Here is a 576,716-nt window from a genome sequence, read left to right as displayed (position 1 = left end):
AATTTGACTTTCTATCTTGATGCTATATTCTTACCTCTCAGCCTTCCAGTTTCTCTTCCCAGGCTTCCACTGATTTAGTCCCTCTTAGCAAAGAATCTCTACAGACTGATACTCTCTAGACTGGTACAATCCCCTCCACACTCACACGCTACCCTTCTGCCTGTCATGGTCCCAGGACTCCTGCTCACATGAGTAGCCCTGAGTGGGTGCCACCCATGTCTGAAAGAGTGGGCTTCCAAATTGCTTACTACTAGGGAAAATAGGCATGGAAGTGATGAGAGAAAAGAGTAAAAGGTGAATGCAAATTTTCCAGTCTGAGAAATTATAAAGTGGAGATTTCCCTGATAGAATTGGGCAACTGAAAATATTAGACTAGGTAACAGGTCTGGAGATGTAAAATTAGAATTCAGAAGCAAAAAGTGGTCAATGAAGCCTTGAGAATAGATGTGATTCCAGGAAGGAGTAAGTATAGAAAGGAAAAAAGGCAGAAGGATGATTAAGTCCTAAGCCATGCCAACAGAGAAGAGGTGGGATGAGGCAAAGAGTCAGCAGAGGGATGGAGAAGGCACTGCCACAAAGACAGAAGAAGAATCCACTAAATGCAGTGTCACAGAGCAAAGGGCAGAGTCACTTTCAAGGAGTGAGATGTATGTTGTCCCAGAGGCATCAAGGACAAAAGAACTTAGAAAAATATTTTATGGTAAGAAGAGGTCATTGTGCAAAGTTGTATATATCTAATGAATGGAAGGAGCAAAATCTAAATTGTAAGTGAGCAATGAGGATAAGAAGTGGAAGAAACAGGCAGGCACCTATATGAGGGCAAGGAAAGGGACAGGCCAGCGTTACAGAATGGCTGGTTCTGGTAAGTATGTGTTTGCCTTTTAAAGGACATGTTTGAAAAATCAGTGGAACCTTGAAAAAGAAGGGAAGAACCATCTATAAGCAAAGACAGATGTTGCTTTAATAAAAAGGCATAATTATAGGATAAAGGCATAAGAGGAGAGAATAAAAAATGTGGTCTAATGTGCAAATGAATGGAAATCTATGGATTTTTTGCAAATGAGAAGCATCTGGACAATCTTTCCAAGGGTCCTTAATAGAAATTCAGGGTTGTTGATCTCAGTTCAATACTGAAAATGTAGCGCAGATTTACAATATCCAGGTCCTAAAAATATGTTAATAAAATAATCTATTGAATTAAAAAAGGGCTATAAAATAACACCATTAAGTGGCTTTGAGGATTGGAGCATTTGAACTCTTGAGTTTTCAATGGAATTACTGAAATTCTGATGAATCAGGGGAGGGTAAGAGACATTCAGAGTCTCCCACTAGAGAGGCCAGCTCAGAACCTGGCTAGTGTTTTTTCCTCAAGATTCGTTCTGGAAAAAGATTCTACAATTCCTCTCATTAACCTGTTCTAGCATCCAACAAACTTTGCAATCAGGACCTTGTTCTTTACGTATATTCTAAATTTCTTCCTGGAGCAATTTAATTCCACTTCTTTAGTGAATATAGGAAATAAATAGCATTTGTTGCCAGACTTGAAGTAACATAGATGAGTTAAAAGAAAAACTGGCTTTTGAGAATGATGGTGTAGCCAAGTCTTTTAAACTCTGACAGAAATGGAGAGAGAATTAGGATGAGAGAGTGTCTCTTAACTCCAAGGCATAGAGTATCTAGGGCTTTTCCCTCCTGAGGGAATTGGGGAATATGATGGCCCTTCCAAGGGATTATGAGATGGAGGTTTCAACATCAGACTAGGATGGATTCCAGTCCCTTAGGTCTGGCTCATTCTGTTCTTTCTCCATTTCTATGGAATTTGGAAGGACTTATCTGATGGTTCTGTTCTGGTAGTCTGGCAGAAGGAGAGGAGGTCTGACTTCCATTTTGGCAGCAAATGTAGCCGCAGTACCTCTGGCTTTTTCAAAACTGCCAGTGCAGAATCCATCACCAGCTGTACTGATCTGTTGTATGACCATGGGTAAAATGAGGCCACCATCCTCATTACAGTAACCCTTACATCCTTAAAGAGTCATATCAAGTCACCTTTTAGGCTTTTTCCTTCCAGGCAAAAATAATTTATTTCCTTCATCCTTCCCTCAAAGAAGTACACAATCATTTCTGTTATTTCAAGGTAATTGAAACTAACCTCTATATTAAGGTCTCTAAAAATAACCTGATTAAAAGTAAGAGCAAATTTTTTATACCTTTATATTATACCTAACTAATACATTGAGGCTCTACTATTTTTGAAATTAAATGACTGCTTTAATAATCTACATTGAATTTGTGGTACAAATGACAGATATAAGATAATTCTTACCTTATATGATAATATTAGTAAGAGAAAAGATGTAACAATAGGCTTTTAGATCAGGTCTGAAAGAGACATAAAACAGATAAGATAGAAATAAAGGTTGATTTATCCAGAAAGTTCCAAAGGAAAGGCCTTTGTTTTATTATTACTTGACTATTTTTTTGTACATTAAAAGGAGCTAATAACTCCCTCCTTTTTATAAATCTAATCTTTCTTGTTACTCTATAGTCATAATTGCAATGAAAGTTATCAAAAAATTCTCAAAGAAGTAGACCAAGAAGTACTCCACATCTGGAGGAAGTATCTGAATCCGGCACAATCCAGGGGTATATTGAGGAATAAGAAACTAATATTGAATAATTGATAGATATTTCTTCTTTCCAACGACAATGGAGCATTTCGGTTTTATGCAATAAACTCAGATTGTCATCAATAAAACTTTATTGAACGTCTTGTGTTTTCAGGGTACCAGACTATGCAATAGGGAGTCCAAGAAACTAGATGACATGGTTTCCATTCTCAGAGCCATCCAAACAGATATCAGTCTAAGACAGCAAGTGCTAAATGTCATAACTCATGCCTGACTGTGAGGCATTCTAGGAAATTAGTAGCATAGGCTAATAAAGAAGGGGAAGAAGAGAGTCTGGACAGGACTGGAACAAGGAGAACTGAGCTTTCGTAGGGAACTAACTGTCCATTGTGTTGCATCCAAAGAGACAGGACAAAATTAGCACAATTCATATTAGAACAAATATCCATGGAGGTCTAATTTAGTTAGCAGAGATTTTTTTTGGTTCAAAAAAAACATGACTCACGTTTGGTACTATGTACTAGCTGCTGGGGATACAAAGACGAATAAGGGAAATCCTTGTCTAAGAAGAACTTACAGTAGCAGAAGTAGAAACAGCAAGCAATATATAGGGCGGCAGTATCATCCGTAAGAGAAATCTGTTGGGAGTGCGTAGTCTCCCAGCAGACAGGGAAAAACGGAAGAAGGCTGACAAGAGCTCAAGAAGATTCTGGGGTCACAGAGAAGTGGGCTGAGATACAGAGCTGGGCTCCATTTTCTAGAAGGAACTGGAGAGCTGAAGAAAAATTTAAAGCAGAAGGTCAGTGATATGGACCATTGCCAACACTCTTCAGAACAGAGAAAGTGCAATTCATTGACCACATTGATGTACAAACTCATCCACACCAGGCATCTGGCCTTTGCCAACAAGACTGATTTTAGATGTGGACATTCCTAGTTCACTACCTGCCTTAGAGTCTTGGGAGCTGGGAGTAGAAATGAGTTGGCTTGTGGCACACACAGTGACTTATTTGACTACAAAAGGGAGGGGCTCACATTTTGTTACTAAATGAGTAGTGGGCCATAGCAGAGGCCATAGAGAAAGGAGCCAGCACATTGCTGAAGTTGTAAAGAAAGGTTTCAGGGAGAAATGAAATTTGAGGTGGGTCTTAAAGAAAAGAGATGGGACTTAGATATGGAGAAAAGAATGAGGAAAGCATTCAAAGCAGGGGAATCAGTATGAACAAAAGCACAAAAGGAGAGTTCAAATGCACATAGTTGTGTGGCAAATGATAAATACATCAGTCTGGCTGGATCAGAGGGTTTGTATAAGCAAATAATAATCAAATAGATTGGAAAAGTGGGTTGGAGCCAGATTACAACAGATCTTGAAATACCAGGCTAAGTATTTCTGGCTGTATCCTGTAAACTACAGAGAAAATTGATTTTACTTTTTATTTTGAGAGTGAAAGTCTAGCAATATTTTGAAAAGATTAATCTGGTATCAGTGTATAGACTGGATAAGGTGGAGACCAGAAAGACTATTGCCTAAGATAATGGAGCCTGGAATTCAAAAGTAGCATTGGGAAAGGAAAAGAGGAGTTGCGAAAGACATTACAAAGGAAGACTTGATAGGAGGTATTAAGAAGGTCTCCAGAGTTTTATATTTAGCAGGCTGAATAGTGGGACCATTGCCTGAAATACCAAAATCCAGAGGAGAAGCTGGTTTAGTGGAAAAATAATTACTTTGGATTTAGAGGTGTTAAATTGAGGTGATAATGAGTCATCTCAGGGAAGAAATCCTGCAAATAATTATAAATGCCAGGTCTGAAATTCAGGAAAGAGATCAGGGCTCAAGATGTATGTCTGAGAATCCTCCTGGTAGAAGTGAAAGTCTAAGCCCTGAGAATAGATGATTCTCCAGGAGAATGTATTAGAAACGTGATTCTCCACCCAAGCCATATATCAAAATCACCAGTGCAGTGGCAGATATTGTTTCTGTCTGCTCTCTCTTCTGATAACAGAAGACCTCTTTTGGTTGTAGGAGCTGTCTCTCTTCCTCTCCATATGATTCTGGTGGTGATGGAGGGGAGGCGCTACAGTTATACAGTCCCACTTCCCCACCATAAAGGAGGGCCAGCAACCCAGTCTGGATAATCAAAGCAGCCATCTCTAAGATATAGTGACTCGTCCAAAGGTATGGACACGACTCAGTGTCCTTTTAGTATTTAGCCTGCAGACCAAGGTAAAGAGGGCTTAACTCTTTTCTCTGGAATCACTAGCTATATAGGTGATGGGAGCCAGAACCTTCCTGTAGCCCTCTTTTCCACCACATAGAGAAAGCCTGCTTAACAATGAAGCCAACACAGAGGGAAGCAGGGACAGGGTCCTAAAGACATCATTTGAATCCCCAGAACCAGACATTCCTGAATGTAGTCCTACTACACATCTGCCAATGTGACCACTTCATTTATAAGTCATCATACCACACTGGGGAGAGGGAGAGGAGAGCACTGACAAAGGCTGCCTAGCGTCAATTGGCTAAGTCATCTTCTTCATCTTTGGCTGTTTAGATCTTTGTGATGATGGAATAGTTCTGTATCTTGACTGCAGTGGTAGTTACACAAAACTACACATGTGATAAAATGACACAGATCTATACACACACAATATACCCATATCAGTTTCCTGGTTTTGGTATTGAACTATGGTTATGTAAGACGTAACCAGTAGGGGAAACTGGGTAGAGGTACACAGAACCTCTCTGTAATATCTTTTCTTATTTCTGTAAATCTGTAATTATTTCAAAATAAAAAGCTTAAAAAATTGTTGTCTATAGGAGACACATTTATTTATTTAAAAAAATTCTTTTTATTGAGGTGTAATTGATATACAACATTATATTAGTTTCAGGTGTGCAACATAATGATTCAATGTTTGTGTATATTGTGAAATGATCACAATAAGTCTAGTTAACATCTGTCACCGTACATAGTTACAGAATTTTTTTTTCTTGTGCTGAGAACTTTTAAGATTGACTCTCTTAACAACTTTCAAATATGCAATGCAGTATTATTAACTATAGTTGCCAAAATGTACATTGCATCCCCAGGACTTATTTATTTTATAACTGGAAGTTTGTATCTTTTGATCCCCTTTACACATTTTGCTCACCCCAACCCCCACCTCTGGCAGCCACCAATTTGTTCTTTGTATCTGTGAGCTTTTTTTTTTTTTTTTAAGACTCCACATATAAGTGAGATCAAAGGTATTTGTCTCTCTCTGTCTGACTTATTTCACTTAGCATAATGCCCTCAAGGTCCACCCATATAGTTGCAAATGGCAAGATTTCGTTTTCTTTTATGGCTGAACAATATTTCCATTGTGTATATATATATCACATTTTCTTTATCCATTCATCCATCGATGGACACTTATGTTGTTTCCACGTCTTGGCTATTGTAAATAATGCTGCAATGAACATGGGGGTGCATATATTTTTTGAGTTAGTGTTTTTATTTTCTTCGGATAAATACCCAGAAGTGGAATTGCTGGATCATATGGTAGTTCTATTTTTAATTTTTTGAGGAACCTCAAAATGTTTCCATAGTGGCTGCACCAATTTACATTCCCACCAGGAGTGCACAGGATTCCCTTTTCTTCACATTCTCAGTATCAGTTATTTCTTGTCTTTTCGATAATAGCCATTCTAACAGGTATGAGGTGATATTTCATCGTGGTTTTGATTTGCATTTCCCTGATGATTAGTGATGTTGAGCACCTTTTCATGTACTTGTTGGCCATCTGTATGTCTTCTTTGGAAAAATGTCTATTCAGATCCTCTGCCCATTTTTTAATCGGATTGTTTTTTTTTTGCTTTTCAGTTGTATGAGTTCTTTATGTATTTTGGATATTAAACTCATCATATATATGATTTGCAAATAGTTTCTCCCATTCAGTAGGTTGCCTTTTCATTTTGTTGATGGTTTCCTTTGCTGTGCAGAATATTTTTAATTCGATGTAGTCCCATTTGTTTATTTATGCTTTTGTTGCCTTTGTTTTTGGTGTCAAATCCAAAAAATCATTGCCAAGGTCGATGTCAAGAAGCTTACCGCCTATTTTTCTTCTAGGAGTTTATGATTTCAGGTCTTACATTCAAGTTTTTAATCTATTTTGAGTTAATTTTTGTGTATAGTGTAAGATAGTGGTCCAGTTTCATTCTTTTGCATGTGACTGTCCGGTTTTTCCAACACCATTATTAAAGAGATTGTCCTTTCCCCATTGTATATTCTTGGTTGTTTTGTTGTAAATTAATTGACCATATAGACATGGGTTTATTTCTAGGCTCTCTATTTTCTTCCATTGACTTGTGTATCTGCTTTTACACCAATACCATACTGTTTAATAGCTTTGTAATATAATTTGAAATCAGGGAATGTGATGTCTCCAGCTTTCTTCTTTGTTTTCAAGATTGCTTTTGCTATTTGGGGTCTTTTATGATTCCAAACAAATTTTAAGATTATTTGTTCCATTTCTGTGAAAAATGCTATTGGAATTTTGATAGGGGTTGCATTGAATCTATGGATTGCTTTGGTTAGCATGGACATTTTAACAATATTAATTCTTCCAGCCCATGAGCATGGAATATCTTTCCATTTATTTGTGTCTTCTTCAACATCTTTCATCAATGTCTATAGTTTTCAGTGTACAGGTCTTTCACCTCCTTGGTTAAATTTATTCCTAGGTATTTTACTCTTTTTGATGTAATTGTAAATGAAATTGTTTTCTTAATTTTTCTTTCTGATAGTTCATTATTAGTGTATAGAAATGCAACAAACTTCTGCATATGGATTTTGTATCCTGCAACTTTACTGAATTCATTTATTAGTTCTAACAGGTTTTTTTTGAGGAAGATTAGCCCTGAGCGAACACATGTTGCCAATCCTCCTCTTTTTTGCTGAGGAAGATTGGCCCTGGGCTAATATACATGCTCATCTTCCTCTACTTTATATGGGATGCTGCCACAGCATGGCTTGATAAGCGGTGCATAGGTCCATGCCCAGGATCTGAATCTGCGAACCCTGGGCGGCCAAAGCGGAGCACTCGAATTTAACCGCTGTGCTACTGGGCCAGCCCCCTAACAGTTTTTTTTGTGTGAAGTCTTTGGGGTATTCTCTATATAATATCTTGTCATCTGCAAATAGTGACAGTTTTGCTTCTTCCTTTCTAATTTGAATGTTTTTATTTCTTTTTCTTGCCTAATTGCTCTGGCTAGAACTTCTAATACTATGTTGAATGAAAGTGGCAAGAGCAGGCATCCTTGTCCTGTTCCTGATCCTGGAGGAAAATCTTTCAGCTTTTCACTGTTGAGTATGATGTTAGCTGTGGGCTTGTCATATTTGGCCTTTATTATGTTGAGGTAAATTCCATCTATACCCACTTTGTTGAGAGTTTTTGTCACAAGCAGATATTGAATTTTGTTAAAAATTTTTTTCCATCTATTGAGATGATCATGTGATTTTTATCTTCCATTTTGTTAATGTGGTGCATCAGATTGATTCATTTGCACATGTTGAACCATCCTTACATTCCTGGAATAAATTCCACTTGATCATGGTATATGATCTTTTCAATGTATTGTTGAATTTGGTTTGTTAATATTTTGTTGAGGATTTTTGCATCTATATTCATCAGGGATATTGGCCTGTAATTTTCTTTTCTTGAGGTTTCCTGGTCTGCTTTTGATATCCGGGTAATGCTGGCATTATAAAATGATTTTGGATGTGTTCCCTCCTCTATGAGGGACACATTTAAATATAAAGATACAGAAAGGTGAACAGTTAAAGGATGAGAAAATATATTCCATGCAAATAATAACCAAAATTATGTTAATAGATATATTAATATTGGAAAAAATAGACTTCAAAATAAGAGGCACTATCTGAAGACTGGAAAAATAAAATAAATACGAGGCATTAACGTGAGATGAGAGTCACTCCTTCATGGTGAAAACTTTAATTTACTAGGAAGCTATCTGTTAACATAACCTCAAAATATATAAAGTAAAAATTGACTTAATTAAAAGGAGATATAGAGAAGCCCACAATCATAATGGGGGATTTTAACATACCTTTCTCAATAATTAATAGATTGAACTGTTAAAATATTCAATCGTACTGTAGATCTACATAGGACAATAAATTGACATATGTCCAGGATTCTACAACTACAAAATGTACACACTTAGGAAAATGAACTCCATACTGGGCTATAAAGCATGTTTCAACAACTTTCACAGAACTGGAAACATTCAGACTTTATTCTTTGACTACAATACAGTTAGGTTAGAATTACAAACAATAGATAGCTAAAAAATTCCATATGTTTGGAAATTGATAAAAAGCATACTTCTGATAGCTAATGTCAAATAATTCATAATGGAAATTAAAAAATATTTACATTGGATGATATGAAAGTACTATATATCAAAATTTGTTTGATGCATCTAAAATAGTATCTATAGGGTGATTTAGAGCCTTAATTGTTTATATAAGAACAGAAGAAGGGCTAAATTAGTGAGCTAAATATCCAAGTCAAGATGTTAGAAAAAGAATAGCAGAGAAAAAACCTCAAAGAAAACATTAGGAAGGAAATAATAAAGATAAGAACAAACTGACAATAGAAAAGATCAACAAGACTAAGGTAGGTTTTTTGAAAGATTAATATGTTTCACAAACCTCTGGCAAAGTTGAATAAAAGAGAAGAAATATATAAACAATATTAGTGATTTAAAAAAGAGATCATTGCTACAGATGTTGTAGACATAAAGAAGACAGTAAGAAGCTGTTAGGAACAACTTTATGCCAACACTCCAAAATTAGATGACATAGAAAAATTCTTAGAAAAACTTATGTCAAGAAATTAAGATAAAATTCTTTTCACCAAGAGAAATACAAACCCCAGATGGCATTACAGGCAAGTTTTATTGAACATTTAAGCAAAAAATAATTCCAATCTTAAGCAAACTATTCCAGAATATAGATAAGGAAGGAATATTCCTGACTTAACTTGACACTAGCATAATTTTGACAAGGATAGTACAAGAAAGGAAAATTATAGGTCAACCTCACTCATTAGTATATATGCAAAAACTCTAAACCAAGCATTAGCAATCAAAATCTAACTATGTATGAAAATGTTACTATATCATTACCAAGTTGAGTTTATTTCTTCTATGAAAGGTTGATTTAATATACGAAAACCAATCAATGTAATTTTTCATATTATCAGCTTAAAGGAGAAAAATTGTATGATGATTTTAACAGATAAAACTATTTGGAAAAAATGCACAGCCATTCAACATAAACAGTCTATGAGCAATCTAGGAAATAGAAGAAAAATTAATGAAACCCTGAAAATATTCCTTTTAAGATGAGAAAAACTACAAGGGTACCTGCTATCACTACTTACATTCAACATTGAATTAGAGATCCTAGCCAGCATGGTAATGTAAGAAGAAATAAAAGGAATAAGGATTGGAAAGGAATTATTCTATCTATAGAAAACCAAAATAATCTACCAATAAATTGTTATAGTTAAAATAAGTAAAATATGCTCATAGTAAAAAAATTAGATGGCATAAAAGAAAAATAAAATTATTATTTACAATCTTAACACTCAGAAAGAACCAGAGGTAACATGTTGATGTATTTTCCTGTAATCTTTTTTTATTGTTTAAAAAAAATTTTTTTTTACACACTTCATTTTACACACTTAACATTGGGTTATATATATAATGTTTTGTAGCCTTACTTTTCATTTTAGCTTTGCATTTTCCTTATTTCTAAAAATTATTTTAGGGCCAGCCCCATAGCCTAGTGGTTAAGTTTGGTGCACTCCACTTTGGTGGCCCAGGTTTATGGGTCTGGATCCCAGGTGTTGGCCTACACCACTCATCAGCCATGCCGTGGTGGCAACCCACATACAAAATAGAGGAAAACTGGCATAGATGTTAGCTCAGGGTGAGTCTTCCTCAGCAAAAAATATGTATATATTTTCAAAATCATTTTATTGCCTTATAATATTTTCTTGTATGGATGACAATAATTACTTGTCAATTTTCCAAATGCTTAGGGAGTTTCCAAATGTTTCAGTACTGAAAATAACCTTGTAGTAAAGATGTTTGTCTTCATTTCACAGTATGTCATTATGATACGTTCTTAAAATAGGGCCTGCCTTTAAGACCATAATGTCCTGAAGATATTGGTCCATTCTGGTCATTTAAGACCATAAATATCCTAAGGACCTTAATAAATATTACCAAATTGTTCTCCAAGTTGTGTCAGCTTAAACTGCAACCATCAGATAATATGTTTTCAACTTATGAAACCCAACATTTAATATTATCATTTAAACTTATCTTTGCTATTTTGACAATAGGAATTTTTTAAAGGGACTTTAATTTTTAGATCAGTTTAGATTCACAGCAAAATTGAGAGGAAGGTACAGAGATTTCCCATATGCCCCTGCCCCCACACATGCATAGCCTCCCCCATTATTCACCCACCAGAGAGGTACATCTGTTCCAATTAACAAATCTAGACAAAAGGAATTTGCATTCTATTTTATTTTGTATACCCTTGATTACTAGTGAGGTTGAATATTTTTCATGTTTCTAACCCACTTGTATTTTTCTGTATATTCTCTTTCTAGCTCCTTTTCCCACTCATCTACAGTGGTTCAAATATCTTTACGACTTAAAAAATTGGTTAAGTTCTGATTATAGTAAGAATATTATCATTTTTATATATTTGTTGTAAATTGTTTTCCAGTTTTAATTTTTGCTTTCTACCCACAAATAATTTTTATTTTTTTCTGACACATAAGATGTATAGTAAAAAAAAATAGATTATTATATTTTAATCTGCTTTTCTGCATTTTTAGTGAAAATTATTATTTTGTTTCAGAGGAATTGAAAACATTAGAATATCATACATATACATACACACACACACAAACAGGAATTGGAAGAAAGAAAAGAAGATAGTTTTAGAGCCAGGAAAAGCCACAGGTAGTTCAAGAGTCCCAAATAAAAATCGAGGTGATCATAGGTTTATTCATTCATTTATTTTTTTAAAAGATATTCAGAAAGTGCCAACCAGATTTCTAGTATTGTGCATATAGTAGACACTCTGAAGAACAGTGATTATATGTAGAGGAAAACTGCTCTAGATGCTCCAATCTAACCTTTTCAAGACCATGACAAGGAAAGAGAGAGACACCGAAGGGATTAAGCTGCAACTAATGCTTAATTCTCCACAGTCTCGGGAGGAAGAGAGTCTGAAAAAGGCAGAGCCAAAGACAGAGAAAAATGAAGGCTGTCTGGGCCAGCACAGCCCTTTTTAATAATCTAGTCACATGGTAATATGAGAGATGATTAAAGTGTCCACATAGCTGTTTAACCTCTGTTTTTTGCTGAGGAAGATTCTCCCTGAGCTAACATCTGGTGCCAATCTTCCTCTTTTTGCTTGAGGAAGATTTACCCTGAGCTAGCATCTGTGCCAATCTTCCTCTACCACCACAGCATGGCCGCTGATGAGTGGTGTACATTCGCGCCCAGGAACTGAATCTGGGCCATGGAAACGGAGCATGCTGAACTTAACCACTAGGCCATGGGGCCAACCCCTGATTAACCTTTTAACCAGGTATAGCGATCATACCAACTGGAAATGGCCAATTAAATGTTCCTATGCCTGATCAATGGTAACAGTCACTTTTCTGAGGGTGGCATGAAATGTGTGTGTTTCTGGGAAAGGAATGGAGAGGAGCATTCAATTTCTTCTCTCTAGAGGCCAACATTTTTATGCTTTTTTTTTTTTTCCTCTAAACTAATGGGCTTAAAATATGCCCACTGGTTTATTGAAGGTATGATTTTATTTCCTTTGGAGAAAAAGAGATTAAGGGAATATTAGAGAATTCCTATCCGTAACTTTGTATGCTTGCTTCTTCAGTTTTTGCCACTGTTCCTTTGTACTGGAGTCATCCTCTGAAACTTCTTAAATGATCAAAACCAAAACAATAACCAAGTAATCTGAGGCTTCCTTAAACACTAGGTCAAGAATTCACCTGTAATTCTATTTCCTATCTCAACTTACGGTCAGTAACATTGTCCAGCTGAGCTCATAGAACAAGGATATCACCAGATAACAATATAGTACAAATAATATAAAATTAGCAATATAAATTTCCTGAAATTTAAAATAAAAAAATACGAATTCCTCTCTCATTATCAGATTCCCTTGGGGAAACTTAAGATCCCGCTCTAAGTAAATTCTCCCTTCTAGTTCTTATTCTGCCACTAAAATTTTAATAGCTTCTTTAGTGGCCCCTAAGCCAATCCCAAATCTCCCATCTATGGATACAGATTGGAAAAGCTTATTGCATGCCAGGTAAAAACAGATGAAAAGAGACCTACACCCACACACATGCTCACAAAGTATTTCAAACATCAGGATAAAAAAATCCTACAATCACAAAGGTAGGAAAATAGGTTATTTACAAAGCAACAAAAATCAGGCTGACCTCAGATTTCTTTTGCAATATTAAACAGCAGAGGACAATGAGTAAGGTATATATAGTCATAAATGAAAAAGATTTTAATTTCCAAATTTTATACCCAACTAATCTGGTTTTTTATATATGAGAGTAAAAGAAAGACATTTTCTTATATGTAATGACATATTTTTCTTGATAAAATTATTGATAGATGAAGCAGAATTAAGAGCTCAAGAGTGGTGGAAGAATAAAAACAAAGCTAAATATGATTAATTTAGTTGATCCGTTATATAACTAATTTTAAAAGAGGCAATATGTAGTGTAAATATAACATAATAGCAATAATTTAGACCTCAAACCTCAGACTTGATTAACCAGAGCTGAGAACTATGAATATAAAAAGAATGGGGGTGAGCATTAAAACCAGCCCAAACAAAGCTAGATATAAGCAACGGTGATACAACTTGGTATTAACTTATCTTGAAGAAGAAGTTATATGGTATAAATAAAATAACACAATAGTAATATAGAACTCAAATCTCATACATTGTTATAAAAAACTGAGAACTAGAGGGGAGGTGGATGTGGGGTTAAAATGTGTTAGGACAACAACGGCATAACAAGAGAGAGGGGAGTAGTATTTAATTAATGACATTGTTCAGAACTGCTGATGCATGGTAACAAAAAGCAGACCAACTTTAAGTTGGTTTTATTGTTTTTAAATTCTGTAAACCACTTAAATTTCCTGAACCCATTCAGACTGCTTCCACTGATCACCCTCTCCTATACCACTGGTCTCACACAGGGAGAATTTAAATATATTGCTTAGTATTGACTTTAACAGAAAGCAATATAAATTAAATAGCGTCTTTGAAGGTGATTACTAACAGAATTTAAAAGAACTTCCAAAACACTGGAAAATTTAAAGTAAAGAGGAGGAGGGGAAACCTCTAGTAAATGGCCATGGAGTGACATTATTATGTGAATCACGCCAAAGATAATAATTATATTAACTGGATAAAATATTTTAAAATACAATGAATTAAAGGTACTGGAAAGCATCTGAAATAGAAGCCAGAGTTAAGTTTTCTCCTGAAAAACTGCAACTGGAGGAGTAAGAATTGCAAGGTTGTGACCTGGCCTGAGAAGGGCTTGACTTGAATGTTCTTCCTAATCCCCAAGGCTACAGAGTCAGAAAACCACAGATGTAAACCACAGCCTTACCAGCCCAAGGTACCAGATCAGACTTCAGGATTGAAAAAGCAGCTGGAAACATAAGGAGAAATTCTGAGTGGTACAATGACAAAGATTAAGACCCCAAATCTGAGTATAAATGACACTGGCTCAACACAAGGTTGACTTGAGGGAAGCCATACTGTAGAAAAGAAACCTATTGTAACTTTGAATGACATCTGATTAACTAACCCAGACATGCTCTGTAGATTTTATGGCCCCTCCCAGCTGCTATAAATTGATAATTTTGTTCTTTTGAGTTCCTTAGGAGTGTGATGACCCCCGGGCAAAGAGTCTATGCTAATAGCCATCATCAATTACGACTGAAAGATCAGGGTATAGGGCATTGCTTGGTCTCTGATGCATAGCCAGTAAAACAAAAGACTATCAGGAAATAAGACTAGATGTCTGCTCCCACCCGGAGATCAGATGGATGCCCCCACCTGGAGACCAGCCCTGTAGTCTTTGTTCTGTAAGATAGTTCTTTTGGACATTAGTTGGCCATCTTCCCCGTGGCTAGCAAGCTGTAATAAAAAGTCCTTTCTCTCCTACCTCCTTGCCTCTTGACTATTGGCATGTCTTATGGTGGGCAGATGACCCCCCCCTTGGGCGGTAACATAAACTCTGCCTAAATTCCTGGCTGAGAGCTATACTACCCATATGTGGAGGAGACTCCAGGGGATACAGCAAAAGAGAGAGACTTGAAAGACAGAGCTTAACAGGGTAAGAGCTGTGATTTTGCTGCCTTTTTTTTTTTTTTAATCAAGTGCATTTCCTAATTGTGTGGAATTAGGTGGGGCAGGATACAGCTGAAAATTTAGGGCTTGAAGAGTCAGAGGACAAAGCCTGAGGATGGCAGGTTACCTTGAAGTTGGGGGTGTGGGTTCCCTAGAGTGAGCCCTCAAATATGAGTATAACGTCCGTCCAAATCTTTGGATAACTGCGAAATTACACAGGCACAGGGTGTGCCCAGGCTAACACAGCAGTAACCACAAACCATAAGATTAGAAAAGATATATCAGCAGTTGCATAACACAGGGAAGACTAAGTTTACAATTTGAATCCAGGCAAGTGAATTACCCAATAGAACAAAAAGACAACAATCTGCAGATGAACACAACAGAATTCTAAGTCACTACAACATATTATTATATTATGTCTAGTTTCCTACCAAATATTACAAGATATGCAAAGAAACAGGAAAGTGTGATTCAGACTCAGGAAAAATAGGAGTCAATCGAAAATCCAAGTGCGCCCAGATGTTGACTTAGCAGACCAAGACTTCAAAGCAACTATTATAAATATATTCATAGAATTAAAGGAAAATGTGTTCAATGAACTAAAAATAAATGTTCTTCTTGGTCAAAAAGTTTTGGTCTTTTCCTGTTCCATATAAATTTTAGAATCAGCTTATCAATTTCTGCAAAAGAACCTGCAGAGATTTTCATAGGAATTATACTGAATCTATAAATCAATTTGGAGAGAACTGACATCTTAATAATATTGAGTCTTCAAATCTATGAACATGGGATGTCTCTCTCCATTTGTTTAGATGTTTTCTAATTTTCCCCAACAATATTTTGTGATTTTTGGTGTACAAGTCTCCCACTCCTTTTGCTAAATTTACTCCTAAATGTTTTGTTCTTTTGATGCTATTATGAAGTGAATTGTTTTCTTAATTTCATTTTCAGATTGAGTGTTGGTAGTATATAGAAATAAGATTGATTTTTATAAGTTGATCTTATATCCTGTGATTTTTGCTCAACTGCTTTATTAGCTCAAATAGTTTTTTAGTATGTGGATTTCTTAGAATTTTCTACATACAGGATCATATCATATGCAGATAAAGAGAGTTTTACTTCTTTCTTTACAATCTGGATGTCTTTTATTTCTTTTTCTTTCCTGATTGTACTGGCTAGAACATCCAGTATAATGCTGGATAGAGGTGGTAAGAGTGGACATCCTTGCCTTGTTCCTAATCTTAGGGGCAAAGTATTCAGACTCTTACCATTAAGTACAATATTGACTATAGGTTTTACAGAGATGCCCTTTATCAAGTTGAAGAAGTTCATTTCTATTTCTCATTTGTTGAGAATGAGCACTGGATTTTGTCAAATGCTTTTTCTGTGTCTATTGCGGTGATTATGCGGGTGTAGTCATCTTCCACTCTCTTCTCTTGCTCTCTTTGTCCTTTTCTTTTCCTTATAGTGTTTTCCATGACCTTCAATAATCTGTTAATCAGTGCTGGTGGTAGATGTCACCCTTCTTATTTCTTATCTTATAGGGAACATATTTAATGTTAGTTTACTACATAAAATTTTGCTGTTGGTTCACCAAGCTGAGAAAAGTTCCTTTATTCTTTAGATTTTTATAAATTTTTAATAATAAATACCACTTAACTTTATCAAAGACTTTTTTTGCGTCATTTGTCACAATCATTTTAGCTTTATATTTCAACATATGAATATGGTGAATTATATTGATAGATTTTTGTCTGATGCTAAACCATACTTACATTCTTGGTATAAACTCTAAACAATGTAATTTTGAAATTACTAATGGATTTAGTTATTTTTTTAAAGTAATTTTATATTCCCATTCATAAATAAAGTGAGTATATAATTTTTTCTTCTTCTGTTATTATCTGGTTTTTGAATCATGATTACCCAAGCCTCACGCAATAAGCTGAGCAGCTTTGTACAATTCATCTGTGAAAACTTCTTGGCCTGTAGCTTTGTGGAAGGAGAGATCTTTGGCCACCATTTCAATTTCTTTAATGTTCACTTACTTGTTAAAGTTTTATTTTTGTAATTTTATCAAATTTGGCACTTTGTATTCTTCTAGATGTATCCATTTAAACCAGGTTTAATTTAGCAGATGACCAACTGGCAAAATTCCAAGAGGTCGCAATACTCTGGGGTACTTCATTGATTAACTGGGATTCCACCATTCATAACTACTGTAAAATATAATTCAACATAAGCATTAATTTCTCTCTTACTCCACCACGCAAGGAGCGTCAGAGCCCACACCACAACAGAAGACAGCATTTCAGTGTCGCAATATTACAGGTGATAGAAAACTACAGCTGAAGAATCATGAGGTAAATCAGAAAACAAATTGTGAAGCGCCTAGATTCTAAGTAAAAGTGAAAGAAGGAACGGCACATTAGGATTATGGTAGAGGCTGAAAAGGGCCTCCAGGATTGTGGCAAACACTGGAGAGAATGGGCCCAGGGGGAGGTGAAGGCAGCAGGTGTAGTCTCCCTGAGGGCAAGCGCTTATTCTGTCCTTTTTATCCCTAGCTCCACGCACAAGTGCCTGGAATAAGGATGTTTAATTACCCTTGTTAATTATGGATAAATTGAAAGACCTCTCAGAGAGAGAGAGAGAGGCAGAACCACGGAAGTGGACGCAGAGAAGGTTTTATTTAAAGAGTTCTTGACTATATATGGCCTATTTTTCTGTCAAGAGGGCAAAATCCTTACAGAGAAGAGGTGTGAGGTTCATAGACAGAAACGTTTGCCCAGCAAGATTTTAAAGCAATGAGCTTTAACGACACTCTTTGAGCCATGCTCCTTTGAGACCCACTTCAAGCGTCCGCGGAAGCGAAGAGACGAGAGCGCTTCCGTGCAGCCGTCAGCAGCCCACGGCCACCTGGCGGGACCTCCCCAATCCCGGGCCTGCTGGGCGGCGCCTGGAGGCCGCGGGGGCGGGTGGGAGGAGCAGGGCGCGCCGGGAGCGCGCGGGCCGCGCCACGCGCCACGCACGCACCGCACGCCCCGCTCAGCGCCCAGACCCCCGCGTGCCCGGCTGCAGGCCAGGCCTCCCCGGGAAATGGAGGCTCCCGCCGTGGCACGGCTCGGCCCTCAGAGCTGGAGGCTGAGCGCTCCCCCATGACCTGGGGGGACAGGTCAGGAGACATCGCCCTACGACTTGACCATCCTTCATTTCAAGGATGCTTCCTAGGTGGACCCGAGGCCGGGGGAGCCCGTGGGAGGCACTGCTGGGTGTGGGGGCGGTCTCCCCCGCCCAGTCCCCGAGGGGAAGTGGAGGCTGGGGACTGGAAGCCTGGCCAAGAAAGCTTGGGCGCTGCGGGGGCCTCTCCCACACAGACCTTGGGCCACGGTGGCAGCTCCATGCTGGTCCTGGTTAGTAAGTCTCATGGTTTTCGAGGCCAGGTGTTAGAGGCGGGGCTTACTAAGGGGAAAAACCTGGAACTAGGGTCTGCGTGTGTTAAAAAGAGCGTGAAAAACCTTTTCTTTAAGTATGAGCTATGGGAGATATCCTTAATATGTTTAATCCAAACCTGGGTTCAAACCCAGCTTTTCCACTCATGTTGGTGTGATCTTGGACAAGAACTTGGACTTCTTGCGCCTATTTCATCATTGGTAGAAAGAGAATTGGTTTCTTCCTCGTCAGGATTAAGTGAGGTAGTTTATGCAAATTATCCGTCCCTGTGCCTAGTCTGTGTAAGCACTTAATAACTGAGTTTTTAATTTTTCCCCCCTGTTCTGCATTATAAAATCGCCAGTGGTCAGTGAGACATTTATAACTACTAATAGTCAGGAACCCCAATTTTTTTAGCACATCTTTCCTTTCTCCTTTGCCAAGACTATTACAAACTAGTAACCCTGGAATGAATGATCAAGGAAGGCATTTGACTGGAATTTAAAGAATGGATGGGATGTGGATAGGTGGAGATGGGAAAGAACATTTCAGGATTAGTGTTTAGAGGACCTAGGTTTTTCTAAGTTTTGAGTTTTTTGGGTTTTTGTCTTTTGCTACTTATGTGGTATGAGGCAAGTCACTTTAACCTTCTCTGTGGGCTTTTTGAAGTTTCTTAGACTTCACGCATCTGACATTGCTCTCACTGATTCAAAGATGGAAAACACTAGAAAATGGGGAGATACGACAGGTGCTAAGGTGAGGCAGTGTAGTGCTAATGTAAAGGAGTAGTGGGATATAAAACTTGGGGTTGTAGAAAACTTCGAAAGCTGGACTAGCAGTTGGAGAACTTGTCGGGGTTTTTGAGAATGGTCAAAAAGGTGTTTGTGACATGCCCCAAGAGGTGTTTTGGAAATATTAAGAGTGGTTTTGTGTGGAAAAGATTAGAATGGGGAAAATCTGTTAGGAGAAATCGGTGAGGTCCTTTGTACTAGTATAGTATATGTCTAAGGAGGGGTAATAAGAATTGAAAGGAACAGATGGATTTGAGAGACGCAGGAGATACAGTGAACAAGGCTTGGTTACTCGATGTGTGTGTGTGTGTACAGACACAGAAAGGGGAGGGATCTACAATTGTTGTGTTGTTTAATACTGGGTAGCAAGAGCATTGAACTATTTCTGGAGGAGTAGCTAGTGTGTTGGGGATTGGTGTTGGAAAAGGAATTGAATCAGTTGCATTTGAGATACTTAATAACTTTGTAGGTAGAAGTAAATAGCAAATAGTTGGGCAAATAGCATCTCCCAGCTGTCTTTTTTCTTTCCAGTATTTTAAATCTTTTTTTTTTTTTCCTAAAAGCTCTTTTGTACATGTATAGCTCTCCTGTATCTTGAGAAGAAAATTCTATTCTTTAAATTCTGTGGCTTCTATATGGAAAAGTCCATTTGTTATGATACTGGCCATTTTGGGGGCTGCTAGGTACCCCTTTGTAGGAGTAGGCTAATCTGCCGAAAAGTTTTCAGTGAAGACTGTCTAGTCCTGGACACTCTGGGTTGTATGCTTGGAATTGTATGTTGAGGATCAGATAGGAGCTTGCATACGCCATTGAATGTCTTTAAGAACTACAGTCTTTGCACTCACATCAGAAGGTAAACTGCGCAGAGCAGGGATTTCATTTGTGCTATTACTTTATTCTTAGCACTCATGATAGTGTCTGGTACATAGTGAGTACTGAATAAATACTGTTTGAACGGACGAGTATGGGAAGTGGTGGTATAATCCTAACCAGATAGAATGGTTCTGAATCGTGACTTTGTAATTTAATCTGACTATGGTGGTGGTAGTGGTGAACTGAATTGTATTGATTCTTGGCCATTGCTTTATTTTTAATAAACTTTATTTTAAAATTTATTTTAGGGGGCAGGCTCCGTGGCGTAGTGGTTAAGTCTGGTGCACTCCGCTTTGGTGGCCTGGGTTCACGGGTTTGGATCCTGGACATGGACCTACACCACTCATCAAGCCATACTGTGGCAGCAACCCACATACAAAATAGAGGAAGATTGGCACAGATGTTAGCTCAGGGTTAATCTTCCTCAAGCAAAAAGAGAAGAAGATTGGTGAGAGATGTTAGCTCAGAGCAAATCTTCGCCAAAAAAATAAATAAAAAATAAAAATAAATTTATTTTATTTCTCTAGACTTGCCTTGTTTTTGATGACCTTGACAGTTTTCAGGAGTGTTGCTCAGGTATTTTGTAGAATGTCCTTGGGATTTGTCTGATGTTTTTCTCATGATTAGTCTGAGGTTATGAGTTTTTGAAAGAAAGACCGTAGAGGTGAAGGGCCATTTTCATCATGTCATATCATGGTTGCATATTATCGACATGACTATCACTGCTGATATTGATTGACCTTTGTCAGGTTTTTCACTTTATTATTTATTTATTTATTTATTTTTGTGAGGAGGACCAGCCCTGAGCTAACATCCAATGCCAATCCTCCTCTTTTTTGCTGAGGAAGACTGGCCCTGGGCTAACATCCATGCCCATCTTCCTCCACTTTCTATGGGATGCTGCCACAGCATGGCTTGCCAAGCGATGCGTTGCTGTGCACCTGGGATCTGAACTGGCGAACCCCGGGCCGCTGCAGCGGAGCTCGCGCACTTAACCGCTTGTGCCACCGGGCTGGCCCCAAGTTTTTCACTTTAAAGTTACTCCCCCTGCTGCCCCCTTCCATACTGTACTCTTTGGAAGGAAGTCATTATGTGCAGCCGGCACTTAAGGAGTGGGGAGTTATGCTCCACTTCCTTGAGGACAAGGTATCTACATAAATTATTTGGAGTACTTCTGCCTACATTTATTTATATCAGTATCGTATTGGTTTCTTAGAACTGCCGTAACAAAGTACCACAAACTAGGTGGCTTAAAACAATAGAAATTTTTTCTCTTGCACTTGTGGAGGCCAGAAGTCTAAAATCAAGGTGTTGGCAGAGTTGATGCCTTCTGAGGACTCTGAGGAAGAATCTATTCCATGCCTCTCTCCTAGCTTCTGGTGATGGCTGGCAATCTTTGGTGTTCTTTGGCTTGTAGATGTATCGTTCTAATCTATGGCTCAGTGTGCACATGGCATTGTCCCTCTGTGTGCCTCTATGTCCAAATTCCCTTGTCTTATAAGGACACAAATCGTTGAATTTGGGCCTACCCTAATGACCTCATTTTAACTTAATTACATATGCAAAGATTCTGTTTCCAAATAAGGTCACCTTCACAAATCTGAGTGAAGTGAGGCAGGATGAGACATGTGGCCATCTATGAGGAAATTACGAGAGCAAATGTTCTGAGGTAGGAGTGTGCTTAGAGGGTTCCGTGAACATGAGGAGATAATAGTGGCTGGAGAGGAGGGAGCAATGGGGAGATTGGTAGAAGATGAGATAGAGAGGTAGCAGGGATCAGATCATGCAAAGCTGTGTAGGCCATGTTGACAATTTTGGCTTTTACCTTGAATGAGCTGGGAAGCCACTGGAAGGTTTAAGCAGCGGAATGATATGCTCTGACTTAGATTTATGTATGTATGTATGTATGTATGTATTTATTTATTTTTTGTGTGTGAGGAAGGTCAGCCCTGAGCTAACATCCATGCTAGTCCTCCTCTTTTTGCTGAAGAAGACCGGCTCTGAGCTAACATCTATCACTAATTGTCTTGACATGAGTACAGCCATGTTTGGCCGCTCCATTGACCTACAGCCACCAGCACAAAAAAGAAATACAAAGCTGCTTTCTGTGTGGTGGGAACTGGCCTTTTCCCGGGAACTGGCCTTTCTCCAACGGAGAGAGTTGCAAGTTGTAACATTTCAAGGCTCTTGGAGCGTCGTGGCCCGGAATGGACTGGCCATCTGTGCCGGGCTAGGACGATAACCAAAGAGAACAATGCACGTACGCAACTACTGGGCTGGGACGTTAGCCAGGGGGCTCAGTGCACGTACGCCACTGATAACCATTTGTGCATGGGAACACTAAATGCTTGCTCTGCAAACTCTGTAATTGCTTACTCTGAAAATTACTGATGGTATAAAAACTGCTGGAAACTGAGCCCCAGAGAGAGTTCCACCTAGAGAGAGTTCCACCTGTGGAAGGGACGCCTTGCCCAGGACGTGTGATCCTTGCCCAGCCGCGTCGATTGACAGAGCTCTCCCGGCAGTGGGGCGTGGATGTTGTGAGTAACTGATTTGATGTGAAGTAATTGATTTGATGTGTTCTCTTTTCGGTTAACCTGGTGTTTCTATTTCTGGTTGATTTGTGTCATTTCTCTTCAGCCGATGTGGGTATTTTCCCTTTCCAGTCGGGCTGATGTTTTTTCCCTCTTAATATTTGACCTATTTGGATCTGTTTGCAGACTGTCACCTTTACTATCCTCTATATAATAAAATATACCTTCAGTCCATTTGTTTGGAGTGGAAAGTGTCTTTTACGTCTCCGATCGAATCCCCGAACCTCTCATAACATAATTGGCGCTGTGAGCAGGATTTGATTAAGGAGATGCCTTTCCTATTCAAACGAAAGGTAACTGAAGCCAAGGTGGAAGGGATTCCAGGATGGGAGGACCCTCCCTTTTGCACTCTGGCTGGGGAGTGGGCTCATAGGTCAGGGTTATGTGAAGCTTGGGATGCTCATCTGCGACGATTTGAACCGTTGGATGTGACCAAAGCTTTGCAGACGGTGGAAAGGAAAGAGAAAGATGATGTTTCTTTTTTGGCACAGCGAGGTTGGTGTTTGTTGACTGCTTATCGCCGGGCTATAGAAGATAGGGATAAGATACAGACAGAGAAGGCACTCTTGGAAACGGAATGTCGCCGGGCTATAGAAGATAGGGATAAGATACAGATAGAGAAGGCACTCTTGGAAAAAGAATATTCAGATTTACAGTTGCCTGAAGTCAAGGTGGAAGAAATTCCAGGATGGGAGGACCCTCCCTTTTGCACTCTGGCTGGGGAGTGGGCTCGTAGGTCAGGGCTATGTGAAGCTTGGGATGCTCGTCTGCGACGATTTGAACCTTTGGATGTGACCAAAGCTTTGCAGACGGTGGAAAGGAAAGTGAAAGATGATGTTTCCTTTTTGGCACGGCGGGGTTGGTGTTTGTTGACTGCTTATCGCCGGGCTATAGAAGATAGGGATAAGATACAGAAAGAGAAGGCACTCTCGGAAAAAGAAAATTTAGATTTGCAGTCTCGTTTGGCTATGATTCAATGTCAATATCTTGCACTGGGAGATCAGGCTCGTAACTACCAAGCTATAGCAGAAAAGGCTGCTGTAAGAGTTGCCAAATATAAATATAGAAAGAGGAGAGGAAAGGTAAATGAACGAAAATTCATATGGCCATAGCATCGGCCGGTTCTAAGTGGGACCCGGACACATGGGATGGTGATATCTGGGATGATGATTCTGAAACTGATTATGAGGAAGAGGAAAAACCGCCCAAACGCACAGAGGCACGTCCTCTTCGCCGGCGGCGGATGGAAATGGATGGTAATCATCCTGTAAGGAAAGATGTGATTGAGGATTTTAACCAGCAAGAAATTTCTGATATTTTAGCCCGGGCTACACAAAAGCCTGGAGAAGCCATCATAACCTGGCTTGTTCGCCTATATGATATGGGCGCTACAGGAATTAATCTGGATGCAGGAGATGCTTTTAAATTTGTAATTTTGTCCAATGATCCAGTAATACGGGGAGCTTTCAGAGACTGGAGCATGAATGCTCACCCCCCAAATGATCGTGGACAAGACACTGATGGTACCACTTTATTGGCTCTTGCAGTAAAAGGAGCTCAAGATAAATACCCCACGGATGATATGTGGCCAGACACTAATAGACCATGGTATACTTTAAAAGATTGTGTCCAAAAGATGAGAGAAGAAACCATGAAACAGGCTGTGTTTCTGGGGTGTGGTGAAGCTTTAAATGAAATGACTTTAAGTGTCCAGGTGCGAAACAAGTTGATAAAAACTGCACCTCTGGCATACAAACAAATAATTACAACCCTTCTCATGAATGAAACTGAAAGCCCTATATCAACACTTGCAGATAAGATTATGCAGCTAGCAGACTTGGGAGACTGGCAGACAACTGAAAACTCTCCAAGAAGAGAAAAAAGAGAAACATTCTTTAAAAAAGATAAAATAACTCGAGGTGATATGTTTTTGGCCCTACTCCAGGCAGGAGTACCTAAAGACCAGATTGATGGAGTTGACACTAGAGTATTATGGAAACTATATAAAGAAAAAGGGCTGAATGTAAAACAAGTGAACAGAAGGGACAGTATAGAGAATGCTTCCAACCCAGTGCCTACTGCACCCAGTGCACCACCTCCTCCCTTGGATCCTCTTCTTGCTGACTTATGTGATTGAGGGGAAGGCCAAACCTCTGTATCGATTAGTGCCACTATAAGAAAAGATATTAGACCACATGTACCAATTAAAATATTTTGGAAGAATGGATCTACAACTAGTGTGAAGGCACTTGTAGATACAGGGGCAGAGGCCACCCTTATCTATGGGAATCCAACTAAGTTTCAAGGTACATCAATTCTGATAACTGGATTGGGAGGAAAAGAAATCCAGGCAGTTACCACTAATCTTTCTATGCAAATTGGGCAACTACCCCGGCGCACATATCTAGTTATGATTGTGCCAATACCAGAATATATAATTGGGATTGATATTCTAAAAGGATTGACATTAAATTTGGCTGATGGACAATACCAATTTGCTATTAGAGCTTTGTCTTTTCATATTAATGCTGTAATTGTGGGATGTATGCATCATGAAGTAGAAATTCCACCTGCCACGCAAGTGATCAATCAAAGACAGTATCGCATTCCTGGAGGACAACAAGAAATATCTGAGACCATAGAAGATTATTTGGCTGTAAAAGTCCTTCGCAGAGTAGCTACAGCCTGGAATAATCCTATCTGGCCTGTTAAAAAAGGTGATGGGACATGGAGAATGACTGTAGATTACAGAGAGCTAAACAAAGTGACTCCGGCTATTCAAGCGGCCATCCCTGATTTGATTACTCTTATAGAAAAAGTGCAATGTTATCCAGGCACTTGGTATGCAGTCATAGACTTGGCTAATGCCTTTTTCACCATACCTATACCTAAAAGTGTCCAAGAACAGTTTGCTTTCACGTGGCTGGGACAACAATATACCTTTACTAGACTTCCTCAGGGATATGTGCATAGCCCCACTATCTGCCATCGACAGGTTGCTGAGACCTTGGCAAAGGTACCTGCTTCTGATGATGTCCAAATAGTACATTATATAGATGATATTATGATCCAAGGAAATGAAGAAGAAAAGGTACAACAACAGTTAGAAAAAGTAATGGACACACTTGAGGAGGATGGATGGAAAACTAATCCAGCTAAAATTCAGGGCCCGAGTTCAAATGTTAAATTTTTGGGAGTACTTTGGAATAATGGAAAACAAGAAATTTTACCTAAAGCTAGACAAAAGATATTAGATTTTGCAGCACCTCGTAACAAAAAGGAAGCACAAAAATTTATTGGATTATTTGGATTTTGGAGGGCACATATTCCACATTTAAGTCGGCTCCTTGCACCTTTATATAAAGTTACCAGGAAAAAATATGAATTTGAATGGGGAATGGAACAAAAAGAAGCTTTTGAAGCAGCCAAGCATGCTATTCAAACTGCTTTAGATCTATGGCCAATTAAACCGGGACCCATTGAGTTACAGGTAGATGTCACTGATCAGTATGCCAGCTGGAGTTTATGGCAAAAACAAGGTGCCCGACGTTATCCTCTGGGATTTTGGAGTCGCAAGCTTCCCTGTTCCAGTGAAAGATATAGTCCTTTTGAAAAACAGTTGTTAGCCTGCTACTGGGCTCTAATAGACTCAGAAAGCCTTACCCTGGGACATGAGGTAATTATGCGACCCCAAATACCCATCATGCAATGGATTCATAGCACGCCTGTTACTCATAAAATTGGACAAGCACAAGAATTTAATATTATCAAATGGAAATGGTATATTCAAGACCGGGCCAAACCTGGCCCAAAGGGGTTGTCTCTATTGCATGAACAAGTGTCTCAATATAGCAGTGAACCAACTGTGTCACCTAAGACTGATATAACAGAATCTCCTGTTAAATGGGGTGTCTCATATGATCAATTGACTGAAGAACAACAAAACCATACCTGGTTTACGGATGGTTCTGCCAAAATGATATCGAGCTCATGGAAATGGAAAGCAGTTGCCTATAACCCATCCACCCAACAAACAATTGTCACCACTGGAGATAATATGAGTAGCCAATATGCTGAACTCTATGCGGTGTATCAGGCACTTCAACAAGAACAGGGGCAACAATGTCATATATATACTGATTCGTGGGCAGTGGCACAAGGTTTGGCAACGTGGATGCCACAATGGAAAAAACATGATTGGAAAATTAATGATAAAGAAATATGGGGAAAGAAATTATGGGAAGACATATGGTTATGGTGTCAAAACACAATTGTTACTGTATTTCATGTTGATGCTCACAGTTCTTTAATTTCTGCAGAACGAAAGCATAATTCTCATGCTAATCAGCTGGTGCAGATTCGTGCAACGCACAACCCAGGCATAGCACAATGGGTCCACGAAAAGAGTGGACACTTGGGAGAACAAGCTTCATACAGGTGGGCACAACAAAGGGGAATCCTTGTCACTCACGATGATATTGCCACTGCAGTACAACAATGTCAGTTATGCCAACAGTTAAATAAACGGGGAGTTCCACACCCCTACCAAGGTCATATCCAAAAGGGATTATTTCCCGCCCATACCTGGCAAATAGATTTTATTGGACCATTGCCAAATTCTTGTGGATATACTTATGCCTGCACTGCTGTTGATACATATTCTGGTTATTTATTGGCTATACCAGCTAAAGTGGCCACCCAACAGAGTGCCATAAAATTATTAGATATAATCAAGTTATATTATGGAACACCAAGGCAAATTCAGAGTGACAACGGTTCCCACTTTACAGGTAAGTTGATTCAAACCTATACCAAGGAAAATTATATAGAATGGATTTATCATATACCTTATTACCCCCAAGCTGCAGGCCTCATAGAACGAATGAATGGATTGCTTAAACAACAATTGAGGAAACTTGGTCATGGCTCATTAAAGGGGTGGCACAACCATCTAAGTACTGCTCTAAATGTGTTAAATAACAGGCCACTAGGCCCTAATGAGACTCCTCTGTCAAGGTTGTTACCAGCAAAGATTACAGAAGTGGCAGCCGCCACCCATGAGTTTATGACCTTAACCTATTGGCCCCTGACTCAGTCTGCTAAACCGCCTTTTCGTGCCACGGCCGAAGCGGCTGGATTGGATTTATCTACTGTTTATTCCTTTGCAGCAATCTATAGTCCCTACTGGGATAGGGGTACAATTTCCCCAAAACACCTTTGGTTTGTTAAAAGGACGCTCTGGACTGGCAGCAAAAGGTATTGATGTACTAGGAGGAGTTATTGATCCAGATTATCAAGGAGAAATAAAATTTATATTATATAATGGTAGTGACACAGTACTAACTGTAGAGTCTGGGGAACGAGTGGGACAATTATTGGTGCTTCCCCTCCTGACTCCAAATGTGTCACAAGGACAACCTCCAAGTGAATTAACTAAAAGAGGAATGCAAGGATTTGGGTCTACAGATGGATGGAAACCTGGAGCAAAGGTGTGGGTGACACATCCACCCAATGCGGCTCCACGTGCTGCAGAAGTAGTGGCCCAAGGGCCCACTGCAACGCTCATAGTAACGTATCCAGGAAATGAACAATTATATCATGTTCCTAAAAATTCTGTTTCTTTGCGTGAATAGATATTCCTGCTGTGTTTGCTATGCTGTGCTGCACTTCCATGTCTGCTGCAGACCTACATGCCAACTAATGTCTCCGTAGGACAACCTTTGACCCTGCACTGCTGGACCAACTGCTCTACACCAGTGGGACCTATAACCTGGACTATGAATGGCCGAGAAATTTGGTCTCAGAAACAGCAAGCAACTTCGCAATATCAGATAATTTCTCTATTACCCTGCCTTCTGCTACCCTCCGTGAAGGGGGCTGATCTGGACTTCTACAAGCTAGTTTGTTAGGCCTAAGTGTTACCTTATCTAATGTTATCTTTAATGCTGTACATGATTTACAAGATCAAGTTAATAACATTTCATATTCTAAGGGGTTGTTTGATTGGTTACCTTGGGGTTTGGGTCCTTTATTGCGAGATAGTTTTATAATTATTGTAGTCATTGGATTTTGGATTCTTGGATGTGCCTTATGTACTTGCGTACGAAGTTCATTGTCTGTGCGTATGGTGTCTTATGGTTAATGAAGACGGCCACGGCCGAATATGTCTTGACATGAGTACAGCCATGTTTGGCCGCTCCATTGACCTACAGCCACCAGCACAAAAAGAAATACAAAGCTGCTTTCTGTGTGGTGGGAACTGGCCTTTTCCCGGGAACTGGCCTTTCTCCCACGGAGAGAGTTGCAAGTTGTAACATTTCAAGGCTCTTGAGCCGTCGTGGCCCGGAATGGACTGGCCATCTGTGCCGGGCTAGGACGATAACCAAAGAGAACAATGCACGTACGCAACTACTGGGCTGGGACGTTAGCCAGGGGGCTCAGTGCACGTACGCCACTGATAACCATTTGTGCATGGGAACACTAAATGCTTGCTCTGCAAACTCTGTAATTGCTTACTCTGAAAATTACTGATGGTATAAAAACTGCTGGAAACTGAGCCCCAGAGAGAGTTCCACCTAGAGAGAGTTCCACCTGTGGAAGGGACGCCTTGCCCAGGACGTGTGATCCTTGCCCAGCCGCGTCGATTGACAGAGCTCTCCCGGCAGTGGGGCGTGGATGTTGTGAGTAACTGATTTGATGTGAAGTAATTGATTTGATGTGTTCTCTTTTCGGTTAACCTGGTGTTTCTCTTTCTGGTTGATTTGTGTCATTTCTCTTCAGCCGATGTGGGTATTTTCCCTTTCCAGTCGGGCTGATGTTTTTTCCCTCTTAATATTTGACCTATTTGGATCTGTTTGCAGACTGTCACCTGTACTATCCTCTATATAATAAAATATACCTTCAGTCCATTTGTTTGGAGTGGAAAGTGTCTTTTACGTCTCCGATCGAATCCCCGAACCTCTCTTAACACCAATCCTCCTCCTTTTTTTTCCCCCCAAAGCCCCAGTAGATAGTTGTATGTCATAGTTGAACATCCTTCTAGTTGCTGTATGCGGGATGTGGCCTCAGCATGGCCGGAGAAGCGGTGCGTTGGTGCGCACCTGGGATCTGAACCCAGGCCGCCAGTAGCAGAGCGTGCGCACTTAACTGCTAAGTCACGGGGCCAGCCCTGACTTAGATTTTAAAAGGATCACTCTGATTGCTATATTGAGGATAGATCTTAGAAAGAGGGAGAGGTGCTGGGGATATAACAAAACTAGAACTTCCAATGATCCCAGCCCTTGAAGAAAAAATAGACTAGCGTTAGGTAGACAAAAGGGAGGGAGGAAGGAAAATCTCATAAATAAAAGTAAAATTATCACATGATAAATGCAATGAGAATGCCTAACAGGGGACCTTCTTAGTTGGAGAGGGGTCCAGGAATGTTTCTTGGGGAGTGTTTGAGCTGAGAGTTGAAAGAGGGGTGGGAGCTAGTTGAAAGATGAGTAGGAGCTAGGCAAGATGTGTTCCACGTAGAGCATGTGTGTGTTTACTTTTGAGGTTTGAGCTATTGCCCTGATTGTAAATCTAAGTTGGCAGTTCTCAAAGCATAGTTCGAGAATCCTTGGAGGGTTCTATGAGATCCTTTTAGGGGTCCTCACAGCCAAAACTGTTTCGTTTTTTTGTGAGGAAGATTAGCCCTGAGCTAACATCCATTGCCAGTCCTCCTCTTTTTGCTGAGGAAGACTGGCCCTGGGCTAACATCTGTGCCCATCTTCTTCTACTTTATATGGGACGCCACCACAGCATGGCTTGACAAGCGGTGCGTCGGTGTGCGCCCAGGATCCGAACCTGTAAACCCCGGGCCGCTGAAGCGGAGCGCACACGCTTAACTGCTACGCCACTGGGCGGCCCCACCAAAACTGTTTTTATGACAGTAGATGTTATTTGCCTTGTTCACTCTAATTTTCTCATGTTTATAGAGTTTGAAAAGTTCACTGTTATGGTTTCAGACGTCATATTGGAACTGATTGGTAAGAAACTGTCTCTGGTTGCGTTTTGGTGTAGCATCAAAGAAACATATCTATAATTATCTGGAAAGTTAACTGAAATACTTTTCTGGTTACCTGTGTGAGGTCAAATACTTCTACCAAAGCTATGTATTCCAATAGACTGAATACAGCAGCAAACAGGAGATTCTATCCATCTGTATTAAGCTAGACATTAAAGATATTTACAGAAATCCCCTCTTTTCACTGATTTTTTCTGAAAATATATTCCTCCTGAAATACATGTAATGGGCTTATTATTGTTCTTTAAATGAATTAATAGGTACATATATAAGTTTCTCTGTTTCAATTTCTATTGTCATAAATATTGATAGATGTACTCCATATATACAAAAGTTTTTTTGGGTCCTTAATAATTTTTCAAGAATGTAAAGAAGTCTGGAGCCTGAAAAGTTTGAGAACCTCTGATCTACATTACAGTCATGTGCTGAATAATGACGTTTTGGTCAGCGATGGACCGCATATGTGAAGGTGGTCCCATAAGATTAGTACCACATAGCCTAGGTGTGTAGTATGCTATACCATCTAGGTTTGCGTTAGTACGTCCTATGATGTTCATACTATGACAAAATCGCCAACGGTGCATTTCTCAGAACATATCTCGGTTGTTAAGCAATGCATGACTGTATATATGGTCAACAGCAATGGCAGAGTCTATTTCTATTCATCTTTGTATCCCTAGGAACTAGTAGTGTGTAGCAATTTATAAATTCTTTTGGAATTAATTACTTTATATATTCTATTCCTACATCTATAACTTAGCCCTAACCTCTTTTTAAGTCCTGTATTTTGATCTGCCTGTCAAGCAAACCCACTTTGATGTCTCCTTGAATAGTACATTTTGTGTTTAAAATCAAATTCATCACCTCCCCAGAATAACTCTTCCTCATAACTTCCCCCTCTCATTTAATATATTGATTTTATCCCAAATAATTTTCTTGACCTTTCCAAAGAGTAAAACCATAGTTATGGCCTACTTTTATAGATTTTTCTTTTTATAGCTACTTTCATAACGTTGGTTCTCAAGTTTTTCGTGCATCAGGATCACCTGGAGGGTTTGTTGAAACACAGATTTCTGCGCCTTACCCCACAGTTTCTGATCTTTTAGGTCTGGGATGGGACCTGAGAATTTGAATTTCCATCAAGTTGCCAGGTGTGATACTGATGCTGCTGGTCTGAGGACATACTTGAGGAACTGTTGATTTATGTCATTTTAGCTGGAACACTCATCACTCATCACATATGCCTTGTGTTTCCTTACTCTATAGTTTGCTCATATACTTACTCTTTGTGCTTATCCACTTCCTATCGATTCAAGGCAATCCAAATCTTATGGCATTTACTTTCCATTTTAGATATAACTATCCTGAGAGTCCTCTGAACTCATATATTATTCAGTTTTTGTATTTACATATTTTTTTTACTGCCTTGCATAGTACATATGTATTATTTTCAATTTTTTATTATTTTTTAAAAAAGTGAGGTATTAATTCAATATACTGAAGTACACAGATCTTAAGTGTGGAGCTCAGTGATTTTTTTCTAATGTAATCATCACCTAAATAAAAATATAAAATATTTCCAACACTCTATGGAACTCCCTCATGCCCTTCCCAGTCACGCACCACTGATCTTTCATTTATCACTATAGATCATACAGTGTGTACTCGTTTGTGTTTGGCCTCTTTTGCTCAACACTGTTTATTTGAGATTCATCCATATTGTTGCATGTATCAGTAATTTGTTCTCTTTTATTGCTGAAGTGTATTCTAATGTGTGAATATACCATAATTGATTTATCTGTTCTACTGTTGAAGGACATTTGGATTGTTTCCAGTACTTACTATTATGAAATTATTACTATCAATATTCTTCTATAATTTTTTTTTAGTGGACAGAAGCACTCATTTCTGTTGGGTGTATGCCCAGGGGTGAAGTTTTTGTGTCACGTGTAGGCATATGTATAGCTTTAATGGATGCTGCCAAACATTTTCTCAAAATAGTTTTACCAGCTATGTTTTCAATAGTAATGTATGAGAGTTTTAGTTGCTCTACATTCTTGCCATTTGGTATTCTTGAAATAATTTTACCATTGTGGGTTTAATTTGTATTTCTCATTGAATAATGATGGTAAGCATTTTTTCCTTAAGTTTATTGGCCAGTTACATTTGTTATTTCGTTAAGATTTTTTTTTTTAAACCCATTAGAAAAATAGGGTTGTCTGCCTTTTTTCTTATTGATTTGTAAGAGTTCTTAATATGTTCTGGATACCATAGTTGAATATATGCCTTGCAGATATATTATCTAGTCAGTGGCTTGCCTTTTCACTCTTTTAATAGTGTATTTTGATCAACAAAAGTTCTTAATTTAAATGAGTCCAATTTATCAATATTTTCTTTTATGGTTAGTGTTTTTTCCGGTCTGCTTAAGAAATCTTTGCTCCAAGATTATGAAGATACAGACATACCTTGGAGATATTGCTGGTTTGGTTCCAGACCACCAAATAAAGTGAATAAATAAATAAATAAAATTTATCGCAATAAAGCGAGTCACAAATTTTTTGGTTTCCCAGTGCATATAAAAGTTATGTTTACACTAAACTGTTGTCTACTAAGTGTGCAATAGCATTATGTCTAAAAAAACAATGTACATACCTTAATTAAAAAATAATTTATTGCTAAAAATTGCTAACCATCATCTGAGCCTTCAGCAAGTCATAATCTTTTGCTGGTGGAGGATCTTGCCTTGATGTTGAGGCTGCTAAACGATCAGGGTGGTGGTTGCTGAAGGTTGGGGTGCCTGTGGCAATTTCTTAAAATAAGACACAAATGAATTTTGCCACATCAGTCGACTCTTCCTTTCATGAACAGTTTCTCTGTAGCATGCGATGCTGTTTGATAGTATTTTACACACAGTAGAACTTCTTTCAAAATTGGAGTCGATACTTTCAAACCCTGCTGCTGCTTTATCAACTAAGTTTATGTAATATTCTAAATTCTTTGTTGTCATTTCAACAATCTTCATAGCATCTTTACCAGGAGTAGATTCCATCTCAAGTAACCACTGTCTTTGCTCATCCATGAGAAGCAACTCCTCATCTGTTAAAGTTTTGTGATGAGATTTCAGCAATTCAGTCACATTTTCAGCCTCCACTTCCAGTTCTAGTTCTCTTGCTGTTTCTACCACATCTACAGTTGCTTCCTCCACTGAAGTCTTGAACCTCTGAGAGTCATCCGTGAGACTTGGAATCAACTTCTTCCAAACTCCTGTTAATGTTGACATTTTGACCTCTTTCCACGAATCACTAGTGTTCTTAATGATATCTAGAATGGTGAATCCTTTCCAGAAGGTTTTCAATTTACTTTGCACAGATCCATCAGAGGAATCACTATCTATGGCAGCTATACCCTTACAAAATGAGTTTTTTAAATAATAAAACTTGAAAGTTGAAATTACTCCTTGATCCATGGGCTGCAAAATAGATGTTGTCTTAGCAGGCATGAAAACAACATTAACCCCGTTGCATATCTTCATCAGAGCTCTTGGGTGACCAGGTGCATTGTCAATGAAAAATAATACTTTGAATGGAATCTCTTTTTCTGAGTAGATCTCAACAGTGGGCTTAAAGTATTCAGTAAACCATGTTGTAAATAGATGTGCTGTCGTCCAGGCTTTGTTATGCCCTTTATAGAGCATGGGCAGAGTAGATTTACCATAATTCTTAAGGGCTCTAGGATTTTCAGAATGGTAAATGAGCATTGACTTCAACTTAAAGTCACCAGCTACATTAGCCCCTAGCAATAGAGTCAGCCTGTCCTTTGAAGCCAGGCACTGACTTCTCCTCTCTAGCTATGAAAGTCCTAGATGGCATCTTCTTCCAATATAAGGCTGTTTTGTCTACATTGAAAATCTGTTGTTTAGTGTAGCCACCTTCATAAATTATCTTAGCTAGGTCTTCTGGATAACTTGCTGGAGCTTGTACACCAGCACATGCTGCTTCACCTTTCACTTTTTATGTTATGGAGATGGCTTCTTTCCTTAAACCTCATGAACCAACCTCTGCTAGATTCAAACTTTTCTTCTGCACCTTCCTCAACTCTCTCAGCCTTCAGAGAATTGAAAGGAGTTAGAGCCTTGCTCTGGGTTAGGCTTTGGCTTAGGGTAATGTTGTGGCTGGTTTGATCTTCTATCTAGACCACTAAAACTTTCTCCATATCAGCCATAAGGTTGTTTCACTTTGTATCATTCATGTGTTCACTGGAGTAGTACTCTTTTTTTTAACTTTATTTAAAATTTTTTTTAATGTATCTTTTTTTTTTTTTTACTTTATTGAGGTCATATTGGTTTATAACATTGTGTAATTTCAGGTATACATTACTATATATCAGTTTCTGTATAGACTGCATCATGCTCACCACCAATAGTCTAGTTTTTATCCATCACCATACATATGTGCCCCTTTACCCTTTTTGCCCACTCTCCTTCCCTGTTCCCCTCTGGTCACCAGTAATCTGTTCTCTTTATCCATATGTTTATGTTCCACATATGAGTGAAATCATACAGTGTTTGTCTTTGTCTGGCTTATTTTGCTTAACATAATACCCTTAAGGTCCATCCATGTTGTTTCAAATGGGACGATTTTGTCTTTTTTATGGCTGAGTAGTATTCCATTGTATATATATATATATACCACATCTTTTTCATCCATTCATCAGTTGATGGGCACTTAGGTTGCTTCCACATCTTGGCTATTGTGAATAATGCTGCAGTGAGCATAGGAGTGCATAAATCTCTTCGTATTGTTGATTTCATGTTGTTTGGATAAATACCCAGTAGTGTGATAGCTGGATCATATGGTATTTCTATTTTTAATTTTTTGAGAAATGGAGTAGCACTTTTAATCTCCTTCAAGAACTTTTCCTTTGCATTCACAACTTGGCTAATTGTTTAGTACAAGAGGCCTAGCTTTCAGCCTATCGCAGCTTTTGACATGCCTTTCTCACTAAGTTTAATCATTTCTAGCTTTTGATTTAAAGTGAGAGACAAGCGACTCTTTCTTTCACTTGAACACTTAGAGGCCATTGTAGGGTTGTTAGTTGGTCTAATTTCAATATTGTTGTGTCTCGGAATAGGGAGGCCTGAAGAGAGGGAGAGAGACAGGGGAATGGCCGGTTGGTGGAGTAGTCAGAACACACACAACATTTATTGATTAAGTTCACTGTCTTATATGGGCATGGTTCATGGCACCCCAAAATAATTACAATAGTAAGTAACATTAAAGATTACTATCATAGATCACCATAACGAATATATTAATAATGAAAAAGTTTGAATTATTGTGAGAATTACCAGGATGTGACACAGAGACACGAAGTGAGCAAATGCTGTTGGAAAAGTGACACTGATAGACTTGCTCGATGCAGGGGTGCCACAAACCTTCAATTTGTAAAAAAATGCAATATCTGCTAAGCACAATAAAATGAAGCATAATAAAATGAGGTATACCTGTATTTTTTTATGATCTCTTCTAGAAGATTTATTGTTTTGGTTTGTATAGTAGATTTGTGGTCCACCTTGAATTAACTTTTGTAAATGGTTGAGGTAGGGGTCAACTTTTTCTCCTCATATCATTCATATATATTTATAATTATATTTATGTATTTATATTTGGTTTCCCCAGCACCTTTATTGAAAAGGCTGTCCTTTTCCACACTGAATTGCAGTGGTTCCTTTGTAGTAAATCAAGTGACTGTAAGCGTGTGCCTATCTCTGGACTCTATTCTCTTCCATTGATCTAAGACAATACTATACTGTCTTAATTACCTTAGCTTTATAGTAAGTCTTCATGCACAGTAGTATAAGTCCTCCAGTTTTCTTGTTGTTCAGTATTTCCTTGGCTATCCGAGGACATTTATATTTCCATTTAAATTTTATATGGAAATTTATATGGGCAGTTTTATCTGAAAGGGTTTGTACCCCCTAATTCTTTTATTCCTAGTTTGCTAATTTATTTTATCATGACTGAGTATTGAAATTTATCACATATTTTTTCTGCACCTTTTTAGATAGGTGTAGGAAATCATGATTTTTATTCTTTATTCTGTTAGTGTGGTAAAGTTATATTGATTTATTTTTCAAATGTTAAGGCATTCTTTCATTCCTGGAGTAAACCCTACTTGGTTATGATGTCTTATTCTTTTTTATATCACTCAATTCTATTTGCTAAAATTTTGTTTAAGAATTTTATGACTATGTTCATGTGGGATATTGGCCCGTGACTTTTCTTTTCTTGTAATGTCTTTCAGGTTTTGGTATCAAAATAATGCTGACCTTATAAAATGATTTGGAAAGTGTTACTCTTTTTTTCTTCTCTGGAAGAGTTTGTGTAAGACTAGTATTCTTTTCTCTTAAAAATGTGTGGAAGAATTCACCAGTGAAGATCTGGGACTGGAGTTTTATTGTTGCTGTTGAAACGTTTTAAATTATGGTTTGAATTTCTTCGATAGGTACAGGAAAATTCAGGTTTTTATGTCTTTTTGTTTCCTTTCAGTAAGTTGTATTTTTCAAGGAATTTGTCTGTTTTATCTAAATTTTCAAGTTTATTGACAGAAACATGTTTATAATATCTTTCTTTTACCTTTTTAACATCTGTAGGATCTGTAGGGATGTTCTCTTTTTTATTTCTGTTATTGATGACTTGTGTTTTTTTCTCTTTTTTCTCAGTCAGTCTTGCTAAGGTTTATCAATTTTATTAAGTTTTTCAATGAGTAAGTTTCTAACTTTGATTTTTTTGTTGCATATTTGCTTTTTCCTTTGATTTTTTTCTTGCATATTTGTTTTTTATTTTGTTTATTTTGCTCTTTTATTTTTTCTTTCAGCTTACTTTGCCATTTGTTTTCTAGCTTGTTTTGAGGTGGAAGCTTTATTATGCATCTTTCAATGTTTCTATTCTATTATATGCATTTTAAGCTATAAATTGCCATCTAAGTACTGCTTTAGCTGCATTCTACAAGTTCTGATGTATTGTATTTTCACTATTATTCACTTCAGAATTCCATTGTGATTTTTTTCTTTGACTCACAGCTCGTTTAGATTTCTGTTGCCTGATTTCTAAACATTTGGAGCTCATCTAGTTTGTCTTTTTATTATTAAGTACTTGTTTAATTTCATTATGGTCAGAGAGCATATTCTGTATGTTACAGTACTGTGAAGTTTTTGATACTTGTTTTATGATCCATCATATAGTCTATTTTGTTAAAAGATTCATGTCCCCTCAAGCAGAAGTGTATTCTGTTATTGGGTGTAGTGTTCTATATGTCAATTTTGTCAAGTTGGTTAATCATGTTTTTCAAATATTTTATATCTTTACTGATTTTTGTTGTTGTTTGCTTGTTCTATCAGATACTGAGAGAGGTCCTTTAAAATTTTTTTAAAAATATAGATATAATTGACATATTGTATTAGTTTCAGGAGTACAAAATAATGATTTGATACTTGTGTATATTGCAAAATGATCACCACAGTAAGTTTAGTTAACATCCATCATGATACATAGTTACAGAATTTCTTTTCCTTATGATGAAAACTCTTAAGACCTACTCTTTTAGCAACTTTCAAATATACAATACAGTATTATTAACTATATTAACATGCTGTACATTACATCCCCCTGACTTATTTATTTTATAGCTTGGAGTTTGTATTTTTTAATTCCCATTACCCATTTCATCCACCCCCACACCTCGCCTCTGGCAACCATCAGTCTGTTCTCTGTATCCATGAGCTTGGTCTTTGTTTGTTTGTTTTGTATTTTTTCTTTAATTGAGGTAACATTGGTTTATAATATGATATAAATTTCAGGTGTATATCATTATATTTTGATTTCTGTATAGACTATATTGTGTTCACCATCAAAAGTCTAGTTGCCATTCATCACCATACAAATGTCCCCCTTTATCCCTTTCACCCTGCCCCCACCTCCTTCCCCTCTGGTAACTACTAATCTATTCTCTGTATCTTTGTGTTTGTTTTCTTCCACATATGAGTGAAATCATATGATATTTGTCCTTCTCTGACTTATTTCACTTAGCATAATACTCTCAAGGTCCATTTATGTTGTCACAGATAGCAAGATTTCATCTTTTATTATGGCTGAGTAGTATTCCATTGTATATATGTGTGTGTATATATATATATACACACACACACATATATACCACATCTTCTTTATCCATTCATCTGTTGATGGGCATTTAGGTTGTTCTAAGTCTTCGTTGTTGTGAATAATGCCAATGAACATAGGAGGGCATATATCTTTTTGAATTAGTGTTTTCATGTTCTTTGCATAAATAGCTAAAAGTAGAATAGCTGGATCATATGGTAGTTCTTTTTTTAATTTTTTGATGAATCTCTGTACTGTTTTTCATAGTGGCTGCCCCAATTTACATTCCTACAGTGTGTGAGGATTCCCTTTTCTCCACATCCTCTCCAACATTTACTTTTTTTAATTTTTTAAAATTTTTTGCTTATTGCAGTGACATTGGTTTATAACATTGTATAAATTTCAGGTGTACATCATTATACTTCTGTTGCTGCATGGATTACATCATGTTCTCATGTTCACCACCCAAATACTAATTATAATTGATCACCACACACATGTGCCTAATTATCCCTTTTGCCCTCCTCCCTCCCCGCTTCCCCTCTGGTAACCACCAATCCAGTCTCTGTCTCTATGTGTTTGTTTGTTGGTGTTATTATCTACTGCTTAATGAGTGAGATCATACGGTATTTGACCTTCTCCCTCTGACTTATTTCATTTTGCGTAATACCTTCAATGTCCATCCATGTTGTCACAAATGGCTGGATTTCATCATTTCTTATGGCTGAGTAGTAGTCCATTGTGTGTGTATACCACATCTTCTTTATCCATTTGTCCCTTGATTCTCCAACACTTATTATTTCTTGTTTTCTTAATAGCCATTCTGATGGGCATGAGGTAATATCTCATTGTGGTTTTGATTTGCATTTCCCTAATAATTATTGATGTTGAACATTTTTTCATGAACCTGTTGGCCATCTGTGTATCTTCTTTGGAAAAATGTTCAGATCCTCTGCCCATTTTTTAATTATTTGGTTGTTGTTGTTCAGTTATATGAGTTCTTTATGTATTTTGGATATTAACCCCTTATTGGATATATGATTTGCAAATATCTTCTGCCAATCTGTAGGTTGTCTTTTCATTTTGTTGCTGATTTTCTTTCTTGTGCAGAAGCTTTTTAGTTTGATATAATCCCATTTGTTTATTTTTGCTTTTGTTGCCTTTGCTGTCAAATCAAAAAATCATTACCAAGAGGTTTGCCACCTATGTTTTCTTCTAGGATTTTATGGTTTCAGGTCTTATATTCAAATCTTTAATCCATTTTGAGTTACTTTTTGTGTATGGTGTAAGATGAAGGTCTACTTTTATCCTTTTGCATATGGCTATCCAGTTTTTTCAACACCATTTCTTGAAGATACTTTCCTTTCTCCATTGTATGTCCTTGGCTCTTGTGTCGACAGTTAGCTGTCCATAAATATGTGGGTTTATTTCTAGGCTCTTAATTCTGTCCCACTGAGGAGTGTGTCTCTTTTTCTGCCAGTACTATGCTGTTTTGATTACTGAAGCTTTGTGTAGCATACTTTGAAATCAGGAAGTGTGATACCTCCAGCTTTGTTCTTTTTTTCTCAGGATTGCTTTGGCTATTTGGGGGTCTTATTTTATTCCATATAAATTTTAGGATTCTTTGTTCTATTTCCATGAAAAATGTCAGTGGGATTTTGATACGGATTGCCTCAAATCTGTAGATTGCTTTAGGTAATGTAGACAGTTTAACTAATTATTCCAATCCATAAACGTAGAATATCTTTCCATTTCTTTGTGTCATCTTTGATTTCTTTCAATAATGTCTTATAGTTTTCAGTGTACAGGTCTTTCACCTCCTTGGTTAAGTTAATTCCTAGGTATTCTTTCTGTTATGATTGCAAATGGGATTGTATTCTTGATTTCTCTTTCTGCTGGTTTGTTGTTAATGTGTAGAAATGCAACTGATTTTTGCATATTGACTTTGTACCCTGCAGCTTTACTGTATTTGTTTATTATTTCTAATAGTTTTTTAGTGGGTTCTTTAGGGGTTTGTATATATAAAATCATGTCATCTACAAATAGTGACAGTTTTACTTCTTCCTTTCCAATTTGGATACCTTTTATTTCTTTTTCTTGCCTAATTTCTCCAACTAGGACTTCCAATACTATGTTGAATAAGAGTGGTAAGAGTGGGCATCTTTGTCTTGTTCCTCTTCTTAGAGGGATAGTTTTCAGTTTTTCACCATTGGGTATGATATTAGCTGTGAGTTTGTCTTACATGGCCTTTATTATGTTGAATTACTTTCCTTCTATACCCATTTTATTTAGAGTTTTTGTCATAAATCGATGCTGAATCATGTCAAATGCTTTCTCTGCATCTGTTGAAATGACCATGTGATTTTTATTCTTCATTTTGTTAATGTAGTACATCACGTCATTGATTTGTGGATGTTGAACCATCCTTGCATTCCTTGAATAAATCCCACTTGATTGTGGTGTATGATCCTCTTAATGTATTGCTGTATTAAATTTGCTAATATTTTGTAGAGGATTTTTGCCTCTATGTTCATCAGAGATATTGGCCTGAAATTTTGTGTGAGTGTTGTTCTTGTCTGATTTTGGTATCAGGGTAATGTTGGCCTCATAAAATGAGTTAGAAGATGTCCTCTCTTCTTCAGTTTTTTGGAAGAGTTTGAGAAGGATAGGTATTAAGTCTTCTTTGAATGTTAAGTAGAATTCATCAGAGACGCCATCTGGTCCTGGACTTTTGTTTTTTGGGGAGATTTTTGATTACTGTTTGAATCTCCTTACTAGTGATTTTTCTATTCAGATTCTCTATTTCTTTTTGATTCAGTTTTGGAAGGTTGTATGATTCTAAGAATTTATCCATTTCTTCTAGGTTCACCAGTTTGTTGGTATATAGCTTTTCACATTATTCTCTTACAATCTTTTGTATTTCCGTCATATCTGTTGTAATTTCTTTTCTTTCATTTCTGATTTTATTTATTTGAGCCTTTTTTGTTTATTTCTTAGTGAACTAGCTAAAGATTTGTGAATTTTATCTTTTCAAAAGAGCAGCTTAATTTCATTGATCTTTTCTGTTGTCTTTTCAGTCTCTATTTCATTTATTTTCACTCTGATTTTTATTGTTTCTTTCCTTCTACTGACTTTGGATGTTGTTTATTCTTTTTCTAGTTCCTCTAGGGGTAATGTTAGATTGTTTATTTGAGATTTTCCTTTTTCTTGAGGTCAGCCAGTGTTGCTATAAACTTGCCTCTTAGTACCACTTTTGCTGCATCCCATAGATTTTGGTATGTTGTGTTTTCGTTTTCATTTGTCTCCAGGTATTTTTTGATTTCTCTCTTCATTTCATTGTTGATTCAGTATTTGTTCAGCAGCATGTTGTTTAGTCTCCACATATTTGTTACGTTTCCAGCTTTCTTTTTGTAGTTGATTTCTAGTTTCATGCTTTTGTGGTTAGAAAAGATGCTTGATATGATTTCAATCTTCTTAAATTTATTGAGATTTTTTTGTTTCCCAACATATGGTCCATCTTTGAGAATGTTCCATGTGCACTTGAGAAGAATGTATATTCTGCTGCTTTTGGATGGAAAGTTTTATATATATCTATTAAGTCCATCTGGTCTGATGTTTCATTTAAGGCCACTATTTCATTGCTGACTTTCTCTCTGGATGAGCTATCCACTGATGTAAGCAGGGTGTTCAAGTCCCCTATTATTATTTAGTTGCTGTCAATTTCTGCCTGTAGGTCTGTTAATAATTGCTTTATATACTTTGGTGCTTTTATGTTAGGTGCACATGTATTAATAAGTGTTATGTCTTTTTGATGGATTGTCCCCTTTATCATTATATAATGTCCATCTTTATTTCTTGTAACTTTTGTGTCTATTTTGTTTGATATAAGTATGGCTACACTTGCTTTCTTTAGCTTGCCACTTGCTTGGAGTATCATCCCCCATGCCTTGACTTTGAGCCTATGTTTGCCTTTAGAGCTGAGAATGGTCTCCTGGAGGCAGCATATTGTTGGGTCTTGTTTTTTAATCGGATGGATTAAAAGCCACTCTGTGTCTTTTATTGGTGAATTCAATCCATTTACATTTAGGGTGATTATTGATATAGGAGGACTTAATACTGCCATTTTATCTTTTGCCTTCTCATTGCTGTATATTTCCATTCTTTCTTTTTCCTTGTGTTTCTGTCTGCCATTTCAGTTTGGCTGTTTTCTGTGATGTGTTTCTCAGTTTCTTCTTTTTTTATGTTTTGTGCCTTTGCTCTGAATTTTTGTTTTGTGGTTACCATTGGTTTGTATAAAAGATTTCATAGATGAGATAGTCCTTTTTCTACTGAAAGCATTTTTTCTTCCTTTGCCCATGAAGGTTCTGTCCTTTCCTCTTCCTCTTCCGTGTTTTTGTTGTCACAAACTATCCCTTTTTGAATTTTGAGTTTGTTACCAAACTGAAGTGATTGTAGTTATTTTTAATGCTTCCTTTCTCTTTAACCTTTATGTTATAATTGTTTACTAACCTATTCTGTTATAGAGTCACAATTTTCTGTTTCTTTCTATTTACCATCTTGCTCAAAGCTTTGTACACCTTTGCCTTTTAGTTTCAGATAGGAGGGATACTTTAAACATTTCTTTTAAGGCAGGTCTAGTGGTGTCAACTTAGAAAAAAGAAGCAACTGAAAAACAAAAGGAGAGCATTTATTTGGGGTCCTAGAATTGCAATTTGGGGAACACAGGTTCCAGAAGCAGCCATAAAGGTGTCCTCCTGAGGCATAAAGGTCAGGGTTTTTTATTAGCAAAAAGGATAGCCCGATTACGCCAAGGCAGCAAGAGTGAATGTAGATGAGGCCAGAGGAGCAGCAGGGAGCCAGATCCCCCAGGCCTCATGGGCCACTGTTCAACCTTTAACTTTTGCTCTGAATGAGTAGGGTGCAGGAATAGCATGATCCAACTCCTTTGTGCACAGGATTGCTCTTGTCAGTGTAGTGAGACCAGATGGAAGCCGGCAAAGCCGAAGCGAGGAGATACTTTGGCCTCAATTGTTTGTTACAAGAGTAAATGTATGTTACAGTCTATTTGCTTACTCAAGAATCTCTTGTTATTACCAGAAAAAGTATATTTTTGAAAGTCCTCCAAAAAGTACTTTCTCAGCAAATAACTCCTTTTTGCAAGTCAGCAAGGTCAGCACAGTTCCATATTTTTTTTAAAAAATGGTCCATGGTACAAAATGGAGTCACTGTTGTCAATTCATTTCATATTTCCCCCTTCTGCTCTTGATTTTTCTGGAAGAAAACATCAACAGAGCAACAGTAGGCCCTAAAGGCTGTTGTGGCTTGATTACCTGCTTTGGTTCTATCCAGTCCCTTGATGAGGGGTCTTGTGAAAGAGTCAACACCAATTTCCTCTAAACCTTCTGATCCATAAAATCTTTCTCAATGAAGAGCATCTAACATGTTCATCTGGGCAAACATATGCTGCATAGTTGAGTGAGTTACGGCAGAGCCTGCAGTTTTCAGTAAGCACTTGATTAACATAATGATGCATATTATTATGATTAACAACAGTAATCCAGTTTGCAAAACCATCCTTAATCATGACCCTATTCCTGCTGGTAACCAGCTAAAGAGATCAAAATAATCCCCTAGTCCTGCTGTGTATCCTATTTCAACCAATAAATTGGTATTATCTTTTATTGTTTTTAGTTCTTGTGTCACCTTGCCAGATTGGTTAACATAAAAACTACATTCTTCTTTTAGTAGAACATAGGTACCTCCTTGTGGTGTTTTTAAGATATCTAATGCACTTCTATTTTATAGGACCTAATTCTGCCAGGCTCTCAATTTGGGTTTGTTGATTTTCAAATGCTTGAACAGAGGCATTGAAAGTAGTGCCCATGATAAGAGAAAGGTTGTGGGTTGCTTTTTCAAGATCCATTACTCTGAAACAGGGGAAAAATGCTCTGGTGAAAGCATGATCAAACCCCTTTGTATCTACAATTGGGTTATTGGTTGGCATCTGTCAAAAATTGTAACCACCCCAACTTTGCCGAGGTCTCTTTAATTGATATGAGAAGGATCCTATATTTGATATGTGAGCAGTGGAGGTAAGAGACTTTTTAATAGTGGCATCAGGGGCAAGAGCCCACATAATGTCCTTTCCATTTAGTAGGGAGAGTGGAGTAAATATTTGTGCCACATAAGAAGAAATATCCAGGACCTTTTAAGGACAAGGCATAAGTAAGTCCCCTTGCCCAGATTTGTTTATTAGTTTTAAAGGAAGAAACCTCACGTTCAAGAATCTTCCTCACAGAGTATATGATAACCTGTTTTACTGGAATTGTGTGAGTGATTGTAAGAGCATCTTATATTTTTGGACACTTGAAGCAGGAAATGAGTTTGATTCTTGTAAGTCAAATTCTGGCTAAGGTCTGGGGAGTCTCTGGGGAACAGGTAGCAGAACTAATTTCCCATCCTTCCCTGGACTTTTGATCAATTCTCTACATTGTTCCATTAAGGGGAGCAGACCTGCTTTCCGGTGTCCAGTTCCACTGTAGATCTCATTGCCCCACCATAAGGAAATGTCACGAGAAATTACGTTGTAGTCATATATAGACTCCAGTGAGGAGTGAACTCATGATCATCTGAATCATATAAGAGTATATAGTTACAAACATTCAATGGAAGGTAACCTAAAGTTTTGCCGGTTTCATTAATGTTTTTGAAACAAAGGGAAAGGTTTTTTTGGTCAGTGTCCAAATCTGAGTAAGGGGTATTTCCCGTATGAAGAGGTACGCAGTGGAAGGTGGTAACATCAGGGGCTTGTTTCCCAGAGGGAAGGTTGTGGGTGAATTCAGAAACCCCAAACGAGGAGTGAACAGTTTGACCAGATAAATTTCTCTTCCTTGTAAGGATAGTGGCCAAGCCACTAATTCAGGTGGGTCATGAGTATTATTTGCTCTAGCATAGATCCAATAATCAGTGAGGTTTAAGGAACTGGGAAGTTTCTGCAGAGTAGGAACACAAAGGGCTGTGATAAGGCATGACAGTTAGTAATGAGGGTTACTAGAAAAAATACAAGGCCAACCTGAGAGCCAAAATTACCCCTAATAACAAAAGCCATTGTAAGAAGAACTTAAAGAAAGGGGGTTTGTTATGTCTACTAAACAAGAGGTTTGATCTGTAAGGTAATAATCAATATAACAGCTGTGAGTTCTTCAGATTTCATAGGGTTTTATCACCATCTAAGAGTTCCTACTGTGTGCACTAGAGCAAAAAGCAATAAGGTACCTATCATGGCAAATAATAGCCCAAATAATTCCGTCCAACTCTCCTTCATGTGCAGCTTACCAAAGGATCTGTGAGGTGCTTTCTAGGTTAAGATGCCAAACATAAACCCATTATTGGAATTCTTCACTTTGTGTAAAGAGAGCCAGAAGAAGGAGTACAAAGATACAAGTTACAGATGGGGGTCGTGTACCTTCAGTACATAGAAGAATAAATGGAAGAGTTCTCCTACTAGGATGATTAAGAGAAAAGTACAAAGGGAATAATGAATTGTTTGGTGAGAAAGAGCATAAAAAAATATACAGACCTAGTCCAGAATCTTGGGATAGTTGTCTCCTCAGTTGTGATCTGTTTCAGTTCCTAGAAATCTTACTTTCAGGGCACTGGTTGGTGTGCAGGTCCAGTCAGGGTTTGGTGCTTTTCTTTAGATATAACACGTGACTCCAAGAATCTATTCTTTGGAGTTTAGTGATGCAAGGGTTGGTTAACAGCGCCTGATAAGGTCCCTTCCAGCGAGGTTGGAGGGAGTCTTTTTGAAGCTGTCTTTTCCAGTAGATGAAAGCTCTGGGCCGCAGATTATGATGTCTGGTGTTTTTGTCCCCCAGGAGTGCACTGTGGAAAGATTGTTCTACCAAAGTATGGTTATTCTCTGTGGATTTGATTAGGCCTTTGCAAAACTGATGTATATCCCCTTTTATCAGCTGTGGATCAAAGAAGCAGGGGCCAGGTGCATTGGACATCATGTTATGAGGAGAACAGATTCTTATTGAACTTACGCAAATACATATATTTTCATGAAAATGAGAATATTTAATAAAAGTTTCAGAATTCTGGAGGAATTAGGTAGGGAGGAAAAGATAAATGCTTCAACCTTCATTGCAAAGATACATTTTACCAAATTGCTGTAAGTTATAGGTAGCTTAAAGGAGAGAAGAAAAAGGGGTCCTTTAAATGTGGAAAACAAAATATCAAAGCAATCAGTTTCCCATTAGGATTTTGGAAATTCCTACCCAGTTCAGTGTTATCATCTTAAAGTTATCAAAAACCTGTATTCTAGAGTACTTGTCAAAGTCTTTTCTGTGAATCTCCTGGAAGGTGAAGCACTTTTGCAGGCATAATTTTTGCCAAAGCATTAGAGTAAACCAACAACTGTCTATAAATGACAAGACTTAGAAATACCCATTAGTAAAGATCTGATGAGAGAGTTCATTATAATGCAGTTGACAAGGGATTTGGTTATTTTTGTGACACAACATTTTAAGAAAATAATTGGAGTTATGATTGGTAACATTATATTAGGACATATAAGATTTCCAGGAATTTTACATAATTTATGGAATACTTACATACGTATACAAAATGTAAAGAAAGCTTAGTATTATTTTTATTTGACAATGCTTCTCATGTAATTTAATATATCAAATAAGCCTAATTTATCATCTTTTAGGTCAAAACCACTTTAGTTAGAATTTTATTTTTGGGAGCGTTGTAAAAAATATCAAAATCGTTTTAAAACATTTAGTCAAAAAGGATCACAGATTTTTATGAACCAAGACTTAATTATCCATTTAAGCAGACTGACAAAGAGGCTTTAAAGGCAAATACAGAAGGTTACATAGTGTTAAGCAAAACCCAGCTCTTTTAATATTGAGAAAACTCAGCTTTTCTAAGTAATTGAAAGCTTGATAAAGACAACACAGAATCTTTGTTTCCTAGGCAGATTACATTAAAGGTCAAGAAACTTTGTATACAGGTTCATATTAAGAGCAGACCAATAGTCTGAGAAGACTTTGTCCTTTTAATAGAGAGAAAAACCAAATTCTAATTTTGCACCTGTGTACTTTTGATATTAAAATTTATTTTTAAATAAATTAACTTTAATCTTAGCCAGCTTGAACACACATTGACATTTCTTTTTAAAGATTCCTTTTTCACAAACCTTCTACAACTTTCTATGTCTGTTTAGGTTTTTCCTATCTTTCTATTTCTTACTTTGGAAAAATTTTATTTTAGAACAAAGTTACTTTCTTATTTTACTTTAACAAAAATGCATCTTCATTTTTCATACTTTCTCTTACTGAAAACACATGTCCTACTTTCCTTGTCTACTTTTCATATACTGTCATTTTCTCAATTTCAAAACTTACAAAGTTTATCCAGGAAAGAAATAATATAAGGAAATTGTTACAGAATAATTGCAAATTTCACTCTTTGAAGATAGCACAGTTGCCTATGTATTGCATTAAATTAATAAAAACTCCTACATATATATTTAAAATAAACCATATGCTTTTTGGAAATTATAGTACTAGATTCACTTGTGTCTATAGGTTCATCCTGACATTGCTCTGCTAAACTGGGAATGAGAATAGGCAGAGGCAACAAGACCCCCGCATTGTTGCTGAAGAGGGTTGCTCTAAGTTGAGTAGGCAGAATAAAGATTGGAAAGATGGAACAACAACTTCTAAACTGATGGCAGAGCTATAAATATCTGGGAAGCCACCACCAAAATTCTCAGCCTTGCAGGTAGTTATAAGAAATGGGGGAAGTTCTTTTAAACAAAGATTGTTGCCTGGCTGTAAATCTGAAAAGACAAGACAACAAAGTATTAGCCTGTCAGAGAGTGAGTACAGCCTGGCCTTGAGGAATTATCATTGTGTGGGTACGGGACAGAAAGCGTGGTTGTTTCTGTATTGGCCTCTCCATCTGGCCACATGGACCCTCCTGTTGCTCGTTTTACTGTGATATAAGAGCAGTGGCTTTCAAACATGTTGGTCATTCCACGGAAGGAAATATAGTATACATAGTAAAGTATAGTATGCATAGTATATATAGTAATATATAGTATATTATGGTCCAGCATATACCTATATATATAAAACCATAAGTAACTGAAATAAAAACTTAATAAATGTATTTTATTTCCTATTTTTAGTATATGCCATACATACATTCTAGTTTGCATTTTATGAGATTATTTTCTTTAAATACAATAAATTTATAATAAATTTAAGAATTATATGTAGAACTGAAGGTATGTTATTTATTTATATTGATAAACATAGACACCATGTACATTTTCTATTTAAATGTTAATCAGTTTATCAATGATCTGTGACCATAGTTTGAAAAATAAGAAGTTATAGTAGATCCTTCTATAGTAGGAGAAAGCTGTCATGAGAAAGCAAAGTTCCATTACTTCTCATCTTTCAAAGGGATGCCTACTGCTTTGCCTGCATTCTCTCAGCATCAGTGCACACAGTTTGCAAAGAGTTAATGTACATTTATTACTCTAAGTATTCTGACATTTTCTCTTTGGTGCATTTTGTATTCTCAGCTCTTCTTTCAACTTCTTAAAAATTATTTGGAATCTTTACTTTCCAGTGAAAACTAGGCATCAGGCAATTGTGAACTGTTTATCATATATTAGCATCCTGTAGTAGGTTAGCAAACCCATAAACACAATTCATTCAATTCTAGAAGCATATTTCTCTTTATAGCAAACTTTTCAATGTGGCACAAAACATGTCTATTGATAAACCCAAATATCATTTGTCTCTCTGTAAAAAAATCTTGGAAAGCTAAAACTAGACCAACTTATGTTTAGCAATCAGTGTCTCAGTATACCATCCTATCTGGAAATGATTTAGATATTCAGTGAATATCCATTATTTAGTTTAACATAGTATAAGCTTCTATCTTATTTACATTTATTTAAACACTTGTTTTAACAATTATGCTTGGATTAGACATTAATTAGTTATTATCCCAAGTCATTCCCCCTGCCAACAAATTTTACAACAAAAATAGCACAAGCCCACCTAAGCAATAAACCCAGGCAGAAAAAGTTTTATGTTTGCATTATATTCAATATTGATAACTCTGAAGACATGGCTGTTTTTATTAAACCAAACAAACTTAAACTATCTTTTATTTATCAAAGATTATCTCAGATCATATGCACTTGAAAAAAATTTGAGTTAGTTGCTATATTTCTGAGAGTTTTAGGAATACTTAATTTATATAAATGTTTAATTTGGCAACACCATCTGGAGGTATCAAAATATATATATTTTATATCATGTATTTTTTCATGTGTAATACACATATATATATATAGAGAGAGAGATAAGAGACATACGTAGATGTACAGAAAGACACAGACCTTTAAAAATTTTAGCCATGTTTCAAGTACAAAATTCAAAAGAATAGTTGGATCCAAATTGTGTTTCCAGCAGATAGCCTAAATTAATGTTACCTGGGATGGCCAAAGATTTTTAGTAAAGATTTTATTTATTTATTTACATGCTGTAAGGTTCCTATTTAGAGCTGTTTTTGAAGTTATTTTGACTCTTAGAAGCTTCCTCATACCAATCAAAGAATGCATTCCATTGTCTCTAGGAGATTTGGAACCCTCTCTTTTAACGGTGCCCCTTAAGGTGGACTTATTTGAAAGACAGTTTCCCCAGAATGACCATTACAATTAGAAATTATTCAAAAGTTCACCTATTCTACTTGCTTAGTTTTAGATCTCTTATTTTCTAACCATGCAAGGAAATAAACTAATTTAGTTATTTCAGATGAGTCCCTTTGGGGCCAAGCAAGTTTTAAATCATCCTTGGTATTCCAGTGCCATTTCTCTAAATATCTACGTGCCAAGGGCCCATAATTTTTAAGCATAAATCCAGCAGGAGCCTCAAATGGAAGTTGAGTCCCCATAGCAGCCCTAGACTTCATACTTCTTGCTACAAGTGTGAACTAACCAAAAGAGAAGGTAAATTCTCTTAAACTGGTTCCAAAAGGTACCCAGAATAAAAGCCAGAACCTCAACCAAGGTGGGAGGTTTGGAACCAAGAGAACTCACCACCTGGGCCTGGAGCTGTCAGGGAGATGACAGAATCCAAGAGGCTCATGCAGATACCTTGCTCTAAACCAATGGAGGTGCTGGAAATAGGTGGAAAGTCGTTTGGGATCCCATGTCTCTGACACCAAATATATCAACTTAGAAAAAAGAGGCAACTGAAAAACAAAAGGAGAGTGTCTATTTAGGGTCCTAGAATTGTAATTCTGGGAACGCACTTTCTGGCAGCAGCCAGAAAAGTGTCCCTCTGAGAAATAAAAGTCAGGAGTTTTTATTAGCAAAAATGAAGGAGCAGAACAATTACCTCAGTTGTTTATTACAAGGGTAAATATATGGTACAATTCATTGGCTTACTCAAGGACATCTTTTTGTTATCAGAAGAAGTACATTTTTGCCCAGTCCTCCAAGAAGTCCTTTCTCAGCAAATAACTCCCTTTTGGCAAGTCAGCAAGGTCAGCACAGTTTTATATTTTCTTAAAAAGATGGAGTCCAGAGTACAAAATGGAATCACTGTTGTCAATTCATTTCACAGCGGTTATGAACTCCCTTAGCTTTGTTGTTTGGGAAAACATTTATTTCTCCCTCATATCTGAAAGATAACTTTGCTGGATAAAGTATCCTTGGATGACAGTTTTTCTCTCTCAATATTTTGAATATATCTTTCCACTGTCTCCTGGCCTGAAGAGTTTCTGCTGAGAAATCTGCTTGTAGTCTAATGAGGGTTCCCTTTGTAGGTTATTGTTTGTTCATTGTTTGTTTTTCCCTGGCTGCCTTTAATATTCCTTCTTTGTCATTGACTTTTGACAGTTTTATTATCATGTGTCTTAGAGAAGGTCTTTTTGCTTTGAGATAATTAGGTGTTCTATTAGCTTCATGGATTTGTATAGCCAGTTCCTTCCCCAGGTTTGGCAAGTTCTCAGCTATTATTTTTTTAAGTAAGCTCTCTGCTCCCTTCTCTTTCTCTTTTCCTTTTGGGATATCCTTTATCCTTATGATGGCTTTCTAATGGAGTCAGATAATTCTTATAGAATTTCTACATTTAAAAAAAATCTTAGTTCTCTCTCCTCTTTTACCTGCATCATTTCTAAGTTTCTATCTTTGAGTTCACTAATTCTCTCTTCCATATGGTCTGCTCTATTTCCAATGCTTTGTATTGCATTCACCATCTCACTTATTGAGTTTTCAGCTCTGGAATTTCTGTTTGGTTCTTTTTGAGTTTGAATCTTTATAGGTATTCCTTCTTTCATTGATTTTATTCCTGAGCTCATTGAACTGCCTTTCTGAATTTTCTTGTAGCTCATTGAGTTTCCTCATGGCAGCTATTTTGAGTTCTTTATCAGTTAGATCAAAATCTCCCATGACTTTATGTTTGATTTCTGAGAATTATTTTCTTTTTTTGATGCCATGTTACCATGGCTTTTTGTGGTGCTCATTGAGTTATTTTTCTATCCATGCATTTGTCATAGCAAACACTTTACTTGCTTAGGTATAGCTTTGTTTGAGACAGTGTACAAAGGTAGAATTTTTATATCTTTCTGTTGTATCAATGCTTTAATCATTAAAAAGTATATCTCTTTATCTATAGTAATACTTCTTGCCTTAAAGTCTACCCTTTTCTTATATTAATATAGTTACATCAGCTTTCCTTTGGTTAGCGTTTGTATAGTATATCATCTACCATTCCTGTCAACTTCTGGTAAACTTGTATTTAAAATGTGTCTATTGTAAGCAGATTATAGTGGGGTTTGTTTTTTGTTTTAATCCAGTCTGCAGATCTCTTTTTTTTTAATTGGCGTGTTTAATCCATTTACATGTAATGTGTGTATCCTTTATTTATTATAGTCTATCTCAAATTAGTACTTCTAGTCATTCATGAAAAATTCATGAAAAATGTAAGAAACTTACAGTACTTTAACTCTAATTACCCTTCTCCTGTCCTTTGTGTTATTATCGTCATATATTTTACCTGTACATATGTTATAGTTTGTGCATGACATTATTAATATTTGTCTTTTAAACTGTCAGTTTAAAAAATTGCTAGTCATATATTTACCTTTTCCAGTGCTCTTAACTTCTACCTGTAGTTTAGTGTATCCATCTGGAATCATTCTTTTCAGCCTGAATAATTTTCTGTAATATTTCTGGTAACACAAGTTTAATAGCAATGGATTTTTCTCAGTTTTTGTCTATAAATGTTCTTATTTTACTTTCATTTTTGAATAATGTTTTTCTTGACTATAAAATTCTAGGTTGGCAGGTTTTTTTTCCCTTTAGCACTTTAAAAAGCTTCCAGTGTTTTCTGGCCTCCAAAGTTTATGTTGCATTGTTTGCCATCAATCATGTTTCCTACCACCACCACTACTACTACTCCTGTCCCACTTTAAAGTTTTTCTTTGTCTTTGGTTTTTAGCAGGTTGACTATGATATGCCAAGGTGTGTTTTTCTTTGTATTTATCCTTATAGTTCACTGATATTCTTGAATCTGTGGGTGGATATCTTTAATCAGCTTTGGGAAATTATTGATTATATCTCTTTGAATATTGTTTCTGATCCATTCTCTTTCTCCTCCCCTTCTGGGATTCCAATTACTTGTATGTCAGACTTCTTTTTAAAATATTTTCCCACATGTCTTATATATGCTGCCTTATTCCACGCCCCCCCCATTCTTTTTTCTCTGTGCTTTGGTTTGAGTATTTTTCTATTGATCTGTTTTCAAGTTCACTTATATTGTATTTTGAAGTTCTATAATTCCCATTTGATTTTCTGTTGAAATTTTCTGTCCTTTCATCCTGTCCTTTTTGCTGCTAAACTTTTTTAGCATTTTAATTTAAATTATTTTTAAAATCCTTGTTTAAAAACTCCAATATCTGGATCATCTGTGGATCTCCTTTTTTTTTCTAATCTTGATTATTGGATATGATTTTGACCCTTTTCACATGTCTAGCAATTTTTTGTTGCATGCCAGATGTTATATATAAAGGAACTATAGAAGTTCTGTATGATGCTTTCTTTTTCCAGAAATGGATTCCCTTTTTGTTTGTCATATAGATAAGATAAGGGGCTAATCACTTCTGTCCTAAAAGCTGAGTCAGGAATGCACTTTTGATTATACTTTTAGCAAAATTAAGTCTACCTTTGGTTCTTCCCTATTCCTTAGGTATCTTTTCTGGATTTTTGATTGAGAACCTGCTTCGTCTTTATCTCATTAGGCTTGAAAGACTAGGAGATTCAGTCTGCTCTTTGGAACTTTGCTCTTTGGAGCTTTGCTCTTTGGCCTCCCATGCACACTGTTTACAGATTTGAGAGGCATTGTTCATCTGGTAAAACTTAATCTCCTATCCACCATGAAACTGCAGGAAATTTCATTCAGTCTTATAGATGTTCCCTATCCTTACAGCTAGCAACAGAATGTAGCAAACATATTGTGATAAATTAGCCACACATTTAGGACTTCTGAAATTTCCAGATTGTTACACTAGCTCTATGTGATTGGAAAAAACATTGCTGGTTTCTTTTTCCCCTAGAAAAGTCCTTTTCTAAGGGCCAAGCTCAATCCTCTTTCCTCATCCATCCATAAATTGACAAATACCCCCAGAGAAGAAAACAGCCAATGATGGGTGGCTTACCTCAAGATGGATGGCTTCTACTTTCTGAATTTTAATCCTTTTAGTTCTTTTTACTTCTTTGGTTCTTTGATGTCTTATAATTTTTTTTCTTTGTTGTAGTGGGAATGTGGTCTGCTACAACTTACTATATTCTATGTGAAAACAGAAGTCCTATTTGGTCCCCAAATGGATTTTTTAAACTCAAGTTTAGGTAGTCTTCCTTATACTTTCTATAGCACAGTGACTGGTGAAAGGCATTCTCAGCAGATGGGCCTTGTAAGAGTAAAGACTTGGAAGCATGAAGCAACATAATATTGAGAGGATTACTAAGATGTGAAATGAAAGGAGGGGTTAGAGAAATAAGAGCTAGGGAGATATTGTCAGTTGAACTAAACAGAGATTTTAGTTGATGTGGCTATTTTACAATCTGGTGGAAATTTCTTGTCTCCTCAAGGACCAGTAACAAACAGTTCATGGGCCAGCTTTGGTCCATGGACCATTCTTTGAACAGCACTGATCTTGGGTGTATATTGCATTAAGGAAGGCTAGGAGGAGAGATACTGGAATGTGTTTATAGGTTTTGAAGAGTAGTTGGTAGATATACCCATACATGGAAAGGCTCAAATATTCCAGGGAGTGAGGGGTTAAATGATGGAGCAGAGTCTAGAGGAGACTGGTGAAGAATAGGGTTGGGGAGCAGGTTGTGGGAATCAAGAACATTTGGAATTGCTGCTGTGGAGAGTAAGAAGGTGGGGGACAGAAGCAGAGGTGTCATATGTTTAAATTGGCTCAAGAATGGTGGTTTGAGGCTAAATATGGTAGATAGACACAAGTAGGCCAAGAGTATGAGAAATTTCAAGAAAGTAGTTGAAGAGATGGGTTCTGGTATCTGCAATGGAAGTGAGCCAAGGAGAGAACTGATAAATTATGAGAAATATGAAAAACAAGGGACTAGAAGTATTAGTGATGTCTAAAAGCTTACATAGAAGCTTACACAGGGAATGATAAAGCTGAAACAAATGGAGATTTTGGTCACAGAGTGACAAATTAGAATTAAAGATGAACTATGGAAGAGGAGTTATTCTAGGTGATGGCAAATGTGGTCACAACAGCAAGTTGCTGAAGTGGACTGGAGATGGTCATTGAAGTTGATGACCCAACTAAAGCTTCTACATGGGTATTAAAGTCACCAAGATGATGGCAGAATATGGAGTGACAGGAAAGATGTAAGCCAGGTGAATGTGGGGAAGTGACTGGTGGTTTTCATTGGGGAAAATGGCAAATCAGAATCACCTGGGTAGATTTTTTTAAACTATACAGGTTGGTCCCCAAAGCTAAGGCTGTTATTGGATATGACAGAACCCACCAGCATGGAGAGTGGTGGATTCAGATACTCTGGAGCTTAAAAAGGAGGAGAGCTTTTTCTCCGGTCTGAAATTAGCATTGGGGAATGCCTGTCTTTCTTCTCCTCACTCCCCTCACTCTCTGTCCTGTTCATTATGGGGAATCAGAGAATGAGTAGTGGTGGCTAGAGAGGGCTAGCATAGTAAGTGCTTTCCTCAGGAGAAGTTCAGATTTCAATGAAAAGCAAGGGGAGGCAATAGGGTGAAGGAAGTATTCAGTAATGAGGTTGAGGAGATTTGTTTACCATTGGAATATTAGATTATAAGGCTGAAGAGAGGCATTATTTTACATCCAACTTGATGCAATAAATTTAATATATTTTTTATTTATTTTTTTTGTGAGGAAGATCAGCCCTGAGCTAACATCCTTGCCAATCTTCCTTTTTTTGCTGAGGAAGACTGGTCCTGGGCTAACATCCGTGCCCATCTCCCTCCACTTTATATGGGACGCCTCCACAGCATGGCCTGACAAGGGGTGCGTCGATGCGCACCCAGGATCCGAACCCGGGCTGCCAGCAGAGGAGTGCGCACTTAACTGCTACGCCACGGGGCTGGCCCCGCAATAAATTTAATTTAAAGAACCCAGTAAGATGAAACACAAATCTGCTTCCATCTTGCTCCCAGGGGATGTAATTTATATTTAAAGATTTGTATTTTGTAGCGTAGTTTGAGTTTTCCTATATGTTTTAAAGTGTTTCTTTTAAAGGATTTAAAATTTGAAGAGATCTTCTGTGATAAATATTTCATATTTAAATGAAAAATATAATTGATTTAAGAAATTTGTTTTTTAGCTTATCCTTTCAGAATGCAAGTATGCTAAAGGTGAGGTATGTTGATTTTAGGAAATGATCTTATTTAAAACATTTTTGTATATTCTTATGCTTTCATTTTTAGTCTAATTTTAAGAAAAGGTCTTCATGCTGCTATTTAAAATATTTTCTTTGTTTTTGATAAAGACATAAAATTATAGCACATAAAATTATTGTTTTAGATTTGCAACAGATGTGAAAAAGTTCATTTTCCTGAATTCACTTTTGATTTTTAGTGGCAACTGCTTAAATCCTTCAGTTTTATGTACAGTAATGAAAGGAAAGCATATGATTCCTATTTTAAATGAATTGGGAGTACATTTTGCAGTTTTTGGTTAGTATTTTCAAGTTATCTTTTTTATTCTTATTTGAAACTTAAAAAGTAATTTACATATTACTTTTAGATTATTTGATGTAAGAGGAGCAGAATAATCCTGTCTGTCAGTTTGTAGGCACTGAGACAGAGCATTTGGGAGCCGATTAACAGGATTGTTCAATGAATCTGAAAATTCGTATTCAAATCTAGGTTTGATTTTATATGGCAAGATTTTTATTTGTGCCTATACAAAAGTGAGAAGTATTATCAGAGTAGTTAAGATCATGGGCTTTGGAGTTAGCTGGACCTGGATCTGAATCCTGGGTCCACCATTCGTTAGTTAAGTGATCTTGAAAAAAGTGACTGATCTGTCAAAGACTGAGTTTTATCAAATGTAAAATAGGGAAAATAATGATGCTTACTTCACAGGATATTTGTAAGGATTAAATAAGATAATATATGTAAAATGAATGGTATAATGCCAGCTACGTAGTAAGCACTCAGTTACATTTTAGCTGTGTTTATTATGACGAGCAGTTAAGGGTATGGGAAAAAGAGCATATTTGAACTACAGTCATGTCACTTAATGACAGGGATACATTCTGGGAAACACATCGTTAGGTGATTTCATCACTGTTTGAACACCATAGAGTGTACTTACGCAGACCTAGATGGTGTAGCCTACTACACACCTAGGCTCTATGGTACTGACCTCATGGGACCACAGTTGTATATGCAGTCCATAGTTGACTCAAATGTCATCATGTGGCACATGAGTGTATTTGTGAAATGTGTGGGATTTTGATGAAAAGATAATGGTCTGGGCATTATTTTTCTATATTGAAGAGATTGTTAGGGAATTTAGGTAAAGGTTGACATTAATAGGGATTTATCTCTGTCTATCCATCCATCCCATTTTAGAGATATATAGTGGTTAACAGTGGTTATGGCTGGATGGCACAGGAAGTTTTTATTTTCTTCTGAGAGTCTTCCTAAGTTTTATACCATGAACCAATGAGATCATTGATTCCCATTGTTTAATAATTGGTTCCTACTGGTTCATCATACCATAATATTTTTACTTAAAAAAACCACAATACATTGTGAACATTTCCCCATATTTTGAAATAATCTTTTTTTATTATGGTAAAATATACATAACATAAAATTTACCATTTTAACCATTTTTAAGTGTATAGTTTAGTGGCATTAAGTATATTTACTTAATTGTAGTGAATGAAATAATCTTTTATAACATTACTTTTTAATGGTTGCATAGTATTCCATTTAGTGGATGATATTTTATTTAATCTATTATTAGATATTTGAGTTGTTTCTGATTTTTTTGGTTATTACAATAAAACTGGACATTAAAAGAGGCTTGGAGAGGCTGATCTGGGGAACAAAATAATGTAGAACTATTTTAGACAGATATTAGGGAATGTCTATTGTAAGAGCAGATAGGATGGCAAGGCCAAATAGTTAAAGAAGGAAGTGATTATATATAATCCCATCATTTGTTCCATCCTTCCCAACTCTGAATGAACTTTGTTTCATTGGGTGACAAAGAAGATAACAAATGAAGGAAAAGAGGCAGAAATCAGTCCTAGGATTTAAGTGCCCCCTTTTCACTTTCACCTACTTATTGTGTTCTTTGTTTTGTCTGCTACAGACTAAGGGATATTTCTGAACTCATTACCATGTGGATGTAGAAGTTAGAATCTAGGAACGTTCCATAAATCCGGTATAAATTTGGTTACTAATTTTAGTCCCAACATAGAATTGGACCGTATATGTTGACTTGGTTCTACTTACCTATATTGTGATAGAAGGGAGCTATGAGTGCTGAAAACTCGATGTACTAGCAGCATAGTCTGAGCTCTGTAGTGTTTGACTCCCCTTTCCGAGGAATGTATAGATTTGCTGTAAGTGATGTTATTTTCGGTTTGTTTGACGTTCTGTTTATACCAGAAATCTATATTTGATTGCTTTCATTTTCCTTTTTATAGGCCTTTTTTTGGTGGGTTTTATTGAGAACAAATAGTCAATCCCTGTTGGTTTTAGTCAGCTTATCACTTTTGCTAAGTGTTATATTGGATTTTTGTTTTGACATTTTAAATTATTTTTTGTGAATTTAATGCAATTTGAAGAGTACAGAAAAGTACCAAGAAACAGAAAATAATCACTCATAATTCCATCATTTTAGGTTAAAATTTTGTGATATTTCCTTGCAGTTTCTTTTATGTGCATTTTTCATGTAGTTGCACTATAATTGTATAATTTCATATTCTACTTTATTTATTTTTTGGTAAGGAAGATTCGCCCTGGGCTAACATCTGTTGCCAATCTTCCTCTTTTTGTGCTTGAGGAAGATTAGCCCTGAGCTAACATCTGTGCTGACCTTCCTCTATTTTGTATGTGGGTCTCCACCACAGCGTGGCTGAGGAGTGGTGTATGTCTGTGCCTGGGATCTGAACCTGCGAACCCGGGCTGCAGAAGCGGAGTACGCTGAACTTAACCACCATGCCATGGGGGCTGGCCCCAATACATTCTAGTTTTTTTTGAACACTATGTCAAGCATTTCCCCATATATATCAGTTTCATTCTGGCAGAAAATAGATGACACATCCATGTGGGCAATTCAAGGAGAGTTTAATAAAAAGACTATTTATAAGGTATAGGGAGAGGGAGGGAAACCATAAGGAAGGGATAATATGTGTTGAACACTTGAAGTGTGGCTAGTCCAAATTCAGGTGTGCTGTAAGTTTAATGTATACACTGGATTTCTAAGGCTTAGTATGAAAAACAGAAGAATGTAAAATATCTCATTAGTCATTTTTTATATTGATTACAGGTTGAAATAATATTTTGGATATATTGTGTTAAATAAATGAAATATGTTAAAATTAATAATATCTGTTTCTTTTTAAAATGTAGCTACTATAAAAATTAAAATTATATACATTGCTTGCACTATATTCTATGAAACAATACTAGACAATACTAGTATGGAGTATAGTATAAAGAGGCATCTCTAAGCCTGAAAAGGAAAGGGAGGATTCTGGGGAAAGATCAGCTGATAGAAACTATGACCTTCAGTAGAGGGTTGTGACCAATCTACGTTGACTCTGAAAGAAGGAGAGAGTCTGGGGAATAAATACTTTAACCTGCTGTCTTCCCCAACCCTTTCCTCTCAGAGTCCTTCCTTTTTTTTTTTTTTTTAAAACTTTTTTTTTTTTTTTTTTTGAGGAAGATCAGCCCTGAGCTAACATCCATGCTAATCCTCCTCTTCTTGCTGAGGAAGACCGGCTCTGAGCTAACATCTATTGCCAATCCTCCTCCTTTTTTTCCCACCCAAAGCCCCAGTAGATAGTTGTATGTTGTAGTTGCACATCTTTCTAGTTGCTGTATGTGGGACGTGGCCTCAGCATGGCTGGAGAAGCGGTGCGTTGGTGTGCGCCCGGGATCCGAACTCCAGCCGCCAGGAGCGGAGCACGCGCACTTAACCGCTAAGCCACAGGGCTGGCCCTCAGAGTCCTTCCTTTGTCTGCCACTGGTTTAATCCAATAAGAAGCCAGTAGGTAAGGGAGCCAGTTGATGCAGTCCTGTAGAGATTGGCCTACCTGAGACCAAAGCCCGGTAGAAAGAGGGAGTGAATCTGGAGGAGCCTATTGAAGATATCCAGTATACTACCTCATTAAAATGCTTTGCAAATTTAATTTTCAAGGACGGCGCATTCCACTTCATGTATTATATTATACTATGAAAGTGTTGGGAATAGTTATAATGTAATCAGATTATGGGAATTATTTAGGATATATATAGTTGTATTTAATATAAATAAAAGATAACTCAAACTGAGTTTTTGGTTGGGACATCAGTCAAGCAGTTCACTGAAAAGAGTTTTTTAAAGTGTACCCCAGAACTTGAAAATTGATAGATTTTTTGACATTGCATATTTTATCCCCATGGAAAGTAACATTTTCTTTAAGATTAAATATTTTTTGTCTGTAAACTGTTAGTGGGACTCACAGCTTTGATTTGTCGGGTTGAATTTTTTAAGTTGTTTCCATTTATTGCTTTAATTGTGAGATATTAATTGCTAACATTTCATTTTAATGGAACTTGATGTTCCCAGGGTGATGAACTTCAGTAGTATATTTCATTTTGAAATGGTAGAGTATTTAAAAATATAATTTTATTCATTAAAAGCACAGATAATATAAAGCACTCATTGATAAAGTTTTGATAAATAGACTTACAAGGCTGTCTTAAGACCTTTTCTTTCTTATCTAAACAAGAACTGAATGTCTGTTAAATACATCCATGAACATGTTAACGATTTTCTGACCTGAAGGGGAATACACTAGTATGATCAAAATCCTTAAAATTTGTTCTCAAGTAGTTTGAGCTGTGCCCCTACAGTATATTGTTTGCTTTTTACTTTTGTTATAGACATTAGAGTATAAATATCTGTTCAGTTCTAAAATCTAATACACATCAGCATTACTTTTGTGGTAATGTATTTCAGATTTGAACTTGTAGCATATGAAAGTTTCAGTAGATGATGATTGTGATCATTGATATGTGTGGAGAGACAAAATTCAACTGTAGTTCCTTTCAGGTTTAGTAATGACTGAAACAAAATGTTCCCTTGGAAATCTTAATTAGCATTTTCATAAGGTGTTACTAATTTTCTTAACGTATTTAACTTTTTCATATAGGTAATATTTCACATGGTTCAATAACCAAAAATATTAATTATAGAGTAAAAATCTTTCTCCTATACTTGGCCCCTTCTGCCCAGTTCCTACTCCCCTCAGGTAACCTTTCTTCTTAGCTTCCTAGACTTCTTTCCTGAGTTTCTTTATGTATATATGTAAGCAAATATGAATATAAATGCTTATTTTCCCCCCTTTTTCACAAAGGAACATATTATACATACTGTTGCCATTTCCTCTTGTTTTCTTGCCATCTCTTTCCTACATTTTAAAAATTCCTGCTTTGTAGACTTGCTTACTTTTTATTTATTTTTTAATTCTTGGGGAAATATTTTGTCAAAATTTTAATCTCTGTTGTGAGAAGATTCTTCTGATTATTGTTCCTTGTCTGGTAAGTTTTGCTGCTTTTCTTGTCTTTTTTCTTTTACCATTGTTGTGCTAAGTAGAGTTTAGTGGAAGCTGATGATGGAGAATTGTAGTCAGAGTTGTTAGGGTTTGGTGTCATATCTAAAAAAGTCATCACCAAACCCAAGGTAATTTAGATTTTCTCCTGTGTTATCTTCTAGAAGTTTTATTGTTTTGTATCTCACATTTATATCTGTGATCCATTTTGAGTTAATTTTTCTGAAAGGTGTAAGATCTGTCTAGATTCCTTTTTTTCGCATATGGTTGTCCAGTTTTTCCAGCACTATTTGCTGAAAAGGCTATTTCTTCTCTGTTTTATTGCCTTTGCTCCTTTGTCAAAGATCAGTTGACTATATTTATTGGGTCTATTTCTGGGCTCTCTATTCTGTTCCATTGATCTGTTTGTCTACTGTTTCATCAATACCACACTGTCTTGATTGTTGTAACTTTATAGTAAGTCTTGAAGTTGGATAGTTTCATCCTTCCAACTTTGTTCTTCTTCAGCATTGTGGTGGGTATTCTGGGTCTTCTGCCTCTCCATAGAAACTTTAAAATAAGCTTGTTGATATGCATAAAATAGCTTGCTGGGATTTTTTTTTTTTTAATAATTTTTTTATTTATTTATTTTTCCCCCAAAGCCCCAGTAGATAGTTGTATGTCACAGTTGCACATCCTTCCAGCTGCTGTATGTGGGACGTGGCCTCAGCATGGCCGGAGAAGCGGTGCGCCAGTGCGTGCCCGGGATCCGAACCCGGGCCGCCAGCAGTGGAGCGCACGCACTTAACCACTAAGCCATGGGGCCGGCCCTAGCTTGCTGGGATTTTGATTGGAGTTGCATTGAATCTATAGATCAAATTGGGAAGAACTGATGTCTTGACAGTAGAGTCTTTCTACCCATGAACATGGAATACTCATCCATTTATTTAGTTTATGAGAGTTTTGTAGTTTCCCTCATACAGATCTTATTTTGTTAGATTTATACCTAAGTATTTCATTCTTTGTAATGTAATCTAATGTAAATGGTATTGTGGGTTTTTTTTGTTTTTGGTGAGGAAGATTAGCCCTGAGATAACATCTGTTGCCAGTCCTCCTCTTTTTTTTTCCTGAGGAAGATTAGTCCTGTGCTAACATCCATGCCCATCTTCCTCTACTTTATATGTGCGACGCCTGCCAAGCGTGGCTTGATAAGTGGTGCATAGGTCCACGCCTAGGATCTGAACCTGCGAACTCTGGGCCACCGAAGCAGAGCGTGCAAACTTAACCACTATGCCACCAGGCCCGCCCCAGTGGTATTGTGTTTTTAATTTCAAATTTCACTTGTTCATTGACAGTATATGGGAAAACAATTGACTTTTGTATATTAATCCCATATCATACAACCTTGCTATAACTGCTTGTTAGTTCCACTGTTATAGATTCATAAGATTTGCAGACGTCAAAAGTGTTATTGTAGGGAATTGTAAATAGTTCTTCAACTACTACTTCATTACCAGTAAGGGTCCCACCAAATAATTTTCCCAAGGAATGCTGTAGGGAACAGAGAGATGTGCCAGAGTTATCGGTGATAAAAGTTTTCAACTAATTTAACAATTATAGAATTCCCTAAGAGTATATAGAGTTAAATATAATTCATAAAGATCTTGGATTGAAAAAAGAAGTACAGATAAGTTGACATCATTTGCCAACACATTTTCAGAAGGAATGAAACCAGTTTTCACCTGATTTTTTCCTGAATGGTTTGTTTCATATATCATGCTGATTAATTTAAAAATGCATATAAATTTTATTATATTGTCCAAATACCCTGCTTTATGTAAAATGATGCTTTAAAATATTAAATGATGAAAAGTTAAATCAGTGAAAAATTGTTACTACTACTGGAGTATTTTTTTTCAAACGGTGCTACCACAGAATTCCTTTTAATAGTAATTTATATTAGTGACTTCAAAAAATCACTGATGATTTTCAAAATCACTACTTATATAACTTCATAAGGAGCACAACTATTTCAGTTGTGGAACTACATCAGGATTTCTCTTAGTGCTTCACACTGTGAATTTTTTTTAAAAATTGATTTTAGTTAGGAGCAAAGATATCAATTTTTTTAATGAAGTAGGCTAGTGTCCCTACACTGACTAGAAATAATCTTTCAATTAGCACATTATTAACCTAGGATTAGTCACATCATTGCATTTTTCGCATATTGTAAGGCATCTTTTCTACCCTACTTCAGAATTTCTTTGAGAGTGCAGTACTGCCTGAATTACAAAAAGAATTTCTGTAGAATAAAGGCTTCTACAGGTTTCATTATTTGTAAGTCAAAGCTGCAATAATTAAGTGCAGTGTGTGATAAAATGCATGCTCCTAACGTGTAGCCTTGCGAGTATAGGGAAATCTGCTATTTGGAGAACTACACTATTGGAAGACGAAAATGGAATAATATTCTTGTGAATTAATTTTCAAACTTTTTTATTTTTAGGAAACCATGAGTTTGATTTTGGTGTGGGTATTTTGGAAGAATACATGAAACAGATGCACTTGGTTTCTCAGTGTCTATGACGGATTCACTTATGAACCTCTTGGACATGGTGCAGTAAAAAAAAATAGTTAATTGGAACAATATAAAATTGGCTTAATGGGATTAATGGAAGAAGAGATTACGTTGAAGTTGTTAGCCAAATAGCAGAACTTAAAGAAGAAAGAGCAGGTCTTGTCATTGCAGTAACTTACATGAAGTAGGGAAGTGATACATGGCTTGTCCAAAAAGCACAAGGGGTCAGTTTGATTCTAGGGGGCCATGACCATGATTATGGAATTAGGAAGGTGAATAAAACTTGGATTGTCACAAGTGGATCTGATTTTAAAAACCTGACAAAAATAAATATAAGACTCTTTGGTGCATCTTTCCAATATGGTTTTGAGAAAGTGGACATTTTAAATTATTTCAAAGAAGATTAATTTTTAAAGCAATAGTAAAAGGTTTTAGTCAAAACATACAGGTAGGTAAACGTTGCTTATATTTTGAACAAAGTACAGATTGATCACATGAACATTTTTTTGTGTGTGTGTGAGGAATATCAGCCCTGAGCTAACATCCATGCCAGTCCTCCTCTCTTTTTTTCCTGAGGAAGACTGGCCCTGGGCTAACATCTGTGCCTATCTTTCTCCACTGTATATGGGATGCCACCACAGCATGGCCTGACAAGCGGGCATCAGTGCGTGCCCAGGATCCCAACCCGGGCCGCCAGCAGCTGAGCGCTTGCGCTTAATCGCTATGCCATGGGGCCGGCCCCGATCACATGAACATTTCTTGGACAATACTACAGCATAATAGCATGTAATAAACGAATAACTAACATATCAAATGTCATCTTCTATCACAATAAATTAATGCTAGTTTTTAATTTATTGGATTTGTATTTTGGATATTGGATTTTACTTTATTGGGTTTTTCATATTCAATTTATATATTTATTTTGGTTTTATAAGTTACAAGAATTTATACCTAATTTAATATCTGGATTTATTTTAACTATCATTGTGAAAATATTTTTCAACTCTCCAAATTCTGAAAGAATTTATTTCTTTAATAAAGGGATTGCTTCTCAAATTTAAGAAGCACTGGATTAAGAAAAGGACAGCTGAATTTTATATCAGCTCGCAATGAAAAGGAGCTCTCTCCTCCTCTTTCTCCTACTGAAGAACCTCAAACGGGGGGGGGGGGGTTGTAATCAGGCCACTAAAACTTGTATTTGAGGCCTTGTAGCTTGTCTTTTCTTCTATGTCCCCAGATACATTGCAAAATTGTAGTGCCCTAAGTGTGTGTGTGTGTGTGTGTTACATTTGCAAGCGCTGATGGGAAATATGATCCAGGTTCTGTTTCCATCTATGCATGCATTATTTCATATAATCTCTGGTACCTGAAATGATTCTATGAGAATGGAACTGTTCTGATCTTGGTCTAAATACTAATGGATGGCTTTGTTATTGGATCAGCTTGGTGTCAGGAATATTAAATATTTTATAACAGTTTTCTGGCTCTAAAAGGTATAGAAGGAGCCCCTTAAATGGCTCTGAAAAGTAAATGATTATTGAAATATGTAGTATTTTGATATCTCTTTAGTACTTTGGTATTTGGAGACGAGTTTTAATAAATTATCTGATTTTGAGCTGGAGGTAAAGAAATAGTCAAGAGGAGAAAAATTAATTAAAAAAGGAGAAATGTCGATTTCAGACAGCTTATTTTTTTCTTCTTTTAGTGTATGTTAGAAGTTCTCTACACAATTGGTGTAGAATTAGGTGAACGTGAAATTACTCTAAGAAGGCCTGAGAGCCATCTTGGAAATTTGGTAACTAATGCATTATTGGAAGCTACTCGTGCTGATGCAGCACTACTTAATTCAGATGATTTCATTATTTAATTTGTTAAAAATAAACAATTATGCTTTAAAAATGACTAAAATTAGTTTTTAAAAATTTATAGTAGCAGTACACTATTTTTATTACATGGAGAGTCCTATTTGGAAATCCATTCCAAGAACTTCATGGGATCAGATCTTCATTTTCTGTTATGCTCAGATATAGCATTCAGAATTAGATAGTTCAGTTTATTTGAAAATTAAAACATCAACTTTTTAAAAATTTGACTTTGTATTCGATGTGATTTTGAATGAAGATGTGGCCTTGTTATTTATCTATTTTAAACTTGGCATGCTTTCAACCCTTGATTATATGAGAAGCCGTGGATTGAAATTTTTCACTTAAGTTCTTGCTCTTTTACCAATTTTCCCTTCCGACCTCTGCATTGAAAGGAAGTAGTAAAAGAAATCTTGTAGAGTGAATGGGGAACCTGCTCCCTAACTTAACCATTTTTTTTTAATATTAAGAATCTCTATAGGGAATAGAAGATTAACCTTTCTTTGGAACCAACCTTGAGTCATATGCCATAATCCAGAACTTTAGACTGTATCTTGTCACAGTGATTATGTGCCTGTTAATTATTTCAGAAGTTTAGAATGTGACATCATTTAACATCCTAACCACTTCTTATAATGACATTTTCAATGAAAACACAAGTGATCTTAATCTTCCACATGAATAATATAGGTTAGTTTGTGGAAACATTTCCTAATAGTGAGATTTGTTAAACCTTAGAATCATTTCTTTAGGAAGTCTTTGGAGTTGCTCCCTCTGGAGATCTTTAAAAATGGATGATCTTTGCTTTGGGATGCCTTAGGCATGATCCTGTTGGAAAGCAGGGGGAGAGCTATTTCAGTTCTCATATTCTGTAATTAAAGAGAAAATCGTGGCTAACGTAAAAATAAATCTTCCAAAAATGAATATGCTAGATATAACTACATAATTAAGATGGACGTTAACAATGGGGAAGGGAATAGAAACATAGGTTAGGGGATGGAAAAAACATGGAGAAGGAACTTTTGGCAGTGTGGTGCCTAATTCTGAAGTTTTGAGTGTAATATTGAGACATAAAGGTGATACTTTATGGAAAAAATTAAATCCATATTTGTATTGTTTCCCCTTAAATTGCTACAGGCACTCTCCGATCTGATCGAATACATCCAGTGGGGAATTTCACTTGCGTGATCTTTTGGCCATCCTTCCCATAGTGGACCTGGTTTTAGTTGTCAGAGTAACAGGTGCACAGCTGCTTGAAGCACTTGAAAGTGGAGTTTACAAGTACCCAGCTCTGGATGGGAGGTATGAATATCTGTTTCTACTAAGGGATGTATTCACTACTTATTTTTTTGTGTAATGGACCTGAAAGAAAACTGAATTTAAATATGCTGTAACATTTTTAAAATTTAAATTTATAAATATTTAAAATGTACATAAAGGTGATATTTAGAAATATCTCAAATTAATTTTTTTGATAGTCTGAGATTGGCAAAGTATTGGTCTGTAAAAACTATGCTTCCTATTAAAAATTAGGATTATTTTTAGCCGTGTATGGTATATTTGAGTGAGTCCTTAATTTCAGTATCTAAGTACCTAAAATTCTTTTTTTTTCTTCCTTTTCTTATTTGAGAAATACTACCTCATTGGCTGGATTTATACCGAATCCCAGAGTAGAATTCTTAGGTAAATGATGATGAAATAGTAGGCTTGAGGAATTGGGGTGCTTCTCTTCCTTCTTCTAATCCTTAAACCAAAATATATGACAAGGCAGTAGCTCACTATTGTAATTTATAGTATCATTATACTGTGCTTATTATACTGTACATATATACTGTGCATAGTGGCAGGAGTTAATAAGAGGCTGAGAAAAGAGTGAGACCAACTATCTGGAGAGAAAACTTTAGAAAAATCTTTTGCTTTTATAAAATGTTACATCGGTTAAATTTTGTTTAAAAAGCTTTATTGAGATATTATTCACATACCATACAATTCATCTATTCAAAGTGTACAATTGAGATTTTTTAGTATGTGCACAGAGTTGTGCAACTATCACCACAATCAATTTTAGAACATTTTCATCGCTCTCAACAGAAACCCTGTAACCATTGGCAGTCACTCTCCATTTCCTCTTCAATCCCCCAGCCCTAGGCAGCCACTAATCTACTTTCTGTCTCTCTGGATTTTACTATTCCGTACAGTACAATTTCATATAAATAGAATTATACAATATGTGGCCTTTTTACTGGCTTCTTTCCTTTTGCATGTTTTCAGGTTTCATCCATGTTGTAGCATGTTATCAGTACTTCATTTTTTTATTGCTGAATAATATTTCACCATGTGGATTTGTGAACATTTGCTCGCGTTTTGTGGTTTGTCTTTTTACTCTCTTCATGGTGTTCTTTGAAGCACAAAAGTTTTTAAGTTTTAAGAGGTTCAATTTTTCTGTGTTTTCTTTTGTTGATTATTCTTTTGTTAATCATTTCTGAGAAACCATTGCTTAATGCAAGATCACAAAGGGTTATGCCTATGCTTCTTTTAAGAGCTTTTTTTTTTTTTTGTAGTTTTAGCTTTTACCCTTGGGCCTTTGATCCATTTTGAGTTAATTTTTGTGGGTGGTGTAATAAAGGGGTCCAACGTTATTCTTTTGTGTGTGGATATCCAGTTGTTCCAGAACCATTTGTTGAAAAGACTGTTTTTCCCCATTAAATTGTCTTGGCACTCTTGTCTAAAACCAATTTACCCTAAATGTAAGGGTTTATTTCTGAACTCTTGATTGTGTTCTATTGATCTACGTGCCTGTCCTTATTGGCGGTGCCACGCTCTCTTGATTGCTGTAGCTTTGTGGTAAGTTTTGAAATCGGGAAATGTGAGTCTTCCGACTTTGTCCTTTTCTTTTACGTTTCTTTTGGCTGTTCTGGGTCCCTTGTATTTCCATATGAATTTTAGAATCAACTTGTCAGTTTCTGCAAAACGGCAGCTGGGATTTTGGTATGGATTGTGTTGAATCTGTAGGCCGATCTGGGGAGTATTGCCATCTTAGTATTAAGTTTCTCACTCTGTCAACACAGGATGTTTGACCGTTTATTTAGTTCTTCAAATAATGTTTTGCAGTTTCAGATTACAAATCTTGCACTTCTTTTGTTACATTTATTTCTAAGTATTTTATTCTTTTGGATGCTATTGTAAATGGAATTGTTTTCTTAATTTCATTTTTGTACTGTTTATTGATAGTGTATAGAAATACAATTATTTTTTTTATATATTGAGTAAATTATGTTTTAACATCAAACTAACCTGATGATAATGTGGAAAATAAACTCAGGCAGAAACTTATAGTAGTATAACTGGCTTCCTGTGTGTACAGTTTAGGGTGAAGTGCTTAAGAAGCTCTATATATAGTACCTTTTTTTTCAAAGGTAGAGATGTTCATTTCCTGCAATAAGTGCCATTAAGAATACTAAGCTATAGCCGGTAGTGTTGTTTTTCATAAGTAGTTTATCTTTTGATATTAAGTATAAGTATGTATTCAAAAAGGGATTTCAAACATGTTTTTAATTGAGCCTAGATTTTAGACGAACTTTATTAAGATCGTTGGTTTTTCTTCAACCTGTGGTTGTGTTACTTGACCTTAGAGCTTCTTATAATATGTCCTCCTTCCCAGGTTTGGTCATGTGCTCCAGAAAAATTATAGAAATGGGTAGAAATACGTTTTATGAGGCTCCCTTGTATTCTTATCTTTGGGGCAATTCTTCCTTTTGAAGTTCCCCTGGTGTAAAGTCATTCTGTGTCATTTCCTTTTTGGAATATGTATATACCGAAAATAGTATCTTGCACACAGTAAGACATTATGTAAATTCTTAACTGATTTTATAGGATAGTATGGAATTAGAAGTAGGCAAGAATTAATAATATTTTGACTTATTTTGCTGGAATAAAGGCTGATGGGGAGGCATAGCAAGAGCAGGATGAATTTTTGGAGTCAAAACTAAAAATGTTTTGAAAATTATTTTATAGTATTTCAGACTTTACCTAGGTTGACTGGGTCTTAGACAAATACTAATAGATGTTAGTCTGTCACGGTTAAGGTCGTATTAGGCAGGATACAGCAGTAAAAAAGAGATGGTGACAAATATAGAAATGCTTTCCATTTCCTTCGAAGCAGTATGGCCAATGGATGTTCTAGGAGTGAAACTAATCTGAAATAGTTGCCAGAGGCTGTTGTTTGCCTGGCTCACCTACACAGGCATTCTCTCTGTCGGCATTAATTGGGCTGGGAAGGGGAGATTGAGTCAAATGCCAAAATCAACCCAGTGTCAGGCGTCTGGCAGTACTTTGTCAGCTTTTCTCAGTGAATAGCTGTTGGACAAATGTTTGCATGTGCCCTGTCTCAGGTAACCAAGGAACTGCTATTTACATAAATTCTTGTATTCTTTAGTTTAAATTACTAGTATGTTTTCAGGAAAATCCTCAGTTATTCAGACCTTGAGTCTGTCATTAGGAAAAGCCAGATTTTTCCAGCTAAGGGTTAACTTTTTAAGACCAGAATTTAAATTACATCATTTTGGATGAAAACTTACTAAAATGTACTATGTTCTTTTCTGCCTTCAAATGTATCACTAAAGTTGACCCTGTTTAATCACACAAGGTCATCATCATTAACCTTGAGTAATGTGCTGAAGATATAATTATGTGCAAATGGAAATATCAGTGATGTAAACCCTCACAGAAAGAATTCACTTGAGTTGAAAAAGGGTACCCACTTGGATTTTGTTTTCTTAAAAAAGTTCCAAATATCAGTTTAAAAAAAAATTTAATAGCTTTATTGAGATATAATTCATATATCATACAATTCACTCATTTAAAATATGAAGTTGAATGGTTTTTAGTATTTCAGAGTTGTGTGACCATCACCATAATCAATTTTAGAACATTTTCATCATCCCAAAAAGAAACCCTGTACCCATTAGCAGTCACTCCCTGTATCCTCCCTAAAACCCAGTCCTAGGCAGCCGCCAGTCTATTTTCTCTCTATAGATTTGTATTTTCTGGATTATTTCGTATAAATGAAGCCATATAACATGTGGCATTTATGATGGACTTCTTTCACTCAGCAGCTGTTTTCAAGGTTCATCCCTGTTGTGGCATATGCATCAGTTCTTCATTCCTTTTCATTGATGAATAATGGTCCATTGTGTGTGTGTGTGTGTGCGCGCGCGTGTGTGTGTGGGTGCGCGTGTGTGCTCCATTTTATTTATTCATCAGTTGATGGATATTTGATTGTTTTTGTGTGGACCTATGTTCAGAACATCATCTAAATGTTATAATAAGATTGACAGTCCTGGGTAGTAGCTACATGATAGATCAGGTCTCTCATCAAATATTTTCACATTTTGAATAATACCATTTTTCATAGATTGAATTACTGTGTTAACACTAAGATCAGGAAAATGATAAAAATATTCCTAGGCACTAACAATATTTTGGGGTAAATGCTAGAATTGTGTTCTAAAAGAATAGTTTTGACATCTTTAGTAAGCCTATGATTCTGAAAAGATCATTTATGATTATAAAAAAAGATAATAAAATCAGTGATAAAAATATCACTTATTAGGTGATCACTTATTCTTTTAGTTATTTACCAAATATTTATTGTCTACCAGCTGTGTGCTAGGCACTATAATTGGGATTACAAACTGAACAGAGCATGGTTTATGCCCATGAGGAGCTTACAGTTTTGTAGACTATATATATCTGGTATGTCAGGAGTTGTAATGAAGTGGTTCTTAATAAATGGAATAGCAGGGATGTACAGTGCATGTGAGAAAGTGGAATGAGTTTGAAAAGGCAAGATAGGGCCAACTTGGCAATACATCTCCTAAATATTTGGGACCTTTTACTATGGGTTAAGGGTACTGTCACTTAATTTTAAGCAGGAGAGTGACATCGTATTTATGGTTTAGAAAAATAACCAGTGGCAGTGACAGTGTAGAGCATAACCTGTAGAGGGACAGTGGGGGATGTATGCAAGAGATATTTCTAAGGTATAATTAGCACCAGTTGAGATTTGATTAGACTTGGACATAGAGGTGTTGTCAGAAATTTGATTAGATTTGGATGCAGAGATATTGTAAGATATCTTTAAATTGCTTTGAGGCAAAAAATACAGATATTTGGGGGCCAATTAAATCAGTCTCCTAGTTATGAATTCAGTTGTTCAGCAGAATTTGTTATCAGTCTGGATAGATTGATTACACTCCTGTCTCAACATTTCATTGCATTTCCAGGATCTTATATTCTGCTCTTTCTTTGCCCGTCTACTTATTTCCTTGAAAAATCATTTTTCCATCTACAATTCTGTTTATAAGTAGACTAAAAATTATTATCTGATGACTGAATTTGCACACACACAATGACAAAAGGGATGGTTGAGTTGAAGACAAATGTCTCTATGTCTGGGTAAATCCTATTGCCTCGAATTGAGACAGGAAACACTCAAAGAGGAACAGGGTTAGGAGAAGAAAAAATAATAAACAACAGACAATTGTGTATAACTCTTGAATTCCGTATGGTGAAATAGTCTAAACTTGAAGGATTTTATTTTACAGGACTATAGCACTATCCCAACGAAGAATAGTCAACCTGTTTTAAACTTGTAGGGACTTGATTTAGTAGTACTTGCCAGACTAGAAGTTGCGAGACATCAAGAAAATAGATATATTTCATCAGAATTTTAGAGGTGTTGGGGGCATAGCCTGTGTTGAGTCTTCTTACAACATAGGTTAGATCATATCATCTCTCTGCCCAAAACACTCCAGTGTTTTCCCACCTCATTCAGAGTAAAAGCTAAAACCTTTACATACAAGACCCTATGTGCTCTGTTCCCTGTCGCCTTTCTGACTTCATCTTTTACTATTCTCCTCCTGATTCCTTTGCTCCAGTCACATTGGCCTCTTTGTCAGTGTGATTCCTTGAACAAGGATTTCCTTTTGCCTTATGGCATTTGCAATTGCTGCATTTCTGCTTAGATTGCTCTCCTCCAGATAGCCACATGGCTTGTCCTCTCACTTTATTCACAAGTTTACTCAGAAGTTATCCTTTTAGTGAAGGCTTCCCTGGTCACCTTTCACAAAATGCAGCTCTGCCTTTCATGCCCCCTTCTTCCTCCTTAGCATTTATCACTGTCTCACATAGAGTATATTTTGTGTGTTTATTTTATGGTCTGTCTCTTTCACTATTATCGAAACTTTGTGAGGGCAAAGATTTTTATCTCTTTATATTCTCAGTTTCTAGAATAATACCTGGTATACATTAGGTACTCCAAAATATTTGTGGAAGGAAGGAGAAAAAAGGGCATAAATTCTTCTGTAATGCCATTAAATTTACTGATAGAATTTTCATCAGCTCTAAAGGTCTCTTCTTTTAATGGTCTGTCTCAGTTTAAAATGTCAAAGCCAAAAACCTGAAAAGTAACACATGGCCCAAATAAACTCCATTTGCTTATACGTTTTTTTTTCTGATTTTTCAATTGTCTTTGGACCAGAGGTAAGGCACTATTATGGGTTGAATTGTGTCCTCTGCCAAAATTCATATATTAAAAGTCTTAACACCCAGTACCTCAGAATGTGACTTTATTTAGAAATAGCATTGTTGCTGAGGTTATACTGGAGTAGGGTGGGCCAGTCATCCAATATGACTGGTGTCCTAAGGGGAAATCTGACCACAAACATGCACATGAGGAGAATGTCATGTGGAGATGATGGCAGAGATCTACAAGCCAAGGAACGCCAGTGTTCGCCAGCAAACCTTACTAGAAGCTGGAAGGGCATGGAGCAGCTTCTCCATCATTGCCTTCAGAAGGAACCAACCCTGTTGACACCTTAACCTTGGACTTCTAGCCTCCAGAACTGTGAGACAATAAAGTACTGTCGCTTAAGCCACTCAATTTGTGAATGTTGTGGCAGCCCTAGCAAACTAATACAGGCTCTCTCATGTTCCCTCATTGAGAACATTATAAAGAACAATAATCGATGAATTTGAATTTAAACATGCATTTCATATGGTAGTTTTTTTTTAGTTATGTCTTTGAAAATGTTTTTAAAAATACAGAAAAATATTAAAAGATAAAATAAGTAGGGGCCGGCCCTGTGGTGCAGCACTTAAGTGCGCGCACTCTGCCTCCATGGCCTGAGGGTTCGCAGTTCGGATCCCAGGTGCGCACTGACGCACTGCTTGTCAAGCCTTGCTGTGGTGGCGTCCCATATAAAGTAGAGGAAGATGGGCACAGATGTTAGCCCAGGGCCAATCTTCCTCAGCAAAAAAGAGGAGGATTGGCATCGGATGTTACCTCAGGCCTGATCTTCCTCACAAAAAAGAAAAAAAATATATAAAATAAGTAAATCTCTCTTTGTGTAACATCTCAAATGAAAAATGGTCATTTTTTCAGATTTTCTTTTTTTAAACATTTTATTTACAAATAATTATAGATTCACAGGAAGTTGCAACAATAGTACAGAGGGATCCCTTATATTTTTCCCTCAGTTTTCCCCAAGGTTACATCTTCCATAATTATTGTACATGATCAAAACCAGAAAACTGATTTTGGTATAATGTGTGTGTATAGTTCTGTGCCATTTTATCACATGTGTAAATTCCTGTGACCACCGTTCATGATACAGAACTAGTCCATCGCCACAAAGATCTCCCTCATGTTACCTGCCCTTTATAGTCACACCCATCCCTTTCCTCTTCACCATCCGTAATCCCTGGCAACCATTATTCTCTTCTCCATCTCTATAATTTTTTCATTTTGAGGATATTATAAAAATGGAATGATAAGTAATGTGACTTTCTGAGATTGGATTTTTTCCCTCAGCAGAATGTCCTTGAGGTCTATCCAAGTTATGACACATATCAGTAGTTTGTTTCTTTTCATTACTGAGTATTAGTCTGTGGTATGAATGTACCATAGTTTGTTTAACCATTCACCAGTGAAGGACATTTTGGTTATTTCCAGTTTTGGGCTATTACAAATAAACCTGTGTTTGTATAATGAATATTTGTATGTTTTCCTGTATTCAGTAATGAATATTTGTGTATAGGTGTTTGTAACTGTAAACTTTCAGTTCTGGCCGTAAATGCTGAGAAATGCTATTGTTGGAGCATATGGCAAATGTACTTTTGAAAGTACATTTGCAAATGTACTTTGAAAGAAAGTATGTTTACTTTCTTAAGAAACTGCTGAACTATTTTCTAAGTGGCTGTACAGTTCCCACCAGAAGTGATGAGAGATCTCAGTTTCTGTGTATGCTCACCAACATTTGGTATTATCACTAATTTTTTATTTTGTCTGCTCTAATAAGTATGTAGTGATATTGTGGTTTTAATTGAATTTCTCTAATGGATTGAAAATCTTTTAAAGTGCTTGTTTACCACCTGTATATATTCTTTGGTGGAATGTCTATTTGTGTTGCTTTTTTTTTTTTAAGCCATTTTCCAATTGTGTTTTTTTTACTGTTGAGTTTTCAGAGTTTGTCATACATTCTAGATATGAGTCCTATGTCAGATATGTGGTTTGCAAATATTTTCTCCCTTTGACCAATAGCTCCCCATTTCCCCCACCTGTCAGCACCTGGCAACCACCATTCCACTCTCCGTTTCCGTGACTTCGATGACTTCCTAATTTTTGTTTTTTAGATTATACATATAAGTGATACCATACAGTATTTCTCTTTGTCTGGCTTATTTCACTTAACATAATATCCCCCAGGTTCATATAGGTTGTTGTGCATGGAAAGATTTCCTGTTTTTTATGGCTGAATAATATTTCATGGTGTGTGTGTGTGTATATATATATATGTATATATATATATACACACACACACACACACCACATTTTCTTTTATTTCAGCTTTATTGAGGTATAAATGACAAATAAAATTATAAGATATTTAAAGTGTACAACGTGATCATTTGATATACGTATACATTGTGAAAGGATTTCCCCCATTGAGTTAATTAACACATCCATCGTCTTTCATATTTACCTTTTTTGTTTTGGTGAGAACATATAAGTTCTACTCTCTTAGCAAATTTCAGTTATGCAATATAGTGTTATCAACTATAGTCACCATGTTATTCATTAGATCCTCAGACCTTATTCATCTTATAAGTGACAGTTTGTACCCTTTTACCAACCTGTCCCTATTTCCCCCTTACCCCATTCCCTGGCAACCACGTTTTTACTCTCTGTCAACCACATTTTTACTCTCTGTTTTTGTTTTCATTTTTAGATTCCACATATAAGTGATACCATACAGTATTTGACTTTCTCTGTGTGACTTATTTCACTTAGCGTAAGGCCCTCCAGGTTCATCCCTGTTGTTGCAAATGTCAGGTTTTCCTGTTTTAAGGCCGAATAATATTCCATTGTGTGGGTGTGTGTATATATATACATATATATGTCTATGTACATATATAGGTATATAGACATATACTACATTTTCTTTATCCATTCATCCATCAATGGATACTTAGGTTGTTTCCATACCTTGGCTATTGTGAAATGCTACAACAAACATGGAAGTACAGGTGTCCCTTCATGATAATGATTTCATTTCCTTTGGATATATACCCAGAAGTGGGATTGCTAGATCATATGATAGTTCTATTTTTAATTTTTGGAGGAATAGCCCTACTTTTCCATAAAGACTGTACCAATTTACATTCCCACCAACCGTGTACAAGGGTTCTCTTTTCTCCACATCCTTGCCAACACTTGTTATCTCTTGTCATTTTGATAACAGACATCCCAACAGGTGTGAGATGAGATCTCATTGTAGTTTTGATTTACATTTCCCTGGTGATTACTCATGTTGAGCAGCTTTTCATGTACCTGTTGGCCATTTGTAGTCTTCTTTGGAAAAATGTCTATTTAGATCCTTTGACTATTTTTTAATTGTATTATTTGTTTTTTTGCTATTGAGTTGTATGAGTTCTGAATATGTATTAGATATTAACCCCTTATGAGTAATCTGAGTGAGGAAAGAAAGAAGTGGGCCTCTTGGACAGTGTCCTGCATGGCTGGTGAAGCTGGGCACTCACTCACATTTTCACTTTCCCCTGTGGGGGAAATTGTGGGCAAAATGGGTTTCTCCTGGCACCTACACTTGCTGCCTTGGGGTAGGGTGACTGAAGCAAAGTGAAACTATTCCTTTTACTCTTAATGTATCTATTCATGGATATTTTTGCTTCAGCAGTGTGCTGGAACTTCTCTCCTGGGCTCCTAGACTCCCACAAAGGTACTCATGCCTCTGGGTGACTGCCAAAATCAGTGTTCTATTGGGGGATGACGGTAGAGAACTCCTATTCCGCCATCTTGCTAATGTCACTTCTTGTGTCAGTCTTAAATCCTCTTTATTCTTCCTTCTCAAAATTGTTTTAGTTCTTTTGGTTCCTTTGCATTTCCATATAAATTTTAGAATAAACTTATCTATAGCTATAGAAAACTTGCTGAGATTTTAATAGGAATTAAGCCTGTATATCAATTTGGGGAGAAATGACATCTTCATTATGTTGAGTCTTCTAATCTGTGACTGTGATATATCTCTCCATTTTATTCATATCTTCTTTGACTTCTTTGATCAGCATTTTGTAATTTTCAGTATATCAGTCCTATACATGTTTTGTATTTCATTTTTATGAGCAATTGTAAATGGTCTTATACAGTTGTCCCATGGTTTCTGTGGAGGGTTGGTTCCAGGAACCCCCATGGATACCGAAATTCATGGATGCTCAAGTTCTTTATATAAAATGGCATAGTATAATAAACACAGTCAGCTCTCTGTATCCACAGGTTTTACATCCATGGATACAGAGGACTGACTGTATTTTCAATTTTGGTTCCCATGTGCTCATTGGTGTATAGAACGCCATTGATTTTTGTAGGTTGATCTTTTGTATCCTGAAACTTTAATATTTCCAGGAGTTTATTTGCATATTCCTTCAGATTTTCTACATAGACCATAATGCCATCTGCAAATATGCAAAAATTTATTCCTTTACAGTCTGTATGCCTTTTATTTCCTCTTCTTGCCTTGTTGTACTTGCTAGAACTTCTAGCACTATGTTGAATAAGAGTGGTGAGAGCAGACATCTTTGCCTTGGCTTGATTTTAGGGGGAAAAACACTCACTTTTACCACTAAGTGTGATATTCTTTGTAGTTTTTTTGTAGATGCTGTTTATCAAGTTGAGGAAGTTCTGCTTAATTCCCAATTTTCGAAGAGTTTTTAAAATCATGAATGAGTGTTGAATATTTTCCAGTGCTTTTTTTGTAGTTCATTGGGTCATGTGATTTTGCTTCTTTAGGTTGTTGATACAGTAGATTATACTGATTGATTTTCAAATACTGAACCATCCCTGCATCCCTTGTTGGTGATGATGATGGTGTACATTTCTTATATATTACTGAATTCTGTTTGCTATATTTTCTTAAGGATTTTTACATCTATAGTCAATGTTTAGGAGGCATAATGGTCTGTAGTTTTCCTTTTTATATTGTCTTTGTCTGGTTTTGCTATTAGGGAAATATTGGTTCCAAAACATGAGTTGGGAAGTGTTCCTCCTCATCTATTTATTGGATAAGATTATGTGGAATTTTTGTTAATTCTTCTTTAAGTATTTGGTAGAATTCCCCAATAAAACCACCTGGGCTGGGAGATTTTTTCTGGAAGCTTACTGCGTTCTGGGTACATACTAAAATTCATTTATCCATCCATTTACCTAATTGTGAACATATGGGTTGTTTCCAGTTCTCTCATTTTATACACAGTGCTGCTGTGTATATACTCAAACATATAATACCATTTTGTGTAGGCATGTTGACTTTCTCTAGGATCACATCTTAGAAATGGAATTGCTGGGCATGCACATATGCAGCTTTACAAAATTGTCCTCCATAGTGGCTATAACAATTAACAGTCTCTCCTGCAGTATATAAAGTTTAGATTTTCTCACTTGGTATTATTAGGGGCTTTAATTTTTGCAATTCTGTCTTTAAGCATTATTTCGTCATAGGATCCTGCATAGATAAGATGCACTGAGAATCTGTTTTTTTCAGAGCACTTGCTTTAATCCTTTTTTGTATTTCACTGACCTACCCCAGTGCATACCAATAGTGTAGCTGAGAAACTGATGCTCTACCATATTATGAATGAGCTTTGTCAGTGTATGCATTGACTGCCTTCTACCTCTCCTCCCTTGTTTTATTTATTTATTTTTAAGTTATCATATGATGGAATTTACTCTTTTGTTGTACAGTTCAATGAAGTTTAATAACATATGTATAGATTTATGTAACCATCACCACAATCAGGATACAGAAAAATTCTATCCTCCTCCAAAAACTGCCTTATGCTATTCTCTATAGTTACATCCTCCTCCTTTCGGAGGCCCTGCAACCACTGATTTGTTCTCAATCACTGCTTTTTTCTTTTTAATAATGTTCACATAAATGTAACCATACAATATATAACCCTTTGAGATTAGGCTTCTTTCACTACCATAATACCTTTAAGATTCATTCACGTTGTTGAATGTCAAAGATTTGTTATCTTTTATTGCTGAGTAGCATTCCATTGTATGGATGTAACTCAGTTAGTTTATCCATTGAAAGACCTTTGGGTTGTTGCTATTTTTTGACAGTTATGAATAGAACTGCTATAAATATTTTGTACAGGTTTCTGTGTGAAAATGATTTTCCATTTTTCTGGAGTATGCAGCCAGAAGTCAGATTGCTTTGTCACATGGTAAGTATGTGTTTATATTTACAATAAATCACTAAACTTTTTCCAGAGGGACTGTAATATTTTACATTCTCACCAGAATTATATGAGAGTTTCAGTCACTCAGTATTGCCAGAATTTTTATTTTATCTCTTCTTATAAGTCTCTAGTAGTATCCTATTGTAGTTGTAATTTGCATTTCTCTAATTACTAATGATGTTGTACATCTTTTCATTTACTTATTTTCTATCTATGTATACTCTTTGGTGAAATATCTAAGTCTTTTGCCTGTGTTTAAATTGGGTTACTTTTTGTTGTAGAGAGTTTTCTATAAATTCTGAACACAAGAACTTTGTTGTATATGTTATTTGCAAATAATTCTCTCAGTCTGTATCTTTTCTTTTCATTCTTTTAACTGTCTTTTGCAGAAAAAAATAATTTTGATAAAGCTTAATTAATTTTTTCTTTATACATCTTGCTTTTGGTATCATGCCTAAGAATTCTTTGCCCAACCTCAGTTCACAAAGAATTTCTTCTATATTTTCCTAAACATTTTATAATTTTACATTTAGATCAAGATCCATTTTTAGATAATTTTTTTGTAAGTTGTGAGGTTTGTGTTGAAGTTCATTTTATTTTCCATATGGCTACCCAGTTGTTCCAGAACCATTTGTTGTAATGACTATCCTTTCCCCATTGAATTTTTTTTTTACCTCTGTTAAAAATCAAATGGCCAAGACAGACAAAGATAGAGAGAGAAGACACAAACCACCAGGATCAGGAATGAAACAAAGGATATCACTACAAATGCTGCAGTTATTAAAGGAATAATAAGAGAACACTACAAACACCTCTACATAAATACCTTTGATTTGAAAATTTATAGGAAATGGACGAATTCCTATTAAACTATAAAATACCAAACTTATCCAAGACGAAATAAACATTAATAGTCCTATAACCATTAAAGAAGTTGAATCCATGATTTAAAAGCTCCCAAACTTGAAAGCACTAGGCCAAAATGATTTCTCCGAGGAATTCTACTCAACATTGAATTAGAATTAACATCAATTTTGTACAATCTCTTCTAGAAAATAAAAGAGGAGGGAACATTTTGCAACTAATTTTTATGAGGCTAGTGTTGCATCAATACTAAAACCAGACAACGCCAATACAAAAGAGACAACTGTAGACCAATATTTCCTGAGCTTAGGCATAGATATCCTCAACAAAATATTACCAAATTGAGCCTAGCAATGTATAAAAATAATTATATACCATGATCAGTTATTTCAGGTATGCAAGACTGGTTCAATGTTTGAAAATCATTCGATGAAATCCACCATATCAACAGACTAAAGAAAAATTATATCAATTGATGCAGAAAAGGCATTTTATAAAACACATTCATGGTAAAAACTTGCAGCCAACTAGGAGGAGAGGGGAATTTCTTCAACTTGATAAAAAGCATCTACAAAAACCTACAGCTTACATCATACTAAATGGTGAAAGACCAAATGCTTTCTCCCTAATGTCAGGAATAAGGCAAGGATGTTTGCTCTCACCTTTCTTATTCAACGTAGTACCAGATGTCCTAGTCAGTGCAATATGGCAAGAAAAAAAAAGTCAAACAGATTAAATAGGAGGAAATAAAACTATCCCTATTTGTGGATGACATGATGGTATACATAGTAAATCCTAAGGAAAATTTCATAGTAAATCCTAAGAAAATCTCTAGGATGAGTGAGTTTAGCAAGGTCACAGGATACAAAAATCAACCATAGTTCTGTATATTAACAATGAACATGGGGAAATCAAAATTAAAAACACAATACTATTTATAAATTCTCCAAAGAAAATGAAATACTTAGATATAAATCTAACAAAATGTATAGAGTATATGTATTCTGAAAATAAAGTACTGATTAAAGAAATTAAAGGAAACTTAAATAAGTGGAGAGACATACCATGTTCATGGATTGGAAAACTCAACATAGTAAAGATGTCAGTTTTTTCCAAATTGATCTGTTTAATTAAATTTAATTTAATTCCCATAAAAATTCCAGCAAGTTTTGTTTAGGCATTAACAAGTTTATTTTAAAATTTATATAACAATGCATAGAATCTAGAATCAGTACACAATTTTGGTAAAGTGTAAAGTGGGTTGAAAAAATACCTGATGTTCAGGCGTAATATAGCTACAATAGTCAAGACTGTTGTATTAATGTCTGGGTAGACACATAGATGAGTGGAACAGAATAGAGAACCCAGAAATAGACCCCAATATGCTCAATGATTTGATATAAACCTTATACCCTATACAAAAATTAACTCAAAATGGATCATAAACTTAAATGCAAAACATAAAGCTATAAAACTTTTATATAGAAAAAATCAGAGAATGTTTTTGGACCCATGGGCTAGGCAAAGAGTTCTTAGACTTGACACCAAAAGCATGACTCATAAAAAGAGCAAGTGATAAATTGGACTCCATCAAAATTAGTAACTTTCATGTTCTGAAAGACATTGTGAATAGGATGAAAATAAACTAAAAACGGGGAGAAGGTATTTGCAAAACATGTATCTAATATCGAGAATATTGAATCTGGAATATTTCACTTGTATCTAGATTATTTAAATACCTCTCAAAACTCAACAGGAATGAAAAAAATTACCCAATTAGAATGTGGGCAAAAGACATACAAATATTTCATCAAAGAGACTAGTCAGATGTTAGATAAGCACATGAAAAGATGTTCAATATCATTAGTCATTAGGGAACTGCAAATTAAAACTACAATGCGATATCACTATTTACCTATCAGAATGGCTAAAATTAAAAAAAAAAATAGTGATAACACCAGACGCTAGTGATTATGCAGAGAAACCATATTGCTAATAGGAACCTAAAATGGTAGAACCACTTTGGAAAATAATATGATAGTTTATTACCAAGCAATTACCATGCTGTCTTCATTACTGTAACTGTACACTATGGCTAAAAATCAGGTAATATATTTTCTCCAACTTTGCTTTTATTTTGCAAAATAGATTTAGCTGTTAGTTCTTTTACATTTCATATAAATTTTAGAGTCAGCGTGCTTATATCTACAAAAAAATATTATTGGGATTTTTATTGGACTTGCTTTAAATCTATAGATCAATTTGGAGTGAATCCACATATTTATTATGTTGAATCTTCCAGTCCATAGACATGATATGTCTCTCCATTTAATTAGGTCCTCTTTGATTTTTTCATTAGGTTTTATAGTTTTTAGCATACACTTCTTATACATGTTTTGTTCCCTGAATATTTCATTTTCTTTTGGAGCTTTGTTAAATGGTAATTCTTTTTTAAAATTTTGCTCGCCAATTGCACATTCATAGTATATTGAAATATGGAGTTTTTTTGTGTGTTGCTTATATCTTATCACCTTGCTAAATTCATATATTGTAGCAGGTTGGTGTAGATTTGTTGGGATTTTCTTCATAGAATTCTGTGAACAGGGACAGTTTAATTTCTTCCCTACTTATCTTCATTTCTTTTCTTTTTTTTCTTGCCTTATCGATCTGGATAGCACTTCTATTATAATGATGAATAATTGGTGCATGTGTACATACTTGCCTTGTTCCTCATTACATGAGAAAAACATTGAGTTTTTCGCCATTAAGTATGATGTAACCTATAGGTTTTTGTGGTAGATGGCTTTTATCTGGTTGAGGAAGTCCCCTTCTATTCTTGGTTGCTGAGAGTGGTTTTTACTTTTTCTGTCATGAATGGATGTTGAATTTTGTCAAAAGCTTTGCATCAATTGAAAGATCATGGTTTTTTTTTCTTTTTTAGCCTATTGATATAGCTAAATTGGTTGCTTTGTGAATGTTGAACCAACCTTATATTTTTTAAGATAAACCCTACTTGATTATGGTGGATTATTCTTTTAGTATATAGTTGAATTGGATTTGCTAATATATTGTTGGAGAAATATATTTTTTACATCTGTATGAGGAATAGTGTTGTGTAGTTTTATTTTTCTGTAATGTCTTTGTCTGACTTGATATGAAGGTAATTCTTGTCTCATAAAATGAGTTACGTAGTGTTTCCTCCTTTTCTGTTTTCTGGAATACGTTGTGCAGAAATGATATTATTTCTTTTTAAAATGTTTGGCAGAATTCACCATGAGACTATCTGAGCGGTTTGAGAGATTCGAGTTTTGAAAGAATTTTAACTGCAGATTCAATTTCTTAATATAATACTATTCAGGATGCCTTTTTCATTTTAAGTGAGTTTGGGCAGATAGTGGTTTTTGAGGAAATGGTCCATTTTATGTAAGTTGTTGAATGTATTTGGGTAGAGATTTTCATAGTATCTCTTTATTGTCCATTGTAGTCTGTTGGGTCTGTAATGATAGCCCCTTTTTCATACCTGATATTGGTAATTTGTATCTTCTTTCTTTTATTCTTTGTCGTCTTGCCTGGATAATTATCAACTTCATTGATCTTTTCAAAGAACCAGTTTTTGGTCTCATTGATATGTTTTCTGTTTTCAATTTCATTGATTTATGCTCTTATTTTTATCATTACCTTCTTTGAGTTTATTTTTGTCTTTCTGTAGTTTCTTAATATGAGAGCTTAAATTGCTGATTTTGGATTGTCTTTCTTTTTTAATATAAGCATTTAAGGCTAAGAGTTTCTCTAAGAACTACTTTGGCTGCATTACACAGATTTTGAAATGCTGTACTCTTATTTAGTTCAGATTATTTTAAAATTGTCCTTGATACCTCCTTTTTGACCCATGGATTATTTAGAAGTGAGTAGTGTAATTTCCAAGGTTTTCTTCTTACCTTTGTTATTAGTTTCTCATTTAATCTTTTTATGGTCAGAAAGCATACTTTATAGGATTTCAGTTACTTAATATTGTTAAAATTTGTTTTATGACGTGGATATGGTCTATCTTGATTGATGTTCCATGTGTACTTAAATATATATTCTGCTGTTTTGGGGTAAAATGTAAATGTTCTGTAAATGTCAATTAAGTCAGTTTGGTTCAGTTTTTCTATATCCTTGCAGATTTTCTGTCTTCTATCTATTACTGAGGTGAGGAGTGTTGAGCTCTCCAACTATAATTGTGGATTTGTCTCTTTTTTCAGTTCTGTCAGGTTTTGCTTTGTGTATTTGAAACTCTCTTGTTAAGTGCATACATATGCAAGAGTATTATATCTTCTTGACCAGTTGACCATTTTATCTTTATGTAAAGTGTAGAGTTGAGCAACCCATGGCTCTTGGGCCAAGTCTAGCCCACCATCTGTTATTGTAAATAAAATTGTTTTGGATTACATCCAAGCCTTTTCATTTATGTATTGTCTTTGGCTTGTCTTGTACTATAAAGACAGTTATATTTTTGCAACAGAGACCACATAACTTACCAAGCCTACACTATTTATCTTTCTCTTTATAGAAAAAGTTTGCTGCCCCCGATATAATGTTGCTCTTTATCACTAGTAATTCTCTTTGCTGTAGTATAGTTTTTCTGATATTAATATAGCCAATCCAGCTCTTTTCTCCCAGTAACTTTATTGAGATCATAATGGTTTATAACATTGTGTAATTTCAGGTGTACATTATTGTTGATCAATTTCTGAGTAGACTTCATCATGGTCACCCCAAGTGGTCTAATTATTGTCCATCACAGTACATATGTGTCCTTTTATCCTTTTCACCCACCCCCTCTGGTAACCACTAATCTGTTCTCTTTATCTGTCTATTTGTTATCTTCCACATATGAGTGAAATCATGCAGTATTTGTCTTTCTCTGGCTTATTTCATTTCACATCATAGGTCCGTCCACGTTGTTGCAAATGGGATGATTTTGTCTTTTTTTATAGCTGAGTAGTATTCCGTTGTATATATATACCACACCTTCTTTATTCAATCATCAGTTAATGGGCATTTGGTTTGCTTCCACTCTTGGCTATTGTGAATAATGCTGCAGTGAACATAGGGGTGCATAAATCTATTTGTATCATTGATTTCAAGTCCTTTGGATAAATGCCCAGTAGTAGGATAGCTGGATTGTATGGTATTTCTATTTTTAGTTTTTTCAGAAATCTCCATACTGTTTTCCATAGTGGTTGCACCAGCTTGCATTCCCGCCAGCAGTGCATGAGGGTTCCCTGTTCTCCACATCATCTCCAACATTTGTTGTTTTTTGTCTTGGTAATTATAGCCATTCTGACTGGTGTAAGGTGATATCTCATTGTTGTTTTGATTTGCATTTCCCTAATAATTAGTGATGATGAACAGCATTTCATGTGTCTGTTGGCCATTTGTATATCTTCTTTGGAAAAATACCTGTTCATATCCTCTGCCCATTTTTTGATTGGGCTGTTTGTTATTTTGTTGTTGAGTTGTATGAGTTCTTTATGTATTTTGGAGATCAACCCCTTGTGAGATAAGTCATTTGCAAATATTTTCTCCCAGTTGGTAGGTTGTCTTTTCATTTTGGTCATAGTTTCCTTTGCTTTGAAGAAGCTTTTTTAGTCTGATGTATTCCCATTTGTTAACTTTTTCTTTTGTTTCCCTTGCCTGGTCAGACATGGTATTTGAAAAGATGCTGCTAAGATCAATGTCAAATAGGGTACTGTCTATATTTTCTTCTAGGATTTTTATGGTTTCAGGTCTTACATTCAAGTGTTTAATCTATTTCAAGTTAATTTTTGTGTATGGTGCAAGATAATGGTCTACTTTCATTCTTTTGCATGTGGCTTTCCAGTTTTCCCAACACCATTTATTGAAGAGACTTTCCTTTCTCCATTCTTGGCTCCTTTGTCAAAGATTAACTGTCCATAGATGTATGGTTTTATATCTGGGCTTTCACTTCTCTTCCATTGATCTCTGTGTCTGTTTTTGTGCCAGTACCATGCTGTTTTGATTACTATAGCTTTGTAGTATATTTTGAAGTCAGGGATTGTGATGCCTCAAACTTTGTTCTTTTTTCTCAGGATTTCTTTGGCTATTCTGGGTCTGTTATTGTTCCATATAAATTTTAGGATTCTTTGTTCAATTTCCATGAAGTATGTAATTGGAATTCTAATTGAGATTGCGTGAATCTGTAGATTGCTTTAGGTAGTATAGAAATTTTAACCATGTTGATTCTTCTGACCCATGAGCATGGAATATCTTTCCATTTCTTTATGTCTTCTTCAATTTCTTTCAATAATGTCTTATAGTTTTCCGTGTATAGGTCTTTCACCTCTTTGGTAAAGTTTATTACTAGATACTTTATTCTTTTTGTTGTGATTATAAATGGGATTGTACTCTTGATTTGTCTTTCTGCTAGTTCATTGTCAGTGTATAGAAATGCAACTGATTTTTGTAAGTTGATTTTGTACCCTGCAACTTTGCTGTAGTTGTTGATTATTTCTGATAGTTTTCTGATGGATTCTTTAGGGTTTTCTATATATAGGATCATGTCATCTGCAAACAGTGAGAGTTTCACTTCTTCTTTTCCAATTTGGATTCCTTTTATTTTTTTTTCTTGCCTAATTGCTCTGGCAAAACTTCCAGTATTATGTTGAATAGGAGTGATAAGAATGGGCATCCTTGTCTTGTTCCTGTTCTCGGAGGGATGGCTTTCAATTTTTCACCATTAAGTATGATGTTGGCTGTGGGTTTGTCATATATGGACTTTATTATGTTGAGGTACTTTGATTAGTGTTTGCATGTATCTTTGTCATCCTATACTTTTAATCTACCTGTGTCATTATATTTGAAGTATAGACAGCATATATTTGCTTCATGGTTTTTTTTGAAAAAAATCCATTTTCACAATCTCTGTCTTTTTATTTGTATGTTGAAAGCATATGCACCTAGTAGAATTATTTGTATACTTGGTATATGTCTAATATTTTAGTATTTATTTTCTTTTTTCTTTTTTTATTGTGGTTTATAACATTATATAAATTTCAGGTGTACATAATTATATTTTGATTTCTGTATAGATTACATCCTATTCACCACCAAGGACTAGTTACAATCCATCATCACACACATGTGCCTGATTATCCCTTTCACCTTCCTTCCTCCCACCTTCCCCTCTGGTAACCACCAATCCAATCTCTGTCTTTATTTGATTGTTTGTTGTTGTTTTTATCTTCAACTTATGAGTGAGATCATATGGTATTTGACTTTCTCTCTCTGACTTACTTTGCTTAGCATAATACCCTTAAGGTCCATCCTCGTTGTCATAAATGGCTGGATTTCGTTGTTTCTTATGGCTGAGTAGTATTCCAGTGTGTATATATACCACAGCTTCTTTATCCATTGTCCCTTGATGGGCACCTAGGTTGCTTCCAAGTCTTGGCTATTGTGAATAATGCTGTAATGAAAATAGGGGTGCATGTATCTTTATACATTGGTGTTTTCATGTTCTTTGGATAAATACCCAGCAGTGGAATAGCTGGATCATATGGTAGTTCTATCCTTAATTTTTTGAGGAATCTCCATACTGTTTTCCATAGTGGCTGCACCAGTTTGCACTCCCACCAACAGTGTATGAGAGTTCCCTTCTCTCCACATCCTCACCAACACTTGTTGTTTCCTGTCTTGTTAATTATAGCTGTTCCGGCAGGAGTAAGGTGATATCTCATTGTAGTTTTGATTTGCATTTCCCTGATAGTTAATGATGTTGAACATCTTTTCATGTGCCTGTTGGCCATCTGTATATCTTCTTTGGAGAAATGTCTGTTGAGATCTTTTGCCCATTTTTTAATGGGGTTGTTAGTTTTTTTGTTGTTGAGATGTATGAGTTCTTAATATTTTGAATATTAACCCCTTATCAGATATTCGATTTGCAAATATCTTCTCCCAATTGTTAGGTTGTCTTTTCATTTTGTTGATGGTTTCCTTTGTGGTGCAGAAGCTTTTTAGTTTGATGTAGTCCCATTTATTTATTTTTTCTATTGTTTCTCTTGCCAAGTCAGACATGGTGTTTGAAAATATGCTGGTAAGACCGATGTCAAAGAGTGTACTGCCTATGTTTTCTTCTAGAAGTTTCATGTTTCAGGTCTTACCTTCAAGTGTTTAATCCATTTTGAGTTAATTTTTGTGTATGGTGTAAGATAATGGTCTACTTTCATTTTTTTGCATGTGGCTATCCAGCTTTCCCAACACTATTTATTGAACAGACTTTCCTTTCTCTGTTGTATGTTCTTGGCTCCCTTGTCAAAAACTAGCTGTCCGTAGATGTGTGGGTTTATTTCTGGGCTCTCAATTCTATTCCATTGATCTGTGTGTCTGTTTTTGTGCCAGTATCATGCTGTTTTGATTACTATAGCTTTGTAGTATATTTGAAGAATATTTTTATTGTCAGTAGAAATAGGGAAACATGGTTTTATATTTTTCTTGTGTTTCAGCCTAACCTCCACACTTAAAATTTATTTTTTATTGTGGCAAAATACACATAACATACCATACTAACCAATTTTAAGGGTACCATTCAGTGATATTAAATACATTCATAATGTTTTGCAACCGTCACTGCCATCCATGTCTATAACTCTTTTCATCTTATAAAACTGAAACTTTATACCCTTTGAACAATAACTCCCCATTCCATCCAGCTCCTGGAAACCACAGTTCTACTTTCTGTCTCTATGAGTTTGACTATTGTAAGTACCTCATATAAGTGGAATCATACAGTTTGTCTTTTTGTGATTGGGTTATGTTACTTAGCATACTGTCCTCAAGGTTCACTCAGGTTTTAATATATGTCAGAATTTCCTTCCTTTTTAAAGCTGAATAATATTTCATTGTATATTTATACCACATTTTGCTTATCCATTCATCCATCGATGGACACTTGGGTTGCTTCCATGTTTTAGCTATTGTGTATAATGCTGCTATGAAATGGAGGTACAAATATCTCTTTGAGACCCTGCTTTCAATTTTTTTTTTTGGTATATTCTCAGAAGTGGTATTTCTGGATTATACGGAAATTTTATTTTTAATATTTTGAGGAACTGCCATACTGTTTTCCATAGTAGCTGTACTATTTTACATTCCCACCAACAATGCACAAGGGTTCCAATTTCTCCTCCTCACCAATATTTGGTTTTTGTTTTCTGGATAGTACCCATACTATTGGATGTGAGGTGGTATCTCATTTTGATTTGCGTTTCCCTGATGATTAGTAATGTTGAGCATCTTTTCATGTTCTTACTGGCCATTTATATATCTTCTTTTGAGAAATGTCTGTTCGTGTCCTTTGTTCATTTATTAATTGTTTTTTTTTTGTTGTGTTGCTGAATTTTAGGTTTTCTCTATATATTCTGGATATTAATCTCTTATCGGATATATGATTTGTAAATATTTCCTCCTGTTCTTTGGGTTGCCTTTATACTCTGTTGGTGGTATTCTTTGATGCACAAAATTTTTTAATTTTCATGAAGTCCAATTTGTCTATTTTTTCTTTTGTTGCCTGTACCTTTGGTGACATACCTAAGAAATTATTGCCAAATCCAACGTCATGAAACTTTGTCCCTATGTCTTTTCCTAAGAGCTTTAGGTCTTACATTTAAGTCTTTCATCTATGTTGAGTTAGTTTTTGTATGTTGTGTTAGATAAGGGTGCAGTTTCATTCTATTGCATGTGTATATCCAGTTTTCCCAGAACTATTTGTTGAGAAAACTGTCCTTTCCTCATTGAATGGTCTTGGCACCCTTGTCAAAAATCATTTGGCCATATATGTGAGGGTTTATTTCTGGAATCTATACTCTATTCCATTTGTCTGTATGTCTGTCTATATGTCAGTACTACTCTGTTTTGATGAATGTAATTTTGTAGTAAGTATTGACGGTAGAAATATGAGTCTTCCAGCTTTATTCTTCTTTTTCAAGGTTGTTTTGGTTATTTGGGATCACTTGAGATTCCATATGAATTTTAGGATGGATTTCTCTATTTCTGAAAAAGATGTCATTTTGATAGGGATTGCATTGAATCTATATATAGCTTTGGGTAGTACTGACATCTTAATGATATTAAGTCTTCCAATCCATAACATAGGATGTGTATCTATTTATTTATGTCTTCTTTAATTTCTTTCAGCAATGTTTTATAGTTTTTATTATACAAGTCTTTCACCTCCTTGACTAAGTTCATTCCTAAGTACTTTATTCTTTTTGATGCTATTGTAAATGGAATTGTTTTTGTAATTTCCTTTTCAGATTGTTCATTGTTAGTGTATAGAAATGCCATGGATTTTTATGTACTGACTTTTATCCTCCTACTTTGCTGAATTCATTTATTAATTGTAACAGTTTTTTTCCTGTGTATAAGATCATATTGTCTGCAAACAGAGATAATTTTACTTTTTCCTTTCTAACTTAGATGCATTTTGTTCCTCTGTTTCGCCTAATAGCTCTGGCTAGAACTTTCAGTACTGTGTTGAGTAGAAGTGATGAAAATGGACATCCTTGCCTCATTCCTGATTTTAGAGGAAAAGCTTTCAGTCTTTCACCATTAAGTAAGATGTTCACTGTGGGTTTTTCATATGTGGCTTTTATTACGTTGAGGTGGTTTCCTTCTATTCCTAGTCTGTTGAGTGTCTTTATCATGAAAGGGTATTGAATTTTGTCAAATGCTTTTTCTGCGTCTATTGAGGTGATCATATGGTTTTTTCCTTCATTTTGTTAATGTTATGTATTACATCGACCTATTTTTTTTATGATGAACCATCCTTGCATTCCAGGAATAAATGCCACTTGGTCATGGTATATAATCTTTTTAATATGCTGCTGAATTTGGTTGCTACTTTTTTGTTGAGGATTTTTGCATCAGTATTTATAAGGGATATTGGTCTGTAGTTTTCTTTTAGAGTTTTCATCTGGCTTTGGTATCAGGGTGATGCTGGCCTCATAAGAAGTGTTCTCTCCTCTGCAATTTTTTGGTCAAGTTTGAGAAGGATTGGTATTAGTTCTTCTTTAAATGTTTGGTAGAATTCACCAGTGAAGCTATTATGTCCACAGCTTTTATTTCTCAGGAGGTTTTTTATTACTGATTCAATCTCCTTATAGTTATAGGTCTATTCAGATTTTTTATTTCTTCATGATTTAGTTTTGGTAGGTTTTCTGTTTCTAGGAATTTGTCCATTTCATCTAGGTTATCCAATTTGTTGGTGTACAGTTGATCATAGTACTCTCTTATAATCCTTTTTATTTTTTTAGAATATTTAGTAACGTTCCCACTTTCATTTCTGGTTTTAGTAATTCGAGTCTTCTCTCCTTTTTCTTAGTTCATTGAGCTAAAAGTTTGTCATTCTTTTCAAAGAACCAATTTTTGGTTTCATTGGTTTTCTCTATTGTTTTTCTATTCTCTAGTTTGTTTATCTCCGCATTAATTTTTATTACTTCTTTCCTCTGCTAACTTTACTTTTAGTTCTTTTTTTTCTAGTTTCTTAAGTTGTAAAGTTAGGTTGATGTTTTGAGATCTTTCTTGTTTTTTTTTTTTTTTTTTGCTGAGGAAGATTTTCCCTGAGCTAACATCCGTTGCCAGTCTTCCTCTTTTTTTCCTTGAGGAAGATTAGCTCTGAGCTAACATCTGCGCCAGTCTTCCTCTACTTTATATGTGGGTCACTGCCACAGCATAGCTGATGAGTGGTGTAGGTCTGCACCTGGGATCCGCAAACCCGAAATGGAGTGTGCTGAACTTAACCACTACACCACAGGGCTGGCCCCCTCTTTCTTGTTTTTTAATGTAAGCATGTATAGCTATAAATTTCCCCCTTAATACTGCTTTCACTATGTCCCATAAGTTTTGGTATGTTGTGTTTTCATTTTTATGCATCTCTAAGAATTTTATAATTTCCTTGTGATTTCTTCTTTTATCCATTGGTCATTTAAAAGTGTTATTTAATTTCCATAAATTCTTGGATTTTCCAGTTTTCTTTCTGTTATTGATTTATAACCTCATCCCACTGTGGTCAGTGAAAATACTTTGTATGATATCTGTCTTTTAAAATCTCTTGAGACTTTATTTGTTGCCTAAATTACAGTCTATCCTAGAAGACATCACATGTGCATTTGAGAAGAATATGTATGCTGCTGTTGTTGGGAATAGTGTTCTGTTTATGTCTTTTAGATCTAGTTGTTTCATTGTGTTCTCTAAGTCCTCTATTTCCTTACTTAACTTCTAACTGACTGTTCTATCCATTATTGAGAATGGAGTATTGAAGTCTTCAACTACTATTGTAGAACTATTTCTCCCTTCAATTCTGGCAACTTTTGCTTCATATATTTTACTGCTCTATTATTAGGTGCATAAATGTTTATAATTATTATATCTTCTTGGTGTATTGAATCTTTTAATATATAATGTTTTTATTTGTCTTTTGTAACCTTTCTTGATTTAAAGTCTATTTTGTGTGATATTAGTATAGCCACCCCTGCTCACTTTTGGTTACTATTTGCATGGAATATCTTTTTCCATCCTTTCACTTTCAATCTGTTTGCATCTTGGGATCCAAAGTGAGTCTCTTGTAGACATAATATAGTTGGGTCATGTGTTTTTATCCATCTGCCAATCTGTCTTTTGATTGGAAAGTTTAATCCATCATATTTAAAGAATTACTGATTAGGAGGGACTGATTTCTGTCATTATTTTGGTATTTGTTTTCTATGTGCCTAATAACTCCTTTCTCCCTCATTTCCTGCATTACTGTTTTCTTTAGTGTTTAGTTGATTTTTTGTAGGGAAACATTTAAATTCCTCTCTCACTTTCTTTTGTGTACATTCTATCACTATTTTTTTGTGTGGTTACCATGGGGATTACATCTAACATCCTAAATTTATAACATTCTAATTTGAATTTTCACCAGCTGAACTTCAATAACATACAAAGACTCTGCTCCTTTACAGCTCCATTACCACCCCTTTTGGTTTTTGATGACACAAAATTACAACTTACATGTTGTGTGCCTCCAAACATAAATTAATAATTATTTTAAATGCATTAGTCTCTTAAATTATATAGACAGCAACATGTGGAGTTACGAGCCAAAGTTACAATGTTACTACCTTTTAGACTAACAATTTTAAAAATATATATTATTCTTTTAAAGCATATATAAAACAAGAAGCGGAGTTATAAACCACTGTTACAATAATACTAGCTTTTATAATTGCCCATATATTTACCTTTCTTTACTGAGATCTTTATTTCTTTTTATGCCTTTGAGTTACTGTTTAGTGGCCTTTCATTTCACTCTGCAGGACTACCTCAAGCATGTCTTGCAGAGCAGGTCTAGGGTCCCTCAGCCTTTGTTCATCTGAGAATGTCTTAATATCTCCCTTACTCTTGAAGGACAAGAATTTTTTTAAAAAAGAAATCCGTTTTCACAATCTTGCTTCATTTGTATGTTGAGAGTATTTGTATCTAATGTAGTTATTTATGTTTGGAGTATGTCTAAAAATTTAGTATATTAGTATTTATTTTATGTTTGTTCAATTTGTTTTTGCTCCTTTGCTTTTCTTTTCCTGCCTTATTTTCGGTTAGTTGAATATTTTTTAGTGTTCCATTTTAATAAATGTTTAGTGTTTTTATTGTATCTCTTTTTATTTTTTTAGTGGTTGCACTAGGGCTTACTGTATGCATATTTAACTTTTCACAGCCCACTTAGAATCACTATTTTGCCACTTAAAGTGGAATGTAGAAACCTTACCTCTGTGTATTACTATGTATTCTCTCCTCTTTATGTTATAGTTGACTTATACATTACATTTAATTACATTGTAAATCTCATCACACATTGTTATAATTTTTGCTTTCAACTCTTGAACATATTTTTAAAAACTCAAGAGGAGAAGAATCGTCTCCCTGTTTACCCAGATATTTTCCATTTCTCTTACTTTTCCTTCATTTCTCATATTCCAAATTTATTTTCTGGTATCATTTCCCTTTTTCCTAAAGAAATCACTTCAGCATTTCTTTGAAAGCATATCTGCTGGCAATGAATTCTCTTAGTTTTCCTTTATCTGAAAATGCCTTTCTTTTCATAAATCCTTTTTATAAAACCTGAAGGATGGTTTTGTTGGATATGGAATTCTTAGTTGACAGTTCTTTGCTTTCAGCTCTTTAAATATGTTGTTCCACTCTCTTTTGGACTCCAAGGTTTCTGATGAGAAATTTGTCTTTCGAATTATTTTTCTTTTATATGTAAATCAGTATTTTTCTGTGGTTGTTTTTCTTTGTATTTCATTTTTAGCCATTTGATTTATGATGTGCCAGGGCATAGTTTCTTTGCATTTCTCCTGTTTGGGCTTTGCTGAGCTTTTTGAATCTGTATGTTTATGTCTTTCATGAAATATGGGAAGTTTTCTGTTATTATTTTTTTAAATACCTTTTTAGCACCATACTCTTTCTCCTATCTTTCTAGGACTCATATGACACAAATGTTAGATCTTTTGTTACAGTCTCATAGGACCCTGAGGGCTTTGTTCATTTTTTTAACTGTCTTTGTTTTCTTTGTTGTTCAGATTGAATAATTTTTGTTGATATATTTTCTAGTTCAATGACTCTTTTTTTCTGTCATCTACATTCTGCTGTTGAGGCTATCCAGTGTGTTTTAAATTTTGATTATTTTGTTTCCAGTTCAAAAATTTTCATTTGGTTGTTTTTTAGATTATCTATTTAAGTGTTGAGATTTTCTATTTTTCCATTGGTTTTAAGAGTGTTTTTTGGGCCGGCCCTGTGGCTTGGTAGTTAAGTGCGTGCGCTGCGATGCTGGTGGCCCGGGTTCGGATCCCAGGTGCGCATCGAGGCACCGCTTCTCCGTTCATCCTGAGGCCGAGTCCCACATACAGCAACTAGAAGGATGTGCAGCTATGACATACAACTATCCACTGGGGCTTTGGGGGGAAAAATAAAATAAATAAAATCTTTAAAAAAAAAAAAAAGAGTGTTTTTTATTGTTTCCCAGAGTATTTTTGTAATTGCTACTTAAAAACTTTGATAATTCCAACATCTTTGTCTTCTCAGCATTGGCATCTTCTGATTGTCTTTTCCCATGCACTCTGAGATTTTGCTGGTTATTTGTATGCTGGGTAATTTTGGGTTGTATTCTGGACATTTTGAGTATTATCTTATAAGACTATGATATCATTTCAATTCTATTGAGAATGTTAATTGTTTTGTTTTAGCAGGCAGTAAGCCTGGTTAGGTTCAGGTCGTTGGTTCCAGTTCACCTCTGTAGGCTGTAGTTTCAATGCTAGTTCCATTTTCACAGTCTTTGTAGCACTGTGTAGCTTTCCTGCGTGTGAACCATCCAGTGGTCTGTCTTGGACCTGAGCCGTGGTGTAGAGGTTCAGTATCCAAAGTAATTGTTATGCTGAATAGGATCAGTTCCACACGTGTGCAGGTCAGGGGTGAGCTTAGGAGTTCAGAAATGACTTGAGGGGTTTGCTTTCCTGAGCTTTCACCTCTTCACAGTCTCCCTCAAACTTTCCAGTTTCTTGGAGCTCCTCTTTTTTTCAGTTGTCCACCCAGAAAACTAGGACTTTAGTTAACATACGTTGCTGTGCACTTCTGCAAGCATCTCTGCATCTGAGGCCAAGAGGCAGTGGGAAGGGGGACTGAGGGACCAAAAAAAGCAATGGCATTTGCCCCACAGTCTTTGAACCACAGCTCCTCTAAACAGAGGAGAAGTCTTCTCCCTCTGAGTTTTGGTTTTTGCAGGCCTCTGCCTGTTGCCACCACCACTGGATTTACTTGGGGGCTGGGGATGGGGGAACAGAGCATTCTTTCTGAGCATTAGTAGTTCCTTTTCCACTCCTCAAGCAAGGACTAGAGGGCTTCTCCTGGGGCTCTCTGTGCCTGCACCCTGGTGTCTACTTCCAGCATATTGACTTTAGGCTGGGAGTTACTTGAGGAATAAAATAGTAAGCTCACTGCCAGTGTGGCATTATTTCAGATTTTGTTCTTTTCCCAGAATCTACCTGCTACAGTTTACTTTTCAGAGTCTTCAAATATCTGTTCCATCCAATCTGTCTACGTTTTATTGCTTTATTCAGTGGGATAGACAGAGTGGAGAGTGCTTGTATTGAACCCAGAACTGGAACCTCCTCCCTTAGATTGCAGAAATGTGCTAGCTGGTGTGCCGTTAGTATGTTGAAGATTATGATTGTGTGATCATCTTTGGTCAACTTAAGTTATTTTATGATATCAAGGTCTTTTTTTTCTTTTTCTTTCCTTTTCTTCCTTTTTTCCTTCTCTTTTTTCCCCTCTCTTCCTCCTTCATTACCTTCCTGCCTTTCTTGAGGCTCTGGTTGCTTTTGGTCTCTTGTCCTACATAAACTGGAAGAGGGAAAATAGAAAGGTATGTGTGGCTTTGTTTCTTGCCTCTACCCTATTTCAGAACCCCTGTTTTCTTTTTATTGCTGGCATCTTTCCATTGGCTGAGACTGCTCCTTGCCATCTCTGTCGCCATTACTGATTGCCATGTCATCACTGCCAGCAGATTTGCTCATGGTCAGTCCTATGTGCTTCTCATTCCATTTTTCCTTTTTTTTTTTTTGTATCTTCTGACTAATACTCCTTTTCTAAAACTTCTCTGCTTTTATGCAAAAAGCTACATGCTAGACCAGTTTTTCTTTTCTATAACATACCAATTATAGTGAAAATCAAGTGTAATTTTTTTTTTCTCATTGTCTGTGATGATTTGTTTCTCTTTGATTAGGACGTATTGTGGTGTGTGTGTGTGTGTGTGTGTGTGTGTGTGTGTCGTGGTGGTTGGGGGAATCACTATGTTAGTGATCTGGAGACATATTGGAAGCTTGAAGCTTTGTATAATTTGATTTTTCTTGTTTTTTAAGTTTAAAACAAGCAGTGCTATTTTCTCTTTCTTTATGTTAGCTAGATATGAATAACTTTATCTTAATCTTGATGCCAGATTTAGCGCTTTTCCATTGCATGAAAGCTTAGAAGGAGAATACTTCATTAGTTAGGAGACTGTATCTAATCATGGTTCTAGTTCTAGTTCTTGTTAGATAATAGTGAATATTAATTTTACTAGTTATTTGTTATATTTTATTTATGAACAAAGTAATAATAATTGACTAATACCAACTGCAAATCTGGGTACTAAACAGGCCAATTCCTTTTACTCTGAACCTCAAGAGGAATGGGCAGGTGCAGTAGGAGCGGAAAACAGAGCAAGCAGTGGAACCAAAATAGTCTCCAAGAAGGTCGTGCAAAGCTGAGTTTATGAATTTAGAGGGCAGACTTTGCGAGGGAATAAAACTCATTCTGTTTTTCCTTTCCCCATCTTTTCAGTTTTACCTCAAAATTGCCAGAAGGCCAAGGGGAATACACGAAATATCTATAATCAGAAATGATTTCTGGGGGAAAATGAAAGATTGTGTAGGGTTTAACTTTAGAGATGAGAAAGGGACTTTGCTTCCTCCAGGCCTGGATTTGGTAGCATTCTTTTGTGCTCCCTTAGCACCATGAGCTCACTTTTGTCTTAATTCTCATCACTCTGTGTGATCATTTCCTACTTACTTAACTGTTTACCAACCTAGATGACAGTATTCTTTTTTTTATTTATTTATTTATTTTTTTCCCCCAAAGCTCCAGTAGACAGTTGTATGTCATAGTTGTACATCCTTCTAGTTGCTGTATGTGGGACGCAGCCTCAGCATGGCCGGAGAAGCGGTGCCTCGGTGGCGCCCGGGATCCAAACCCCGGCCGCCAGCAGCGGAGCGCGCGCACTCAACCGCCAAGCCACGGGCCGACCCTGATGACAGTATTCTTGATAGCAGGATTTTTATTTTTTCCACTAGATATTTCTAGTACAAACACTTTCTGACATATAGAAGGTGCTCAGTTATTACTTTCTTAATAATATGTTATATGGATATTGAAAAAATAATAACCAATAGAATACAATAAATTCATTGTAAGCAAAAGAAAACTCATGAAAAAAATTTAATGTATTCTAATTATGAGAGATTGAATAAGATAGAAAATGCTTGTTAAGAAGAAAGCTGAAAAGCTGTATTTTACCAATACTAGGTGTTATTCAAGAGAATAATTAACCATAATGATAATAATTTTAAAAATTCCTGCTGCTGTTTACTTCGAGCACATTATATAGAGTTGCCCATATGAGAAGCAGTTTGATTGTAATTTAGTTTTTAGTTTGACATTCACTTTAGTGGTCTTCTTTGCAACCAGTTTTTTTCTCTGTCCAAGGTGTCTTAATATATATGATATATCTTACAATTTCAGCTTCTTACACCTTGGTTTCAGTTACTTTGGAGGATTTATGCCTGCCTCTTTTAAGGTGCTCCCCTGGAAACCTCCAAAGTGAAATTCACAAATAGCATGTATTTTAAGCCAGATCATCCTCTTATTTATAACCTGATAGCTCATATAGCATGCATTTTAACCAAATACATAGCATGTATAAGTAAGTACATAGCATGTATTTTAAGCCAGATCATCTCCTTATATATAAGCTGATATATATATATATATAAGCTGATAGCTGACCAGAAGCTAGGTATTAATTTCCATTGAGTAGGGATTGATGGAAAACCAAACTTTTTCACAGAAAATTTTTAACAAAATTTATACACACACACATATACAAATAGTCTGCTCTACCACTGTACTCTTTTAGGAACTGAGGATGGAAACTGAGATAACAGAAGTCTCATAGTATTTGAAGTTGTAGGAGAATAGAAATTCTTGAAATTGTCTTTGGGTGGAGGAAAATAAGGACAAAATTTGCTTTCATCCCTTTATTTCCTGAAAACATAGGTCATTTGGCAAGTTCTTCCCAGCTGTGTAAAACTTTCAACTGTGTACGAAGCTGGCTTGGAAAAAGTCACGACTAAGTTTTCCTGTATTTTCCGTTCTCTTAAGGATCAAGCATGCATGGTTACAGATTTCAAGTGAACTAAAAAACCGGGTGATCATCTTCTAATTAATGGGGAATGAATGGTAGCTAAGACAGTCAGCAGTTGACTAAGAGATAGTGAAAAGTCTTTTGATGGAGTGGCTCATTTTTTAAAAGATGCTACCATTATTATATTTTAATGTGAAGTGGGCAGATAGAAACAAATAGCACATTAAGAAAGTAAAGAGTGATTTATTTAATTTTTACATTATCCTCACCTCTCAAAAATCCTTGTCTCCCGAAAAAAGAAAGTCACCATACTCTATTTAATTGTCTGTCTCTGTCTTTCTCTCTGTCTGTCTGTCTGTCTGTCTATCTATCTATCTATCTATCTGTCTACCAAGGCAGGATCTAGGAAAGGAAACGAAAGATAAGGAATGAACTCTCTGAGTAGATATGTAAAACTATGTGGAATGTTTAACGGTAAGTTGAACACCAGGGACATTACTTAAGATAAGAACCAAGAAGAATTTTGATTTTTGGAAGTAGATATAATGAAATATAGATAAAAACAAAGAGGTCAGGAAGTGAAGGGGGGGATTTATTTTCCTTTCTGTTCCTCTCTCACATGCAGGTATGAGATGTACTGGTCCTGGAGATATTGCATCCTGGTGACAGCTGAGTGCTGGGGCACATTTATCCATTTTACATTATTAAATATAATGAAACACCAGTGTAAGTCACCTATTTAAAACTCATGTCTTGGGAGTTGGGCAGAGCTAAAACCAGAAAGGTTCTTTGAACAAGGGTAGATACGAGCAGAGTCTTTCATTTTGGGCTCTAGTTGAAAGCACAAGAGAACCAGGACAGCAGTCTTGCTCACGTAAAGAGGTGTCCTTACAGCACTTTGGCTCTATGGCAGCGCTGGAGATGGGAAGGGAAGATTGAGAATTTGACCTGTGAGTGTGCGTACATACAGCCCTTTCTGAAGCAGTCTTTAGTGGGGGGCATTGCCAGAGTTGTTGAAGAAAAATCGAAAGTACTCATTTCATTCTTTTCTGTCCATCGCCTGTCCTTCTTGTTCTTCCTCCCTCCCATTGGAAATGTGGAACTAGAAGCTCTGAGTTGTCCAGGTGGCCTAACCAGGACTTTCTTTGTCTTTGCTAATAGTGGGGCAACCAAAAAACTACTTTATGGCCCTCAAGTGAGAGGGGAAGCTTTTACTCTCCACAGTTTTGGATTTTATGGACATTGACCAAGCAGCTCGGTCACACATTGTACTAATCTGCTTTTTTTTTTTTTTTTTTTTTGGTGAGGAAGATTAGCCCTGAGCTAACATCTATTGCCAATCCTTCTCTTTTTGCTGAGGAAGATTGGCCCTGCGCTAACATCTGTGCCCATCTTCCTCTACTTTCGTGTGGGACGCCTGCCACAGCATGGCTTGACAAGCAATGAATAGGTCCACATCTGGAATCTGAATCCGCGAACCCTGGGCCAGCCAAAGCGGAGCACATGAACTTAACCACTATGCCAGTGGGCTGGCCCCTCATTGTACTAATCTGCTTCTTAAAAATACTGGTAACTAATAATAATAGCTATAATTTATTGAGTTTTTATGTCAAGACTGTGCCAAGTGCTTTTGCATACATTATTTCAGTTGGTCCTATAATAATTATTATAAGGTAGATGATGTTATCTTTGGAAAACTGAAAGTTGGGGAACTTGTGTAACTTGTCTAAGACCACACTGTTAGTAAGTGGCAGTGGGGATTTCTACTCAAGCCTGTCTCCAAAGCCAGTGTACCTAAGCACTGCACTGTACTGCCCAAGGGAAAAGAGAGGAGCCTCCGCAAACATTTTCTTATTTATTAATTTGGGGATTCATGAGGATACGGGATCTGTCTTTTGAATGTTAAAGTTTTGTTGCAATAAGAATTGTTTGCTTTATCCTTGAATTATTTCCAACCCCAAATCCTTTTCCTTAAACATTATGATGTATATCCAACTCTCACCTTCCATGTCTTTTTTCAGATGCTCTTGGTATTCCTTCCTTTCTTATGATACATTCTATGCCTAGGATCCTTTCATGGTGAGGTTTTTTCCTTTCTTAAAGAGTTTCTGAAATCCAATTTCTTACTTCCTTCAAGAAATATTTTCTGAAAAAAATAAAGGGGGATTTCTCCTGTCTCAAAATATTCTAAAAATAGAATTTAATTTTGCACCTGTTTCTGTAATGATTTTTTTAAATTTTTTGTTTATTGCAGTAACAGTGGTTTATAACATTGTGTAAATTTCAGGTGTACATCATTATACTTCTATTTCTGCATAGATTACATCATGTTCACCACCAAAATACTAATTACAACCCATCACCACACACATGTGCCGAATTATCCCTTTCACCCTCCTCCCTCCTCCCTTCCCCTCTGGTAACCACCAAGCCAATCTCTGTCCCTATGTGTTTGTTTGTTGTTGTTATTATCTACTACTTAATGAGGGAGATCATATGGTATTTGACCTTCTCCCTCTGACTTATTTCACTTTGCATAATACCCTCAATGTCCATCCATGTTGTCACAAATGTCTGGATTTCATTGTTTCTTATGGCTGAGTAGTATTCCCTTGTGTATATATACCACATCTTCTTTATCCATTCGTCCCTTGATGGGCACTTAGGTTGCTTCCAAGTCTTGGCTATTGTGAATAATGATATCGGTCTTAGCAACATATTTTCAAACACCATGTCTGACCGGGCAAGACAAACAATAGAAAAAATAAACAAATGGGACTACATCAAACTAAAAAGCTTCTGCACAGCAAAGGAAACCATCAGCAAAACAAAAAGACAACCTAACAATTGGGAGAAGATATTTGCTAACCATAAATCTGATAAGGGGTTAATCTCCAAAATATAAAGAACTGATGTGCATCTCAACAACAAAAAAACAATTAAAAAATGGGCAAAAGACCTGAACAGACATTTCTCCAGAGAAGATATACAGATGGCCAACAGGCACATGAAAAGATGTTCAACATCATTAACTATCAGGGAAATGCAAATCAAAAGTACAATGAGATATCACCTCACGCCCGTCAGAATGGCTATAATTAACAAGACAGGAAACAACATGTGTTGGAGAGGATGTGGAGAGAAGGGAACTCTCATACACTGCTGGTGGGAGTGCAAACTGGTGCAGCCACTATGGAAAACAGTATGGAGATGCCTCAAAAAAATCAAGGATAGAACTACCATATGATCCAGCTATTCCACTGCTGGGCATTTATCCAAAGAACGTGAAAACACCACTGCGTAAAGACACATGCACCCCTGTGTTCATTGCAGTGTAATGATTTTTTATTAACATTTTCATGAAAATGCAAATGTTTTAATATTTGCTTTTTTTCAAAGTTTGTACTCTTTTTCCATCTTTTTATGTCATTTTTGTCTATATCTTGTTTTGGATATCTACTTAGACTTTGTACATTAACTTTTTTACAATATAAAATAATTTTTAATCTTGTAATAGTGATCAAACAACAAATGATTTAGGCAGTTATGAATATCTGTTAGCCTCAGTTTCCTCATCTGTAAAGGAAAGAAATAGCAGAATTTCAGGGTTCTTACAATATTCACATTGCTTTTTAAAATATCATTTGTAAATGTATACTTGCTAAATATTTTTAAGGATCTTAGTGATGTTAATCATAAAGAGCTAGATAATATACTTAATATTTTAGACTAAATGTATCCTTCAGGAAGTTAAGCCAAATGATAAATTCCCAAATAAAGTATGTATATGTTTATTTGCATAGCATAGACTTTATTCTCACATATGGTTTATGGTTAGTAGTGATAATTGCTTATGAGCCTTTTAAAGAAATCTGTGAGCCTCACATGTGCAGCAAGAACACTGAATGGGGCGAGGGGAGGGCGGGGGAGGCAAGGCACACTCTTGGCTTCCAGTGTCCACAGGCCCTACCCTCAGACCCTGCTTTCCTGGCCCTGGTGCTTTGTGCCTTTCCAAAGCCACATGTGGTGGGCAAGTCTTAGGCCCTAAATAGGAGATTTTAAAATATTTTTTGTTGTGCTTTTTCCCCCCACATAGAGTTTGCCTGGTGATTCAATGAAAGGAAAAGCATTTCTACTTTTTCAGTTTCGCATAATGAAATACATACATTTAAATTTTAATGCTTTATCTTATTATTAATATATATTTTATAGAATTATCCAAGAATATATTTTTAAATTCCAGATTTCCTCAAGTTGCTGGAATAGAATTTGGATTTGATCCAGATACAGAACCAGGATGCTGAATCATAAGAGATACTGTAAAAATTCAAGAATAATACTTATGGAGAAATAACGTTTATCTTCTCGCTATTAAGAAGTACATTGCAAATGTGAGACTAATTTCTTTTGAAAATGTTTTAAATAAAGTCATTGTCTTATGTTAATACATACATTCACGTACATGCGCACACTCACGCATATAATTTTCTTTTGATGATTTCAGACCCTTGGTGGTTTAAATAAATGTTTTCCATTGTATTTTTATAATTAATGAATTAGATGTATTTTGTCTTATTGTATGCAGATATGATTTCATTGTTAATATTTTTGATAGTATCAGATTTTAAAATTTAGAACATTCAAAATTCATGCTTATTAATACTGTTCTCTAAATGATTGGCAAACATAGCCAGAGGTGGCTAAACAACTACAAAAAAAAAATGCCATAATGGACTGCTAAACTTTGAATTTAGTGATAAACACTTTTAACACGTTTAATATTCATATTTTCAATTATTAATGTCATATTTATATATAATAAAACTTGGATCACTAAATCTATGAGGACTGTTAAGTTTAGTTCAGTGGGTTCTTGAACATGCAAGTCTAGAGCAGTGTCAGAGTGGTGGCAGGAAGCTTGTTAAAAGTACAGATTCCAGGGGCCAGACCCGTGGCCTAGTGGTTAAGTTCAGCAGTGCTCTGCTTTGGCGGCTCGAGTTTGGTTCCCCAGTGTGGACCTACACCACTCATTGGCGGCCATGCTGTGGCGGTGACCCACATACAAAATACAGGGAGATTTCCACAGATGTTAGCTCAGGGTGAGTCTTCCTCAACAACAACAACAACAAAGTACAGATTCCAGAGTTCCAGTGCTGAGAGCCATTTAGTAAGTTTCAGATGGGGTTCAGTAATATCCATTCTAAACAGACCTCCCAGTGATTCTACTTTACAGCCACGTTCAAGGACTGTTGGTAGCCCATTCCTAAAGCTGCTAGGCAATAGAACCAAGAACAAGAGGGTCAGGGATATCATGTCTAGATCCAGGGAGTGGGACAGAAATTTAAAGTGTATTACTTTACACATAGGGAAATGTATCTCTTTTTGTATGATTGCATTTCAGTGCCTACTATAAATTTAAAATATGTATTTTTTGATTTACTCATATTTTTGGATTAGGAAATTGAAATATGTGTTGATATTTCAGAGGCAGGATGGTTATATTATGCTTAAAAGTTGTCCTCGAATGTTTGACATGGAAACTGCACAAGTACTTTCTACACTAGTCATGAATCACTTTGAATTGATAAAAATTTTCCTTTCAGGCCATCGAATGAGTTTAATTATGACCACACTCAAATCACCATCACTAACAGGTGATAATATAGTTTTATTTTATTAGAAGTTGTTTTGTTTTTGAATAACTTTTTTGGTAAATTATGGACATTGGATAAATTATATTTGGCACTCTAATTTCTTATGTTTGGGGAAATACAATAAAAGATGAACAGAATAATAAAGACTGAGCTCTATGTAAGGCTAGGCCTGAGAGAAATACCAATAATTATAAGAAAGGCATAAGCAAAGATTCACATATAGAAAGCACAAAGTAAGTTCTGAGAATGTATATATTTTTCAAATTATTGTACTTCATAATCTTACTTCAACTACCTTTTCAGGTTTTTTTCCCTCTCATTTCTATTCTGTATGAACCATACTAATTAGTCAAATTGGCTTAATAAGTGACCTGTAAAACATCTCATCTTTTCCTACCTAATAAGCACTGTATTTTGTCATTAGAGCTCATTTTATTTTATTTTGGTTTAGAAGTTTTATTCATTTAAAAAAGTCACTTAACAATAATTCAAAAGCAGATTGGACCAAATTTATAATCAGTTTTATAATTCGTTAATTGTTTGATAAAATGATTGTCTTCCTATAATATACCCAATTTCTGAAAGTTATAAACTTATAATTTTGAAAGAGAAATGCACCATCTCATCAAGAAGAATTAATGTCCTTTTGATTGTATTAAACTTAGTAAATGTCTCTACTGAAATTTTATTCATGGTTGTACATTTGATCATAGAGAATGGATATTCAAAGAAATTCTAGTCAGATTGTATTATTTACTTGAATTTCAATTCATGCATTCTAATAAACTTTTAGGCTTAATTTTAGAATATTTGTTTCAGGGTCATCATGTATTTTAACCAGTTTTGCTGTATGTATAGGCCTTAAGGAAGAATTACATAAACCATCAGCAGTAATTGCAGTACCTGGCGTAGAAGGACAAATTTGCCATATTTCTCAGGACATGAAAGAACATTTGCACCAACTTAGAACTGCAAGAAAGTGGGGCTTAAGCGCTTCTCCCACCATTAGTGATAATGCATGTGAAAATTGTGATTCTGACTGAAATACTATATAGGTGATGTTTTATTAGTCAATGCCAAAATGAATCTGAGAAATTAACATACGATTTTAGCATTCCAAGCATAGTAATATAATTTTGATTATTTTGTGGTGTTCTAGAGTTGATTTTAATTCTAGGGATTTTGCTCTAAAAGTTCTTCTTTTCATTTGATTCTTATCAAGTCATGTAACTTTTGACTCTTCAATGTGTTATGCAGAAAGCAATATATGTACATTGGTGAACATGTTTGTGATTTAAGTGTGTACATTGCAGAATGTTTCCAGATTAAATGACTTCCATGCTCGCCTTTTCACAGCATTATCTTTTTTTTTTCTTAAATTTTGCTTTGCTTATTTTTTCTATCTGAATGAAATAGTATGTCATTTTCCTTCCATTGATGGTTTAAAGCCATTTTATTTTCACTCTCTATTATGACTCTGACTTGATTCAGAATAAGGAAAAATAGATAAATGTATATAACATTGATCATTACTATTTATTATTCTAGTAAATTTGATGATGAAGTTATAAGGTATAGCAATGGGATGGTAAGTATTATCTTTTTAGAAGTCCTGAGTTTTTCATCTTAATGAAATAGACAATGTAGACTTTTTATGCAGTTTGCTTACCTGTTATTATCATTTCAATTAAAACAGTTTTTCTTCTTACCAGAAAGAAATGAGAGGGAATATTGCAGACTTCATCAATAAACTGTGACAAAAAATTCATTTTGCAATAGTTTAAAACTAGATTGGGCCAAATATATAATTGGTTTATAATTGGTTAGTTGATAAAATAATCATCTTCCTCATTTCTGATAGTTTTAAGGTTATGATTTTTGAAAGTAAAATGCACTTCCTGCATTTTCTCAGCCTAATTATGATTAGGGCAAAAAGACATTCTTTGCTAAGGTGGTCGTGTTTGCCTTTTCCTGATTGTAGAAGGAAAAAGACACACCCAATTAAAATCTACATTAGAAGTGGTGAATAGCAGTAACTGAGCTCTGTACAGTAGCACAGTTAATATAAGTGGAGGTTTATCTGGTAAAAGGAAGAACTGAGGTGGTGCAGTTTTCACTTAATTTCCCTCTACTTGAGTGCTCTATTAGTCATAAGCAGAAATGGATGTGCTGATGTACACATGTATTGATTATCTCTGATGAATCCATGATAATCGAAAGCAGACAGGAGTGGAAAACTTTGCTTGCAACAGTTTTTGCTTTCATTTGAATAGTCAGATAGCAGGTAGCTTTCTGAACTCTATTTTTAAAGTAGGAGTATATAGACTAGGTAACAAGAACTTTATTCTGAAATCCTCAGGATGGGTGATTGGCAATTAAGTGGAGTTTAGATCATGGTCAAAACTTGAATTGAGCATCATTTATAAAGTAAGTGGGCATTCATTCACTCAATGAATATTTATTGAGCATGTACTCTTTTTGTTTGTTGAATGCGTGAATGAATGAGGGGACCTTATAAACTATGTGTTATTGTTGAGTTTTACTGTGTCCAGATGTACTGTTTTATATGAAAGTTTTAGAAGAAACATTGAAGGAAATGTATCCAGGAGGTTAAAACCAAAGGGAGCTAATTCACAGAGGAAACTGAAACAAGAGCATCGGAAAGCATAGAGACAAAAGATAGTATGTAATGAAAAATGGAATATTACCTGGCTACACTATAACTTGCTGTTTGCTTTAATAAATTACTGATATTAACTCTGAACAAATACCTTATAAGTTATAGGTAAAATAATTTTACTTGGAAAGATGGCAAATGTAAAATGGCTTTTCAGATTGTGTTGATAAAATTGGAATTTCAGAGTTAAGGTTATTCGCTTAGAAAGGTAGCAGGTATTATGCTTTAAAAAGTATCTATCGGGGGCTGGCCTCGTGGCATAGTGGTTAGGTTCACATGCTCTGCTTCAGCAGTCTGGGCTTCGCAGGTTCGGATCCCGGGCGCAGACCTACGCACCGCTCATCAAGCCATGCTGTGGTGGTATCCCATAAACAAAATAGAGGAAGATGGTCACGATGTTAGCTCAAGGCCAATCTTCCTCAGCAAAAAGAGGAAGATTGGCAATGGATGTTAGCTCAGGACTGATCTTCGTCACCAAAAAAAAAAAGTAAAATAAAATAAAAATAAAATTTAAAAAAGAGTATTAATTTAAATGCATATTAATTCAGAGTTTAATAAGAATTTATAACATTCTTTGGAAACCCTTTATAGTGCAAATATGTAGCATAAAAATATGAGAGTTTAAAATACTTAAGAGAACCCTTTAAGTAGGCTTCTCAAGCCATTTATATATTGGCATGCTTATTATAAATCTTTAGTCTTTAAAGCAGAACTCTCCTAGCTGAGACCTCTTAAAGTTTTCCCCTAACTGATGAGGTTTATGGTAGTTTATACATTTCATAGTCAGTTTACCACTCTTACTTGACGTTTTCTGTGTTTCACTTTTTTTTTCCCCTCAGCAACCTACTTATTCATCACTTCCTATTAGCCCTAAATTCGGCTTCCAACTTCATTTTATTTTTCTGACATATGATGTCCATTAGGGGCAGCCTTCCTATTGGAAGTAGGGGTGGGTTGATGAAAGCACCTATTTTTGGTTATTCTTTAATTATATTGTTAATTTTTATGTTGAAGTGAAAAAGAGAGATCCGTGTTAATTCAGTCATTCAGAGGTATTAAAAAAGATTTAATGACTCAAAATGTGCAAGTGGCTAGAAAAAAGAGGTGATATACATCATTAGTTCTCAAACTTGACCACATCTTAGATTTAACCTAGGGAACTTTTAAGAATCCCTATTCCTATACCAATTAAGTCAGAATTTTAGGGGGTAGGACCTAGGCATGAGTATTTTTAAGAACTCCCCAAGAGATTCTACTGTGCAGCTCAATTTGAAAACCAGTGACATATATCTGGGGTTGGAAAGGTTTTTTGTTTGTTTGTTTGTTTTTTAAATATATGACAGATACTATATGTGGCCCACAAAGCCTATACCATTTACTACCTGGCCCTTTACAGAAAAAGTTTGTTGACCCATGATATAGATTATGGTGTTTCCTCAGACCATTAGCATTGGTATCACATGAGAGCTTGTTAGAAATGCAGAATTTCAGGCTCTGTCCCAGACCTGCATTTGAACAAGATCCCTAGGGGATTCACATGAACATTAAAGTGTGAGAAGCACTGATACACATCATGTTGACGATAATATAGTACTAAGGTCCTTGATACTTTCCTTTGCTGACATAGATAATCAATATTGACTACACAGTTGACACATTTTGAAATCTTATAATCCTTTACCAAGGATTATTTTCATATTTCTTAACTCCCACACCATGATTTCCTAGAGTGATAGATTAATACCTGTTCCCTGGAGGATCGAATTCCCTTTTCCTTGAATCTGGACTGGCTTTAGTACTTTTTTGACCAATAGAAAGCAGCAGAAATATCATTCCAGGACTTCTGAGGCAGGTGATAGGAAACTTTGCAGCTTCTGTCTGGGTTTCACGAACACTCCTTCTGGGAGTCCCGAGCACCAGGTAAGATGTGTGACTGTCCAGAGTCCGCCATGCTAGAGAGGCCACATGTAGGTGCTCCATATGACCACTTCAGTTGAGCCCAGCTTTTCAGCTATCCCTCCTGACACCAGCCATATGAGTGGTGACATCTTGGATCCTCCAGACCAGTCTACTGCCAGCTGAATATCACCAGGTGACTTCTGCTGATGCCATGGGGAACAGAAGAATCATCCAGCTGAGCCCTATCTGAATTCCTGATCCACAAAATTGTGAGATATAATAAAATGATTGTTTTCTTAAACCATTAAATGTGGGGTAGTTTGTAACTCAGCATCAGATAACCAGACCACCTACATAGAACATTTTAAAACTTTTATGGTACTAGAGAATAATTATTACACATTATGCTATAAGCTTTTGAGTTTATCCGGATTGTAAGATTGGTTATTTTGGATAAGTAGCCCAGAGATAAAATTTAGTGAAAGGGTAGCTGAGCATATTATGCATGATGGCTTTGCAGTATGCCAACTTGGCTAGACTAAACTACATTCCCCGGAGGTTCCTTTCCTGTATGTTTCTGGGTACGTGGACTACAAGAGTTGGAGGGTGGAAGGGAAGCCTCGGCTAGTTTTTATGCACACCTTTTAATTATTCCATAAAAGACTAATCTAGCTGTTGCTGTGAGGGGATTTTTTAGATGTGAAATCCCTAATCTGTCATTAGGGAGATTATCCTGGGTGAGCCTGACTTAATCAATTGAAAGGTCTTAAACGAGGGCTTAGACCTTCCCTGGAGAAAGAAATAAAGGCTACCTGTAGACAACAGCTTTGGCCAGTGTCTGGGATTCCAGCCTTCTTGTGATCTTCCATTTCTGACTGCCTGCATTATGGATTCTGGATTTGCTTACTAACCAGCTGCCAAAACTATGTAAGCCATTTCAAATCCTTGTTATATATGTATGTCTACACACACACATGCACACATTATATGAGTATTTATATATATATGTATGCATGGATAGATATCTCCTACTAGTTTTGCTTGTCTGGTTGGACCCTGACCCAGATTTTAGTATCAGAAATGGTTCCAGAGGAACAGATCTTAGAGATGAGTTCTCTGAATTGGTTCTTCTTGCTTCCTCTAACCTGGTAAGATTTAAAGGCACTAAGGGGCGTGTTTCTAGTGGTAAAAAGGACACTGGTAGTCCATGGTATGATGTGGCAAAAGAGTTGCTCAAATGATCGCCTTTGAATACCTGTCATTGAGCACCTATAGAAGGTGAGGCTCAGGGTGCCTAAGTAAGAGCTACTTTAGAATGTTGTTCTCAAAATAAGGGGTATGATGGAGTTGGTTGGTTACTCCTAACTGTTCAGGAGGAAGCAGTCAATGAAAAAGATGAACTTGGGGCTTTAAATTCCTGGTTCAAGCTCTGTATAAATGACCTTAAAGTTCTATATCTGCACTCAAAAAAACCCTATTCTGTAGCTGTAGGGTTTCTGAAAACTAAAGCAGAGTCTCCTCCAGCAAGTGGCTACAGTACGATACAAATTGAATTCCCACTGGAATTTGGCCCCTGATTGGGAAAGAATAGGTTCCTACAAACTGGAGTAGGGGCATATGGGTAGATTCTGATAAAGCTGGGGATCTGAATCTCCCAGATAAAACTGAGTCATCTTTGTCAGTAGAAGCAGCCCTTCCACCTCTGCTTGAGGAAGTGTGATGGTTCGTTTTGTGTGTCAATTTGATTGGGCCATGGGCTTCTCAGATAGTTGATCAAATATTATTCTAGGTATTTCCATGAGGATGTTTTGGGATGGGATTAACATTTAAATTGGTAGACTGAATAAAGCAGATTGTCCTGTATAATGTGGGTGGGCCTCATCCAGTCAGGTGAAGGCCTGAATAGAACAAAAGGCTGACCCTCCTGTGAGTAAGAGAATTCTCCTGCCTGACGGCCTTCAAACTGGGACATCAGCTCTTTGTGGTTCTACAGCAGCCTGCTGGCCTTCAGACGCACACTGGGACATTGGCTCTTCCTGGTTCTATAGCAGCATCTGGACTTTGGACTTCAGCTGAGATAGTGGCTCTGCAGATTTAGGACTTGTCAGCTTCCATAATCATGTGAGCCAATTCCTTATAATAAACTTATATATATATATAAATCTCCTATTGGTTCTGTTTCTCTGGAGAACTCTGAGTAATATAGGAGGATAGCCACCTTTTACCTGAAGAACCTGGAATGGCTCCCATGAGGTAGTTGCCTGCAAGGCACTCCTGACCCTCCTCAGGACCTACTCCCCAACACCCCTTTTTGTTTCTAGATCTATAACTAAACTCAAGTCACAGCAGCTCTCAAAAGATGAGGTACTAGTTGTGACTCATAAAGAGGTGTGGTACATACTAAAAAGAACTGAATGACGTTTTCAATTTATATAGACAAATCTAGAGGATGTGTGTGAGAATGGATATTAAGGGTATGTGATCATGGTGAAAGAATATAAAGTTGGATCATGCTGAATTTATTGACACAGGCTCACTAATCAGAGATTCGGGATACAATGTTTTAGCTGAGAGAGTTAGGAAGGGCTGTAATGTTGGTTGGTTGGCTGGACCCAATGAGTGGCCTACATTAAATGAAGTTGAAATGCCCTGTTATATTGTGGAGGAAGGTATCCAAAGGCTTAAGGAGAATGAAATGTTAGAGTATATTTATCCTGTAACAAGACCTGCTCTCCAACTCTGGAAGGACACACCTTTTACAACAGCTGTGAAAAATAAATTTGTAGGGGAGCATTAGCGTCCTTGAAAGCTCTGTGGTGTCTCTTCCCTGTTAAGTCAGAAATTACAGAGGAAACTACTGCCACTGAACTAGAATCGCTAAATGCAATGGAGATAATGGGGTGCTGGGGTGTCAGGGGCCAATGGTGGTAGTTAATTGCCAAAGACAAGGTGGGCTTGGTTACCATAACGAATAGTGGAGTCCAAGTGGTAAACAGAATAGTCTGACTTGCAGAGATTTATAGGGTTAGCTAGTTATCATTATGTCCTAGAACAGAAATAGATGGCCAGCCTATTAAATTCTTACTTGATCTGTGTAAGCACAGGAGTTCTAGATCTACTGAACAGAAGTCTGACTTGAATTACCAAAACACGGAGTCAATTCCTTGTATAAATTCCAGATTTGAGCCAGTTAACAAACCCAGACCCCTAAACCCTGCTACACTGCCAAAAATATTATACTGTTAATCTTTCCCTCAGTCTTTCCCCAAAGAGACCCATAGCTCTTTACCAGGGTGACTGTGCATTAGAGAAAGAGAATTCTGGGGAATGTAGTCTAGCCTAGCCAAACTGATGTACCACAAAGCCATCACAGTCCACCCCGTCAACTTGGTACCCATACACGTCTTAACCCATCTCCTTAATCCATACTACTTACATGATACAGCTATCCCATCAACAACTGCAAACATGCCAACTCTTTCCCCAGAAGAGGATGCAAAGTCCTTGGGTGATATTCCTCTTCTCTTTTGTAATTTAAATACTAAGATTAATTATCATCAACACATGTTGTGATATAAAGTTAGCTATTATTAACACATCTTATGTTAGATGATAAGAGGATAAGACAGGGAAGAAAACAAAAATATTTGGTTAATATTTATACAAACATATCACAGTCCTTTAATCTGTATAGACTTGTACCTCATTATAGGAAAACTGAACAACCTAGTACACTGCTTGAAGTTCTGCCCACTGGGAGGATTTCCCTTCACCACTGTCCTTCAGGGCTGTCCAGAGTAAGGCTATAGAGTTTCAGCTGTCCACTTTTGGGTGGTACCTGCAAATCACACAGAACCCTTTGTAAACCAGGCCTGAGTTTTTTCTTCCTCAGTCAACTTGTTTTAGGCATGAAGACACATAGGTATGGGCTGAGAAAGCGAAAGTAATTTAGCAGAAATAGGGACCATGGCCATTTGGGCTACTTCCTTATGCAACTTACGTGTGCCTTCAGGGCCTCCTCAAACCTGAGCTCATATATCCCACTTCCATTTGATAATGGAGTGCTGCTGCGAACACCCAACTTTATGGCTTGGTGGGTGAAGACAACACCCAGTTCATGATGGCTAGCTCAGGCATCATGGTAACTTAGTGGCCGATGGTCAAATATTCAGTAGCTACTAAGGCCCAGTAGCAGGTCAAAAGCTGTTTCTCAAATGGATAAATGTTATCCGCAGAGGATGGTGTGGCTCTGCTCTAAAACCCTAGGGTCTGTGCTGTGATTTACCTATTGAAGCTTGCCAAAGGCTTCTAACAGCACCTCCACCTACCACTGACTGTTCAAGCACCGTTGGATGTGCTGAATCACCTGGCCCAAATGACAGAGCAGTTTGCTTGGCAGGGTGGACCTGTTGAAGAGGCTTCTCTTATTCTGACTCAATACTGGCAGCTCGATGCAGCTTTTTGGGTCATTTGGTAAGTTAGTCCAAGCAGCACATCCAAGAAGATATATGTTACCTCCAAAATTCAAAGAGGACCTGTGAGCATTGTGCCTGTTTTTAGTGGCAGGAGGATCAGAGGCAACACCTTATCCTTTAGCTTAGAAGGCATATCTTGACATGCTACAGCCCACTGAACCCCTAGAAATTTCACTGAGGAAGAATGCTTCTGAATTTTTGTTTTATTCTGTTACTGTTAGAGAAGTCCCTAAACTAGGAATTGGACTTCTTAGAAGGTGTAGTGGAAAGAAGAAAGCCTCAGGAACTAGGCATATCTGGGTTTGACTCTTGGCTGTACCACTTGGTAGCTGTGTGACTTTAGTAAAGTTACTTCTTTAACTCAAATTTTCTTGTCTATAAAATGGATGTGGTAATAGACGTCTTTTAGGGTTGTTGTGAGAAATAAGAGTGTATGCAAAGCACTTTGAGATTATCTGGCATATATTGAGCATTGAACAGATGTTAGTTTCTCCTTCTATTATGAAGAATCACTTAGAGTAATAGGTGATTTTCAGTCTACGGCTCCCTCTGTCATTGGTTAGATATAGTTGACTGTGGTGCTGTTATACTGTGTCAACTTGGCTAAGCTGGAACTATGTTTCCCAGAATCCTTTTCCTATATGGTTCCACTATAGAGGTTTTGCACTGTGCCTATTTAGCTAAGTTGGAAATACTTTTCCCAGAATTTCCCTTCCTGTATGGTGCCAGGTAGAGTTGGCCAAAAGAGAAATTTGCATGAGATTTGAAAGGCAGAAGCAAGACAGCTGTCATTACACTCTGAAGGTCTTGGTGGTTAGAGGCAATAAGAGGCTGATGTAGAGGGGCCCAGCAGGTTCCAGTTTGCCCTTTTCTTCCCTGACCTGCATTCAGCTCTTCTTGACTGCCGGTCCTCTGACCAAGACCATCCCAGGCCCATCACCCGACCTTGGCTATGGGTTAACGGAAACAGTAGCTGCATAAAGGCAGTAACTTTACAGAGACCAGCTCCTCTTTGTGGTCCTACTTTAACAACTGGATTTTCTTAGCTTCCACAATTCCCTGAAACCTCCCTGTCCTAAAGTTTTAGGAGAACTTTTCCTTGATTTTCAAATTCTCCTTTTTGGACCTTTACTTCCTCACTCTTCCCACAATTGTGCAAGGTCTAATTCCTACAATAAATTCCTTATTCCATAATACAGTACACGTAGTGGTTTTCCTTCCCTGATTGAACCCTGAGTGGTACATTGAGAAAAGCCTGTGCTATCCAATACAGTGGCCAGCTATTAGCTACAAGTGCCTACCGAGCACTGGAAATGTGGCTAGTCCAAACTGAAATGTGCTATGTGGAAAAAATACTGGATTTTGAAGACAATACAAAAAAGACAGTACATATCTCATTAATTCTAAAAATAATTTTATTGATTATATGTTAAAATGATAACATTTTGAATATATTGGGCTAAAAACATTATTAAAATTAATCTGTTTCTTTTTACTTTTTATACGTGGCTATTAGAGTATTTAAAATTATTTATGTGACCTACCTTACACATCTCTTTGACAGCGTGAATCTAAGCCTTTTTCTATTATACAGATTTGCTTTTTACATGCTCGTGACTACAAGGAGGATTTTCCTCTCTTTATCCACCACCTTATTACATCTGGGGTAGGTGTTGCTGCTGAATGAGATAAATGTATTCCAGGTGTCTGGAGCTATACCTAGGAAGCTCATGTTCTAGGTGGTAGGTAGGTGTAGCTGAAAAGTTGTACTAGTGCTATGCCTCTAATACATTATATAGGTTTATATGTAATTTTGTGGATAATCTGAGACTCCAAATATTATTATAATTCTTTTTTTCTATGAGAAAATATATTAAAATTATCAAGAAAAGCAAACTTGGAAGATTCTGTGAAAACAACTTGTTACTAGCTGGAGACTATCTGTTAACTATGCTGGGAAAGAAAAACACTGTAGAATATGTTGTAAAATATTTTAGTGCCTATACAATATAAGTATTGAAATGACTTCAAAATATTAAAACATTGCCCTTATTATTACATCAATAATTAATAGCCTTATGAGAAAGCAATGATTATTTTATTCAACTATAGTTGAAAATTATATAATTAAGCTGTAAGACCTTTATTTTCTTTACCATGTATGTATAAGTTAAAATGTTTTTGAACTAAATCTAGTAAGAGCTGTTTGATGAGCTTAACGATAATTTGGTATGATATTCTGAGGGACATGACCAGAGATATATAGCTCACTGATGTACTCTACATGTTATGATTTACTGGATAGGCTACTACATTTATAGTACTGTTATATAAAGTCATAACTGTAAGTAAAATGAGGCTCCTTTAGCCCTGAATTGATACGGAAGGGCATGCTGCACCTAAAAAGTACAAGTGCAAAAAATTATTAAGAACACTATTTTAGGACTGAATTTATGGTAATAAAGTACTTTTGTATGTTAAACACTATAAGAAATAACACTGTGATTCAAATTTTGTTAAGTAGGTATCATTAGTATTATTTTAAATGTTAAGAAAATTAATAAACGCCCAAATTGATAACAAATATTTCATCAAACACAAAACTTGCTGGATAATATCAAAATTAGGAAATCATGCTCCTCAGCCTTCTGAGGAATTTGGTCAGTTTAGCATAAGATTTATGCATTTGCTTAAAGTTCTCAGTGAAATGCTTCTCTTGGTCTGGCCATGTGACAGTAGCCATGTGCCGTGATGCTGCTAAATCTATGGGTCAAACAAAGGGGGACCCATGAGAGGATATAAGTAGCCCTTCAGTCTATTGGCTAGAAAACTTGACTTGTAATTGTTTTGCCTAGTGGCCCAGTTCATGACTCAATTCTTCGATATACTATTGCCGTCAGCTTAAGGGAATGTAAGATTTAGTTGGTGGTAATTAAGGATTTTAGTTGTGCGTGAATAATAATGAGGTATTTGTACCTTATTAATATATTTTTTAAAAATAAGAGTTTTTCTACGGCTTTTTCAAAAAAGTAAGTTTTTAAATAAGGGGAAAGAAAAGAGAAACACATTTACTGAGTGCTTGCTTTTACAAGCATTATCTTTGTTTGTTTTTTTTTTTGGTGAGGAAGATTGGCCCTGAACTAACATCTGTTGCCAATCTTCCTCTTTTTGCTGAGGAAGATTGGCCTTGTGCTAACATCTGTGCCAATCTTCCTCTATTTTGTATGTGGGACGCTGCCACAGCATGGCTTGATGAGTGGTATGTAGGTCCGCACCCTGGATCCAAACCTGTGAAGCCCGGGCTGCCGAAGCGGAACACGAGAACTTAACCACTATGCCACCAGGCCAGCCCCTAGCATTATCTCTTTTAATCTGCAATACTAATTTTTCCTTTTTATAAATGAAGAAAGAGAAAATTAGAGAGGTTAAATAATGTGCCCATTATCAAATAAATGGGAAATACTGCCTTGTCTTTGCATAATCTGTTTCTTAAAGAACTTTTAGATCTTTTCCCTAATTTTTTTGTGAACTGAATTTTATCCCAGCAGAATCCTTTGAAGGTCTGTTTTATTATGCATAGTTTTACAGGTAAGGGAAATGGGGAAAGAAAGGTTAAGTAAATTTTAGTCATATAACCCAGGACGATAATAAGATCTCTTGATTTTTGCATTTATAAAGGATAGTAAGAATTAGAGGTGAGCAGAAATGCCATAGTATGTTTTATTGTGTATCTCCAGATACAAATAATACTGATAAATATAATCTCACATTCATTCTATTTAAATAGATTGTAGATAAAGATATGAAGGCCAAAGGGTAGGTAATGGGAGAAAATAGAGAACAGCAGGGAAATACATTTTGTTGTAAAAAAAGGACAAAGTTTGATTTGTGGATTGTAAACAAACTGCTTATGTATAGCTACCTAGACTTAAAAACCCACCAAATAATTTCAGAAGCTTATTCAACAGATTTATGTAAAATTATTTATAGCATAATTCATTATAATTCTTATATATTGGATAACCAGTATAGTGCAACTCTCAAATGCCAAAACAATGAGAAGTTTGTCTTCTTTTTTTTTTTGTGAAGGAGATCAGCCCTGAGCTAATATCTGTGCTAATCCTCCTCTTTTTGCTGAGGAAGACCAGCTCTGAGCTAACATCTATTGCCAATCCTCCTTTTTTTTTCCTTCCCCAAAGCCCCAGTAGATAGCTGTATGTCATAGCTGCACATCCTTCTAGTTGCTGTATGTGGGACGCGGCCTCAGCATGGCCAGAGAAGCGGTGCGCCGCCGAACCCCGGCCGCCAGTAGCGGAGCGCTCGCACTTAACCGCTAAGCCACCAGGCCGGCCCGAGAAGTTTGTCTTCTTGAGACACTGTTATGTTAATGACAAGAAAGCAATATTCATTGCCTTTTTTCATTTGAGCTTCTTTTAGTTCCTTGCTATCCTAAGTGTGGCCCATGGGCCAGCAGATCAGTACCACCTAGCAGCTTATTAGCAAGGCAGAATCTTAGGCCTACTCTACACCTTCTGAAAAATATGCATTTTAACAGGATTTAATGTGGGCGTATGAAGGTTTAAGAAGCCTTGCTGTAGTTGACTTCTGATCTAGGTTGATGCTATACTATACTCCTGTCTGCCTGGTTTACCTTTAAATATTGGGGACCAGAATAGACATTACAGTAGCATTCATCTAGTCCTGTAGAACTTGCAAATCAGGACTATATACTTTTTTTGAATGACAGGGGTTTAAATTTTTCGGAAATGAGAAAATCAAATTACATTGTAGCTACACCATTATGTTTTAAAAATCTATGTAATTCACAACTAGGTACCTATTAATCTTCTTTTTTAAGGCAAATGAAAAGTATAGGACTGGAAAGTAGTTTACTATTAATTATATCTCATAACTAAATTAGTATATGTCATAGTGTTATTAATTATACTCACTAAGCTACATTTTTCTTTTTCCCTCAACAAATGGCAAGACCTGCTTCTAAAACATAAATGCTTTTCTGCACCCTTATCCAAGGATGGCAAATATCTGACATGGATTGATTCTTCCTTATCACTCTCCTTCCCCTGTATTTGAGAGACATTGCCAGTGGATCAGAGCACTCTTTTCCCCATGGAGCCAAGATGTAACCTCAGAATCCTTATCAATAAAGCATTCCAGTCAGCCACCACAAATCAATCAAGTTGGCACACAGAATGAAAGCTACTATCAAATGTAGTATTGCATAGTAAATAGTGTCCTGCAGATAGTAAGGAGATTTTCATTGGTATAAGCAATGAAAATGGTTATAAACAAAGTGCAAGCAGTTCATTCCTGCATTCTTGATTCATACCATCTCTTCTTCCCAATGCTTCTTTAGCAGTATTATTACCAAAGCTTCTTCAGTGACTATCCAACTCATCAAGTTATCAGATATTACTGATGGTATAGACCACAGGTCTTGAAATCGGTCAGAAATGAAGATAAATCAATCGCTTTCTAACTGTGTGACTTTGGTCACGTTACTTTTCTTCCTCATCTGTAATAGGAGGTTAACATCATCTTATTTCAAGAGTATTGAGCAGATTAAATTAGATGCTATGATAACGTGACCAGCAAAGTATCTAAGATATAGCAGTTAGCTGCTGTCTTCTCTCACTTCCCTTTTCCTCTTATTGGTTTCCTTGGTAGACAAGGTGACACTGGTAAAGCAATTAAAACATTTACCAGCTTCTTACAAGAGCAAAATTGTCTCTTGCAGTGCTGTCAGGAATAAAAATGCATTTTAGTGGGCAGTCTGTTATTTACTAGATATCCTTTGGGTGAGGCTCTTAGACTTATAAAAATGTGAAAGAGTAAGGGAAACTTAGGAGGACTGTGTCTTAACAGTACTTAATATATTGATGGTTATATGTGTTAAGGAGAAGTAACCATAAACTTTGATAATAGTTAATAACTATTTTTAGAAGTGTTAAAATAAGAAAAATGATGCTCAAAGTATATCTATTGTACCATGTAAGAGATCCTAAACAAGAGTGGGAATGGTAAAGTATTTGTTTTCCTGACCTTATAATAGAAGCATAATTATAAAATGAATGCATATTGCAGTAGATACATATTACTGTATAGGATGTTAATCCCACAGTTTAAACATACTTCTTAATGATATTTCTCATAAGATCTATGTAAAAAAAGGTAAAAACTGAAATTTTTAAAAACAATTCTTATTATAGGTGTTGTCTTTAAGAAAAAGCAAAAGGAAAATAAATGCATTCTGGATAAAAGCATATCAATAGAACTTACTAAAAGCATACCTTGAGAATTTACTGAAAATCAGAAACTTTTCAAGAAAGTAAGAGTTGAGCATGTTAAAGTATTCAGAACCTCAGGAACACTGTACTTTATGACGGTGTCCTCTGCCTTCAATTGCAGAATTCTATGAAGAGTCAAAGACTTTAACTGTTATTGCATTTAATCAGAGAATGCTCTTCTATAAGGCATTCCTTAACAAATAATCCAGATAAAAATCAAGTTAAGAATCTGTGCCTTCATTTAGCCATATAGAAGACATTTAAGTGAAAATTTTATTAACTGGAATTTTCTTTTTTTTTCATACCATTACAACTATCTTAGGAGCAAGATTCCAAGGCAGAAGTGAAATTGATGGTGGTTTTGTTTTATATTCAGCACTTAATACTAGAGTGGCACTGATATCAAACCTCTTAATCTCATGTTTGTGTGCCCAATGTGCCACAATAAGCCAATCACTGAGACACTGGTGCTTGGAGATGGAAAAAGGTTTATTTGAATTGCCAAAAGGAGAAGGCAGGAGGATATGTTCTCTCAAATCTGCTGTAACAAAAGAAAAAGCAGGGGGTTTTATAGAGCTAAGGGACTTGGGAGGAGGAGTTTCAGAGAAACAAAGGGGAAATCTGTGTGTCTTTCACTCCAGATAAGCCCTTGGGCAATCAGAATTCTGGGGTCAACAGCAAGGGGGGGGGCAGTTATCTGCTGATCGTTAACTTCCTTGAAGTCATTCTTTTTTTTCTGCAAAACAAGCTCATAAATCCTTGTGACCCCTGAGTCATCCCTCAGGTTAAACAAGAAAACAGCAAATTAACAAGATTAACTTCCTTTCATCTGTGTCTGTGTTGGGAACAAGGTCGAAGGGTAATCAAGTTCTTATTGAATATTTAAAGTAACCCTCAGGTACCTGGCTTCACCATTAGTAATATAGCAGACACAGAAATATTGTCTTTTTTTTTTTTCCTATTCTTGAATTTGTGATTCACAGTGGTAGGGACTTTGTACAACATAAATTCTGATTCCTTTTACATTTCATCTAATTTAGATTCCTCTAGCTTCTGCTGAGTATAATAATCAATGAGTAAAATGAATTGGTCTTGGTTTGTGAATCTGCTTTTTTAAAATCAAGAAATAAATTACTTTCTGAAAATACTGAGAAATGTACCTAAATTTGGGCATTTTTTTAATGAATGGGTGAAAATATTTAAAATTAACCTTCACCATAAGCTCAGTAGAAATAGAAATTGTTGATAGTGATTGCTCATAAAATTAAACCTATTAATTAATATTAATTAGGGCAAATATTGTACTTCACTAGTTTTAGGCTTTTCCTTCTTTTCCTTTCCTTTGTTGTTTACTGGAAAATGAGTTTTTATGTAATTGATACTATGATAGACACTAAATAAAAACAACATATAATTTTTTGTTTCACTCTAAAGCTCATTAATGTATTTTATTTATAAATTTAGCAATTACCTATTGAATGGCTACTGTGTGATAGATACCAGAAGAAAATAAATGGTTTCTTTTCATCTCAAGTTTTATCTGGCTTCTCATAAACTGGTAGCTCTAGGAAATGCTGTGCTTAATATTTAGCAGCTTTTAGCTCCATTTGTATAAAATTTAAAAATATTTTAAAGTAAAATTAGAAATTTATAATTACTGTCTAAATTTACTTTTAATTTTAATATGCAAAATGATGTAATTCTCAGATCAAGCTATTAATCAAGATGAATATAATCAATCCATTTAGAATGCTCTTCCAGACTATGCTTTTTTTTATTAGAAGTATTATATTTATTTAAGGGTATTACATATATTTGTATTTAGTTTGTAGATACAGATCTATAAACTATGTATCACTGACTTAATAAATATATATTGGGAGTCAACCTTGTTTCTCTGAGAAATCTGTATCTATGCTACTATATACTTTATTTATAATTGAAATCAACTTTTAAAGTAACTTAGGAATGAAGGAAGGCATATTTGCTAGAGTTTATAAGCCAGGAGTTGCCTGGGATATGGGTGCAATTTATTTTAAAGTTCTTAAAATATCGCCCACCATATGTGTTTTGTTAATTTTTCAGGCCTGACATATATTTTAGGAAGGTGATATTTTCCCTTACATCATATTATCTTTACTTTGAGCAATAAATTAGTGACTATAAATATCCATTTTTATTTCTGGAAGGTAATACTGAGCTTTGTCAACAACATTGTTCCACCAAGATATGAGTTATATGTCACTGGACTGTAAGTATAATTTATTTATATATTTTATTATGATACATGAGCTAAAATTGATGTTTCTAAATTGTATTTAGTTTTCTGCTTTCTAGATTTGATGTCTACTGTACACTTGTTTTTTTCACAGATATAATTTTAAATACAACAATAAAAACAGTATTAGAATAAAAACCTGTACCATTCTTCCATATTTCTTAGAACATCACACACCATCAGATAAATGTTTTTATTCAAATACAGTCAGGGAGGCGGAGTCAAGATGGCGGTGTAGGCAGACTCTGAACTCACCACCTCCCGTGGACACAGCCAATTTACAACTACTCGTGGAAAAATTACCCCTGAGACAGAACTGAAAACTGGATGAGAGGAACTCCTGCAACAACGGACAATCCTAACTGGGGTAGAAGAGGCAGAGACTCCCTTCCGGAGAGGAAAAACGCCGCCTTCACAAGCCGCCAGCGTCACGGCCGCCGGGAACAGCTCACAGGTACGCAGCCTCCCTGGAGGCGCGGGGCCCTGAGCCGGGAGCGCTCCCGCTGTGGGCATTTTGTGGACCCAGCACAATCGACACCAGTGGCATAATATCTGACTTTGCCTGCTACTAAAGCATTGGGGAGCACCCCCAGAAAACCCGGTTCACAAAGAAACTAAAACTGGCTCTTAAAGGGCCCACGCACAAACTCACCCGTTCCAGAAAGCATCCTAAAATCACCAGAAAGAAAGGTGCACACTGCTTTGGTGACAAGAGACTCACCTAATAGGCCCTGAGTGCATCTCGGTGAGGGGTGAGACCTCTCCAGGGACTGGGACATTGGCGGCGGCCATTGTTGTGGCCTGGTGTGAGCGTGCTGACACAGATGCCATTGGAGTTTTCCCTGAGACCTGCTAGCCCAGGGTCTGCTCCACCCGCTAGAGCACCGATTTAATCCAGCTCAGCCAGGGCAGGCAGCCCACCCTAGAGACTGGCCCCACCTAACAACAAGCCCTCAGGCAACGTGTGGGCCTGCATAGATAGGTGACTGGATTCTCTGCAGCCTGGCAACTGAGCTGACTTGAGCGGGGCAGGTGTGCACAAGGAGCGGGTGGAGAGTGTGGGGTGGTGGCGGAGTGTGTGGGGCTCCCGCCGTGGAGAGACTGGGTCCGCTTGGGGAGGTCGGGGCACTCACACGGGGCAGGACTGTGTTGACTGTGTGTGTGGACCTCTGGGCAGCAGGGCTTGTCAGCTGCAGACTTGTGCTTCTCAAAGACTCACATAGGAGGTTTGCCCCACCTTCCAAAGCCTGAAACAATTGGGTGCTCCTGTGCCTGAGGGCAGCCCCACCCAGCTGCAATCCTCAGAGAGCTGACAAGAGACCTAATAGGCTAGAGGTTTACAGCAATTCTAAGGCCCTGAGCCTAACAACCTGCCACACTGGGGGCCTACTCACTTAAAAGAAATACTGCAACACAAATGTGGTATTAGAATTTACAGCCAGGGCCGGCCCCGTGGCTTAGCGGTTAAGTGCGCGCGCTCTGATGCTGGCGGCCCGGGTTCGGATCCCGGGAGCGCCCCGAGGCACCACTTCTCCGTCCAACGCGAGGCCGAGTCCCACGTACAGCAACTAGAAGGATGTGAACCTATGGCGTACAACTGTCTACTGGGGCTTTGGGGGGAAAAACTGAATAAATAAAATCTTTAAAAAAAAAAAAAAAAGAACTTACAGCCAACTGTGCTGGGGCTCCCCACACCTGATAAAGAGACTGAAGGGCCCACAACAACTACAAGCAGCTGAGCATTACAACAGCTGGCCAGGAGCATAACTCAGCCTCCCTAGGCGCCTACAGGGAGAGCAAACAGGCCACAGCAGAAGGATACACGTAGCCCACATAGGGGTCACCCCAGAAATATTGAGAACTGAGGGAAGCACACTGGAAGCCTCCTGAGCCATCACTTACATAAGGTCACCTATCCAAGAGCAGGAGACGTAGCTGACCTACCTAATACGTAGACACAAGCACACGGAAAGAGGCAAAATGAAGAGGCAAAAGAATACATTCCAAGTAAGGGAACAGGACAAAACCCCAGAAAAGGAACTAAGTGAAACAGAAATGAGCAACCTACCTGACAGAGAGTTCAAACTAAGAGTGCTAAGGATGCTCACTGATCTGGGGAGAAGAATAGATGAACTCAGTGAGAATGTCAACAAAGAAATGGAAGATATAAAAAAGAACCAATCAGAAATGAAGAATACAATACTGGAAATGAAAAACTCATTAGAGGGACTCAAAAGCAGAGTAGAGGATACAGAAGAACGGATCAGTGAGCTGGAAGAAAGACTAGAAGAAATTACCCAAGGTGAACAGGTAAAAGAGAAAAGAATTAAAAAGAGTGAGGACAGTCTAAGGGACCTCTGGGACAACATCAAGCGCACTAACATCCGTGTTATAGGTGTCCCGGAAGGAGAAGAGCGAGACAAGGGGGCAGAGAATCTATTTCAAGAAATAATAGATGAAAACTTCCCTAACCTAAGGAAGGAAACAGACATCCAGGTACAGGAGGCACAGAGAGCCCCAAACAAGATAAACCCAAAGAGGCCCACACCAAGACACATCATAATCAAAATGTCCAGAATTAAAGAGAGAATCCTAAAAGCCGCAAGAGAATGTCAAGTTACATACAAAGGAAACCCCATAAGGCTATCAGCTGACTTCTCAGCAGAAACCTTACAGGCTAGAAGAGAATGGCACGATATATTTAAAGTGCTAAAAGGAAAAAACTTACAGCCAAGAATACTCTACCCGGCAAGGTTATCGTTCAAAATGGAAGGAGAGATCAAAATTTTCCCAGATAAGCAAAAATTAAAGGAGTTTGTCACCAAGAAACCAGTGTTACAAGAAATGTTAAAGGGACTGATTTAAGGGGAAAAGAGAAGACCACAAATAGGAAAAATTATCTATTTCCACGATTAGAACGTAATGGATACAAATGCACAAAAAAGAGGTTAGATATGATATCAAAAACATAAAAGGAGGGAGGAGGGTAGTTAAAGAGTACAGCTTTCAGACAGAGGTCAAACTAAAGTGACCATCAGTTCTGTATAGAAGAAGTAAGGAACAGAGAAGGACTACTTAAACACTGAGGAAAAAAAAAAAAAAGTTAAAAAATGGCAGTAAGTACATACTTATCAATAGCTACTTTAAACGTCAATGGACTAAATGCCCCAATTAAAAGGCATAGGGTGGCTGACTGGATAAAAAAATCAAATACAGTCAGTAGTAATTAGGCCAAATTTGGACTTTTCATAGACTGAACTGTTGAAGCCTGTTTGGATGGTGTTATTTTTAGTGACATGAGAGGTTCACCTATCTTATGTAAAAATACGCTTATTGCATTATCAGATATATGACATCATGGTGTAGGAATGTTGGGTTAGTAGTTCATAAAGACCACCAGAGTGACTGAAGTAAATAAGCTTAGTTACTTCTCTGTGCTTTAGTTTTCTCACTTTTAAAATTGGGATGCTTAACACCATGTCTGACCCGGCAAGAGAAACAATAGAAAAAATAAACAAATGGGACTACATCAAACTAAAAAGCTTCTGCACAGCAAAGGAAACCATCAACAAAACGAAAAGACAACCTAACAATTGGGAGAAGATATTTGCAAACCATACATCTGATAAGCGCTTAATCTCCAAAATATATAAAGAACTCATGCATCTCAACAACAAAAAAACTAACAACCCAATTAAAAAATGGGCAAAAGACCTGAACAGACATTTCTCCAAAGAAGATATACAGATGGCCAACAGACACATGAAAAGATGTTCAAAATCACTAACTATCAGGGAAATGCAAATCAAAACTACAATGAGATATCACCTCACACCCGTCAGAATGGCTATAATTAACAAGACAGGAAACAACATGTGTTGGAGAGGATGTGGAGAGAAGGGAACTCTCATACACTGCTGGTGGGAGTGCAAACTGGTGCAGCCACTATGGAAAACAGTATGGAGATTCCTCAAAAAATCAAGGATAGAACTACCATATGATCCAGCTATTCCACTGTTGGGTATTTATCCAAAGAACTTGAAAACACCAATTTGCAAAGGTACATGCACCCCTGTGTTCATTGCAGCGTTATTCACAATAGCCAAGACTTGGAAGCAACCTAAGTGCCCATCAAGGGACGAATGGATAAAGAAGCTGTGGTATATATACACAGTGGAATACTACTCAGCCATAAGAAACGATGAAATCCAGCCATTTGTGACAACATGGATGGACATTGAGGGTATAATGCAAAGTGAAATAAGTCAGAGGGAGAAGGTCAAATACCGTATGATTTCCTTCATTAAGTAGTAGATAATAACAACAATAAACAAACACATAGGGACAGAGATTGGATTGGTGGTTACCAGAGGGAACGGGGGAGAGAGGAGGGTGAAAGGGATAATTCAGTACATGTGTGTGGTGATGGGTTGTAATTAGTATTTGGGTGGTGAACATGATGTAATCTATGCAGAAATAGAAGTATAATGATGTACACCTGAAATTTATACAATGTTATAAACCAATGTTACTGCAATAAACAAAAAATTAAAAAAAAAAAAATTGGGATGCTTGCCCCAATTCCTTCCTATACTGGGATAATTCAGATGGCCTATTGTTTTTTTTTAATAAGGGAAAAACTAATTCCAAGGATTACTGTAATCATAAATAAAAACAAATGTCAGGTTTTCTTTCTATAGATCCATAAGCCCATTTCCAACAATTATTTATTCCAGACATTAAAACACTCCATAACAATGAAAAAAATTTAAAAGCCACTCTTTATTGCACATTTACAACATATTTGACAACCTCCTAGTTAAATGAATCAGTAAATTAATTACATTTTGGACATGCACTGCTCTTTTAGACCACTGAAAGTCAGTAAATTTTTTATTTCTTTGGGTGAGTAATCCTGCAATTTGAAAACTGTTAATATATTTCTGTAAGTATCTATTGGTGGGGATTCATCTCAGGGTTTTTTTGTTTGTTTTTTTTTTTGTATTTACTATTCTGTTCTTGTAATAATTAAAAATGTTGCACTAAAAGCTATTTTATTAGGTCAGTAAAAAAAAGGATAGTTAGCTTTCTTGGTAATAGAATGGGAAGTAAGTAGTGATACCAAAGTGAATATACCCTGTTAGATTAGTTTCCAGAGAATATGGTTTATCCTTAATGCATATAATTTGCCTGAGAATAAGTGGTGATTGACTAAATACTTTATTCATAAAGATACTATCTACTCAGATTATCATTTCTTTTTGTATTTTTACTATTTTTAAGTGGAGGAAAAACTTTAGTCTTCACAATCAAGATAAGTATTAAAGTGACATTGTAAAATTAGAGCCTACAAATCCTAAACCAAGAACTATGAAATTAATGTATTGTTGCTAAGTGCTGGATAGATCAGCTCTTGAATAAAGTTTAGTTTGTTACATGAAAAACAGTAAGTCCATTATTCTCAGACTTTCTATAAACACCAACAATTTATATAATGCAACATTATAAAAACTTCAAAGCACATTTAAGAAATATTTAAGTAATTGTTATCTACATCATTTGTGATTGTTCAACTGTAGTAATGTATGAAAATTCCTAAAACGGAAAGAAAAAATAGCAAAGAAAGCAGAAAACAATGAATCCAATGACCCAGTTCACTGAATAAATATAGATGATCACCATATCCATGTCAAACCACCATCCACGGCTGTCATCTTCAAAGTGCAGATAATCCATCCTATGTGCGCCATGTGGGAACTGCCTTCTTGTAACTGGAGCTGCACGTCTATGGAAGCCTGGAAGATGTATGAACATATTATTTTAAAGTGTATTAAACTCAGGTAAGTACTCAGAAAGGAAGCTGCATTATGAACACAGGTACCAGCAACAGAGCATATCTTGATTTCACTGAGTGGTATGTTGTATTCCTGACAGTTTTTTTCCATGATAAGCAACTATCAGAAGTCTCTCCTAGTTAAGGATTTTAAGGGCAGGGACAGTAAAGTTAGTGTGGGATGTGGAGTCTGGGACTATCCTTGTTTCTGTCACTTATGTGGTGCAAGTTATATGATCTCTTTGGGTTTCAGATTTCTCATCTATATCATCTGATCATTTAATTAAAAAATGTGTGAGAATCAAATGTAATTATTTTCATGAGAGCATTTTCCAAATTTAAAGATTATTCATGTTTTATTTTTACAACTACTGTTATTACCTCTGTTTGTAACTTATGATCACCAACTTAACCTTATATCTTATACCTTGAGAATTTCATTCAGTTATGTGAGTAAAATTCTATGTGAAAAATGTTTCTTATTTTGTGTTAGCATTGAATAAAGTTGACAGACAAAATGGTACTCCTTTGAAGAAATTTAGCTTTAATATAAAATTCAATTTTCTAAAGACTGATAACTTGATTATTAGTCTTTGCTTTTTACTTATCTACTGCCTACTTTAAGTATTTCTGTGCTTATTCGTGTTAGTGAGTGGGGACAATACAATAAACTGAGCAGAAAAGATGTAATTTTGATACGTGCTAGAACTCGGGTGATAAAGGTTCTATGAGACTCAAGCTTGAAGCAGATTCTGGTTCATCCGTTTTAACAATTGAGCAATGTTAAATAATATGCTTTAGATCAGGCTGCTTATTCTGATGGCAAGGTTGCATTCACCTGGGTATTATTAGTATGGTTACTTAAAGTCAAACTTCTTTGATCAAGCACAATCCTAAATTAACGTTTGTGTATGTCTTATTTTATATATATATATATAGTTTTTTGTGAGAAAGATCAGCCCTGAGCTAACATCCATGCTAATCCTCCTCTTTTTGCTGAGGAAGACCAGCTCTGAGCTAACATCTATTGCTAATCTTACCCCTTTTTTTTTTTTCCCCCCAAAGCCCCAGTAGATACTTGTATGTCATAGTTGCACATCCTTCTAGTTGCTGTATGTGGGACGCGGCCTCAGCACGGCTGGAGAAGCAGTGCGTCGGTGCGCGCCCAGGATCCGAACCCGGGCTGCCAGTAGCGGAGCACACGCACTTAACCGCGAAGCCACGAGGCCGGCCCTTATTTTATATTTTTTAATAAAAATTGTATATTTTTAAGGTGTAAAACATGATGATTTGATACACATATATATAGTGAAATGATTACTATAGTCAAGCTAATTAACATACCCATCTCCTCACATAATTACCTTTTTTGTTGTTGTTTTAAGAGCACCTGAAGCCTACTCTCTTAGCAAATTTCCATTATCTCTTATCAGATATATGGTTTGCAAATATCTCTTCCCAATTCGTCAGTTGCTTTTTCGTTTTGTTGATCGTTTCCTTTGCTGTGCAGAAGCTTTTTAGTTTGATGTAGTCCCACTTGTTTATTTTTGCTTTTGTTGCCTGAGCTTTTGTGGTCAGATGCAAAAAATCATTGCCAAGGCCAATGTCAAGGAGCTTACCCCTCTATGTTTTATTGTAGAGGTTATGGTTTCAGGTCTTACACTTAAGTCTTTAATCTATTTTGAGTTGATGGTGTAAGATAAGGGTCCAATTTCATTCTTTTGCATGTGGCAATCCAGTTTTCCCAACACCATTGATTAAAGAGACTGTCTTTTCCCCACTGTGTATTCTTAGCACCCTTATTGAAAATTAGTTGATTGTTTATGTGTGGGTTTATTTCTGGGCTCTCCATTGTGTTCCATTGGTCTATGTGTCTGTTTTTACGCCACTACTGTTTTGATTACTATAGCTTTGCAACATAATTTGAAATTAGGAAGTGTGATTTCTATACAAATTTTAGGATTGTTTTTTCTGTTTCTGCGAAAAATGCCATTGGCAATTTGATGTAACATACCCCACCACATGTGTATATATCATCTGGTCCTATTTGTAATGCCCTATGAGAAATGGGGCTCAGATATCCATCACAAATGCTGCTGTGAGTAATAAACCACTGTTCATCTCTGACCCAGGAGTCTCCTGTCTTTTGCAAACATCCATGAAACTGGCAGACTACCTTGTTAGCTTGCATTTAAGGATAAATCTCAGACCCTTAGCAGTTCTTGACACTGGCAATCTTGTGCTCTCTTTTTACTCTCTGAAACATTTGCATAAAATTAGAATCCTTGACGGTTTGGTAAATCTAGCCTACAAAACCATTTGGGCCTGTAGTCTTTTCAGGTGTGAGGATAGATTTTTAAATATCAATCCATTTCTTTAATACCTGTTGGTCTATTCATGTTTTCTAGTTCTTCTTGAGTCATTTTTGATAATTTTTCTATAACATCCATTCTATCCAAGTTTTCAAATGAATTGGACTACAAATTTCACAGTTGTACATTTAGGGCTCTTTACAAATATTCTGGTCTCCTTCTGAGTACATGGTTTATTTGCATTTCCCTGCCCCTTAGAACTTTGGCATGGCCATGAGACTTGGCCAATGAAAATGAATGCCCAATGAAAATACTGTGTGTTGCTTCTGGGTAGAGCATTTATCAGTTTGAGATGCTGCAGCAGTTTCTTTTCCTCCTCCACAACAACTAGCAATGTACCAGACAGAGGCTGCCCTGTCATCCTGGCTCATAAAGTTTAGGATGATGTGGAGTAGAGCACTCAGGAGTTCAGGGAAAAAATATTTCAATGTTACTATGAATTCTGACTGAAAATAATGATGTGGCTTATAAACTCTTAAAGAAAAGGGCGATAATCATGAAAGTTGCATCTGACTTGTTTTCCCACATGATAAAAAAAGAAAAAAGAAAAATCTCTTGAAGAAATTCATTCTGTGAAATTAAAGAGCAAGAAAGAACTGTGAAGAAAATCTCCAAGTTACTATCATGTTTAGAAAGAATATAAAGAAGAACCAACATTCCAGAATGTCAAACAGGTACTACTGCCTCTTCATAAATTCTGTTTTGTAAAAACAATTTTACCTCAGAAGGATTTCTCTCATATCCTAGAAAACAAGGCTATGACTTTTAGTTCCTCCCACAATATATGGTTCAAATTAATATTCACCATCAAAGACCAGAGTAGGCTCCATTATTTTGAAGATTCTTTCAGGGACAGAAAGACCGTCAACAATTATCTCATTCATTTTTGCAATGTTAGAAACTTTCACAGTGCTTTAGTGGGTACTTGATATGTTTTTATTGAATGGATAGATGAGTGCCTGTATATAAGGATAGACTTCAGAGAATAGAACGAATAATTAACCCATTTTTTGAGAATGTTCCAAATCAAGCTTCTCAAATGTATTTTCAGCAGGAATTGAATATCATTGTGAATATATTTGAGATACATTTTGTAGTTCTTATGAAAAAATATTATTTAGAGGTTAATTCCGAGAGACCTGAAATCAGTATTAAAAAGGATATATGTCCTATTCTTCACGTGTGATGGGACAAAAGGTTGAAGCACCGTGTTTTACTGCTCTGTATTCTTCATATTACATAAGAATTTCATTGTGTCAAAAGTTGATTGATATAAGTAGGCCTTAGCAGAGGTGGAGTGATATTTTTATAGTAACAAGTAGGTATAGAGTTACTCTGTTAATATACTTGAAAAGTTAATGCAAAATGGATTTTAAATTTCATCTTTATCTCCTATCTCTTTCAGATCCCAGAGTCAAATGTATTAATCCTGAAAAATTAACTTTTTGTATTGAATAAGTTAAAATATATTGCAGATTACTTATAATTCTATAACACCTGCTTAATTTTCAATATAGCATATAAAGTATCAAGCTACATTATAAAATTAAATTTTTTTTTCTGTAACCAGGTAAGTAGGGAATACCATGTCTGTTTAAAAAAAATGTTTTTTATTGTGGTAAAATATATATAACATAAAATTTACCATTTTAACCATTTTTTAGTATACAATTCAGTGGCATTAATTACATTCACAAAGTTGTACAACCATCACCACTATTTCCAAAAAATTTTTCCTTACTACAAAGAGAAGCTCTAATTCCCAATCCCCACTCTCCCCCGCCCCTGGTAACCTCTAATCTATTTTCTCTTTCTACGAATTTGCCTATTCTAGATATCTCATATAAGTGGGATCATAAAATATTCATTGTTTTGTGTCTGCCTTATTTCACTTAGCATAATGTTTTCAAGGTTCACTGATACTGCAGCATGTATCAGAACTTCATTCCTTTTTATGTCTGAATGATATTCCATTGTATGTATATACTACATTTTGTTTAGCCATTAATTCGTTTATAGATACTTGGGTTATTTCCATCTTTTGGCTATAGTGAATAATGCTGCAATAAACATTGTCATACAATTATCTGTTTGAGGCCCTATTTTCAATTCTTTTGGGTATATATCTAGGAGTAGAATTAAGTCATATGGTAATTCTACGTTTAGCTTTTTGAGGAAACTCTATGTTTTCATAGTGGGATGCATCATTTCAGATCTCTACCAGCAATATACAAGGGTTCTAATTTCTTCACATCCTTGCTAACATTTGTTATTTTCTGTTTTTAAACATTTTTTTAGTACAACCATTCCAGTAGGTGTGAATATCATTTTGATTTGCATTCATTCCTCTAATGATTAATGATGTTGAGCATCTTTTCATGTGCTTATTGGCTATCTGTATATCTTCTTTGGAGAAAAGTATATTCAAGTCCATTGTCCATTATTAAATTGGGTTGTCTTCTTGTTATTGAATTCTTTATATATTCTGGGTATTAAACCCTTATCAGATATATAGTTTGCAAATATTTTCTCTCATTATGTCTTTTTACCTTCTTGATAATGTCCTTTGATGCACAAAATTTTCAATTTTGATAAAGTTCAATTTGTTAATTTTTTAATTTTGTTGCTTATGCATTTGGTGTTATATTTACATATTATAGTTATATATCCATGAAGATTTATCTCTATATTGTCTTCTAAGAGTTTTATGGTTTTAGCTCTTATATTTAAGTCGTTGATCCATTTTGAGTTCATTTTTGTATATGGTATGGGGTAGGGATCCAATTTTATTCTTTTGCATGTGGAAATCCAGTTGTCTTAGCACTATTTGTTGAAGAGACTATTCTTTCTCTATTGAATGGACTTAGCACTTTTGTCAGAAATCAATTGGCCATGGACATATGGGCTTATTTCTAGATTTTCTATTCCATTGATCTATATGTCTGTCCTTACCCTAGTACCACACTGTTTTGATTACCATAGTTTTGTAGGAAGTTTTGAAATTGGGAAGTGTGAGTCCTACAGCATGGTACTTCTTTTTCAAGATTTTTTTTGTTATTCAGGGCCCTTGACATTCCATGTGAATATGAGGATCAGCTTTTCCATTTCTGCAAAAGAGCTACTGTAATTTTAATAGAAACTGCACTGAATATGTAGATAGCTATGGGTAGTACTGATATCATAACAATATTAAGCCTTCTAATCCATGAAAATGGGATATCTTTCCAATTAATATATTTGCTTTAATTTCTTTCAGCAATGTTTGTAGTTTTCAGTGTACAAGTCTTTCACATCTTTGGTTAAAATTTTTCCTATTTATTTACTCTTTTAGATGCTATTGTAAATGAAATTGCTTTCTTAATATCCTTTTCAGATTATTCACTGTTGTGAACACTACTGATTTTTTTGTGTTGATCTCATAACCTGCAAATTTGCTGAATTTGTCTATTAGCTCTAGTAGCTTTCTTTTAGATTCTTTGGGATTTTTCTATATATAGGATTATGTCCTCTATGAATAGAGATAAGTTTACTTCTTCCTTTCCAATTTGGGTGCCTTTTATTTCTTTTTCTTATCTAATTGCTCTGGCTAGAATTTCTATCACAATGTTGAATAGCAATGGGGAAAGTGGGTGTCTTTGTCTTGTTCTTAATCTTAGGGGAAGAAAAGCTTTCAATCTTTCACATTAAGTTTGATGTCAGCTGTGTTTTTCATAATGCCCTTTGTCATGTTGAGAAAGTTCCCTTCTATTCCTAGTTTTCTGAGTGTTCTTATCAGGAAAGGGTGCTTGATTTTGTCAAATGCCTTTTATGCACCAATCGAGATGATCCTTTTTTTACTTCATTTTATTAATGTGGTATATTACATTTATTTTCTTACGTTGAACCATCCCTGCATTCCTGGGATAAATACCATTCAGTCATAGTGTATAATCCATTTAATATGCTGTTGAAATCAGTTTGCTAGTATTTTTTGTAGGATTTTTGAATCTATATTCATAAGGGCTATCGGTCTGTAATTTTCTTTTCTTGTGATGTCTTTATCTGGCTTTCATATTGGGGTAATGCTGCTCTCATAGAATGAGTTAGGAAGTGTTCTCTTCTCCTCAGTTTTTCGGAAGAGTTTGAGAAGGATCGGTGTTCTTTCTTTAAATTTTGGTAGAATTCATCTGTGATGTCATTTGGTCCTGGACTTTTTTTGCTGGAAGATTTTTGATTACCGATTCAATTTCTTTACTTGTTATAAGTCTGTTGAGATTTTCTATTATTTATTCTTAAGTCAGTTTAGATAATTTGTGTGTTTCTAGGAATTTGTCCATTTAATCTAGGTTATCTAATTTTTTGGTGTACAACTGCCCATAGTACTTTCATATAATCCTTTTTATTTCTCTAAGGTTGGTAGTAATGTCTCCACTCTCTTTCTGATTTTAGTTATTTACATCATCTGTCTCTTTTTTCTTAGCCAGTCTAGCTAAAGGTTTGCCAATTTTGTTGATCTTTTAAAAGAGCCAACTTTTGGTTTTGTTGATTCTCTCTATTGTTTTTCTATTCTGTATTTCATTTACCTGCATTCTAATCTTTATCATTTACTTCCTTTGACTAGCTTTGGGTTTAGATTGGTCTTGTTTTTCTAGTTCCTCAAGGTGTAAAATTATGTTATTGATTTGACATCTTTCTTTCTTTTTTAATGTAGGTGTTTATAGCTATAAATTTCCCTCTGAACATTGCTCTTGCTGCATCCCATAAGTTTTGGTATTTGTATTTGTTTTCATTCATCTTGAGGTATTTTCTCTTTTTTCCAGTTTCTTTAATTGAATATTTGACATACAATATTGTGTAAATTTAAGGTGTACAACATGTTAATATATTGTAATATGATTGCAGTTGTAGTGATATTTAGCACCTCTATCACATTACATAATTATCCTTGCTTTTTAGTGGTTGGGATAACTAAGTTTTAGTCTCTTAGAAAGTTTGATGATTATAGTACAGTATTGTCATCTCTATTCATTGTACTGTGCATTAGATCACTATGGCTTATTTACTACCTGTTGCAAGTTTGTACCCTTAAACAACTTCTCTCTTATCCTCTGACCCTTCATTCCCTGGTATCCACCATTTTAGTTTGTAACGAGTTTGACTTTTTTAGATTCCACATATAAGTGATATCATATAGTACTTGTCTTTCTCTGTCTGACTTATCTCACTTAGCATAATGTGCTCAAGGTCCATCCATGCTGTCACACATAGCAGGATATCCTCCCTTCTCATAGCTGAATAATATTCCATTGTGTGTGTGTGTATATATATATATATATATATATATATATATACACACACACACACACACACCACATTTTCTTTACCCATTCATCTATCAAGGGACACTTAGGTTGTTTCCATATCTTGGCTATTGTGAATAATGCTGCAATAAACATAGGAGTACATATAACTCTTTGAAATCTTGTTTTCATTTCCTTTGGGTATATAGCCAGAAGTCGAGTTGCTGGATCTTAGGATAGATTTATTTTTAATTTTTTGAGGAATTCCCATATTGTTTTCCATAGTGGTTGGACCAACTTACATTACCACCAATAGTGTATAAGGGTTTACACCACATCCTCACCAGCAGTTGCTCTCTTTTATCTTCTTGATGATAGCCATTCTAACAGGCATGAGGAGATTTGTGCTTTCAATTTGCATTTCCCTGGTGATTAGTGATGTTGAGTATCTTTTCATGTGCCAACTGGCCATTTTGATCTCTTCTTTGGAAAAATGTGTATCTAGTTCTTCTGCCCAATTTTAATTTGATTGTCTTTTTGTTATTAAGTTCTCTGTATATTTTGGATGTTACCTTCTTATCTGATATACGATTTGCAAAAATTTTCTCTCATTCTGTAGGTTGTCTTTTTATTTTGTTAACTGTTTCCTTTGTGGTGAAGAAGCGTTTGAGTTTGAGGTAGTTCCATTTGTTGATTTTTGCTTTTGGCATCATATCAGAAAATCTTTGCCTAGATCAATGTCAAGGAGGTTATCCCCTACATATTCTTCGAGGAGTTTTATAGTATCAGGTCTTATGTTTAAGTCTTTAATCCACTTCAAATTAATTTTTGTGGGTGGTGTGAGACAGGGGTCCAATTTCATTGTTCTGCAGGTATTTCTCCAGTTTTCCCAGCACCATTTGTTAAAGAGACTATCCTTTTCCAATTGGGTGTTCTTGGGTCCCTTGTCAAATATTAGTTGGCTGTGTATGCAGGGATTTAACTTGGGGATCACTATTCTGTTCCATTGGTATATGTATCTATTTTTGTTCCAGTACCATACTGTTTTTATCACTACAGCTTTGTTCTGTACTTTGAAATCAGGAAGCATGATACCTCTGGCTTTCTTCTTTTTTCTCAGGATTGCTTCAGCTATTCAAGGTCTTCTGTGATTCAACAGAACTTTTAGGATTTTTTCTTCTACTTCTGTGAGGAATGCCTTTGGTATTTTGATGGGTATTGCATTAAATCTGCATATGGCTTTGGACAGTATGGACATTTTAACAATATTAATTGTTCCAATCCATGAACACAGGAATGTCTTTCCATTTGTTTCTGTCTTCTAGGATTTCATTCAGTAAAGTCTTGTAATTTTCATTGTACAAATATTTCACTTTCTTGGTTAAATTGATTCCTAAGTATTTTATTGTTTCTGATGCTATTGTAAATGGGTTAGTTTTCTTTATTTCTTTTTCAGATGTTTCATCACTAGTGTAAAGGAATGCAAGTGATTTCTGTATGTTGATTTTGTCTCCTGCAACTTGACTGAAATCATTGATTAGTTCCAACAGTTTTTTGGGTAGACTCTTTGGGATTTTTCTATATATAAAATTATATCATCAGCAAATAGCAACAATTTTACTTCTTCCTTTCTGATTGGGATACCTTTTATTTCTTTGTCTTGCCTAATTGCTCTAGCCAGGACTTTCAGTACTATATTGAATAGGAGTGGTGCGAGTGGGCATCTTTGTCTTGTTCCTGATCTTAGAGGAAAAGCTTTCAATTTTTCTCCATTGGGCATAATGTTAGGTGTGAGTTTGTCATATATGTTGAGGTATGTTCCTTCCACACCCAGTCTGTTAAGGGTTTTATCATGAAAGGATGTTGTTTGTCAAATGCTTTCTCTGCACCTATTGAGATGATCATGTGATTTTTATCTTAAATTTATTGAATAATATATTTATTGATTTGCATTATGTTGAACCATCCTTGCATCCCAGAGATAAATCCCACTTGGTCCTGCTATATTATCATTTTAGTGTGTTCTTGAATTTGGTTTGCTAATTATTTTGTTGAGTTTTTTTTTATTACTTTATTGAGGTCATATTAGCTTATAACAATGTGTAAATTTAAGGAGTATATTATTATATTTCAGTGTCTGTATAGACTGCATTGTGTTCAACCATCAATAGTATAGTTTTTATCCATCACCATACAGATGTGTCCCTTTACCCCTTTTGCCCTCCTGCCACCCCCTTCTCCTCTGGTAACCACTCATCTGTTCTTATCTATGTATTTGTTTATCTTCCACATATTAGTGAAATCATACAGTATTTGTCTTCCTCTGTCTGACTTATTTCACTTAGCATAATACCTTCAACGTCCATCTATGTTGTCACAAATGGCACGATTTTGCCTTTTTTTATATATATACCACATATTCTTTATCTATTCACCAGCTGATTGGCACTGAATAATGCTGTGAATAAAATAGGGATGCATAAATCTCTTTGAATTGTTGATTTCATGTTCTTTGGCTAAATACCCAGTAGTAGATAGTTGAATCATATGGTATTTCTGTTTTTAATATTTTGAGAAATCTCCATAATGTTTTCTATAGTGGCTGCACAAGTTTGCATTCCCATCAGCAGTGTATGAGGGTTCCCTTTTCTCCACATCTTCTCCAACACTTGTTATTTCTGGCCCTTTTCATAATAACCATTCTGACGGGTGTGAGGTGATATCTCTTTGTGGTTTTGATTTGCATTTCCCTGATAATTAGTGATGTTGAACATCTTTTCATGTTCCTATTGGCCATCTGTATATCTTTGGAAAAATGTCTGTTCAGATCATCTGCCCATTTTTTGATCGGGTTGTTCATTATTTTTGTTGTTGAGTTGTATGAGTTCTTTATACATTTTGGAAATTAATTGCTTGTTGGATATATGATTTGCAAATATTCTCTCTCAATTGGTGGGAGGGATTGTCTTTTCGTTTTGTTGACAGTTGCCTTGCAGAAACATTTTAGTCTGATGTACTCCCACTTGTTTATTTTTTCTTTTGTTGCCCTTGTCTGAGTAGACGTGGTGTTCAAAAGGATACTGCTGGAGAGAGAAGTCAAGTTGGCAGATAGGCGGACTCTGAACTCACCTCCTCCCACGGACACAGCCAATTTACAACTACTCTTGGAAAAATTACCCAAGAGAGAACTGAAAACTGGATAAGAGGAACCCTTGCAACAAATGACAATCCTAATTGAGGTGGAAGAGGCAGAAACTCCCTCTGGAGAGAAAAAACGCCACCTTCACAAGCCGCAATGCTTCATGGCTGCCTGGGGGCAGCCCAAAGGTACGGAGACTTCACTGGAGGAGTGGGGGACCTGAGCTGGGAAGAGTTCCTGCTATAGCCATTTTTTGGACCAAGCACAACCAAGACGAGTGGCATAATATCTGACTTTGCTTGCTACTGACAACATTAGGGAATACCCCCAGGAAAGCTGGTTCACAAAGAAATTAAACTGGCTCTTAAAGGGTCCACACACAAATTCACCCATTTCGGAAGGCAAACTAAAATCACCAGAAAGAAAGGTGCGCAGTCCTTTGGTGAAAAGAAACTCATCTGATAGGCTCTGAGTGCCTCTCAGTGAGAGGGGAGATCTCTCCAGGGACTGGGACATTGGTGCCAGCCATTGTTGTGATCTGCTGTGGGTGTGCTGACACAGACGCTGGCAGATACCACTGGAGTTCTCCCTGGGGCCTGCTAGCCCAGGGTCTGCCCCACCCACGAGAGCACCGATTTAATCCAGCTCAGCCAGGGCAGGCAGCCCACCCCAGGGACTGGCCACACCCAACAACAAGCTCTCGGGCTACTTGTGGGCCTGCATAGATTGGTGACTGGATTCTCCAGAGCCTGGTGAGTGGGTCCACCTCTGTGGGGCAGGGTGTGCGCAAGGAGCAGGTGGAGAGTGTGGGGCGTTGGTGGAGTGTGTGGGGCTCCTGCCTTGGAGAGACTGGGTCCACTTCAGGGGGTCAGGGCATGCACATGGGGCTGGACTGTATTGAGTGTGTGTGTGGACCCGTGGGCAGCAGGGCTTGTCAGCTGCAGAAGACTTGTGCTTCTCAAAGAGCCACATAGGGGGTTTTCCCCACCTTCCAAAGCCTGAAACAATTAGGTGCTCCTGTGCCTGAGGCCAGCCCCACCCAGCTGCAATCCTCAGAGAGCTGACAAGAACCTTATAGGCGGGAGGCTTGTAGCAATTGTAAGCCCCCGAGCATAACAACCAGCTATGCTGGGGGCCTACTCAATAGAAAAACTGCAACAGGAATGTGCTATTAGACCTTGCAGCCAACTGTGCTGGGACTTCCCACACCTGATAAAGAGACTGAAGGGCCCACAACAACTACACGCAGCTGAGCATTACAACCAGCTCGATGAGGACAGCTCAGCCTCCCTGGGTGCCTACGGGAAGAGCAACCCTGCCACAACAGAAGGACACACGTAGCCCACACAGGGGTCACTACTGGAACATTTGGAACTGGTGACAAGAGGGAAGCACACTGAAAGGCCTTATAAAGCATCACTTATATAAGGTCATCTCTCCAAGATCAGGAGACATAGCTGACCTACCTAATACTTAGACACAAGCACAGGAAAAGAGGCAGAAAGGAGGCAAAAGAATTCGTTCCAAGTAAGGGAACAGGACAAAACACCAGAAAAGGAACTAAATGAAACAGAAATGAACAACCTACCTGATAGAGAGTTCAAACAAAGAGTGTTAAGGATGCTCACTGATCCTGGGAGAATGGATGAACTCAGTGAAAACGTCAACAAAGAAATGGAAGATATAGAAAAGAACCAATCACAAATGAAGAATATAATACTGGAAATGAAAAAATTCACTAGAGGGACACAAAAGCAGAGTAGAGGATACAGAAGAACGGATCAGCGAGCTGGATGAAAGACTAGAAGAAATAACCCAAGCTGAACAGATAAAAGAAAAAAGAATTAAAAAGAGTCTAAGGGACCTCTGGGACAACATGAAGCATAATAACATCCGTGTCATATGTGTCCCAGAAGGAGAAGAGAGAGACAAAGGGGCAGAGAATCTATTCAAAGAAATCATAGCTGAAAACTTCCCTAAACTAAGGAAGGAAATAGACATCCAGGTACAGGAAGCACAGAGAGCACCAAACAAGATACACCCAAAGAGGCCCACACCAAGACACATCATAATTAAAATCTCCAGCATTAAAAATAAACAGAGAGTCCTAAAAGCCACAAGAGAAAGACAAGTTACACACAAAGGAAACCCCGTAAGGCTGTCAGTTGACTTCTCTGCAGAAAACCTTACAGACTAGAAGGGTGTGTCACTTAAATATATTTAAAGTGCTAAAAGGAAAAAACCTACAGCCAAGAATACTCTGCCTAGCAAAGTTATCACTCAAAATAGAAGGAGAGATGAAAAGTTTCCCAGGCAATAAAAATTAAGAGTTTGTCACCAAGAAACCAGTTCTACAAGAAATGCCAAAGGGACTTACTTAAGGGGGAAAGAGAAGACCACAAATAGGAAAAATTATCTATTTCAATGATAAGAGGGTAGCGGACAGAAATGCACAAAAAAGAGGTCAGATATGATATCAAATACATAATATGTGAGAGGAGGGGACTTTAGAGTTTCTAGACAGAGGTCAAACTAAAGAGACCATCAACTTAATATAGACTCCTATATATGTAGATTACTGTATATGAACCCCATGGTAATCACAAAGCAGAAACCTACAATAAATACACAAAAAACTAAGAGAAATTAATCCAAACATAATACTAAAGAAAGGCATCAAACCACAAGGGAAGTGAGCAAGCAAAAAAGAAAGGAACAGAGAAGAACTACTAAAACACTGAGAAAAAAAAGTTAAAAAATGGAAGTAAGTAAATACTTATCAATAGCTACTTCAGTTATTTATTTTTTTTGTGAGGAGGATCAGCCCTGAGCTAACATCCATGCTAATCCTCCTCTTTTTGCTGAGGAAGACCGGCTCTGAGCTAACATCTATTGCCAATCCTCCTCCTTTTTTTTTTTCCCTAAAGCCCCAGTAGATAGTTGTACGTCATAGTTGCACATCCTTCTAGTTGCTGTATGTGGGATGCGGCCTCAGCATGGCCGGAGAAGCGGTGCGTCAGTGCGTGCCTGGGATCTGAACCCGGGCCGCCAGTAGCGGAGCGTGCGCACTTAACCGCTAAGCCATGGGGCTGGCCTACCAATAGCTACTTTAAATGTCAATGGACTAAATGCTTCAATTAAAAGCCATAGATTTGCTGACTGGATAAAAAAACAAGACCCATATATATGCTGCATACAAGAGACACACTTCAAACACTAACAAACTGAAAGTGAAGGGATGGATAAAGATACCCAATGTGCATGGCAATGAAAAGAAAGCTGGGGTAGAAATACTCATATCAGACAAAACAGACTTTAAAACAAAAACTGTAACAAGAGACTATATATATATATTGATCAAGGGAATATAATGATCAAGGGAAGAATCCAACAAGAGGATATAACACTATAACAGTGCACCTAAAGGAAGTGGCAAAAGAACAAACAAAGCCCAAAATCAATAGAAAAGAAATAATAAAAATCAGAGCAGAAATAAACAAAATAGAGACTAAAAAAACATTAGAAAAAAATCAATTGAACCAAGAGCTCCTTCTTTGAAAAGATAAACAAAATTGACAAACCTTTAGCTAGACTCACCAAGAAAAAAAGAGAGAAGGCTCAAATAAGGAAAAGTAGAAATGAAAGAGAAGAAATTACAATGGACATCTCAGAAATACAAAAGATTATAAGAGAGTACTATGAAAAGCTATACACCAACAAATTGGATAATCAAGAAGAAATGGTTAAATTCTTAGAATCATGCAACCTTATAAAACTGAATCAAGAAGAAACAGAATTTGAACAGACCAATCACCAGCAAGGAGATTGAAACAGTAATAAAAAAACCTCCCCAAAAATAAAAGTCCAGGACCAGATGGCTTCCCTGGTGAATTCTACCAAACATTCAAAGAAGACTTAACACCTATCGTTCTCAACTCTTCCAAAAAATTGAATAGGAGGGGAAGCTACCTAACTCATTCTATGAAGCCAACAATACCCTGATACCAAAACCAGACAAGGAAACATGAAAAAAGAAAATTACAGGCCAATATCACTGATGAACACAGATGAAAAAATCCTCAACAAAATACTAGCCAAACAAATACAACAATACATTTAAAAGCTTATACACCATGATCAGGTGGGATTTATTCCAGGGATGCAAGGACTGTTCAACAACCGCAAATCAATCATTGTGATAAACCACATTAATAAAATGAGGAATAAAAATCACACGATCATCTCAATAGATGCAAAGAAAGTATCTGACAAAATAGAGCATCCATTTATAATAAAAACTCTCAATAAAATGGGTATAGAAGGAAAGTGCCTCAACATAATAAAGGCCATATATGACAAACCCACAGCTAATATCATCCCCAGTGATGAAAAACTGAAAGCTATCCCTCTAAGAATAGGTACCAGACAAGGATGCCCATTCTCACCTCTTGTATTTAACATAGTATTGGAAGTCCTAGCCAGAACAATCAGGCAAGAAAAAGAAATAAAAGGGATCCAAATTGGAAAGGAAGAAGTGAAACTGTCACCCTTTGCAGATGACATGAATTTATATTTAGAAAACCCTAAAGAATCCACCAAAAAACTTTTAGAAGTAATAAGTGAATACGGTAAAGTTGCAGGATACAAAATCAACATACAAAAATCAGTTGCATTTCTATACACTAACAACGAAGCAGTAGAAAGAGGAATTAAGAAAATAATCACATTTACAATTGCAACGAAAAGAATAAAATACCTAGGAATAAACTTAACCAAAGAGGTGAAAGATCTGTACACTGAAAACTATAAAACATTGCTGAAAGAAATTGAAGAAGACACAAAGAAATGGAAAGATATTCTGTGATCTTGGATTGGAAGAATTAACATAGTTAAAATGTCCATACTTCCTAAATCAATTTATAGATTCAATGCAATCCCTATTAAAGTTCCAACAACATTTTTCACTGAAATAGAACAAAGAACCCTAAAATTTATATGGAACAACATTAGACCCGAATAGCCAAAGGAATCCTGAGAAAAAAGAACAAAGCTGTAGGTATCACACTCCCTGATTTCAAAATATACTACAAAGCTATAGTAACCAAAACAGCATAGTACTGGCACAAAAACAGACACACAGATCAATGGAATAGAATCAAAAGCCCAGAAATAAACCCACACATCTATGGACAGCTAATTTTTGACAAAGGCGCCATGAACATACAATGGAGAAAGGAAAGTCTCTTCAACAAATGGTGTTGGGAAAACTGGATAGCCACCTGCAAAAAAATGAAAGTAGACCATTATCTTACACCATACACAAAAATTAACTCAAAACGGATTAAAGACTTGAATGTAAAACCTAAAACCATGAAACTTCCAGAAGAAAAGATAGGAAGTATGCACTTTGACACTGGTCTTAGCAACATATTTTCAAACTCCATGTCTGACTGGGCAAGAGAAACAATAGAAAAAATAAACAAAAGGGACTACATCAAACTAAAAAGCTTCTGCAGCAGAAAGGAAACCATCAACAAAATGAAAAGACAACCTAACAATTGGGAGAAGATGTCTGCAAACCATATATCTGATAAGGGGTTAATATGTAAAATATATAAAGAACTCATACATCTCAACAACAAAAAAACTAACAACCCAATTTAAAAATGGGCAAAAGACCTGAAGAGACATTTCTCTAAAGAAGATATACAGATGGCCAACAGACACATGAAAAGATGTTCAACATCATTAACTATCAGGGAAATGCAAATCAAAACTACAATAAGATATCACCTCATACCCGTCAGAATGCCTATAATTAACAAGACAGGAAACAACAAGTGTTGGAGAGGATGTGGAGAGAAGGGAACTCTCATACACTGCTGGTGGGAGTGCAAACTGGTGCACCAATGCCACTATGGAAAACAGTACGGAGATTCCTCAAAAAAGTAAGGATAGAACTACCATACGATCCAGCTATTCCACTGCTGGGTATTTATCCAAAGAACATGAAAACACCAATGCATAAAGATACACGCACCCCTGTGTTCACTGCATCCTTCTTCACAATAGCTAAGAGTTGGAAACAACCTAAGTGCCCATCAAGGGATGAATGGATGAAGAAGATGTGGTATATATACACAATGGAATACTACTCAGCCATAAGAAATGATGAAATCCAGCAATTTGTGACAACATGGATGGACATTGAGGGTATTATGCTAAGTGAAGTAAGTGAGAAGGAGAAGGTCAAATACCATATGATCTCACTCATAAGTAGAAGATACAAACAACAACAAACAACCACATAGAGACAGAGATTGGATTGGTGGTTACCAGAGGGAAAGTGGGGAGGGAGGAGGGTGAAAGGGATGATAGGCACATGTGTATGGTGATGGACTGTAATTAGTATTTGGGTGGTGAACATCATGTAATATATGCAGAAATAGAAGTATAATGATGTACGCCTGAAATTTATTTATTCATTTTTTTTGAGGAAGATCAGCCCTGAGCTAATATCCATGCCAATCATCCTCTTTCTGCTGAGGAAGACTGGCTCTGAGCTAACATCTATTGCCAATCCTCCTCTTTTTTCCCCAAAGCCCCAGTGATTAGTTATATGTCATAGTTGCACATCCTTCTAGTTGCTGTATGTGAGACGCAGCCTCAGCATGGCTGGAGAAGCAGTGCATTGGTGCGCACCGGGATCCACACCCGGGCCGCCAGTAGCGGAGCACGCGCACTTAACTGCTAAGCCCCAGTGCCAGCCCCAACACCTGAAATTTATACAATGTTATAAATCAATGTTACCACAATAACAAAAATAAATTTAAAAATTTTAAAAATTAAAAAGAAAAAGGGATACTGCTGAGACCAATGTCAAAGAAGGTACTGCCTATATTTTCCTTGAAGAGTTTTATAGTTCAAGGAACTATAAATTACACCCAAATCTTTAACCCATTTTGAGTTAATTTTTGTGTATGGTGAAAGATAATGGTCCACTTTCATTCTTTTGCATGTGGCTGTCCAGTTTTCCCAACACCATTTATTGAAGAGACTTTTCTTTTCTCCATTGTATGTTCTTGGCTCCTTTCTCAACGATTAGCTGTCCATAGATGTGTGGTTTTATTTCTGGGCTTTCAATTCTGTTCCATTGATCTGTGTGTCTGTTTTTGTGCCTGTACCATGCTGTTTCGATTATTATAGCTTTGTAGTATATTTTGAAATTTGAAACTCTAAAAAGTTATCAAACAGAAATGATGGAGATGAAGAACACAATTAATGAGATGAAAAATATTGTAGAAAGCATTAAAAATAGAGCCGACCATATGGAGGAGAGAATTAGTGAGCTTAAAGATAGAAACCTAGAAATGATTCAGTTGGAGCAAGAGAGAGAACATAGATTTTTAAAAAATGAAGAAATTCATCAAGAAATATCCGACTCAATTAGGAAAAGTAATCTAAGGATTACACATATCTCCCGGGAGGACAAGAGAGGAAGAAAGGAGCAGAGAGCTCATTCAAAGAAATAATAGCTGAGAACTTCCTAAACCTGGGAAGGACCTGGACATGCAAGTACATGAAACTAACAGAACTGCTAATAACCTCAATGCAAAAAGAACTTCTCCAACGTGTATAATATGGAAACTGTCAAAAGTCAATGTGTCATTATGTTCTTATGTTTCTTTGTCATTATATGTCTTAGAGGAGGCCTTTTTTTGCATTGTGATAATAAGGTATTCTAGTAGCTTTGTGGACTTGTATGTCCAGTTCCTTTCCCAGGTTTAGGAAGTTCTCAGCTATTATTATTATTTTTGTCTTGCAGGAAAAGATCTGCCCTGAGCTAACATCTGTTGCCAATCTTCCTCTTTTTTTTTTTCCTCCCCAAATCCCCAGTGCATGGTTGTATGTCCTAGTTGTAAGCCCTTTTAGTTCTTCTATACGAGCCACCACCACAGCACGGCAACTGACAGATGGGTGGTGAGGTTCTGTGACTGGGAAACAAACACAGGCCACTGAAGCTGTGAAAGCACTCAACTTGAACCATTAGGCCATCAGGGCTGGCTCAAGGTATTATTTCTTAAAGTAAATTCTCTGTCCCCTTCTCCCTCTCTTCTCCTTTTGGTATACCAATTATTTTTACATTGGTTTTAGTAAAGGAGTCTGGTAATTCTCATAGGGTTTCTTCACTTTTTAAAAATCTTTTTTCTCTCCCTTCTTCCACTTGAATCATTTCTAAAGTCCTGTCCTCAGATTGCTTATTATTTCTTCCACATGATCTGCTCTATTTCCAATATTTTGTATTACATTCTTCATCTTATTTATTGAGGTCTTCAGTTCCAGAATTTCTGTTTGGTTCTTTTTCATAATTTCAATCTCTTGGGTAAAGTACTCTTTCTGTTCATTATTTTATTCCTGAGTTCACTGAATTACCTTTCTGAGTTTTCTTGTAGAGCACTGAAATGTGTTCCTGTAGTTCTTTGTCTGCATTCTTCTTTCTTCTTTCCCTCCAATCAGTCATGGGGGTCCCCCCTCAGAGAGAGCAATGGGACCTTCCAGCTGCAGCCTGCATGCCCTGGCAGACGTTAACTCACCAATTTCACTTTCCACCTCCTCTGTTAGAGACATCACTGTTGCCACTGCTGCCAGATGCTGCTGCTGCTACTGCCATAACTCACTTGGCTCTGTAGCCTCCTCCAAACTCCAATCCATCCACTTTCAGATGCACAGATGAATGGATCTTTCAGGTGTGCTGTGCAGAGGCACTTTGTCCAGGTATGGATGTCCAATTAGTTGTAAATCAAAGGTGAGAGAAAAAAGGAACGACTCATGCCACCATGATGCTGATGTCCTCTCCATTTTGAAGTATTTTCTTTTCTTTCTTTCTTTTTTTTTTTCTGAGGAAGATCAGCCCTGAGCTAACATCCATGCTAATCCTCCTCTTTTTTTGCTGAGGAAGACCGGCTCTGAGCTAACATCTATTGCCAATCCTCCTCCTTTTTTCCCCCCAAAGCCCCAGTAGATAGTTGTACGTCATAGTTGCACATCCTTCTAGTTGCTGTATGTGGGACGCGGCCTCAGCATGGCCGGAGAAGCGGTGCATCCGTGCACGCCCAGGATCCGAACCTGGGCCACCAGTAGCGGAGCGCGTGCACTTAACCGCTCAGCCATGGGGCCGGTCCCTGAAGTATTTTCTAATTTTGTTTGTGCTTTATTCTTTGACCCACCAGTTGTTTACAGTGTGTTAACTTCCACATATTTGTGAGTTTTTTAGTGTTCCTTCTTTATTGATTTCTACCTTCATTCCATTGTGGTCAGAAAAGATACTTTGTATGATTTAAATCTTTTTAAATTTATCAAGACTTCTTTTGTGGCAAAGCCATGTGTTTTCAAGTTAAGTTTTATACCTTAATTTTAAATTTAAGTACCAAAAATAAATATCATTTACTTGTTTTACTTGCCATTAAGTGACACAACTTACATTTGCATTTTTATACATTAAAGTCTAGGTTTTATTATCCTATTTGTAATTGCTCATAATTAGGCTAAATGTGATTTATTTTTATTTATTCACATTTATTTAATAAGTAAAAAATAGCAGAAGGCCATTTTTCTATTAAAAAGGTAGGCAAACAGCAATTATGCAATCATTTAGTGATACTAGTTTTGACCGAGTGGTTGCTTGTCAAAGATTTAGACAAATATAGTCCCTAATTTCTGTCTCATTTTAAATAAAAAGTATTATATTAAATTTATATTCAATTAGATGTTATAAGGTAATCATTTTATATTCAAAATTGAGAATTTTTTTCCATGCACAAGATTTAATGTTTTTGTTCCCTAGGAAATATAAAATGTTTTGTTTCTCTTTACTTCTCATAATATGGAATACAGAATAAGAATAGATCATATCAATGAGTCTATTTGTAATTATAAAGCCATATATTAAAAATTTAGGTTCATTGGTAGTTTTTATAGTAAATTAGTCTAGGGATCTTAACTCTTGAACTTAACCTTATCTCTAACATATTACAAAAGTATCTCTTGTCAGGAAATATTTCAAAGAGCCTTATTTAGGTTGTGAAACAGTGTATTGGATCATTATAGTTATCAATAAGTCCTTCAGTATAGATATATTCCCCATTTTAGAGATAAAAAATACAAAAAAAGGCTTGAGGCTTTGGCAGTTTAGTTGGTTTACCATAGGTCATGTCATAAATAAGTGATGGAACTGCATGGTAAAGCCTGTTTCTGTTTATATATTTATTATAGAACATTAAATGTCACATACTTCAAAGCTATAAGACAATGCAAAAATCTTTTCTCAGTAGCCTGACATTTTAAATTCAAAATATTTCAAACAAACTGCCTTTTGAAAAAATAGTTATTTTTTAAAAATCATATATTTTTTCCCACTGGATATATAAATATATCTCACTTTATTTTTGAAATCTTTTCTTTCACACTAAAAGAATGAGCAACCTGATTAGTTAGAAGACATGGAGGAAGGAGTCGAATATGAGGCTCCTGAGCTCCCTTCTTCCCACAGAGGCACTGAATGTACAGCTACACATGGAGCAATTCCCTCTGAATGAGGTTCACAAACCAGCCGAGTGACTCCTACACGTCAGATGAGTGGGAAAATACCCACATGTAAATGTGTAGGAAAGGCCGAGACACACTCTTGCTATAAACCCCACCCCCGGCACAGTGCCATACAATCAGAAAGGAACCCTGAACTCCCAGTTTCTCCCTGAGAAGCAAAGAGTTTGGACCTTAAATCTACCACCCCAATATTTAAGAGTCTCATCAGAGGGATAGGCACCCAAAAACCTAGCTCCAAAACTGAACAGGGCTTGTGTCCATGAGACCCACAAGACCACAGCAAACAAAGAAGCAATTCTTAACAGGAATGCAAGTACTGCTGTGGCTATCCCTTCAGGGCTCAGCACAGAGAGATCAGGCAAACTTGCCCATCTCCCAGTCTTCCCTGGGAGATACAGAGGTTCATCTGTATTCTTTACAAGCTGCTGCCTTACTTTTGGACTCAGCACAACCGAGATGAGTGTCATAATATCTGGCTTTGCTGGCTATTAACAACAACCAGGAATACCCAGAGAAAAGCTGTCGGACATAAGGGGAAAAAAAGGACCCGAGTTCTTAAAGGACCCAAGCACAAATTCAGCCATTTCAGAAAGCAAAGGATAATCACCAGAAAGAAAGGTGCACAGTCCTTTGGTGAAGAGAGACTCAGTTGATAGGCTCTGGGCACATCTCAGTGAGAGGTGAGTCCTCCCCAGGCTTGGACCACCTCACCAGGGTCTGAGGCATTGGCAGCAGCCATTGTTGTGACCTAGTACAGGCATGCTAACACAAATGCTGGCAGAAGCCATTGGAGATAGTCCACTGGCCTATTAACACAGGGGTTTGCCCCACCCACGAGAGCACTGATTTAATCCAGCTGAGCCAAGGCAGGCAGACTGCCCTTGGGACTGGCCACACCAAACAGCAAGTCCTTAGACAACTTGTGGGCCCACATAGGTGGGATGCCTGGAAACTCTGCAGCCTGGCAAATGGGTCCATCTCTGTGGTGCAGGGAGTGCATGAAGGACGGACCTGCATTGGTGGAGTGTGTGGGGCCTCTGCAGTGGGGTGACTGGGTCTGCTTCAGTGGGTTGGGGCGGGCGCACAGGGCAGGACTGTGTTGATGGGGTGTGTGGCGCTGAGGACGGTGGGGCTTGTCAGCTGCAGCAGACTTGTGCTTCTCAAATAGCCACATACAGGATTGGCCCCACCTTCCAACACCTGAAACAAAAGGGTGCTCCAATGCCAGGGGCCAGCCCCAATAAGGTGCACTCCAGAGAGAGCTGACAACAGTCTGGAAGGCCTGAGGCCTACAGCAATATTAAGCCCCTGAGCCTAGCAACCAGCCATGCTGGAGGCCTACTCACTTAACAGAAAGACTGCAACAGGAATGTGCTATTAGACCTTGCAGTCAACTGTGCTGGGGCTCCTGATGCCTGATAAAGGGACTGAAGGAATCACAGCAGCTGCATGCAGCTGAGTAGTACAACCAGCTGGCCAGGGGGACAGCCTAGTCTCCCCAGGAAGCTGCAACAAGAGCAACCCCGCCATAATAGGACACACATAGCCCACATAGTGATCCTAGAACAACTGGAACTGGTGACAAGAGGGAAGCATACTGCTGGGCCTCATAAGGCAACCCTTACATAAGGTCATCTCTCCAAGATCAGGAGATGTAGCTCACCTACCTAATACATAGATATAAGCACAGAGAAAGAACCAAAATGAGGAGGCAAAGGAATACGTTCTGAGTAAGGGAACAGGACAAAAGCCTAGAAAAAGAATGAAATGAAACAGAAATGAGCAATTTACCTGACAAAGAGTTCAAACAAAAAGTCATAAGGATGCTCACTGATCTTGGGAGAAAAATGAATGAACACAGTGAGAACATCAACAAAGAATTGGAAAATATAAAAAAGAACCAATCAGAAATGAAGAAATCCATACTGGAAATGAAAAATTCAGTAGGACTCAAAACCAGAGTAGATGACACAGAGGAACAGATGAGCAAGCTGGACAAAAGACTAGAGGAAATCACCCAAGCTGAATAGCTAAAAGGAAAAAGAATTAAAAAGAACTAGGATAGTCTAAGGGACCTCTGGCACAACATCAAGCACACTAACATTCATGTCATATGTGTCCCAGAAGGAGAAGAGAGAGACAAAGGGGCAGGAAATCTATTCAAAGAAATCATAGCTGAAAAATTTCCTGACCTAAGGAAGGAAACAGACATCCAGGTACAGGAAACACAGAAAGCACCAAACAAGATAAACCCAAAGAGGCCCACACCAAGATACATCATAATTAAAATGTCCAGAATTAAAGAGAGATTCCTCAAAGCCACAAGAGAAAGGCAACAAGTTACATACAAAGGAAAACTCCATAAGGCTATCAGCTGACTTCTCAGCAGAAACCTTATAGGCTAGAAGGGAGTGGCACAATATATTTAAAGTGCTAAAAGGAAAAAACCTACAGCCAAGAATACTCTACCCAGCTGGTTTATCATTCAGAATGGAAGGAGAGATAAAGAGTTTCCTAGACAAGCAAAAATTAAAGGAGTTTATCACCAAGAAACCAGTCCTACAAGAAATGCTAAAGGGACTTATTTAAGGGGGAAGAGAAGACCACAAACAGGAAAAAATGACCTATTTCCATGATAAGAGGGTAATGGATATAAATGCACAAAAAAGAGGTTAGATATGATATCAAACACATAAAATGTGGGAGAAGGGGAGTAAAAGAGTAGAGCTTTTAGAAAGAGGTCAAACTAAAGAGACCATTAACTTAATATAGATTGCTGTATATGTAGGTTATTATATATGAACCTCACGGTAATCACAAACCAGAAACCTAAAACAAACAAACAAAAAACTAAGAGAAAGGAACTCAAACTTAATACTAAAAAAGCCATCAAACCACAAGGGAAGAGTGCAAGAGAAGAAGAAAGGAACAGAAAAGAACTACTAAAACATCCAGAAAAAAAGTAACAAAATGGCAATAAGTACATACTTATCAATAGCTACTTTAAATGGCAATGGACTAAATGCTCCAATCAAAAGGCATAGGGTGGCTGACTGGATTAGAAAACAAGACCCATATATATGCTGCATACAAGAGACACACTTCAAACCTAAAGACACTCACAAACTGAAAGTGAAGGGAAGGAAAAAAATACTAGATGTGAATGGCAATGAAAAGAAAGCTGGGGTAGTAATACTTGTATCAGACAAAATAGACTTCATAACAAAACCGAAACAAGAGACAAAGAAGGGCACTAAATAATGAGCAAGGGAACAATCAAACAAGAGGATATAACACTTGTAAATATCTATGCACCCAAGGTAGGAGCACCTAAATATATAAAGCAATTATTAACAGACATAAAAGGAGAAATAGACAGTAACACAATAATAGTAGGGGACTTGAACACTCCACTTACACCAATAGATAGATCATCCAAACAGAAGATCAATAAGGAAACAATGGCCTTAAATGACACACTAGACCAGATGGTCCTAGTAGATCAATACAGAACATTTCATCCAAGAAGCGAAGAAGACGTATTCTTTTCAAATGCACAAGGAACATTCTCCAGAACTAATCACATTTTAGAAACAAAGCAAGTCTCCATAATTTTAAGAAGATTGAAATAATACCAAGCATCTTTTCTGACCACAACAGTATGAAACTAGAAATCAACTACAGGAAGAAAATCAGAAAAGCTACGAATGTGTGGAGATTAAACAAAATGTTACTGAACAATGATTGGGTCAATGAAGAAATCAAAGGAGAAATCAAAAAATACCTGGAGATGAAAATGAAAATACAACATGCCAGAATTTATGGGATACAGCAAAAGTGGTTCTAAGAGAGAAGTTTATAGCAATACAGGCCTACCTCAACAAACAAGAAAAATCTCAAATAATCTAACAGTGCACCTCAAGGAACTGGAAAAAGAAAAACAAACAAAACCCAAAATCAGTAGAAGAAGGGAAATAATAAAAATCAGAGAAGAAATAAATGAAATAGAGACTTAAGAAAACAATAGAAAAAAATCAATGAAACCAAGAGCTGGTTCTTTGAAAAGAAAAAAAACTGACAAATCTTTAGCTAGACTCACCAAGAAAAAAAGAGAGAAGGCTCAAATAAATAAGATCAGAAATGAAAGAGAAGAAATTAAACGGACATCTCAGAAATACAAAAGATTATAAGAGAATACTATGAAAAGCTATACACCAACAAATTGGATAATCTAGAAGAAATGGATAAATTCTCAGTATCATACAACCTTCTAAAACTGAATCAAGAAGAAACAGAGAATTTGAATAGACCAATCACCAGTAAGGAGACTGAAACAGTTATCAAAAACTCCCAAAAAATAAAAGTCCAGGATCAGACAGCTTTCCTGGTGAATTATACCAAACATTCAAAGAAGACTTAATACCTATCCTTCTCAAACTCTTCCAAAAAAAGAAGAGGAGAGGAAGCTTCCTAACTCATTCTACAAAGCCAACATTACCCTGATACCAAAACCAGACAAGGACAACATGAAAAAAAAAATTACAGGCCAATATTGCTGATGAACACAGATGAAAAATCCTCAACAAAATACTAGCAAATCGACTACAACAATACATGAAAAAGATCATACACCATGATCAAGTGGGATTTATTCCATGGATGCAGGCATGGTTCACCAACTGCAAATCTATCAACGTAATACACCACATCAACAAAATGAAGAATAAAAATCACACGATCATCTCAATAGATGTAAAGAAAGTATTTGACAAGATACAGCATCCATTTATGATAAAAAACTCTCAATAAAATAGGTATAGAAGGAAAGTACCTCAACATAATAAAGGCCATATATGACAAAACCACAGCGAATATCATACTGAGAAAAACTGAAAGATATTCCTCTAAGAACAGGAACCAGACAAGGATGTCCACTTTCACCACTTGTATTGAACATAGTATTGGAAGTCCTAGCCAGAACAATCAGGAAAGAAAAAGAAATAAAAGGGATCCAAATTGGAAAGGAAGAAGTGAAACTGTCACCCTTTGCAGATGACATGATTTTATATGTAGAAAACCCTGAAGAATCCACCAAAAAACTTTCAGAAATAATAAATGAAGATAGTAAAGTTGCAGGATACAAAATCAACATACAAAAATCAGTTGCATTTCTATACACTGACAATGAAGTAGCAGAAAGAGAAATTAAGAATACAGTCTCATTTACAATGGCAACAAAAAGAATGTAATAGCTAAAAATAAATTTAACCAAAGAGGTGAAAGACCTGTACACTAAAAAGTATAAAACATTGTTGAAAGAAATTGAAGAAGACAAAGAAATGGAAAGATATTCTGTGGTCTTGGATTGGAAGAATTAACATAGTTAAAATGTCCATACTTCCTAAAGAAATCTATAGATTCAATGCAATCCCTATCAAAGTTCCCAAAACATTTTTCATGGAAATAGAACAAAGAATCTTAAAATTTCCATGGAATGACAAAAGACCCTGAATAGCCAAAGGAATCCTGAGAAAAAAGAACAAAGCTGGAGGTATCACACTCCCTGATGTCAAAATATACTACAAAGCTATAGTAATCAAAACAGCATGGTACTGACACAAAAACAGACACACAGATCAATGGAACAGAATCAAGAGCCCAGAAATAAATGCCCACATCTATGGACAGCTAACTTTCAACAAAGGAGCCAAGAACATACAACGGAGAAAGGAAAGTCTCTTTAATAAAGGGTTTGGGAAAACTGGACAACCACATGCAAAAGAATGAAAGTAGAACATTATTTTACACCATACACAAAAATTAACTCAAAATGGATTAAAGATTTGAATGTAAAACCTAAAACGATGAAAATTCCAGAAGAAAATATAGGCATTCTCCCATTGACATTGGTCTTAGCAACATATTTTCAAGTACTATGTCTGACAGGGCAAGGGAAATAATAGAAAAAATAAACAAATGGGACTACATCAAACTAAGAAGCTTCTGCACAGAAAAGGAAACCATCAACAAAATGAAAATACAACCTAACAATTGGGAGAAGATATTTTCAGACCATATATCTGATAAGGGCTTAATCTCCAAAATATATAAAGAACTCATACATCTCAACAACAGAAAAACTAACAACTCCATTAAAAAATGGGCAAAAGATCTGAACAGACATTTCTCCAAAGATATACAGATGGCCAACAGGTACATGAAAACATGTTCAACATCACTAATTATTAAGGAAATACAAATCAAAACTACAATGAGTATCACCTTACACTAGTCAGAATGGGTAAAATTAACAAGACAAGAAATAAGAAGAGTTGGAGAGGAGGTGGAGAAAAGGGAACGCTCATACAGTGCTGGTGGGAGTATAAAGTGGTGCTGCCCCTAAGGGAAATAGTGGAGAGATTCTTCAAAAAATTAAGAAGAGAACTACCATACAATCCCGCTATTCCACTGCTGGGTATGTATCCAAAGAACAAGAAAACACACACACATAAAGATATATGCACTGCTATGTTCATTGTGGCATTATTTACAATAGCTAAGAGTTGGAAGCAACCTAGGTGCCCATCAAGCGACAAATGGGTAAAGAAGATGTGGTATATATACACAATGTAATACTACTCAGCCATAAAAAAAAGGATGAAATCTTGTCATTTGTGACAACATGGATGGACTTTGAGGGTATTATGCTAAGTGAAATAAGTCAGAGGGAGAAAGTCAAATACCATATGATCTCACTCATAAATAGAAGATAAAAACAACAACAAACAAATACATAGAAACAGAGACTGGATTGGTGGTTACCAGAGGGGATGAGGGGAGGGGGGAGGGTGAAAAGGGTGATTAGATACACATGTATGGTGATGGATTGTAATTAGTCTTTGGGGGGGGTGAACATGATGTAATTTACGCAGAAAATGAAATATAACAATGTATACCTGAAATTTATATGCTATAAACCAATGTTACCACACTAAAAAAAAATTAAAAACAAAACCAAAACAAAAAAAACAAAAAGCTGCTGCCTCAGGGCCAGGCTTCTAATTTAGGTGGCACTACGGGCTGCCTGTGATCCTCCCTAGAGACTGGGGAAGCCAGTGGACACCTCTCCCACCTTCTCTGTACAGCCTACTCCAAGTTGTCAGTGCCCATTCAGAAGAAGGAGTTTTTACACACATCTGCACCCTGGATTTTATGGCTGCCATCCAGGGTATGGGTCACTAGATCACCTGGGCTCTGATAGACAAAGGGGCTTCCATTCACAAGTCCCACAGGATTGTGGCAAGCAAAGAAGCAATTCTTAAACAGCTGTCCTATCAGGGCTCAGTGCTGACAGAGAAGGAAAAATAGCCCATATCCCAGTCTTTCCTTAAAAGGGGTTTATCTGTATACTTTAAAAGCTGCAGCTGAGGGCCATGCTTCTAATTTGGTAGGCACCTAGAGGCTGGCTGCCATCCTCCTCAGAGACTGGGGATGTTGGTGGACACCTCTCCCACCTTCTCCCTCTAGCCTGCTTTAATAATGAAAACAAGTTGCCAGTATCTCCCTAGAAGGAGCTTATATACATATCTGGTGCCCCATCTTTTGTGGATGCCACCCAAAGGATAGGTCCCCAGATCGTGTGGTTCTAATACACAATGGGGCTTGCATTCACAAGTATCACAGGACTGTGGTAAATAAAAAAATAGTTCTTAACTGGCACAGGAGCACCTCCCCACCCCTCGTGGCTATAAACCTTGGCCCAGCAAGAGGGAGCAGAGAAAAGTGCTCATTTCCCAGTTTCTTCCTAGAAGGGGCTTAACTATATACTTTCCAGCTGCTGCTTGAGGGTCCATCTTCTTGATTTAGATGTTGCCTGTGATCCTTTCCTTTGGGACACTGATGGGTCTTGGAACACTCTCAACTACCAGGGGCTACTAAGAATAAGAAGGAGGCATGGACAATCAGAAAAGTTTGGGACACAACAGGTGCTTGGGCTGGCCTGATCAACAAGGTTCATCTCCTACATGAGATCACTTAGTCAAGACTGGGAGACGTGGCTATTTTATCTAATGCACAGAAACCAACACAGAGTTAAGGAAAATGAAGAAATAGAGAAATATGTTCTAAACAAAAGAACAAGATAAATCTACAGAAACAGATCTTAAGAAAAAGGAAATAAGTGATTTACCTGATAGAGAGTTCAAAATAATAAAGATGCATAAAGATGCTCACTGAGGTTAGGAGAACAATGCATGAACAAAGTAAAAATTTCAACCAAGAGATAGAAAATATTTTTAAAAATACCAAACAGGAATCACAGAAGTAGAATCAATAATTGAACTAAAAAATTCAATAGAGGGGTTCAATTAGACTAGATCAAGTGGAAGAAAGGATCCGTGAACTAGAAGATATGCAGTGGAATTCATCCAATTAGAGGAGTAAATAGAAAAAAGAATAAAAAAGAGTAAAGATAGCTTATGGGACTCATGGGACACCATCAAATGGACCAATATATGCATTATAAGAGTCCCAGAAGGGGGCTGGCCCTGTGGCATAGCAGTTAAGTGTGTGCGCTCTGCTGCTGGCAGCCTGGGTTCAGATCCCAGGCATGCACTGATGCACCGCTTGTCAGGCCATGCTGTGGCAGCATCCCATATAAAGTGGAGGAAGATGGGCACAGATATTAGCCCAAGGCCAATCTTCCTCAGCAAAAAGAGGAGGATTGGCATGGATGTTAGCATGGGGCTGATCTTCCTCACCAAAAAAAAAAAAAAAAGTCCCAGAAGGAGAAAAGAGAGAGAGAAAGGGGCAGAAAGCGTATTCAAAGGAATAATGGCTGAAAACTTCCTTAACCTGGGGGGGAAAAACAGATATCCAGATTCAGGAAGGCCAGATAGTGCCAAATAAGAGGAATCCCAAGAGACCCACACTGGAGGCATTATAATTAAATTGTCAAAAGTTAAAGACAAGGAAAGAATCTTAAAAGTAGCAAGATAAAAGCAACCTGTTACATACAAAGGAACCCCCATAATTGTATAAGCAGATTTTTCAGCAGAAAGTTAGCAGGCCACAAAGTGGAAAGATATATTCAAAATGCTGAAAGAAAAAAAATCCTGCCAACCAAGACTACTCTACCTGGCAAAGTTGTCTTTCAGAATTGAAGAAGAAAGGAAGACTTTCCCAAAGAAAAGCTGAAGAATTTCATCATCAATAGATAAGCCTTACAGAAATGTTAAAAGATGTTCTTCAAGCTAAAATGAAAGGGCTTTAATTAGTAACAGGATAACATGAAACTATAAAATGTACTGGTAAATGTAAATATGTAGTTAAATTCAGAATACTCTAATGTTGTAATAGTGGTGTATAAATCACTTATACCTATAGTATAAATGTTAAAAGACAAAGTATTAAAAATAACTATAACTATAATAACTTGTTAATGGATGCACAATATAAAAAGACACAAAGTCAGACATTAAAAGTATAATATGTGGGGGGAGAGAACATTTGTATGTGTTTGAAGTTACTATCAGCTTAAAATATACTGTTATAAATACAAAAAGTTTTATGTAAGCCCCATGGTAATCACAAAGCCTATAGCAGACATACAAAAGATAAAGACAAAGAATTCAAAGCACACCACTGCAGAAAATCATCAAATTACAAAGGAAGAGAGCAAAAGAGGAATAAAAGAACAAAAGAATAACAAAATAAACAGAAAACAATTAATAAAATGGCAATAAGAAGTCCATACCTATCAATATATACTTTAAATGTAAATGGATTAAATTCTCCATTCAACAATAAAGAGTGGCTGAATGGATAAAAAACATGATCCAACTATATGCTGCCTACAAGAGAGTCACTTTGACTCTGAGGATACATATAGGCTGAAAGTGAAGGGATAAAAAAGATATTCTACGCAAATGGAAAAAAAAAAGGAAAGCAAGGGTAGCTAAACGTATATCAGACAAAATAGACTTTAAGCCAAAGACTGTAACAAGAGACAAAGAAGGTTATTATATAATGACAAAGGAGTAAATTCATCATGAGGATATAACTTTTCTAAATATTTATGTACCCAACATAAGAACACCTAAATATATGAAGCAAACATTAACAGATCTAAAGGGAAAAATAGACAGGAATGCAATAATAGCAGGAGACATTAATGCCCCACTTTCAACAAGGAATAGATGATCTAGACAGAAAATCAATAAGGAAACACTGGAATTAATTACACGTGAGACCAGATGGACCTAAGACATATATACAGATCATTCTATCCAAAAGCAGCAGAATACACATTTTTCTAAATGCACACAGAACATTCTCCAAGATAGATCATATGTTGGGGCACAAAATGTCTTAATAAATTTAAGAAGACTGAAATCATATCAAGCATCTTTGTGGACCCCAATGGTATGAAATTAGAAATCAACTACAAGAAGAAAACCGGAAAATTCAAAAATATGTGGAGATTAAACAACATGCTTCTGAACAACCTATGGGTCAAATAAGAAATCAAAGAGAAATCAGAAATTATCTTGAGGCAAATGAAAATGGAAATACAACATATCAAAACTTATGGGATGCAGCAAAAGCAGTTGTAAGAGGGAAGTTTATAGTGGTAAGTGCCTACATTAAGAAAAAAATATATCAAATAACCTAACTTTACATCTCAAAGAAGTAACTGAAAAAGACTACAAAAAGATCCAAAGTTAGTAGAAAGAAGGAAATACCAAAGATTAGAGTTGAAATAAATGAAACAGAGACTAAAAAGACAACAGAAGAGATCAATGAAATCAACAGCTATTTTTTTAAAAAACAAACAAAATAGATAAAACTTTAGCTAGACTTACCAAGAAAAAAAGACTCAAAAAATAAAATTATAAATGAAAGAGGAGACATTATAACTGATACCACACAAATACAAATGATCATAAGAAACTACTATGAACAATTATATGCCAACAAATTGGACAATCTAGATAAAATGTATAAATTCCTAAAGACATATAGCCTACCAAGACTGAATTGTGAAGAAACAGAAAATCTGAACAGACCAGTTACTAGTAAGAAGACTGAATCAGTAATCAAAAACCTCCCATCAAAGCAAAGTCGAGGACCAAATGGCTTCACTCGTGAATTCTACCAAACATTTAAAGGAGAACTAATACCAATCCTTCTCAAACTCTTCCAAAAAACTGAAGAGGGGGAACACTTCCAAACTCATTTTATGAGGCCAGCATTACTCTGATACCAAAGCCAGACAAGGATACTACAAGAAGAGAAAATTATGGGCCAACATCCCTGATAAACATAGATGCAAAAATTCTTAACAAAATATTAGCAAACTGAATTCAATAGCACATTAACAGGATCATGCACCATGAGCAAGTTGTGATTTATTCCAGGCATGAAAAGATGGTTCAACATCCATAAATCAATCAATGTAATACCACACTAACAAAATGAAAGATAAAAATCATATGATCATCTCAACAAATGCAGAAAAAGCATTTGACAAAAATTCAACATCCCTGCAGGATAACAACTCTCAGCAAACTGGGTATAAAGGGAACGTATCTCAACATAATAAAGGTCATATAAGACAAGCCCACACCTAACATCATACTTCATGATGAAAAGCTGAAAGCTTTTCCTCTAAGAACAAGAACAAGACAAGGATGCCCACTCTTGCCACTTTTATTCAACATAGTTTGGAATTCCTAGCCAGAGCAATTAGGCAAGAAAAGAGAAATAAAAAACACCCAAATGAGAAAGAAAAAGTAAAATTTTCTCTGCAGATGACAGGATATTATATATAGAAAATCCTAAGGACTCCCCTCAAAAACTCTTAGATCTAATCAACAAATTCAGTAGATGCAGGATAAAAAATCAATATAATAGTTGCATTTCTATACACCAACAACAAACTATCAGACATAAGAAAATCCTATTTACAATAGAATCAAAAAGAATGTAATACTTAGGAATAAATTTAACCAAGGAGGTGAAAGATCTGTACACTGAAAACTATAAGACATTGATGAAAGAAACTGACGACAACACAAATAAATGAGAAGATATTCCCTGTTCATGGCTTGGAAGAGTTAATATTGTTAAATGTCTATCCTATGCAAAGTGATCTATAAATTCAATGCAATCCTTTTCAAAATTCCACTGGAATTTTTCACAGAAATAGAAAAAGCAATCCTAAAATTTGTACGGAACCACAAACAACACCAAATAGCCAAAGCAATCTTGAGTAAGAACAACAAAACTGGAGGCATCACACTTCCTGATTTCAAACTGTGTTATAAAGCTATAGTAATCAAAACAGTACGGTACTGGCATAGAAACAGACACAGATCAATGGAACAGATTAAAGAGCCCAGTAATAAACCCATGTATGTATGGTCAATTAATTTTTGACAAAGGATCCAAGAATATACAATGGGGAAAGGATAGTCTCTTCAATAAATGTGCTGGGAAAACTGGATTGCCACATGCAAAAGAATGAAACTGGATCCCTATCTTACCTCATTCACAAAAATCAACTCAAAATGGATTAAAAACTTAAATGTAAGATCTGAAACCATAAAACTCTAGAAGAAAATGTAGTAGCTAAGCTCCCTAACACTGATCTTAGCAATGATTTTTTGGATTTGAAATGAAAAGCAAAGGCAACAAAAGCACAAAGAAACAAGTGAGATGACATGAAACTATAATGCTGCTGGTCACCAAAGGAAACCATCAACAAAATGTAAAAGCAACCTATGGATTGGGAGAAAATATTTGCAAACCACATATCCGATAATGGGTTAATATCCAAAATATACAAGGAACTCACACAACTCAAGAGCAAAAACACAATAACCCAACTAAAAATTGGGCAAAGGACCTCAATAGATATTTTTCCAAGGAAGACATGAAAGTGGCCAATGAGTACATGAAAAGATGCTCAACATCCCTAATTATTGGGGCAATGCAAATCAAAACCACAATGAGATATCACCGTACACCTGTTAGCATGGCTATTATCAAAACTACAAGCGATAAATGCTGGCGAGGATGTAGAGAAAAGAGAATCCGTATACACTACTGATGTCAATGTCAACTGGTATAGCCACTATGGGAATCAGTATGGAGTCTCCTCAAGAAATGAACAATAGAACTACAATTGATCCAGCAATCCTACCCCTGGGTATATATCCAAAGGAAATGAAATCATTATCTCAAAGAAATATCTGTATTCCCATGTTCACTGCAGCATTATTCACAATAGCCAAGGTATGGAAAACTACCTAAGTGTCTGTTGACAGAAACACTGATGAATAAAAGGTGATGTATGTACATAAATATAAATATATATATATATAATGGAATATTATTCAGCCTTAAAAAAGAAGTAAATCCTGGGCCCACTCGGTGGCGTAGCGGTTAAGTGCTTGCACTCCACTGCTGGCGGCCCGAGTTCGGATCCTGGGCACGCACCGATGCACCGCTTGTCAGGCCATACTGTGGCGGCGTCCCATATAAAGTGGAGGAAGATGGGCACAGATGTTAGCCCAGGGCCAGTCTTCCTCAGCAAAAAGAGGATGTTTTTGGATGGATGGATGTTAGCTCAGGTCTGATCTTCCTCACACACACACACACACACACACACACACACACACACACACAAAAGAAGTAAATCCTGCCACTTGCAACATGGATGAACGTGGAGAGCATTACACTAAGTGAAATAAGCCAGAGAGAGACAGAGAAAGAAATACTGCATGCTATTAGTTATATGTGGAATCTAAAAAAAACCAAACCAAAACAAAAAAACCTCATAGAAACAGAGAGCAGAAAAGTAGTTGCCAGGGGCTGAGGGGTGGTAGAAATAGGGAAAGGTTGGTAAAAGGGTACAAGCTTTCAGTTATAAGGTGAATAAAGTCTGAGGATGTAATGTATAACATGGTGATTATAGTTGATAACCCTGTTACTGTATAAGTGAAATTTGCCAAGAGAGTAGAACTTACATGTTCTCACCAAAAAAACAAAAAAAAGCAAACATGTGAGGTGATAGTTGTGTTAATTAACTTGTGTGTCGGGAGATCCTTTCACAATGTATACATATATCAAATGATTCACATTGTACACTTTAAATATCTTAGAATTTTTTTGTCATTTATACTATCAATAAAGCTGGGAAAAAAAAGAAAAAAAGAATGAGCAACCTTCATTAATGTTTAAATCTATACATAACCTCCACTGGTGATGTTGGGAGACATTTGGAAATATATGGGAGCATTTGTGTTTGTTACAATAAATGGGGGGGGTCTACTTCTGGTCAGGTATGCTAAATGTTCACCAGTGTTGGGTTAGGCTCATACAATGAAGAACCGTCCTGCCCAAAAGACCAATAGGAGTCCTTTTGAGAAACACTACAGGGGTCACTTATTTGACAATCTTAATTTTTGAAACCAGATAAGATTATATTTTCAGATTATACTATAAAATCTATAATTTATATATAACCTTGTATTATATCAAATCTACCTATAAAACATTTCAGCCCATCAGAAATGCAGTGGGGTATATATTTTAAGTGATAATATAATACAGTAGCACCTCTATTGTATTACCAAAATAATAGTTCACAAAACAGTAGTAACTAAAATTTCTCAACAAAACCTTGAATTATTACAATACAATCTTAGAAAAGTTAAAACATGTATGTAGAATAGGACTTTGCTACTAAAAACCATTTCATTGTCAGCACAGTTATGAAGTTTTTCTGTTTTAAATATCTTAAGCTGCTTTGGTTAATTACACAGGCCTGATACTGGTGAAGGTAAAGATGTGAAGTTTTAATCAGTTCAGCTGTTTGCAAGTTTTCAATAGCAAATTATAAATCTAGAAACATTAAAACGTTTTCATATTATCCTATTAATTTTAATGAGCGAATACTGTAATAGCTGAAATTTGTGGGTATACATCTCATTTAACATTCATCAGTTTTAAGGAATAAAAAGTCCTTTTACTTCTTGTGCACTGTAAAAATGAAAGATGCAACTACAGCTATGGTATTGTAAATCACAGCAGTAGTTGGCAAAAAAGGTCTGGAACTTTCAAGCATATCTTCAGATTATTGGCATACTCCTCATGGCCCCAAAGGAAAGAAGTTGGGACTGGCCCTTCCCTCTTCCCCAGATAATTTGTTACCTTTTTTTTGGAACTTCTTTTATTCTCTTGAGACTACCTTAATAACTACTTCAATCCACTTTCCTCTTCTAACATTTTTTTAAATGTACTTTTTTTTACAGATGAAAAAATAGACAAATATATTTAATGCTTTGGATACAACATGGAAATAATAAACACTTTGTGGGCTCCCATATCCTCCCCAGAGAGGTGTTGTTCTCAGCATACTGGCTAAACTCTAATTTGTGCACTTACTTGCAGATTTCTTCAATTGGCACTGTAGTTTCAATTAAATTTGTACTTGCTATCTAAAACAAATGGACAATTGCCATGCACCATTAAACTATCACCATACTATGCCAGAGTTAACTTCATTTCAGCGTAAGGCAAACCTCATTCATCTCCTTTATTTATAGCACTGTATTCCATCTGATTAATTCATTATTCATAATAATTCAGATATGTTATTGCTGGAAGTCAGAGAATAAATAAAAGGACCTTTCAAGGTACCTTTCCATTCTGAGTCCACAATTCTGTTCTAGCAGCTTCTAGACCAATGTATCTCAACCTTGGTACTTTGGCTGCACACTGGAATCTCCTGGGGAGCTTTAAATACTACTTATGTTTGGGACCCATCTCTAGAGATTCTAATTGGTCTGGGATACGGCCAGGTACTGGGATTAATTCAAGGTCATATTGTGCAAGAACAGAAACTAATACCCAGAACTGTTTTGCTTCAAAAAACAAAATAAACCTTAGCTCCTCTCTTCCCTCATGCAAAAAAAATTTTTTTTTCATCTGTCGACATAGGTTGAGGACCTTGGAATTTTCCAGGATGAGATGAAAAGTGCTGTTTCATAATATGGTCTTACTTTGTAGTTGCTCCATTTTAGGAAGCCCAATTCCTGAAATTCTGGATTAAGATTATGAATGCTGAAGGTTATCTCTCTTGGAAGTTCTTTGTCTCTTTATTAATGTGATCAAGCTAAATGCTCAGTTGATTGACTAAAATGAGTGTGAGCAGTTTGCATTTTACTTTCCCTAAGGAATAAATGATGCAAACTGTTATTTCCCTAAAAACTGGTTATTTTATGTCATTTTGAAAAATATCTTAACTGTGCAAATATAATCATACTCTGCAAAAAAAAAATCAATTCTTTCCATAACGAAGATTTTTTTGAGTCTAAAATAAATTTATAAGATTTATGTACATTTAAAATAATAGCTTATGAACAATGGAGGGCTTTTGGTCAGTAATATGAGTAATGTTGAATAACTGTCCAATCTTTAACTTACATGAGGAAAAGCAAATTGTCTATAATTTGTTCTTTTTGCATCTGTCATGACAGGTGTTACAAGCGTTCTTGGTTGGAAGTGACTCAGACTTCGTAGAGAAATGCTCGTTTTCAAATCATTTATATCTGAACATCGAGGAAAATTTCATTACAGAATTGCTGAGACTATAGATTGCATCTCTTCAATCCATCTATAATTAATAAATTTTAAATTCATTTTATTTAATGAGCACTTTCCTATTACTTTATTTTTTTCTTGTATAAATGTTAGGGTCACTATGGTGCTTTCTGATAAAGTTATGCATGGAGGCCTGAAATACTCTTGTGGATACATAGTTATCTTTCCCAATGGAGAGACTATCCACAGGGTCAAGCAGCCAAAACTGTAAATACATCCCTGTTTATCAGGAAAAGAGACAAGATGTGGAGTGACCATATATGTTCACTTACACTGTGCAATGCAGAACTCCAGAGAGCACTCTTCACAAAGACAACTATATAAAGGGTGCTTCCTGGAGATATGCAGTGTGGCATCCCTGACTTCAAAGCGTTCATTGCTTTCCTAACTTGGTAAAGTCTAGGAGGTAAACTCAGGTGGATAATCCTCTATGATGAGGTAGGCTAGAAGACTCTTAGATGGCTATAAGCTGAGGATGAGTAAAGTAACCTTAAGCAAACTATATTATCTGGATTCTGGTGAATGGATCACTAGCCAAATGCGAAAGAAAACATTGCTTCATTAATATAGTCAATCATCAGGTAATTTCGAAAATCCCAGGCTTATGGTAAACTGGCTTAAAGAATAAGGAGTTTCTTGTTCCCTCCTCTAGTCTTAATCTTGGGATCCACGTAAAATAAGAGGTATAATTTTACCTTAATTTAGCCTACAGACTGAATTCTCAGTCCACTACTCAAATTAGCCCAGCTGCATGGATGAAGTAGAACTCAGAAAAGTATGGCAAGTCTGTATCACTCAACCTATAAAAGGCAGAAGAGAATGAGTACAGTGGATTGGCTAAAAGAGGCCCTGCTTGGGTTTGAGAGAAGCAGTACAAGGGCACCCACAGTGCTTGAGTACAGGAAGTAGAAGTGGGAGGAAACAAGCATGTCACTCCAAGGCAGTGACTCTGAACACAGAGACCCAAGCCACTAATACCATATGGCCCAGTGATTGTCAAACCCCAGTGTCCATTTTATTCTTTTTTTAAAGCTTCCATTTCTATTGACATTGTCCACCCTTGCATCTATTTTGTCCATCTTTTTCTCCATTTTCATTAACATTTTTTTCCTAATAGTTAATTTAAAGTCCTTGTCTGCTAACTCCAACATCTAGATAATTTGGGGATCTGCTTCTATTTTCTGCTTCCTCTCTTGATTATTGGTCACATTTTCCTAACTTTCACGTCTTACAATTTTTTATTGCATGAATGATCCACACAGACTGAAGTAGATATTTCCCTCCAAAGAGGGTTGGCCCTTTCTTGTGTCAGGAGGATAGGGTGAGAAATTCATCATCTCCACCCAATAATTAATAAGCTGGGTTGGGACTGAAGTTAGGTTGCAGTTTTCATTAGACTCAGTCAACCTCTGATTTCAAATGGCTTAAAGGCATGACCTATGCTGTGTTTGTTGCAGCCTCATTCCTTTAATGTGAGTTTATCTTCTAAGCCCTATGGAGTTCACTATGGGACTGCAGGAGATTTTACTCTGTTTTTCAGGTCTTGACCCTTCCTTGAGCATGGTCCTCTGGGTTTTTTGGTTAATAGTTTAGCTGATTTATATCTCTTCTAATCTGAAAGTTTTGCTCTTCAGAAGTTGCAAATGTAACTCTTCAGCCTACCATCCTACATGGGTTTAAAATATGGGATATGTCTTAAGGAGGATTCTTACCACGTATTTGTTGTAGGCTCCTCCCTATACTATGACTTGATTCCTCAACTCTGTTATACTGCAGGAAATTTCATTTTGCTTTTTTGGACCAACTACTTAGCCTCTTGTACTGCCACAGATATCTGCAAATGTCTCATGGGGAAAACTGGCCATGTTGGGACTCCTCTTCCAATTTGACATGTCAGTTCACATGGTTACCAAAACCTCTGCTGATTTCTTTTTTCCCTAGTAGAGTCCTCTGCCTTTGGCAAGACTGATCCTCAGATAATTCACAGACTCAGAAAATACTCCTAGTGAAGCAAATAGCTGGCAATATTAGCTTTCTTGGGGGATTCTCCCCATACTGGAATTGTAACTCATCTAGCCTTCCTTAATTCCATAGCTCTCTGATTTATTTATAAACATGATTTTTGTAATTTATAATTTTCCCCCAGATATTGCCACTGAGAGTGATGGCTTGCCATCACTTATTATATCTTATTATATCTTCTATATCCTAGAAGAAGAAATCCCTACTGCTGTTATTGTCAGAAATAATAAGCTTGACCTGTCTATTCCTGCTATTCCTCAGGGTTCTGCGGCTGTTTTCTCATTGTTGTGCTCAGAATCAGGTGTGATGCATCCCTCTAATCTGGTCTCCTCATCTGCCAATCCCATTCTTGTTGCTGATAATCAAATGATATTGCTACTCGTCCAGTGTTGAACCAAGAGAGGACAGCCCTGCAACCCCCTTTGCCACTATATCTCAAATATGTGTAACAGGTTCACAGCACAGTGGAGATCCACTATAATTTTTCACAACATTTTCTGATCATCTGGGGTAAAAGATGTAATATAACACAAAGGATAAGCTGCAGCCATTGCACAGACCCAGACTTACCCTCAGAGTACCTTGCCCGCTTCTGTGTGCCAGGGGTATCTACCATCACCCACAAGGATAAGCCATTCACCACAATTACAGAATAGGATAAAGTGACCATGAGGTCTCTCAGAGATAGAATAAGTTTTCCATTACCTTTATTAAGGCCCACCTCCTCAATCTTCATTTTTTATCCCAAGATTGACCACAATTTCCCAGGATTACTCACAATAAATGCACATTTGCCCATTGCCCCAACAAGGCAGTCACACAGTGGTCAAACATTAGAACACTTTTTTTTAATTAAATAACACCATTTATTAGACATCAAGAATCCAGTTTGAGTTTGGCTGTGCCGAGTTCCTTCAATTCCTTTCTAGCCTTTCTTATTAATCAAAGGTTCAAAAAATCCAGTGTCCAGTACCAGAGCCATCTCATTACATGTTTCAACATTTTAACTTCGTGTCATCTATTCTGCAGGGTAGCTAGGGAAAGCATTAATATTAGGGAAAGCACAGTATTAAAACTGTTAGCTCAGGGCCAAGGTCAGGTGCAGTCAACATCTCTCAAATTCTTCTATGGGAATTTGTTTCCAGCACTAACTTCAGAGGCCCTGTGGTTAGTGGGTGGGTTTTAAATGTATGAGCGTATGTACGCATTTACGTTATACATTCAAGTGTTTGTAAATGAAGGTAGCATTTCCTACCAACATCCAACTTCATATAGAATTAACAAGCAACTTCCAGAGAAACAATGAAGGGGATGGAATTTGTGTGTGTGGGAGAGGGAGAAGGAGAGAATAAAACTGCTGGTAATTTTTAAAATAGCAATTATGAAATGGTGATATTTGAACAAGATATACAATTTGTATTATAATTCACTGCGTCCATAATATAGATGCAAAAGTGTTTTAATTTTGACTCCATTGCTCAATTGAACTATTCAGCCTTAGACAGAGACCCTGGATTTCAGTGACCCAACACCAGAATAACACTGGGTCATGTGAAAAGGAATAGAAATATTCTAGATAAATGTGAGCTAGCACTTTATATTTCTTATCAGGTACTAGTTTCACTGATGACTGTCAATCTTAGTTTTTTCCCCTGAAATATCTACCTTTCCACGCATTGTATCCTCAATTTATTTTGTCAGTATCCAATTGACATGGTTTCCAGCCCTGCAGTATTTCTGAAACAGGCAACCAGGACCTAGAAACCAAGTTCCATGAGGAACAGTTGAAGGAATGTGGATTAATTTTGTATGTGGAATAAAGACTTGCAGAGAACATCAAACGTGTCTTTGTATTCAAAGAACAGTCATGTGGAGGAAGATTAAAACAGAATTGAACCAATAAAAGGAAATTGTAAGAAGGCAGATTTCATTCAACATAGAAATTTGTCTGATAGAGTTGTTAAAATAGGTAAACATACTGTTTTAGGTAGTGAGCTCCCTGTCATTTCATGTGGTAAGCAGAGTCTAGAAGTCCATCTCTGAGTGTGATTGTTGAGGCTGTTCTTATATTGGTTGGAGAAGTTATATTATGTGTCCTTTCTAGCTCTTTAGAATCTATAATTTTACATTTTAGTGGGATTGCATGTAACTACTTGTTTTTAAAGTAGTTTATGATAACACATATGGCTTTTTACTGGGTCAGCTTCTGAAATAAACTTTAAACTCACAAGTAAACCCTAAGGCAAAAACAGGGCCTGATTCTGTCACTGGAAAATAAACATAAGGAAAAAGACTTCAGAATTCATAGGTCCTTTCAAAAAAATTATCTAGTGGGGCCGACCCAGTGGTGCAGCGGTTAAGTGCGTGCACTCTGCTGCGGCGGCCCGGGGTTCGCATGTTCGGATCCTGGGCGCGCACCAACACACCGCTTGTCAAGCCATGCTGTGGCAGCATCCCATATAAAGTAGAGGAAGATGGGCATGGATGTTAGCCCAGGGCCGATCTTCCTCAGCAAAAAGAGGAAGGTTGGCGTCAGATGTTAGCTCAGGGCTAGTCTTCCTCATAAAAAAAATAAAAAAATTATCTTGTGAACAAAATCATTCCAGTTTCACGGGAAAGTAAAGGTTAATGCACTTTCTGTTCAAAGGCAGCACTAAGTCTACAGCATATTTTAAAATCTCTGTGAATTACCTCCAACTTTCTGAGAAGGTAGATTTCTGTGTTATATTCTAATTCCTGTTGTTTGACCATGTACTGTTTTGTCTTCTATTAGAGACAAGCATTCTTTTTGATGTGGGTATTCTTTCGTTTATACTGAGCAAGTTTAAATTTGCAGAATCAATCTAACACCTTCAGATAAACTAATGACCAAATAAAACAATTCCCCTGGCTTTTACAAGAAATGGACAGATTTGTCACAAATATATTTCAGACATCTGCATTTCAGCTGTATGTTTTTATTACAGCCATAAAAATTAGGACATGGATTTTAAATCACAACTTCATATATACACACACACACACACACACACACTTGTAAAACTGGTTTCTTAGGGAACTGACATGGCATGGCTGGAAATCACGTCAACCAGATACTGATAAACTGAGGATGTGATGCCTAGAAATGGTAGATACTTCTGGGGAAAAAACTAAGATTGACAGAGTCATCAGTGCAGCTAGGACCTGATAAGAGATGTAAAGTGCTAGATCATATTTAACTAGAATATTTCCATTCCTTTTCACATTACCCATTTTATGTATAAATACATAAAATATGTACTTGTAAGAGGAAAAAAATTTAAAACATGTCTGCTTACTCATCCATATCTCCAAGACACTACTTAGAGTGAATAGGAACAGGTCTATTTCAGGTAAGTGTGAGCTAGCTTTATGGCTGAATGAATTCAAGAAGAGTTTACATGAGCTTCATTGGTTAGAAAATCTAAAACTATGTTAAAATATTTTGTTTTGTTTTGGTGGAAAGAACACTAATTTTGTGGAGCCAAAATCATCTATGGGAATATCTATTCCTTCCTTTAAGATACCCCTTCCCTTCTTACTTCCTTTGACCAATCTCAGAAAACTAAGCTGAAAAGAAATTTTTCTTAGGGAAACAACTAACATGGCATGGATGGCATGATATGTCAAGTAGTGTGGTATGACTATGGGAATCACAGACCCTGATTTTTAAATAGGATCCTAATTTTGCATAGTTTTATTATTTTTAATCAAGATGATTCAATTAATATCTAATTAAATGTGGTTTATTTCTTATGAAAAATAATTAGAAATGAAGAATACAAAAATACTACATGAAATACATAAGATTACTGAAAGGGAAATTTATGGCCTTAAATAATAATTTTTAAAAAGTGAAAGGATAAAAATTAATGACCTAGAAAGCCACCTTAATATGGTATAAAAATGACAGAATAAATCTAAAGAGATTTAATAAAGAGCAGAAATTAATGAAACAGAAAATAAAGATATAATACAGTTAATTTCAAAAATTGGTTATTTAAAAAGAATAATAAAATTGACAAATATCTAGCAAGATCAGGAAAAAAAACAGGGCATGAGTAAATAATACTAAGAATACAAAGAGAACATAACTATAGATACAGGAGAGATTAAAAGATATAAACAACTTTTTGTTAAATTTCAAAACAGAAAAAATGAACAAATTCCTACCAAAAAGATAAATTATACAAACTGACTTAAGAAATCGACAAAGGATAGCATGAAAAAGGAAACATAGAGGCAATCTTACTCATAAATACAGATGTAAAATTCCCAAACAAAATGTTAGCAAACCAAATCTAGCAGTGCACAAAAATTATCAAGTTGAGTTTATCCCAGGAATACAAGAGCAGTTTAACATTAGAAAATCTGATCTCTTGATTGAGAGGGAGTCAAGATGGTGGCGTAGGCAGACTCTGAACTCACCTCCTCCCGTGGACACAGCCAATTTACAACTACTCGTGGAAAAATTACCCCTGAGACAGAACTGAAAACTGGATAAGAGGAACTCCTGCAACAACGGACAATCCTAACTGGGGTAGAAGAGGCAGAGACTCCCTTCTGGAGAGCAAAAACGCCGCCTTCACAAGCCGCCAGCTTCACGGCCGCAGGGAGCAGCTCACAGGTACGCAGCCTCCCTGGAGGCGCGGGGTCCTGAGCCGGGGAGCGCCCCCACTGTGGGCATTTTGTGGACCCAGCACAATCGAGACCAGCGGCATAATATCTGACTTTGCCTGCTACTAAAGCATTGGGGAGCACCCCCAGAAAACCCGGTTCACAAAGAAACTAAAACTGGCTCTTAAAGGGCCCGCGCACAAACTCACCCATTCCAGAAAGCATCCTAAAATCACCAGAAAGAAAGGTGCACAGTGCTTTGGTGACGAGAGACTCACCTAACAGGCACTGAGTGCATCTTGGTGAGGGGTGAGACCTCTCCAGGGACTGGGACATTGGCGGCGGCCATTGTTGTGGCCCGGTGTGGGCGTGCTGACACAGACGCCATTGGAGTTCTCCCTGAGGCCTGCTAGCCCAGGGTCTGCTCCACCCGCTAGAGCATGGATTTAATCCAGCTCAGCCAGGGCAGGCAGCCCACCCTAGAGACTGGCCCCACCCAACAACAAGCCCTCAGGCAACATGTGGGCCTGCATAGATTGGTGACTGGATTCTCTGCAGCCTGGCAACTGAGCTGACTTGAGCGGGGCAGGGTGTGCACAAGGAGCGGGTGGAGAGTGTGGGGCTCCCGCCGTGGAGAGACTGGGTCCGCTTGGGGAGGTCGGGGTGCTCACACGGGGCAGGACTGTGTTGACTGTGTGTGTGGACCTGTGGGCAACAGGGCTTGTCAGCTGCAGAAGACTTGTGTTTCTCAAAGACCCACATAGGAGGTTTGCCCCACCTTCCAAAGCCTAAAACAATTGGGTGCTCCTGTGCCTGAGGCCAGCCCTACCCAGCTGCAATCCTCAGAGAGCTGACAAGAGACCTAATAGGCTACAGGCTTACAGCAATTGTAAGGCCCTGAGCCTAACAACCTGCCACGCTGGGGGACTACTCAGTTAAAAGAAATACTGCAACACACATGTGGTATTAGAACTTACAGCCAACTGTGCTGGGGCTCCCCACACCTGATAAAGAGACTGAAGGGCCCGCAACAACCACAAGCAGCTGAGCATTACAACAGCTGGCCAGGAGCATAACTCAGTCTCTCTGGGCGCCTATAGGGAGAGCTAACAGGCCACAATAGAAGGACACACGTAGCCCACATAGGGGCCACCCCTGGAACATTGAGAACTGAGGGAAGCACACTGGAAGCCTCCTAAGGCATCACTTACATAAGGTCACCTATCCAACAGCAGGAGACGTAGCTGACCTACCTAAGACATAGACAGAAGCACAGGGAAAGAGGCAAAATGAGAAGGCAAAAGAATACATTCCAAGTAAGGGAACAGGACAAAACCCCAGAAAAGGAACTAAGTGAAACAGAAATGAGCAACCTACCCGACAGAGAGTTCAAACTAAGAGTGTTAAGGATGCTCACTAATCTGGGGGGAAGAATAGATGAACTCAGTGAGAATGTCAACAAAGAAATGGAAGATATAAAAAAGAACCAATCAGAAATGAAGAATACAATACTGGAAATGAAAAATTCATTAGAGGGACTCAAAAGCAGAGTAGAGAATACAGAAGAACGGATCTGTGAGCTGGAAGAAAGACTAGAAGAAATTACCCAAGCTGAACAGGTAAAAGAGAAAAGAATTAAAAAGAGTGAGGACAGTCTAAGGGACCTCTGGGACAACAGCAAGCGCACTAACATCTGTGTTATAGGTGTCCCGGAAGGAGAAGAGCGAGACAAGGGGGCAGAGAATCTATTTGAAGAAATAATAGATGAAAACTTCCCTAACCTAAGGAAGGAAACAGACATCCAGGTACAGGAAGCACAGAGAGCCCCAAACAAGATAAACCCAAAGAGGCCCACACCAAGACACATCATAATCAAAATGTCCAGAATTAAAGATAAAGAGAGAATCCTAAAAACCGCAAGAGAATGTCAAGTTACATACAAAGGAAACCCCATAAGGGTATCAGCTGACTTCTCAGCAGAAACCTTACAGGCTAGAAGAGAATGGCACAATATATTTAAAGTGCTAAAAGGAAAAAACTTACAGCCAAGAATACTCTACCCAGCAAGGTCATCATTCAAAATGGAAGGAGAGATCAAAATTTTCCCAGATAAGCAATAATTTAAGGAGTTTGTCACCAAGAAACCAGTGCTACAAGAAATGTTAAAGGGACTGATTTAAGGGGAAAAGAGAAGACCACAAATAGGAAAAATTATCTATTTCCATGATTAGAACGTAATGCATACAAATGCACAAAAAAGAGGTTAGATATGATATGAAAAACATAAAAGGAGGGAGGAGGGGAGTTAAAGAGTACAGCTTTCAGAGAGAGGTCAAATTAAAGTGACCATCAATTCTGTATAGAAGAAGTAAGGAACAGAGAAGGACTACTAAAACATTGAGAAAAAAAAAAAAAAGGTAAAAAATGTCAGTAAGTACATACTTATCAATAGCTACTTTAAACGTCAATGGACTACATGCTCCAATTAAAAGGGTAGGGTGGCTGACTGGATAAAAAAACAAGACCCAAATATATGCTGCATACAAGAGACACACTTCAGACCTAAAGACACTCACTAACTGAAAGTGAAGGGATGGAAAAAGATACTCCACGCAAATGGCAATGAAAAGAAAGCTGGGGTAGCAGTACTCATATCAGACAAAATAGACTTTAAAACAAGAACTGTAAAAAGAGACAAAGAAGGGCATTACATAATGATCAAGGGAACAATCCAACAAGAGGATATAACACTTGTAAATATCTACGCACCCAATGTGGGTGCACCTAAATATATAAAGCAATTATTAACAGACATAAAAACAGAAATAGACAGTAACACAATAATAGTAGGGGACTTGAACACTCCACTTACACCAACGGATAGATCATCCAAACAGAAGATCAATAAGGAAATATTGGCCTTAAACGACACACTAGAACAGATGAACCTAGTAGATATATACAGAGCATTCCATCCAAAAACCGAAGAATACACGTTCTTTTCAAATGCACATGGAACATTCTCCAGGATTGATCACATATTAGGCCACAAAACAAGTCTCCATAAATTTAAGAAGATTGAAATAATACCAAGCATCTTTTCTGACCACAACGGTATGAACTAGAAATCAACTATAGGAAGAAAATCAGAAAAGCCACAAATACATGGAGATTAAACAAAATGCTACTGAAGAACGACTGAGTTAACGAAGAAATCAAAGAAGAAATAAAAAAATACCTGGAGACAAATGAAAATGAACATACGACATGCCAGAATTTATGGGATACAGCAAAAGCGGTTCTAAGAGGGAAGTTTATAGCGATACAGGCCTATCTCAACAAACAAGAAAAATCTCAAATAAACAATCTAACAATGCACCTAAAGTAACTGGAAAAACAAGAACAAACAAAGCCCAAAATCAGTAGAAGAAGGGAAATAATAAAAATCAGAGCAGAAATAAATGAAATAGAGACCAAAAAAACAATAGAAAAAATTAATAAAACCAAGAGCTGGTTCTTTGAAAAGATCAAGAAAATTGACAAACCTTTAGCTAGACTCACCAAGAAAAAAAGAGAGAAGGCACAAATAAGTAAAATCAGAAATGAAAGAGGAGAGGTTACAACAGACACCTCAGAAATACAAAAGATTATAAGACAATACTATGAAAAGCTATATGCCAACCAATTCGACAATCTGGAAGAAATGGATAAATTCTTAGAATCATACAACCTTCCAAAACTGGATCAAGAAGAAGTAGAGAATTTGAATAGACCAATCACCAGTAAGGAGATCGAAACAGTAATCAAAAACCTCCCCAAAAATAAAAGTCCAGGACCAGACAGCTTCCCTGGTGCATTCTACCAAACATTCAAAGAAGACTTAATACCTATCCTTCTCTAACTCTTCCAAAAAATTGAGGAGGGGGGGAAGCTCCCTAACTCATTCTATGAAGCTGACATTACCCTGATACCAAAACCAGACAAGGACAACACAAAAAAAAGAAAATTACAGGCCAATATCACTGATGAACATCGATGCGAAAATCCTCAACAAAATACTAGCAAATGGCATACAGCAATACGTTAAAAAGATTATACACCATGATCAAGTGGGATTTATTCCAGGGATGCAGGGATGGTTTAACATTCGCAAATCAATCAACGTAATACACCACATTAATAAAATGAAGAACAAAAATCACATGATCGTCTCAATAGATGCAGACAAAGCATTTGACAAGATACAGCATCCATTTATGATAAAAACTCTGAATAAAATGGGGATGGAAGGAAAGTACCTCAACATAATAAAGACCATATATGAGAAACCCACAGCTAATATCATCCTCAATGGTGAAAAACTGAAAGCTATCCCTCTAAGAACAGGAACCAGACAAGGATGCCCACTGTCACCACTCCTATTTAACATAGTACTGCAAGTCCTAGCCAGAGCAATCAGGCAAGAGAAAGAAATAAAAGGGATCCAAATTGGAAAGGAAGAAGTGAAACTGTCACTATTTGCAGATGACATGATTTTATATATAGAAAACCCTAAAGAATCCACCAGAAAACTTTTAGAAGTAATAAATGAATATGGTCAAGTTGCAGGATACAAAATCAACATACAAAAATCAGTTGCATTTCTGTACACTAACAACGAAGTAGCATAAAGAGAAATTAAGAATACCATCCCATTTACAATTGCAACAAAAAGAATAAACTTAACCAAAGAGGTGAAAGATCTGTACACCGAAAACTATAAAACATTTCTGAAAGAAATTGAAGAAGACACAAAGAAATGGAAAGATATTCTGTGCTCTTGGATTGGAAGAATTAACATAATTAAGATGTCCATACTTCCTAAAGCCATCTATAGATTCAATGCAATCCCTATCAAAGTTCCAACAACATTTTTCACAGAAATAGAACAAAGAATCCTAAAATTTATATGGAACAACAAAAGACCCCGAATAGCTAAAGGAATCCTGAGAAAAAAGAACAAAGCTGGAGGTATCACACTCCCTGATTTCAAAATATACTACAAAGCTATAGTAACCAAAACAGCATGGTACTGGCACAAAAACAGACACACAGATCAATGGAATAGAATCGAAAGCCCAGAAATAAACCCACACATCTATGGACAGCTAATCTTTGACAAAGGAGCCAAGAACATACAATGGGGAAAAGAAAGTCTCTTCAACAAATGGTGTTGGGAAAACTGGATAGCCACATGCAAAAAAATGAAAGTAGACCCTTACCTTACACCATACACAAAAATTAACTCCAAATGGATTAAAGACTTGAATGTAAGACCTGAAACTATGAAACTATTAGAAGAAAACATAGGCAGTACGCTCTTTGACATCGGTCTTAGCAACATCTTTTCAAACACCATGTCTGACCGGGCAAGAGAAACAATAGAAAAAATAAACAAATGGGACTACATCAAACTAAAAAGCTTCTGCACAGCAAAGGAAACCATCAACAAAACAAAAAGACAACCTAACAATTGGGAGAAGATATTTGCAAACCATACATCTGATAAGGGCTTAATCTCCAAAATATATAAAGAACTCATGCATCTCAACAACATAAAAACTACCAACCCAATTAAAAAATGGGCAAAAGACCTGAAGAGACATTTCTCCAAAGAAGATATACAGATGGCCAACAGACACATGAAAAGATGTTCAAAATCACTAACTATCAGGGAAATGCAAATCAAAACTACAATTTGATATCACCTCACGCCCGTCAGAATGGCTCTAATTAACAAGACAGGAAACAACACGTGTTGGAGAGGATGTGGAGAGAAGGGAACTCTCATACACTGCTGGTGGGAGTGCAAACTGGTGCAGCCACTATGGAAAACATTATGGAGATTCCTCAAAAAATCAAGGATAGAACTACCATATGATCCAGCTACTCCACTGTTGGGTATTTATCCAAAGAACTTGAAAACACCAATTTGCAAAGGTACATGCACCCCTGTGTTCATTGCAGCGTTATTCACAATAGCCAAGACTTGCAAGCAACCTAAGTGCCCATCAAGGGACGAATGGATAAAGAAGATGTGGTATATATACACAATGGAATACTACTCAGCCATAAGAAACGATGAAATCCAGCCATTTGTGACAACATGGATGGACATTGAGGGTATAATGCAAAGTGAAATAAGTCAGAGGGAGAAGGTCAAATACCGTATGATTTCCTTCATTAAGTAGTAGATAATAACAACAATAAACAAACACATAGGGACAGAGATTGGATTGGTGGTTACCAGAGGGGAAGGGGGGAGGGAGGACGGTGAAAGGGATAATTCAGTACATGTGTGTGGTGATGGGTTGTAATTAGTATTTGGGTGGTGAAGATGATGTAATCTATGCAGAAATAGAAGTACAATGATGTACACCTGAAATTTTTACAATGTTATAAACCAATGTTACTGCAATAAACAAAAAATTAAAAAAAAAACACATTAGAAAATCTATTACAATCTGTTAATGTAATTCAGTGCATTAATAGATGGATAAAGTAAAGCCATTATGATCATTTCAAGATATGCTGAAAAAAATTCACAAAATTAAAAGTCCATTCAAGAAAAAACTATTAGCAAACTGGGAACAGATGGGAACTTTCTTAAAGCCTGATAAAGGGTATCTACCAAAAACACTGGGCAACAATTTACTCAGTGGTAAGTATTAAAAGCATTCCTTTTAAAATCAGGGATGCTGCTATCATTTTTTTCTATTCAAAATCAAATGGAAGTCCTGCTCAGAAAGTACAGCAAGAAAAAAAGAGTAAAAAGTATATGTATTAGACTGAAAGATCCTGTCTTTATTTACAGATAAGACAGATATGATTATCTTCATTGAAAGTCACCAAACCCTTAAAAAATTAGACTTAAGATAATTTAGTAAGGTTGCTAAATACGAGATCAATATCCCACAATTACATTTCTATACAACAGTAGTTAGGGAACAATTTTAAAAACTCAGCATCACTGTATAATAAATATTCAGAAAAGTGCTATTATTTGAAGACAGACAGGCATGAACCCTCTGTAACACAACATAAGAGGTGGATTCTAGATAAAGACCCAAATGAGAAAGGTAAAACTATAAAGTTAATACAAAAAAAAATCTAAGAGGAAACCCTTGTAACCTGGGAATGGGAAAGAACTTCTTAGACAAAACTTCAAAACACAATGATAAGGCAAAAATAAGGTTGATTTAATTACACAAAAGTTAAGAATTTCTGGGGGCCAGCCCCATAGTGTAGCAGTTAAGTTTGGCATGCTCTGCTTTGGTGGTCTGGGTTCGTGGGTTTGAATCCCAGGCACGGACCTACACCACTCATCAGACATGCTGAGGCAGTGACCCACATACAAAATAGAGAAAGACTGGCACAGATGTTAGCTCAGGGCTAATCTTCCTCAAGCAAAAAAAGAGGAAGATTGGCAATGGATGTTAGCTCAGAATGAATGTTCCTCAGCAAAAATAAAAGTTAAGAATTTCTTTCAATGAAGGATACGATGGACAAACAATATACAGACGATAAAATGGGATAAGAAATTTATAATGTCTAAAGCTGAGAAGGGATTAGTATCTAGAATATACAAGAAATTTTGGGAAATTGATAAGGGCAGAAACCCCCTTAGAAAAATGAAGAAAGCTGTTACAAAAGAGGCAGCCAAAAGAATAACAAGCATTTGAAGGGATCACCAACTATTAGAGATCAGATAAATGCAAATTAAAACAGTAACAAGGATTCCTAATTCCCGTTCTCTGGCAATACTTGTCATTTTCCATAGTTCTAAGTTTTCCCAACCCTCACGCACTGTTAATAGGTATCTATACTGGTCATTTGGGAGAACTGTTGGTACTATTTAGTCAAGTTAAGTATACTTATATTCTATGACCCAGACATTCTGCTCCTGAGTTTATATACCAAATAAATATTCACACGGTCCATACTAGTATATGCATTAATGTTATTTGTAGGGGCAGGGAGTTGGAGGTGTTCTGTATTCCAATCAGTGAATAGATAGATAAATGTGGTAGATGCACACCTTAGTAGGGCATTAATTAGAAGCTACAGATTAGGGGTACACATAGCCACCTCAATGGATCTAAAAGCCTAGTGCTAGGTGAAAAAGATAAGAAACAGAGTGCCATATATAACAACATCATTTCCATAAATTAAAAATACATGCACAGAAAACAACAATACACATTATATAAGAATACAAACAAAAAGATACACTTTGAATAAACTCAACATAATGGAAAGTAGAATATGGGGATAAAAGGAAACAAATGAGTGTGTGGACTAGTGATGATGGCATGCCATAAATTAAGAAGTAGGACTGGCATAATTCTCTGCAATCAAGGTTCAGAAAAGGAGAAAAGAGAACAACATAGCAAGTACGTAACAATAAATCTAACCGAAAGATGTATAAGACATTTGTAAAGAAAATTATAAAATTTTATTACAAGACATTAAAGATTTAGAAGATCTAAATTAAAAAAGAGAAAAACCAGTTCGTGGCTAGGGAAAGTTATCACTGTAAAATGTCAATTCTCCCCCAAACTGACTCATACACTGATTAGGACCTCCCTTCCTCACTCCAATGTAGTTTTTCATGGAACTTGACAAGATGATTCTAAAATTAAAAGAGCCAAAAAAAAAAAAAAAAATAGCCAAGACATTCTTGCAGCAAAACAAGTTTGAAGGGGGATAACAAGACTTATTATAAAGCTTTAGAAATTAAGACAGTATGGTATTGACACAGGATTAGACAAATAGACTAATGGAATCAAATAAAGACTGCAGAAATAGACCCACACACATGGAAATTTAAAATATGACAGATTAGCACTGTGGATCAGTGGGGAAATGAACTGTTTTCAATAAATGGTGGTTGGAAAAATTAAATAGGAAAAAAAACACAAAAGTAATTGGATCCCTACCTACAAGACAGCAAAAAAACCCCCCACAAATCCAGAAAACAATACCACCACAAATCAATTCCAAAGACCTTTAAACTACTTGAAAAATACACAGAAAAATATATTTTTTATTTATTTATTTATTTTTATTTTTTTGTGAGGAAGATCAGCCCTGAGCTAACATCCATGCTAATCCTCCTCTTTTTGCTGAGGAAGACCGGCTCTGAGCTAACATCTATTGCCAATCCTCCTCCTTTTTTTTTTTTCCCCAAAGCCCCAGTAGATAGTTGTATGTCATAGTTGCACATCCTTCTAGTTGCTGTATGTGGGACATGCCTCAGCATGGCCGGAAAAGCGGTGCCTCGGTGCGTGCCTGGGATCCGAACCTGGGCCGCCAGTAGCGGAGCGCACGCACTTAACCACTAAGCCATGAGGCCGGCCCCACAGAAAAATATCTTTATGATCCTGGGGATAGAGAAGAATTTCTTAAGGCAGATAATACACACCAGAAAGATGATAAAGAAAATGAAGAACTACAATTCATTAACAGATATCAAAAAGTGAAAAGACAGACCACAACTGGGAGAAGATAGCTGCCACTGACATAATTAACAGAAAAAGAAGTCACCAGAAAGTATTTTAAAACTCTCAAATATGGGCTGGCCCCATGGCTTAGCGGTTAAGTGTGTGCGCTCCGCTGCTGGCGGCCTGGGTGCGGTCCTGGGCGCGCACCGACGCACCGCTTCTCCGGCCATGCTGAGGCCGCGTCCCACATACAGCAACTAGAAAGATGTGCAGCTATGACATACAACTGTCTACTGGGGCTTCGGGGGAATAAATAAATAAAATTATAAAAAAAAAAAAACTCAAATAAAAGAGAGGTTTTTTTTTAATTGTTTTTTTTTTTTTTTTGTGAGGAAGATCAGCCCTGAGCTAACATCCATGCTAATCCTCCTCTTTTTGCTGAGGAAGACCGGCTCTCAGCTAACATCTATTGCCAATCCTCCTCCTTGTTCCCCGCCCCCCCCAAAACCTCAGTAGATAGTTGTATGTCATAGTTGCACATCCTTCTAGTTGCTGTATGTGGGACGTGCCTCAGCATGGCCGGAGAAGCGGTGCCTCAGTGCGCGCCTGGGATCCGAACCCAGGCTGCCAGTAGCGGAGCCTGCGCACTTAACCGCTAAGCCACGGGGCCGGCCCAAAAAGAGAGTTTTAAAATATATCGTTATGTTCAATCCCCACTAGTAATTAAAAAAATTAAAATTAAAACCCCAATGAGATACTATTTTATACCTATCAGACTGCCAAAATATAAGGAACTGAAAATACCAAATGTGGTAGACAAAGCTGGTGATAAATCAGCACAGTCATTTAGGAAACGATCTTGTTTAGGTAATCAAGTTAAAGATGTGCTTTTCTTATGACCCAGCAGTTTTCTACTGGCATTTATTCTAGAGGAACTCTTACGCTCCAGGAGACATGAAAAAAATGTTTATAGCGGCATTGTTTATAATAACAAAAAACTGGTTAACTCAATTGCTCACTAACAGGAAAACACAAATTGTGCCGCATTTACATAACGGACTATAGTATAGCAGTAAAAATAAACAAATGTGGCTATACTTAGTGAAGTGGATGAATCCAAGAAACATAACACTGAGTGACAAAGCAAATGTAGAAGAATACATACATTGTTACCATGCAAAAGTTCAAAAACAAGCAAAATTAAATAACATTAAGTATACATATGTATAGTGTATAAAGAAAGGATAAACACAAAATTCAGGGGAAGCAAGAAGCAAAGAAAGAAGAAATATAGCAGGTGCTTCAGTAATACTAATACTTGAGAAATCCTGTTTGTGATTAAAATCCTATGTGTGGCTTTTCAAGCCTGACCATAGGCAATTACAGAGCCTTTACCTGGCAGGCCCCATAGGAGAAAGCTGCCCTCCCCACACCACACTTAATGTACAGCCAGTGCATTATAGTCTCTGAAGGAGTTGCTGTCAAGGTCTCAAGGCCCCTGGCCAGTGAGGCTCTTTCACATATTTACATTCCTAGTCCCCCTAGCCCCCTGCATTCCTAGCTCCTTTAGCTGAGGCCTTGGACAGAGGGCTTCCTCAGGTGCCTCTGCTGAGACTTCCTTAGAGGGGTAGAAGAGGGGCAAAACCTTGAAGACCCTTTTCCCCACTTGAATTAGTATCCAGTGCTTTTCAACTCCTAGCCCTTCCTATTTGCCACCCCCCACCCCCAAAAAAACGCCCACACACTTCAAGGCCCATAAAACTGCTGGTGCCTTTTGTTTGGGGCTCCCTCAACAGTGACAGTCCCCCACGTCTGTGCTGATCCACCTGACCCCAGACCAGTGCACCATTCCATGGGGGAAAATGGAATGGGGCAGTTGGCATTTCTTCTGGTTTTAGACTCTTGCTAATACCACTGCACTAAGTGATTAAAGGCTTAACTCTTTCAGTTTTGGCTGAGCCTCACAGCTCAGCTCTTGCTCAGCTGAGTTCCTTATAGTAATATATTTCTTAAGTTAGGGTGTGTAATAAAGCTACTTTGAATCTCCTCCATAAAAACTTATAAAAAGTTAAGTTCTGTGGAACTCCTATGGGGAGGACAAATAAGATGAAATCACAAAGCAGCAGCTGTTTAACTTATAGCTTCAGCACCCCAGAATACAAAAAGATGAAGGAAATTGTGGCGTTATCAAAAAGGTGCTTCATTCTTTCTAAAATTTGAGTGTAAGGTACACGGTAGGATACAAAGGAATCTCTTAAAGTACACAATTCATATTATAAATTTTCTCTTCTTTAGTATGAAATCCTTTAAGTAAGACTTATCTTCTCATATTTGATTTTAAATTATATTTTGGGCTAAATGTGATATATCTTAAATGTATCTATACCAAATCTGTAGATAGCGAGTTTCTACAGTTACTAACCACTCTATAAGATAGTATGTGCTTATATAATGTCCTTAAACTATTTTTTCATTCAAACTACTGTATAAAGTTATATTTGTCCTTAAACTACTTTCTTCAAACTTCAGGGATTTCATAAATCAATTTACTTTTTGCCTCAACCACATAGGAGCTATCTCCTTTTGGTCTACGTCATTGCTGTACTGATCTGATCGGTCTTCTTATGTAGAAGTCCCTCCTGTTCTCTGAAGATCATAGTTCCCCATATCTGAACTTTTCCAACCAGAGCCTGTAATATCATAAGGGGTAAATACTAAAACTGCATAGTAGTTCATGCTCTGACATACCATGGTTTTATAAAAGAAGAAATTATATTTTATGTCCATAATGTATGATCATCATTATACAGTAACAAATTCTCAAAGGTGAAAAACGTATTAGAGATTGCCATGCCCCTATTTTGACAATTCCTTACATCTATACAGTGCAATTAGTTATAATTTAGAATGTGCTTTCACATCAGCTCATTTGATCCTTACAATTAATTAGGTGGGACGGATAGAATTATTCCCATTTTACAGATCAGAAAACAGAAACAAAAAAAGGTTTCTATGACATTCCTGAGGTCATACAGCTGGTTAGACCTGACTGCAGGAACTGGTATTCCTAGTCCACTGTACCCCTCTGAGACACTCTGCACCAAAGCTCTGCCACTTTCTACTTGCCCTAAACTTGCAGGACAACTGTAAAATATTAAAACTAAATAAACTTAGCTTATGATAAAAAATTATTAAGAATCTTTATAAAGAATACTAGTGCTTTTGTCAAATATAGCTTTTGTCAAATCTGTTACTTTGAGATGAATTTCCTTATCTATATATTAAACATTGACAGCAAGGCAATGTAAATTTAATCATGAATTTCTCTCCAATTCTGCTCTTATTGTATAGTCTTCATTTTCTTCACATGTACACCTGTAGCTTTCAGCAAGGAGATACTTAGCAAAATCCTTACTTAAAATTGATCAATACAGAAATATGTTTCCACTAATATTTCTAAGGCAAGAAGAAAACAGCTTTAAAAAGAGACCTTGAACAAAGTTCCCAGACTTTTTTTCTTTGCATTAGTTTCCTTACCTCCAAAAAGATGGAATGCTTTCCTGCAGCTTGGTAGGGGCCATTTTGCACAGCTGGATTTCTGAAAGCTTTGTTTTATTTTCAAATATTCTTCAGTAAAGAATGTTTTTGTGGCAGTGTTCAGTTCTAGAGTGAAACAAAGAAAATAGTATTTTTAAGCATTAATTTGAATAAAATGGCAAGAACATGAGAAACAATTGTTTTAATATTTTGATAATAAATTCAGATTTCTTTAAGACAATGAAAACAAAAGTAGAGTCAACTTTTTAATTCAAGCAAGCAAAACTCCCCCCAATTCACATTTGATGCAACTATAACATACATCTACCAAGTAGCTCCTATGTCAAGATACTATGCCAGATGTGGGGGATATAGCAATGACTAAGACGTAGTCCCTGCCCTCAAGAAGACTACAGACTAAAAGATGGAGATAAATAGGCAGACAAAAAAAAAGGGAATTGTGTTATGGGTGGAGCAGTAGACTAGCTAGAGTGCAATCACAGCTCAAGAGTGTTAATGAAAAGGAAAAACTCTTTTAGAACTTTTCACTTCATAATCTCTATTTCATTCTATATATGATGGGTTGAGCATCTACTGAGTCTAATGCTGCTGATTCGAGGAAGTTTAAAAAATGCAGAAATACATTTTCAACCTTTCAGAAGCTTGCTAATAAGTTAAACAGAAAAAGAAAATATTCATTTGAAGTAAACACAGACCAATCAGAGAATACACATGATGATACTCACTTTAAATAGTAGAAAGTCTCTACATATGAGCCATGGAAAGCAAGGTATGATCTGAGTCAAACTGTTAAATGGAGTTCTCAGAGAGGCCAATGCAGAGTTGGCTACTAACTTGAGAAGTCAACTAATCTTCCCTTTAATGGTCCCCTCTTACTTTCATCTCACAATTCTTACCCGTACCATTTCCTCAGTTTCCATCCTACTTCAGACTTCAAGCTTCTGCTCAAATCAGTTACATGAAATTTTCTCTATTTTTCCTAATTATGCCCTTAGATTGATTCTTACCTAAGTAATTCATAAGGAAAATGAATTCACAAAGTTTACATTTAACAAGAAAAGAAACAATGTCAAAAATAGACAAGTCTAGGCAAGTGAGGTTTTGTATGAAACCTGCAACTCTCTTTAACTTTCTTCCCTATTCCACATCTAAGAACCAGTAATTCAGGCAAACAAGTTAGAGGAAAAGTATTTTCATAGTCTGTATACTTATGATGTATGCTGGGAGTTGTTAGAGCTATTGAATTTTTTATGCTTTATGTGTTTAATAGTTAAATAATTTCAGGTTGCATATTCTCACAGTGTTTTCTGCAGCAATGTTCACAGCTGCCCATTGCCTGTGAACAGTCCCTGATTATACGAGTTGGTCAGGGCACCATTATCTGGTTAAAAGGACTCAATCAGTGTCATTCATACTGATGAAGAGAATGGAAGAAGTCACCAAATGACTTATATCACATTCAGTTACAGTAACGACTGTCTTCTTGCAGGACTTATCCTTAAGCAGCAATGAATGTAATTCAGGGTATTTTCTGAGAAATTAAAAATCCCATGAGACAAGTGGTATTGTGTTAACAATTAACTTTTGGGCAAACTGACCTGCAACTTTCTAAATTCCCTTAAAAATGAGACCAGTGTGGTGGGTAAATGAGGATTTCATGTGGGAGGTAATATAAACCAAGGTGAAAAGCTTGCAACTCAAGAATTCTTATTCCTCCCCTTTCTTTTCCTCCTCTCCCTTCCCCCTCCTCTTCCTTCTGGAAAGCTGTAGCCATGTTCTAAAATGATCATGCAAGAACCAGAGGATGCCATTGCACTGCTCTCTCTTATACTGAAAATTGATTTGGACGTGTAACTGAATTCTAGTACACCGGATCAAAAGGACCTTCTTGTAAGAGTCATCCAATAACTGCAGTTTTGATAACTGGCCACAAATCAAACTTTTCCTAGAGGGTAGATGAGAGAAGTAAAGGTAATAATGATGCCTGTGATATTTCTATTTCCTAGCTTCAAGGAACTGAATACACAATGCACTTTTAACTTACATAACAAACTTATATGATTAATGCACCAAAGCAGGAAACGGTTCATAAACATATTTATAATACCTAAGAAAATTATGATCAGAGGAATTACTTGATTAAAATGTGCAAAACAAGATGGGAGTTGTACCTACAACATTTTGTTGAACGTATACACCTGTGTCCATAACATAATCTTACGAGACCAACAATTTTGGAAGATTTTATTTACTATACTTGATCTGAAAGACTTTTGGAGAAGAGAGGACCCAGAAGCCCTCGTCCCACCATTCTTGGGTCAAATAAGAACTGAGTTCTAATGCCTTTTAAATGTGGGACCTTCCACAAGTTCTTGAACTTCTCTTTGTACTTTCTGTCTGCCCTATCTCCTCCAAACATTTATTTTGCACCTGCTATCTGCTTGGCACTATGCTGGTCTAGCTAGGAATATAGAAATGAATTATATGTAAGTCCCGTTTGCAGTGCATTGTACTAGATAAGTGATTCCAAAATGCCTGTCTGCAGCTTGGCTATGCACCAAAATCACTTAGGGTACTTGTTAAAAAGACAAATTCTAGGACTTTGCTCAGATATATTGAAGCAGAATTGCTGTGGACGTGACCTAGGAGTCTGCTTTCTGCAAGCTCCTGGGGTGATTATAAAGCACAGTGAGACTTGAGAACCACAGCATGAAATGATCTTAAATCCATTTCTGTTCTAAAATTATTTGAATTTATTTAAATATGTTAAACCTTATTTCACTCTGCTACAAACTGTACAAATCTTACCCAAGGATGTTGTTCTTTCTATAGAACTGTGGTGCCCCATTCTAGTGGCATTTGAACTTGGAAATGCAGGATTTGGCAACAAAATAAAATATTCAACGCTACATTTCTCAAAATTACCTGGAAGAAGCATTAAGAGAAATCTGAAGGCAGACCAAGATGTAGGGCTTGGGGTAAAAGGTGATGAAAACCACCTTTAACCCCTTCTCTGCCAATCCTACCTACTAGGAAGTAGGTGTTTTTTTATTACAATACATATTATAATGTATTGGGTGTAATCAGAATTTCATATTGTTGAATATGCTAGAAAAAGACAAAAACCTGAATATCCTGGAAAGATTCTAAAGTCTATTTAAATGGCACATTTAGTTAAATGTGGTGGCAGTACCATGGAAGGAGCAGCATCTTTGTGGGACATTATCATAAAAAAAGTAAATGATTATTAGGATAAAGGAATTCTTGTCATCTTGATTTGGCTGAGTGCACAAGTCAATCACAAACTACATAAAAACATAAGTCAAATTATCACAGAGTGTATTACCATGAGATTCATTGTATTACATCACAAACAATAAAATAAAGACAACCACATACATAGGATAATTTTGAACTACAGGCAGTGTCAATAGGATGGTGCAAATTTGATTTCACCTTTATGCTTAAATGTTGAACAATTAATTATATTTTATATTTAAACAACTAATTATAATTAAGCAAATATTTGTTAATAATAGTTTCAAGCATTCTGCTAAGTGCAAGAGTTAAAACTGAAATAGGCATAGTACCTGCATTAAATCTTATCTAGTAAAAAGGTAATCATAAAGTTATGAGGTAAGTGCTATGATAGGGTTAATTCAGGCCTTAGTGTCTTATTAAGGAGGGGAATATGATGAGTGGGATCACAAATATAGCATACAGTCACTTAGGTGGACCTGGTGGTATTACGTTCCTTTTTAAAAGGCTAGGATATATGTGTTCAGCCAACTCATTCAGATTATTAAAGGCCTTGTTTACCCATTTAAAATTACTTCTCATTATTATGAAAGCTTTTTTTGCCAACAATTTCCTTCTAAGTTCTGTGTTGTTTGATACATAATATTTCATTTTTTTCAAAGAAGCAATCTGCAAAAAATGATCTGACAAAAAGGAAATTTGCAGCATGTTATAATAAACATAAAAAAAACCCACTTCTCCAAAAGTTTTGAATTATATATATGGGATGGGTCATGACTTTGAGTGGAGATCCAACTCTCCCTTGTTTCAATAAAGTGCTGTGCATGCTTGTTCACAGATATTATTTAGTTCCAGGAGATTAATGTACAATAAAGGACATTTGCAAGAGTAGACAAGATTGGGAATCAGAGTCCCAGTCAGTGGCACTTGTGTAAAAAGGGAGACTTCTAACAAAATAATCTTTACCAGCTGATGCTAGATCCTCATTTTTTAACATAGCTTTCAGTTTAGTAATTTCTTGTGAGATGATCTTTAGAATTTTAGTTTTATCTCACTCTTATCCTTTAATATGTTGATTTTACTATTTACTAATTAATTTCAACTATTCCAATCTAAAATAGTTTTCTTTGTATTTTCGGACAGTAGCATGAGAGAAATTAAGTTAGGATGCTATGTCAAGAAGATCTAAGATCCTTCCCTTACACAAGAATGGAGAAGGATTTGGCATTTGGGCCAAATGTGTTATTTAATCTTTTCATTGTTGATTTATAAGAGTTCTTTATATATTCTGCATACTATACACTTATCACATAAATGACTTACAAATATTTTCTTTCATTCTCTGGTTGTCTTTTTGCTTTCTTGATAATATCCTTTGAAGCACAGGAGTTTTCAACTTTGATAAAGTCTAATTTATCTATTTTTTCTTTGGTTGTTTATGCTTTAGGTGTCATATCTAAGAAACCATTGCCTAATCCAATTTTTAAAAGATTTACACTTACGTTTTCTTCTAAGAGTTTTATATTTTTAGCTCTTAGATTTAGGTCTTTGTTCCATTTTAAGTTTGTGTGTGTGTGTGTGTGTGTGTGTAGTGTAAGGTAGGGATCTAAATTCATTCTTTTTTCATGTGAATATCCAAATGCTACAGGCTCTTGATGCTCTTACTGACAACAGTGGTAGATTTTAGTAATTTTTTTTTTTTTAAATGCTTCTCTATTTGTTGTATATCCTTAGGACAATTTCCAGAGACTTTAATTTTTTTTTTTTAAATCATTTTCACCTGTTAAATAGCTGTTTTGCTGGGGTGAGGATCCTTTGAGCTTTTCACACCACTATGCCAGAAATCCTCTTTACTATTTCTTGATTTATCCACTTTAAACATTATGTATTGACTTCCTTCTAAAAGGATTTAGGTATTTTACATTATCTTCTTCCCTTCTCACCTCTCAAATTTTTGTGAATCATATTATTCATTTTTAGTTTCTTTATTGACTACCTTTATTATTAGTATGCTTTTATCAGCTAGGATGCTCTTGGTTTAAACTAACAGAAAACTTACTCAAACTGTCTCAGGTAATTAGTAAATTTAATATTTCATGTAATAAGAAATCCAAAGGTAGGCTGGGCTTCAAACTTGGCTGACTCAGTGGTTATACACTGGTTAAACAATGTCATCAAGACCTCATGTTCATTTGTTTCCTTAGTCTGCCATCCAAAATAAAGGCTTCATACTAAGCTGGCTCCCTACTTCTCATAAGATGGCTGCCAGAAACTATCTCTGTTACACACTTTCTTGTTCATGTCCAAAAGGAGAGAAAATCACTTTTCCATCTCATGTCTCAAGAGTAAAGACAAACTTTCTTCTCATTTCATTCGTCAGAACTGGACCACATGCCCATTTGTGAACCAATCACTGGCAAAAGGGATAGATAACCAAGGAGCTGAGGATGGAGTCTGCTACCCAGGAGGCACCTGGTCTATACTGGGAGAGTTGAATAACTGAATAAAACTCACGGTTATGTTAGAAAGGAATAAGGATGTAATGGATACTGATTAGCAACCAATAGTGTCTACTACAATTTGTTTTGTTTTTCTATCAATTTTCAACAGTATATCTTGACCTCCATTAAAAAAACAGATATTGAGCCAGCCCTGATGGCCTAGTGGTTAAAGTTCCACACGTTCTACTTCGGTGGCCTGGGTTTTGTTCCCCGGCACAGAAGCATACCACTCGTCTGTCAGTAGCCATGCTATGGTGGTGGCTCACATAGAAGAACTAGAAAGACAACCAGAATCTACAACTGTGTACTGGGGCTTTGGGGAGGAAAAAAAAAGAGAGGAAGACTGGCAACAGATGTTAGCTCAGAGCGACTCTTTCCCAGGGAAAAAAAAAAAGATATTAATGCCTTCTACCCTTTTCTCCTACATACCTTCTCCCACTCCAACTTCTCAACTTCTAACAGTGTTATTAAGAACTTTGTCAAGATCACATCCAACAGTGTTAAGTAATTTAAACAAGATCACATAACTAGTGAATGTTATAGTTCAGGTTTAAAATCATTATTTTGCTAAAGCACACTCTATGGAATAAATCTGGAAGGAATTTCATCAGATCTCTATCCATTGAGCTACTATAATAGAATTATGTTACAACTAACCCTTTGTTCATTGGCCAAATATCTTGAGTTCCTTTAGAAAATGACAGTTTTCCCACTTTAACTTTTGATGATAACTGTCCTCTGGTTTGTACAAAATTGGAATGGTGACATTAGGTAGTTGAGATGATTAACTCATTCACTTAATAAATAACCCTCAGGGTTCAGTAAGGTTAACAGAATAGTCTAAGATTGGAAAGTAATTTTCTTAAAATATCAACAAAAGCATCTGAAACTAGAAGAGGAAAACAATCTCATTTACAATAGCAACAACAAAAATACATAGTCATAAAGCTAATAAGAATTGTGCAGAGCCTTTAGGAAGGAAATTACAGAAATTTAATAAGAGGCAATGTAGCATAATAACAATCACTCAAGGTTATAACAATATCAATTAAAAATGTGAATTATCCCCAAATAACTTATAAGTTTAATTTACTTGTGAGTTATTAAAACATACAAGCTAGAATAACTACAAGAGTGAAGTAATGGTATAGGACAAGATAGAAGTATGAATGGAAAAGAATAGCTTCCAAGAAACACATATACGTTTTAGTAATTATTACCACTTTTTAAGGAAAAGCAATTCAATCAGCACAGGAAAAATGGATTTTCAGCAAATGTTATTGGGATAAATGCCTAGGGACGTGGAAGAAAGGTACTCTATTCTTAACCAAACCATGAACCATAATAAATAGACTAGAGTTAAATGGTGGGAGAAGAGGACAAAATGAAAACCTAAAAGAAATATAGGTAAAGAGAATGTTTATATAATTCTGTTGTGGCTAAAGCCTTTAATACCTAAATTTGAAGTTAAAAATAATAAAGGCAAAGGTTGTTACATGAGACTACATAAAAACATAGAAGTTCTGCACATTCATAAAATACAATAAATTTAATTGAAGTACAAAGACAAAACAGAAAAATGATTTGCCACATACGACAAAAGCTGACACTAATTTAAAAAAATCCTCTTGCTAATAAACAAAAAAAGATGAACACACTAAAAGAAAAATCAGCAAAGGACATGGTGAGGTGAGAAATTTAAAAAGGAAAAAAAGGATAGTCCAGAAGGTAGAGAAAATAAGCCCTTGTTACCACTGCTTACAATAATTTTGCAACATATATATAGCCTTAAAACACATATAGTCTTTAACTACCAATTCTACTTCTAGAAAACTATCAAAAGGAAATACTCACAGATGTGTGCAAATATTTATCCACATATATCATTAAATAATAAATGATAAATAAATAATAAACTTAATGTCCCATAATAGTAGATAAGTAGATTACGATATAATCACAAGAATTTTAAGTAAAACAAAGCAGGTTAAAAGCCTTATGTAAAATATGATCTCACTTTTTTGTAAAACAAAAAAAAGATTAAGTATACGCATATAAAATATTCTGGAAGGACACTCACTAAATGTGGTCTTTAAATGGTAGAACTATGGAAGATTTTGAGCTTATAATTTTATTTGTATGTTCTGATTTTTCTGTAACAAAATTAAATTACTTATATAATTTTGTGTTATTTTTATAAGAAAACTAGACCATATTTTTTTGGCTACTAGCAATGTTGCTTTCCCTAATTTATACTCTGATATTTCCTGAGCTTTTATCAAAGAATACCATAACGCACAATGTTAGAAAACCTTATACTGCATTTGCTCTGAGGACGTTTTTGAGGACATTGCCTACTCCATCTCTCAATATGTCCTAGAGGAAAAATCACATAAAAAATTCCTTTTAAAGTGCCAGGAAAACCTTTGCCTACTGTTGGGAATTGGTATGTTTCTTTTCATGGATCATGAGAATCATCTAATTGTGTACGTACTTTTATTTTTCCTTAGGTAGCCAGAATATTTAAAACCAAATACTTCATCTAATTGTAGTTACTATGTAGGGCCATATAGCTTACGTATCTGCCCATTCACCCTCACCTGGTCTTTATATTCCATTTCAATTAATACATTTCTTTGTCCTGCTTTTCATTGAATATATCTGTTAAAACACCTCAAATTCTTTTGAGGTAGGGTATAAATAATTAAGTAGGATATTTCCATTATTACTATCAGCTTCTAAATGACAGTACACAACAAAATGTAGTCTCCATTGGAATAAGTATTCCCAATATGATTTATTTTAGAAGAACTGATTTGGAAAATATGACATTGTTGTTTGATAAATGAACCAAGAGAGACTTGAGTCATTACTGTTTTAAGATGTTAAGGAAAGCAATAAAATTTTAAAATCCTTATCAGTTTTAAATGAGATCATGGAAGGCAGGGACAACATGTGTCTAAATCACTATGTACAACACCACCTAGATGCTTCCTACAAAAACAGGTTTTAGCAAATGCTTTCTTGCATAGATGGTCTGAGATAACACTGAGAAAACGGAGTCTTTGGTGGCTCTCCTTTTGTTCACTCCAAAGCACCCAGCAAGGGATCTGGTATTAGAAAAGAACACTTTTTTCCCCACTTCAATGTAAGCCAGAGAAGACGAACTTCCAGTAAGCGTCTGCCCTCTTATGGAACTGCTTCCTTCCCTCTCGCCACCTCTTACTTGCCCTCCCCTATGAAGGGAAGAGTAATCTGCCTGGAGAGATTGCTGACAGCCTGGTGTCCCTGACCACACTTCTCTACTGGGCAGAGTCACTGTGCTCGGCAAGCCGTCCTTTTGTCTCCAGGTCTGTCTAGGTCTAGTGCAGTGACTTTGTGCTCCAGTCTACATGCACTGGCAGATCAGAGAGGCATATCTTCATTGTTTGATTACTGTGCCTGTAAACCAGGTTTGCCAGCCTTGATGCAGCTGGTTGGGTTAGGGTACTCAAAGCTTATTTTCACAGTCTGATTCTCCTTTGCAGGTGGATCCTTGTATTTTCTTTCAGGGAATAAAACGTGCCATGTGTTTTTCACGAAGCACATACTTTGATCCCCATTTGGCTCCTCTATGGTTGATGCAATAAAGCAGAGATAGAAATTTTTTCCCCTAAAGTTTACCACACAGTAGTGCACTCAATAAATATTAGCTCTGCCCACCTCGATTATTCTTCCCTTTTTCCTTAACAGTTCTCTATGTTCCACATTCATTAGATTTTCCCCTCTCCACAAGTATGTTTTAAATATTGTGTTATATTCCATCTTTTTTTTTTTTTTTGTGAGGAAGATTAGCCCTGAGCTAACATCCGTTGCCAATCTTCCTCTTTTTGCTGAGGAAGATTATATGTGGGACACCGCCACAACATGGCTTGATGAGCAGTGCGTAGGTCTGCGCCTGGGATCTGAACCTGCAAACCCTAGGCTGCTGAAGTGGAGCCCGTGACACGCTACGCCACTGGGCCAGCCCCTGTTACATTCCATCTTTACATGATAATTAGGTAAACAAATCCTTGCTCTGATTTTACTTTCTTCTCTTTCAAGAAGACCTGAAGAACAATAAAAAGGTTGAGAAGATTTGGAGTTTGGGGGAAAGGCATAATAGCTGTCCTCAGATATTTACAGATTCATTCTCTGAGACTCCAGAGGAAATAACAAGGGCCAAAGAATGAGTAGCAGTGGAAGGCAGATAAGAGGAATAAGTAATCAACAAGGCTGCTTCAAATTTTAATGAAATGTCCTTGACACTGGTGATGTCCAAGTAAAGACTGAACGACAACTAGTTAGGACGTTTTAGAAAATATCTTAGCATAGAGTAGGGGATTAGAGATGAGGACCTATTCTCATCCATGATTCTATTATTTTAACACAGTTCTATGAATTGGGCAAGCACTGTTTTATAAACTGGAGAGTAACAAATTATGCTGTATACGATTTTCAATAACTTTCTCACAATTTATAAAGTACCTTTAGAACTGGATCTAAGAAGTAGTCAGAATAATCAGACAATCATGTTAAAGAAAGAGAACAGTTACCTGTCTGGAAAATGACTCTGGAAATAGTTGTCCGACACAATGGGCAGGGAGTGCTTGTAGGATTGTCTTTGGCAAGAGTCCGTAAGCAGGGCTCACAGAAGATGTGGTGGCAAGGGTAACACATGTACGGGTTGAAATAAACATCCAGACACACTGCACAGACGTAGCTTTCCTTTTCTTCTGAATATTCATTATCATCATCTGTACTCATCTCATTATTCAAAGTCTGCAAAACAAATAAAAAAAATTTTTCTTAGTTCAGTATGATTGGGTTCCTTGAGAAAGAGAGATTGACTTTATATTTTGCTAAAATGAATAAAAATATTTAAGAAGCACATAGTATCTGTTTCTTTGATATATTCAAAGGGACACAAATGCTACCTTGCAAAGTGAGAAGAAACTGAAAACACATGAAAAACTCAGAAGTCTTAATTATCCTTTTTAGTATTTTTGTTGTTGAGGAAGATTCGCCCTGAGCTAACATCTGTTGCCAATCTTCCTCTTTTTGCTTGAGGAAGATTGGCCCTAAGCTAACATCTGTGCCAATCTTCCTCTATTTTGCATATGGGTCACTGCCATAGCGTGGCTGACGAGTGGTGTAGGATCTGAACCCATGCACCCGGGCTGCTGAAGCAGAGCGCACCCAACCTAACCACTACACCACTAAAATTTTAGTATTTTTATATAATGCTAAATGCTAAAATATACCTAAACACATTAAGTATACCTGTATCTCTATTTAACCAGCACTAGTTAAGTAAGTGTTAGGTGTACCAGTCCCAGGATTATAGATTCCTCAAGTATCCCCCTCCCACCACAGCAAATAAGCTGGTTGTCACAAGGTTATGGAGCCTTATCTGGGCATCCACACATGATGAAAAGTGAAAGCAACAGAATATGACACTTCATCTTTATACTGTGCAAGGAGCATTCTCTAATCTATACTTTGCACCTTCCTGGACCTCAAAGCCAAGAAAAGGCCAAAACCTAAGGTATGTCAGGAAGTAGACAAGGCAAAGAAACTTACTGTAATTCTGGGATCAGCCTTCCAGCTGAGAAATATGATGAGCCCCTTCCCCCCCAACCCCCAAATGAACAATTAAGAAAGAGGCTATTAAGACGTAGTTAGGAAAGAGGCAGCTCAGAGGTTAGCAGCACAAGGTCTGGTAGCAGAATTCCTGTTACTTAACCACAGAATTTCCTCATCTGTGACGATGTTGTGAGGTTTAAATGAGGTAATCCACTTAAAGCGTTTAGCACAGTGCCTGGCACACAGTAAATATTCAATTAATGTTAGCCACAGCTATCCTCTTCCCCCTCTTCCCCACTCCTTCTCTGTCCTTCTTCACAGGCCCTGTAGTTTTTCCTAGAGCCTTGAGAAACATTTCCTCAAAACAGGCCTGGACTCAGTCCACTGAGGCATAATGAGAATCTACATGGTGTAATCTTTTCTGCTTACTTTGATGTTTGTGAAAAATGGAGATCAATGATTAATATTTGAGTGGGCCTTGGGTTTGATAAATATTTGTAAGTTACGTGGAATGTAAAAGTTATGTAAATGAAGCAAACAGAGCCTTGAGAATACAGAAAAACCTTTCTACTGGATAAACTGTTATTTGATTTATCCAGACGGCTTTGCTTCCCCTCTGCCAACCTCTTTCTGCCACCTGTTGGTAATTTCTCTTTTATAAAGGAGATATTCGAGTCTTTAGGCCATTTATTTTTAATTGGGTCACCAGATTTTTCTTATAGACCTGTAAGCATTTTTACTTAATCTATTTTTTGTTGTTACTGGTTAGATGTGTTGCAAATATTTTTTCCTTTCCTCTGGTTTGCCTTTTCACACTTTTCATGGTGTCTTCTGATGAAGTGAAGTTCTTAATTTTAAAGAACATTTTTCCTTTATGGTTAGTGCTTTTTGTGTCTTATTTAAGAAATCTTACCCTTTCCCAAGGTCATTAAAATAGCACTATCTTGCATTTCATAATATTTCTTAATTCTATAATGTTCCTGAAATTGACTTTCACATATGGCATGCATTAGGGGTAAATTTCATTTTTATTCTTTATGTAGTTATTAATTGGTACAGCTCACTTACTGCGAAGACTTTCCTTTCCTCCACTGCTCTGAAGAGCCACATTGTTATTAATTAAGAGGCCAAAGATACATGGGTCGGCTTCTGAGGCTTCTATTTTGTTCCATTAGTTAACTGTGTATTCCTATGCCATAATTACAATCTCTCACTGTAGCTTTATAATAAGCCTCAATATCTGGTAGAGGAAGTTCTTTCATCTTATTGTTATTCTTCAAGAGTGTCTTGGCTATTCTTGGCCTTTTCCATGACCATTAAAATTTGGAATTACCTTATCAAGTTCTTTTTAAAAAGTCAGAATTTTTATTGAAACTGCATTGAACTTACAGATAAATTTAGGAAGATTTAATTCACAGATAAATTTAGGAAGAGTTAGAAATCTTTACATATAGAGTTTTAAAATACATAAGCTTGGTTTATCCCTCCATTTATTAAAAATTTTCAAAAATTATCTTGGTAGAAGTCTACTTATATTTGAACCAATATTTTACCTCCACTTTTATTACTTCACTCCTTTTTCTCAACTAGCCCATTCCTATTAATATACATGACACGCTCTAATATCTTTCACATCAAAACAAAACAAACATAAAAAAAGCAAACCTCTCCAGCTCATGCTATAGTCCTCTATTCCCTTTTACAGCAAAACTTCACAAGAGGCTTGATCACATTACATATGATTTCTGCTTCCTCACCTCCTCTCCACTCTTCACCTCACTCTAACCTGGCTTCTGCTCTCAATACTCTGCTGAAACTGCTTTTGTTCAAGTCACTAACAACCTCTGGCACAGCCAAATCTAGGATGCTTTCCTGCCCTATCTTCTTTAATCTTTCAGCAGCATTTCCTAAGGAGACCAGGACCTCTTTCCTGCCACCTACTTAACACCTTCTTCTTACATTTGGAGTAAGATCAGACTCCTTACAATGGTCTACAGGACTCTAGATGATCCAGTTCCAGCTTTAATTTTTTTTTTCATTTTTATCCTCCATATCTAGCTATTCTCCAATTCACTGGTCTTCCAGCTCAACAAACACACCAAATACTTTCTTGCCTTAGGGCCTTGAGACATGATATTTTCCTCCTCCTAAAAAGCCCTTACTCCATGTGGTTGATTACAAAATAGATAAAATTCTTTCTATCTCTGTGCACTCCTACACATTCCATCAAGATGGGGAGATTATTTTTCTATCCTCTGAATTTGGGATCTGCCCTGTGACTTGTTTTGGCCAATGAATCATCAGTAAACAAGACACAAATAGAGGCTTAAAAAATTCATGTGCATCAGGGAGCCTTCCCTTGCTGTTCTTGGGAACCCTGAGTCTACTACCATGTGGACAAGCCTAGGCTGGCCTGCTTGATGATAAGTGACATATGGTCCAGTTACCTCCATTGTGATTGCTAACAACAAGCCAACCACAAAACATATGTGACTGGAGCCAATGATTATCAGCAGCTAACTGCAAATGTACAAGTGTGCCCAGATAACACCCTGTGGATCAGAGATAAGCCATCACAGGTGAGCCCAGCCCAAACTGCCAACTCAGAAAATGTGAGTGAATATTAGTGTTTTAAATTTTAGGGTGATTTGTTACATAACAAAAGTTAATTGACACATCCCTTACTACACATGGCTAGCTTTACCTCGTTCTTAAAATCTTAGTTTAGATATCAACTTCCCAAAAGGATTTCACTGCTATTCTATCTAAAGTTGTTCTCTGTCACTGCTACTTGTTTGTTTCCTTTATAGCTCTTATAATAATTTTACTTGCCTATTTTTTTCTATCTCTCCCAACAGAATGTTCAGATACATAAAGGGAAATACATATAATAATATAATATGTATTATATAAAATATATATATATATATTTGCTGAAGGAATGAATTGATAGGTTGTTTTAACATTGATACTACCACTCAGTAGATCCTGATTATGGGTGCTCCCATCCTCAAAATGCTCATAGGTCCAGCTTGTAAAACACTATATTGATTTGTATCTTCCTGTGGGTATCTCTGTCAAGTGTTCTTAAGTATTCTTGTGGGCCTTTTGGATATTTCCAGCTAGATAACAAGCATTCTGTGAAATTCCATAAAATAAATATATAAAGTTTAACACAGAGAAGATATGAAGTAAATGTCCCACACCAACAGGAAGCTTGTAGCTCTGATTTGAACAGTAATAAAGAAAAATCTGCTGGAAAGGCAACAGGATCTATAATTTTTGCTCATTATTGATATATGACTATTCTCTCCTGAACTTAAATGATTCTTGAAAAATGAAAACTATAAGTAGATAATTAGTACTGAATTGGGTACCCCAGATAAAAAACATCTTTGGACCTATATGCTTACTTACCTAAATTTTATTTTATAGCATCAGCTTATTTTGTTTATATTAGACTCACAGGATTGTGCCTTGAGATTTGAACTAATTAACCTCGAAGAAACCCAGGGCATAAAAAAGAATAATTTGAGGAACCTCTTAGAGTATTCCAAATTGTAGTCCAAATATTTGTGCAGAATTTTATTTCTGTGAAGTACTGTATCCCTACATATACAAGAAAAATGACTAGACTTCATTAAAACAAATAGAAAATCAGGTTGGAACTATTCATCTATTATTTGAGCTAAATGAATCAATCCACAAAACAGAAATAACACATGTAAAGACCTCCAGGATCACAATGTTTTAAGGGATTAAAAAGGTTTAAGAGTTTTCATTAATCCAGAAAATTTCACACATCTGGTAATAAAAACTGTTATGCAAGAAGACAACAAATTACCTCAAGGATGGAACTCCACTGAGTTTTTTCTCCAAATTGGAGAGATGCTCCAATTGTATAACAGTAAAATTGCTTCTGGATGGATAGTTACATTTTAAAAATTAATTACTCATTAATGGATCAATGTCAACCTGGAAGGAGGTTTTTAATTGCTGTGCCTATGAACTCATCTCCATCTCCTCAATATTTCAATTATCATAGATGAAGGTCCCCAAAATGCTCATCAGAAATGTGGGGGAGAGGACAGGAAAGATTAAGCTAAGAACAATGAAAACCCTTTCAAAACAAGGTATGCCATCAGCAAATAATATAAAAATGTAAACTAGGCTACACCAGATGGCAGAGCCAAGTTTAAAAAAAGAAAAATCTCAGTAGGTCCCTGGGCTGAAATCAAGATTGAATTTAACAAGGATAAATATAAATCTTTCATTTAAGACTATACAATAGACTGCAACACATAGAAGATGAATGAAACTTGGCTGAAAGCAATTAATGTAAAGAAGAGCTAGGGATTTTAACTAACTAGAAGTTCAATATATGATGAGGTTACTTAAAAAGCAAATGAAACCAAACTGCAAACAGTGTGGTTTTACATGCCTACCATTGTATGATCATCACACCGTATTTGTAGCTACTTTAAGGGACACAGACAAATTAGAGTGCTCCATAGAAACACTTAGAGGGCCAGGGCAGAGTGAGTTCTGGAACTACCTCATATGAAGTATTGTTAAAAGACTGAGGATATTCGTTCAGAAAAACATTAAGAGGAGACGAGATAAGCACGTTCAAGTATTTGCGTGCGAGAGATCTTATTTTTCTTCTGTGTAGTTCTCATGATCTAAAAACGAATGGATGTTATGAGAAGACAGATTGTGACTGAAGACTATATAGACTATAAATGAAATACCTATTCATAAACCAAAGGGATGTGAACACAACATAACATGTGCACTCTTACACAGTACATTCACCATTGAGCTGAACATTTATCTTGTGTTCCCTACCAAATACTTCGGGACTCAAAAATAAGATGATGAAAGTTGTACATATTAACTAATTTTCTCAACACAAAAGCCCCATGAAGTAGGTACTATTATTATCATCATTTTTCAGATCAAAAGAAACTATGGAGAGCTCACTTACTCAAACTACTAGTGGTAAAGCTGGGATTTCAACCCAGCCAGTGTGGATCTGGAGCAACTCTTCATCACCACATTCTTAAGTGAGTTAATACACTTCAAATAGTACCAGCAAATAATAAATGTTAACTGATGATGATAATGATGTAGGTTAAAAGAAAATAGCAAATTTTGATAGGATCTACAGGGAAGTTAGAAATATCAAGGCATCATTATCACAACTAGCAGATGAATATAATAGGTACTGTGGCAGATCAAGCTTTGGCCACCCTGAAATACATCTCTTTACCTTGATTTTTTTCTCTGATGGGCATTTGACCTCCCCCACTAACTGCCTACAGAATTTGACATGGTGGCTCCTTCCTGGAACAGATCTTCCATCTGATGGCTGTAATATAATGTAAAATAGATGTTACAATAGGAAAGGCACCAACAAGCACATCTTATCAGAAATTCTATCTCTCTGGCCACATTCTCTGGATAGCCCTGTGAGGAGCTGCCAGACAAACATTTACATTTATAAGGGAAATCTCCATTTGTAAAGGTATCTCCCTCTCTGTCTTGGGAAGAGAGGGGATGACCTCATTTCTAGAAACTTATCAATGTGGAAGATGAGGTCTTAAATCTGCATAATAACCTTACCCTTGTTTACAGTGCTTTAGTGGTAATCTCCTGTAACTGACTCCCCCCACCCCCAACATCCTCCTTTGTCATTGGCTGAACATGGTATTTAAGACGAGAATTTCTGCTATTGTGTTGAGAAATGCAGTGTCCCTGGTTTCTCCCATGTATACATGTTATTAGACTTGGTATTATTTTCTCCTGCTAACTTGTCTTGTTAACTATTTGGCCAGCCATAAGAACCTTAAGGGAAAGGGCAGAGGGGGATTCTCCCTCTCTCCCCACAGTACCCAACTGTCCAAATGCTTTTGGCCTCATAGAAATTATCCTACAAAGTCAATTAAATACACTCAGTCACTCAAGCGCCTTTCTAGGGGCTTCTAGGCTCAAAAAAGGAGATAATAAACTGATAAATAACACAAAGCAAATAAGCTTTAAAAAATCAAATTAGTATAAAAATTAATAGACCAAGAGTTTTATTAATAATAATGACAACAAAGCAGCAGTGACATTTAGCTCATTTATAATTATTGTGATTACTGTTATATTTCACTTTATTTCTCCGTCTTATTTTTTCTCAAGAAGTGACAGTAGGGCAGTGGTTAAGAGCAAGACTCCACAGCCAGTCTGTCCAGGTTCTGCCACTACTGCCTGTGTGACCTTACGCAAATTACTTAACTCCCCAGGGTCTCACTTTCCTCCTTTGTAAGGTGGGGATACTAACAGTACCTAGCTCATAGAGTTGTTAGAAGGATTCAAAGACTTATTATATATAAAGCATTCAGAACAGTATCTTGAATACAAAAAGTGCTATGTAAGTGTTTGCTGCTGTTATTACATTCATCTAATAATTGTTTCTATTCTTCTAATAATTAGTCTTAACTTTTAACAAAAATAGTTGAAGTTTAGTATCTATAATCGCCCCCTTCTGAACAAGACATAGAATGCATTTTACTCCCCATCCAAAAACACAAAAACTGCTCATTTTATCAAACTAATCTGAATTTTATTTCTAAAATGTTAATAATTGTTTAAATATACTATGTCTCTAGTTTTTCAAAAAATACCTTCTTTAAAACAATTAATCTATATTTAGTTTTAACTATGTTTTAGTTTTCTGCTTATTTTTATTCTTTGGCTTATTTAACACTGTTTTCTTGTATCCCTTATTGTCCTCTCTCTTGAATTCCTTTTTTGTTTTACTGTTGTATATCCTTGAGAATCTCTTTTCAGGAAACGTATGTGGGTGGTAAACTGTATGTTCTGACATGTTTGAAGCTCCTTTTAGTCTTCATATTTGAATTCTATTTGACTATAATTCTAGATTGAAAATTATTTCACTCAGAACTTTGAAGATATTGATCCACTGTTTCGTAGCATCTATTACTGCATATGAAAAATATTATAATCTTATTTGTTTCTTTTCTTGCTGGAAGTCTTTACAACATTCTCTTTGTCCTCAGATGTGAAAAATTTCACCAGTTGTGTGTCTTTATAGTTACTCCTGTTCAGTATTCAGTAGTCCCTTTCAATCTGAAGACCCAAGACTTTCTGCACTCCAGGAGAAGTTTCATTTTTTCCCCTAATTAATCACTGCTATCTATTCTCTCTGTTCCTACTTCTATAATTCCTATTACACACAGATTGGATCTCTTGGATCTATCTTCCATGGTTCAATTTTGTTTTTCTATCTTCCATCTCTCTACGTTATGCTATGTCCTGGGAGAATTCCTCAATGTTATCTTCTAAGACACAAAATCATTCATTCTTTGACTTAACAAATATTCATTGAGTGCCTAACTAAGGATCGGACACTATTCTAGGTGCTGGTTATAAACCAGTGAATTAACATAAAATACACTCCCTCAGGAAGCTTGCTTTCTAGGCTTACGTTTTACCTCATTCTGTTACACAACCCTCATGCATGCTATTTTTTTTTTTAATTTTAGCAATCATGTTTTTAATTTCCATGAATCCTCTCTTATCCTCTGATTGCTCATTTTTTTTTAATTGTAGGCTATTCTTGCCCTCAAGATATAATATCTTCTTGATTATCTTAGGATAATAATTAGAACACTTATATTATCCCTTTGTTTTCTGGATATATCTGTTTCCTTTGGGATCAGTTTTTTCTGTTTATCTTTCATATTATTGGTGTTCCTCAAAAGTCTGACAGTACTTCTTCATAGGTACAGACATTCTTTTTAAGAGCAGTTGCAGGTTTACAGAAAAACTGTACAGAAAATACAGAGATTTCCCATATATCCCCTCCCACTACACACACACACACACACACACACACACACAGAGTTTCACCTATTATTAGCATTTACTTTTACAATTGATGAAGCAATATTGATACATTACTATTAAATGCAGCAATACTTTACATTAGGGTTCACTCTTGGTTCTGTAGATTCTATAAGTTTTCACACAGAATAGTTTCACTGCCCTAAAAATCTCCTATGCTCTACCTATTCATTCCTCTTACCCTCCCCCCAACCCCTGTCAACTTCTGATCTGTGTATTGTTTTCCTTTCTCAGACATCATACAGTAGGAATTATACAGGATGTAGCCTTTTCAGATTGGCTTCTTCCACTTAGCAATATGCATTCAAGGTTCCTCCTAATTAATTTTTGATCTTGAAATTACCCCAGGTCTCTACTGAGAAATGCTCTTAATTCTACATCAGTTTTTTCTTGGGCTTTTTTTTTTTTCAAAAACAATTAATTTGCTTCATTTTCTAAACAAATGCAAACTCAATTGCTTTCCACCTTCCGAAACTCCTGAAAGATTCTGGTCCACTGACGATGTGCCATTGTTTCCCAGACATGTTACATATTTATTCTTTTAAAAATATACCTTTTTCTATAATTCTATTTTCTTTAAAAGTATCAGTTGAAATTAATATTGTACTTTCACTCAAAATTGTCTCTAAGGAAGTGGTAAGTATAATTAAAATAAGTTCAAATTTGCACCTAATTTAATGCAGGTATGTATATGTATGTATGTATATTCTACCACTCACGGGGAAAAAAAGCCAATTTCCACTAAGAATGCCCTTGATGAAGCAGGATAAATATTAACTTTTATTAAGTCTTAACCCTTGAATATATATCTTTTAATATAGCATGTGACAGACATGGGAAGTACATGCAAAGCACTTCTGCTACATACAAAAGCATAATGGTTATTCAGAGAAAAAGAACCTTTAGTATTGTTTGAGTTGAGCTGAACTAACTGCTTTATCCATGGAATACCTTTTTTCATAGAAAAGAACAACTGTCAGACAAACTGATTATTCAGACTTGGTTATGTGGCAGACATTTTCACAAAAATGAACAAAGTAAATCTGTCACTTCAAGGGAAACAACTGACAGAATTTGTTGCCAATCAAAATGACAAAATTTGAGCTTTCAAGCAAAAATCAGAATTTTGGAAAACTTGTATTTGCTTACATCTTCCCAACACTTACAGACTTTTCTGAAGAAAATGGTAGTGATATTAATGAATATTTTTTTGATATTGCATAATGAAATATGTCAACATTTATAAGAAGTGCATAACTCAGTGAATCAATAGTTTCCAAATGTCTCATGCTTGATATTACAAAATCATGCATGAGTTAATGAACCACTCAAAGTGCAAAAACAGACAATGGATTTTAATACAATGGAGTGTTTAAAATTCATATCAAGTATCAGATTCCATATTGCAACTAGCCATTAATAACCTAGCACTTGTCAAGTTTTGGTGTAGTATCAAAAACAACTATCCAAAATTATCTTGAAAAGCTATTATAATACTATTCCCTTTTCTGACTACATTTACTGATTTCCTTTTTCTGACTACATTCTAATTCCTTTTTCTGACTACCATTAAATTAGCACATTAATATGCTAATAACATATTAGCAACAAATTGCATGCAGAAGCAGATGTGAGAATATATCTGTCTTCTATTTAGCCAAATACTAAAGAGATTTGCAAAAATGCAAAATAATGCCATTCTTGTCAATTTTTTTGTTTTGAAAAAGTTATTTTTCATAAAATATGTTATCATGTAATGGTTTTTTATTATCTTTATATAAATTAATAAATATTTTAAATTTTCTCCATTTTAATTTATAATATGGTAAATATTTATAATCCATATATACAAAAGCTCTCTGGGGTTCTCAATAATTTTTAAGATTTTAAAGTGATCTTGAGACCAAAAAGTGTGAGAACTGGTACACTAGGAGATAGAAAGCAAAGGTGATTTGGCCCCTAGGCATACATTAGATACCATATTATAGTATGTAAGTATTTAATGAATTGGCAATTTTGTCAATAATCTCATCAATGATAATACTAAACAAGATAATTTAGGGAAAAAATACAATGTGGGGTCTAAATTATGAAAAGTTCTCATCTATCTGGGATCCAAAGAAAGAAAAGCTCAAAGAGGTAGAAAAAAATGTTGGCACACTAGATTTTAGAGGGGGAGACAGAGGAGGAAAAATATTTAGCATTTAACTTGAAAAAGCCACACCTAGATACCACAGTATCAAGAGAGAGATCAACTGGCTTTATACTTATCGTTCTGTTACATGATAAATAACTTCATTTAAAATGAAAAGCAAGAGCTATTATAAAACCATAAGGTGGCCTCTAAAGCATCAAGGAAAGATTAAATAATCTTCAATACGGTTTTAGTTATTTTTGTTTTTACATTCTAATTATTTGAAAATTGGTGATTGATAAAGGGTTGCTTAATACAAATATTCAACTGACCAGAACAGCTCATTAATATGCCATTCTAGATAGACTGAAAATTATGTATGAATTGTTTTTTACATCAATCACTTTGCAAGACAGAAATACAGCTTTAGATTAGAGGTAGGTCTAGGGGGCCAGCCCTGTGGCTTGGCAGTTAAGTGCCCGCACTCCACTGCTGGCGGCCCAGGTTCGGATCCTGGGCGCGGACCAACGCATCGCTTCTCCAGCCATGCTGGGGCCGCGTCCCACATGCAGCGGCTAGAAGGATGTGCAGCTATGACATACAACTATCTACTGGGGCTTTGGGGGGAAAAAATAAAAAATCTTTAAAAAAAAAAAAAAGTTAGGTCTAGGGATCTACCAAACTGCAAAAGTATCTAGTTGTCCTGGCCTGAGTGCTTGTTTTACATAAAAAAAAAAAAAAAAAGAAAAAATCTGAAATAAAATCCCAAGGTCTAGAGTGTGTGTTAGTAGTTAGTAGCTACAAAAGAAGAAACAGACCAAATCCCTGCAGTCTGCGGTAAAGGAAAAACAGAATTTATGGGGCCTCAAATGAACTCTGGGGCTGTGCAATCCAAAAGCTTGAGTGAGAATTTCCCAATGTTTATTCCTATAATCTACCAGCATACCCATGGAAAGGAAGGGACTAAATGAAGACTTTATATGACTCTGAGAGGTCACCAAGGTGGCTTAGAGTGTTTTTTCACAGTCACCATCATACTTCTCTGGATGGTTGCAGGCTAACATAATATTCAATATTTCCCAGGCCATCAGACACAGAGTTATTCAGAGACCATTTATTCTTTATGCTGCTTGATTAATCCCTTCAGGGCCCCTCACTATGACCTGATGAAACTGCTACCTATTGAGATACATGTGTAAAAGAGAAAATTCCAAAAAAGTATATACTGTCATTTTCCCCATACTGGCCATTGGAAGCACTATATCCCATTAAAAACTCGGGGAAATGCAACTCTACATAGATTATTTGCTCTCCTAATAAATATGAATATTAAGTCCAAATAACAATCCTTTTACTTATGAAATAAATAATCAAGCTAAATAAAGAGAAAAACTAAGGAAATAGTCCTTATCTTGAAAGAACTGAATGAGTCAAATTTACAGTAAACAATTGCAAAAGTTCAGGCTAGGATTTATACATTTCTGCAAATTACTCTGGTTTGGGGACTAAAAACAATTAATTCGAATGGAAACCCTTCTTTTTCTCCAGTAAAACTGAAAGAATATATTTCTACCATTTTTGGCTCTCTTTAGAGTACATATGTGGCTCTAAAATATACTGCTTTTTATGGAAAAACTTACGCTTTAGACTTATGCTTTATATAAGTTATATTGCCCACCACCCTCATTCCTTGCACTTCAAATAAAATATTTGTAGGGGCTGGCCCAGTGGTGTAGTGGTTAAATTCACGTGCTCTACTTCAGTGGCCCAGGGTTTGCAGGTTTGGATACAGGGTGCAGACCTACTCACCGCTATTCAAGCCACACTGTGGTGGCGTCCCTCATACAAATTGAGGCAGATTTGCACAGACATTAGCTCAGCAACAATCTTCCTCAAGCAAAAAGAGGAAGACTGGCAACAGATGTTAGCTCAGGGGCCAATCTTCCTCACCAAAAAAAAAAAAAATAATAATAATATTTTGTATTGACTGTCACTATTTGAAAAAATCTTGTTTTTTTGCTTTGAATGCCAAGGATGTGTTAGCAGTTATATTTAAAAATACTATCTGCATTGCATAAGTTATTAGATCTTTATAGAATGATTAATGATGGAGTATATATTCTATGCATAAATTTGCAAAAACATTTAAATTTAATAATCACATACACTAGAAAAATTAATACCCTATCTAAAATTAAAGGAAGAGCATTTTGTTATACTACATACAACACTTCTAACACATTGGTAATTCTGGAAAGTTTTCACTTCATTTAGAAAGTCTTCTGCTTTGTTTACTTAAGGCAGGAGAATGGGAATTCCAGTTCATTGGTTAGATCCAAAAGGAAAATTTCAAGACATTGTATCTTTATTTATGCTTATAGGTGCTGACACACAACCATGTTGTTAAAAGGGACTAGTCACCATGCCCTTTTTTTTTTTTAATTTTTTGTTTATTGCAATAACATTGGTTTATAACCTTGTATAAATTTCAGGTGTACATCATTATACTTCTATTTCTGCATAGATTACATCATGTTAACCACCCAAATACTAATTACAACCCATCACTACACACATGTGCCGAATTATCCCTTTTGCCCTCCTCCCTCCCCCGTTCCCCTCTGGTAACCACCAATCCAATCTCTGTCTCTATGTGTTTGTTTATTGTTGTTATTATCTACTACTTAATGAAGGAAATCATACGGTATTTGACCTTCTCCCTCTGACTTATTTCACTTTGCATAATATCCTCAATGTCCATCCATGTTGTCACAAATGGCTGGATTTCATCGTTTCTTATGGCTGAGTAGTATTCCATTGTGTATATATACCACGTCTTCTTTATCCATTCGTCCCTTGATGGGCACTTAGGTTGCTTCCAAGACTTGGCTATTGTGAATAATGCTGCAATGAACACAGGGGTGCATGTATCTTTACGCATTGGCGTTTTCAAGTTCTTTGGATAAATACCCAACAGTGGAATAGCTGGATCATATGGTAGTTCTATCCTTGATTTTTTGAGGAATCTCCATACTGTTTTCCATAGTGGCTGCACCAGTTTGCACTCCCACCAGCAGTGTATGAGAGTTCCCTTCTCTCCACATCCTCTCCAACACATGTTGTTTCCTGTCTTGTTGATTAGAGCCATTCTGACGGGCGTGAGGTGATATCTCATTGTAGTTTTGATTTGCATTTCCCTGATAGTTGAAGATTTTGAACATCTTTTCATGTGTCTGTTGGCCATCTGTATATCTTCTTTGGAGAAATGTCTGTTCAGGTCTTTTGCCCATTTTTTAATTGGGTTGGTAGTTTTTTTGTTGTTGAGATGCATGAGTTCTTTATATATTTTGGAAGTTAAGCCCTTATCAGATATATGGTTTGCAAATATCTTCTCCCAATTGTTAGGTTGTCTTTTTGTTTTGTTGATGGTTTCCTTTGCTGTGCAGAAGCTTTTTAGTTTGATGTAGTCCCATTTGTTTATTTTTTCTATTGTTTCTCTTGCCCGGTCAACCGTGGTGCTTGAAAATGTGTTGCTAAGACCGATGTCGAAGAGCGTACTGCCTATGTTTTCTTCTAGAAGTTTCATAGTTTCAGGACTTAAATTCAAGTCTTTAATCCATTTGGAGTTAATTTTTGTGTATGGTGTAAGGTAGGGATCTACTTTCACTTTTTTGCATGTGGCTATCCAGTTTTCCCAAAACCATGTGTTGAAGACTTTCTTTTCTCCATTGTATGTTCTTGGCTCCTTTGTCAAAGATTAGCTGTCCATAGATGTGTGGGTTTATTTCTGGGCTTTCGATTCTATTCCATTGATCTGTGTGTCTGTTTTTGTGCCAGTACCATGCTGTTTTGGTTACTATAGCTTTGTAGTATATTTTGAAATCAGGGAGTGTGATACCTCCAGCTTTGTTCTTTTTTCTTAGGATTCCTTTAGCTATTCAGGGTCTTTTGTTGTTCCATATAAATTTTAGGATTCTTTGTTCTATTTCTGTGAAAAATGTTGTTGGAACTTTGATAGGGATTGCAGTGAATCTATAGATGGCTTTAGGAAGTATGGACATCTTAACTATGTTAATTCTTCCAATCCAAGAGCATGGAATATCTTTCCATTTCTTTGTGCCTTCTTCAATTTCTTTCAGCAATGTTTTATAGTTTTCGGTGTACGGATCTTTCACCTCTTTGGTTAAGTTTATTCCTACGTATTTTATTCTTTTTGTTGCAATTGTAAATGGGATGGTATTCTTAATTTCTCTTTATGCTACTTCGTTGTTAGTGTATAGAAATGCAACTGATTTTTGTATCTTGATGTTGTATCCTGCAACTTTACCGTATTGGTTTATTACTTCTAAAAGTTTTCTGGTGGATTCTTTAGGGTTTTCTATATATAAAATCATGTCATCTGCAAATAGTGACAGTTTCACTTCTTCCTTCCCAATTTGGATCCCTTTTATTTCTTTCTCTTGCCTGATTGCTCTGGCTAGGACTTCCAGTACTATGTTAAATAGGAGTGGTGACAGTGGGCATCCTTGTCTGGTTCCTGTTCTTAGAGGGATAGCTTTCAGTTTTTCACCATTGAGGATGATATTAACTGTGGGTTTGTCATATATGGCCTTTATTATGTTGAGGTACTTTCCTTCTATACCCATTTTATTCAGAGTTTTTATCATAAATGGATGCTGTATCTTGTCAAATGCTTTCTCTGCATCTATTGAGATGATCATGTGACTTTTATTATTCATTTTATTAATGTTGTGTATTACATTGATTGATTTGCGAATGTTAAACCATCCCTGCATCCCTGGAATAAATCCCACTTGATCATGGTGTATAATCTTTTTAACGTATTGTTGTATGCGATTTGCTAGTATTTTGTTGAGGATTTTTGCATCGATGTTCATCAGTGATATTGGCCTGTAATTTTCTCTTTTTGTGTTGTCCTTGTCTGGTTTTGGTATCAGGGTAACGTCGGCTTCGTAGAATGAGTTAGGGAGCTTCCCCCCCGCCTCAATTTTTTGGAAGAGTTAGAGAAGGATAGGTATTAAGTCTTCTTTGAATGTTTGGTAGAATGCACCAGGGAAGCTGTCTGGTCCTGGACTTTTATTTTTGGGAGGTTTGTGATTACTGTTTCGATCTCCTTACTGGTGATTGGTCTATTCAAATTCTCTACTTCTTCTTGATCCAGTTTTGGAAGGTCGTATGATTCTAAGAATTTATCCATTTCTTCCAGATTGTCGAATTGCTTGGTATATAGCTTTTCATAGTATTCTCTTATAATCTTTTGTATTTCTGAGGTGTCTGTTGTAATTTCTCCTCTTTCATTTCTGATTTTACTTATTTGTGCCTTCTCTCTTTTTTTCTTGGTGAGTCTAGCTAAAGGTTTGTCAATTTTGTTGATCTTTTCAAAGAACAAGCTCTTGGTTTTATTAATTTTTTCTATTGTTTTTTGGTCTCTATTTCATTTATTTCTGCTCTAATTTTCATTATTCCCCTTCTTCTACTGATTTTGGGCTTTGCTTGTTCTTTTTCCAGTTCCTTTAAGTGCATTGTTAGATTGTTTATTTGAGATTTTTCTTGTTTGTTGAGATAGGCCTGTATTGCTAGAAACTTCCCTCTTAGAACCACTTTTGCTGTATCACATAAATTCTGGCATGTTGTATTTTCATTTTCATTTGTCTCCAGGTATTTTTTGATTTCTTCTTTGATTTCTTTGTTGACCCAGTCATTGTCCAGTAGCATTTTGTTTAATCTCCACGTATTTATGGCTTTTCTGATTTTCTTCCTATAGTTGATTTCTAGTTTCATACCGTTGTGGTCAGAAAAGATGCTTGGTATTATTTCAATTTTCTTAAATTTATGGAGACTTGTTTTGTGGCCTCATATGTGATCAATCCTGGAGAATGTTCCATGTGGATTTGAAAAGAACGTGTTTCATCGGTTTTTGGAAGGAATGCTCTATATATATCTACTAGGTTCATCTGTTCTAGTGTGTCATTTAAGGCCAATGTTTCCTTATTGATCTTCTGTTTGGATGATCTATCCATTGGTGTAAGTGGAGTGTTAAAGTCCCCTACTATTGCTGTTTTACTGTCTATTTCTCCTTTTATGTCTGTTAATAATTGCTTTATATATTTAGGTGCACCTACATTGGGTGCGTAGATATTTACAAGTGTTATATCCTCTTGTTGGATTGTTCCCTTGATCATTATGTAATGCCCTTCTTTGTCTCTTTTTACAGTTTTTGTTTTAAAGTCTATTTTGTCTGATACGAGTACTGCTCCCCAGCTTTCTTTTCATTGCCATTTGCATGGAGTATCTTTTTCCATCCCTTCACTTTCAGTTTGTGAGTGTCTTTAGGTCTGAAGTGTATCTCTTGTATGCAGCTTATATAGGGGTCTTGTTTTTTTATCCAATCAGCCACCCTATGCCTTTTAATTGGAGCATTTAGTCCATTGACGTTTAAAGTAGCTATTGATAAGTATGTACTTACTGCCATTTTTTAACTTTTGTTTTTCTCAGTGTTTTTGTAGTCCTTCTCTGTTCCTTTCTTCTTCTATACAGAATTGATGGTCTCTTTAGTTTGACCTCTGTCTGAAAGCACTACTCTTTAACTCCCCTCCTCCCTCCTTTTAAGTTTTTGATATCATATCTAACCTCTTTTTTGTGCATTTGTATCCATTACGCTCTTATCATGGAAATAGATAATTTTTCGTAGATAATTTTTCCTATTCGTGGTCTTCTCTTTTCCCCTTAAATCAGTCCCTTTAACATTTCTTGTAGCACTGGTTTCTTGGTGACAAAGTCCTTTAATTTTTGCTTGTCTGGGAAATTTTTGATCTCTCCTTCCATTTTGAATGATAACCTTGCTGGGTAGAGTCTTCCTGGTTGTAAGTTTTTTCCTTTTAGCACTTTAAATATATCGTGCCAGTCTCTTCTAGCCTGTAAGGTTTCTGCTGAGAAGTCAGCTTTCGGCTTTTAGAATTCTCTCTTTATCTTTAATTCTGGACATTTTGATTATGATGTGTCTTGGTGTGGGCCTCTTTGGGTTCATCTTGTTTGGGGCTCTCTGTGCTGCCTGTATCTGGATGTCTGTTTCCTTTCTTAGGTTAGGGAAATTTTCATCTATTATTTCTTGAAATAGATTCTCTGCCCCTTGGTCTCGCTCTTCTCCTTCCGGGACACCTATAACACGGATGTTAGTGTGCTTGCTGTTGTCCCAGAGGTCCCTTAGACTGTCCTCACTCTTTTTGATTCTTTTCGCTTTTACCTGTTCAGCTTCGGTAATTTCTTCTAGGCTTTCATCCAGCTCACAGATCCGTTCTTCTGTATCCTCTACTCTGCCTTTGAGTCCCTCTAGTGAATTTTTCATTTCCAGTATTGTATTCTTCATTTCTGATTGGTTCTTTTTTATGTCTTCCATTTCTTTGTTGACACTCTCACTGAGTTCATCTATTCTTCTCCCCAGATCAGTGAGCATCCTTAACACTCTTTGTTTGAACTCTCTGTCAGGTAGGTTGCTCATTTCTGTTTCACTTAGTTCCTTTTCTGGGGTTTTGTCCTGTTCCCTTACTTGGAATGTATTCCTTTGCCTCCTCATTTTGCCTCTTTCCCTGTGCTTGTGTCTACGTACTAGGTAGGTCAGCTACGTCTCCTGCTCTTGGATAGGTGACCTTATGTAAGTGATGCCTTAGAAGACCTGCAGTGTCCTTCCCTCAGTTCTCAACATTCCAGGGGTGACCCCTGTGTTGGCTACATGTGTCCTTCTATTGTGGCCTGTTTGCTCTCCCTGTAGGCACCCAGGGAGGCCGAATTATGCTCCTGGCCAGCTGTTGTAATGCTCAGCTGCTTGTAGCTGTTGTGGGCCCTTCAGTCTCTTTATCAGGTGTGGGGAGCCCCAGCACAGTTGGCTGCATGTTCTAACATCACATTTGTGTTGCATTATTTCTTTTAAGTGAGTAGGCCCCTAGCGTGGCAGGTTGTTAGGCTCAGGGCCTTACAATTGCTATAAGCCTCCAGCCTTTAGGTCTCTTTCAGCTCTCTGAGGATTGCAGCTGGGTGTGGCTGGCCTCAGGCATGGGGGCACCCAATTGTTTCAAGCTTTTGAAGGTGGGGCAAACCCCCTATGTGGGTCTTTGAGAAGCACAAGTCTTCTGCAGCTGACAAGCCCCGCCGCCCACAGGTCCACACACACAGTCAACACAGTTGTTCCCCGTGTGCGCGCCCGGACCTCCCGAAGCAGACCCAGTCTCTCCACGGCCGGAGCCCCATACACTCCACCACCGCCCCACACTCTCCACCCACTCCTTGTGCCTACCCTGCCCCACTGAAGTCAGCTCAGTTGCCAGGCTGCAGAGAATCCAGTCACCAATCTATGCAGGCCCACAAGTTGCCTGAGGGCTTGTTGTTGCATGGAGCTAGTCTCTAGGGTGGGCTGCCTGCCCTGGCTGAGCTGGATTAAATTGGTGCTCTAGCGACTGGAGCAGACCCTGGGCTAGCAGGCCTCAGGGAGAACTCCAATGGTGTCTGTGTCAGCATGCCCACACCAGGCCAAAACGATGGCCGCCGCCAATGTCCCAGACCCTGGAGACGTCTCACCTCTCACCCAGATGCACTCAGGGCCTATTAGGTGAGACTTTTTTCACCAAAGCACTGTGCACCTTTCTTTCTGGTGATTTTAGGTTGCTTCCTGAAACGGGTGAGTTTGCGCGTGGGCCCTTTAAGAGCCGGTTTTAATTTCTTTGTGAACCAGCTTTTCTGGGGGTACTCCCCAACGTTTTAGTAGCAGGCAAAGTCAGATATTATGCCACTCGTCTAGATTGTGCTGGGTCCACAAAATGCCCGCAGCGGCGGTGCTCCCCGTCTCACGGCCCGCTCCTCCAGGGAGGGCTGCGTACCTGTGGGCTGCTCCCGGGCGGCCGTGACACTGGCGGCTTGTGAAGGAGGGGTTTTTCCTCTCCAGAAGGGAGTTTCTGCCTCTTCCACCTCAATTAGGATCGTCCATTGTTGTAGGAGTTCCTCTTATCCAGTTTTCAGTTCTGTTTCAGGGGTAATTTTTCCACGAGTAGTTGTAAATTGGCTGTGTCCGCGGGAGGAGGTGAGTTCAGAGTCTGCCTACGCCGCCATCTTGACTTATCTCTCTCACCATGTCCTTAAAGACTACAAAATGCAATTCTCATTCTATGGAAGACATTTTACTTAGTCTTAACGTTGAAGTGTGTGTGTGTGTACGTCTTTCCTTTTATCTGTCTTTTTTAGCTTGGCTGTAACTGTCCATCTGCTTTATCTACCTTTTTCTCTGAATGTGTCTCTGTGTACCTTCTCTGTCTATTACTGACTATTTTTGGACATATAATTCACATCCCTAAAATTCAACATTTTAAAGTGTACAATTCCATGTTTTTTAGTACATTCACAAGGTTGTGCAACCATCACCACTACCTAATTCCAGAAAATTTTTATCACCCCAAAAAGAAACTCCATACCTATTATCAGTCACTTTCTTTTTCCCACTCCCTCCAGCCTCTGGCAACTACAAATCTATTTTCTGTCTCTATTGATTTGCCTACTCTGGATATTTTATATCAATGGAATCATGTAATATATCCTTTTGTGTCTGGCTTCTTTCACTTAAGATTTTCAATGTTGACCACTATTATAGTGTTTATCAGTACCTCATTCCTCTTTATGACTGAATAATATTCCATTGTAAAGGTATACCATATTTTGTTTATTGTTACTGACGTTTTGCATATATATCTCTGTCAATGTCCTTTTAGAGAGGGTGTTTCCAAAGATTTTGTCCTGCACTTGCTACTTCCCTGAGTGAGCGTACCCTTTCTCATTGTCCTCAGTATCTATTACCTTCATGCCGATGCCACCAAAATCTCTATATTTAGTCTTATCCCTCTTCTGAACTCCACATCCAAATTTATAACTGCTTTTTGGAAATCAACACACTAGAGCTCCAATCTTAACATATTCTAAACCAAATTCACTTCTCCCCCAGACTTGACTTCTCTTCCTTACCTCCCGTATCTGATCATTCAAATTTTAGTTCTTCAACTATTGAAATGTCCCCCTCTACTTCCCTAACCATGCTTCCCTTTATTTTCATTGCTACTTCCTAATTCAGGTTTTTATCTCTATATTCACTCAACAAATATTCATTGAGTGCCTACTATGTACCAGGCACTGTTCCAGGCTCTGAGGATACAACATGGAGCTTTTGGTCTAGTGGAGGAGAATAAAAGAGTGTGAAGAAAGCATAAAATAGAGGAACTCAAATTAGTCTGGGGTCCAGAAGGGCTTCTTTGAGGAAGTGGCATTTAAAATCTTGTTAGAAATCTCTTTGCTACGAGTGACAGAAAACCCAAGTCAAAGTGGCTCAAAATTTAACATGGAATTTATTGGTACAAGTAATTGAAAAATCCAGAAGTATATCTAGCTTTAGGCAAGAATTGACTCAGTACCCTAAATGGCATCTCTAAGAACCTGCATTTTCTTGGCTCTGCTATCTGTGATGACAGTTTTATCCTTAGGCCCAAAAGCTTCATTCTCTCCCTTGTGCCCCAAATGGTTCTGGCAGCTTTAAGTATTAAATACATATAACATCACATTATCCAAAAAAAGAAAGTCTCTTCCAGTAGCTCTCTTAGAATCTCTTACATTCATTCTCTTTCACTGGCCTTAAGAGGATCCTTTGTTTATCCATCCTTAGACAAATCAATATCCTCAGGGAGATGATGGACACTGAATCACTTAAGCCAACACAGCACATGGTTACAGTTGTCAATGGGAGAAGGGTGAATATCCTAATGGAAAATCAAAAAATTGTCAGCAGAAGATGATAGGAATTGATGCTGGAGATGTTTCCCCAAAAGTGTCCATTAAACGAGACCATATCAGATCTGAATGGTGTGTAGGAATTAGGGGAAGAAAAGAGGGGGAAGATCATTTCAGGCATAAGGAACAGCTTATGTAAAAGTCCCAAAAGAAGTTAAGGAATTTGGTGCAATTGAGATAGAAAAAGGATGGTTTGGTTAGATGAAGACGAAGCAGGAAAGAGAGAGGACAGAACTTATGGTTTCCTTTAAAAGTTCTGGACTCATACTCTAGTTCATGTACATGCACATCCCCTTCTATTTTGTTAGGTACTTGGGGGCAGGCAGCCATAGTTACCTTTGTGTGTCGGGGATTGAGCACTGTACTCTAAAACATGCCGTACTGGATACAAAGTGTTTGGTGACTTAAATTCCAAAGTCCAATGCAGACCTACCCGTTTACAATTTGGTTAGTATTTAATTTGAACTGCATTAGCCATTACTTAAATTACTTAAGGACACAAGAGTGTCTTCCATCCTCAAAAGCCAGGCTAATATTAGCATTCTTCAGGTCAAAGTACCTGTAATTTCTACCATGAAATTCTTCTTGGTATTATTAAGTCAAAATGAGATTAAAGCCCATTAAAATCCATTCACTCACTTATAGTTGTTTACCAAACTCATTTATTACTCTTCCTGATTCCTCAGCTAGACTGCATATGCAGACTCCCTCTCAGTTAGGTGTGGCAGGAAGAAGTAAATGACTGATGTGAAGTAGTTCTAATGAAAGAAATGTAAACAGAACCGACAAAGGCCACTTCCAGGCCTACGTGAAAAAACCATGAAAAACCTCTCACTGATCCTCCACACTCTGTCACTTTGTAGACTGATGCAGATGATCACAGTGGCCTTGTAAGCCACATATTGAAAGATGACAGAGCTACAAAATGGAGGAAACTTGGATCTGTGGATTATCACTTAGAAAAGAACTGCATGCTAATTAGAACTTTACATGAGTCCATAGTTTACATTAGGGTTAACTCTTGGTATTGTATATTCTATAGGTTTGGACAAATGTATAACGGCATATCCCCAATTATAGTTTCCTACAGAATAGTTTCACCACCCTGAAAATTCTCTATGCTCTGCCTATTCATCCCTCCCTCCCTCCTAACCCTGGCAACCACTAATCTTTTACTGTCGCCATAGTTTTGCCTTTTCCAGAATGTCATACAGTTTCAATCATAGAGTATGCAGCGTTTTTGATTGGCTTCTTTCACTTAGTAAAATGCATTCAAGTTTTCTACATGTCTTTCCATGGCTTGATAGCTCATTTCTTTTTAGTGCGGAATAATATTTCATTGTCTAGATGTACCACAGTTTATTTTTCCATTCACATAGTGAAGGACATCTTGGCTGCTTCCAAGTTTTGGCAATTAGGAACAAAGCTGCTATAAATAGCCATGTGCAGGTTTTGTGGGGACATAAGTTTTTAATTCCTTTGGGTAAATACTAAGGTGCTTGATTGCTGCATTATACAGTAAGAATATGCTTAGTTTTGTAAGAAACTGCTAAACTGTGTTCCAAAGTGGCTGTACCATTTTGCATTCCCACCAGCAATGAAGAGGAGCTCCTGTTGCTCCACATCCCTACCATCATTTGGTGGTGTCAGTGTTTTGGATATTAGCCATTCTGATAGGTGTGTGTGGTATCTCATTGTTTTAATTTGCAATTCTCTAATGACATATGATGTTCAACACCTTTTCACATACTTAGTTGCCATCTGAGTATCTTCTTGGCGAGGGGTCTATTAAGGTCTTTTATCCACTTTTAAATCAGGTTGTTTATTTTCTTACTGTTGAGTTTTAAGAGGTGTCTCTACACGCTGGCTAACAGCCTTTTATCAGATGTGTCTTTTGCAAACACGTTCTCCCAGTCTGTGGCTTGTCTTCCTATTCTCTTGATATCATCTTTTGCAGACCAGAAGTTTTTAACTTTAATGAAGTCCAGCTTATCTATTATTTCTTTTATGGATTGTGCCTTATTATATCTAGAAAGTCATCTAGATTTTCTCCTGTTATCTTCTGAGTTTTACAGTTTTGTGCTTTACATTTAGGTCTATTACCCGTTTTGAGTTAATTTTTGTGAAACGTGTAAGGTCTGTGTCTAGATTCTTTTTTTTAAATTTTTATTTTTTGCATGTGGATCCAGTTGTTTCAACACCATTTGTTGAAAAGACTCTCTCTGCTCTATTGTATTTCCTTTGCACCTTTGTCAAAGATTGGCTGATTATATATGTGAGTTTATCTCTGGGATCTCTATTGTGTTCCATTGATCTAATTACCTATTCTTTCACTATTACACTGTCTTGATTATGGTAGCTTTATAGTAAGTCTTGAAGTCAAGTAGTGTCAGTCTCCAACTTTGTTCTTTTGCAATATTGAGTTGGCAATTCTGCATCTTTTGCCTCTCCATATAACCTTTAGAATCAGTTTGTCAATATCTACTAAGTAACTTGCTTGGATTTTGATTGGAATTGCATTGAATCCGTAAATCAAATTGGGAAGAACTGACATCTTGAAAATATTGTCTTCCTATCCATGAACATGAAATATCTCTCCATTTATTTAGTTCTTTGATATCTTTCAGCAGAGATTTGTAGTTTTTCTCATATAGATCTTGTAAACATTTTATTAGATTTATACCTAAAAATTTCATTTTGGGGGATGCTAATGTAAATGGTAATATGTTTTTAATTTCAAATTCCATTTGTTCACTGCTGTTATATAAAGAAGCAATTGACTTTTGTAAATTAATCCTGTATTCTGCAACTTTGCTATAATCATTTATTGGTTCCTGGAGCTTTTTTGTCGGTACTTTCAGATTTTCTCCATAGATGATCACGTCATGATCATCATCTATGAACAAAGACAGTTTTATTTCTTCCTTCCTAAATTGTATACATCTTTCATTTCCTTTTCTCATCTTATTGCATTAGCTAGTGTGATGCTGAAAAGCAGTGGTGAAGGGGGAATATCCTTGCCTTGTTTTTGATCTTAGCTGGAAAGCTTCTGGTTTCTCACCATTAAATATGATGTTAGTGTAGGGTTTTTGTAGATGTTCTTTGCCAAGTTGAGGAAGTTCCCCTTTATTCCTACTTACTGAGACTTTTTTTCATGAAAGGGTGTTAGATTTCATCAAAAGATTTTTCTGCATCTATTGATATAATTATGTAAGTTTTTTTTTAGTTCTTGAGCCTGTTAATGTGCTGGATTAAATTAATTAATTTTCAAGTGTTGAACCAGCCTTGCGTATCTAGAATAAATCCTACTTGGTCCTGGTGTATAATTTTTTTTATGCATTGTTGGATTCAATTTGCTCATGTTTTGTTGAGAATTTCTGCATTTATGTCATGAGGGATATTGATCTATACTTTTCTTTTCTTGTAATGTCTTTGTCTGGTTTTGGTATTAAAGTAACGCTGGCCTCATAGAATGAGTTAGGACGTATTCCCTCTTCTTCTATCTTCTAAAAGAGAATGTAGAGAATTGGTATAATTTCTTTTCTTTTCTGTTTTTTTTTTTGTGTGTGAGGAAGATCAGCCCTGAGCTAACACGCGATGCCAATCCTCCTCTTTTTACTGAGGAAGATTGGCCCTGGGCTAACATCCGTACCCATCTTCCTCTATTTTATATGCGACACCGCCACAGCATGGCTTGACAAGCAGTGCGTCAGTGTGCGCCCAGGATCCGAATGTGTGAACCCTGGGGCCGCCGAAGCGGAAAGCATGCACTTAACCACTGCGCCACCGGGCCAGCCCCTATAATTTCTTCTCTAAGTAGAATTCACCAATGAACACATCTGGGCACGGTGCTTTCTGTTTTGGAAGATAATTAATTATTTATTCAATTTCTTTAATAGGTATAGGCCTATTCAGATTGTCTATTTCTTCTTGAGTGAGTTTGGCAAGATTGTATCTTTCAAGAAATTGGTCCATTTCATCTAGGTTATCAAATTTGTGGGCACAGAGTTGTTAATACTATTCTTTTATTATCCTTCTAATGTCCGTGGGATGTGTACTGATGTCCCCTCCTTAATTTCTGATATTAGTAATTTGTACCCTCTTTTTTTTCTTAGTTAGCCTGGCTAGAGGCTTATCAACTTCATTGATCTTTTCAAAGAACCAGCTTTTGGTTTTGTTGATTTTCTCTATTGATTTCCTGTTTTCAGTTTCACTTATTTCTGTTATGATTTCTATTATTTCTTCTCTTTTCTTAGTTTGGATTTAATTTGCTCTTATTTTTCTAGATTCCTAAAGTGGAAGCCTAGATAATTGATTTTAGATATTTTTCTTTTCTAACATATTCATTGAATGCTACAAATTTGCCTATAAGCATTGCTTTCACTGCATTCCACAAATTTTAAGTTGTATTTTCATTTCCATTTAGTTCAAAATATTTTTAATTTTCTCTTGAGATTTCTTCTTTCATCCATATGTTATTTAGAAGTGTGTTGTTTAATCGTTAAGTATTTTGAAATTTTCCAGCTATCTTTCTGTTATTGATTTCTAGTTTAATCCTACCGTGGTCTGAGAGAAGACACTGTACTATTTCTATTCTCTTAAATTTTGTTAACGTGTCTTTTATGACCCAGAATGTGGTCTATCTTGGTGAATGTTCCATATGAGTTTGAAAAGAATATGTAATATGCTGTTGTTGGATGAAGTTGTCTATAGATGTCAATTATATTCAGTTAATTGATGATTCTGTTTTGTTCAACTATATCCTTACTGATTTTCTACTTGCTGGATCTGTCCATTTCTGATAGAGGGGTATTAAAGTTTCCAAACATAAAAGTGATTCATCCATTTCTCCTTGCAGTTCTATTGGTTTTTGCTGCACATATTGTGATGTTCTGTTGTTAGGTACATACACATTATGTACTGTTATGTCTTCTTGGAGTACTGACCCCTTTATCATTATGTAATATCCCTCTTTATCCCTGATAACTTTCTTTGCTCTGAAGTCTACAAATTAATATAGCTACTCCCACTTTCTTGATCAGTGTTAGCATGGTTTATCTTTCTCCATCCCTTTACTTTTAATCTATATATGTCTTTGTATTTAAAGTGGGTTTCTTGTAGACAACATATATTTGGGTCTTACTGTTTGACCCACTCTGACAATCTCTGTCTTTTAATTGGTGTATTTAGACCATTTATATTTAAATTGATTATTGAAATAGTTGAATTCATATCTACCATATTTGTTACTGTCTTCTATTTGTTGCCCTTGTTCTTTGTTCCTATTTTTGTCTTTCACATTTTTTCTGCCTTTTGTGGTTTTAACTGAGCACTTTTGTTTCATTTTCTCTCCTTTCTCAGTATATCAATTATATATTTTTTTAAACTTTTTTTAGTAGTTGCCCTACAGTTTGCAATATATATTTACAACTAATCCATGACCACTTTCAAATCACACTATACTACTTCATGGGTAGTGCAAGTACCTTATAATAAAGTATTCCTAATTCCTCCCTCCCTTCCATCCCTTGCATAATTGCTGTCATTCATTTCACTTATACATAAGGATATATATGTATATATATATACATATGTATACTTCAATAATGTATTCAAATATATATAGTGCTATATATATTACTGCTATTATCTTGAACTGTTATATGTTAAATCAATTAAGAATAAGAAAAAAAGTTTTTATTTTACTTTCACTTATTCTTTCTCTGCTGTTTTTCCTTTCTTTTATAAATCTGAGTTTCTGAACCATATTATTTTCTTTCTCTTTGAAGAACTTTTAACATTTCTAGCAAGGTACCTCTACTGGCAATCAATTCCCTCAATTTTTTTTTTTTTTTTGGTCTGACAATGTCTTTATTTTTCACTTTTGGAGGATAATTTTGCAGGGTACAGAATTCTAGGTTGGTGTTTTCTTTTCTCTCAACACTTTAAATATTTCATTCCACTGTCTTCTTGCTTGCATGGTTTCTGAGAAGAAGTCAGATGAACTTTTACCTTTGCTTCTCTAGATGTAAGATGTTTTTCCTCTGGTGTCTTCCCTATCCCTGTCAAAAGCACAAGGAGATTTTTCTCTGATATTCACTGTGAGAACCTGGTAGAGCTCCCGGAAGTAAAATTCACGGATCCCCCTACTACTGGATCCCCCTGGAGCTTTTAACTCTTGGACTTGTCCACATTGAGCATCCAGCAATTTATCAATTACAGTTCAGATTTTCCTATCCTGACCTGTTCCCACATAGGTTTCTGCTCCAGTAAGTTGTGATTCTCTGTCTCTGCTTGTTTGTCTCTCCTATTATGAGGGCAGTGGTCTGCCCTGTGACCTCACTTCTTTGATGGATCTAAGAAGTGTTGTTGATTTTTTCAGTTTCTTTAGCTTTTTACCTGTTATGACAGAGTGGCAACTTCTAAGCTCCTTACAGGCTGAACTGGACAGATAATCTTTTTAAAAGAGAATTTAGTTTTTCAGAGAAGTACCAGGTAGGATCTTGAATTGAAGAAATGCTGTCTTTCACAGTTGAATTTGGTGTCATGAAATTATCTTCAGATTTTTAACATGGATTGCCTTCACGCTGGCGTTTGAAAACCAATCAGATACAGATAAATAAGGAGGATATGAGCAAGGATCCTATGAACTAATTGTAGTCTCTGTATCCACCATTGCTTATCACAGATACCCATCTGAGAAAGGGCTCTAAAACAAATTTGGCTGGATTTCATTAAGTGTCAACTATAATCAAATCTCATGTTGTCAAAGTTTTGTGAATTCTACAGGCCCTTTACTTTCTTTCCCATCTTTACTCCTTTAATTGTTAAGTGATAGTCTCATCAAAAGCTGGAGAGGGAACTTAATAAAAGTAATATAAAAGCCAGTCAGTCTGAGAACTCCAGTAAAAGATTTAGTGAAGAATAAATTCAATTATTTTTAGTACAAAGGTTTTAGTGGTTGCTAGATTTTAATTACTTATATTTATTAGTAAAATAGATGAAACTAAATCTCAGTTTTGCTTATAAAGAGCATATGAACAGGTATATTTCTGGTAAGTCACAGCATTACACAAATCACTTCAATATGTTAAATGAAATATTAAAAATTTCAAGATATCCTTGAGTATTAATTATTAATAAAAACAGAAACACCACAATCTTAGGACCTCATTTTAATCCAAGCTTTATCTGGTGAAAAGATACAACATAGTACTTTCTATCAAAATATTAAAGAGGAATCAAACATTTATATTACAAAGGAAAATATAATCTTATGATCTTGATACGAATAAATGTGAAAGGAAATACTGTTTTGGCTCCTCCGTTGAAAAAAAAATCTAAATCAATTCTTTAATAGTTTATGGGATCACAAACAATTTCATTATGCAGTCTGGATGAATAAGTCTTCTGGATTCCAGAAATGTTTTCTTGCCAATTAAACATAATCATATAAATTATGCTAATATAGTAAATGGAAAAACACTTTCTTATTTTGAAAATTGCCTGCTGGTTGAGCCAGATTCCCTAACATTGAAGGTACAGAAGTGCCCTTTTGTTTGAGGAAATACTTTAACAGATCTTTTGATTGCGTGGAGATAGTTATCAGGATTGTTATCAGATAGTTAACCAACCAGAAAGCAGGTTTCAGAAGGGGGAGGATGAGACAAAGAGAGGGCTAAATTGCTCTGCATCATAAAACAACAGGAATTTCAGAGTGGAAACTGGTCATTGAGATCTCAGAGGAAAAGAGATAAGAGACATATCTATGGAAGGAGAGCAGGGTGAATCTTCCTCGGGGGGAAAAAAAAATTTCCTATCCCAGAGTAGTAATCCCTTGTAACATATGCCCAGTGTGATTTCAAAACTGCCACTGATCAGTGATTCTTGTGTGCTTCCCATTTTTCCCTTTCCGAATTGGAGTTACTGTGATTATCCTGTCCTCTTTCCAGCATTGTATACTGGGTATGTGTGGGGCAGATAACTTGTCTTTTTATTTAGTTCATAGCTCACTGGATCAAGAAGGGAAAGATCCCAAACTGATATAAAACCTATTATTAAATCCTGCATTTGAGTCTGGGTGAGACTTATGAGTGTCTCTTAGGGAGTGGGTAAGTGTTTTGCATGTGTAAGAGGGAATAACAAATATTTCTGATCAAGAGGGTCATAAATACTGTAGACTGTATCTGCAGTAAATTGTATTATTGCTCTCAATTATTTGTTCCCACTCTCAGTAAAAAAATCATACTTTGCTGCTCCATTAACCTCAGGGTTGGCCATATGACATGTTTTGGCCAATAGAATGTAAGCAGAAGTGATGTGTGCCATTCCTGAGCAGAAGTTTATGAGTCAGCACTTAGTTCTTCCATGGATCTTTTTCCTCTGCCATGAAAACTCCATTTCCCAAAACAACCTCATCAAAACCAGTTGAAGTACCAAGAAAAATATAATTTGAAAACTATACATCTATTTTCTGATGTAGTATATAACAAATATTTGACTAGAATTTGTTTAAAAGTAGCTCTAATTTCCAATTGATTTGTTATTTAAAAAGTCATCATACTCATTGCTGAATATCAAGCCATACGTCTGAACATTAAAGGAAGAAAGGGTCAGCAAGTCCTTTAACAAAAACATTTCTTAAATGCATTTTTCAGATCTAACTGTTCTATCTTTAAAAAATATGTAATAAAAAATAAAACAGTTAATCAGAGGGGGCCGGCCCCGTGGCGTAGCAGTTAAGTGTGCGCGCTCCACTGCTGGTGGCCCGGGTTTGGATCCCGGGCACGCACTGATGCACTACTTGTCAGGCCATGCTGTGGCAGCGTCCCATACGAAGTAGAGGAAGATGGGCATGGATGTTAGCCCAGGGCCAGTCTTCCTCAGCAAAAAGAGGAGGATTGGCATCAGATGTCAGCTCAGGGCTGATCTTCCTCACGCACAAAAAGCAAAACAAAAAAAAACAATCAGAAACCATCTGCAATTTAATGAAATAAAATTTAAAAATCATCTTTGTCTTTTATTATTTGGTTAGTTTAATTTTCAGAACTAAATATAAAGTCATTGATAGTAGGATACTGCAAGATATCTAAACTCACACCTGAAATTTTGATTTTTGCAGGTCAATTCATTTGAGAATAAAGTCCATAATGTCTATCACGATTGAAGAATTGCCATGGATTTGCAGTTATAATTATATTTATAACATATTGAATAAATTTAAATAAATTGGGTTTGTTGTTTTTTTGTTGTTGTTTCTGCTGTTCTGTAGGAAAGGCTAGGAGAAACAGTACACTCTGGAATTTTATTGTTTTTCCCACCCACCAATGAATCTTTACTGTTTTACAATGCACATACAGCACTCTGAGAGAAGGACTGTTTTGTAAGAGACACATAAACAAACAAAAAGACCCTCAACAATCTGGAATTTAGCTTTCTGGAACTCTCAATGTTTGGCAATGTCTCTGAGAGTAAAGCAGTAGCTCCTGGGCATCCAGCAAGATTTTCATAAACATATCGGTAATACTTGAAAACAATGAGAAACCAGGTGTTTGAAGTATAAAAATTGGTAAATGTTTATTGGTTTACCATATTGTTCTTATGTTTTAATTTGGTTTTTACTTGTATAGTTTACCATAGAATAATAAGAGTAAATCAATAGTTTCTACTATAACTGTGTTTCTGTTCCTTTATTCTTGAGTTTCAATAGTTTTTACTCATGCATTTTGTTAATATGTTACTTGGACCATATACATTTAATAGTGTCTTACTTCATTACTACCCACAGCCTTTACTGAAATCATCCGAGAAGAGTCAGGTATTATTTGATACCTGAATCCTTAAATTTGATAGATTTACTACTATAATCTAAAGTCATACTCTGATTGGTTGTTACTGCCTATAAGAGGCTGGACCTTTCTGTGAATATTGAAAAGCAATAGAACTTAAAAATATTAAAAACATAAGAGAATTTTAAAATATCCTGAATAAAAAAAGTGACTAAAAACAAAAACAGAGGTAGTGAACAGGAAATACAGTAAGGAAAAGAGTTAGTAATACATAGAGAGAAGCCTTGCTAGAGAATAAAATTACTCTCAACATAGTGTCCCTGAAGCCTTAAAACGTCTCTTCCCTATATGTGCAGTGGTGGGAGGTTAGGAATAAACAGGAAAATCCAATATTTGTGACACAATCACTAGTATTTAAATGCTCAATATCTGGCCTCTAGTGGGTTAATCCATAGATATCTGATCAATGCATCTCCTTAGATCAGTGATTCCCCAAAGTTGACTGCTTATGAAAATTTGCTTTGGTGCTTAAGAGAAATGATGCCCAATTTCCAAAAGAGACCTCCTGAATCCAAACCTTCTAAACTAGGGCTTGGAAAAGTGTACTTTTTAAAGATGATCCTAACATACACCCCTGGTTAAGATTCATCAGCCTTGGAGGCTCAATCTACATAGTTAAATAACATTTTTTATAATATAACAGAATGCTAAACAATAACCAAGAACATTTGGCATTTTAAAATCAAAAGGGTGTTTTGAAACATTTTCTATAACTAAATAATAAGGATTAAAGAAAGACAATCAGATGAGTATTTAATTTGTGTGTGTTTATGTATGTGTGTGTGTAATAATAACCTAGTAACTACTAAGGTCATTGCTGTATAGGCATCAGATGACAGTTTTAATAAATCATGACCCTGAGTTACCAGGAAAAATAAATGTATGCTAATGCATATAAAGGCATTATATATATTCTATTTTTGGAATGATATTCCTTAATTTAAAAAAACTTCACCGTTTAAAGGTTCAGTTACAAGAAATATTCTTCTATATAATAACACTTTTGACATGGCCTAAATACATATTTCATTATCCTAAGCCAAAATACTCTTTTATAGCTTTTTAATTTTCTTCTCATTTCAAGCAACCAAATTTGTAAACTTTCTCCCAAAAGCCCTTAGAAATTGAACATTGAACTCAACTGTGTAGTCTGCTATGGTTCAAAACTGGACTTTTTCTTTCTTTCTTTTTTTTTTTTTACTGCTTTCAAATAATTTTAAGAAATTCTCCAGCCAAATTTGGAGGGATTTAAGGAAATTGGCAACAAAACTGAAAACAGTAAAATATAAAATAAAATGGTCTAAAGAAAGAACAGACTGGACACATAAACCTTGGCATTTTCTATAATGCACTGAAAAACATAAGAAACCAAGGCCTTTTGTGAAACACTTCCCAGAATATTTCTGTACATTAAAAAGAAAGTAACCGTGAGGAGAAACCAAGCCATCTCACCAATGTACAAAAAAAGAATAGCATATATGTGCCTGGACCATCTGATGAGACCAATAAGCACAGTAATTTACATTTATTATTTTATTTTCAATAGTTTCAGTCTTGAACTATTATTTCTAAATACTTGTTACTGACTAGAATCTAATTCTAATGTATTTCTTTTTACCTATCTTTTTTTTTTTTTTTTTTTGGTGAGGAAGATTGGCCCTGGGCTAACATCTGTTGCCAATCTTCTTATTTTTGCTTGAGGAAGCTTGTCCCTGAGCTAACATCGGTGCTAATCTTCCTCTATTTTGTATGTGGGACGCCGCCACAGCATGGCTTGATGAGCGGTGTGTAGGTCCATCCCTGGGATCTGAACCTGCGAACCCCGTGCTGCCAAAGCAGAGTGCACAAACTTAACCACTATGCCATTGGGCCAGCCCCAAATAATGTATTTCTTTTGTATACATATCACTATCTTCATAACATCTGGCTACATTTTGCCAACATGGGTACGGATAGTTTATCTTTGTATAAGTTTTCAAGATATAGTTAGAAAGTCATCCTTTTCCTACTAAAAAACCAAACAGGCAGGGTGTGAGAGTTCCACAAATAGTGGAAAGGCCTTTCCCATACATAATCAAACCGCTGTTTCAAGAGAAGTGCAGAAAATGGTACCTCTTGCTGTCTAGGCAGACAGTACAGATCTTAGGAGGAAGGTGGCAGCAGCTCTAACTATGCATTTCCCCAAGAACCTAGGACAGGAAAGCACCAGTTGCAAAAACACTGAAATTACACAGGCAGTAGCATGTTTAACTCTTTGATTCTTAATCCTTTTCCTTGCCTTTTTTTTTTCTGGGTCCTTCTGAGATTCTCACGAAAGCTATGGCTCCTCTCCCCAGAAAAATTGACATATTTTCTATGTATGCTATTTTGCATAAAATTTCAGGGGATTCACAGACACCTTAAAAAGCTTGACAATTGACAGAATTAAAAACTTCTAATTTACCACCTGGAGAGATTTTAATCTTAAATCGACATAATCTGTAACATTCAACTACCTAAAGATCCTAACGTTAAATTAAGCATCTTTAAGAATATATCCATGACTTAGCGATATTCAACCATACTGTATTTTGAACTAACCTGGTTTTCACTCCCTGTTGTCTATTTTTCCATTAAGCCACAAAACAGTGGGGGAAATGATATGGGATGAATATCAGGAGGCTAATCCTGATATGTCAGTAGCCCCACTTGAGAAACTGTACTTCCTGTGGACCTAAAAAGTGCCCTCCAGAGCCTCTCTATAGGATGTCTACTGTCCTTTTCCACATCCCTGTCATAGTAGTCTGAAATAATCTGTGGTCAAATTAGGAGTAAACGTCGTTGAATCTAAACCTATTAAAAATACACCAATATTCATGTTTCTGACAATACTCTTATTTCTGCTAGTGGCAGAGATAAGCAATGAAAGTAAGGTAATAGAAGTGACTAGAAATGGCTAATCAATAGCTCTCATACAATTTCTATAAAACTTCTGCTCATCAAGCAGGAATCATGAATATTTATTATGTTTACCCGTTGTATTCCTATTACTTAGACGAGTGCTTGGCACACAGAAAATGCTCAGTAAACACAATTAAGCTTAGAGAATACTAAGATGGATAAATGAGAAAAACATACTTGCCACACTGGCAAGACCCTAGAGAAACACTTCAGGTGAACACAAGGAAAAAGACGAAAAATAAGCGAAATGTCCACATATAGGATGCATTAGCTGGGGTTCTCCATGACACAGAGCCTGAGGCAAAAGTTTATATACTACTACTTTTATTAGGGGGTGCAGGAGTGAGAGAAAAAGAAAGTCAGGGAGGGAAAGAGGGAGAGCAAATATGAGGGACGGATTTCTCAGTAGGCCTTTAATTGATATCAAGCACAATCATTGGAGAGGGTCTATGAACTATTATGTCCCAACTACATATACTATAAGCCTCAGTCTATTAAGAGACAAAGGAAGAAGAATTTATCTGCTGGTGCCCATCTCCTATTGGTCCAACATCTCCTCACTTCCAGGTTACATACACATGAGAACCAAGTGGGTCTCACTACATCTCATGCTTCAGTGGCAACAGAGAAGCCCCAAGAGGTAATTGCTATTAATCTGCTTGCTGGAGTAGCTGCTGGGCAGAGCCCAAGCTGAACTATTCTCTCAGGTGGTAGCTAGGCCAGAACAAGTGACTAAAGGCCTAGAGACAAGTGAAGCTAAGAGGATTTGTGGAAGCACAAATAAACATACTTTATTGTATTCATATGATGGAATACTACTCAGCAATAAAAATGAATAAATTACTTATATACCAAACATCATGGGTGAATCCCAAAAACATAATGCTTAATGAAAGAAGCCTTACCTAAAAGAATACATAGCATATAATTCTATTTCTGTAAAATTCTAGAACAAGTGAAATTAATCTATGGTTAATAAAAAATCAGAATAGTGATTGCCTCTGGGGAAATAAGACAAAAATTGGGAAGGGGAATAAGGAAACTTTCTGGAGTGATGGTAATGTTTTATATCTTGGTGGGGATTGGGTTACACAGGTGTGTGCATTTGCTAGAACTCAGTGAATGAACATCTAAGATTTGTGCATTTCATTGTAGGTTAAATTCTTATCAAAAGAAAAAATACAAACAGAAAATGTGGCACAATTTGCAACTGCATATGATTCAACAGGAACAAACTATGGTGCACAATTTAATAAAGTATGATACCACTTTTACAAAAATAACACAGGCTGAACAATGCTATGTATTTTCTATGGATACATACATTTCTATGGAGATATATATATATACATATATATTTTTTCCTCTTTAAAAGGCCAGAAGGTATATATAATAAACTCCTAATGCTGATTCCTTCTGTGGGCAGTGGGAAATGATCTAGATTGAAACCAATGGCTAAAAGGTCTTGAGCTTTTTTAAACTTTTTAAAATGTTCTAATTTTTTTAAGTGGACAAGTGTACTAATGCAATATTTATATTAATCATTTAAAAACAGAAAAAATAAAAGTGATACACACTTGCTATACAAAATATAAAAGTTGCATTAGGTGTAAATAGATTTAAATTCAATTAGTATGCGGCAATTTGTATCCCAACTATTTTTACTTTTTGTTTGAAACACAGAATTTAAAAACGTCAATGGTTGGGGACCGGGCTGGTGGCACAGCAGTTAAGTTCGCGCGCTCCACTTTGGTGGCCTGGGGTTCGCTGGTTTGGACTCTGGGCACGGACCTAAGCACCGCTCATCAAGCCATGCTTGGGCAGCGTCCCACATAGAAGAACTAGAAGCACCTACAACTAGGATATACAACTGTGTACTGGGGCTTTGAGGAGAAAAAAAAATGTCTCTGGTTAAAAACAAACAAAAACCCCCAAACTATTGGCAGTTGGTTAGAAGAGAGGTCTACAATCTTTGGAACTCTTTCTACTTAATACCTGCAGGTGGTTTTGAAATATGTAGGTACATACATCATGCATACATAGCTGCAATCTTTTTTTTAAAAAATATATTTGTTATAAATAGATATGCATAATATCAGAAGTTTTTTAAAAGGATGCACCAGATGACTCTTTAATAGCAATAATTATACTTTAACTTTCTCTCCAATGTACTCACTTCAGAAAAAAATATTCAGTACACACCAATATTTAACTGAATTTCAGTATTCAGGATAATGTTTTTGATGAAAGACGTTTGAGTACTTTCTTTGAAATGAAGTTGATAAAGTGCAGAAAATGCGGAAAATAATGATAAGTAGATCACCAATAAATCACCCATGACCCCACTTCCTAAATAAAACATTGCTAATATTTTTATATGCTTTCTTTTATATTTTTCTTTTAACTTTAAATAATAGTTATAATTATATAGTAGTTAACATTATGATTCTACATTCTCATTTACTATGTAGATTAAGAATTTTCCCATAATATTAAATCTCACAATAAACAATATATTTAATGGCTCTATAATGCTGCAATTGCAGATTTACTATGGTTTGCTTAAATAAATTCCAATTGTTAGCTAGAGTACTTTCCTTTTCGTCTATTCCACTAATTTTGTGCTTGCTGTTTCTTCTGCCTCAAGTCTTGTCTCTGTGAATGGTTGGCTTTTTTCTCATTGTTTTAGATCTCAGCTCAAATATTACCTCAGAGTTCTTCTCAGAAGATACTGTCTAAATGAAAGCAGCACCCCACTCTCCCAAATGTAACTCTTTATCACTGGGGTTCGAAAACAATGGGCAAACTACTTGATCCATTTAAGCTTCATCTTTCCTGTTTGTAAATAAATAATAGTCTTTTTCTTCATCTACTTCTCAGTATACTCATGGCTGTTATAACATCACATGTAATATGTGAAAAGATTTGGTGATCTAAAATTGTTATATCAGTACAGCATGTTATTATGAACTTTGTAATAATAACATGCTATACTGATATAACATGTGAATGGCAGTACTGAGGACAAGAACTCCTCTAACACAGGTTTGTTTGTTTTTTATTTATTTTAGCTTCTCTAAGTAAATTCCTGTTTCCAGCAATCAAAACAGCCCAAGATCTCACTATTAAAAGGATGGTATGATTAGAGGAAAGAAGATACGAGGCCAACAGCTTGGTACAGGCTTTATCTGCATAGAAAAATCTGTACCGAAAAGAAACTTTTGTATTACAATTTAGAAATCATATTTCATGCACTCAATAGTTTGGCTGGTAAGTAGCTTTTTAATGTACATATCACAGTCCAATAAATTATAATTTAAATATAATATATAAAATTCAATTTCACATGATTTCTAGAAAGTACTATAAAATTTAACTATACTTACTTTCTCATATGCTTAATAAGGTTCCTGAAATGTAGGGGGTAATTAAAATTAACTCAAAAATAATATTCTCTTGAGAAATAAAGAAAAAGCAAGAGCTATGTTTTAATAGGTTCTAAAAAGAATTTCAGTCAGGTCCTTTTCTGCCATTTCAAACTAATATGACTGTCAGTAAAAAGTTTGTAGGCATAAGTAAATTATATACACAATGCTTATGCATGGAGGGAAATAAAACACCAAACCATCCACAGTTTCCTGAGAAGTTATTATTGGCTGTCAAAGCCTACAACAATCTTTATACAACTACAACTTTCTCATCTTACACTTCATTTTCTCCATCTTGTTATATTCATTGATGTTCCAGATTTAGCACTTCCTTTCATCCTGGAAACTCTGTCCTCTCTGATTACAAATTTGTTTCCCTGAGAGGAAGTATATCCAGTAACGGGAAATGTGATACTTTCACTTTTTTTTTCAGTGTAGCTGATAAGCTTTATTTTGATTCCATTGGTAAACAGCTTCTTTATCTGGTAGATCACTATGATATTAAATGATAATTATTTAAAACTAAAGCAAACAAACAAAACAACATGAAGGGGTTCAGAAAAGGGCTCCCCACAATGTGCCGCTTTGGCATGTGGAGTATTTTGAGCTAAAGGCAATCCATACCCTACAGGCTTAAAAGAAACTTTTACCTCTCCATTAAAGAATTTAAATTGGGGGACTTGCCCTAAGTTATTACCAGAAATAAATTTTTATGGCCTATCTGAATGGCAGGACAAACATCTATTTATTGAACATCTGCTTCTCTTATCGTCCTGTGAATTAACCCCTTCCCCTCTGAAGCCCACGGTCCCTATTCCATTTCCTTGGCTCAAGATGGCATATATACCTCATTTTACCCTTCTGTCTTTGAACCTGTCATGTATGTGGGGTTTTTGACTCTCTCATGTATGTGGGGTTCCTGTACATATGTAATAAATTGCTTTTTCTCCTGTTAATCTGTCTTATGTCATTTTAACAGCCATAAGAACCAAGAGAGAAAAGGGGGAAACTTTCCCCTCCCCCACAAACACTTGGGAATAATCTCAGAACATCTGAACAAAAAGGACATAGAATCATGTTGCACCTGGCATGAAGATGAGGGTAAGAAAGCTGCCCTGTATGCCTACCTGTATGCCCAGTAGCACTCCTGAAGTACTCTGACACTGTGAGATCCCCAAATTTTGCCAGGAAGATTAAACCACATTATTTTGAAATTAGGGTCTGTATTTTTCAAGGTATTAATTTCTTTGGTATGTTATTTCATTAAATTAATTCCCAATACTGAGAAGCAGGCATATTTATCAGAGGACATATATGCTCTTGGACAACCCAGAAACTGCAGAGAATCCTCTGACATGGTAGGTTAACTAGATATTCTGGAACCTGACTGGAAATGAGCTCATTCTTAGAATTACTCACTAATGGTAGAGGAATTTAGTAAACCACTAATAATAACTACCTTATATTTGTACTGGGTTTTCCTCACTTCATTTGACTCTGATAACCTGATTTTTCAATTATTATATTTAACAATATATAAATAAATCTGGACTTGTTTTTAGGGTAGTATTAGGGCTTTCTATTTTCTTGCCCCAGTCTCTCTTTCCAGTTGCCTTCTTTACTATTTTCCTACAGGTGATTTTCTCTGTAAGGAATAGGTCCTATGTTTTCAAGCCTCTGTAACTTTCCTTGCCACCACTTTTCCTCCTCCAGAATCCCTGTGGCTCTTTATTTTACCTTTTGTGAAGTTCATATTCAGCTTCTCAGATACATAGCCCTTTTACCAGGCTGTTAACTGAGAAGGAACCACATCTTTCTTACTTCCACATCATTATAAGCCCTTAGAAGAGAGTACTTTACATGTGGAAGAAGTTGCATGTTTACTGATTGAATGAGCCAAATACAGCTTAAATGGAAAAGATGGACATTCTCAGAATTCTGATTGTTTGAAAGATTTAATTTGCCTCAAAAAAGTGATTAAAAGAGTCAACTCAGTAATTCAGGAGTGATTCAATCCTTAATTTTTGAGTTCCCATACTGCTTCTTCTGGCTCCTCTTTTTTCTACCATTTTATGTCTGTTCCCTTTATCTTCCTCTTATATGATTATACTGCTTTTTCTTTATGGTTAGTGTATTGGAATTAAGGGTTTAGACTTCTATAGTCTGCTAGTCTATCAATCATAGAAATTTAATCTTCAAGTCTTCTGGTTACCATGTGCTTTTTTTACAACTCATGTCTTTGTGTAGTTCATGTTACAGAATAGTGGCTCTCTGGCTTCAGCCTGGAACCTTCAAGTTTCTCCATAGTTCTAGTTACTAGGATGTCAAATAAATAATGTTTTCCTAAATACATACTTGCTAATCTAAATGACTCTACATTATTAAATATCGTATTTTTGAGGTTGCATGTCATTGTGGAAAATTTTCTGGATTAGAAAATTTCCTAATAATCTTTCCACTAACAACTGTAACCCAATGTTAAGTTACTCCACCAACTGTCTTCATTTGCGAAATGTGGGATAAGAACTAAGTATTATTTAAGCAACATCTGAGTTCTGATATTTTAAGATTTAATGGTCTATTAGCGTCTCTGAATCTTTTTTCATATAAAATTATGTTTATATAGTCAGTTCAACAATTTAAAGACTTACAGTCAGCTAAGAGCATTTTCACATATATTTTAATATTTTTAAGATTTTGTAAATATGAGTGGTTACTTTACTTTGGTGTTTCCATCTTGGTTTCTGCTTGTGCACTTGTCTTGTGATGTTTGTAATCAGGCTTATTACTATCTGGAAATATCAATCATTCTATTTTATATAGAGGTAAAACATTTCTCTAATTAATGAGAATACAGAATGAATAAGGTGCTTACTACTCCCATTATTTCCATCTCCAATTATATGGGTGAAAAAAAGTCATCTCATTTTAGTAGAAAGTAGTATTGGAAAGATGGAAAGACTTTACATGAATCATTGCAATGTAATAAAAATCTTATAATTATTTTTCCATCAGACTCCCCTTTTAAAATAGAGGACGTATCTTACTTTGTGGGAACAAGAAATCACATAAATAGATTATTATGTTATGAAAATTCCCACAATTTCTTATATCTAAACTTTCTGAATGTCTCATTTCTAAAGAAAAAAAGGCATTAAATAAAATTAAAATGGCTCTAAATAAGTCATTATCATGGTGATAATACTGTTACTTACAAAACACTGAACTTATTTTATGAGCTCTGGATAAAAGTGGACTAGTTCATTATCCACCTGTTCCATAAGCTGGCTCTCCCTTTTTATGCTGTTCGAATTAAATTATTTGAGACATAAAATGTTTGAACCAAAGATCATGGATATTATTCATGAAAACAATGCTTAAACACTTTCTTTTCTTACCTAGGGGCTGGCTGGGAGGCGGTGTATAATTCTTGACTCAGTTGGAGAGAGCAAGTGGGGCAAGATCTCAATGGTTGAACATCCTCTAAGGAGGTGGCTAGTTATCCAAATCACAGTATCCAGGGGACGTAATGACTTTAAATTAACCTAGGCGGGTATCAATATTCAAAGGTCTAGATATGAAAAAGAGAGACTGGCAGCAAAGGTTCCATGGCAGTGATGACAGTCATGGCATTTCAGGGATTCCATGTGTTTGGTGTAAGCCTCTAGACAAGGTTGGGGCAAGGTAAAAAGGTCTAACACCCAGAAGGAAGGAAGAAAAGATGGCTACAAAGTTATTAAGGCACCAGTGAAGTCAATCAGAACTCCAGTCTAAGCTGAAACATGAGTGGAAATCAGGAAGGCCACAGGCTGGGCCAGCTCAGCAGAAGGCACAGGCTATACTTGGTAGCAGGACAATTTCTACCCATGCTCTGGCACCTCATAAGTTGGCACCTCATAAGTTAATAAACTTAGGGAGGATTGGTTCAGATGCAATGTGAGGCTGAGCTGGGCAAAACTGGGGCAGGTAATCATCTACATTACTTATGTTTACACCAAAGGACTCCAAAGCAAAAAAGTCTGACTACATATATCTTTGATTGTGATTCGGTTTCTCCTGGCATTTTAACATTTCTGAAATTGGTATGTAATTTTAACCAGATATATGTCTTTCATTTGAAAATCTTCCCACCTCTGACTGTCAATCCATGGTGTCTTAAAAATGCAGGAAATATGGCAAATCTGCCTCTGAGTCAAAAGAATAAACAGCTACTATGCAACAATAACATTTACTTGGTACTTACTATGGACTAGGCATAGTGCTAAGTGCTTTTACATATAACATCAAATTTAATTCTCATAACAACTATTATTTTCCCTGTTATGGGCTGAATGTTTGTGTCCCCCAAAAATCATATATTGAAGCCCTAACCTTCAATGTGATGGTATTTGGAGGGAGAGGTCTTTCAGAGGTAATTAGGTTTAGATGAGGTCTTGAGGGTAGGGCCCTCAAGATGGGATTAGCGCCCTTATAAGAAGAGGAAGACTGAAAGAGATCTCTGTCTCTCTCCATGAACACACCATGTGAGCACACAGCAAGAAGGCGGCTGTCTACAAGCAAGGAAGTGGGACTTCACCAGGAACCAAATCTGCTGGTGCATGGATCTTGGACTTCCTAGCTGCCAGAACTGTGAGAAACAAATGTTTGCTGTTTAAGCCACTCAATCTGGTATTTTGTTATAGTAGCCCAAGCAGACTAAGACAATACCCATTGTACAGATTTGGAAATTGAGGCTCAGAGTGATTGAGTAAGGTTAAGGTCACGATAACTTAAGTCACAGCTCTGCTTGACTTCAAAGCCCAAACTCTGAACCATTTCTCTGTATTGCATCAATGAAATTCAATACTGTGTTTTCAATCACAAACTTCTTTCTCTGTCAGTTTTTTCTACATTTTTCATCTAATACGTGTTCATCCAAGGCACAATCGTCTTTTGCCTAGATAGCTACAACAGCCTCCTAACAGGTCTCCCTGCTTCTACCTGGGAACCACATTCTCTCTTTTCTCCCTCCATAGTCCCTATAGTCTATTCTTAACACAGAAACTAGAGGGATCATTTTAAATAGTCACATCATGTCACAAGACTGCTCAAATCTACAAGGCTCACAAAACAGCTCAGAGGAAAAACTAGTCTTTACAATGGCCTGTAGGTACTATATGATCCTTCTCAGCCACTCTTACTTCTTTGACCTCATCTCCTACTATTACCTCCTCGTTGGTCCTACTCTTACCAATGACCTCCTCGTTGGTCCTACTCTTACCTTATTCTCTTGTCTTATGACCTTTACATTTACTGTTCTGTCTAGAATGCTTTTTGTAGATAGGTTTCTCACCTCCAAGTCTCTGATCAATTCTCAGGTTCTCAGTAAGATCTACCTTAACTACCCCTATTTAATACTACAAGCTGCTTCTCCTACCTTCTGACACTCCTACTTTGCTCTACTTTTTTCTATGACATTTATCAACTTCTACTATACACATAATTTTATTTATTTATGACATTGTTTGACCTCTCTGGTAGAATGTAAGACCCATGAGGACAAGAACCCTCTTTTTGTCTGTTTTACTCAATGATGTAACACCAAGTGCCGAGAACTGTGCCTGACATGCAGTAGGAACCAAATAAATATCAATTGAATAAATAAACTGTAGAAGATAGATTACTTGTCACTAGAAGACAGGCTATATTTTAGGTGAGATATTGGAAATAGAAGGACCCAGTCAACTCTTCATTAACTCACCAACATAATGTAGTAGGAGTAACTCGAAACAACCTCAAATATGTTTAGAGTCTTAATAAATATTTACTGTGGAAAACTTAAAAATATAGAGAAATACAAAGTAAAAATGAAAGCCACCCATTAGACAGAATAAGCACTAATACTATTTAAATACATATAATTTTAATACATCTCTATATCCCCTTAGTGCTGTTTCCTATGTATAAACATACCTTTAAATTTTTTAAAAGAATACAATTAATATATCAAATTAAAAAGCTTCTGCACAGCAAAGAAAATCATCAACAAAACAAAAAGGCAATGTACTGAATGGGAGTAAATATTTGAAAATCACATATCTGATATGGGGCTAATATCCAAAATATATAAAGAACTCATTCAACTCCACAGCAAAAAAGCAATCCAATTAAAAAATGGACAGAGGATCTGAATAGACATTTTTCCAAAGAAGACATACAGATGGCCAACAGGTACATGAAAAGATGCTCAATATCACTAATCATCAGGGAAAGGCAAATCAAACACAATGAGATACCACTTCACACCTGTTAGAATGGCTATTATCAAAAAGACAAGAAATAACAAGTGTTGGCAAGGATGAAGAGAAAAGGCAACCCTTGTGCACTGCTGGTGGGAACGTAAATTGGTGCAGTCACTATGGAAAACAGTATGAGGGTTCCTCAAAAAATTAAAAATAGTGGGGCCAGCCCCATGGCCTACTGGTTAAGTTCGGTGTGCTGTGCTTCGGCGGCCCAGGTTCGTGGGTTCGGATCCTAGGTGCAGACCTACACCACTCATCAGCCATGCTGTGGCAGCGACCCACATATAAAATAGAGGAAGACTGGCACAGATGTTAGCTCAGGGCTAATCTTCCTCAGTCAAAAAAATAAAAATAGAACTACCATATAATCCAGCAATTCCACTTCTGGGTATTTATCTGAAGAAAACAAAAACACTAATTCAAAAAGATATATGTGCCCCATGTTCATTGCAGCATTATTTTCAATAGCTACGATATGAAAACAACCTAAGTGTCCATTGATGGATGAATGGATAAAGAATATATATATATATTTACATTACATTGTATTATATACATATTACATATTTCATATATTATATAATTACATATATTAAATACATACATACATATCATACACACACACACACAATGGAAAACTATTCAGCCATAAAAAAGAATGAAATCTTGCCATTCGCAACAACGTGGATGGACCTAGAGGGCATTATACTAAGTGAAATAAGTCAGAGAAAAACAAATATCATATGATCTCACTTATATGTGGAATTAAAAAAACAGCAACAACAACAACAAGAAATCAAGCTCACAGATAAAGAGAACAGACTGGTGGTAGCCAGAGACAGGGGATGGGGGTGGGAGAAATGGGTGAAGGAGGTCAAAAGGTATCAAATTCCACTTATCAAATAATTAAGTCATGAGGATGTAACGTATAGCATGGGGACTGTAGTTAATAATACTCTATTGCATATTTGAACATTTCTAAAAGACTAAATTTTAAAAGTCCTCATCACAAGAAAAAAAAGTTTTTTGTTTACTATGAATGGTGATGGATGTTAACCAGACTTATTGTGGTGATCATTTTGCAATATATACAAATATCAAATCATTATGTCATACAACTGAAACTAATATAATGTTATATGTCAATTATACCTCAATAAAAAAATAAAAAAACAAAATTAAGATTATCTAGTCTCTTGACATGTTCTTCCCTAAAGGAGATACACATGTACCAATCTCTTCTATTAAAAACAAGAGAAAAACCTCTCCTTAGATGCTACATTTCCATCTAGCTACAACCACCTTTCTCCTTCCCCTCAGAGTCAAGTTTCTGGAAAGAAAAGAATATTATTTCTGTCTATTATTTCCCACTATCCACTTAAAATAAAACTCTCTAGCCAAAAGTCATCTATGACCCAATTGCCACATCCAATAGACTATTTTTAGTTCTCACTGCTCTCAACATTTCTGCAGCATTTAACATTGCCGGCCAATTTCTTCTTTTAAAATTGTCATTTATAAGAATGCCACTTGAATGAAGTCTTTATATTTCTAACCCTGTCTCCTTTTCTAGCTTTTCTTCCTTTGTCTACCCACTAAATGTTGGTATTCTGTAGTGCCCAGACTTGGACCTTTTCTTTTCTAACAGTACATGTTCTCCTCAAGCAATCTCATCTTTAATTCCTATAGTTTTAGCCACTACCTGCTATGCTGATGACTCAAAAATCTCTAGCTTTAGCCCAGATCACTCTCCTGAACCCCAAATCCATTAATCTATGGATATCCATTATTCTATTAGATATCCATCCCTCTGGATTTGCCACCCAGGCATAGGAAAATACAGCATGTTCAAAAGTAAGTTAACTTTTCCCTTAAACCTGCTCCTCATCCAAAATCTTAGTGACTGTTACCACAATCCAATTGTTATTCATCCAAGAAAGAAATTTAGCAATCATTTTAGATTTTTCCTATATCTTCACTTTTTACATTGCACCAGCAATCAATTCATATAGATTCCACTTGTGTAACAGCTCTATATTTTACTCCCCTTCTCTCTTCCCATTTTTACTGCCTCAGTTCAGTCCTCATAATCTATGTGGACTTAGAGTCTCCTCTTCTTTCACGATCCCTACAGTTCATGCTCTATACCACTGCCAGACAGATCTTTCTAAATAGAATCTGGAATACACTGCTGTCTGTGTCTCTTAGACGGCAGGGAAAATTTCATCCTCTTTTTCAGTCCAGAGAAACCTCCATCCAGCCTCAGGTAAAGGATTTACAAATCAGGTCAATCAGTTTACAGGAAACTAACCAAACCATGTTACTAACGGGTAGATGAGGTCACTATGTTAAAAATGCAGGCCCTGCCACCATCTTCTCCTTTTCTTTTTTCACATGATATTATGATGCTTAGAAATCTGACACTTTTAGGCTAAGAGGCCAGCTGGTTGGCTGGTGGAAAGTTTGAATTTGGAGCTTTATTATCTAATTTAAAAAGTAATACATGCTTAGGGTAACAAATGAAACAATACAATACAATAACTTATAAAGGCAAAGCAAATCATGGTGGACACTACTGGTTGGATAACCCAATACTTTTCCCAACCCTATTCTCCTTTATAAGAACTGTTCTCTGTTATAGAACCTAGAAAGCCTAAACAGTTGTTTACCTAGGCTTTCTTATAGCTAGAATCAGCCCAACTTTGGCCAACGAGACATAAGGAAAGTGTGCTGAAAGTTTCTGGGAATTTGGATTTCCTGATGAAAAGGGGAGAAATGGCAAACTATAGCCTATGGGCCAAATACAGCCTGCTGCTTGTTTTTATAACAAAATGTCACTGGAACACAGCCATGCTCATTTGTCTACGTACTGTGCATGGCTGCTTTTGTGCTACCATGGCAGAACTAAGTAGTTGTGACAGAGACTGTACGGTCAGCGAAGCCTACAGTATAGGCCATTACTTGCCAGCATGAGAAGTCTTATCATGTTCCTGAATGTAACATAGCACTGCTAATTTCCACCAAAATCAACAAATATTTATTGAGTGAGATAAGCATTATTTCAGGCATTGGGGATTTTCTTAGTCTGCTCAGGCTGCAATAATAAAATACAGTAGACTGGGTAGCTTAAACAACAGACACTTATTTCTCACAGTTGTGGAGGCTGGGAATCCAAAATCAGGGTGCCAGCATAGCTGGGTTCTGGTGAGGGCGCTCCTTCTGACTTGCAGATGGCCACCTTCTTGCTGTGTGCTCATATGGCCTTTCCTCTGTGTGTGTGGAAAGAGCTCTCTCTCTCTTTCTTGTCTTATAAAGGCCACCAATCCTAACGGATCACAACCCTACCCTTATGATTTCATTTAACCTTAATTACCTCCTAAAAACCCTATCTCCAAATACAGTCACATTAGGGGTTAGGGCTTCAACATATGAATTTCAGGGGGGGCACAATTCAGTCCATAGCAGGGATCATGGCACTGGGGATGCTCAGTGAACATACCAAGCAAGCAAGACCTCTGAACTCATTCTTTAAAAAAGAAGAAAAATGTGAAGAGAAGATATTTTCAAGAATATGAGTGCTAAGTGGCAAAAAGAGGCAGTAATTAAGGAATCAGGTACCAAGGGCCTGAACCATAGTGGCTGCATTGGGGAATTTAAGACATTTTGAAACCAAAATCAGTAGGAGCTTATTTTCATTTGAATGGAGGAGGAAACATTGGTTTTATCATGATAATTTTGATTATTTTTCTTTGTAAGCCTTAAAATAATCATCTCTCTTCAGTTTACATTTTTACTTTGCTTTGCATTCCCCTATTTCTTTTGAAGATATTTAAAAAGAAGTCAAAGATCTTAGTTTCTGACTTCCAGGCAGATGAGAAGTCCTGTTGGCCTACCACTGACAGAGCACACCGCTCTACACAAAAGCCATTTTTCAGCCTCCAGCAACAATCCTTATGCCTGTCAATTATGCCAGATCCACTAAATCCAGCTAGTCTTAAGCCACCACATGCCACCATTACTTTAGAGAGTAAAGAAGTCTTTTCTCTTCTTTACTAAACTTCTTGGGCTTCTGTTCCTGTCATTCCCTTCTCCTTCATTTTCTTTGTATTTTTGTAGCAGAAAAACATTTATATTTTAATCAATGTGGTTTTTGTTCCTAGTTCTGGTTATCTATGACCCTTCTTCTCCATTCAGGCAGAAACAGATAATGTTTTACTGCCTCAAGAAATGGATGACATAACAGTATGTAGACAACAAAGAAATTATATTACTAAACTTTTGGCATTTGATTTTCAAAAGCCTAGGATTCTGAGTATAAATGATAGATTTTGGAAGATCTTTTTCCTGCCCCTTCTTTCCCCATCCCCTTAGGTTCACATACTAAAGATTCTATGGGATTGGGGCAAGAATCTGGTGGATCTCTAAAAAGGTACTCTGCAACATATTCACCTCAGCCAAAACTGGTGGGAATGACGGACAGGATAGAAAATTCCATCAGGTTTGAGCTTTTGATAGCAGGGAAGCCCACAACCTTCAATCTCCAGAGTATACTCTAGGGAAGAAGGAAGGTCTCAGAATTCTCTCATGCCGAGCATGGTAAGGGAGCAGCAGAGGATGGCAATGATTTGGCACTGAGTGCCAAATCAATACAGGTCTTTCAGTCAATACAAAGAAGAAAGTAAAGTGATCAGGTAAATAGCTCAGGAGGTATCAACCAGGCCGAATATCCATCCCACCTGCCAACATGCTGACACTTGGAAGGTCCTAGAAACTTAGCACACAGACCTAGGGGGAAAGGAGAGCAGAAAGTCCTGTACTGATTAAGATTTAGCCTCTAGCCTCTTTTGAAAGAGGGCTCAAAATAGAAATTAAGTTCACTCACTCATTCATTCATTCAACAAATATCCATTATGTACTTATTATGCACAAATAACTTTTAATTAAAAATAATGAAAATTACATTTCCTGAATATCTGACTTTGTGGAATATGATTCTTTCCTAGAACAAATTCTTCCCTCTCCTGTCTTTTATTATATCATTTAACCTCTTCTCATAAACTTAAAATACACCTACCTTTCTCTAAATCTTATTCCATTGCATTTTTCTTATGCCTGACACAAAGTCCATGCTATGTCATGAAAAAAGTTTAGATATTAAGGTTATCAGAAAATAGGAGCGATTAAAAAACAGCGTATGGAAGTTACTTTAAATATATAGACATATATGTTACAGAATTCTTTTCATTTCTTATTCTTAAAGAAATGTAAATTTTTATAAATGTCACTGTTGTGTCATAAGAATCTGTATTTTTAGTCTCAGAATATGACTTAAAATTTGCATAAATACATATTCCAAATTTGACAGTTTTGGATTTCTAACATATGCTACCTTCCATATCAGTCATCAAAAATATATTTTAAGAAACAACTGGAAAACTTTTTTATATCACCAAAAAAGACTTTTGGTCAATATGGGGAACCAAGTCAATGCAGTAAGCCTCCTTCTACTGCTAATTAAATTAAAATGTTAGATAAAATGCTCAAAAATATAACATATATGTTGAGATTGGGAGTCAAAACTCTAAGCTCTATGTATAGCAGAAAGCTAGAAAGTCTATTTGTTCTGAGAAATATGGTAGAAGCCAGCTACTCTGCACAAAGAGTCAGCAGAAAGATACCAGCGCTCCTATCTGTACTATTTGTGGGTGTGAGGTCTGAATTAGCACTTCCTAAAAAGCTTGGAAACCCTGAATAGAGAAAATAACATTAAAATAAGTCCTTTACTAGTGAAAGCCATAACATGATAGCAAAGTCAAAACCAAAACTTGCCCCAAGGGGTTTCTTTCACAATTCAGGGCACCTGAGATTCATACATAAACAACTCCCACTGAAGATAAGCTCAGGGTCAAAAATCACAAAGTGTGCCAGAAAACAAATTGCCAATGAAAAAGTATAAGTAGATGTATGAATGGAAGAATTTACTTTTGAAGAACTAAATTTAACTGAGAAACATATATGAAACTTTAAAATAAGTATGTTAAAAGAGATTTTAAAAGAGAAATATAGTAAATAATGCAAGAACAGGATATAATAAAAATGTAATAAAAACAAAAAATGAATTTGAAAAAGTACCCAAATAGACATTGTAAATATGAAACAGGTTAAAGAAGATAGAATTAGTAAACTGGAAAACACTGCTAAAATAAACATATGGAACAATTCGACTTTGAGATTCTCAGCTTATCTTGGACAGACAAGGTAGAGATTTCCTTAAATCCCTCCAAGCATGGAATAGGGCTGTAGGGAATTTCAGAAAATCATCTTATTCAGCACTAGAATCAAGGCTTCTCTAAAAATCTCTTTCAAATAATACTCTATATATTTCACTAATAATTAAACTGTATTACACTCTTCTAGATGGGCACTTCCTAACTCCAGGGTCAAATCTGTGGGAATAATTCTAATATGTTTTTTCTGGCTAACTTATTAAGGCACAGACCGGCTCTCTGATATGACTCTTCTAAAACATTCGCCATTCCTTTCATATTCTTCTGATTCTACAACTTCTCTTTTTCTAATGGCTTCTTGCATTTAAATACACACATATAAACACACACACACACACACACACAAAGAATTCCCTTAGTCTTGTATTTTGTTCCAACTACCACCTTCCCTCTCTCTCCTTCCTGTCACAGCCAAACATCTCAAAAGATCTGTCTCTACTTATTTTCTAAATTTTTTCACTTTTGCAAATATTCTTCAACCCATTTCCAGTTGTTACTAGATCCAATAGGTATTTTTCAGTTTTCATCTTTCTTGATCTCTTGGTTGCATTTGACACTGTTGATCGTTCCCTTCTCTTAAACATTTTAACCTATCTTGAAATATTTGTCACTTCTGTTGATTTTTATGATATAACATTCTTTTTTCTTACCTTCCTCTTTGTTCCTCAAGTGCATCTTCCTCTTCTCTCTCATAAAGTTGGAGTTCTTTATGCTTAGTCCTAAGCTGCCTTCTCATTTTTTCTTCTCAATCTGTACAATTTCCCTAGGCAATGGACCAACAGCTTCTGCTAACACCTGTATACAGGTGACTTTCAGGTTTGTAACTCCTGCTCTGGCATCTCTTTTGTGGTTTAAAACTATACATCTAAGTGTCTATTTGATATTTCCATTGTGATGTCTTAAAGGCACCTCAATTCAATATGTCTCAAACTGAACTCACAATCTTCTCTATAGAACCAAGCCACTTCTCACATGTGTGTAGTGATGGGTTGTGATTGGTATTTGGGTGGTGAACATGATGTAATCTATGCAGAAATAGAAGTATAATGATGTACACCTGAAATTTATACAATGTTATAAACCAATGTTACTGCAATAAACAAAAAATTAAAAAAAAAACACGAGATACCACCTCACACCAATTAGGATGGCTACTGTCAAATAAACAGACAATAACAAGTGTTGGTGAGAAAGTGGAGAAATCAGAATCCTTGTGCCCTATTGATGGGAATATAAAATGACGTAGCCACTGTGGAAAACAGTATGGCAATTCCTCAAAATATTAAACATGGAATTACCATATCATCCAGCAATTCCACTTCTGCATATATAACTCAAAAAATTGAAAGCAGGGACTCAAAGAAAGATTTGTACATCCAGTTCATAGCAGCATTAGTCACAATAGCCAGAAGGTAGAAGCAACCAAGGTGTCCAACAATGGATGAATGGATCAACAAAATGCAGTGTATACATACAATGGAATATTATTCAGCCTTAAAAAGGAAGGAAATTCTGACACATGCTACAACATGGATAAACCTTGAGGACATCATGCCAAGTGAATAAGTCAGTTACAAAAGGGCAAATATTGTATAATTCCACTTATATAAGAACTTAGAGTAGTCAAAATCATAGAGACAGAAAGAATAGTGGGTGCCAGGGACTGCAGGGAGGGGGAAGTGGGGAGTTATTGTTTAATTGGTACAGAGTATCAGTTTTGCAAGATGAAAAGAGTTCTGCGGATGAATGGTAGTGATGGTAGCACAACAATGTGAATTTACTGAATGCCACTGAACTGTACACTTAAAAATGGTTAAGATGGTAAATTTTATATTATGTGTATTTTACCACAATTAAAAAAAAAAAGGAATAGAACTCATTTCCTTTCCTTCAATCAAAAAAAAAAGAACCAAGCCACTTCTAATTTTCATTAATCTACTGAATCCAGTCAGCCCCACAGGCTAGTACTCCAGGTGTTATCCTTGATATTTCTTTCCAATTTATCAGTAAATTCTGTTTATCCTAGTCCTTGAATTTCTCTTGAATCTATTCCTATCCTTCTATCTTTACAAATACCACTCTCTCTTTACCTGGACTACTTCGATAAACTACTAACTGGTCCTTACATCCTTTTCTGCATCTAACAATTTCTGCACACTTTGCCAAAATAATTTTTCAAACTGCCATTCTTATCATGCCACTCCGTGGTTTAAAAACCTCCAATGCCTTCCTATTGCTCTTAGGCTAAAGAATCTATACCATGGCCCCTCCTACTCTGCTCCAACCTCACCAACTTCATCCCTCACCACCTATGATTGCCCTCTGAGCTCTAGTCTGTCCTTGTACTTCCTTAAATGTACCATTCTCCTTCAGAATACAGATCTTGGCACACATTGGTTTGTTTATCTGGAATGTTGGTCCCTTATACCTCTTAACCTAGTTAACTCCTATTCACTTAGATCTTGGCTAAAAAGACACTTTTCAGGAAAGCCTTCTTTGACTCCTTAGTCTGAAATAAGTCCCCTATTTATATGCTCTCATAGCAACACGTACTTCTTCACAGCATTTATCATAGCTTGACTTTTACAGATTTGTGTATGAGAGCTTGATTAATGTGTGCCACTCCCACTAGACTTTAAGCTCTATGCCTAATACACTGCCTGCTATGTAGCAGCCACTCAATTAATAGCTGTTGAATGAATGAGATATTATAATAATCTGTTTAATACATTACAAATGTTTGCAAATAATTTAGTTTTAAATTCCTTATTTCTAACCTATTCTATTTTATTATCTCTACACTCTAAATCTATTTTGCATTCTGATTTTCTTTCTTGACTGGGGGAGAAGGGGAAGGGTTATAGTTGGGAAGTTGTAACTATGTACAAACCTGGAGATGTTCCTGAGAATGCATGTGAAATTTTCCTTCCTTTGTGTCAAAGGAAAAAAAAAAAAAAAAAAACCTGTGAATTGCTGCTCTAGATTGCCAATAGCATATTATGTTTTTAAAAAATAAAACTTAAAATTCTAAGAAGAATAGAAATAATCTTGAGACACATTATGCCTCTTTAGGCTGGTCAGCAACATGTGACTAAGGGAAGTCATATTTTATTTACTCTATCGTATCACTGTGTGGTGTCCTAGTTTTAACCTCCCCTCTGGGAATAAGCAAGCTTTTTTGATAAGTAACTATAACAAGCAGAAAGTAGAACAACCAGTTCTCCAAAATAGCACTTCAAGTTTAGAGGGTATTATATTCCTTATACTGATAGTTACACAAAAGAAGAAAATATTAGGCACATGCTTTATTTCAGTTTCATAGACGTCAATAAAAATCCTGTTCACATACACAGTATTTACTTCAACCTTTTAAGCATGATGTTGTGTATAATATTCTAAATTAAATTTTAAAATGTGCCCTATCTGTGGAAATTATTGTATGCTATGGACTCAATGTTTGTATCCCCCCCAAATTCATATGTTGAAATTCTAACCCCTAATGTGATGGTATTTGGAGGTGGGGCTTTGAGAGGTGCTTAAGCCACGAGGGTGGAGCCCTCAAGAATGGAATTAGTACCTCTGTAAAAGAGGCCCCAGCGAGCTCCCATGCCCCTTCCACCAATGTTAGGACACAATGAAAAGATGGCCTTCTATGAACCAGGAAGCAGGCTCTCACCAGACAAAGAATCTGCTGGCACCTTCATCTTGGACTTCCCAGCCTCCAGAACTGTGAGAAATAAATGTTTGCTTAATCCACCCGTCTATGGTATTTTTGTTATAGCAGCCTGAGCAGACTAAGACATTGCATCTTCTATTTGAATGGCTGAATATTATATAGAGTACATTGTTCTGATTAAAAAGGTAATAAATACAAAAACATCCACAAAGGAAATAAAACCTCTAATCATACTTTATCTTGATCACCAAAATAACCATTGTTAATATTTTATGTTATTTGAATTTTGTTTTTGGTATATGTGTGCACATGACTTTTACAAAAATAAAGTCATGGTATACATATTTTCCCAGTGAACATTTTGCAAACCTGTATTCTTTTCTGTCCTCATAATGGAATCAAAATATTCTAGAGCAGTGGTTCTTCACTGAGGTGATTTTGCCCCAAGGGGACACTGGGCAACATGTGGAAATATTTTTTATTGTTATGACAGGATGACTGGGAATGTAGGAGTGCTACCAGTGTCTGTGCATCTAGTGTGCAGAGGCCAGGAATGCTGCTAAACTTCCCATAATGCACAGGCAGCGCCCCCGCAACAAAATTATTCTGTCCGAAATGTCAATAGTGACAAGGTTGAGAAACCCTGTTTTAGTGCACAGTCCATTTTAAATGCTGCAATCAACGGAAGATGAAATCAAATCTTACACTGCACTGTCATGAATTTCTGGACATATTACCAAATCTCCACCATACTTTTTCTATGGGGATGCACAAAGTCCCTTTCAATATTACTAAAATTTTTTGAGATATATTCCCATTGGGTAGCTTTGAAAAGCAAAGAAAAATCCTGGCACCCAATCCCTAAACATCCAGTTGTAGAAATGTAATTCTTCACTTAGTATTATACAACTCTCATAGCACTTTGAATCTCCTTTTCCTGGAATTTATCACAATGTAATTTCACATTGATTTATCTGTCTCCGCCACTAAATTATAACTTCCACAAAGGCAAGGACCATGCCTGTCTTTTCTCATCGTTATGTTATGTTCCCTAGCACAAGGCCTTGCACACAGTAATCACTGAAATGTTTATTAAATAAATGAATAACAGTAGTAACCAGTGCAATGAAGCAATTACTTTTTATACTTTGGTCACAAAACACAAATACAAATATAAATAAAATGAAAGTGATGTGTATTAATTGCAATTAAGAATCAAACTTACACATTTATTATATCAAATGTTCAACATTAAAAGGAGGGTTCAGCATAGTTAAAACAGCATAAAATACCAACAGCATGTATTCATATACCTTACACTTTGTGATTTTTTTTTTTCAAGAATGACTTAACACAATAATCTGGTTCACACCCAGTGGTAGTTTTTTCTTTGTTTAATTTCTACATTCACTAATTCATCTTTTTGTTCTCTATTTTGGATTAATACACAGGTGGAGAAAACCAAGTACATGAAATATCTGATTTCTTCAAATTAAGTATTTTATTGCCCAATATTGTTTTGCTCTAGTAGGGAACAAAGAACACAAATTACATTTAAAGGAGTCAATTGAAAGTATCTATGACTATTAGCTGATATCCCAATGGCAGAAGATGAACAAAAAATATGTCAGTTATTTTGTGGTCACACTTTAAGCTCTTCGTTATTTTCATCAAAATCATTCGAATTTACATTCAGATAAATTTTTTGTATGAGCAAAATTTCTAAATTATATCCTTTCCTCAGTAGCTCAAAATCTAATTGAGAGAATCAAAATAAGATAGCTAAAAATTTGATTACAGTTAAGATATAGAAATAAATTTTTAAAATCCTTAAAAATTTATGCTTCAGAAAGGCATAAGTTGAATTCCCAATTTTGTTACTTAATGTATTTTGTGATCTTAGACAAATTATTTAACCTGTCTGAGTCTCAGTTTACTCATCTGCACAATGGGAATAATATCATTTACCTCATGGATTTGTTGTAAGAATTAAATGAGATCATACACATAAAGTGCCCAACAAAGAGCCTGAGAGAAGAGTACACTAAATAAAAATGAACCCCTTAAGGCCATGGGCATATTCCACAAATATAACCCAGAATCTGACCTCAAGTTCCTAGAGAAGAAAAGCAAGAATATTTTGTAGAAATTTGCTTACTGATTAGATAGGCATATAGGGAAACGAATAGTACATTTACTCAGTTAAGTTACCTTTTTTCCCTTTTCCTTGCCCAGCTATTTACTGTCAAATTGAAGAGAGAAGGATATAGACTAACATTGCTGTGGTTGTAGAAAACCCTGGCACTTGAAGTCCACCATTTAATTTCTCTTCAGTTGGGTAGGGCTGGTTATCAATAACAATACTTCCCTCTAAAATGTGAGAAATACAGATAATACAAATATAGTGGTTTACCCATTTATCCCAAAGATATCTTTTTATGTCTTTCTGTGAAATATACTAGTTCCTTGAAAAAAAAAAAAACTAAAGAACTCTTTTGTTGTTGTGGCTGCACTGGGGAGAAGAGAGGAAAAAGATGACACTCTTATCAGCATGTCATAATGGTGGGCAGGGTTTACAGGGCTCACGGGTTTCAGTCAGGCAATGAATGCCTGCAGTGTTTTCTGCAATGAATATCTGTAAAAAACTGAAAATTGATGAGTACCTCTAAGTTCCAAACTAAAGTTTTAAAGTAGGTCATTACTTCACATATATGCCAAAACCATTGGAGAATCAGCTTTATTTCAAAAATAAACTTTGAAGTTAGAAAATAAAGTCAGAGGTGAACAATTGTGGCACTAATCACAATTTCCAAAGGCATATGTGATTTACTTTAACATCTCGTAGCTTAGCTGAACAGTGGCTTATTAGATGAGCAATTTATCTCAGATGAACACATCAGGGCCTTCAGTAAGGTTTTTTGAAAATCATTTTCACTTTTACTTAGAAAGGAACAAACAAATAATTTTCAGGCTTTTACCTGGGCACACAGGAATACTAAAAAGAGATGGCAGTGCTCTCTGAGGCACAAGGAAACACAGAAGAGGTACCTCAAATTTCCCACATGTGGGCTGCTGCTGGCAATGACAGCCTATCATAGGGGAAATTGTAGGGAGAAAAAAACCATCAGGTCTTTCCTCTTAAAAATTGTAACAGAGAGGCATGATACTTTTTAATGGGGGGAATAGATAAACGAAGACAGCATAAAAAGAGTAAAGGCATGTCCAAAAAGTGACTAGAGTAGGACGGAGTTAATTTAACAATGTGTCATTGGATGGGTTATTTGAAATTATCCCTCAAAGGAAGCAAAAGATATCATCTATTAAAGAAAGGAGAGAAAGGGCACATGAGAGATAAGAATGGTATGAACAAGGCTATGGACATGGGAATCAGCAATTTGGATGCAGGTATGCAACAAATGGTAGGATATTAGAGGAAGTAATAATAGATAAATGTGGGTTGGCAGTTCCCTGATAGAGGATTTTGATGCTGTGCTGTGAATCAGTATAGGTTTCAGGGAATGGTTCCTGTGATAGAGAAGAGTATTTAAGGAAGAGCTAGCAGCTCTGCATATAACTGACAGCAGTTAAGAGGGACTAAAGGCAGGACACCTTTCCCAAGGCTGTTGCTGCAGTCCAAATTTAAGATAACAAGGGGCTGGACCAAATTTTTGGCTGTAGCATTGTAGAGAAATGGGCAACAGTAGATAATAAACTTTTTTTAGGAAAAAAAATTAGAATGTATTGGTTCTTTTGGAATTGATCAGATGGTCCCCAGAAGTTTAAAATTTCAAAATTTTACTTTGGTATGCTCTTCTCCTTCATGTATAAGATGTACTTTGATTTTAAAAGTTAAAAATTCACTTAGATGGTAGTATCAGAAATGTCAATGTTGAAATGTCAGCAGAGGATATACAAATAGGTCTTTGTCCTCTCCACACAAATTCGCTCTACCTAAGATACTTGGAAATTTATAATAGGAAAGGGAAAAATAGTGGAATGAGATGTACACTAAAAAAAGGAGCAAAGACTTGAATACAAATATTTCATTGCTTCCTAATTTATAATGTGGCTGGAAGAGGATAAACTCTTCAAACTAGTGCTATAGTTAGAATTCAACCTATAAACAACAAATACTCAGATATTTTAGTATTGTTTAATAAAACTCAAAATATGTAATAAAACTCAAAAACTTTAAGATAATGCTAGCTGAAAGTAAAGGTATGATTTGAACTTCAGCATGAATTCATCACCTTGTGAGCCTAAATGAATCAACATAAGAAACCAATAAGGAAGACAGACAAATTTATGATGAATAGTATTTGTAACCAAAGTTTCTTAAACTATGATCCACTGATAGAATGCTGGGGGTGATCTATGAACTAGGATGGAAAAATAAATTACATATCTATTTTCTCTAACCTCTATTTGAAATTTATTATTTCCTTCAGGAGACAAATCTCAGAAGTATTAGCAGTACCTGTAACTTTGTCACCAACAGAAATCACAGATATTTTCATATGACATTACAGTTACTGCAGATATCCCCAAATATCATTTACAGTCATCACTGCGATGACTTGACCGTAAAAGTTAGACCCACTGCTATTTCCTGTTATTTAATGCCTTAACAAAGAAGCACATATATTACTATATACCAAATCATTATTTTGATGACTTTTTCAATATAATTACTTTCTTGTCCATGTATTTTACTTCATGCACTTAAAACATTGTTTTAAAAAGAAAGTGTCTATAAGCTTACCAGTTTGTGCCAAAGGCACAAAAAAGGTTAAGAACCCAAGGTCTAAGTATAAAATAAATGTAATTTATCGTGAACTACAGTTCACAATCTGTTAACAGAACCCTTAGGGACAGTTACGGTTCAGAATTCAGAATTTTTAAAATTTCAGATAGGTGGAGAAGTGCATATAATGTAATGCTCCAGTATGGTCTGGGGTAGCATCCTGGAATCAAACATACTGTTTCTTTGGCAAATTCTATGAAGAAAATACACAACAAGTGGAACACATAAAAACATTAAATAGTTTCTCATTACTTCAAGTAAGGTTTTACTGCCAAATGCATTCAGATCAGGACAGGTTTTGTGATCAAAAGAATTATGAAAACAAAAACAAGAAATAGGTTTTAAGGGTTTTTGAATTTTGGAATTGTGATGTGATAAGGGAGTGTGGTCCTATTTTTGTATAGATGAATAAATACTCATCTGCCCTGTCTTTTTGCCTATTTACATCTACTTTCCCTCTGTAATTCTGAATTAATAACTTTTTTTACTCTGCATTCTTTAAATTTTGATTGTTAGTAGCACGATTTTCTTCAAAGTTTGGTTATAACTTGTAGCAGAAAGCAATCTTATGTCTTTTCCTACAATTCAGGGAAATCAGGTGATGAAATTTTGATAACAGGTAATCATGCTGAGTGATCAACATCACTTTGAGTGAGGACTCCCATTTCTGCCTGCTAATCCTATAATATTCTGGGCTCATTTTTTTAGCAACAAATTATCTATCCAATTACATACCACACATACATATTATAATGGTTATAACTTTCTAAAGGAGGACGAGGAGCTTGTATATTATAACTAGAATAGTTATATATAACTATTATATAATTCTAGTTATAATAACCCTTAAACCAATTTGAGGTTGAAATGCGAACCTCAACTCTCAGTTTAGCTATTACTAGAGCTTCTTTGGCAACCATCAGAGAATCCTCTGGTACATTTTTTTTTTCTGTGTGACACTGACACACATTAAGATGTTCCATTGACTTATGACCCATTGGGGGAAAACACATTCATTTGCCAAAGAACACGATATTGGAAAGACAAAGCAAGAAGAGAAAGGGGAAGACAAATATTATTCCATCAAATTGTAAAAAAGAAAAAGACAAGTAAAATAAACAAACAAAGCACAGTACGCCTGCCCTGCTGGGAAATTCGACTAGTATAACAAGGCTGATGTAAACTGAGCCATGGCAAACACTGGGTAAAAGGTCTGTAGAATTATACCATAAAAATGAATAAACTACATTCGAAAGGAACAATATAGATGAATCTTAGTAATGCAAGGTTCAATCAAAACAGTAAGCCCTTTATATAAAATCCAAAAATAAAAAAAACTAAATAATATATTGATCACACATTTGTGTGTGTGTGTGTATGTGATGAAACTAAAACGAAGTAAGAAATACATGTAACTGAAGATATTCTAGTTCTTGGGTTGGGCAGTGGGTTCATGAGAATTCATCAAATCATTAATAACTAAAAAAAATCCAAATAAGTAAAAGGAAAATTTTAAAAAGTGCATAAATCAATGATGATGTTTTGTCATGAACTATGGATTATAAAAAATTCAATTTTGAGCAACTGAGGAAACAAGAAATGTTTTACATTAAAAAAAAAAGTTAGCAGGTCTTCATGATGCCATTCTGTCAATTGATTTTTCACTTCACAACTGCTAAGCAAAATATGAGAAGAGGATAAATTAGGAAAAATCAGTAGTTAAAACTTTACTATGTAAAGTTTTAAACTTTGTAAACTATGTAAAACTGACTTTACATAGTCAGTTTTCAAGTACATTTTATCTAGTGACATGCTGGAACCAGCTTAAAGAGCCAAATGTGCACATCTCTTCCCAACTTTTCATTCAGTGATTTCATATTGGTTCCTTGAAATCAGCCACGGTGAGATATTTACACCCTGAAAATTGGCAGGAGCTACAAGTCAGGGTTTTTTTTTCCCTGGAGAAATATTTATCAACACAGCACTGATTTTATTGAAGTATAACTTAAACAGAGAAAATTCACAAATGCACAATGAATTCTAACAAAGTGAAAACACCTGTATAACCACTATCTGGTTGAAGAAATAGAACCTACTAACACCCTGAAGGTCCCTCTCATGCTCCCTACCAGGAAACTGATTCTCAGACAGGTGATTTAATTCAAAGTCGCAGAAATAGTAAGTTTCAGAGCCAGGATTTATCCATAACGCTCTTATACAATTGTCATTTTCATTGCCATCATATCTATTTCCCAGTTTTATATCTTGTTGGGACTCCCACTGCACAGGATATTTGAACTAACAGCTTTTACAGAGGCATTTATTTTGTAGTGGGAGTTTTTGGTTGGGCAGAGACATCACTGTCAGTATACCACAAACATTCCTTTGGAGAACCTAGAGAAGGTTAGAGGGAAAATAAAAAGTACCTGCTGCTCATAAAAATGTTGGAGGACCCTTCTTAAGGGCTTTAATGCTCAAAATAAATCCCTTAAGGCTAAAATGAACTTTCTACATGACATGCATGAAATAAACAAAAATCCTCTGCTACTCATGGAAAGATCTCTTAAATGAGTTCATGTTTCTCATTCATCAATGCCACTGTGTTTCTGAAAATTAATGCTACCTAAATATTTCCCTACTAAAGAAATATGAAGCAATTAACTTAGACTTTGTTCATGATTAAACAAATTGTTACTAGTAAACTATATATTTAAAATTCACATTCATTGGTTGTTAGTGGACTCGGAGCCACGGAAACAGTAATTAATTTCTACAAATCCTTTAGCAGGGTGGGAGTGCTAATTCTGCTCTTCAATTTTGAAACATGAAAAGAGCAATATACAAGTAAGTTGGTATATTTAAGGCATCCAGCACAGTGCCCAGCACATAGGTGACGCTCAGTAAATGACAGTCCTGTCATTCTCTGGATTCCTCCAGACTGCTTTTACTTACTTATAGCAAAGGGAAGAAGGTAATCTTAAAGAATGGATAACTCAACAGCTTATATTTAGCTTTGAAATACATAAATTATTTCTCCCTTTCATGTTCCTACTTATTTGATTAAAATAGTTTATATCTTCTTAGTAAGCTACCACTGAAGTAAAGGAAGATCACAGAGGAAATACTACCTGAGACGTAAAAGTTGCCAAAGGTAATCTAAACGTAGAAAATGTTTTGGTAACTATAATAATAAAATGACAATTCAAAAGAAGTTCTTGAGAATAGGGATAAAATTGGCTGTGAGGTCAATAACAATATAGCTTTGTTTTCTGGTCAATAAGACTGTCAAATTGTATCAACTACGTAGCGTAATCCTGTCGTCAAGCAGTATAAACACACCAAGATAAAAAGAGCCAAGCTTCCAGGGTTCAAATTTTGGTTCCATCACTACTAGCTGAGTAACCTTGGAAAATGACTTGTCTGTGCTTGTGTTTTCTCATCTACAAAAGAGGAAAAATAAAGTACCGTCCTCATATGATTGTTATGAGATTAAATTAACTGATACTCACATGGTACTTAGATTAGTGCCTAGAAGTCAGTAAAAGCTACAAGTGTTGTTATTTTTATTATTACTTTATCATATTGCGATTTTCTTATTTATGGATAATGCCTTAAATTTGGCAAGAATATAAATAAATTTTAATCTTGATATGTTTGATCAAAATGTCCTCTAATTTTTATTGTTTACTATATGTACCTACCCACCAATCTCTCAAAAATATGAACAAGTTGTTTACTACACGTACCTACTCACAATCTGCAGCAACCAGCTCAGGAAGCCAATCCATTATCTACAGTAACTAGTCCAGGAGGTCAAGACTATTATCTCTAGCAACCAGCCCAGGAGGCCAAGCAATAACCCCTAAAACAACTGGCCCCAAATGGCCAGCACTTGATGAATAATGATCTAATTTTCTCCCCCACTTTCAACTTAGGACCAATCAGAGAAAGCCACATATGCACTCCAAACCAATCACGTAGGATGCCCTGCTGCTAGTTACCCACCTATGGCTTCTCTATGCCAACAGCCTCCAGTCAGAGCACACCTGAAGTCTTCCACTTTTTTCCACTATAAAGCTTTCCCATTCATCTTGCTGCCAAATGCAAGTGATGGTGGCTGACTCCCTTGTTACAGCAAGTTTTGAATAAGCAGGCTTTGCTTATTCTCATTTGGTGGTCTTCATTTATTTCCACATGGTATTCATCTACAAGAGACTCAAAAGAAATTGCTTTTAAAGCATATGTTTACAACATTTAATCAGATAATGGCATTCTCAAAAAGAAACAGCAATGGGGAAGGAGGAGGCAATGAGTCTATCATGTCTAGCAAGAGTTTTTTTCAGAAAAAAAGGAAAAACATCCTCTAATTTCATAGAAAATATTTATAATATTCTGAAAACCAATGACAAAAAACATTGGTATTAGAGGTACGTAAAAGGACACAATTGACAAATGAAGTCACTTCTATTCAAGGTTGCTGTTGTGGGCAGAAGCATGACATGCTAAGTGATTAGTGAAATGATTTCTGAGCTTACAACAGAACCATAGAAAGCTAAAATTGTTAAATCTGCTATTTCTGCATGTACTTAAATAAATCTCTACGACATCAGTGAAATATATCTTCTTTATGTTCTTTCCTATTCAGGGATTTAGAATACTTGGTTTGTATTCAGAATGAGCATGACTGCTGTATTAAATCCAACCCATAATACAGTAAGAAGAGAGGAGGCTGAACTAGTAATCTGGATGATTTGATAATGAGGGAGGGAGGGAATATACAATAATACAAACAATGGCACTTACTATGTGGAAGGCATTGTGCTAGGAAAATTGGATACAATACCTTACCACACAGCCTTTTAAGACAGGTATTACCACTCCTATTTTACATATAAGGAAACAGGCTCTCAGATGAGATATTAAATAAACCTGACCTAGTCATACAGCTAGTTAGTTGTGGAACCAGGGCTCAGTCCTAAAATTGATCTGATTCTGAAGCCTTTGCTCTATACCAATATGTTCAACTACTTCCCTAGAAGTAGTCATCAACAGAGGGAAACAAGCAAGCCCATATAATAAACAGTGTCAACTCTGAAAGGAATTGAGGGATTGGTTATTCTAAGTTAATAATTTTAATATTATTCTAAGTTAATAGATATTCTAAGTTAATAGATATCTAAGTTAATAGATAATTTTACAAATGAGGAGCCAGAAAGTGACATGACCTACTCAGATAACATTAGTAGTGAAATCCAAGACTTTTAACCAAATATTGCAGAAATTAATTTCTATCTTACTTAAATATGAAGTAATTCACTTCAAAAGAAAGACTATTCCTTCATAAGTAACTCTCTGAAACTAGTTATAATAAAACATTGGAAAACAATTAAAAATTTAAAAATATGAGAATGATTAAAGAAATTATAGCGTAACCATACAATGGAATATTTTATAGCCACTAAAAGAGATGATGTAGGTCATAGACTTGGAGAAACTGCCATGAGGTTATGTTAGGTATGGGGGTGAAGCAGTTTATAAGACTCTATGCAGAATATGCCTTTTTGGAAAAATGTCTATATACATCAAGTCTACATGTATAAATACATGCATTATATAATATGTGCATATATATTCACATGCTATATTCATACATTCACGTTTTGTGTTTATAAAATTGTATATGTGTAAAAATCTGTAAGAGGTAAGGATATATCCCAAAATGTTAATAGTAATTGTTTTTCGGTACTAGAAATAGCATTATCAGAGGTTTTGATTGTTTTCACAGTCATTAATTTATATAACGAGCATATAGTACCCTTATAAGCATAAAATGAAACAAAACAGAAAGCTAATTTAATTTTGAAAAAACAAATTACGTCTGTGTTAAAGATCAGGTCTCTAAAAAGTCTTGGTGAGCAGATACAGAGCTAAGCTGTGTTTATCTGTGATGGTAAACATCACAAGGTTGATACTTGACTAGTTTAAGTTTTCCTAGAACCAAGAAAATATCTCTAAATCAAAATAGCCTTAGTATTCTGCTCCTCTAGATATTGATCTTTGCAAACAATCATCATCATCCTGTGCACTCTCTCTCCAACTCATTCTTTTACTCTTGCTCTCCCACAGAACACTTCCAACATGCTCTTGGAATCCACAGCAAATAAGGTCTTCTCAGCCTCTTCACAGACCTGCAGATATCTCCTTGCCTTGCCCAAAACCTTTTCTTCCCCAGCATCACTTCTGCAGCCTTCTCATGAAAGACTACTCCCCCTACAGCACATTCCCACAGGAAAACGAGGTGGTGTTGGCATTTTCCCTTCTTGCAGATTATTGCTCTTCTACCGCTGAGAAAAACAAACAAGCAAACAAAAATCCCTCCATGTGGCTACATAAGTTTCTTCTACCCACTGCTGTCCGCTCATCTGTCATCACTTAAAAATATCCTACCTCTGTACTTTCAAGTTCAAAAAGTCCACTCTCTGACACTCCATCCATTCATGATGGTGCTCCTCAAGCTGCATGTACAACTCTTTTCACTTTTCACACTACTTATTTTCCTTCCAAGGAACTAGTTAAGTCATTCATATTTAATCAGTTTTTACCTAAGATGTTTTTTCAAACTGTATCTTGGCCCAAAGATATCTTCTAAATTCTAACATGTATAACTATAGTTATATATATAAAACAACTCTTGAATATATCTGCCTATATATCCTACAATCATGTCAGTCTCAACAAGTCTACCTACTCCTTACCCCACTCCTCTCTCAAACTTGCTTGTTAACCTGCATTTAAGATTCAAGGGAATAGCATCCTCAATTCATCAACCAAAAAACCTGGCTTCTTCCTCTCCCTCTCTCACCATCACATCTAATTGGTTCCTAAGTTCTGTTGGGACTCAATCTCTCTCACATTTGTCTATCTCCAATGTCATTTTAACTTCTCTTACCAGACTTTCTATAGTAATCTCCTAACTAGTCTTCCTGACTACCATCTAAATTTTATCTACCCCCCTTCTCCCATTCACCCTCTACACTTCTGCAATACTGACTTAAAAAACACAACCTTATCAGGTCACTCTTAATCTTATTTTAAATTTCCTAGCAAGGTATAAAATTGTCTTTTAGTTCTGGCCTCTACCTACTTTTCCACCTTGAATCCCAGTCAGAAATGTCCTTCTGCCAATGTTATTGTTTTCTTGTGGTTAGTCCCTGAAGGAGGCGACGTGCTCTCCTTTCAGTCTTCTGTGCGTCACTTCCTAGTCAACTCCTGACTGACTGTCCCACAAGACATCATGCAAGGATTCCCAGGAGGAAATCCGTTCTGATCCTTTGCCTTTCCTGTGTAGAGTTGGCTGTTCCTCCAACATTCTGTGCTTACTTCTTTTATGGCACTTGCCAAAATTATAATGTTATCGCTGCCTTTACATCCATCTCATCTATTAGATTATGAGCTGCTAGAGGGCAAACACTGTGTCTTTTTCTTTATCTATTTCCTTAGCCCTCAGCAGAGTATCTTGCACATAGAAAGTATTCAGTAAATGCTAACTAAATGAAATATACCAAGAATTTCGAAGCTTTAGCCGTTGTCAGCCTTTTTCACTTTTTAGATAAATGGTTTAAGGATTAAAAAAAAATAAGGATCCATAATTCACCTAATGGCTGATTAATTTTTTTGAGAAATGTTTTAAAAAATTTAGTTCAAAGCAATTGTGATCTTTCGAAATACAGAAAGCATGATTTACTTATGGGGAAAATGTAAGAAGGAACAATTGGAGCTGCCTTCTGAGAGTGTGGGTTCTCCTTCCCTAAAGATCAAGATACCAGATAACATTTCAGATGGCTCTAATGTATTTACCAAATGACCTTCTAAGGTCCATTATGAACCTATGAATCCAGGATAGGACATATATTAATGGCTGGAGAAAAACAAGGGAATTAAAGTTTTCATCACTATTGTTCTGTACATTTTCTTAGGCATTTTGTGCCATGCAATTTGCTTGAAGCTTTCCATAGTCTATAATTAGCTAAGTCCATTCTGGTATACAATATCCAAACAAAAAGATTATATAAAAAGAATGGATAATCCTAAGAGACCGTCCTATATTTTTACTATGGCTTGCTTTATGACTGCATCATTATAAAATCCGGTTTTATTTGACAAGTCCATTTGTAAATTCATTTTCCTCCAGCTCAAACTCTCCTAATTGCAAAATGCCAGAGGTTTTCTGATATCCCCAAGGCATAAAATACTTCATTGCTGTTTAAACTAAAGGAGAAATAAAGCAAACAATTCCCATTTGAAGAGCCATACATTACCAGAAACAAGGCACCAATATAGTTCTGTCAGGCTCTCAGGAGAAAGAATCATTAAATGATACACCACTTCTACAATTTTCATCTTCATCTTGTCATTAGGGCCTATTCATCACCATTCTGACAGTACTTCTTAAATAGCAACTTCCTAGAAAATAGCTAAAGGTGGACTTTGAAAAGTTTTAGCTCTCCAAAGGTTTTAGCTGTCTAAGATATTAGCTCTCTTTAAGCTTCAAAGTGACTACCCTTCATAATCTTTATTTTTCAACTTTTTATATAACTGAATAGAATTTTTAAATATCTTCCATTTGTCAAAGGTGAAGCAGTAGAATTTGGATCTAGTTTTCAGGCTTGAAATACTCAAATGTTCAGTTTTACCTTTTAGGATAACACTAGTGTAAGCATTAAGAATATGTGCAGTTCCAGGAAGAGAGGATCTACCCGTGGTGGTAAAGGCAAATTTAATATAAAAAATAATTTTAACTTTAATAATAATACCTAGTATTTATCAAATGCTTACTATATGGAAAGTACTGTACTAAAATTAAAATGTATTATCTCATTTAATCCCCACAATAAACTTAGGAGGTAAGCATTATTATTTTCAATTTACAGACAAGGACATAGAAGCCCACAGACACTGAGTTACTTGACAGCCAGTAACTGGAAGGAAGAGCTAGGACTCAACAGAGCTGGTCTGATTCCAGAGCCCAGGTTCTGGGCTGGCACTATGCTAAGCTGATTAACCTCTTAGATTCCTAACCAGATGATATCTAATTAAAAAAAAAAAAGTGGTCAAAATGTACAAACTTTAGTTATAAAATAAATAAGTCCTGGGGATGTAATGTACAGCATAGTCACTACAATTAATAATACTGTATCGCATATTTGAAAGTTGCTAAGAGAGTAGATCCTAAAAGTTCTCATTACAAGAAAAAAATATTTGTAACTACGTGTGGTGATGGATGTTAACTAGACCTACTGTGGCGATCACTTCACAATATATACAAATATTTAATCATTATGTTGTACACCTGAAACTAACACAATGTTATATGTCAAGTATATCTCAATAAAAAACATCAATCCCCGCACTCAATATCTTCTACTGATTGTTTATGTCTTTGCCCTCTGACTATGAACTCCTTGAAGGTAGAGATCCAGTCTTAATTATCTTTGTATTCTCAGGATTGAGTATAGAGCATGGCACATTTAGGCACTTCATGTTCATTCATTCATTCATTGATTCATCCAGCAGATATTTATTAAATACCTAACATATGTCAGCCCTGGGACAGGTGCTGGAGATATGATTCTGAGCAAAACCAGACACAGCCACTGCTCTCATGTAGCTTACAGCCTAGTGGGAAACAGACATTAATCAAATAATCCCACTAATGAAAGTTTAACAATAGATTGAGATACATGCTCTGAAGGAAAGAAGTAAGTTCATTGAGGCAAATGACAAAGGAACCTGATCTAATTTGGTGGGTGCAGGAAGATTTCCAAGGAAGGGATCCTTTAGTTGACATATGAAGGATGAACAGGATTAAAAAGACAAAACATGGAAGGAAGAGGAAAGGTGTCCACACAGAGGTTGCAAAGGCCCTATGGAGAGATCAGAGAGTTAGGAAGTGAGTGCAGTAAGATGACGCTAGAGAGGTAGATGGGTTGACTAGGCTTGGTTTCTCAGGACATGTTAGAATTTTGATATTTATCCTAAGAACAAAGACTCTATGAAAGATTTCTAAGAAGAGAGCTGATGTCTGTGTTCTATAAAAATTGCTCTGGCTGCATGCAGTATGGAGAAAAGACTGACAGGCCAAGAGGTTTCCCAGGTGACCATTCTATGCTCAGTAATGCACCAGGCAATGTTAAAAAAAAAAGAGAGAGAGAGAGATTTAAAAGCAGATAAATAGCTTTTTAAAATAGCCAATAGATTTTTTTTTGCTTAATGCTTTTAAAATGATATAACTATAAGTAGTGATTTACATAATTTTTGCTTTCTAGCCACATACTTATGACTTACTCATTCAACTAATATTTATTAAGTCAGGCACTATAATATACCAGGCACAGTTCTAAATACTAGGGTAACAGGAGTAAAAAAGATAAAACACTTTATCCCATAGAGCTTACCTTCTAACGGAAGGGAGAGATAATAAATAAGTGAAAAAATAAGATAATTGCAAGTAAAGATAAGTGCTATCAAGAAAGCAAAATAGAGATAGTTGAGAATATGAAAGAAGACATGAGTGAAGCCATATTTAAACAGAGCCAGAACAGCCACTTCAGAGGAACTGCCTTGCACGTCTTGTTTTCTTTGTCTTCCAAACTGGACCTAAGCCACCAGCTTTCCAAGAAGTCAGTAAGGACAAGAATATCCTGTTTGTAAGGACTGATGAAACTGGACTTTGCTGATGATCAGATGCTAACCAATCAATGAAGTACAAGTCTAGCCTTTTGCCTGATGATAGAATCTCAAGCCAATCTATGAATTACAAACCAATTAACTCTTTAAAACAATTCATCTCATCCTCCCTTTTTCCCATAAAAACCCTAAGCCCCTCTCTTATAATTGGAACACATTTTGGGTTTCTACCTGAATCTGTGTCTCCCAAATTGCAATTCTAATTGCCCAAATAAATATCTGCTGTTTGAATAGTAGTGGATTTTTCCTCGGTCGACAAGAGCTATGAGCGGTCAGAAAAGGCCTCTCTGAGACGACAGTATTTGAACAAAAACAAGAACAGCCAGCCATTCAGAGAATGCGGGGAAGAGCAGAGGCAAAGGCCTAAAGGCGGGGCTACATTTGAATATAATTAGGAAACAGCAAGAAGGCTAGTATAGTCAAAATGAAGTGAGCAAGAAGGAGACTGGTGAAGGAATGGTCAAGAACAAACGCTGGGGTAGGGGGCAGATCATTAGGGTCTGGAGGACATAGAAAGGAGTTTATATTTTATTCTATGGCATATTTATTATAGGGCAATGGCAAGCCATGGGACATTTTGATACAGGGGAAAAACATGATCTGATTTACCTGGCTGCTACGGGGTTTGGGCGGGGGGTAAGGACTATGGGGGGCAATAACAACAGCAGGAAGATAAATTGAGCTGGTGTGGTGGTCTAGGTACGAAACAATGGTGATTTGATTACTGGTGGAAGATGAAGAAAAATAAATGGATTCAGGACATATTTTGAAGCTAAAACCAACTTGCTTGACAAAAAATGTCTATTTTCATTAGATTACAGGAGTTTGCTATTTCAAGGAAACCTACAACAAATACTTTTGCAAAAAAAAAAGAATTTGTCCTTATTTCAGTCATAATATAAATTCAGACTTTGATATATCAGGTTTGTTTAAAGTAGAGTATGGCTGTATTATTGTTAATTCACGGTTTTCCTCTACTTTTATAGGTGAACACAGGGGTTATAATGAGGGAACTTCACTTATTAATGCACTTAGGATAAAGACTTGAGAGAAAAGTGAAAGCTACTCTAGTACTAACTACATCTTTTTTTCTAAGATCTTATACATCTTCAGTTTCTTCTGTCCATAAAACTCCTAGAACTCCACTGCATTTACCAGGTTCATGGACTAAATAAAACGCAGTAAAGTCCCATATCAGAGATCATTTTTACAGACTGAAAATCACAACCTGAATAATATTTGGGTAATAAAATGTTAAACTACAGGGATCAAATTTTAACCTTATTTATTTCTTCAAAACTAAAAGAGTCACCTGAAAATTTCAAGTTTTTATTTTTTTGTCTTTGAAGAAAAAGAAATGTTAGTATTCCACTAATTTATAGAGAACACTTCTTCAGTTGTGATGGTTAAATAACAAGAGAGATATAAATGATGTGAAAAATTCATAGAAATCGAAAGCTCAAATGACAAATTTCTCATAAAATATTCTACAGGAGACATAAACTCCACCAATATACCTTAAACTCCTGACATTAAAAAAGAACTTGTAGAATGTAAATCATAAATGTTTATAGTCTAGTAAATATGAATTTCAAAGTCACCAAACTCAGATGTGCAAAAACATAATGGTTTCACAGTAAGCGAATCTAACTTGACTATTTAGCTCTCATTTCCTCTGTGTAGACTAAGACAACAATCTTCAAGGCAAATCATTCACTTCTAGTTTAAAGCTTAGTTTCTTTGTGATAAATAGTCAGGATTCTCCTCCATGTACCTTCTTCCTGTCTCCCATCCTTGATCACTCAGAGGACTTGAGGAGGCACAGAGCTTACATGAATTAGGGCATCTGAGGTGGGAGGGAGGAGGGTGAATGGCCCATGAATGTCCTCTGTCAATACTGGCTCTGGGTGAGGGAGGGCAGGTCTCTTTCCCCTACTATAAAAGAAAGGCTTTTATCTACTCTCCAAGTATAAGAAAAATGAGCTTCTATATCAATCATCCTTTCTTTCCTTTTCAATCAATTGTTTACATAAAGTTCACGTTTAATTCCTTCAGGACTTTATCTTTGGATTCTCTCAAAATTTTCCATTTATCAAAAAGCCCAGTTCTTACAAGTCAAAATCATTTGCTTTCAAGGCTATTGTTTTGCAGAGAATTAAAAAATCATCATCAACAACAACAAAACAAATAAGCAAGCAAACAAAAAAACAGAAGTTCTACTTCATTGACTTCTTTTTTCTGAACTGTTTGCCCTCTACGTGTGGACAATGCTGCTTGTGGACAATGCATGTGTAGAAAGCTGCCACTGAGTGAAGGGCAGAGGAAAAGCAAGGAGGGGCATGCATGAGGGGAAGCTCAGTTAATAGCTCCTAAGATTACCCACTTCAATGAGACTTTGGAACTTTTTAAATTATGTAACTGATAACTACAGCTCTGGGAAAGTGAAACTAATTTTTTTACATCCTCAACTTAGAATGTAGTATAACACTGAAAATTGAGGACATCAAATTCATTAGGTTGCTGGGTTGTTAAAAATATTTAGAGTGTGACCATTTCTCACTCCTAAACATTCAAAGGCATACATTAATATAATAATAGTTGCTGCAATATAAGAATCATCTATTGTGTGCCAAGTTCTGAGCTTAACTTCCTCACACAGATTTTTCTATGATTTAAGAAAGCTTACAAATGCAATAAACAGAATAACTGATTATATGTCATTTAAAGAAATAGGGGTTTATTTTCTCATGCACTAAGAAGTCTGCAATTGTGAGCTGCAAGATTGCTTCCATAGCTTTAGGCATTGTGTTCTTGTTTAAGACAGGAAGAAGTGTCTGGACCAGCCACATCTGTCCCTTTTGCACACAAGAAAAAAGCTTTCCTGGAAGATCCTAGGAGATTTCTGCTTATTTCTCACTGACTTGAATTATGCCGCACAACCAATCCTAGCTACAAGGGAGACTGGCAGAGTTTGTTTTTAGGGTTTATTTTGTTTTATTTTGGGCGGGGATCATCCATAATAAAGGCAGGTAAGGAAGAAAGAGGCTGAAAATAGGAACTAAATCAGTAAACAATGTCTACCATAGTTGCATTTGATATAGCTCCAAAATTATATATCTAATGTTAAAAATACAACTTGGAAAGGCCCAAATAGAAATCTAATTTCTATACACTTAATAAAATATTTGTCATTCATTCATTCATTCTTATTGAATTCCTATGTGTACAACAGTAAACACAACCTAAAAAGACCTTTTTCTTCTGGAGCTTATAGTCTAGTGGGGATAGAGAAACTATAAAATAAATATATATTAGGTGGCAATAAGCACCTGAAAAAAAACAAACTGTAAGGAAATGGAGAATGTATGTTTGGGGTAGGCAGGTCACTTAGGGCAGTCAAATAAGGTCTCTCTAAGGAAGTGACACTTGAGTAGAGGTGTGAATGAAGTGAGAGACTCACGTGGATACCTGAGGGCAGATCCTTCCAGGCAGAAGGAACAAATAGTGCTTGGTGTGTACAAGAGACAATGAGGAGACCAGTGGCGCCATAGGAGAGTGAATGTGGGGACAAGTGATCAGTGATGCCACCAGAGAGAGGGCTGAATATCAGTGCAGGATGTCATGGTAAATCCTACTTTTAGTGAATAATCACTGGTTAAAAGTGCTGAAGTAGCCTATCACCAAGTTTCCACTGGAAGGGTAAAATCAATGACTGTGTATCAGTCTCTGTACTGACTGTACTGTATGTACAGTAACGTGTCTCAGTACTCTGACACATGTTAGCATGTGTAACTCTAACATCCAGTTTACAAATGAGGGATGATCTGAGGGTCGTATCAGTTAAGGCCCTCATAGTCTCTATTATAAACACAGTATGTCCTCATAATTTTTGGATTACGGCCCACTGATGTTTGTCATATAGTTGTGCTAGAAATGCTGGATTAATCAAGATTTAACAGATTTATTTCATAGAGGATTCATCCAGAGCCTTTATTATACTGATCTATATTTTGAGCATCCAAGAAAGAGGGCATAGTTTGTAAACCATGTAGAGTATTTCCATATTTAGTATACTACGGAAACACAGGTTAACACTTTGTGGAAAGCTAACTGTGAAATGCTGCTACATATTATAGTCCTATGTGTATTTATTGTGCTGATGTTTAACGTGAAAGAAGGATACAAGCATCACTTACTATTCGAATCTATTTGGTTCCTGAGTTCAGATAGTGAGGAGGGAGAATACACAGGGAAAATGTGTACCTCCAAAACTGTGTTCAAATCTATTCGGTTCCTGAGTTTCAAGAGTGAGAGCAATACATATTTTGATGGGTGAGCAATACTTTAGCAATTTCATCTAAGATTTGAAAAGGTGGGGCCGGCCCAGTGGCATAGCAGTTAAGTTTGTGCGCTCCGCTTCAGTGGCCCAGGGTTCACGGGTTCAGATCCTGGGCGCAGACCTACACACCACTCATCAAGTCATGCTGTGGCGGCGTCCCACATACAAACTAGAGGAAGAATGGCACAGATGTTAGCTCAGAGCCAATCTTCCTCATCAAAAAAAAAAAAAAGGTCTGAAAAGATAACATCTAAAAATATATTTTGTTATATTCAGCAAATAATTGTAATCTCAAGCAGAACTTTTATCAGGTTTCTCATTTTAAATGCACATGTGCTCTCCTTGAAACAATGAATTTGCAAAGTAAGCATTTTCAGATGAATATAATGCTTGTTTTTAAGATGACAGTTATTTATGTCCAAGCGGATACATTATAAAATATTCATTAGCACTAGCATATCTTTAAAAGAGAGATAACAGCTCCATGACAGAGGGCACCATGTTTCATAAGATCTCTGATTTTAAAACGTTTCTATCTGCCAAATGAAGCCAAATTAATAATTCAGCTTGCTCTAAAATGCCACAATCAATTCAACAACTTCTAACTCAACTGAGGAACAATACAAGACAATTGCCTATTTTAATTTAAAAAAAGGACAACTGCCTTATAAAATAGATTTCACTCTTGTTTTGAGCCAGACAGATAAAAAATAGCAAGCTTTTCCAAAGAAAGGGCAGTGTTTACTAGTAGACAGGAAAATGCAACATACAGCAAAAGCAATTACTACCCAGGAGCAAAGTGAGCTGTCTATAAATGACAAATGAGAGGTGGGAACAAAACAGCCTAAAGTAATGATTCTCAAACATTAAAGAGCACATGAATCACCTGGGGAACTTACAAAAATGCAGATTCTGAATTAGTAGGTAGAGTGGGGCCTAGGATGGTACAGTTCTAACAAGTTCTGACATGATGCTGATGCTACTTGTCCATGGACCCCACTTTGGGTAGCAAACTCTAAAGTATACTATTTTATAAATTCTCTACACCTGGGATGCTGTTGGGAGAACTATACTACAAGGATCAAAATAATATTCAAATCCTTTCTTTAAAAAAATATTGTTATGTTTAACTGGTAGAAGCAATGGCAAGTTCTCCAAAAACAAAATTAAACAAACAAAATATCCAGAAAGCACCAATCACCATTACAAAGTTAATCTTCACAATTATAAAAATTTCAACTGATATTTAAGCCTGGGAAAAAAGAGACTATTTGAATATTAAGAACTTCAAAGTCTCTTACTGAGGAGATGCCAATCTCCCTGCCTAAAAACTTAGGATATCCAGTTAAAAGGCCTGCCAGTCTTGGAGGGGATAATGACAGTATAGCAAATGGACAGGAGCAAGGGCGTGAAGTCAAACAATACATACCCACCGACAGTCACTTCTAGGAATTTATCCTGAGGTAATGACAACATTGGGAGGTGTATGTACAGAACAGGTTATATCAGCCAAAGAGTGTAAACTAACGAAGTGACAAAAGAAGGGGATTGGTTAAGTAAATTATGGCATATCCATAAAATGAAATACTAGGTGGCCAGTAAAATGTTGATATAGATCTGTAATTAATGACATGGGAAAAAGTTTACAGAACACTGTTAGTAAGAAAAAAAGGCTAGAGCACAGTATGTGCAAAATTATTCCACTTAAATATATGCAAATATAGGAAGAGTAGATTATGAATAATTTAGGAGGTTCTTTTTTGCTTATCTGAATGTTCTACTTTTGCCTAAAATAAAGGATTACTTTGTTTAATAAAAACAAATGAATAAATTAATACATTTTTTTCCTGAGCACAAATATATTCATTTTAGAGTTATATCCCCCAAATTCAATCTTGAGTAAGCTACTTAACCTCTTTGTATTTGAATCAGTTTCCCCACCTATAAAAGAGCATAAATTAAAGTACAACCTTTACAGGGTGGCTGCAAAGATTAATATGTGCTAATAGGTGTAAAGTGCTTAAAATAGAACCTGGCATATAGTAAGCACTATATGAGTTGGCTATTTCTTTTTTTTTAATGATTAAACTGGTCTCTTGCTGATGCCACGTCTGAGATGATATCATTATAATTCTGCTTTCCCTCCTAAGTCTATATAGTAACTCTAGGACCTTTGGAGATAACTAGGAGATGGACGAATCTAAATCAGAGCAAGAATACCGTGAAGTGGTCAAACAGCAGGCAAGATGGAACTCGGTACATAGCTACCCAGTATTTTTAAAGATGCAGTAGAAAAACTATTCATAAATTGCTGGTAAGAGGATAAACTTGTTCAATCTTTCTGGATTTCTACAATTTGGGAATATGTATTAAACCAAGATCTTAACAATTCTGCTCCTAGGAATTTAGCTTAAGGAAAGTAGCACTGATATTCAGAATACAACGATTTAGATTTAAGGATGCCAGTTTATAATAACCCAAATTTGGAAACAATTTAAGTTTTCAACAATGGGATACAGCTGAGAAAAATTAAATATATTCACATATTATAATTTTGGGGGAGAATATTTAATGACACAGGAAATGCTCGAGAATGTTAAAGTTTTAAAAGCTGAATATAGAACTGGTGATAGAATAGGAAATCAAAGTCTTTTAAAGATTTTGAATGTAAAATGCAAAGGAGAGTTTACAGTAAATCAATATTTTAAAAGAAAAGTAGGGGCTGGCCCTGTGGCGTAGCAGTTAAGTGCGTGTGCTCTGGTTTGACAGCCCGGGGTTCACAGGTTCTGATCCCAGGCATGGACCGACGCACACTTGTCAAGCCATGCTGTGGGGGTATCCCATATGAAATAGAGGAACATGGGCGCAGATGTTAGCCCAGGGCCAATCTTCCTCAGCAAAAAAGAGGAGGTTTGGCATTGGATGTTAGCTCAGTGCTGATCTTCCTCACAAAAGGAAAAAAAAGAAAAGAAAAATAAAGATTTAATTATCCCTTTCGACCTCCTCCCTCCCCCCTTCCTCTCTGGTAACCACCAATCCAATCTCCGTTTCTATGTGTTTGTTTGTTGTTGTTATTATCTACTACTTAACGAAGGAGACCATACGGTATTTGACCTTCTCCCTCTGACTTATTTCACTTTGCATAATACCCTCAATGTCCATCCATGTTGTCACAAATGGCTGGATTTCATTGTTTCTTATGGCTGAGTAGTATTCCATTGTGTATATATACCACATCTTCTTTATCCATTCGTCCCTTCATGGGCACTTAGGTGTGAATAACAGTGCAATGAACACAGGGGTGCATGTATCTTTACGCATTGGTGTTTTCAAGTTCTTTGGATAAATACCCAACAGTGGAATAGCTGGATCATATGGTAGTTCTATCCTTAATTTTTTGAGGAATCTCCATACTGTTTTCCATAGTGGCTGCACCAGTTTGCACTCCTACCAGCAGTGTATGAGAGTTCCCTTCTCTCCACATCCTCTCCAACACATGTTGTTTCCTGTCTTGTTAATTATAGCCATTCTGACGGGCGTGAGGTGATATCTCATTGTACTTTTGATTTGCATTTCCCTGATAGTTAATGATGTTGAACATCTTTTCATGTGCCTGTTGGCCATCTGTATATCTTCTTTGGAGAAATGTCTGTTCAGGTCTTTTGCCCATTTTTTAATTGGGTTGGTAGTTTTTTTGTTGTTGAGATGCATCAGTTCGTTATATATTTTGGAGATTAAACCCTTATCAGATGTATGGTTTGCAAAGATCTCCTCCGAATTGTTAGGTTGTCTTTTCGTTTAGTTGATGGTGTCCTTTGCTGTGCAGAAGCTTTTTAGTTTGATGTAGTCCCATTTGTTTATTTTTTCTATTGTTTCTCTTGCCCGGTCAGACGTGGTGCTTGAAAATATGTTGCTAAGACTGATGTTGAAGAGCGTACTGCCTATGATTTCTTGTAGAAGTTTCATACTTCTAGAAGTTTCTACATTCAAGTATTTAATCCATTTTGAGTTAATTTTTGTGTATGGTGTAAGGTAAGGGTCTACTTTCATTTTTTTGCACATGGCTGTCCAGTTTTCCCAACACCATTTGCTGAAGAGACTTTCTTTTCTCCATTGTATGTTCTTGGCTCCTTTGTCAAAGATTAGCTGTCCATAGATGTGTGGGTTTATTTCTGGGCTTTCGATTCTATGCCATTGATCTGTGTGTCTGTTTTTGTGCCAGTACCATGCTGTTTTGGTTACTATAGCTTTGTAGTATATTTTGAAATCAGGGAGTGTGATACCTCCAGCTTTTTTCTTTTTTCTCAGGATTCCTTTACTTATTCAGAGTCTTTTGTTGTTCCAAATAAATTTTAGGATTCTTTGTTCTATTTCTGTGAAAAATGCTGTTGGAACTTTGATAGGAATTGCACTGAATCTATAGATGGCTTTAGGAAGTATGGACATCTTAACTATGTTAATTCTTCCAATCCAAGAGCACGGAATATCTTTCCATTTCTTTGTGTCTTCTTCAATTTCTTTCAGCAATGTTTTATAGTTTTCGGTGTACAGATCTTTCACCTCTTTGGTTAAGTTTACTCCTAGGTATTTTATTCTTTTTGTTGCAATTGTAAATGGGACTGTATTCTTAATTTCTCTTTATGCTACTTCATTGTTAGTGTATAGAAATGCAACTGATTTTTGTATGTTGATTTTGTATCCTGAAACTTTACCGTATTCGTTCATTAGTTCTAAAAGTTTTTGGTGGATTCTCTAGGGTTTTCTATATATAAAATCATGTCATCTGCACATACTGAGAGTTTCACTTCATCCTCCCAATTTGGATCCCTTTTATTTCTTTTTCTTGCCTGATTGCTATGGCTAGGATTTCCAGTACTATGTTAAATAGGAGTGGTGACAGTGGGCATCCTTGTCTGGTTCCTGTTCTTAGAGAGATAGCTTTCAGTTTTTCACCATTGAGGATGATATTAGCTGTGGGTTTCTCATATATGGCCTTTATTATGTTGAGGTACTTTCCTTCTATACCCATTTTATTCAGAGTTTTTACCATAAATGGACGCTGTATCTTGTCAAATACCTTCTCTGCATCTATTGAGATGATGATGTGATTTTTATTCTTCATTTTATTAATGTGGTATATCACGTTGATTGATTTGCGAATGTTGAAACATCCCTGCATACTTGGAATAAATACAACCTGATCATGGTTTATAATCTTTTTAACGTATTGTTGTATGGGATGTGCTAGTATTTTGTTGAGGATTTTTGCATCAATGTTCATCAGTGATATTGGCCTATAATTTTCTTTTTTTGTGTTGTCCTTGTCTGGTTTTGGTATCAGGGTAATGTCAACTTCGTATAATGAGTTAGGGAGCTTCCCCCCTCCTCAATTTTTTGGAAGAGTTTGAGAAGGATAGGTATTAAGTCTTCTTTGAATGTTTGGTAGAATTCACCAGGGAAGCCATCTGGTCCTGGATTTTTATTTCTTGGGAGGTATTTGATCACTGTTTCGATTTCCTTACTGGGGCTTGGTCTATTCAAATTCTCTACTTCTTCTTGATCCAGTTTTGGAAGGTTGTATGATTCTAAGAATTTATCCATTTCTTCCAGATTGTCAAATTGGTTGGCATATAGCTTTTCATAGCTTTTCATAGTATTTTCTTATAATCTTTTGTATTTCTGAGGTGTCTGTTGTAATTTCTCCTCTTTCATTTCTGATTTTACTTATTTGAGCCTTCTCTCTTTTTTTCTTGGTGAGTCTAGCTAAAGGTTTGTCAATTTTTTTATCTTTTCAAAGAACCAGCTCTTGGTTTTATTAATTTTCTACTGTTTTTTTAATTCTCTATTTCATTTATTTCTGCTCTGATTTTTATTATTTCCCTTCTTCTACTGATTTTGGGCTTTGTTCGTTCTTCTTTATCCAGTTCCCTTAGGTGCATTGTTAGATTATTTATTTGAGATTTTTCTTGTTTGTTGAGATAGGCCTGTATTGCTATAAACTTCCCTCTTAGAACTGCTTTTGCTGTATCCCATAAATTCTGACATGTTGTATTTTCATTTTCATTTCTCTCCAGGTATTTTTTGATTTCTCCTTTGATTTCTTCGTTGACCCAATCGTTGTTCAGTAGCATTCTGTTTAATCTCCACGTATTTGTGGCTTTTCTGATTTTCTTCCTACAATTGATTTCTACTTTCATACTGTTGTGGTCAGAAAAGATGCTTGGTATTATTTCAATCTTCTTAAATTTATGGAGACTTGTTTTGTGGCCTAATATGTGATCAATCCTGGAGAATGTTCCATGTGCATTTGAAAAGAACGTGTATTCTTCCGTTTTTGGATGGAATGCTCTGTATATATCTACCAGGTCCATCTGTTCTAGTGTGTCATTTAAGGCCAATGTTTCCTTACTGATCTGCTTGGATGATCTATCCATTGGTGTAAGTGGAGTGCTACAGTCTCCTACTATTATTGTGTTACTGTCTATTTCTCTTTTTATGTCTGCTAATAATTGCTTTATATATTTAGGTACTCCTACATTGGGTGCACAGATATTTACAAATGTTATATCCTCTTCTTGGATTGTCCCCTTGATCATTATGTAGTGCCGTTCTTTGTCTCTTTTTACTGTTTTTGTTTTAAAGTCTATTTTGTCTGATATGAGTATTGCTACTCCAGTTTGCTTTTCATTGCCATTTGCGTGGAGTATCTTTTTCCATCCCTTCACTTTCAGTTTGTGAGTGTCTTTAGTGTCTGAAGTGTGTCTCTTGTATGCAGCATATATATGGGTCTTGGTGTTTTATCCAATCAGCCACCCTATGCCTTTTAATTGGAGCATTTAGTCCATTGACATTTAAAGTAGCTATTGATAAGTATGTACTTACTGCCATTTTTTAACTTTTTTTTTTCTCAGTGTTTTAGTAGTTCTTCTCTGTTCCTTTCTCCTTCTATACAGAATTGATGGTCTCTTTAGTTTGACCTCTGTCTAAAAGCTCTACTCTTTAACTCTCCTCCTCCCTCAATTTATGTTTTTAATATCTAACCTCTTTTTTATGCATTTGTATCCATTACTCTCTTATCATAGAAATAGATAATCTTTCCTATTTGTGGTCTTCTCTTTTCCCCTTAAATCAGTCCCTTTAACATTTCTTGTAGCACTGGTTTCTTGGTGACAAACTCCTTTAATTTTTGCTTGTCTGGGAAACTTTTGATCTCTCTTTCCATTACGAATGATAACCTTGGTGGGTAGAGTATTCTTGGCTGTAAGGTTTTTCCTTTTACCACTTTAAATATATCGTGCCACTCTCTTCTAGCCTGTAAGGTTTCTGCTGAGAAGTCAGCTTATAACCTTATGGGGTTTCCTTTGTATGTAACTTGACTTTCTCTTGCGGATTTTAGGTTCTCTCTTTATCTTTAATTCTAGACATTTTCATTATGATGTGTCTTGGTGTGGGCTTCTTTGGGTTTATCTTATTTGGTGCTCTCTGTGCTTCCTGTACCTGCATGTCTGTTTCCTTCCTTAGGTTAGGGAAGTTTTCATCTATTATTTCTTGAAATAGATTCTCTGCCCCTTTGTCTTGCTCTTCTCCTTCTGAGACACCTATAACACAGAGGTTAGTGCACTTGATGTTGTCCCAGAGGTCCCTTAGACTGTCTTCACTCTTTTGAATTCTTTTTTCTTTTACCTGTTCAGCTTGGGTAATTTCTTCTAGTCTTTCGTCCAGCTCACAGATCCGTTCTTCTGTATCCTCCACTCTGCTTTTGAGTCCCTCTAGTGAATTTTTCATTTCCAATATTGTATTCTTCATTTCTGATTGGTTCTGTTTTATATCATCCATTTCCTTGTTGACATTCTCACTGAGTTCATCTATTCTTCTCCCCAGATCAGTGAGCATCCTTAACACTCTGTTTGAACTCTCTGTCGGGTAGGTTGCTCATTTCTGTTTCACTTAGTTCCTATTCTGGGGTTTTGTCCTGTTCCCTTACTTGGACTGTATTCCTTTGCCTCCTCATTTTGCCTCTTTCCCTGTGCTTGTGTCTGTGTATTAGGTAGGTCAGCTACGTTTCCTGCTCTTGGATAGGTGACCTTATATAAGTGATGCCTTAGGAGTCCTGAAGTGTGCTTCCCTCAGCTCAATGTTCCAGGGGTGATCCCTATGTGGGCTACGTGAGTCCTTCTGTTGTGGCGTGTTTGCTCTCCCTGTAGGCACCCAGGGAGGCTGATTTATGTTCCTGGCCAGCTGTTGTAATGCTCAGCTGCTTGTAGTTGTTGTGGGCCCTTCAGTCTCTTTATCAGGTGTGGGGAGCCCCAGCACAGTTGGCTGCAAGTTCTAACACCACATTTGTGTTTCAGTATTTCTTTTAAGTGATTAGGCCCCCAGCGTGGCAGGTTGTTAGGCTCAGGGGCTTACAACTGCTATAAGCTTGCAGCCTTTAGGTCTCTTGTCAGCTCTCTGAGGATTGCAGCTGGGTGGGGCTTGCTTCAGGCACGGTAGCACCCAACTGTTTCAGGCTTTGGAAGGTGGGGCAAACCCCTATGTGGGTCTTTGAGAAGCACAAGTCTTCTGCAGCTGACAAGCCCTGCCGCCCACAGGTCCACACACAGTCAACACAGTCCTGATCCGTGTGCACGTCTCGACCTCCTGATGTGGACCCAGTCTCTCCATGGCGGGAGCCCCACACTCTCTACCTGCTCCTTGTGCACGCCCTGCCCTGCTGAATTGGGCTCAGTTGCCAGGCTGCAGAGAATCCAGTCACCAATCTACACAGGCCCACAACTTGCCTGAGGGCTTGTTGTTGGATGGGGGCCAGTCTCTAGGGTGGGCTGCCTGCCCTGGCTGAGCTGGATTAAATCGGTGCTCTCGTGGGTGGGGCAGACCCTGGGCTAGCAGGCCTCAGGGAGAACTCCAATGGCATCTGTGTCAGCACGCCCACACCAGGGCACAACAATGGCAGCCGCCAATGTCCCAGTCCCTGGGGAGGCTTCACCTCTCACTGCAATGCACTCAGAGCCTATCAGGTGAGTCTCTTTTCACCAAAGCACTGTGCACCTTTCTTTCTCGTGATTTTAGGCTGCTTTCTGAAATGGGTGAGTTTGCACGTGGGCCCTTTAAGAGCCTGTTTTAATTTCTTTGTGCACCAGCTTTTCTGGTAGTACTCCCCAATGTTTTAGTAGCAGGCAAAGTCAGATACTCTGCCACTCGTCTCGATTGTGCTGGGTCCACTAAATGCCCACAGCGGGGGCGCTCCCTGGCTCAGGGCCCTGCTCCTCCAGGGAGGGCTGATTACCTTTGAGCTGCTCCCGGGCGGCCGTGAGGCGCTGCGTCTTGTGAAGGTGGCGTTTTTTCTCTCTAGAAGGGAGTTTCTGCCTCTTCCACCTCAATTTAGATTGTCCTTTGTTGCAGGAGTTCCTCTTATCCAGTTTTCAGTTCTATCTCAGGGGTAATTTTTCCACAAATAGTTGTAAATTGGCTCTGTCCACGGGAGGAGGTGAGTTCAGAGTCTGCTTACACCGCCATCTTGACTTCTTTCCTAAAGCTCTACTTTAAAACCTACAATGATCTTCATTTTCTTTATAAAACCGAGTGGTTGATAGTGGTTTGAGTTTTATGCTAATAGTCATAGTACTTGGTAAACAACTTATGGAAAATGTTCCTATTTCTTATTTGCATATAAAAAAGTATATTTATACAGACATACATACATGCACTATATATTTGTATGCCTTTAATTTTGTAAAAATTAACTGCCTTTTTTTTTTTTGTGAGGAAGATCAGCCCTGAGTTAACATCCATGCCAATCCTCCTCTTTTTGCTGAGGAAGACCAGCCCTGAGCTAACAGCTATTGCCAATCCTCCTCCTTTTTTTCACCCCCCTTTTCTCCCAAAGCCCCAGTAGATAGTTGTATGTCATAGTTGCACATCCTTTTAGTTGCTGTGTGTGGGACGCCGCCTCAGCATGTCCAGACAAGCGGTGCATTGGTTCTCGCCTGGATCCAAATGCAGGCCGCCAGTAGCCGAGTGGGTGCACTTAACCACCAAGCCAAAAGACACAGGGCCGGCCCTTAACTGCCTCTTAATACTGCTTCCAAGCTTTCATTTCTGTCTTGAGAGTCTTAATTTACACATCGCTGAATATTTTTATTTTAATGAGTAGAAGCATTGATTGTCAGTTTAATAATAAATAACTTACATCACTCAGTTACCCATATATTACCTTTCACATCTAAAGTCACCTTGGTTTTTCAACAGTCTTAGCTACTTTCCAGAAAGAATGAACTCATTCCTGAGAAAACTATAAAATATGAAAACGAGCCTAATAAAGGCACATATCTTAATAAATGATAGAAATGTGATCGAAGTTTTATTAGAAAGTAAAATTTTAAAGGGTACTTGTTCTTCAATATGCTTTGCCTCTTTAGCAGCAAGAACAAACATGCTTGATGAAAAATGAACAAAGTAAACTATTATTTACATAAAACACAACTTAAAAAGTAAATATTTTATAAAATTAGAGCATGAGAAACATGTGGGCAGACAGTCAGGCACTCTTACTTATACATACTGCTCCAAAAATACAAAAGATGCAGATGCAAGAAACTACCCTTAAAAACTTATAACAACAGTACATAAGCATCTGTTTTTTGAGTCCAAATATGAGCGACTCAAAGGAAGACACATACTAGCAGTCAGCAGATGAAAGACAGAGCCCTGCCAAATAAGGCTGACTGGCACTAACCTAAACAGAATTGCATTGGTAAATGCCAATCTGTGTGTAGGGGGATGGAGGGGGACAGTAGTTGGATTAAAAAAGAAATTGATAATAAATTTGTAGATAAAAATCTTCTTTTATAGACTATTACTTAGGAACTATTTTGATGGCTCATTTGTAGACTATGTCAATAACAATAACAATTCTACTTTTATTATGTCATAGTTAAAATATTATTCAATTGCAACATATTACATTATACACTTCCTTTTTGTGATTATTTTCTTTAAAACATTAACAAAAGCTTTTTCGCATCTCAACGTTACCACTTACTTGCTACATTACTTGGATTACAATAGTTTATCTCTCTGAACCTCAGTTTCCTCATCTATAAAATAAACATACCTACATGATAGGGTTATTGTGCGAATCAGAAATAATATATGTAAAGTGTCTAGCACTCTTCCCTTTTTTAATCACCAGCTAATGAAGAGTAGTTTCAGGATTTAGGGTTCTGAGTATAATAAAAAACAAAATTATTATTAGTAGCATAAGTAAAAGTACCATTCTAAATCTTAATACTGCCTTTGAAATAAAAAACTTTATTTTTTGGAATTTTTTTTTATAAAACTAAGAGTAAGTATTCCATTTGAGAAGGTTCTCCCTCCCACTGCAACATGCATACACTCAACTATACTTGTTCTCAATTGTTATTTTATTTTTAATTATTTAGGCATTTAAGAGTCGAGTGATCTTTAACAAACTATTCCAACTCAGTCATGAAAGAAAAGAAGGAGGAGGGAATTAGAACCCACTTTATATCACGTTCAACAAACAATTATTAACTGCCTATTTTATGGCTGGACCCATGAAGTATTAAGATGAAAGACACACAGGCCCTGCGCTTCAGAGGCTCAGAGTCAAGTTGGAGTATGCACATAAAACTGACAATGTGTTACATATTATAATGAGGGTGCTTATAAAGAGCCTAAGAGATAGGAAAGCAGCTAAATTTGCCTGGGTAAGTTAATCAAAGATTAATATTTGAACTGAGTCTTAAAGAATAAGTAATTTCCTAAGCGGAGAACTTAAGAGTACAAAAATCAAAATAGAGGTACCAGTTACAGATGCGTGAAAGTACATATCACTTTCAAGGAACTGAGAGAAACTTGCACCAAAGAGAGGTGACAGGGAGGGTTAAGGGAGATGAAATGGAGGAAGATGAAAAAGGAAATGTAGGGTGAGAATAAACTGTGAATGAGTTTGGACATTTTCCTTCATAAATGGGGATTCACAGATTTTTAGGTCAGAGAATGTTGTGACCAGGTAATTCAAGAAGATAATCAGGGCTTGAACTAGGGCCTTGAACAGTGGGAGTAGAAGAAGAGAGACAGTTTAAAAGTATAAGGAATCAAATTTAATAACCAATTTTATAAGCATGTGATAACCAATAATACATGGGTAATGAAGAAAATGAAGTCAAGCAAGACTCCCATGCTTCTAGCTTTGACAACTGATTAAATAATGCTATAAATTTAGATAGAAAATTTAGGAAAAATGGTAAGAACTTCAACACTGGGGTTGGCTATCTTAGAAAAATTTGGAATTGTATGTGGATTCACTGTCACTATGAAAATAGCTATCTTTCACAAAATGAGTGCATAAACTTGTCTCAGTTGTGTGTGGCTACCTTAGGGGGGGAAAATGTGCTGTTTATTTCTTGTTATAGAAGCAATTCATGTTTATTTTATATATATGGAAGAAAAAAGATCTTTGTAAATCTTTGTAAAATTTTGATATGTTTTCTTTCATTTTTTTCATGGTTGTGATCAAATTATCTGTAAACATATTTATACAGCCTGCTGTGTTTTTCACTCAACTTATGACATAGCATTTAAACAAATATCTTAAACAAATATACTATTAGAATTAAGGTAAAACGAGAAAGGGGAACTGCCATCTAGAAAGCTCAGCCATATAAGACCAGGAGTTAGAAAGCCAAATGTCACAGTATTACCACTGACCACACTATTAATATTTAATTAAAAGGAAAGAATTTTTTACTAATTTAATAACAAATGAGGAGAAAGAGACATGTCAGTAGCTATAGTATCTATCCATCTAATGCTTACTTTTTGTGGATGAGGCACTAAACACGTAGAAGAAACCAAGGCTTGGATGAATTAAGTAACTCGCACAAGACCACAGAGCTAAATTATCAACGGAGCCAGGATTCAAATCTCAATCTGTTGGGACTTCTGGTTCTCTTTCCACTGTGCTATGCTGCCTCCCCTCAATTACGAGCCATGAAGGATGAGAAGTTTTCTGAAATGGTCCAGGGCATTCATTTGGAAGGCAAGGAGATTATTTAGGGCAGTGGGTCTCAATTCTAGTGGTGGTGAAGAAGAACCAGGCAGAGTGATAGAGTAGATAATTCCTGTGGGTCTTTTTTTTTTTCAGTAATTTTATTGAGATCATAATGGTTTACAACATTGTGTAATTTCAGGTGTACATTATTATTTATCAATTTCTGAATAGACTTCATCATACTCATGACCAGTAGTCTAATTTTTGTCTGTCATGGTACATATGTGCCCCTTTACACCTTTTGCCCACTCCCAGTCCCCCTCTCCTCTGGTAACCCCTAATCTGTTCTCTTTATCTATGTATTTGTTTATCTTCCACATATAAGCGAAATCATGCGGTATTTATCTTTTTCTGTCTGGCTTATTTCATTTATTGTTGCAAATGGGACGATTTTGTCTTTTTTATGGCTGAGTAGTATCCCATTGTATATATATACTACATCTTCTTTATCCATTAACCCATAGAAAGGCACGTGGGTTGCTTCCACATCTTGGCTATTGTGAATAATGCTGCAATGAACATAGGGGTGCATAAATCTCTTTGGATCACTAATTTCAAGTTCTTTAGATAAATACCCAGTAGTGGGATCGCTGAATCATATGGTATTTCTATTTTTAATATTTTGAGAAATATCTATACTGTTTTGAGAAATCTCCATACTGTTTTGAGAAGTATCCATAGTGGCTGCATCAGTTGGCATTCCCACCAGCAGTGCATGAGGGTTCCTTTTCTCCACATCCTCTCCAACATCTGTTGTTTTTTGTCTTGGTAATTATAGCCATTCTGACTGGTGTAAGGTGCTATATCATTATGGTTTTTATTTGCATTTCCCTGATGATTAGTGATGTTGAATATCTTTTTATGTGCCTGTTGGCCATCTGTATATCTTCTTTGGAAAAATGTCTGTTCATATCCTCTGATCATTTTTTGATCGAGTTGTTTTTTTTGTTGTTGAGTTGTATGAGTTCTTTATATATTTTGGAAAATAACCTCTTGTCATATATATGATTTGCAAATATTTTCTCCCAGTTGGTGGGCTGTCTTTTCGTTTTATTCATGGTTTCCTTTGCCTTGCAGAAGCTATTTAGTCTGATGTAGTCCCCTTTGTTAATTTTTTCTTTTCTTTCCCTTGCCTAAGTAGACATAGTATTCAAAAAGATGCTGCTAAGACCAATGTCAAATAGAGTACTGCCCATATTTTCTTCTAGGAGTTTTATGGTTTCAGGTCTTACATTCAAGTCTTAAATCTATTTTGAGTTAATTTTTGTGCATGGTGCAGGATGATGGTCTACTTTCATTGTTTTGCACGTGGCTGTCCAGTTTTCCCAACACCATTTATTGAAGAGACTTTCCTTTCTCCATTGTATGTTAGCTCCTTTGTCAACGATTAGCTGTCTGTAGATCTGTGGTTTTATTTCTGGGATTTCAATTCTGTTCCATTGATTTGTGTGTCTGTTTTTGTACCAGCACCATGCTGTTTTGATTAATATAGCATTGTAGTATATTTTGAGGTCAGGGATTGTGATGCCTTTAGCTTCATTCTTTTTTCTCAGAATTGATTTAGATATTCATGGTTTTTTGTTGCCCCATATGAATTTTAGGATTCTTTGTTTATTTCCATTAAGAATGTCATTGGGGGCCGGCCCCGTGGCTTGGTGGTTAAGTGCGCGCGCTCTGATGCTGGTGGCCCGGGTTCGGATCCCGGGTGCGCACCGAGGCATCACTTCTCCGTCCATCCTGAGGCCGAGTCCCACATACAGCAACTAGAAGGATGTGCAGCTATGACATACAACTATCTACTGGGGCTTTGGGGGGGAAAATAAATAAAATAAAATCTTTTAAAAAAAAAAAAAAGAATGTCATTGGGATTCTGACTGGGATCGTATTGAATCTTTAGATTGCTTTAGGTAGTATGGACATTTTAACTACCTTTATTCTTCCAATCCATGTACATGGAATATCTTCGCATTTCTTTATGTCATCATCAATTTCTTTCAATGATGTCTTATAGTTTTCATTGTATAGGTCTTTCACCTCCTTGGTTAAATTTATTCCTGGATATTTTATTATTTTTGTTGCAATTGTAAATGGGATTGTATTCTTGAGTTCTCTTTCTTTTAGTTCGTTATTATAGAAATGCAACTGATTTCTGTAAGTTGATTTTGTACCCTGCAACTTTGCTGTAGTTGTTGACTGTTTCCAATAGTTTTCTGATAGATTCTTTAGGGTTTTCTAAATATAAAATCATGTCACCTGCAAACAGTGAGAGTTTCACTTCTTCATTGACTATCTGGACTCCTTTTATTTCTTTTCTTGCCTAATTGCTCTGGCCAAAACCTGCAGTACTATGTTGAATAAGAGTGGCAAGTCTGGGCACCCTTGTCTTGTTCAGTTCTCAGAAGGATGGTTTTCAGTTTTTCCCCATTGAGTATGATATATTGGCTGTGGGTTTACCATATATGGCCTGTATTATGTTGAGGTACTTCCCTTCTATACCATTTTATTGAGAGTTTTTATCATAAATGGATGCTGGATCTTGTCAAATGCTTTCTCTGCATCTATTGAGATGATCATGTGATTCTTATTCCTCATTTTATTAATGTGGTATAGCACATTGATTGATTTGCAGATACTGAACCATCTCTGTGTCCCTAGAATAAATCCCACTTGATCATTCTGTGTGATCCTTTTAACGTATTGCTGTAGTTGGTTTGCCAGTATTTTGTTGAGGATTTTCACATCTATGTTTATCAGCGACATTAGCCTATAATTTTCCTTTTTTGCGTTGTCCTTTTCTGGTTTTGGTATCAGGGTAATGTTGGCATCATAGAATGAGTTAGGAAGCATTCCATCTTCTTCAATTTTTTGGAATAGTTTGAGAAGGATAGGTATTAAACCTTCTTTGAATGCTTAGTAGAATTCTCCAGAGAAGCCATCTGTCCTGGACTTTTGTTTTTTGGGGAGGTTTTTAATTACTGTTTCAATCTCTTTACTTGTGATTCCTCTATTCAGATTCTCTATTTCTTCTTGTTTCAGTTTTGGGAGGTTGTATGATTCTAAGAATTTATCCATTTCTTCTAGGTTATTCAATTTGTGGGCATATAGTTTTTCATAGTATTCTCTTATAATCCTTTGTATTTCTGCGGTATCCACTGTAATTTCTCCTCTTTCATTTCTAATTTTATTTATTTGACCCTTCTCTCTTTTTTCTTGGTGAGTTTGGCTAAAGGTTTGTCAATTTTATTTATCTTCTCAAAGAACCAGCTCTTAGTTTCATTAATCCTTTCTACTGTTTTTTTTTAGTCTCTATTTCACTTATTTCTGCTCTAGTTTTTATTATTTCCCTCCTGCTGACTTTGGGCTTTGTTCTTCTTTTTCTAGCTCTGTTAGGTACAGTTTAAGATTGCTTATTTGAGATTTTTCTTGTTTGTTGAGGTGGGCCTGTACTGCTCTGAATCTCCCTCTTATAACCACTTCAGCTGCATCCCATAAAAGTCAGTATGTTGTATTTTCATTTTAATTTGTCTCTGGGTATTTTTTAATTTCTCCTTTGATTTCCTCATTGATTCAATGGTTGTTCAGTAGTATGTTGTTTAGTCTCTACATATTTCTGACTTTCCCAATTTTTTTTGTGTTTGTGTGTGTGTAGTTGATTTCTAGTTTCATAGCATTGTGGTTGGAAAAGATGGTTGACATGATTTCAATCTTCTTAAATTTATTAAGGCTTGTTTCCCAACATATGGTCTATCTATGAGAATGATCTGTGTGCACTTAAGAAGAATGTGTATTCTGTTGTTTTGGGATGGAATGCTCTGTATACATCTATTAAGTCCACCTGAACACGTGTTTCATCAAAATCCAGTATTTCCTTGTTGAATTTCTGTCTGGATGATCTGTCCATTGATGTAAGTGAGGTGTTGAGGTCCCCTACTGTTATCATTTTGCTGTTAATGTCTCCCTTTAGGTCTGTCAATAGTTGCTTTATGTACTTTGTTGCTCCTGTGTTAGGCACATATATATTCATAAGTGTTATCTCCTCTTGGTGGAATGTCACTTTTATCATTATATACTGCCCCTCTTTGTCTCTCATTGTCTTTTTTAACTCAAAGTCTGCTTTGTCTGATAAAATTATGACAACACTGGCTTTCTTTCATTTGCCATTAGCTTGGAGTATTGCCTTCTATCCCTTCACTCTGAGCCTATGTTTGTCTTTACAGCTGAGATCTATTTCCTGGAGGCAGCATATTGTTGGGTCTTGTTTTTCAATCCATCCAGTTACTCTGTGTCTTTTGATTGGAGAATTCGGTCCATTTACATTTACAGTGATTATTGATATACGAGGGCTTAATACTGCCATTTTATCTCTGGTCTTCTGGTTGTTCTATGTTTCCACTGTTTCTCTTTCTTTGTATTTCTGACTGCCACTTCATTTTGGTGGTTTTCTGTGCAGGTTTTCTCTTTCTTTATGAATTGTGGCTTTGCTCTGATTTTTTCGTTAGTGGTACCGTGAGGTTTGTATAAAAGATCTCATAGATGAAATCATCCATTTTCTCATAGCCTCTTATCTACATTAGCTTAAGCAGGTTCCATCCCTTCCCTCTTCTCCTTCTGAGTTATTGTTGTCACAAATTATGCTGTTTTGTGTTGTGAGTTTATGATTAAGTTGAAGTGTTTATAGTTACTTTTGATGCCTTCCTTCCCTTTATCCTTTAAGATATAAATGAGTATTTGCTTCCCTGTTCTGTTAGAGAGCTTCAGTTTTCTGATTTTTGTCTATTTATCTCCTTGCTCAAAGCTTTGTAGACCTTTGTCTTTTTGTTTCTGGTGTGAAGGCATCTTTAATCATTTCTTGTACAGGAGGTCTAGTGGCAATGAACTCCCTCAACTTTTGTTTATCTGGAAAAGCTTTTATTTCTCCGTCATATCCGAAGGAAAGTTTCGCTGGATAGAATGTGCTTGACTGAAAGTTTTTGTCTTTCAGTATTTTGAATATATCATTACATTCTCTTCTAGCCTGTAAAGTTTCTGCCAAGAAATCCCCTAAAAGCCTGATAGGGGTTCCTTTGTAGTTTATTTTCTTCTGCCTTGCTGTCCTTAATATTTTTTCTTTGTCATTGACTTTTGCCAGTTTTACTATTATCTGCGTTGCAGAAGGTCTTTTAGCACTGATGTAATTAGGTATTCTATTAGCTTTACGTATTTGTAAATCCAGTTCCTTCCCCAGGTTTGGGAAGTTCTCAGCTATTATTTCTTTGAACAAGGTGTCCCCTCCTTTCTCCCTCTCTTCTCTTTCTGGAATACCTACAATTCTTATATTGTTTTTCCTAATTGAATCAGATATTTCTCAAAGGATTCCTTCATTTTTTTAAAAATCTTAATTCTCTCTCCTCCTCCACCTGTAGCATTTCCTTATTTCTATCCTCTAACTCACAAATGCTTTCTTCCATAACATCAGCTCTATTTTTTAATGATTCTAGATCATTTTGACTACATTAATTGTGTTTTTCATATCCAGAAATTCTGCTTTGTTTTTTTTTTTTATAGTTTCAATCTCTTTGATGAAGTATTCCTTCTTCTCATTAATTTTATTCCTGAGCTCAGTGAACTGGCTTTCTGAGTTTTCTGGTAACTTGTTGAGTTTCTTTATGACAGCTATTTTGAATTCTCTGTCATTTAGATTGTAAATTTCTGTGCCTTCAGGGTTGATTTCTGGAGAATTGTCATTTTCCTTCTGGTCTGAATCATTGCTGTAGTTTCTCATGGTGTTTGATGAACTAATCTTTTGTCAGTGCATTTGTAGTAGTATTAGGTCACAGATTCTACCTTCTACTGCAAGAGGGAAGCAGGAGCTGAGTTTCTGATCCCACCTCGTCTGCTGAAAGTTGTGGGGGTACTATGGGTGCTTCTGTCAGCCTGGAGAGCATTCGGGCACATGTATAGACTGTGCTTGGTAGGCGGGGCGTCCTTGTAGGGACTGAGCCTGGACCACTCCTTGGGGCGGCAGTGGTATGGTGGGCTCCCCCACCACCAGGAAAGTGATCATGAGCAGGCTAAAGGCTGCTGCTGTGACTTCTTACAGTTTCCCTGGGGCGCGTTCCCACTTTTGGGGCGCAGCAGTACCATGGGCACTCATGCAGGCCAGAAATGCACTTGCCCTGGCACGTAGATCTGCTGTGGTGTCTTCTTGTGGTCCCACCAGCCACTGTTCTTGGTGGGCTGAGCTTCCTCGCAGGGACTGAGCCAGGGCCACTCCTTGGGGCCGCAGGGGCACGGTGGGCTCCCCCACCACCGGGAAAGTGATCACGAGCAGGCTAAGGACTGCCGCCGCCTCTTCCTACAGTCGCCCCAGGATGTGCTCCCACTTTCAGGGCACAGCAGTACTATGGGTGCTCATGGAGCCCAGGAACGTGCTCAACCCAGTGTGTAGATCTGCCGCTGCCTCTTCTTGTGGTCGCACTGGCTGCTGTGCTTGGTGGGTGGGGCCTCCTCATGAGGACAGAGCCAGGGGCACTCCTTGGGGCCACAGTGGCAAGGTGGGCTACTCCACCACCAAGAAAGCGATCACGAACAGGCTAAGGGCTGCCGCTGCCTCTTCCTATAGTCATGCTGTCACGTGTCCCCACTTTCAGGGGGCAGCAGTACTATGGGCGCTTGCACCAGGCTGGAAAGCATTTATGTGCATGCATAGGGCTGCTGGGGAAGAGCAGGGAGTGCTCACCTATCTCCACCACTTCCTGAGGGCCAGTCGATCCACCTTCACATGTATAGCTGCATGGGTCTCTCAGGCGTCCTGTTGTGCTGTGTGGGATTCCTCTGTTGGTCAATGAACGTCCATTTAGTTGTAGTTCAAAGGGGGAGAAATAAAGGGAACAGCTCATTCTGCCATGTTGCTGACGTCACTCCTGTGGGCCTTTTCAATTCTAACATTCTGTGATTCTGCATTCTTCAGCAGGGTTGCTAAATTTCTGTTTACCTTCAGCTCCCAATGCAATCACAGATTTTGATACATATTACCCAATACACATTGGTCTAAAGTCTCTTCTTAGAGGTGTGCACACAATTCCCATATCAATTAGTGGCAAAATTTAACCTACTGTGTCTTTATAACTATTATGCCTCTCAATGGTAATTATTATTAATTTCTCATTGCATTAATTTTTTTATCTCTTTCATTTCTGATTTCCTTAAAAATTATTTGCACTGGCTGTTTTATTTCTTATTTTTAGTACTTCACATTGCTTTAAATTAGGGAGACAATTTGAAAATCAGTAAGGCAACAAACTGCTCTTTGTCAGTTGTTTCACCTAATTTCTGATCTCCCACAGGCATTGCCCACTGTTTTAAAAGTCAGATAACAAGCAATATAAAGAGAACACTGTCTAATGTAGTGGTTCAAAACCCTGGCTGCACATTATTAGAATAATACAGAAAGTTTTTTAAAATCGCTAATGACTAGGCCCACTCTGGATGAACCGAATAGGACTCTCGGGGGAGTGGGAGGGAGCTGAACATAGGTATTACTTTAAAATCTGCTCAGCAAAATCTATTTAAGCCATTGTAGTCATCCAAGAGCAAAATACTTCTGATGCAACCAGTTTTCAATGGAGTTTTCTAGAGGAGACAAAAGACAACTGAGGATTATCCCTTAACATTCTGAAGTTCACAATACTTGTGATATGTATTGTCTGAAAAGATGGTCCTAATAACTCCTCCCAGGCCTGTTCGCATGATCCTTCTCAATGTGACTTTGTTGCTCCTGTCATCAAGAGGAAGAATCTATTTCTCCACCCATGAATCTGGTCTAGCCTCATGATCTGCTTTGATCAACAGTATGTAGTAGAAGTGATGTCTTCTGACTTCCAAGCCTAGACTTCAAGCGGTCTTCAGTTTCTACTCTAGCTGTCTTGGAATGCAATGCTGCCATGTGAAGATCCTTAATGATAGAAGACCACATGGAGAGAAAGGACAAACTGAGACCAGCATCAACCTCCTGACGTGCAAGTGAGGCCATCTTGGACCTTCCAGGCCCAGTTGAGTGCCAGATGACGTGGGCAACCAGCAGAAGAAGTGACCAGCTGATCCTAGCCCAAATTGCTAACCAACAGAATTAGGAACAAATAAAACAGATGTTGTTTTAAGCCTAAGGCAGCATTATAGCAAGAGATAACTAATATGGTAGTCTTACTGGATGTGGTAAATATTAAAGACAAAGTAATACATTTTTCCCTACTTTGCCAAAAATAATATTTATGTGCTCTAAATACTTGTTCATGTATTTTAAAAAGATGAGGGAAAAAACCAGAAGTATAATTTAGCAAACACAGTCTTGCTGTTTTCTCTCTAAATAATTCAGTAACATATATTTAGGTTAGAACTTGAAATGCAGGATCAAAATATAAGACCTTTTATACCATACAACAAGCTATTGTAAAAATAATTTTATATCATCATTTCATGCACATTCTACATTGAAAAATGTGTAGATTTCTCACTTCCTATATGAAAAAGCTGACAAGTCTCAAAACTTTTCTAAGTCTTTTCCAAGGTTTTCAGTATACTGCCTTTTACAAAAATTCACTAAATGGCTCTTAACATAAATCCATTCATTTAACAATTATTTATTTAGTGTCTATATCTATATACAAAGCACTTTGCTAGATGTTATCTAAGGAAGACTCAAAGATATCTGGTGGTGTAATTTTTTCACTGACTGTTAGGAACATATAACATAGTAGGGGAAATAAGACAAATTTGGGAGTTAGAGCTAAAGGAACAATCATTTTTGCCTAAATAAGTATGGATGACTCCAATAAAAAGATGTTCTTTTAATTGTGTCTTAAGAGATGATCAGCACTTCAAAAGGATGTTCTGGGTCCAGGAGGACAATCCAGGGAAGTAAAACCACAAAATAAAGCTAAGAGGTGAAAAATGTTCAGAGTACAGTAAGCAGTCCAACTTGGCTGGAACATAGGGTGTATGTACAGAAACTCTGGGATAAAACCGACATTAGACAAGCAAAGGCATGCAATGGCAACCTAGGTATTAATTTATTCAGTAGGCAATTGTAGTCAAAGAGGTTTAGGAAGATGAGTAAAAGGAACAAATGTGGAGCTATAGACCCATTAACATAGAGTGAAAAGTAAGGGAGGACAGCTGGGAGGCTACTGCAAAGTCCAAATAAGAAGAATCTTATCTATTGCTGTAATAAACCATAATCCTGAGAGTAACAAGAGAAAGAAGCAGAATTAGGAAGGTATATGGATAGAAGCACAGGGATATCATAGGGACAGTAAGTCTTTCCACAGGTAGTGGTATGACGATGCTGTGCACAATGGCTCAGATGCACCAGCCTTCAGAATAATAACTACTTGTAAGTAAGATGTCAAGCCCCAGCAAATTTTTCCTCCTTAGTGTTTGGGATCAAAATGACTTCATGTAAGGGAAATGACTTACACAGCTTATCACCAAGGATAACAAGAATTGTCCAAAGACTGTATTCCTCAGACATGTCCTCTGTTCCTTGGGAGTTCTCACCATTGGTCATTAAAATCTTCTTGGGAGACCTCATAGTACTACCCTGTTGAATTCCCCTAGGGCCTTTTGGTGCTCCCCTGTAGCAAAGAGTCCCTAGGGATGGACCACCTGTGCCCAGGTGCTTATCTGTGGTCTTAGCTTTCATGACACACCATCTATGGCTAATATCCAAACTGTAAGAGTCTTTAAAAATACTGATGCTTTAAATTGGCCCATCTAGATTGTTCCTGCACAGCAAACTACAGACTTCTATTGTTTCACCTGAGAATTTTGCTAGATTATCCATATAGCCCTATAACTGCTAAAATCTAACCTGCAAATATATTCCAGACAGTCATGTTCAGCAAAATTTTTCATTTTTTAGGCTTCTTGACTGTTTAATGCCTCAAAACTTATAATACAATAATGATGATAATAATAATAAATACCAATTTTTGGTGCTAATCATGTAAAAAGTATGTGTTCAACATTTTGCAAACATTTCTTAATTTAGTCTTACCAACACCTTATAAGGAATATATTTTAAACTTCACTTTTTGGATGAGGAAACCAAGGCTCAGAGAGGGTAAGTAAGTCACCTAAGTGATCACTTAGCCAGTACTGTACAGAGTCTGCTCAAAAGTCCATGGTTTTAAACCAACTTACTACACTACTTCCCATTATACATATGGGGCTCCACAGCACAACAGAATCATGAGAAAAAATGAAAAGCAGTAGAAGGAGTGTGATTCTTAAGCCTCAAGGCCTGGGTTTGAATCCCAGCTCCAGCACCTACTAGCTGGATGGCCCTGGACGAGATAGCTAACCTTCATTTGTAAAATGGCAATAATAAAGTAACTACCTCATAGGGTTGCCATGAAGATTAAGTAATACATGTAAAGGGACCAGAGCAGAACCTGGCACATTGTAAGTGTTTATTGTTTTTGTTGCTGCTGTTGCTTATCATTATTATTACCATTCTTTAACTCCAAAGTAAGACTATTACTTTTGAAGTCAATCCTTTAAATGTGACATGACATTTAAGGTTTATTAGTTTTCTTTCATCAATATTGATCTTATGACTTTTGACAGATGTAGTCTAGTAACATCAAGGAGAGGATGATCTCCTAAACTTTAACTCCAGTTGACTTTAGAACAAGCATCTAAGAGTTACCAAGTCTGGCTGCATATTGGAATTAACTAGGGTGCTTCTAAAAATTGTCTGGGGCCTATCCCAAATTTACGGGCACTACAGTCTCTGACGGAACTGTAAAAAGCTGCCCTGGTGATTCTGATGCAGCTGGTCCACAGATGAGCATTTGAGAACCACGGTACTACATAATTCTTTAAGGCATAAAGAAAACCAATCCACAGAGATTAAAATCTCCATTTCTCCCCTAAACACGTTCCTGAGATCTAGTTCTATCAAAAGGCTAGAAATACAAACCTCTCTGCTTTGGGACCCTTGTGAAGGGGAAGCTATTATATTCTCAATATTTATTACTGCCTAATGGAATCAAAACTTTTGGCATTCAGTATGACAACAATCATCTCCTAGGTACCAATCAGGCAACGTGTACTAAGATTTTTTGACTTCTCAAGAATGCAGCCCTGAGCTTTGATAAAATCTAATTGTTATTAAAAAGCAAAATATCCTAAAACAGAGACTAGTCACTTCAAAATAAAGGGATGTGTTCCTATATTCAAATGTGCTGAAATGAGCATGCTCTTTGGTTCACACATACCTATAGTGGCTAGAAAGGCTTTGCTCTCTTGGATGAGGTGGGACATTGTTTTCTTTTCTTTCGCCTTTAGGTTTAACCCCAACAGTAAACATATTCATCTAATCTAGGTTAGATGATGGTACTGCATGAAATTTAGGGGCTGCACAGAATGCTCCAGAGCCTGCTAAAAGAGCAGAATTCAGTAATTCACTTCTAAGTAAGCAGGAACTCTTTAACATATCACAACATACACTATTCCCCAACTATTACTAATTTCCCCAAACTATTACTAATTAATTTAAAGGCTAACTCAAAATTTTAGCTGCTATATTTAGCATAATGATTAGGGACCGAGATAACTAATGAGTTAACTGAAGGAAAGCTCACTCTTCCTTATCAAATTTTCTAAGTTCTTGGGATCTATTTTTCATTTAAGTTACACCATCTGAGAAGAAATTAAGAGTGTCTTTCTTACATATAGCACTCGGCTGATTCAAAAGAACATAAATAACACTAGGAAAACTGGTCTTTTAGGGTAAATAGCTCATTATTAAGTACAAAAAACTAACATAGGCATCCTAAATGAAACCTATCACCTTCATCATAATACACCTGTGGTCTGTCACTATTATTTCTATGGACTGAAATGGAACCTAGTAGTCTGAAGGTCTTGGTATGGCCTTGTGTTACGTGGGAGTTATTCATGTACCAAGAAGATGTGGTTTATTGTCTAACGTTCCTGTACTTAGAGTCCCAGCTCCAGGCAACACTGTAAGCTAGGTCAATATTATGTTCAGTACCATACCTTTTACCCAAGCAGCCCTTGCTCTTAAGCTGCTTTCTCTGTCCAGGGCCCACTAAAGCTTTTCAAATAATGCCTTGTGCCTCTACCTTTTCTGATCCAGCTCCCCATTTAACTGCCCTTTACCCTACTTAGGGAAGACCCAATGGATTAATCTAATCATTTCTGCCAAATTATGATACAGAACTAATCAATTAAGCCTCCTAGAATACATATTCATTTTCAGAACCCCAGGAAAACTATAGAAGTGAGTAATGTAGAAATTCGAGGGAAGGTCAGAGAAAACACTCATTTTTCCCTAAGCTATCAAGACCAATAAGTAGCTATCTCTTCTCTCTCAATGCTGCCCAAACTCATGGATTCCAGTCAAACCATCCATGGTAGGCAGAATAATCCTCCCTCCAAAATGCCCACATCCTAATCCCTGGAACCTGTGAATATGTTACGTTAAATGGCAAGAGGAAGACCGTAGATAGAATTAAGGTTGCTAATCAGCTGACCTTAAAATAAGGAGATTATCCCAGATTAACTGGGTTGGCCCAAGGTAATTACAAGGGTCCTTAAATGGGGAAAAGGGAGACAGAAGAGTCAGAACCAGGCAGATGGCATCACAAGAAAGACTTGACCAGCCATTGCTGGCTTTGAAGATAGAAGGTGGGCACGAGACAAGAAAAGCAGACAAACTCCAGAAACTAGAACAGGCAATAAAATAGATTCTTTCCTAGAGCCTCCAGAAAGGAATGCAGCCTTGCAAACACCTTGATTTTAACCCACTAAGACTCATTTCAGACTTCTGATCTCAGAACTATAATAAATTTGTGCTGTTTTAAGCAACTATATATGTGGTAATTTGTTATAGCAGCAATAGGAAACTTATACACCACCAAAGCATACAGAGGGGGCTAGCATCTTGATTTCCTTAAAATGTATGCTTGGTACCTTTTCCTACTGGATTATGCTGCTGCTTTATAGAAGTTGCCTCATTTGTATTTGCTAGTGATTACACAACCTAAATAGATGAACAATTGTTGTGGCTGGAAATAAAAGGGAAAAAGAAAGATCCAACTAGAAATTAATGTACATTGTAAAAATATTTTTAAATGCTCAACTGGACAGAAAAAGTACAATTAGTTAAAAGAAGTCATTGGCTGGTGTGGCCTTGTTCTAAACACTCTTTTACTCAGGAATGGGAGAAGGATGGTTTACCAAACGCAATTAACAAAACTTTGCTAAACGTCAAGGTATGAATGGTTCACCGTGGCTTACTGGCTCACATCATTTCACTCCCCTCTGCCAGGATCCTACTCCACACTGTAGCACAATACCTGCCCTTGATTTTATCTTGAATTTAGGGGACACGCCTATTTCCAGAAAACTGCACGTGCCACCTGAAACTTAAAATCAGAATAGATGGAATATCTATAGCTCCTTCAAAATAATTTATCCCAAGCATTATCCCAGAGTAGCTGTTTTATTTCCTCTAGCAAACATAAAATAAATACCCCTGAAAAGCAGCTCAGTAAAAGCACTGACAGATTCTTAGCCTATGACAGCAAGAGAAAGCCTGACTATGACTTGTAAACTCTCACAAAGCACAAATTCTCTTACGTTTTTGATCTGTCAAGAGACTAAAAATATAACATACCATGTTCCACTCCAGTAAATGAAATTCTTTGATGGAAAGAAATAATTCTGATTGTTTTTCTGCAAGAGGGAATCTGATGCCCTCTGGTGTCGGAAAACAAGATGATCCACCTCACCTTTACAAACTAGCACTCCAGAGAAGGTCATAAAAGCATAGAATTTCAGACCTGAATAGCATATCCCAATACAGCACAGATATGTAATTATTTTTTGGTGAAAAGTTTTTCTCAAGTATTATTAAATATTCAATTTTATTCTGATGGAGTATTAGAAAAGCATTAAAAAATTTTGAGCTTCTCAGGTAAAAGAATACTTGCCTATATTTGTTGGAGCCTTTAGCTTTACAACAGAAAGAACAAAGGTGAATGATCTAAGATTTTGCAGCAAAAATAATGAATAAAAAGGGTACTACATTAGGGTAGTATGATTTATAATTGATTTTTCAACGTATTATAAAATATTGGAGACATTCAAAACAGAATAAAACAGAAGCTAACACCTGTGATAGCTTCTACCCAGCTTAAGAAGTAAAACATAACTAACAGAGTTGGAGCCCCTTATACATACCCCAGATCCTATTTCTCACCTCCTCATAGGTAGCCACTTGATGGATTGGTAAATTATTTTTCAGTTTTCTACACTTTCTCTGACACTGTTATAGTGCTTTTAAAATTAAAAATTACCTTTAAAATATTACTTTGTCAAAGAAAGCCCAGGTGACAGCAAGTGCAATTGGTGGTGCAGAGCCAGGGAGAGGATTCCAGCTACCTTTCCAGTTTGGGGGCACATGAAGCTGATATCGTGAGGCTCCCACATGCAAGAAGAGCAGGTAAGACTTACATCTCAGCATGAGACAAGTTTTAAGGAGGTTTGAACTGGACAAGGAGGCACTGCCAGCAAGTGACTACGATTTTCAAAATGAGTGAGGGCCGAAATAGGGCAATGAGGAAGAACAACAGGTAAGCAGTGAATATCTTGCTGATGTGGTAAATGAAGCCAAATGTGGAGGTTTAGAATGGCAGATTCCAGGTTTAGAAACCCAGGCACAGTCTTCCCCACGCACACAAGGCCAAAACAGATGAAGGCATAGCCTAATTCTACTTGTCAAACACAGCTAGCACTAAGCTCACTCCTATGTGATAAGCTCCAATTTTCTGTAAGCATCACTTGGGACTAGCTTGCTGATGACTGTTTTCTCCCTTCCCAAAACAAGTCGGCCTTACACAAAATTTGGGAAAGAAGAGCGTGCATCTTTGCTGTTCTCCTACTTCCCAGTTACCTTTTCCTTCTGGTGTCTGAGGAAGTCAGTATCTTCATGTTTCTCTCTAGTTGTTCAAAGCCCGCCTCCCTCAGGGCTTCCCCAGGCTCCAGCAACCTAATAGCTCCTGGAAATCAGGCAATACAAGTAAAGCACCTCGCACTGCACCCAGCTTTCAGAAAAGCTCAATAAATGTTAACTGCTGCTATCGTCACTCTCACCACCACAACGTCTCCATTCCATCCCCTCCCTCCCCCTTGCTCCTAGTCAAAACTTTCATTCTCTTAATACCAGGCTAAGAAAAGCTATCTGACTATACTAAATGTTACTTGGACATAAATATTTATACTGTCTTTTACTACATGCAAGGAGCTATATTAGGTGTTGGAAAGTATAGGATCAAAATATCTTGTCTTCTCTGTATGGTTCTTCATCTAACTCCTTCTCAACCTGATTCTAGACAACTGCCTTTCCTCTGTAACATGTATCAGAATTAATTCTCTTTGCTCTTGTTAATAAATCCTTTGTCAAGGACTCTATCAACTCACTTTTAAACCACTCTTAATTCCTTTTTATTGATCTCTCTTCTTTCCAATAGTTCTCAACCCTGGCTGCACACTGAAATCACTTGAAAATTAAAAAATATATATGTGGGGCCGGCCCCGTGGCTTAGCGGTTAGGTGCGCACGCTCCGCTGCTGGCGGCCCGGGTTCGGATCCCAGGCGTGCACTGACGCGCCGCTTCTCCGGCCATGCTGAGGCCGCGTCCCACATGGAGCAACTGGAAGGATGTGCAGCTATGACATACAACTATCTACTGGGGCTTTGGGGGAAAAAGTAAATAAATAAAATTATAAAAAAAAAAATATATATATATATATATGTGTATACATATTTAATATATATACACACACAAACACATAGTGATGCCCTGCCTAGACCAACCAAAGTAAAATCTGATAGAGGATGTGCACTGGCATTTTTAAAAGCTCCTGAGGTGATTCCAACTTGCAGCCAGGGTTAAGAACCACTGTTAGCCTCTACCCTTAAATCACTTACCATGCCTGAAGCACTGTATATATCATTTATTTGTTCAATGTACCCACTTAGCAACCATTTACTGAGCTCCTACTGTGGGCCCAGCCTGGAGCTACTCAGAACTCTCCAGCAGCTACATAGCATCCTCAGAATCAAACACAAGTTTCTGACCAGTGCATCATAATTCTTCATCAGCTGACCATTTCTCCTCTCTTCTCTTCATCAATCTTCCTACTTCTGCACAATCTTCCCAACCTCTCTCCCAATCAAACTTGCTTCTTTGTGACTGCCCTAGGATTCTTAGCATCTCAAGGTCTTGGCCAAAGCAATCCTGCATTAAGTAAACTGTTGGCCAAAATTCACTATGATATGGCATTTCTGCAAATGCATAAGAAAAGCATCACTGATGTGCATATGTGTCTTCCCCATTCACTCAAAGGTCCCTGAGAGGAGGGATCATATTTCATTCATTGTTGTATCCTCAATACTTAGCACAGTTTCTGGCAAAGAGTGAACTACCCAATGGGCATTAGTTAAATGAAGGACAGGGTGAATGAAGAATAAAGGTATATGATACTACAATGTTTTCTGAATCATCAAAGAATGATAAAATAAGTGAGGATAAAAAAAACTCCTTTCTTTAGAGGCCCATGGTACAATGGTTAAGAGCACTAACTTTGGGCTCTAGATCTGCCATGCACTTGGTTTGTGGGCCTAGGGAAATTATTTAACCGCTCTCTGATCCTCAGTCTCCATCCGTAAAATGGTGATAATAATAGAAATTATCTAATAAAATGCCGTAAGATTAAATGAAGTAAAGAACTCAGACAAATACCCAGCATATAGTAAGATGTGGTAGGCAGAATAATGGCTCCCCAAAGATATCTGTGTCCTAATTCCTGGAACTTATGAATATGTTACCTTACATGGATAAAGGGACTTTGCAGTTGTGATTAAGTTATGGAACTGAAAATGGGAAAATAACTTTGGATTGTCTAGGTGAGCTTGACGTAATTATAAGGGACCTTAATAGGTCAAAGAGAATATGTGACAAAGGCAGCAGAGGTTGGAGGGATGCCATTGCTGGAAGGAGGCTAAAAGCCAAGGAACGTGGACAGACCCTAGAAGCTCGAGAAAGCAAGAAACAGATTCTATCCTAGAGCCTCCATAAGGGATGCAGCCCGGCCAACACCTTGACTTTAGCCCCATAACACCCATTTTCAGACCGTGACCTCCAGAACTATAAGATGAGAAAATTGTGCTGTTTTAAGCTACTATGTTTGTGGTAATTTGTTACAGCATCAATAGGAAACAAATACATAAGGGATATATAAGTGTGATAATTATTATTTTTTGCCCTCTCTGTTTCAAAACATTCTTGAGTTAACATCAATAGTAAAAAGTCATATTGATAGCATATATCCTTGATATGATGTGAAGTGTGATAAAAATAGCATTTTACCTCTGTGGTCTTCCTCCCAAAAACCTATGTACAGGAAAGAGTTAATATAGCAGGCCTGTCTGCACTTACAAGGTGGGTCCTTGGCTGGAACCTGAGAAATTGAATTTCTGGAGGGCTCCCATCATCCTAATTGATAAGATTGGCTTACTGTGCCTAAAATGTTTGCACAAACAATGCAGTATGTTGAACATCTGCTTTTCTTCTGGAGTCTGGAATTTTGGTATGTGCCAGGCAGATGATGTCTACATGAGCAGCTCCCAATAAAAAGCCTGGGCACTGAGTCTACAATGAGCTTCCCTGGTACACAACATTGCACACATGTTGTCACAACTTGTTGCTGGAGGAATTAAATTCATTCTATGTAACTCAATGGGGAGAAGACTCTTGGAAGCTCGCACTTGGTTTCTTCCAGGCTTCGCCCCATGCATCTTTTCCCTTTGCTGATGTTGGTTTGTATTCTTACACGGTAACAAAACATAGATGCGGGTATGACTAAAGGCTGAGTCCTGTGAGTCATCTTAGTGAATCAGCAAACATGGGGGTGGTCCTCGGGACCCCTGACACAACCCATAACCCCAGTGTAATCATGAGAAAAACATCAGAGAACCTCAGTTGAGGGACATTCTTCTACAACTAACTAGTACTCCTCAAAAACTGTCAAGCTCATCAAAAACAGGGAAAGACTAAGAAACTGTCAGAGCCGAGAAGAGCTTAATGAGACATAACAACTAAACGTAATGTAATGTGTTACCTTGGATGGGATTCTGGAACAGAAAAAGGACATTAGTAAAACCTAAGGAAATCTGAATAAAGTATAAACTTTAATTAACAATAATGTATTAATATTAGCTCATTAATTGTGACAAATGTACCATACAAATGTAAGATATTAATAATAGGGGAAATCGGGTGTGGGGCATATGGGAACTCTCTTTACTAGCTTCACAACTTTTCTATAAATCTAAAACTATTCTAAAAAAAAAATCTACTTAAAAAAAATTCCCAATCACCTGTTGTATACAGAGTATTGTGTTAAGCATTAGAAAATTTAGATCAATGGAATTACTTAAGGTAAAGGTATTACCAATTCTATGTAATTTTGCTCCACACATTCACCTGAAATGGCAGGAAAATGAAGTCAAGATATTATGTTTATTTAAACTGACTGCATATTTATATCTTATTATCCTATAAGATGGTGACTTCACGGAAGGTAGAAACAAATTGGAAGTATTAACCTATTGAGCAAGCCCTAAGTATTTTTGCATTAAGAAAATGGAGTAACAAACTTAACCTCAAACAATAATTTGACACAAAGTAGAGTGACAAAATAAACATTGATCTGTCTCAATATTTGACTGAAGGTCATGATGTTCTTTCAATCTATTGTCATCTTTCCTAAAAGACTATTTCATCACTATGTTTCTATGTTTAATGAAACAAGTAAAATATGTGTCATCTAATTAAAATTGTCATATTTTTATTACTGAGGCGTTTTATCTCAATAAACCATTAATTTTCTGCTTGAGGAAGAGAATGAAAGGGGAATAAATTTTTCAATATGTAGATTACTATTATATTTCAGAAGCAAAAATCTTCTCTTTTAAAAAAACAACCAAATCTGTATTTTAAATATGATTTGTGTGTGATTTGAAGATGATTAATCAAGTGATATAAGATTAAATGGACTCCTTTAAAATCTGTGAAAAATTCAAAATGATCCCTATGTGCAAATCCATGAAAATGAAATTTAGTGCCTTTGTGGAAAATATATATCTTTTCTAGATAAACCCAAATAAGTAGGTCTTTAATATAATTTACAGGTCTCTATTCTCCCCAGTGCCTACATCACATCCTTGTAATAATACAAGTAGTCTTAACTCATTTAGTTCACTGAGAACAATGTAACACAATCATTGTACCTGGTTCAGTGATTTATTAAATACCCTGACATTTGGTTAAGTATTTTATATTCTCATGCACAACACTCTACAGAAATGTAAGGTAAACCCTCTCTTTTCACTAGCTTCCTGTGGCCTTTAAAGAGATATTTTCTTTTATTCATATTAAATAGGCCCAAGGTTAAGAAATGCAAATGCAGTAGAATAACATACTGTTTAAACAGAATTATTTTTAAATATTACACAACTACACTAGTGGCAACTTTACTTTCTCTCAATCCAGAGGAGGCAATATTTTGCCTCAGAATGAAATTTTTGATTAATTTCCTCAAAATGCTGATATTTCAGCCTTTTCATGATTATGCTAACCACTTAGACAAACTAGGTGGGCCAAAGGAAGTCTCAAAGGAAATTATAAAATAATCTGAACTGAATTAAAATAAAAATACAACATAAAAGTCATAGGATGTAGCTAATGCAGTAATTAAAGGCAAATTTATAGCATTAAAATGCTTAGTTGAGAAAAAAGAAAGACTTCTAATCAGTAATATAACTTTTTACTATAAAAATATATATATAAGGGAATGAAAAATAAAGTCAAAGCAAGCAGAAGGAACTAAATAATAAAAGTTAAGAGCAGAAATCAATGACTTTAAAAATAGAAACAATAGAGAAAAATAATTGAAACCAAAAGCTGGTTCTTTGAAAAGATCAATAAAATTGGTGACCCTCTAGGAAAACTGAAAAAGAAAAAAAAAATAGAGAAGACACAAAATGCCATTATCAGGATTGAACAGACATTTCTTTTCCAAAAAAGAAATCTTCAGGCCCAGATAGTTTCATTACCAAATATTTAATAAAAAATAATAATAATTCTTCATAATATTTTCCAGAAAATAGAAAAAAACACTTCCTAACTCATTTCATAAGGCCAGCACTACCCTAATATCAAAACCAAAACAGTACAAAAATAGAGAAAACTTCAGATAAATGTCCTTCACGTACAGAGGCAAAACAAAACAAAACAAAAAAAACCTCCAAACATATGGCAAATAGTATCCACCAATATATAGAAAGAAAAATACAACATAATAAAGTAGTCTTTACTGTGAGAATGAAAGACTGGCTCAATATTTGATAATCAATCAATATGAACATTGAAAGGATGATCATATCAATTGAAGTAGAAAAAGCATTTGACAAAATTCAATATCCATGCATAATAGAACTTTCAGCAAGCGGCCGGCCTGGTGGCACAGTGGTTAAGTTGCACGCTCCGCTATGGCAGCCCGGGGTTCGCAAGTTCGGATCCCAGGCGCGCACCATCGCACCGCTTGTTAAGCCATGCTGTGGCAGCATCCCATATAAAGTAGAGGAAGACAGGCATGGATGTTAGCCCAGGGCCAATCTTCCTCAAGAAGAAAAAGGGGAGGACTGGCATCGGATGTTTGCTCAGGGCTAGTCCTCCTCGCAAAAAAAAAAAAAAAAAACTTTCAACAAACTAGGAATAGAAGGAAACTTCCTCAACCTGATAAAGGGCATTTACAAAAAACCTACAACTAACATGATACTTTGAAAGACTGAATGCTGTCCTAACAATAGGAAAAAGACAAGAATGTCTGCTCTCACCACTTCTACTCAACATTGTACTGAATGTTCTAGTTAGTTAAATAACACAAAAAAGAAAAAAAAAGTTCAAATTGGAAAGATAGAAGTAAGGCTGTCTTTATTTTCAGATAACATGACCATCTAAGCATAAAAATCCAGTGGAATCTACAAAAAAAGACTATTCCTAACAAGTAATATTAGAAAGGTTGTAGGATACAAGATCAACATAGAAAAATCAATTTTATTTCTATATATTATCAATATATTATCAAAGAATAATGGAAATTAAAATTTCATAAAAAACAATACCACTTACTAACAGTACAAAAAAATGAATACTTACAGATAAATCTGACAAAAGATGTCAAAATCTGTACTCCCAACAACACAAGACACAAAGTCAAGACAAAAATCAATTGGGTTTCTGTACACTAGAAATATACAATTGTAAACCAAAATTCAAAAAAAAAAATAACAATAACACTAAGAAGTAAATACTTGGGTATAAATCTGAAAAAACATGCATAGGTTCTGAATGCTAAAAACTGCAAAATATTGATGAAAGAAATCAAAGAAAACCTAAATAAAAGAAGAGACATATCATGTTTACAGCGTGGAAAAATAGTAAAAGTTTCAGTTCTCCCCAAGTTGATCTATAGATTTAACATAATTACAATAAAAAGCCCAACAAGAATTTTTGTATATATAAACAGGCTGATTCTAAGTTTTATATTGGAAGGCAAAGGAACTAGAATAACTAAAACAATTTTGAAAAATAAAGTTGGAGGAACCACAGTACCCTATTTTATGACTTACTATAAAGCTACAATAACCAAGAAAAAGGGCTATTGGCAGAGTGAAAGACACAAAAATGAACTGAACAGAATAAAGAGTCCTGAAATAAACTCACACATACACAGCCAATTGATTTTTGACAAAACTGCAGAAGTATTTCAGTGGAAAAAGGATAGTGTTTTCAACAAATGGTGGTGAAACAATTAAGCATCTCTATGCAAAACAATGGACCTAGACCTAACCCTCACACTATATTAAAAAAATTAACTAAAAATGAATCACAATTCTCAATGTAAAACTATAAAACTTTTAAGAGAAACCCTTCATAATGTAGGGTTAGGCAGAGTTCTTAGATATAACACCAAAAGCACTACACATTAAAAAAAATTGAGAAATTGGACCTCATCAAAACTAAACATATTTACTCTACAGAAAAAAAATTATTAAGACAATAAAAAGACGAGCTATAGTCTGCGAGAAAAATCTTTACAAATCACATAGCCAATGAAGGACTTATATCCAAAATATACAAAGAATTCTCACAACTTAACACGAACAACAAAAACCAATTAAAAAATGACCACAAGGTTTGAACAGACACTTCACTAAAGAATATATACAAATGGAAAAAGAAGCACATGAAAAATGTCCAACATCATTAGGGAAATGCAAACTAAAACCACAATGTGATACCACTACATATCTATTGAATGATGAAGTAAAAAAATATTGAGACTAGATGGTGTTTGCATGGATTCACAGCAAATGGAATTCTCATACATTCCTGCTTGGAATGCAAAATGGTACAGCCATTCTGGAAAACAATTTGATGGTTTCTTATAAAGTTAAATATATACTTACCATATGATCCAGCAATCCCAATCCTGGGTATTTACCCTAGAGAAATGAAAACTTAGGTTCACACAAAAACCTGTACACAAATGTTTATAACAGCTCTATTCATAATTGTCAAAACCTGGAATAATCTATCTGTCCTTCAACAGGTGAATGGATAAACTGTGGTTCATTCATACAATGGAATACTATTGAGCAATAAAAAAGAACAAAATTATAAATATATGCAACAACTTGGTTGAATCTCACAGGCAACTGTGCTGAGTAAAAGAAGTCAGTTTCAAAAGGTTATATGCTATGCGACCCTAATTTCATAACATTATATTATTATTTTATAACATTATCAAAAAAAATAATAATGTAATGGAGAATAGGTCAGTGGTTTTCAGGCATTAGGGATGGGACAAAGGTGTGATTATAAAGACATAATCAAGACACAATCATAAAGGTACAAAGGAGATTTTTGGGGTGATGGAACTGTTCTGTAGCCCCATTGTGATGGCTGTTACATGAATCTACACATGCTTAAATCATAGAGCTGTATGCCAAGAATTAATCAATTTTATTAGATGATAATTAAAAAAAATAAAAACAGGGGCCAGCCAGTGGCATAGCAGTTAAGTTCGCACACTCCACTTCAGCAGCCCGGGGTTCGCAGGTTCAGATCTTGTCAAGCCATGCTGTGGCGGCGTCCCATATAAAGTAGAGGAAGATGGGCACGGATGTTAGCCCAGGGCCAATCTTCCTCAGCAAAAGGAGGAGGACTGGCAACAGATGTTAGCTCACAGCTAATTTCCTCACACAAAAAATAAATAAATAATAAAAACAAAACCCGAAAAGACTATGCTGAATAAAAAGGAGCTATGCTGGCTGAATGTAGCTCAGCACTGTCTTGCCCCAAAGTAGATGCACAATTAACATTTACTGAACAGAAAAACTGAAAACTAGCTGTAGTTTCTGCTTCATTATCAGTCTCATTTACATCCCTAAGCTTCAAAAATTTAAATATCTTTTTGTTGTGTCATTAACATTTTCTATCTTGGTATCTGCCACAGAAGATGCCCAGTTTGCACAAAAAAATCATTAAAAATGTCAAATGAAAGTCAGAAATCTAGATTTCCAAGCCAATTATTTTAAACTTTTAAAAAATTATCATTAATAATAGGTGGCTTTTTCTTTCTACCTTGTATGCTTATCTTTCTCATTAAAAAAAGGGCAGGATCTGTATTGAAGCCCATACCCAAAGGCATAGTATACCAAACAGATATTCCATAAATATTTACAGAATTAACTAATCTTTATTAAACATGGAATGAGCTGAACAGCTAAGCCATTAATTTATCTCAAATATTAGTTCTCTCTAGGATTTAATTTGTTTGAATTAACAAGACTGATTAATAAAAATTCTTCTTTCTGGCTCTAACAATGGCGTGCACTCACATTGTTAACATGTCATTTCTATGCTGCTACACGCTTTAAAATTCTCTGTGCTAAGGAGACACTGGACATTTGTTTGCCTGTAGCTTCTGTGCAACCAACCAAACCTATTAGAACCCCGCCATGTCATTCCCTATATTCACCTTTCACAGGTCTGACTAAGACTCATTCATTCTGATCAATTAGCTAAGCAGATTGGTTAAATCACATATGTGTGAATGAATAAAAGTAACATCATAAGAAAAATTAACTTTGGTCTTGCTTTGCTCTAAACTGTGTAAAATGGAGTGTTCACATGCTGGAAAATGCTTAATAACATAGCTGAGGTTTTCAGAAGTACCCAGCCCAAGAATTAAACACATTTTTTAAATTGCAAAGATGTTATTTGCATATATTTACAGCACAGATCAAGTATAATTTTCATACTTCTTTTAAATTTCTATTTATAAAGAACTATTTTACAGCCCTCCACATTATTTTTAAGATATTCTTTCTGAATATTCACTTAACATAAGATCATCTCCAATTTATCTAGGTTTAAGTCAAATTTTCAACAAAAATTTTGAATTTTACAGCTTAAATTAAACTATAAAGTATATTATAATGGTGCTAAAACATATTCATTTTTACATTCTACAATATATGCTTTGATGCCACATTACACCATCACTTGCAAATAAACCAAACTGGAATGCTCTTGTCAGCAACCAGTCAAAAATATTATAAACAATTACCTTTAATCATAATTATACTATCTAACCAAGAGATGAAAAATATCTAATCTGACTGAAGAACTCAATGCAGTAATTTTATTTTATTCTGTCTATGACTAGGATCATAAGCAATGAGTTCACTTAACTGTTTTTAAAAGAATGAACTATTATGTAAAGTTGCTTTCTATATTTCAGCTCGGAGGACATTGTTAATATTCAACATACTGATTAATAAGTACTATCTATTATGAACAATAATAAATGCAATTTTGCAAAAAAAGTTTACAAAGAAATATACTAGTCCTCAAACTTCCAAATTTTCATGAGCATCTCATCTATTGGCTTTAATTGGTTTCCTCAGCACCTAACATTTATTGTTCAGTCCCTTCACACATCCTACTCTTGATCACATCATTATAAATACAGGAATTTAAACCACAGAGAAGTACACTCTCCTATAAAATTACAGTAAGGGTCAACTATACCTAAGATAATTTTCACAATTTAGCGCAGTTAACCATATCTGCAACCTGTGGGCACGTAATTAAATAAGGGTCCTTGAAAATATCCATTTAAGCTAAATGTGATGAAAGTGAAATGAGAAATGTAATTTCAAAAATCATTAAAACCAAGTTTTTATAACACAAGTATTCAAAGTTAGCTCCTCTCCCCAAACCCCAACATTTATAATACAGAATTTTTAGTAAACTCTTTTAAAAAATTACCTGCTTCTGCAGCCATCTTTCCTGCCTTCGTTGTTTCCTTCTCAGATTCTTCAACTTGCTCCTTTCTCTCTTATTGAGCCTCTGATTAACGGCATCCAATGAAAAACTGCCTGAGCGTAGCAAGTCCAGATGAGAGAGGTGTTCTTCCTGGTATGAGGCCTCCAGCATGCTCCTGTCAGCCAAGGGCGGGTCCATCATGAAAATCAGGTCGTTAGAACTAGCATGATCAGAGTACACTGCAGAAGCTTCTAGACCACACTGAAATTCTCCTCCTCTTTGTGTCTGGGTCTCATGGGGAGCCACTGAAAATCTTTGCAGCAGCATATTAGGATCAAAACTAGATGAAATCTGAAAAGAACAGCTATTTGTACTAGATACTAAAGGCAAGCCTGAAAGGTCAGTAGGCTGTGTTTCATTTAGCCTGGGATAGGCAGTTGTCTTACTATGTATTTCATATAAAGTGGGTAATAAAGTCAGTTTCTCACTGATGTTCAGATCCAAACTATGTGATTTTCTATGAAAAGCTCTTGTAGTGCATCTGCCAGTCACAAGCTGGGGAACAAAAAGCTGGCATTTTGGATCTGATGCTTTGAAGAGCAGTTTTTTGTTCTTCATCTCAAAATATGTTGACCGTACCTCCAGGCAGAGTGCTTCTGTTAATCTTCCAGGGCCATTATTATTTTGAGCCATATTTAAAAGCTCGTAATTTCTGATTTTGGAGGCGCCACCTGTCAGCAGAGTTTCCTTGTCACAACCTGACTGAACTCTAGGATGTGACAAGTATTGCAGTGATGGTCTCATTAGTCGGCCCCCCCGTGTTGGCTGATAATCGGTCCGGCTCTTGGAGAAATGTACAGCTGCAAGCTGGCCACAGGAACATTTTGGAGTGCTGACAAAATTAAAGCCCCCTAAACGGGCCCCACAGAAAGGGCAATTCAGTTTTCCAACTGTCCACTGGGCCTACAGGTAATAAAGGAAAATAAAGACAATGCTTTCATTGTAAAGTAATCAAAGAGCATGTGAGTTTTTGCATTTTTTTCTTAAAGCCCACCACGTGAAAGTTTTCTGCCACAGAAGAGGCTAGCTTTCTGTTTTCTGATTAGCAGACAGAACAGCAAATGGAAACAAGCCTTCTAATAAAGAGAGATAAGCAGCTCCACAGTTCTAGAATGATAACATATTGCACATCATGCCCTTCTAAACAATACTCCTAAGAATTCTGAGTCTCTTAAATAATAGGTTGAATATGGATACAGTGTGAACTAATGAAAAGAAAAATACACTATGGAACCAGGAAGCAAATCAGTCTACAGAGCTTAATTTGCAAGTAAAATCTCACAGAAAAGTGTCTGTTTTGATACAGTTCTTGCATACCAAGCACTGTGGGAGGGAACTTCACCCAATCAACAGAATAAAGCTCTTCCTGCCTTTTTACATACAACCAAAAGATCTCGGTTGCATACATCAGGCAGTGTCTTTTCTATACTCAGATTGGAAATTAATACTGAAGTGGCTTAAAATTATCTTTTCAACAGAGACAGTGGAATATCTGCAGAATCCTAATACATTTTGTAAAGTTCAGCACACTTACAAGCAGTGCACTGGTATCTTCCCAGGAAATCACTACAATGTGAGAATGGATGCAAGGGATATCTATCTAATGTTATTTTTTAACCAAAAAAAGTAAGCTAGGCAGCGGGGAAAGGCAACTATATTTTTCCAAAAATCATATTACTTACACTTTTCTAAGACTTAGGAGTTTTGAATTGTGAGAAATGATGATACCATACTGTTAACAAGGTGAGTTCTTGCTCTTATAATATTTCACTAAGAATCCTTAAAAGTGTGATATTTTGTCTTTGATTGTGTCAATAAGATAATTATCTAGTTTATTTTACATGTTTGTGCGTACATGAATGATACATACAGGATATTTCATTCACTCAGTAAACACTGTTCTAGGTGCTGAGGATACAGTAATAGACAAAATATAAAAACTCCTGACTTCATGAGTTTATATTCTAGTAGGGGAGCTAGGCAATTGACAAGATCAGTAGGCCATATGTATGTGTGGGTGAGTGTGTACATATGTATATGTGTGTGTGGATGTGGATGTGTATAATAATGCATATATATTTATGTATGTCATATATACTTATGCATATTTACTAGTACTATATTTTACTTATAGGGTGTGTGTAAAATATAGATAGGTATATAAAGCAGAGAAGGGAGAAAGTAAGTATGAAGAGTGGTAACAGTGCGGAGGGGCAGCTGATAGATTGGCCAGGCAATGCCTCATTGAGAGTAAAGACCTATGGAAATGAGGGAACAAGTGAATATCTGTGGGAAGAGCTTTCATGGAAGAGGAAATACCAAGTGCAAAGTCTGATGGAGAAAAGTACTTGGAGCACTCCAGTAATAATGAAAAAGCCAGTAAGTGTAATCAAGAGTTACATACCCTTTCGTGTCTCTTGAAACAATGCATCCCAGAAAAATAGCTCTAAAATGAGGACAAAAACATTCTGAAGGTAGTATATTCCCAATTTTACTCAGAAACTAAAGAACTTACTTTTTGTATTAGGTAGTTTATCCATTCTGGAAGGGCTTCTATATTCATGTGCCACACATGACAAATATTTTGATCATCAGCTGAATCATGTCTATCCTGTTATATCAAAATATACTATTAGTCATTACCAGTTCAGAATTTATTTCACAAATTTCATATTTGTGTAAAACACAAAAATTCAATTTTAGCTAGGAAGGAAATACACACTGCTCTCTTCTCCCCACTCCCATCCCCCAAAACAAACCCATACAGACAAAAAAAAAAATTTTCAGAAATAACTACTTGCGAATTTTAAAACAACAAAAAGCACTCCATTTCATTTAGTTCATCAAATTAAATTTAAAATTTAGCAGTAAGTTACTGAGTGGACAGATCCGGTGCCCTATTCTTTTTTTTGTATGTGAGAAAAAACAGTGCCATTCACGACAACTTTCCCCAGCCTTCAATCTTTGATACTATCTGGATTCTACTAATGACAGAATAAAGGATTTGACATATTCTCTATTAAGATGCTCAAGAAAAGTGCAAGAGGATGGGGGAGAGGAGCAAATGTGCAGGCAGCTGGAAAGGCTCTGACTCAACTTCAGCTGTGTTTAAGAACAAGAAAAATTTCAAAAAGAGATACTTTGGCTTTCTGAAGTAGATTTATAGAAATAAATGTGAAATAAACACATAGATGCAGAGATTAGATTGGTGGTTACTAGAGGGGAAGGAGGGAGGGAGGTGAGTGAAAGGGGTGACAGGGAGGAAAAAAAAAAAAGGAAAGAAATGTGATATATAGTGGAGACAGTATGGTTCTCCAAGATGTCAGAAAAATATAACGCAGGCCAGGGTGGAAATTACTACCTATATAACCATAGGCCAGTTGTTTTACCTCTCTGGGGCTCAGTTTCTTTACCTGTAAAATACTGCTAGATAATTGCTCAAGTCCTTTCTGGGTCTACAAAACTTGATTCTATGAAAGAACAGAAAAGGGTTGCTTGAGAAGAAAAAGGAAAGGGTACGGCTCCTGCCCTTATACCTTTTCCTAGGATCAGATTTTACATAGAAGCAGCTCTGCAAGTTGCCAAAGCAGAATTCTCTTTTAGATTTCCCAAGCAGATGCACTACCAGTTACTATAATCAGGTTAACAAAAGACAAGGAAATCACTAAATACACCTTATAAGTTTGTATTCACAGTGACATGAATGAAACAGGACTGACTCTCTTTAAGAATCTTCTACTGAATAATCTACATCAGATTGTGACTTGGAGCCAGGATCACCCAGAATTTCTAGGTTTAATTTCCTAAGTTGGTCCCTCTGGACCTTGTATCACTTTTCTCTTCCATCAGTAGATCTTAAGATACTAAATGGTGGCCTGATATAGACAAAAAGTTTCAGTGTGACTTATTTACATATTGGAAAGATCTATAAAGAAAGCATCTTAATCTAATTTCTGTCAGGCTCCCAAAAAATCACAATGTAAATTAAAAGGGAAAAGGAACTTGAGCTATTGTTACATGTTAGATCACATTTCATTACTTTGTACACTGTATACAGCAGTATTTTATATATCATAAACAATAATCAGTGCTAAACCAAATTCAAGATTATAAAGGTGAAAGAAAACTTTTGTTAAAAGGTTTGAAATTTTTCCAATTCTAATGTTTTAAAAATCTATAACACAGGTTGAAAATATTTCAATGGCAAATAGAAAGTCTGTTGTGAAGGTTTATAGCTGGCAAAAGACAAACTTTATAGTTTTATTCATGATGCCTAAACTCCAATTCTTGTTAACAAAATGCAACTTGCCATGTCAATAGTGAAAATAATGAGAGAGGGCCATGGCAATACAAAGAGGATATTATTGGATGGAAGAAAAGTTAGAAAGAGAAGAGAAGAAGTCTCTGGCTCAATCATCTTACTGCTCCCTAATACACGTCTCCTCACAAGAGTTTCAGGCAAACATAAACAAAGGTTTATTTTATTTTAGATTCTCATAAAATGATATAGGGAAAATTCAGGCAGAGAAGGATGTAATTACTGGTTTCAAGATGGCAAAGCGAGTATCTATTCCAGTCTATCTTCCTTACCCAACCACAGGACCTATAAAAGACATTTAAAAAAAAAAAGGGGGACTCAATAGCTGAACTAGAAAATACAGATGGGGAGATTTCAATGAATCAAAAATTATGAGGAACCTCTGAGAGATTAATGAGGGAAACAACAGCATAATAGATGAGAACAACACAAAGAATGGTCCAGGCCAAAGTGGTAGAAACTAGAAATAAAAAGGGCCCTGGGACCCCGTGGCTTAGCGGTTAAGTATGTGTGCTCCGCTACTGGCAGCCCAGGTTCGGATCCCAGGCGCGCACCGACGCACGGCTTCTCCGGCCAAGCTGAGGCGGCATCCCACATACAGCAACTAGAAGGATGTGCAACTATGACATACAACTATCTACTGGGGCTTTGGGAAGAAAAAGGGAAAAAAAGGAGGAGGATTGGCAATAGATGTTAGCTCAGGGCTGGTCTTCCTCAGCCAAAAAAAAAAAGGGGGGCCCTGGGAAACGATTCAAGGTGGGGCTGAAATCTATCTGTCTCCAGGAGAGAGTAATACTTGGGGCAGAGAAATAGGGCAACATCCCAGGGTGGCTGGAAAGGCCTGGAAAAAAATGGGTGGCATTTGCAGCAAGTCCAGAAGACGAGCTACAGAGGACCAATCTCTATTCTCACTGAAAATAGTATCATGACGAATAAAGAGTGTGATGTAGACTTGTTTGTACTAATAAGTCTAATTAGTCTAATAAATCTAATCTCTAATACATATTGTTTTTTAAAAGTGAAAGACAAGTAAATACACTTTGAGTTATGATATTAAAAGTATATACAACCTAAAAAAATGGTACTATAATTTTTCTATGGATAAATACACATTTAAATGCATAGAAAAAGTACCTAAAAGGCTGTGTACCAAGTTGATAACACTGGTTAGATTTGAAAGAAGAAAGAAGACCAAGATTGGGAGAGTAACTAACAGCAAACTTTAACTCTTCCATAATTGTTTTAATGGGAGAATATATTAAATTATACTTAGATAACTAAAAATTATTTAAAAAATTGATTCAAATAAAAATAAAATATATTGATTACTTCTGATTCTGGCAATGGTGGAGTAAGCGGTATTAGACATGCTCTCACCGTTATAATTATTAAAACAAGGCAAAATATATTAAACAATTGTTTTAAGATATTGGACAAAAGAAAGCACAGGATTGTGATTTCTGAGAGAAGGAAAATAAATGAAGTGAGCCTAAATGCTGGATTTCTGCCTGGGCAACTTTCACAACTTTGGTGCAGGGAGGAGGAACCCAAGCAGCCTTGCTGATAAGATGGAGAATAGAGTCTGTAGAGGCTAAATAGCTAGAATTTACAGGACATTGTACTGGCAAGGAGAGGCCTATAAATAGAAAAAGTTCCAAAAATCTGTATAGAGATTCCTTTAAATTTTTGGTTAAATACCAATATAGACACATGTAAAGTAAGATATCAAGAACCAAATAAAGAAAATTTACCAAGAAAAAGATATCTACTAGGGAGCTGTAAACTTAACTATTCACACAGAGCTCACAGCAAGGCTGGGAAGATGTTCAGGCTCCAACCAGCCAGAGTAGAATGATCTCAGTGAACATCTGGGGTATTTAGAAGAGATTCCAGAAGAGTCCTGCCTTAGGAGTAGGGCTAAATTAGCCCTAGAGTAAAGGCTACTAATAGCAACCCAACAAGGCTTAAAAATAAGCCTCCAAAGAATGAAATTCAATCACTAGTAACTTATACGCCTGCAAAAACACTGTTTAAAGGAAGACAATAATATCCAGACACTCAATAACGTTAAATCTAAATGTCCAACCTACAAGAAAAATTACTATATACGTACAAAGCAGAAAAAATGTGACCCATAACCAGGAGAAAAATTGATCAAAAGAATATACCCAAAAAAAGGTGGAGATGATTGAATAAGCAGATAAAGACATTAAACCAGCTATTATAAATATATTCAAGTATTACAAGAAAAACATGAGCATAATGAAAAGAGAAATTAAGTCTTAAAGTAACACCAAATGAATGGTATATCTAGAGATGAAAACTATATCTGAAATGAAAAACTTCACTTAACAACAAATTAGATACTGAAGAAGAAAATATCAGTTAACATGAACATATAGAAATGAAAATGAAAAAAAATCAAGCTTAAAGAGAAAAAAAGTCAAAAAATGAGCAAAACCTCAGTGACCTGTGGGAAACATCAGTCTAATGTACACGTAAATGGAGGAAAGGCAGGATAACAGTAGAATAAATCATGGCCAAATTTTCCAAAGCCCATAGATCCAAGAAGCTCAGTGACTTCCAAATAGTGTAAACAGACAGGAAACTACACTGTGGCATTTAATAGTCAAATTGCTGAAATCCAGTGATAAAAGAAAGCATCAAAAGAAAACAGGCATCTCACAAACAAGAGAAAGAAGATAATAATGACATTTAGAATGCCACTTAGGGCCATGAAGGAATAAGAGTTCAGAATTAACTTCCTGCCACAAACAACTAGAGACTGGACAAAATGTAAGAAATAACTATTTTCAGACAGTGGGACAACAGGTAGTGAAGCACTATGATTTCCAAGAGAAATAAAACAAACAAATTGAGCCTACAATCATCTGGAGGCAATTAACAGAGCACAATACACATGAAGAAGGAACCCCAACAGATCCTGGTTAACTTTTAGAGTTGAAGAAACAGAAATCAGATTTTATAGAGGTTAAGGAAAGCTAAAATTTGCAGAGCATGGTACCCAATAGAAAGAAAAAGAAGAAAAAGAAAAAATGAGCTCCAGAAATCCTCTTGAGTCTTTGATCAAATTCCAACATGGTCATGCTTAAAGTAAAATCCCAGGAGACTGTGCTAAGAACACCTACAGGAGACAGAATAATTATAGGGGAGCTATAAGCTGAAAAATTCCAAGAGCTCACATAGGGCCAGAAATCATTATGTTCCAACTAGCCTGATGGAAAAGGATTCATTAAATAATGAAGCATTCAGTATAGACTCAAGGGGTCATATCATAAAAGTGGGGCTAAATTAGCCCTAGAATAAAGACTACTTTAAATCTGCCCTAAAGAACCTAAAAACAGGCTTCTAAATTATCCAACTTATCTACAAATAACTGCTAGAGAGAACAAAACAGAAAAGCCTTTAAAGGAATACAACAAAGTATAACACTCAACAACAGGAAATTTAAAGTGTTTGGTATCCAGTCAAAGTCCAACATGGTACAGGCCTGGAGGAGAAGAACAGCAGCCACTGAGGAAAAGGCACAAAATTCTATCCAGATCCTTCTCCCTTGTCTCTCCAAGAGAATAAAAGTCTTAAATTACCAGGAGAAAGGCAAAAAACACTGTGACCCTTAGGGCACTGATAAACAACAATAAAAAATCCTCTACCCTTGAGGGAGGGGAAGGAATACAATGCTGGACCCAGAACTATAACTGGAAGGGAGAGGAGTATTGAGAAGGCCAAACCCCTAAGACCCAGGGACGCAGTGTCTGCTAAGACTGAGGAAGTCACGAAAGGAAGAGATACAAAGTAAGGGAGAGCAAGGAAAGCTGGTATCCATGAGCATGAATTGAAACTCATGCCAGTTTCATTGTCTCTGATCTTAACAGTGTGGGTATATGTCAGAGAAACTAGAATCCTTCATCACAGAGCTAAATACACATCTATCTGGCCCAGGAGGTGGAGAAGCTGATCTAGGATCCAGGGCAAGATGGAGAAGTTACAGGCTTGTTGAAGTGACTGTTCCACTTCAACAAGGTGAGGCAGCATAATAAAACTATAGGGATGGTGAATAGATCAGTAATTGTCAGGCTTGGAGGCAGGGGGAAGAAGGGATTCACTATGAAGGGCCAGCATGGGAGAATTTTGGGGGATAATGGAACTGTTCTATATCTTGATTGTAGTTATGCATAATCAACCATATGCATTTGTGAAAACCCAGGGAACTGTATACCACAGAGTAGTTTTACTATATATAAAATGTTTTAAATGAAGGTGAAATAAAGATTTTTTCATAGACACAAACTCTATAAGAAATCATCACTAGTAAACTTCAATTATAAGACATGCCAAAGGAAGTTCTTCAGTATAAGGAAAATTTCCTCAAATGGAACTTGGATCAACACAATTGAATAAAGTGATCCTGACGTGATAAATATGTTGGTAAATGTAAAATATGTATTTTTCTTTTCAATTTTCTTTAACATATGTTAAAGCAGAATGTTAACAATGCATTGTAGAGTTGATATATGCAAAAATAAAATGCATGAAAATAATAATACAAAGAATAAGCAGCAAGAAATGGAAGCATACTAAGTAATATTCTCACTCTATACATACTGTGGTATAACATAATTCAAAGAAAGATTGTGTTAAATTAAGGATGCATATCATATTGTAAACCAAAGAGTAACCACTAAGGGGAGCAAAAAGTACCCTAAAAGGCGAACAGAAGACAAAAGGAATTCTGAAAATAATTAATCCAAAAAGACAGTAAAAGAAGAAAACCAGAAGACAGAACATAAAATAGGAAATAAATATTAGATTTAAACTGAAACATATTAATATTTACACTAAATGTAAATGGTCTAAATACTCCAATTACAAACCAGAGAATATCAGATTGGATAACAAAAGAAAACTATATATTATACGCAAGAAATTCACTGTACTATAAAGACATAGATAGGTTAAATTTTAAAGGATACAAAACTTTTCTCATGCAAACTCAAATCAAAGGAAAGCTGGAGTTGCTATGTTAATATCAGACAAAGCAGATTTCAGAACAAGCGATATTATCAGGGATAAAAAAAAACTTTTCATAATTAAAAATGAGTCAATTCATCACAAAGGCATAACAGTTGTAAGTATGTATACACCTAATAGCAGAACTTGAAAATGCTTGAAGCAAAAGCTGACAGAACTTAAGAGGAAATGGACAAAACTATAATTATAGTTGAAAATTTCAGCGTTTCTCTCATAAACCCGTAGAACAAGTAGACAGAAACTCAGTAAGAATATATAAACATTTAGACAACACTATCAATCAAATGACACTTGTGAAACACTATACCCAACAACAGCAGAACAGATATTTGTTTAAAGTGCACATGGAATATGCTCTGAGACCATTTGTTGGACCATTATTTAGATTTGAAAGGAATAAAGTAATACTAAATGTGTTCTCTGACTAAAATTGAATTAAATTAGAAAAAATAGCAGAAAGGTATCTGAAAAATTCCCAAATATGTGGAAATTAAAAAACATACTTCTAAATAACCTATGGGTCAAAGAAGAAATCATAAGAGAAATTAGAAAATACTTCAAATTAAATGAAAAGGAAAACACACATATTAAAATTTGTAGGATGCAGAGGGGCTGGCCCAGTGGCACAAGCAGTTAAGTGCGCACGCTCTGATGCAGCGGCCCGGGGTTCGCGTTCGGATCCAGGTGCGCACCAATGCACTGCTTGGCAAGCCACGTTGTGGTGGCGTCCCATATAAAGTGGAGGAAGATGGGCACAGATGTTAGCCCAGGGACAGTCTTCCTCAGCAAAAAAAGAGGAGGATTGGCAGATGTTAGCACAGAGCTGATCTCCTCACAAAAGAAAAAAAAAAAAAAAATTGTAGAATGCAGATAAGGCAGTGGCCCGAGGAAACTTCAGAATGTAAATATTTATATTTGAAGAAATAAAGGTCTAAAATCAATGATTTAAGCTTCCAACTTAGAAAGCTACAAGAAGAGCAAAAGAAATCTAAAGTAAGCAGAAGGAAGAAAATAATACGTATCAGAAATTAATAAAATAGAAAATAGACATATAGAATAAAACTGAAAGATATATTTTTTAAACATCAATGAAATTAACATGTCACTAACTAGACGGAACAAGAGAAGAAAAACACAAACGACCAATATTAGGGAAAAGAAGAAACATCATTATAGAATCAATGACATTAAAAGAATAATAAGGGTAACCACCAATCTGTTCTCTGTGTCTATGTGTTTGTTTATCTTCCACATGAGTGAAATCACACAGTATTTGTCTTTCTGCATCTGACTTATTTTGCTTAGCACAACAGAGGGGAAAGGAGCAGGGGGAGACTGAAAGTGTTAAAGGGGCAGGTGTACAGTGAGAGATGGCAACTAGACTTTTGGTGGTGAATACAATATAGTCTATACAAAGTCGAAATATAATGATGTACTCCTGAAATTTATATAATGTTATAAACCAATGTTACCTCAGTTAAAAAAATTATGAGACACAAAAGATGATTTGTGACTTAAAAAAAAAGAATAATGAAATATAGTGAAAAATTTTATGAAAAAAATTTGCAACCTAGATGAAATAAAATTCTTAAAAGACACAAATTACCTAAATGAATCAAGAATAAATAGACTATATAAACAGCCCTACATCAATTAAATAAGCTAAATTTGAAAATAAAACCTGTCCCCCTCCAAAAAAACTCCAGGCACAGATGACTTTTCTCATGAACTGTATTAAACAGCTAAGGAAGAAACGTACAAATCCTGTAGAAATTCTTACAGAAAATTGAGTAAGATGGAACACTTCCTAACTCATTTTATGAAGCCAGTATTATCATAATTTTTTTAAAAGACAAAGATATCACAAGAAAAGACATCCACAAACCAACATCTCTCATGAACACTCCATCAAAAATCCTTGATAAAATATTGGTAAGAAAAATTTAGCAACATATTATCACATATGTAGAAAATACTAAGGAATCCGCAATATAAAATCAATATACAGATTCAACTATATTTCTTTAAACTAGCCACAAAAGACTAGAATGAGCAACCTGTAAAAATACCAATTATAACAGCATCAAAAAACATGAACAACTTGGGAATAAATTTAACACAATACGTACAAGACCAGTCCACTGAAAACTAGAAAACATTGCTGAAAGAATTAAGGAAGACATAATGGTGTGTATCTCAGGAATGAAAGATTGGTCTAGCATTCAAAATCATTCAATATAATTCAACATATTAATAGAATACAAAAGAAAAATATGAAGAACATTTTGATACATGTAAAAAAATCATTTGATAAAATTCAACACCCATTCATGATAAAAATTCTCAGAAAACTACGAATAGAAGGGAACTTTCTAAACCTGATAAAAGGCATCTATGAAAAACATACAGCTAAACTCATACTCAATGGTGAAAAAGTCAATTCTTTTACTCTAAGATCTGGAACAAGATGTCTTCATTCTCACCATTTCTATTCCACATTGTATTGATGGTCCAAGTCAATACAGTATGGCAAGAAAAAAATAAAAGACATATAGATTAAAAATAAAGAAAGTAACAATGAGATACAACTTTACCACCACTAAAATAGCTATCATAAAAAAAAAATAAAGAAAACAGAAAATAAGTGTTGGTAAGGATGTGGAGAAATTGGAACTCTTGTACATTTGTGGTGCAAATGTAAAATGGTACAGCTGTTGAGGAAAATAGTTTTGTTGTTCCTCAATAAGTTAAACATAGAATTACCAATTGGCCTAACAATTTCACTCCTGGGTGTCTACAAACAAAAAACTTTGTGTACAAACAAAAACTTGTACACAAATGTTCAGAGCAGCACTACTGACAACAGCCAAAAGGGGGAAACAACCGAAATGTCCATCTACTGGTGAACGTATAAACTAAATGTGTTATATCCGTATAATGAAATATTGTTCAGCCATAAAAAGGCATGAAATAGTGATACATGCTGTAACATGGATAAACCCTGAAAACATGCTAGGTGAAAGAAGCCAGATACAAAAGCCTACATATTGTGTGATGCCATTTGTATTCAATATCCAGGGTCAGCAAATCCAGAGAGACAGAAACTAGTTGCCAGGGGTTTGGGGGAAGGGGAAATGGGAAGTGACTGCTTAATGAGTATGGGCTTTCCTCTTGGGGTGATGAAGATGTTCTGGAACTAGACAGTGATGATGGTTGCACAACATTGTAAATATACTAAATATCACTAGTGGTAAATTTTATGTTATGTATATTTGAGCACAATTTCTTAAAAAGAACAAAATGACTTTTTTTATTCACAGACAATACAATGTGAAGAAAATACCAAGGAATTCACCAAGAAAGCTGTTAAATTTAAAAATTAGCATAATTTCAGTACACAATGTCAATATATAAATTTCTGTGTATTATATTTCTGTGTATTAACACCAAACAATGGGGAAGTGAAAATTTTTAAAATATCACTTACAATAGCAACAAAAAACATGAACTACTTAGGTATAAATGTGACACAATAAATCTGTCTACTGAAAACTACAAAACACTATACAGAGAAATTAAAGAAGACCTAATTAAACCAAGAAATATAGCATGTTCATGGATCAAAAGGTTCAATATTATTAAGATGTCAATTCTTCTCATATTCATCTATGGATCAATACAATCCCACTTAAAATCTCAGAAGGTTTTTTATAGAAATTGATAAATAGTTTGAAAAATTTACATAAAAATGCTAAATGACCTAAATCACCCCAAATATTTTGCAACAGAAGAAGAAAGGTGGAGGACATACACTATCCAATTTCAACACTTACTAGATCAATGGAACAGAGTCCAAAAATAGACCTGTATATATGGTCAATTGATTTTCGGCAAATATGTCAAGGTAATGAAAAAAGACAGACTTTTCAATAAGCACATGAAAAGAAGCATAACATGATTAGTTACTAGTGAAACGCAAATTCAAACCACAATGAGATACCCCTCGGTATATTTATTACAATAGCTAATTTAAAAAAAAGGAAAAAGAAAAGAACTGGCAATATCAGTACTGACAAAGATATAGAGCAACTGAAACTATCATACATTGCCAGTGGGAATGTAAATGATATAGTTATTTTAGAAAACAGTTTGTCAGTTTCTTAAAAAGCTATGTCTACACTGACACAAGACCTGGCAGTTCCTTGTAATAACCAAGAGAAATGAAAATATATGTCCGCATAAAGATTTGTATACAAACATTCATAGCAACTTTATTATAGCTCAAAACTGCAAACACCCTAAATATCCATCAAAAACTATGGCATCCATACAAGGGATAAACAACTATGGGGTTCACACAATGGAGTAATATTCAGTAATGAAAAGGAATGAGCTATTGATATATGCAATAATGTGAATCAATCTCAAAAACACTATGCTGAGCATAAAAAGCAGACATAAAACAATATAAACCATATGATTTCATTTATAAGAAACTCCAGAAAAGACTCAATGTTGTACATCTTGATAATGGTGGCAGGTACGTGAGTATGTATACATTTGTCAAACTCATTGAAATGTTCATTTTATCATATGTAAATTATACCCTAATAAAACTTATTTAAAAAAATAATAAATAAAATTATCCTTAAAGAAAAGTGATCAACAAACACTTGCAAATCATAAAATTTTTAGTTGATAAGCTCATGGGGCATGCATTATCTTGGTCCTCTTTGTACCCTCAGATCACAAGATAGCGTCTGAAATACAACAGATACTTAATAAATGCTTGGTGAATGAAAAAATGCCTATTCTGTATCAAATTTTATAGATTTTTTTCATTACTCTTTACCTTCCCTGGCCCCTGCAGTTTTTAAAGTATTTTCTTCAAACTACTGAAGATTGCCAAAAATGTGCATTGATAACAGTGTGCTTGTTTTTACTTTCTGTATTAGAAAAAATTCATTTAAAAATCTGGATTCTTAATGATTTGGTCACATATGAGCCAAGGTCCATTACAACAAATTTAAATGGACTATACAAATCTATTTTTTAAAGAACCTTGGGAAATTGATTGGAAGTGACTTGATAAAAATAAGCAGTGTAGCTTTACCTAAATAATTTGCCTTGCAAACAAAATGAAAGTATAGATAAAATTTTTGAAGAATAGAATTAATCTTATAAACATCCATACTCATACACATTAGCCCCTTCCATTAGGAGCTGACAGTTACGCAGACTAGTATAACTCTTAACGAATTCTTAAAAAGGCTCTCAAAGAATATAAACTAGAATTGACAAATACAGTCATCTTTACTTCATTATTAGACCCATAATTTTTTCTGACTTTTCAAGGTTCTACCTATGAACTAAATAAATAAATAAATATTTCTACATTAGTACAAAGAATAACAGAATATTAATGTCAAGTAAGTTAATGGCAATCAACCTATCAATATTTATTGAGTGATTACTAGATACAATGTGGACCATATAAAGGGAGTGAAGAAACTTATTTATATGCCAGGGACCATGTTAGGTACCTTATACTTATTATCTCATTTTATTCTTTCATTGTACATATTCCATTATTTCATTTAATCATATAAAATGATCATTATATTCAATCACATAAGATTGATCATGGTACTAAGAAATCACTGTCTACTATAAATTCTAGCTATGAGAATAAACATTGGAGTCATAGTTCTAGGTAGGTGAAGGAAATTTTACAATATACTTATTTTCACTAGGTAACAAACACTTGTACTGTGCTTACTATGCCCAGGCACTGTTTATTTTACAGATAAGGAAATTGAAACAAAAGAAATTAAGTAACTTTTATGTAACTTGTTGAAGGTCACATAGTAAACTGCAAAGCAAGGATTTCCAACCAGGCAGTCTAGCTTCAGAACTCATGTCCTCAGTCACTAAGCTTCTACCATTACTTCCTATACCAAGTAAGTATTATGGTTTTTAAGGCAACTTTCTTACATCTTTAGCCCCTGTATGTTTTAAGGCATGATACTACTATTCTTCTATAGAAAGAAGAATACTACTATTCTTCTTCTATATTCTTCTTGCTCACAAAAAAGCAAAACAAAAGAGAATAAAACAAACAAATAAAACCTGAGGCATGACGTTTTTAAATTAACCAAAAACAATACTCTAACTTATACAGAGGAAAGGTAGGTTTAGAAAAAATTCCAGTTGATTCTGCTATGTGAGCTCTAGCCCAATTTCCTTCAAGAACTATTAATATAAAGCAAGAACAAATTTTTCTCTAAATACTTAAAAGTTAAAGCATACTTTCATGCCAATCAAAAAGAGGAAAATCAGTGACAGCAATTGATACAGGTGGGAGGAACATAAAAGGCTGGATTAAGAGTGTTAATACTCTGTTTCCTTTTCTGAAAACTTAGATATGGCAGACAACCAACGTAAACACAGAAGCCTCAATTACAAATGAGACTGCCAAGGACTTCACCTGTATTTACACATACACAGTCTTAGAAAAAACATATACGTATGTATGATATTCGTGATATTTACTTCCAATATAATTTTACAGGTAAAATAGGACATAAACTATTAAGTTTGTAAGTCTACAGTCACTTAATTTTAAAAAATCACACAAATATATGTGAAAACAAGTTTTAATAGATGTATTTTAAGATGAATGATTAAACTGAGCAATCTGATTTGAGAAATTTAAAGCCTTTAAAGTAGTGTCACAATAGGTTATCTCCTTGGGAAAAAATAAATTGAAAATTTTAAAAACTATATTATTAGGATTTAAAAAATCCTTACTACAGATTTTTCATGTCTCAAATTTTCACATGGAGGAAGGAGGAAGAGAAGGAGGAAAAAGCAACTAACATCCAATTTCACTTAATGCTGTCAGAAAAATGTTGACAAAATATTTTGTAAATGAAATAATTTGTTCAAGCAGCAGGGGGAGCTAATGCATTGTTATTTTGTTTTTTTTTTTTTAAGGGTGGAGAATGTTTTCAGTTGCTGTGTACCAGAACAGTTCATTTTAAAATTACAGATTTGACACATCTTCTTATCATCTAATGATCTTTAAGATTTTTAATTAAGCAGAACAGGTTAAATACAAAAAGTTGACGTAAGCAATTATTTTGAAAGATGTTTAACATTTGGCATTTCCAAAGCTAGTAATAAGACTCCCTTAGCTAATCTGTTAAAAGTGAGCCAACTATATTATTTAACTACTGCAGCTATAAACACTACAGGGAAAAGATCAGGTAACAAAAATGTCATTTAGATTAACATTATTAATTAAATGTTTGCAGTGTTACAAATGTAAAGGAACCAAATTATACTGGACTGCTTGGTTTTTCTATTTGTACTCTGAGAAGATATTTCAAGGCTGAAAACTTTTTTAGTCAAAAGGTTAGAATGAATGAAAAAAAACTGAAAGCCTCATGTAAAGCCAGCTAGTCTCGGGCTGGCCCCGTGGCTTAGCGGTTAAGTGTGCGCGCTCTGCTGCTGGCGGCCCGGGTTCGGATCCTGGGCGCACACCGATGCACCGCTTGTCCGGCCATGCTGAGGCCGCATCCCACATACACCAACTATAAGGATGTGCAGCTATGACATACAACTATCTACTGGGGCCTTGGGGGAAAAAAAAAAAAGCAGATAGTCTCCCTGCATCCACTCTTGCTACCTTTCTAATGCATTCTTCACACAATAGCCAAAATGATCTTATTAAAATTCAAGGTCATGTCACCCCTTTTCAGTGACTTCTCAGCTTAGGATAAAAATCAAAGTCCTTAATTTGGCTTACAGACCATAAATGATCTAACCAATACCCATCTTTCTAGCCTCAAATCTTGTCAAACTCCCTCTTGATCTCTGAACTCAAATCATGGAAATCTAGTCCCATGGATACACCACATTCTCTCCACCCCAGGGTCTTTGAACATGCTGGTCACAAAGCTTGGAACATTCTCGCTCCTCTACTGCCCTCAATACTCATCCACCATATCGCCACACAAGTCACTTCCTCAGAAAAGGCTTTCCCTTATAACCAACTCCAATCCTCTGTCTATATCCTATTTTTATGGCTCCCTATACTTTTCTTTTTGCCACTTACACAGCTAACAATTTAATATTTATGATTGACCACTATCCTGAAGGCTTCACAATGATTTGTCCTTTTCTCTTTTCTCCTGTTCGTTGAATTTCCAGTGCCTATTACAGCACCTGTCGTGTCTTAGTCAACTTGGGCTGCCACAACAAAACTAAGTATGGAATAAATATATGCTAACACTAAGAAAAAGAAACATAAAAATACACAAAATGTAATAAACAATAAAAATGATTTATTTCAATATTATAGCCATTGAAGGAAAGATATCACCAGGATAATAAAGCCAGAGAGAAAATGAGCAAAATATCTAGCCAAAAGAGATGAAGGAGAAGGTATATAATCCAATAATCAACTCAACATTCATTGATCATATTTATGGCCACCACTGTATTGGCAGTGGTGTTACAAAGATGAAACACTTCACAGCCTAGTCATGGAAAAAGAGGCATAACCCAATAATTATAATGCTTTATGGTAAGTATTAGACCATTCTTCGGTTCCCATTTTCCTCAACTCACTGGACTCTGGTACCTGCCCTTGTACTACAACTCTCACAAACTACAATGAACGTTGACCAATGATCTCCTCTTTGCTTAAACCAACGCACACTTGTAATTCTCATGCAGGGTCTCTCCATGTGGCTATACAGTTTGTATGCCAACTCTGTACAAATCCGGGGAGCACCTTTCACAGACTAGCACCGTCTAGAATTGTTCAGTGTACAACGTGCACATTGAAGGCAGTGTATGATTTTCTACATCTCCCTACAACACTCAATATTATAAACCAATTCTCCCTGGAAGATGTCAGTCCCCTGACTTCCATAATACCATATCCTGATTTTCAATCCTATGTTTCTCACTACTTTTTTCTACTTTGTGAGCTTCTTTTTTTTCTGTCCATCCTTTAAATGTTCCTGGGCCCTCTTCTTTCTCACTCCATTCATACTCTGTATGGTGATTTTATCTAATCTCACAGCTTCACTCACCACGTATATGCTGATGACTCCCAAATCCACACTTTTAGTTCAGAACTCTGCTCTGAATCACATATCCATAGAACCATCTGCCTCATAGAAATCTCTATTTGAATGTTCTGTAGGCTACCTAAAGTTGACATGTCCAAAACTGTACCAAAACTGACTAAAAAACTAAAACTACGGACACCATCCCCCCTCCTGCCCAGACTTCACAAATGGAGACCATTTCTGTTATTTTATTTTTATGTTTTTAGGGTTTCTGTGTTCTTAATTTGCTTTTGGTTTTGGTTCTTGCCCACATTTCATGTATCTCAGTCCTGAAGCTAGGGGTAGGAGTCCCCTTTTCTCCCTTTGGACATTGTAAATTGTCTCAAAATTTCTTTCTAAATTCCTTGTCACATGCCTTACTACATGTTAGCAGATGGAAAACTAAAGCTCAAATGTCCCAGATTCCCTTACAGATCAAGTTCCACACATGACCTAGTTTCCACCGACCTGATACACCCATTCAATATTACAAAAGCAGAAGTGATGACTGTAGTTGTGCTGTTTCTTCTAGCAAGCTTGGTTTTGGAGGTACCTGGTTATTCTGCAGCAAAAATTATAGTGATTCCAGTGTCCAGTTCCTAGTCTTGTGAGGGCTGACAGGCAAACTGTGAGACTTCCATTTCCTGGCATTGGTCAGAGCTGAAGAAGTGTGGTCCTAGAGCCAACAGCTCCAGATGCTGTTTCCCCGGTTTCCTGATCCTCCATGTTGTTCTGAGGGCCATTTCACGTCTGCATGGAGTGTGGAAGACAGGAGACAAAGTCTAGGGTTTGCTCAAGGTGGGGAGACCCTAAGGGGGAACTCCTACATAAAGCTGGGTTACAATCGCAGTATAAGGATGAATGAGACATAAACATGTTGCTCAGAAGGACACAGAGAGAAACTTGCCTATCTCAAGTTTGGTACTCAGTAGAAAGAAAGGAAAAAAACCTTCCCCTCAGGATACAGAAGAATTTCTTAAACAAAACATACAAAATATAAAGGAGATGATTAATAAATTCATCTACATTATATCATGAAGTTCTGTTCATCAAAAGATACCACAAAGAGTGAAATACAAGTTACATACACTGGCAAAAGATATGTGCAATATGATAATCAACAAAGGATTAGTATTTAGAATACATAAAGACTTCCAAAAATCAAAACTACCTAATAGAAAAACAGGCAAGAAGAAAAGACATTTCACAGAAAACACAAACGACCTCAGATAATGAGAAGATATTAAATGTTGGTGAAAATGTGGAATCACAGCAATGCTCAACCATCATTCATGGGACTGTCATTTGAAAACAGCTTAGCATTGCCCAGTAAAGCTGAACATGCACATACCCTATGACACTGCAATTCTACTTCTAGTAATATACTCCTGCCCATGTGTGCCAAGATATGTACAAGAAAGTTCACAGCAGCACTGTTTATAAGAGCAAAACAAGTAGACATAACTCAAATGTCTATCAATGGCAGAATGAATTATAAATTGTGATACGTTAGTACACTGGAATATTACACAAAAGTGAAAATAAACACTAAACATAGTAATATTAAGTAAAAGCAGCAATTTCCAGAAGAACACCTACCTACAGTGTGATTCCATTTACAGAAAGTGAACAAATAAAACACTTATTTTATACACACATGTATTTTTAAATTTTTAATTGTATAGTTAGGTTAGGAGGTAATAAATTACAATAATATGATAGGTGATAGATTTAACATTATTTCAGCATAGCATCTGATAAAATTACTTTTAGATTCCAATATTTTATTTTATAGTTTCCTTTAATTAAAACAGATTTTTTTTGTTCATCTTTAATATTTTTATGGAATGTATACATTTGTAAAATGTAGAACATGTTTGTACAGTTTAAAGAAAGATTTAAAGAGAAGCAAATACCAATATACCCACAACTCTGTTTAATAAATACAACGTAACCACTACTTTAGAAGTCCCCCCAGGATCTCCCTCTGATTACATACTCCTCCTTCCCCTTAGTTTTAACAACAATATTGAATTATTCCTTAGCCTAGCTTTTAATAGGTCTTATAATCTATGTCATTTTATATGCATATATATATTTTATATATTATTTTTATATAAATATTTAATATGTATAATATACATTTACATAAATATATTTTATATATTATTTTATATAAAATATTTTTATTTTATAAGATAGTTTCAACAGTTTTATATATATTTTATTTTGCATATCTATATATATTTTACTTTATGTATAAAGCTACGGAGACGACAGCAGATCAATGGGTTGCAGGGGGCTGGGCATCAAAGCGGGGCAAACAGGCCTGAGGAAACTTTCCAGGGTAATGCAAGGTTTCAAAACTATACTGTAGTGGTGCTTGCACAACTCAAAAATTTACTAAAAATCATTGAATTGTATTTTTACAATGGGTGAATTTTATGGTTTACAAATTATACTTAAAAAGCTGTAAAATATATTTATGTGTGTGTGTGTATATATATATATATATTTTTTTTTTTTCACATTAGCTCTTCTGGGAAGCCTTCTGTGACTAGCTCTGGCAGTAATTTGTTTGCATTCCTCTGTTACAGTACTTATCAAATCAGGCTCCACTGCTTGGCCTATTTTCAACTAGAGTTAAAAGCTCCTAGAGGACCAGAATGTTTTTTCCATTCTGTGTCACTCTCTTCCATAACCCATCCCAATACGTCCTAGAGCAGCGCTTGAAATTTTCTTGCTCATTAAATATTTGTTAAATGAGTTAATGAATAGGAATTCTCTAGGTAAATAAAAGAATCAGCCACTCTATTGAGAAGGTGTAAAATGCTTGATATCCTGAGGGAGGAGCAAAGGCAGCAAAGGGTGTGGAGATTAAGAGCACTGGCTCTAGACCCTCACTGTCGGGTCCAATTGCAGCTGCCCTGCTTAGTAAAATCTAACCAAAAAAAAAGTGTGATCTGGGCATATTATTTAATCTTCTGTGCCTCAGTTTCCTTATCTATGAAATGAAGATGACAGATTATCTTGAAGATAATCTTATACTATAAGACATAAATAATACAAAACATTTAAAACAATGCCTAACCAATGCCTCAATATCATTAGTCACTAGGGAAATGCAAATTAAAACAATAATGATACACCACTATACATCTACCAGAATGGCTAAAACTACAAAGTCTGAAAATACCAAGTGTTAGCAAAGATGTAGAGCAACTGGAATTCTCATCATTGCTTTTGGAAGTAACATTCACTTTGGCAAATTACCAGCAATTTCTAAAAAAATACACCTACTCTATGACCCCCCAAATTCATTCCTATGTATATATCAAAAAGAAATAACAAAACACAGAGAAAGTCTTTTACAAGAAAATTGATAGCAGTTTTATTCATAAGCCAAAATTGGAAATTAAAATGTCCCTCAGCAGAAAAAGTTGATAAACTGTGGTATATTCATAAGTGGCATACTACTCAGTAAAAAACAGAACAAACCACAGATACACAAAAATATAAATGAATCTCTAAAACATCATGCTGAGCAAAATAAGTACAAAAAAGTACATATTGTATGATTATATAATTCCATTTGAATAAAGTCAAGAACAGGCAAAACTAGTCTATGGTGATAGACATCCGTATGGTGGTTGCCTGTGAGAAGGAGAGTATGGCCTGAAGAGGGCAAGACAACCTTCTAGAGTGATGGAAATGTATATCTTGAGCTGATTCAAAGCAGGGCTGAAAAAATTTATTAAGCTGTATACTTAATTTTTTTTTTACTCTATGTACATTATACACAATAAAATACTCTTAGCATAAAAAGTTTTTTTTTCCAATTAAAATGTTTTGTCAGTTGTCACTACATCTGGCATGTGGTAAGTATGCAACCAAAGTTATCTACTATTATCACTTCAATTGGCTAATGTATTCGAGAGGAGAGGAAATAATCATGATCAAATGTGGCTGAGGCCAAAAACAAAACAAAACTAACAAATGAAAAAACTGAGTGTTTCTCAAAGAAGGATAGAAAACAATGACAGGTGATTACAGATGCTATCTTTGTTGCATTGGGAATTCCCTGTGAAGTCCATGGATTACTATCTAGTTTACACCTCTTTGATATTGCCTCTTTCATATTGTTCTTAGGGAAATTTAGGAATTCTATTTTTGTCGTTTTAAAAAAATTTATTTTGGGGCCAGCCCGGTGGCATAGTGGTTAAGTTCGCACACCCCGCTTCAGCAGGCTAGGGTTTGCAGGTTCGGATCCTGGGCGGGTACCTACACACCACTTATCAAGCCAGGCTGTGGCGGCGTCACATATAAAGTAGAGGAAGATGTTAGCCCAGGGCCAATCTTGATCAGCAAAAAGAGGAGGATTGGCAACAGATGTTAGCTCAGGGTTAATCTTCCTCACAAAAAAAAAAAATTTATTTTTACCAGGACAACCAATTAAATGCTTTTAAATATTATTCAGATTTTCCTATTGACTTTTAAATTATACATGAACTTTCCTAGGCCCATATTAAATACTAAAAAAATATATATAATAGGTTTTCCATTTCTTAATAGGATCTTGAATTTAATTATGTGATGATGCCTAAGGTTCACTCATGGTGGGAATTAAAAAACATGGACTTCAATTTATGACTGATGTTGCCCTTAGAACTTGAAGGTCATGTTAATGTTAGCAGCTAATGGTAAAATTAATTGTAACTGTGGAAGGTGGGATGCCTTTTGAATACCACTTTGAAATGTTTTCATTGGTCAGATAAAATAAGGTGAAAGCTAAGTCAGGTGTGGAGGAATATTCGTGCACATGTGGGGGTACCCGCAGCATTCTTATACTAGGAAATCGTCTGAAGACTGAAGTTATCAGTACTCACCTTAACCACTTGATTCTCAAGATATTTCATGAAAGAATCAGAACTTGCTACACATTTTCTACATTTCCAACAACGAAGAATATTTATGTCTTCTTGATTATGATTTTTAGTTATCAATTCTTCACTTCTTTTCATCTGTGGGAAAATTAATGCATTTTTAGAATGTTAAACTGTGTCAGATTAACTTGATTTTCTAAACCCTTAGCACAGCATTAGCTACACGTGGAGCAGAAGGAAGAGAATTAACATTTATTGAGGTATCTACTAGTTATCAGGTCTTAGGCTAGGGCCACTCCATAAACTATGTCCAGGATTGAAAATTCCATTTAATTATAATGATGATGCATTAGTTAGTGACTATCAGCTTATTTTATTTTTGCAGAACATTTTATGTCTATTTCTTTCCATCTTTCTCTCTTAAAAGTGGTAAAAGGCAACTGCTGCAGAGTCAAATAAATTACTGCAGTGGCTTTAAGAGTCATAAAAAAAAAACTATAAATATTCTTGTAAATAGGAGTTTTGAATAGCCACAGAATTACATTTTAAATATAATAGGATTTATTGAGTTGTAGTTAATTCTGTGAAAGTTGGAAGTACTTACTTTAAATCGATGGCAAAAATCCTTTATCCCAAATGCAGTAACTTCTCTTGTACATTGTACTTAAACAGTTAACTATACTACATCTTGTGGTATGTATAGTCAAACAAAAAGACTTAGAAAATAGCCCTACCAATTTTGTAGTCTATTTTTGTATCAGAGATTTTATGTCAATACTGTGATTTAGACCAATTTGGGAAAATAGTTTCACACTAATAAATAAGTATTCTGAAATTGGTGCAGGGTATTTAATAACTTGCCTGGTAACTATTCATTATAAAGAAAAGAAATGTTAATTTATTAAGCTACCCACAAAGACCTGCCTAGTTCCCTGGCCACATTTTCTCATTTGTTAGCTTTTTCATTTTTCATTCATTCAGCAAACATTCAGTGAGAACTAACCACATGCTACACAATGAGTCAAACTCTGAGGGCACGAAAATGAGTAAAACTTATTTCTGTCATAGAGGTGCTCACTATGTTATGGATCAATAGTTTTCTACCCTAGAAACGAGAATCACTTGGGAAGCTTTAAAAAATAGTGATGCCTAGGCCCCACTCCTAGAAATTTTGACTTAATCTGAGATGGAGAGGGAGTCAGGAATGGGTACTTTTAAAAAGCTCCCCAGGTGATAATATGTGTGGTCAGGTTGAGGACAGAGGTGTACTACACAAACAATTAACTAAAATGCAACAGCTGTAGGACTATAAAAGAGGGAACACAGAAGACCTTAACCCAAATTTAAAGGAAGGATTTAAGGAACTCTTGCAGCCAATCTAGCTCTGACCTTCAGGTAGCTACGTGGCAGTTCTGTCTCCACTGACTCTTCACAACCCATCTTAGTCCAGCTGACCACTCTATTTAAACTTTGTTCTCAGTGATCTTTGTTCTCAATATCTTAATTTGCAAACGTCCTGACCTCCTTCTGCTTGATGTATCTTTCTTCATTGTTGAAGTACTAAACTTCCTTAGCACTGGTTTTATCTCTCCATATCCTTCTTAGCATCTTTTATCCTCATCTCCTTTTTAACCACCAGTGGTTCTCAGCCAGGAGTGGGGACTGCAGGGAGGGGTCATATCAGAATCACGGATGGAGAAACTCCATATCTGCCTGTGTATTCCCCCTCCCTGAGATCCACACACACTCCTCCCCGTCTCTTACCCCTCTCCCCTATCCCTGCCAAGATTCTTCCATGACCTCTTGGGTGCAAGCATGTGGTTAGAAAAATCCCTGTAGGTGAGTCTAATAAGTCTTCACTCACTGAAAATTATACTCTGTGTGACAACTCTTCTGTATCAATGATTTTTAAATCTGTATATCTAGTTTTGATTTTATTGCAAAGCTCGAGACCAATATTTTCAAGTTTTGGACATCAAATGCACATCTCTACAGGAATCTCCGTCAGGCCCTTTGTACTGGCTGCTTGCTCTGTCTAGATCTATGCTACCCTATATGGTAGCCACCAGTCAGATGTTATTGAGCCCTTGAAACGTGGCTAATCAGAACTGAGATGTGCAATAAGTGTAAAATACACACTGGATTTTGAATACTTAATAGAAAAAAAAAGAATGTTAAGTATCTTCAATAGTTTTTATATTAATTTCATGTTGACACAATATTTTTAATATACTGTTAAGTAAAATATACCGTAAAAATTAATTGTTTCTTTTTACTTTTTTAATGTGGCTACTAGAATTTTTTAAAATTACATATATGACTTGTATTATACACTTCTACTGAACAGCACTAGACCTTCTTGCCCCAGGTCTTTGCATGGTTGGTTCCCTTCTCCTCATTCAGATCACAGATCAAAGTCATCTCCTCAGAGGTGTGGTATAAGAAGCACCTGGGGAGTTTATTTAACTATAGGTCACAGAGGCACATCCTCAGAGATTCTAATTCAATGTTTCTAGCGTAGGAATCTACATATTTAACAAGCACACTAGGTGACTGTGTTACAGATGATCTGAAGACCACACTTTGAGAGACACCAACCTACAAAATACAATCTAAGCTCCTTACTATGTCGAAAAAGGTCCTTTAAGTAGCACAAGGGAGCCTTGTGATGGAACTGTTCTGTATCTGATTGCAGTGGTGCTCACATGAATCCACACATGTGAAAAATTGCACAGGACTAAATATACACATGCACACACACACAATGAGTGCATGTAACTGGTAAAATATGAATAAAGTAAATGGTTTAAAGGGTATACAGGATCTCTCTGTAAATCTATAACTCACAAGTCACAATTGAATCTACAACTATCTCAAGGTAAAAAGTTAAAAAAAAAAAACTTTTACCACATACATTAAAAACTCAAAATTTTAAAAAGTCATCATCTTTTTACCAGTTAAATGTCCTGATATATTTGAATAATCCTCTAGAATACCTTGTCCCTTTATTTTTGGCTGTATATCTTTTGATTGCCTCTTCATATGACAACAATTTTGTAATATTTTCTACAAAGAGAGTAAAAAGATCATTTAGTTTTTCCTCTTAAAAAAAAGGCCCTTTAGTTGATCTCCATAATATATAAAGAACTCACACAATTGAACAACAAAAAAACAAACAACCCGATCAAAAAATGGGCAGATGAAATGAACAGACACTTCTCCAAGGAAGATATACAGATGGCCAATAGGCACATGAAAAGATGTTCAACATCACTAATCATCAGGGAAATGCAAATCAAAACAACACTAAGATACCACCTCACGCCCGTTAGAATGGCTATAATCACCAAGACTAAAAACAACAAATGTTGGAAAGGATGTAGAGAAACAGGAACCCTCATACACAGCTGGTGGGAATGCAAACTGGTGCAGCATCTATGGAAAACAGTATGGAGATTCCTCAAAGAATTAAAAATAGAGATGCCCTATGATCCAGCCAGCCCACTACTGGGAATCTATCCAACGAACCTGAAATCAACAATCCAAAGAGGCTTATGCACCTCTATGTTCATTGCAGCATTATTCACCATAGCCAAGAAGTGGAAGCAACCTAAGTGTCCCTCGACTGACAACTGGATTAAGAAAATGTGGTATATATACACAATGGAATACTACTCAGCCGTAAAAAAAGACAAAATCGTCCCATTTGCAACAACATGGATGGGCCTGGAGTGTATTATGTTAAGTGAAATAAGCCAGAAAGAGAAAGACAAACACTGTATGATCTCACTCATATGTGGAATATAAACCAACACATGGACAGAGAAAACTGGACTGTGGTTACCAGGGGCAGTGGGGGTGGGCACAAGGGGTGAAGGGAGTCATATATATGGTGATGGACAAACAAAAACGTACAACCCAAAATTTCACAATGTTAGAAAACATTAAAACATCAATAAAAAAAAAAAAGGAAAAAAAAATATCACTCCCTTACATTTAAAAAAAAAAAAAAGGCCCTTTAAAATGAACAGACACAGGCCAGCCCCGTGGCTTAGCGGTTAAGTGCATGTGCTCCGCGGCTGGTGGCCCAGGTTCGGATCCCGGGCGCGCACTGATGCACCGCTTCTCCGGCCATGCTGAGGCCAAGTCCCACATACAGCAACTAGAAGGATGTGCAGCTATGACATACAACTATCTACTGGGGCTTTGGGGGAAAAAAATAAATAAATGAAATTATTAAAAAAAAAAAAGATACATATAAAATGAACAGACACTTCTCCAAAGAAGATATACAGATGGCCAATAGGCACATGAAAAGATGTTCAACATCACTAATCATCAGGGAAATGCAAATCAAAACAACACTAAGATATCACCTCATGCCCGTTAGAATGGCTATAATCACCAAGACAAAAAATAACAAGTGTTGGAGAGGATGTGGAGAAACAGGAACCCTCAAACACAGCTGGTGGGAAGGCAAACTGGTGCAGCCTCTATGGAAAATGGTATGGAGATTCCTCAAAGAATTAAAAATAGAGATGCCCTATGACCCAGCCAGCCCACTACTGGGAATCTATCCAACGAACCTTAAAGGTTCGTTGCACCCCTTATGCACCCCTATGTTCATTGCAGCATTATTCACCATAGCCAAGAAGTGGAAGCAACCTAAGTGTCCCTCGACTGACAACTGGATTAAGAAAATGTGCTATATATACACAATGGAATACTACTCAGCCGTAAAAAAAGACAAAATCGTCCCATTTGCAACAACATGGATGGGCCTGAAGGGTATTACGTTAAGTGAAGTAAGCCAGAAGGAGAAAGACAAACACTGTATGATCTCACTCATATGTGGAATATAAACCAACAGATGGACAGAGAAAACTGTATTGTGGTTACCAGGGGCAATGGGGGTGGGGGGTGGGCACAAGGGGTGAAGGGAGTCATATATATATGGTGATGGACAAACAAAAATATACAACCCAAAATTTCACAATGTTAAAAACTATTAAAACATCAATTAAAAAAAAAAAAAAAAGGCCCTTTACACTCTTTAAAATCTGACTCCGAACTGGTTCTCAAGTCTTGGTGCCCTCTCCATGAACAATGCAGTTCCTAAAAATACCTTTTTCTGTTTTCCCACTTTAAAATTTGCTGTTCTCTCTTCCTGTATACATTTCCCTTTCCCCTGACTTTACGTTAAGAAATGCTTTTCGTTCTTTAAGGCTGAGCTCAAATTTTTCTTTTACAGATGTTCCCCAGAAAAATACAATTACTCCCTCTTCTATGTCCCTACAATACTTTGCGTACACCTCTACAGTAGCACCAGTCATACTGTATTACACTTATCCATGTATATGTGTATCTTATCAACTTAACTGTGAGCTCCTAAAAAGCACCATATTCTATTTAACTCTATATTCTTACAATCAAACATGGCACCCGGCACCAAAAAAGATACTCAACTGATGTTTGCTGAAATCAAATGAACAGGATCTGGCAGAGAACTCAGCTTACAAAAAGTCCTTTTCCAATAGCAACTGTTAAGTATGTCTGCCCAACTAGTGGGACAAACCAAACAGAAGTTCTCTTGCAAGAGAAGTGAGGAGTCCAAGAAGTAAAGTTGTGTTTATATATATCTGAGCTTGAAAGGAGAACGGGAGGTTACCTAACACTGATCTACTTATAGGAAAGCTGAGGTGGCTTCTGTTAGAGAATTTATGTTAAAAGAAGGGGTCAAATATGGTAAATGAACATAGTAACAAAATGGCAGTCTTTGAATGGATCTGACACAGCATAGTTGTTGGCTGCTAATTCAAACCCATCTCCAACTCAGCACCCTAGACACTAGTATAGGTTCTAGGAAGAGAGCGAGCTGTATAAGTAAACTACTGAAAACGTTGTTTTCTGAACTCTGTGACACACTGGGTTCTGAACAATTTTGGGCAGCAGACAATTTACAGCTTTAAGACTCTGAGGACTTGGGGGCAGCAACTAGAGAACTACTGAAGCAAAGAGAGAAGGAGCAGAGACAAGGTGATCTTGGGAAGCAGTACAACATACAAGAAAAATGAACTTATTGCTGAGTACACATGGATGTCTCACAATGCTCAGAAATACTTGGAGGGACTTCTGCAGGCGGGTCTGGGTTCTGAGTCAACAGATGTGGATAACGAACTGTAAATTCTGTATTACTGTTCATGTGACTGCAGTAGAACTTACAGGCTGGTAAGGCCTAAGAAATTCAGATGTAGTAGTCTGCTTTTCTCCCAAATCCTGTCCTCATCTCTTACTCCAGTTCTGATTATATCAGATACATGTGTTTTTCTAAGATGGAGTGCTCCCCTTGGACTCTCGTTCTTCCCACCTATGCCACAGTCTTTGTCACGGTAACCTTCTTATCTCCTGTCCCACACTTGGTCTCTTGGACGAAGCTAGCTGCTAATATCTGGTTGATTTTCTCCATATTGCCTGCTCATGATTTCCTCTTGCTATACTTCACTATCTATCCTGATATTCTTGTCACTTTCTGGTACTTCCTCAAAGCACTTAGCATTTGGAAATAATGTTTTGCTGAGTTATGCATATCTCCCAAATATTGACACATTTCATTATAGAATATCAAAAAGCCACATTTGTTAATATCACCACCAACCTCAGCAAAAAAGTTCTTTAATTGTTGGGCAGTAGTCAAGCTCATAGTGGTGGATACAAGTTTTCATAAGAGCTAATTTTTGCTTAAAACTCAAATTTTATCACGTGCAACAAATACTGGCAGATATCTATGTCTGAATAACCATAGTTTGTCAATCATTCAAGTAAAAATGGTATGCCATGGAAAGGCACACAAGTTCAGCTCTCAAGTAAAGCAACTGAATAAGGGCTTTTTCTTAAGATTACCACTGGCTTTCAGTGCACTGCAGAAGGGCTTTATGCATTCTTCCCATTTTTTTTCACACAGAATATTAGAAAGATAGGTATTTAAGAGTAAAGATTTAATAAAATCAATAACTACTGCTTCAATAAACAGTTGTTTAACTGCATGTGTATGGTGGTAAAAAATAAAATGACTACTAGTACAGTTTATTGCCCTTGCGTTCATTCTGCTAAGGGATCAGCAGTTTTAATCATTATTGCTTTTACATTATTAATGAAAATGTTAACATAGTAAAAAAAGCAAATAACATCTTAGTATTACCGAGAAAATAGTTTGACCTGATTCTCTGAAATGTCTTAGCAATACCAGAGGCTGTGAACCACATTTTGAGAATTGCTACTTTATGCAAAACAGCTGTCCCAAAAATGTTGCCTATGAAAATCTTATTTCCCACCGATATCCTGTAAAATATTTAAGGAGAGATGAGTCCCTATGGAGAAACATATTTATAACAAATTAGGTTGAAATTTTCTGTAAAGCCAACTATGAGAATTATAATCTCCATAGAGAAGCTTCATTCCTTCAACTATTTTTTGCTATTTACCATTTTCTATGATAAAATATCAGCATTTGGCACAGGTCTAATTCCACACTTCTGGGTCTCCAAGGTTTGCTCACTTTCTTCTTTGTTATTCATGGATTTAACTTGAGATGAAGCGGACAAAATTATACATTATTAAAATTAACCTAAAATTAGAAAACATGAATAAACCAAAACAACTTCAAAAATTGAAATAGAATTCAAATATCTTCTCCAACACACATAAAAAAAATGGGGGGGGGTGGTGTCCAGGAAAAAATGTTCTAATTGGAAAATTTTACCAGTCCTCTAAGATGTGGATAATCTTGGGGCCAGCCTGGTGGCATAGTGATTAAGTTCGCATGCTCAGCTCCAGTGGCCTGAGGTTCACAGGTTCAGATCCCGGGCTCAGACCTACGCACCACTTATCAAGCCATGCTGTGGCAGGTGTCCCACATATAAAAAAGTAGAGGAAGATGGGCACGGATTTAGCGCAGGGCCAATCTTCCTCAGCAAAAAGAGCAATGGACATTAGCTCAGGGCTAATCTTCCTCACACACACAAAAGATATGGATAATCTTTATAACTTATATAACTGTGGTCCAGAAAACATAAAAGGGAGACTAGCTCCACAATATAATATAACCTTGACATATTGACTCGACAAGGAGATATAACACTAGACAAAGAGTATAAGAAAAGAAAATTATATACTAATTTATTTATAAACATAGATGCTAAAATCCTAAATAAAATATCAGCCAACAGAAGCCATCGGTGAATTAAAAAAATAATACATTTTGACCAAATAAGATTATTTCAGGAATTCGAGGACGATTCAAAATGGAAAAAAAAAAAAACTCTATTCAATATATTCAACAAACTAAAAGATTAAAAGAAAAAACATATGACCATCTTAGAAGATGCAAAATAAAACTTTTGGTGAAATTCAACACTTAGTCATGATTACAAAACAAAAATACTTAGCATCCTGGAAATAGAAGGAAATTTCTTTACCTTGACAGAGAGAGAGTTTACTGAAAACTCTGGCAATTATAATACTTGATGGTGAAACTTGAAAAGCATTCCATGAAAGTCAAAAAAAAACAAGAAGACAATGATGCTCACTATTTGCCATATTAATCAACTTTGTACCAGAACTAGTAGCTAACACAATAGAAGAAAAGTAAATAAGAGGTATAGGGGTTGGAAAGAGCTAATAAATGAAAAAGAAACTAAGTGTCTGCGTGACTGGGCAACCAGGCAAAGAAAGGGTTACTGAGGATCTGGTCAACAACTAACATGGTCTGTCAAATGTTTTTCAGAGAGGAGGAAACCATGTGTTTTGTTTTGCAGAAACTGATGTCCCTGTTTTGCAGATGTTGCTATCTTGCAGAAAAACTTAACGCGTTCACAGCAAGACCCCTGCAAAATGTTCCAGCTCCAAGCATCCTAAAGTTGCCTTAAACTCATTAGCATCTTCAATTCTCCTCCTCTGGGAGGGCCCAAGCAGCCATTTTTAGATCATGCAATGTGTGTAGTAGCATGTTGACCTGCTACGCATGCACCCTGAATGAGCACAGCTGTCACACAGTTGTTACAAATAAATATGTCATCCTCTGCTCTCTTCCTTATAAAGTCTCCACCAGCACTGAGCTCCGGGAGACATCTTTTGGGAGATGTCCCTGGTGTTCTCCATTGCTTGTGCAAGCAATAAACCTTTTCTTCACCTACTTCCGCCTTGGTTGTGCTTTTCGGCTCTGCACTCACCAAAAGACTAACCCACTGAATTTGGTTACACCTGTTATAACACATGACACCATTTTTCTTTTTTGAGTTGCAGATGTTTCTATCTTAGAACTATGTAAATCACAATTAGCAAGTTCGTTCCCCGATACTTAGGAGAAAACATGTATGGGTAAATAATACTTATATTACACACACACACATACATCTTTGATGTGGTATTTCTTTGTTTCTTTACCACACTGCTCACTCTGTTGATTTTCATCTCAACTACATCATTTTCATTTACTTGGTATATAAAACTTTCATATATTAGTATATGTATTTGGTTTAAAATGTTTAAATTCAACTTTTGGACTTACATTTAATACTTTCAGTACTACTAATGAGCAAAAAGACACCCAACCCCCAATAATGTCCATTTCTCACGAGTTTACATGGTAGAATAAAATCATGGAAAATATTTTCCCACACTGTATTCCACAGGGTGGGCACAGGTTGAGCAGTTAAAAGCCATAAGGGTGCTCGCCACCTAAAAGAAGTCACCTGTGACAGGATGAGGTGGTCACAGAACAGGGTTGGATTTTAGTCCCTGCCAGCCACAAGAAAACGTCCGTGCCATGAACAGGAACCCAGTGAAGCACACACATTCCCACCCTGCAGCAACTTCCCCTTTTAGGCACCTAGATCACCCAACCAGGCCTCCTTGCTTCTCTCTCTCTCTGACGTCTCTTATTCCCACCTTCACTTTTTCCCATCATGGGGGAACCAAAGCCTCCCCACTGCCTTGTCTCTGTTGCTGCCACATGTTTATTTTGATGTCCTTTTCAATTCACAGTAGGGCTCTAAAGTCTGCGAACTTTTCTGCAAGCTGTCACTCTGGTCCTGTTCCTTTTTGCCTAAGTGTTGCATTTGTGCAGGCCACAGGCTGGGTTATGAGCCTGTTTTTTGATTGAGTTAGAGATCCCAACATCGGGATTTTAGCTTATGGGTCTGTTTAATTAGGCACCTCATAGAATGCCACTGGGTCAAAATTCTCCATGACATACATATGACAGTCAGTTCCACTTGGATGGATCAGACAAAGCCAGCCCAGTATGACTACCATCGCCAGCCACCAAATACTAAGGAGACTTATAGATCCGGCTTTATGGAACTGCTTGAGGGCAATGTTCCATCAGGATGCTAGGTCCTGAGGGATTCACCCAGGAATGCGGGGACTTATCACTGGCTATAGTTTGTACTGTAAACCTCAGGAAGGTCCTCGTCTCCATGGGCACCCACGGGGGACAGGACACCGGCCGCCGAATGTCAGGGCCAACAGCGAGATCGCATATAGTGGGTATGGTGAGTCCCAGGGAACCTGCCGGAGGGACAAAGGGTTGCTCCCACCTCCCTGGGCAGTTTGTGATCTGGTCAGGGTGGAGGGATGAGGAGGATGCCCACTCTCCCTCAGCTGCCCCTAACACTCTTCCAGAGGGTTATGGGTACTACAAACCCAAAGTCCTCAAGTCCAGGAATGGGCCTGAGCCCCACACTCTGGGTTAGAGTCCCAAAATGCCCTGGGTTAGAGCCCTAAGGTCCCAACTTTCCCCTGAGTACTATCAATTATAGCATCCATACCTCTTCTTGCAGGAGGACCTCTCCCTGAAGAGTATGGGTTCTACAGCATCCATCCCCAAAACCTCCCCTCTGGGGTGCATCCTTAAGAATCGGGAACAAAACCCCTTACATTCAGGCCTTCATGGCTCTAAGGGATGACCTTATTAATACAACACATACAGGGAGAAGTGTTGGCCCATGACCCAAAATACACCTGACACTATGGTGTCCCTCAGGACTGAGGAGACTAAGGCCCCTTCTCAACCAGAAGACTCAAAATCAGGGCTCACGCCTACCCCTAAGTCACCGCCAACTTATCAGCCTCCCTTGCCCACTGCACCCCCTGAAACTAACAGGGAAGTCCCACCCAGATTATATACACTCCAAGAAGTAGCCAATGGCCAGGCAGGAACCATATGAGTGCAGGTACCCTTTTCTATGTTCAAATTGGTGCAGTGCCAACAAAAACCAGAAAAATTCTCTAAAGACTCAGATGGGACCTCAGAAAGTGCTCCTCTCCATGAAATTGAGACCAAAGTCTGCACGCAACACAGTTCGGCCAAGTTCTCATCTGACCGCCGGTGAGTGAGCCTCTTCTGGCTTCCCTCTGCACTTTCCTTTTATTTTCTTTTACCTCACTTGTTGCTTCTTACCCTTTTCCTTTTGTTTGTGTACTGCAATATGGGTTATGATAATTATCTTATACAACTGTCGCCAACTATAACAAAGGGACAAAATCTTACAGATTGCTAGAGTTGCCACACACCTCCTAAATCTGCTACCCCTTACCTCTATCAATTTCAATCTACACAACTTTTCAGATCTCCAAGCACCCTGGGCAAGAACACCAGATCTAAAAAGTACCTCCCTCCTTTTACAAACCCTCAACTTCCTCCCCTTGCGTGAGGTCCCTAGTCCCAAGGGAGGAATTATGTGCGTTCATGTGCCCTTCTCCACGGCTGACCTAACTGCCTGCCAAAACAAGCTCGGTAGATTTTCAGAGGATCCCTCCCACTTCACTAAAAATTTAAGGGTCTAACCCGCTCATTTAGCCTAACCCGGGCTGACATGCACGTCATCCTGTCCACTTGTAAAACTCTTTTAGGGATGCATTTTATAACCCAGTCGGCCCCAAACATCAGGAGAAAATTACAAAAGGCTACTCTGGGACCCCAAACACCCGTCAGTCATTTGATGGACATGGCCTTCGGAGTGTCTAACAATCGGGACCAGACAAACGAGGCAGAGAAGGCTCAGAGAACTAAATATAAAGCCCCACTGTTGGCTGTAGCTTTGGCCACCAAGCCACCTCAGGATTACCCTGTAAAAGGCCCTAAGGTGAGGGCAGGACCAGGGAAGCCTTGGTCAGAGCCACTGCCTCACCAGAGCTCTACGTGAGAAAACTATCACCTCTGTGAACAAGAGGGACATCGAAAACAAGAGTGTCCTCAGACTAAGTCCGTGCCCACCACACCTTGTCTGCTCTATGGACTTCAGGGCCACTGGAGGAAGGACTGCCCCCGGGGCCAAGGACATCCCAAATCCTACTATCTCACGAGGACGATTGATGGGGCCCAAGGCCCCTGAGCTCGCACTCACCATCACACCACGGGAGCGTCGGATAACCTTTGACGTGGCAGGTAAGGCTTTTACTTTCTTATTGGATAGGGGAGCCACCTACTCTATCCTAACCCATACCCCAGGGCCGATGTCCCTCAACTCTTGTCCTGTAACGGGGATAAATGGACATACAAAACTCAGGAGGTTTACTCTACCCCTCACTTGCCTCAGAGGCTCTTCTACGGTAATTCACAGTTGGGAACCAACATCACAATGGGTCCACCCCAGGAGACTAACACACTGCTCTTGAGAAAACTACAAAATTAACACTAGGACCACTCATGTTAAAACCACAAAAGAAAGACAGATGCGCCTCTTGGAAAAGTCCTGAACCTGTCTCCCGGAGGGTTGTCTACCTACCTTCTGAGGCCTGTTCTACCCTCGCTGGCTCACAGGATCCTGAGTACAATGGAGAGCCTTTATTCCCTCTTAGTGCAATAGCATTCCCTTATGGGCTCCCTCCTTAAACACCTGGTTTAACTCCCCAGACCCTCATCATGCCTGCTCCCCAGCCAGGTATTTCTTTCTTTGTGGCCCCAGACAAAACTTACTGCCCCATGTAGGCAGCCCCTTTCTTACCATCCCTTCACCAGGGAAGGCATTAGCCTTCCCTTGTATAGATAACACTCAATTTAGGGGACAATGCACCATAGGACAACTAAACCCATGGGGACTTCCTATTACAATCCATAATTCGTCTCACACTAAACAAAATAAGTAAGCGTTGGGGCTCTTTCTGGCCAGAACAGGCCTAGCAGTAGGCCTTGCAGCCCATGGCTGCACCTCGTTGTATCACGAGACAACCATCCAAAACCTAACTAAAGCCTTTGAGAAACTACTTCAAAATATGACAGATGCCCTCCAAGGTATGAGCAGTTCTCTGGATTCCCTAGCCAATGTGGTTATGGATAATTTACTAGCCTTGGACTACCTCCTCGCCTCCCAAGGGGGAGTATGTGCGGTGATTAATAAGACACGTTGCACTTATGTCAACAACTCTGGCCAGGTGGAAGCTAATATTAAGACAATATATGAACAAGCCACATGACTTCACAGGTACAATGAAAGAACAGACCCAAACCAAGTCTGAAATAATATTAAAGGATACCTCCCTTCTGCTACTTGGTTTTCGCCCTTTTTGGGACCAATCATAACTTTAATTATACTACTCATCTTCAGGCCTTGTATCCTTAATCTCATTAAATTTGTTTCTTCCCGCCTTCAGGCTATTAAACTTCAAATGATGGCGCAGCCAAAATACACCTCCTTGGATTATGCCTACTCCGTCTTCTATGACACTCCTACAAACTACCATCACTATGATACTCCCAACAGTCAGCAAGAAGTGTCGGGCCCTCTCCCCAGAATGGTCTGCGCCCCTTCTCAGCCTGAAGCAACAAGATTCTGGTACAACGTCCCTCACCCCGAATGATTTCGAGGGTCCACACTTCTTGAGGGGGGAATGAGACAGGTAGTTAGGCAGACATGAGCGAGGGATCATAGCTGGAGACCTTGCTGCATCAATGGAGCGTCTTACTGGCATCCAGACATGAGCGGGGGAATCACAGCTGGAGACCTCACTACATCAATGAAATGTCTTACTGGCATCCCACAAGATACAGACAAAGGGAAACTAAAACCCACCTGGTGCCGCCACCAGAGTCTGAGACCTTCGACCACAACAATAAAGATAACAAGTGAACAAACAACACATACAAAGCCTTCTGCTCTACACCTCTAGAGAACATTTCCCTTTCTTTAATTTACGTACAAATTCCATATGCATGAGCCCCCCCTTCCATGGGGGATGACTACCATGACAGTTCCAGAGATTCCCCTAGAAGGTCAAGAACTCCCCCTCCTGACGTGTGGGTGGAGGAAAAGCCACTATTGGCAGATAACCAGATAATGCTAATTCCCCTTTTTTTTTTTTTTTTTTTGAGGAAGATCAGCCCTGAGCTAACATCCATGCTATCCTCCTCTTTTCTGCTGAGGAAGACCGGTTCTGAGCTGACATCTATTGCCAATCCTCCTCCTTTTTTTTTTCCCTACCCCCAAAGACCCAGTAGATAGTTGTATGTCATAGTTGCACATCCTTCTAGTTGCTGTATGTGGGACACGGCCTCAGCATGGCCGGAGAAGCGGTGCGTTGGTGCGCGCCTGGGATCCAAACCCAGGCGACCAGTAGCAGAGCGTGTGCACTTAACCGCTACGCCACCGGGCCAGCCCACTAATTCCCTTTTAAACAGCCCAAATAAAAGTAAAACTAACTCAAGACACAGGGCAGATGTGTTGTCTGGCACTGTCTGCTCCTCACCTGGAGTGTATCTGACCTTTCCTCTAATAAATCTTTACTTGTTTGTTGTTGCCGTTGTGTCAGTGTCTGAATTCCTCTCTTAGGCTGACCAAGAACTGGCTGATTGGACTTTTCAGTCCAGTTACACAATTAGTTTCTCAGTCTGGGTACTCGTTATATGGGTGTGCTTACTTTGTGAAAAATTCATCAAGCTGTACACTTGTGATCTGTTTTTCTATATGTATCTTATTTGAATATAACAATTACTTTAAAACTTGCAGTGCTTTCAACGTCAGCTTCCCCACCCTCATCAATATAACCCCAGGCTTGTCACTGTTTGAGAAGAGTGGATAGAGAATGCTTACTATAGAGCAATGTCTACAGTGACAACTTTCATTATCGGGTCCTGGTTACAAGGTCGGTGTTATATGATAGATAGAAATCAAGGAATTCCAATGGGACAAGGAATCAGACATGTATTTTCCTACCTCTGCCTATAGGGGGATTACTTATCCATCACCAAGGAAAAATTAGAGAATGGGGAAGATGTAGGAATATGGCCCTGCTGCTCGCTCGTTATAAAAGTGATACACGTCAATCAAAGATCAGTTTGTACGTGAATAAACAATGCTAGCCCCTTTCATCATCAAATAATTGGTTAAATGCTAAAGAAGACTTTTGGACTCCAAATCCTGAACAACTGTGAATGGGCCAAGATAGAAAAATCTAATATAAAGTAAAGATCTCCCACACAGGGACAACAGTTTTGTGATTTGCTATTCTTAACATTGTTGTGTTAATCTTTAAAGAAGTCAACAACAAAAAAGACGTTTTTGTATTTCATGCATAGAACTTTGAATGTGAAGTGTTCTAACTTTTCTATTAGAACAGTAAAGAAAGACAATTTTAAATTAGTGTTTTCCAGCAGTTTCATCATCTTTATACATTAATATCTAATTATTTGGGCAGAAAGAGGGAGAGAGGAATAGGTGGAACAGGGGAGAATTTTAGGGCAGTGAAACTATAGTTTATGATACTATAGTGCATATATACAGTGTTGGTTACATGGCATTATACACTTGTTACAACCTATAGAACTATACAACATAAAGAGTGAACTCTAATGTAAACTACAGACTTTAATTAAAAATAATATATCAATATTCATTCACCAATTATAAGTGCATCACACTAACAGAAGCTGTTAATAGGAGAAACTATCCAGTGGGAGAAGGAGTATATGGGAGCTTTCTATACTTTCTGCTCAATTTTTGTGTAAAGCTAAAACTGCTCTAAAGATAAAGTCTATTAATTAAAAATATGTAATTATTTTCATAGCTAATAGCATTATCTACTCAAAATTACTAGTATTCATTACCAAAAAAGGGAAAGTTTACTTTTGTCTTGGTTATTTAGATAATTCAAAATAGCCCTTCCTTTGAAATCTGACATCAGCACTGGCTTTCTAAATCTAAGAAAAAATTCTACCTTTTCAGTATGATACCTGTATTAGTTTACTTGAGCTGCCACACAGAATGCCACAGACTGGGTGGCTTAAGCAACAGAAATTTATTTTCTCACAGTTCTGGAAGCTGGAAACGAGATCAGAGTGCCAGAAATTTTGGGTTCTAGTGAGGGGTCTCTTTCTGGTTTGCAGACAACTGCCTTCTCACTGTCACCTCACATGGCCTTTCCTCTGCGTATGTGTACTTCTGGTGTATCTTCCTCTTCTTACAAGGACGACAGTCCTACTGGATTAGGGCTCGACCCCTATGATCTCATTTAACTTTAATTACCTCCTTAAAAGCCCTATCTCCAAATACAGTTATATTGGTGGTTAGCGCTTCAATATATGGATTTTAGGCAGACACAATTCAGTCCATAATAGTACCTGCAGAACCCAAACCAGTTTTCTCAGTTTTGATATTATTAGAATGCTCATGTTTTATTATATCTTTCCTGTTACAGAATGCATAGAATAAAAGTCCTGACATAAAAGAGAAAACTATTGAGTTCATAATTTCTCAAAAGGTAAAAGTCATCTGTTAGTGAACAAGAAAGAAAAAATCAAAAAGTGAAATGGCCAAAGAATTTGGAGCTCCCTCATCAATTATCTGTATATTTCTTAAAATTGGAACAAGATAAAGACAAAATAAAAAGCCAAGGGAGGTAAAATTTGTAAAAGTGTGAAAGGAGCAATGCATACAAAATTAGAAAATAAAACGCTCAACTGATTTAGCCAGTTCAGACCATCTCAGAGCAAATAATATTTCTAAATCTTGGTTTTTGTTTTTTGGGTTTTTTTGAGAAAAAGCTAATGAAACTGCACTTACAGATAAGGGTTGATGGCAACCTCAATTCTCAACACCATGTTACTAAACGTAAATGATGAAGCATGTATATCTCTTATATCTGCTGAAGACTGACTTGAAAACAGGAGGTCTATGGATAAATATGCCAATGGGAGCACATTTAGGGCTGATGGGATGGATTCCTCTTTAATGTACAATCAAACCAGACATTAGCTCTTATAAAGGAATGGTGTCATGGAGAAAAATAAGTAAATAAAGACAAACTGTCAGTCAGACTTTGTTGCAATGATGACAATAGTAAAATATCAAAACTACTTAAGGAAATTTGAATATTTGTGTTATACATACACCTTTCCTGTACATATAAGGTTAACAAAAATGTACTGATGTCTAGAAGGATTTTCGGGGGAATAACTACTAAAATCAGAGAGAAAATGACTTGCAGAATAGGAATATTCTATTATTGACTGAGAAATATGCTGCCCATACCCTCTGGGGGCTTAAATTAAAAATGTGTATATATTTTTTTTGCTTAAAAGCACATGCTGTATTGGTAGCCATTAGACAAGGCAAAATTAGTCACCAAAAGGCTGTATACTGGAAGTGCTTGGTACATTATGTCTCCACAAAATGAGAAGGAGTATTCCTTTTGTAATATGAAGAAACAGCACATTCTTAACGTAAGAGAAATTTCATTATTATGCAGGACACAGTAACCCAAGAAGTAATCCATAATTGTTTTGCAGAAGTAGGCTTTGGAACCAGTGATTTTTCACATGAACAGAACATCATATGTAATAACTCTGTTGGGAATAAGCTGCACAGATACTAATTATTTTGTAAAATAATATTTGGTATCGTGTCAGCTCCCCCTGCTGATGTTGAATATTCTTGATGTAAGTGTGTTGTGAACATAGAACAACTGGAATAAAATGTGCCAAAATCCAAGCAGGCCACAGAAAAGAAGTATTAATAACACTGCAATCATTGGTCTGTGAAAAATTGCAAAAATATAAATAACTGAGTTTTCAAAGCAACAGACTGTCACTACATTTGTTTGTGAACTATGTAAGAACCCATTAGGACCCAAAAAGTAATCTTACATTAAGCAGAAATTAAAATAGAGTCTTACAGACATGACTAGTTTCCTGTGGAAATTATATGCCTTATGCGGTTCAATACGTATTTCCAGAACATGTATTATTTAGTGAAAGTGGGCGTGTAATTCAGGATCTCTCTCACATTAGCTTTCAATCTTTGTCAAGGGTATCAGATACTTTATATATATAAATAAGAGGCTGAATTAAGTGATTTCTAAACTGTCAACTCTATAATTCTAGAGTTGGTAGCTGCAGTGACTAAAATGGCAATTGAAGTCTTCAAATTATTAACTCTAAAACTGTCTAAATCTTGAATTACAGAGAGGGACCTCAATCTTCTTCAATAATTGTTGATGCTACACACTTCGGGGTTTAAACATGATAAAGCCAACTTCAACAAACTTAACCATTTAAATAGTTCTGAATACACTTTGGTATTCACATCCAGAAACAGTATTCTTGGAAAACACCCAACGTTCATTGATAAAAAAGTATTCAATAGTTCAAACTGCCTTATAACCATCTAGTCACCTCTCACTCACCTTTCCTCTACTTCTCTTCTACCTCCCCTGGGCCTGCTAAACTCTTAAGTATGATACAATGATATTCAACCGTAAGGAGAAAAGGTAATGTGAATTTGATGCTGCAGTAGCTAACAGGTACTTCCTACTCTCTCCCATAGCTTCTTAAGCTACACACTACAATCGAAGCTGAACACATCTCTTTATTCTTTTAAATTTCTCCTTTTTCCTTTTCTTTCTCTCACAAACATACCTCAGACACTCAGTCTCAAATGCTTACTGCAGTCTTTCAATCCAAGTGACACCTTTAAGAATTGTAAAAAAAATCATTGAAGAAATGCAAACATTTTCTAACTTCTGTATTTTAATTAATTTTGCCCATTTTAACTGCTACCACTCTGGTAAAAGAAGGAATGAATTCTAAAGGTGAATGAAAGTAATAGTTTGTGGGACCCATATATTAACTTACTTCTCACATACTACTTTCTTAGGGAGAAATATAAGAAAAGGAAGAAATTACATACAGAATTAATAGAGGTGTGAGGAAAGCTGAAATATACTTTTCAAAATGGTGTGTGAATATTTGTATTCACATGTAAATCTTAGCAATCACCATATGATGAGTCCGTGTAAGCTTTTATTCCAAAGTATAGGTTTAGTCACTTCTCGAGAGTTTTGAGCCATCTAGGATATATCTAAATATATTTTCAGTAAAAGTGCCAATAATATCCTGACTGGACCAAGAAGAGACAGTAGCAGAAAGAAAATAAAGTCAGGTGATTTTTTTAAATTAATTTTAAATTGTGTTTTGAGGTTACAGATATTCACTCATTCAATAAATATTTGCCGAGAACCTATTATTTTATCAGGGAACACAAAGAATAGCAAATACACGTATTGTGAAAGTATATGAGAGGGTGAGTGGGGTTGTAAGCCAGCTGAGTGGAAGAGAGCAGGCAAAACTGTCAGGGTTCCCAGAGGGAAACATCTAAGTAAAGAACTGATCCTGAGGTCAAACGGAACCTTCTTTCCCCAAATGCTTCTCAGGCTGATTTCTTAGAAGGGTAAATAAGGACTAAAACATATTTACTTTATGTGAAATATATTAATATGATATGAAGCATGGTCTTAACCAAAAAGCTGAAAATAAGTAGTTATCTAACTGGCTATGCTTTTTATTTTATATTCTTTTTGATGGGTCAAGTATCAATAATCAAGAAAGGATTCAGATGAGAAAGTGGCAGCAAAGATAAGCACACTGACCTGACTTCAAAATCCTTTTTTTCTTTTGGACAAAAGGAGTAGTTACCTAAAGAGGCTTTTTGTTGGATACAGAGGCAGCTATACTAGGTTACTGCGGAAGACTGCTAGATAATGGAGACAGAAAAGAAGTAGGTTGGCATCTTCTAGTAGATAAAGCACTGACCTGGAAGCCGGGAGACTTGGACTTGTTTATTTTACTTATTTATCCCATCATCCTCCCTAAAAAAGGGTTTAAAGCCGCTGGCACTTTTATTGTTTGCTCTCTCTTTCCTGAATAGCCTTTACATTTGAATAGTTCATCTGTTACCTATGCCTCTGTTTAGTACTCATGTCACTGTATCACCAAGTATTACACTAATGTGTACATTTGTTTCATCCTCTAAATTGTAAGCTTCCAGAATACCACACAATGCCTTGTACATGACTATATATGTTGTTGAACTGAATTAGAGGCAACTAGAGCTACTGTTCTCTCACTTTGGGGCACTGAAAGGAAATGCTAACAGATCAGGTATAAACCACATTCTTCATTTCATTTCTATTCTCCTACAAGCCAAATGTTTGACTAAGTACATTATACTGCATTACGTGGAGAAAAAGCCCAATTCAGAAACTAAATTATGATTTACATTCTCATATGATTTTGGTTGAATTGAAATACTTGTCCTAAGATTCTGTCCCCTCCCTAATAAACTCTTACTTACTCATAATTAAAGTTAAAAAAGAAAAATGAGCTAAAAGTAGCACTTTTCAAATGGCTTACTAGATTTAGTTTTAAATAAAATTCTCTGAGTATAAAGCAGAAATATGGTTATGAAAACTATCAACTCTTCTATCAGATAAACTCCATTATAATGGAAAAATACTGCTGCAGTAATCCAGCCAAAAGATAAGGCTCAGATCAGGGTGATAGCAGTGGTGACTGTAAACAATGGTCAAATTCTGGTTACATATTTAAGGTAGAGCAAACAGGATTTCCAGAGAGACTGAATATGGGGTCTAAGAGAAAGAGGAATCAAGGATGGCTCCAAATTTTTTGGCATGAGCAACTGTAAGGATGGAATTGTCATTGACTGACATGGGGAAGAATGCAGGTAGAACAGGAGGGGCTGATCAGGAGTTCAGTTTTGAATATATTAAGTTCCAGATGTCTACTCAACTTTCAGAAAGAACTATTAAGTACACAGCTAGATTCAAGAATCCAGAGTTCTGAAGAGTGTTTGAGCAGGGGATTTAAATGTGGGATGGTTCTCTAAAGCCATGAAAATGGATGAGAGCCACAAGGTTGTGGGTATGGATAGACAAGAGAACCAAATACTGAGCCCTGGGTTCGCTTAAATTTTCTGGAGATCTAAATTTCCCCTCAGTTATGTCTATTAATTCTTACTCATTTCCTCCTGAGTTTTGTAGTCTTAGAATATGAACTCATCTTGACTATGAGACAAGTATGGGACTTTGTTTGCGGACCCGTCCCTCCAGAACAGTTTCACACTGTATCTGCCAGGGGCTCGAGGGACATCACAAACACAGGAATACTTTTTAGGTAAGTTTCTCCCATTTGGAGGGCCTTGGCTCACCCTGGTAGTATAAATTCAAGTCCTAAAATCTGATTTGGAGGATGTCAGAATCTGAAAATGGATAAATAAAGGGAAAGAATCAAATCAAGCACTTATTCTACCTTTGCTACACAGACTATTTCAGGGTAACCAAACAGTTGGTGAGAAAAAATTCGACAGTATAGAGACATCATGCTAATACATGTAGGATGATTAATACAATCACCATTTTTCAACCTCTATTAAATGATGGATTTACGAAAAAAATTATCAATAGATACTAAAAACATTAGGAAAAAGGGATGATGGAGCATTTTATAATGTATGTATAAGGGCCGTTACCAACTGAACTCAAAGACCAATCCTAACATCATAACTAAACAATCACAACTGAAAATAGGACAACTGTATTAGTTTGCTAAGGCTACCATAACAAAGGACCACAGTCTTAGTGGCTTTAACAACAGAAATTTATTTTCTCATAGTTCTGGAGGCTAGAAGGATCTTAGGGCCAAGGGGCCATCAGGGTTGGTTTCTTCTGAGGCCTGTCTCCTTGGGTTTTAGATGGCTGTCTTCTCATGTGTCCTCACATGGTCGTTCCCCTGTAGGCACACATCTGGTGTCTCTTTGTGAGTCCAAATTTCTTCTACTTACAAGGACACTCGTCAGAGTGAATTAGGGCCTACCCAAAGAGCCATATTCTAATTTAATCACCTCTTTAAAGGCGCCATCTCCAAATACAGTCACATTCTGAGATACTGGGAATTGACTCTTCAACATATTAATTTGGGGGGACATATTCAGCCCATAACAACCAAACATCACGTGCCTCCTGATGTGATGCAATTGGAAGTACTCAGTGCCACCTCTAAAGTGTTCTTTAAGAGACAAAAATTAACCTGAACTAAATCAAGCACCTAAATTTAAGAATTACTTTATTTACTGGGGCCGGCCTGGTGGCGCAAGTGGTTAAGTGCGTGCCCTCCACCGTGGCGGCCCAAGGTTCGCTGGTTCGGATCCCAGGCATGCACCGAAACACCGCTTGTCAAGCCATGCTGTGGCGGCGTCCCATATAAAGTAGAGGAAGATGGGCATGGATGTTAGCCCAGAGCCAGTCTTCCTCAGCAAAAAAAGAGGAGGGTTGGCAGATGTTAGCTCAGGGCTGATCTTCCTCATCACACACACAAAAAAAGATGTCAATCAAATGCAATGTGTAGACCTTGTTTGATTCTTGATTCAAACAAATCAACTCTAAAAAATATATTTTTGAGACACTTGGGGAATTAGATGATATTAAACAACTATTAATTTTGTAGATGTGATATATAATATTGTTATGTTTTTTAAAGGTCCTTAGGCTAGAGATAAATATTGTAATTGGGATATTTGCAGGTATATAATGTAGAAAAAGGAAACAAGAATAGAAGAATAATAGTAACTATTAAAGCTGGCTTGTGGATACATAAAGATTCATTTTACCATTCTACTTTTGCATCTGTTTGAAAATTTTCATAAGTTTTTTTTTTTAAACTTAATAAACAGAATTTTCAGATGAGACTTTTCTCCACTTTCTACTCAGAGACTAGGTCAATATAGTCTTCCTTATAATCTCTCTGTATTGGTGGATATGTTTTTTCTAATCTATTGTTCTACTGAGAACGTTGCCCTTCCCAAGTCCTGGCTTTACTTGGGGGGTCTCAGTTCCCAACTCCCTTCCTCATGGGTAACCAAGGCCTTAGTCTCCTACACAACCGTGAGCATTAAAACCTAAGCCTCTAGATTAGTGAGCTTAGCAACCTTACCCTAACACCAAAGATAGTTTTTATGTCATGTGTCTACTTGCCAAGCTGTTGGAGGAGGTAATTGAGAGGATGTGACCACCAATTGACCTGAGAACTGGCCTGGGCCATCGGAGGCTCCTCATTCCCTCTCCTGTGGTTGGAACATACACTCTCTCCTCTGTTCCCACAGCGGGCACCGTTTTCAAGGACGCAGCCTTGAGAGAGCAATGTGTTGTTGATACCACCTGGATGGTATATATAACTGAAGCCAGTTAAGGTTCTACAGAAACTTTTAAGATTTGGCGGCCAGGTGTGGAGATCTACTCATCTTGTAGCTGCCCAAGACAAGCCTCCTAGGTAAGTTTCTTTGCTTATTAAAACTGCCACCTACCAATCTGGAGGGGTCCGCCTCTTTCTTCAGTCTTTTCTTGCCCTTTGTGTATGGGGGCTGGTTTCAGATTTCATCCTGGAAGCTCCAGAGGTTATGAACCAACAATTGGTGAGCCAGCCAGGAGACCAAAGAAATGGGCCATGGGAAAGAGGCACCTGCATGGGAAACCGCAAGTTGGCCAGCAACCTCTGTGTGGAGAAGGGTGGCTTGTATGTTAGATGCTTGTGGACTGCCACGTGAGTACAGGGATGCCCCAAAAATGCCAGCTGCTTTAATGTGTTTGTTTGAGAAACTGTGTGTAGCGCACTGTGGCAAAGAGAAAGGAACAGCTGCCGCAGGGAGCATATGCCTCCACTGTGGGCAGTTCAGCTAGCCACCAATGCCCAACTAGAGGCTAAAACTTAACTTAGAATGTTGGGAGAGGAGCTGAAATTAGAGAAGAACATGCAAGCTGTCCACTACTCTGTTAAGCTTCGTGGCTGGCAGACAAGGTGGAAGAGCAGAATAATAAGCTGGAGACCTCAGCACGCCATTTTGCAAAAGCTAGGAGGGCACACGCTGCCGTAGGTTAAGTTGCCAGCACGTGTGTCAAAGCCTGATTAGGAAGTTAAGAGGTAGAATCCCTAGGAAAGTGAAGAGAACAAAGCAGAGGATGTTGTGGTGACTGGCAATGAAACAGACGAGTGCCCCATGCCTTCGGACCCCTCATGCAAAGGAAAATTTTAAATAGTAATTACCCTAGATTTCTGATAATAGAAAAATACACCCTAAAACTCCTAGCAGCAAATTTGCATTCTTTCTCTGTCGCTTGTAGTTACAAATCTTAGGTCTTTGAAATGTTAACACGCCAGGAGATAACTAAAGCACTGCCCACAGAGACTGAAGAAAAAAAAAGGGAAAAAAGGCTTTTCAAAATACAGACTGCTACAGAAGCTCCTTGCCCAAAATCTAATCCACAGCCTCCATAAGATTATTCATCATGAAGAAATACAAGTCTTAAAAGTTTTCTCCACACATATTACTAAAAAGCTTTAGCCATGTGAATAGGTACCTAATCATGGCTAAAGTTTTGGAATGAAAGCTATGGGGTCTGTTTGTGTCTGTCCGTACGTTTATATATGTCTATGGATATATGTTATGTATATGTGAGGTTTTTCTACCTCCAGAGGGTATTGCCAAAATTACTTTATAAAAGAACTATACATAACCGGCTTAAAGAAAAAATAAACTTTAATATCAATAACGTACTTATGTAAAACCGAAACTCAATTTTCTTTCGTCTGATAAAAAGAAAGTTTTCTTGAACTATTGGTCTATTCTTTTTTTTCACTTTTACTGAAGTATATTAACATACAACATTATATTAGTTTCAGGTGTACAACGTAATGATTCAACATCTGTACACATTGCGAAATGATCACCACAATAATTCTATTTACTACTGGTCTGTTATTGATAAGGCTGTGAAACGTTTTTCTTTACCTTTTAAGTAATCTGCCTAGAAAACAAAGATTCTGTGTTTTATCAAAATAATTTCCTGTGCTTCACGTTGTCTTTATCAGGTCTTTGATTACTTAAAAAAACTGAGTCTTCTCCATTAACAGAGTTAAGTTCTTTTTTACAACTATGTAACTTCCTGTATTTGCCTTTGAAGTTTTTAATTATCACTTTGGTTAAATGAATAACTAAATATTGTTTCACAGTGACCTATGATCCTTTTTAAACAAGTGTTTTAAATCTTTTTAAATTTTTGACAAACTTCCCCAAAATCAAATTCTAAATGAAATCTTGTTGACCTTGAAGTAACTTTGGGATTTTCCAGAGGGCCCCTATAACATCTCAAAAGATGTGTTTTCTCTCCTTATAAAAGAGAGATATTGAACTAATTAGACTTATTTGCTACATTAAATTACATGGGAAGCATTGCCAAATAAGAAGTGATGCTAAATTTACTTTAGGTTATATTAATATATGTTATTAATATGTGTTCCTGCAGAAGTGCTTCATCTTCAAAGAGACTCATGGAAAAGACTCTGACAAGTATAGGTTTCTGATAACTAAGATCACTTTGCCTTCAAGTGGGAGGGGCAACCATGGACCTTCCAAGTGTTTCCCCATGACTACCTGCACAACCTCACAATATGTCATGGGATGGTAACTCGAAATCTGTCCTTGTTTTTCTTCCCCATATCAGTAAAATGGGCCCATTATGAGGGAGAGGATGGGCAGTGAACCTGCAGAAACTTCAAGGCCCAGGCACCACCATAAAGTTTTTGGGAATCATTTGGTTGGGTAAGGTGTGCATTGTCCCATAAGCTGTGACTGATAAGATACAAGGCTATCCAACCCCTAAGAATGTGAAAGAGATGCCAGCCTTTGCAGGGATTTTGAGGTTTTTGAAAGACTTTTATTCCCTTCCTAACACAGTACCTCTGTCTCTTATATCACCTGGTAAAGAGAGCGCATATATGGGACTGGGAATCAGAGCAGCAAGCCGCCTTTCAGAAGGCAAAAATACTAGTGAAGAAAATTAAAGTTCTGGGCATCTCCCAAGCAGGGCTATCATTTCAGTCAGATGTGTCTGTGACTCCAGAAGGTACGGACTGGGCACTTTGGCAGAGACAACAAAAGGAGAGAATATCCTTAGGATTTTGGTCCCAGACAGTACCCCTAGGATTCTGGAAGGGGGCAAAAACCTGATATACCCTCATAGATCAACAGTTCCTAGCAGTGTACACAGCACTCCTCCGGGTAGAGCCTCTCATGAAGGAACAGCACATCATGGTAAGAACATCCTTTCCTAGCAAGGAGTGGGTTCAGAACATGTTCCATCGACCCACCACTGCCATGGCTCAAACTTCCACTTTGACTAAGTGGCATGCCTATTTGCAGCAGAGGAGCACTCTATCCACCAGCCCACTGTCTCTAAAAGTGCAGGTGCTACTAGGCCTGTAGAGTATGTAGATCCTCCAAATGCCCCCACCCCATTCCTGTGGTGGCCCCTGCAGTGTGTAGAGAGGGAATAAAAGAAATTCCCACTGATGTCTGGTATACAGATGCCTCGAAACAGAAATGAACTGCAGCAGCTAGGGGGCTGAACTCAGAGTGGTTTGGCTGGTGATCATTCGTGAGCCCTGGTCATTAACCCTTTTCACTGACAGCTGGGCTGTTCTCAAGGGATTAACCCTATGGCTTGGACAATGGGAAGCCAAGGGGTGGATGATCATGAACAAGCCTTTGTGGGATCAGGATATGTGGAAAGACATTTGAGTTCACCTATAAGAGCCTGAGGCAATCCTCACTGTCTTCCATGTCCCAGTGGAATGAGGCACTGACACCCCCCTGGCAATCAGGAAGCTGATGCCCTAGTTCGGGCACAAGCCCTAGGAACTAACTCTTCAGTAGATACAGCAGAATGAGTGCATAATAACAGCGGCCACTGCAGCGCCCAGGTGGGATACTGCCAAGGATGCTGGATTGCTCTTGAAAAACAGTGACTTGGTTAATGCAAGAACAGCACGTCTTGTGTGTTCTAAGCAACACCAAAGGCAACTGCCAAGAGTCTGGAGTCATCCACCAGAATTCTCAACTGGTGAGGGATTGGTAAATTGATTATATTGGCCCCCTCCTCTGAGTGAGAGTTGTAAATATGCCTTGGTTTGTGTGGATGCTGCATCTGGCTTAACCCAAGCTTCTCCCTGTTACAGAGCAAACCACGCTGCCACCATTAAGGGATTAAAGAAGCTGAGTACCAAGTACAGATATCCTTGTTGACTAGAAAGTGATCAGGGTTCACATTTCAAAGGTCATGATATGCAAGACTGGGCAAAAGAACATGACATCAAATGGAGGTTCCATCTCTCCTATAACCCACAAGCAGCAAGGTAAATGGAAAGGAAAAATGGAATATTAAAGCAGCGGATTAAATTACTAACAGGTTAAACTACCTTGGCCAGGTGGACTAAAGTACTGTCCCAGGCTTTAGTATATTTAAATGATCAATCGGTAGGGCCTGTTGCCCCATATGCCAGACTGGGGACCCCTGCCGAGACACCCAATACCATAAAGGTATGGAAGTCATGGAAAACACTGCCCTCTCATTGTGAATCAACATGCTATGTTGCTGAGAATACCAAGCCTCATAATGCCTGGGGAAAAATTATCTCCTGGATTTTACAATGGGACATCCTGCCAGGATGGGTGAGTTACTCTGCACCCCTGGGTGAGAGGGAACTACTCAATCTCCCACTGGGATCCCATTGTCCTGCTGTAAGCTCGACCTGTTGAAACACAACTATACCCAGAATGAAAAATGCACCATTGAAAGAGGGGAAAAGTTGTGGGTTCTGGTCTGGCATATGCCGCTCCTAGTCCATCGCCTCACGCCTGACAGTACTGTCTCTCTCAGCCAACATATATGGTATACACAACCAGGTCAAGTTCCTAAAGCTGCCAACCTTCCTCTCCTCAAGGCCAGATGGGCACATTCTGTTTTCCACTGGTATGATCATTTGGCTGCTGTCTTTGTTTCCTCCATAGGCCTGGATGACATTATAGCACATACAGAAGCCCTTACTAAATTCACCCAGCAAGCTTTAAATGATAGCCAACAAAGCCTGTCCTTACTGAACACTGAAATGTCTCTAACGAGAAAAGCTGTCCTCCAAAATAGAATGGCCTTGGACATTAGCACTGCCTCGTAAGGAGGCACCTATGCCATTATCCAGAGTGCTGTATGTTCATACCTGATGAGTCTACTGATGTATCATCTTTATTAAATCACATGAGGATGCAAGTGAACGCCCTAAGTGATCCAACTCACAGCCTAGGGGACTTAATAAATCAACGGTTCAGATCATGGGGCTCTTGGTAGAAAAAACTGTTACTTATTCTGGAAATTATTATCTTGGTCTCTGTTTTCTCTTGCATGTGCCTCTACTGCTACTGCGGTATCTGCCTCCAGGGCAGCCAGACAGCCACCAAACTAACCACCTCCATGCTAGTGAAACCCATTGCTGATCACTCAGAGCACACTGCAAATGGGGGGCACATAAGATTATAAGAGCCGGTTACAAGGGGTGAAATATTGGAGGAGGTAACTGAGAGGACGTGACTGCCAGTTGACCTGAGAACTGGACTTCGGCAATCGGAGGCTCCTCACCCCCTCCTCTGTGGTTGGAATGTACACTCTCCCCACCTTTTTCAAGGATGCAGCCTTGACAGAGCAATGTGTTGTTGAGACCATCTAGATGGTATATGTGACTGAACCCAGTTAAGGTTCTACATAAACCTTTAGGATTTGGTGGGCGGGTGTGGAGATCTACTTGTCTTGTGGCCACCCAAAAGAAGCCTCATATGTAAGTTCTCTTGCTTATTAAACCTGCTACCTACCAATCTGGAGTATCTGTCTCTTTCTTAGGTCTCTCTTTGCCCTCCCTGTACAGGGGCTGGTTTCAGATTTCACCTGGTAAGCTCTCAAGGTTATGAACCAACACAAGCTTTCCCCACCTTTGTTCTTTTTGGCTCCTGGGCTTTCTTCTACTTTGCTACAAGTTCATCTATGCATCTACATACTATATAATCAAATATTTCAAGAGAAGTTCTAGGTATTTGTATGACGTTTTCAGATTATCATAACCAGATGCCTCCCCTCTGTTAACCACTGCAAGAAAAACTTCTAATTCCTATTATTTGGCAATGTCACTCAGAGTTATAGCCATGATTCTTAGGATTTGTTCTGAAAACTTCAGTCCTGAAGGTAGGGTGTAAGGGGAGAAAAGAGGATTAAGGTGGATTGAGGGCAAAAGCTCCTTGCCATCTCTTTCAGAAAGGTAGAATGGGACAGAATCTCTCTTTTTAATAGACCAAGGAAGAAACACGGGGAGAGGAAAATATTTCATCCCATATACTCTATAATCAATAAGCAAATGTGTGAGCTCAAAAATTCTAGGCCAGAAATTATGGTTCTAGTCACCAAAGTTTTACTTTATGAAAATCTGAAGCATTTCGTTCTCCACACTGAAAGTGATGCCAGCCAGCCCTGATATCAGTTCCCCTATATTAAACCCAGTATATATAGGGTTAAAACCAAAAGCACCCATCCCCTTTCCCTGCTTCTCTAAGTTACATTTATATGTAAATATTGGTTTCTTTAACCTTTGTATCCTTAAAGTTTATTACAGGGAAACTGATATCCAAAGAATATCAAGAAGCTGAAGCTTCCCAGACCCCAACTCCTCGGCTTTCTGGCACCAGAATCCACCATCCATCAGGGAGGCAAACAACCAAGGACATCCACCTGCGGATTCCCTTATCCGGCCATCCCCCTGCCAGCAAACAGCCTCACAAGGCCAAACGCAGGCTGGTGGGAAAGCACCAACCACTAAAGCCACATGCTCCTGCTCCGTACAAGCAGCCACATTTAAAAACCCTTACCATTCCAGTTTTTACTTTGGCACCTTGGGTAAAGAGAATCTGTGTTTGTAGCCAGTAACACAAGTGGAATCCTTGTTGAAAATGCAAAGCAAATCGTTATTCTCCTGTTCCCTTCAGGGGCTTCCTAGTGCTCTGCTGACCAGGCTGCTGCCCATGCTCTGCCCCATCTGCTCTACAGTCCAGCAGTCTAGACTTCTTTCAGCTTCTCCATTCCACTGGCTCCCTCCTCCTGCTCCTATTCTGGGATCCCTGGAAAGCTTGCCTCTAGCCTTCAGGTAGTATTGCCATATCCTTCAAGTCTCAGCTTAAATGCCCCTTTCTGCAGGGAGGGAGTGGGGTCTCCCTTAACCTATTATTTTCCTCCAAAGGCCTTTCTAGTTCTCCTTCAGAAAATTCATCACACTTTTAATTACTTGTTCCATGTCCGTCTTCCTTGCTGAGTTGCAAACTCCTTGACAGTTTAATCTACTGTAGTGCTAGCACAGTGTTGGGCACTTATCAGCCAAAGGAGTAAGTGACTAAGCAAGCAGGCAGAGGCAAGACAAAAAAAGTCATTCTTTCTTTACTCTGCTTAGAGTCAGGACACAATTTATTGGCATCACCAGGATAAATTTAGCGACCACCACCAAAGGAAGCTGGTCTCAGCCTCATAAAGTGATTATAGAGACTGAGTTTTTAGAGACTCCACTTTGGAACATGGCCTGAATTTCACGACATCATACGTGGTTTGATGACTATATGTTCCTGAATATATTCAAATTATTTATAACCCTTTGTATGAAGCTATCCATCAGAAAATAGTACTTTTTATCTTTTTAATTAGTAATGGGCCAGAAAGTAGTATACTCTTCATATGTTTTAAATGAAAATCTCTACATATAAAACACGAGGTTGATGGGGTTCACGGCAGGCCGCCCCAAGATGCACCACTCTGGTACGTGGATTATTTCGAACTAAAGACAATAAAGGCTCAGAGGACTCAGGAAGAACATTTGACTTTTCCCCAAACTGCCTAAAAGAATTTAACATAGAAGGCCTGTTCCAGGAAGGAGCTAATACCATAACCACAGTATAATGTAAAATAGGTGTTATAGAAAGGCACCAACAAGCCCATTTTTGGCCCAGTGAAACTTATTTAACAAACATTTGTATTTCCATCTCCATGTAAATCGTCTTCCTCCCCTCTGAAACGCCAAACCACTACCCCCAACACCCTCCTTTGCCTTTAGCTAAAGATCATATTTAAGGTAGCAGCTTTGGCCAGATGGCTGAGTTGCTCAGTATTCCTGGGTTTCTCCCACATACACATATTATTAAACTTATTTGATTTTTCTTCTGTTATTCTGTCTCATGTCAATTAATTTGTAGCCCAGCCAGAAGGACCTAGAGTGGGTAGAGGAATTGTCTTCCTTCCCTACAAAGTCAAGGAGTTGGTCGTATCTTAAATACTAGCTACTATTTTTGAGTACAGTACTTCAGTGGCAATAGCTCCTTTAATGATCAGGACATTCCTGTGAGGTAGGGATTGTTGACTTCATTATACAGCTGAGGAAGCTGAGGCCTAGAGAAGTTAAGTAACTTCCCAAACTATTCCCACCATTTTGTGAGAAGGAAGTTCTTCTTTTCTAGAGTTTTGAGATTTCTAAGGACAAGAGGAGTGAGGTGAATTGAAGTCCTTACAGAAAGTTCAAAGTTGGGATGGAGAAAAGTGCTCTCTATTAAGTCATTTACCGGAACAGAGGAGGCAACAAATATCTTTGGCTGTCTTTCCCTATCTGCTGGCGTCTTAGCTGACAATAGTAAGAAAAGCAGAAGGTAAGACATGAAAGCAGTAACCAGCTCCAAGCTTCAAGATCTACATTCAGTCTTGATCAGGTTTCAGGCGATCAGAAGTTCTCCGTTAGCCATTCTAAAAATAAAATAGGGCCCAATTTTTAACACTTGCTTTGTCTTTGTGTACTTTCTCCCCTTTCTTTGGAATTATGGAATCCACATTATGGCATACCCGATTTGCTATCATTTATTCTCCTGTTCTTATAAGTTTACCACTGTCTGCTAGCAAACGCTTCTGCAGATAGCTGCTCTACACAGTCCTTCAGCATGGATCTCCCTGAAATCCAGTGATCATCTTAAATGGTGTACTAAGATGAAGATTTTGCTTATAATCCTAAAACAGCCACACTACACTAGTTGTTTCTTCTGTCTTCCTACTCAGTGAGGCCCTTGGAGGCTCCTCAAGTATGGAGGGTTTAGCTTGCCTTCTTTAAATGGTTCCAGATATCTGACACACTAACTTATCCTATGTGATGAACATTTACTCGTGACATTCAGTAAATCCAACATCTAGTTTCAAAACAGAACTTTTAATGGTGATCAGTAAGATCCTTAATGAAATTGAATCAATTTGTAAAATTTCTTTAAAGTTCAATTTTTTGAGAATAACATTTTAAAAAGCAGCAGTTGTACTTTTGCCCCTCACACAAAATCTTATAAGGAATCCCAAAATATCAACTGACAAAAGCAATGAAGGGGTTAAATATTTCACTATTTTCAGAACCCCTCAAGCACAAATTGAGCACTATGGATATAAAACACAGTAGTCACGTGACTACTACCTATCAAGTCTTTGAAATCAATCTTATATTACAATTCCTGTCAATAATAAATCTTCCTTTGTTCCACAGAATTTCAGAGGTTTACTTTTAGGTTCCTTTATTTCTTTTTCTTCCTATACATTTCAATCATGGGGAGATCTGCCCAGACTTGATGGTAAATAGGCAAGGTGAGGAAATTACCCATGGTCACTTTTCTGCCCACCTGCTCAGTTCTACAGTGGCAGAGCTTGCTGATACACAAAGCACTCAGTCCAGTTTCTCTATCTCTAACAGGCCTTCATGACCTGGTTCTCTCTTCTCTACTCTGTTCTTCAGAGGGAGCACCTTGCACTATCCATTATTGTCTGTTTCCCTGACAGAACTGACGTGACCCATGAAAACAACTGTAGCTGCAATTGCTGCTCTGTATTATCACCAGGGATCTTTGTGTCTCAGGTCTCCAAATGCTCTGTGGCACCCACCACAAATCCCCCACATCATGCCTAGTGGCTTCCTGGAATTTGCTGGGAACTCCGAAAGTGAAAGAAAATCCAGCAGTTCCTGCCTCACAGAGCAGTGTCTGAGAGGTAGAAAGGGATGTGTCCCCAGTGTGCTAGTTGGTAGAGGACCTAAGTATCTGAGGGAATTGACTGAAGGGGCAGAAAAAAGCCTCTTAGTCTGAATTTACCAGGCAATCTGTATCAAGAGGCAAGAGTAGGATAGGCATATGCAGAGGCTGATGTGGAGAAATTCCTCTCAATCAAGGATAACCCATTTCTTAATTAAGGTCACTTCCTCCCAGTTTTTGTGTTTTAGGAGTTTTTCGCTTTTTGGTTTTGTGGTGAGTTTCCAATGTATTCTACATCTTCATAGGAACTTAATGGAAAATGAGAAAAAGCTACACTGGAGGCTGCCATTTAGATACCATTTTTGAACTGAGAAACTCTTTTACACAAATTGTGAAAGATTAATAATTTTAGGTATATTCCAGTGATAAACTGTGTGTAATGTTTATTTCTTTCTTTATTTATACACTTATAGATTTATACCTTATTTAGAAAGAATTTATTAAAGTAAGGTAGAAAGCTGCAAACTTTAGGAAGACCAAGGTTGTGACCACACGTTGTCAGAAAACTGTTCCAAAAAACAAAGTAGAAAATATTGACAGACTTAAAATATTGATATCTATTTAAACTTCAGTATAAGAAAATACAAACAAAATTAAGACACAACTCACAGAAGGGAAGAAGAAATTTGCAAACTTAAGCAAATGGTTACTATCTATAATTAATTCTACAACACAAATTTTTAAAAGACAAATATCCAACAAAAAAATGAACAAAGAATACAAAAGCACAATTCCCAGAAGAGGAAACCCAAATGGCCAACCAATAGAAATCAGGAAAATTAAAACAAGATACCATTTCACGCTCTTCAAATTGGAAAAAATTTTAAAGTCTAACAATATCAAATGTAAAAACGATACAGAGCAACAACAAGAATCTCATAAACTGCTATGGGGAGGTATAACTAGGCTCAATCATTTTGGAAAGCAATTTGGCAACATCTGGTGAAATAAAATGTATATCTATGGATTCGCAGTTCTACCTCTAGGTTTGTATGTGCATAAGCAAATATTATATCATAGAAGAATTTTCATTTTAGCAACATGTTATGGTAGTAGCAAAACACTGGAAACAACCCATGTGTTCATCAATAGGAGATGTGACAAATTTTTGTTCATTGATACAATGGAATACTATATAGCAATAAAAGGTAATAAACTAAAGCTATATGTATCTAGAAAAAAATTCCCAAGTATGTTAAACAAGAAAAAAGGCTCCAGAAATATACAAACAGCATAGTAATAGTTGCAAAATTTTAAACCATGTACAACATTATATTTTGTTTACTGATACATGCATACATAGCAAAAGTATAAAAACATAAATGGGAATGATAGACACCAAGTTTAGGATAATGGTAACCTCTATTTCAGCTGGGTCTTAAAGGATACAGAGGACTTAGATAGCAATCAAGTAGAGTTGAGAGGAATGGGCATCCTGAGCAAGGAAAATAATGTAAGCCAAAACGCTAGGTTGAGAAAGGATATAGTTGTTTGGTGAGCAAAAAGTATAATGCCTGACTAGAGCAAAGAAAGCTTTACTTAGGACCCTACGGCCTTAGCTAGTTCTAAGTCAGACAGGTGCAGCTATACAAATATTTATTATACAATTTATATAACCTCCAGAAGACAAACGGTCAGCGAAAAGAACAGATTCTACCTTAAAACCAAAAATTCAAGCAGAATACAGCCAGAAAAATATATGTTAGTTTTAATTTTTATCTCTATTAAATAAACTTTAAGTAGATAGTCCCCAATTTACCCATTATATATTGGCCCTCATGTCTATACTATTCATTCCATGCTGCCTAAGTTGTGTCCATACTTCAATTCTGGCCCCTTGGACAAATTTTTTCAACAGGTTTCTGAATAGGCCAAGCAATTCTCATTCAGAATAAGTCTCATGCTTATCTCAGCAATTTTATGAAGGATGTTTTGAAGCTGCTTTTAAAATCCGTGCTAATGATCTATTAGTTGTTTCTAAGGTTTTCCAGCTAACAAACCATCAGTGAACTAATAAGGTAAAGAGATTACAGAACTTGAGGGCAGTTCTATTATTAATAGAACAATCTCTAATACTTCTGCTTGCTACAGAGAAATTTATCAAAATAAAAAAATGCAACAGCTCCAATTTCTTCAGCTAGGTTTTTAAGAGGCTTACCATTCAAGTCATTTCCTCAAATATTTTCTAAAATCTAAGACAGCAATAAAACACCTTGTTAATGAGGTAGTTAATATTTACTGTACCAAAGATACTTAGTTTTCATCAATATGATTCTGTTTTTGTCCACCTTAATACTAGGGCCAAACAAGATATTTTAATGTGGACTTTTTTTTTTTTGGTGAGGAAGATCAGCCCTGAGCTAACATCCACGCCGATCCTCCTCTTTTTGCTAAGGAAGACTGGCCCTGGGCTAACATCCGTGCCCATCTTCCTCTACTTTATATGGGACGCCACCTCAGCATGGCCTGACAAGCAGTGCATCGGTGCGCGCCTGGGATCGGAACCCGGGCCTCCAGCAGCGGAGCGCACGCACTTAACCGCTACGCCACGGGGCTGGCCCCATAATGTGGACATTTTTATGTCCCTATTGTATTGGGGACTGCCTACTTATTGGGGCTGTTTTGATGAGTGGATTTTTTTTTTTGAAGTATAATTGACATACAATATCATATTAGTTTTAGTTTTAGGTGTACATCATAGTGATTCAATATTTACATACATTACAAAATGATCACCACAATAAGTATAGTTATCATCACCATACAAAGTTATTACAATATTATTGACTATGTTCCCTATGCTGAGCATTACATCCTCATGACTTATTTATTTTATAACTAGAAGTTTGTACCTCTTAATTCCCCTTCACCCTCCAACCTCCTCAATGAGGGGAAATTTTGACAAGACCTTAAAAATAAACTATTAAATTTCCAAATTGAGAAAAAAAATCACATTATATATGAAAAAAATATCCTAATCTTTCCCTGAACCTCCTTCCTTACTGAGGCAACTACCTTCTGCCCAAAGGTGGCAATCAACGATGAAGTAAGGTCAGAGATTAGACTGAGGGTCAAAGGCAGGGTACAATTCATGGATGGGATAAGATGGGCATGGACCATTATCCGGGAGACAAACCACATATATAACTAGGAGATAATGTTTACCATCACACTTGCTTGTCTTACCAAGGGCCGCTCTAGGGGAAAACTTCTAATTGTCTGCTAATAATTTACTTGCCACTTCAATAGTCTGCATCTCAAAATCTGTGATTTCTCTCAAAGTTACCCTTCACTCTCAGTTAGAAAGAGCAATCTGGTGCTAAATAATGGAATGTTTCTCAATTTGAATATCAAAAGGATAGTACCTCTTCTTTTTATATGCTCCTGATTATGTATTTATTATGCAGTGCAATGGAGTATACTTGTAGCCACAGTATTATCTCTGTTCTCAAGCTATAGACTGCACAGAAAATTCCCCACTTCTAATTGTTCTCTCAGAAAATGATTTCATATGTTTATCATAAAAATTTCTTCTTGGGACCAGCCAGGTGGCGGAGCAGTTAAGTTTGAGCACTCCACTTCGGCGGCCCAGGGTTTGTAGGTTTGGATCCCGGGCACAGACCAATGCACCACTTCTCAAGCCACAGTGTGGTGGCGTCCCATATAAAGTAGAGGAAGATGGGCACAGATGTTAGCCCAGGGCCAATCTTCCTCAGCAAAAAATGAGGAGGATTGGCAATGGATGTTAGCTAAGGGCTAATCTTCCTCACAAAACAAAACAAAACAAAAAAATTTCTTCTTGATGATTTTAGGGGACCAGGCCAATATCTCCTTAACTGCTATTGTAGTTTTAATGGACTTCTGCCACTTATAATATATGATATACAATACATATAATACAGTTATAAAATTTTCAAACAACCAAGAAATGAAGAAAATGAATGTATCAGGTAATTGATGTGATCAGGAAAATCTGTTGTACACATAACTTGCTAATAATTTTTTCAAAAATAGCAGTTTTATATTTTGATGAGGCCATTTTCATCTAGCTTTATTACACTCAAAACATACAATGGAGAGGCAAATTTTACGATTCTAAATTATTATAAGATTTACACTTGCATTTACATGAAGTTCAAATTTTTATATGAAATATACTCCCAACTTAATACTGTTTCAGTATTATATGTGAATTACGTAATGTATTCTACTTAGAATAAGTAATTGATAGGTTACCACACAAATTATTAGTTTCAAAATGTTTACAAGATGCAAATATACATATACATAAATATATCTATGTACAAATGTACACACAGACATAGAACATCAGCCTATAATTAAGCATTGCCCCCTTCAGAGTAGTCACTCTGGGAAGGCTGCAAACTTATTCTAACAATGTTGCCATTATTTAAAACCATTTTTAAACCACCCTTTTGAAATTGCTGTCATAAGCCTTCAGGATAACCTTTTAAATATCCTTAATAGTGGTAAAATCTTAAAGATAGAACTGAAGTTTGCAGCCACGCAGAAATCATCCTGTCAAGTTTAGCAAATTAAATAGGTGTTCAAACTGAGTTACACAGTTTTTATTTAAAAAATACATTAATTATTAACATATTCAATTAATGTATTCATTATTAATGTATTAAAATACATTAATAAAATACATTTTCTATTTTAAAAAAATACTTAACCCCATGGCCTAGTGGTTAAGTTCAGTGTGCTAGGCTTCGGCAGCCCAGGTTGGCTCCCAGGCACATATCTACACCACTTGTCCGCAGCCATGCTGTGGCGGCAACCCACATACAAAATAGAGAAAGATTGGCACAGATGTTACCTCAGGGCGAATCCTCCTCAGCAAAAAATATATATATATACAAACAAAAAACAAGTGCTTAGAAAAGTGATTCTAAAATCATGTTTTTATGTTGCTTGTAAACTGACTAAAAATTTCAAAAGATTCAAAATAACTGTGGCTAGCAGTAGCATTTTTGGTGTTTAGCCTCCTAAAGTGACTACTTGGAAGGACCATGCTCTTCAAAAACATAAATGACAGCATGTTTGGGGGAGAGGGCAATGTTTTTTCTTGGCTCTATAGTCACACTTTGAAGTCACACAGCAGCTTTCTTCCATGGAATTTAAAATATTTTCCAAACATTACTTCGTTAATTCTCCAAATATCCCTTATGAGAGAAAGGACAGATTATCATTCTTCTTTCAGATAGCTGAGTGAAGGTGGTGTAAGTGACAGAGAATTGTAAATGTTTATTAAGTCTGGGCATACTGTGCCCTAAAATTTGTGCTATGTAGTTAGCAAAATTTAAGTGAAATTTTTTAACTTGATGCTGCTTAATAAAAAGGCATTACATGAGGTAGGCATGTTATAAAATATTACAGACATCTATTATAATGATTGTTAATTCACTGCATAATTGCCTGGAAGAATCCCTGCCTGATGTATGAGAGCTACTTACTAAAAAAGCTGGTGTCTATCCTCAGATACACTCATAAAAATCGTACCTAAGTCTATTTTACCAAAAAAGCAAGCTTGTTTCAAAAAAAAAACTCTTCTTTGAATTTTAGAAGAAAAAAATATCTTCGCTTTGAAAAACCAAATATATAAATGAAAGAAAGGAAAAAAATGGGGCAATACAGATCTATTGGCAAAATCATTTAAGAGCCAAACCCTAGGGAAACTGGTAAATTGTAGATGGCTCCGGAGACATAAGAAAGCACAACATAAGAGCCAGCCCTGATGGCCTAGTGGTTCCAGTTCGGTGTGCTCCACTTCAGTGGCCGGTTCCCAGGCCCGGAACCACACTACCCATCTGGCAGTAGCCATGCTGTGTCAGCACTCATAGAAGAACTAGAAGCACTTACAACTAGAATTTACAACTATGTACTGGGGCTTTGGGGAAGGGAAAAAAAAAAGAGGAAGATTGACAACAGATGTTAGCTCAGAGCAACCTTTCCCAGCAAAGAAAAAAAGAAAGCACAACATATAATATGCACATGATTACTGAAATTATTAAAATGAGTATTCTCCTAAATTTTTGAAATTATTAAAATGAGTATTCTCCTAAATTTTTAATTCTTTTGTATGAGCAAAGAAAACCTGCTGCTCCATATTCAGGGATCCCTAGGAGCTGGCCTCCTCCATTCTAATTATTCATTAAATATATACTTAGGGTCTCTGCTATGGTAATCACTAAGTATCCTTGGGCTCCCAGTGGCACCATATTTATATAGGAGATTAAAGATTTGACAAATGAAAAACAAAGGAATTTAGTCCCTACTATGACTCCAGTGATCCTGTTCAACAACTGAAATGATTCTGGTCTTTTACGTATCCTTTTAAAGGTACTATTCCGGGAGTCCCAAAGAACTCAACTGTATTTTTTAAGAAAGGTTTTAGTAATTAATAAGTAAATAAAAATATAATGAGTATCAACAGGCACTTGGCACTCTAAATTTTGTGTGAGGTTGAGTGACCTGGCCGAGGACAACTCGCAGTCACACAGGTTCTAATCACAGCTCCCACAAGGGCTGACTGCTTAGTTTTGATATAATCACTTTTCCTCCTGGGTGCCTCAGTTGTCTGGTCTATAAAACGGCGTAATTTAATAGTAACCTGCCCACATCAACGCTCCTTTGAAGTTAACTAATGAATGCTTTCCCGGGTGCTCTTGAAAGTATTAGATGCTACAAAAATATTGAGTACTAACTCGAAAAAGAACACGGTAATATAAGCATGTTAGTGCTAATTATAGCACTAATAATAATCCCCCTCCCAAAGGACCCTCTCCCCCCTCCGCATTTCAGGGCTTAGTTTTGACCTCTGCCAGACAGAAAGTCTGTACCCTCGGAACCCAAGGCTGCGACAAAAGCAGCTGAAACGCCGATACCGAAATGGACCAGACAAAAGAAAGTGGATCTGTGCGGAGGGAGGCGGCCGCGGAGGGGTGTGCGGGCCCCATCAGCTCTGAGGGGAAACGGAACGCAGGTCCTCAGCTCCGACCTGGGTGGCGTCCCACACACGAGCCCGTCGCCCACCGCCCGCGCCCTGCCCTCCGCTGGACCCCCGCCACACCGGCGCCGTCCGGGCTCACGTTTCCAGGCTCCCGTAATTCCACCCTCTCCCGGGGCGCGAGCTGAGGCCGCCGCCGAGAGCCTCAGGCGCGCAAGTTAAGAAGCCGCCGCCTCAACTGAGGCCGGCACAGGGACGGCCGAGCCAGCCGCAGCCCAGCCCAGCCCAGCCCTCGGCGCCTCCTCCCCTGGGCGAGCGTGGGGCCCGAGCCACCGCGGCCGGGCAGGGCCGGCCCGCGGCCAGACCCCCTCAGGCAGGCGCGCCCCGCCGGGCTCCGAGCCGCCGGCCCTCACCTGCGTCCCCGGCCTGGAGCCGCCCGCTCCGCGCCCCCTCCCGGCGCGCCCGGCCGCCCGCCAGCAGCCCGGCTCTGAGGACTCCGGCGGCGATGCCGGTTCGGCGAGACGGGAAGCGACAGGAGTCAAACCCCGCGGAAAGCGCTCGAGCTGCGCCTGCATGCCAGAGCCCCCGCCTCGGTCCCGGCGCTCCCCGGCGCCGCCGGCCCCGCTCGCTCACCTCCGTGGGTTCCGGCCGGAACGGCGCGTGGGCGGCGCCGCGCCCTGACCTCGCGCAGACCTGCGAGCCGCGCAGGCCGCCGGGCGGGGCGGGACCGTGGGAAAGTTGCTCCCTCCTGTCATCCCCTCCCCGGGGCAACAGAAGTTGCTGTGCCTCCATCTCCCTTGGCCTCATTCAGTCAGTCCGTCCTGGGGTTCCGAGCTCGAGCCCACCTGCTGGGTCTGTTCTTGCTAAAACCCACAGGCGTCCCCGCGACCCATCTTCAAGCCTAAGACTCTTCCTAAGGCACCATCACTACCTGGGTTTAGTCTTCCCTTCTGATATCGCTATCTTTGTTGCTTACCTTCTCGTGCCTCAGGTTCCACCTGTGTGCAACCGGGATTAACCACTCAAGTGTTCTAGACTCCACTCGACAGATTACAGTTCGTAGGTGAACTGATGACCGGAGGTAAATCACAAGTGCTTATTCAGGTAGCGAGAGGGCCGCTTGGAGTCAATGTTGACTTGTCAGCGGGTCATAAACTCTGGATTCAGAGCAGTGAAAATAGATTATCAAAAGACTATAGATACAGCTTGGCATATAAAAAGCAAGTTTTATTAGTTGGCTTGAGGAAGGGGAAGGAAGGTGGAGGGAAACTCATAAAGACTGTATAGCTTTCTCTGCTCCGCACAAAAATTTCCATTTGCCTGAAGTGGCTTATTTGGAGCTTTGTCCCAAGACTAGGGCTGTATTCACTGATTTCCCACCTGAAAATCTGGTGAAATCAATAACAAAATATAGTGTGAGCCCTGACAGTTGGTGTTTTCTTTTTTGTAATGCAAGTGCCTGACTTAAGCTTTGCCCAGGCATCCACTTCAAAGCGGCATTCACTTCAAAGAAGGTCATCTCAAAGAATAAACACATTGCCAGCCATAGACTAGATAAAGAGCCTGGCCACCTTCCTCCACTGAAGCTCCTTTGTTTTAGCGATCTTGGTTGAGTTTGATAACCAACCATTTAGGCCACTTATTTTTTCTCATCTTGCGCTTTAAATTCCCACCCTTATGTTTTTAATTCACCAGTAAAGAGAGAGCTGTGAAACCCTAGGCACCCAGCACTCCAGACCCCAGTAAAGCAGAACCCCTATGCGCATGAGTGCTCTCCCCTCCAGGCAACCTCGCTATGTGGCCCAGGTGTGCTGTGTAATTTCCAGGTCCTGTAAGTAATAAACCTTTATTTTTTTCAAAGTTTCCTTATGGTTTTGCTGAAGGGTAGCTTGCAATCATAAGAACCTCAAGGGCTGGTCGCCACAATATTGGTTATTAATAGGCTGACGCTGGCACACAACAATTCTTCAATCCCTAAAACACGTAATAGGAAAAAACCTTCTTTCAAAGAAAAGCATGATATTGTGAAAATACCAAAGAAGACTTGAGATTCATGATTTTTCAGCTACATGGTCTTGGGTAAGTCACCTTACTTTATTTTTTTTATTTATTTTTTTTTTTTTTGTGAGGAGGACTAACCCTGATCTAACATCTGATGCCAATCCTCCCCTTTTTTCTTGAGGAAGATGGGTCCTGAGCTAACAACCGTGGCCATCTTCCTCCACTTTATATGGGACGCCGCCACAGCATGGCTTAACAAGCAATACGTCGGTGCACACCGGGGATCCGAACCTGCGAACCCCAGGCCACCGCAGCAGAGCACACGCACTTAACAGCTTGTGCCACCAGGCCAGCCCCCACATTACTTTAACTCCAAGTTTCCTCAACTATAAAAATGGTTTATCTTAAATGGTATGTCTTAGTCATTTGTGAATATCAAATGAGAACAGTATGTGACAGTGTCTTGTAAACAATAAAATCATTTAAATATGTCACTTTTTATTAGGAACTATTTTACAATTTAGATAGCTATTACAATAATCATTAGTATTAATTTCTAGCCTACTTGTAAAGGATACACATTTTTAACACTAACTTTTCATTTAAGTAGTTCCTTCCAGATTACTGAGGTAACTTCCCAATCAATTTGAGTCTGCTGCCCCTCGCTTTAGAGTTGTCTTTTCTAAGTTAATAATATCAAAGCAATCTTGTACAACCAATTCACTTATCTAACATTGGGAATATTACTGGTTTCAGAGATGTTACATATCCCATCCCATCTTCAACTGATGTTATAGAACCCATTCCAAATGTTAGTTGTTTGGTTTTAAAATTTAAATTGGTTTGTGCAAGCAATTGTTATTTATCAGGGAGTAAGAAAGAGGGAGAGGAGAGAAAAAGAAAAATCCTGTGATTTATATGTGCTGTCTTCCCAAAGTAATCCAAGCAAATATAACCTCTTAAATATTGTGGCACTTTTCACTCTGGCTCACTCTCTGGCAGCAGCAAGGTCTGAATCTGTCAGACAGTCTATTGCTTTCCTTGCAAAAGGGCGAACTTGCAGTGTGGCCTGATATTTAAGTTTATGGCCTTGGGCATTGTGGACATGAAATTCTCAAGTTTACCAAAATAGCATCATTCACACTGGTGCCTATAAATCTGTAAAATAACAAAATCATAGAACTTTAGGCCTGGAAGGCACCCTAAAAACTGGGGATGAACAGAAATTTAGCCCTGCCTTATCCAGTCAGAGTCTTGAGGCAGAATTTAGCCTTACCTTCAGCCTCAGTCTTTAGAGGGCCAAAAAGCCAAATGCTGACTAGAGTGTCCTTTCTGATAGAGACATCTTTTTTATTTTGAAAACCAATTATATTACAGTTTGTAATGTTGTTAGATTCAAAGTTAAAGGAGAGAATTTCTTAAGTGATTGTGTGAAGCAACGAGTACACGAAAGAAAGAAACAACCACCAAAAAAGTGAGGGCACACATGTTAAGTCACCTTCCAGAAGCATCTTGTTCAGTCAGGGCATGAGGCTTCAGTGTTTGGGATGGTCAGTGAAATTGCATGCAAGAATCTTTGGGTTCAGAGTGTTAATGGGGGATAAGTTAAGAGAGTTAAGAGGAGATAACTTTGATTGGTTACTATTAGAGAGGAAGGAAAGATTAATAACATAATGGCAGTATCCTGTAGTGGCAGAGCTAGCCAAAACACATCTGACATCTCCACCAACCTCAAGGGAAGGTGAGCATTCACTGTCACATATATGGAATGCAGTGACCACATGCACAATCTAGCAGCTGGGGTGCTAAGCGATGATTAATGATCATATTATAATACTAGACTTTTTAAATAATTACTATAATTTAATACCAACATTACAGTAATATTTTAAAATAAAATTTCAGCTTTATTCTGATATCCAAGAAGTTGATTCTATGATGGTAATATTTAGTTTTGACCCTGACTTTGGCCAAATACTGATATAAACGTTCAGTTATTCAACCAAAATATATATTTGGTACACTTCTATGGGAAATTTAGTTCAATTTCCATCCAATTCAGCAATGCTTCCACAATATCCTAGAAGACAGCCATTCAGTTCTATTAGGGCCCTTCCAATGAAGAGCAATTTACTTCTGAACAAGGCAAATTTTTTCTTGTCCTGTTAGTAGATGGCTCTAATTAATCAAATATTTTTTATTATGTTGACCTGAAATCTTCTTGCTTAATAACATTTCATCTGCTGCCCTTAATTCTATCTCTAATGGAACGTTTTTATAGAACAAGTCTGTTTTTGTAGGGTTAACCTTCAAAGGTTAGCCCATTACAGATTTGAAGGCAATCCTTTGCCACTTCTTGTTTAGGCTAAGTGTGATCAGGCCTTTCACCATTTATGGCACACGTGGGCCAGACCCTTCACTATACAAGTGCTCTCCTCTAATATTTGATGCCTCCCTTAAAAATGTAGAACCTAGGACTTAGTGCATTCATTCACTCAAGAGATTTTTATTGAGCATCTGTCATGTGCTGTATCTCTAGTGAAAGGATACAGCAGCAAACAAAACAGATAAAAGTCCTTGCCCTGTGAGCTTACATTCTCATGGAGAAAGACAAAAAATAAATAAGCAAAATATACAGTATGTTAGAAAGTAAAATGTGCTATGGAGAAAAATAAAGTAGTGAAAGGAAATAGCACATTCTGAGGGTGGGCGTGGGTTTACAATTTAAAATAGTGGTCAGAGAAGATCTCATTGAGAAGGTGTGCCAGTTTATCTTCTGTTCACTCCTCTAGATCTACTCTCTTCCTTTATCCCTCCTATTCTCCATCTCAGGAGGCTGACCTATAGAATAAATCTATGATTCCTGTGCCATCTGGCTTCCTGCTTGGGTTAACCATTGGGGATCCTAGTAAGACACTGAAGGGAGGGAGGAAAGTGAGGTCAGGATATTTATTCCCTGGCTGCCACTTAGTGAGGACCCTCAGGTTGACTATGTCCCTCAATTGAAAGTTATGGTCCCTCCCAAGGTTCTGCAAGACTCTCTTATCCTCCTATTCCAGTAACCACTCCCTTCCCCTTGTCTCTTTAGATCTAGGATGGTGAGCTCTAGGTTACTACACTATCCTTTGTGGTTTCTTTACATCCACACTTTTGAAAATAGTCCCTTTGTTAATCAGCTTTCCTTGAAGTATCCTATTTCAAGCATGCTGTTTCCTGTTGGGACCCTGGCTGATGCAGTGATATTTGAGCAAGGATATGAAAGAGATAAGGGTAAGTCATGTGGATACCAGAGGACATGAGCACTCCAGGAGCAGCAAGTACAAAGGCAGGTTGCTGTAGACAGAGTCTGGCAGTGCAGAGAAAAGAGGAGCTTTCATCTCCCTTGACCATTACATTGTATGTCCATTAGTGTAGACAAAGGTTGCAGTAGCTTTCTCGTGGTCATCTTCCTCTTTGTTTAGAAGGGGCTTGTCATACACTCAAACCCAATTCTTCTGATTCATTAAGATTTTAGAGCAAAATATAGGATTTTACATTTGTCTCTGTTAACTTTTATCATTAAATAAATATTTGATAGGCACCTACTATGTGTCAAATATTGTGCTACATACTGGGAATCCAATGGTAAACAAAACAAGAACGGTTTCTACCTTCTAGAAGTTTCAGGCTAGAGTATGAGACAGTCAAATAATTACACAAATAAAAGTAAAATTAAAATAAGTGCTGCATAAGGGAGATACAAGGTAGTCTGAGAGAATACAGCTGAAGGATTTGACTAAGTCTGGGAGCTCAGAGAGGCTTCTCTAGGGAAGTGATGATTGAGATGAATGTAAAGAAAAAATAGTAGGCAATTTGGTGAAATGGGAAGTTAAAAGCATTCTAGAAGGAAAGAATCTGTGCAAAGGCTCTGGGGCTGAGTCATCAATTGTCGTTTCCAAAAACTAGAAGGAAGACTTTGGGGCTGGTACACAGCCAGAATAAGAGTGTAATGTAAAATGAAGCTAGCAAGAGAAAAAAGGGTTAGATCATGCAGAGCTTCACTGACTATAGTAAAGATTTTGTTCTTTATCCCCAAAGCAGTGAGGATCCATTGATGAGTTCAAGCAGCTGGCTGAATTGGTCAGATTTATGTTTTAAAAATATCAATCTGGCAACAGTGTGGAGAATGAATTGGAGGGAGTTAAGAATAGACCCAATTAGGAGGCTACTGCAGTAGCCTTGAGGAGAAATGTTGGGATCATGGTAGAAATGGAGTAACTTGCATATCTGAGAGAGCTTGAAGAGGTGAAATTGGCAAATAAGGAGAAGTCGGTGCCAATGATGACTACGCTGTATTTCTTGTTTGCGTAGTTGTTTAGATGGTAGTAGCATACAATTTAAATAGAGAATGTTGGAAGAAAGATGTGTTGTAGAAAGGAAGATCAAGAATTTGGTTTTGGATATATGAAACTTAAAGCCCCTATAAGATATCCAAAAAGAGAGGTCAAGTAGGCAGATGGAAATGTGGGTCTGGAGCTCAAAAGACAGGTCTCTATATAACTGGGAATCTATATAGCTGGTAACCATCATATTGGTTTTGTTTTATGATACAAATCTACCAATATTTCAAAAGTCTTGATTCTATTATTTGAAGTGCTAGTTTTTACTTCTGAGCCCTCTGAAATTTGATAATGTGCTTTCTATGTATCCGAATTAGTGACTATTAAACTGAACAGCGCTAAATCCTAATTAAGAGTTGGGTTCAGAAACCTTGAATCGTAAGCGGACACTGGCTGTGATTTGAAACTGCCCTTTCCAAGCTGTGACTGTGTTCTGGGCTATTACCATATACTTTACATTTTTGCCTGCCCTTATTGTGCCTTCTTATTTTCTTTCCTCTTGCATCCTATATGTGTCCTTCCTATTTCTGTTGTTTACTTTTGGTGTGATAGACCTGGAAGATAGAATTGAGTAGCTGAAAAAGTAGGAAAAAAATGAAGAAATAACATTTTTAAGGTGTCAAATGCTTTAAATATTTACTTGCAAAATGACTAAGGGAAGAATGTTATGCAGCAACCATATGTGTTTATTGCTTTTTGGCAAATCTAGGCAACTCCTGTTATTGATTCATTGTGTGCCTGCTCTAGGCACCAACCTAGTATGAAGGTAGCAGAAATAGCCAGCTGCCATATCCCTGGTGTACGCAGAAGGTGGCTCCGTCTCCTCCGTTGTCCTATATAGTGTTCCAAATCTCAGTCCCTGATACTCAGAGCTGAATTCTAAGGCATCTCATGCACCTCTATATAACCCAGAGATCAGCTGTCCCTATTCTTCTCAGTCAGCTCTTCTGTTTCTATAAGAAATCCAACCACACCAAGCATATTGCAATCTTTGTAGTTTTGTGAGTCCCAGAAGGATCACATTGTACCTCACACAGCATATTGCTTTCAAAATCTCACTTTTCCTGAGTCTCTGCTCCTGGTGGCACAATCACTGGATTCCTCTTTCTGCCCTCCCTACCTCACAGGTCTCAGTTCAGCACCCCCTGGTTTCTGTGCTCCTAGCTCTTTCTTCCTCAGGGATTTCAATCTCTCCTCTCTCTTTTCCTTCTACAGAGAAATTTAGTGTTTTTCTAGTTTCTACCTCTAAACTTTAACACCTCACAGAGCTCACCAGCAAAGGACCCTCCAGGTACCAGGACCTATTCTCCTAGGGCAGTGGGAGATTGTAAATTATAATGAATATTTTTACTGTGGGAAATTTACAACACTTTCTCATTCTGTTACCGAACCCAAACACAGGTTCGTTTACCTGCCTCATAGTAGGGCCAACAACAACAACAACAAAAAACTGAAACACCAGGCTTGTGGCAAGGAAAGAGGTTTACTATTATCAAAAGGCAGCCAGAAAAGGAGATGGGAGTTAAAACTCAGCTCCACCTTCTCAAAGGGAAAACAGTAGGGGTTTTTATCTTGGGTTTTAGGTAGGGGAGGGAGAGCATGTGCTGGGGTTTTAGGTGGAGGAAGGAGAGCGTGTGGCCATGCTTGTTGGCCCCTTCCCACTAGCCTGTGTTTGGCCTTGAAGACTGAATTTCTTTTTCCTTGACTGTCTGGACTTTTCTGGTTGGTTTTCATCTTCAGCTTGCATTTGGCCTTGTGAGGCTGAATCTTGATGTCTGGACCTTGACTTCCTGGGAAAGACAGCTCACTCATATACTAAAGAGGGACAGAAAGACCTGGTTAGTTTTAAACAACAGTCGATTACACTGAGTACGCACAGCTGCAGTTAGCAAAGCTTATCTCAAAAGTTTTTTGTTCTCTTCTTCTAGCCTAGGGAAGATTTTTTTAACCTCTTCGTGCTTGGTTTCAATTCCTTCCACACAAAAGGAAAAGCAGGCTGTGTTCTCAGTGTCTCAGTGCTACCCCAGGGAAGAGGATAGTATTGGGATGGACATAGACTTGAGTTTAACACAGAGGCTATTCCCTAAAACACTTAAAGATCATGCTGGAGGGGAAAATAACAAAGCTGGGAAATTAAGAGGGGTGGAGGGGATAAATTAGTTGAAGAGGTTGTAAGGAAAGTAGACATTTTCTGCCCTGAAAATGCTTCATTATATAATAACCAATGTGTTATTTGAAAAGAGTTAATGAAGGGCAATCCAGTAACTAAGTAAGGGCTATTAATCTGCAAGTAGAGAAACAGTGGGATAAATATGTGTATTGGTTTTAATCTATACTCTAGGACAATTAGTTAATGGTTGAAATAATTAATAAGGAATATATATCCCAGATAAATATATATATATATGTATAGCTAGTATTTGAAAGACCAACCAGAATGACTACCTTTATCGTTAATCCACACCAAAAGGTTTCACAAGAGATTTTCACATATTGAGGTATATGCGGTAACTATTCAGCTTCAAAACTGATTCAGCTAGAACTAAAAAACCTGATTTATGGCCTATCAAACATACATTGTACATCTGCTTAACCATTAAAATAAAGAATGCCCTGTCTTAAGATAAGAATGCATACTTCCCCTCCTGTGCCCTATTGGTAACACCTTATTGGTAACACCTGGTTTAGTTCCTTTCCCAACATCAGGGTCATACTGACCTGCTAATTTGCAACTAAATACCTCTTTGAAACTTTGATGATAATGTATCCTGGGTGTGTTTAATGTATGTTCTTTGTTCTAAAAAGATATCAGACTGTACTGAAAACCATGGTTCTCTGGAATGCTTTCTAAGGCCTTCCCCGGTTATAATCCTCACTCTGGCTCAAGTAAACTCACCTTATTTCTCTTATCTATAGAATGGTTATTGGTTATTTTGCATCAACAGGTTTAATAATTAGCATATGGATGTTAGAAGTGATTCTTCCTTCCTGTTGTTAGTGGTGTTCAAAGTATACAGATTGGCAAAAAGAACCGAGCAGTCACCTCCACACTTGATGACTAGGTAATAAGAATCTACTAATTCCAGGAGGCTACACTGTTGAGAGTAGCCTGACCTCAGGCCTAAGGGCTCCATCAGGTCACGTCTAGACATTTTTGGAGGCATCTGTTGTCTGATTTTACCAGAAAGTTGGCAGAATCCTGCAATTAGACAATTTTTGCATCTGCCTTGAGTGATTTTTTTTTACAAAGTGCTTGAAAGGACAAAGGACAGGGATATCATTGAGTTTATAGAATAGGTTAATCACCATTTTTTCTTTCTCCTAATTTTTTTGAATTGTGGTAAAATACACATAACATAAAATTTACCACCTTAATCATTTTATTTTATTTTATTATTTTTTGTTGAGGAGGATTCACCCTAACATCTGTTGCCAATCTTCTTTTTGCTTGAGGAAGATTCACCCTAAGCTAACATCTGTGCCAGTCTTCCTCTATTTTGTATGTGGGTCGCTGCCACAGCGTGGTGGTGACGAGTGGTGTAGGTCTATGCCTGGGATCCGAACTTAACAACTGTGCCACAGGGCTGGCCCCCACCTTAATCATTTTAAGGTGACTAGTATCAAATACATTCATAATGTTGTGCTGCCATCACCACCATACATCTCCAGAATTCTTTTCATTTTGTAAAACTGGAACTCTGTACCCATTAAACACTAAGTCTCTATTATCCCCTCCCCTCAGCCCCTTGCAATCACCCTTCTACTCTCTGTCTCTATGATTTTGACTACCCTGAGTACCTCATTTCAGTGGAATCGTTTACCATTTGTCTTTTTGTGACTGGCTTATTTCACTTAGCATTATATCTTCTAGATTCATCCCTATCGTAGCATATGTCAGAATTTCCTTCCTTTTCTAAGGATGACTAATATTCCATTGTCACAATTTTTTTTTTTTTTGCTACTGGCTCTCTAGTATTTGTAGCTGTGACAAATTTTGGTCTGAGACTTGCTTTCATTGTAATAACACATCTGGTAGTAAGACTTTGGGAGAGGAGATCTACAGTCCTTACATATCTCTTTTGAACCAGGCTATTGCTATTTACCAAAAGTATCTAATAGTTAGGAATGATCAAATTGGCTTAGGTAAGTTCTTGACATTTAGTTTATAATCTTTATCATCAACATCTTTAAGTGCTTATTTGTTAAATCTCAGAATTATAAACCAATTCTCAGAAAAATATAGCCATATTTAGTGAACAGTTGTTTTATGTTAAAGGAGGCAAATTTTCAACATTAAAAAAATCCTTATTAAATTATTTGGTTATTGGTTTTATGCATTCATCTGAAGACTTTTTACCAAATAAGGTAATTCTAAATAATTCTTTGGAGCTTGAGCTCAGATTTCTAAATGGAGTCAGAATTTGGATTCAGTCTTTTAGAAATCTGACTGGCAAAGATTTTTTGGTTCCAAATTAATTTTTTGCAGGTATTCTCATAGCTTAAGGGAGTGGGTACAAAGGAGAAATTCCCTTATAAATGCTGTGCATGTTCCTGGAACAAGAACCTTTCATTTCTGCATTATTATTGCAACTGAGAAAGAGCCCAAGGAGGAGTCAAGGGGAACAAGGAGAAGGAATTAAAAGAAATCTAATAGAAAAATTTGCCTCAAGGCAGCAAACATGATAGGATTGGAGACAAAAGAAATGATCATGATCAGACTGATAAATTAATGCCCACTGCAAAGGTTCTATCTTGGGTCTCAGTGTAAAGAAATGGTAATTTTGAAAATTTAAATTAAATAATTTCAATTGTTTTCTAGTTTTGAAAAAATAACACTTTTCACTGATGGAATATAAAATAACATATATTGAGTGTCTTTATTAAGCATTACCATGTGCTAGGCCCTTTTAACAATTAGTACCTTATTTTTTAACTCCTTACTGTTCAGCTCAATACTAAGGAAGTATGACTTGGTTATTACACATGCAAGGTCATCATAATAGGATAGTGGTATATGACTGGTGGAAAGATAAAATGGGCACATTTAGAGGATATACATTTTCTTAAGTGGCAAAGAATATAGAAAAAATAAGAGATAACACAGAGGCCCTCCAGATGGAAAAATAGCTTTCCACAATACCAGACTTCTCCATGGAGATTTCAGCTGTGGATGATGCCACTGGTATGGAGTAAGGATTCTTCTAGCATGAAAATTTGTGTTTGCTTCCTAGTGTTGTGCACCTGTCTGCCCACCAGGTAGAGGTAGCTGGTGGAAAACAACCCAAGCACATTCCTAAGTACTTGTTGCAAAACTCAGAAATGTGAACATTAGTTTCCCAAGAGCATCCTTCAGCAGGACAGGCTTATGTTTGAGGTCATGTTTATAATGCATTAGAGAAAATAGAGCCTCTATCATATTTTACACTTGGGCATCCTCAACAGCAAAACTGAAGGAACTGGACGCAGGCCTGAGGTATGTAAAGCTACAGAAAATAAAAAGAGTCAAGTGTGGATGTATAATATGCATGTAAATATACTACGTCAGTATGTGTGCATATTATTTTTAGATAGTTGCAAAGCTTATCATTTTAAGTGCCAGAACAAGAACCCTTTTTCCTGTGCCTCAAATCACCATTCTGAAGCTAAAACCATCACCCTCCACCTAAATCCATACTATCTGTTAAAAACATATAATTATTGGGCCAGCCCAGTGGTGTAGTGGTTGGGTTCACGCGCTCTGATTCAGCAGCCTGGGGTTCATGGGTTTGGATCCTGGGTGTGGACCTACGTATCGCTCATCAAGCCAGGCTGTGGAGTTGTCCCACATACAAAATAGAGGAAGACTGGCACAGATGTTAGCTCAACAACAATCTTCCTCACAAAAAACAAAACAAAACAAAACAACAGATAATTATTTACTTTGAGGTCAAATATCAAACTAGAAATGTTAAGATCCCAAAGGGTCAATTTGTCAGTGAAATTTGCCATACTTCAAAAATATATTGTGGGGCCGGCCCAGTGGCGTAGTGGTTAAGTGTGCGTGCTCTGCTTCGGCGGCCCAGGGTTCGCAGGTTCAGATCCCAGGCGCTCACTGATACACCACATGTCAAGCCATGCTGTGGCAGCATCCCATATAAAGTGGAAGAAGATGGGCACAGATGTTAGCCCAGGGCCAATCTTCCTCAGCAAAAAGAGAATTGGCATCGGATGTTAGCTCAGGGCTAATCTTCCTCACACACACACAATATATATATGTAGTGTTTTTCCGCCAACATTCCCTAGTGACTTACAAAGTAGCAAGTTGACATCCAAAAGCCACTCTTAAAGGGCTAGTCAATAGTCTTTCATTATAAAAAAAAATCTAACACAGAATAAGACCTATTTGAAGAGTTTTTAAAAACCAAAGCTTCCTTGTCTTATAATAGTACCTACATTAAAGCCATTATAGAGAACACTATTAACGAGAAGACAGGGAATTTAAACTTACAGGCATTCTTAAAAATACTCTGAACTTCTAACTTTAATTCATGCTTTAGGTACTCTTAATGAAGAAGAAAGCAAAAAATATCAAGGTTTGTGCTTTTGGTAAAAACAAGGCACTTTTGAGCCCTGGTTATGCATGAATGTTTATCTTTTCTGCTAATCCCAGTAGCACAAGATCTTCCTTCTAAGTAAACCTTTATGATTGTTTTAAAGTTGCAAGCAGCGATATTTAAATGCAAAAAAAAATATTTTGAAGATGATGTGAATTTATGTGATGAGGCACTTTTCAGATACCTCGTTGCTTCAATACTTCAAGTATATATAATACATTATAAATTTTTTTTCATCAAAAAGTTTTGACGTTTAAAACTTCGGTAGCCTGGCCATTTTATTCTACTCTAACTTACAGAATAAATTTTGGGCAAGTCATATAAATTCTTTAGGTCTTAATTAACTCACATGTCAACATCCTTTTAGTACATGCAAATATCTGTAAGCATGTATATTTTTCTATGGAGAGAAGTCACAAGTTTCAATTGCTTCTCAAAGAAGTATGTGATACAAAAAGGAAAAGAAAGTTTAAAAATCACTGAGTTAGCTAATTTTTAAGGCCTTGTAATAAATGCTATTGGTGCCTGCCCAGATCCCCTTTACTGGCCAGTTCACTCATCTCTCAGCTGTTGTCAGTATCCACTGACCCAACTCACAGATGGCCTCTTTTCTAAAGGAAAACCCTCAGGGAAATGGGAGCCACCTTGCCTGGGAGGGTATGCACACCACCTCACCAAATCCCCAACCAGGGCAGAGCAGACATTAACCAATGATTAACTGGCATGCGGTACAAAGACCGGTCCCTTACCTCAAGGTAGGATCAATTCTGTGGGGCAATTTGAACTCCAGAACTTCCCTGTGGGATCAAATTGAAATGAGTCTCTAGCAGAGAACACATTCTTGAGTAGATTCTCCCCCCAGCCTTACCCTGTTTCCTTCTTTCTTCTTTTCCTTAGAGCACTTGCCAAAAATCACTTGAATAGGAATCCCTGTCTCAGGCTCTGCTTCCAGGGAAATGGAATAAGACAGGCATCTTTGAGTTCTAACATTTTATAAGTCTAGGAAGTGGTTTTAGGCTACAGACTCTAAGGATGGGTTTCTGTAGTTAGCTCATTCATTCTGGGTTATCCTGGAGTTAGATAACAAGAAGGATGCCATTGCTGATGATAAGAAGAGTTTGACAGGCCTTGGCATGCTACAGTTGAATAATTGCTAAGACTTCATTTAGTTCACCATGGTGACCTGGGATGGGATAGGTGAAAAGCGATCTACAACCTGGTGTAATATCTAGTGGGGTTGAGCAATGTGGGAAAATAATTGTAAGGACTGACATTGGGTGGCTCTTGCTAAGTGCCATTAATTTGTTTAAGAGAGATGACAAAACTCATTTTCTATTAATCAATAATATAAAGCAAAGAGTGAGGATCAGAGGGCCTCTTTGGCAGCATTTAAAGGAACCCTATCTTCTGCAGCCAGAGGACATGTCATGCTGAAGGCAAGGCTCAGGACCTAATTGTAAGAGTAGCAGAACTTCAGAGAAGATTGAATTCTGAACCCTGGCAAGTGTCTTACATCAAAGTCAGTACCCTGATAGGAGGGTGACCTTGAGACTTGAGAAGGTTGTATTTGGGTAAACACACATGAAAACCTCTGAGAACCTTGAACTCCTGGATTCCCTTGAATGCTCTGCACCAGCAGAATCAGCCTACTCCCCTTGTTGGAAGATAAAGACTTGCTTGAAGACTATGCAGAAGCTTCAAGTGAGGTGAGTGCCTTCCAGAACAATCCCCACTCTCCTCAGAATCTGCCCTATCTCCCATACTGGCCACCAGAAAATCAAATCTTAGCATATCTTGACTGGGGAAATGCTGGATAAGGTAAACAGAGGAGAGGAATTATGTGCCAAAATTGCTGCAGCTCCTGGCCAACATATACCAACCGAAACCAGAGTATGCCTGAGAATGGATCCTGAGGATACTGAATCAGGAGGGGAGGAATATAAGGCTGGATAAGGGATAGTTTGATGACATGGGAGCACTCGCCTGTAATACAGGATTTAAACCATTGGCAGTAGTGCTGACTGATGATTCTAATAAATTTGTGGAATGACCCTTGGACATTTGGAAAGAGTGATGGCCTGCATTAAATGACACAGAGATGCTAGAGCTGCTGTGGCAAACTGTAGAGGAAGGGACCAAAAGGCTTATAGGAGTGGAAATGCTTCTAATATTTTAAAAACTGGAAAAGCTAGCAACTCACCATATCACTTGGGAGGGCCCACATCAGAAGAAGGATCAAAAGCAGTTTGTGTTCACATGGGATAGACAACAGTATACATACATGATCTTGTATCAGGGCTATGCTATGTTAATTCTCCTGCTCTCTATAATAATAGAGTCTGAAGGGACCTTAACTGTCTGATCATCTCACTGAAGTTCAAATTAGTCCATTATATTGATGATATGTTAATTGGACCTGATAAACATGAGGCAAGTACTCTGGATAGCATGGTAAGCCATATATGTGCCAGAGGGTGGGAGTTAAACTATACAAAGATTCAGGGGCCTCCTATATCCATGAAATTTTCATGGATCTCTCACCTTCTGATTCAGGATAAAGTAAAGGAATGGCTTCTTGAAGGTGCAGCTGAGGTACCAGCTTGGGAATGATACCATGTCAGAATGATATACTGTCCTCAGAATGCAGTTTATATATTCAATCAATGGTGTCACCAACAGGTAGAATGCATGGGTCCAGAAACCAAAGTGTTAAAGTGGAAGTCACTCCCAGTGACTCACTTGGGGTATTAACTTTAGGCTTTGTGGGTTTTTAGTGGTCCTAGTTCATAGGGAGTACAGTAAGAATCCCACCAAACTTAAATTTATGGCTTCTGTCACATTGGGATCCCTATGACAGTTGACAAGGAAATTAAGAAAGAACTCACTACACCAGTAAAGGTAACTGATCCTGACACATCATGAGGAGGGAGGAATGCTGTTACATGATGAGAACAGGAAGGAGTATGTTTGGTGTTTAGGTGATTTACTGGGGCTTCTTTTGACAAACCTGTGCCTAGTGGTAATTGTAAATGAGCAATACAGCAATCACGGCCTGACAACTGCATGGAAACCAGGAGCTTAGCCCCCTCAGGGATGAGGGTCTGGGCCAACCTTCTAAGCAAGCCACCTGGGCCAGCAGGAGTGCTAGCTGAAAGGAAGGGGATTCTAGAACCATGGTGGAAGAGGCAGATTGTATGAGTTTGGGCCTAAAGACAAAACAACAGCTGGGACTGTATTTCATTCAAGAATCCTCTTTTTGTAAGATTTTCCAGAAATTGTGTTAAGCCAGACTCCTGGAGAAGCTATGCTTAGATGGAGTAACTTAATGTGAAAAGCAAGTGAATCTGAGTAGTGCAATGGGTTTGACTGCGAATGATGCTGTTAGTGCTCAACCCAATTCCCTTTAAAGGCTGGTGCACCCTCCACCCAGCTGCTGTGAGTTAGCTGGTAACAGCTGCCCCTTCCATAGACAATTTTAGCTAAAGGGAGCCAACTTCCATGGAGGTCATGCATTGAACCCCTAGCTTCAGCCAATGATTGACTAGCCTGACAATACAAAAGGGCCACCCTTACCCTAAGGTGGGAACAACACTGTAGTGCAATTTGGGCTCCAGACTATCCCTCTCAGATCAGGGTAAAGCTAGTCTTCAGAGGAGACCATATCCTTGTTTAGTGTTTTTCCCCTGCCCTATTCTTCCCTGACTCATCTTTTTCTGAGATCACTCCCTGAATAAATCACTTGAATAGAAACCCCTGTCTCAGGCTCTGCTCCCAGGGCAATGAACCTATGATAGTTCTAGCATTATGAGTCTATGATTATAATGTGTGGAGTAAAGGTAGAGTTAGGACTAGGTTCTGGGTAGCAGACGGGCAGGGAAGGCAGTGGAGATAGGGGTGGCAATTTCCTGAGACCAGTACTGTTTGGAAAATAGCGTGATCAGAATCTGATATGCCAGCCATTTGAGAGGAATGGCAAGTGTGTAATGAGAAGCTGCAAAATTGTTTGAAAATTAAATACTATTGATTGAATAGCTTCTGTCTGCTGAGATACAGAGGAAGAGTGGATGGGTGATGATTGGTAGTCACTGTCTGGATCACTGCATCTCCAGCTTTAATAGATAAACAAGTTACTCAGAGATTTTTAAAGGAAAAATGAAGATTCTGATTTTGCATTTCTAAGCAGTTCCCAGGTTGACACCTTTACTGCTGATATACAGACCACAGTTTGAGTAGTAAGGCTCTAGACCAAGGTGGTGCAATAAAATATAAAGAAAGACACATGTATAATTTAAAATTTTTCTAGCAGCCACATTACAGTAAGAAAAAAAATAGGTGAAGTTAATTTTATAATATATTTCAATTGACTCAATATATCCAAAATATTATCATTTCAACATACAATCAATAGAAAAATTATTAATGAGAAATTTTATGTATTTTTTGTACTAAGTCTTCAAAATCTAGTGGATATTTTGTACTTGTAGAACATCTCAATTTGGATGCTAAATTTTCATCAGAAATATATACACATATTTGTATTTCATAACATTTACAATTGGAAGATTCATGTACTCAAGTTATTCTAAACATACTTAAAAGTTTCGCAGTAACTGAATCAAGTGTGAGCTTTTAAATGTAAATTATTTAAAATTGAATAAAATTTAAAATTCAGTTGTTAGGTTGCACTATCCACATTTCGAATGCTTAAGAGCCACATGTGGCCAGCAGCTACTGTATTAAACAGAGTAGTTCTAAGTCATGCAAGAAAGAAGAAGAATGCTGAGTGGAGCATGAGGAAAAAGGAACTTGGGAAGTGACTTGAAGAGATTAAAAACAGAGGGTTGAAAGGACTATGGTAACTTTTTCAAAAAAAAATCTAAGGAATGGCGATTTCTTAGGCAGTAAAAGAGAGAGTCTGAGTGAATAATGGAAAAAGCGGCTGTCTTTTCCTGACCATTTGTGGCTAGAATTATTTTAACTTGTTTTGATAATTCAAAGTCACCAGTACCTGGTTTTTCTTAGGTCTAGCAACCCGGACCTAAGCACTTGCCATCTTTGTTTTTACTTAAAGTGTTTAGATGTAGAATATTTCAATGCCTAAAAGAAACATGACCCTCAGGGAAGAGGTACCACATTGTTGGAACCTACATAATTCCCCACCAGTGTTTTTAGAGGTAGGTACATTTTGACTCCAGACTCTGGCTACAAAGGATATAAAGGCTTGTTATTTGAGAGAGGTACCTCCCTGTGGCCACTACCAATAGGTTTGCCTGACTTTGCTGGGATAATTTGCCTAATTCTCTGGCATCTGATTAGGTTCCCATCTGTTCATTCCATGGACCCCCAGTGTGGGTCTCATTCTCCTGGACAAGCCTCGTCTCCCCCTCTTTCTGCCTCTCTTCCTGCTTCTTGGTGAGGACAAAGTCCTAACCTGCCCTCTGGCCTCACCCTCTTCAGCTCTCACTCTGCCAGCTGGCCAGCTTGGTCTGCCTAATCTTCCATTAATTGTCTCCTCTGAATTGCTGACCCAAGATGGTGGCTGTTTGCTGAGTTGGGGAAGATTTCCTGCCCCCTTCTGGTTTGAATGCTCAATAAATATTTATTTAATGAATTCTGGAAAAGTATTATAATTGCATTGCCTTTCCAAATGCTAGTGTGTAATGAAAAGCTGCATAATTTTTTTTAAAAAAATTAAATTCTATTTATTGAGCAGCTTCTGTGTGCCAGAGATATTAGCCACTGGAGATACAGCAGTGAATGAAACAGACAAAAATGTGTGCCCTCATGGAACAGTCAGGGGGAAACAATCAAATATATAAACAAGCAAAATATGTGGTAAATCAGGAATTATACAAAAATAAATGCATAAACCTGAGAAAAGAGATAGGGAGTGAAGGGGGCATTTAAATTTCAGATAAGGCCAGGAAAGTTCTCCCTGAGATCTAAAGGACGTGAGGAAAGTAGCAAAAAGAACAATAAACATTGAGGCAGGAGGCTGCTTGATATGGTGAGACCCGTGTGGCTGAAGCATTGAAGCAGAGTGACTGAGGGGAAGTAGTAGGACATAGGTCAGAGGGTTAAGTGTGATAGGGCAGGAGGGTGCAGATTACACAAGGTCTTATAGGCAATTTTATTTTATTTTATTTTTTTAATTTTATTTATTTATTTTTTCCCCCAAAGCCCCAGTAGATAGTTGTATGTCATAGCTGCACATCCTTCTAGTTGCTGTATGTGGGACGCGGCCTCAGCATGGCCGGAGAAGCGGTGCGTCGGTGCGCGCGTGGGATCTGAACCCCCGCCGCCAGCAGCGGAGCGCCCGCACTTAACCGCTAAGCCACAGGCCGGCCCTATAGGCAATTTTATACATATATGTATACATATATCCATGTACCCACATACACACATATATACATACATACATGTATACATATATATTACTCTGAATCAGATTGGAAGCTAACGGAGAGTTTTGAGTAGAGGAAAGACACATGACTTATTTGAATAGATCACTCTGAGGATTATATGATGAATAGACTATAAGGGTGGCAAGGGACAAGTGGGGAGACTTGTTAGGACGCAAGGAGTAGCAATGACTTGGACCAGCATGATAGAATGGAGGTAGTGAGATATGGTCAAGTTCTGGTTATATTTTGAAGATAGAGAGTTTGCTGATGGATTGAATAAGGGTTGTGAAAGAGAGGGCTCAAAGATGACTGGAGGGCTGAGCAAACAGATGGTTGGAGTTGCCATTTATTGAGATGGAGAAGTCTGGGGGAAGGGCAGGCTGAAAGAATGAAGGTAGAGAGAACAAGGGTTGTTATTTGGAAATGTTTAGTTTGAGATGCCTATTGGACATAAACCAAATTGGAGATCAGAGGAGAAATCTAGGATAGTGATAAAATTTTTGTAGATAGATAGATAGATAGATAGATAGATAGATAGTTGGTATTTAGAGCCATAAGACTGGATGAGATCAAATTAAGAACATTAATTCAATGTGGGAGAGGTTGTTGCTACAACTGAATTATCACTTGCCACATGAACATGGTTCTGACTTCAATGGGGCAGCTTCATTTGAGATTTAAATGCCCATTTTGTCATAATGTATGATGCCTTTATTCTCCTATTACTTTTCTTTATTTGCACTATTGTGAAACTATAGTTCAAAAACTTACTCTGTAGTCATCTGGCCTTCATGTGGCACGACTGTATCCTTTGTGAGTTCATTCCACCTCTGACTCTTCTCCTTAGTTCATTACAATTAAAATATTTGCTAGCAGTAACAGGATGGTGAACACGAGTGCAAATACTGGCAGAGTTATGGAGTGCCTGCCATCCCTTTCCCATTCCACATCCTCTTGTTCAACTAGAAAACTTCTACATATCCTTCAAGACTCAGTGTACATGTCATCCCCTCTGGGAAGCCCTTCTTGATGTACCTGGGTAATGCTCCCTTTTCTGTATTTTCATCATGCCTTTTTTTTACCTCTTTTATAGCCCTTATAATGTAACTAATCACTAGCTTTCACATCCTTTCTGCTGTGTGTATTTCCCTAGAGGGCAGGGACTGTACTTTACTCATTTTTGTATGCTTAGTGATCACTGTTACATAGTAAGTGCTCAATAAATATTAAATGAGTAAATAAATACCATTTATGCTAAACAAAATGATGTGCTTTTCATTTTGGCCACTTTTATGTTGAATAAATTAAAATCATATAACTTCAAAAGCCATTTAATGTCTAGGTGCCTTCAAATAAAGGAGAAGGAGAGCTCTTTATTCCTCTCTGGGCTGTATAAGTAGCTGCTTAGGTTTTTATTTCATTTGACATTGATTCTGTTGGCCAAAGAAGATTATGTCTGAAGAGCTGTCAGACTTCATTCTCCACTGTTGCTCTTTCGCAAGTCTCACATCAAAGGGCTGTATGGAAGTTTATTCATGTTAAGGCTTTCTGGTTCCTCGTACTAGTTTGGAATGAGGATTCATTTGGGAGACTAATGGTGTGGTTCCCCAGTGTTGGCTGAATCTTTTCACCAACAATTATTGCAGTGGTTTCCCTTGGCTTAACCACACACCTGTTTCTAGGCAAACATTGGCCCAGAAATTTTGGTCCTTTATGGGTATTATTTTAATCCAGTTCAAGTTTTGTTCTGATTATCTATTTATTTTGCAAGTCTTTATCTAGCTGTTAAATAATTTTACAACTTGGAAAGTGGCTTCAAAGCCTTCCTATTCCAAAAAGTTTATATTGAAAACAGTAGCCGTTCAAACTTGTACCTAGGCAAACAATCTTTAAACAAATATCTATTGAACACCTTTTGTGTGCCTAGAATTATTTTGGGTGGTGGAGACATAATAGTGAATAAATTCCTTGCTCTCATGGTGCATACTTTCTAATGGCTAGATGATAGATAATAAATAAACAAGTCCACCCTTACTTCATAGCATATCATTATCGAATCCTTACCTGGGCTCCCAATCTTATGGAGTCTGGCTGGGTTCTGGAAGCATTGGCTGGTGATCAGAGGGCGGGAGGTAAAACAGGTTGAGATATTTATTCTCCTCCCTCCCTCCATAACTAGCAGCGTGGTTCTGGCAGTCCTGCATTGCTCTACAGTCACAGCTCCTGTCAGATGGCACATCTTCTGTGGGTCCAGCTTTTGCCGCCTTTGGTAACACTGATCACTTCTTTGCCCCTTTAAGCTTAAGGCTGGCAACAGCTTTGTGCTATAATAATCACACTGCACATACCTCTATAAGTAGAACCTGCTGTTAAGTCTCTTCACTTAAATCCTCTTGAGTGTACATTCTGTTTCCTGTGAAGACCATGAATGACACAGCAGAAATGTTAAAGAATAATCACTGGGGGCCGGCCCTGTGGCTTAGTGGTTAAGTGTGCGCTCCGCTACTGGCGCCCAGGTTTGGAACCCCGGGCACACACCGATGCACCGCTTGTCCGCCCATGCTGAGGAGGCGTCCCACATACAGCAAGTAGCAGGATGTGCAACTATAATGTACAACTATCTACTGGGGCTTTGGGGAGAAAAAGGGAAAAAAAAAAAAAAAGGAGGAGGATTGGCAATAGATGTTAGCTCAGGGCTGGTCTTCCGCAGCAAAAAGAGGAGGATTGACATGGATGTTAGCTCAGGGCTGATCTTCCTCAAGAAAAAAAAAAAAAGACTCACCCACATATGTAGATACTCCTTCTATCCATTTCTAAGGAAGAAGAATATTCTAGTCCTGTATCTTACATGTTAGAGGTACTTAAATATATTTTATTGATGATGAAAAATCTCAGAAAAATCTATTCTAGAGGCTGCCTCAGAACCATTGGAAATAGGATCATGCAGATCTGATCCATTCTTTGAGGTTGGTTTTACCTATAATTTGGTTTCATGAACACAGACTATTATTGCTATGCACTGTATTTCTTCAGGTGATACTGTAAAAACTAAATCAAAAGATTTATACTCCAACAGACTTGAAACCTCTTCATATTAAATATAAAAGTTATATTCTTTGGGAAATAAAGGCTTACTGATTTAAACAATATGAGTATTATTATAACTTCCAATGGTGAAAGTGTATTTGCTATCTGATTTACAGAATGGGGTAAGAGTGGGTTGAATTTATTCTTTTCTCTTCAAGGATGTTAAACTCTGGTTCATTTCTATGGCTATAGAGAATCATGTGCTCTGATGTACAAGAACTTAAAAGTAATCTAACACAATATTCTAAATAATAAAACATGAACTTCTATCACAAAATCTCCAATAAATGGCTTTCTAGTTTTTGCCAGAATATTATCAGTTTGAGAGATCTCATCATACTACCTCATAGGGTAATCTATTCCATTTGTGATGTGTCTAAATATTAGAAAACCCCTCCTCATGTTGACCTCAAATTAACCTCTGTAACTTCCTTTATTGGTCGTAGTTCTGCTTTCTCACACTAGTGCAAATTACTCAAGGCTGGAGTTAAAAAAAAACAACTACCTGAAAGGATGAGAGGTAACAGTGCCTGGCACTCCTATAAGGCCAGAAATAGTTCCTGTTCCCACCAGCCAGACTGGAAAACCTCCAGATAGAGAAGACAATAGACAGAGCACACGGAGGGGTTTTGCTTCAATGATGGGGAATAATGAACCCTAAACTAAATGGTGCTCCATCTGACCTAATAAATCTTAAAGTAAGACCTGAATGGAGCAAATTGGTTCCAAGAACTTAACTGAATCCCAGGGGATTCAAGAATACTCATAAAAGTACAAAAATATCCAGCACCTAACCAAGTAAAAGTCATAATGTTTGGCATCATATCAAAGTTATCTGACACGTAAAGAAGCAGGAAAATACAACCATAATGAGGAGATAGATCAATCAACTGGGACTGACAAAGATGTTAGAATTAGCAAACAAGGACGCTAAGATGGTTTTTATAACTATAGTCCTTATGTTTGAAAAGTTAAATAGAAACAGGAAAGATATAAGAAACCCAAATCTAAATTCTAGAGTGTACTAGATGTAATTATAGTAGATTATACATTGCAGGAAGAAAAAATTAGAGAAGTTCAAGAAATATCAATAGAATCTACAGAAAATGAAACACAGAAGACAACTAAAAGAAAAAAAATATACAGAGCATCCTTGAGCTGTGGGACAACTTTAAGCAGCCTAATATACATGTAATTGGAAAAAATAGTTGAAGAAATACTGGCCAAAATTTTTCTAAATTTAATGAAAAGTATGAAACCATAGATATAAGAAGGTCAATAAATCTCAAGCACAAGAAATATGAAGAAAACTACACCAAGGTACATCATAATCAAATTGCTTAGAGCCAATAATTAAGAGAAAAACTTAAAGGCAGCCAGAAAAAGCCAACAAAGGAAATAAAATAGAATCATGAAAAATGTTCAATAATACAAAAGAAGGCAAAAAATTAGGGAAAGAAAAATAAAGAACAGATGGGACAAAGAGAAAAGAAATAGCAAGATAAATTTAAACCTAACCATATTAATAATAACATTAAATAGAAATATTTTAAACACCCCAATCAAAAAGCAGACATTGCCAAATTGTAGTCACATATATGCTGACTACAAGAAACACATTTCTATATAAGGACACAAATAGATTAAAAAGTAAGAGGATGGAAACAGATATACCATGCAAAAACTAATTAAAAGCAAGCTGGCCTTTCTACAGTATTTTAAGGAAAAATATTTTGCAGAGCAAAGAATATTACCAGGGATAATTTTATAATGATTAAGGGATCAATTAATCAAGAGCACATAACAATTCTAAACATTTATGCACCTAATAATACAGTTTCATAATATTGCAGCAAAAACTGATAGAATTGTTATGACAAATAGACAAATGCACAATGATAGACATTTCTATACTTCTTTCCATAAATTATAAGACAATTAGACAGACAGTAAGGATGTAGAAGACCTTTAATCAACTTGACCTCATTGACATTTATGGAGCCTTCCACCCACAGGAAAATACATGTTCTTTTCAAGTGCACAAAGAAAATTTATTATGATAAACCTTATTCTGATTCATAAATATGTCTCAAAAATTGAAAAGGATTCAAGTCATACAAATTATGTTTCCTGTCCAAAATGTGATTAAATTAGAAATCAAAAACAGAAAAATCTCTGGAAAATCCCAACTACTTGGAAATGAAATAATAGAGTTCTAAATCACCCATGGGTCAAAACATAAATCAAAAGAGAAATTAGAAAGTATTTTGAACTGAATGAAAATGAAAACACAACATATCAGATTTTCTGGGATGCTACTAAAACACTATTAGGAAGAAGTTTATAGCACTAAACATCTATATTAGAAAAGAAGAAAGTTCTCAACTCAATAACTTCCGTTACCACCTTAAGAAAGTATACTTAACCTATTAGGATGGCAACTGTTAAAAAAAAGACAGAAAATAACAACTGTTGATGAGGATGTGGAGAAATTGAACACTTGTGTGCTGTTGGTCGAATTGTAACATGTTGCAATCACTATGGAAAACAGTAATGGGGTACCTCAAAAAATTAAAAATGGAACTACCATATGATCCAGCAATCCACTTCTGGGTATATATCCAAAAGAATTGAAAACAGAGTCTTGAAGAGATGTTTGTACACCCATATTCAAAGCAGTGCTATTCACAATAGTCAAGTGGTGGAAGCAACCCAAATGTCCATTGATGGATGAGTGGACAAACAAAATGTTGTATGTACATATAATGGAATATTATTTAGTCTTAAAAAGGAAGGAAATCCTGTCACATGCTACATGTATGAACCTTGAGGACATTATGCTAAATGAAATAAGCCAGTAACAAAAAGAAAAATATTGTACGAAGTATCTAAATGAAGTATCTAAAATAGTCAAATTCATAGGAACGGAAAGGAGAATGGTGTTTACCAAGGGCTGAGGAGAGGGGGGAAAGGGGGGCTGTTGATTAATGGATATACGATTCAGTTTTGCAAGATGAAAACATTCTGGAGATCTGTTTCACAACAATGTGAATACATTGAACACTACTGAACTGTACGCTTTAAAAAAAACCTAAACTGAATACAATATGGGGTCTTGAAATAGATACAGGAACAGAGAAAGAATGAGAAAATGAAGAAAATGGTGGAAAAGTGAGAAAATTTGAATAAGGCTTTTAGTTTAGTTAATAGTATTGTACTAATGTTACTTTCTTGGTTTTGGTCATTGTATTATGGTTATGAACGGTGTTAACATTAGGGGAAGCTGGGTAAAATGTTTATAGGAACCCTCTGTACTATTTTTGCAACTTTGTCTAAAATTATTTCAAAATAAAATGTTTAAAAAATTTAAAAAGAGAAAGTATAAAAGTAAGAGTAAATTAATTTCAAATTAATCTGAAGAAAGGAAATAACAAAGATCAGAGCAGAAATCAATGAAAGAGCAAAACAGTGCGGAAAAAATCAATGAAACCCAAAGCTGGTTCCTTGAAGAAAACAAAATTGATAAACTTATAGCCAGACTGATCAGGCAAAACAAGAAAGAAGACAGAATTTACTAATATCAGGAGTGAGAGAAATGATATCACTATAGATTCTGCAGATATTAAAAGGATTATAAGGGAATAATGAATAACTTTATGCTAAAATGATTATAAGGGAGGGGAGAAGTCAAGATGGCGGCGTAGGCAGACTCTGAACTCACCTCCTCCTGCGGACACAGCCAATTTACAACTACTCGTGGAAAAATTACCCCTGAGACAGAACTGAAAACTGGATAAGAGGAGCTTCTGCAACAACGGACAATCCTAACTGAGGTAGAAGAGGCAGAGACTCCCGTCTGGAGAGGAAAAACGCCGCCTTCACAAGCCATAGCGCCTCACGGCCGCCGGGAGCAGCTCACAGGTACACAGCCTCCCTGGAGGAGCGGGGCCTTCAGCCGGGGAGCGCCCCTGCTGGGGGCATTTTGTGGACCCAGCACAATCCAGACGAGTGGCATAATATCTGACTTTGCCTGCTACTAAAACATTGCGGAGTACCCCCAGAAAACCCGGTTCACAAAAAAACTAAAACTGGCTCTTAAAGGGCCCACACGCAAACTCACCCGTTTCAGAAAGCAACCTAAAATCACCAGAAAGAAAGGTGCACAGTGCTGTGGTGAAAAGAGACTCACCTAATAGGCCCTGAGTGCATCTCGGTGAGAGGTGAGACCTCTCCAGGGACTGGGACATTGGCGGCGGCCATTGTTGTGGCCTGGTGTGGGCGTGCTGACACAGATGCCATTGGAGTTCTCCCTGGGGCCTGCTAGCCCAGGGTCTGCCCACCCGCTAGAGCACCGATTTAATCCAGCTCAGCCAGGGCAGGCAGCCCACCCTAGAGACTGGCCCCACCCAACAACAAGCCCTTAGGCAACTTGTGGGCCTGCATAGACTGGTGACTGGATTCTCTACAGCCTGGCAACTGAGCCGACTGCAGTGGGGCAAGGCGTGCACAAGGAGCGGGTGGAGAGTGTGGGGCAGTGGTGGAGTGTGCGGGGCTCCCGCCGTGCAGAGACTGGGTCTGCTTCGGGTTGTCGGGGCGCGCACGTGGTGCAGGACTGTGTTGACTGTGTGTGTGGACCTGTGGGCAGCAGGGCTTGTCAGCTGCAGAAGACTTGTGCTTCTCAAAGACCCACATAGGGGTTTGCCCCACCTTCCAAAGCCTGAAACAGTTGGGTGCTACCGTGCCTGAAGCAAGCCCCACCCAGCTGCAATCCTCAGAGAGCTGACAAGAGACCTAAAGGCTGCAAGCTTATAGCATTTGTAAGCCCCTGAGCCTAACAACCTGCCACGCTGGGGGCCTAATCACTTAAAAGAAATACTGAAACACAAATGTGGTGTTAGAACTTGCAGCCAACTGTGCTGGGGCTCCCCACACCTGATAAAGAGACTGAAGGGCCCACAATAACTACAAGCAGCTGAGCATTACAACAGCTGGCCAGGAACATAAATCAGCCTCCCTGGGTGCCTACAGGGAGAGCAAACACGCCACAACAGAAGGACTCACGTAGCCCACATAGGGATCACCCCTGGAACATTGAACTGAGGGAAGCACACTTCAGGACTCCTAAGGCATCACTTATATAAGGTCACCTATCCAAGAGCAGGAAACGTAGCTGACCTACCTAATACACAGACACAAGCACAGGGAAAGAGGCAAAATGAGGAGGCAAAGGAATACAGTCCAAGTAAGGGAACAGGACAAAACCCCAGAATAGGAACTAAGTGAAACAGAAATGAGCAACCTACCCGACAGAGAGTTCAAACAGAGTGTTAAGGATGCTCACTGATCTGGGGAGAAGAATAGATGAACTCAGTGAGAATGTCAACAAGGAAATGGATGATATAAAACAGAACCAATCAGAAATGAAGAATACAATATTGGAAATGAAAAATTCACTAGAGGGACTCAAAAGCAGAGTGGAGGATACAGAAGAACGGATCTGTGAGCTGGGCGAAAGACTAGAAGAAATTACCCAAGCTGAACAGGTAAAAGAGAAAAGAATTAAAAAGAGTGAGGACAGTCTAAGGGACCTCTGGGACAACATCAAGCGCACTAACATTTGTGTTATAGGTGTCCCGGAAGGAGAAGAGCGAGACAAAGGGGCAGAGAATCTATTTCAAGAAATGATAGATGAAAACTTCCCTAACCTAAGGAAGGAAACAGACATGCAGGTATAGGAAGCACAGAAAGCCCCAAACAAGATAAACCCAAAGAGGCCCACAACAAGACACATCATAATCAAAATGTCCAGAATTGAAGATAAAGAGAGAATTCTAAAAGCCGCAAGAGAAAGTCAAGTTACATACAAAGGAAACCCCATAAGGCTATCAGCTGACTTCTCAGCAGAAACCTTACAGGCTAGAAGAGAATGTCATGATATATTTAAAGTACTAAAAGGAAAAAACTTACAGCCAAGAATACTCTACCCAGCAAGGTTATCATTCAAAATGGAAAGAGAGATCAAAAGTTTCCCAGACAAGCAAAAATTAAAGGAGTTTGTCACCAAGAAACCAGTGCTACAAGAAATGTTAAAGGGACTGATTTAAGGGGAAAAGAGAAGACCACAAATAGGAAAAATTATCTATTTCCAAGATAAGAGGGTAATGGATACAAATGCAGAAAAAAGAGGTTAGATATGATATCAAAAACATAAAAGGAGGGAGGAGGGGAGTTAAAGAGTAGAGCTTTCAGACAGAGGTCAAACTAAAGAGACCATCAATTCTGTATAGAAGAATGAGGGAACAGAGAAGGACTACTAAAACACTGAGAAAAAAAAAAGTTAAAAAATGGCAGTAAGTACATACTTATCAATAGCTACTTTAAACATTAATGGACTAAATGCTCCAATTAAAAGGCATAGGGTGGCTGATTGGATAAAAAAACAAGACCCATATATATGCTGCATACAAGAGACACAATTCAGACCTAAAGACACTCAAAAACTGAAAGTGAAGGGATGAAAAAAGATACTCCATGCCAATGGCAATGAAAAGAAAGCTGGGGTAGCAGTACTCATATCAGACAAAATAGACTTTAAAACAAGAACTGTAAAAAGAGACAAAGAAGGGCATTACATAATGATCAAGGGAACAATCCAACAAGAGGATGTAACACTTGTAAATATCTACACACCCAATGTAGGTGCACCTAAATATATAAACCAATTATTAACAGACATAAAAACAGAAATAGACAGTAACACAATAATAGTAGGGGACTTTAACACTCCACTTACACCAATGGATAGATCATCCAAACAGAAGATCAATAAGGAAACATTGGACTTAAATGATACACTAGAACAGATGGAGCTAGTAGATATATATAGAGCATTCCATCCAAAAACCGAAGAATACACGTTCTTTTCAAATGCACATGGAACATTCTCCAGGATTGATCACATATTAGGCCATAAAACAAGTCTCCATAAATTTAAGAAGATTGACATAATACCAAGCATCTTTTCTGACCACAACGGTATGAAACTAGAAATCAACTATAGGAAGAAAATCAGAAAAGCCACAAATACGTGGAGATTAAACAAAATGCTACTGAACAACGACTGGGTCAACGAAGAAATCAAAGAAGAAATCTAAAAATACCTAGAGACAAATGAAAATGAAAATACAACATGCCAGAATTTATGTGATACAGCAAAAGTGGTTCTAAGAGGGAAGTTTATAGCAATACAGGCCTATCTCAACAAACAAGAAAAATCTCAAACAATCTAACAATGCACCTAAAGGAACTGGAAAAAGAAGAACAAATCAAGCCCAAAATCAGTAGAAGAAGGGAAATAATAAAAATCAGAGCAGAAATAAATGAAATAGAGACAAAAAAAAAGAGAAAAAATTAATAAAACCAAGAGCTGGTTCTTTGAAAAGATCAACAAAATTGACAAACCTTTAGCTAGACTCACCAAGAAAAAAAGAGAGAAGGCACAAATAAGTAACATCAGAAATGAAAGAGGAGAAATTACAACAGACACCTCAGAAATACAAAAGATTATAAGACAATACTATGAAAGGCTATATGCCAACCAATTCGACAATCTGGAAGAAATGGATAAATTCTTAGAATCATACAACCTTCCAAAACTGGATCAAGAAGAAGTAGAGAATTTGAATAGACCAATCACCATTAAGGAGATTGACACAGTAATCAAAAACTTCCCCAAAAACAAAAGTCCAGGACCAGACGGTTTCCCTGGTGAATTCTACCAAACATTCAAAGAAGACTTAATACCTGTCCTTCTCAAACTCTTCCAAAAAATTGAGGAGGGCGGGAAGTTCCCTAACTTATTCTATGAAGCCGACATTACCCTGATACCAAAACCAGACAAGGACAACACAAAAAAAGAAAACTACAGGTCAATATCACTGATGAACATTGATGCAAAAATCCTCAACAAAATACTAGCAAATCACATACAACAATATGTTAAAAAGATAATACACCATGATCAAGTGGGATTTATTCCAGGGATGCAGGGATGGTTTAACATTCGCAAATCAATCAACGTGATACACCACATTAATAAAATGAAGAATAAAAATGACATGATCATCTCAATAGATGCAGAGAAAGCATTTGACAAGATACAGCATCCATTTATGATAAAAACTCTGAATAAAATGGGGATAGAAGGAAAGTACCTCAACATAATAAAGACCATATATGAGAAACCCACAGCTAATATCATCCTCAATGGTGAAAAACTGAAAGCTATCCCTCTAAGAACAGGAACCAGACAAGGATGCCCACTGTCACCACTCCTATTTAACATAGTACTGGAAGTCCTAGCCAGAGCAATCAGGCAAGAGAAAAAAATAAAAGGGATCCAAATTGGAAAGGAAGAAGTGAAACTGTCACTATTTGCAGATGACATGATTTTATATATAGAAAACCCTAAAGAATCCACCAGAAAACTTTTAGAAGTAATAAACGAATATGGTAAATTTGCAGGATACAAAATCAACATACAAAAATCAGTTGCATTTCTATACACTAACAAAGAAGTAGCAGAAAGAGAAATTAAGAATATCATCCCATTTACAATTGCAACAAAAAGAATAAAATACCTAGGAATAAACTTAACCAAAGAGGTGAAAGAGCTGTACACTGAAAACTATAAAACATTGCTGAAAGAAATTGAAGAAGACACAAAGAAATGGAAAGATATTCCATGCTCTTGAGTTGGAAGAATTAACATAGTTAAGATGTCCATAATTCCTAAAGCCATCTATAGATTCAATGCAGTCCCTATCAAAGTTCCAACAACATTTTTCACAGAAATGGAACAAAGAATCCTAAAATTTATTTGGAACAACAAAAGACCCCGAATAAGTAAAGGAATCCTGAGAAAACAGAACAAAGCTGGAGGTATCACACTCCCTGATTTCAAAATGTACTACAAAGCTATAGTAACCAAAACAGCATGGTACTGGCACAAAAACAGACACACAGATCAATGGAATAGAATCGAAAGCCCAGAAATAAACCCACACATCTATGGACAGCTAATCTTTGACAAAGGAGCCAAGAACATACAATGGAGAAAAGATAGTCTCTTCAACAAATGGTGTTGGGAAAACTGGACAGCCACATCAAAAAAAATGAAAGTAGACCCTTAACTTACACCATACACAAAAATTAACTCCAAATAGATTAAAGACTTGAATGTAAGACCAGAAACTATGAAACTTCTAGAAGAAAACATAGGCAGTACGCTCTTCGACATGGGTCTTAGCAACATATTTTCAAGCACCATGTCTGACCGGGCAAGAGAAACAATAGAAAAAATAAATAAATGGGACTACATCAAACTAAAAAGCTTCTGCACAGCAAAGGAAACCATCAACAAAACGAAAAGACAACCTAACAATTGGGAGAAGATATTTGCAAACCATACATCTGATAAGGGCTTAATCTCCAAAATATACAAAGAACTGATGCATCTCAACAACAAAAAAACTAAAAACCCAATTAAAAAATGGGCAAAAGACCTGAACAGACATTTCTCCAAAGAAGATATACAGATGGCCAACAGGCACATGAAAAGATGTTTAAAATCATTAACTATCAGGGAAATGCAAATCAAAACTACAATGAGATATCACCTCACGCCCGTCAGAATGGCTATAATTAACAAGACAGGAAACAACATGTGTTGGAGAGGATGTGGAGAGAAGGGAACTCTCATACACTGCTGGTGGGAGTGCAAACTGGTGCAGCCACTATGGAAAACAGTATAGAGTTTCCTCAAGAAATCAAGGATAGAACTACCATATGATCCAGCTATTCCACTGCTGGGTATTTATCCAAAGAACTTGCAAACACCAATGCATAAAGATACATGCACCCCTGTGTTCATTGCAGCGTTATTCACAATAGCTAAGACTTGGAAGCAACCTAAGTGCCCATCAAGGGACGAATGGATAAAGAAGATGTGGTATATATACACAGTGGAATACTACTCAGCCATAAGAAACGATGAAATCCAGCCATTTGTGACAACATGGATGGACATTGAGGGTATTATGCAAAGTGAAATAAGTCAGAGGGAGAAGGTCAAATACCGTATGATTTCCTTCATTAAGTAGTAGATAACAACAACAATAAACAAACACATAGAGACAGAGATTGGATTGGTGGTTACCAGAGGGGAAGGGGGGAGGGAGGAGGGCGAAAGGGATAATTTGGCACAGGTGTGTGGTGATGGGTTGTAATTAGTATTTGGGTGGTGAACATGATGTAATCTATGCAGAAATAGAAGTATAATGATGTACTCCTGAAATTTATACAATGGTATAAACCAATGTTACTGCAATAAACAAAAAATTAAAAAAATGATTATAAGGGAATATTATGAATAATTTTATGCTAATAAATTCGACAACATGGGTGAACCAGACAAATTCCTTGAAAGACACAGAGTACCAAAACTCACACAAGAAAAAACAGATAGACTGAATGGCCCTATATTTTTTCAAGGAATTGAATTTGTAGATAAAAACATTGCAACAAAAGAACTCCAGGTCTAGATGGCTTCACTGGTGAATTCTACTAAATATTCACGAAAGAAATGCTATATAAACTCTTCAAAAACATCGAAGAGAAGGCAATACATCCTAACTCTTTCTATGAGGTCAGCATTATCCTGATACCAATATCAGACAAGAAAAGAAATCCACAGACCAATATCCCTCTTGAACATAGGGGAAAAATTCTAAATGAAATTTTAGTAATTCAAGTTCAACCATATATAAATCCCAAATGGGATTTATCTCAGGAATGCAGGTTTGGTTTAACATTTTAATAATTTTATTTATTTATTTCTTTTTTCCCCCAAAGCCCCAGTAGATATTTGTATGTCGTAGCTGCACATCCTTCTAGTTGCTGTATGTGGGACGCGGCCTCAGCATGGCCGGAGAAGCGGTGCATCGGTGCACGCCCGGGATCCAAACCCGGGCCGCCAGCAGCGGAGTGCACACACTTAACTGCTAAGCCACGGGGCCTGCCCTCATTTAACATTTTAAAGTCAATATTATTTACCATATTAACAGACTAAGAAGAAAAAAAACATGATCATCTCAATAGACAAAGAAAGGACATTTGACAAAATTCAATATCCATTCTTGATAAAAATTCTCAGCAAATTAAGAACAGGAGGGGACTTGCTCAACATAAAAGGCATCTATGGAAAATACACACTAATTTCACACTTAATGGTGAATTACTGAATGTTTTCTCTCTAATATCAGAAAGGAGACAAGGATGTCCACTCTCCTTGCTTTTAGTCAACATTGTTTTAAAGGTCCCAGAAAGAAAGAAATGGAAATAAGGCAAGAAAAAGAAATAGAAAGAAGTAAAACTGGCTTGATTCACAGACAACATGATCATCTGTAAAGAAAACCTGATGGAGTCTACAAAAAATCTACTAGAATCAATAAGTGAGTTTGGCAAAATTGTAGGATACATGATCAATGTGTAATAAACTATTGCGTTTATATATACTTGCAAGCAACAACTGGAAATTGAAATTTAAAAAACCAATACTATTTATAATAGCTTCAAAATATATGAAATACTTAAGGACAACTCTGATAAAAGATGTCAGACTTGTACACCGAAGTTTACACATCATTGCTGAGAGAAATTTAAGAAGAGGTGAACAGATGGAGAATTATACTGTGTTCATGGGATGGAAAACTCAAAGTTGTTAATATGCCATTACTCCTCAAATTGGCCTACAGTTTTAATGCAATCTAAAACTTATTTGTTTTTTAGAAATTTACAATCTGGTTCTAAAATCTATATGGAAATGCAAAGGTCCTAGATAGACAAAAAAACTTTGAAAAAGATGGATAAGTTTGAGGATTAATACTACCTGATTTCAAGATTTATTGTGACAATTATCAAGACAGTGTAAATTGCCACAAAGGGAAATAGATCAATGTAGCAGAATAGAGAGTCCAGAATAGGCCCACACAAGAATGGACGACTAATTTTCAACAAAGGTGCAAAGGCAATTCAGTGGAGAAATCATTATCTTTTCAACAAATGTTGCTAGAAGAATTGGATAGCCATATGTAAAAAATGAACTTGATTCTGACTTTGCATCATATAAGTGTACAGCCTAAAACTCTGGCAAGAAGCTTTGTAACCTTGGGTTAGGCAAAGATTTCTTAAATACAACACCAAAAGTATGACGAATACAAGAATATACTGATAAATAGAATTTCATCAAAACTAAAAACTTCTGCTCATCAAAAGCCATGGTTAAGAGAATGAAAAGAAAACCACAGAATGGGAGAAAATATTTGTAAATCTTTTATCCTATAAAAGACTTGTATCCAGAATATATAAAGAATTCTCAAAACTCAATAATAAGTAAACAAACACCCAACAAAAAAATGGACAAAATAATTGAACAGACATTCCGCAAAGAAGATATACAAATGGCAGATAAGCACATGAAAAGATGTTCAACATTATTAGTCACTGGAGAAATGCAATTACAACCACAGTGAGATATACACCTATTAGAATGGTTAAAATTGAAAAGACTGACCATACTAAGTGTTGGTGAGTATGAAGAGAAACTGGAACTCTCATACACTGCTGATTGGAATATAAAATAATATAACCACTTTGGAAAACAATTTTATAGTTTCCTTAAAAGTTAAACATATATGTACCATATCATCCAGCCATTCCACTTCTAGATCAAGAGAAATGAAAACATATCAATGCAAAGATTTGAATCGAATGTTCATAGCACCTTTATTTGTAATAGCCCCAAACTAAAAGCAACCTAAATGTCTATCAATGGATGTATGGATAAACAAACTGTGGTATATCTATGTACTGGACTACTCTCTGCAATAAAAAGGGATGAACTACTGATATATGTTACAACATGGGTGAATCTCAAAATACTTTTGCCGAATGAATGAAGCCAGCCATAGAGAGTAATAGTATATGACTGCACCCATATAAAATTCTGGGATATTCATACTAATTTTTATGACAGAAAGCATATCAGCATTTGCCAGGGAATGGAAAGGGCAGGGTTCCAGAAGAAGTAAGAGGGAAGAATCACAAAGATGCTTGAAGAATCTTTTGGGGATGTGGGATATGTTCATTATCTAGATTGTGGTGATGGTTTCACAGGTCCTTACATATGTCAAAACTTATCAAATTGTACACTTTATAGATGTGCAGTTTCTTGTATGCCAATTATATCTCAATAAACCTGTTAAAAATATCTGCAGAACTAAAGGGATGGTGCAGATCTATTTCCTAAAGTATTTGTTTCTTCTAACTTTAGAGAAATAAAAGAGTTAGCAAAGCAAGGTTCAAAATGGTTAAAGAGATCTTTCTTAAAAAAAAGACAAAATTCACTCACTTCATTTTCTTACTTAACAAGCATTTATTGTTATAAATGTACTCAGGCACTGTAACACTATTAATGCAAATAAAACTTTGAAGGCATTTCCAGTTAAATGCAACTGTTTATTATTTCATTCTGTCTTTGTACCATTTTTATAAACTGCTTTCAAAAAATATCATTCACTTTCATACCAGCTGGATGGTCTGTAATAAACTTCCACAGTGTTTTGACTTGCGTTTATTTCTTCTTCTTCTTCTAGAGGAATGTATGGTTTCATTCATTCAGCTGGCTGATTGATCACTGCCTCCTAATGTGGATAAAGGTATGTATGGATTGCTTCAAACAATATTGTATGTCCTACCAATCTATGTCAGAAGGCATTTGTTTTGCTTTTTAATTAAGCCTTCTTAAAACCATTGCTGTATCTCTTCCCATCCTACAGATCCATCAAATAGGTCCCTGATTACTCTAAGCAACACTAACATGACCGCAGTCCTACCTCTATCAGTTAAAGAGACAAAACTCTGACCATAGGATTCACAAGCAGCCAGGATCATGGATATACTATCCTTCTTGCCTCCTACAAGAAGAAGAGAAAAGTAAGAGGAAGGAGAAAGAATTAGAGTGGCTAATGTTGACAAGAGAATAAAATAATGGAGTCTTGTGTGTTTCCTTCTTATATACTTCAGTGCACATTCCACATGGTATGATCAATCTCTCCTCTGTTGGACAGCTGCTGTCCACGGAGTAATTTTTTTGTTGTTGTTTTTTTAAAAATTATGTATTTTTTCATTTATTTTTGTGAGGCAGATTAGCCCTGAGCTAACATCCATTGCCAATCTTTCTCTTTTTGCTGAGGAAGATTGGCCCTGAGCTAACACCTGTGCCCATCTTCCTCTATTTTGTATATGGGATGCCACCACAGCATGGCTTGATGAGCAGTGCATAGGTCCACACCCAGGATCCAAACCTGCGATCCCTGGGACACTGAGGCAGAGTGTGCGAACTTAAACACTATGCCATTGGGCCAGCCCCCACAGTGTAATTTTGTTCTTGAAGTTTCTGTTCTTCTTGTCTTCTGGCAGAGATGGTCAGGGTAGAAGACAAGTAAAATCTGCTCTGGCAATTCACTTCTCAAGAGGCTCCATCCTATTTGCACGCTTCAAGCGAAGGCTTCTCTCTATTTCACAGTCCCTAAATAAGTTCAGTTTTTCTCATTAATTCCCTACTTGCTTCTTGTTGAATTTTTTTCTTTTTACTGAATACTTTGACTCATATGATAACTCACAAAACACAGAACTCTAGAGTTTAAAGGACCTCAGATCATCTAGAAAAGTACTCCTAAGTTTCCCAAACTTTGGTGCACAATGGCTCCCACCCCCAAACATTCTGATTTAATTGATTATGGGTGTGATCTAGTGGTTGGAATTTTTAAAAGCTCTCCAGGTGATTGTAATGTGCAGCAAAGTTTGGAAATCACTGATTTAGTGCTCATCTCTGCCTTTTCTTAAGGTACATAGCTAGTAGGTGGCCAAGCCAGGACTCAAAAGAGGGTCAGTTGCTATTTTGGGCCAGTGGGCTTTCCAATGTGCAATGTTGTGTTTGTTCTCAATGATATAGCAACAGACGACAGTAAATGTAAAAATGAGAGCACTGTTTGAGACTTGATTAAGGTATGAAATACACTAGACGGGTACTAAAGAATGAAGATTAAGCTGGGCCATTCAAAAAGAAACAGGTAGGTAATAGTGAACTATTTTAATATTATAGAGCATTAATTACATTATCTGATTGCTAGCAATAAAATACTTGTGAAATAAGAGCAAGTCTTTAGCAGGCTAATATGCGATTCTTCATCTCGGATCATTAAAAGGTGGATTGGGTGGGGAAAGCCCGGTGGCGTAGTGGTTAAGTTCACATGCTCTGCTTCGGTGGCCCGGGGTTCTCAGGTTCGGATCTCGGGCACAGACCTACTCACTGCTTATCAAGTCATGCTGTGGCAGGTGTCTCACATATAAAGTAGAGGAAGATGGGCATGGATGTTAGCCCAATCTTCCTCAGCATAAAAGAGGAGGATTGGCAACAGATGTTAGCTCAGGCCTAATCTTCTTCACACACACACACACACAAAAAGTTGGATTGGAATGATTTGTCTTTTTATGGGATGATCTGTTAACATTAATTTTGTAAACTAGAAATAAAATTATGTTCATTGATGCACTTAAATGAATTTTCCTCCATTATTGATCAAGAAATAATTCTTTAGAAATGGGTGGATGTTTAGCATAACCAGAATATTAACAGGAAGGTCATAAGCAAGCAGCACAAAAGCAATTTGAGATAACACAACACCAAATAAAACTTAATAACCATAACCCATAAAGATATTTTAAGGCCTTTGATCTCAGCACTACCATTGCTAATTGACTATCTGACCTCATTCCTGAACATGTCAAAGAAATGAATGTACCGTTGGCCTTCATTGTCCTTTGGTTGGGCACAGTCTGTTAACACCTCCTAAGGTAGTTATCAATTCCCTCAGTGTACTCCTCTCTGTTGTTTTTATTGTTATGATTTTGATTAATAGCAGCAAGATAGCTTTTGTAGTTTTGAATTAAAGATAAAACTTTGGCTATAAGTTGAGGCATCAAATTTACACCTACTTTGCTACCCAGAATCTTTAATAAAGTTGTTTGCATATTAAGAGATATACAATGTTTATAAATATTCTGGAATATCTACAATGGCATTAATTTCATCACTGTTGTTGTTATGTGCTGTCAAGCCGGCTCCGACTCCTGGTGACCCTATGAATGAGTGATGTCCACAGTGTTCTGTCCTCAGCAGTCCTACTTAACTTCTGTAGACTCATGCCTATGACTTCCTTTATGGAATCAACCATTTCATATTTGGTCTTCCTCTTTTCCTGCTGCCTTCTACTTTTCCCATCATCATTGTCTTTTCCAAAGAATCCTGCCTTCTCATGATGTGCCCAAAGTAGGACAGCCTCAGCTTTATCATTTTTGCCTCCAGCAATAGTTCAAGCTTAATTTGCTCTAGGACCCACTTGTTCATCTTTCTGGCAGTGCGAGGTATCCATAGAGTTCTCCTCCAACACCATATTTCAAATGAATCAATTTTTTCCCATCAGCCTCCTTCACTGTGCAGCTTTCACACCTGTACATGGTAATTGGGAATATGAGGGTATGGATAATCTTGGCCTTAGTCTCTAATGACACTTCCTTACACTTGATGATCTTTCCTAATTCTTTTATTGCTTTTCCAGAAATAATCAGGTGTGCTAATCTTGAGCTGGAAAAATATAATCTTCTTGCCTATGTGTAGACAAATGAAGCCTAAATTTGGTTCTTGGAGAGTCTTCTGGAAACGCAGATGCAGACAGTATTCTTTCTGCTGGAGCAGGACTTTCAACACTCCAGCCCTTGGAGTCCATTCAGGGATTATGAAGGCGTTCCCTGAGCCCAGGGACCTGACTCTGTGCCCTGCTTCGGGGCAGAATAAGAGGCTACTGAGGAGGTATGACATGAGCTGTATTTCACGCACTGGCTTTCCTAATGCAATTCTTGGGCACTTTGAGCAAGTTTCATGAAAGAGTTATGTAGCATTGTTGCTCCCAGCACAGCATAGATCTATGGTGAACTCCCTCTGGAGCTCCCTCTGGGAGAATTTCACTGAGCTGTGCAGCTGTGGAGGGAAGGGAACTGGAAGCTATTCTGGGGCAGGAGAGAGTGAGAACTGTTGACAGGAGCTGCTGAACCTCAGAGTTGTCATCATGGAGGAGTCAGTACCTTCGGGAGCTGCTGCTGTGGGTTTGCCACAGCGTGTCCGTACAAGGCTCTGCTTGGGGTAAGGTTTGCTGTTCTGTCAATACAAACTAAATAAGGAGAGAATAATTGTTCACGGCCAATATTTGCTTTGATTGGCTAGGCATTGTTGGGGTGTTTTTTTACACTGCAATAGTAATTGGAATAGTAGAGGACACATTGTTTTGTCTGTTTGGGGAAATATCCTCTATCTTTGACTTCTCTGCCAATACAACCAGGAAGCTACCAATCAAGATACTTCCCCTTTGGACGCCTTAACCAGCCCTAGGGTGGGATTGTGGCCTAGACTGGGCCAATCATAATACTATGTTCCCTTTGCTAAAGTGATTGGACCAAGGAATGGCACGTGACCTGACCAAGGACAGTCTGGGCCCATATCTGTAAATTTAATGAGAGCTGGAGGGGAAAACTCTTTTGCCTGTTAGATTAGCAAGTAGTCTGTGGCCATGTTCCCACACTGTGGAGGAAGCCTTCCTGCAGCAGGGGAGAGTGAGGCTGCACCAAGAAAGGAGAGAAGAGACAGAACTGATTGTGCTTGAGCCTCTGGTCCCAGTCACCAAGTTCGTCTGAGTTTCTCTGGTCCTGCAGCTCTTCTTTCATCTCTATGAGCTAACCTGTATCCTTTCAATAAATTGTTTTATTTTGTGTAACCTAGTTTCAACTAAGATTCTGTTACTTGTAATCTGTAAGAGCATACACAAAAAGTTTGAATTTCACCCTCCTCATCGGAGACCCTCAAGAGTGTGTGATTTTGAAAAAGGTGGGCATTTTAGGGCCAAAGGGAGAAGAAGGGTACACTGAGGGAAAGCATTTAAAAATAACAAAGAATTAATTCTTGTTAAATAAAGGAGTCAAATTAAAGACAGGTACACATGACAGACAGAAGAGATTACTTAATTAACAAGACTATTTTACTGATGGAAAAGCAGATCCCTCTTGAAGTTATGAGTTATTAGTCTCAAATATAATGCTATATTCCCTGAGTCGCTGGCACGCATTCTTTGACCCCCCCCCGTCTCAACCTTGCCCCCAGCCTGTTATTAATTTCCTCTAATTTTAGGTCTATGACAAAGTTAATATCATTTGTTTAGAATCTAGGTGAAAAATTTAATGTAAATAACACAGGTGATTATGTAAAGGGCATTAATTGGACAGAAAATCAATACCCACGGCAAAAACATCGGATACTAGTTAATTCCCAATACCTAATCAGTGAGAAATAAAAATGTAACAAAGAACCAATCTGGTTGTCTTAAAGAACCAATTTAAAAAGAGTGAAAATTTAGCAAAAAAAAAAAAAAAGAGAGAATTGGAATTTTGTAAAATCTTATTAAAACATTTTTTTGATGTTGCTTTTGGAAAGAAAATGACCTACTCATGAATATTACATAGACTCTGGACATTGTCTACTATTTGTGTGGTGCTTTAAAATTTGTCTCACCACAGGAATCTTAGCTAATAAGATAGCATTTCTGGTAAATAAGGGTGGTTTGAGATGTTTAGTGAAAGGAAAATAACATTTGGATTATGTTTAAAGACAATCATTTAGAAGGATGCCTCAAAAAATTGAGTTGTTAAATTTTCAAAGTTCAAGAATTTTAGCAAATTACATAATGTTGTCTTCATAATATTTTATTGATGACTGTCCTTCATAGGTATATGTGCTCAACATGATGGTCCAGCCTCTTTTTGTTAGCCATTAATAGGATTCGTATCTTAACTCTTACCCGCTTCCCAGGAATCTCTTAGACTATTCTCCTCTCCTTATTTGTACCCAAATGTATATATGGAGCAAAAAAGAAATTTCATAAAAACCTTACAAAATATAATAAAGAGGCTAAATTGTAGGATTGTGAAAGTTTAGAACTGGAGGGGACGTTAGAGCTCAGCTGGCTCAATGACTTTATTTTACAGGTAGGGAAATGAGATGCAAGGAGATTAATTAATATGTGGCTCAAGGTTATGTTTGTTGCTAAGAAAAAAAATGCTCCCAAACTAAATATAAATGATTGTTAGGTTATCCATCATTTTGCTGTTTCTGTGCCTCAGGTTTTCTTTCTTATTCCTTTTAGAGCCAAATCTCTTTGAATGGCTCTATTTTTAATTTATTGAGTAGTATGGTCTAGTGCAGTGATTCTCAAAGTGTAGTCTCTGGACCAGCAGCATCAGTAGCACCTGGAAACTTAATAGAAATGCAAATTCTTGGGCCCACCCCAGAGGTGGTGAATTAGAAACTCTGGTGGTGAGGTCCAGCAATCTATGTTTTAACAAGGCTTCGGGTTGTTCTGATGTACTAAGCTTGTGGAATGACATTTGATCTGAGTTTTACGAAACTGAGGTCTGAGATTCTGCAACTAACTAGTGACTATGGGCAACTCACTTAAAGCAAAGCTATTATTCTTTTTCCTTTTCCTAAAATACTCTAATGCTCCTCCACAGAATATAGAACACAGTTTAACCCTTTTAGCCCTATGTAAACTGATGCCCTCTACTTCTGCAACTTCGTCTCCTTTCAACTGCTCCCACAACTTTTGGCTCCAACAATGCTAATCTCTCTGTTCCATTGCCCCTACTGTTCCCTTGCCAGGAATGCTCTTTTTTCCCCTCTTCACCTGACTCTGCTCTCTTGTGAATCAGACTTGCGGCCCAGGACTTTATGGAAGTCTTCTTTGGCTTCCTTCCAGGATAGGTTCTATCTCCTCTATTGTTTTCATAATATTCTTTGCACATGATATCACTAAGAGATGAAAATATGTAGGTATTAACTAGTTGAAGGAGCACAAAAGAGCTTCTTAGGGCCAGAGAATGCTTGTGCAAAGGTCCACTGCTGGGAGTGAGCATGGCACAAACAAGGGGCTGAAAGAGGGCCAGTGTGGCTGGAATGAAGAGAATGAGATGGAGCAGAGTGGTAGACAGTGAGGCTGGAGAGATGGGTAGGTGCCAAATAATACAGCATTATAAGCAACAATAGGGAGATTTGTCTTTATCTTAAGACCAATAGGAAAATATGGTTATATTTCAAGAAAAGAGTGAATGTAATAAGATTTGAATTTTAAGAGGATTACTTTGGCCACTGTTTGAAGATAGCAAGAGTAGGTGTTAAGTGACCACTTAGGCAATCATTGCAGTAGTGCAAGGAAGAGATGGTAGCTAGGATTTCTCTTGTTGTAGTGGAAATAAAGAGAAGGGGATAGATTCACGAGATTTTTAGGATTTATTGATGGCTGGATAGGAAGAATGAGGGAGAGGGAGGGGTTGAGGATGATTCCAAGGCTTTTTGGTTTACATAACTAGTGAGTTTAATTGGGTATTTGGGGAGTACTGGAAGAGGAACAGGTTTTGGGAGAAAGGTTATGGACATCAGGAATTTGAGGCAATGTCAAGGTCAATAGCCAAACTCAGAGGGAAGTCAGGGATGAATACAAAAATTTGGTGTCATCTGCACAATGGTAGTCTTTATGAGACAGGTTTTATCGGATTAGTGGGGATGGAAGCCAGATTATAATGGGTTGTGTAGTGAGTGAAGAGTGAGTAAGTAGAATTGGGAAGTTTTGTTAAGTGTCTTGACAAGTTAGTATGTGAAAGAAAGGAGTGATGAAGAAAAAGATAAGAGGGAGGCCAGAGTCCACGTGGCAGTTACCATGACCACCTGAAGGCTGAACTATTGGCAGAAATAAAAAAATACATTTTAACCTTGACTGTCACCAGATGGCCAGAGAACAATGCAGTAGTCTTTCCTTGCAGTGAGGACATTTAGAAAAGCCTGGACACAAGATACACTGTAGCTGGGAAGGGCGACCAATCAGAAGTGGACTCAGCCTTAGCTTTGCAAACTCTGCTCTTTTTGCCTTTGAAAACCAACCACCCAAAGACCAAGGGGGGCTCACCTATCAGCTTGCAGGTCGAGGTGTACTTCTCCAGTTTGCAAACCTTTTAATAAAGCTTCTCTTTTCTTTAAAACTTATCTTTGCCTTGTAAAGCTGCTCATTCTGGTTAACAGGGGCATGATAGAGGAGTTGCTGAAATGGGGAATGTAGACAAATTAGGGTTTTACATGTATTAGAGACTTGAATGTATCTAAAAACTGATCAGAGGGGCCAGCCCGGTGGCGCAGTGGTTAAGTGTGTGCGCTCCACTTCAGCGGCCCAGGGTTCACAGGTTTGGATCCTGGGCGTGCGCCCACGCACTGCTTGTCAAGCCATGCTGTGGCAGCGTCCCATATAAAGTAGAGGAAGATGGGCACGGATGTTAGCCCAGGGCCAATCTTCCTTAGCAAAAAGAGGAGGATTGGCATTGGATGTTAGCTCAGGCCTTATCTTCCTCACCAAAAAAAAAAAAAATACTAGGAAAAAAAAACTGATAAGAAAGGCTCAGTTGAGGGGGAAAGGATGAATATATAAAGAGGAGAAGAAATAATTGATTTAAGATTCTCAAGAGAGCAGGAAGTGATGGAATCCAAAGCTTCGGTGAAGAAATTAACTTTGAGGTTAGGTTGTGACAGCTCCTCTATTGCTACATTGCCCAAGGTAGGTTTGTAAGTTTGGTAAGCAAAAAGTTGGGGGAGTTCCCACCCAAAAGCTTATATTTTCTCAGCGAAGTTAAAGGATTGATCATATGCTGAGTCTGAAGGGCTTGCAAATCCTCATTCTGTGGGTTAGCTTTATAGGAATCACTTCAAAGATTTGAAGTAGTACCCTACATTATTAAAAGATGCCTAGTATGCAGAATGATGCAGTGAGAGCATGGGATTTGACCTTAGTGGATTTGAGTTCAAGTCTCATCTCTGCACTTAAGAACACCTGGACATTGGTCACCTTCCTCAACTTATTTTACTCAATTGCGTTTCCTCATTAATAAATTTGAGAGGATAACTCTTATCTCACAGGATTGTTGTAAGGAGTCAGTGTAAATGATAAAACTCTTCACAAATATTAGTTATTTTAGTACATTAGTGTCTATGGTCATGTAATTTTAGAGCTTGATATCTCCTTATGGATCCCTAGTCTAACAACAACTCTCTCATAATGGACATGAGGCCCAGAGCAGCAGGGTTAGGATAGGAACCAAGTATCCCATCCGTTATGTTCTTTCCATTATTTCATGTTGTTCAGTGTAGCCTTTGGAAGAACGGGTTTATGTGGTTACTTTTTGCTATGTCTTGCTAACTTTTTATTTCTATTTATTTTTTTCTATTATATCTATTTCCAAAACAAGATTTAAAGCAACTTATCATAAATATGCTTGTTTTATTTTATTCCAGATAATTGTAGGTTTTAAGTCAGTATCTAGTAACTCAGTAGTGACAATAATGGCTATATTGTTTACACCTGCCATATTTACACTACCAAATAAGGGGAACACTTCCATTTAAATACTCTGAACAAATATAACAGGTATCTCAGTCCCTATGTATTCTCAAAAAACCTTTGCCAGTTTATTATGGGCAGTGCATGTCCTAGTACCTCTTCGAGACTATCTTTAAGAAGATAGTAAATAAAACCAGATTTACTGTCAATCTCCTTCACTTTCTACTATATACCTGCTGATAGCTATGGACAGCAATCATTCAATTAATGTTCCTGAATTATTTCTGCAACATTTGTTTCAGATAACACTCCTCATAATCTTTTGTTGCCATCAGTCAATCCTCCTTGGTGCTAATGAATATTTCATACATCATTTCTTTTACTTCATGTTGAAGTTTAATGATCCTTTTTATCCTTTGCTGTCCCTTTGATATATTCTTCTCATTAAAGTGGAAGGGTAAGGGTTGAATAGGTTTTTTGAGCCATGTCTAAGATTTGTAAAACTTGTAAAATTGTTCACTTTATCAGAATTTGTGATTTAAAAAAATCTGGCTAGGAGTCTTGAGAGAGATCTATTTGTGAGACAGATATTCATTTGAGGCAAACAACATTTTTGTTTGGATAGTATATAAAAATAAAACATCTTCAAATTGGAAAAATTATTGGATTCTGCATGAAATAATTACTTAGGTAACTAAAATGGGCCTTCCAATTTCAACAATTTTAGAAGACTGACGAGAAACAAGATGAGTAATTTCTTGTGAAACCAAGTCATTGATTGAAACCTCAAGGGGCCTTATAATATTCTTTTTTTTTTTTTTGATGAGTGTAAGAAACAGAGTTATCTTCAACAGTTACTGGATAAATATTTAGTGGCCCTCTGAACATGCTAAGAAGATGTGATAGTTGAAGCTTGTCAAGAAAGTGAGTCAGCTGAACGCTGTGAAATAGGTCTGGTTATCTGATAAGAACCATTTTCTCTTTTTAAAAACTTGGCGGTACTTTCTGGTAGTGATTCTGTTTGCATCAGTAGGATGTTTCCAGTGGAAGAACACTGTGACATCATCTTTGAGTTGTGTACCATGAGGATTGCTTTATAAATAAGAACCTCTTGTAATGTGATACTTTTGATTTGTCAATAATCAAGCACTCTTGGGATGGGATATAAGACAGACTGGCTTCTTTATGAAAATGACTCAGTAGTGAATGGTTTTGGAAAGAGATTTCACTTTATTTGCATTTGACAGATGAACAAATTAATTGCCAGAATTTCTTAATGAAATAAAAGCAAATTGTTAGCAGAATGCAGGCCAGGACATATCTTCTAATCAAGATCTGGGGTCTGGTTTAGGTATCTCCTCTGGTCTCAGTAAAGGATGAAACTGTCCACAGTTAATAAGAATTGTTTCTGTTTCCACAGCCCTTCAGGTAGCCCATTTAAACGTGTAACAACATATGCTCTGACTCTATCCCATTAGGTTCTAAAGCCTTCTTCTGAATTCTGTCCTCTGGAAAAGAACCAGCTCATCACCATTTTCTTTTCACTTACTGATGTTAAAAGTATTTATTGCCATCTCTTTTCTCAGCCGAAAAATCCAATATTGTAATCTTTTCACACAGAATTTGATTTTCTCACCCCTGGACTCACTCTGATGATCTCCCGGAACCTCTCCTCAGGTTTTTTCTGCTCTTAGATGTAGTAACTTAATGAGGTTGTCATGATACCAGAGGAGCCCTGGCTCTTTAATCCCCAAGGCTCAGCCTGCTCCTTGTCCTGTAGCCTCCCACTGCTCACTTCCTAATACTGCTGTTCTCAGATCTCCATTCTTACCTGTGCCTGGAGAGCAATGCACACAACAATCCCCAGCAGGGCTGCCTTATGAGTAGGGGCAGAGATGTGATTCCAGGATTAATAAGAAGGCCCTCCATCGCCTATTTCCTCCCTGGAGTTTGCTCTTCTTTCCATAGGAGGCAAGGCCTTAAATTCACAATTATATAAAGTTTGTAATGCAAATACACTTCAAGAGAGATAATGTAGCAACTTAATTTTATTTGCATAAAATTATAAATGCCTAATATAAGACCTAGAGATCATGCTATACAATGGTGGGATATAAGTGCCAAATTTGACTGTGCTTACTTCATTCCATTATCACTTTGGATTAGAAGGGGTAATGGACCCTGAAATTACTGAGTAGTGAAGGGATGCCTTCTTGAGCTCTCAACAAGAGTTGAACTAACCATTGCTTAGACCTGGCTCTGAGGGTATCACTTCTTGACCTATCTTCAAGGTCAAAGAATCTTACTGATTCTTTCCTTGGCCATGTCCAGTCTAATAATGATCTCATCAAAGGCATTCTTCATTTCTGTTCTTCATTCTTCATTTGTGTTTTTAATTTCTAGCATTTCCTTTTAATTTTTTCTTAGAGTTTCCATCTCTCTGTTTACATTACCCATCTGTTCTTGCATATTGTCTACTTTTTCTATTAGAGCCTTTAACATATTAATTATAGTTATTTTAAATTACCTTTCTGAGAATTCCAACATCTGTGTCATATCTGAGTTTGGTTTTTGAGATTGCTTTGTCTGCTCAGATTGTGCTTTCTTCTTGCCTTTTGTCATGCCGTGTAACTTTTTTGTTGAAAGCCAGACATGTTTATATCAGGTAACAGGAAATAAGGTAAATAGGCCTTTAATGTGATAATCTGGCTAGGAATTGGGCTGCCTTTAATGTTTGCTGTAGCTGCAGGTGCCAATGTCTTGAAATTCCTCTAGTGTCCTCGTTTTGTCTTCTCTCTTGACTTTCTGCTTTCCGAAGTACTCCTCCTCAGGGACAGTCTGTGACTTGCAGCTTTTTGAGCTAAATCCTCCCTGTTGGTGTGATGGTGAACTGTGGGAGGAGGTGATGCATTCTATAATATGATTAATTGTCCTGTGTCTCAGGTCTGTGACCTTTATAATTATTTTTCCATGGTATAGCTTTTATTTCTCCACTTAGGTAAGACAGGAAGGCTAGAGTAGGCAGTAGGGTAAGGAATATCCTTCTCCTAGCTGGGATAAGGCTCTGGTAAAGTCCTTTCCCTTGCTGAGTAGGCCTTTATTATGGAGAACACTGGGCTTATTTCACATTGATTGCTCTTAGGTCTTTACTGCGAGAACATGGTACCGCTGCTAGAGGTAAACTCTTGAAAGCATGGGTCTGACCTAAAACTGTGACCTCCAGGAGTTTCTCATTCTCATGCTAGTCCACATTCTGCCTCTGGCAAGTCATCATAATTACCACTTAAGTGTTCCTACCAGTTTATGGATCTAGCAGCTTCTGCTTCAGGTAATCATATCTTGGCTATGACTTTCTGGACTCATTTTTCTCTCCAGATTTTGGGATGGTGGTTTGCCCTGTGACTCTGTTCTCTGATGGAGGTCTAAGAAAAGTCATTCATTTTCAGTTTGTTCAACTGTTTCTTGTTGTAGGGATAGGAGTGAAGACTTCCAAGCTCTTTATGTGTCAGAGCTGAAACCAGAAGTCTATATTACTTCTTTATGCAAATTTCATTTTATGTTATTTCTCTCAATGCATTCCTCTTGCGTCAACATGACTATTTTTTTAAAAAAATTGAAGTGAGTGTAGTTATATTCACATTTATACATAAATTGGGTCTGGTGTTAGAGGAATTAAAATAATAAAACCAGATGACTTTAGAAGATAGAGCATTCGAATGGGTTCTAAATTCTACTGATGAGTCCCTCAGAACACAGAAATCTTCTTCCCCAGTACAACCACTCCTCCCTCAGAAACGTTATGTCGAGGCTACCTTGATATGGGGCTCAGGCTGATATAACCTAAACATTTACAAACAACCTATCCTGAAATGTCTCACTTTTCCAACTCTGATTCTTTGAGATCAAAGTAAATGCCTATTTACTTTTTTATTCTACTACACATACAATGAACTTGCAAATATTCTACTGATGCTTTAAAGGTCAGATCATATGCCACATTCTATATTAAGCCTTCTCTGATTATCTCAAGTGGAAGTAACTTCTCCCACCTTTTCTTTAATTGACACAATGGTGTGCTGGAGACAGTTTGTGGGAAATCAAGATTTGGCCACTCTGAAATATATCTCTTTACCTTGATTGTTTTCTCTGAGGGACATTTGACCTCTCCCACTAACTGCCTAAAGAATGTGACATGGTGGCTCCTTCCTGGAACAGATCTTCTATCATGATGGCTGTAAAGATAATGTAGGATAGAGGTTACAACAGGAAAGGCACCAAGCCTCTTTTATCAAAAACTCTGTCTCTCCCTGACCACATTGCCTATAGATGACCCTGAAAAGAATTGTCTTCCTGCCCTCTGAAGTCCCAGACTACTACCCGCCCCCAATACGCTCCTCGCCTTTAGCTGCAATACTAAGCAAGCAGCTTAGACAGAGGGACGAGTTGCTCATTTCTGAGTTTCTCCCATGTATACGTGTTATTAAACTTGGTATTATTTTCTCCTGCTAACCTGTCTTGTTACTTATTTGGCCAGCCATAAGAACCTTAAGGAAAAGGGCAGAGGGAGATTCTCCCTCTTCCCCCGACAAGTTCATACTTGCTCATAAGAGCTGAATGTGAGCATGCATCTCTTCCCAATTCCACATTCAGTGACATCATATTGGTAGACTGAAATAAGCTATGGTGGGAACACTAACACCATTGAAAATGGAAAACACTACAAATCAGGACTTTTTTTTTTCTAGAGAGCCAGTTAAATGTTTACCATCACACCACCATGTGTGTATGTGTGTGTCTTTGTATATAGATAGCTAGAGAGAGAGAGAAAGAGAGAGGGAGACATATAGCTGTTTATGTACTTATGTCTTATTGTAGTCTGTAGTTTCTTGAGTGTAGATGTAGTGGGCAGGTGCTATTTTTACTCCTGGGTAGCCACTCCCTCTTTTTAATCGGGGAATCATTGGTCCCCTATTTAATTCTTGGTCACATGGGTGGGTCTCAGTTCTCTCTTGGTTGTAGGGGCAGACATGAACTTGACAAATCAGTATGTTCATTCTGTCTGGCCACAGTGATTGGTTCAAGGGTAGTCACATGACATAAACTAAGTTAATCAAAGCCAAAGAACAGGTGCCCTGAGACTTTAGTTGGAACTATTGGAAAAGCAGTCTCTTTTCACTGAGGTCCTAAGTTGATAGACATCAAGTTTGGAACTTCTGGTGGCCATTTAGCCTATGCAATGGTAGACCTAATAATAAAGTTAACACAGGGAAATGAAGAACCAAGAGATGAAGAGAGAAGATTCCTGATAATAATGAACTGGATCTATATGGAAGTTGCATGCTTTTTCAAGTATGTGAGCCAAGAGTTTTTTCAACATTGGTTAGCTTGAATTGGGTTTCTATCACTGGCAACTGAAGATCCCTGACTAATATAGTAAATAAAATACAATATCTTAAAAAACAATAATTATAGCCCCACATCAGCATAATGCCCTACCTCTAAAGAGGCTCAAGTATCATTCATTGAATGAAAGAAGGAATCTGATGTAAAATACAAATGCAAAGCTTGCTGTGATGTGGGATATCTTTATTTCCTCCTGAAAACCTTATTAAATATTTGAGTGGCTTGTTCATATCAGACTGTAGCCATTTCGAAAGATGAAGAAATTCTGTCTTATTACTTGACCTTTATTTCCTCTTTGCTGTTTACTTTTACTTATTTATTATTTGAAGAAATGGTTTCTTTGGATAAATGAGCTATAGTAAGTAGTTTTGTCTTGGGCCCTTCAACGGTAAGGTTTTCATTCTTTAAAATATACAGTGAATTATAAAAATCCATATCACTCAATAAATGAGCTGTTTAGAAGTAATTTTTTAGGCATAGAAGAGAATATTAATCTAGAATAATAAAAGAAACTGCAAGAAAGTAAAGATTTTAAAAAATCAAACTCTATAAATGTTACAAAGTATAGAAAAAAATAAAATATTTATTGTTAACTGCCTAAAATCGCCATGATAATCCTTTTTTTCTATTTGTATACTCTTTGATTGCCTCATCCCATGACAACTATTTTGTGATACCAGTTTCTATGGAGCAAATGGAAAGATAATCCAGTCTTTCCTCTTGTATGATTCTCCTTTCTGAGGTCATCCTCAACAGAACTTTCCTTCTTTAAAACAAACACAAAACACACCGTTTGTTGGTTGGTATTACCCGCTTCTGTGCCCTTTTCTTTTTTTTTGCCTAATGTTCTTGACTTTTAAACAATTGAGGAGGAAAAGTTTTCATACTTGGTCCCTAAGTGCTTAGCTCAGGGATATGCAGAGGTCCTTTCTCTTTCCTTAGTAGCTAATGGAAATTCATTATTAAAAAACCAGAAGTGGCAATGCATTTATTTCATTGTTAAGAGTTTAAACTCTTAAGTGGGGATGCTGAGGGCAGTTTTCTTTTCATTACTTTATATTAGGTGGATTCAGCTTGTCTTCTTTACACTATCGTCTTATTGGTCTTAGTGAGTAATTGGGTGGAGAGCTAACTTTCTCCTTATTTCATTTTCCCTTTTCAGTGATCAATTATAACGGAAAGAAAATAACGGAAGACCCCAAAGGAAAGTATTCCATCCAGAGTTAGTCTACAAGTTGTGACCCAAGTACATTTAATGCCAAGAGTATCAGTTCCAAGAACAGCCATGAAACTGAGTCAGGTAGTGGACTCAACATCACATTTCACGTAACTCAATATTTTACCCCATGGCTAAATCAAGGGATAATGAAGGAGACTACCCCTGCTGTATTAATTCTTATTTTAAAACAGGTGGCAGGGGGGCCGGCCCTGTGGCATAGTGGTTAAGTGCACGCACTCTGCTGTTGGTGGCCCGGGTTCAGATCCCGGGCACACACTGGCGCATCGCTTGTCAGGCCATGCTGTGGCAGCGTCCCACATAAAGTGGAGGAAGATGGGCATGGATGTTAGCCCAGGGCCAGTCTTCCTCAGCAGAAAGAGGAGGATTGGCATGGATGTTAGCTCAGGGCTGATCTTCCTCACAAAATAAATAAATAAATAAATAAATAAATAAATATACAACTTTAAAAAAATAAAAATAAAAATAAATAAAACAGGTGGAGGGGGCCGGCCCAGTGGCATAGTGGTTGGGCTTGTGTGCTCTGCTTCAGCAGCCTGGGGTTTGTGGGTTCAGATCCTGGGCGCAGACCTGCACATCGCTCATCAAGGCATGCTGTGGTTGCAACTCATATACAAAATGGAGGAGGATTGGCATGGATGTTAGCTCAGGGCCAATCTTTCTCACGAAAGCAACAACAACAACAGGTGGAGGCCTACACAGAGAGGGGTTTACATACACTAACGTTACATAAGCTCTGGTATTTGTGCCTTAATGACCTGAAAGACAGAAGTTAAAAGATACTTTGGAACCTGAATGGAACCAGTAAAAAGCACTGCCATGTGGGCACGACTGCACTGACTATGCTGAAGCAATGGATTAAGGTTCTGCCAGAAACTGTTAACCTAAAATGCTTAATAGTTTACTTCGTTTTCTCATTTATACTTGTTCGCATTTAATACTTTAATCAAAAATGACCCTCTTTTTTCTTGCATATAAATGGGATGAGATAGTGATTACTTCAAGTTTGATTTGGGTTAAGGTTCCTAAATTTTAGTAAAATGACTTTTTTGGTATCTTGAAGCTGTGTGATCACCCAGGGGTAGGGCCGGGTCAGGACTGTCAAGGCCCCAAGACTAGAAGTAAAGTCTTTGTTTACAATGAAATCCCTGGGGAAGAGAAGGAGAAAGAAGGTGTCAATGCTGCTGCCTCTGTTCTCTTCCCCTTACAGGGAACGTTGGCACACCAAGGAAGTCACAGTGGCAACTGGTTTGGAGATGTGTCATGGAAGGCCTTGAAATTTATGGGAGAGTGGGTTTCACTTCATGGTGACTGCTTCTGTGGGTAACAGAGATTATTACTGAGATGAACTTCAAAGGCAAAGATAAGGAAAGCTGACCTCCCTTCCCTTTGTGAGCTACAGGCTGCCTCCTGATCCTACTTCCCACTCTAGCCCTACAATTTATTTTATTTTGTCTTATCTCAAACCGTCAGTTAATCAGACAAATCTTTAGCAGCCACTACATTTGGGTGTTGTATCAAACACTTTGTGGAGGATATATATAGCCCCCATAAAACATAAAATATGGTTCCTGCTCTCAAGAAACCTAGAGCCAAGCATTTTCTAAAATGACAGAGAATGGTAATTTATCAGATGTGAGGTACCAACCAAGTGCTATGCCTATCCAGAGAAGGAAGGAAATGTGTTCAGCTGCAGGATCAAGGTCTTGAAGAAAAGATAGGATATTTCATGGTAATTGGATGTTAGATTGGACTTTTCCTGTTATCTCTGAATTCTAGCTAAAGCGCTCCAAGTAGAAAATAGACACAAAATACCTAAAGAGAGTGCTAAGGAGCTACTAGCCTCCATCTATGGATTACCAAGAGTTAGCCAAACAGGAACTGAGACTCTTATCACCTCTACCCCATCAAGTGATGGGGATGCTGTGGAATTTCCCCTTTCCTTATTGAGACTTAGGAAAAGGAGGATGTTATGGACTGAATTGCATTCCTCCAAAATTCATATATTAAAGCCCTAACCCCCAATGTGACTATATTTGGAAAATAGAGGCTTTAAGGAGATAATTAAAGTTAAATGAGGTCATAAGTGTGGGGTCTTAATCTAATAGGATTGGTGCCCTTAAAAGAAGAACAATAGATACCAGGGATGTGCATGCACAGAGGAAATGCCGCGTGAGGACACAGTGAGAAGACAGTCATCTGCAAGCCATGGACAGAGGCCTTAGGTTAAACCAACCCTACCAGCACCTTGATGTTGGACTTCCAGACTATAGAACTATGACAAAATACATTTCTGTTATTTAAGCCACTCTGTTGTGGTATTTTGTTATAGTGGTCCTGGCAAACTGATATAGAGGGTTTAAATTAAGAGCAGTCCTGAGAAAACTTGTAGGGATTGGGAAAGACTACAAAAAGGTGAAGCTGACATCTCATGCCCTAGTATTTGTTGCTGTACATGAAATTAGAGACAGAGTATGAAGTTGGTTTTGATTTTAATTGATGGGTTTTTTTATACCCAAAGTTGAACTATCCTCACTGAAATGGGAATATGCTTGAGATGTCATTAGGAAGCATGGAAGGTAGATCTCATAAATCACATTTGGAAGGAGTAGTTGGTGGAAAATAAAACTGTTTCTTGTTCAGATTGCTCAATAAACTGGTTACACATGCAAAACTGGGACCCTCTGCATTACAAATATCTACATGTATCACTAATCTCATTGAATATGCTCCTAATACAAGTGATGGTTTTATTTCATGGCATTAGTGTTTTTTTTAAAAACTGCTTAGTTTTTGACTCAGAATATGGTCCCCAATAATCAGATTTATGGACTAGGAGAGGAATGTAGGATTTTCCAATTTCTGACATTTCTTACTTTCTATGTTGCTTTTTTTGGCAGATCAAATCACGACCATTGCCACCCCCCCACCCCCCATGTGTATGAGAGAGAGAGAATGTTTAAATATGATAATTCTCTATATTTCAAAATCAACTTTTTTGACCAGTGGAAGTATTTAATGGATTATGTGGATGGCTCAGTAGAGAGAGTTAATTATGTGTTTCTTCTTGGCTCAGATATTGCACCATTTCAATCAATGAGACCTAAACATCTGATGACACTGTTGCCAACATTAACTGACTTGGGTGTTGCAGTGCATTTGCCAGCAGGCATCATACCATCCATCATGCCACCTGCCAATACTATTGGCATATTAAAGTGGCATCTCACTTCACTAGTTCTTATGCTTCCTAGTGTAAGAATATGAGCCATGAGTTTTTCCTGTGAGTTCTTCTTCCGTAGAGACTACAGAATGAGTAAGAAGCTCAGCTTGTTTTAAGTACCAGGATAGTGCTGGAACAGTACAGAATAAAAAATTGGAATTGAAGCGAAGGAAATAAGCAATATATTTATGGAAATTATATCAGGGGATTGATCAAAAGTCAGAGAATGGCTAAATACCAACTAATATGTGGTCAGCATAAGCAGTTTGCCAGGGGAATTCCAAAGTTGTGTAACAAAAAGTTATCTTTTATTGTTTGACAAAGCTAACCTTGTTAGTATCCATGTAATCCTTAATTAAACTTTATTTGAATACATTTACAAATACTCATTCAGCCTACATTTCTCTCACACTAATATATGTAATCAGTGATCATAACAACTGAACAGAAGGCAAATATAGAGAGTATCCCTCACTTGCTCATCAATCTTATGGAAAGAACTCAAATTGCAGCATAAACTACCATCTGTTTTTGAAACTCTATGCAATGAACTGATTCACTTTCTTGATAATCATAAGCTTTATCTACCTACCCCATAACCCTAGGGTGATAGGGACTTCCTTCCACTGCTTCTTTCCCACACCAATTTTTGTAGTAGGCCAAAAAATGACCCCCATAAGATAGCCATGTCAAATCCCTGGAACCTGAGAATGTTACCTTATTTTAGAAAAGGGTCTTTGCAGATGTATTTAAGGATCTTGAGATGAGGAGATAATGCTGGATTATCTGGGTAGAGAGAGACAGACGGGCATACAGAGAAGACACACACGTAGAGGAGAAGACAACATGAAGACAGACACAAAGACTGGAGTGATGTAGCCCCAAGACAAGGAAGCCAAGGAATGCCAAGAGCCGCCAGAAGCTGGAAGAGGCAAGGAAGGATTCTCCCCTAGAAGCTTTAGAGGAAGCATGTCCCTGTTGACAGACACCTTGATTTCAGACTGATGGCCACCAGAAATGTCAGAGAATAAATTTCTATTGTTTTAAGCCACCAGGTTTGTGGTGATTTGTTACAGTAGCCCGAGGGAGCTAGTATTCCAACCAATACACACACACAGAGACACACTTTTACACACTATTTGGACCAATACTACTAACATGCGTTCAATTTACCCTCAATCTTAAAGTTATTTGGACCCACTGTATGTTTTCCAAAAAGTTACCATTGAGATAGCTCAAGATCAGCTTAGGAAAGTAAAACACATGATGCTTCACAGGATCTGGTCCCATTTAAGATAGTATTCTGGTCATCTCTTATTGCTTAACAAATCATCCCAAACCTTAGTGGCTTAAAACAAGAGTATTATTTTCTCTCATGGTTCTGTGTATTGACTGAGCTCAACTAGGTGGTTCTTACTTTGGGGCTCTCATATTAATTGCAATCACATGGCTGCTATAGCATGCATGATCTGAAAGTTCTATTTAGCTGGATATTTCAGATGACTCACTCTCATAGTAACAGTTGATTCTAGCTGTCCCCTGGGAGCTCAGCTGGGGTTGTTGCCTTGGGAGTACCTACAAGTAGCCTCTCGTTGTAGCCTGAGCTTCTCATAGGATGGCAGCTAAATTCCCAGAGTGAGCATCCCAAGAGAAAGTTCTCCAAGAAACAAGAAGTGGAAGTGCCAGGTCAGGAAAGGCTATGCTGTAATAGTGTCATTCTGCTATATTTTATTAGTCAAGACATACAAGTCTTACCCAGATTCAAGGGGGTGGAGAAATCAATTTCACCTCTTGATGAGAGAATATGAAGGTCACATTGCAGAAGAGCATGTGAGATAAGAGATATTTTTGTGACCATCTTTGTAAAATACAATCTGCTGTGCATAGTAATCAGGTTCACAAATAACACCAAATTCAGAAAAATTATTTGCGCTTGAGTAAAAAGGATTAAAATTCAAAGACACTTTGAGAAGATAAGCTTCTACAGGAAAGACTCCTCATTTAATACAGCATCTGTCTATTTGCCTCAATTATAGCGTCTCTCCATTTCTCCCAACTTTCCACTAAAAGAAAAAGCGTAAACTCACATCGCCTCCAAAAACTGAAACCAATGAGCAATATCATATTAAGAGTTCTTCTCCTGGCATATCTGGGCTCTGATTCATGATAGAGTACACCTAAAATAATCAGAAGGAAGACCCTTCCTACCACTACTATTGTCTGGTCTTAGACCCAGAGCCTCAGGATCTGAATCACTCAGAAAATTAGGCAGCTCTCTCTCTACCGCAAAGATGCTGAATAGCCTGCCTCCTTGTCCCACCCTCAACATTCAAATGTTATTCTTCCCTACCATGTTACTACTCCTATCAAAGATATTTCCACCAGAAAATAACTCGACAAGAATTGGGGTGGGGAAGAGGTTCAGAACTGGTGGTGCTGCATAGCATTTGGGCAGTGTGACGCTAAAAAGTAAAGTACTTTGGGTGAGAGCTGAGACAGGAGGGGCTCGTTTTGGAGTTGAGGTTCAGAGTAACACTGTTCCAGGCAGTGAGGGTAGGCAATGATGCTGCTTCAGGCAAGCAGAGGTAAACTAAGGAAAAGCCTACAAGAATCTGAGAGTTCAGCTGGGAGGGATGTATATCATTCTGCCCTCCAGCTACAAATCTGAGAAGAAGAATGAAACATCACCAGAGTAGACAGAGAACAGGACACATCAAAGACCCATGGACAAAGATTACATCTGAACAGAACTTGTCTTGTTCAAACAGAACAACAAGGTCCTAAGAATCACCACTGAAAATGATTTATGGCAAAGTATAGAAAGACATTTCAAGAAGTTGTGTGATATTCTCATCAGAGTGCAAAAGTATACAACTACCACAACATGGGAATAGAAAGAGGAAGAAAAGGTAGAGAAGCAAAGAGAGACAGACAAGATTTTTAAAAAAAAGGCAAGAAATCATTATTTTCTTGTTTTTTCCCCTGAAATTTCTAGACCAAATGAAACATTTCTCAAGGACAAATGAATGCTTTAAATTTAAGAAAAAACAAAACAGAATACTCAGCTACGAGATGGGAAATAGTTGACAGGACTGATAATGGTATAAAAGGACCAATGGCCTTGGATAATTCTAAATATTTTAGTGTCTTATTACTAAATCAAGTGTATAAGCAATGGTGTAGATGTAAGGACATGAAAACATACCCTGCCATAAGTTTTTATTGATCAGGCCCAGCTAATTTAATGTTTAACATGTTAGGACAGGTATTTTGGTAAAAGTAGAAAGAAAGAATAATAAAAGATGAAAGTAACTGAAAATAGTTAGTCCAGGAAGTGCAAAGTTAAACATTAATTGAGCAACCACAGAGGGGTTCTGAGTGGAGATGGGAAGATTTCCCATTATACCAGAGAAATCCGGCCTGGGAAGAGGTATGTGGCCTCAGAGTGGAAAGGGAGAGAAAGCAGCACCTCGCCCCTTTGGAACTGAAGGCCCACAGGTAGCAAGGGTAATAGTTGGCTGGTGCATTGTGGGGAGGCAGAGAGGCTTCAGGCAACTGCAGAATGTCAGAACTTTAGGGCTTGGGAGCAGGAAGAGAACAAAAATGGCCACAGAAAAAAAGAAAAGAAATTGTTAGTAGGGGAACAGAGCTTGGGATTTCAGCAGTCAACACATATCTTGAATGGGATTAAGTTCAGTCATGGCTGAAGGCACGAGGGCAATTTATATTCTATAATTCACTGGAAAATATTTTGATGAAAGTAATATCATGACATGCAGGAATTATCTGTGTTCACAGGTTACTCTTCTGAAAGAGCATCTGTATTGCTGAGCCATGCAGAAATGGATACCTCATTGTCAGAAGCACATGTTCTCAGTATCCATATGCATCAGGAACAACATTATTTTCTATGATATTTTTAATGTCTTTCTTAATGACACAAAGATTTATTTTCATTCTGAGCCATTTTCCTAACCAGAAGCATTAATGCAATTGTGAAAAAAGATAACTTCAGCTTCAGAGAACTTAGCAAGAAGTCCATAAATTTTCAGAATCTATAAAGTTTTTTCATGGCTTCTGATTTCCAGTATTGTAGGTAATCCTGCCTCTAATTGCAGTGTATCTACCTGCTCTTCTGAAATCCTGTGGGCTGAATAAACCTGTAGAAAAATGCTAACTCAGAGATATATCCTACGTTATTTTCATTAATGTGTGTAATGAAAATACATTTGCTTTCCTCTTATGCCTTCTTGAGTTACTTCAGAAATGTGCTTTAAAACTTGAAAATACTTGAAGTGGCTCCTAATGGTGAATGGTGGTCCAGTAACAATTCAAGCCTCCTCTGTCATCTGAGACTAGGAGGGAAGGCTACTCTAATTTATCTCTGCCGGCTGGAAGGATGTGAAAACTTCCTGTTATAACTCATGAATTACTCCTGGACTTCAATGTAGCAAGTAGCTTCAACTGTAGTTTTCCTTTTCTCATGTTTTACAGGAATATTGGAGTTTGCATAGGATTCAGGGTATACATTTCTGAAGCTAATCGTGTGTCATAGGGATCCATTCATGCTCTTGGTGGGTCATAGTTCCTTCTAAAAATCTGGTGGTAACTATGGGGCATCTTCCCTGAGCAAAAACAAATAGACATCAATTTTGTATACAATTTTAGAAAGTTCAGAGATCCCTCTGCCCAGTCATGGAAAAGTTTCGAATCTAGTTCAATTCCTTATTTTGTGTTTAGAAAATAGTTAAGCATATGGAAAAAGGTTTATTCAAAGAAGAGCTTATTAACAATTATGTTGAAATGAGTTTAATTTCAGTTTCCATTAAATTAAAATTTTTTTCTCACATCAAGACAACTTTTGATCCATTTAGACAATTGATTAGACTTAGCTATATTTTGTCTTGGTTAATATGTTTGACTGAGGCAGACTGAACATTCCCCGCCCCGAGTTGGATGGGGAGATTGTACCCGTGGGAGGGAGTCAACTTCTGTTCACACAGCATCATCCGTGCCACCATAACTGTATTTCCAAATGGTTCCTGAAGTTATGCTCAACTTATTTAAATACTCATTTAATTGGAAATAAATTCTTTTTATGAATCAATATGTTAAAAAATATGCTTACTGATTCAAAGCAACTTCCTTCTGTGACCCCTAACCCTAATCTTGTTCCAGTACCTATTCATCGTTCTTTAATCTTCCTTCCTTTTGTTTAGGTAAGCATTTACATTTGAAATTTCTGTCATACCTTTGGTTGTATAGCCCATCTTGATTTTTCCTCTCCAAGTGGTGGGTCCACCGCATTGCTCTTCTGATATTGTTTCTTACATACTATCAACTCTTTCCTCATGTGTAGCAATTGCTATTTAAGAACTTTCTAATCACTAGCCAATCCTTTTTCCTATGTTCCTTTCTCTAGTTACCATAACAACAGAAGAGCTAGTCAAAAATCCATTATCCAGTCTCCTTATAAGCCAGACAGAAGCCTTCCAGAAATACCAGAACAGATTAAAGGAGTTATTTAAAGGAACAACAGCAACAACAGATGACTTTCAGCTAGAAAGTTGATAGAATATATCAGAGACTTAGAGTTGGAAAGGGCCTTAGATTTCATCTTCTCCTCCTTCTTACCCAATTCAGGAAATCCCCTGTATTCCATCAGTCTCAGGTAGCCATCTGACCTTGACCTGGAAATTTCCCATGATAGGCATCCTCACTTTTTGGTGCAGCCTATTCATTGTTGACAGCTTTAACGATTATCAAATTCTTTCTTGTGTTGATCAGAAATACGCTTCCCAGTAACTTCTATATATTAATTCTTGTTGAGTCACGTGAGACTTCACAAAATAAGCTGGGTTTATTCTTAATTTGTCAGACATTCAAATATTTGAAGACAGGTATTGTTGGAGTGGTCATCTCTATTATTGGCTGCCTATCATCCATTTCCCTTACTTCTCATAATAATCAATTTTCCAATGAGAGATTATCTTCATCCTATTCTCCATTGATGTGGTTTACCATGGAGTGAAATCTTTCTTTCCCCCACCCTCTAGGATGTGCACATAATAGAGACCCTCTCATTCAGCATATTCCATTTCCCCGGCCACAGTGATTATTTCAGTCCTAGACTAGTGATCCAAACTGGTCCAGTGGAATTCTATACCAGGACTTTTATGGAAAATACTGGAGAAGAGAAGCTCTCCATCTTTTGGAGTTGCTAAGATGCTAGAATATGAACTTGGAGTATGTGGGGAGAGCCTGCCTGAGAATGAGGGTGACCCAAAGAAAGCAGAGCCTTGAGACAGAGAGAAACAGGACCTTGATAACATTGTTTGAGCACCTGGTGCCAGCCTGTACCTTAAGCTGTTACTTCTTGTCCTTTTAGATACATGAACCAAAAAATTATGCTTAAGCCACTTTGAGTTGAGTTTCTCTTAACTGCCCCTAAAAAGTCTTGAATAATACAATTATATTTTTGTTAATCATATCTTTTCTTACCTAAAATTATTTCTGATAATTTTATGTGCTATATGTGATGCTATGCTATATGTGATCTCAATTATCAATGTCTCCATGAAAATTGGGGCACCTAGACCTGAACCTAGTACTCTAAATGAGAATAAAATGTATTAGTGTGGAATACATTTGAACGTTTTCCTTCCTTGTTTATGCTCCCTTGTCCTAAATTTTTACTGACAGAGGCATAGATTGCCTTAAACTTCTCTCCTCCCTTTTTCTGTAGCTTGCCAACCCATTGGCTTATATATTTGAATTTGTTAGGCCTTTTTCACACAAAATTATATTAGGCTATGCCTCACCTCTCAATCTCTTTGTCTTCCAGCCCTTTCCCAATCTACTCAGACACATATCCACATGTCTGGTCTATTGAAATAGTTTTGAATTTTGAGCTTGAGAAAGTAACAATGTCTCAGAGCTTCAGTTTGCTTTACCGTAAAATTGTGTGGTATTGCTTAGGATGCTTTTGATAGCAGATATTAGAAACTCCAAATTAAAATGGCTAATCAATAAGAGGATATATTATCTATAACAAGAAGTCTGGAGGTAAGACAATTTTAGTTTTGGTAAATTAGGTGGCTAAGTGATGTCATCAAGATCCAGGCTAGTTCTGTCTTCCCATTTTGCTACATTCAATGTGTTCTCCTCAGGCTAATTCCCTTCATAGCTTCAAGATGGCTGCCACAGTGCCATGCATCACAGATAGACATGAAAATGTTCCCCAGCAGAAGAGAGGCTCCTCTTCCCAAAACGTTCTTTTTAAGAAAGAAGAAAATGTTTCCTAGAAGTCCCCAGGTTCCCGCCACATCTCATTGGCAAGGGCTCTATCCTTGAATATATTTAAATCAGTCCCTGGCAAGGGGTATGAAATGATCAGCTTGGCTTAGACCAGTGGTCTCAAACTATCTATGTATCAGAATCACCTGGAAGGTTTGTTAAAACACAGATTTCTTGGCTCCTTTCCTAGAGTTTCTGATTCAGTAAGTCTGACGTGGGGCCCAGCAATTTCCTTTTCTAACAAGTTCCCAGACGATTCTGATGTTATTGGTTCAGACCACAGTTAGATGACTGCTAGCTCAGACAAACATGATGTGCCCCTGGGACTGGAGCTGAGGCTGGGCCCATGTAGGGATGGTGGTTTTCCTCAGGGCTTTGTTATTAAGGAAGGAAAATGAGGTAATCGTGAATCTCCTGCTATGGGAAATAATACCAAACTCAAAGGATCATCCTGTGGGTTACAGATGATGCACATAAATTGCCCATCTCAGTATGTTCAATAGATGTAACTCCTACTGTTATTGTTATTGCTATTATTGATTCTGTTATACATAGAAGTTGTATTTGTAGACTCTTTCAGTTTTACTTGAAAATTTGGTAAGTAAGCTTTTACATCTTATTCAAGTCATTGATAATATATTGAACAGGCCAGGAGCAGATAGAGAATTCTGAAAATTATAGTAGATACTTCCCTGATCACTGACATCAACTCACTAATTAAAACGCTTATGATTTGGGGGGCCGGCCCAGTGGCGTAGTGATTAAGTTCGCGCACTCCACTTTGGCAGACTGGGGTTCGCAGGTTTGCATCCCGGATGCAGACCTATGCACCACTTATCTACTCATGCTGTGGCAGACGTACCACATATAAAGTAGTGGAAGATGGGCACAGATGTTAGCCCAGGGCCAATCTTCCTCAGCAAAAAGAGGATTGGCAACAGATGTTAGCTCAGGGCTAATCTTCCTCACACACATACACAAAAAATGTTTATGATTTAGTTCTTCAGTGATTTCACTGCATTGAACTGTCATTTAGCCTTATTTTTCCATCTTATCCAAAAGGATATCTTGAGAGACTATAAAATAATTGGTTTCAAATTTGCCTAGACATCTCTTGAGAAAAAATATAGATTAAATTATATCTTCTGGCATTTTATTAATAATATTATCTAACATTTTTATAGAGTGCTTACCCTGTGTCAGATACTGTTCAAACTGTTTTACATGGGTGGGTACTATTATTATCTCTATTTCACAAAGGAGGAAACTGAGGCACAAAGAAGTTAAATGGCTTGCTCAGGGCCGTGCAACTGGTAAATAGATGTAATGGGATTCCGATCTATCCTAATGTAATCTCTGCTAATAGGTAGCACCACACATGAACAGTATAATCACAGGAAATGGTCATGATTATAATCCGTAACGTAGCCGGTACCTAAAATGCCTTCTCACACACATATACACATACACGTACACATCTGTCTTCTTTATTGCAGCTTCTAAATGCTATACATTTTAGTATGTTCTAGTTCTTTGAAAATTATTCAACAAGCAAAGGTGCATGGGCAACTTTATTTGTCAGTGTTTAGTGAACCACTGTACTGAATAGGGTCATCATAATGGATAACAGACATATTGTATATGGAAAAGTATATTTTAATATTGTATTGTCTATTTAATATTTTAGTAAACATTTTGAGTAGAAATATTTGCAAACGTTTGCAATAACTTTTGCAGAGTTTCACAATGGATTGGAATTGGAGTAAAACTGTTAACGGATGGCAACTGTGAGAACAGGACTTGGCGTTGAACTAATTAAGTTCAATATCTAAACACTGTGTCACGATTTTGTCCCATTTGTTATAAACAAGTAAATTCTCATGATTAATCTAATTGACTAAAAATACCAACTAAATGAAAAGCTGTTTATTTGAAGTTAGAGACAGTCTTCAATGTATTTTGGGTCCCTCAGCTCTGTTTTGATGACTTTTCTGTGTCTGGCCTCTAATTGAACTTATTTTATGTCCTGATCACTAGTTCTTTGCAACTTGGCTGGAAGCTTTGAATCCCCAGGGAGGAAACTAATCAGCACTTTTTGAACTCCCTACATATACCTGGCCATGAATTTTAGCAAATCTAGGGCAGGTTGGCAGAGGGGTTAGGCATGGCTGTTTGGCTGTCATTTCTGTTTCTCTGTCACATTGTGTTAGGTCTGTTGCACCAGCAGGTGTCATACTGGGCTGCACTTTCCCACAGAACTACATTAGGTAAAAATTCAGAACCATTTCCTATCCTATAAACTCTGAAAATAGAACACTAACCTCAAGCATTCTACCATACAGAAGCAGTAAGTTGTGTTATCTTAATTATGAATACATCAAATATGAAGGCCTTTTTCCTCTCCTAGGTCTCTCACGGAAAGTGCACACAGCATTAGGGTTGTTCATCTAGGCAGCCAGTCCTTAGAGGGGTCAAGGAATATAGATATTTAATGAGTCTCCCTTTGCTGTGCTAGGCCGAGGTTGCCTTCTCAAAGGGAGCATGTGTTTAACTCAGGGGTTCTCAGACTTCAGCGTGCATCAGAATCACTGAGAGAGCTAGTCATGCCAGGAATTGCAGGCTCCTATTCCCAGAGTTTCAGAATTTGCATTTTTGACAAGTTCCAAGGTGATGTTGGGAGCAGGTTTTGAGAGACATTGCTTTAACTTAAGGCTTTGTTTTTACTCTGCAGACTTACCCAGTTGGATGTATTAGGGTTGCCCTGTTTCCTTCTTCTCCATTAGAACTACCCGGCACATGGGGCCGGCCCCGTGGCTTAGCGGTTAAGTTGAGCACACTCGGCTACTGGCGGCCCGGGTTCGGATCCCGGGTGCACACCTACGCACCACTTCTCCGGCACCACTTCTCCGGCCATGCTGAGGCGGCGTCCCACGTACAGCGGCGTCCTACATACAGCAACTAGAAGGATGTGCAACTATGACATACAACTATCTACTGGGGCTTTGGGGAGAAAAAGGGAAGAAAAAAAAAAGAAAGAAGTACCCAGCACTTGCAGTTTGGGGGAGTAGTTCACATTAGGAAGGCTTCTTAAAAATAAAGGCATGGGATAAAGAGTCACACTGCAGGTATTCTGTTACATGTTAAGGTTTTTGGATGTACATAACAGAAATGATATTAGCTAACTTAGTGTAGTAGATGCTGTGGGGCTCCCAGCCAGATCCCCTTTTCCAGACAATGCACTTATTCCCTCACAGTTGCAAGTGCTGCAGATAATGGTTTATAGCTGTGACCTTCTACCTTTGACTAGTGAGAGCTGCCTCTCTGAGAGATGTCTAGGACGTTTCACACCCACCTCCCCCCGTTGGGGTAGTCACTAACTGACTGACATGGAGGTACCAAAGTCCTCTTAACTCAAGGTAAAACGACTCTGTGTGCCTACATCTGCACTGGCCAATACAGTTCTAGCCACGTGTGGCTATTGAGCCGTTGAAATGTGGCTAGATGGAAATGAGATGTGCTGGAAGTGTAAAATACACACTGATTTCAAAGATTTACTAAGAAAAAAAGAATGTAACATGTCACGTTGATGATTTTTTATATTGATTGCGTGTTAAAATGACAATATTATATATATTTTGGGTTAAATGAATATATTAAAAATAATTTCACTTGTTTCTTTTTACAGATGTGGCTCACATTATATTTCTATTGGGCCGCACCAGTCTAGAGCCTCCACAGCCACAGGGGTCAGGCCAAGTCTAGACTCTACTTGAGACCATATATTTCTCCAGAAGAAATCAAGATCAGATGAGTAGAAGGCTGAAGTCAGCTGTGCAATGGAAAGTCATGATCCCTTACCCAGTTTCTGTCTCTGAACCAGTCCTTGCACCCAGAATCCATCCACTAAAGGAGAGGCTGGCTCTCCATGAGGGAGAACCTTACAACACTATGGCAAAAGTAAACAGTAACATATACAATTGATTCTCTCAGTCCTTCCCCAAAAGACACTTGCAGCCATACATTAGGGTAAAAATTAACTATGGAAAAGAGAATCCCCACATTTTTTGAAGGCTGTTGGATACAAGGTCCAAATTGACACTGACGCCAGAGCACCTGAACTCAAAGCACCACAACTCACTCCCTATTAGAATAGGGACATATCAGGGTCCAGTAATCAATGGTGTTCTGGCCCACATCCATCTCACAGTTGGGCTGTGAGGTCCTTGGACTCACCTGGTAGTCATGTCTCCAGTTCCTAAATATGTACTCCTAATGGAACTCGCACATTGGTTCTTTGACTGTTAAATCCAAGCTATTTTAGCAGGAAAGGCCAAGGAGAAGCCCTGAAGCTGTCCCCTCTGTACCCCTGACAATAGTGAGTCAAATAATAATTCATCCTAGGGAAAATTACAGAAATTAGTGCCACACTCAAAGACATAAAGAATGCAAGGATGATGATTGCAATCATATCTCCATTTAATTTACTGGTCTGGCACTTGCAAAAACTGGATGGACCATGACATATGTCTGTGGATTACCACACACCTAGCCAAGTAGTAGCTGCAATTGTAATCTCTAGTACATAGTTTGTAGCTATTGATCTTGTCAATGTATTCTTCCCATACCCATCAGGAAGAATAAGAAGTATTCGCATTCACACTGACGAATATACACTCATGTGTGCACAGCCACAGTGTACATCACAGTCTGTCTCCAGGTCAATGTTAACTCCTCCATCCACTGTATAATATATTCTGAAGGGAAGTGGGCAGGGTGGACATTCTGTGGGACACTACTTCCATCCAATATATTGATGGCAATATGTTAAACAGACCTGATGAGCAAGAAGCTGTAAGTCCTCGGAACGCCTTGGTAAAACACGTACACCAGACAGTGGGAGATAAATACCACAAAAATTCAGGGGTCTGCTACATTTGAAGAAGATGTTAGAGGTCCAGAGAGCTGAAGTATGGTGAGACATCCTCTTCCAAGTAAAGGGCAAGATGTTGCACTGTGTGTCTCCCACCACTAAGAGAGAAGTAAAATGCTTGGTAATCCTCTTTGGTTTTTTGAGGTAGCACTTGGAAATGCTGTTATAACTATTTATTGGATGAAGTGAATGTCTGCTAGTTTTGAGTGGGATCCAGAACAAGAAAAGACTGTAGCAGGTGTGGGCTGCAGTGCAAACAGCTCTGCCACTTAAGGCGTAAGAACAATGGTATTAGAGGTATCTGTGGCAGAACGAGGGGCTACTATGGATGTCCCAATAGAAGAGTTACAGGGCAGAACCCTGGAATTCTGAAACAAGCTTATTCAATTTTCTGCAAAGAGCTGCACACCATTCGTAAAGCAGCTCTTAGAATGTCCTGGAACAGGGCCAGCCCTGTGGCTTAGTGGTTAAGTGCGCGTGCTCTGCTACTGGCGGCCTGGGTTCGGATCCCGGGCGCGCACCGACGCACCGCTTCTCCGGCCATGCTGAGGCGGCGTCCCACATACAGCAACTAGAAGGATGTGCAACTATGACATGCAACTATCTACTGGGGCTTTGGGGGAGAAATAAAAAGGAGGAGGATTGGCAATAGATGTTAGCTCAGAGCCGGTCTCCCTCAGCAAAAAGAGGAGGATTAGCACGGATGTTAGCTCAGGGCTGATCTTCCTCACAAAAAATAAAAATAAAAAGAATGTCCTGGAACAAGGGAGTGACTCAGCATCTGACCATGAGACATCAAGTGACCATATAGCCAGGTTTGCCCATCATGAGCTGGGAGATTGTCAAACTCTTCCATTCACAAGGTTAGGAGGGCCCAGAAGGAATGCACTGTAAATAAGATTGTAAGATCCACGGTAAGATGGAAGGAGTACTTTCTAGAGTCTTAAGCAAGTCTAGAGGCATAATTAAGCTGCATAAAATGGTGTTGCACAACCCCCGGTTACCTACTATTGCTGCTCAGGCACTTGTGCCTTAGCTCACACCTAAGGGACTCAGGGTGGGCATTGCCTATGGCCACCTTTCAGAGAAGGAAAAAAAACCCAGAGCTTGGTTCATGGGTCAGTCGATCCACATGAGCATAAAATGGACTGATTTTAAGTCAAAGAGGCACTCAGGGATGCACCAGAAAGACTAGTGTGGGGGAAATCTTCCCAAGGATAGAACTTCAGTTAGTGCATCCCATCATCGTCTTTGTGTGAAGAGAGAAGACCCCAAAGTAGGATACACATGGCAGTGGCAAATGACTTAGCAGATTGGTCAGGAGCCTGGAATGAGCAAGATTGGAAGATTAGGGCCAAGGAAATAAAGAGAAGAGCCATATGGATAGACCTGTGGGAATGGGCACAATATGTGAAAATTTTGTATGCACACCAGGGAGCATCCACTCCATGAGAGGCACTAAAAATACGTGTAGACAGGATAGTTTAGAAAACATGAGTTTCTTTTTGAAAACTAAAGGAACTACACATGTAATGCCTAACTAGTTTTATAGTTGTTCTGATTTAGGAATGCAGGGGAGGGTGAAATAAAAATACTTGGTGCAGTGATTAGGATGTAGAAACAAGAAAACAGAATTTCAGACTTCTCAATGCGGTGAAATTAAGCCATGTGAATTTCGTTATTTTAGGTACCAAATTGGGGTAAGACTGAAAATTTTCTAATCAGTTTTCCATTTTTAAGACAGGAGATCTCAAGAGGCGTTTAGATGAGTTTTCTGGCTTCTGAGTTCTTAGGATACTTTAAAAAAATATTATAATATTCTTAGAACATTCTTTTTATTATTTGAACCATTAGAAAAGGAATTTCAAAATTTTGCTTTAAAATCATTTCCAACCCTTGTAATTTTTGAGATCAGGAGGAAACCCCAGAGACCTGAATTAGCCTTTACTGAATGTAGTAGAATAATGGCCCCTCCAAAAATGTCCATGCCCTAATTTCAGAACCTCTGTGATGTTACTTTACATGGCAAAAAGGACTTTGAAGATGTGATTAAAGTTAAAGATCTCGAGACGGGGAGAGTAGCCTGGATTACCCAAAAGGGCCCAATCTAATAAAATGGACCTCAGAAGCAGAAAGTGTTTCTGCTTCTCCTCTAGTAGAAGGAGGAGGAGCGATTAGAAGCGTGAAAGGACAAACTCACTTTTGCTGGCTTTGAAGATAGAGGAAGGGATGATGGACCAAGAAATGTGGGTGGCCTTCTAGATGTCAGGAATGGCTCTCAGCTGACAGCAGGCAAGAGAATGGAAATCTCAGCCTTACAAGGAACTCAATTCTGCCAACAACCTGGGTGAGTAAGAAAACGGATCTTGCCTTTGACCTTCCGTAAAGGAATGCAGCCCTGGCAAGACCTTGATTTTAGCCTGGTGAGACTGTGTTGGACTTGAGACCTACAGAAAGGTAAAGCCATAAATTTGTATTGTTTAGATCACAAAAGTTGTGGTAATTTGTTACTGCAGCTGACAGGTAACTAAAACCCTGGACTTCCCTGGCCTTTATCTCCTCATCTGCAAAATAGGAATAATACTATCTTCCTTTCCTACTGAGGACAAAATGAGATGCTATATGGAATAACGCCTGAAACCTTAAAATGCTGTGCAAACAATAGATATTACATTTATAACCGGCTGATGTGGCAGCCTCAGGGGAGGTCTTGTTGGTGTAAAAAGCCGATTACACTGATTGTTTCTAATGCTTGAAATTGCAATAAGGTAAAGGAAATAAATTATTTCAAATTCTGTTTTCGTACATTAACATTTGACAATATCTAAGCCTAATGAGGTCACAAGAGTAAACATAGAAAGCCCTGCTAATGAAGATTACAAATGTGTCCCAACAGGAATAGAAGACAGAAGAACAGAATCATTGCTATTTTAATATAACTCTTGGCCTGACAGAATGGAAAGTTAATTGACAGGTGATACCCCAAAAACCAAATAGCGGATTCCATCTCCATTTTAGTTTATTGAGTTTGATTTGATTATGCTGATTCTTAAGCACCAACCACTACTTGGTATTATTGGTCTCTTGGCCTTGATTTCTTAAGCAGCAAAGTAATGCCAACTAGCTGCTTATTTTTTGCACATGGTTGATTATGTTGGCTCATTTATTTTGGAAGGGACCACAGAGTTTACTTAGGTAGGTGGATGGTCCACTTCTTTGCTTTTCGGGACAATTACTTCCAAAGAAACTTTTTAAATTAAGACCAGTTTGTTCTAATCTTTTCTAAGGACAATCAGACCTAGGTAGTTGAGCATTTTAGTCAGGGAATTCTGTCAGCCTTCTGGATCCACGGGATTTGCATCCAGGGATTCAACTAACTGTGGATGGAAAGACCTACGATGGTTGATGGTTGGGTCTGTACCGAACATGTACAGACTTATTTTTCTTGTCATTATTCCCTAAACAATACAGTGTACCAACTATTTACATAGCATTTACATTGTATTAGGTATTGTAAGTAATCTAAAGATGATTTAAAGTATACAGGAGGATGTATGTAGGTTATATGCAAATACTATGCCATTTTATATAAGGGACTTGAGCATCCACAGGAGGGATCCTGGAACTAATCCCCCAAGGATACTGAGGGACGACTGTGTTTATTGTAAGCAAGCCATTTGAGCTAGTTCCAGTAAAGAGAGATTAATTTTAAGGATTCCACAGGCAACCTCAAGGGTATAAAACTGAAAGACAGGTAGGCTTATGAAACCAGGAATTGGGAAAGCAGAAACCACGGCTTCTTCGTCTACCTTTTCTGGAGCTTTTGGTCTTTTGCTTCTGCTTGTCTCTGAGTGCTTGCTCCACCCTTCTGCTTCTCACTACAGATCTCCTTTCTCCGCTTGGTTGTTAGCATGTGTATAGCTAAAAGTGACTGTCTTGGGCCAGCCTCTATGCACATTGAATTCAATCGCACACATCGCTTTTTTTCCCCATAGCACCTCTTAGTTTAAATTAAGTATAGAGAACATGAGTGCTCACTAGCTGGGTACTAGTGGAGGTACCACTAGTAAGAGGATTGGGTTACTTTAAGTCTAATACATACTCCTAGTTCAACAAGCTGTGGTATTGAGGTCACATGGTACAAATTTGGCTGCAGTGGACTGCAACTTCTAACAGGCAGCTCCCAGAGAAGAGGGCTATGGGGAGGCAGACATCTCAACACATGCCTCTTATATTTAGTCACACTTAAAGCTTTAGTTCCTTGTACGTGAAGAATGAGTCAATTTACCATTTGGTTTATGCCCTTGACCAAGGTTTTTCACTATTTAATTTTGAAGAATTACATATTGCCCTCTTTCATATAGAGCTAATGAATAAAGTAAGTGAGCAAGATACTTATCTCCAATAGACATGTCATAAATATAGTGGAAAGTAACAAAATTTTTGTCCTTTGTGAGTTTATAATCCTAACCTTTCTACAGTTATTTTCATTAAAGCTAGGAATAATATGTGTTCATAGTTGAGATTATTCCAAGGTTGTTTATTTGGTTTTCCTTAAGAAAGGACTGATATAATGCATATTGTCTTGGGCTATCTTGAAGACTATGTGGAAGTATTTTTCTGCTTTCTGAGGGAAGCTTCTGGGACACATAATGTCTCCTTCAAATATACATTGATTTATAACTAGTAAATCAAGGAAAGGACTCACAGTTTAGCAACAAAAATCTGAATTCACGGAGTCTATAAACACAACGCCAAACCAAAAATTTAAATTCCCCATTATAGGGGAAACTATGTCCTGTTTTATCTGTGGGGTTTCATTAAAAGGGACATAAATGTCATTGTGAGCAGTGCAACTAGAAATTTTTGTGAGCCTCGTAATATTGCGGAAAGTATCTCTAAGGCTGTTTAAGTTCTAGAATTCTAATTAACTTGAAGTTTGTGGAGAAATTGGTTACAAAAAGATTTAGTGATATAATTTTGAGCCTGGGTGTATTAGACAAGACCATAAATGATTGGTCCAGGATAAAAGATTGACAAAAATGACAACATCAGCTTGGCTGAAGTTGCTTTCACTATGGTTTATTTCTGGACCAGTAAACAGGATAAGTGACATCAAGGACACACATGATTGAGTTGATGAAGCTCCTCACAGCATCTCTGGTTTTTCATGGAGGTATCTCTGATGTTTAGTAGTCATGGCAGACTACATGGACTGATCAATCCACAAGGTCAGAAAAACAAACTGTTGTCTTTTTTTTTTTTTTTACTTTTTGGCTGGGGAAGAGACTAAGTTATTGCTTGCTGTTGCCATGGTTATATAACCTCATGTTCTATTTCTTTGTCACTAGGCATACAGGACACTTACCCATGGCCTACCACATTACACTGATTTTTTTCATTTTAACTTCAGGAAATTGAGGTCATGAAAAAAAATCCCCAAACACTATTGCCAGGCTCTCCACTAGAAAACATATTCTGGAGCCAGATAGAATGAATTCAGATCCCGGCTCTGCCAAGCTGTAGGAGCTTTGGCAAGTTACCTAACCTCTCTTTGTCTCAGTTTATTCAACTTTAAAATTGAAATAAGAAGACTTCTGATTCCAAATACAGCTTAATAATGGATATTAGACAGATCCTCTCACAATAAACAACTATAATACTGGAAAAATGTCTGAAGTATCTGTTTTTTGGCATTTGACAACAGACAGTAGAATGCTGTGGTCCTTGAGTGAAAGAAAATTCAAGAGGTATTTCACCCCAGCTTTCTGCTTGGGGTTACTTTCCAAACTGTGGTACTTGTAAGTGGAACCCAAACAGAGACCAATAGCCTGGCTGTGCAAAAGAAACAGAGATAGGGGTTGGGACTGCTGTGGTTGAGTGGAATTTGAAGGGCAGAAGATTAGAGTAGGAGGAGCTATACAAACAAGAAGATACATAAATTTGCATAGGGATCCCCTTGAATGTTTGGCTGCATATCAGCTGTGTAAGGTCAGAACAAGACTCCATGAGACCTGGAAAAAAGCAGCTACTGGGGGACTGTGAGCTGAACATAGATTCTAGATATTACATGGTTCTAGGAGACACTGGGATTAGAATCAGCATAGAGACTTCACTGAAAACCCTGGACATTCCACTGATATCACAGAAAAGCTACACCTTAGGAGTAGGGATAATCTAGTCTCAGAGTGAGGGGTACTCTAGACACTCTAACAAAGCCTAAAACTAAGTTTCAACAGGATCAAGTTGACCCATCCATATATTAACTACATGACAAAATAATCTCACCACTCCATAAAGTAAGATAAATTCAATCTCTCAAAAATGTATCATTCAAAATATTTGGCACACAATCAAAAGCAAGAATATGTAATCTATAACCAGGAGAAAAAATAATCAATAGAGACAGATCCAGAGACGACCCAGATCTTGAAATTAGTATACAAGGACTTTACTATTAAAATATGTCTGAGAATTTACAAGACATTGTGGGCATAGTGTACATAAAGAATCTCATCAGAGAAATGGAAACTATAAAATAAACCAAATGGACATTATTGAAAGAAAAAATACAATATTTGAAATGAAAATTTTCCTGAATGTACTTTCAATAGTACATTAGAAACTACAGAAGAAAGGATCAGGAAACTTGCAGACAGGTTAATAGAAACTATTCAGACTGAAGTACAGAACAAAACAAAACAAAAAAGACAAAAAACGAAAAGAGCCTCAGTTACTTGTGTGACAATATTAGGTGGTCTTGGATACATAAAATATGAGTCCTAGAAAGAGAGGAGAGAGAGAAAGACTGAGATTGAAAGAAATATTTGAAAAAATAATGATGAAAATTCTCCAAATTTGATAAAAATTATCAAACTCCAGATCTGAGACACTTAACAAATCCCAAGGAGGTTAAACATAAGGAAAACCACACCTAGGCTCATCATAGTCAAACTGCTGAAAATCAAACATAAAGGGTAAATCTTTACAGAAGCTAGAGAAAAAGATGCATTACACATGAGACCAACAATAAGAATGATCTCTACTTTTCATCAGAAATAATGCAAGCCAGAAGACAATGGAACTACATTGTTAAAGTTCTGAAAGAAAAATGTGTCAACACAGAATAAAGATAAACGAATAGATCAATGGACCAGAATAGAAAATCTTGAAAGGGACCCATACCACAGTCAAATTGTCAGTTTTTGACAAAGGCATGAAAGTAACAATGGGGGAAAGAAAAGTCTTTTTTCTCCTTTTCTAAATGATGCTGGAACAACTGAATCTCTATATGGAAAAAATGATCTTTGACACCTACCTGACATCATACTTAAAAAAGAAAAAAATAAGTCAAGATGAATCATAAATAAAAACAGAAAAGTTAAATCTATAATGTTTCCAGAATAAAACATAGGCAAATATTTTCATTATCTTGGTGTAGCGAATGTTTTCTTACACAGAATGCTGCAAACGTTCACCCTAAAAGAAAAAAATGACAAATTGGACCTCATCATAAAGTAAAACTTCTACTCATTAAAATACTCCATTCAATAATGAATAGTTAAGCCACACACGGGCGGAAAATATTCACATTACTATCTGTAACAGAGGACTTGTATACAAGTCACAATTTACAAATAACCCTTGCCATTCAACAATAAAAATACAAATAACCTCAATTAAAAATATGCAAAGGATTTTAACAACAGACACTTCACAATGGAGAATACAAATGGTCAGTAAGCAAATGAAAATATCCTCAACATTAATCAGGGAAATACAAATTAAAGCAAAATGAGATACCATTACACACCCATAAGCATGGAAACATTTAAAAAGGTGACAAAACCATGGGCCGGCCTGGTGGCTTAATGGTTAAGTGCGCGTGCTCTGCTACTGGCGGCCCGGGTTTGGATCCCGGGCGCACACCGATGCACTGCTTCTTCAGCCATGCTGAGGCCATGTCCCACATACAGCAACTAGAAGGATGTGCAACTATGACATACAACTATCTACTGGGGCTTTGGGGGGAAGAAAAAGGAGGAAGATTGGCAATAGATGTTAGCTCAGAGCTGGTCTTCCTCAGCAAAAAGAGAAGGATTAGCACGGATGTTAGCTCAGGGCTGATCTTCCTCACACAAAAAACATAAATAAATAAAAATAAAAAGGTGACAACACCAAATGTTAGTGAGGCTGTAGAACAGCTGGAATTCTCATACATTTTTGGTGGGAATGTTAAAGATACAACCACTTTGGGAAAATGTCTGGAAGTTCTCTATAAGATGACGCAAACACCTAAACTGTGGTCTAACAATTCTGATCCTAGTCCAGGAGAATTAAAATCATCTGTTCACAAAAAGGTTTGTATAAGACTATCGACAGCAGCTTTATTCATAAAGGCTGAAAACTGGAAATAACACAAATGCCCACCAATAGGGAAATGAGAAAACAAATTGTGGTATAGTCACACAATAGCTTTCTATTGATATATGTTACAACATGGATGAATCTCAAAAACACTAATCTGAGCAAAAGAAGCCAGACACAAAAGAACACATACTGTATGATTCCATTTATATGTAATTCTAACTAAAGTGTGCTAATAGAAATCAGGACAGTGTTGTCTCTGGAGATGGTTCAGGAAAGAAAACTTTTCTAGGAAGGGGCATAAGGGAACTTTTTGAGATTATGGACTGTTCTATATCTTGTATGTATTTGTCCAAACTCAATTTTTCTGTACGTGTATTGTACTTCAATTTTTTAAAAAAAGAAAATGAGGTTACAATAGTAACTACTTTGTAAAAGTGTTGTGGAAATTAAATAAGCTAATATATATAAAATGCCTACAATACTGCTTGATAAATTATAATATATAAGCATTAGAAATTACTATCATAATTCATACTATTATTTCTAACGCTCCATTCATTTAATGTACTACTGTGGTTCTGCACAAATATTCAAACCATGGAATACATTTCAGAATGTTAGGAATAATACCTCATTTTATTGTGTAGAATGAGACTTTTCGGGTATTACTCAGTTCTGCTGTTAGAAAGGCATTGCAGCTGTTTCTGCTCATGAAGCCTCTTGACACTCTGCAAATTCCCCATCTGTGGTTTCCCTGCCAGCTGACTTCTAAATGGCTGCAAGTTTTGCTTTCCATTCAATTATCTAGAATTTTAAATACAAGTAATTAATCCCTTGATCAAACGGTATAGAATTAGACTGCTTTGATTGTTCCCTCCCCTCAGGAGATCTTAAGCTTTCACAGAATATAGCACTCAAAGCACATTTAAACAGAACATAAGGTGGTTTAGAAAATGGTTTTGTGGTAATACTCTCAAAATCCATAGCCCAAAGCATTCATCTTATGAAATCAAACAAAAGTGATCTTTTGCCTGAATTCTTTAGGGAATTGCTTCATCTACATAGTGCAGGGTGCCAGTATTTCAGCTAAATGGTAGGGTAAAAATACCGGAGAGTCACCTTCTTCAAACAACAAACAGAAACTAAACATTATGGTAGTAATGATACTGAATACCAGGCGTAATTTATTTTTCAAAAAGAATTTCCTTTTTTATCCCTCTGGCTTGGGAGGAAAACATTCACTGATAGATACTGACAAGTGAAATGTAAATGGTAAAATTGCAGAGTAGAAGATGACTGTTTTCAACCTATCATTGACAGTGGGAGTCAGCTGAACACCATTTCTTGGGTCTTATCTGTTTTCACAGAGATTTCAAAGTTGAAAACAGTCTATCCCCTGTATGGGGTGGATACAGTTTCTGGGACAGTGCGTATATAGTAGACAGGAACTCAGAATGAAAATCACAGGAGACTAAAAGACCAAGATAATTTATTAAATTAGCAAAAATAAAGCCATATTCTAACACTAATTTGCTTTGTATAATAATTCTGCTTTCTTTAAAAACTAGGTGTAATAAAATGTTCACCAGTTGGCTGGCAGTAGCTTCATTATGCCAATTCCACATTATTGCTATGTTTGATCAAGCAAAGATGAACAATAGCTGGCCCCGATATTAGTCTGTGCTCTCATTTTAGATAAAGAAGTTTGCAGGATGCACAAACCTTCCTTTTCTTTTTTTTCTCTCCACTGCTGGGAACATGGGCTCTCCATACTCTATTTATGGTCAAAGAACTTTTGAAGTTAAGACACCACATCAGATAAGCCATCATGCTATGAAAGACTTTGTCAAGAGGCAAGGTTAACAAGAATTTCCATAATTGTACCTTTTAGCACTTGGAATTGCTCGTAGAGTCTCAGTTAAAAAAAAACTTTTTTTCCTAATAGATTCCAATGGTTAAATGAAATCTTAACTTTTCCTGGAACTACTTTTCATGGGAAAACTCCTAATGAGAAGGCTTGAGGTCTACACGATTATAAAGATCCAATTCTCAAGAAGACTAGGTTTAGAAAAATTAAACAGGAGATTTTATTGCTTCCCCACAATGAAGGGAGAAACTGGAAAATTAAGCCATAAAAGTAATTTTGTCTTAAAAATATTATATCTGTACATTTTTATATTCACTAAAAAAAAGTCTTATTTTTTCATTTGTTTTTGGAACACTTTTGCTGGTAAGTTGCTTTTTCACACATAACATCATTTCGGGCAATAATTTACCGGACGCTTTTTATCATTCAATTAGAGTAGCTCTAGAAATTCTTCCCTCAAAATGTTACAAAATTGGCTCATTTAAAGTATCTCTGTAAACCCAGAGACTGATTTCAGGAAAAATCAACCTACCAGCCTCCAAACACCCAGCCATCCCACCAACCAACAAACGAATAAAACTATGTTTATAATCATCAGCCTTTCAAACTTTTGTAAAGCCATTTGCAGCTATGCTTAACACTAAATTGTGTAAGAACTATTTAGGCAAGGCAACAAACAAACAAATAACAAAACTAAACAGACAAAAATCCCTCTTAAACAAATATCCTGTAGTAGAAATGCCTGACATTAAGCTTTTGATTGTCAAGGCAGACATTTCAAAGATATCTATGTCCAATAAACACATTGCCAGCTAGATGACAAAGCTGCTAGTAAAACGACTAGATAAGAAACCAGGCTGCCCTCACCCATGAAGTTCCTCTTCTAGAAAGCCCTAGGTAACCTAGGAAACTGACCGCTTGAGTGACCCTGCTTTTCCCTTCTCATGACCTAATTTCTGCTCTTATGTCTTAAATTCGCCAATAAAGAGTGAACCCTAGGCACCCCACCCTTGCACTCCAATAAAGGCAGAGCCCCAGGTCTGCGTTCTCCGCCTCCCTGTCTCCCCCTGACCTCCCTGTATGGCCCTTGGGCATGCTGTGTATCCTCCAGTACCTGTGAGTAATAAATCCTTTTTTCAAAGTTCCCTTATGGTTTTTGCAACCATAAGGGAATCTTGCAATCACAATAAGAACCACAAGGGCTGGTGCAGCCACCATATTGCCTCCTATTGGGGCTCAGCACAAGTAGCGTGGGCCCAGGTGAGTGCCCCAGGCATTCCTAGCCCATAGCATCACTATTAACAGGCTGAGACCAACAGAAAACACACCTCTAGAGAAATTTGTTCTTGTTTTTTCCCAAAAATCGAATCAAGGAAGGAAGGTTTTTAAAAGTACAACTAAGTTTTATGCAAAAATCCAACACAAAACTGCTTTGAATATGCAAATGTATCTTGTTTTCTAGTAATTGTCATAGAGAAATTTTATAATTGTTTGCCAAATATGAGTTAAGTATCTAACAAATTTGTAAATGCTGTACATCTATAAACACATCTTGCTACCACAGATTAGAAACATCAACATAACCAGAATTTACCTTAAAAGGTATTTTAATTTTCAGTTAATTGCTAGAAATACAGCATGTTGGGGGAGGGGGTGCCTTATTGCATTTCCACTTTCTTTTTATTTATGTATTTGTTATTAATTATAAAAACAATGTGTAACCACATTTCAAACAGTTGGGATGAGGAGGAAAAAACCAAAACACATTCGTAATTATTCAGTTCAACACAATCCGCATATCTCATATTTCAAAAAAAAAAGATAAGGAAAGGAAAAGAAATCTCCATTCTGCTGGGAAAGTGAGGAGGGTCACCTTTCTCTGGACTACACTTGTTGGGACGCTTACATGGCACCACATAGCTAACCTTTTAATATGTCACTCCTGTATGTTGGTGCTGAGGACAAGCTGCTATTCTGAGCATCTTTTTCCGTAATATTATCCCCACCTGCTGGCAGTTTGGGATATTGCCCCCAAAAGCCTCGGAAGGCGGGAAGCACCATGCTGTTTTCACAACTATTAGTTTAAATTGTTGTAGACTATTCCTGCTTGATTTCAGGTAACGCACTGACACCAGACATTATTGAAACCTGATAATCTTTATTCTTTTCATTTTCCGCACTGTTTAGTATCTTGTAACCTTTGGAATGTTCATCATTTTGCCTTCTCTCCTTTCTTAGAATGGAAACTCCTTGAAAGGATAGTATGTACTTTTTTTGGTACTTAATAAATAACCTTGACTGACTCACTGGTCTAAATAATAATATTTTAAACATAAAGGAAACACGAAAATTTCAACGCAAGATAATAATTGATGTGCCTCTTTAGAGCTGAATATTCCCTATCACCTCTGTGTGACTTGGTTTCCTCATCTATCACAGCCATCAACTGGATCCACCAGCACAACCACAAACTTACCTCGTCTCTTCCAGTCAGCCCTGGCCGCTCTTCCTCCTTGTTAAAGCTGAACCTGCTGCTTCTTTGTGTCCCCTCCATTTTGCTCCTCGTCTCACAGCATCTGATTTCTATCCTGACAACTCCACTAAAGCTGCTCTCGCCAGGGCAACTAGCCACTGCTTTCTTGCTGAATCCAACAAGCACTATTCAATCCTTATTTAATGTGACCTGTTGGAAACATTGTGTACTATGTACTATTCCCTCCTTCCTGGAACACTTGGTCTCTGTTTGCACAGTGCAGTACTCTCCTGATTTTTCTCTGACCCCCCTGGCACTCTCTTCTCTGTGCCTTCTAGGTCTCCTTAGAGACAAGGCCAGGCATTCCTTAGGGTTATGCTTTCTGACCTCACCTACCAACCCCAGCACTTTATACATTTTTCCTGGGAAAATTTTCCTGGGTAAATTTATACATTTACTGCCAGGCCTTTGTGTACTGATGATTTCCAAATTTGAATCTGTAGCCCAGTTTTCCTTCAGTGTTATAGACATTTTTGCTTACATGTCTTATAGACAAATCAAATTCACCACACCCAAAATGGAATATATGATCTCCTCTCCACACTGTCTTCCGTAGTCCCCATCTCAGTGAATGATCTCACTATCCATCCTGATGCCCAAGCCAGAAACCTGACTTTCACTCCTTCCTTTTCAAAACTCTCCCATTCAATCAATTGTCAAATCAATTCTGTTTTCCAAACCTATCTCCAGTCCACCTGGTATTTTCTATCCTCACTACTACTTCCTAGTTCCAGCATCATCCTCTTTTTGCCTGGATTACCATTTGTACTCTTGTTCCCTCTAATCCATCCCAACATTGTTGACAGGGTCATTTTCTAAAGGAAAAATATGGCTATGTCACTGCCATGTTTAAGAGCCTTTGAAGTTTTACGCTGTCCTCAGGATGAAGTCTAAAATCTTTATCACAGTTTACAAAGTCCTGCTTACTATCTAGCCTTAACTCACCATTTCTTCCAGCACACTCTGTGTTCCCACTACACTGTGAAAGGGCATTCCTGTGAATGAGTTATGCTCTGTAACCTCTAGTAGTTGCACATGCTGCCCCCTGCCCCCAGAATACAGTAGTCCCCACTTATCCGAGGTTTCAGTTACTCATGGTCAACCTGGTCAACTGCGGTCTGAAAATATTAAATGGAAAAGTCCAGAAATAAGCAATTCATGTTTTAAATTGCATGCCATTCTGCTTTGCGTGATGAAATCTCACCCTGACCTGCTCTATCCTGCCCAGAGTGTGAATCATCCCTTCGTCCAGCGGATCCACGCTGTATATGCTACCTGCCCGTTAGTCACTTAGTAGCCATGTTGGTTATCAGATTGACTGTCACAGTGCTTGTGTTCAAGTAACCCTTATTTTACTTAATAACAGCCCCAAAGAGCAAGAGTAGTGGTGCGGGTAGTTCGGGTACGCCAAAGAGAAGTTATTGTTGTTAATCTCTTACTGTGCCTAATTTATACATTAAAATTTATCATAGATATGTGTGTATAGGAAAAAACACAGTATATATGGGGTTCGGTACTATCTGTGCTTTCAGGCATCCACTGGGGGTCTTGGAATGTATCCCCTGTGGATAAGAGGGGACTACTGTATGCTTGCCCTCAGTGTGTCTCCATTCATTTGCTTATCTCCTCTTTATTTTTGCTTTTTTTTTTTTTTGAGGAAGATTGGCCCTGAGCTAACATCTGTTGTCAATCTTCCTTTTTTTCTTTTTTCTCTTCAAAGCCCCAGTAGATAGTTGTATATTCTAGTTGTAGGTCCTTCTAGTTCTTCTATGTGGGACGCGCCTCAGCATGGCTTGATGAGTGGTGAGGAGGTCTGCACACAGGATCCAAACCGGTGAATGCCAGGCTGCCAAAGCGGAATGGGCGAACTTAACCACTACGTCACCAGGCCGGCCCCTGAGTTTTGATTTGAGTTTTAGGCAATATGTCACTTTCTTCAGGGGGCACCTTACCTAATCCCCCACCATGGCTGTTCTCCCACCTGTTACTATTTTTATTCCTGCCAGGGCACTGGCTGTGTCTCCACCAGACTGTAAGCTCCTTAAGGGCAGGCACTGGATCTTGTATCCTAAGCCCCAAGTGCAGTGCCTGTCACAGATGGGGCACACATTAAATAGTTGTATCCAGTTATTTTGCTAAATCACAAAATAATCTTTAAGATAATTTTTAATAATAACACTCGATGATGCTGAACTATGGAATCTGTGTTTTGGGAATGATTTTCTTGAAGATCTTTTTCTTACATAAACTTAAAGATGAAGGTTTGCCATGACATGTCTCATGTAGAGTTTCTAATAAGAACTTGCAAAGCAAGTCACCAAGAATCTTTGTTTTGTAGAAACAACTTATTTTTCTTGAATATAAACAAGGAAAACCATTGATTATACCTCTCATATACATTCAAATATGTTGGTAATTGCATTAATGAGGAATAAATGTTTAGCCATTGTGTTAGTTTCTTATGGCTGCATATAACAAAGTACCACAAACTAGGTGGCTTAAAACAACAGAAGTTTATTTCTTATAGTTCTGAAGTCTGGAAGTTTGAAATCAGAGTGTCAGCAGGGTTAGTTTCTTCTGAGGGCTCTGAGAAGGAGAATCTGTTCCATGTCTTTTTCCTATCTTCTGATGATGGCTGGCAATCCTTGGTGTTCCTTGGCTTGTAGATGCATCGCTCCAATCTCTGCCTCTGCCTTCATTTGCCAGTCTTGCTGTCTCTGTCTTCACATGGTGCTTTTCGCTAACCAGTCATGTTAGATTAGGGGCCCACCTGCTCCAGTATGACCTCATGTTAACTTAGTTATATCTGCAATGACCCTATTTTCAATAAGGTCACATTCTGAGATACTGGGAGTTAGGACTTCAACATATACTTTTTGGGAGACACAATTCAATCCATAACACCTGTTTTAGGGTACTAATACATGGTAAAGAAATCTGTTTAGCTATTCTTTAGGAGAAATAAAAATTATCTGACAAAACCTCATTGCATTGGTAACACGAGAGGTCAAATCAGAATTAATCTTTAAATCTCAAAAGTAACTTATGTTCATTGAGGGAAGTAAAAACATAGTTGTACGAATAAAAAGTCAACTTGCATGTCTTGCATCCCATCCCTAGCTGTACTACTTTGAAGCCTTTGCAGTAAACAGCATGATTCATGTCCTTCCTCATCTTTCCCAAAAACATATACAATATATAGGGTGATTTTTCTTCCTTTTTTTTTTTGTAAACCCTCTGGGAATAGTCTATATATCTTACTCTGATACTTGACTCTTTTTTCAATCTAGTACACATTTTAGCTGTTGCATGGTATTATATAATATGGAGGTCCTGCAATTTATTTAAGCATTTTTCTGTTAACATTCACATTGTTTCCAGTTTTTGCCGCTGTGAACAACACTGCATCGACATGTATTATCTTCTAACAAACACATGTCCTTATACTGATGTTTTAAGTCATGGAGGTTCCCAAAAGTGGGCATACTTGGTCAAAGGGTCTATGCATGTTAAATTTTAATGGACTTTTCAAGATTACTTTTCAAAAAGAAAAGATGTAGCATTTCACCTCCACTGGCAATTTTGAGAATGTCCGTTGTCTCACCAACACTAAATGATTTTGTACTCTCTAATTTGGGATAATTTTGGGGGGAGGGAGTAAAAAATGTATCTCACTTCTTTTTTTATTGAGGTAACATTGGTACATAACATTATATTGATTTCACGTGTATGTCATTATATTTCAACTTCTGTGTAAACTTCATTGTGTTCACTACCAAAAGTCTAGTTTCCATCTGTCACTGTATAAGTGTCCTCCTTCACCCCTTTCACCCTCCCCCTCACTTCTTTAATTTTCATTTCCCTGACATCCAGCTTTGGTTGAGATTTCTTTTCCAAATAGGGATCTGCTTTCTCACCTAAAAGAATTGCAAAGTAGATAGTCCAAAGCTGATATGGTAACTCCGTGACATCCTGAAGTTTCATACCAAAAAGAAAGAATATGGGACGAAAGGGATCACCCTTAGCTGTCTGACCCCACTTAAAGAAATCTATAGAAGTCCCACTCAACAATTTTCAATTGCATTTTACTGATCAGATCTTAGTCACTTAACCATATTTATTATTAAATATTTATTTATTTAATAATATTTATTATTTTATATTAATATTAAATATTATATTAATATTAAATATTAAAGAGGAAAGAAAATGTACATTTCCAGCCTTGTTACGGATTCCGAGGCTTTCTCAGGTCTTTTCTGTGAATACACCTGCTCCACACTTCTTATTCCCTCTTGAAAGGGAATTCTTAAGATTACTTTACACCTGCAAAGCCAGGCCAGGTGCTGACAGCCAGGCCCATTGGCTTTCCCTAGGGCAGTGCTGTATGCACAGGGTGTGTGCTTTCTCCCAATCCTGCAGAGTTGTCTGGCTTTCTGTGAGTGTTCACTGGCTGTCTGCAAAGGCTCACTCTTGCTACCCTTAGGGGCAAGCACAGGGAGTCAGCCACAGGGTGGGGCATTGTGTGGGTGAGGAACGCAGAGTAGTGGGGGTGCCCGTGGGCCAGTTGGGGGGATTTGCCTCTGGCGTCCCCAGGGGCTCAGGGGTGGGCTTCCCGATGGAGTCCTCAAAGTGGTTCATATCTTCATCCCTTTGATACAAAATGTTTCGAGTCCTGGCTGCTGTTCTACTAGCTGCTTTCTGCCCCTCGGTCATGTAGTTCGCGACTCAGTATTCTGCACGGGGCCAGAGAGAAGGAAGCTGGGGGCTCACTCACGAGTTCTCACTTTCTCCTATGGGAAAAATTGTGGGCTGAGAAGGTCTCTCCTTGCCCTGAGCTGTGCTGCCTCCAACAGGGATGACATGGGTAAAGTAAAACTGTTCCTCTTACCCTCTTCAATGTGTCCAATCTCAAATTTTTTTTGCTCCAACAGTGGCTGGGACTTCTTTCCCTAGACTCTTGGACTTCCACAAAGGCCCTCTTGTCTGTAGTGACTGGTGTTCTTTTGGGGAAAGTCGGTAGAAAACTCTAATTTTGCCATGTTGATGACATCATTCCTGGGGCTTCTAATGTCCTCTTGATGGATGTTTATGTGGTGTCCAATTGTTCATCATTATGAATAATGCTGTAAAGTACATTATTGCTCATGTCTTTTTTTTTTTTTCTTTGCATAAACATGAGCATTTCTCTAGGGTATATTACTAGGAGTAGAATTGCTAGGCTGTAGGGTGTACCTCTTCTACTTACTAGAAATTGCTGAATTGCTGTTAAAATTGACGTAAAAACATATATTCCCACCAGTAGTACAGCAGCATATGTGGGTTCCTGTTGCTTTGTATCTGGTATGTTCAGCTCTTCTAGTTTTTATCAGTTAGAAACAACATCCCACTGTGATTTTAAGTTGCATTTTCCTGACTACTGGGGTGGTTACATTTAGATTTCTCCTTCTGTGAGTTTTCCCTTCATATTAATTTTTTCATTGCGTTGTTTCCTTTTCCTTATTAATTCGAAAAAGTTATTTTTTATTCTGGATAATAGTTTTTGTTGATCGTGTCCAATGTATCTTCTGCTGGTTAGTGACTTGTCTTCATTTTGTTTATGGTGGCTTTCACTTTGCAGAACTTTTAGTTTTAATGTAGTCCTTGTAGTGTTCTTTTCCTTTGTTGTTTATGATTTTTATGTCTTACTTCAAACTCTGAGGTAATAAAGTAATCTTTATGTTCTTTAAACATTGTTAAAGTTTTGTTTTTCACAATTAATTCATTAATCTACTTAGTGTGTGGTTGAGGCGATAATGTTATTATTGTTGTTGTTGTTTGGATAACTTTTTGTTTTGGTATCATTATAGACTGGTTCATTCTTCCCTCATTGATTTGTTATTCTTTGAAACATATAAACATATCGAGTTTCCATATAGGTGTAAGTCTGTTTGTGGATTTTCTATTTAGTTTCATTAATTTATTTGTCTCTGCACTGACACCACACTTTTAAAATCACCATTTTTTTAATAGTAAATTTTGATATCTGGTAAGCAAGTAGTCTATCTCATTATTCCTCAAATCTGTGTGGTCTAATCTCAGCTCTTTGCTCTTTCATAAACATTTTAGAATCAGCTTGTTAAGTTCCACTAAAAAAAAAACCCAGTGGGAATTTGATTAGAACTAGTCTGAGTAGAATGTATGGGGTGGGGGGGAGTGATATCTTTATGATAGTGAATCTTCCCATATAGGAACATTATATGCCCTTCAGATTATAGAGGTCTTTTATACCATCTTTAAACAAAATTTAAAAAATTTCTTCATAAATGTCTTACATATCTTTTGTTATTTCCATTCTTTGAATAAATAAATGAACACACGAATGAATAAGTAAATAACATTCGTTGATATTTGTCACAAATGCCATGTGTTTTAGAGATTACATTTTCCCACCCTGTTCCTATATAGGACTGCAATTGCTATTTTTTTAATTGATTTTATTTCCAGAATCTTGGATGAACTCTCTTATTAATTCTAATAATTTGTCAAATTTCTTGATTTTCTGCTAAGACACACACATGTTCTCTCTTTTCAACCTTAACACATTTCTTTCCTTTTTTTTTAATCAGTTCTTTAAATATTAGAATTTAGCTGTAAAACTATCTGAATTTTATAATTTTTAGTGGTGAAATGGGTCAGTACCACAAATGTTAGCTCTGGGATGAATCCCGGACTTCATAACATATTTAGGGATTTTTCTTCTCTGATTCTCTTCTCACCATGATTTTCCCCTACATCCTAACTCTGAAAAGCATCTTTTTCTGGTGTTCTGGCTAAAAAGCTAGGTTTTAGCCTCATAGGTGGTCATGCACTTCCCGTGACTGACTCTGCCTTGATGTGAAGCTGCTAGAGAAAAGGGAGAGAGAAAAATAGTGAAGATTTCCTTTCTCATACTCTCTGAATAACAGGGACTCCTTTTCTTAGTTCTTCTTAGATTTTTCTCTGATATTTAAGTATTTGTGTGACAGCAGCAGCTGCATGCATCTTCATGACTGAGGCTTGCCTGAGGCAGAGATGGAATAATAAAAACCTGGGGGGCAACCCAGGGATTCTTCCCAGAGCCTCTGTCATGCAGTCACCTCCCCTCAACCTGCTTCATGGTCTTCAGGCCAGAAAAAGGGCTTCTCAAGTTTTTTCCTATCCACACCCTCTGTAGTTCCAGAATTCTGTCTCTCTAGGGTGTACGCCTGGAGGCATAGGCAGAGGATAAAGGCCCAGAAAAATCTCTGCCACATTTTGTTTGAAATAAGACATAAACACCATAAACGACAAAGGAAAAGAATACTACATCGGCTGCATTAAAACTAAAACTTCTGTGAAGCAAAAGCCACCATAAACAAAACGAAAAGACAAGTCACTAACTAGCAGAAGTTTGTTCTTATTTACTTTTCAGAGTCCTCATATAGTTGCTGTCCACATCCTGTTCAGGGTTTTTAGTTGTAATCGTTGGAAGTAAGAGGGTGGAGTTTGCTTGCTCCATCCTAGCTGGAAGCAGAACCTCCACACTGCAATGCCTCCTCATGACAGAGAGGGGGCAGCACAGCTTCGATCACTGCGTCCTCCCAGGTTCTGGACTGTTATCTATTTGTTTAGTTATTACTTCCTCACCTGTTCTCTTTTCTCATTCTGGATCTTCCATTACTACTCTATCCGCCTCCAGTGGCTTGTATTTTCTTTATAATTTACATATCTTTGTGTTTGTTATATATTGGGAGTCATTTTTTTTCCACTTTGTTTTCCAGAATACAAATTTGGTTTTATCTGTAAATGTCCTCGTTTAATTTATCCATTTACTTTTAAAGTGGAAACATCATCATTTTAAATTTTAGAAAATCTTTTTTGTGTTCTAAATTATCTTCTTGAGTGTTCTTTTTTTAAATTAAGGCTCTCATGTGTCTTTTCTATCAGTTCTTTTTCGGTGGGATTCACCTCTTCTAGATGTTTAGCTTGGTCTTTGTCTTAGTCTGTTCCGGCTGCTCTAACAAATACCACAGACTGGGTAGCTTATAAAGAACAGAAATTTATTTCTCACAGTTCTGGAGGCTGGAAGTTCCAGATCAAGCTGCCAGCATGGTTGCATTCTGGTGAAGGCCCTCTTCCTGGTTCATAGCCGGCGCCTTCTCAATGTGCCCTCATATGGTGGAACGGTTGAGGGTTCTCTGTGGGGTCTCTTTTACAAGAACACTAATCCCATTCATGCAGGCTTTACCCTCACTACCTAAGCACCTCCCAAGGGCCCCATCTCCTAATAACATCACCTTTGAAAGTTAGGATTTCAATATCCGAATTTAGGGGGGACACAAACATTCAAACTGTAGCAGTCTTCCTCCATCAGATTTTGTTTCTTCAGTGAATTTTAATTTTTACTACCTGTCCATGGTTTTCTAAAGGTAGTTTAGGCTGGTAGGGTCTCCAGAGCCAGGAAAGTGACATCCGAGTGAGGAGTATGTGTGGAGGGAAGGTAACCTTCAGGTCTCTCCACAAACCTGAGCCTGAGAGCAATTCCGGTTACCTTTGTGGGTATCCTTCAGGTCCACTGGGCTTAGCTTCCCAGGACAATACACAAGCAGCCACAGCTGGACGTGCAACTTCTTTCTATCAAGACTCATAGGCTTCCACCAACTGAACGGCCCAAAGGAATCACAAAATGCTTTTTCTCCCCTTCACAAACTTTCCTCTTCTGCTCCTCCCTCTCTCTCACCAATCCCCATGCCTGCTCTCCTCTACAGATTACAGGAGACTACCTTTGGCCCCAGGTGACTTCTCCAGATCCTACCCGTTTTACTATTCTGGTTTTTGTGTTGTACCATAAAGGAGTTTGGGAGGAAGAGAATCAGGGGTGTGCACCAAAGACTACATCTTCCCTGAATGTCCCATAGTTGCGTTCTCATTCCTCAACCCCCAGTTGAAAACCATTAAGTGTCCTGTGAGTTTTGTTGGTGCTGATTTAAACAGCCTTGGTTTATTTCACTTGCCAAGGATTATCTTATCTCAGTTACTTTCTTGATTTGCGTCACAGTGTCCTATTAAGGAGTAATAAAATGTTAACCCTTAAAAGTTTACACTCCAGGGGGCCAGCCCGGTAGTGTAGTGGTTAAGTTCACATGCTCTGCTTTGGTGGCCCGAGGTTCACAGGTTTGGATCCTGGTCATGGATCTGCACACCGCTCATCAAGCCATTCTGTGGCAGCATCCCATATACAAAATAGAGGCAGATGGGCACAGATGTTAGCCCAGAGCTGATCTTCCTCATAAAAAAAAAAAAAAAAGTTTACACTCCAATTCTCTAAATAGATCACTTGAAACATATAAATGGGGACACCTTCATTTTTATTTTCACATGTACAAGTTTCTTGTATTATTTTGCTTCTTAGAGTGCCTTAGGAAGATTTAAAATGAGACAAGTTTCTGAAAAATGATTTCCTAAAATCCCAGACCCATTCCTGTAAGTCTGACAGCTTTCTATTCCAAAGAAGCAGTGACTATAGAACAATTGGTAATTTTTCTGACAGGGAGTAAGAAGCAAAACATTTACTTTGTGGATGAGACACTGAGGCCAGGGAAGGACAAATAACTTGTTTGGTGGTACCATTACACAGAGGCAAGGCTGGGACTCAGACTTGCATTTGGTCTTCCTATACTGCCACAATGGAGAAATGGCATGATTTGGGGACAGACTCAGACAATAGAGGAAGAGACAGAAAGAGAGGTGGGAGAAAATATGAGCTACTTTCCATTTTATTTTTTATTTATTTATTTTGTGAGGAAGATTGGCCCTGAGATAACATCTGCCAATCCTCCTCTTTCTGCTAAGGAAGACTGGCCCTGGGCTAACATCCGTGCCCATCTTCCTCCACCCCATATGGGAGGCCGCCACAGCATGGCCTGACAAGTGGTGTGTTGGTGCACGCCCGGGATCCGAACCGGTGAACCCTGGGCCGCCACAGCGGAGCGCACGCACTTAACCGCTTGCGCCGGGCTGGCCCCTACTTTCCATTTTAGTAAGCATCTAAGATGACTCAGTCTTTTGCTCTGGTGAGGGGTCTTTTGAGGAACATGGTGCCTCCTACACGTGGTCATCTTGTTTGTACATCTTTGCAGGAAATGGAATCTTAAGAGCTAACAGCTGAAAGAATGTCTGAACAGGTCAATTTATCACTTCAGATACAGTCTACTCACCGTCCAGGAACTAAAGAGTTTTAAGGCACTTAGACAAAGGAGCAATCTTATATATTAAGAATAAGTGAAGTTAATCGGTCATCTTTAGCTTCCCAAGCATCCTCTTTAATGTTTAAAATAACATTCCCTTGAATTTGTATTTATACTTTATCAAGTACTCTTACATTCGTTATCTTTGATTTTTCCCTGTCTTTTATGTTTTATCAATTCCTTTCCACCAATAGCCAGGATCACACACCTGGAAGGTTCACAGTGGTTGATTGTACTCTTCAACTTCTTTTGGCAACAGAACAACCTGTATTATTATTTTTCTAACAACAACAACAACAACAACAGGACATTAAAAGAGAGTTAAATTAAGAAGAGAGAATGAAGAACGCCTTATACTCTCTTTACTGTCAAAACATGTTTTAAGGAAAAGATTTGATACCAGGCACTACTTTTGTGAATTTAGGTTAACATGTTATCCTTCTCAGGATATTTGCTGAGAAACTTTATTCTTAGTTGTGGAAGAAAGGATTTGTTTCTATTAATGGGATTTATGCCCTACAAGTGGCTCTAGAAGCCAGTAAGTGGAGCAGTTATTTCGGGGACACCTGGGGGATTGATTATATTCTGCCCTACCTATCCTAACCCGGAGGTAAGACAATGGATGGCTGGAATTGTTATTGCATTTGTACTTTCTTAAGTGTAGGGTCCTTGTAACCTCATGCTATCATTTTTTAAACTAGCTGTGGGGGAAACCACAGCCCTCAATGGGCATTAAATATTGAATGACATTACCTTTTTTATTAGATATATGCATCAATTCTAAAGTCATATATATTTATGTTTTCCATTGATGTGTTTGCTCTTAACAGTATTAATCAATGCTTATAAGAATGGCTGTCACTCTTGATGAAAGGCTGTGTTCATGATAATTGCATAGTCTTATTCCACTGAGAGGTGCCATAACTGCCTTTGCCTGTGGTTATGCTTTATGGCCAATTTAATGCTTCACTGTACACATGCTTTTTCTGCCTGGACTTGCTCATTAAGAATATCAACCATGCTGTCTGGAGCTCATTGGGATCTTGTGAGAACTGAACCAGTTGGGTGGTTTGTATTTCATGCCAGTCATAATTCAAGGCTGTGTAGTATGGTTTATTTTAACTTGGTTGGGCAAATATTCATGTTCTCACACAGGTATTCTTCCTAATAATGGCATCGTGTAGTGGTGCAAATTGGACATAAATATATTGACATCCCAGGCTGGTTTCAGAAAACTTTTACCTCCTGGTAAGTTTGAAGAATGGTGAGGAGACCAGTGGTCCTTTTTCAAGGAGATGTTCAGAGTTCTTGAAACCATTATTTCCAGATTGTTTCACACCAAGTTGGAAGTGCTTCCACTGTGGCCTTTCCAGCTGCAGCTGGAATATATATATATACAAATATATATAAAATATATTTATATTATATATATATATAAATATATATATATTTAATTATTTAATTTAATTTAATTTAATTTTTTTTGTGAGGAGGATCAGCCCTGAGCTAACATCCATGCTAATCCTCCTCCTTTTGCTGAGGAAGACCGGCTCTGAGCTAACATCTATTGCCAATCCTCCTCCTTTTTTCCCCCAAAGCCCCAGTAGATAGTTGTATGTCATAGTTGCACATCCTTCTAGTTGCTGCTCAACATATATTTATTGAGTGTGATGGTGCTCAGGGCAAGTTACCCCAGGAGGCAACACTCTGGTATGCGGATTATTTTGAGCTAAAGACAATAAGGACTCAGAGAACTCAGGAAGATTATTTGAGTTTCCCCTCCCAAACTGCCTAAAGAATTTAAAACAAAAGATCTGTTTTAGGAAAGAGTTATTATCATGATGGCTGTAAAGATAATGTAGGATAGAGGTTACAATAGGAAATGCACCAACAAGCCCATCTTATCGGAAGTTCTGTCTCTCTGGCCACATTCTCTGGATGGCCCTGCGAGGAGTTGCCAGACAAACATTTACATTTATAAGGGAAATCTCCATTTGTAAAGGTATCTCCCTCTCTGTATTGGGAAGAGAGGGGATGACCTCATTTCTAGAAACTTATCAATGTGGAAGTTGAGGCCTTAAATCTGCATAATAACCTTACTCTTGTTTACAGTGCTTTAGTGGTAATCTCCTGTAACTGACACGCCCACCCCCAACATCCTCCTTTGTCTTTAGCTGAAGATGGTATTTAAGAGGAGAATTTCTGCTATTGTGTTGAGAAACGCAGTGTCCCTCCTTTCTCCCATGTATACATGTTATTAAACTTGGTATTATTTTCTCCTGCTAACCTGTCTTGTTAATTATTTGGCCAGCCATAAGAACCTTAAGGAAAAGGGCAGAGGGAGATTCTCCCTCTCTCCCGACAAGTGCATGCTAGGTGCCAAACTCTATTCTGGCTCCTGAGGATACAACAGTGAACAAAACAGGCAAAATCCCTGCCATTTCAGAGCCTATTTCTAGTAGGGAGATAGATTATAAACGAGGTAAAGAACATGTTAGATACGGATCAAGTGTTAAGGAGAAAAATAAAGGTGGGAAGTGTTGGGAAAGGGATTGCAATTTGTATAATGGAACCCGGAAGCCTTCATTGAGAAGATAGCTTTTGCACAAAAATTTGATGAAAGTGAGAAAATAAGCCATGTGGATAATTAGGGGAGGGGGGATTATTCCTGGCAGAGAGAACAGCAAGTGGAAAAGACCTGAGGCAGGAGCATGAACTGGGGTATTTGAGGAACAGCAACGATGAGGCCAGGGGTGCTAAAACTAAGCAAACAAGGGGAACAAGAGCAGAGGGTCAGGTAATGATGGGGGTGAAGGGACCAGATTAGGTAGGGCCTTATAGTTGATATTCAGCCTCTTGTTTCAATTGAAGAGAAACACTATCTAGGGCAAATAAGGAATTCAATTTCTACTTTCAAAAGATATTACTGATGCTAGGAACATTTTCTGGATATCAGGAGCCAAGACATACTTCCCATTAGCACAGTAGGATACCTTGTTTTTCTTTTCTTAATGGAAAACAAACTAATGTTTTCTTGGTGTTGTGTCTAAATTTCCTAATAGAGATTAATTCTGGAGCAGTTATAATCTACTTGCCTCTCTACTATTTCTTTCATATCTACAAGGCAGAAAGCCTTTCCCTCTGCCTTCTTGGGATTACCATACAGGAAGTTATTATTACTATTCTCATATTATGTTATCTCTTTTGACATACTATTGAAATGTCACATAACTGCCTGAGGTTCAAGGATTATGGCTTTGACTAGCTTAATGTCAGTTCCATTTTTGAGATCATTCGCATAGGGAGCACTCAATAAATTACTGACATCGAAGGGAATTAATTCAATCCCGAGTATAGATGACCCGATTCTCCTTGATCTAATAGCTCATTTAACTTAAAGACCAAATATATGGTGTATTTTCAAGCAGTTCCTGTAATGTACGAATGCTTGGGGAGGATGTTTCTGAAATCAAAAGCTGCAGGTAGGGGAAGTAGATTCTACCTGCTAAAGCTTTCTCTCTTTAAGATGGCTAAATGCCCCTCCTGACTCCTTCCCACTGTCATTTAATTACTATATTTCTTAGGTATGTGATTTTTCTACTAAAACATAAGCACCACAAATAAAGGAATCATGGTTGTTTTATAATCATTCTATCCTCAATGCTTAATGTCATACCTGCTCTATTTTAGGCACTCAAAATATTTATTGAATGAATTAATTCATGAATTTACTTATAATGTATTCCCTTTGTAGTCTTCAACCTCTCCAAAATTTTCACCCTGGGAACCCAATTCAGGATGTTCTGCTTCTTGAAGAAATTAGGTAACTCTTAAAACAGTGTAAGCCTGGGATAAGTAAGGAATCGGCAAGCAGTAATTCCATCAACATGTGGCTTTTCAGTTGTGGTTTCTTGAGAAATCCCATGGAGGCAGTTGATTCAGACACCTAAGCCAGACTAATCTCCTACCATGTGGCTTGGGAAAAAACCAAAAAACAGAAATCAACAGCAACAATAAAAAAAAGTAGTAGGGACCTTGTGACTTAGAGTATTAATGTGTTTCTTTTAATACCTAAATCTCTCTTTCCAACCATTATTCTCCTATCATAGGTCCCATTTTGCCCATTCTTTCTTCACTGCTTAGTACAGATATAATACAAACAGCATGGATTGGTGTCAAGTGGAACAGGATGTAAATTCCTGATTCACCAACTAAGCTACAGTTTATTCACCTATAAAAGTGAGATCCAGAGTCCCTGACTCACAGGCCTGTTAAGATTAAGTGAAATAAGATATGTCAAGTGCCCACTTAGAGTTTGGTATGTAGAAGCCCGTTGAAAATACTGCTTCCCTCTCCCATCAAATGGTGGCCCAGAGGTCACTAGCTGCTGTTGTTTTTTTTTTTCTATCTTGTGTACCTATTGGAAATTTAGAGTTGAAAGGCTCAGAGTTACACACAGAAGTGGTGGCGTACGGGGGTGGGGAGGGAAAAAAGGAAAAGAGATTGAGCGAGAGAGGCGAAGAGTCCAGAACAAAGAAAGGACAGGATTCTTAGGTAAGCCATGGTTCAGGGGTGGTAGGATGATTCAAATAACTTCCTAATATGACTTCTTGCCTCTAATATTTTATCTTTCTCATTCAATCTTCACACTGCAGCCTGAGTTATTTTCTTCATTGGCTCATGCCATTTCCTAATCCCTCACCCACATTCCAAATCCACGTTGACACCCCTCTCATAATCCCTATGCTCTCTAACTTGAGTGGATTGCTCACTATTCCCTAAAATACCATGAACTTGTCTGCCTTTATTAACTTGAGAATCTCCTTGCCTTGTTCAAATCCTAGTCAATCTTTCAGTCTGAGCTCCAGATACAGTCTTCTGCAGGAAGCAGACTCCGTTCTTCCAGGCAGAATAAACTATTCTTTCTTGCTTATTCCTATAGAGCTTGTGGTTCTTATATTTATATTTTCTACCTTATATTAATATAGAAAGCATGATTATTAATCATCTTAGTCTCTGAAGTTGTGAGTCTGTATGAGGAAGTAAAACTAATAAAACATGGAAATGGGTACTGATAATAAACTGACAACTTGTAATATTAACCTCAACTCTTCTAATTCTTCTCCCCACGTATCCTAAGTGATATATATGTCCATCACCATAATATTTATATTTTTCTTCTGGTAAACATCCCATAATACAATTCAGATACAATGTGAACAGATTGCTGTGAAATTTCAAGTACTACAAAAAATACAGGAAGTCATGAAGTCCAGGTAAATGATAAAATCACTCAAAAACTATTGACAAGAAAAAAACAGAGAAATTTGACAACGATGATGACCAGAGCATCAAAGGGGGATAATTCCATTCCTAAGCATTTGGAGAATTGATGAAGCTGGCTAACATTTTTACAAAGGAGGTCCTCTTAATGATAGTGTTATAAACATTCAAATGGAACGTGAATGTTGCCATATTGTACATTTTGTACAAAAATTTTCTAGAAAAAATTACATACAAAAACCCAACACGTGGTTTATTTTTTGTTGCAATTATAATCTATATTTTGTTAAATATAAGATAAAATAATTTTTTCAAGACTTTGAGTTTTATTTTTTAAAGATTAAATCCAGGCCAAAACCTTTTTTTATAAAACTGTATTTACTTACTATGAACTTTTGTTCCCTGCATTGAGGCCTTTTTTTCTGGTACAAATTATCCTGGGAAAATGAGCTCTTCTTGTGGTTAGTTATTCATAGGCCTTTTGAAGCCATTAGAATGCCAGCTCCGTGAAGACAAGCACCATGTTTTCACCAGCCAGCATGTTGCCTTGCAGATGAACATTAATGTACCATTGACTGTGAGCCCAGCACTGACCACAGCACTGTGCAAATAGGAACTCATTTAATTATCAATATAATCTTTCAAGGTACGTATTATCTTCATTTTCAGATGAGAAAACTAAGGAATAGAGAAGTTAAGTAACTTGTCTAAGGCCACACAGCTTTAAGTGGGAGAGCTGAAAATCCAACCCAGGCTGTCTGGTTCCGGAATCCATGCTCTTAGCCAATACACTATATTGTCTCTACTATTTCAGGCTGTCTCCAGATGTTTGTGGAATAAATTAAGATTTTTAACAGTCTGTGAGTATGATAATGTAATCTACAGATCAGATTCAAATAAGACTCTGAGGAAGGGACGACTATTAAGGAGGTTTGTGTCTTAGATTGTGATAAATGCTAAAAGAAAAATGGAAACACAAAGACAAAAACAAACAAAACTCCCAAAATGCTTCCATTGAAATTAAGACCATCCGGCCTCTTTCGACATACTCTTTTATTCCATTATATCTTCATTATCCTTTGATCATAAAATAGAATACACAAAATGTAAATATTACAGAAATATCTTGTGCATATTTCACCATTTTCTCTACGATGTATAGAAACATCTTGCATTATAGTCTGAATTGCTTTGCTCTACACGTCCCCTGTTGACAGTTGCGCTTGTTGCACGATGAGAATGCCTGTGGGCTAAGGATCAAGACTTTATTGAAGTTGCTCCGTATGGCACGTGGCGTGGGGATCAGCACCAGGTAAATGCTGGAGTCGTTTTTCCATTCTCACGCCCTACCTAGGGTTTTCTGTTTCCTCAGTTCCCCAGCAGCCCCACTCTTGTCTTACTTTACAGCAACCTGTTCTCTTTTAGACCCTTGTCCAGGCTTTACTTCTGTGCCCTTAGGGACCTGCTCTCTGCTGGGTGACAGAAACATAATTTGATGGCCTACCCAGGACTCCTAGATTTGCTGAGTTGTCTCAGCAGCTGGAGGTGGGGTGGTTTGGGGGTAGGACTGGGGCTGGAGGTACTGCGCAGGCTCTGGGCCCTCCATATCTCACTCAAGGAGAATACTTCACTGTTTGTCTTTCTATATGTCCTGCAATGAAAATTGTATTCTCAACAGCTGACAGAATTCCTCTTAGGAAGGGAAGTAGAAAGGAGCTGCCTGTGTGGGGAAGACACTTTGATATACTCTATGCAGACAGAAGGTTATTGACAGCAGGAGCCCATGTAACAAAAGCAGATAGTTAAACTGATTTACATGAGAAAGTGTGAACAATTTTTATTTGTTTATTGTTCTTTTGTTGTAAGAAGTGGGGTGAGAGTAAGAGGGTAAGGGAGAGAGAAGAGGAAAGGGAGGGGGCAAAGAAAGAAGTCAGCAAGATGGCATGAGATTGGAAATTCTGTTGGGGTGAAGGGCCAGTGGGACATTCTCTGTTGGGGGGCAGCAGAAAGAACTTTCCAGAAGGGAGAACTTTTAAATATGCACCTTTATGTTTCCCCAATAATTAGAAAATAATTTAACTCCAAATGATTTGTGTGAATGTGATGAGCATTGAAAACCTTGACAAGGATTTTTTTCACTTCAATGCAGCACAGAATAGGAGTAGTATGAATGGCAGAGGAGTCTTCAAGCAAAGTAGATAGTGCTTGGCCTAGTCCCCAGGAAGTCACAGATGTCTGCCTGGGGCTTTGCACTGCCACAGGGTGGGGAATTCAGGGTTTCAAACCAAACTTACATCTCTTGCAGAGAGATTGGAGCAGCCTGTTGTTTCTGGGTTATATGTATATTTTGTTGGAAAAAAGAGCCCTCTGGTTAAAAAAAAAAAGTATGTGTGTGTGTATGTATGTGTGTACGTATGTGTGTGTGTGAAAGACCACTGAACCCTAATCATTGCTGCTCAAAACTATTCATTTGCTCAAGTTGTTTTCCTGCCAGTGGACACTCAGTATGGTAAAGAGACCTTGTGATGAGGAAATTAGACAAATAGCATGAGCTTCTAGAGGACAGAGGCTGTGTCCCAGCACCGAGTGCATGCTTGGCAAAGAGTAGAGGTGCCCAATTAATAGTCATTGAGTAGAATCCATAACAGTGCCTTTTCATGCCACAGAGTCATCCATGTCCTTTGCAGCCTGGGAAGGCCTTAGCCTTGGTCTCACATATGCCTCATATGTGGCTTTTGTACTCTTGGTAGAAATCTCTTTCTGGTGTAGAGCAAGTCTGCCTATAATACCAATCTCAGTGGAAAATGAAATATTTGCTGCTGATCTCTCCTGATTGGCTCATGAGGAAACCTCCCTCCTCCTGTTTTGATTGACGTTTATGTGGCCACATGAACGCTGTGGTCATTAGTGCTCTACCTATCATTCATATACATGAACTCGATAGGAAATGTTTTGCTTTTCCAGTTCCCAGGTAACAGGATCTCCCCAATAAGCTTTACTATAGGGTTTTTATCTACTTATGTTCAATGTTTTGTTTTCTGGGGGACGTTCCCTCATACATCCTTGTGAACATATACTTGGGAAAGAAAAGAAGACAAAGATCTGTCCTGTCCCCCACCTGCCACCACTGCCCACAAATCACCCAGAACAATTAGAAACGTTGAGATAAAAGCATCAAAGAATGAGAGACAGAGAAGGAAGATGATACTTCTCTAATGTTTCAGGTCTTATCAGGTTCCCCGCCTCACTTTCCTCCCCTACCCACAAATGTGCCCCCAGTTTCCTTCTCACTTGCGCACTCAGTCCCAACCAGGGCGAGCAGACCAGAGTCAGGGCTGGCTGGGGTGGGGAGAAATGTCTCTAGATCAATACTTATTTTTTTTTCTTTAAAAAAACACACCCCTTCCTTTGCTCTGTTATCACCATGAGCCATGGATTTATTTACTTTTAACTTGATGTATTATAATCACTACTTATAGCCTCTGCCAGCTCTGAGAATGCACCCCACAGCTTGTTCAGGGGACCACGGTTCCCTGTATTGCACTGATGGGAACTGAATCATTGTTTTGTTCCTTCTGGGCTTGTCTTGATAATTTATATTGTATGTCTAGTCGTATAGATCTTCCTTATTCTAGCTTTTATGCACCACTCTCACTTTGGCTGATCTCCATATCGCTCTGCCCTACCCCACCCCAGTAAGAGAGAGCTTCTGACTCTTGCCCCAGGCTGAGCTCATGAACTATGATTCGGGTGGGGTGGGCAATACGGGTCCAGGGTCACTCTGGGAAGTGGCTTCTAGGAACGAAACAGACACTAAAGCTAAGCAGGATTCCTAAAGCATTTTCACTTTTTTTTCTATATAAGCACTTACATTTGATTTTGAATCTAAAATTTTCTTTGCATTAGCGCTATTACGGAATATTCTCAAAAATTCAAGTTTCACCAATTGTTCCCAAAGTATATTCTAAGATTTTTTCTTTTATTCCAGGATACACTTAGATTTCACTCATTGTATTTAGTTTTTCACCACGTTTGTTCTCCTGACTTTCATTTTCTACTGACCCTCTTTGAAGTTCATTATCTCCAGAAAACAGACCATATCCTGCCCCTCCATACTTGTTTCTTTCTTTTCTCCAGTCTCTTTTACTCCTTTGGAGTCTCATCAACATTCATCACTCCCATCCCTCTGAACCTGTTCTAGTACTTGGTAATATGGCTGTACAAATTTTATGATATACTTGTCATTGTCCAAAGAAAACATGGGGTAGAGGAAAAAGTCTTGGATGTAGACACACAAACACACAGATTTAAATACATACACATACACATGAGACACACCTCTCATCCGGGATTTCTCTCCTAGAATGTGCTTTATCAGACCGGGAACCCAGAACAGGAAAAACAGAATCCCCGTGGTTGCCAAGAGTTACAGTCATATCCCACTTTGAGCATTAAGTGATAATTGCAGCTTTTGGTTGATGGACAGATACTGGTCTGGCAAGTGATGGAAGACTCCACTGTAGTTTCTTTCCAGAAGATATTCTTCAAATACAGAGATGGCTCGGAAAGGCCGAAGGCATTTTTACTGCACAGAGATTTCTCTTCAGGGGAAAGACAATAATTAATAGATGATAAAAACTTGTCAGAACATTTCCTCAGAGCCTGGAGGAGATACTGTCAGGCCATGTATTGAGAGGGAAGCAGGGAGCTGCCAAAGCTGTTCCAGGCCTGCTCTGGGTCGGCTCTCAATAGTCAGAGATTACCTGCTGATACTGTTGCCTGCCTCTGAGGTTGATTCAAGCGCCTCAGGATGGCTGAAATACCCCATGCCAGTTCTGCACTGGGTGATGGCTTGCTTTACAAGTGATTTGAAGTCTGATCTTCTGTACAGGCTTTGTCTTCTCTACAGGAGCTTCCGTCTCCCCTCTTTTCCTTTTCTTGTCAGCAGATGATGCTGCCTATGTCCCAGGCATCATGTTGCACGTGGTGAAGGACGCAGTCAAGAGTCTGTTGTCACACAGCTTGCAGTCAAGTGGCAGGGCAGGGCTATGCCTTTTATAAATCAGCTGTAGTCTGCAGCTCCTGCTTAAGAGGAGCTCAGCAAGTCTCATTCATTACCAAAGGGAGCTGATCCTTATTCTCTTTCCAATTCTCATGCACTGAACTGCTTGAGATGTCTTTGAATTCTGAAGTTTCTTGAGTTGGAGGGAATGAACTATGTGTGGCTATTAAAGCTCATGCTGCTTTCAGTCAACACTCAGGTTGTTAGAATTCCACCAGAGAGGCCAGGAATACAACTCTGGAATCTGGCAGGGAGTCAGCATAGCAGGTTTCCTGACAGGCTGGGCTCTTGCAGTGAGTTCAAATCCTGGCTGTGCCATTTACTAGCTATATGACCTCAGGTGGGCTACTTTAATCCCTCCCTATCAGTACAATGAGAATTATGATAGTAGTCACTTCGTAAGACCGTTTGAGGGTTTTACCACGATGCATGTGAAATGCTTGGCATGTGGCCTGTCACACAGACAGAGCTCAATAAACGATAGTGATAATTATGGTGGTGGATTTCAGCAGTTAGACTGTACATCATAGGTCATAATGTAATAAAATCAAAGATTTGGCATCTTTTTTTAAAAAATTTTTTGTTTGTTGCAGTAACATTGGTTTACAACATTGTATAAATTTCAGGTGTACATCATTATACTTCTATTTCTGCATAGATTACATCATGTTCACCACCCAAATACTAATTACAACCCATCACCACACACACGTGCCGAATTATTTCTTTCGCCCTCCTCCCTCCCCCCTTCCCCTCTGGTAACCACCAATCCAATCTCTGTCTCTATGTGTTTGTTTGTTGTTGTTGGCATCTCTTGACTACTCTTTCCCTCAGTATCTGCAACAGTTATTTCTATAAGGCTTTTACTAAGTTATTAGAATTCTTAATTTATTTCATTTCTCAAAATAATTGGATGATCAAGATCTTCAATGTCTCATACTAAAGAAGCCAGTGAGTAATATTGATGCTGAGGGCTTAAGACATCTGCTGGAAAATGGTTAAAATCCTTTTTTAACATGTTAATAAAAATTGATAAAACACAAGGAAAAAATATTTTTTAAACCCCCTCCTTATCTTTTAGTAAATGTCTTTAAGAGGTACTTACAAGACTGCAAATGAAATTTATGTGATATGATTCTGTGGTTAATTTGCAAGATTTTTTAAAAAAAAGAATGAAATAAAAAGCTATACTCCCAAAAGCTGTCCTGGGAGGAAAGCTATGAATATTAAAAAGCCATGTCAGTTAGTGGTAGAAATCTCAGCAGTTTTCATTTTTTGCTTCTGTGCTGTGGACATGCTATTTGGTCTTTGCTTCCCTTCATATGAGTCTTATTTATTTAAACAAAATGCAGTTTCTCTGCATATAGAGTTAATTATCAAGCTGATAGAAGGCAAGCCTGCTATTAGTTGTTCTGCGAGGATGGCTACTAACGTTAAAAAGTGGGTTCTTACGTTCCTTATGGAATTCTCTTGCCCCTGTGTCTGCAGAGCTTGATCACTCATTTTGCCCAGGTCTCTCTGCTCAAAAGTTAACCTCATCTGAGAGAAATTCCTTGAGAATGTAATCATAAATAGCATCTCTCATCACTCTCTCTCCTCTAACCCTGATTCACTGTTCACAGTACTTACCTTTCCCTGAGATATTACAAATTTAATCATTTTCATTTTTATTTATTTATTTATTTTTTTGGTGAGGAAGATTAGCCCTGAGCTAACATCCCTGCCCATCTTCCTCTACTTCATATGGGATGCCGCCACAGGATGGCTTGATAAGCGGTGCTTGTACGTCCATGCCCAGGATCCGAACCTGTGAACCCCGGGCCACCGAAGCAGAACATGCAAACTTAACCATTACGCCACCAGGCTGGCCTGACAAATTAATTTTTAATTATTGTCTGTCTCCCCTTCCTGCTACCCCCACCATACCAATGCTCACAAGATATGAGAGGACAGAGATTAGCCTATCTTTACCAGTTCTATACCAGTATTTAGAACAGTTCCTGGCAAATATGGATGTTCAGTAAGTACTTCACAAACAAACAAACAAACAAACAAACAAACCAAGAGGCAGAGTGGCATGGCAGAAAAATTATGGACTTGACATTAAGGTATATTTTTGACTCCTGGCTGGGTTTATACCAGAGCTGCATGTCTGTGTGTGAGCCAACTCATTTTTTGAGCTTTAGTTTCCTCACGTATAAAATGAGAATAACAAAATCTATCTTGTAAGAGTGTTATGACATTCAAATGAGATGGTATATGTGCAAATGCTTCATACATTCATTATAAACAATATTAATTTAAAGAGGTTTGTTATTATCACTCACAGACTAATAATTATGATTATTGAACTATTCTGTTTTAAGTTCAGAAGATATGATGACACTTTACATTTTTAGCAGTTAGCCAGTTTAACTATATGATGGGTCAGTTAAGTTTTGTTTTTTCTTTCCCCAGAAAACACAAGAGGTCTGTGCTGAAGTCTTGTAATTTTGATCGTTTGGGTGTGTCTCTGATTTTTCACCTGAGTATTCATGTAGTCTAACTATCACCCAAGCTCCTCCTCAGGGAAGGAGGACCTTTTCCTATAGGTTTGTTGGTGAGGACATTCAAATAGATACCTAGGGGGAGTAGCATTAAAACAATTTTACCTGAAAGTTCAGAAATTAAATAAATATGTGGTGGCTTTCTATTTTGAAGGTGATGGTAGACTGTAGTTTGATTTGAATTTTTTAACCATTTATTAAAAGTTTAAGTTTTAATTTAGCATTGACTATCTTCTGTAAACTAAATGCTATACAACACAATTTTTTGTATCTAGAATATTCTATTTTTAATTTTGGCAAATAAAAATGCATATCAAGTCTAGAAATTTTGAGGAGTTATAGATATGGATAATAATTGAAGTTGCACTCAAATTATCCATTTTGAAATTTGGCAATATATATCCAAAACTTTAAACATGTGTATGATCATTGCTCTAGTAATTCCACTTATAGAGATTTATCCTAAAAAACTGATCATGGTTATAGGCAAAGCTTTATATATGAAGTTACTTATTACAGCATTGGTTATAACAGAAAACTCAGGGAAAATAATCTAAATGTTTAGTAATAGGGAATCAGTTAAATAAATTATATTGTACTTATAAAAATGAATATTATAAAGCCAGAGAAAGGATGTAGAAGAATATTTAATGTCATAAGAAATATTCATGATACAGTATTAAATGAAAAAACCAGTCCATGTACTACGTGTATGTGTGTGAATATGTGTGTATAGATTCCTTTTTTAATAGAACAATCTAAAATTGATGGGGTTAAAATAGAAAATGGCTTTATTTTTGAACAACTATTGCCTTCAAATGTATTCTGTTGAATCTCTCTTCTCTGCCCTTTACGATATCTTTGAAAGACGCTTTAGCTTTTCCGTTATTTTCTGTTATGAGCATGGTCTCCATATTACAGTTAATTTTCAGGCATCAAAAAGGTCCTGTCTATTCTAAATGAAAGCTTTAAGCTCACACCCGATTCAGACTTCCTCTTCCCTTCATGACTCCCACCGCTCCACTGGGACCTGCAGCAGAGAAGGAGTGTGTGGGCTGATTTTTCTCTCCTCCTCTCATTCCTTCCCTGCTGCTTCTGGCTCTCCAGGGCTAGGCAGGGGGAACTGATATTAAGGGACAAGAGTAACAGTCTTATGTCACTGGTGCTATTATAACCTGCCTGAGTGGCAGACATCCACAGTCTGGCTCTTACCTGGATACAAACATGGATTCTTTGGCAATTCTGAAAAATGGCCATGTTGTATAGTTCCTTGATATAAGCAACATATTCAACATATTTGAACTCTTACAAAACCTCTCAGTTTGCCTTTGGTGATGCATTCCATAACTTCTCACTCTAGGTTTCTCTTGCCCCTAGACTGCCCTCTTGGTCGGAATAATTTCAAGAAAGCTCGAGGCCAGCTACTCTGGCCTCTACTTCGGCCAGAAAGTAGAAAGTACATTCTTGCTACACCAAATACTCCCAGTTCAAGATTTCCTACTACTACCCTCTCTCTTTGTATTTCCACGAGAGTCCACGCTGGCCAACTTTCAGCTTTTAGCATTTTCCAAGTGAAAAGCTGGTATCAGTCTATGTTCATGTATGATCCCAGGCTCCAGAGACATCTCAAGTTCTTCTAAGAACTCTCTTCAATGGTAAAGCTAGGTTTCTGCAGTTTAGCACAGACAGACAAAGCAATTAGAGAATAAAGATTAGGTCGCCGACCAGTTAGGACAACATGAAGAGAATGGAATTCATAAGCCAAGAGCAAGTTTGTGAAAAATAAGAGGGCTTAGAGAATTAGTGTGGTTCTGCTTCTAGGATAGGTTGATGAACATATAGCTCCATAAGAAAAAAAAATGAAGCTTTCTAACTCCTAGTGTTGGAACTAAGGGAGCCCAAAAAGAGGTGAAGAGATGGTTGCATATCCGTGTATTTTCAACCTGAGGCAACTGAGGTTCAGTACCTTTTCTGATTATTCTGAACCCAACATTTAATAATTTATATCTGACCATAAAATTTGAGATCTCTTGTCTTAAAGATGAAAAATATGTGTCAAAGTTCAACATCAAGGAATATTAAAAGTGTATTCATGGCTTCAAATAATTAATAATTTATCTACTTTTTACCTTATGACAGAAATATGGTATAATTTTAACAGGATATATTGTTCTTAGGATAATATCAGTGAACAATTGGGTTTACAAGATCCAAAGTATTTATTGCATTCTTATATTACATTGAATTTTATCCTTTTTCTACACAGCAGCATTTTGGTTATGGCACTTAAAAAATTCAGAGTGACTAACTCCTTTGTTTTAAATTTACTGGGTAGTTGCTTAATCCTTTGCTTCATTTTGAATAGGGTTTTTTAAGTTAGTGTGTGTATTAATGAAGAAAATGTACGATAGTGAAGTTAGACTCCCTACAGAAAGGTCAACTGGCTGTCTTCTAGGTAGCATCTATCATCTTCATGAATGATCTAGTGGCTAAACATCAGACTTGGAGGCTCAGTTTCTAAAATTATCAGCACACTGAAAACAACTTTATTTTTCAGGTATTGTTTCACATTAATCAAGCTAACAGAAATTAATACATAATTGGCAGAAGGCCAATGTATTAATTTTCCACCAGAAATGTAATTGTTCATATTTAGTGGAAAATTTTAATTGCTAACACAGCAACTGTGATGGTTGATTTTTTTGTGTCAACCTGACTGGGCCACGGGTTGCCTAGATATTTGGTTAAACATTATTCTGGATGTGTCTGTGAGGGTGTTTTTAGATGAGATTAACAGTTGAATCTGTAGACTGCATAGAGCAGATTGCTCCCCAATGTGGGTGAGACTCATCCAATGCGTTGAAGACCTGAATAGAACAAAAACGTGGGGTAAGAGAGAATTCACTCTCTGCCTGTCTTCAAGCTGGGACATCTTCTTATCCTGTCTTTTAACTGCACTGGACTGGAACTTATACCACGGGCTCTCAGGACTTTCGACTCTTAACTGGAACTATTGGTTCTCTTGGGTCTCCAGCTTGCTGACTGCAGATCTTGGGACTTCTCAGGCTCCCGCCTCCATAACCTTGTGAGCCAATTCCTTATGATAAGTCTCTCTCTCTCTCTCTCTCTATCTACCTATCATCTATCCACGTATCTTCCATATATACACAATATAGGATACATATATCTTATATACACAATTACATATATATATCCTATTGGTTCTGATTCTCTGGAGAACCCAGACTAATACAGCAACCAAATATTCCCTCTTCCTAGAAATACGTGAAGTTTAATTGGGTAGCCATACTTCATCCATGGAATCCAGATACTTTAGGGAAGGTGACCTAAATGTCAGGTTTAGGTGTAGACCATGGTTGGCCTAATAAGCAAAGAGCATATTCCATTCAGGCATTCTGTGCAACCATACAGTTTATTATCCAAATCGGGATAGATTTGAGAGTGAAAGAAAGGAGGTACTAATAATAATTACTTCAGGCCAATAGGAAACCAGGAGATCCTGTGGAACCAGAATGCATAATTCTCTTACCTAAGCAGTCCAATTAGGATGTATTTCTGGGTTCCTTCTAGGAATTCTAGGGCAGAAGTATGCCCCTTTCCACTGAGCATGTACAGTGTAGCACACAGCCTCAAATGAAACAGCGCTTGAAGAAGGGAGAATGTAGAAAAGGAAAGAAACTAGGTCCTTGGCGACACATTAAGCTGTGGGGCAGCCAGACTTGAAGCCTACACTATGTTTGGATTTCCATTCACCTGAAACAATGACTCCCTTCCCTCCTTCCCTCTGCCTTCCCTCCCTCTCTCCTTCCTTCCTCCCTCCCTCCCTCCCTCCCTTCCTTCCTTCCTGCCTTTCTTTCTTCCTTCCTTCCTTCTTATGGGGCCAAAATTTCTCCTTGAATTCGATTCTCCTATCAACACAGTATATAATAAATAAGTGGAAATAAAGAAATATATGGTTTCTATATATGTGGCATTTCTTTTTTTTTTTTTTCCCCTTTTAATTTGAAATAATGATAGAGTCACCGCAAGTTACAAAAACATGAACAAGGAGATGCTATGCACCCTTCCCCCAGTCTCCCACAATGTTAACATCTTGCATAAAACTATTACAATATGAAAACCAGGTAATTGACATTGGAACAATCCACAAACTCAGTCAAACTTTACATTATATATGCAAGTCTATATTGTGTGTGTGTGTGTGATGTGTGTGTATGTATGTTGATGTGTGTGTGTAGTTCAATGCAATTTTATCACATGGGTAGCTTTGTGTAACTACCACCACAATCACGATACATAACTGTACCATCCCAACAGGGCTCCTTTGTAGCCACTGCCACCCCCCTTCTTTCCTCAACTTCTGGCAACCACTAATCTGTTCTTCATCACTATAATCTTACTATTTTAAGAGTGAGTGTTATATAAATGTAATTGTATAGCATGCAATCATCTGAGAATGCCCCTTTGCACTTAGCATAATTCCCTTGGGGTTCATCTAAATTGTTTCACGTATCGGTAGATTTTTTTCTTATTATTGTTAAGTATTATTCCATGTATGGATGTAGCACAGTTTGTTTGCCATACCATTGAAGGGCATTTGGGTAGTTTCCAGTTTTTGGCTATTACAAATAAAGCTATTATAAACATTTGTGTACAAATTTCTGTGTGAATGTAAATTTTCGTTTCTCGGTGCTGAATACCTAAAAGTTCAGTTGCTGGCTCATAGGGTAAGTCCAGTTTTAGTTTTAAAAGAAATTGCTTGACTGTTTTCCAAAGTACCTGTGCCATTTTATATTCCCACTGACGACATGTGAGTGATTTGGTTTCTTTGCATCTCTGCCAGAATTTTGTGTTATCAATATTTTTTATTTTAGTCATTATGATGCATGTGTTCTCTTAGTTTTGTTTTGTTTTTGTGAGGAAGATCAGCCCTGAGCTAACATCCATGCCAATCCTCCTCTTTTTGCTGAGGAAGACTGGCCCTGAACTAACATCTATTGCAAATCCTCCTTCTTTTTTCCCTTTTTCTCCCCAAAGCCCCATTAGATAGTTGTATGTCATAGTTGCACATCCTTCTATTTGCTGTATGTGGGATGCCACCTTAGCATGGCTGGACAAGCGGTGCATTGGTGCACGCCCGGATCTGAACCCAGGCTGCCAGTAGCAGAGCGCACGCACTTAATCGCTAAGCCATGGGGCCGGACCCCAGTTTTTAAACAACTTTGACTTGGGTTTTCTGTTACTTTTGACCTAAAGAGTCCTAGTTGATGTACCATGGGATGGGACAATTGAGATCACTAGGCAGAATATAAAATATTGCTCAGTGAGCATGGAATCAGAACAGGTGAATTACTCAGAGGGTTTAAATGTGAATGACATCAGACTGTGATAACCTTATTATTAGGTTATCCAGAGGAGTTATCTGTCCCAGGAGCTGGAGGGAGCAGTCCTTGGGCCAGGCCTTCCCTCTCTCAGACAGTCCTTGCAGGGCTCTGTGAGTACCAGCCTTTTGTCTCCTTTTTGGTTCCATGTATTTCTATGACTGACTAGTCCTACTTTTGATGTGTTTCTTTCTTTACATATATAAATGTATTTAATCAGATTACAGTTATAAAACATTCCCTTGGCCTCAGGTGGCTCATTCTACACATATAGTCACTTTTAAAGAGGCACTTTACAGTAACCAGAAATAATTTAAAAATGAATTCCCTTCTTTTCCTGCAACTCTTACAGAACAGTAAATGGTACCCAAACTAAAACTCAGATAACACTTCTCAAAACCTTCTCTCCTTCCTTGTCAGCTCATCTAGCAGCTCTCATATGAAATTTCCTTTCTTCCATTTGATCTTTCGCCCTATCCACAGATATTTACTTAATTTCCTTAAGAAAAAAAGGTTTTTCAATATTTTAATCCATTACCCAGATTCTCGACAAGAAAGGGAAGCTGAGAGCCTGGGCATTCATGCAGCAAGCAAAAATCCTTCCCTCTTTACTCCTCTCCTTCCAGGCCTGGTTCTCTCTTCCCATTCTCCCCTCTGTAATACTAAAAGCCTAGCACTGGTCTGTCTAAGGCAAGAACTTCCTTAGAGGGTGGGTGCATGGGGGACACTGAGCCAGAAAACTAAAAATTTCTTGTTTGGGAGGCTGAGAACATTCCCAAGTCAATACATTTTAATCCCAGCATATAGGCAGATCCTGCAGACCCAGAGGCCATTCTATCTCAAGAGTAACTTGGCATCTCCCTGCTCAGTGCTACTATTTGTTAGTATTAGAGCTGAACACTCAAAGGGCAATGTTATTTCCCTTATTTCCAAGTCTTGGGGTGGCAATGGGATGGGGGTGGCGATGGGATTGGGATGGGGTCAGGGGTGGAGTTAGTAGAGTCTCACCATGACCCCTAAGTACCAATACAAGCTCTAAGTACAAATACAAAGGCATAAGCTCCATATCTGCTTGGGTTGATTTGCTTTGCTCTGTTCCTTGGCCAGTCAAATTAAAAATGTGTGCTATTGGTCACAGACAGCCTGCAAATCCATCACTGCCACTGGGAGAACTGGCCTCAAGTGTGCGCCCTACTAACGCCGGGTCAGCAGCAATATGTTTAGAGATGAAAGAAAGGTCATCGATTACCGTATTTTTTTACATCTATCTTTAATCTAAAAAGTGCTCAGGGAAATTTGTATTCATTTTAGGGCTAAAACATTACACTTGGTGTGCATATCAGTGAACTGGAGCTGTATATAACATCGCTCTTCACCTTTGCATGCTGCTGTACAGTTACCTGCAAGGGGAGGGAACCCCCATTTCATAAACACTGACCTGTCGTGATCTGCATTTTGGCACACTTTTTCTGATAACCTGTGTGTAGCTGTGGCTGAATCTCAGACACAGAATCAACTAACATTTCCACATTGTACAGAAGACTGATCTTTGTGTAACTGAAGCCATGATTTTGAAAGGTTTGTTGCCATTTATTATCTTGTTTTAGGATGTGAGCAGATGGAATGCATCCCTTTTTCACTTGGAAAGAGAAACCTGGTAATTTCAGCCACGTAGGTCACATTCTGCAGACAAGTCCTGAATAAATTTTCAGTGTTCTGGGCTCATGTATCAATTATTTAACATCATACATGGATGACTTTGGCCTGAGATTTTCTTCAGCTCTGTGATGACCACACAATGTTGGATGCAGCTCTTCTGTACATTCTACTGTACATATCTGTTCACATGTCTGATTTCCATTGATGTCATGCTAGTGTTTGTCTCATTGATTTATGTAATATTAATTCATGCCTGATGTTCTCAGATAGGGTACAGGGTATCAGAATCCCCTATACCAGATCCTCCCTACATGCTCTCCTGTCCCCCAGGGATTCTGATACATCTCAACCTCTTATTCAGAATAATTGATTTTGAGGTTTCTGTTTATACATTTCATCAGGGCAGGAAGTAGTTTTGGAGAGTGGGAGAACCCCAGCTGGCACGTGTGTTGGGGAGGGTAATTTGGTAGCTGACTGAGATGAGGCAAAAGCCCTCTGAAGGAAAGTAACTGACAGGGAGATGGGGTCTGGTACAGCTGCTCGCCCAAGCTAAGCTTTGGCTTGGCTGAACTGGTCATCTCCCTGTCCCATGAAGATGTAGGCCAATACCCAGATCTTATTGTTCCAACTGGTTTGGAAAAGGCTCCTCCTGCCCAGCCACTTGTCTAATCCAACATGTGCATCAGGATCCTCCTTAAGTCCTATCTCTTCCTTGAAGCCTTCCAGGTAATCAGAATTTATGTCTTCTTTGATTTTTGTCTCTTTTCAACACTTAGTGTTTATATTTCTCACTTTTGCACGTATGTTGCTTATATTCTTTAACTATTCTCTGAGTATATGTCTCACCATTCTAACAATATTACAAGTTCCTCAAAGGCTATATTTATTACTTTTAATTTATTTATTACTTTTAAAAAATGTTCCAGAGGAGAGAACTTTGGACAGAATGGGAGGAAGGGAACTAATATTTTTTTAGCACTACTATGTGCCACGTACCACGGGAAGCCCTTGATATCTTACTTAAATTTATTTTTAAGTGGTATTATCTCTTTTTTATAGATCATTAAAATAAGATTTTGAGTTTTTTAAGGAAATAGCTGAAGAGGACATGAATTGTAGCAGAGAATGTCAAGATTTGCTGTAGGCTTACAGAATTCCAATCTCATCTGCGACCATAATATTAAGCATCAGCCTCACTATACCCTAAAAATGTGCCCAGTGTCCATCTTATTTAGGGATCCTACTGTCTTCTCTTTTCAGTATGTCACATAGGTGATCTTTTTTGTAACTTAGTATATTTTTTCAACGCTAGCCTTCTTTGCTACTATAGTTTATCTTACAATTTTGGATTAAATGATAATTATATAATGATATTATAATCAATCAGTCTTGCCCAAAGTTGTATCAAGACTTGCCCAAAAGTCTTGATACAACTTCTTTTGGGAGCATTGAGTTTATAATTATATACATAATTATTGCTATCAAAATCATCTTTTCTCATCTATTATAAAGATGCTTCTAGTAGTGGAAATAGAAATAATTTACCTTGAGAATGCTATTTGTATTAGCATTGAATTTTATTTATCACAGAAAATAATTTTTACATAGATACAGAAAGTCATTGAACTGCAATTATATTTTTATTATCTAATATTTCCACAAAATTTCAATCTCTTTTCTCTGAGATTTGAGTACTATCAAGATTGTTAATCTCAGTTTTCTTTTATGGACGATTTGAAAGAATCAGTAAACTTCCTCACCAACTCTTTTGGTTTTATAATTCTAGTCAGAAAATTTTATTAATTTTGACCATTTCGAATATACTAGCTATTCTTCATCAGTTCTACTTCAACTATTGAATTTTTGGAAGATTTTACAACCAATACCAGTTTTCAGGCACTTTTGTTATTTTTATTACTTTCTGACTGCCAAAATCCTGTTATTTCATTTTTCAGTAAAGATTTAATTTTTGAAAACTGTGTTTTATAGTCTCAGACCTTTAAAATGATCACTATATATATTTTTTATAGATGTCAACTTTAATTTTCTTAATTTAGTCTTAGTGGGGTATGTTGAAAGTTTCCATTTTATTTGTCTTATGCTAACATCTTATGTAAGATGCTAACATTAACATCTTAAGGTTTAGAAATACTTATATGGGTCCTATAAAATTCAGGTTTTACCTGATTTATTTCTGCAGCTTGCCACCCAGCTTTTTATTGAAGTCTCATGAGTGTTAAATATATTTTTTAATTATTTGCACCAGGGGTACTGGATCTCAGGAGAAGAAACTATTATGAGGCTGTCTCATCCTTTAATTTGTTTGACACTGTTTTTATACATGTAGCAGAACAGCTGCAGAACTCTGCATCAGTCTCTGTTAATTAAGGAAATAACTAAAGGCAGTCAGGTGTAGAGGGATTGAAAGCATATCCTAGAACCAGACAGCCATGGATTTGAAACCTGGATCTGCCATTTACTAGTAATAACTTTGGGAAAATTATTTAACTTTATTGTGCTTTAATTTCCTCATCAATAAAATGGGAGTGATAGTAATCCTACCTTGTAGAGTTGTAGGAAGGATTAAATGAGTTAATACATTTAAAATGCTTAAAATAGGACATACATATACCTATTTGTGTGTGTGTGTGTGTGTGTGTGTGTGTGTCTGTGTGTGTGTCTGTATCTGTAGGGAGCACTCTAACAAGATTTTATTTAAAATGAATCTTTCTTGGTTTCACTGTCACACATGTAGAGATAGCCCACAGCACTCTACCTTTCTTACCCATAACATAAAGTAGCAAATTTTGATATTCCACAGGGCAATCTTGTGAACCAGAAAAAGACAAAAATTTTTTGAGTAGCGTATGCTGATCTTTATATAAAATGTGAGGAACTCCTTTCCTCCCTTCCTTCCTTTTTCTCAAGTCATTTTCTGCCAAGAGATTTTGGCAGCCGTAGGTCTCTCCTGTGACTATCTCAAGACGGAAAATCAATACAATAATTAACTGATATGAAGATGTTGAAGACCATGATGATCTTTGCTCTTTCTTTCTTTCCTTTCTCTCTCTTTTTTTTTTTCTATAGTAAGACTTTCACAAATGGCCGTGGTGAATTTTCTAAAAACTTCCATGAATAAATCTGTAACCATATTCACATCTAAAAATGCTTACATAAATTCAAATTTCCAAGAAAAGGCCAAGGGCTGAATGGGAAGGAAGTAGATTACTTTGTTATATGCACTCACCTATGGTCTGCATGTGCTTAATAAACATTTTTTTCTGATTCCATTTCAATAGGTTAAAATTCTGTCTCTCCTTGAAGATTCTTCAACTAAATGCCCTTTTCTTCATGAAATCTCGGAAAGCCTGTTTAGAATGGATGGATCTGCTCTCTTTATTTCCCCATTGCTGGTTTTATGTCCCAGCCACCTTGCCTCACCTCCTGCTTGGTGAGGGAGGTCCTCAGGGCATGGCTCCTGAGTGAATAGATTTATAAATAGCTAGGACTAGTTTGGAACTAAGAAATCATTTAGTTTAAGTCCTCATTTCAGCCGTGAGGAAATTGAGGCTCAGAAAGGTATTTAATTTTGCCTGAGATCACACAGCAAGCACAGAAAAAGGCAAAAAAAGACAGCCTTTCTTGTGTTGGTGTACATTTTTAATCATAATGATTAAAATCTTAGAAGTACTGGTACTTAAGAATTGTAAATCTCTGGAATATCTGAGACATTGTTTTGGAAGTGGTTGTAGCAAACCAGGTATTTATCTCTAAATCCTGTAAATGAGATTCCTATTTAGCTAAACTTGTCACTTGAGCAACAGCTTTATAGAGAAACACATAAATTCTGTATTGCATTATTTTCATCAGTAATCTTGTGCCACATTTCACTTGTAAGTTTTGTTGGCCAATCAACTGCTCACAACTGTCAGGTTACTTTGGTAAAACGGAAGCCTCCGACAGTTAGAAAGAGCTGGGAACTGTTTCCTCCTCTACAGTGCTGCTACCACATGAACTGTTAGAATGAAAATCAGTGTCTCCAACCGAGTACTTTCTTTTTTAGCCGGCAGGCACAAAACGTTGAAATGCCTTTTTCCTATAAACCCAGTGAAGCCTCCTGCTTCTTGTCCCTTTAGGAACTCTGACAAGGACCTTACATGAATCATTCATTTTGTGGAAAATATAACATGCTGTTAGCAGCATCAGCTAACCCAGTTGGATCAGGAAACAGAATCCAGCATTAAATGGATGAATACAGGATGAAATAGAGTTTGAGACCATGGGTGTTACTCTGAAGGTGGTAGCCTGCTGGGCTTCCTAGAGTTTTAGATTTTATTCATGTAAGGGCAGAGGTGTCTGTATAATTTTCCTAGCCAAACACATATCTTTTTTTTTTTCATTCATACAATCAATCAATATTGAATGGCAAATGGCCAAACATGTATCTTGAACAGCACTAATTTTGCCGGTGAAAATTTACTTCCAAGGTTCCTTGTGATAATCTAGGGACCTTCTAGTAAAGATTTAGACATTGGAATTTGAAGGCCTTGTCACTGCCTCAGTCCTGGAGAGTGGACTCCTGATTACTTCAAATGTTAGCAATGCCTTAGGTTTTGGCTTAACTTTAACTCACACACTTTATGTAACACTGTGCTGCATTATATTAAAGTAAATTACAGATAATGTTGCAGTACTGAGGCTCATCTTGGGGTATGGAGCTCTCAGGCCTGGGAGCTATTTCCTGTATTTTTAAAAGCCTGATGGAAATAGTACCTGTGATAAGGATTCACAGGTTAAGTAAAACCACTTTTTTTTTTTTTTGCTTTTATGTTATTCCAGTATGGCAACACTGATTGTCTCATACATATTAGAAATTGTTATTGGCAATGATATATTTTTTGAAGTCTTTAAATGTATTTAAAACATTTTTTAATACTTATAAATAATTTGTTTAATGTACAAGATCATCGTATATAGGATACCTATAAGATAAAATTATAATTAAAAGGCCTGAATGGTGATGGGAATCAGAAGCAATGTTATCAGTGAGTTTGGAGATCAGAATTCTAGGTTGTCTGTATTAGCACAATCATGTGACACACAACGATGTTTCAGTCAACCAGGGACCACATATACAATGGTGGGCCCATAAAATTAGTAACATATAGCCTAGGTGTGTAGTAGGCTATACCACCTAGGTTTGTGTAAGTACACTCTACGATGTTTGCACAATGTCGATATCGTCTAACGACACATTTTTCAGAACACATTCCTGTCGTTAAGACACACATGACTATACTTTATAAGACCAATTTGTTTAAAGTATTATTATACTAACAGAAAACTGTATTGCAATAAACAAATACTCTGGAATCCTAAGATGGACTCTTCCTTAGGGATTCATATTTGGTTTTGATTTCTGGAGGAAAAAATAATAGAGTTAGCTTGTTCAAAAAGATATAAACTAATGATACTTAGCTAAACTTGGGCACTTGAATTTCTAGATAATATATTTCATGAGCTGTAGGTGAATTCATGTTTGCCTCCATCCAGGGGAGGGTTATTAATGGGAAAGTACTCAACAGGTACCATGCTACATGTTGCCTTGCCAAGTCACCTCTCTTTTGACATTATACTATATATGGCTCTACCACAAAGCCCTATGAGATGTATTCGGGTGACAGCCACCATTTATTCCTGGGCTTGGAACACCTACAACTATTTCTTTCTTCCCTCCAATTATGCACTAACCCTTGTCCTCCAACTCAAACTAAACATAGTGCATATTTTTGATGGCAATAGAATTTTGCTGTCTTGATATATCTGGTTCTAATCTCTTATTTTATCACAGAGCTACCTTTCACTTGTTGGCCTGTCAGTGCTCCCTGATGGAAAGTTCTAAATATTGTTGTGTTACTTGAAAATCTACTGCACCAATCACTTTGTACAATATCATGTCAAAATAGGTAATTAAACTATCTTTTGAATGATGAGACCAATGTAGTCCCATGTAAAAAGGCATAGGAGTTTATTCCTGACAAAAACCTTCCCTTTGAAAAAAAGAAAATGGAGGGTAGTTTCTGGAGGATTGTACTGAATAATCTAATGTGAGGAATCTGGGGGAAATAAAGTTTACTGTCAGAGATCTCCAGAGGATCTGCTCTATCTCATGCGTGGTGATAGTGGTGGTGGTGATCATTTATGATTATATTTGCTTCTTAGTGATAGAAACTCAAAATACAAGTGGCTTAAACAAGATAAAGGATATTTCTCTCTTGAATAAACAAAGACAGAATATAAGCAATAAGGAGCTTGTATGATGTCATCCTGAAAATCAGGAACTCAGGTCTTTCTATTTTGTTGTTATTCCATATTCAATATGTGCCTCCACCTCGAGGTTCAAGATGGCGTCTTGAATTACAACCATTGTATGCTCAGTTTGGCCATTAGGAAGAAGAAAGAGAAAGTGAAGAAGAGTTATTCTCTTCTCTTTAAGAGTTCTTGCTAGATGCTCTGCACGATACATTTGCCTATATGCTATTGGCCAGAACTTAGTCACATGACTTTACCTATCTGCAAGGAGTTTTGTGAAATGTAACCTTTATCCTGGGTGGCTCTATAATCAACTGAAAATCATAATTTCTATTACTAAGTGAAAAAAATGGCAAATCAATATTAATAGTCCCAGGCACAATGAATGTATGCTATGTAGCTTTAGGGAGCATGGAGCTGAAGGTACTCAATAGTTGAAGGTATGTAGATGACTGAAGGAGAGAGAAGGTGTGTCATCGGCTAGTTTAGTTTTAAAAAACCTGAAATCTGAGATTCTTCTCTATGATTGATATATGTCTCTCCTGATCCCCAAATAGTCATTTGAAGTCATATGGCCAATGGGAGTGGGGCCACAATGGCTACCTGACAATATCTGAGAATCTGCCAATTTTAAGATGCGTTTCTAAAGATGTTTTGTCTGGCTGTCACCTTTTCCTGCTTTTGACTATTTCTGTATTTCTCCTATAAACCTTCTCCTGTTGGTGGTCCAAATGTGCTACACTCTTGACTTTGTTGATAGAAGTTGATCTTAACGTTCATCCAAACCATTTATACTTTAGATAAATACAAATATACTTTTTTTACTTCAGATAAAATACTTTTACTTCAGATGAATATTATAGGATCAGAAGAACTGAACAGATGGGCTATAAACCGTAGGCTATGTAAGAATTTAGAGTATGATAAAAGTGGCATCATAAATTCTTGAAGAAAGGAAGATTTATTAAATAATTAATTTAATATTCAACATAAGAGAATACATAATCAATGTGAGAGATTAAGTAAAAAAAGTTAAATCTCTACCACATAGTATACACCTAAATAAATTCTAGGTGGATTAAAATGTTAAATACTAAGAATGAAACCATAAGAGAATGAGAAGAAAATATAGGTCAATTTGGAAAGATTATTTTTAAAAATGATAATATTCAAAGGAGGTAAGAGTGGAATAAAATAAGAACTCTTATATGTAGTTAGTAAGAGTTTAAATTGTCACAACATTTGTGGAAGAAAATTTGGTAATACTGTACATATAGAGTCTTAAAACGTTAAAATTCTTTGTCTTCTCAATTCTACTACTAGAAATGAATCTTAAAGAAATAATCTGAGATATGAATAAGTATTTGTGCATAAGGGTGTTGAATTAGTTTTCTAGTGCTGTACCACAAACTTGGCAGCTCAAAACAACACCAGTTTATTAGCTCACAGTTCTGTGGTTCAGAAGTCTGGCACAGTGTGGATGGATTCTCTGCTCAGGGTATCACAAGGCTGAAATCAAGGTGTCAGCCATGCTGAGTTCTGGTCTGGAGACACTGGGGAAGAGTCCACTTCTGAGTTCATTCAGCTTGTTGGCAAAATTGAGTTTCCTGTGGCTATAGGACTGAGGTCTGTGTTTCCTTGCTGGCTGTCTCAGCATCTAGACGCCACTCATTCCTTGCCACTTGATCCCCTCCAGCAATGGAATACTGCTCCTCTGTCAAATCCTCTTGTGCTTTGAATCTCTGACTTCCTCTATCTGACCTTTAGTCCCAGATTTAAAGTGATCATGTGATTAGGTCAGGCCAACTAGAATAATTTCCCTATCTTAAGGTCAACTGATTTGGCACCTTAATGACATGTGTAAAATTCCTTAACAGCAGTATCTAGATTAGTATTTGACTGAATAACTGGGACAAAGTGTATGTACACCAGGGACTGGGACTCTTGGAGGCTGTCTTAGAATTCTGCCTACCATGACTTATCCCAGAGTTATGGTTAGCAATTTAGTGAAAAATTGAAAGAGCCCAAATTTCTAACGATAAGGTATGGATTAAATAAGTTATTGTACATCCATATAATGAAAGATTATAGTGCCATTCAAAACTCCTTATTTTATTTTTTTTTTGTGAGGAAGATCAGCCCTGAGCTAACATCTGATGCCAATCCTCCTCTTTTTTTTTTTTTGTCTGAGGAAGACTGGCCCTGAGCTAACATCCATGCCCATCTTCCTCCATTTTATATGGGACACCACCACAGCATGGCTCGACAAGTGGTGCGTCGGTGCGTGCCGGGATCTGAACCGGCGAACCCCAGGCCGCTGCAGCGGAGTGCGTGCACCCAACCTCTTGCGCCACCAGGCTGGCCCCTCAAAACTCCTTATTTTAAGGAAAATATAATACCATAGTAAAACACTGATATAGCTAAAAATGAAGACATTAAATTGTGTATATGCACAGAAAAAGACTGGAAAGAAGTACATGTAAATATTGTAAATAGTCGATAGGGTAATAGGTAATAATAATTTTCTTTATATTTTTTCATTCTTCTAGCTTTTTATAATAAGCACGCACTAATTTTGTAATCAGAAAAAATAATTTATTTGAAAAGCACTTTAATGTTTTCATGAATCATGTGTTTTCATTTCATGAAAATACTGTATTTTCTATTTCAGTCCTTTCATCCCCAAATAATGACCCTAGCTGCCATACAAACTGTCTTGCCAAGTCTCTCATATTATCATCTTCAGTTGCCTCAACTTGCAGGCTAGGAATCCTGCTGCACCTTTCCCCCATTGGCTCATGCTTGGCTTTAATAACACTGAGATTTCTTGTTACTATTCCCTTCCTCTGTGCCTTTGGCAGATGATATTAACTGATCAAGGCACTCTTTCCCCAGACCCTAGACTCTCGTCTGGGTTATTCTAGTCAGATATGCCTGATCAGCATGAAAGATGAAATCAGCAAAGCCTAAACTAATCTGAGGATTGAGAGAGTCTGGCCATGCTTAGAGAGCCTGGGAGGCAGGCCAGCTGGGTTTCTATTTACATGGAGGAGTAAAGAGTTTATTGGAAAGGAGTTCTTCCAAAAGTGAGAGGGATCAATATATAACAGCTTGATTGCAGGACAAGGGGTTGTTGTTAAAGGAGAAAAGTGATTAGAAAGCAGGATGGTATTTGCTAGTCAGATTTCTCTTTGCCACAGGCCCATGGCTGAGTCCTAGGGAGCACAAGGAAGCATTTCTTTACAAATAAGTTGCACTAATGGAGATGGCTAGTGGTGTTCCCACTTGAGCATAACAACATCATCCTGATACATCACATTCAGGAACTGTAGAGAAGGAAATAGTACAGTGTATGCCAATCATTTTCCTTGGACTTTCCAAACTAATTAAGAGTAACTTGAACCGGTCTAGTTTCTGAAATTCAAGAGATGGGATCATAGAGAGAATATAATTCTGCTACCATTTTAGATTTTCTGTTGTGGCTTCGAATTTGTGTGATCCATGCGTACATGGATTATTCTCATAAGTTATGTGATATAGGAAAGGGAGCTAGTATGGTCTTCATTCTTTAGATTAGTAAAAGCATGGAGAGAAGGATTAGAACCCAGGTGTGACTAAGTGTAGTCTAGTATGGACTGGAACACATCATGACTAGTCCATAGATGCTTACCAAAAAAACATCCTGGATAAAGCCCTGTATCAGATGCTGGGGACTACACCGATATAATTATAAGTGCAGACCCAATTTAGCCCACTAAAATCTACAGATGTGATTTGATTTGTAAACGTCAACTGAGTCCATGTAGAATTTCAAGAATCATTATGCGGTGGACCGTATTTTCCAAAGAGGGAAAATCTCATGGGTTGTTCTACCAAGGTAGTGTTGACATTCCTTTATTGAGACGTTGGGCAGCTTCTTTTTCTGCCTTGTAAAAAGTTCAAAAAGGCAGTCTCCTTTAACTTGGGCAGTCCGTTTTTCTGCCTTGAATAATAAAATGTGGAGGAAGGTTCGTTGTGTGACTTCTGAAGTTTTCTTGTAGAATGTGATACAGCTCAGGACATACAACTTTGGATCCCTGAGCGACCGTGTAAGAGTCCTGGCTACCTTGAAGCCACTATCCTGAAGACACTATGAGGAGGGACCACAAAAAGATATAGGGAGATGCCTAAGAAGCCCTATTTCTTCTAGACATTCCTCAACACTTCTAAGCCCAGGGCCCGGACAGGGAAGTAAAGAAATCTTCAAGGACTCCAGTCTCAGCCACCATCTGACAGCAACCTCATGAGAATCCCCAAGACAGAACCGCCCAGTCAAGCTTCTCCCAAATACCTAACTCAACAAAAACTATGAAAAATTAATACTGTTGTTTTATGGACCTAAGTTTTGGGGTGATTTGTTAGGCAACAGCACTTAACTAATGCACACCAGGAAAGATGTGTTCAGAAATCTTCCCAGTTGCTATCCATGTTTTATAGAGCTGAGAAACCAACAACGCTTAATACAAGACAATTCTGTAGAAAACATAAAACTGATGAATCCAACCATTTCTACTTTATTGCACACATCTTAATCTTTGGTTTGAATGCTGTTTTCACTTCTGATATGCTTTTCACATGATCTTTTAATTAGAAATCATCTTTCATAGTTCTGTTAAAGGCTACCGTAAAGATCTGAATTTATCAAACGATGACCTTCACAGATTTCTTCTTTAGGGTGGCGTGAAAAACAAAAGAGAGCTAAAGCCCATTGGCATTTGCTCTTTATTTGCTCCAGTTCCTTTTTCTTTTCTTTCCTTTTAGTTTTATTGAGATAACCTTGGTTTATAACATTACATAAATTTCAGGTGTACATCATTATATTTCAATTTCTGTATAGACCACATAGAGTTCACCACCAAAAGTCTAGTTGCCGTTTGTCCCTGTACACATGTGCCCCTTTACCCCTTTGGAGCCTGCATTTTCCAAGCAGCTCTGGTTCCATACTGGGGTGAGCTGGCTGAGGGTCTGAGAGTAACAATGAAAGCTGAATCTGAGAAGTCTTACCTCATGGTAAGGCATAAGGAATGCGAAGTTAATTTAAATGAATTTACTAGGGTGTTCAAAAAGAAAGCAATTTTAGGGGTTTCAAATTCTTTCTCACACTTTGGCATGGTAGTATGTTGAAAGAGTTTGGAAAATATCATACGACACCAATGAGCTTACGAAAGGAGCCATTGCTCTGTTGTCCTACCACCCCTCCCTCCTTCCTCCTCTTCCTCCTTAACTGACACCTCTCTAGTCTGCATTTAACTCCTAAATCAATCATTTGGACATGCAACTTAATCTCTCTAAATTTTTTTACTCAGCTATAAAATTGGAATAAAAACAGTGGCCAGTTTTATTTGCTTGATTAGTTTGTTATAGGGTCAATACACAATTGCCTATCTCTGTATCATTAACTCTCTGATATTCCTATTGTATTATAAAACAACCTATTGTATTATAATTTTTGGATTTAAATAGGGAACTGTGAGTGGATGGGGGATGGCTACTCTCCTAGACAGGTTTGAAAAGGCCTAGGCTCCAAAATTGTAATCCTTTGAGGAGAACTCCTAGTCTCCTGAGTGGTGGTTGCAGAGTTACTCAAGCAACATGAAAACCAGCTGAGTGGCCTGTGTTGTCAGGTTTCTTCCTAACCTTAACACTCTCCTTGGCATTTGGAAGGATGCTCGATTTTGTGCTGCTTGGTGCATAGGAGAGAATCGGGCTCATTATTTTCAGGAACTCCAGGGAGGGCTTGTCTTCCAATGAAAGGCAGAGTGGTGTGGGGTCACTTAAGGCCAACATTTATTTTCTTTTTTGAGGGGATTAGACAATGCAGTTCTAGGGGAAAACCAGATGGAATAAGTTTTTTTCATAGGAAAAGAACTAGAAGGCCAGAGAAGGAGAGGAAGTGCACTATTAAATATACTTTATATTGTTCAGGAAAGTACAGCGCCCTTACAGAATCCCCCTGTGACAGTGGATTTAAACTGTGTTTCTCTCTGCCTCTTATGCTGAAAATAATGTAACTGGCAAAAAACATTGGTGAGTCAGTTGAATGAATTTCAAGGGCTAAAACACATCGGGAATTTGCAAGGAATGACTTTATCTAATATTTGATCAAGGAAATTAGTTCAAGGCACTTTGGAAAGGAGTGTTTCAGCCTTTATTTTCTAGCCAAGGCAGCTTTCTTCCATCACTTCCCATAATCATTGACTGATTTCTCCCACAGGCTCCGAGATTCCTGGAGAGGAGCCCTTCTCATCTTCAAATCTTTGGCACCCTTGTGACGCATCCTGTAGGATCAGAACTGCAGTGCAGTGCTGGGCAAGGGGCATGTGCTTTGGAATCTTAAAGCCTGGGTTGCTCTTGGCTCCACTTACCAGTTGAGTGACAATGGGGAGGTCACTTATTGTTTCAGAGCCTTGAGTTCCTAATTTTTTAAAAAGTCAGGAACGCTACTTACCTTAATGAAGATCACAGAAGTTAAAATATCAAATGCTTTATATACTTTAATATTTAAAAAATGTTAGTTCTTCTATCTACTTCGTTACTTAATATTTGCCCTTTCTCTCACAGTAGACTGAAAGGTCCTTGAGGTAAAGATTTTGAGTTTCTCCTAGTTTCTATCATAATAGTTGGCATAAAGTAGGTGTTCAAAAAGTTTTTGAGGAAGGAATGCAGAAATGTATGAATGAATAATGAACCCATTTTGGAGATGACAGGAGAAATCAGAAGATTACAAATTAAACCTTGGGTCTCTTTTGAGGTAATCATTGCTTAAAGGAAGATTCTTTTTTTTTTTTTTTTTTAGTGAGGAAGATTAGCCCTGAGCTAACATCTGTTGCCAATCTTCCTCTTTTTGCTGAGGAAGATTGGCCTTAGGCCAACATCCGTGCCCATCTTCCTCTACTTTATATGTGGGATGCCTGCCACAGCATGCCACAGCACAGTAGGCCCACGCCTGGGATCTGAACCTGTGAACCCTAGGCTACCAAAGTGGAGTGAGCAAACTTAACCACTATGCTGCCAGGCTGGCCCCAGGAAGATTCTTTTAAAATCAGCGCATATGGTGACCTGTAGTCAGCTCTGTGGTCCAGGCTCCCTGGATAAATTTATGACTGAGTGTCAATCCTGGGCCTTGCTGATGTTCAAGTGCAGATAAAATTTTATGGAGTAAATTTGTAAGAATTAGGATGTGATGCAAATGTTTGGGATAATTGGGAATATGCTCATTTCCTTTTCAGTGTTTCACTGTGAAGTATGGCCCAGGAAATCCGTTCTTATCTTTTAGAGCAGAGGTTCTCAAAATGTGGTCCCTGGACCAGCAGCATCAGCTTCTCCTGGAAACTTGTTAGAAATGCAGATTCTCAGGCTCCACCTCAGATCTACTATATCAGAAACTCTGGGGTTGGGGCCCAGGAATCTGTGTTTTAACAAGCCCTCCAGGTGATTCTGATGCACACTCAAGTTTGAATATTGGGATTAAGGAGAGAAAACCAAAGTAGAGAAGAAAAACAAGAGTTTATTAGTTTTTAATAATATTAGGTTTTAAAGTATTTAAGAATATTGTCAAATCTGGTATTCTAAAAGAAGTCCTTCTTTCCAGATAAGGAAACTGAGTCATAGATCTGGCAGATAACTTACTCTAGACAAGGTTCACCTGAGAGAGCTGTGTCCCCTTACATCAGGGTTCTCCTGGGTGACTGGCTCTCTCATTCGGTAAATTCATTAATGCTAATCTGAGAGATGTCAAACATCACCTCTGTTAGGTGGTAAGTATAGAGTAACTAACTGAAATGGGTCACTCTGATGGTGGGAATTAGAGGTTCTGCAGAGGGTTGGTGCTGGAGGCAGATATGACTTAGCGTTCTTCACATTGCATCTTCACATCACATCATCAACTTCTTCGATACATAAAGGACAACAGGACCCTGTCCTCAGTGAGGTCAGCCCATTTTGGACCAGTTATAAAATCTGTGTTGTTTCTGTGGCAATGGGAATTGAGCTGGTCCCAGGATTATGAGACTTAGCAAAACTCAATCAGAAACCCGAGATAGTAACATTACAACTTGAGATAGTAACATTACTCTATTTTACATTCAGCGAAACTGCGGTGAGCACACACTTTATTCACAGCTAGGCCACAAAGGGGGTAAAAAGCAGAAATGATAGAAATGAGAGACTTCACGGCCCTTCCTGCTACAAATATCTCAAACAGGACTGCTACTTGGTGACAAATTGTGTGCACCAGAGCCAAATCAAGTCTCACGCTATCATGGAAAAACTGAGAGCATTTTACTTTGTTCCTGTTTCACACTTGGGTTCATACTGCCCCTGTCAAAAATAACATTTCACAATGCTGTTTGTCTGCTTGAAGTGATAACTGCTCTAGTCTGTTTTCTCTGTAATTGTTTTATTGCCTGCCTTTTCTCTCCCTTACCAGTAATACCCTGTTGTTTGTGTTTTGAAAAGATATTAAACGCTAAAACCCTAAAGTAATATATTTGACTTTTCTGTGGAAACTGACAATACTAATGAAGCCTGGGAGCCTGGCGCCCCCTGCAGTCTAGCTGCATTATTTATTATACTTGGAGGCAACAATTTCTGTCCTCCTCCTGCCTTCTGTTGACCTTCCTCCAACAGGTTGCAAGTTACCAATCTCTTTACGTGTATCCTTATACTTCTCCCCTTTCCTTGAAACCGGAGCCTGAAATTTGCTTGCCTCAAAGGCTTTCTCTAACTTGGGAGCAGACTGAGGAAGTTTTTATTTTCTATTATTTTTCTAACAGAAAATAATCTTCTTAAAGTTAGGTATCACATTTTATACATTTCCAGATCTCCCACCATACCATACAGCGTCAGGCATTTAGAAAGGGCTAGACATAGTTCTTAAATTAAGTTGCTCATTACAGCAGTCACCCAGAAAGGAAAGGGGAAGTAGATAGAAAGATAACAAAACCCAGGGTACAGTCAGCTCTTCTTCTTCCCCTTGGCCTGGTTAACTTTGTTCTTATACACACACATATACACACTACACATAACATTGTAAACAGCTGTAGGGCTGGGATATAATACACATTTGGTATAGAACCCGTTCTGCATTTAGACTCCGTGTGTGTGTGTGTGTGCACGCGTGCATGTGTGTGTGTGTGTATGCATGTGGACTGTGTCCTGCCAGCAGAGTCCACTTTCACCTTCCACATGGATGGCATAAATACCTCACTACCAGGGAGCACATCTGGCTCTACTGGAGGCCTTTAGGTCATTGCAATTTGGGGCAGTCCTGGGGCTATATCAAACCATGGCTGTGTCGCTGGGAGGACTGTTGAAGGACTTAATGAGAAGACAGAGAGAGATGTGGGCAACCATAGGAATGTAGGTCTGGGAAGAAGGTTAAGAAATAACAGATTGGTAGAGTAGACTCAGAGAAAGCTAAGAGTTAGATGGTTGGGAGAATGGAATAATGAACAAGAGCATGAAACAGGGTATTCCAGATCTAGACAGAGAGTCTGTGAGTGCCTCCATTCTAGAGATCTTGTAGGCTGGCCCATGCCCCAAAAATGTCACAAGTGGTCTGTAGGGTTGCCTTCATTTCATCAGAATGGTCTTGAAACTATTGCCCATTGAAGGGGGTGGGGGGGAAGCTTGAAAATTGAAATGAATCAAAGGCAGTGAAGAAACTATATGGTCCTGGGGAGTGTGTGGACTTTTGGGGAAATTGTCTTAGAGATGATAATTAAATTGTTTGGAATTATAGAATGGAATTATCAGCTGAAGTGACAAACTCAGGTAGGCAGCCTGGGCACATAGAACATGACAAGGAATAAACCATCCTTTAACTCTTGAAATATGTGTCTTCTATGATTGAGAATAACTAGAAGACAATGTTGGCTCTTAGGAAGCCGGGGAACCTGAGTTCTTAAGCATTGTGGACTCTTCCAAACACAGAGCTGGAGGGAGGTCACACTTGCCAACACTGCCTTCTCCTTTTACTGTAGCCTTGTCCTCCTCCTTGGTCCTCTTCAGGAGACCTGGCCTTTGTGATTCCTTCTGAAGGTACAAATTTCCCCATCGAGGTCTCTCTGGAGGACAGGGTTGAAGGCTCCAAAATTTTCCGTCTCTCATCCTTATTCCCTCATAGTTCCCTTTCCTAATCTTGTTGAGAGGCAAATGACAGTTTGGTAGGGGGTAGGATGGAGGATTATTTTAGGCACTGAATTTTGCATAGAAAATAGATAGTCATGACTAATGACGTACAGGTTCTAAGCAAGTAGAATAGGCCAACGTAGAAAGACAAACAGCAAAGCTTTACCTTTCCAACCTGACAATTGCTTACCGTTTTGTGTTAGCAATCAGGCTGCAGGCTTCTGCATAAGGAAGAGAGACAATTATCTCTGGGGAATCTTCTAGGTGTGCCAGTTAATCTTCTTTGCCCAAGTGTATCACTCCCATGAATCTGTCACAGCATCTGAAATTCTACCATTAAACTGCCTTCCTTTGGATTAAAGGATTAAAGCACTGTACCTCAAGTATTGTTTCCTTTTTTTTTTTTTCAAATTGCTTTTCTGATGGAGCAGGGCAAGCCAAGCAAGCAAAACAAACATATTCACAGGACCAGCTTCAAGGAAAGCACAAGAGTTTGAATCCACCTCTTGTGTTTGCATACATCCCAAGTTCACAGTCTCAGCTGCCACTGATCTCTCAGGTTGGGAGGGCCAGTCTTAAGGGACCCTGTCTCTAGGTCGTGGATAATAGTGGCTGGAACCAGCTGGCTGGCAGTAATAGGAAAAAGGAGGGAGGAACATGTGCAGACAGACAGGATGGAAGTACTCTTTTAGTAAAACTGGACGGAACAGGGCACTTCCCCTTCGGCAACCCAGACAACACTGGACGAGGGAACCACTGTATCATGTTGCAAATTAATCTCCAATTGTCTTGCTAGGACTGTTCAGACTTCCATTCCAAGATTTCTGGGGCCGGCCCCGTGGCTTAGTGGTTAAGGGCACGCGCTCTGCTACTGGCGGCCCGGGTTCGGATCCCGGGCGCGCACCGATGCACCGCTTCTCTGGCCATACTGAGGTGGCGTCCCACATACAGCAACTAGAAGGATGTGCAACTATGACGTACAGCTATCTACTGAGGCTTTGGGGAGAAAAATAAAAGGAGGAGGATTGGCAATAGATGTTAGCTCAGAGCCGATCTTCTTCAGCAAAAAGAGGAGGATTAGCGTGGATGTTAGCTCAGGGCTGATCTTCCTCACACACACAAAAAAAAGATTTCTGGCTTGTATTTAAAGTTTGCTTTCTCTTAGACTGATGTGTTTATATCATACCTTCTTGAATCTATTTCTTGCTTCTTTTCCTTTCTGGAATTTCTCTCATCATGCTCTTTTTTTTTTTTTAATTTAGTGACTTCAAATTTACCTTATCCTCTACAAATTTTGTAACCTTAATTTTTATTCTTGCTTATGGTTCTCTAATGAAGTTGTTAAACAAGATTGCAGTGATAACACATTAAAATCCTCTTTGTAACTCAATGTATTTCCGTTTCAGAATTTTTTCCCCAATGCTTCAGGCTATCTTTGGTATTCAGGATCCTGCTCACATCTGAACTAATTTGAATTAATTTGATCATTCAGTTACCATGAGCTTTGTGGTATGTAACAGTCTAATTCCTCCATCCCATAAAGTGAGAGTGCCACTGAAGCTTTGAGGAAGTGTTATCTAAGTGGTTGAAACTGCCTGGGGACTTTAGCTGCCGCAAAACTCCCACCTAAAATGAAACAGCTGAGTTAGATTGCTCCATTAAGTTGACCCATTGGTTTAGTTCAAATCACTGAATGTTTGAGAGTGATTGTGGGTCTGGCCTCAGAATTGGTAGGCATCAAAGTTTTTAGCCCTGCCTGTGAGTTGGTTGGCTTAATTTACACTCTCCCTACTTGTGCCTTCTGTAATAACACGGGTAACATTTCCCATTAATTGGATATATGCTTACAAAGGAACTTGCCTCTCAGATTAAAGATTAATGGTACATATTATCTTTTACTGATAAATATAGTTGTTGATATTATCTTTCTTTAATAATCTCATTCAGGAAACTTGTTGACAGAGAAACCTACTCTATTTCTTCCATTTCTCTCTTGCCAGGCCATCTTGTTACACAACTCCAGAGGGCGCCATCCTGTGGATAATAATAACGCCCCTGCAGTTGTGCAACACCCTGCCCTGCTCTAAGTCTCATGAGTTGCTTACAATTTTTTTCTCTTTGATCATTTTTTTCCCTGTACTGCTAGAGATGATATGACTACCTTGGAAAATAATTCTATAGTCAGAGCATTCTTTTGTTTTGGAAAAAATCGTGTGACATAGTTGATTTTTCCCTGAGTTGGTTATCCTTGTCCACTTTTACCTCTTCCTTTATAATTTTGTTTATATATTATAATTTTACCATATATTCTATATTACTATAGAGCTTTTTAATTCTATTTTTATTTTTACTAGAATCAGTAAGAAGCACAAATTGTCTTATCTTCGTCACTTCTTTCTTATTGATCAATAAAGATCAGCTACTAGTGTTAATGCTATTATTTTCCTTAAAATCAGAAAGAACCAGGCTGGTATCATCATTTTTTTGGTCACCTTCTCATGGACAATGTGCACAAGCGCCATACCCCACACGTTTGACCTTTCTGCTTCTTCCTTATATGGGGGTGGCACCTGCATATTATGGGCAATTTTGATGGTATGCGCAATGTTAATTCGTTGGATGGAGTCATTTGATGCCTCTTTAGTCATGGGTTTCTTCTGTAGGTCTGTCTGTGGATACGAGCTAGAATGGAGAAAACACAGACAAATTTAAATAATGGGGCCCATATCCGTTGCTTTTCCACCTCCTCTAAGCCCTCTTAGCCTGGTTCAATGGGGAGCTCACTCCCACGGGTTCAGGGAAGAGGCAAAGAAAGGACAAAATAGATCCCAATTAATTATAGCAAACATCAGTTAACTCCCCATACCTAAATGAGTGATGAGAGGAAAAGAAAATGGTTCAAGCCAAGTTAATTCCTTCTTTTAAAAAAGCGTGGTTATAAAATACAGTAGTTCCAAGGGCATGTAGTTCTTAAGATTTATGTTGTTCTAGGTTAAGTAGTTTTATGGGTTTTTTTTTCACCCTAAATTATTGGGAAGTATTAATCCGAAGAGAAAATTCTTTTACTGGAGGAGGAAAAATTACTAGATCTGGTCAATGGAAATAGAATGTGTTAGTCTATTCGGTGAATTCAGCGGAACATGTACATTTTAGCAAGACACTGTGGAAAAGCAGATACAATAAGGGAGAAATTGCATCTTAACATCTGGGGGGCTAGTGGCAAAGTTCAAACAGAGGCTGTCTGCTATTCTCCTTCTCGTCTTTTTATTTATTTATTTATTTGGAGGACGATTAGCCCTGAGCTAACATCCGATGCCAATCCCCCTCTTTTTGCTGAGGAAGATTGGCCCTGGGCTAACATCCGTGCCCATCTCCCTCTACTTTATATGGGACGCCGCCACAGCATGGCTTGACAAGTGGTGCCTCGGTGCGCGCCTGGGAGCCGAACCTGGGAACCCCAGGCCAATGAAGCAGAGGGTGTGCACTTAGCCGCTACGCCACCGGGCTGGTCCCGTCTCCTTCGTTTCTTATTCCTACTTTACTCCACACCTAGTAGTACCTCAAATGCATGTGAGTAGACACTCCAGCTGTCTAGGAAAAACACTCCTGTGTTTATCCTTTACTCTCACACTACTACCGCACTTCATTTCTAACACCAGATGTGTAGGTTTTCCAAACATCAAGCGATTCTCCAACACCAGCTGAGTGTCCTACAATTGAACTCAATTTGAGATTATCTACCTGGAGATAGCATCAGATCCCACGGGTTAAGGGCTCGGTCCCACAAGACTAACCCCCCACCTTCAGATGCAGATCACAAGTTCCAGGTTGTCACCCCTACTTCTGATGGACTGGCTATAAATCAGGGTTCCCACGACCCCCTTCTTGGGTTCTATAATTTACTAGATTGGCTCACAGAACTCAGGGAAATACTTGTGTATATTTACCAGTCTTTTATATAATAAAGGATATAATAAAGGATACAGATGAACAGACAGATGAAGAGACATGCAGGGTGAGTTCCGGAAGGGCTCTAAGTGTAAGAGTTTGTGTCCCCGTGATTTGGGGTGTGCCACCCTCCTGGCATGTAGATGTGTTCACCAACCTGGAAGCTCCCTGAACTCTGTATTACTGGAATTTTTAGGGAGGCTTTATCATGCAGGCATGATTGATTGTTAACTCAATTTCCAGTCCCTCTTCCCTCTCTGCAGAATAGGGGTGGGGCTGAAATTTCCAAGCTTCTAATCATGGCTTGGTCTTTCTGGTGACCAGCCCCCATCCAGGAGCCCACCAGAAGTCACCTCATTAGAACAGAAGATGTTCCTATCACCCAGGATATTCCAAGAGATTTAGGAGCTTGGTGTCAGATGCTCCTATCACTCAGTAAATTACAAAGGTCTTAGGAGCTCTGTGCCAGGAACCAGGGTCAAAGACTAAATATTAGAACAAAAGATTCTCCTAGCACCCTTATTTACAAAGGTTTTAGGAGCTCTGTGTCAGGAACCAGTGCCAGAGACCAATATATATATATTTTGTTATTTCACATCAGACCTCATCCAAGCTCTGGACACATCTCTACACAAAAAACTAAGCATTGGGCTTAGGATGCATAGAACAGGAGCATGGTCAGCCCCTGGGTGTACAGACTCTGTAAATAAGCCAGGGCATTTTGCTGGGAATTCTGGTTTCCTTGGTATCTGGGAAGTATACCCCCTTTTCCCCACAGACTCCTTGACTGGTGGAGAGGGACATGACCAGGGAGGGGCCGGAACGGGAGCTCTCTAAAGTATAGGGGCCTTGGGTGTATGGGTGGTACCACTTGGTTTGAGAGACGCTAGTAACAAAAGGCTCAGGAGACAAGATTAAGCCTCTCTCAACTGTGCTTTCACCATTTCTGGTTGCTTTGGTTATGAGGCCGGATGTCATTAGAAGCACATTAGAATAAACAAAATTACATGCAAATAAGGTTAATAGTAATCAGGGGCAGAGCAGCTCATGACCAACCAATGCCATCTTTTGGGGAGTAGTTTAGGAGGGTTTTGAACCATAAATAAAGGGTAACATTACCAGGAGTGTGCCAAGCTTGAGTGTTCTAGGACTTCTGGGTGCTACAGACAACAGTGTCTCCCTCTGGCTCTGATGGAGCTATAGTAAAGAAGCTAGATGGCCATGTATCCATATTATATCACTAGTATTGCCTGATTCTGTCAGTCTTCACATTGTGCTCCTAAGATGTTTTTCACATTCATTTCATTCTTCACATTCTTGCAACCACCATTCCATTTCAGGCTCTTATTAACCATTTTTCAAGGCCAAGCTCACAACCATTGATTTTATAATACCTTTCTCAGGTAAACTGAACTCCTGATCCCTTATAGCATGAATTATTAGGACAATCCACTTGGCCTTTAGCAATTACTGTTTTATGTTGTTGGATATTTTCCAGGCTTACACATCACATTTTTTTTTTCCTCTGGAACGAGGGTCACCACATGCACTGTGTATAAATTTAAAAACCTGGGTTGGGCCGGCCCCATGGCTTAGCGGTTAGGTGCTCACACTCCGCTGCTGGCGACCCGGGTTCGGATCCCGGGCGCGCACCGACACACCGCTTCTCCGGCCATGCTGAGGCCGCGTCCCACATACAGCAACTAGAAAGATGTGCAGCTATGACATACAACTATTTACTGGGGCTTTGGGGGAAAAAATAAATAAATAAATAAAATTATTAAAAACCTGGGTTGGGGGAGAGAGGTCACTTGTCCTAAATTTCTTGGTGGGTAGAGAATAGGCTGGAAGATATTGTAGGTCAGAGGTTGAGGGAGGAGAAGAAATTTGAGGAAGAGAGATCATAGCACTAACAGTCTTGTTTCTGTATCCAACATGGTTTGAGAGTTCTAGCTAGAGTCCTCTGGACTCAAAAATAGAAGAGACCAAAAAATGTAAGACACTAAGTAAGGGGAACTCATTCAGTTGTCAATTGTTCCCAATAGTGTATTTCATATGGATATATTAAGATGCTACATTTCTGTAAAGATAGACAGCATTGTCACTACTCAGAAAATACCCCCTTCAGCACCAGTCCTTACTCCATGGCATATAGAATACCAACACACACTCGGAGTCAGTACAGGAGAGCTAATTCCCCATTAGATGCTTCTAAAGTAGTGGTGTTGTTAAGCGTGCGTGTGTTATTGGGGGCCGGGACAGAGAAGTTCAGGAAGACACAATCTCACTTTTTGCCAGAAACCTGAGGAGGTCTCCTCTATGTGAGTTTATACAACCGTAGTCTAAAAGGCTGAAAGCAGTGTAGTCTGTGACATTGGTGCAGATTTTGAGCCAGAGACCAGAAGTATCATTTCATGGAGGGATTTGATGTTAATTCAAGATGACAAAGTATGAAAAGCCTGAGGGACTAACCCACTTCACTTGGTAGGAGAGGAGTAGGGCAATTTGTGTAGGTGTGAACGCACCATAAATAACTGCATGTCTGCTATTCAGCTGAATTAATTTGCATTTAAAACCCTGAGAGGTGGTCAAAACTGCCTCTGGGAGAACTGAATTTCAGTACTGAAACTTACAGTGTGTTCTTTGGAAAGTAAGATATCCTTAAGCGTGAAGATCATTGAAGAAAACAGGTCTTGTTACCATTTACCATCGGCTCTAACTTGCAGGTTCATGACAGTCCTAGTCCTTGAGTCAAAGCTGGCAGAAGGAGGAAGTATTTAATTACCTGTGATATCCTTCCTGCCTGTCTGGTGAAAATGTGTCTGGACAGAGGGGAGCTCCATCCTAGGTGTTAGAAGCAGGACAATCCATCAGAATTAATGTTGAGGGGACAACTCAGCCAGAATCATGAACATGAACCAGACAAGGGAAGTGGGAAGAAGAAAGGCAGTGATGGATCTCAGAGCTGATGTGGAAACCAAGTTGAATTCATCTGAAGGAAATTTAGGAGATGGAGGTAGGGAGGCATGTGTTCCTTCAGATAGAGCCAACATGGTTCTCACATCAACTCTGAGATCCATACTGCCTTTCTTCTTCTCACTTCCCTTGTCTGGTTCATGTTCATGGCGCTGGCTGAGTTGTCCCCTCAACATTAACTCGGATGGATTGTGCCACTTCTAACTTCTAGGATGGCGCTCCACTCTGCACCTGTCCGGACTATTGGCTGGTGCTGTAGAATCCTGCCTCGATTTGGCTAGTTATCTCCCATCACTAAGTAACATTTGCCACACACACAGGTGACCAGAAGCCTTCCACTCCACATCTGACTCCTGATCACAGCCACTGCCAGTTTTTCCTGCTGTAACTCACCTGCCCAACTGACTATCCATGAAAGGAACACTCACTTCAAGAACAAGGACTGAGCTTCCATTTTGTCTTGAGTTGCACTTTCGTGGCTCCAACTCCATTGTCAGTGACCAAATAACCTATTATGTCTGGAGCCTGAGTCATCCAAGGTATGACATTTACAGAAAAGTCATATTCTTTCCCCAATTTTTATGCTTTCCCCGGCTTCCCGTTCTAGTCCCACCTTATAATGAAGAATGGATACTTACCACCACCTGTGACCTCTGTCCTTATTTCATAATTCTAGTTGTGCTCCCCTCCAGGCCATGGTGGATACTAGCTTATTATTAACATCATTCTGACTGCTTCTGGGGCCATCTGCCTCCATTATAATTTTTGTTAGCTAGCCCTTTCATGCTATCTTCTCTGTCTGCTGTGTAGTTAGAATTTCCTTGTGTTTTGTGTTTCTTGAACGTCTGCCTTGGGGCCTGACTTTTCTTAATGTTTTGTGGCATGGCTTGCATGCTCGTACCTCCTTTACACACTTATTCCTTTAGATTCATGCTGATTCCTTGAACCAGTCCCTGGTTCCAGTCTCTGCCTCACTTTCTATTCTTAAATTTAAGACGCTTCTTTTTTTTTTTTTTGGGAGGAAGATCAGCCCTGAGCTAACGTCCGATGCCAATCCTCCTCTTTTTGCTGAGGAAGACTGGCCCTGAGCTAACATCCGTGCCAATCTTCTCCACTTTATGTGGGACGCCACCACAGCATGGCCTGACAAGCGGTGTGTCAATGTGCACCCGGGATCCGAACCCAGGCCGCCAGCTGCAGAGCGCACGCACTTAACCGCTATGCCACGGGGCCGGCCCAAGACACTTCTTTCCTTATAGTGCTTGATCTCCTGGCTGTGACCACATCTAGATTCTTGAAACCACTTTGGCTTTATCCTTGCTACCCAGGACCACCATACTATATGCCTGATACCGTCATTCTGATTATCTGTAAATAAAGAATGAGGGAGGGTTAAAGAAAGGACAGAAGAAACTCGCAAAGTATCCATCTACTAGAAGTAGAGCCAATTTATACAATGTTATAAACCAATGTTATTGCAATAAATAAAAAATTAAAAAATAAATAAATAAATAAAAAAAAAAAAGAAAAGTGATTAGTCATCATCCTTCTCTTATAGTGGCCACATAGTCTATCATTTCCACTTCTCTCTGTATGTCTGCAACATTCTTGTTCTTTCTGGACTAGCTTTCTGTATAAGCCTGTTAGTTTTGCCCTTCATAACTTCAGTCTGCCATAGATTGGCCTATGGATTGGTTCCCACCAGATGATGTGCCCACTCCTGATTCAATCAGAGATGGCTGAGGAGGGGGCTCTTGTGGCAAAATATAGCCATCCAAGCCCACCACTTCAGAGGCAGTCATGAGTAAGGACAACTTCTAAAGAAAAAGGCAGAGACTGAGCATGTTCCCTAAGCATGTCTAATACAATTAACTAAGAATTTGACTAAAATGGGGTCAATTCACTGGCTATGCATGGATAGGTCAATAATATTAAAAAAAAAGAAAACTAAGTATTGCAAAGTGACAGAAGTGGTGTTAAATATTCAGACAAGGGATTGAACCTAATCAGGTGCGAGAAGTTGGCAAAGAAGTATATGCTAAAGAGAGGTAAGAAATTAACGAAATTTAGAGAGTGGAAAGTGTAGATAAACTTGATTTGATAACTCAATTAATACTAAAAATATCCTTTGGGAATATATAAGGGAATGTAAGGCATTTTGAGTTTATTTGGAAAAATACTTCTAACTACTGAAAAGTGTGTCTGGGGTTTTGTAGCCTTCTATTAAAATGTCATTAAGAAACTAATTAGAGAATTATAATTATCATCGATTAAGTCTCCTCTATTGAAAGAGCAGAAAAGCATATTGGCTATGATTCTGTAGAGAAGACTAATAGAGCCAGAAATGGGCAAGCAGATCTGGAGAAGGACAGACTATACTAAGACATTGATTCTCTCAACCTCTTGTGCCCCTGAGGACAGGATCTCAACTAGATTCTGGGGGAATGAATCCATTATATTTCCTAAATACCCATCTCTGAGAAGCTCGGAGCTTCTCTAGGGTGCTGTCAGTGGCAGATTGTGAGCAGCCATGACACAGGGCAAGTGAAGGATGCCGGGCAGGATTGGTGTGTGTTACTTGAGAGCCCAGCTAGAAAGGCAGGAACATTCGTACAGGAAGCAGTGAGTTTAGTGTGTAAGAGCGTAGACATGAGACTGGGGTTTGAATCCTGACACCAGTGCTTACTAAGGTGGACTTAGGCACACTGCTAATCTTCTATTTCCTTAGCTATAAAATGCGGGATAGTAACTCTTACATCATAGGATAGTTGTTGGGCTGTCGGTAAGATACATATCAAATACCTGGCACTGTGACTGACATGATGGGTTTACCATAAATGGTAGTTATTATTATTACTCAAAATGAATGCAAGAAACAGGCAGAAAATGGGATCTAGGGTGGAACGTGCCATACTGTGAGGCATATGAAAGTGATTCGCTAACTTCCTGATATGTGTTGATAAAGCTTGCCAGGTATACACTTCTTTATGTAAAACGAGTCAAAGAACTACAAGTATTTGGACCTAATGTACTGTAACAAAAAGGTGACAAGGTCATTTGGGGAGACCTCAACATTTTTGCAGGTGGCAAAAAATTGCTGCAATTTTTCTCTATGTCTATTAAGTGAGCTTTAAGCTCGCTTTCTTAATCATTGTCTAAAGGGTCTCAGAGACCTCTTTGAACTCTCTCTTCCCATTTCAACATGGATTTAAGTAACACTGATTTTGCCTTTTCTTCCCTAATCTTTCTAAGAGTCATTTAGATTCTTCAGAATCACAGCTCAAGGGTAAATTTTAACCATCTTATAAATAGACTCTATTGCAACTTTCCCTAGATTGGCCTCTCTCTATCTATTCTTTTCCCTCAACCACAAACTGAAAATATTAGTACAAAGACTTTCTTCTTAAATAATATTATAACAATTTCACTCAAATTTCTGTGCTGATACTATGTTGCTCTCTCAGATTCCAGTTTCTTTTAAAGACTTAAACATACCTGAGCTTTCAGGAGTATTTCTATTTCAATAAAATTATAAATAAAATCACTGGCATGTAAATTGTAGACATGACAGTTTACCTCCCCTCCAAAATAATTAAGCATGTATCACTTAAAAATGATATTATCCTACCTTACTATAATACCATTATTACACTCAAGGAGTCTAACATTGATAAATCATATTTTCTAATATACAGTCTACACTTAAATTTTCTTAATAGTCCCTAAAATATTCTTTATAGTTGTTTTTTTGTTTTATAAACTGATACAATCGAAGATCACTCATTCCCTGTGGTTGTCAGGGGATGGGTACTTTTACAAACTCACAAGGTGATTCTGACCACCCCTTCTCCTCCCTTCCTGTTGAAAGTCAGGGAGGGAGAAGGCTACCATTCTCACTCACAAGTGTGGTCCTTAGAATTTTATTTTATAAAGTCTATATACATATAATAAGAAATATCATACACTAAGTTCTCTTAAAATTAAGAATGCTTCCACAGGGATTCAGTTATTATGGGAACTTCAAGGCTCAAGGTTCCTGTGGGGAGAAGATTTCCAAATCAATAGATCCCTAAGAGGCATTCCAATTGGGCTGGGTTGGAAAAGGGTAAGTAGAGTTCTGACGTCAGAGGGGTTGATCCTCTCTTGAGAGTTGGTTATTTTCCCAGGAACCAGAATTGTTTAGGATTTAGCACCTGCCCAAGGGTGTGCAATTGCCAAATAGACCTCTAAGATAAACTAATATTTACAGTCAAAGATGATGGCCTGACAAATGAAAAGAACCACAGCTCACTAGTATTATTATCAAAGTTGTCATTGTAAAGTGATAAATGCTAATATATAACAGGAAAAATTCATTATTAATAATTAGTTATAGTACCCCCGTTTCTATCTACGTTGTAGTATCTTTTTTAGTCTTTCAAAGGATGTTATCATTGTTTCCAATCTTCTTATCACTATAGGTTGTAATGGGAAATTTTTTCTTCATGCCTGTTTTAGGGGCTATGAAAGAAGCTCTGGAAAGCCCAACATTGCTTTACGGTTTAATGAATATCCAAAATCATGGCAAATGAGATCAACACTGGATAGTAGAAAAGTAACATGAAACTATTATTCAAATATTTCATCAATTAAGATTAGGTGATTGGCAAATTATTTGTCAAGTGATGCACTTTTAAGAACAGCTCCAGGAGCTGTCTCTTTCTCTGCAGCACCCTCTGATGTAAAGTGTTAAGGTTATGTAGGAAGCTGAAGCATTACTACTTTATGCTTTTTTATCTTGACATGGCCCTCCTTCTAGGATTAATTTCTTTCTTTTTGTATTAGGGGTTTTACCTCAGTTGCTTTCACTTCCAAGGTAGCCTTTCCAGAATGAACAGAAGAATGAGGCAATGCTGATTAATTTGGTTTGATACTGACAGAGAGCTTTGAACTTTTTGATTGCTAGAATGAGATTTTCCTGAAATTGACAATAGTGACCCCATTCTCTTCCTTCCACCTACAATGTATAGAAACAGCGGAAGAAACAGAAGACAAGGACGTGCTATCTCCCTCATGCTTTGAGTTTAGGTAGTATCAACTTAGCTCTAGAACATATCAGAAAATGATGACTATATGGCCCAATCTTACAAGGTGACATTGTGATTTCTGTGTGTGATACTGTTCACTATCTTCCTTTAATTTTCTGCATGCTCCTTGCCCCTCCCCCTTCAGAATTGCCAAGAAATTTCAAATAATTTTTCTGGGCAGTACACAGTGGTGAGAGGGTATGCAAAAACCACAGGATGAGTTTTTCTTGGGAGTAGGGATACTGTTTATTTTACTTGAAGGTTTTGGGGAAAAGTTAAGAAATTTGAATAGTGATATTATTGAAAGTATTATGTAATATTACAACAAACAAACATGTTAATACAACAAAATTTACATGATTTTTAAAGATAGGAAAAAGACTATACAGACTTTTTTTTTGCTTATGCTAGAACTATCCTTTGCCATTGAAATTCTATGGTAGCAAAAACTTGCAAAACAAAGTCATATGAGTTCTAGGTCCAAATCTAGATAAAAGTGAACTTTGAAATTATCAAGGAATTTTTCTGGTTAACAAGGCTAAGTTTTAGCCACATCTAATAAGGCTTCTTCCAACTTCCCAAGTCACAGTTTGGGTTCCCCAGTAAGAAGATTCTGAGATGAAGTGGCTTTGTCTTGCCATTTCTTCAACTCCAGCCAGACTTCTGCATTTCAGGTCCCTAAAGCCAGGGAGCTGAGTAAAGCCACACAGAAAATAAGGCTGCACCTGCCCAGGCTGTAGATGACACAGGTTCTCAGAAAAGGGTTGTGAGTGGGAGGAAACAACTGACATCTTCAATCCAAGTAGCCTTCTGAAATTAGCATAGAGCCTCCCAAAGTAATTGCTTTGGAGAAGGAAACATTCATCTAGCTATAAAAATTCTAACATACTTGTTAAAATTAAATTTTACAACTTACATCTCCTTCTATCTCTCTGGAATGGCAGTGGAGTTGAAGAGATACCTTTTTATGAAAGCAAGCAGAATTTCCTTTCCAGTTTGAACCCCCAAATAGCTTTGCAGTAGCTCAGCACTGGTAAGGGCATGCCTCAGTTGTGTTATGATGATTTTTCTTTTGAGTATATTTGGAAGACAGTGAGTTGTGCCTCATTATACATTGCAGGTTTGAAATGTTCTTTTCCATCATAAATAGCCAAATAGCACCCAAAGAGACTCATAAGTCAACATAAACTATTCAGTCTAAAGTTCTAGATTCTAGAATATCATTACAGAGTAAAATGTTTCCTTCTCGTCACCATTATAGAACAATCAAAATGAGAAATTATAAGATGCACCTGAGTGCACAAATGAGTCATGTTTAGATTAATGTGAGTCTCTGCCCTGGCCTAGCCCCGTCTCAGCTGTTTGTGTTGAGCATTCAGCTAGCTGTGCATTATGCCATCTACTTTTTGGAATCAGGGGCAGGGCATCCTTGTGTATCATGTGTCTTCTGCTCCCGGACTGAGACTGCAAGTCTCTACACTTTTACAACTCTCTGGGCAACACTCCCATGTGTCGTAGAATAATGCTGGTACAGAGTAACATATCACATGGCTGGTTCTGACTTTTCAGCTCATTACCGTATTCTCTCCAGCAGAACGAGGCCTGCTTGCCAGTTTCGTTACTTTCAGTCTTGTATCCCAGGGACCGAGCTCAGTTTCTGTTCTTCTCTATCTTACTTTCAGACAAATTCCCTTGAACAATCTGACCCTCAAGTGATGCTTGCATTGCTCTCATTGCCAGAGAGGGCTCCACGACCCACTCCTTCCACTTTGAACTGCTTCATTTAACTTTCTCCCTTCCTGAAATGGAACTTGAATTGCCATCATCCTTCTGTGGATTGTTTCCTATTTCTCAGCCACTGTGGAGGTCAGTATTCTGTCTACTCCTGCTCCCCACCCCACATGTTTTGGCCGGCCTCTCTTTCACTCTTAGACTGTGATAAGGCTCCAGCTACGGCATTACATGTTTACTTTACTATGGAAGCTAACACTGTCGTTTAATGAAAACTCAACTTATTCCTTAAGCTGCTCAACAGTAATTAGAATTTGGATCATGATCTCTTTGGAGCATGATCACAATGTAAAACTACATTGTGTTTCTGTTTTGGGTCTTAATTTACATTAAGACCCTTAACGAAAAGACCAAAATATCCTCTACCCTGTCTCATTCTACCGGCATTGGAGATTGAATTTGGCTTGGGTAACTTCCAGTCTTAGATAGTTAAGAACCCAGATCCAAAATAAGAAAACAATATAACTATTCTCTGAGAATCCCGGAAATGTTAGATTTTAGGTATCATCCTCTCCTTCCCTCTACACTGAGGCAGAGACAGGAAAAAAAAATCAACAAAAAAATATCAGAACAGTCTTTAAATCCACGAAAGGGGTAATATGTTCATTGGAAAAATGTGAAAATGACATCTGCATAATAATAGAAGTAAAAACAACAATTACCAACATTAACACATCCATTAATATCATTCCTGCTACCACCTCTGGTGACATTTAGTGAACCCCTACTCTGTGCTTTAAACCTGTTCCCTTAGCAAACCCTGCAAGGGAGGGATTATTATCCTCATTATACGTGGAAAGGAAGTTGAAACTCAGAGACATTAAATAACTGTCTAAGATCACATAGCTAGTAAGTGACCAAGCCAAAAATTAAATCTAGATGTTTGACTAAAAAAAATCTATATTTTAGCCGCTACACCAAGATGACTCTCATCAGCTATCAACTTGTTCCAAGATTGCATCTACCAGGCTTTATATACATAAGGAAAAGGAAATGGAACAAATTTTCTGGTAAATTGGAAAGCTGATTTCAACCTAGGTCCTGATTTCCATTACTAGTTTTATTTTTCCCTTTCTGCTTATGCAGATGTTGGCAATGTCTCTGCAAATAACCAGACAAATTGACCAGCAAATCCCTTCAGTGGACTGCCATGCATCACTCTGGCCAGCCGTGACTGCTGAACTGGTTCTCTGTGGCCAAGTAGCTTTGAGAATTATGAGCTGCCATGGCAAACATGGAGAACCATTCCAATCTGACTGAGATCTGTTCACTTTTTGCTTTTAGACCTGCTCCTTGTCCTAATATGACTTTTTAGTGTTCAGTTCCAAAGATAAAGAAATTTTATACTTAGCTTATACTTTTCAAACTGTAACGGCAATTGTTGACTCACTGTATTGACTCACCTGGCCCACCCTCCAGAATGAACAGAGGGTGCAAATAGTGGCCCAGGCAGCAAGCCTATATTGCCCTGAGTCTCTCCACATGGAGAATGACATTCACCTTTTCTTATCCAGGGTTCCTTATTTCTGAGGTTTCTTTCCAAGAAGCAAGTAGATAAGTAGACCAAGTTAAGATAGTGTATATAGCAAAGATCTTGTTTATTACCTAAAACCAATTTGATCAATAAAAGAAGCAATAGAAGGTCCCTATCTTTCTCTTTTTGAATATGCAGGCTCAAATTAAGCCTTTTACACATGTTATATATATTCTTCCCCTTCCTTGCATCCTTCTTGTTCTACATTGCAAACTCTTCCCCAAACTCTTCCTCAGATCTTCCTCCAGGAGGAGCTCATTAGGAATTACTTTTTGCTTCATTTCATGTAATTTTCCCCTTTCTAATCTATTGCCATAAGGTGAAGGTTCAATTGCCAGGGCAACTGTGAGTAGAAAAAGGGTGGTGCTGTCTAATCTGAGTTCTTAATTTATTTGATCTATGTTACTAGCTCTTTTCACTCTTGTGGTTAAAAGAATGCAAACCATTCCAATACCCTGCCTTTTTCTATTCTTGTTTGCCTTTATTTCTTCTCAAGATCTAGTGTGTCTGTATTCTGTCAAATTTACAAATTTAATTCCTTTTCTTTTCACTAACTCACTTTGATTCCTTTCTCTTCATTCTGTGTCAGATTCTCCCTTGGATCAATATGTTCCACTCAAGAGAAATTGGCTTCAGAGCTCAGTTTCTCATTTCAGAAAAGAAGTTTAATTATCGTTGACAAACTCTTTCCTCTATGTAACAACTGTTATGTAACTGGAAAAGATTCAGCCCATGCATTTAGGTTGGTCAAAATGGCTGGCTTCTCTATGTAATCTCTTCTTGTTTCCAGAAATCAAAGAAAACCAAAATGTTTCTGGGTAGCTGGGTGAAAAGAATACCTAAAATCGCCACTTAATGATAGGGAGAGTGTTTTAGTATTAGATGAGCTACCATACTTTAGAAACTGACCAGTGAAAACTCAGGTATGGCTGGATGAATCAGAACTAAATCTGAATTCATAAATAGGTATTGAGAAAGGATACTCTTGATAAGTTTAACTTCCAAGAAAAAAAATAGACAAAAAAGTTATATGTGACATGTGATGGATCTCAGAGACCTACTTAGAATCATAGAATCAAGGAGCACTATAGCTGAAAAACTGCTTAGAGAGCACCTATTTCAACTCCTCATTTTGCTGATTAGAAAACTGAAGTTTAGAGAGGTGAAATTGGTTTTCTACGACTATCTAACTACTTAGTGTCAGAGCTCAGACTGGTGTTTCATGGGTATAATATTCATGGTGGACATATCTTACCAAAGGCTAAATCACAAATATGCTGCAATTTGAAACTACCTTGAGATGTTTACTTCAGTTCAATTTAATCAGGTCCATTTAAATACTATTTTCATGGCTTTCAAGGATTTTGGAAACTTCCAAGCAAACTGAAGTCACTAAACTAAATAGCCAAAAATGCAGACAGCCTAGACTGAGATCCTTTCCACAAAACTTGATATACTACAAGGCAGAAATGACTGTCTTTGGTCTTCCCTGTCAGATAATAGGCCTTGGGAAAAGAATATAGATTATAAATTTTTATGGATTCATGGAAATATGTCTTAGGTTGGGTTCCCACATAAGCAGATCCTGAGGCAAGGATTCAAGTGAAAATAGTTTCTTGGAGAGATGATCTCAGGAAGCACTAGGTGGGGAATGCAGATGTGAGTTGAGGAAGGGTATCTTACCACTACAGACAAGTAGGGCTCAAGGCCTGATGGGGACCTCTGAGATGCTGTGTAGAGTATTTCTGAGAGTTTTTAGGAGGCAAGGAAGCTGGGGTATTTATTGACCAACTCTCAACTCCCATATGTCATTGACTGAGAGTTTCTCCTGGGAGTAGACATTTTGGGTCTGCCCTGGGAAAGACCCGCACTCCAGTTCTTATGGCCATAGAAAGCCCTCAGTAAAAGAGTTGTGGGTAATTGCAGTAAGAAACCATTGGCATGCACTGGCATGGTGTGTGTTGAGGGAATATGGGTGGGATATGGATGCTGTCTGCTACAAAGGGGAAATGAACAGTGATGGGAACGGGGGATGAAGCATATAAGCTCAGGCGGATCAGCCAAATGCATTTTGAATCTCATGATATTTTCCTCTGGATGTGAGTCTGGGTTTAATGGGTTTTAGTCTACAGAATTGTCTTATTTTATAGATTTAGATTTTGTGGATTTTCTATGGAGTTTGTTGAGGGTGTCCCCAAACATTCATAGCAAACTTTTGGCAGGAACCTTGTGCAGAGCTTCTTGTTTTAGAAAAATCTCCGGTCTGGGTAGTGAAGGGTCATGAGAGGTATGGTTGGGAGTTAAGAGAGGGATATCTAGAGAGAGTGATAAGTGAAGATTGCTGAGTATTTTAGTAACACTAGATATGCATACTTGAGTTAAGATTAACAATAAAATGTTAAAAGCCTGTAAAATTTAATGAAAATTAATATTTTGAGAAATACTTGTCATGGTTAATATCTCAAAATATCTCATTGTTTTCTATCGATGTAGGAATTTTAAGGAATCAAGAATTCAGGGAAGTACATCAAGGAATGGCAGCTACCTGCATCTGAATGCCCCAACACACTACAAAAACTATGCAAATCAACAAAAGTAAAATTTAAAACTGCAGAAATCTCATTCTTCAGAATGACTATAAATCAGAGTACAATACGCAATTCAATTTGCCTGTAAAAAGAAAAATAAAAACCAGTATCCAGTGGAGCTATTTCTCAACTTCCCACCCCAAGATTTCCAGAGAGCAAAGTGTGGAAAAACTCTGCAGAGGAGAGACGAGAGAGAACCTAAGAGCAACATTTCTGGGGACATGAGAGCAAAAGGCAAGAGAAAAGAAACTGCTGAGTGGAAAGTGCATAGTGAAAGGAAAAAGAAGAAAGAAGGAAAAGTTTAGAATTCTGAAAGATAAATGTAAATAAAAAATATAAGTCATATTTTTCTCCACTTTTTCCCCCACACTAAAAAGCCATTTGCTTTTCTACACTGACCGAAGAAGGTGATCTAGAACTAGGAATCTTGTAAACCTCCCCAATTTTCATCTCTGGTTATTAAATGCAGAGATGCAAGCAGCCTTCATTTACGCTGAGAAGAAAATAGAGAAGGAGAATCGAAACATTTCACCTGATAAAAATTGTCTCTAACAGCCAACCACAAACCAGAAGAATACTGTCATATAATTCTATAAACTAAATTAAATATTCTCAAATAAACCTTTGGCAATATGAAAAACAAGTGCCTTGAGTCACTTTTCTAAGAGTAGAAATGGAAACAAAAAAGGAAGAAATGAAATGAATACTTACGCCTTCCATTCAGGAAAGAAATATGAGAAAAAGGGAATAAATTACAAGTTGCTCAATGATAAACAAATTAAATAAAAATATATTAAGTGTCAATGAAGAAAAGCAGGACAATAATCAAAAGAATGAAAATGAGGTAAAGAAAGAGATTAAAAAGGGCCAGAAAGAAAGTGATTAGAATGGAAAACAGCCAAAGAAGATCCAATATATGAATAATCAAAGTCCCCAAAGGAGAAAAACAAAACAACGGAACAGAACTAATATTTAAAACAATAATCTAAGGCAATTTTCCAGAAATAAAAGAAAACTTGCATCTATATATTGAAAGGGCTCACTGGGTACCTATGAAAATTGACATAGAATGATCAAATCTAAAGCATATCCTAGTAACACTTTTTGACTTTAAAGTCTCAAAACTTCCCAGTGTCTTCGATCAAAAAGATCTAATGACTTACAAGGGCAAAAGGCTTAGAGAAAAGCAATGATAAAGCAGCATTTTGAGAAACTCAAGAAAAGAGTGTGTGATCCAAGGATTTTATATCCTGTCAAGATATCCTTCAAATATCAAGACTCACACCCCCCCAATATTTAAACATGCAAGAACTCAAGGAGTTCTGAGCAAATGCTGAGAAAATACACAGCAAATACTGTATACATAGATTTATAACATAAAATAAAACAGAGTTGAGACCAAATATATCAGCTATATTAATAAATATGAATGTGCTTAATTCATTTATTAAAAGAAAAATTATTTATGATTTGGCTCACAAAGCAAGATCCAATTATATACTTTATAAAAGGGACATATCTAAACCAAAGTGATTGAGAAAAGCTGAAAACAAAGGGATGAGAAAAAGCTGGAGAAAGGAAACAAAGATAAAGCAGGGGTTAGGATACTGATGTTCCTGCCGAAAATGCATGACCTCAAGGTAATCACAAGGAAACGTCAAAGAAACTCAAATTAAGAAAGATTTTTATGAAGTAATTGGCCTGCACTCTTGAAAATTTTCAAAAAATATCAGGGGGATGCAAAACAAAGACAGACAGGAATTGTCCAGCTTCAAGGAGACTAAAGAGCCATGATAACTAAATGAAATATGTGATCCTGGATTGTACTCTGCTAGCTTGTGCTCTCTCTCTGTCTCTGACTGTCTGTCTGTCTCTTTGTCTGTATATATATATATGTATATATATTTTTTGTCACAGAGGGCATTATTGTAGTAATTGGCAAAATATTAACAAAGCTTATAGATTAAATAATTAGCATTATCAATGCTAATTTCCTAATATTGATGTTTTAGTGTAATTATGTAAATAAATTTTCTTGTTAGGAAATGTACATTGAAGTATTTAGGGTTAAAAAGGCAACATGTCTGCAAAATGGCTCTGAAAAATTATAATAGTGTGTGTCTGTGCGTGTGTAGGTAAAATGTCCAAGGGTTTTTTGCACTATTGTTACAACTTTCTGTAAGTCTGAAATTATTTCAAAATAAAAAGTTACAAAAAATAATATTCACAGGAGGGATACAGATTAAGTTTGGCTTTGGAAGCCATTGGAAGGATTTGAGTACATTTTCTGCAGGCTTTTCTGGGTCATAAACTTGACTGTTTCTGGGGGAATCCTATTTCAAGGACTTGTTCTGCCCTGGTTATTGGAGTGTGATGGTTGCACGCCCTGCCAAGTTTAAAGTGGGGGAGTTCTTAGTGAGAAAATGAACCTTCGAATTTCATCTAAATGATTTGGCCTTTCCTGAAAAGAATCTCAGATAAAATGAAATTGGGAGTAAAGGCTCAGAGGGCAAGGGCTTCTTTGGACTTGGATGCTTTGGAGGGCTTTCTGAGATGTTGATATTTTGACTCCCATATGCTAAATAAAAGCTTTCAAAAAACATCTGAGCTATCCTGGGGTTTTTAAAATCAACAAGTACATTTCTATTGCATCATAGAATTCAGTTTTAATGGTAAATTAAACAAAAGCAGAGATAATGCCTCTTGGGATTAATAGCTTGTAAAGCAATGGCTCTCAGGCAGCTTGCCCACATTGGTAGCTAGGGATACTTTCATTTTCACTGATTTTGGAAAGAATCAAGGCTTATATGATAGATGCAAATGTGTTTATAAGCCTCTAGATACAACATGAGATTAAATTCAAACTGTATTAGCAGAGTTACTTCACTCATTTAGCTGTGGGGAGCAAAGGGAATGTAAAAAATGTAGACATTTCACTTTATGGTCTTTTGTTTTATTTTTCTATAATAAATTGAATTTTCTATAATAAATAGAATAATAAATAAATATAATAAATAAAATAATAATAAATAGAATAATAAATTCTATAATAAATATTTTCTATATAGCCTAAAATTATCATCACTTTTAAAATATTTAGCATTTTTAAAACATTTTTGAAAAGCTTTAAAGATACAGAAAAGTACAGAAGCTAGCTTAACAAATATCCATGATTCTACCACTCAAACTAATAAATATTAAAATTTTCTTATTTTTGCTTTGTATATAGTCCTACTCAGAGAAACAGAATATTAAAAAGTTGATTACATTTATCCTTTTGTAGTCCATTTCCCTCTCTTCTTCTCCCCAAACAGCTGCTGTCCTGAATTTGGTATGTATTCTTCAAATTCCTGTTTATTACATATGTTTATCCATGAATAATGTATATTTTGGGTATGTGGGTATTCTAAATTTCATAAATTGTATCAGGTTAATCATAATTTTTCACTAAATATTGGTTTGAGATCTTTTCAGTGACTATATTTAAGTCTGGTTATTTTAACTGCTATATGGTATTGCAGTGTACCCCATTTTATTTTTTGCTATTACAGTCAATATTGTAATTAGCAATTCTGTACATGCCTCTGGAAGTGCACATGTAAGAGTTTCTCTGCAGTTATACCTAAAAGCAGACTTGGCATGTATGCTACATATTGTTGCTCTTCAAAGCAGTTCAAAGATATAATTGCTCTTCAAAGCAGTTATGCAAATGTATACTCACTATCTATGATTTGAGGCCCTGCTTCCCTAGAAACTTGCCAATATTTGGCAGTGCCAAACTTTACATTTTTGTCAGTCTGGTAGATATAGCATGGTATTTCACTATTGTTTTAATTTTGCATTTCCTTGATCATTAAAGTTGAGCATCTTTATATGATAATCATTTGGGTTTCTTAATCTGTGCATTGCCTGTTCACATGCTTTGTCTATTTTCCAGGGTTAAGAGAGTTGGGTTTTTTTTTTCCTTATATTAACTTACAGGATTTCTTTCATGTTTAGGATACTAAACCTTTGTCTCATATATATGTGCCAAATATATTCTCTCCAAAAAGTCAAAAAGTTTTAACTTTTGTGATGTCTTTTGTTTTATATGAATTTCAGCATCAGATTAGTTTATGTTTAGATTTGTTGAAATTTTTAAATTGATATTTCATTGAATTTATAACTTAACTTGGATAATATTGACATGTTTAATATTATCATTTTCATGTATATATCTGTATCTTCATCCCTTTAGGTCATCTTTCTTGTTCTTCCCTAATACTCCGAATTTGCTTTTTCATATTATTTTTTCAAGTTATTCCTAAGTGCATTATATATTTATTGCTACTATCAATATTTTCCATTAAATTTCTTTTTATTTTATTTTATTTTTTTGTGAGGAAGATCAGCCCTGAGCTAACATCCGTGCTAATCCTCCACTTTTTGCTGAGGAAGAACGGCTCCGAGCTAACATCTATTGCCAGTCCTCCTCCTTTTTTTCCCCCAAAGCCCCAATAGATAGTTGTATGTCATAGTTGCACATCCTTCTAGCTGCTGTATGTGGGACGTGGCCTCAGCATGGCCGGAGAAGTGTTGCGTCGGTGCGTGCCAGGGATCCGAACCTGGGCTGCCAGTAGCGGAGCACACGCACTTAACCGCTAAGCCATGGGGCCGGCCCTTCATTAAATTTCTTAATTACTGCTAGTGTATATGAATGCTCTTTTTTTTACGTGTAAGTGTAAATCCATATGTCTTCGGAATTCTCTTATTAGTACTAATTGTTTATAGATGTTCTTTCACTTTCTATGTACGATATTATCTGCAAATAGTGTCACTTTTGCCTTTAACTTTTCAATTATCATGCCTACTATTTCTTTTTCTTCTCATATTACACTGCTTAGGGCCTTTAGTATAATATTGACTTTATTGAGAATGCTCCTGAAGTTTCACCTAGGGATGGTTATTGGCAATTACTATACATTATGGCTAGATTCATTTTATCAGGCAAAGGAAGTGCTTTCTATGTTTAAAGTCTAAATATATTGCTTTATAACAAATGAGTGTTGGGTTTTATCACAAGTTTTGTTTACGGATTGATTGAGATCATATTTTTTTTTTCCCCAAAGGTGGGTACATGACTGAGGCTGGCCCACTGGGCTAAAGGGAAGACTCTCAGCCTATTCTTTTTTTTTCTTGTGAGGAAGATCGGCCCTGAGCTAACAGCTGCCAATCCTCCTCTTGTTTTTTTTTTTGCTAAGGAAGACTGGCCTTGGGCTAACACCCATGCCCATCTTCCTCTATTTTATATGGGACGCCGCCACAGCATGGCTTGACAAGCGGTGTGTTGGTGCACGCCCGGGATCCGAACCAGCCAACCCTGGGCCGCCACAGCGGAGCGCGCACGCTTAACCACTTGTGCCACCGGGCCGGCCCCTCGCAGCCTATTCTTGAGAAAGTGTTTTGTTTTGCTTTGCTTTTATTTTTTGCTGCTGGATATGAAAAAGGAAGTATTTGCCCCAATTTCTTCAGGAAGCAATTCAGAGGAATAAGCTAATAAAAAGAGGACCCAAAAGAGAACCAGAAGCAACAAAGTGGACTCTAACCCTTAAGGTCCTTTACCTGGAGCCCACACGCCCTCCATCGTTCTTGTCTGGAGAACTGATAATTATTCTTAACTTTTAATCTAGTTTTAGTTCTAACTATCTACCACTTGTAGCCCAAAGCTAAAGGGTGGTAGACTTCAGAACCACTGCTGGTAACATTCAGAAAACAAATGTAGCAAGTTCACCAGTTGACAAGGAACAAAAATGTCTATGAAATACTGTTGTGAAATTCCGCAGAGTTAAGATCACATTTTGAAAACTCATGAAAGGGGCCGACCTGGTGGCGCAAGCAGTTAAGTGCACACACTCCACGTTGGCGGCCTGGGGTTTGCAGGCCTGGATCCTAGGCGCACACCAAGGGACTGCTTGTCAAGCCGTGCTATGGCGGCCTCCCATATAAAGAGGAGGAAGGTTGCCATGGATATTAGCCCAGGGCTGATCTTCCGCACACACACACACAAATAATAAAAAAAAAGAAAAAATTCATGAAAACAGTTATCTTTTCTTTTTCAAGATATTTTCTCATAATTGGTACATATTGAAGTAGAATGATTAACAGCCCAGGTGCTGGAGGAAGTACAGTATATTTCCCTGAGCCTGGTTAAGGCATAGACTCTGGGACGACCACCAGCTGTGATGCTCAACAAGATATTTGACTTCTCTAAGCCTCAGTTTCCTCACCTCTAAAATAAAAATAATGTATAAGAAGCACTTGGAAGTGCCTGGCATGTAATAAGCAACAATAAATGTTAGTGATTATTGTTATTACTGAGAGGAAAGGAACCCTTTTTTTGTTAGCACTCCATAAGCAGAGGTTTGAAATACAATGTACTTTTTTCATAGCTATTGACTGATTTTCCTTCAAGAGAAGTTAAATTCCAGTTAGCACTGAAACTTTTCCAAATGTTGGAAAATCTTTAATAACTCTCTTATGTAAGTACAAAATGAAAATGTCAATTTAAGGCAAAGAGAGCAAGGAGGTAGAGTGGTTATCTTTAAAGGTAAAGCAGAGAATTTGAGAGCAATTTGACACTGTCCCTAGCTGTGACAAGCTAGCTGTAATAACCAAATGATGGTGAAAGAGAAATGATATGCCTGATGTCTGGCCATTTCTGTTCAGCTAAAGACCACGACTCAGTGATTATGCTGTGTTCAAAATACCAGTGAAGTCTGGAAGGTTGCTGCCTTGGGAGAAAAGCATTGTTGGAGGTTAATAAAATACAGGCCAGAGCTGAAAATTGTCAAGTTACTTGGATCAAGGGGTAGTGACCAGGCGAATAGGTGCAGGGAATTGCTACATGGACTGCTAAAAGTATAATTATGACTTGGATCTTGAAAATAAATTAATCAGTAAAATTTCCAGATGAATGGAAATTTCTTCCTGTGGGAAAGTGTCAAGCGAAGTAGGTTTAGCCCCGGGAAAAGAAAGAAGATGAAGGAATGATTTTGAATATGGAAGTTGCAAGGGGGTAGATGTACCTTCTAGAGCGTCAGAGATATGCTTACTGGAGGGATTAACCTCAGATGAAAGCCTGAGAGCCGACAGGGCACAGTGATTAAGAGCACAGCCTCTAGAGCCAGACTTCTTGGGTCCCAAGTCCTTGTTCCACTGCTTATTAGATGTGCGACCTTGGTAAGTTACTTAACTTAGTGCTTCAGTTTCCTCCTCTTTAAAATGGAGATAAAAATATTACCTACCTCATGAAGGTATTGAAAGTAGAAAAATAATTAATACATGTAAAACACTTAGAACAGTATTGGTGCATGGTATTTACTGTACATTAGTTATTGTTATCATTATTAGAAACAAACAGGGCTGTAATTCCTGATTGGTTTGGATCTTTATCTGTGTAGAGGTGGAGGCTAGGCCAGATGTTTCCAGTCGTTCAAACTGAGTCTGACCTCTAGGAAGCCAGCTTCTCTGGAAATAGAGCAGAGTAAAAGAAGGTCATGGGGACAGTGGTTGTGGGAGAGTACCTGAGCGTGGAGGCTGGCACCTTGTTTTAGGTGGGACTGAATGTATTTTGCTGTCTTGGTTGGGCACAGCCTCCTGACAGGAAGAAGTTGGGCGTAAGAGGCAGAGCCTAAATGGAAGATATTTGGGTGATCACCATCATGCTTTTGACTCAAGGACTACTTTGGACTTCTGATAGAATGAGAAAGAGAGATAGATCAATCTTGCAAATACTAAATAGACATTATATTATTTCAGTGTGTCTTCCTCTTTTAGCAACTGATTCACTGTAGCAAGTCCAGATTATCATACAGCATGTACAGAACTGCCATATTTCTGTCCTTACCGTAATTAGAAGGTTGGAAGAGTTTTGTTTGCTTATATGCATTTTTCTTTTCAGGCAACTAAGAAAGATAAACAATTTGTGAAGGTGTTTGGACTTTTAGTTTGGACCTTCTAGACCTGAGGGATCAAGGAAAGCTTCCAGGAAGAAGTGACACTCAAACTGAAAACTGAAATCTGAGTAAGCCAGCCAGGGGAGACGATGAGGCAGAACATGTCAGGCAGGGGAAAGAGGAAAGTTTCTTGACCACAAACATCCTGCTTCTGTACTGTCCCCCATATACCACCATCACTTATTTCATGCTGCTTTTCCCTCAGAGACACTGCCTCCTTAGTCAGGGTCCCTTGGAAACTTCAGGGCAGGCAACATAGCCCTCTAACTTTTGAAAAATGAATACTTCTAATTTCCCAGGAAGTCCTCAGGGACCCCCAAAAGTTTGGATAGAGGGGCCTTCCCTTGTGCTCCCAAAGACTCCTGCACTTAGATGTACAGTCACATCAATTGCACTGTATTATAAAGGATCTCTCTCTCCCATCACTAGGCATTGGACCACTTGATAATGTTAGGGGAGCAGAATTTGACACCCCAAAATGTGTCTCTTTAGCTTGATTATTTTTAAGAACAAAAAACTCAGGAACAAACTTTGACCTTCTCCCTAACTGCCTAAAAGAATTTAAGATAGAAGACCCGTTCCAGGAAGAAGATATCACCATTGATAACTACAGTATAATATGAACTAAGTGTGGTAGACAGGGAGGAACCTAGCAAGGCTCATTTGATCAAAGTCCTCTCCATGTCCCATTGTCTTTGCAAGGCATGGCAAACCTTTGTTTGCCAGACATTTGCTTTTCCACCTCCATGTGAATTACCTTCCTCCCCTTTGAAGTCCCAAACCACTACCCCCAACATCCTCTTTTGTCTTTAGCTGAAGATGGTATTTAAGGTGGTGGCCTCAGCCTTTTCAGTAAGTTACTCAGTTTTCCTGGGTTTCTCCCATGTATACACGTTATTAAACTTGTTTTATTTTCTCCTGTTATTCTGTCTCATGACAATTTAATTCTTAGACCAGCCAGAAGAACCTAGAAGGATAGAGGAAAATTTCTTTCTCTTCTACAATGACAAGGACCACATCTCATTCACCAGTGTGTGCTTGTGTCTGGTGTGGTCCCTGGTGCTTAATGTGTGTTTCATAGATGTTTGATGAAAGAACAGATCTCCGGAGTCACAGTTATGTCATCTTTTTTGAAAGCTCGCCAAGAATGGAGACAACTTCCTTGAGTCACTCTCCTGCTTAAATTTTACTGGCCTTCAGGATAAAAGATGTTTCACTTCATCATCTCTCTTCTTTCACATAAGCACCACGTTCAGTTACACTTTACTTAACATCATTTCCAGAATGTACTTTGTTCTTATCAATGAACACACATTTCTTTTATTGTTTTCTTGTCCACATATAAGAGTCGTCCTTCAAGGTTCAGCTTACATTTACGTGAAGCCCTCCCAATTCTCCCTTCTCTACAGCTCCTTTCCTTTCTCCAGATTTCCCCTCTATGAACTAATTTCATCCTCTCCTTTATCTGATAAAGCTTTTTGGATATCATTACTATAGCAGTTTTCATATTGAATGGTACTTTTTCTTTATGTTTCTCTCCCTTATAAGACCAAGAACTTTGAGAAGGCATAGAATATGATTTATTCATCTTTACAGCTTAGCAGGAACCTGGCATATTGTAGTAGACACATAGCAAGCTCCAACTAAGATTTTCTTGGCCTTCCCTCTGAGTTTAGCTTTGTAGGGGAGGAAGACAATTCCTCTACCCTCTAGGTCCTTCTAGCTGGTCTAAGAATTAAATTGACATGAGACAAAATAACAGGAGAAAATCAAACAAAGTTGAATAACATGTATACATGGGAGAAACTCATTTTCACCTAAGGACAAAGGAGGATGTTAGGGGTAGTGGTTTGGGATTTCAAAGGGGAGGAAGGCAATTTACATGGGGATGGAAAAGAAAATGTTTGGTAAACAAATGTTTGCTGGGCCATTTATAGACAATATGACCTGAGAGAGAAAACTTTGGTAAAAATGGGCTTAGCAAGGATTCTCCCAGTTTACCTTACAGAGTTATTTTTGGTGATGGCCTGTCCTGGGACAGGTCTTCTATCTTAAATTCTTTTAGGCAGTAGGAGAAAGGTCAAAGTTTCTTTCAGAGTCTTTTGTCCTTAAAAATACTCAAGGCAAAGAGACACATTTTGGGGTGGCCAATTCTGATCCCCCACAGCTTTCGCAGGGCAGGTTGGAGAAGCCTGTGCAGGCTTCAACTCACTTCAGTTGACAGCCTCTCCCCTTGCTTTCTGCCCTGAATATGTCCATGAACTTGGACACTGGAAAGAGGTAGGGGGTGGGGTTTCCTTAGCTTGTGGGCACATGGAGCTTAGAAGAGTGGAAGAAGTTGACAACCACAGGTTAACCCTCCACCATGGGGACTGGAACCCTCAGATAATTGCTTCATCCCACATTCCTTTAGGACATAATTCCAGGAAACAGTCTGATGCTTCTCAGAGAGCCCCAGCAGAACTGAGTTCCCACTGCCCACAGTGATGTTCTCCATAATGTGCTCTTACATTCGCTGGCCTTTCTTTTGCCCCCTCTCTTTCCACTTTCACACTTCTGTTCCTTAGGATCACCTCTGTTGGGAGGAAGAATAATTTCCCTCTATCTTTCTAGATTCTTGGCTGAGATACCCTCTGTAATAAGAAAAGAGATGAACAGGAGAAAAGCAAACAGAAGTTTAATAATATGTGTACTTCCTGTATACATGGGAGAGACCCAAGAAAACTGAGTAACTTCTCCAAGTGGCCCAAGCCACCACCATAAACACCATCTCTAGCTAAAGACAGAAACAGATGTTGGGGAAAGGGGGAGGCTAGGTTATGGGAGGTGACCACGCAAAGCACAGTAATCAAAGGTACCGTTGCTGTGCAGATTTAAGTCCTGCCTTCTCCATTTATAAGAGTTTCTTGAGATTTAGATAGCTTCCTCTTCCTGGTTCAGAGAGGGAGACTCCCTTACAAATGGAGATTTCCCTTATAAATGTAAACATCTCTTACAAAAGGGTAACTTTTACTTAGTTTTCAGAGCTTCTCCTGTGTCTGCAGTTCCTTAAAAATAACCAACCTAAAATAATCCTTATGCCAGAGGCATATTTTGGGGTGACAAATTCTGCTACCCTTCCCGAAGACACTACTTATAAATTTTTTGTCTCAGATTCTGCTTTTGAGGCAACTAAGCTAAAACACGTATAGTAAGTATTCAGAAGTATTTTTGAAATGAAAGACTAAATGATGAATAAACAAATCAGATAATGAGTGAAGCAATAAATAGTTATTATGTATTTGGCACTGCTATGGTTTATTATACTTTGTATTCTATTACTTTTTGCTGACTCCTATGGAGAGAATGGGTGCTGGAAATCCAGTCTGTTTTATCTACTTTACTAGACAAGCTGGGCTGCCAGCTTCTCCCCCTTTCTTTCTCTGCCTCGCAGAGAGGACTGTGTGTGTTCCTAAGTGAACTTCCTGAGGCTCACATTTCCTAAACTTGAAGCAGTTTGTTTCTGATAGGGATGTGAGAATTGAAGCCCCAGGGTATGACCAAATTAGCCTCTGGCCAACAATAGCACACCAAAGTTAGTAGGTTTTTCACAGCTTGATTAGAAGAGTTTGCATCTAAGAAGGGCAGGATTGGGCCGGCCCTGTGGCTTGGTGGTTAAGTGCGTGCGCTGTGATGCTGGTGGCCCGGGTTCGGATCCCGGGTGTGCATCGAGGCACCACTTCTCCGTCCATCCTGAGGCCGAGTCCCACATACAGCAACTAGAAGGATGTGCAGCTATGACATACAACTATATCATATGGGGCTTTGGGGGGAAAAAATAAAATAAATAAAATCTTTAAAAAAAAAAAAAAAAAAAAAGAGGGGCAGGATTATTACATCTGACTTCCAGAAGAGCAGCTGGGACGTTATTCTTCAGCCTGCTCACCATGGAGAATCTGCTCTGTCTGACAGCCTGTTTCTTTATTCCAACCAGATCTGGCCTCCCCACCTGGTACTTTTCTGATGCCAGCGCCCTCACTCCGCAGCTGTCTCCAGGTGCTGCCTGAGCTGCTTTGCTCTCGACTATCCTTTACTTCAACTGGCATGGCTCTGCTGTGGTCTTTGAAATTTGCCTCTGTAGGGGTTCAGAGTTGGCCACCCCAAAATGTGTCTCTTTGCCTTGATTATTTTTAAGAACAAAAGACTCCAAAAGAAACTTTGACCTTTCCCCTAGCTGCCTAAAAGAATTTAAGATAGAAGGCCTGTCCCCAGGACAGGCCTTCACCATAGATAACTCTGGGTATTGATAGACTGTGAGGGTCCTTGCTAAACCCATTCTTATCAAAGTTCTGTTTACCAAACATTAGCTTTTCCATTTCCATATGAATTGCCTTCCTCCCCTTTGAAGTCCTAAACCACTACCCCCAATGCCTCCTTTGTCTTTAGCTGAAGGTGGTATTTAAGGTGACAGCTTTGGCCATTCTGGTGAGTTGCTCAGTTCTCCTGGGTTTCTCTCATGTATACATGTTATAAAGCTTTGTTTGATTTTCTCCTGTTATTCTGTCTCATGTCAATTTAATTCTTAGGCCAGCCAAAAGGACCTAGAGGGTAGAGGAATTGTCTTCTTCCCCGACACATCCAAAATTAGATTTTCTTAATTCTATTTCCTCTCAAAAGTGGTCAAAGGGCCCAAGGGCCCTTGGGTTTATGTGAGAATCAGGAAGGAGCATTTACACATTACCAAAAAGGGGTAGCTCTTTGTAAACAATTTCCCATTAGCCTTTGGACCACAGGCATTGGAATCATAGACGGAGCTTGTTCAACATACAGATCCTGGGACCTACTGTGGAACTATCAATCAGAATCACTGGAGGTGGGGCCTGCGGGTCTGCATTTTTAACAAGCTCTTCAAGTGATTTTTATGTACACTCAGGTTTGAGAGCCACTTTAATTTATTCCCTTCTATAATGTTTTCTCCTCTTTTCTCAATGAGATGGTGAAAAAAACTCACTGAAATGTCTATTTCTGTACAGCTTTTGAGTGAAGCCAGAACCAAAGTAGATTTGCTATGCCGTTTTTCTCATTAAAATGCAAGGTGAGAGAGGTAATTACTCATTTATTTCCATGGTAGGTGAGCACAGAGACTTTCTTGTTTGTGTCACATTCTGTTGTAGTTTGTTGGTTATTTTTTTTCCCTTTCTCAGGATGGAAACCCACCTGACCCAAGCAGCAAAGGTGAAGTTCCACATTCTATTCAGAGCCCACCGTAAGTAGGAGGCAGCTCTAATCCAGTTTAGCAATTCTTAACCCTATCTACTCACTAGAATCATCTGGAGAGCTTAAAAAATGCCAGTGGCCAGGCCCTCCTCTCTAGAAATTCTGATTCAGTTGGTTTGGAGTGGTACCTGTCTATTTTACAAGCTACATAGGTGAGCTTCAAACTAAAGCAGAGCACTACTGTGTAGTTACTAAGAGTTTGGCATTGTTTTGCGTTGAGGTAAGAATTTCTTTAGTGGAAAAGATGGGGATGAATATGCCAGGTTGAGGGAACTGTAACCAATGATATGGAGGCATGGACACATGGGGAGATCTAGAAGTCAAGTACAGTAAATAATCAGGTTACATCACCAGAAAACAATGTACATGGATAAATATATCAAATACTCAGTTTCTGATGAAAGGCCTTCACTGAGATAAAACTTTAGCTTTCATGAAATGGCATTTGAAAAATATTTCTGAACTTTTGCAAAACGGCAGAGGATATATAACCTACTAAATTACTTGGTAATGAGTCTTACAATACTTTTCTTCCATTTTGGGTATCAAGAAAAAGTCTATATCTTCTAATGCTATTTCATGTTTCCTGTTACTAGGCAAAGAAGATTATATGGTCCATGATATTTTATTATAGACTTTGGTGACTAGGAAACTCAGTGTTAATTTTAATTTTAATGCTCCATTACAGAAACTCACACCAGGATCCAGATGAGATTTTCTCTCTCTACTCGCATATTATTTTCAACATTTCTTTTTAATCTGTATTTTGATTAACCCATTTAATTTGTGCTATAACATAGTAATGTATCTAATCCTTAAATACAACACGTATGTCCATCCACCTTTCACCCAAACATACACACATTCACACTAAAATGATGAGGGTTACATGATCTGACTCCTGCCCACTCTCTGACCTCATTCCCTGTCACTTTCCCTTTCGTGCACTCTACTCTTTCAGTTACCCAACATGTCAAGCTCCATCTCTTTTGCTTTCTTTTTACTTGGATTTTCTCTTTAACTTGAGTAGTGCTTCCCAATGCTTTTCATATCATGAAACCTACAGAAAATGGTAACATTTATACAACACACTGGAGTAAACAGAGGAGGCTGTTGACTACTAGAGGCTCCTGGTCAGGGGCTTTGCTGACCCAGGCTCTGCCCTGCTGGCCCAAAGGCTGAGATGATAATACGTTATTGCAGCATACCACCAATAAGATCTTGGAATGGCTGTCTCCTTTATTATTTTATTATGTATACTATTTGGGTCTCAACTTAAATGTCACCTCTGCAGAGAAGCCTCACCTTACCAATCCCACAAGAGTAGACCCCTCCAGCCACTCCACCATATTATTACTCAATTTTATCTTCCTCATAGCATGATCAGCACTTCAAATTATCTCATTTATTTAGTTAATTACTCACCTGTTTATAGTTTGTCTCTACTAGTTTCAATATAAGGTCTTTGAGTTCAAGGATACTCATATGCCCTGTTCATCACTATGTACCAAAAGCCTAAAAAAATAGTAAGTACTCAATGAACAGCTGACTGATGGACAGACTGAGTGACGGGGCCAGGATCTTCCCAGTTCCTGATGAGGCTTTCTTAGTGCGGCTGGGAAACATGCTTCAGTGAATGAGTTAAGGCAAGGACTCTGTCTTTTCATCTGTATAGTCTTAATGAATGGCATACTGCCTGGCTTATAGCAGACATACAATAAGTGCTTGTTGTATAATGAATAAATAGAGGAAGGAAGGAAGGAAGGAAGGAATAGATTATTGAACACAAACTTCAACTTCTTCAATCTGTTTCAAGTTCTTTGGGTATTTTCAACTGGAGCTGGGCAGTAGTTTAGTCTGAATCCTGGGTAATAATGTTAGGGATCTTTTAGCTGATGTAGTCAGGCTCATATGAGGCACCCATTGTGTGATCTAGGGCAAATCACTTAACTATGAGGACCTTTGGTTTTCTTTTCTGAAAGATGATTAAGTTTGGGTTAGAAGAATTCTGCAGTCCCTTACTATTTTGAAATGTCTGCTATATCAACTGACAGAAAGTCAGAAAGCGGTTGTTGAGGAAGTTGTCAAGAAGATAATCCAGGTAGTAGCTAAGATCCCCCAAGGGGGACCAGGGGCTACTTTTTAAAAACATGATGACTAAGAATGATCCAGGCAGCCCTCAGGGTGTTTTCAGAGTGGTTGGGCTTTCTATCTAGGACACTGATATTGTCCTCTGTCTCTGCCTGCCTCCTGCTGAGCAGCACCTCCTCATTGGTTGAATGAATGAGCAACGACAGTTGCTAAGGTCAGGTAGCTGCATGTAGGAAGTAGCTTTCCAGGGTAGAGAATTCTATCTTCTCACTGGACTCAAGCATGTAAGAAACAAACAAGCAAAAGGCCCTTCTAGGCCTCCATTTATTTATTTGAAAAATTGAACAGGCCTAGGCTCTTGTGACAATTAAACAGTGCGTGGAAAGGACGTAACATAGTGTCAGGCAGACAATAAAGGCTCAATCATCCTGGCTACCACTGTTATTACATTATGCAAGTCATGAGCTAGAAGCTAAAATATTTAATCCAAAATGCTGGCATTTGATTCTATTTCTTTCTACTGAAAATAAAGCAGTTGGCTATGAAGTCCAGAGGAAGAGATCCAGAACTGCACATGATGACAGTCATTTTCTTCAATTAGAATGCCTCAGTATATTAATAAGCCCAGCTGTGTTTCCCAAACAATTTAGAAAAGCTGCAAAATCCAAAAATAGGCCAAAACAAAGAGATACTCAGTCTGGAGGCAAATTTCGATTTTAGATTTCTTATTAAAAAAAGGTTGATATTACTGTGTTTGACATTAAAACTATATCAACGTTGCATTTAGTGACAATCAGATACAATAGCACACTCATCTCCTCTTTCTCTGTAACAGTAGATATTTTAAATATTTACATCTTTGGAGAATCATTGTTTGGTTTGTTTTTGTTTCCCATTAAGTGATGAGACTGGGATAAATGATTTCCCACTCACAATAAAAATTATTAAAAGGCGTAGCTCATGCTTAAAAATGATATTTATTTATTTGTAGTTTTCAAAGTGAAATTGGAAATTAAGAATAAAATAATTTTAGAAGATAGATACCATTCATTTAAAAAATGGATAAACACTGCTAACGATGAGCTCTAAACAACTTTTCAGAATCTTAGTTCTTGGATAATTTCAAATAAGGAATTGCCTTTGATAAAACATTAACAGCAATTTTTGACTGATTTTAGTTTAAGAAGTTCTTTTCTGGGCCGGCCCCGTGGCTTAGCGGTTAAGTGCGTGTGCTCCGATACTGGCGGCCCGGGGTTCGGATCCCAGGCGCGTACCGACGCACTGCTTCTCGGGCCATGCTGAGGCCGCGTCCCACATACAGCAACTAGAAGAATCTGCAGCTATGACATACGACTATCTACTGTGGCTTTGGGTGAAAAATAAATAAATAAATAAAATTAAAAAAAAAAAAAAAGAAGTTCTTTTCTCTAGAATTTTAAGTCATTGATTATAAACTCAAATAACGTAATTTAGTATAATTTCCCTATATTTATTTTACATTAAATAAGTTAATGTATTTATAACTGTTTTTTAAAAATGTAAAACATAAAAATTCTAGTTACTATTTATTCAAATGAATGGACATTTCTTTTCTTCTTGGAGAACAAATATATTTCACATAAATGGAAAAGATGAAGAAAGCCTTATATAGAAAATATTTTGGAAAACAAATTAAGATTTTTATTTTACTAACATTTATTGAAAACTTACGATATAAAGAACTCTGCTAAATTCTTTAGCTTCATTTTCTTATTTAATCATGATGCAACCTAATAAGGTAGACATTTTTCTTCTGCTTTTGCTAAATCTTACAGATTTTGTATTCTAAACTTTTTCCCACTGCAAAATACCAAGGAAGTTACAACTAAAAGGCAGAGCTGAGCTCTCAAGAAATTAAGGAAAATCTTCAGTAACCCCAAAGTGATGGGAACAAAAACCAGAGTAATAAGCCAGCACTGAAGTTATAGATACTTTGGGGACATTTGCTGATCAAAGGGACCTAAATCCTGAAGTTTTAATGTCTCTTCAATGAACCAGAACAAATCCTAAGGTGCATAAAAGATGGTGGGGGTGAGAGGCTAGAATGGAGATGGCTACATGAAGCTAGAACCCTAAAAGAACTTCAGTAAAAACAGTATGTCTCTCTGGCTTGAATTCTACACAGGGATAAAGACTCCCCTCGTAATACCTAGCCATATGTGATGCTCTCACACAGATTAGGAGCATATTCTTGTATGTAACAGAAGAAAAAATGAATCCTCTTGGAAGAATGTCCATTGAACCAGATTCTCATAAACAAAGTTGGCCAAATATAAACTCACCATATAAAATCACCAAACACAATAGCAACCAAGGTACCATGAGTGAGACTCAGTAGGGAAGAGAATTAGACACCCAGGGACACAGATATTGGAATAATCAGAGACAGAATATAAAACAAACATACTTAAAATGTTAACAGAAATAGTATAATTATAAACTTGAGCAAGAAACAAAGGTCTATTAAAATAACTAGACACATTTGAAAAATAAAACAAATAAAACTTCTAAAAGCAAAATATCTAGTTGAAATTGAAAACTTAAAGGACTAGTTAATGGCAGATTAAATACAACTGAAGAGAGAATTAATAGATGGAAGATAGATATGAAAAAATTAATCAGGATGCAGCACAGGAAGAAAAAATCAAAATTATGACAGAAAAATTAAGAGATGTTGAAGACAAGAGAAGTTCTCCTCTTAGTATATTTAGAATTTCAGAAGGAGAGAATAAAATGAATGAGGGAAAGGCAATATGTGTTGAATTAATGGTGAATGAGTGAATCAGAATTTTCCAGAATTAATGGAAGTTATGAATCTTCTGTTTTAGGAAGTGAAATAAATCCAAGGAAAACTGAAAAAAAAATTCACATCTAGACACACTAAGGTGAAATTGCAGAACACAATAAAAATTATAGATCAGAGATTTTAAATACAACTCAAGAGAAAAGGAAGACTACTTATATATAATTGACAAACTGACAGCAGATTTATTATAAATAGCAAAAATGCAAGGCAAAAAATATTCAAGTAATATCTTCCAGTACTGAGAAGCACAAAGCCATCAACCTAGAATTGTGTACTTAGTTAAACGAGGGTGAAATAAAAACATTTTAGTCAATAAAAAACTACAAGAGGTTACTGTTAACAGGCCTTCATAACAGGAATTTCTAAAGGATATTCTTAAGGCTGAAGGAAAATAATCCCAAAAGAAATATCTGATATGCAAGAAGGAAGGGTGATCAAATAAAGTAGTAAACACGTGGGCAAACATGAGCAAACATTGACTGAATAACATAATAATCATGTCTAATCAAGAGAATAAAAATCTAAATTGTGATAAAACTAATTACTTCACAACAATACCTTGTGGATGGGGATGATCTGAATTAAAGTATTTAAAGGTACTTGCATGGTTTGAGAGGTAGTGAAAAATATGAATAATTTTTATACTCTAAGTTGTTTATGCATGATCAAATTTTAAGGAGGGTCAGGACGAGAACATAGAACTTCTAATATAATAGAGGAAGAAATTACTTTTGGGATTCACCCAGCAGAATAGAAGCCAAGAATGGGTATAAGAGAATCATAGAAGATACAGGATGAATATGAAAACATAAAATAATATGGCTGAAATAACTTCCAATATAGGAATAATCATAATAAAATTAAGACTAAACTCACCTGCTAAAACACTAAGATTTGGAAAGAAAATCTATAATATTTTTACAAGGACTTACCTAAAACTTGAAGACACAGAAAAGATGAAAGTTAATATATGGAACCTGATATATTAGGCAAATACTTAAAAAAAGAACTGGTATAAATGAAATAGACTTTAAGGCAACAAATAGTATTAGGGATAAAGAGGGTAACTATTTAAGTCAGCAAGAAGATATACTAATTGTAATAATGTATGTACCTATTTTTCTGTCCTGAAAGTATATAAAATAAATATTGACAGAACTACAAGGAGAAGTTGGCAAGTCTCCTGTCATTGTGAGAGGTTATCCTGTGCTATCCTATCTTATATCCCTACTAATTTTTGTCTGCTTGATTTACCAACTTCTGATGGATGTTGATGTTGATAGATCAAGCAGACAAAAATTAGTAAGGTTATAGAAACTTTGAACAACACAATAAACAAGCATGATCAAACAAATGTGAATAGAACTATACATATGGTGATTAGATGATACGTCTTCTCAATTACACATGCAACATTTATGATAATTGATCATGTAGTAGGCAATAAAATCCATCTCAAATTTTAAAAGAATCAACATATTTTACTTCACATTCTCTGACAACAATAAAATTAAGTTATAAACCAATAACAAAAGATAACTAAGAACAACTTCATTTAATTGGCATTTGAAAGAATGCTTCCAAATAAACCAATTTGAAAATCACAACGGAAAGTAGAAATAGTTAGAATTGAATGATGATGATAGCATATGTCAAAATTTGGCAGATAGAGCTAAAGTACAAGTTAAAAGAAAACGTATATTTCTAAATCCCTATGTTTGAAAAGAAGGAAAATCTCAAATTTAATGAGCTAATTGCAAAACTTAAGAGTTAGGAAAAAACGACAACAAAATTCCCTAAGAAGAAGAGACAACATAATAAAGATCACAGCAGAAATTAAGCAAATAGAAAACAGTCAGTGGAGAGGGTCAACAAAGGTAAAGGTAGCATCTCTTATAATACAGTACAATAGAATTAATAACCTTTGTTAAGATTGATCAAGAATAAAAGAGAAAAGGCTCACACAAATAATAAGGATCAAAATAGGAGATTCATTGCACATATAGGAAAGATTATTAATTCAAAAAACTTAGTAAAAATAAAAAATTTTTAAAAGAAAGCTATAACTTAAAATTGATTCTAGAAGTATTAGAAATCCTGAATTATCCTGCAGCCACTAAAGTAACTGCATCAGGATTTAAACACATAACCATCAAGAAAAACCAGCCCCAAAAGTTTTTACAGACAAGTTTTATCAAATAGTCAAAGAACAGATAATTGAGGTCTTATAAAAACTTTTTCAGCGAGTAATAAAATGAGGGAATACTCTATACTTCATTTTTATGAGGTTGGTATAACTTTTGATACTGATGTCAGAGTAGGACAGTATAAGAAAAGAAACTTATAGATAAATCTCATTCATGGACTTAGATATAAAACTTAAAACAAAATGTTAGTAACATAATGTAGGAATAGAACTGGAAATAGAACTTCCTCAAGCTGACTAAGCATACCTTTCAGAAATATACTCTGTAGTGTGACATTAGAAGTATTCTCTCTAATACCATGAATGAGATGAGTATACTCTTTATTACTGCATCTCTGAAATATTGAACTGAAGTTCTAGCCAGTTCATTAGGAAACAAAAAGGTAATTAAGTGCAAAAAGCTTAGGAAGGAAGATATGTTGTGGTATTTGCAGATAATTTAGTTGTCAATATAGAAAAACAAAGAAAATCTACAGACAGATTATTAAAATTAACTAGGTACACCAAAGTTAAACCAATTAAAAGACTTAATCACATTCCTATATACCTGCAACAATTGAAATATAATTTTAAAAGTATACCATTTACATCTGTACAACCAGAACCACAATAACAACAAAATAAGGTATCCAGGGGAAAAAAATCGACCAAAAGCTGTTCATGCCATTAATGGAGAAAATTAAAAACTTTATTTAAAGGCAAGGAAGAGCTAAAAAAATGGAAAGTTACATCATATTCATGGATAAGCAAAGTCAATATCTTAAAGATGTCTGTTTCTACCAAATTATCACATAATTTCAACACAATTCCAATAAAATTCCATGACAATTTTGGTACATATGGTGGTGGGACGGAAAAGTTGATTCAAAGTTAATATGTAACAGTAAAGGGCCAAGAATAGTTAAGAAACTTTTAAGGAAGAATAAAGAGCATGATCTATTAGATATCAGATTTATTAAGAGAATTAAGACACTATATTTTTGGAATTGAGATAGACAAATAGACTAATGGAAGAGAACAGAGAGCCCAAAGGCAAACTTACCTGTATGTGAAACATGATGCATGATGGGGAGACTCTGCAGATCAGGGAAGAAAGGATGGACTATTAAATAAATGGTACTGGGTAATTTTTTACACTTACAGTAAAAACTAAACTGGATCCCTGCCTCACACAATATACCCAGAAGCCAAATCTAGGTGAATTAATGAAGTAAATATAAAACTAGAAAAAATGTTGGCTGGTATCTTTATGACCTCAAGGTAGAAAAAGATTTAAGACATAAAATGCACAGAACAAAGAGAAAAATATTCATTTACATTAAACTGAAAAATGTAAATTCACAAAAAGGCACTTTTAAAAACTGAAAATTTGAGGGGGCTTGCCCGGTGGCACAAGCGGTTGGGTGTGCGTGCTCCGTCGCGGCAGCCCAGGGTTCGCCAGTTCGGATCCCGGGCGCGCACCGATGCACTGCTTTGGCAAGCCATGCTGCGGCGGCATCCCATATAAAGTGGAGGAAGATGGGCACGGATGTTAGCCCAGGGCCAGTCTTCCTCGGCAAAAAAAGAGGAGGATTGGCAGATGTTAGCACAGGGCTGATCTCCTCACACACACACAAAAAAACCAAAACTGAAAATTTGAGCCAAAGATTGGGAGAAAATATTTTCAATGATACAAATGACAACATATTAATACCCATAATAGATAATGGACTTTAAAAATCAGTATTTTAAAAAGAATCCCAACAAAACAAAGAATCCAGTTTAAAGGGAAGCAAAAGATATGATCAAATAATTCACAATGAAGAAACATGAAACAACATTCAACCTTGATGAAACAATGGGAACTTAAACACTTTTTAGTGATTCTATTAGTTTCCTTGGGCTGCCATAACAAAGTACCACAAATTGGGTGGCTTAAATCAACAGAAATGTATTGTCTCCCAATTCTGGATGCTAGACATCTGAAATGAAACTGTTGGCACAGCCCAAACTCGCTGAGCTCTAGGGGAAATTCCATCCCATGTATTCATCAAAACTTCTGGTAATTGCCAACAGTCTTTGGCATTACTTGGCTTGTGGCTGCATAACTCCAATTTGTTTCTCTCTTCACATGGTGTTCTTCCCTGTGTGTGTGTGTGTCTTCACTCGGTGTTCTCCTCCCTTTGTGCCTCTGTCCAAATTTCTCTCATTTTGTAAGAACAACAGTCATTTGATTAGGGCCCACCCTAATCGTGAAGGACCTCATTTTAACTTGATTATATCTGCAAAGATGCTGTTTCCAAATAAGGTCACAGGCACAGACACTGAATTTTTTATCCTTTTGGGTGACACAATTCAACCCATAACAGTGGTTATGAAATTTTATTCAACCAGTTTGGAGAAAAATTAGGCTATATCTACTAAAGTTGAAACTGGGCATGTCACAGAACCCAATAATTCCACTTCTGGTTGCTTAGATCCTTGCAACTCTAAGTATGGTCTGTGAATCAGCAATATCAGTACCACCTGAAAGCCTGGTAGAAATGCAGTCTTGGGCGCCATCCCAGACCTACCGTGTCGAAATTTGCATTTTAAACAAGATCCCCATGTGGTTTGTTAGAAAAGCACTAATCTAGTTTATTCTAAGTTACATGGATAAAAAAAGATATACACATTAATGCTCATAACAGTATTGTTTACAAAAGCAAATGTTTGGAAAAGACAAACATTCACTAACTAGAGAATGCATAAATAATTTGTGGCATTATTCATACAATTGAAATCTACACAACATTGAAAATAAATGAAGTAGAGGTGCTTGTATGAATGCAGATGAATTTCATAAAAATAATGTTGAGCAAAAAAAGTAAGTTGCAGAAGAATGTGTAGAGAACGATACCATCTTTATATTGCTTAGTGATACATTCATAAGGTATAAAACTGTAAAGACATTCATGGGAATGTTAAACACTAAATTCAAGAGTAAACAGTGACTTCGATGGAATCATACTATTCTTGTTCTTAAGTTTTTCTTAATCGTATAGGTATTTATTGTATTTAAGGAAGAATAAAGAATTCTTTACACTATATTATTTTGTGTATGTTTGGTAAATCTTATATAATGCCTAATAAAATGGAAAAAATTGAGGAAAAGTTCAAGGCTGGTAAATGGCAGAGTAGTCACTGGAATCCAGAACTGTGGCCCTGAGCCACTACTCCCAACTAACACATGACTACTTCAATAGACCAAATGGCACAGTTATGGACAGGTATTTTGCAATCACAATTGTTGCTTTTATATAAGTAGCATGTTTTAAAACAAGATTAAAATAATGCATTGAGTATTGGTTTTAGTTTTATAACAGAAACGTTTCTTACCAAGGCAAATAAAAATGTAGGCATTTCCCTCCAACTATTGTTAGATTAAATACAGCAATTAAATTTTGTTTCAAATAATTATTAGACCGAATTTAATTTCCAACTATCCTTAGATGAACAACAAATCTTGGGCTAACATTACAAACATTTTTCTCATCTCAACTATGCTCTTATCCTTTCAGAAGCGAGCCACGAAAATATTGTCAGAAAGAAGGCAGCGGAAAGGAAATGAACTCTGGAAAGCACATTTATTAACACCTGTCACTATAATCTGATAATCTCCTACAACAAAAATACTGCCTTTTGGTTTTTACTGTACTTTTAAACATTTTATTGGGATCTATGAATTTCAGTTATTTATTTTATGCTTTTGAACAAATGGTTGAGCTCCCAGAAAAAGGGCAGACTCCTATTCAATTCTGATTATTGAATTTTTGTTGATGTGTTCTTTTTTTCCCTCTCAATAACTTCTGATTTAAGTCAAGAAGTTCCAGCATGCTGAGGTTGCATCTTTTTTCACCTGTTTTGTACTCAGAATTTCCTAGAGAACTGGAAGCTTACCAAATACTTTAAGGAATAGAAAGAATGTCACATCCATGTGTAAATTGTTTTCATAATACATCCTGAAAGGGCCTTAGTATTTTTTTCAAGCCTTGTTCTTTCACTAAGCCCACCTGATTCTCTTTTGCCAGACTTCTCAGAAATTACCAGTAGAGAGAGAATTCATGTGATTACTTTGCATCGCTATTGCTACTATTATTGTTTAACCTTTATTGGGTGTTTATTATGGGCCAGTGGTGTAGTAAATCGTTTAATCTTCATAAGTGTATTATTACACCCATTTTATTACCGAGGAAACAAGAAGGTTAACTAACTTGCCCAAGGTCAGACACCTAGTATACGTAATATTTGTTACGTATTTCTTCACTCTCTGCATGCTGTGTTTTTAGCATGTGTGTTAAATGAACCAAACCAGTCTTACAATTCTGAGGAGCAGAGACTGTGGCTTCCACTGTTTGCGTTTTACCACTGAAAACCCAGTGCAGTTCTGGGCCTCTGAGAAGTCCGTGATATGTAGAAACAGCACTGAAAAAATGATACCATCGGAGGAAGGTGAATGGTGAGGATTAGACACACAAAAAAAGTGTGCTCAGTTTTAAAGGAGAATTTATTCTCTTGCATTTTGGTTGCATTTCTAATAAATGACCACTTAATTCCCACTGATAATCAGAATACCACATTTCCTAAATTATCTATGCAAACATTTCTCTTTGAAGTTTTTTTCTAGTGAATTCCAGTAAAAATCACAGTTCTGGAAAAACTACAGTTAGCCTACTGCTTCAGTATTTGAGGACTGGGGAGAAATAAATTCAAAATAGTATTTTCAGTTTAAAAGAATAATCTATCCTAGTTTCACTTACTTGAAAAAAAAGTAAAGACTTTTTTTTAATAGGGGCTTTTAGAAATCACTTTTGTAACTGCCTAGTGAAATTTTCAACTTTTTACTATATAGCTTATTTCCTCAGTAATAGAAAAACCAGCCATAATGTGGGGATTACGGATAAACATATCAATTACTGAGAAGCCCCAACCATTACTGAGCCTTTGGTAATGACAGGACATTCAGGGTTTATAGCAAAACTTCAGCTTAATATCTTTTTATCTTACGTCTCTGGTTGAAGAACTACATTGAAATGCTGGGCTTGCATCAAATTTCCTGTGAAAATGTTACAAATCTTTATCTCCCGTAAACTATTTTAGAGAAATTTCACATGACAGATGATGCATCAAACCCCGGATCCATAACTGACAAGTTCGTCCTTGCATCTAGTAAACTCAATAAGAAATAAAAGCAGAATGACTGGAAGTTTTGTTTTCAAGTGGTGTCATCAATAATATCTGCTTTACGGCCAGCTTTTCTTTAGGCTAATTTCAGAGGCTTTAAAGAACAAGAGCCTAACTCTTTATCCAGCATCATTTTCTCCTGGCATATCTGGGATTCTGTATCTTTAAGGGTTAAACATAGAAGAACTGGCAAAGTATGAACATGAAGAAATGCAACATCATTGTGCCTTTAATGTATATTATGGTATTATTAGTTCAATAAAAAGTTATGCATAGTTATCTACTAGTCACTTGAAGGTTATAGAACCATAGTCAGTGCTGCATATCCTTTTATACTTCTATTTTCTTCCAAGTGTTCATAAGAGTGCCTAAAAATCTTGTTACAAATTTTAAGAAATGAAATGTTTGAAATATTATATTCATTATTTCTAAGGAAAACATGAACCACTGGAGATTTTTTTCAACTTGAATAAAAATGCTGGGTTGCAAAATATTAAAGCAGAATAGCAAATGCCAGACCTTATAACTATTATTAACTCCAGATTTACAGCATTTTAACTTTCTTGAAAAGGAAAAATAAATTTGTCAGTTATTAAACCATTTGGGATCCAGTAGATAAATGCAAATTGCTGACTGACATATTTACTGACATATATTTACATGTGGCTAAACTGGACACAATTCCTATTCAATTATGTCCTTGATATGTATATATTTACTTTTTTAAATTTAAATTTGTCTTATTTTACTCTTTGTTTATGTTATCAACTATATTTCCAAAGTTTTACCTTTAGAGAATCCAGATTTTAATTATTTTCCTATTCTAATTTTTGGACCTGCAACTGTATTTTAACAAAGCTATTTAGTTCTGTATTTGTGAGCAGAATTTAAAAGGGGGAAATGAGTACCTTTAGAAAATTTTAAAAGACTTCTTCAGAGTCTGTAGCCAGAATCACCATGTATACTTATCTTTTTCTTTTCAATGCCATGTATCATTATAAATGTCAGGTCCATTATTGTGGCATGCTGAAATGATTGAGTGGGAACTGTGCCCAGGGCTGCATTGTCAAATAATCCTTCTCCAAATACATTGTCCTGAACTGTATGCATTGGCCCAACTAGATTTTCTTTGAAACTTTGGTGATTGCTCTCTTGTTTGGTCTTGGAGAATTCAAAGCTATGAAATTCAGAGCTCAAATTTGAACACAATATTAAGACTGTTGCTATCTGTAGTGAGTCTATGCATGCTCTCTAGAGTTATCTGCTTTTAGGATTGCATTCTGCACTTTTCCTTTACTTTGGTCATGTAATCAGAATGTACAAGTGAACTCTGTTGTGTTATATGTGTATTCTTGTGAATTAGGAAACCCATTCTTTACCTATGTTCAAATGGGATTAAATTTGGTTTTCTTGGTAAAAGAAACAGCTTAGATAAAACCCCTGGCAGTCTCTTTATTTTCTATGGTAAGTCATCCCCATTTGGAAAATCCAACAGTTTTTTTCCTCCCATTGGTGAATGTGTGCAAATGTGTGAGTTCCCAAGTGCAGCCTTTGCCAGCACAAAACCAACACACGTGAGGGTGTTTGCCTACATCTGTTAAAACTGCATTCCTAGATAGACCTTGTGAACGACAGATATGCTGCAGGCTTTCAAAAAGAGCTAGAGAATATAATAGACTTTGTATACAAGATTAAGAGCAAAAGAGGACACTAAAATAAATTTTTGAAGAAAATAGGAGAAAAAACACAAAACTCAATGTTACCTTTCTTTTAATAACCGTCTTTTTCTTTCTTGAAGTTATGGCATTTCCTCAATACCTGCCTAATTTCTGCAAGACAAGGGTTTCTAGATGGCGCTCTAAAGCATTTGCCGGAAGGTGGCGACATAAGCCCTTATTGCCTAGAGCTGTCCCAGGTGCTGAACCCAGTTTTGGAGGTTTCAGAGAAACTGCAGGGCCAGCGGCCAGGGATTCCACCAAGTTTTCCCTAGAGGTTTGCAAGCTCTGGTAAGAAAAGCAAAAGGCCGTATAAAATGCCCGACCTCATTTACAAGACATAGGCAAAAGATTCCCTTCCCCAAATTTACTCGAGACAGAGCTAGGGGAGATGTAATATTCACTGAAATTAAGAGTAATGGTGATGGAAAGGCGTGTGTGTGCGCGCGCGCGCGCGTGCATGCAGAATACATACCGAATTGGATTTTTTCTTCACTTTGAGATGCAGCTGTTTACCTGTTCTTTGACATGTCCTTTATAATCCCTTTCCCCCCAATTCCCCAAGGTTAAAAAAGAAAGTCAAAGGCAGCATCCTCCCCAAGGGAGTCATGCTGGGCTGTGAGATGATGAACGGGGGTGGTTTTTAAAAGCTAAGAAACGCTCCTTTTGTCTTCTTTCCATCAATTAACTATAATTTACAGACCGACCCAGGGCTGTCCACCTCCCCGTTCAGGCTCCGTGTGCCTCCTTTTCTCATTTCTTGCTGCCACTCTGTGTGGCTGACTCTGCTTAAGAATTTGACAGAAATATGAAGCGATGGGTAGTTAGAATTTTTTTCCCTCGACTTTGGCTGGGTGGGGGGCGGAATTCTTTGTTGTAATGTTGGTCTGACCGGCATTCGGCAATCGGGTGTGTGTAAGCGAGTTCTGAGTCTCTGTCAACAAAAAGGGGCTTGAACGCAAAGACGCTGAGCTGGAGGGAGAGGAGGGCGGGACGCAGAGGAAAGATAGTCAGGGTTGGGGAAGTGTTAGGAGGGGAGGGTTAGCGTGGGAGGGAGGGAGACTGGCTGTGGAGCGACACACAGGAGGGATAAGGGAAGGAGAGTGAGAAGGGAGAGGGAGACTAAAAGGGAATGCTAGTGGGGAGAAAGGGGGAGAAGGAGGAGGCTTAAGAGAAAGAAAAGAGAAGACACAGTGAGAGAGAGGGAGGGAGAGAAGCTGGGAGAGGAGGGTCACAGAGTGACCGTGGAGGATGGGGTTTCTCTATTCCAGATACTTCTAGGCTTGGAGACTGTTGGCTAGTGGGGAGACTCCGGCTCTGGCAGCCAGCTGGGCAGCGGTAAAGTAAAATGGACAGCGAGAGACAGACGTTCCAGCCACCTCTCCGCCGCCCAGAGATCCCGGAGCTGTTTTCTGGCCAACTCGTTTCCCAGCTGGAGTCTCTGAGCGCGCTGGATCGCGGGAACCCGGTGAGCGCCTAGAAGCTGCTCCTCGGAGATGCCTTCGCCTGACCAGTAAGAACTTCCTGCTTGAGTCCCTGCATCCCCTCCACCTGAAACTCCACAGGAGAGAGGGGCGGAAGACCCCAGGGGGAGGGGCGAGGGGGATCCTAGCCCAGCTCATTCTCCCCTCCCCCTCCCCCGCCGGGCGCGCAGGCATGGATGTGCTCAGCCCTGGACAAGGCAACAACACCACATCGTCCGAGGGTCCCTTCGGGACACGCGCCAACGCTACTGGCATCTCCGACGTGACCTTCAGCTACCAAGTGATCACCTCTCTGCTGCTGGGCACCCTCATTTTCTGCGCGGTGCTGGGCAATGCGTGCGTGGTGGCCGCCATCGCCCTGGAGCGCTCCCTGCAGAACGTGGCCAACTATCTCATTGGCTCCCTGGCCGTCACCGACCTTATGGTTTCGGTGCTGGTGCTGCCCATGGCCGCGTTGTACCAGGTGCTCAACAAGTGGACGCTGGGACAGGTCATCTGTGACCTGTTCATCGCCCTCGACGTACTGTGCTGCACCTCGTCCATTCTGCACCTGTGCGCCATCGCGCTGGACAGGTACTGGGCCATTACGGACCCCATCGACTACGTGAACAAGAGGACGCCCCGCCGCGCCGCCGCGCTCATCTCGCTCACTTGGCTCATTGGCTTCCTCATCTCCATCCCGCCCATGCTGGGCTGGCGCACCCCCGAAGACCGCTCGGACCCCGACGCGTGCACCATCAGCAAGGACCATGGCTACACTATCTACTCCACCTTCGGCGCTTTCTACATCCCGCTGCTGCTCATGCTGGTTCTCTATGGGCGCATCTTCCGAGCCGCGCGCTTCCGCATCCGCAAGACAGTGAAGAAGGTGGAGAAGGCGGCAGCGGACACCCACCTTGGGGCGTCGCCAGCCCCGCAGCCCAGGAAGAGCGTAAATGGCGAGCCAGGGAGCAGAGAATGGAGGCAGGGCGTGGAGAACAAGGCAGGGGGGACTCTGTGCGCCAATGGCGCGGCGAGGCAGGGTGACGACGGCGCCGCCCTGGAGGTGATCGAAGTGTACCGGGTGGGCAACTCCAAAGAGCACCTGCCGCTGCCCAGCGAGGCCGGTGCTATCCCCTGCGCTCCTGTCTTCTTCGAGAAGAAAAATGAGCGCAACGCCGAGGCCAAGCGCAAGATGGCCCTGGCCCGCGAGAGGAAGACGGTGAAGACGCTGGGCATCATCATGGGCACCTTCATTCTCTGCTGGCTGCCCTTCTTCATCGTGGCCCTAGTTCTGCCCTTCTGCGAGAGCAGCTGCCATATGCCCACCCCGTTGGGCGCCATAATCAACTGGCTGGGCTACTCCAACTCTCTGCTCAACCCTGTCATTTACGCCTATTTCAACAAGGATTTTCAAAACGCATTTAAGAAAATCATCAAGTGCAAGTTCTGCCGCCGATGATGATGGAGGAGTAGCCGGTAACTAGGCCCAACCCCAGCCCTCTGGAATCAACACCTATAGATAACTTGCTACTTTTCCTCTTTCTCAGCTGCTCCACCCGCGGCTTCCTGACCTCGTCCGCCTTGCCCCATCCCCAATACCCTGCTCGGAGGGAGGGCGTTCTGTGCAAAGAAGCCCCAGCCGCGGGGCAGGAGGGCCTGGGAAACTCCCCGGGTCTGTAAGAAGCGACCTTGGCTCAGACTTTGGCCTCACAATCAGTTTTGATCCTAGCAATTGCTTCCTCCCTCTTTTGCCCCCTAATATTAGCGGCGGAAGTTTAAGTCTCAGCCGCTCAAGGCAAAAAAAGTCCACAAAGAAAAATAAATTTATGCCCAGCCGCTACGCGCACTAGCGGCTCTCGCTGGATTGCTCCACTGCTGGAACTCGGATTCAGAACTTTGCTCCGTTTCCCACCCCATCCCCCCACCCCGCCCCGCCCTCTTGCCCTAGAAAAGTTCACTGTTTTCGGTCTCATCCCATCTTTCCTTTCCCAGCTTCTCTTTATGCCCTCGCCAGTCCTTATGCACTAACTGGCTAGTCCGGAAAGGCGGGAGAGTCTGCTTTTGCCTGTGCCTGTGGTATTCCCGGGAGTCTCCGCCTCCCGGGTTAGACTCGCGGAGTAATTCTCCCGCGCACAGCCCCATGCTTTATTTTCTTGGATTCAAAACAAGTGGTGGCCAGAAGCTGTCTCTTAGAGTTGACTTGTAAGGACAAGGCTGAGCCAGTGGGGGAGGGCAAAGAGGGAGCGCGGAACGATTTTGTCTGTGCTTGCCTTGGGGTCAGCACTCACCAAAGAAAATGACAATCGGTGGGAAGGGAGAGCGGACTTCTGTTTGTATAGGCGCGTCTGCACGTGCTGGCATCACCACTTAACCTACTGCGGGAGGCGCCCGCCGGCCACGGTGTGTGCGCTGGGGACGCCAAGAGACCTGAGATCCGCCCGCCTCCCCAGCCCTCTCTGGTTAGGCGTGCGCTCCGCGCCCAGACTGGATCCATTCCTTTGCCTACGCCCTGGGAAGCGCTGAAGCTCGCGTGAACAACATTTAGGGTTTCGGAAGCCAGCGGCGCTAGGTCAGACCGAGCTCTTGGGACCAGGAAGTCCCAAGCGGTGGCTTTGTCCAGCGGTGAAGAGGGAGAGGGCCTCAGTGCGCGCGGGCTCGGGCTCCAGCTGGCACTCCCGGTGGAGCCTGAAAGGACAATTTTATCCAAAGGATGCGGATTCTTTCCTCCTAATTCCCCACTCCTCTCCTTTTCGGATAGGAGGACAGCTCTGTTTAGTGTGTCTTAACACTACACAGGATTTGTTCTGCAGCACTTCCAGAACGCATAGTTACCAGGACCTTGGTTTCCAAATAGAAATTCTGGGCTTTCAATCAAATGGGTCCCGATAGATTTAGCACTATCTTTGATTTCAGAGGCGGTTACCTTAAATAATGGGATCCCAAAGGACGAGTTAGAGGTGCTCTCCCTGCGGAGTTCCTGAGAATCTTGTGCAGGGTTGCATTTGTTCCTTGGCCTGACTGTCCTGAGCCACAGGTCTACGGGAAAGTGAATTCTTGCTATTTGGTATGCAGAGCACTCCAAGCTTAACCCCTTCAAAAGTTACTCTTTCAGCCTTGCCATTCCTGCTGAGAAACCGGTTGTAATCTTTACTGCCCCCGGAAGGGAAGTTATTTCGGTGCTCCATTTGAATGTAAATTTCCATGCAACTGACCGGGATCAAGAGGTTTGTTACAGTTAGAATCTAGCCTCTGATTTTCTGATGAATAACGGTTTCGTTTTCCAGTAATTGCACAAAGTTATTGATTCTTACTCCCCTCTCCCTTGAAATGTACCTTTTGAATGATTGAGAACCGTGTTGCAAAAGTTGCCAATGAAAAGTTCACGTGTGTTTAAAATTAAGAAGGTGAAAGACAGCTGTGACTTGAAGCCATTTTACTGTTTGTCAAACTGAACGAAGCCTCCATTTGGTTTCTTTCTCTAACCTAAACTGTGAGTAGGCAGCATATTCCCTTAAAACAGAGAAAATATAAGAACTCTGGGAACTCATTGGATGGTTTGTCTATGCACACGTAATACTGATAAGGCGCTATGGTGGAGAAAACAAAATAGACTTCTCCAGTCCAACAATTGTTCATTTGAAAATTCAATTTCTTTTTTGCTCACAATAATTTAAGTAGAGCTAAACTTTTCTGTATGTTGTCCTAACTTCCTAGAACAAATTGTATATATAAAATAATTGAAGCCCAAAATTGGCTCATCCAAATTATGCCTTGGCCAACAAGTGTTACATTTGAAATCTTGAGACTTTCATTTATTTGTGTCCTTGACAGAACTGTATGACAATGGCTTTTGGACATTTGTTCTTCCTGCTTTGGAGGATTTATACAGGAATGGGGAAGGAGCATCCAATTGGAGTATAATTGCCAAAGCAATAGAGAAATTTGAGGAATAAGTGCATAGCAGTAAAAAGCCTCGGATTTTTTTTTTTCTCTTAAAGTATTTGTATTAAGGTAAAGTATATATGCATCAAAATTGGCCTTCACTCTTCCCTGTGACAATAAAGGACTCTAATAATGGTAATGCTACAATAAACTGATATCAGTAACACATGCATCTTTATTTTAATCAGATTCACTGTCTACTTGTATTTATTTGTATAATTTTAAAATTGGAGTTAAAAAAATACAGTTATCAGGAGAGGATCCTGCTATACAGCTCAAGGGTTTGACACTTAAAGAAGTAAATTTAGTTTTTAGTACTGAAACTCATTCTAGATGATTGATTTCTTTTTTAAAAAATCCTGCCTCTGGAAAGAGGAGGTTACATCTCATCAGTTAGCCATGAAACCATTCATTTTCCCTGACTGACACCTAAGGTTAAGATTTAGGCATCTGTCTCGTTAATATGGACGTAGTGGGGGACATGCAGAAGGGAAATGCAGTCTTTGGTAAAAGCAATGAGGGGCCGTCCTGCCTTTTTAAAGCAGTGGACAGTGCTCAGGTCCCTCCTCTGTCTTCCCCACAATCTCCACCTAGAAGAAAATGGCCTTCCCTGGTTTCAAATGAAGCAACCCATTGTTTTGGGGTTTGTCACTCAATTAAAAGTGGAGGGGCATTTTCTTTCGGCTGGGTCTGAGTTGATAGTGGAGTTCTGTGTGTAAGATCTATTACTATGTTAAAATTAATTCTTAGGCTCTTTTTCCCTACTAGAGTCATCAGTAATGCTTCTTGTTTCCCATGTTATATTTGTTAATTCCACTGCTTTCTGGTATCAGAATGATGGCTGCAGGGCAAGGTGGACCCAGGTAAACCCCAAGGGGAAAACAAAAGTCAGGGATGATATGGCCGCAAAAGAGAGCACTCTGAAGCTGCGTGAAGCCCAGTTCAGGCAGTGATGTGTACACATATTCTCCCAATAATGAAAACTAAAGATGGAGGAATTGAGAGAACAAGAACTGTCTGGAGTTTCTCGTTTGAAAAATGTTACATATATGCATCCTTGACCTTGAGTAACATGATACATTTGCCACATTTGTCTGTTAGATTCTGGATATTTCCCTTCTTGGCCCTTGTTCTCTGCTCTGGCATCTCTTCCTCCAGGGGACAATGGGTTTCTGTTTTCCTCAGGCCTTCCTGAGCCTCTATCAAACTCCAGTTAAAAGAGAGAATTGTTATCAGTCACTTCCAGTGTGACTAACAAGCCCGGATAACCAATTAGCAGCTATCACAAGTCAGGCTCTGTTGAAAAATGTTGCAATACAGGACTATAAATTAATATAAGATGCTGTTGTCACCTTGAAGAAGTTTTCAACCTACTTGGAATATAAGAATAAATTACTAAGGCTGTTATGGCCAAAAAAAGGGGGTTCTTCTACTCCTGGCAAGACAAGCCAACAGTTGAGAGGAAAGATGGTAGGAGAGAAAAGGTTTTTATTGCAAGCGAGGTGGAAGATGGGGGACTAATGTCCAAAAGAACCATCTTACAGAACAAAGACTACAGGCCAGTTATACAGGGGCTGGTCTCTGGGTGGGGCAGGCATCTGGTCTTAGTTCCTGATAATCTTTTATTTTACTGGATGTGCATCAGAGACTGGAGCAACACCCTATATCCTGATTTAGTTTAGAGATAATAAGAACAAAATCTTTAATATGTATAGTAAAGATTACTGTTTACATGAGTGGTGCCAACCAGGCTAAGTAAAGACTAATGGCAGAATATAAATACCATCTAAACAGGAAAAATCACAGGAGTTGGGCTTTATAAGAATTCAAAAGATGAAGATCCTGTGAGCTGGGGTGGGAAGGGAAGATTAGTAGGGAAAGCTGAGTAGGGTATCCAGGACTGAGCTCTGGGCACACAGGAGGTGGTATGAAAAGGAAGACATTCTTTATGAGGTGCCAAAGACAGCCTATCCCTTCTTCCTGTCACGTGGGGGCCTGAGATGAAGTTTTTGTCTGGATTGCTGGATGCTGGTAGCCTGGGTTGATTATGGAGGTGGTGATCTTTGAGAAAGATGCAGGCTCAAAACTTCTCCTGTGTTGTGTCGACTGGAAGAGTCTGGGAAGGGAGAGAGGATGAATCTAAAGTCAAAGGAATGGGGGTTGGGGTAACCAGATAAGAGGAAGACTGTTGTAGCAGAGTAAGGGGCAGAGCATATGAATAAGGAGAGAATCGCTAAACCTTTAAAAGGTGACAGCAGATTGATGAGGGGTAGGCACAAGACCGAATAATTCATACTTATGTCATGTTTATGTTTTTGCCAAGTGATTTTCTTTTTTTTTTTTTTTTTCACTTTTTGTAAGATTTATTGGTGTGTATTTTTAGTTACACGAATAATAAATGTTTAACATAGAAACATTAAAAATAGATAGGAAACAGAAAATTATAAATTTCCAAATAACTCCAACATGAAGAGCTAACCACTGTTAACATTTAAGTGGTTAAATCAACATAACCATAAACCAATTTTTCTACATATATATGTATTTTTAATGGGTATATGTGGTTTAATAATCTTCTTTTTCACTTAACATTTTATTGTGAATCTCTTTCCATTTTTTTTTTTTTAAATTTTTTGTTTATTGCGGTAACGTTGGTTTATAACATTGTAAAAATTTCAGGTGTACATCATTGTACTTCTATTTCTGCATGGACTACATCATGTTCACCACCAAAATACTAATTACAACCCATCACCACACACATGTACCGAATTATCCCTTTCACCCTCCTCCCTCCCCACTTCCCCTCTGGTAACCACCAATCCAATCTCTGTCCCTATGTGTTTGTTTATTGTTGTTATTATCTACTACTTAAGGAAGGAAATCATACGGTATTTGACCTTCTCCCTCTGACTTATTTCACTTTGCATTATACCCTCAATGTCCATCCATGTTGTCACAAATTGCCAAGTGATTTTCACACAATATACCATTTACATTTGAGGTAGCAGACCCTTTCGCAAATACCAATTAGACTATTTTAGCTGAAGCAGAAGGTTCACATAGTAGTGAGCAACTAAATGCTAGAGATCATATGTGGAAGTATTATAATTCCAAGTTAAAAAGCCAGGACTATGGTGTTAGCCAGTGGGGATCACTAATAATGAAAGCAGAAGTGTTCTGTGTGGAGGTAATTTCAATGATGCAGGTGTGAAACAATAAAGGCCTGAATGAGGGATGCTGGCAGAAGGAATGGAAAACAAGTAAGATGCCAAAAAATACATCAAAGAAAGAATTGGCAGGACTTGGTGTCTGGGTGTGAAGAGCAAGGGAGTTGAAGATGCTGATGAGGTTTTGAGGCAAAGAAATTGGGGCAAATAATGGAAAAGGGGAAGTCAAGAGTTGCTTCTCCTATGAGTCTTTGCTTTTTCAGCCCTTTCTGTAAATATAAAAAGGCTTTGTCGGGACCGGCCCCATGGCTTAGCGGTTAAGTGCACGCGCTCTGCTACTGGCGGCCCAGGGTTTGGATCCCCGGCGCGCACCGACGCACCGCTTCTCCGGCCATGCTGAGGCCGCGTCCCACATACAGCAACTAGAAGGATGTGCAACTATGACATACAGCTATCTACTGGGGCTTCAGGGGAAAAAAAAAAAAGGAGGAGGATTGGCAATAGATGTTAGCTCAGAGCCGGTCTTCCTCAGCAAAAAGAGGAGGATTAGCATGGATGTTAGCTCAGGGCTGATCTTCCTCACAAAAAAAAAAAAGATGGGGGGTAAAAAGGCTTTGTGGTCTGCTGAAAAGATTTCCAGCCCAGATATCAGGGGCCTTCTCGAAAAGGTACTGATACATGTCACAGCATCTGAACAGTCTGTCATTTGGGTATGTGAGGAATGCTCCCTCATAGAGCAACGGTTGGATCAATTCCCTGATTATTGATGGATTTTTTTTTTTAGTAGGATATTTTAGTCGTTTTTTGGAAAGGGCAAAATTCCAAGGGGCTACAATGGGCTTTCAAGAAGAGTAACCCAAACACACCTTGTTAGGCAGTGCGTTAAGAATGATACACAAAGCCCAGAAGATTGGGTCTCTCCAGTTGACCAAGTGGAGAGCAAAACAATCCAGTTTGCTTTTCAAGTCCACTTATCAAGAATCATAGCAGACCTGTTTGATCCTTAAACTAGATAGTCCTAGAAAATATAGATCCATGAGACTAAAGTATCCAGTGAGTTCTTTCTATTTTCCAACTCGCTTCGCTTATATGGCAGTAGCAGGAATGGGGAAATGAGTTGGGTCCACAGACACTTCAATATCTGATCCTATCTCAGTCATCTCCATGCCACCCGGCAGTAACCCTGTGCAGTTGCCCAGCTTTTCAGAAAGTTCCCCAGGCCAGGATTTCAAGGAGTTGTCTTGCGTTGGCAAGTGGCCATTCTGTTGTGCCTCAGCTGGTTTCATCTTTGAAGAAAGAAAAGGAAATAGGCTGACTGGGAGAAGAAGGGAGAGGGCAAGGAAGGAGTAGACAACAAGACTCACCTATCTTGTTATAAAGCAGTGGAGATTGATGAGAAAGTGTTTTGAAACTTCTCCAAGGTCCCTGGAGGGGAAGTGTTCTATGAACTATGGTGTGCTTCATGGTCTCTGGAAGCAATGTCTGACTTTGCAAGAACTAAAGAAGAGAGAGCAAACTACAAAAGCTGATTTTAACTTTAAAAGAACTGTAGAGACAGGACTCCAATTGCAATTTTTCGTAAACAATGTAGTTTTTTGCAAGCATACTCTTGTAGGGATTTGCAACAGAGAAGGGGCAATTTATGGAACAGCCTCTGGTTCAGGAGTGGTGGGCAGATGATTCATTCGTTCATTCAACTAGTATTTCTGGAACACCTACGGGCTAGGCCCTGTTCTTGGTGCTTGGAATACAGCAGTGAACAAATCAGATGAAGTCTCTCTGGTAGATAGTTTGCAAAAATAACCACATTTATTCCCCTCCATGTGTCCACCTTTTTTGCAATGTGCTTTTCAGTTTCTCTCATCAAGATAGGGAGGCTTTCTCACCACTTGAATCTAGGTTGGTCTTTTGACTTGCTTTGACCAATAACACAGGGCAGAATTGATGTGATGCTAGTTCTGACCATGGAACTCATGAGGCCTTGCACTCTTCCACATACTCCCTTAGAACCCTGCCCAATTGCCATGTGAACAAGCCTGTCTGTGCTCACTTGCTGAAGATGGAGAGATCGCCTAGAGCAGGGAAGAGTCATCCCACCCAGCTAAGGCCATCATGGACCAACCAGATCTCAGTGGACTCAGCAGCTGACTGCAGACACAAGAGGGAGCACAGCTACCACCAGAGAAACCTCCCACTTTCATTCATTCCAAGTTGTCAAGGCACAGACTTGTGAACTAAATAGATGGTTGTTATTTTAAGACACTAAATTTTGAAGGTAATTTGTCATACTGAAAAGGCTAACTGACACAGCTGCAGACTTCAAGGAGTTTATATACTAGAGAAGAGAGAAAATTAACAACAACAATATCACGTATATTTGTAGTATATCAGATGGTGATCAGTATTATGGAAGAAAATAAACTAGAGTAAGATATACAGGGAGTTCGGAGGTGGAGGGGATGGGTGCTGCTATTTTTATAGGATGTTCAGGGAAGGACTTGTTGCTAAGGTGACATTTGAATGGACACTTGGAAAGAATTATCAGAAGCGTGAGGCTGAGGCTTGGTGAAGATGAGCACTTGAAAAGATAAATCTTAAATCTTATGCAATTTACTGTGAAAACTACAAAGGATATATTTCCAACAGGAAAAGCCAGGAAATTGCAGATTTGGGGATTTGGGTGCTCAAATTCTAGGATTTTCCCAATTCCTGACAGCAGTCTCATTTAGGTTGAAAATATTAGTATTCAGCCTATTCAGGATATGGCCCAGCTAGGTCATGAGAAGCCCTGAATGGGGTCTTATCAAGTCTCATATAGTCCTGTAACCCTGAAACTCTGGCATATACTGTGCATGGTGAAAAAAGCTGCCTTTGGCCAGCCAAGTCACCTGAATTTAACTTCCTACTGTGCTGCTACTGCCATCTTGCTATGTTATATGGTTTTATTTTGAAACAGGTCTATTGAGATATAATTCACATTCTTTACATTTACCCATTTAAAGTGTACAATTTGAAAGTTTTTAGTAAATTCACAGAATTGTGCAGCCATCACCACAATCCATTTTATAACATTTTCATCACCGCCTAAAATAAACTCAGTATCTGTGAGCAGTCACTCCCTATTTCTCACTAGACCCTGAGCCCTAGACAACCACTAATCTACTTTCTGTCTCCATGAATTTACCCATTCTTGACATTTCATACAAATGAAATAACATAACATGTGGTCTTTTGTAACTGGCTTCTTTTACTTAGCATAATGTTTTAAAGGTTTGTCCGTGTTACAGTATGTATCAATACTTTATTTCTTTTTATTGTCAAATAATATTCCATTGTATGGATATACTACATTTTACTTACCTATTCATCCATTAATGAACATTTGGGTTGTTTCCACTTTTTGGCTACTATGAATTATGCTGCTATGAACATTCATGTTCAAATTTCTGTGTGGGCATGTTTTTATAACCTTGGGTATAAACCTAGGAGTGGAATTGTTGGGTCATATGGTAACTCTATGTCTAATGTTTTCAGGAACTTCCAAAATGTTTTCCAAAGTGGCTGCATATTTTTGTATTCTCATCAACAATGTAAAAAGGTCCCTTTCAATTTCTCCTTGCCAATACTCGTTATTATCTGGCTTTTTGATGATAGCCGTATTAGTTTGTCTGAAGTGGTATCTCATTGTGGTTTTGATTTGCATTTCTCTAATAACTAATGATGCTGAGCATCTTTTCATGTGCTCATTGGCCACTTGTACATTTTATCTAAAGAAATATCTAGTCAAATCTTTTTCTCATTTTTAAACCTAGGTGATCCTTTTATTATTGAGTTGTTAAGAGTTCTTTGTATATTCTCAATACTAGACTCTTATTGGATATGTGATTTGCAAATATTTTCTCTAATTCTATCATGCTTTCCCTTTCTTGACATTATCATTTGCAACAAAAAAGTTTTTAATTTTGATGCAGTCCAATTTATCTATTTTTTCCTTTGTTGCTTGTGCTTTTCATGTTGTATCTAAGAAGGTCACAAAGATTTACTCCTATGTTTTCTTCTAAGGCTTTTATAGTTTTAGCTTTTACGTTTAGGTAGTTGATTCATTTTCAGCTAATTTTTGTGTATTGGTAAACAAGGGGCTTAACTTCAGATTTTTGCACTTCTAGTACCATTTGTGGAAAACACAACTATTTTTCCTCATTGAATTATTTTTGGCACCCTTGATGAAGATCAATTGAGCATGAATGTGAGGGCTTGTTTCTGGACTCTCAATTCTATTTCGCTAGTCTATATGTCTAGCCCTGTGCCAGTATCATACAGTCTTGATTACTGTAGCTTTGTAGTAAGTTTTGAAATTGGAAAATATGAGTCCTTCAACTTTGTTCTTTTTTTCAAGATTGTTTCAGCTATTCTGTGTCCCTTGCATTTCCATATGAATTCTAAGATCTGCTTGTCGATTTCAGAAAAAAAGTAGCTGAGATTTTAATAAGGATTGCATTGGATCTGTAGATCAATAAGGAGAGTATCATCATCTTAACAATATTAAATCTTCTGGTTCATGAACATGGAATGTCATTCCATTTATTTGTCTGCTTTAATTTATTTTAACAATGTTTTGTAGTTTTCAGAGTGCAAGTTTTACACTTTGTTAAATTTATGCCTAAGCATTTTCTTCTTTTTGATTTATGCCTAAGCATTTGTATACTATTGTAAACGCAATTGCTTTCTTTATTTCATTTTCATATGGTTCATTGTTAGAGTATAAACATGATAGATTTTGGTATATTGATCTTTTTTGTGTGTGTGTGAGGAGGACCAGCCCTGAGCTAACATCCAATGCCAATCCTCCTTTTTTTGCTGAGGAAGACTGGCCCTGGGCTAACATCCGTGCCCATCTTCCTCTACTTTATATGGGATGCGGCCACAGCATGGCTTAATAAGCCGTGTGACAGTGCACGCCCGGGATCCGAACCAGCGAACCCCAGGCCGCCACAGCTGAGCGTGCGCACTTAACTGCTTCCGCCACTGGGCCGGCCCCTGTATATTGATCGTTTATCTGCAGTCTTATTAAACTTATTTATTCTAATAAACTTTTATTGAATTTCTTAGGATTTTTTACATACAGCATCATGTCATCTGCAAATGGAAATAGTTTTACTTCTTTTTTTTTTTCCCTATCTAGATGCCTTATTTTATTTTCTTAGCCAATTCCCTGGCTAGAACCTCCAGCACAAGGTTGCATGAAAATGGTAAGACCAGATATCCTGTCTTCTTTCAGATCTTATGGGGAATGCATTCAGATTTTCACCATTAAGTATAAGTTTACTATGAGTTTTTCATAGCTGCCTTTTATCATGTTGAGGAAATTTCCTCATTTTCCTACTTTGTTGAGGATTTTCATCATGAAAGGGTGTTGGATTTTATCAAATGCTTTCTCTGGGTCAATTGAGATGATCATGTGCTTTTTTGCTTTATTCTGCTGATACAGTGTATTACATTAATTTATTTTCAGATACGAAACCAAGCTTACATTCTTGGGGTAAATCCCACTTGGTCATTCTTTTTATATGTTGCTGGATTTGATTTATTAGTAATTTTTGGACAGTTTTTGTATTTATATTCATAAGAGATATCAGTCTTTAATTTTTGTTATAGCTTTGTCCAGTTTTGGTATTAAGATAATACTGGCCTATCTCTCATTTTTTAATAATGACTAGACATGCTGTGTGCATATCACATTGCAAATGTGTAATGATGATCTGTTTATACACATGCACAGGCAGTCCAAGGTTTAGGAGGGATTGACTGTGCATGGAGGTGTTAGAAAGACCCTAATGCATTTCAGTCCCTGTGAAGGATCTGGGTGGGTATCCACAATTCTAGACACAACCTTATAATAATTAATGACATGGACATTAGTGTTTATACTTTCTATCTGGTTACAACAACATCTTCTTATGATTTACTAATGTGTCAGAGGCTTCTTGTGCTCACCAGTGTCCAAGACCTTTTCTTCCTGGCTACACAGTTAGACTACATTTTCCAACTTGCCTTCTTGTAGGGTGTGGCTATGATGTTGGTGTCTGGCTGATACAATGTGTGCAAAAGTGGTATCACCACTTTGAGGGTTGGACTGTAAAAACCTCCAAGATGATCTTCTTTTCCCATTTGGTAGGTAAATGGAGAGGACTCCCTGGACCTAGAGGAGGATGAGACCACAGGTATAAGGAGGCTGGATCTCTGTTTCCCTATGTAGACCAGAGTCTTTCCCACTCTACTTCCCACCAACCAGCCTTTGACTGTGATATAAACAGAAATGAAACCTGAGTTTAATTTAATTAAACTGAGATTTTTGGATTGTTTTTATAGCAGTTAGTCTACTCTGATCATATAAAATATCCATAAGTAATATATTGAGTAAAAATTTTACAGTGTCCTGTCGGTAAGGTTGCATTGGATAACTTAGGTGATTGCCAGCTGTTTTCCATTTTGGTCAAGGTCACAAACCTGCTGGGAAGGAATGAACATAGGCCAAGACGACATGCTTTCAGTGTATGTTCTGAACAGTACTGGGCAACCAAGAGGAAGCCTCGTGACCATCACTGGTCGTCAATTAGTTCAAAGACTTAGTTTTGCTCTGGCTTTAGTTTTATGGAGTGCATTTACAATAATGCCCTTGAGCCACATCTTTGGCCATTCCTTGGGTCTTTGGGAAAATTATAAAGTAGGTGCAATTTATTTTCAATGCGTATCTTTTCTTTGAGACATCTTTTTCTTCCATTATGCTTTCCCCATTAGTCTTTCAAAACTTGCACTACATGTCTCCCTTCTGAAGTCTCCTATTTGCCATTTTTATTCCCTATTCCCTCAATTTTGCACCATGTTAAAGGTGGCGGAGGAGCAAGCCAGGTCAGGAGGGATAGAAAGTTGACTAAGTTCACTAGCAGTGATGACATACAACGACAACTTTTCTTTTATCATTTGGACAACCGGGAGGGGGACTTTCTATATTCTCTAATAGAGATACTACTGCTTATTATGACATTATGCAAAAAACAAAAAGATTATAGAACATCTTGTGATTTGATGTATTCCCATGGTTATAACGTATTTAAATTATCCCAAGGGAAATGAAATTATCTGATTCTAGCTGTACCATGCTTTTTTGGTGAGTTTTCCAAGCCCATGTGCTTATACATGTAGGTAGACGATAATAAGATGGCAAATGGCCAAGAAACCTTCCTGGATTAGTACATGAGATTATTCAAGAGTTCCCCAGCATACTTAGGTGGTTATTGCAGTTAGAATAGCTTAGACTAGCATGATGGAGAAAGGACTGAAAATGGAGTGATTAATAACAGAAGACTGCAAAGAAAGAGCTGAGAGGCGTTGGAGGCTGATTGAGTGTGAAATGGGCTGTTAAAGAGAAACTCACATTTGGAGATTGGAGGAGATCGAAATAGACTAGAAATAGGAAAATTAAGAACAGAAGGTGCTACTTTGGGAGACAAGAAATAGAAAGTCTCTGATAAATTTCCAGAATTCAATTTCAATAGTAGGAAAGAGGAAGAAACCAGCTAGATTGATAAGAGATAAGGGAGTACAAAGAGGCCACGCAGTCTTTGCATGTGGAGCACTACTGTGAGAGGATATGTTGTTACAAGAACTGAAGGGAGGATTGGATGAAATAAACATTTCTTTTTCTTTCAGCTAAAAGGAGACCAATGTGTGTCTGTAGAGACTGGGAAAATGGAAAGGCAGACAGAACTGAAGATTATGGGGAAAGAGAGGATAATTGAAGGAGCAAAGTCTTGTAGAAAGCAAGAGGTAGAAGTAAGCTTTGAAGTGGGGACATTCTGGGCCGGCCCCATGGCTTAGCGGTTAAGTGCACGTGCTCTGCTACTGGTGGCCCGAGTTCGGATCCCGGGCACACACCGACACACTGCTTCTCTGGCCATGCTGAGGCCGAGTCCCACATACAGCAACTAGAAGGATGTGCAACTATGACATACAACTATCTACTGGGGCTTTGGGGAAGAAAAAAAAAAGGAGGAGGATTGGCAATAGATGTTAGCTCAGAGCAGGTCTTCCTCAGCAAAAAGAGGAGGATTAGCACGGATGTTAGCTCAGGGCTGATCTCCCTCACCAAAAAAAAAAAAAAAAAAAAAGAACTGGGGACATTCTGTGAGAGAGGAGATGAAGGGAGAATGTATGAAGAGGTAGAGATATAATCCAGCTTTGGAGAGAAGGGAAGATATTGTATGAAGATCAACTTGTCAGTGGTTTCATTTGAGAGTTACATGTCTAGATGGATGCCCCAGGTGAACAGTCAAAACAAAAACATATCTATACCGGAGAATCTGTGATGTGGGAGCCAGATCGAAGGCCAGAGAGTTGGGTGGAGTTGGAGGCTGCAGCGGTACTTGAAAGCTGCCTCACAGTTTGTGCTACCCTTTAAGCTAGAGCACATATGACCTCTTTTTCTGTCCCTCTTGGCCTGATTTGCTCCTCCATAACCTTTGGCATGATCCAAAATTGAGGGAATGGAGAATCAAAGAATATGAATACATTCTAGGGCTGGCAGTTACTCTGAACTCCTCCACTTCACCATTGTCTCTTTAAGTATCTGTAGGACTCATAATTATTGGGACTTTGACAAACAGGAAGGAATTTCTGCCTGATGATTTTTTTTTTTTTTGCAAGAAGTAAGGTAACAAGTAACAGGAGTGGGGACAAGGACTTCAGCAGGGTAAATAAGGTCTAGAATAGTTAGTGTAACTAAAATTGTGCTAGTGACTTTATAACAGGGATTCTTGAATTGTCAAGCATTCTGAGTTATCAGCTGATGTTAGACAGTCTGGCTTTGTAGTAAACTAGATCCATGGGAATGGCTGACTCTCAGTTTACTTCCCTGTTCTTCCCCTACTTTCCTCATTACCAAGTCCTATTCCTCTATCTTTGTGTCTCTTATATATGCCCTTTCTATTTTTTTTAATTTCCCACATTCTCATTCTAGGCTTTAGTTCACGCCTGGATGATTGCATGATGTTACAGCTTCCTAAATTGTCTTCTATTCCCTCTTCCTCTCCCCCATTTCCCCCTCTTTTATTCTGTCTTGAGTGCCACTGTTAAATTAATCTTCTCTGGCAAAAAGATCCCCCGTATTCAAACTTCCCACTATATGACCAATTCCTCCTAACCTGTTGCTAAAATCAAACAAGATAATGTCTGGAGATATTTAGCAAAAGGTATCCTATATAGTACCCACTTCACAAATGTTATTTAATCTTTACTCAAGGCAGAATCTATGGTTGGATCATTCATTGTTTTTGAAGTTGTAGAGCAGGGAGAAAAATTATATCTAATATGGGATGTAATACCCTGATTTTTTAATCACATGAAACAGAAGGCAGTTAAATAGAAGTCAGACTTACCAACCTGTTTTTAATGCCTTCTTCAAATGTCTGAGGGAGAAATAAGAGGGCATTTACAAATTAGTATTGCCCATAAAATAGAGCTTTTATTTTAGAGAAATAAGATAATATGAGGCTTAAGAATGAGCTTGGAACTGGTAAAATACTAGAAAATGTAGCATCAACCTTCTTCCCTCCTTGTCTTTGGTTTGACTTGGCGTGACCTTGAAGTGATGTTCTTTCTGTCTCTCTCTTTCTCACTCACTAGTCTTTGGCTCTAGTGGAGTGGGGAGCTTATCACTGCTTGTTCAGTTCATTATGGTTTTCACAGTGGACCACACTGTTTCCACTCATATACCTCCCCAGAGGAACCAGGTGGCTGGTATACTTGAGCTGCCAAAAGAACAGTAATAAAAACCATAAAATGTGAAGAAACGATATTTTTTTCTTTTGTCGTATTTCAGTCCTGACAGAGTGTCATTAAATAATGAGGACTTCAAGAGCTGACTGTGAAATTCAAACAATATTGAGAGTCTGGGCCATTGTTCTCATTCTTCATTGTTAAATAATTAAGACTTGATCATCTCAAACACACACACTTGAATGGTGACATCTGATGGCACTACGATTTTTGCTTTAGCAATTTAGGAGAAAGATTAATTTTAAAATGACCTAATTATCTGTTTCCTATTTTGTGTTTAAGCTTTGATGATATGGTATCTGATCATATTCAAATATTCAATTGGCATGAATTTCTAATATTGTGCTCTTACCTTGATAGTTTTTTGTTGTGAAACTTTTCATGATGCTTGGTTTAATATGCTTTGTACCTTTTTAGTCATATTTTAATAGCATCTAGTGTGCTAATAATGAGTTTGACAGCATCATCACTGATTTTTTTCATGAACATTTACATATATACACATATATAATTTATTACTTGGCATACTTAAGCATATCTTATAAAATATAATGTATTTTTAACGCAATAATTTTTATATCCACGTGTATAAAATAGGATATAAGTTGGTGGTTCTCAACTGGGGGTGATTTGCCCCCCTCCAACCCCCCAGTGACATTTGGCAATGTCTGAAGACATTCTTCATCATCATGACAGGAGGAGTGTCACTGTCGTCTAGTAGGTAGAGGCCAGAGATGCTGCTAAACATCCTACAATGCACAGGACAGCCCCACAACTAAATAAGCCCCCAGGTATCAATAGTGCTGCGGTTGAAAATCCCGATCTACGTGAATGGGTATGTGATCATCTTTTCATGTTTGGAAAGAAAAAATTTTGAAGTACTTTTATGACCAGCGAAGAGGTAGTGCATGCATTTAGGAAGAATCCAAGATAAAAAATGCCGTAAACTCCACCTTGTTTTTGTAATGCTTGTTAACTGTTCCAGGAGCTTTCACACTTAGAATGTCATATAATTCTTATATCATCCTTGGGCTGTAGAAATAGAAGAGTTTCCAAATAAATTTGTCTTCTTACAGATGCAAAACAGACACAGGGAATTCAAGTGATTCTCTTAAGGTTACACGGCTGGTTAGTGATCCCAGTTCCCTGTCCACAGAGCATTGAAGCCCCTGAGACGGAAATATATCTGCCAACCTAATGGTAGGAGTGGAATTAAGAGGCAGACTTTTTATGTTCCCAGGAAAAAATAGTCTTGTAGTGCTAGTGTGCAAAAAGGCCTGCTCTGTCTTCTCTCCATTTCTCCCATCTCCTCAGGAATATGAAAATTCCGGGGACAATAAGGTTATCATTCTAACTATTATTAAACTTTGAATAATTTCAGATCATCATTTTAATTAAAACATATTTCTTTATTGGTGTAGAAGTAAATTCACTTGTGTTAACTCTAAGTTTACATTTAGCATTAATCATAATATTCAAGGGAAATAAATCTCCAATTGATCCTGTAAATTCTGCTAATGTAGCATGCTGAAACTGAGACAACTCAAGCAATATGGCCTCTCCATGTTCTTCCTTCTCAAGTTCTAAGTTATGACTTCTCTTTTAGCTACTGAATGATAAATTCATTTATCACAGAATGCCATGGGTCATGGTATAGATTTAAATGAGAACTGGAACAAGCATTGATGCCTAATAACTGTGGTGTTGACCTTGGCTAATGCTGTCAGTTATTTCCAGAGTATTTAACCAAGAAGAGAAATCCACTGTCATTTTCATCACAACTTTGCTCCTGCTGTGTTGTTTTGGCCAGGAACTAAGATCTTTCAGCTTTAACTTGGAAACTGTTAACATTATGACATAATACCTTCTGTTTTAATAGTTGAAGTAATTAATTGTAAATAAAGTAGAGGAGTAGTTTAAACTATCTTTGTATAAATATTGATCATTCAGAATAAGTTCTATTTAAATGTTTTCCAATGATGTGCATAAACCTTTGAAAGTGAATGTGTAGGGAAAAGTTACAAAGCCATCCATCCTACCTTATCAACTTGCTCATTTGTTAATCAAGGCTTTCCTGAAATTTAGATCTAGAGGTTGGAGGAAGGATTTGTTCTCAATATATTGACTAAGTTCTACTAGGTATCTAGTACTATGGATACACCAGAGAGTCACAGAGGCTTTATATGTGTTTTCTGCAGTTAAACATTTATTAGTTAGGCTCTTGTATTTGTTAGTGCCATCAAGTGGATTCCCCCTCCTAGTGACCCTGTGGACAGCAGAGTGGAACCCTGCCTGGTCTTTTTGCACCATCCTCTCACTTCCGGCGCTATCTCAGACAATGCTCCACTGCTATACATAGGGTTTTCATGGCCTATATTTTTGGAAGTGGGTGGCCCCATTCTTCTTCCCAGTCTGTCTAGACTGGAAGCTCCACTAAAACCTGTCCACCATGGGTGACCCTGCTAGTATTTGAAATACTAGTGGCATAGCTTTCAGCATTACAGCAATGCAGCCACCACAGAATGACAATGGACAGCCGGGTGGTATGGTTCCCTGCCTGGGAAACAAACCCGGGCCGCGTCAGTGAGAGCGTTGAATCTTAGCCACTAATCCACCAGGGAGGGCCAGTTAGGCTGTAGATTGGGGTAAATTCTGGCGTGCCCATAGGGAGATGAATGTGGCCTAGCAGCAGAGAGGAAGGGCTATAATAATGAAGGCTGTCAATGTCCAAATATAAAGGATAAATTCCTAGGAGATTGTAGCTTAGTAGGAAGAGGGCAAAACACTGAGAGAAAGCTAAGAGGATAAGGAAATTCAGGGGGTGAAATGACCCCACAGAAGTAATTCCAAGCTATTTCTTTAGTTGAATGGTTAGGAAGTGAGTTGTGATCAAAACACCCCATTTTATCCACTTAAGTAATTGTTGAAGATGGAGGAGTTGTTTCTAAATACTTATAGTCTAACAGTTGTTCTTAATTCTGGCTAATTTGAGTCACCAGGAGAGCTTTTAAATACATTATGAACGACTGCACCCCCACCTGGAGATTCTGATTCACTGGGTCTAGAGTTAGGCCTGAGAAATGGCAATTAACAAAGCAAACGAAGAAAACTCCATGAGTGATTCTAAAATACAGAAAGCCAGGGATACAAAGAGGTTAGAAAATATCTGATGGCATCTCAGACACCTCATCATACAGGACAATGTGGTGTGAGCCTCATGATGATGATAACTTCACAGGTCTGAGAGTTCACAGTGGAGATATATGACCTTTGGGGCTATCTTCTACACTTTGGGAAAGAAAGAGAAAAAGCCAAACTTTTGGTCTCCTGTTGATCCCAGGAGCCTTCTCGAACCAGCGCAGCAGTGACTAGGGAAGTCACACAGAACAATAAAGAGCCATTGGCACTATCCCCTAATTTACTGATTGGCCTTTAGGGGATACTGTTGACTAAGATATTTTTTAAGGCAGCAAATTAGAACTCAGCATAAATAGAAACTAACCATTAATGGACTTAAAAACAAAGTGATCAATATTTGGGATATCTGCATTGTACAAATGCATCAATTTAAGATTTTGTGATAGTTAAAAATGACTGCCAGAGATGAAAAAGTTACCGCTGTCCTCTGGCAACCAGAACGAGGCCCTGTCATTGGCAGAACATTCACTGCTCAGTGTCAGGAAGGAGATACGTATATATACATATTGCAGAAATCACATTTATAGAAGGATAAAGAAGTTTTCAAATCTGAATTTGTAAATGATAAACCACATTCTTGGAGGTGTAGAATAAGGAAAGTGATTATTTATGTGATACTCAAGAACAAACAGGAAATATCAACAGGGAGCAGGAAGATAGGTCAGTGGTTATTTTGACAAATACAATTTTGATTTTCTGCTGTCCTAAATCTTTGGTAAATTTGTCTTTAAGCACTGTTTAGAGATGTGAACTAACCCAGGTGGAACAATTTATTTTGTTTGTCATCATTTTAATAGGAATATACTTAAAAATGCAGATTATTTGACAAAACTATATACTCTGAGGGAAATTTAGAATTATTTTTAAAGGAGATAGATGATTCAGCCAAGTACTGTATCATGACAGATGTTAATTCTGTTGAAGTACAACTGTCCTTGCTGTCCTACACACCCTAGTAAATTTGTTGTTAAAAGTTGTTTATAGATTATTTCCATCATACCTACAATCTAATTTATTAAAGTTAAAAATGGAAAATTTTGAAATTGTACAAGAATTTTCTAGTTTTCGATAGTCATTTGTGTTCCCACATTTAATTCTCTCCTTTCCTAAATTTCAAACACAGTCAATAAGAAATAGATGGGGCCGGCCCCATGGCTTAGTGGTTAAGTGCACGCACTCTGTTACTGGCGGCCCGGGGTTCAGATCCCAGGCACACACTGATACACCACATGTCCGGCCATGCTGAGGCCGCGTCCCACATACAACAACTAGAAGGATGTGCAACTATGACATACAACTATCTACTGGGGCTTTGGGGAGCAAAAGGGAAAAAAAGAAGGAGGATTGGTATGGATGTTAGCTCAGGGCTGATCTTCCTCACACACACACACACAAACGAAAAAATAGAAAAAGAGAAAAAAAAATCCACAGAGATTATATCAGTGAGGATAAAGAGGTAAAGCTGCCATCAACAGGCTAGATAGTTTGAGAAATTTCTGAAGGATATAGCAGAAATATTACTAGATCTGAGGGAGATATCTACATGCTTAGAATATAATTCATCCATCCGTCCATCCATCCATTTTTTTTTAACTTTTTAATTTTTATTATTTTTTATTTTTTTGTGCGGAAGATCAGTCCTGAGCTAACATCCATGCTAATCCTCCTCTTTTTGCTGAGGAAGACCGGCTCTGAGCTAACGTCTATTGCCAATCCTCCTCCTTTTTTCCCCTAAAGCCCCAGTAGATAGTTGTATGTCACAGTTGCACATCCTTCTAGTTGCTGTATGTGGGACGCGGCCTCAGCATGACCAGAGAAGTGGTGCATCGGTGCGCGCCTGGGATCCGAACCCTGGCCGCCAGTAGCGGAGCGCGTGCACTTAACCACTAAGCCACGGGGCTGGCCCCATCCATTCTTTTACTCACTTAGTTTACAAATATTTATTGAACACATGTAATGTGTCTCACATTTTTGAGGCACTGGAGATCACAGTGGTGAACAGTATTGACACAGTCTTTGCTCTTATGGGATCTAATGTAGGGAGACATAGTCCACAAATTAATGAATAGATAAACAAGATACTTTCAGATACTGATAAAGGACTATAAAAAGAAAAACAGAATAGTGGATGAAGAGGATTCCTGGGGGGAGAGGCACCAGTGGCAGTGGGTTGGAGTTGTATTTTATTGTGTGTCAGGAAAGACGTCTCTGAAGAGACAACAATAGAACTAAGATCTAAGTAATAGGAAGGAATCAGCCACAGGAAGATTTGGAGGAACAGCATTGCAGGTAGAGGTGATCCCGAGTGCAAAGGCTAAGAGGAGTCACGGAAGCCCAGTCTGGCTGAAGGAGAGTGAAGGAGGGAGAGTGCTGCAAGACGCGAGATCAAAGTAGAGGCAGCTTTACTACAAAGGTATGGAAGCACAGGCTTCAGTGTCCCTCATTTGCATTAATTCTTGCAAGACCTTGAACCTGATTTTGTATTGTTTTTCTTGAATCAGGCCCATCAAATTGCATAAACTTTAGGTTCCTCAAAATTTGGATTCACCCCTGAGTCAGAGGTCCAGGGTCAACAAGGAAGACCTTGTAGGTCCTGGTAAGGGCATTTGAATTTTTTTTCTTGTTGACATGGGAAGCCTTGGAAGATTGGGGCAGTATAGTGCTATGACCTGCTGTGTGCCATGTATCGTAGAAGAATTTCTGTGGCAGCTGTCTAATGGATGGACTATGCAGGTGGGTAGGAATATAAAGAGAGGCCCCTTGGGAGGCTTTGTCAGGAGCTTTCTAGGTGGATTGGGAGATGGTGACTGGGAACAATGTGATAGCAGTGGAGATGGAGAGAAGTGGATCTGTGAAAAACTTCCCTGAATAGCATCTCTAAAAAATATCCTTCCAAGTCCAAGCTGAAGGCTTGGGTGGGAAGTGGACAGTGAGTAGAAGTCAAATCTTAACCTTACTAATGACTTTGAGAAATGCACTAATGGATGGAACCAAGACATAAAAGGTTAATGAGATTTTTAAAAAAGAATAACATTCATTATTAGTGAAAGTGTGATGACAATGAACACTCATGGGTACAGTTAATAAGATGTAAATTGGTACAAATTTACCTGAAGAGCAATTGGTGCTATATATCATGAATCTTTCAATGTGTGCTATTTTTGGTTTAGCAATTCCACTTTTAGAAAATTCTTCTGGGGGCCGGCCCAGTGGCACAAGCGGTCAAGTGCACACGCTCCGCTGCGGTGGCCTGGGGTTCTCCAGTTCGGATCCTGGGTGCGCACCCACGCGCCGCTTGGCAAGCCACGCTGTGGTGGCGTCCCGTATAAAGTGGAGGAAGATGGGCATGGATGTTAGCCCAGGGCCAGTCTTCCTCAGCAAAAAAAGAGGAAGATTGGCGGATGTTAGTACAGGGCTGATCTTGTCACAAAAAAAAAAAAAGAAAAAGAAAGAAAATTCTTCTGTGGAAATAATCAGATCACTGATCAAGGATGCATTTATAGAGATGTTCATTATAGCATTGTTAACAATACAGAAAAACTGGATAGAGGTTAATAGGGGTTTGGGTGAATTCATTATGGTAATCCATACAATGGAATATTATGTAATAATTCAAAATGATATATAAGCACAGATGTATTGTTTTTGAACGATGTTAGCAATATATTGTTAATGAGAAAAGCAAGTTACAAAATATTTGTATATGAAGAAATGTTTGTGCATATGAATAAGAAAAAGTCTTGAATATACACCTATGTGTTAATAATGTTTGTCTTTCGGTGGGTAGGACTAAAGATGATTTAAAAAAATTTTTTCTGTCATGCATTTTCATAACTTGTGTGATATAAAAAACGAAAAATTTAATCAGTGGTGGGAAATACTTTATTTCTATAGAAAATTCATATTGTGTTTGTTGTAGCTTTTGAGACTCTGAAGCAAATATCTTTTGCCACATGGGATGCATTTTACATATAGCTATAATCCATTAAAAATTTACTTCCATAATATGTTAGTTGTGAAGACAAAAGTACACACCAGAAACAATCAGATGGAATGAAGTGAAAATAAATAACCCAATGTAAGTGATGTAGGTGATCATTTTGCATCAGAAGATCAGTAGAGAGAGAATTTAAAGGACCCAGGAAGTCAGCTCATTCTGCCTTTTGCTTGAAGTTGGATGACCTCGGCCTTTAAGGTTTGTAGGATTGGATTCAGCAGATAAAAGGAGCTGCTTGAATGCAGAAATTAATGATTGGTGAGGGGAGAGGTAAAGTGATGGTATAATTACACCTTGTTTGCATATTAGAAAGAATAAAATTATAAGATTAGATCTATGGTAAGCTTGGAAGAAAAATTTATAAATGCTGTTACAAATCCATAATTCACAATGGAATAGACATCAGGAAATTATTGTAGCTTCTTGAACAGTGGAGAAACAAGATATAAATAAGTGGCATTTTAGTAACGATTCCGCACAAGAAGGATTAAGTGAAGAGGCCGGTGACCAGGAGAGCAGTGACAAAGCTCCTGGCTTGTGCTAGCTAGTTACAGGGTTTGCCAGGAAGGTGGCTGTGAGACCATTCGGGGAAGCATCAGCAGTACTTAATATACCAAAGAGGGGAGACCAGAAAGACCCCGTGCTTCAAAATCAGAAAAATGAGATAATGGGAAACCAGCCTGGAGAAAGTGGGAGATGAAGCTTGAAGAGAAAGGGTGGGCCTTCCTAGAGGAGGTGAGAAAGAATGAAATCCACACTGCAGTTTTCCTGAGTAGCTACATAGTTCAGGTTCTGAGTTATTAATGTGGCCCATTAATCCATTACGGCTGCCTGTGAAGACCTTGCCGGACACCACATGAAAGAGTATGTGGGCATTTGTTTTGTGTTCCCGAACTAAATTGTGACACAGTCACCTCTAATTGTCTCTCATTCCACATGCCATGCTTTGGTTATTTGGGCCATAGATTGGCTTTGATTCTTTGATATTGATCCTTAACTTGACCCTCAGTTATCATGGTCAAGGTTACGAACATAGTTATAAATCTGGCTGCTGTGACTGAAGATGCTGTGTCTCCATTCTGGATACATGGCCTAGGCCACCTGGGGTCATTTTCTTCCCAAATTTTTAAAAGATTATTTCAAAATAATTTTAGATTTATGGAGAAGTTGCAAAAATAGTCCTGAGAGTTCTCTTGTATCTTTCATCCATCTTTCTCTAATGTTAACATTTCACATAACCCTAGTATCAAAATGAAGAAATTAATGTTGGTACAGTGCTACTAATTAATTCTGATTTCATCAGTGCTTCCACTGCTTGTCCTTGACTGTTAACAGGATCCAATCCAGAATCCTATATTGCATGTAGCTCTTGTTTCTCCCTAATCTCCTCCGTTCTGTGGTAGTTTCCCAATCTTTCTTTATCTTTCATGACTTGAACACTTTTGAGAAGTAGTCAGTTATTTTGTCAAATTTCCCTCAATTTAGGGCCGTCTGATGGTTTCTAATGCTTAGATTGATTGAGGTCATCCATTTTTGTCAAGAACACCACAGAAATGATGTTGTGCCCTTGTCAGTGCAACGTGTCAGGGTGAACATGATGTTGATATATCTTATTATACACATTTATATTTACTCTGTATCTATCTCTGTATACAGTAAAAACCATGAGTTTATACTGATATCTGTGATTCCAATCTGACACCACAGGGTTCATTCTAGCTTTCTCTCTTTCCTTATTTTGACGTATTTCTCCAACAGTGAGAAACACGGCTCTCATTATCTATATTGACTTATTTTTTCAACTCTAATATACACATACAGTTTTTTTGAAATTGCTAACACTTACCCCTGTGAGACAGAGATTTACCAACTAGAGTATGGTTTTTGTGTATAGTTCTTTTGTCTTTAGGCTTACAGTGTCCAGTCAAAATACTATTTTTCAAAGTTAAATATGGTTAGTTCTTTCTTTCCCCGTCCCTTTCACTGTGGTTATATTATTTATTTGTAATTCACTTAAGGACATTTGTTACAATTTGTGTTCTATGTTACATTCCCTTTATTCCTGGTTCTTTCTAAATTCACATAAGGAAGAATTTACTCTCTGCAGTGTGCGTTTTCCTGGGTTTGGACATATTCAGAGAACTATGTACCTACCACCACAATCATGATATAGGACATTTCTATCACCTCAAAAATTCTCTCCTTCTGTCCTTTTATAGTCAACTTCACCCTCTATCCCTAGTCCTTGACAACTACTGATCTGTTTTCTATTCCAATCATTTTGCCTTTTTCAGAAAGTTGTATAAATGGCATCACGCAACCTTTTGTTTCTGGCTTCTTTCACTTAGCGAAATTTGTTTAAGATTCATCCATGCTGTTGCATAAATCAATAATTTGTTTCTTTTTATTGCTTAGTGGTTTCTATTGTATGTATGAACCACATTTTGTTCATCTACTCACTGATGGAAGAACATCTGGGTTGACAATTATGAACACAGCTGATACAAATATTCCTGTACAGATTTTTGTGTGAACATAAGTTTTCATTTCTCTTGGGTATATGTCTAGGATTGGGATTGCTGGCTCATATGGTAAGTACATGCTGAACTTTATAGGAAACTGCCAAACCGTTTTTTCAGTGGTTATACGTTTTATATTCCCACCAGCAATGTACAAGAGTTCCACATTCTCCATATCCTCTCCGAACTTGAAGTAGTCAGGATTTTTGTTTGTTTGCCATTCTAATAAATGTGTATTCATATAATATTGTGGTTTTAATTTACATTTTCCTAATGGTTAGTGATATTGAGCATCTTTTAACATGCTTATTTTCCATCTGGACATTTTCTTTGGTGATTTGTCTGTTCAGATCTTTTGTTCATTTAAAAAAATTAGGTTTGCTTTCTTATTGTTGAGTTTTGAGAGTTCTGTATATACTGTGTACACAAATCCTTTGTTAGGGTTGTGATTTGCAAATATTTCCTCTCAGTTTGTGGCTGGTCTTTTCATTCTCTTAACAGTGTCTTTCATAAAGTAGAGGTTTGTAATTTTGATAATTTATCTTTTATCTTTTTTCCCCCCCATGGATTGAACATTTGGTGTCATATTTTTAAAAAAATTTTGCCAAACTTAAGGTCTAGAAGATTTTCTCCTATTTTTTTCCTAGAATTTTGAGAGTTTTACTTTTTACATTTAGGTCTATGGTCAGTTTTTGAATAAGAGGTGAGTTATGTGCTGAGGTTCATGTTTTTCTGGGTGTTCAGTTTTTCAAGCACCATTTATTGAAAGGATGATCTTTTCTTTTTTGAAATGGCTTTTTCATTTTTTTCAAATATTAGTTGGCTATATTTGTGTAGGATTATTTCTAGATACTCTATTCTTTTCTATTGATCTTTGTGTTTATCCTTTTGCCAATATCACAATCTTTTGATTAGTAGGTCATGAAATTTGTAGTGTGTCCTCTACTATGCTTTTTTTCCAAAATGGTTTTGGCTATTCTAGTTCCTTTGCCTTTCCATACAAACTTTAGAATTTTGTTGATTTCTGCAAAAAAGATTATGGGGATTTTGATTTGGATTGCATTGAAACTATAGATCAAATTGGGGGAGAATTGATATTTTAACAAATTTTATGCTTTCAATTTATGAGAATGGTTAATTTTTCCTTTTAGTGAGGTTTGGGTTTCTATAGTCAGTGTTTTGCAATTCTGAGCATATAAAGTCTACATATATTTGTTATATTTAATGTATTTTTATGATGTTGTAAATGGTTCTTATCTTTAATTTTATATTGTAAATGTTCATTGCTAATATATAGAAATACAATTGATTCTTTTATATTGACCATGCATCTTGAAAACTAGCGAATTTAATTTTTGTATTCTAGGTTATTTTGGAAATTCTTTAGAATTTTCTACATAGATAATATGTTATCTTTAAATAAACAAAGTTTTATTTCTTTATTTTCAATCTGTATACTTTTTCTTTTTCTTGCTTTGTTGCACTGGCTATAAGTTCCAGTATGATATTGAATAGGAGTAGTAAAGTAAGACATCCTTACCTTGTTCCTAATCTTAGGGAGAAAGCATTCAATATTCGACAATTAAGTATAATGTCGACTGTAGGTTCTTGTAGATGCCTTTTATCAGTTTGCTGATAGTTTTTATCATAAATGGACATGAAAGATTATCAAATGCTTTTTCTTCATCTATTGAGATGCTCATATGGTTTTTCTTCTTTAGTATATTAATATGGTGAATTACACTATTTGATTTTTTTAAACAGCTTTGTATTACTGAGATAAATCCCACTTGGTCATGAAGTATTACTCTTTTTAAACATTTCTTGATTCAATTTGCTAATATTTTATTGAAGATTTTTGCATCTACATTCATGAAAGACACTGGTCCGTAGTTTTCAATTTTATTGTACTGTTCTTGTCTGGTTTTGGTATCAGGGTAATAATAACCTCATCAGAGTTGCAAAGCAGTTTTTCCTTTTCTATTTTCTGGAAGAGATTGTGTAAAGTTGGTATTATTGTTATCCTTAATAAAGTTTGGAAGAATTCACCAGTTAAATAATTTGGGCCTGGATTTTCTTTGATGAGAAGTTTTTAACCATGAATTTAATTTGTTTAGGAGCTATAAGGCTATTCAGGTTATCTATGTTTTTTTGATTTGGTTTCTTTTTTGATTTTTTTTATTACCTTTCAACAAATTGATTCATTTCGTCTAAGTTGTTGAATTTAGAGACATAATGTTGATCATAGTACTCTCTTATTTTCCTTTTTAATATCTGTGGGATCTGTAATGGTGCCCCCTGTTTCATGCCTAATACTGGTAATTTGTTTCTTGTCTCTTTTTATCAATCTAGCTACAGGTATATCAATTTTGTAGATATTTGCAAAGAACCAGCTTTGGTTTCACTGATTTTTCTCTATAGATTTTTATTTTCAATTTCATTAATTTATGTCCTTTATTATTTCCTTCTTTATTTTACCTTGTGTTTAATTTGCTCTTCTTTTTCTAGTTTCTTAAAGAAA

At 37.4% G+C, this 576,716-nt stretch overlaps 2 protein-coding genes across 5 annotated transcripts; one reads left to right on the top strand and one right to left on the bottom strand.

Moving 5' to 3' along the window:
* Positions 1 to 128,567: 128,567 nt before the first annotated feature.
* RNF180 (ring finger protein 180) lies at positions 128,568 to 374,939 on the bottom strand. Of its 4 annotated transcripts, XM_087443323.1 has the most exons (9): positions 374,663 to 374,674; positions 333,981 to 334,115; positions 329,648 to 329,844; positions 313,118 to 313,213; positions 310,546 to 311,505; positions 307,677 to 307,712; positions 197,731 to 197,956; positions 187,377 to 187,502; positions 128,568 to 129,599 (listed from the first exon to the last, which is right to left on the bottom strand). In XM_087443323.1, exons 4-9 carry the CDS (start codon positions 313,163 to 313,165, stop codon positions 129,400 to 129,402), a joined length of 1,596 nt encoding a protein of 531 aa, XP_087299449.1. In that variant the 5' UTR covers positions 313,166 to 313,213; positions 329,648 to 329,844; positions 333,981 to 334,115; positions 374,663 to 374,674; the 3' UTR covers positions 128,568 to 129,399. The 4 variants fall into 4 exon arrangements, with proteins under 4 accessions (XP_087299449.1, XP_087299447.1, XP_087299446.1 ...); XM_087443321.1 differs by lacking the exons at positions 329,648 to 329,844; positions 374,663 to 374,674 and adding an exon at positions 374,883 to 374,939; XM_087443320.1 differs by lacking the exon at positions 329,648 to 329,844 and having other exon boundaries at positions 374,663 to 374,779.
* A 172,351-nt stretch (positions 374,940 to 547,290) lies between these two features.
* HTR1A (5-hydroxytryptamine receptor 1A) lies at positions 547,291 to 551,666 on the top strand. Its single transcript, XM_004422865.3, has one exon. The coding sequence runs from the start codon at positions 547,726 to 547,728 to the stop codon at positions 548,992 to 548,994; it is 1,269 nt and encodes a 422-aa protein (XP_004422922.1). The 5' UTR covers positions 547,291 to 547,725; the 3' UTR covers positions 548,995 to 551,666.
* The last annotated feature ends 25,050 nt before the right edge of the window (positions 551,667 to 576,716 follow it).

The sequence above is a fragment of the Ceratotherium simum genome, chromosome 18, assembly GCF_057802395.1.
Source record: "Ceratotherium simum simum isolate JZ-2026a chromosome 18, ASM5780239v1, whole genome shotgun sequence".
In the NCBI taxonomy this organism is placed as follows: domain Eukaryota; kingdom Metazoa; phylum Chordata; class Mammalia; order Perissodactyla; family Rhinocerotidae; genus Ceratotherium; species Ceratotherium simum.
Note: the sequence above shows the minus strand (reverse complement) of the source record. Positions and strands in the feature narration are given on the sequence as shown.

Coding starts and splice junctions, on each gene's coding strand:
- RNF180 (XM_087443321.1), bottom strand. CDS start 334,115: ATGAAAAGAAGTGAAGAATTGATAACTAAAAATCATAATCAAGAAGAC. Junction 311,506..313,117: donor TAAACTACCTAATACAAAAA/GTAAGTTCTTTA, acceptor TATTACCTGTAG/GCCCAGTGGACAGTTGGAAA. Junction 187,503..197,730: donor CAGAGTCATTTTCCAGACAG/GTAACTGTTCTC, acceptor GTTTCACTCTAG/AACTGAACACTGCCACAAAA.
- HTR1A (XM_004422865.3), top strand. CDS start 547,726: ATGGATGTGCTCAGCCCTGGACAAGGCAACAACACCACATCGTCCGAG.